Genomic DNA, 576,716 nt, shown 5'->3' with positions numbered 1-576,716 from the left:
AACTGCGGAAAAATTCACGCATGATCGGACGTCATTGTGGCGAGTGCATCCGTACTAACGAAAGTGCAGCCATGCGCATATGAATGTTTTCGGGAACATCATATTGTAACAATACTGACTCTACGATACGACGAAAGGGATTTTTCCCCCTATCGCCGTGCTTTGTAATGTATGTATTGGTATATGTTAGCCGATTTTGCCTTGCATTTGTCCAAAAAAAGTCTGAACATGCCGAACGTGCGCTGCTGTAAAGTATGAATGGAAGCATATCATCCAGTAGTGCACGGAAAAGACTTTCGTGCACTACTGGGTGATATAAACGGACGTTTATATGTAGTACATCCTAGCAGGAGTGTTCATTGATACATTGCTCAAATTTCAATTTGAATAGCACCGTTCATTGGAAAATATGTACAAATAAAATTGCGATGAATCTATTAGGACATGAACTTTGCAATATGAACGGTTTTTGTTTTGATGGTGTAATTGAACAGCATTGTAACAATGATAATACAAACGCAAACGACTATAGAATTACAACAATGAAATATTACAAAAGGAATATGCACGAATGCAAAACGTTAATTGAACAGCCCAGCTAAACGCTCGAAATGAAGAAAAACAAAAACTAGTCTGCGTGCAATTTTTTCAAATGCATTCAATTGTCATTTATCATCACGCTTCGATACAAAGAACGAGGATGAGGTATCGGAAAATTTTTGTTAGCAACAGATGGTTGATTTTCCACTCAACCATCTGTCGTTGTCGCAAGTCGTTGTTTATGTGGCTGTTCATGCTTGAGGATTTAAATTAATTCTAGCTGGACTACAAAGCCGTACTATAGGTGGATAGTTGATTGGAGGTAAATCGATTGAATAGAGATAAGACCGTTTGTGAGACATGCTACCTTGTCTAAATTAAATAGAGCTGGTTGACCTGTTCTCTATTGGCTGATTGGTTCAAATAACCCTTCAATATGACTATGTATATAGGTATATATAATTATAGAGAATACCGTTCAAATGTGATTTATAAAAATTGAAGATAAATTCATGACAATATCGTAATGTTTTCCTTACATTCGAAACATGTTTCATTAAAACTTACCTTACATTAACACTCTATGTCTCACCTATGAGGCTCGTGTAAAGGGGGTTTGCCATGAAAATAATTATTTATGTTGATATTGACCAATATTTTTATTTCGCAATGATATAATTATATTTATAGAGGTTTTGATGTGGACTTCATAAAATATGAAGACATTGCATTCAGTATATTTGGAGATATAAAATAAAATACAAGTCCTGATCACTCGCTATCCATATCATCAGTGACTTTCTCTAATTTAATCTGTTGCTTAATCGGTTCCAATGAAGATAAAGGTTGATATGTTTCAAATATTCATCAACTTTAAAAATTAAATTCCAATAGAAATTTATAACATTTTGATATAATGAAAAATGTGTTTTTGCTAATAAAGTTTAATTTGCATGTATTATATAAAACAAATTCCCAAAGGTATAATATGTTGTATAAAATAATCAAAAGCTATTAATATGTAAAAAAAGTACTCTCTTAATTATAATACATTTCCATAAACCCTTCTAGTCTATAAGTATAATAAATGTATGTATGTATTATCTTACATTATACATACATACATGTATAAAATGTAACTTATTGGTCTTTACTTTACCGAAGAAAATTTCAAGCCTTGTATTATTACATACGATATAAAATTGAACATTTATTTGTCTGATGTTTTGGTCAATCAATATATTATTATATTACGTATACATATTCACACATACATAAATACATAAACATTTTAAGCTTAATATTGTATAATACCTTTATCAATTCCTCATAATCCCGGGAAGGTATTAAGGATACATTAAAATATGTAGGCCAAAATTATTATCCGTTAATGGATACTGCGTATATAATTACGCACATATATGTATTCTTATACGTGTAATATATATATATATATATATATATATATATATATATATATATATATATATATATATATACATATATATATATATATATATATATATATATATATATATATATATATATATATATATATATATATATATATATATATTATATAATATAGGTCGTTAATTGAATACTATACATAGCCAAAAAATAGCATATATTCGATTTAAAATATACTGTACAATTTCTGTAATCAAAAATGCACTTAATGGTAACGATAATTGAGTGTATCGTATTTACACAATGTATTCGGACAAATTGAAAATTGAATACGGGATTTTTATTTAAAGCACAACACATGAACGCAATTAATTCCCGCAATTAATTAATTTGTTCAAATTAATTTATCGTGTACGTTTGTTTTCATATATTGTTTCGGTCGACGCGCTTCGAGCTATTTGATGTTTAAAATCATCGACGAAAATAGCAAGTTATTCGTTCAAATATCTAAAATAAATACATATTGTCAAATGTAGTTCGATTTTAATTCATATTAGTTTAGTGAGTTTAGTGAGGCAGCAGGATTCCAGAGCCGATTGGAATTCAATTTATTGCACGCATAAATGCGATAACGGTAGATATCAGCGTTCGTTTATTTTGTGCAATATCTATTTAAAGAAGATTATTGGAAAAATACGTGCTCAAACAATTCCCACGGAGATCAGAGATGTAGGTATTTTGAATTTATGTGAAATTCATTGGAAAAATATACTTGTAGAGTTGTTTTTTTTTTTTACTTACCTCTTATACGTTTCACATGGTTTTCGTTTAAGTGGTCATTTTTTTATATCTCTTATCTCTTATCCGATCGTTTTAATACTTTGCCATATTGCTCATTTTGGTCATCTATTTGTCACATGTCTTCTAACCTGTTCGCCGTGAACTGGCCATATCAGATTTTAATTGTTTAAACGCCTATAGTTCATTCTATATTTTATAAAAATTTTCAGTTTGCAGCACAAGTGTGAACTCATTATTTGTGAAGATGCTTTTTACCCGTAAGCTCATTTAATTTATTTACTAAATAATTTTATTTTCACATTGAACGTTTTCTTGAGTTTCACTTCAAGATCGTATATTAATATCCTACATACACATATACCAGTAGATTAAAAAATATGGTCTTACAATTCTACTTTCAAAGTTTTTTTTTGATAAATTGACTTCTCAAACTTTGCGTGTCAAAGAAATTTATGTAGCATGGCGTACATACATACCTACACAGAATCATCTAAAATGTGATAGTTTGAGTTGTGAATAAACGTTTTTTGGCAGTCTACATATTATAGATAATTATATCTAGTTAGTATAAAATGTAAACAGACACCGGTGATCAATCGTTGGATGGATAGTTGTTAGAAAGAGTCAAAAGATTTCAATACCTCGTTACTTGGTTAATCGAGATGGTTAGAACAGCGTTTATAAAAATTAAGGCAGCGCTTACAAGCAAGCATCCTAATATTCGCGAAGAGCTACATACTTGTTGGACAGTGTTGCTACATGGATGTGAAACGTGGACTCTGAAGACCAGGATGATCAGCTGTATCGAAGCTTTTGAGATGTGGGTATGCTGAAGATCCCATGGACCAAAAAAGTCACGAATGAAGCTGTTCTCAGCATGATAGGGGGAGGCAGGGAACTTGTTTCTGTCGTCAAGAAAATTACGGGATCTAAAATACGAATTTCTCCATTTGATAACAATTTAGAAGTGTTATGAAACGTAATTATGTGCGGAAAATTAAAATTTTGTCACATAAAACAGATTTGTATTCCTAAATTTATTCGTTCGAATTATTTTACAAATATATATATATATATATATATATATATATATATATATATATATATATACATACATTTAGAAGGTTGTTGTATGTATGTATGTAAACTCAGGACGCTCAAATCCTTTGACAAAGTGAACAATTTATTATAACGCTGTTCACCGTTTGAAACACACCAAGGACTATTATGCAAGGCTATTAATACGATGTTTAACTGCTAAAACCGTGGATTGAAACATTTCAATGGGGCTTACATGCAATTTATAATAAAATTATATAGGGTAATTCAAAAGTCACAGTAATTAGCAAAACCGCATATGAGCCGTTATATTTAAAAGTGACGGAGGTTCAATTTTCATTTACAAAAACTGCATTACAATGTATTACAGACCAATGCAAATGGTCAATTGTTCATTCTGCTCTTACGTAATTACGGTGGTACTTTATTTGTAGAGTCTACAATTTCATATTTAATTGTCGGATTCTGCAATATGAGAAGAGCACTTGATAAGATATATGCTAGATTTATGAGTACATACATATGTATGGATATATGTATAGGTATATACCGTCTACTTTGACCTTAGCAGATACAAGATACGCCCAAGCTAAAATTATTTATATATATACACATTTTATTTTATTTTTATTTTACATAGATACATATATACCAAGAAGGTCTAACAGGTAAACCCATACGCCTTCCTAGACAATTGATTACAAACATTGCAGCATTTTTTAATACATAAATCGTTGTATTCCGAGAGGCTGTAGAGCACGAAACTAGAAATTACTTAATGAATTAATTAAACCATAGTGATATCTATGAATTTAGACTTGTACATAATTTTTTACAAATTGTTTATAAATCAAATTCAGATATGTGTGCGAATTTGATGGAGTAACCGTTTTAACAATGAAATCAGATAAATTGGCAAACTCTGATAGGAAACGATCGACTTGGAGTCATATATCCAAGGTCTGGCCAGTAACAAAGCTAGGGATAGAACCCGTGACACAATATAAAGCATTACTATGTTATGATCTACATATAATATGTTGCTGGTAATAATTTTTAATTGATACAATCCATTTTGAGAAGTACTCGTGTTGAAACTGGAATGCTTTATCTGTATGTATGTAAATACATATGTACCTGCATATAAATACATATATATATATGTATATAGGGTAGCGATGGTCGAATTCTGTGTATTTTAGATTCCAAACATGAAATAACACGCAAACACGAAAAATTTTACCAATAAAAATACAGGAGAGCAGTGTATGTAAATTCTAGTTATTTTTTTCCCTACTTGATGTATTTATTTAATGTTAGTTCATTTCACGAAGAGTCACAAATATCCAAGTCTGATCAGCAGCATTGTACATATGTAAGTGTTTTGCACATTAAAGTTAGGAGGGAATTATTGAATGTACAAAATAGTGTTCGGCAAATTGAAATGTATTAAAAATCACATGAAGAAAATGCATTCGATGCATTAGAAGCGCGATAACTGCATCGGTCTGCGATAAGCGCGATAACTGCATCTGCAACTGATTCACCTTGTGGCATGCAAATGGAATGCAAGATAAAAGTTCCATTTTCTGCAAACCATAAAACGGAATACGCAGACAGAATTGAGTGATATATGTATGTTATATTGCGTGGACGCTTTCATTTTATCACTTCATTTTTATTTTGATTCGAGAGTAAGTGCTTTAGTGCGGGATGTGATGGCATTAAGGCATTTCCTCACGACAGTCCTCTGCACGTTTTCTTCAATATAAATATTTCATAATGGGATATGACGATACGAGAAACGTCCGCACATTTTTTGCGAGTGTGTTCAAAAAATATACACATATGTGTGTACCTATCTGCATACTAAATAGGGTGAGACTTGAATAAGTCTTCTTCAAAATCGTGTCCCTCGTATAGGTATAGATACTCGCTTAAAACCGAAATTCGCCTTCGAAGTCGTCTTTGCGAAAATTCGATTAGTCACCCAAAAACGTCATACGTGCTTGTGTTGGTATAGATGATGGGATTAGCTTCCTTATCTTCTGGAATAAATGCTATTTGTTTGTTTGTACGTATGTACATATGTACGTATAAACGTACATTGTCACGGATCGGAAAACGTTCGATGATCGCGCACGAAGGCATATTTGGAAATACGTTTTAAAGTCGGTTTTACGACTATAAAAGCTCGCGCACGGTTTTATATGTTTTGTTAGTCGATGCATCGTATTCGTGTACATATGTATGTATGATACAAATTCAAAGTTGGAATTAAATTCAATTCAATAATAAGAAAATGACGTTGAGTGAAGTGCGTGATGATAAATTGCTCATTATACTATAGCAATTCTTGTATATGTTTGTGTGTATGTTGGAAACGGTACCCCGAATTTTGTGATCGGTCAATAAGCGCCCCAACATAACCGCGCGGCGACATAACCTCGCGCTGAAAGAAATATTTTTTTAAATGTAAATTACTGGTTGGTTTGTTGAGAAACCCTCAATATTTTTTAGAATTGAGCTTCAATGTTCCCAGCCAACTCGGGTACATTAGGTGCCGTAGTTTGTTCTCTTCTCCTGAGGCATGTACTAATTTTATTTGTTCGTCACCTGTTGCTCGGGGCATCAAGCCTCTCAACCAGATTTCTGTTAACTTGGGTTTGTTTAATCTAAATTATGCTGAGCTGGTTGAAGAATTGTTCAATTTGAGATCGTAAATTAGTTCTCGCATTTAATTGTTCATATTTCATTTTTATTTATTTTATTTTTCAATTATGTTTGTTCTTTACTTTACGTTATCCTCATGCTTTATTTTTGGTTACACCTTATTACATTTAATATTAATTTTGTTTTGTATCTTTTGTTTTTTCATATATACATATGCCTAGCTATAGTGACGCTCTGGAGACTATCTATAATGACACTATAGCTTAACTTTAATAAATAAATAAATAAAAATGCTCCAGCAAAAAGTGCTCGGCGACAAAACCGTTCCAGAATATATGAAAAAATTCTATTCGAGATTGAAGTCGAGATCAGAGTCAAGATCGAAATTGATATTTTATTTTTTTCATATATTCTGGCGCGGCTTTGTCGCCGAGCGCTTTTTGCTGGGGCAGTTTTATCAACGCGCGGTTATGTCACCGCGTGGATATGTCTCTCACAGTTTTAGCTCTCGTGGTTTTATCGCCGCGGTTAGGTTGGGCGCTTATTTAACGAGCGGTTTTGACTGGAAATATTTGGAAACAATTCCAAAAAAGCTGATTATATAAAACCATCCCTGTCTCTCGCGGTTTTGTCGCCGCGGTTAGGTCGGGGCGCTTATTGATCGAGCGGTTTTGACTGGACATCCTTGCAAAAAAATCCAAAGAAGCTGATTATATGAAACCATCCCTTTCGAGGCTTAATTAGATTTTAATTTGAAATGAGATCGAATAAACGTATCATAGACCACCAATATTTTTAAATGTTGTTAAAGAAAATTTGATGTTTTGCGAGATAGTATTTCTCGAAATAAAGAAAATTTGACTTTCATTGCTTTCAAACATAACTGCTCATGTACATACATACATATGTACGTATATGGGTAGCAATTTGTTGTTTGCCTAAACAATGCGCACAAGTTTATATATACATAGGTAGATATTCCTATTTAAACTATATAAATATTATATGCCCTAAAATACTCCTATCTGCAGCGTGTTTATCGTATGCTTAACGGGGAGCTGAATGACGTTGATCAATTCAGGACTGCCATCAGGAGAGGCTTGAGATTGATTGATCCATTTCTATTTCTATTTCTATTATTTATTCATTATCCAATTATATTATATCACTCTATGTTTAATTATGCATTGTCCTATTTAGTCATATTTTAATTTATATTATTTTCTTTTCATTTTCTCTTCATTTGTTTGTCTACATATGTGTACTAGCGGTCTCCGTGACGAGACAGAATGTTAAATTACAGAAAACACAAATATCGGAAGGCAAAGAACGAAAATCGAAAGATCTTAAGTCGAAAGATCAAAAAAAAATGGTGCATGGTAAACGGTACATACTCACTTAATTTGCGCGAGTAGGATACAACGGAACAAGAGGAACAGGCTTTTCCTCCCGTATTAATGTGTGCGCGCAGAATACGGGAGGAAAAGCATGTTCCTGTTGTATCCTGCTCGCGCAAATTAAGTGAGTATATACGTGAGTATTTACCGTTTACCATGCACCATTTTTTTTTGATCTTTCGACTTAAGATCTTTCGATTTTCGATCTTTGCCTTCCGATAGTTGTGTTTTCTGTAATTTAACATTCTGTCTCGTCACGTAGACCCGTGTACTAGATATATTATGTATTTTGTAAAAATCTATAACTGGTCACGGATGCTATTTTGTTATATTTATTCTTTATTTTCTATGATTTTCTACATCTAAAGCCTGTTGATTTTTCAATAAATAAATAAATAGGGATGATAAATAAATATGAGGCCGGAAAAAAAGCAGGGGGTTGACAAATTTCGTCAAAGCCCTATTTTTTGTATGTACGTTGGTATGAAAAGGTTGAAAGCCGATATGTAAACTTGTATGTTTAGTAGGTTAAGTATACGAGTACAAGTATGTGTATGCACGGTTTTTGAGACTGTGCGGAATTTGACGCATGTATGTACGCTATTTGATGTATGTGTCAGGAATTGGTCCATAGTGGGAGAGTACCCTACCTTTAGCCGTCGTGTGAGTTTTCCTTCGGAGGTATCTGTTGCGTGGGAGGCAAAGGGTTAAAGGTCGTCACCCACGCTTTTGTACGCCCACGGAGTGATGGGTGGGTGGGTGGGCGTCGGCCGCATCACGTCGCGTTCGATCGATCGTTTGCACTCTTAATTCTGGCCCAATTAACATGCGGGAAACGCTTTCGGAACACCCAGTGCATTTTAATTTCAATGTGCGATATTTCGCAGCCTGGCTTTCCGAGATTAAAAATCACACGTGTAAGTATTATATTATATTATATGTAGTACACGGGTCCAATGTGTGTGTGTGTGTGTGTGTGTACGATGTATACCAAACGGGGGTGAAAAATTAAGCTAAGCGTTGTGATGTTTGTAGATTTGTTTATGTAAGGCAATGTTCACGGTGTGACGTTGTATTAGAAATTGCCCATTTGTTTAAGTTTCTGCACTCGATCCGATGTAGCATGAGACTCACGAGCATCGAGCATGCTGTCACATTCGTGCAATGTGTCATAGCATTTTAAGGACGTAAAATTATTTATTTATTTTTATTAAATTATTTGTTATTTAATTATATAATATTATTACAACATAATTCAGCCAGCCAGAAGCATAGCTCGGTCGTTTAGCTACTGCTTAGCGTCAAGAAGGTGTCGTCGGGTTCAATCCCTGAATGAAAATGAATTTTTCAGAGTATGCTGTTGGTCAGAGCTGGATTTGTGACTCCAGGTTGATCGTTTCCTATCAAAGTTTGCCAATTTTCTCTGATTTCATTGTTGAAACGGTTCCCGGGAAAAAAAATTGGCTAAAAATCCTTCCTAGCTACTATGTCATCACTATTTGAAGTTTGATCGGTGTACAATAAACTTTATGTACAATTCATGGATGCCTCGTTAATTTGCGAGCTTTTCAGTGTCTCGCAATTCAACGACTTGTAATAAAAATGCTGCATTTATGTATTTTTGTAATTGTAATTTGTAATTGGCCAGGAAGGTGCATTGGGATTTACATGTAAGGCCTTCCTGGTGCATATGTAAATTAATAAATAAATAAATTCAATGCAAGGTTTTTAATAACATTACTATAAGTTTTGCGAAATATGAATTCAAAACTAACAAAAATAAAAGTCAAATTCAATCGATCGCTATACGTACGAATGATACGCCGCGCTCAACGGTCGGTGTGAGGATGATATCCGCCTTAAAATGGCAACTTCCTTCAACTCTTATTTTTTTCATTTCCCGCTCTGATTTTATATTATTCAACGTTTAATACATGATAAAATGATTTTTATAACTATAGCGTGAGACTTACGAGAACCAAGCATGCTATCGCATTCGTGCAATCCAAACCAAACGTGCAATGTCTTGTAGCATTGTAAGAAAAGAAAATGTCTATTTTTTTAATATGATTTCTTATTTAACTATATGATACAAGTTATTTTACCCGGCTTCGCTCAGTGTTAGTAATATACATAAACAGCTTAAACATGGCGAATCTAATAGTAAATATTCATATGTTTTTTTATTCAATTTATTTGAATCGAAATAAAAATATATCGAATCGTCGTCTTAGAACGATTACATAGAGGACGTAAAATATGTATATATTTTTTTAATTATTTTCTATTTAACTATATAATATTATTATTATATAATTCAATGCAAGATTTTTAAAAATATTACAGTAAGCTTTGCTGTCCATAACATGACGTTGACAATTACTTTTTATCGTCTAAAAAATATAAATTTCCATTAATATAAAATATATACGTATTCCATAAATAAATTAATAATATCAACAACTTACGTATTTTATATTAAAATTTTATTTATGGAAATATTTCAAAATACAAAACACGAACTCACTAACTAACAAAAAATAAAAGTCAAATTCTACCGATCGCTATACGCACGAACAATGTTGTATTTATTGCCCGAAATGCAATGCGAAACTGAAACGAAATGTAATTGGCCATCAAGGGTCGAGTGGGGGGAGGGGGGGGGGGGGAATGTGATAACATATCCATTTTACGTAATTCTCATGCTACATAGATCGGTTCGACTATAGTTGAAATTGGTTTACCCTTCCATTATTCTCACAAACTCGGCTTATTCGTATTTGTTGATTGTTGGCAAACATTATGTGTTTGTGGTATGATTGCAATTCGTATACATTGTTATGAAATTATAATACGTTTGTCTGTTCATAGCACATAGTGTATTGACTAGCCGTTGTCACTTTTGTATAAAACACACAGTTTTTATTACATTTAAAATGTGACATTTCTATATATGTACATTTTATATCTTAGATGGTATTCGTGTTTGATATTAATTGGTATGAATTTGCCGTCGATTAACATAAAATCGTTATTTCATTCTTGTGGTTTCATTAGCATGGTTGTTTGGACTAGAGAGTTTTCTCTATATATATTTTAACAATGTTATTATACTACCTTATATTTTAAGCTGTATATTTAGTCACTATGGGCCGTTTTATTAAAAAAACAAAATTGTGTTTTTAATAAAACTTCATTCAAAGGCCGCCAACACAGCGTGTTCTTAAATTCTCAAAATTTCACACAACAAAAATTATTATTTAAAATGTTTAGTTTCAAAATTCAAATTCATAGATATCAAACCAGCATCTGTATTCAAAATATCGATATGTAAATAAAAATAAAATGGTTTAAAGACTTATTTTTTCAAGGAATTTATCCATAATATTTCAAACTAATAATATTCAGAAAAGATTTAAAATGCCCAAATATTTTATTACTTTTTTACACTATGAGATAATCTATCCACTTATGAGATGTTTTTTCACCTTTAGTTTAATTTAAACCTATTAAATAACATTTTTCATGTAACAATACAAATTTTTACATTTATTAAACATCCACAGAGACATCTATGGAGAGAAATCTGGCGAAACCTGAGATATAACAATAACTCAAGGTTTGCAATAGAAAATTGGAGAGGAAAAGCCAATTTTACAGGAATCGTTTCCAATGGAAATCAGAAAAATCGGCAAATTCTGATAAGAAACGATCAATCTTGACAAACCAAGGTCTGGCCAACAACGATACTCTAGTGGGTATCGAACCCGTGACACCTTGCACGAAATAATACAACACTCACCACTAGACCACGCTGCTGGTTATGTTTAATTTACAAAACCCACTGTTTTTTTACCGTTACGTTACGATTAATACAGAGTTTTCGGAATAATTCGACACATTTCTTTTAATGTATATATATGTATGTACATATGTACACCGTCCTACGTAAAATATTCCGTGGAAGTAATTTTCAAAATAGTGATGTATGCTTTTTAAAAATCGATTCAATTGAAATGTTTAGTAAACCTGTCGCCTTGAAAAACGCTGATATTACATATAACAGTTTGTTATACAAAAAAAACGTGCTTACGACACGGTTATAACGAGATTTTGGCTATTCCGAAAAAATACATATGTACATATGTAGTATGTATGTACAGCGACAATCAATTTGGTTCTAGCGTTTTCCCATAAAATCGCTCCCTGCAGAACGAGCTCAATATCCGGATATACCCTATATATGTATGTACCTATGTACGTACAAATGTACGTACAATCTTTGGCGATAAATATGCAAAAACAATGAGTAATCATTCAAGATTATGGAAATGTTCATAAATAATATTATTATACAATGGGCTCATAGAAAAAATTGACCCATCTCAGAAGAACGCGCATTGACATATTATATTCGCAAATTTCAAGTCTAGATCAGTGCAAGAGACATTTTGGCATCTATCAGATTATGAAATTTCTCCGATTTTCCTTACTATCTTTTGACGCAGAGTTACGAGAGTATTGATTTAGTAATATGTAGTTGCGAAAGGAAATAAAATTCTAGACTATCTCTCAATACTGATATCGTCCAATGGGTTTGTATAGTTGGATCGCTGTAGAAAGACACTTTGGAAAATATGTACATGCTATCCATTTCACCGTTCCTCGACCAATAGCATTTCGTATATATGTACGATAGAACATTGTACGTACGAAATGCTATTGCTCTGGATGGGGTGATATATGACTATAGCAATAATATGTGTTGACATATATACATATGTACATAATAATTATTCTGGGGAAATGTTGCCAGTGACTTGACTCAAAACTAACGTGCATACAGGAAGGCCATTGTGAATGAATCTGTTTACCCATGAAGCTGCTAGAGCGAGAATTGAAGTTTGGGGCGTTCAATGGTTAACTGAAGTACCGGTCAATGATGAACTTTTGTTGGAGGAGGTCAACTTAAGCAAGTTGAAGTTTCGAGTATTTGGGTGTGTGATTTTCTTACGGAAGACAGGATAAATCCCGACACGATAATATAATATATTGAAATTCGACCGATTTTGAAAATATGAAACATTTTTATTTTAATTTATTTTTACATATGTATGTAGATATATGTATACCAGAAAGACCCTAATGGGCCTTCCTGGACAATTAATTACAAACAATGCAGCATTTTATTATTACATAAATCAATGTATTTCCAGAAGCTGACGGAATACGAAATAACAATTAATTAATCAATTAATTAATTACAAAATTAATCCATTGAGACATGTATGGATTTAGATTTTTATACATAATTTTTACAAATTATACACACAATAAATACAGAAGATTTCTGACAGCAGAAAAGATGATTTTTTGCCTATTTTAAGGAACCGTTTCAACAATGATCAGATAAAACTGGTAAACTCTGGTAAGATACGTTCAATTTGGAGTCACAAATACCCCCAAATCTAACCAGCAGTATGGCGGATCGAACCCACTGATCACTTGGTGCTAAACATACACGCTACCATTAAGTCATATATGGCTAATATAAAATGACACTTGTAATAACACTCATTCATAATTTATATATAAATATATATGTTCATAATGCGGCAACAATAAGAATATATGAGTTCCTTTTGAAAAAAATTAGTACTGGAGTATATGGCTCAAAATATTCTATGTAAATGATATGAGCTATCAACCCATTAAGGCTTTGCACTTAGTTCTGTTATTCTGTATATTCGTACATTTTGCTGGCAGTGTTTTAGCTGTGACGTACATATTTATGTCAAATTGAAACGACTATTATAGTACGGCGAGCGTTATCTCAGACAGACACACAGAATAGCGATATTATATATACGATGATGATAACTAACGCATGTAGTATTTGGTATGCGAAAGGCAATGTGGGTACATTGCGTTGTGTTACAATATTATGTGAAATGCAACTATCTACCTCACTCAAAGCGAAAATTTTCCCGCAACAAACTAGGCATGCCTTTAGAAATTTCCACGCAATTTAACACTCCCCGTAAAGGGAATCGTTAACGAATTTTCTAGCATCTAATATTATAATATGCACGTTATACGGAAACGGTGAGCGTAAATGTTGTCACAGAGCTCTCATATAATGGCTAATTCTCCAAACACATTCTCCGTACATGCTGTATAAATATATATAAACACAGAAAATACGCGACGGATATTTGTACAGTGTTTGCCATCGTGGTCCATACATAACTACAGATGTACATTTGTGTATACATATTATATACATGTGTGTATGTGCAATGCACAATTCAAACATAGCTCGACAGGTTCAGTGGCCATGTCATATGTAATTCATGTATGCATGCAAATACGTATGTATATACTATGTCAACGCACGGTAAATGACGTGTATGCCCCTCATCTGTGTGTGATCAGTTTAGACTGTTGATTTTCATAAAGCCGCTGTTGAGTCATTGATTTTCATAAAGCCTTGTTCGTTTATGGCAGCGATTGTAAACAATGGAAATGTGAAGACGTATTAATAATGGTGGAAAAACATTGGTGGAAAAAATGGTGGAAAAACAAACGGAAAAACAGCAATTATTGTCGAATCGATCTAAAATGAGACTTAAAAGGTGCATTCCATCGCATTCACCCCTCCCCCCCCCTCCAATTACATTTCGTTTCGCATTATATTTTGTTCAAGAAATACAACATTTTTCGTGTATATCTATATATGGTCGGAAGAATTTGACTTTTATTTTTTGTTACATATGTAGTTAGTAAGTTCGTGTTTTGTATTTTGAAATATTTCCATAAATAAAATTTTAATATAAAATATGTAAGTTGTTGATATTATTAATTTATTTATGGAATACGTATATTTTATATTAATGGAAATTTATATTTTTTAGACGATACAAATTCATTGTCAACGTCATGTTATGGACAGCAAAGCTTACAGTAATATTATTAAAAATCTTGCATTGAATTACATATATTGTAATAATATTATATAGTTAAATAGGAAATAATTAAAAAAAAAAAAAAAAAATATATATATATATATATATATATATATATATATATATATATGTATATATATATATATATATATATATATATATATATATATATATATATATATATATATATATATATATATATATATATATGTATATATTTTACGTCCTTTCAATGTTAAAACACGTAAGTCTAACGCTGCATCGGATCGATAATAGGTATATGTATTTTTGTACTTTTGAATATTTTAATCAACTATTTATTGCCTCGAATATATTGATTGAACTTTCTTTAACGATTTTTCCTCTATCTGTGCATCGATGAAAATTTAATTTAATTCAAATAAAATCGACTGTCAATTTTTCTATTATGTAAGAAAAATGTATAGCAATTTTTTAATATTAAGTAGGGATGGGGAGGTGAGAATTTCAATGTTTTTTTTATTGTAATTTTGTTTTATTTAAAAATTAAGTCTAATAAGAGGAATATAATTTTTGGGTATTAGAGGTTGGGAATAGATATGCCAAATTACTCGACTTTTTAAGTTTTCAGGTAGTATCATCTTTTTGGGTAAATATTTTTTGATTGAGTTGAAGGCTAGTCTTGTGAATTTCTAGTATCCATCCTTACCTTTGTGAGTGGGTACTCAAGTACTACTCGTACTACCCGAGTACTAAAAAGTCGAGTAATTTGGCATCCCAAGTTGGGAGTCGGTGATGTAGGAGGATATTTTTAAACGTTTCCGGCCTATGATTGTGTTTTTACTTTTTTTTTATTTAGATTGATGGTGTTGCATGTGGATATGGATTCCTTCAATCCAACTTATACTGTGTTAATTTCCTTCAACTATTTCCTATGACAAAGAAATATTCAATCAAAGCTTTAATTAGCCCCCTCCCCTAAGCGATTTATAATGTCTTAATTGATAAAAGCTTTTATAGAAAACGGTATGTGTTAACTTGGTTACAGTAAAAATTATGCCGCATTTAGAGTTTGTAGTATGTGAATATTTTTTTCAATATTCCAGAGAAAAATGTATGATTTTAAATGTGTTTTTATTTATTTTAATATGTTTAATTCGATTCCTGTTGAACATTTTTCAGCGATGTTAATATTTGTTCAAAGCACTATGTATCCATTAATTGCATTTATTCCCTGGGAATGAAATTTGTCAATAAACGTAATGCAAATAAGCAAATAGTTGCTCACGAGCAAATAAAATATGCATATACAAAATACGACGAGTTCACACGTGGGAAAATTTTTTCCTCTATAAAATGTACGTATTTATTTTGTGTATCAAATATTGAAATTAATATCGCTAAAGTGATATTTGCCTCAAATATTAAAAAATAAGTGTATACTTTAGAAAATTGTATGTATTTCTTTGAAATATGGTTCTTATTAATTGGATGCTTCTATTACTACAATCCAACAACTGATCCATTATATTTGAAAGTGGCATAACTCCACTTTTCTTCATATGTGGTAAGTGGGGGGGGGGGGGGGAGCATCATGTGACGTCAGGCCGAGCGAAGGGTGACCGGGACGTGTAATGTGCGAACTCCATTTTTTATAATATAGGCATATGTACATTATATTTATTTATAACATATAACTTTATTTTAATTCGTGTATCAATTCCTTTCCGAAACCATCCGTTGAAATCAACGGGCACACAACTAGTATTACATATAAGCCGTACATATGTATGGAATCATGGTAAAAAAAATGAGGCCCCAATTAAAACGGGTAAAATATGAAAAACAAGAGTGACGAATATTCTTAGCTCCGTAGTTTCGCTTCAATGTTGGAATTCACCTGTGACCTGAAAAGATCCTATTCAGCTGGTTTATTTACGCAATTAAAAATTCATTTGATTAATTTTGCAGTCGACGTAATTACGAAAGTCGACAGATAGAATATATCCGTCGAGTCCAATTATGTTACGTACATTCGAAATGAAACTATTCATGAACTGGCATCACGAATATGTATATGTATGTACTTGTACAAATTGGAAAATGTGGAATTTTCATCCGCATTCGGATGTATCTTTTGATAGCGCACAAATTGGCACAATTTTTCAAGCCAATTGGAAATTTCAGAATTACCTTTCATGCTATTTTAACGAACCGTGAGATTACATCGTCGATGTTATATAATCGAGCTATTTAAAGCTCGCTCAATTTGGACACACGTTTGCTCGATAGAATGGTGCTAAATCTGTATGTATTGTATGCAAGTGTGTTTGTGAATGAATATACTAAATTGTACATATATCTACTGTTCTAATTCGAATGCTATTGAACTGAAATTTCGTGGGTGTAAATTTAGTATTAGATTTGTATAGTGCGATCTACATACATATGTACGTATGATTGGTTTTCATTTGGATAGATAGTTCTTTATTTTTACATATGTAGATATATACCAGTATATATGTAGATATATATACATTTTTATTACATAAATCACTGTTTTTCCAGAAGCTGAAGAACACGAAATTAACAATTAATTATTCCATTGTAACATGTATACAAATACGTATGATAGGTTTGCATTTGGATAAATAGTTTTTTTTATTCTTACATATGAAGATATATACCAGGAAGATCTAACAGATAGATCCCAATGCGCCTTCCTAGACAATTAATTACAAACATTGCAGCATTTTTATTACATAAATCGCTGTATTTAGAGAAGATAAAGAACACAAAATCAATAATTAATTAATCCATAGAGATATCTATGGATTTAGACTTGTACTTAAATTTTTACATATTGTACATACATAAATCAAATTCAGATATATGTGACACAACGGGTAGGATGATTTGTTGGAGGGACCGTTTCAACAACGAATTCAGATAAATTGGCAAACTCTGATAGGAACCGATCTACTTGGAGTCACAAATATCCAAGTCTGACAAGCAGTATTAAAGATTAGCATGGGATTAAACCGAACCAAACTGCTAGCTTGTAGTGTTTATAAAAAAAATTAAGTTTATAAAAAATTGTGTTATATTAATGTTGTTTTTAAGAAGCCGGTGTTGAAAAGCGCGTCGTTAAATTTTTACCGATCGTATTTCCCCTTTTTGATTGCGGTGTAAGCGATGACAAGATCTTGCGGCGTACTCATTATATCGCTTTTATTTATCAACGACGCCTCCCCTCGTTTTACGGGGTGAAAAAAACCCTCAATGAAAAGTCTAGCGGGTTTTCACCGTAAAAACATGCCTATTATATCGGTTAAATTTGAAATTGTTCGGAAAAACATTACACAAAAAAAATCGCGCCTCTTTTCACATCATTGTTAATCATTTTTCGCGTGTATTTTATTATCAGGGATGAAAAATTAAACTTTTCCGTAGACGTTGATCAACTCGATTAGTCGAAAAATTACCTGAATTTTCCGAAAACTCTATGAGAGTCGGCGTATTTTGCGCAAGGTAGCAGTACAATTAATAGGTTTTGGTAAATTGAACACAACTCTTAAACATTTCAAACAATTAAGTTTAAAATTTAAATACAGCTTCTTTGAAGTTGTCTTTGACGGTATAAATCATCAGATCAGTATTCTCAAACTGTGATGATGCTGTATTCAATTTTGTATGAAACTTACATATGTACATTTCAATTTATTTTCTCGTAATAAATGATATCTATCTGATACATACATAGATCATTGTTTTATTCATTTCAATTAAAGATTAAATTTGTGAAATATGTATGCTGTATGAGAAAAATCAGTCAATTGAATATCATTATTATTTATTGGTTAAGAATATTATCGATCAATTCATCGGAAAAAGGCCAAGCTTAACTATGAAAATTTGAATTATATAAATTTGAATTTATTTATCAATATTTTGGGTAAGCTGGTATGATATCTATGAATGGTATAATCGATAAGCTGGTATGATATCTATGTTTGAAACTTCATCTATTAAATAATACTTTAATTTGTATGAAGTTTGAAGGATTTAAAACACACACGCTGTGTTGAAGGTCTTTCTTTTATTAAAAATACACCGTGTGTGTTTGTTATATTATACATTTACTATATACCAACTATATTAACCAGCAATATAAACCATATAATGCTTTCGAACAAAGTGGTCACGGGTTCAATACCACCGGTTGCTGCTGGCCCAACCTTGAATATGTGACTCCAGGTCAATCGTTTCCTATCAGACTTAGCCAATTTATCTGATTTTCATTGAAACAGTTGCAACAAATTGTCAACATTTAATCATTTCGAGTTTTCCAGAATCTCAATTTTCGCTGATTTGTATAAACGCTGCAAATTTCTCCATGTATGTCTTTGTGAATGTTAACCGATGTTTGAATTTGCTTTTGTAATATTTAGAATACTTCTGTTCAGTGCTTGATCATAGATGTCGTGTTTAATGTAAATATGTAATGAATAATTCTTAATATGTATACTAAACTCGTCGCTTTGGAAAAATTTATATTAAGATGAGTATGCATGATTGATTCATATGAAATGAAATATATGTATTTTTGAAAAAGTATGCGTTTGGTTGGTTCAATCTGAATCATTGACGGAAATTAACGGAATCATCCGTGTTCGCAAAAATCATGTATGGAAAACTCAATTTCCGGAATAGCCATTGTACGGAAAAATCCGAGTACCTCTTTGTACATTACGAATCTTGATAATGTCAACCCATTTTTACTTTTCTACACATATGAACAATTATTTCAATACCTTTTGGTGTCTGAAAAGTGTGAATATACATATCCGTGATAAGAACACAAATGATATGTACATTCGAAAGCCCGAAAATGAACGAAATACACACGTTGGCAAAATTTCCATTCAGCTGTCGATTATATCGCGTATGACATTTCGTAAGCTCGGTCGATTTTCAATTTGAATGACGACAAAGGCAGCTATGTAGCTAGCTGGCTATTTCAGAGTAACGTTTATGAATAGGCAATGGTGAGAGAGTTACGACATTAGCATCTGCATTGACGTCACAAAGGCTACAGGTTGGCCTGTTGCCACACTCAGTGTACACGTGTATATTCACACGTATCCACTATCCATATTAAACCAGTGTAAATTTAGTTCACTGATGGCTTGCAAACAATAGTTCACAGTTGAATGTGTCGTGAACATCGTGTTATTTAAGCTTAAATACATACGGACATGGGGTTGATAGGTCCATAATTTGGCTAAATTGAGTTGTTAATACCCTTTTTTTGTTGTTTCCAGAGTAAGATAGAAATTGCACATGAGAGATGAGGCACGAATGAATGTAAGTATGAACGATTTAAGATTCGTTATCGTGACTAAAACTGTTTCTCTCATTGAGGGAGTCACAATTTCAACCGTTTGGGGCATGTCCTCGTGATGCCGAAAGAATTGTCACAAAAGAGGTTCCAATAAAAAACAGGTCGATGTGCGAAATAAAGCTGAATCTTCAATGGGCTAGTTTCAGTTCGGAATAGGCTCATTTGGGAAAGTTCGGTCGAAAGTTTGCAGGTATCATAAAGTAGTCGATTCGGCTGGCGACGAGTAAAGTTTAAATGTGATTAAAATCAAAACAATCTTCGACATGTGGGATGACAAAAACGAAACCTTAAAATGGCTTATTAAATCTTGTATGATAAAAAGTTCGTAAAATATCTCGTAAAGTTTGTAAAGGTCGGAAGAGACGCTGTCAGTCGAAAATCAATCCAAAAAGTTGAAATCAGAGAGTTGAATACAAAGTGAAATATTTTCGCATGGGTTATGGCATATTAAAATATTAATTAAAAAAATATTAAAAGAAATGTGTCGGTCCTGTGTTCGATCCGTACGCGGTCGTGTTTATTTCAAATACCTTTTAAATATATTTAATTTAATATTCCTATTTAATTGTTTAATATGATAAAAAACTACCTATGTACCTACCTACATACATATGAACAATATAAAACACCAATAGAAAAATTAATTAATTAAATAAAATTTCAATAGATAAATGTTCAAAGACTTATTGTCATAGAGGAAACATTGCTGGGAAACAGTATATGTATGTATATAGAAGTTTTTTTTTCGATCTGTTATTATGTTCGTATTATATTCATACGTAATGTTTGGCAGTGTCTTAGCTGTGACTATTATGGTACGGCGAGCGTTATCGCACACATACATATATTCATTATATATAACCTATTAGTGAAGTAAAAATATATATGGCAGATAATGATAAATCTCTATTAGCGGCCAAACTTCGCAAAATGGCAAAGTTTCACAGCGGTCGGAAGAATGTAGGAAGTTCGTCAGACCAATCAGCCAAGTGAAACTAATAAAACCCTTGAAATAATAAAAATTGTTGAAAAAAACAAAGAGTTAAAATATGAGTTTGATTATTTTGTAAGGTTAACGCGGCATTAGTATGTACATGTGTTTCGAATTATTAAGTTCAGTTTCAGTCTGTAACAGGAAAGCTCGAAAAATTATGATTAAAATGAGCATTAAAATCCGAAACCAAGTATTAATTTTCATATATGTGTTTATACGTGTAAAATTATTTTGATAAATTATACAGATTAGTATACAGTTGAAAAATATACCTTTTTGCCATGGTTTATTTTACATTATGATTTACATAGTCACTCGTTAAATTCACATTGCATTTATATTAGGCTTACACTGTTTCGCTCAAATTACGTGGGCTTTCTGAATTTAAAAATGTTCTTCAGACGCGATAACATTAAATAAATACATCAAGTAGGGAAAAAAATCTAAAATATAACTAGAATTTGCATACACTGCTCTCCAGTATTTTTCTTGGTAAAATTTCTCGTGCTTTGCGTGTTATTTCATGTTTGAAATCCAATATTCACCGAATTCGACCATCGCTACCCTATATATACATATATAAGTACATATGTATGTACATACATACATACAGATGAAGCATTCGAGTTTCAACACGAGTACTTCTCAAAATGGATTGTATCAATTAAAAATTATTACCAGCAACATATTAAATGTAGATCATAACATAGTAATGCTTTTTATTGTCTGGTCACGAGTTCTATCCCTGGCTTTGTTACTGGCCAGACATTGAATATGTGACTCCAAGGTCGATCTTTTACCATCAGAGTTTGCCAATTTATCTGATCAATGGAAAAGGTTCCAACAAATTGGCAATCCTGTCCTATTTCTCACAAAATTTGAGCTTGTAGCATCTCATAATTTTTTGATATTTAAAAATTCTGCAAAAATGTCTATGATGACTGTAATGTTTGATCATCGATGTTTGTAATTGGCCGTGAAAAATACAATATTGATCATGTTTACGATGCCTGACCATATTACTAACTGTTAATTTTTCATACTAGATAAGTTTTATATCGAACTGAGTGAAAAGCATTCGCTTTGGGTATTGATTGAAGTAGGGGATGATTCTGTCAACTGTTCAAGGTGTTAAGGATGGGTGAAATTACCAATGAGGTATCGATTAGACAGTTCTAGTGCATATATATGTACATATCTGAGCATACACTCGTATTGTTTATATGAATGTTGGGTAATTTGAGGGGTGTGGCTATTGAGTGTAATGGGTCATGGATGTTGACTAACTTCTGGTGGCGTAGGAGGGTTTGTTTGATTGCTTCGTTTAATTATGGAGTTACGGAAGATACAGCTTTGTATAGTTTTAAAGCGATTCTCAGAATGAAACTGGGTAAAGGTGAGTAATCAACGAACGTACTAAATTAGATCGATGTCGTCCTCAGTCCTTCACCGTTCACTCTAACGTGACAGCCTCTTTTATCTTCTTTGTTTCAAAAGCCATCTCGTTATTTCATCGTTCATTAGTTACCAGTTATATACAATGTATGTATAGTATACTTATATTGGCTGGAATACTTAGCGTTGAAATGGTTGAAATTTTTCAGAAAATTTCATATGAGGTCATTTGACCTCTTCCACGTGTCGTTTATAGTTTAAGGCAGAGCCACGCAACCAGTTGGGATTTGCGGAACACGTGGTTTACGAATCACGGAGTTTGTCAGCTAAGTGCATACATATGTACTTCATTTTGTAGTCGCTAGCTAGTCCCTACATACATAGGTGACTAAACTTTAACTAGCATCGGTTTTCTCCCTCACACGCGATCTCGTTCGCGCGCATTAGATCAAAATTATACTTACGCTACTACAAGTTCCGCGGTCACCAGGTTGCGATGCTCTGGTCTGAGGTACAATACCGTGATTAAATTTGTGATGCCGTTTATAATTATACTAGTGTTTTAATTGTGATGTACATATGTCGAATCGCAACGACTATTAAACTACTGTACTGTATTGAATCTGTATTAGTACACTAGTTGCTTTGGAATGATCTGTAAAGGCGAGTGTACATGTTCGATTGAAATAAATAAATAAGATAAAAAAATATAATATTTATATCCTTACTGTTCAAACTTGTTCAACTAATGCATGCAGTTTCTAATATTGCAGAATATTGTGCAGAAATGATATTATGAATTTGATGAACGAGTTCGGCAATCGTTTGCGGTGTCATGTTTCAATAAAACATCAACGTAAAATTTAATTTGAAAATTGAAAATATGTAGTTCAAAAGCAGAAATAATTTCACATTTTAATAGTAAATGGACTTTTGCCGCAACTTTTATGTATGTATGTGGTATGTGTTTTTACACCACGATACATATTATATTTTAGTGAAAAAAAAAACTTGACGATATATTTACGTTGTAAATATTAAACACAGTTTATACGAGTATATTTACATAACTTTTAGTTAAAAATTTTCATATTCACAGTAACTTATTCCAACAACATGTGTTGGCTGTGTGTTTCAGAATTTAAACGCTGAAAACATAAACCCCAGTAATCATATCTCACTAGGCTATTTCGGGGAATTAAAGGGAGTAAATAAATTTAATATAATAGTGTGCACGAAAAAGAGATATGTATGTACATATGTTTATTCGTATATGTGCTGAGAAAGGGATAGAACTGGGTCGCATGAAAATGTCACCGCATTAATTAATTTTAAATTTACCATCTCTTTTTCTATGATGAAAATATATTACACGGAGGAAACAGGGAAAGCGTGTCTGAGCTAATAATTAATTAAATTGATTATTCGATTATGAAAGTAACTTTCATCAGATTTAATAATAATTGACGGCGCAATTTTATACTACGTGCGGTAAGTAAGTAGTAAATTTAAACAAAAAAATTTGTAGCCAATCAAATTATATACGTACATGTATATAAATATGCAGACGGATACACGTACAATAAAGTGACGATACTATGACTTTTGGTGACGAGGATGTGGACCAAAATATCAAAATAAAATATAATAATCGGATGCCTCCATAAACAGATTGCTAGAAAATTTTCTGAAATACAAATAGTTGATATTTTCAGACAAAGTTTGCTTCAGATTGACTTAAACTAGGATTTTTACTTCAAATATAAAAATTGCATATGTACGTGTATACAATATGCGACTCCAAATGACTCGAAATTTTGATCTGATTTTTTTTTATTCAATTTTTAATACCTATAGCTTCGCTCTGTTAGTTCAGTGATATTCCTGCCCGTCAAAATATTGTGATCTGATTTTGAACCACTTCCACTCTTCAGGTCGCTTTGATATCTTACCGAAATACGGGGAAAAGTTATCATAGAATTAAATTAATGTCTTCGACATGAAGCTTAATCATTAAGGAACTCATTAAAAACAACACCGAAATCTTGTGTCAGATCGAAGCGATAACATCTAGCTATCCAAACAGTTGTCTTTCTACCGCACCTTCATAACTCACGGGCTAAACAGTTAAACAGTTATAACAGTTACTTTTTTCACTCTCATTTACTCTCATCCCATAAAAACAATTTTTATCACACATTTTCAATGTACCATTAAACAAATATATTGGTGAATTTCGTGGCTCTTATTGAATTATTCTGGCCAAAGCCTATACGTAGCTGTCACTATGAGCAGAGAGTGTTTACATAAGTGAGATGTTCTGGAGCGTCCACAATCCTCATTTGGAAGACCAGTAAAGTTCGTGATCCTCAGGAATGAGAGTATCGACAAGAATGTATTTAGGATCAAGACTCTTTGCTACCGACCGCAAGCTTACGATGATATCAGCAGAGTGAAATTATTAAATGTTTTATGCATTGAATAATTAGATTGCTCTAAATTAAGTGCCGAAACATAAAATTTTTGAACGAAATAATTACATATGATAAAAAAAAGCTTTTTATTGGTGTTTAATAAATATTATCTTGCTTCTTATGACTATTTATTAATAGATAATTGGATTGTCAAATGAGGAAAAATATTTTGACCGAGCGGGAGACGTTGACATTATCTCAGTCAACAACTCAGTCGCCAAATACTAAAACGTAGAGTTCCCGAAAGAGATCAATTTTATCAATATTACGATAATTATTAGTGCTACAAACGGAAATGAAGTTTCAATTTAGAAATTTTCAATGTTAAAATTTCCATCGGATTTTCAACATGAGCTAGTTAAATTTAGTGCGCCAGTTTTGAACATGTTTGGTCCATTTGGAGACTTAATTTGATTAATTGAGCTCGATAATATCGAGCACACGCGAATATTTGAGAGAGGCGAAATTTCACGTTGATAAATTGGCAATATTTTCGTCCGTCGCTGAAAATTACATATGCTGTGTTTATTAATTGGCAGTGGCTCTCTAAACTGGTTACGGGGTAAAATTTCCTATCAATTTCGATTATGCAAGCCATGCGATTTTGCTATCGGGAAATTCACTTAAGCCTTCATCCAGTGTGATGTAACTAAATTTTATTTTTAAATTTCCCTTCTCTCGCAGCGAAAAGCATATTTTCCGTGAATGTGAGACTTTTCGCAACTGATATAAGCCAAGAGGGAAAAATAAAAATTGAAACGGAAAATTCAATTGAGGCGACGGGTGAAGCGATAAAATTCACCCGACGGGTGAAGAGAATTTAAAATAAAATTGAGTTAAAATGTAAGTGAACTTGCAAATTAAATCAGAGTGCAGTTTTTGTGCAATTCTAAATAGACTTACGTAAGCAAGTACATAGACATATATACGACTGTCCTTCGATTTACGCAATTGTTATGATGCATGAAAAATCGCATTTTTTCCCGAATTGGAGACTATGAACCGCTTTGAATTTTTTTTACTATTTCATTTCGATTTCATCATCGACTGATCTTTATTCATTATATGGACCATATATGTATGTACATTTTACATCAAAATTTGTACTTATAAATATTACTTATAAATATGTACTTTTCTCTCTTTATTCTTTAATTTGATCATATTAACTATTTCATATTATTCAGCATGTTAACTATTTCATATTGATATTCAGTATGTATATGTAAGCGGCAAATCCAGGCATTTCCCAGTTTTGGCGTTACTTGGACAGATAAAAGTTGTGAAACCAATCTTAAAAGGGCTATGTACATAAATTTTCTTGAAAGGACTACATCCCGAAGACGTGTTTTGGAAAGGCTTGAGTTCGATTAAAATGCCCCCAAACAAAAACGCCCGAGCAATGCCAGGCTAATAAGTTTTCCGCTATCAAATTCGACAGTTTTCAATCTATTTGACAAAGACATTTGACATAGACATAGGCTTTCTAACATAGACGGTAGACGTATTTTGAAAGGTCATGGAAATATTATTTATTTATTATTTATTTTATTATTTAAATAAATATAAATAATAAAATAAATAATAAATAAATAAATAATAAAATACATACATATACGGTTTCTGTTAGGATACTGTGAAAACTGTCGAATTGCATAACGGAAAAACTTATTTGTCCGGCGTTTTATATGGCAGCTTTTCAATTCCGGGATGCATGCCATTCAACACGTCTTCGAGATTCGATCTCTTCAATAAAATTTATGGTTTCTATATACGTTGAAAATTGAACTTGCGATGGAGAACGAGTTCGAAAACACATTTGTGGGCAAATATATGTTTTCACGGTTTTAGATATATCTTTATACTTATATTTATGTATAATACATATGTATATAACTACCAGTGGGTATTCTGGGTAGGCTTGGAGTCCTTTTAGAATTGGTTTCCTAACTTCCATCTTCCCGAGTAACGCCGATCAAAACCTAGAAATGCCAGGCTTTACTGCCTTGTATTATATATGTTATTTAGTGTATTACCCAGATGAAATATTTTGATTAGTTGGAATATATTCCACCTAACTACCAACTACCGTTAAAAATAAAGTGTATTTTTATTTTTGACTAGTTGGAATACTTTCCGTCTAGAACCTAGAAATCCCTGCTTTGCTGCTTAGTATTGTATATGTTATTTAGTGTACATATTTTCCAGTTGTAATATTTTCACTAGTTGGAATATGTATGTATATTTCACCTAACTACCAACTTCCATTAAAACTTAAGTAAATTTTCATTTTTGACTAGTTAATACATTCCGTATAACCCACGTAAGTTGATTCATATGGCAAATTACATTCCAACTGGTCAAAATATGTATATTACAACTGAAAATACAGTTCAACTTTAAGTTGATACCAGATTAGTTGGAAAGGTTAAGTCTTCGTGAAAACGTCACTTGGCTGGTAAATTGATTTGGAAAGTCACAATTTTGTTTTGAACACATTCTTAGAATTATCGTAATATGATACTCATTCCCGTAATTCGTAATACATAGTAAATATGAACGCACTATTGAATTCTAAAGCATTTGTAAAGCATCAGAACTGTCAAAACTCAACTGTTATATTACAACTGTAATATAACAACTGAAAGTGTATTCAAGCTTTTGCATAGAGATATAATATAATAGTTGAATTGTATTCAAATATGAATGCCCTAAAAAGCCAGTTGGAATATATGTATTACAACTGAAAATATACTTCGGCTGTAACATACAAACATATTTATTTAATTTTAATTTAGAAAATCAATGTTTAAAAACAAACTGCATAATATGAAACAGAAGATGAAATTAAACGTGATGAGAGAAAATTGGACATACTTATGTACAATCTACGAATTACACCAACTTTTATCTAATGAGGTTTTCCAAAATGTAAAACTTGTATGGTTCATAACCGTCGCTTAAATCGAAGGATGACCATGCATATGTATGTTTATATTTTCCAGGTCATACAAATACTATAAATATGTTTCTGGAGAATATGTATTGTCAGTGTGATAAATACGAATAGATATTTTTGAACGATTTAATAATTTCAACAATATCAATCAATCATTCAGAAAAGTTTAAAACTCGATACAAGTTTCATCTCGGAATTGAGATATCTTGAAGTGTCGATTTATCGAAAATGAAATCGACCCTTTCAATGTGCTTGTACTGTGTATATGTATAGTAAATGAGAATGATAATGCGCCATTTTCTACAGTGGAAAACATATTTGTACATATGTATTTCGAAAGCCAAGCATGTACCGGAAATGTAACATATTCCAACCAACATATGTATGAACACATATTTATACCGATGTATGTATGTATGTATGTATGTAAGTTGTACATTGGTGGCCTGTCGAGAACAACATTTGTACCTGGTATCTATTCTGTCATTGTTCTCAAGGGAGTTTTCCCGGAAAGCGAGTACTAGAAACGATTTTTTTCGTATACGACCTAATCTGAGATTACATTTACACAATAAATAGTCGAATTGTAAGCATATGTATGTATGTATGTATGTATGTATGTGCAATATATTCGTATTTTACGAATTTACGACGTTGTTCGAAATGGCATAAAAGATACCGATACTCTCGATTCGAGGCATTTTTTTTGTCGAGAATCAAAAGATCGTATTTCGTGAGTTGGTTTAACGTTGTTTTTCAGGATGTTCTGTAAAATTCTAAGAAGGTCACAAATTTATACAAAAATGAAGATGTAAATGAAGCGTGTATAAAAAATAAATATATATATATATACATATGTATACAAGTCATCCATATACAATGTATGTAAACGAATGGTCAATACCGATTGTATTTAATGCTATTCAATACGCCTTACAAAAATTATTTTAATACACCCATATATACTAACTTGAAAAAACCGCATGCCATAAATTCCGTTTGTTACAGACATTACTAACAAACTAACCAGTAGATTCTATAACAGAATCACTAATAACCGTATACTAACACACTTGTGAAGAGTCTCGTTGATTACAACAAAATGTCTATATCCTTCAGGTATAAATACAGATTACCTATGTAATCATGTACATTTTAAGTCTCATGCTGGATCGGTTCGAATATAGGCATTTTTTGTATTGGATTTTGTGAAAGTGTTATTTAATTATTTTATATATCAAGCGATAATGTTATTGTTTTGGAATTGACCAGGTTTGAAACTGGATACAGTATTTCGTAACGTATTGTAAAAAGATTTTTGATACAATGAACAGTGTTTGACTTAATGAAAGCTTATGTATATTATCGAATATTTTAAATATGCATGTATCTATGTAATTTGTAGTCCACAATAACACGATTTGTAGTCCACATAAATAGATAATTTAATTTTGAAATTATACGTATTATACGTGTGTATTATAGGGAATCATTTCAATTTGGAAACAATTACTGAATTATTCACAATATTAAGTACACTTTAAATGAAAGCTATTGTACATATTGTACTAGCCGTTTATACTTTGTCTGATATGGATTTTAGTAATTAGGCTAATGTCATGTAAATCCATGCAAATTTAAAGAAAAGCCGTTTATATGTACTATCTATGTGAACATTTGCGCTAAATTTTCCAGACGTATTCGTATAAATCGCGTAAAATACTTCATGGAATTCGCTAATTTCGTTAGTGCTATTTGAGGTCGTTTACGAACAAAAGTCGACGATCTTCTTTTCTTCGAAAATAACTGTGAAAATTCGAGACGAAGCCCAACTGCGTATTATCGTTTAATTTAACGAACTTGATTACATTATGGCTTATTGGATTTGGTAAATGGTATGAAAATAAGATTTCTCCGCTACTGTTGACTCTTTCGAATGTAAAACAAATATTTGAAAGTAATAGCCGCTCTCTTATTGAGAACCGTTGTCTTTGCAGATTTTAGTGATGTTGCAAAACCGAGCTTTCGTTTTTCCGTCGAAGCCCCCTCCCTACTTCTACCCCTATCGACCCCATGTTTGCTTCAGATCTTCCTGTAAACAATAAGCCCTTGCTATAAACGAGCTGTGTACCCTTTTATCCGATACGCGAGGCGCCTACGGGGTTAACGACGGTCGTGCTAACCTTCTCGTGAAAATCTCAGAATCGAGAACAGCCGGTTCCGGAAAATTGTATTCAATACCGGACTGCGAAAATGAGTTCGCGAATCGAAAGGACGCGATACGAACTCTTAGCATATCGATCGGCTATAAAGCACAATGAGTACACATTTGTGTATGTTCCTTTTTCATATCGCAACTTTGCACGTTTACATGTTTGCTCGATAGAATGGAGCTAAATCTGTGCGTAATGTATTCAAGTGTATTTGAGAATAAATATACATACTACATGTATCTACTGTTTTAATTCGAATACAATTGAATCGAAACTTCGTGTTTGTAAATTAAAAATTAGATTTGTATAGTGCGATCTATGTACAAAGGTACGTATGATTTGTTTGCATTTGGATAGATAGCTTTTTTATTTTTACATAGATATATACAAGGAAGGGTTGACAAGAAGTTAATTAAGGACAATTAATTACAAACAATGCAACATTTTTATTACATAAATCACTGTTTTTCCAGAAGCTGAAGAACACGAAATTAGAAATTAATTAATCCATTGAGACATACGTATGATTGGTTTGCATTTGAATAGATAGTTTTTTTTATTTATTTTTTACATATGTATGTAGATACTATATACCAAGAAGATCTAACAGATAGATCCCAATGCGTTTTCCTAGATAATTAATTACAAACATTGCAGCATTTTTATCAATAGCAAGAAGATAAAAATCATAAATTTTTACAAATTGTACATACATACATACTACAGAAGAATTGTGACAGCAGTTAGGTTGATTTTTGCCAATTTTAACAATGATCAGATAAAATTGGCAAACTCTGATAAGAAACGTTCGACTTGGACTTGGACAAACATCCAAGTCTAACTAGCAGTATATTAAAGATAAGCCCGGGATAAAACCCAATAATCTCTTGGTGCTAAATATAAACGCAAACAGTGATCAATTTTGCTGGTATGTATTATTTTTTTCGGCAATACAATGCACGAAAATTATAAATTATCTATCTACTCATTTCCAGTATAATCAACTGGAAAATTACTAGTAGAAAATAGCCATGACTTTCTATAGTTTAGAATGAGACTTACATAAAATGTACAAGCTATCGCATTCACTTCCTACTCGACCCGCAATGCCCAATCATATTTCGTTTCAGTTTCGCACTGTATTCTGGTCAATAAATACAACATTGCTCGTGCGTATAGCCGTTGGTAGATTTTGACTTTTATTTTTTGTTAGTTTTGAGTTCGTGTTTCGTATTAACATAAATAAAAATTTTAATATAAAATACGTTAGTTGTTGATATTATTAATTTATTCATGGAATACGTATATATGTATTTAATATTAATGGAAATTTATATTTTTTTAACGATGAAAGTAATTGTCAACTTCATGTTATGGACAGCAAAATTTACAGTAATATTAGTAATAATATTATATAGTTAAATAAGAAATAATTCAAATAATATAAAGCAATTATTTTACGTCCTTAAAATGTCTCACTACTTCGGATCGACAATAGTCGATGAATTATGTGATAAATTGCAATTTTTAAAACGCTTTATTTTAAAGGAGGTATATGTTAAGGACACGCTACGTAATATTTTAACAAATTTTTACAAATTAACGCATCAAAGTTGTGCGTTGAGAAAACTGCAAAAAGAGAATTTATAATACTATTCTCACGGGGAAATAATACGAGGGTTATATGAAGTTTGGTGGGGAAATTCAATTTGAGCAACAAGCTGAAATTGACCTTTTCGCTACGTAGACTTGGTTCAAAGTTATGCTCAATGGTTTATGAAATGAAAATGTGAACAAGTTGTTGGGACTTTGCCAAAAAATTTAACCGATTTGCATGAGGTTGCGTTTTGACTACTTTTAGACTAGGAATTGTTTCCGTTTGCCCTTCAGGTGGTTGATATACATATGTATATACATACATATATAATACAATATTTTCACAATTGAATTCGCCCAACGGAACCAACATATGTATGATATAAAAGCAATTGATTGTTATACCAACATATGTACGATATAACAATCAAAACGCGTCAGGTATGATTTTCTTTCGATATAAATGTGGTTTTTTTTTTAAGAAATGAACAAGTTTATCCAATTTATTATATCATATTAATAACTGTTTGCGATGAAAGCCTTTCGATAAAGTTTTGGCGCAAACTAAAAGAGCTTTTTTTTCTTATCGTACCTGTGTAATAGTTTTATATTGTTCGATTGTTTCTCTTTCGTTTTATTCGAGTGGCATTTTATTAATAAAGATACTGAAGCTTTTTCTAATTATATTTCGAAGGCAGATTACAAGAATTGATGTTTGATACGAAGGTTAATACAATGCAATCCTACAGTTTGATATTATCTAATTAAAATGCTATTTTATGTTATAGTAAAATAATTGACGTTTTTTTTATCAAAGTATCTCGATATTGATCGAATATTCTGTGAGACAAGTATGTAGACAATTAGATATCTAAATATAAAATATAAAGTTAATTGAGTTTTGTCAATTGCGTCTTGAGGTTTCAAGACGCGTGAACTGTACATTAAGACATACATATGTATAAGTTAAACGTTGAATATGTTTTGACATATTCAACGAAATCCACACATGCGTCGCTTTAAAGTTGTAAGCAAGATGTCAGCTAATTAATGATACTTTCACTTGTAGAAATTTAGTATGCATTCCAAAAGTTTCCATTGTGGATCATAAAAGTTAATAGACTCCAAGAAGTTAATGTACAATACTTTCTTGGTACTTTAATAAGTGCAAGCTTCGTACTGAAAATTTAATGGTTTAATTTTTTTTGACTATGTACATATGTATGTACATATGTAGGTGTAATGTTTATCGTCTGCTGCCTGCTACGTTACGAACGTTAGCTTTTCATATTTCAAATTCCTTTTATAATACATTCCTATGAACAGGCATAATATGACCGTATGTATGAATGTATGCATACATATGATTCAAAATGTCAACAAAGACTGCGTGAAGCTTTAACACCTGGTACCTGATTGAAATCAACGGCAAGAGATGGTTCAAAGCAAACAGTGTACCACGTTAACGTATTTAGTAACGTTAACTGAGTCACACCATCACATCACTTCCCCTTGTGCAAATCTAATTAGAACACAGTTATCTATAGTTCGGCGATAATTGACGACCGCAGTTCGCCATAACGAGAAGATGGAAAACATGAAAGGGAAAACACGACAAATAATCGAATTTAGACTTGAAATAAAACAACGGGTATATTTTGGTGTTGCAGAAAGTCAAAAATGTCAATCCAGAAATTAACGATCTAGTGCAGTGCTACTCAAACTATGGTCCGCGGCCCATTACCGGTCCGCGGAGAAAGACGTAATTAAAAATATAAAACAATAGCTTATGTCAGAACTATTTCAAAATATAGAGTGGATAGCCAGGCATGTCTTATTTGAGAGATATTTTTTGCATTTTGAATGACCTTAACTTATCCATGCAAGGAAGAATATCATCTTATTTCACAATGGCAGACAATACAGATGGGTTGAAACGAAAACTAAAAACATGGAAGATTCGTGTTTCAAAAGATTGCTATGACATGTTTCACAATTTGGCTGATATTATTTACGAAGGAGGAGAGGAGCTTAAGAGGGCTGGATAGCAGCACCTTGTCCATACAAACGTACTATACTTCTCCCTTCCTCAATTATGGCACTAGAGAAATTATTTTTAAACATGCTATGGATATCCACCATTGGGGTGCATCTATTGTTTTATTTTTTTGATTAATTATTTTTTTATAGGAGCTAGGAGCCGCCAAACATCTATAAAATCGCCTCTTTTTTACACCCACGAGACGAGTCCAGCGTGCTTATTTAACAGTCGATTTAAAAAAAATACGCCGATAGGTGCACAAAAAGTATCTTTCTCATACCGATGATGAAATTTTTTTTTAAAATTGGTCCAGTTTTGGAGGAGAAAATAAGAGAATACGAAACCTCGATTTTGTCAATTTAAAATACGTTTTATCTGGTCGCAGCGCAACTGTCGCATTCACTCAATATATATATATATATATATATTGATATATATTGTCGCATTCACTCAATATATACATACACTCAATATATATATCGAAGAAAGGAACGGTAACAAAATTAAGGTTTCGGGTGTACAGCCCTTTTAATATGACGTCATTGCGCGATATAATCAGTTGTCATTTGACAAATTTATCAGAGCGATTCAATTTCTATTTTCCACCAGATGACGATCCACGAAAGGGAAAAGGATGGATACGAAATCCATTTTTTCCATGGAATTATGATATATCACCTAATTTGGAAGATAAACTAATTGATCTGACTGCAAAGCAAGAATTAAAAAAAATGTTTTGAAACCACAACTTCACTTGCAGGCTTTTGGAAAAAAATTAAAAGTAGAATTCCCATATATTTATGAACTTGCAGTGAAAACTCTTTTACCATTTGCATCAACTTACCTTTACGAGACTGGTTTCTCAACCATGAGTATAATTAAAACAAAACATCGTAATAGTGTGGATATTTATGATCCATTGCGGGTGGCATTGTCTTCGATTAAACCACGACTGGATATACAATGTATGTATGTATCATTGGTTGGGAATTTAGTAAAAAAGTCAAAATTTCTATGACGGTTCGATTATTTTTTTTTCGATTCGATTATATTTCGATTCGATTCGATTCGATTTTTTTTTCGATTCGATTCGATTATATATATATATATATATATATATATATATATATATATATATATATATATATATATATATATATATATATATATATATATATATAAAATTGAATGTCTGTGTGTGTGTCTCGAATAGGCTCCAAACCACTGAACCGATTACTATGGAACTTTCAGGATTTATTGTATGCCTGTCCGGAAAGATTACTGTGAAAAAATAAACGGGAAAAATCCCCTTAATAATAATATTTGTAATTACGATTTTACTGACACGAAAGTAAAGCTATCCCGCCTTCAACGCATCACGCTGCGAGTGTGACAATAATCGCGCCACGCCTACCTCGTACTCGAATGTGGGCCATCAAATATATCTATACCTATATATAAGAATGTCTGTGGAACGGGAACGAATACGGGAACGGGAACGGGAACGAGAACGGGAATAGGAATTGCACGCGTTATTTTGGCATTGCAACGCATGCCGGGTTCAGCTAGTAGTATATAAAGTTGATTGAGACTAGATTTTCAATCAATTATCCTGCCTTTGACATGAAATTTTGCGTCAAAATAAGCCATTTTGGTCTGATTGTATTCATGTTTTTGGTAGCCACTGTGGCGTTATGGCTATTATTAAATTCAAAAAGTAAACAGTGTCGAATATACACTCTTTTCTTTGACATTTCAAAAAGTCACAAGGGCTGTGTATAACTCGACCGCTGACGATAGACGGAAAAAAATGTTTGAAGAAACCCTCCTTTATACGATACAAAGGCAACATTAAGCTAAGATGTTAGCAGAGTTGGTTAAAAATAATATATGTAAAAATACGACGTTACTTATGCATCAATCTAATATTTAAAAAAAAAATCGTAATTTATTTCGGTATTTTTTGTATTCAGCTTAAACATATATGTATGTATATACCCAAGAAAGCTATCACGGCTTTTGTTTCCAAAATGATAATGGGAACATTGATAAAAAAAAGTGACAATTTTCTCAAAATAACGCTTTCCCCATTGGAGGCGCAGGACATTGTATAAAAATTATGATTTTATAATTTAACGTTTTATTGATACGACGCAAATGTTCCACTGGTTCCATCGATGGTAATTCAAAATTCGAATTTTTCGCTCCGACCCAATGTACATACGTATGTATGCATATGAATATAAAGTTGAAAGTTCAACTGGACGTTTTAGCTTTTCCCATAAATGCAGAAAATGCACGGAATTAATTTGTATGCAAAGTTTTGCACTTACTGCATCCTCTCCGTTTATTTAATATTTTCATCGCATCGCCTATTTATTAATTTATTTCATAATATAATTTAACTTAATTTAATAAGTTCGAAACGTGCAATATTTATAAAATGCATTGTCTAGTGAACTTGTTATGATTCAAATTCGATAAAATTGTGCAAAATTACCAGTCGTTGAATATCTTTCAACATTAATATTGCAATTTGCATTATCATCACGATATTAAAATAAATGTTGAAAGAAGTGTTGGTGTATTTTTTGCAATTTGCATATTTTTTGCAATTGGCATATTTTTTGCAGATTGCTTTTATGTGAATTTATTATAAAAGTTTGAACCGTGAAGTGTAGCTAAACACTTTGTTCGCTGCTTGGTTTAAAAAGTGTGTTGTTTTTTTTAATCGCAATTTTATCGAGTGCAATTTACAAAGTATCGTCTATTAAATTATAATTAAAATAGTCCGAACTCTATAAACTTTTCATATATGTACATATATATGAATGTATGTACTTTTTAAACATATTGAATTATGCATTGGCATGAGATCGTGGAATATTAAATTTAAATTTTGATAAAACAGGTTCAGTTAAATCGAGATGTCACTGCATTAACTACATATAATACAGTTACGATATTTCTACATTAAGGGGATCGATAAAGTTTCAAAACTATAGTACAAATGAAACGTGAAAAGATTGAGTTGCGTTCGTAAAATCCAAGAAAGGATCACGAAAACAAATTATTCTAATTATGAAGTTCATTGAACAAGAAAATTAGTGGACATCCTTGCTATCGATTTTATCCGAATTCGTTTTTGACATTGTTCTATACGGAATCAGGTAGTGTTATGGAGTAAACTAATTTTGTTTTATAATTTAATTTAAATTTCATTTCACACTTCATTAAAAAATGTTCATTATCGAACAGCGCCGAAGTTCTGCTAATAAATCAACTTCACCGAGTGATGAATGTGTAAAGTCAAAACTTGTTCTTTGGTTTCGATTTTCGATTGTTATACTAATTAATAAATTAATTTTAAAAAAGTGTTCTTAACGTAAGTTTTAATTAAAACTTCGTATTTGTTAATAAAAGCAGAGGGGTAGTTAATTGACTGATGAAACTCTTCAAACCTTTTAAGTTGAAATTTTAAATTAAATTTATACGGAATTATATAAATTGGTCGTTAAAAAAATATGGACGTTGGTAAAAGCAATTATTAAAAGTCAGAAACATTTCAAATATCTTTTTCGTGGTATACAATCTTATGTAAGGCAAAATTAATTAAGCTTCTTCAGTTAATTAGGTATTATATAAATAATTGAAAATTATGTAAAATATAAATTTTAAGTCGGATTCTGAAAAGTAAAATAATAAGGCCGAAAATGTCTAGTATTATAAGTATTGCAAGTTACGTAATTTTTGGTTCTCTTTGGATCACTCTCCAATTTAAAAAAAATACAGTTCTCTTTACTCTATCTTTATCGAATTAATGAAATCAATTTGATAATTTCCGCCTATTAGCAAGTATCGACTATGATTTGTAATCCGCTTTGATATTATTAAGTTTATTAAAATCTCACAAATTCTGAAGCTTTCTCGGTTGTTTTATAAGAAAATTATCGGATAACCGGTGAGCGTTATTTTCCAAATAGTTGGATAAAAAAATAATATAAAATTGAAGATCTTAAAAAAATTTAAATTTAAAAACACAAAATGCAACTGATCATTTCAGAAAATTCTAGTTGAAAAGAAAAATTTCGCGAATTTAATGATTTTAACGGATAGTTCAGTTGAGAATGAAATTGCGAAAAGTATTAGGAATAATTTTCTTTAAGGGTTAGAATTTGAAGAAGGATAATAAGAAACAAAGGTGTAAAAGACAAAGTTATTGCATTTATGATGTTATATAATACTTTATTCGTGTTTAGACGGTATGTATGTATGTATGTATATGTTGATGTAAAAATGATGATAAAATTCTTACTTATGCATAATATATATATGTACATATATATATACATATGCTACTTACATGTGAAAGGTTAAAAAAGTTATTCCCAAAATTAGGTATAATAAATGGGTGCGGCTGTATCTTTTCTTTAAAATACTTGCTCTTTTGGAGTTGAGTTATAGTTTTTAAATTTGCAATGGTCATTATTAATCCCTTTAATAATAAAATAGACAAAGCAACTTAAACCAGGCGAGTCGAAATATATATTTTTTTCAATAAAGTGAGAATCATTCTAATATCTACATATATTAGAATGATGTATGTAAATAGTTTCGTCATAAAAAAATGTATGTAATAAAACGTTGCCATGGCAAAAAATGCCATATATTTTAACGTTTTAATTCTTTAAGGGATAATATGTATGTCAGATTGGTAATAGATACTTTCAATGTCTATATAGAGATTCAAATACATTCTAAAAGACTTCCTTAAACATTCTTACATTCTTTTATTCTCAAGAGTAGGCGCTAGGGATCCCAAATCCGAATATTCGAATACTTTTTATACGAACTTATTTTTTTATTTTCAATCTACAGCACATTTAGTTCTATTTGATGTTCGGGATAATGATTCTCTTAACATTTTAATAATATATTGAACTTCTTACATCTACAAATAAATAATTTAAAGCAATTATTCGATATTCGATATTCGAATATATTCAAATATTTGGGATCCCTACAGTAAATAATTATATAAGTAAATAATTAATAAAATAAAAATAATATTAACTTTTCGAAACCATCCTACGATACATCCAATCGGAAATAATTCGTCTTTTGATTCGATTACGCAATCATTTCAATTCAAACTCATGCGTTGAGTTTTACAATTTGTAATAATAATGAATCATGGAGAGATTGTTTATTGCAACAGTTTTTAAATCTGACTTGGATTTTATTGATAAATATATACATGGCTATAAATTGAATAAATGTGAAAACTAAATTTCTTCAATAAGAAAATATTATATGTATTATGAGCGTGGGCGGATCTAATGGATATTTTACTGGCAAGGTTAATCAAGCTAAAGAGTCAAGCTTACTCAATTTTTATTGTAATTGTTCTGAGAAGAGTCAGGCTACTCCAAAGCTAGTTAAATCATAAAAATTCTATCAATTGTACCGTCAAATCATGTCGAAATTAACGTCTGAAAAGGTTAAACGATTGAATGGCAAGCGTTTGAGATCGAACAAGCGATAACGAAATCTAGAAATATATTTCTGAGAAATGAACTCAATTCGAAATTAATCTCCATAAAATTCGCCGAGTGAAATTCTCAAATAAACGTTGTTGATTACCATCAGAATAAGATTATCATACTCATATTATGGCAGATAATATCTTGCCGTGTTAAAATACATATTTATTTGTGCAAGAAAAACATTTTACTTACATATATTTAAATGTTTAATACAAATAACTGACAAATGTTATTCTTTTGAACGATTCAATGAACAGATAGTATATTATATAATACAGAGGAAAAATTACATTACATTTGCGGACTTATTATATTGCAATTTCATATTAAATGTAACAGACAATGCTAACGGTAATGTTAATGATGATAATGGTGACTATTTTTTTCAGCATTATTGACCTATTGAAGCCCGAATATATTATATATACGTAAATACCTATATAAAAATATTGACAAAATGCATATTAAATAAATTAATAACATACATAGATATTTATAATAATTGGATATACCAATAAATACTAGACTGATATTACTAAGATTTTGGGAATAAATTTCAACTAAGCTATCGACGACATCTTTATTAAAGCGCAGCATTATTCAATCTTAAAATTACACCTTATCTTGAAAATCATTGCATAATATGAAATTAATTCTAGTTCCTTCGCAAAACAATTTTTTTTTATTAAATATGTAATAGTCCAAATTTCTAAAGTTAATTCTCATCCTTTTATGTAATCCAAAATAAGTTATTAAATATATAAAATCATCACTCTTATATCATCGAAAATTTTTTGAAGCGAAGAAAATTCAACTTTTTTAAATTGAAACTTATGCAATTTTCATTTTTAAAGAGAGTTTTAATTTTTTTATACAATTCCATCCGTCGAAAAGCTCGTTAAAAAGTTGCTATAAACTAAAAAGTAAACTATTATTGGCGTAGAAATTATTATAACTTCAATCTTTTAACTTATCGTGAATAAAATTCGATGTTTCCAGTCCTAAAAAAAGTTTTTCCTTCTACGTTTACATAAAATTGAATCCGTACATAGTTTTAGAATCGGGCATTTGAATGTGTATTCATTCACGTAAATCGATCATGTGCTATATTAGAGAAGGGAGGGGGTGAGATTTTCGGTAATACACTATATATATATATACATATGTACATGTATGATATATTTGTAGCGATTTTCTTTGTGAGTAAAATCCTGCTTAATGAAAAGCGAAAAGAAAAGCTTACATGCTCATTCGAGCAAGGTAGAAAATTGCGGCATCGATACGTACACACACACACCCGAAATACAAGGGGACAAAGACCTGTTTGATCTTTTTCTTATCGTTCCTTTTGTACGGAAGACAGGATTACTCGAGCGTAGTACATAGTAATGTTTACGCGAATCGCATGAAAGAAAATAATAAAAAAAAAAAACAAGAAGAAGACCTACAAAAAAGGATGTCCTCACCTTATAGAGTCCATGTCGCGGCAGCAACAGCGTCCTACTGGATTCCGTCGAAGTTATCGAACTGCGCTGGAGAGTAACTTGTGCGGTCGCTTTTTGGTTGTCGAGAGCGCAAATCCTCTCACATACTCCAATCAACAATTCAACAACAGATCAAATGTGCAGGGACGGCCACTTCAGACGAGCTCGGTCGTCAGAGTGAATCGGCGGGGAAAGCAGTTGTAGAGGTTCGCCGTCGTAATGTGCGGCAAGGGGTAGTGGGGGGTGCGCATGCGATAGGGAGCCGGGGGGCGGAGCGCTAGCGGCCGGTCGCCTTCGGGGGCCAACACAGCCTGAGTGCCCTAGCCGGTCAGTATCGACCCTAAAGCGCGGGGAAACTTGGGCGCAGGCGCAGCCTCCCTCGCCCTCCTCTCGTTTCCGCCCCCCCCTCCCCCCTTAGATCCCCCCCCCCTCTTCCCCTCCCCGTTTTGAAGAAGGCGACCTGTGGAGCGGCAGCCCCCCCCCCAGCACGGAACGAAGCCATCGAATTTCAAAGTTTTCCAAGAAGCCGTTGACTTTTCAGTACGAGGGACCGCATTGACCGTGGCTCAGTGCCCCACTTGAGTCACTCCAATGTATGGGGACACCACTTTTCAAATTAAACTTTGACGAATGTCACTTATTTTCTGTGCCGGTTCAGTTCGTGGAAGTGTGTATGTGCATTCAGTGGCGGACTGGGACTGAAATCAGTGCATGCCAGGAATCAAAGGGGGCCCCCACCCAGGGTTAAAAAAATTTGTCCCCCCCCCCCATATAACAAAATTTTCTTTTTCCATCACGCTAAAAATCAAGGGCAAAAAATAAATAAAATTTTCAAAAATGGGAATAAACAAATTAAGGTACAAGAAAAATGGCAAAAGCAAAATAGATCCATAAATTACATTGTATATTTCGTTTTAATCCTTGTCATATAATGCATCATAAAAGAATGCGGTATAAAAGCGGCTTTTACTTTCGGTAGAAAACAATCAGGGACGTCACTTCAGCTTTTTCTTGGGGGGGCAGGCAAAGATTGGTCAAATTGAATTTTTTTTCAAAAAATCTTTTTTATATCGGAATAAAAATGGAAAATATAAAATATGAAAAAATGAAGTTTATTTTTGAAAAAATAATTATAAAAAAATATTATGTAAAAGCTAAAAAAGCGCCGCAGGCGAAAATTTTTTTCCAAAAATCTTCACATGGTTAACAAAAATCGACCATCAAAATGTATCAATATATCAAAAAATATACGAACATTCGGAAAAATAAACGATACACATCTGTTTTTGAGACAAAATAAAGTAAAGGGGACCTTTCTAACGATTCGCTCCATGGGATGAACAATTTCTAAGAATGTTACTAATGGCATACCACTTAAAAACCAAAATATACTTGCTTCAAAATAATAAAATCTTTTTTTTCAAAGCGATTATTTTATTAGTTACCCAAAAGTAACATATGTACATAAGAAATAAACGCAGCATTCATAGATCCATAGTATCTCATTAATCATTAAATCCATAATATTTTCTAAATTCACACTATTCCTTAATTTAGGGGGGCGAGTGCCCCCCCAAATTACGTCCCTGAAAACAAAAAATGCATAATATTTTCTATTAATGTTAATCGAAAATCAGGATTTTGGGGAGGGGGCCCCTATCCTATGTTTCTATATACATGGATTTGTCTAGATTAGGAATAGATTTAATATTCGGAAACTGTTTAAAATTGTGTATTTAAATCTTACTATATCGTCGAAGTATAATCAAATGTTATTTTGAAAGTATGTATGAAGTAAATTTAAATCGCTGGTTGATGATGAATCGTCCTATCAAAATTGTTTTAAGCAATTCAGTTTATATTATTCAGGGAAATTTGTTTATTCCCATTTTTATTTCAGTAGGTAGTTGTTACATAGGTATTGGTATATGCATAATATTGAGGTTGGAAATGGGCCCGGTAAAAGGGCCCACGCAAATGTTGAAACTTACATTTCGAGCCTAATAAAAAAAGTTAACCGATCCTTGGGCTGTTAAAGCAGGCATTAGTTGTTTTTTTAAAGAAATTTGTTTTGTTGAAATACCCAAACTCTAGGTCCCAAAGTGCAATATCCTATAAATTTTTACACACGTGAAATAGTTAAATTAAAAAGTTATTTAATTTTACTGAGGGCCCATATTTTCTAACGGATAGTGGGGCCCACATGCCATCGGGCATGTACGCTTGTATGGACAGTCCGCCACTGTTTGCATTAATGGGCGAGCTGCAAACTGACGAGCACTCCGTGCCATGGTCACAGCACAGCTTACTGGTTAACCCTTTGAGTGCTGACTTTCTGATGAAAGTCCGCCACGCTGAAAGCGGGTATTAACATTGTAGCTAATCCAAACAAACCCTAGTTTGTTTGCATTGGCTACAGCCCCATCACTACTGCCGAGGATTTAGAGTTTTGTAAAGGTGTGTTTAGACTCTCTAATATATGTATTTTAGAAAACGGATCCATTAAACCTGAGTGTGCGCGGACAAATTTTTATGTTGTTTTTATTTTATTTTATTTTTTAAAACATAAATAAATCAAGCACACTCGTCTAACAGATTGCTCCAAAGCGACGAGTGCGCTAAAATGATTAAGAAAGGGTACATAAAATACAAGTAAAACATGAAATAAAAGTAAAATAAATAGAAGTACATGAAATACAAGTAAAATAAATAGAAGAAAAGAAAAAAAAATATGACATAAATATTATCTAGATTAAGAAATATTTTAAGTAAAAAAAGTAAAATTTTAGTGTTTAATTCAATTGTCTTGCCACATGTGGTTTATTGTGCCACTGTGTTTAATTTGTTTAGTGGCCAAGATTTAGAAAAAATGCAAAAAATACAGAATAAAGCTATGAGAGGTATTTTGAATGCGAGTAGATTTAAGAGTATTGGAAGTATGTTAGATGAGTATTAGAATCAGTCTAAATATTAGTACATTGTCTTTTGTTTATAAGTTAGATCATAAGTTATTGCCTAAGTATTTTGATGATTATATAATAAGGAATAGATATTAACATAGTTTTTACACTAGAAATAAGGACAAACTAGTTGTAAGTAGAGTAAGAAAGAATAAGACGGCTGGGGGTGTTTTTCACAGGGGTGTGCTCATGTATAATGCCCTCCCTGAGTACATCAGGTCTGCTAAGAACATGGATGCATTCCTGCGAGGTGCGAAGAGACACCTCTGTGAGGGACAGTACATATAAGTTAATTATAAATTTTAGAGTTAAGTATAATAATTAAGATATATTTTTAAATTAGCTTGATAGCTAAAATATATATAAATAAATAAATAAATAAAAATTCTTAACTGATCAACTCAACAGTTCGAATTGGTCGCGACCTCCGTAACTTAGGAAGTGGTGCAGAAAATGACGAGAGATGTGACAAATGTCAATGGCCTCATTCAGTGAATTTAAGAAATGGAGGCCACGAGGAATGGGAGAATTACTATAAGCCACAGTTCCAGTCAGAGCAGTGTGAAAAAGGGCACGATGGCGGGTCCATATCAGACTCTCCGGAGCATGAAGGCCCAACTCAGCCAGGATAGACGGACATGAGATAAAACCTCTAAATATGGTAAACAAAAACTTGATGAGGGCAAAAATCCTACTGTGTTCAAGAGAAGTGTAGCCGACCATACTCATGACGAATTGTGAAGGAAATAAATATGGGTAAATCTCATATAAAGCAGCTGAAGAAAACGTCTTTGGAAAAGTTCAAGTTTGATAGATAGAGATTTGGTTGAAGGACTCCAGATCATAGAGGTATATTCCATGATACCCATAACTAGAGCATTGTACAGCAGCCTCAGAACAGTGGGATTATAGAAGTGTCGAGAATTACGAAAAACAAACCCAAGCATTCTTGAGGCAGAGCAACATACAGAGTCAATATGATCAGACACTTTAGGTCACTCTGAAATGCAACCCCAATGATTTAATATGTAGAACAGTACAAATACACAAGAGCAATGATCAATACAAGAAATGTCTTCGGCAGCATGAAAAATGTTTTGTGTTGTCGAAGGTTGTCTATGAATCCTGCGATTCTATGTTTGGTCGGTGTTGGAGTACGGATGCGAAACGTGGACGCTGTTAGTGGCATACCTGAACAGGATACAGTAATTTGAAATGTGGTGTTACCGGAGGATGCTAAAGATCTCATGGAAGGAGCATGTAAGGAACGAAATGGTGCTCCAGCTTCTTCATAAAAAGAAAGAGCTTCTTGAAACGATGAAGCGCCGTAAGATGGAATACTTAGATCACATTATTCGTAGCCTCAAATATCGCCTTCAACAAACAATCCTAGAGGGGAAAATAGAAGGCAAACGGTGGCTTGCTAGAAAGAAGCTCTCATGGCTCCGGAACATCAGGTCATGAATGGGATTCGGACTCGAAAATTTATTTCGGCTTGCCCATGATAGGGAGGAATTCGCACGAACCATAAACGATGTCTGCCCATGGTAGTCGCCTACGTCCGAATACGGATGTGGCATTAGAAGAAGAAAAGAAGAAGAATATATCTTGCAACAATATAAAATAAACAAAATAAGTCTATTAATAAATGTATTTTTCAAAAACTAAGTAGTTTCATCTTATTCATTGTTGTTAAAATGTAATGTTCACAATCTAAATGCCAAGTCACAATCTTAAATACTCGGCAATTAGGGATTTCCATCGGGTAATTCTGCTATGGTTATAAATTCAGAAATTCCGGTGTAAACCAGTCTTTATAAATGTGGACAAATTAATGACACGGATTACACGAACCATATTCAATGCATTTTTTTCCAATGCTACCTGGAAAGGCTTAGTGGGTAGTATTCTTGTTTACTTTGTACATGGTCAAAATACAACGCCTATTGGCGTTTTTCAGGCCTATGGACAAAACGCCGATCGGCGTTGGTCAGCATTCAAAAGGTTAAGCAATCGTTTTCCAGTAGAGAGGTCGTGGGTTTGAATCAAAACATAGTCGAAAAACATCTGACAAACCGTAGTAGATTTCTATTGATGAGCCGTCCTGCAAAATCGAATAAAGGCAAAATATTTTTTATTTAATTTTGTAATTTTTTATTCTGCGCGGCATTAGTGGGGTTGTTCTGCGCGTCATTGTTATGTGCAGGTTTTTCAACGCGGCATTATCATGTGCGACTTTATCGGGTCACCCATAGTAATAAAATTGCGAAGAGTCTTCAACACAATCTGTTGATTTAGATCGACGACTTGGAATAGCCTTTATCCTTAATCTTTTATCTTTTATCTTTTAGCCTTTTTTTTAGTTTATATTTTATATATAAAATGTTTTATGTATAAAATAATATTTATAAGAGGTTTTTGAACTATTTTTCCTACAATGCTGTATATCAACATTAAAAAAAAGATAATACTATAAGCACTCACAAAAATTAAATTACTTTTAAAATAGAAAATGATCACTAGATCTGAAACTATTATAATAGACCTAAGATGTATGTATATGTATGTAGGTATTACGAACATAATTTATAAATATAATTATGATGACAAAGAAAATATTGAAAGATGACACTTTGTTCAAAATGGAGATTAAAAATCGTTTATAGTATAGTCATACTATAGCTCTAGCATGAGGCTTACGTATAATGTACATGCTATCGTATTCACCCCCCACTCGACTGGCGAAAGCCAATTACATTTCGTTTCAGTTTCGCATTGCATTTTGGTCAAGAAATACAACATTGTTCGTGCGTATAGCGGTCGGTAAAATTTGACTTTTGTTTTTTGTTAGTTGAATTCGTGTTTCGGATTTTGAAATATTTACATTAATAAAATTTTATTAAAAATTCGTAAGTTGTTGATATTATTATTAATTTATTTATGGAATACGTATTTATTTTATATTGATGGAAATTTATATTTTTAAACGATAAAAGTAATTGTCAACGTCATATTTTGGACAGCAACACTTACGGTAATATTATTAAAGACCCTGCATTGAATTATATTGTAATAATATTATACATATATTATATAGTGAGCGTAAATTGTCGGAAATTACTCTAACCCATTTATCTGGTAGTCTGCGCTCATCATTGTTTTCATGATTGATTGTGATTTATGAGTGAAATTTTGATTAACTCTCTTCCATTTGGGCCTTACAGGGATGTTTTGTATTTGTAGTTGTTTCTTACATATTTATTGAAACTGGCTGTAGGTGCAAGGCATTCCTTATGCTATATTTTATTTGATATTTTAACTTTATCTGTTATTATAAATGCTATTTTTTATGTATGTATGGATGTATTTATGTTTATGTTTAATTGTTATTTTGTTTTTTTTCTTTTTTGTGTTATATTTTTTGACCATTGTGGCGCTTTAGGAATTCCTGTTATGCCACAATGGTCTGTTTAAAATAAATAAATAAATAAATATAGTTAAATAAGGAGTAATAAAAAAAATATTTTACGTGTTTACAATGTTACAACACATTGCGCGAATGCAACGGCATGCGATGACCCAAAAAAAAAAAAACAACAACCAAACAACCCCTAAAAAGAAAACTACTGAAATTTTACTTGATTACTTAGCCGAGTAATATTAATCGTTCCTTTGTAATTTTTGGGTATATGCATTCTATCTAGATTTATTATATGGTAATCATTGATGCCAGTGTTTAAATCCGCTAGTCTGGATTTTTCATTTGCGAAGATACCATCGCAAATGGAAAACGTTGGTTTTACGTCGGTTGGTGGTTATAAGCACGATGTCACTTTTATCAATTTTTTTATGTCATAGGGAATACTTCGACTTTTCAATAAATAAAAAATAGTCATCACTCCCGCTTGCGTCAAATGTATGCTCTGCTCGTATACCAAATTTAATTTATAATATGTCTTTATAATAAGCTGGGGCGATTTTTATTTGTAAAATCAAGTAAAAAAAGCTAGTAGTAAAAGAAGTGATACCCACATGTGCTCAGCCAACGTAATTTTATTGTTCGGTTTCAAGCAATTGACTGAACTTCAATCTGTATTGAGCAAAGATATGGTAATTTCTCTAAAAAACCAGTTAAATATCGATTAAATTCTAAATCATCAGTTGACAAAAAAACTGACATAACCGGGATACCGAGATCGTCTAATTTGAATCCCGAAATCCGGGTTCTAAATTTTGGCTCGGGATTGGATCCCCTAGTTGTAATGGTAACATAATATTAAAGGTGCATAATTTTGATTTGTAACAATCAACCTCACAGTTTGCAGTGTTGCGTTAATTTTTTGTGAAAAGTGAATGAAATTTGATATGAAATCCCGTAAGTGAGCGTAATTTATTTTATTTATTCAATCGATCGTATTACAGATCACTCCAAGGCGACTAGTGTACAATAAAAACTACCTTATACATAAATACATAAATATTATTATATATTTTTACATTATATACGTCATCTATGGTCAAATATTGCAAAGTAGAATTTCAAGCATTTGTAGAATACGTTCCATACAAGCATTTAAAAAATGAATTTATACGAACATCATCCACAGAGAATGGAGAAATTTCTACAGAATTTTATTACACAAACCGAATAGCCTCAAGACGCTGAATTATTTGAGGTTTGCAAGAGATAGGAAAGGAGATACTAATTTTGCAGGAACCGTTTCAACAATGAAATCAGAAAAATTGGCAAACTCTGATAGAAAATGATCGACCTGGACTCACAAACCAAAATCTGGTCAGCAGTCACCAGTGGGACGTGAACCCGTGACCATTCTGCTCAAGGGCATAATATGCTAAACACTAGTGCACGCTGTCACGACATAGTCGCGCAATACAAAAGTAAATTATTATATATTCTATTTTAAATCCAAATCAAAATTTTAATTTTGATTTGGATTTAAAATATAATAGATATAATATTTATGAGGAATAAAATATAAGTCTATTTATGAGTATTTCTTCAAATACTCATAAATAGAAATCAGAGGCACGTTGGTGCAACATTAACAAATAAATATTTCGTGAAGAACCCAATCGGGGGGCTTCATATTTTTCATAAAATTATATTTGTTATGTGGAAGATTCCGATTGCAATAAAAATACTTTTTTTCGAATGTATGTATCATGAACGCCAAACTACATACATATAACGGAATATAAAGCAAATGCACCCAAAAGGAAAAAATTTAATTAAAGTTTAGCTTAGTTCGTCCGATGCTTTGTTCAATTTGAGTTCTTAAAATTGTGGTATTCGGTTGCATATACTTAAAGATAAAGAATCTTCCGTACCGTTGCTTATCATGTATTTCTAAATATACTATCCTTTTATCTCCTATCCTTCTTCTATCTCCTAAAAAGAACTTCTGTATTATTAAATTAAATTATATTTTGTAATTTTGTTTTGCGCGGCCTTGTCGGCGCGGCGCGGCTTTGATGGAATTGTTCGGCGCGGCATTGTTATGCGCGGGTCTTTCGGCACGGTTTCTAAATGAGGCCAATACTATCAATTAGCTATCTTCTAATAATATTTTCAGATCTGAACTTGGTTAATGTTTTCTCGATTGGTTTTTATGATTATTAGCCAACTACGGAATTGAATTTGATGTTTTTCTTATCATGGTAAATACTCAATAACATTTGCGTTTGTTTATATATGTATATAATATAAATAAATATTCAAATAAAAACTTAACAAACTAAATAATAAAGGTAAAACTATTATGTTTCTCAAAAACACGTTTTCAACCCCTGAACTAACAACCTTTACACAGTGATTAGAAAAGTTTGCATCCTATTCGTACTTCTGACGTCATCAATGACGCATTCGGTTAAACTGCAAACAACGATATATCGTTGTTTAGCATCCAAAGAGTTAAATAATGGACTGCACGGTATAAACACAGCACAGTATTTATATTTTTACATTACTTTTTATACACGTAGTGTGTAATGTTTTATTAACATGATCCCAAAATTGTATTTGGCAAATTTTAACTTCATCTACATATGTACGTAGTAACAATAGATGAAGTTTTGTGATCATGCAAAAATTCCAACTCAAGATTTTGACTGATTCGATCACTGATCACGTTTTCATGATCTAGAAAAAATGTGTGTGTGTGTGTCAGTGTATTTGGGGATTTTTAAACACCGTTCGTCCTGTTGAACTGAAACTTATGTAGGTTACTGAAATTCTTATCGATACGACGTAAATTTTTAAGTTGACCGGAAATGGTACCTCGCCTTATATGTAGGTGTCCTCTTAAGTTTTTGAATTCAATTATTTCCTAAGCCGATAACCGAATCAGACTGAATTGTTTTACACGTAATAAAAATTATGAATTTTATACTCTAATATTTTTACCTCAACTAGAAGTAATAATTTTACTCTAGAGTAGGCCTGGGCAAACTTTTTGGATTGAGGGCCACATTAGAAATTAAAAATGAGTGGCGGGCCGCAAGTAAAATACTATTTTTAAATATAAATTATTCATTATCGTGAAAGGAATTAAAATATTATTTTTTTTAAATTTCATACAAAAAAATAATTTAATTTGAGGAATGAAACTGTTTTACATCTTGAAAGGTTTTTTTTATTTCCGGAATTTTATTTTTAAAAATGCTTGTAAATTTTCATCTGTAATACTTGATTTTAAAGAAATTTTATTGATATTCATGATTGAAAATGTTTGTTTACATATGTATAGAAACATTTTCATATAATATAAACCACCAGCATTTTTTGAGCAAAATTTCTAAGTTTGTTGTAAAATTTACTTTACTTTAAGGGCGTTGTAAAATTTTTCAAATTTCTTCATGGCGGTGTATTTTCCTTAAATCAGCATTCCACTGTAAATATATAATCTTAATTTATATCTCCGTCGATACGCTATCAATATATATTGCAATTGATCTCGTATAATTGCCAAGCCTATCTCAATTTTTCGGAAGTCACCAAATCTTCATGGAAACTCAACACTTAAATCGTTGATAATTTCACCATATTCTTCAAATTTATTTTCTGGTATCTTCAGCAGTTTCATGGTTGAAAAGTAGTATACCCGTTTAGTAAATAAATGGTGAAGAAACAGTCGTAGTTTTAATTTAAATCCATTCAAACTTTTCACCATATCATGGACATATAAATTTTCCCCTTGGAACACTGTGTTGAAAGTATTTAAATGTGTCACGGTGTCCAAAGTAAATGCAAAATCACACAGCCAGTCATTATCAGTTAATTCGGGAAAGTCGATAATATTTTTCATTTTTAAAAATAGAACGATTTCTTCTTTTGTATCCCATACTGGCCGAAGTATTTTTCCTAGGCTAAGCCATCGAATATGATTATGATAAATAATTCTGTGAACTCACATGCAATACTTTGAATTGTCTGTGTTTCAAGCCACTCGATCGTATTAAGTTTATTAATACAAGATGTTCAACTTTTAACACATTTTTGTACAATACTTGTTGATGTATAATACAATGAATTATAATTAAATTGTAATCAGAACAATTTTCGCAAATTTTATCCTGGTTAAAATTTGATCTTTAAGTGATTCAATGACAAAAGCTCTTCAAATTTAGGGTTACATCCGCGTATGAAAATTAATAACTGTGCGGTATCTATTCGATCATTACTTTCGTCGAGAGCTATCGAGTATCATGTGATCGATTCTAATATTGATGATAGTTGCTCATTAAAGTTTGTAGTCTAGTTTGGCCCAAATTCGAATTGTATCTTATGTCAGAAACGATAAAACATTTAACAAATCAACAAAAAAATTTTTAGATCAGAAAAAAGTAAAGTTTTTTTGAATTTTGCTCGCGGGCCGCACCAAAATACTCGGCGGGCCGCATGCGGCCCGTGAACCGCGGTTTGCCCTAGCCTGCTCTAGAGGATCGAGGTTTTTTATGTTTTTTACATACCTCCTTTACGTTTCACATGCCTTTCGTGTCAGTGGTCATTTTTATCTCTTATCCGATCGTTTTTTCAGAAACGTTTTTGTTTATTGAACTGAAATTTTATATCTAAAAGTTTAAGCTTAATACCAAGTTATGTGTAAAATTTGCTAACCATCCGTCAACCGGAAGTGGCAGTTTACTATTTTGTTAATTTGATGTACATAAAAAAAATCACAAAATTTAATAAACCGGAAGTGGGATTATTTCCTCTTAGAAAAGTCAAAAATGTTGTGACCACGATTATTTCCACACCCTTACACCCTTACCCGTATCAAGCTAAAAATTGTATTCTTTATGTACTGACTTGTTAAGGTTTTGGTCAGAATTTATAAACCGGAAGTAGTATTTTTTTTAAAAACAAAATTTTATTATCTTATTTTTACCATTTAAAATATTTTTATTTTCTTGATATTTAATGTGTGTAATAATTATAGTGATTTTAAGTAATAAAAAAATTCGAATAAAATCTGACAAACCGGAAGTCGAACTTTTGCCTTATTTAAGTTTCCCTACATTTGCGCTCAATTTGTATCGAAAATGCTTACATAACCGTTATGTGTGAGCGTATATGTACATACATATGTATGATTAACTATCGAATATTGTTTTGTGACCTTCTTATAATCCTCAAATACATAAATAAAGTCATGTGTTGGTCACATCCGAATCACATCCTTTTTCATTTCCGGTTCTGAATTCCTTTTTGTTTAGGATATGGACTCCATTTTCAGTCCCGATTCCCGATTTCTGTTTTAGTTCCGATTCCGATTAATTATTACTATACATATTGTAACTTTATTTTAAATCATGTATCAATTTGTTTCCGAAACCACCCGATGAAATTTCAACGGGCACAATACTAGTCAAATATAATATAAATGATGTCCATTCATTCATAGGCTTCCAAGAGATTTAATCTGTAAACTTTAATCAATTGTACATATATGGACGAGATAGCAGTATTGTTAATTTCGGGGAGCCTGAACAATCACTATCAACTTCACATATCAAAGGGTCTGTCGGTGGGTTTCCGGAAGCCCTTTGTTGGAATTTCAAATTTCCCATAAACTTGTTTATAAATAAACTTTCACGTGTCAGCAAAGTGGTTGTGAATTATTGATACTGGAACAATCGAGAAAAGATAAATGAAAAATAAATAGAAGCATGCTGTTGGGTCTCATTAATATCCACTTGTTCGCTTCGTAACCTCGAAAAAAATTGTGCTGAAAATACGTATGTATGTATGTGTGTGTACAGTCTTAAAGGCTATACATTAATTAATGATAAATTGAACTCGATGAGAGCCCCGTGGAGCATTATCCGATCCGTAAAAAAATAAAATTGTTAAGGGCATTATTTAAGGGTTCTTATTTTATCAATCTTGTTCGTAGTAACTACATACATACATAGCTACCTACATATATACATATGTATGTTAGAAAATCTTCTTTTCTTTCGTAAGCATGATGTTGTTCTATTATTGACTTTCATATACCTATGCAGGGCCGGCTCAAACGTGCAGAAGTTTGGCTTTCTGTAAACTTATAAAACAACTTAATTTTTCTACTCGAAGTAACATTACTGATTGTAAAATATTATAATTTACGAAGAACGCAGGAAATTGACTGTCAAATATCAACGACTCACTCTATAAAATTCTTCAATTCATTATTGAATATAAAAGAACGTATTCATCACCGAATTTATTCATAGTTATCCCTATTTAATTTTATTTTATTCATTTTATACATAAAGCGTGCATAAAAATTTGGATTCATCCGAAAACATGACTCGTCGCCAATCCAATGACATCCAATTTTCATGCCTTTTTGCCCATTCTAATTGAGTCAGCATCATTTTTCTCGTTAGAAGTGGTTTTATCGCAGGTCTCCGAGCGTAAAGTCTTGCTTCTCGAAGTCGATTTATTATAGTTTGGGCACATATTTTGATGGAAAATTCACTGGAGAGGTCTCTTCTTATCTCTACAGCAGTTTTAAATCGCTGCTCTAAAGAACGATGAAATTCTGACAGTTTTGATAGATTCCATGCCTAGTAGAATAAAAGCTGTGATAAAAGCAAAAGGAGCCGCAACAAATATTAATTTATTTTTTATTAATTTGTAAATAGTTTATATGACCGAAATAAAATGAAAAATGTACATGTAAACTGTTATTTTAATCCCAAATATCATTATTGCGCGACATCGACACACCTTCGTTAAAACCAATAAGCCATAAAACTTTTCTCGACCCCTTTCTGCAATATATTTTTAACACTTCTCTTTTTTAAATAGTGCACTACGATATCATTTACTATTTTAACGACTTTGGGTGTTGGTTTTAAACATTTAAAGCTGAAATTTTACGCATAATCTCCCTGTTCCACTTTCCATTTTCGTGACTGTATGTACATATTCCTTATTATTGTTGCGTAGGAGTGGGTCCAGGATCCAAATGAAAGGCAAAATTCGCTTCACAGCATTTATTCAACGATTCGAAACGTCCATACGGATCCACCGCTCACTCCAGAATAATCTGATCTACCGTGTGTGCCTCATTATAAAGGAAAAGTTCCATTAATGTGTCTATTATCTAGGAACTTAAAGGTCTACCCTGGCGATTCTATTGTTTTCGCACGCACTCATCCCGATCTGTGAGAACTCCAGCGTATCATTTGTTTGGGGACTAACTGAGTCTCGTTAGTCTAATTAGGGGTTTCTATTGTTCACCCAAGAATCCACTTAGACAGTGGATATTCCCTCTCATGTTCCCACGTTACAATATTTTAAGTACAATTAATCAGTAAACTTGCCAAATATGACATGCTTCGTACGAAAAGTTCAATAAAGTTTGAAAAGACAAATTTGATTTTCATTGATATTTACTATCGATCCTTGATCACTTTTTTACTGCTTTTGGTAAATGTGGATATGTAAATATCTGTATATTTTTGAATTTTAATGTTAATTAAAAATTTTAACTACTATGTACATTTAGTACATAAAGCTCATAAAATCGTATTTTTAAATAGGATTTATAAATAAAACTTCTTATAGTCATGTTGTCTTTTATATCGTTGGTAAAAAAATGTAATGGAGACTATTAAACTTAATTAGTCGAAAATAGCTCAACCTCGTATTGATAAAATAACATTATTTTTTCAGTTAACAACTTATTTCTTGTTTGTTTGGAAAATATAATGGTACCTATCGAAGCGATTCGTGACGCACGCCTTTTTTAATGTTATATGTATATTTATGTTCTCGAAGATAGGATTACATAATTGATAGTATAATACCAAGGTTTTCATACATTATTAAAAATAATGAGATGCTTTCACATAATAATGAAATATTATACAAGCAGAGAAAAAAAACTAGTACTACATACATATGTATGTAGTACGTAAATACATACATGTATGTATGTACGTATGTATTACGTACATGTATGTATGTATTACATGTATTACGTACATACATGTATGTATGTACGTAAATATTTTTTCTGTATCGAATCACATATCAACGACTAGGACACTAGTTCTAAATAATTATATAAAAAATCGCAAATTCAACTGAATTTGCGATGTTTGGTTTTGTATTGAAATTCTTACTGTTTAAGCTGTCTCATCATATTAGTTGTAATCGGAATATGCGGTCACTCATACATATTTCATTTCAGACGAAATGAATATGCATTATTATTTTTCAACTGCAATGTCATTAAACGATGTGAACTATAATCTCTTTCCATAATATTTCAAATATGAATATTGCTGTTCGTTTATACCAGTACAGTTTAAGCCAGAAACTGCACATAAACAACACTACGAATATTCTTTAGTACATCTAAAATATAGTTTCAAAAGATACTTTGTATGTATGTAAGGTTTTTTAGGAGCATCGACAACAAATCAAAGTATCCATGACGACGATTCGATATGGGTATATATATATATATATATATATATATATATATATATATATATATATATATATATATATACATATATATATATATATATATATATATATATATATATATATATATATATATATATATATATATATATATATATATATATATATATATATATATATATATATATATATAAAAATATATATATTTATATATATATATATATATATATAAATATATATATATATATATATATATTTTAATTTATACATTATCAACGAAGTTGATAATTTGTTTTACAAAAGGCATTTATTTTCCTTGCATAAAATGTTACAAAAATATATTAAGTCCAATTTTTTTAATAAAAAAATTTAGGCACGGGGGTGGCTTTAGCTTCCTCGTGCACCACGTGTTTTTAATGTCACGAGCCACCTCTGTTTATACCCACACTCACTTCTAGTTTTGGTATTTTGTTCCGAATTTCCTAGACATGTTTGAAATTTTCACTGTATTCAAAGCACGTGTGTATGTATTCAAAGCACGGTCGTAGCCAGGGGGAGGGGGGCTATAGCCGTGGGGGATATAAATTTAAAAAACAATATATTATAATTATGAGAATTATGTCGAGTATATCACATGATCAAGAATGCAGTCTTGAATAACACGCATATTTCAAATTAAAAACAACAGCATTTATATGTATACGTGCATTTAAAACTCCCCTTTTTATTTATTTCGAGAAATATCTCGCGAAACATTAAATAATACTGGTGGCCGAAACATTAAATATTCTGGACATGTCGAATTAAATTAAAGCCAAAAATACATTGTAAATAGGCTTTTGAGCTCTTTTTCCTATTGTGCTGTATGTTAACATCGGAATATTATAATAATACTATGATTCCTAGCAAAATTGTAAAATAGAAAATGATCAGTAGATCAATAGCTATTAAAATAGATATAAGATGTATTGTGAACATAATTTCGTGATAATAAAAATCATTTAAAAATCAAAAATTAAATATTAGACTAATATAATACTATAATTACTAACAGAAATAAAATAAAATTGTAAAATACAAATGAGCAGTAGATCAGTAGCTATTAAAATATATTATATATAAGATGTATTATGAACTTAACTTTTTAATAATAAAAAGCATTTAATAGTATAGGTTTTTGAGCTCTTTTTCCTATTATGCTGTACATTAATATCAGAATAATAAATACTATGATTACTAACAAAATTCAATTAAAATTGTAAAATAGAAAATGATCAGTAGATCAGTAGCTATTCAAATAGATATAAGATGTATTATGAACATAATTAAGTAATAATAAAAAGGATTTAAAAATCAAAGTTGGCTCGGCTGTTGTGTTTATTGTTAGCACCTAGAGATTACTGGGTTTGATCCCGTGCTAATCTTTAATACTGCTGGTTAGAGTTGGATATTTGTGACTACAAGTCGATCGTTTCCTAAAAGAGTTTGTCAATTTATCGATTTCATTGTTGAAACGGTTTCTCCATCAAATTGGTAAAAACTATCCTAGCCGCTATGTCACAAATATCTGTATTTGTTTTATGTACAATATGTAAAAAAATATGTACAAGTCTAAATCCATAGTACACTATGGATTAATTAATTCATTGAGTAATTTCTAGTTTCGTGCTCTACAGCCTCTCGAAATACAACGATTTATGTATTAAAAAATGCAGCAATGTTTGTAATTAATTGTCTAGGAAGGCGTATGGGTTTACCGCTTAGACCTTCCTGGTATATATCTATGTAAAATAAAAATAAAATAAAATGTCTATGTATATAAACAATTTAATATTGAATAATTTTAGCTTGAGCGTATCTTGTATCTGCTAAGGTCAAAGTAGACGGTATATACCTATAAACAGTGGCGGCTCGTGGATAATATATCTTGGGGTGCTTCGGTTGATTAAAAATAAAAAAAAATGTTTATTTGGATTATATTTTACTATTAACATCAAAATTATCAAAATTAAACATTATATGTATTTTATTTAATTAAAAAATTGATTCTTCTGTTTTTTTTCCTTTTCCTTGAAAAAAGGTCCATCACCTATTCGTTAAATTTTTCACTGTTCATAATCATTTTTTTTCAATTAACAGCATAGACAAAGCCGTCAATTTTTCCTAAACCATTGTGTTTCTTATATATGTATGTCTTAATTCTATTTATTGATGAAAAACACCGTTTTGGCTCTGAGGTTGTTGAATTTGTAAGCAGAATTTGAATAAGTTTTGTTATTTCCACACGAACTTTACATAAATTGATTGCAAAAATAAGTTTTAAAAATATTAATAAGTCATTAATAATATGCATTTCTTTTCTTGAGTAAAACACTTCTAATTCAGTTTGAAGTTTTTCTTTACCTAGCATTGGATATGATTCAACGGTTAGTAGTAGATCTTCCATTGGCATTTTCTTTCAGTACTTTTAAAAATTTTCTTTATTAAATAATTTCACAGCTATTAATCGATTAGAACAAGTACATTTCTCTTTGATATCCTTAATAATAACATCGCACATATTTTTGGCTTCTTGAGACTGAGATGAAGACAATTCGCTATAATAATCTCGTATTTGTATAGTGGCATTAGTAAAGGATTTTGAATAAAAGTTTTCTTTAATTCAAAATGCATCGATATTACTAGATTGTATTTGGTTGTAAATAATTTCTACATGCGGTATTAATTTGTGAAAAAGTTCTAACCAAAATAAAATATTATCATCATTTATGTATTCAGTAAATTGGTAGAATCTGTTATTGTTTTATCGGCATTTTCGGAAAAAGATTTAAGGTCTTGAAAATATTGCCTCAACTTCTCTTGGTTTTGATACACTTAATTAACAGTTAGAGCCATGATTCTGTTTCGAAAATAGGTGCAAATATCACTTTAAAAAAAATTAGTTTGCCAAATAAATTAGAAGAAATAAAACTGTTACAGTGAGGTTTAGAAGGAAGAGTAGAAATGTAGAAAGTGTAAGAGGTGTAGAAGGAAAGACGAAAGCAGAAGGAATGAGGAAAAGTGAGAGGTGTCGGGCGCGTGCATACGATGCAAAATACGTCTCGTACAGCCGGGAGTGGCAGTACGAGACCAAGCTTCTAGCGCGAGCTCCCTCCCCGCGCCCCTCCTTCGCGCACTCGGCATATTCCAACGAAAACCGTACTGCACAAAATCATAAACGATACCTCACTTTATGATATTAAGTACCGCGATGTATGATCATTATTGGATGTATCGGTGTGCGGGCGAGCTTAATACACGCTTAAATAATATTGATATTTTCATATAATTTACATACATTTATGTATATAATAATATTAAATTTTTCTCAATTTCCTGGGGGGTGCTGCAGTACCGCAGTGCGTTTAGACGAGCCGCCACTGCCTATACATATATTCATACATATGTACATATGTATGTACTCATAAATTTAGCATATATGTTATCAAGAGATTTATGTAATAAAAAAATGCTGCAATGTTTGTAATTAATTTTCTAGGAAGGCGCATTTGGTTTACTTGTTCTGGTATATATATAAAAAAATAAAATGAAAAAAGTGATAACAATTTATGAATTAAGTCAAATAGAAATAGTGTTTTTCGGAACTAAAAATTGGAATTCCGCCATCAACTTGACGTTTAATGAAAAGTATTAATGAAAAACTAGCATATTTTTTAAATATTTTTCATCGTCGATTTTTCTCTGATGAAAAATTGTCGATTGACGATGGTAGTAATAAAATTATAAATAATTATTACTGAACATAGCGTGATGAGAATATACCTAGCTTATTAATATTGTGATTATCTATTAGTGATGAGAATTGAATAATTGAGTATCTGTTCAATTCAATATTTTTTCCTCCAGTGAATATCGAAATTTATAGCACTTTTAGACAGCTCTGACTCGTGTATGAATGTTTCATTCGTTTCCAAATATAGAGTATTGCTCTGGTACTTAATGTTATATTATCGGTAAATTTTAAAAGGTACTTAATGTTATATTTTCGGTAAAGTTTTCGTTTCTTAAATTCCGATGAAAACTCAGTCTTCTTTCTGTTTTAGCGGTAATACATCGCATTCATCATGGTTCTGATTTTTTGGGGCTTTAGATTTAATTTCGGTTTTTGAAAATTACATTTTCGTAAATATCACATTGTGAACGTAAATTTTGTTGTTAAATATGAAGGGGAGAGAAGTGGGGATATAAGAATATTTTTTTCAAAGAATTAGATTAAATGAACTTGCTCCTTGCTCCCATGAAAATACATACCGTGATGTGGAGATTTCTAATGAAGATCTTATTAACTTTGTTGCTGAATCTCATTCCTGGCATCTTCAGTTGATTTTTGAAGTAAGTGATATATTTATTATCGGTCACCGTGATTTGACAGAATGTTAAATTACAGAAAACGCAAATATCATAATGCAAAGATCGAAAATCGAAAGATCTTAAGTCGAAAGATCAAAAAAAAATGGTGCATGGTAAACGGTACATACTCACTTAATTTGCGCGAGCAGGATACAATAGGAACAAGAGGAACATGCTTTTCCTCCCGTGTTAATGTGCGCGCGCAGAATACGGGAGGAAAAGCATGTTCCTCTTGTTCCTGTTGTATCCTGCTCGCGCAAATTAAGTGAGTATGTACGTGAGTATGTACCGTTTACCATGCACCATTTTTTTTTGATCTTTCGACTTAAGATCTTTCGAATTTCGATCTTTGCCTTCCGATATTTGCGTTTTCTGTAATTTAACATTCTGTCAAGTCACGTAGACCCATTTATTATATGGGTATATGGAGTCCTTAGAACAGTTTGGCTTTCAACGCTTCACATTTTTTTTAAAACAATAGATTTTATAAAAAGTACAGGTAGTCCTCGACTTACGACGGTTCGCACTTACGACCGAAAAAAAATAATATATTTTTTATTAATTAATTATTTTTCAAAAATTTATTGATAAATCTCAAGCGGATGTGAGTTATGAAAACGAGGAATTCTCTTTCGGAAGAAATGAAACATCCCAGTAGTTTTAAAAATTAAGTTATGACTCATTCTTTTGGGATTCGTCACCAGTCGCACGACGGTAACAAACTCATACGGTCGTTACTGTTTGTTAAATAACTGTTCGTTATTGTTTTAGGATGTTTATTTTCTCAATTTCGTGTTGATTAGTGCTCAAGTTTTTATTTATAAGAACATTTATAATGTGTGATAAAGAAACGTGATAATGACTGATAAAGAAACTCTTGTTAAAAGAATGAGAAAGGTGATAGACTTAGAAATGAAACTTGAAGTGATAAAACAATATGATAGTGGTAAAAAAGTGATGGACTAGGCAAATAATTTGAAATTGTCACATTCAACGGTCTCCACTATTTTAAAAGATAAAGAAAAAAATTCGGGTGTGACCAACCCATGACTTTATCTATGTATTTGAGGAATATAAGAAGGTTACAAAACAAAATTCGATATTGAACTGATGACTATGATAGCGATACAAATTGAGCGCAAATGTATGGAAACTTGCACAAAACAAAAGTTCTACTTTCGGTTGTCTGATTGTGTTCAATTTTTTTTTATTACTAAAAATCACTATCAGTATGACTCATTAAATATCAAGAAAATAAAAATAATTTTAAAGGTCAAAATAAAATATTGAAATATTGTTTAAAAAAAAAAAATACTACTTCCGGATTACGAATTCTGACCAAAACCCTACCAGCTCTAAGTTAGTATATAAAGGATAGAAATATAAATTTTCAGCTTAATACGTTCAGGGGTGTGGACAGAGTAGTGGGCACAACATTTTTGACCTTTCTAAGAGGAAAAAAATCCCACTTCCAGTTTATTAAATTAAGTGATTTTTTTTATTTTTACTTAAAATTACTATTTTTATTATACACAATAAATATCAAGAAGCTTAAAACAATTTAAAAGGTCAAAATAAAATAATTGAAAAATAATGAATTATTGTTTTAAAAAAAAATACTACTTCCGGTTTACGAACTCTGGCCAAAACCCTACCAGATCTAAGTTAGTACATAAAGGATAGAAATATAAATTTTCAGCTTAATACGTTCAGGGGTGTGGACAGAGTAGTGGGCACAACATTTTTGACCTTTCTAAGAGGAAAAAAATCCCACTTCCGGTTTATTAAATTAAGTGATTTTTTTTATTTTTACTTAAAATTACTATTTTTATTATACACAATAAATATCAAGAAGCTTAAAATAATTTAAAAGGTCAAAATAAAATAATGAAATATTGTTTTAAAAAAAAATACTACTTCGGCTTTACGAATTCTGACCAAAACCCTACCAGCTCTAAGTTAGTACATAAAGGATAGAAATATAAATTTTCAGCTTAATACGTTCAGGGATGTGGACAGAGTAGTGGGCACAACAATTTTAACCTTTCTAAGAGAAAAAAATCCCACTTCCGGTTTATAAAATTTAATAATTTTTTTTTCTTTTCATCACATTGCTACAAGAATTATACTTGAATTTTTTTGTGACGAACACACATGTTTAAAGAGTCGAAAAAAATAGTGGAAGAAAAATTGAGCAAGAGTAAACTGCCACTTCCGGTTGACAAATGCCTACTAAATTTTATAAATAACTTCCTATTAAGCTTAAACTTCTAGTTATGAAATTTAAGTTCAATAAACCAAAAAGTTTTTGAGAAAAACATAAAAAACCTCGATTCTCTAGAGTAAAAGTACTACTTTCGGTTCAGATAGAAATATTTAAAATACTTAAGGTTATAAAAATTATTATTTCTATTATATTTAAAAAAAATTCATTCTGATGCAGTTAGTGGTTTGGGAGATCATTGAATTCAAAAACTTAAAAAAAAGAGGACACCTATAAGGGGAGGTACCGTTTCCGGTCAACTTAAAAATTTGAAAAAAAATTTCGTCGTGTCGATAAGAATTTTAGTAATGGATACTAAGTTTCAGTTCGATAGGACTAACGGTGTTAAAAATATTCCCAAAATACACACACACACAGACACACACACATTTTTTCTAGATCATGAAAACGTGATCAGTGATCGATTCTGAGTTCGAATCAGTCAAAATCTCGAGTTCGAATTTTCGCATGATCACAAAAATTCATCTATTGTTACTACGTACATAGATAAAGTAAAAATCGTAAAGCCGTTAAAGGGTCCTTGTCAATCAAATCTAAAAAAATAAAAAGACTCGGACCCAATAAACAAAAAAAGAAAAATTACTAGTGATTCAGATCGATGACAAAATTGAAAAGCGAATTCCATTGCGTCTCTTAAAGCTCATTATTTAAAAATTACATTTGCGCAAGGCATTGAAGCAATTGAAGAAAGAAAACTTTTCAAGAATTTTGGAAAAATTATAATATCCTTCATGCTACAAGAAATATAGATAAGGGATGGACCCTTTAATGGCTTAAGAAGTTACTTCAGCATGTATGTATGTACGGAATATGGAAAAAACTCACCAATCGATTTGAACCCGTTTCTCTTTCCATATACGAAAAAAAAAATGTCGAGGATATTACTAACCTAATCGTACAATTTTTAGTGAACGTCTACAATTTGACGTAGATAACGAAGACATCAACCAACTTCTTGAAAATTATTCAGAAGATCTAAGCAATTCAGAATTATTACATCTTGAAACTCAAATGGTTGCAGAAGAGGATATTGATGAAAATGAATCGATCACATCTGCGGAACCGCTGAAAAAAATTGTATTGAAAGAAATGGCTGCTGCTTTTAATTTAATTAATCAAGGAATACAAAAGTTTGAAATGATGGACCCAGAGAGTGCAAGATTTTCAAATGTGAACCGCAGGATTCAAGAACATCTCGCATTCTACCAAGAAATATATAGAGAAAAAAAACAGGATACTGTTCAAGCAAAATTAGACACATTTTTCAATAAAAACTCATACGACTGTATCTCAAACTGAAGAAGAAGAAATGGATTGTACTTATGTGATAAGTGATGAGGATGTATAATTTATAATTAATAAGTACGGATGATATAGATGTTTAATTTTTTTTAAATTTAAATATGAATTCATTTGAATTACTGTATTAATAAAAGTAAGTAAAATCACCGAAAAAAAAATATAAATATATTCCTCGACTTACGACCGAGGTTCAGGAACGTATCTCCGTCGTAATTCGAGGAATACCTGTATACGTTGAAGAACATATAAGGAAAAATAAAATTTAATTTTAATTCAACTAAATATTTTTCAATAATAAATAGACACTTGAATGCGTTAAAACGTGAACTTTTATGAAAACGTGAACTTGTGTTGGATAATTTGCAATATATATATACATATATATACGAAGAAAATGCCAATGAAAGATTTACTACTAACCGTTGAACCATATCCAATGCTAGATAAAGAACAACTTCAAACTGAATTAGAAGTGTTTTACTCGAGGAAAGAAATGCATAGTATTAACGATTTATTAATAATTTTAAAACTTATTTTTGCAATCAATTTATGCAAAGTTCGTGTGGAAATAGCAAAACTTATTCAAATTCTGCTTACAACTTCAACTACCTCTGAGCCAGACCGGTGTTTTTCATCAATAAATAGAATAAAGACATACATATACGAGTATAAGAAACACAATGGTTCAGGAAAGATTGACGGCTTTGTCTATGCTGTCAATTGAAAAAAAAAATGATTATGAACAATAAAAAATTTAACGAAAAGGTGATAGATCTTTTTTCAAAGAAAAAAGACAGAAGAATCAATTTTATAATGAAATAAAATACATATAATGTGTAATTTTGATAATATTATGTTAATAGTAAAATATAATCCAAATAAACATCTTTTTTATTTTTAATCAACCGCAGCACCCCCAGATATATTATCCACGAGCCGCCACTGATTATAATCAATATTAATAAAAAATTGGCACAGATGCAAACCAAAAAATTATATTTTGGTATCGATGACCATAATTGTTTACTAGAAAGTTAAATCCATTTTTTCCAAGGATTTCTATTTTATTTCGTAATAGTCGTAAGGCGAAATAATAACAAGCAAACTTTTTCCTGAATTGTAATCGTAAGTGAAACGTAAAGGAGGTTTGTAAAAAAAAGAGAAAATCCAAGTTTTTTTACGAAATAAAATAGATAATAACTATCTTTATTTTTTATAAAATCCAGAGATGTCACGCTTTGAAAAATTAGTTCAAAAAATTGAATGAAATTGACATTTTATAAAACTCACTGAATATTATTTCACAACGAAAAAAAAGTAAAAACTTTGAATTCGTACATTCGAAAATTTAATTAAATTGTTCGTTCCAACTCTATATATATACATATGTATATAGAAATAACAGTATAATAAAAATATCAAAATAATAAGAAGTTATGAAATAAAAATTATGAAATAATAAAAATAATATAATATATAACAAAAAACAAAAAGACAAAATAAATACATCCAAATAAAAATTCATAATCACAATCGTAAATTTTCAATAAAATTGGAACGAACAATTTAATTAACATTTTCGAATGTACGAATTCAAAGTTTTTACTTTTTTTTCGTTGTGAAATAATATTCAGTGAGTTTTATAAAATGTCAATTTCATTCAATTTTTTGAACTAATTTTTCAAAGCGTGACATCTCTGGATTTTATAAAAAATAAAGATAGTTATTATCTATTTTATTTCGTAAAAAAACTTGGATTTTCTCTTTTTTTTACAAACCTCCTTTACGTTTCACTTACGATTACAATTCAGGAAAAAGTTTGCTTGTTATTATTTCGCCTTACGACTATTACGAAATAAAATAGAAATCCTTGGAAAAAATGGATTTAACTTTCTAGTAAACAATTATGGTCATCGATACCAAAATATAATTTTTTGGTTTGCATCTGTGCCAATTTTTTATTAATATTGATTATAATCAGTGGCGGCTCGTGGATAATATATCTGGGGGTGCTGCGGTTGATTAAAAATAAAAAAGATGTTTATTTGGATTATATTTTACTATTAACATAATATTATCAAAATTACACATTATATGTATTTTATTTCATTATAAAATTGATTCTTCTGTCTTTTTTCTTTGAAAAAAGATCTATCACCTTTTCGTTAAATTTTTTATTGTTCATAATCATTTTTTTTCAATTGACAGCATAGACAAAGCCGACAATCTTTCCTGAACCATTGTGTTTCTTATACTCGTATATGGATGTCTTTATTCTATTTATTGATGAAAAACACCGGTCTGGCTCAGAGGTAGTTGAAGTTGTAAGCAGAATTTGAATAAGTTTTGCTATTTCCACACGAATTTTGCATAAATTGATTGAAAAAATAAGTTTTAAAATTATTAATAAATCGTTAATACTATGCATTTCTTTCCTTGAGTAAAACACTTCTAATTCAGTTTGAAGTTTTTCTTTATCTAGCATTGGATATGATTCAACGGTTAGTAGTAAATATTTCATTGGCATTTTCTTTCAGTACTTTTCAAAATTTTCTTTATTAAATAATTTCACAGCTTTTAATTGATTAGAAAAAGTATATCTTTCTTTTATATCCTTAATAATAACATCGCACATATTTTTGGCTTCTATAATATGTGCGATAATATATGCATCACATATTTTTGGCTTCTATTTTTTCTCGTATTTGTATAATGACATTAGTAAAACTTTTTAAGTTTTCTTTAATTGAAAATGCATCGATATTACTAGATTGCATTTGGTTATATATATATATATATATATATATATATATATATATATATATATATATATATATATATATATATATATATAATTTCTACATGCGACATTAACTTCTGACTAAAATAAAAATTGTATTCAGTAAATTGGTAGAATCTGTTATTGTTTTATCAGTATTTTCGGAAGAATATTTAAGTTCTTGAAAACATTGGCTCAGCTTCTCTTGATTTTTATACCATCTTAAATACTTAGAGTGACGTGTAGAAGAAAGTGTAGAAAGATAGAAAGTGTAAGAGGTGTAGAAAGAAAGACAAAAGGTGCAGAAGAAATGAGGGAAAGTGAGGAGCGTGTCGAGCGCACACGAACGCAACAAGAAATGTGTATAGAAATGTGTTGGGAGTGCAGTACGGACCAAGCTTCTAGCTGCCCCCGCGCCCCTCCTTCGCCCACTCGAGCAATTCCATCGAAAACCGTTCTGCACAAAATCATAAACGATGCCTCACTTTCTGATATTATTACCGCGATGTATGATCATTATTGGATGTATCGGTGTGCGGGCGAGCTTAATACACGCTTAAATAATATTGATATTTTCATATAATATACATACATAAATTTACGTATATAATAATATTAAATTTTTCTCAATTTCCTTGGGGGTGCTGCAGTACCGCAGTGCTTATGGACGAGCCGCCACTGATTATAATACAAAATATTTTAGCAAAATTTTTTTTTAAATCTGAATTGTTTTTACTTACCATATTATCAATATATGTATCTTATACTTTCGTGCCTTTTTTTGAGCCTAGGGGTATTTTAAATATAATACATGGTTATTAATCACGTATTTAAATTCAAACTAAGGACTTTTTAAAGTAGGATAGGGAAGAGCATATGAGGTTAGAGACATTGTGAGCCAAAACGAATCATTAGAACATAACATAATTTATTTGACTCGATAAAATTTGTGTTAATAGTATTTTAATAATTAAACCTATATTTTTTGGGTTTTTGAGAAGAAATCACATATTTTGTATCTTCTGCAGGCGACGAAAGAATACACAATCGGTAAACGTACTTTTTCGATATTATTTCGACTGAAAAAACTCGTATAATATATATATATATATATATATATATATATATATATATATATATATATATATATATATATATATATATATATATATAAATAAATTTATTTTATAATTTTTTTGGTTTTTCGACATGTCGACGATAATAATAATTAGTAATAATAAATAATATGTATAATACGTGTACATATATATACATACATACTTGTATTTACATACATATTAATGTAATTTTTTTATAACGTATATATATGTATATATATAATTAACGGAATCGTCATCTAGCAAAAACAACGGAGCGACAGTGCGTATACAAAACGATAAATACATAATAAAAAAACATATAAAATACATCAGAAGATACATTTTTTGTCTTATATAACCTTTACATTCTAGTGAAGTGAATTTTAGTTTTTTATTCATTTATAGGGCTAATAAAAATTATTGTTAGACTTGTTTTTTTTTCTTCTAATTTTTTTTTTATGGGGTGAAGGACGCGAGTGCCGTCAGGTCCATGTTCGCCTAATCTCGACCAGAACATGTTCTATTTTGATTTTTTTTTTAATTTAATTTTGAATATTTTTTTGACACCTTTTTTATAACCTTTTCCCTATTATTTACAATCACAGTTCCATCGGAAATGTTCGCGAAAAAACCATCTTTGTTCGTCCGTCTGTCTAGTAATCCCGCAGCACGCGCACCATTCAGACAACTTTTACTTTATAATTTTTTTAGAATTTTCTCTATTTATATTTTAGAATCATTGCCCCCAACCTTACAATTACGCTTAACAAGTAACCAGTTTGTCTCGTAAATATATATATATATATATATATATATATATATATATATATATATATATATATATATATATATATATATATATATTCTTTCGTTAAATTTGTGATGGTGAAGAGCTACACTATATCGGCCGTGAGGTTCTCGGATTTTAAATGCTAAAGGGTGGGAGGGTACTATTTTACAGGAGGCACGAGGCCACTAATCTAGTGTGTATGTGTGTATATATATATATATATATATATATATATATATATATATATATATATATATACATATATATATATATATATATATATATATATATATATATATATATATATATATATGTATGTACTATTAATTGGCAAGTAATTATTTCGCATAGTGTCAGTGTATATATGTATGTGTGTTTTTATCTTGTTTATAAATACACGAGTAATTATTTACATATGTATATATGTATGTGTTATATACATTTACAGAGTGGGCCATTTGTAGCATCAATTTGTTAGAATTTTGTAAAATTTCTTTGATGGTGATTAAAAACAAATTTTTATTTTATTTGTTTTTTTTTGTGCATATAGTTTCGATTTGTATTAAAGCACATTCGAAAGTTTTACGCCGACCTTTTTTGAAATTTGAGCTGATTATTATTTACAGTCAATATTCTTACAAAACGGATTATGTGTAATAGAAAAGAAATTCAAATGTGAAAAAATATAGCACGTTTCCTTGAATTTTCATTACTTTATCTACATATGTGTGTACATTTTCTTATTATCTTGCGGTTTTTATTGAACTCAACTATATTCTTGTAGAAAAATTTACTTTATATTTAACATTGATCGATGTTGCACAGCTCATTTGTTTCTGAATACTACACGATAATTTCATATATTCAAAGGAAATTTTTCAAAAAGATAATCAGTTAAATTCCCAGGTATTGACTTCCACAAAGACTGGACTTAAACTGGATCCAAATTATTTTATTGTTGAATTATTTTATTACCGAATTATTTTCTAGATACATATTTGTATGTCAGATATCAAAATAGTTGGTAACTATTTTGATAATTGATTTTTAATTACAAAAAAAAAACACGTTTTTTTCTATAATGTATTGAAGATGTATAAATTTTAATACTTTATTTATTTATTTTAGTAAATGAAATATTCGTTTGAATCTTTCAATGATTTTTTTTTGACCCAATCTTTTATTTGTATTTAGTTCTGCATATAAATATACAGTGTTTTATGTGTGTGTGTGTGTGTGTTAAGTAGATTTTTTTAAACCTTACGATTTTACAATTTGAACATGATACAAAAATTCAGTCGATGAAAGTAAAAATTACGAACTAACGCAATTCCCCGGGGTGCTCAAAAGGCCCGTGGGGCCCTTCGCTGCTCTCGTCAAAATAAATTCCTTTGGCATAATATTATTTTTTTATTATTGGAATATCCCATACTTTCGTTTTGATCTTTCTTATTCAATTTACTCCTCAACGAATCAAAATTTGAATTCAGCATAAAATGAATGATACAAAGTAACTAACGCTTGTGATATAATCATGTTATACGTACATACATAGACATATATGTATATATATATATATATATATATATATATATATATATATATATATATATATATATATATATATATAAGTGAACGGCTCAATTCCGAAAACCGACATCTGCAACCGATGAAATTAATACAATTCAATCATTAATAATACATACATACACAAAATGAAACAAAATAAATCAATAATAAACAACCAGTTGAATGAACGATTGAAATAATACACAAATTAAATAATTACAGCTGTCGCTTTTAAGAACTGAACGCTTCATATTATATATATGTATATAAAAAAAAATCATAATAAAAAATAATGTTATAAATGTAATAATAATCATAAAAAAGTTCACTCGCTCCGTTCGATCAACGAAACGATCATAATTTTCAAATATACAAATAATAGGAGCATATTTTATTAATTAGTACTTTTTTTACACAGGATTGGAAGATACAAGTTAGGTAGCACATCCTTGAATCAAGGTTTTCCCTCATTTTGAAATTTTCACCGAGAACAGCAGTCATTCGTTCTGTATGTACATATGTAATTAATTACATATTAGATATATATGTATTTTTTTTTTAAATACACACACACACACATATATATACATATACATATAAATACACAAACATACATGTGTATGTACATACATATGTATGTATGTATGTATGTATGTGTCGTCGAACGATTTCGCAGTTGCTTGGAGGACGAAGCACAACCTTTATTCATAATTAAGTCCCACAATTACATTTTTTTTACTTTTACATATGGATATATTTACATGAATATATATGTATGTACATATATGTACATATACTTATACATAATATATATACATGTATATATATATATATATATATATATATATATATATATATATATATATATATATATATACCCACATACATATATATACATTGATATACATATACGTACATGCACATATGTATATATTGACATATATACGTATATGTGTGTATATACATATATGTATATAATAGACCGACAGCAAATTTTTTCTTTAATAATTTTATAGTGTCCCTAAATTTTGAGCATAGAGTTTTAGTAAATATTTTAGACACTAATCACAAATTATTTGCTACAATCGTTATATTTAAATGTGTGTATGAATGAATTGTAATAATTCATTTTTGGTTTTTTTTTTTTTTAATTCTCATTCTGCTTTCAATTGATTAATTAATTTATTTAATTAATATTTATTCATTTCTTGTAAAACTATTTTTTTTTTTAATATTTTGATCACTCTACCAAGTAACAAACTCGCTCGCTCCGTCACGCTGTCGCACTCTCACACAAAATCGATCCTCACGCATATAATAAATATTCGAGATTATATGGATGAGAATTTTTCTTTCATAATTTTTTTTTTTAAATATGTTTTAACAATAAAATTTTACAATGTCTCATTGTATAATATAATATGATTTGTATACATACATATATGTATGCGTTGCGCTTCTTAGGAACCCATTAAAAACTTATCTGAACGCTGTATTTTTTTATTTATTTATTTATTTACTATTTGTGTACTTTTTTTTCATATAATATATAATTAATACTTTTAAAAATTATATTTGATCAAAATTTTCATTACATTTATTATTGCTTAAATTAAAAGTATGTGATTCGATTACATGCGTAAACATACACACACACACACATGCACACACACATACACACACAATAAAACTTCGCCGTTTTGTTTGTTGTCGTTGTTTTAAATAATCATTTATAAGATTTATAAGAGAAAAAAAGAAAAATTGTTGTACCTGTGTATAGTATAATAATTTTAATGAATCAAAAGGGACAAATAAATCCCCGTACATACATATATTTGTATATATGTAATGTACTATCTAAGCTACGAAAAATGTGAATATATTTTTATATGCCCATACGTATTTAATATAATACATAAAAATTCGAATATTTTTAACCGTTGAAATTATAAGATTATGCGTATTTTAGATTATTTTTCTGTCCTTGGAAAAGTGTATCTAAAAGCATATGTATTTTTGCAAACTTTCTATTCACATTAGTCGTATCGTGTATGTACCGACGTACACTATGAATAAATTATTTATTTGAATCACATTAGGTTTTAAGTATGTTCATTCAATGCTATTGTTATAATCAATATAATGAACTGATCGTGGTTTTGATTGTTTTCGAATAATAAGCGCAAAATATACCCGATAAATAATTGATTTAAAATAATTCAAAAAGCTAAACGGCGAAGTTTCAGTTAAGAAAGATTGTCCAATAGTTTCCGCAACTTTTTGTATTGTTGTGTGTTTTTATTATTTTACTTTTTCAATATTATTATTCTTATAATAATCAACATCTAAATAAATAATATAAATTGTATATTATTATTACATACTTTAGAATATCGTTTAAATCATTACTTTACATGTTGAGTAAATCGCAATATCTATAAACGCAACATTTATGTATGGTTTTCAAAAAGACAAGAATTAAGCGTCGTCAAATTTTGTTTCAATGGATCATGAATATAATTTTGTTTCAATAAAAATGATTGCATACATTCGTTTTGATGACAACAATTATATAATTTGATTGTGAAAACATGATTGATTCCAATATTTGCTCATCAATAATAAATACATATATATTAAAGGCAACGTTCGTTGACATCTATTATACATTTATTAGAATTTTGTTTTAATATCAATAGGTGCATAGAAGACTTAAGTCATATAATTTGTATTTTATTATATGCATCGCTATTTCGACGAAAATATATAAAATTTCGTATAAAAAATCAATACAAGCTAAATTTGTAAGTAATTAAAAATATCAACTACAAGTAACGGCCAACAATTGGAACGGTAACAAAATTGGAGTAAAAACACGATATGATATATTTCTATATAAATGACTTCTATATCATATCAGCGCCAGATATTTTAATGGGATCCATAGAAATATAAATTTTATGTATACAATTTATAATAATAATAATGTATATTTATGAATTTTCTATTCCGTTCGATATTTCCCCAACTAGTAGCATAGTCTTGATAATGCAGTCTCTATATATGTATTTTTTTTTTTAATTTTATTTATAAGTGGGAATTATCCCTTGAAATCGGAAAACGGAAGTCGGCCAGTAAAATATACCACCGGTTGGAGTTGATATTGAATCAAATAGAAACACATTTATAAATATATATTGGTCATGATTAAATCAAATGCAAAATTTTGGAAATGTAAAAGTTGTCACGACAGATAAACGATAATAGATGTAACATGTATGTATAAACAACTTCTTTACATACATACATATGTATATATGCATCATTCGACACACATACATATCTATGTATATATCATATGCACCTAAATTTATTTTTATTGTGTATTCAAGAACAGAAAAATCAACCAAACCATAAGAAGAACCATCAGCGTGCAATATATAATATTATATGTATATAACAGGACAATATATATATGATAGGCCGACGTACAGCCGATTTTGATTTAAACATTTTTAAATTATATGCATATACATATATAATACAATGTGTATATTGAAGTGAAACTTCGATATTCTGATGTAACATCGAAACAATATATAAAAGATTAAAAATAAAATAAAATTGTACGACAGTTAGATTTTACATAGGTAGGTTATATAGAGGCCAGGACATTATCGGAATGCTAGATTATTATTATTATATTTATAATCTATATTTTTTCTTTTTTTTTGGTTTTGGTCGGTCGATTTCCCGCAATTTGTGTCGGGATAATCGAAATTCCACCGTGCATATAATAATACACACGTATATCGTCTACGTTGAGGAAAACGCTACTCAATTTGTAATTATATGTATTGTTCAAGCTTTTCTACATCTAGAAAATCAGATAGAATCCGCCGTGATGGAATTTTAGCAGGTCTGATCTCAAGGCTATCACATTGTGATTCGAGTCCACTGATCTGACCGTATGGTAACTGAACGTGTTCTCATTTTGAACAAAATTTTTCCAAAACATAGACGATATGATTTTTTTTAAATTATTTTTCATACGGGATGATTCAAACAAAGGTGTCAAAACTTTGAACTTTAATTTACTGTACGATTTTGATAGAAAAAATATTTAAATTATTGAGTTGCAGCATTTTTTTTTTTTTTTTTTTATATTTTTAGTCCAAACATACGTACTTTATATACCTGAAGGCATGTATGTAGAGGCCTCGTTTTATTTAAATACGAGTATCTTTAATAAAATCACACATTATTTTAATTGTACATATCTATCGTTTTGAACATTTTTATCGTTGCTAATTTTAATTAATTTAGAAATGCAATAAAAGTTTAACACTTTTTTTTCTAGATAATAAATCATTAAAAACTACTTTAAATACATTAGTTTCAATTTTGAACAATAAAAGCATTACATTTTAATTTAAATCTGACTTTCGACATCTTATAAATGTGTACAAGATATTCAAGTTCAACTCCTTGACGCTCGCATTCGAATCATCCCGCGCAATGCAACTATATGTATAGGTCGGGCCAAAAGTCACTTTCTGATTTGAAACGTGTATTATTTTCTAAACTTATATATTTATTTTTTCATATGCAATCGGAAATATACAATCACTTTTCGTATATGTTCAAGTACAAGTCACTGGACTAATGATAAGTACGTATGTACATAAATATGTACATCGATCTCATTCGTGTTACACGACACTGTCATAGTAATTGTGCCAGTTTGACGATAGCAGTGACACTTGGTCACTGGAGGCTGTTATTATCGGTTATATTTGGAAGAGGCTTTTTTTAATGCTACATTGCAGTGTGTTCGTATTGCTATATTGCAGTGTACTTGTGTTACTACATTGCTATAAGTGAGTCCATACGCACTAGAGCAGTGAATCACTACAAATTAATTTAAACTTTTATCACTACAACCTAAAAGTAGACTATCCTATATATTTACTGAAAATAGCTTTCAATTTAAAAACAGCATTTAACTTAGTAGATTTTAATGAAGCTTGAGCAGCAACCAAACGGTTTATATGTTTTGGTTCCAAACTCAAGACTCACACATATTATATATATATATATATATGTATATGTATATTTAATATATGTATGTAAATTTCAATATGATTAGCCACACACGCAACAGATTTAGACATAATAAAGGCCTGTTAAGCTCTCGAAAACCTTGCTCTACCCCGTCAACATCAGCAACCACAATATGTACGTTGTTTCATCTAAATCATTGCTGAAGATCGTGGTATTTCACTCCTTGCGATACGCTCTCTTTTAAAGTGGATGCTTTCTTTACCTCATCAATCAGGCTCACTTCAAAGGACTAATAATCTTTTCAAACTACGGACAGGGCTCGAAATGGAAAATTAAATAACAGGACGCAAAACTATGTACGCTATGTAGAATATTGTATGAGGGAATATATGTGACTTACAGACAGTCTGTATTTAGTACGTTAAAGTCTACACGAATAAATGACTGTGTTAAAAATCATGAATCAATAATCCGTATTAAATTTTGTGGATTTTACGAACCGGAAATGAGTTTCGGTTTGGTTCGTTCCATCTCGAGCCCAAACTATATACGACCAATATGTTAGAAGAATCCATCTCAAGCAAAGGGAAGAAAGCTTAAGCTTGACGAATGGAGACATTTGTTCTACATATAGTACGTTCACCGTATTCATTCATTAGCACGTAAGGTCAATACTAACTGTACATAAATATGGAAGACACCATTGTTCGGATTATACATACGAGTATTTTCGATGTTTTTATCTCACGACGGCATATTATATTTCACAACTTACACTAGTGAAAAAGGGTGTATTTCCTACCTTCGAAAAATTTTCCATCAATATATCCAATATTTTGACAATAATCGGTCACCGATACAGTTTAAATGTACACATGGTAGAATTCATTCATTTTATAAGTCGATCATAACAGTGTGACTAATAATTCTATCCCCCAGCTTATCGATGTCGTCATCTACATATATATATTTTGCCATCACCCGAGCAGCTTGAATTTTTCTTAGAGGAGGGGCCGGCTAATATTACTTCAAAGAAAAATTTTCAAGTATCTATAAATACAAATGTTTGTAAATTTGAGATTTGAGATTTAAGCTTAGTGGGGGTGGTAGAAAGACGCGTTTGGATAGCTAGCTGATGATATTTTTGATTATTAAATTCCTCTAGCTTCATGTTGAAGAGATTCGATACTATAATGGAATCTAACCGGCGTATATTGGTCAAATATCAAAACGATCGGAAGAGTGGAAATGGTTCAAAATCAGCTGAAAAATTTTGCACGGTTAGGAATTTTATCTAACCAATCAAGTGAAACCCATCCGCTGTAGAAGACACTTAGCTAAAGCACACATTCTGTCCCTTACACCCCATCTCAACTAATATAAATGTTCTATTGTCTGCACGAAATGCTATTGGTCAAGAGGCCCTGTAAGGGATAGCATATGCATTTTCCCTAAATAAATTTCTACAGTGGATCAACAATACATAATAAAAGCTTTTAAAAGAGAATTTTTCTAAATTTATAACATATTTTACGATAAATTTAGTCACAAATCCCCCCTCTCCTGTTTACGCCTTTGCTTACAATTGGTGCGCCCCGTTCTACCAACTCGCAATATCTCGAGACGCGTTTTCTCAACTTTTCGTCTGTTTAAACAGGAGTTTGTATACTGTATACAAAGATGTTTTGTTTTATACATAATATATTTAATATACGAGACATGTTGTGATCATTCATAGATTTTTAAGCTACACACATTTAAAATATTAAAAAAAGGCGTTTAAAAATCAATTCTTACTATATTTTTTTAATAGTTTACTGTTTATCTCGTAAAATAAGTATGTATTTCACCACGTAAAACATTTTCGTATATGTGTTTTGTATATATACAAAGTCGACGAGGAAACACACCGAAAAAGTTGGGAAAACAAGTTTTGAGATATTGCAAATTGGTGGAATGAGGTATGTATGTATATAGGGAGAAATCACACAGGGATAAGCGGAAAGTCGTGTGCTTAGCTTTCCGCTCTGACGGGTTCCACATTTCTTCAAATATGGGATACACCGCTATCGATCACTGTCAAGCAAGGATAAAATTTTATCGAAAACACTCTAGGGGGTGATTTTGGGACTTGAATATGCTGGGCATGCCACATTCTAAAAGTATCTAAAAAAAAGCACGTGTCGCGTTCCTTCCTGTGTGTGATTTCACCCATACCCGCTAATATGCAAATAATGGAATTTCAGCAGAATACTGTTAACCATATTATTATGATCTACCAGAATGAATGATTTCGTTTCCCGTACATTTAAAGAGCCCGCCCGATACAATTCGTGAAATACGCCTTTATGAGATAAAAACAGTGTGCACGAAAACATTCAAGTGATTGTCTTTCCACCGCATAAAAAAGGCAATGGTTTGAAGTTGTGGAAGTTTCATACGTTTCTAATCAGAAAGTTTGAATTTTTGACCCAATTTGTATGTAGACATTTGAACTCTCTCTAACTATCAGTATATATATATATATATATATAATATGTATAATAATAATAATAATAATAATCATAATAATGATGGTAATAATAATGTATAAATATAAATTTAGAACATGTTGTTGGGGTGGAGGGGCGCTAGCGCTGGGCGTTGCTGGATCGCTTGAATCCGTGGCAGATGATGCGGGCGGCTGCCTTTCCGCGTTGGGTGATGATGGCGAGGGGGGCGGCGATCAGTAGGCGGTTCTCAGGAGAACTATGTTGATGGACGTCCCACTGTCAGACGCCGCCGCCTGCTGGGAAGCGTGGGGGCGGCAAGGGCGGGGGTGCTCGTCCCCTCCCCTGATCTCCATGAGATGAATGCTCCGACACAGCTGGAACATGCACACATCAAACGTCACACATCAGACGGACACAATCCGCCTACTCGACTTTTGAGTCTCATCTGAGGACTCCAAATCGACTGGTCGTCGTGTGCGTTGTGTGCCGTGTCTATGTTTATTCGTATGTGTGTGTGTGTGTGTGTGTGTGTGTGTTTGTGTGTCGAGTTAAGGTAGACCTACTCTCTAGTCAATAAGTTCAAAATCAAGAAAGTCAAAATAGGAAAAACGTATTAAAAGTTTCGAGTTGGGTTTGCTACAAATCGCTGTAAACGACGCGACTGCATCCTCATTTCAATTTCGGTATTTGACGTCTCGACGAAATTCGTGACTGTTTGAATTTAAGCATGTGCGAAAGACGAGTTATTCAGGGATACGGGGTCCGAAACACGAATTTCTCCGTTTGATAACCATGGGGGAAAATATAAGGTAAAAAATGGATTGGCAGGAAGAAGTTGTCTTGGCTTCGAAACATGCGCATATGGACCGATATGAGCGCCGAAGATCTGTTCCGAGCCGCTGAAGACCGATGAGGATATCTTCAAATAATCGATGAGGTGGTCGCCAACGTCCAGATGCGGACAGGGCATTGGGAAGAAGAAGAAATTAAGCGACAAAATTCTGATACTCAAAAGCAAAAAATGAATGGTAAAAGTCGGAATTCTCGACAGGTTGGACCCTCTAGGCTCGGAAGCAAGGCTCGGTCGACCCGCTTCTTCCTATCATTGGCTACTCTTTACGATACCAATAGTATTGCCGTGCCCTGAATTAACTCGACTTTTACCTGATGAAATACTCCGACATATACTGCCTGGTTCGCATATAATTTCGGACGGTTGGGTAAAAGCGGTTCACCAGGATAATTTCTTGGATCCAAATGATTGTGAAATACATACGCAAAATGTGGAAAATATGTGAAAAGAAAGATGAAGCGTCAATTTGGCACAACGCGTGCCCGCTTTGATTCATATTTAGATGAATTTGTATTGAACCACAAACGAATGCGTGTATATTCCATTCGCAATATGTGGAATATTTCCGTACGCACCCAACCGCCCGAAATTATATGCGAACCGGGCAGTATACGTCGGAGTATTTCATCAGGTAAAAGTCGAGTTAATGCAGGGCGCGGCAATACTATTGGCATCGCAAAGAGTAGCAGTCAATGCCGCGCCGATAATGACGCGCAGAATAGAAATTACAAAATTAAATAAAAAAATATTTGATTTTGCAGGACTGTTCATCAATAGAAATCTACTACGGTTTGTCAGATGTTTGTCTACTATGTTTTGATTCAGACCCACGGCCTCTATACCGGAAAACGATTGCTTAACCCTTTGAATGCTGACCAACGCCGATCGGTGTTTTGCCAACAAGTCTATGGACCTGAAAAACGCCGCTAAGCGTTGTATTTTGAGCATGTACTAAGAAAACAAGAATACCACCCACTAAGCCTTTCCAGGTAGCATTGAAAAAAAAATTCATTGAACATGGGTCATGTAATCCGTGTCAATGTTTGTAAAGATTCGTTTACACAGGAATTTCTGAATTTATGACCTAAGCAGAATTACCCGATGGAAATTCCTAACTGCTGAGTATTTTAGATTATGGCTTGGCATTTAGATTGTGAACATTACATTTTAACAACAATGAAGAAGACGGAACTGGTTTTGGAAAAATACATTCATTAATAGGCTTATTTTGTTTATTTAATATCGTTGCAAGATATATTAGAGAGTTTAAACACACCTTTACAAAACTCGAAATCCTCGGCGGTATTAGTTTAGGGTAGTAATCTAGGGTTTGTTTGGATTAGCTACAATTTTTATACCTGCTTTCTATTGGATTTCTTAATAATTCTAGTTGGAAATGTTGGCTAAATTTTCAGCGTGGCGGGCTTTCAACAGAAAAGACGTCAGCAATCAAAGGGTTAATGTAATATAAAGGGTCCGCGTACTATAAGTGGTGCAAGACTATTAAAAAAAAAATGTCGCTTAATTTGATTTTTGATACCTTTCTAATGTATGTATGTATGTATATGAACTAATGAAAAATAAGTTCATTATTTTATTTATAAAGACTATATTAAATTGTTAAATTTTGAACTTATTGAAGCTGGAACTTAAATTATCCATAACAGGACTTTAAAATTATGAATAAACTCTAATAATTTATTTTATTTGTGTAATAGTATTTGAATGTGTACTGTTTATGTATGTCAAGCGAAAATGTTTTAAATCGAATACAAATGCATGTATCATTGAGTGCACATTTCACTTATCAGCTATAATAGATCTCGAACATATTATACATACGTATGTAAGAGACTTCAAAAATATGTATAACATTTCTGTGCTACAGAACTACGCTCTAGTATAGATAATTTCGACACTCAAACGTGACACAAATCGCGTGTAACAACAGATCAATATTAAAAAATATATATAAAAAAATTAAAATACAGTGCGCATTTGTCCTCAATATATAAATGAGACTTTTTACGTGTTTTTGTGGTATTTCATTATATATTTCATATTAAATATATATATAATATGTATAAAGCAAAGCGGCCAAAAGCAAAACGTTCGAGTTCGTACGACGTTTACGACGATCGTCCGCCGAAAGTGAAGATGATTCTTTTACGCGATAAATACGATTAAATCAAAGGTATGGTTTAAACAATCTTTGCCAATACTTTGACGAAATTATTTTATGTAAAAGAATCAACCTCGCCGACAGTGGACGATCGCTAAATCAAGCAGTGCAAAATCTTTTTTTGTTTTATTTTTAGTTGATTGTATTTATTTTTTTTAGACTGTGTGCGATTGGTAAGAGCTTACCGAATCGGTGTGCTCATCCGACCAATAAATCAAAGCGTGTTTTCGTTATTGTTCAGTCGGACGAATACATATACATATACATATATACGGATATAATAGTTGTGCGTGGTTGACGTGGTGAGGTGTTCACATCAACAAGTGGTGATAAGATTAAAATTAAAAAATAATACATAGGTGCTGATTAGGTGTTATTTTTTTTCAATTTTTTTTTTTTAGTTAACGATGCCTGTACAGTTTGACCTACTGGTTTGTATGCTTATTTGGTAGTCGATTCTCATTTTTAGACCTTCGCCGCTTTTGGTCGTCCACGTTGCTCGCTTCTGATCACTCGCGTTGAAGGCGGGAAACCTAACGTATTCACCTTCGGAACGGAGAATGGATTGCCTCCGTCTTCCTCGATCTGAAGATGGAAACGGCGGGCCTCCTTAATACCAGCGACACAAGTGCAATGAAGGCGATCAAAATGGAAAAATAAAAGCGGCAAGCGAACTCATGAGGCGACAACGAATGGATGGACAAATATATGTTTATATGTACTGTATATAATTCAACATAGGCAATGTGAAGTGGGGCGATACACATGGCAAACTCGCTGGATGGATGGTATGAGAAATGGGCTCTACCTCACGGCACCGAAAGTCAAAAGATCGAAAAATCAAATATCGGAAGGCAAAGATCGAAAATCGAATGATCTTAAGTCGAAATATCAAAAATACCATGTAAAAAAAAGTTTTTTAAAAACAAACCTCTTTTTTAGTTTTGTCTATAATAATATTAGGATATATAAATTATTATTTTGAATGAAAAAATACCAATAATTTTATTTTACTACCGCCATCTATGTATAAAATGAATGACTACATAGACGTCACCCAGATTTAAAATTTGCAAACTTCAAACGCGTTTTAAACGATATTTTATCTCTATCGTAATGGCGGAAGATCCATTTGCTTATATTGATGACCAAAATGGGCAATATGGCAAAGTATGAAAACGATCGGATAAGAGGCAAATCTTTTCCTGAATCGTAAGTGAAACGTAAAGGAGGTTTGTAAAAAAAATGGTGCATGGTAAACGGTACTATGTATATATCATATGCGGTGAAATTATTTCTCTTTTTGTCATACAGCCTTGTTTAATGTGCGCACGCAGATACGCGAGGAAAATCCTGTTCCTCTTGTTCCTCTTGTATCCTGCTCGCGCAAATTAAGTGAGAATGTACGACGGGGGGGGGAGAGAGAGTTTTACCGCACGCCACTGATATACATACGTATATACTAACCGTTTTTTATATTTTCGATTTTTTGACTGTCGGTTTTTGACTGTCACCCTAAGAAATGGTGACCGGAAAAATGCACTCGAGACGTCCAAATTTTCAAACGAAATTCTCAACGAGAACAAACGCAATAGAATGCCACAAAAAAGCGTCAAGGGGTATTTTTATGTTATCCGAAGTGCTTACCTTTTTTTTGTATGGAATTCTATTGCGTAAGTTCTTTTTGAGCGCCTCGGTTGGTTAAAGTTGGGACGTCTCGGAACTGAGCTACTATTCAGTGCAAATTAGTGCTTTCCGGGAACCATGAGAAATACATAAGTATGAAAATACGTATGGTATAGAATCGATTTATCGGAAAATACGGTTACGCGTATTGCGGTACTACAGCCGATCCGATGAGCGTGAGACTTACGAAATATGTAGAGCGTGAGTCAAAATACGAAACACGAACTCAAAATTAACAAAAAATAAAAGTCAAATTCTACCGACCGCTGTACGCACGAACAATGTTGTATTTCTTGACCAAAATGCAATGCGAAACTGAAACGAAATGTAATTGGCCATCGCTGGTCAAGTGGGGGAGGGGGGGGGGTGAATGCGATAGCATGTACATTTTACGTAAGTCTCATGGGCAAGTCGGTTAGTATAATAAATGTAATAACACTGAATTTAAGTTTAAGTGTATTGCAAGTACAAAACTATGTAATTGACGTAATTATTGACGAAGTCTCATCTTGTAAAAACACTCTGCTACCAATGCAAACGTAATTCTAAAAAAATACGTGCATTTTGTGGTGTGGAGTTTATGTATACCGGCAGAAACATAAGTTTTAAATGGTTCGGTGACAATTTCGATACTAATAATAAACCTTGCTGATGATTCGGGTAACGACGTGGATTTGGAGGATATGGATATTGATTTGATTTAAATTTGATATTGTCTTTTTTTATTTCTTAAATGTTATTTTTTTTGTTATACTTTTTATATTAAACTATAAAGTAATTAATTAATGAATTATAGTTTGTTTGCATTTTATGCCTACATGTGTACCATGAACTAAAACTGTACAATATTTACTGCTGGTTAAACGATGTTTCTGCCGGTATACAATTTACACGCATTTGATTACAATACATACACAACTTATCAATAGATAAGACTTCGTGAACTAAAAGATCCGTACTACGATTTTTGTATAATGGATAATTATTTATAGTTATAAAATTATTTTTATTACAATTGAAAAATATCATATTGAGTATTTTAGTTTAATTATATGGAAATTCAAGAATATGGTTTGTATTTTTGTATTGATCAATTCTAACTATGTATGTGTATAAGTAATTGATCTTAGCAACACCGTTTTCTCTCAATTATACAAAAATTCTAACAATAATCATAATGATCGTTATTTAAGGTCTTATTCATTATTTCACAGATTTTATTTTTTTATGATTGATTAATCCGTCCCGATTTTTTTAGAGTTTCAACTATCGTCTAATTTTATTAATATAATAATTTGATGTGAAAACAATCGATTAAAGGCATTGCTAAATTATTTTCGAATTGAAAATAGTCTTAAAACACATCATTTTCATAAAATATTTCGTTTAAGCGATGAGTGTATGTAAAAAGTAGAGTTAGTTTATCATAAATAAGAATGAAAAGTGCGACATTTTATTATTTAAACTTACACGTATTCCTAAATGATCATAAAATATGCATGATTCAAAACAACGAAACGAATGATTGATGTTAATAGGCGAAATTGTGATTTAATCAATTGAAAATACACGCCATACAATTCATTCCGTCGATTACTTTTTATTTAATTTTTGAACAAATTTAATAGAGCTATAATTTCACAGCTACGATTTCGATAAACAAAATTATATAGAGCTTTAATTTCATAGCTCCGATTTTGATAGAAGTAAAAAGCAATCGGCGAAACAAACAGTGAAAATTTTGGTATTGATGAGTAAAGCGAGCCTGCCAATTGATCGAGGTGATTCAACCAGTAGATCAGATGGTCAGTGAGATATATAAGTATATGAGCTGCAGTATCGAATGGTCATTACTGTTAACGCGTATAATTTTTTATTTTTTTTTTGTTAACTTTTTGTTTACCATTGGCGACAGTTAGTGGTACGGTCGCGTACGCCGAGTGTCTTCTAAAGGTGTACGCAGTCGTCAGGCACCGGTGTCTCTCAAATGGATTTATGACTGCGTGATAGTATTATATTGGATATGTATGAGATTGAGAAGTTGACACACAAAAAAAAAAACACACACGAAAGGGAGCCGCTCGAAAATCGCACCCAGAAAATGTCAGAGATTCGAGAAAAATCTGGCGTGAAATTTTCGGACGGCTCGCCCTTGAGCAAATGACAATCAAAACTTTGCGACTATTATGATGTATGACTTTTTTTCAGATCGTATTTTAAACTTTTTCAATCAATTCAAAAAGTATCAGTTAGTAAGTGAGCCAAATCGGTGAAAGTATGAATTGATAATGAAAGAAGTTTTAATTTATGAAAGTCGATTTAATGATCATGATTGTTCCGTTGAAACGCTGCAATGTATGCACGTATTATTAGATGATGATATATATATTGCGCGTGTCAACGGATAATATATGTATGTATGTATTTATATCCAACAAATTGATTTTGCAATAGATTTTTAACATTTTTTTAAACAGTTTTTTCGCATTAAAACTCTATTGCGTTTTGATTCATATTATAATTACATATATTTGCTATTATTGTACAATTGGCGTACTATTTAATTATTGATGAATGTTAGTGAAAATGTTAATATATAAAAAATCGTTGTTGAAAATTTCGTACAATTTAGAATCATTTTGTAGGAAATTTTCATATTAATGTTTAGTAACAGATAATTAATTATTTTTTTGTACTGATATTTATGTAATTAAATTAATGCCTACATGAATCAGGTTTTTCTTCAACTGGTGCCGGGGGTGGAGGTAATTGCTGTTCTAGCGCATTTACACAGTTGAGCATGCTGCCATAAAGGCGGCTATCCCGTAAGCTACCTCTGAAAAAATACAATCGGAAATGAATAATTTAAAAATCAACAGGAATTGAGAATAAAATTCACGTAATGATAAGATTCAGTTAGGTTTTTAAGGAAAATTGAATTGAAGTTTTATTGTATATATTATATGTATGTACGTAGGTGTGGTTGCTTCACTTACCTGCCATTAGAATGTCTAAACAAGGCCAAAATTTCTTCGAAAGTTTTGTTTTTTGTTTCAGGAACTTTTTTATATGTAAATATCCAAAATATCGCTAGAAAAACGCTGAACGGTAGAAAAGTATAATTCTCCAATGCGCTCTGAAAATATTAGCATTCGTTAGATTGAAATCAACTGTGATTACAGTGTCTCAAAAAGTTATCAGTGACCTTAATTTTAACCATGAACTGTGTGTACCTATACATACATATATAATTTATGATATAAAATACATTTTTTTTATCAACTATCATTAGTTTTACACGAAAAATACTGTAATAATCAAAAGTGGCTTGCGAAAATTGGGAGATTTAATGTTTTAAAGTAATATTATTTTGTTTATTTACTAAAAATGGTGTTATAAATTTGTATCTCTTGACAAATTCTATAGTTTCTATTAAGAATTATTTCATATAGATAGGAATATAATGAAGAAAAGAAAGACATGAGTGGAGTCGTGAAAAAAACATAAAAACCGCGAACGAGCACTGATTTTTTCACAAAGCAGAACATTTCAAATAATTGTAAAATAAAATCGAATCAGAATAAATTGATCGAATTAAAAATTGATAAATGATTTTCAGCATTCTAATAAATACTCGATTCAATATAAATATGAAATCTTCAAGATTTTAGACACATTTTCAAACTAGCTCTCCAAGCACATGCTATGGAATTGAAAGTTTTCTGAGATGATGTTCAGTGATTAAATTTGATTGTGATTCGCTGGGCAAGTCATCAACTATTGAATGCATCCAGAAAAGTATGCTCGGTTATAACGAGAAGATACAGGAAATGAAACACGTGATTGAAAGTTGTGACTATGTAGAGTAGTCGATACAGTGAGGCGAATTTTTCAAAACATTAAGATTGAATTACACAGATGAAATGCTAGAATAGTGCTGAAAAGTTTAGCTACACGTGAAATATGTTAGGAGAACGTATCGGGAGATATTTGGAGAGGTTTTCAACTAGCAAATGATTGGTTGTTAGTTCATAGATTGAATCTGATATGTAACTATTAAAGATTCTTTCACACTGACATTGTGTGTATGTATGTATGTTTGTATAACATACCTCAGCCTAGAAATGAATTTATATTATAATAAGCTACGTATGACCACGCATCATGGGAGTCTTAGAGCAAATGTGACAGTTCTAGAGTGCAGCCTGTGAAACTGTGCCTTGTGGGCCTTCTCAGAATGCTTACTTTCATACTGGGGAATCCGATTCCCACTACGAAATTGGCCATCCAATTGACTAGTACTGCTATTGCCATGGCACTGGGCCTGGGTCCCTGCGAGAACAGCTCTGCGGTGATCATCCATGGGATGGAGCCAGGTCCGACGGCGAAGAACACCACGAAGCTGAGCGTGGATACCACCGACAGGTAGCTCATCCAGTCTATCATTTCCTGCACATAGCCAAAGAACTCCTATCAGGCGGTAGAATCACAGTTCTTCCCCGACGCGTCGAAGGGTTCTTAGCTCACACTTGTCGCCCACCGCCCCACGTTTGTGTCTCGGTGCATCGGCACGTGATTATGACAACAAAACCAAACCAAACCAAAAACCAAAATCATAAAACACGAGTTGAAATGTACACAAAAGCTGTCACAGGTGATGAACAATACATTTGCGATGGATAGCTGTCCCGATGCATACTCTCTATTATTCGTCATATATCGACTTTTTCCAAACTGAGACGCAATCATTCGAGCCCGTCGCAATGCTACATAGTTGGCCAAATTGGCAAATGCATGATTGGTTGCATCCACTTGTCCAATCATACAATAATTCAAAGCGGGACTTCGTGTCTTTTCGAGCCGCTTCGGTTGCCATATGATTGGAGCGGTGACCGGAAAAATGCTCTCGAGATATATAGTTGCACTCTCTAGAAATTCCAACCTTTAAAAGATGCTGAAGGAGAACTAACGCAATAGAATTCAACAAAAAAGCGTCAAGGGGTAGTTGTGTGTTATCCGAGGGTGCTAACCTTTTTTTGTGAAATTCTATTGCGTAAGTTCTTTTTGAGCGCCTTTGAAAATTAGGACTTAGGATACTGCGCTACTATTCAGTGCAATTTATTGCATCTGTCCGGGAACCTATGGGAGCAATAGGTCGCGATAGTCTCTATTTCGCGATATATTAAATAAAACGTATCATATTACGATTTTGCTATTTTCTATAGCTATAAAGCGTGTATTTTAACATTTTTTAATACACAAAAAGATTCAAATTTAGTAGTTTGCTAATGAAATTTAATAGGCAAAATGCTTTTACACAAATAGGTAGCCATTCAATGATTATGTATATGATTGCAGTGTGTAATTGGGTTATTTTATACGTAAAATATGTAAATAAAAGCAATGTAATTACTAATGTAGTTTAAATTGGTTGCATGCTTCTTCCAAAACTGCGTATAACATTCGATAATATATATTTTATATTTTTGGATAATAATGGATACTAGTCCCAAATATCATTTGTTCGGATATTGAATATGAAATTGGTAAAATATTCAAATAATCAAATATATGTATTACATATTATACCGATGTATACAACTACAGGAGAATTTTGTTTTTTTCTTGAATAATAATTCAATCGCTTAGACATGACTAAAATATATGAATATTTTTTTTTTAAATAAGAGTGTACATCTTTAATAAAACAATGAAAGAATACCTGTAGTTATTCTGACAGTATTTTAATATTATCCTGTAGTCTTGATTTTCAGCAAGTAATTTTAAAATTTATATAATTTATTCAATTTATAATTAAGTAGTAATGATAGATTATTTTTACGATTGGAAAATTTGCCTGTTAATACAATATAAAAAAAAGGAATAGTTTTATAAATATTTGAATATTGAAAAAGGGATCAATATATTCGATTATTCGATTTAGACCCCTAATAATAACCAAAAAATCGTTACCGATTCACGAATATGGGATTAAAATTGATTCATTTGAGATATACACATAATGTAAAATGATTATAAATAAGCCATTTTTTAACAATTTAGAGCAGTGTCAAAATGTGATCAAAATGAATATTTTTATCATGTTTATGTTAAACGGGTCTGAATTGTACTGTGATCAATTTAAATTTCAGCATTTGTGCCAGATTAAAATCGAGACTGACATATCGTTATATCATTGTAAAAAATTGATTATTAGTATGACGTAAGGCTACGTATCACGCTTTAGTTTGGAATGCATAGTTCGATATTGACGATGATATATTCGAAAAATATCATGAAAATGTTTATTTGTATTACTAGTGTGCATGTTTTGAAGTTAATTTGACTGTTGATTGGATTTTAAAAGTGTAATAGCTTTAATTAAACGCTATAATACGGATTTAATACAATCAATAGAAGTCAATCAATGAATCAATCCGTATGTATATTGGTGACTTTCTTATGCCAAATTGATATTTAAATGCTATGTAGATTTGTATTGACTTTTCGAACAGCTTTCCATCTCGTATGTGTGAATGTGTGTGTGTGTGTAAAAAACGTGCCGGTACATTTTCAGAGATTATTCGGCGAAAATGAAGCGTTTTCCACCGAAAAAAAATCAAAATAAAAATTTTCGGCCAAGGAACATGGCAAAAAACGCTCCACTTTATACACTCGAACGAATCTCTGGTGGACGTGATACATATTTTTATCGTCGTGGTTATATTTAACATATTGTGTGTATGTGTTTTTCAGGAACACTTTTTTTCCACATATTCACATATTTGCACATCGAGTGCTCTTTACAAAGTGAAATATATATAATATAATATATATATATAAACATATATATGTATAATAACATGTGTTTGGTGCGCTTGTGTGAGTGACAAACCCCCCGTACACATTCGGGAAAGTCGCTCTTGAGGGAGGGCAAAACGCAAAAGAAGCTGTGAGGTGAGACAAATAAAAAGAATGAGTGCAATCAAGGCTTTTGAAAATCATACAAGATGATGATGATACGTGTATACTTTCAGTAGTAGTGAGTTTCAAGTATACGCGTATATACACATGTGTGTGTGTGTGTGTTGGTGAGTGAATGATTCGTATTCCATTTTATTATGTTTTGTATTGAAATGGTGCTTGTAACAAAATGACGCCCGCCATTTTGTATCATGTGGGTGTTGATTTGTAGTGATGATTTGTGGTCCAGAAACAATATAATTAAAACAAAAAAAAATAACCAAAAACAGTTAAGTAAAAAATATATTATTTGTGTATATAATATATGGAATGGATAAATGAGTACAACATGACAATAGGCACAGTTGCTCAGTGGATGCAAATTAATCAATAATGCATGCACATATTTTTTTTTATAATATACAATATAATAAATCAATCAATGTTGTAGAATACTTGACAATTATTTTTGTATAAAAATAAATTTTCTTTTGTTTTTGTAATGTATTCTCACATGAACAAAATATTGCAACATTTTACATATATGATTTACAATTTTCTTACCTTCTGCTATGTTATGTAAAGAAATATATGATTATATACATTTTATATAAATTCAACTAATTGATATTCATCAATTTTTTGTATTGTAGTATTCTTCATACAAACTTTCATTTTATGCTTATATGTATACATATTTGATTTTTACTTTTTTTTCAATCTCATCAAATCTTATATGTATATTACATTTTTAATTAATACATAATTATCTGTAATTTATATAAATTAATAAATTGAGTTTCAAGTGAACTATATCATATCACCAATGTCGCCGGTGTTGAAAAAAATATTTTGTAAATAATTTTAAAATTTTATTTAAATTTATTTTAAAATCGAACTTTTATTAGATGCCAAAATATACAAAGATTACAATTTTCAACCAATTCCCGATCCAAAATGGAAGTAACTAAATTGACGCTTCAATGCTGGCAACACGTCGAGCTTGCTTAGCATCTTCGAATCGTCATCATCATCATCATCATCATCATCATCGAACGGGGAAAGACACCTGTGTGGATAGAATGACTTTACCTTTATCAGAAACGATATAGTGATGAAGATGGAGAAGATGAACATGCCACCGAGGCCGTACAGATGGAGAGTTCTCCTTCCGGTGCGGTCCATCAGAGGCAGCGACACCAACGTCATGCCCACCATGATGGCACCGATACCCATGGTGGCGAACTTGGCTGACTCTTCCGTCAACCCTGACGATGTGAACAGCGAAGTCGAATAGTAGAACACCTGAACGATAAATAGTCATATCGATTTAGGCAAGGTCATCATATTCGTCCTTTCATTTGGTATCTAAGTCGGGCGCATATCTGAGGGGCAGTGGAATTTGCAGATCTTAAACTAATGACTATAATCAGACTTTAGCATCTGGACACGATTGATCCAAATTTTGGAAATGAAATCATTTTTTTTTTACTCACATATGTGGCTAAAGCTTAAGGCTGTGCGAATTTAACAATGTATTCGATATTCTTGATGATTATGAGTACGCTGCTTGCTTAAGATCTGGATTGCTCCTAAATCCAGATCGACTGTTTTTTGTTAGAATCTACCGATTGATCTAACTCAATTGATATTGTAGAATCAATAAAATCGGCATCCCCTTCCCCATTCGCAATTTCAGTCAGTACGAACTTTTTAAATGAGTACATATGTCAAGTCAAAACCTTGAATATGACTGAAGATCTTAGCTACAGACGAATGATTTTATTTGGTTCTTCGATTCAAGAATTGACAAAACATCCTCAACTGCCCCCTTAGAAAAATGTGACCCTTTGAATGCTAAACAACGATATATCGTTTTTTTTTTATTCAAACGGCGAGAATTGCTAACAACTATCGTTGTTGACGTCATAACTGTCGTATTTGAATACTTTTTTGTGAGCCAGTGCATAAGTGGTATGAAACATTTTATACATATTTATACCAACGCAAACTTTATTTTGCACCCGGGTAGTTTTATAATTATACTATTTTGTATCTATAATAATATGTAATAGAATATAGAACAATAGCAAATATAACAGAAAATCGTTTTCTACTATAGAGGTCACGAGCTGTCTTGCAATTAAATGCAACTAGAATGCCCACCAAATGTTTACAATACCCGTTGAAAATAGATCACAAAGTCATAAACTGTCACCCCGTAGTGCATCTCACTCGCTCGCATTTACAACCACGAAATAAATAGAGAGAGAGAGAGAGAGCTACCAAATACCCGCTTCAACTGTATTATTTCAAATACAATGCACAGTAAAGTGTGGCACGATCGGCCAGTGAAGTTTTTATATAAAAAAAATGATAAATGTTAGCATTTCTCGCTAGGATTTAGATACGCTCTTGATTCTTATGGTTTATTACCGCATTGATGCCACTGAGTTGTTGCGACAGTTGCATCACAACACCGATGAGCAGAGGGGCTCGCAATGTTGGCGAGCATAAAAGCTCGCGCATCGATATGGAAGCTTCAGCTTGCTGGGCTCTCTCCTCTGCCCTCATCTCCTCGATGTCTTCTTCTACCTGGAATTCAAGGTGATTTAAACTAGATCGTCTCGATCCTTTGTTGTTTTGCCGCAATTCAGACAAAATAGCATACCAACTCTATGTCTGATACAGTGTTCAATATGTAATACCTGGTTGTTAGCTCGTAGTCTTCTCAGGGCGCGTCTCGCCTCCTCCTCCCACTGTCTCGTGATGAGAAGATATCTCGGAGATTCCGGACAAGCTGGTAGCAGCACCAACTGGAGCACAGCTGGACAAATCGCGAGACCTAAAACGTCGAGACATGCCAAATTTTCAACATCCATATCATTTGAAACAGTTGGAGCTGTTATATATGCATATATGAACCAATATTTACCGAGTAGGAGCGGCCAACCGTCATCAGTACCTAAAATTTGTTCTATTCCGAGTACTTGGCTGAGTAGGAGGCCTACTGTAACGGCAAGCTGGTTGACAGTACCTAGACCTCCGCGTAAATTTAACGGGGCTATTTCTGATATATACATTGGCACCAATGATGTATTAAGTCCTACAATAATCAACGAGAAGTTAGACCAGAGCAGTTTCTGCACGCCATCTCGATCGTACATCATATGTAAATGTATCTGTATCAACCGTGGACAAGTCGATTTGAAAGTAGTGAATAGAAAACTTGTACAGGGTCATTACCGACATGTAGCATGCAAAGCGATGATGATTGTTTCATACAAAAAATAAAATCAATATATTCCATAATAATGATAGTATAAATAGAGCATGCTGTTTGAACTACATTGATATCAAAATGAAAATGCAGATACATTTAAAGTTGTAATATTATTAATTTATAATATGTATGTATATTACATATATTAAAACATCAAAATATGAAATGCATTCTATTGTATAATAATATATGTATGTATGTACTAATATTTGGGTAATTTTGTATTGATTTGTTTTTTATTGGAAATTTTATGTGAACATTGAATATGACTTACCGCAATTTACGCCAATTATAAAACGACCGAAGAAAAGCATTTCATAAGAATGTGAAATTTTAGTGAAACCCATAAGACAGGCGCCACCTATGCCTAAAACATTATTGAGCAGTAATCCTCCCTTTCTGAAATTTTCAAAAATTAAAACCAATTTCAGTCTGAAATAAGAATTTATTTATTTTTATCTCACGAGGCGTATTTTTTTAAATCGAATAAATGTATGTATTAATGAAATAATGACTAATAAAATTAAAATATTACAACTGTATTAATGACTAATAAAAGTAAATGTACATACATATATCCATTCATGTAGACTATTTTCGAGTTAGGAAAATGCTTCCATATGAATGAAAATTGCGAGATAAAATACGCCAACATGAAAAAAATTTAATTTTCTTACATAATGGGGAAAATAAATTACTCACAATTTTACGTTTGAAGATAAAGAAAGAGATACCAATGACTTCAATTTGTACCGAATCGAAATATCAATTTCGATCTGCTGTCCACGCTTTCAATTAATCATTTACATTTTACAAACTCCTACCGTCTACATCTGGATGAAAATGATTACATACCATCTTTCATGTATTATACATTCATTCATCTGATCTAAAACATTTTTCATACTTCATCGCATATATAACTTTACCTTGTGTACATAGATTTGGGTATCATTCGAGAATGTCCCTCATCCATTACCAATTGCCATTTCAATCTTCGCCATACTATGCTTTCGATATCTTCTTGTTGTACATATATATATATATATATATATATATGTACTTCTCGTTGTATATATATGTATGTATGTATGTACATGTGTGCATATATACTAAGTAAAAAACACTCCGCTAAATTTTATGCAGTTTATAAAAGTGCATCAGTTTCACATCCATACCTAAATCATCACTAGCAAAGCATCATATTGATAAAAAAAAAACAATTGCATTGGAATTTTCGACTAACACGGATTTTATCTTATATATATATATAAAGATTTATCTTAGAAACTAGTGCGATTTTACCTGCCAAATCGATTGGCAATCATTCCACCGGAAAAGCCTCCGAGCATACCACCGATAGCAAAAATGCTAACGGCCACGGAATAAAGTTGTTTCACAGAGTCCTCGGGTATGTCTTTGCCGTACCGGTCCTTGTATACGTCCTTCATGAAATTTTCAATATTCTGAAATATTGAAAAGACATTACTAAGTATCGTCCGCACGATTTTGATGATGTATATCAGGAAAAAATGGTCAAATCACCAGTTCGGGTGCGTTGATAACTCCGGTGTTGTAACCGAACTGGAGCATACCAAGCACTGCGGCCAATATTGCATACGACAGGAAAAACGTGAGACCCTGCAAATTGGACAGTGTTAGATTGATATGGTGGTTTAGATTTTGTATTTTTGTTTATTTGTCGGACGTCACCTGTTCGAGAAGTCGTAATTTACGCCTGTGAGAATGTTCTTCGAGACGATCGACATACTCTCGCAGCTCTTCGATTTCTTCCTTGACGGCTTGGACAGTATCTAGCTCATGTTTAATTGCTACCATATCCCGTTTAACCTATATTTTTAGCATGATTCGAATATTTAAAATAGTTTATAGCATAAAAATCAATTCCAAAGAGTGCATTTTTTGTAAAATAATAAATGTGAATTCAAAAATAAATAAAAACGTAGTGCAATTTTGAAATAGTCCAGTGGTATTTACAACACCTTGTTTGAAATTATTGTCAAGTACATATATGCATAATTCCGAAATGTATTTATGTAGATAATATATCGCGATGTAATTGACTGTGAAGAGATTTAGGTATTGATTAAAAATACAAAAGATTTAGTAATATTTTAGTTGTTGAAAATTATTATTCTGTGTTTTTAATACAAATCTGAAATATAAAATAATTAATTTTCAGTTTTCGTAATTTGAGGTAATCCAATTAAGAAGCTTCCAGTTCAGACTTAAATTTTCACAAAGGCGCCTTTTACATTTTTTAAAAATTAATATCTTAACGTTGTATTCTTATCATTCTGTTTATCCAATTTGTGTTCGTGTTCAAGTTTTAATTTAATATAATTTACTTGTAAATTTAAAATATGACAGAATACATGTATAAACCATGCCTCATTCTATATGTATACACGTTCTCACAAGTGCCCAATGTATTTAATAATAATTTATTTATATTATAAATACACAAAAAAAATGTACGTCAAAATTAAGAAATAAATTTAACTTCGTATTTAGAATAATTTTGTCCCATAGACCAACTTGTAATAAATAGGTAATCATTTGACTATATTAAGATAGACAAGTAAAAATATATGTAAGTCTCTCATAAGGTCTCTGGGTACATACATTGAGTGGAGAGGAAAATGTGAATTTTGGATTTCCCACAGTAAAAAAGTGGAAAATTTGCGTCGTATCAAGAGAAAGTTAAATTAAAATGTCAAATTTTAAGTCAAAATTGTTATTTCGACCTGCTCACATAAAATTCACATATTTTTTTGTGCTTAAATAAAGATAGATACCCAAGGAAGTATATATTTTTTTCCATATCACCGAATTTCATTAAAAAAATAAGAAATCCCTAGATAAGAGTCTGGGAATATCTAGAATGACTAGGTGAGTTGTCGTAAAGACACGCGAATGAATTTTGAGCGCAATACGAATCGGTTCAATTTATCCACAATTTATTTAAGAAAAATATGTGGCGACGAGTATGAAGTATGAACTTTATAAAAATATATTATTTTTTGTTTTTTGAATCATTATACAATCAAAAGCGTTAAAAATGCAGATTGGTTCATAATAATATTAAAAAAATTACAAATCGCACATATATTCAACTCGAGTTTTAAAATGTGTTGGACAAAGATGTATTTCAATTTTTATATGAATAGATAGATTTAATATTGAAAATTTGGAATTTTCAAGAAGAACCTCGATAAAACGGTGGAAAGTTGAAAAAAATGCATTCGAAATAATATCGACACGCGCGATATGAGTATGAATTGAACTTTATTTTAAAACAAATTCGTTTTTATATCAATAGATAGATTGAAAAAAATAGCGTTAATTTAGAATTTTAAGCTCGAAGCTTGGCAAATAGACAGAAAGTTGAAAAAAATGCATTTGAAATAATATCAATACGCGCGAAATACAATTACTTTAACGATTGTAGATTTCTTTTTAAATCAAATACCCAAAGATGAATTTCCGTTTTTATACCAATAGACAGGTTGACTATCGTGAATTTAGAATTTTCAAACCAGAAGCTTGACGAATAGGTAGGCATTTGAAAAATATGCAATCCAAATACATTCGGAGAAAAATTAATTTAGATTGATACAAGCGTGCGAATGTAATCTTGAAAATAATGTGTATTTATCAAAATATATAAAAAAATAGTATTTAAAATGTCATTAAAAACAAATTATTTTAATGAAAATCTCAAAATGTTGGCATTTGATATCTTCCCTTCCTACGACCGGGCCTCAGCCCATTGTGCATTATTTGAAACCGATGAAATTTCACATTAAACGTTCTCTTGATACGACGTTTTCCTAGGTACTAAGTCTTAGGTTTCGAAATCAGGTCTATGTAACTGTCGTACATGCAAGTACATGGTAGACTATCGAATATATTTTTAATCAAAAAACTTCGGGTTAAAAATTCGGATGTAATTGCACGTACAGAATGCATATGTTTGGGAGGGTAAACGGATTATTGCGCAAATTGCAATCGCGCGCACGGCTATATTTGCCACAAAAAATGAGAATACGGAATATCTGGCTCCCGAATTCTTGTTAGTACGATATTTCGCGTGGATAGCTTTTGATTTATGCAGTTTTTGGAGGCCAGATGTTCCGTAATCGAGATTTTAGTGACGTGTGTGAGATCGCTTTTTTTCGGAATAATCACCGAACGTATGTGAGGTTGCACGTGTACGTATATCCATATGCAACTGACAAGTTTCTCCTACATAAGGGATAATTTTCTCAAATAAGGGACTCACCGTTATCGATTCTTGTGAAGCATAAAATATCACCGAAGGATAAAATATCACCGAAAAAACTCCGGGGGGGAGGGGACTTTACCATGTATATGGGCTAGAAACCGGGCCACACCGTGCGATTTGCAAACGACTTTGTTGAGGGTGACCAGACCAATTTATGCAGTTAAATTGGGCATGCCCCACCTGTCAACTTCTGTGTCGCTCATTTTTCATACATTTTTTCTGGTCGCAACTATTCGGCTGGCAAAGTTGCGCGGTATGGGTAAAATATTTGCATTTTTAAACGAGTCTATTACGATTATTTTTCACCATCCGACACATACCCCCGGCCAGAAACCCCCTGAACATTAACCCGCCGTGCAAATAACCCCCGCCATGGATGAAAATTGTTTATTAATAGTAATAAATAAGAATAAATTAAGTGTGATAGAGCATATTGAATTTCAATTTATTGTTGTAAATGGTGTAACGACAAATCACTCACGGATTTTACACTCAACTTAAATCGATAAAATACAGCAAATAAATTTTCAATATAAAGCATTGTCAATAAAACGAATATGGGTAATACACTCTGTTGTCGTCACTACTGAAAGTACCGATACCGGTGGTATCGGTATTTGACCGAAAACCAGTTTTTGGTACTACCGGTACTATAAACCAGGCGCGGCTCGTGCATAGGAACTGCGGCGCTGCAGCACCCCCAGAAAAATACAAAAAAGCACATTTGTATACATTTACAACTTGTGAATATAATTTAAATAAGAATGATTAGATATTTGACATAATCATTATTAATGAGTATGTCAAATATATCTGAAAACAAGTTGTAAATGCGATATTTTTGTAATTTTTCTGGGGGTTCTGCAGCGCCGCAGTTCCTATGCACGAGTCGCGCCTGCTATAAACTAAATAAAAGCTTTTGAAAATCCGCAGATTTATCAAAATAATTGATCTGACTTTTTCAAACGATTGCAGTGATCATAATTTACACGTTAATTTGAACTCTATATGATTTGATACATGTGTCATTGCATCGATCAAAAACTATAAACCGTTGAGTGTAAAATCCGTGAGTGATTTGTCGCGGAACCGTTATAAATAGAATAAATATCAATTTAAAAGACTTTTAGTCATCAGTTAGCGTTCGCGTTCTGTGGTATTGAAAGTAAATCTTAATAGAAGTATATATTATTATTGAGTCTTCCTCACGGGCCCGAATGTGAAACGCCCGAAAACGCAAATATCGGAAGGTAAAGATCGAAAATCGAAAGATCTTTAGTCGAAAGATAAAAAAAGGATGCATGGTAAACGGTACATACTCACGTACATACTCACTTAATTTTGACGAGCAGGATACAACAGGAACAAGAGGAACAGGCTTTTCCTCCCGTATTCTACGCGCGCACATTAATACGGGAAGAAAAGTTTTATGTTTTATGTTATAAAAATACGTTTTCGGGCGTTTCACATTCGGGCCCGTCACAGAGACCGATTATTATTATATTTTAAATATTTTTAAACTATCCATAATGGAATTTGTAAAATCGAGGAAAGGAAAAGAATAAGCTTATTGTAAAAAACTAAATGTATGTAAGCTTATTTGAAATCATATTAACAATTAGATACAACATAACTTCTTATTGAATACTTATCTCGCAGATAAAACTCAGTGAAGAGATATAATTTTAGCAGTGAAATGTCAGATCTGACATATTTGGCCAAAAATCAATATATATCGTGTATTACCTTACAAGAAGCTACACGCCAAATTTGAAATTTATATATACATATGAGAGTTAAACTATAAATATTTATATATTAGATATAACGAGAACCTATAGAGCAAATTTTATAAAATATAGAGTGAATTATAAGCGTTTAAACAATTAAAATCTGAAATGGGCATATCAAGGCGAAAAGGTTGAAGATAGATTATGGTAGCTTGCAAGACGTCACCGTACCCGAAATTGTGGATATTTGATACGCATTGTATACGATATTTTATCTCCAACGTAATGGCAGATGATACATTAACGTATATTGATGACCAAAATGAGCAATATTGCAAAGTATGAAAACGATCGGATAAGAGATATAAAAAATGACCCCTTACACGAAAACCATGTGAATTGTATAAGAGGTAAGTAAAAAAGAGATTAAAATATGAATGATTTTGGAGTTTTGTATATTTTAAATTATTATTATTGATTACTAACATTTTTAATGGTCTAAAACGCTATAATGCTAAAATTGACAAAAATAGTTGACCAAAATACGTGTGTCTCTTGAACGATTGGGCACCTTGCATTTCATCGATACGCACGCTTCAAACGTACATACCTGAACTACTTTAATACTGATTGGGCACTCGTGAACGACATTCCGGCATACATCAATAAGTAATAGACAATGATTCTGACCTCGGAGACTTCCGACTGGCAGGACTCGACGCTCTTGGTGAGTTCCTGCAGCTGCGTGCGTATCTCGCAGAGGGCGACCGTCGTCTCCAGCTGGCGGTCGCCCCTCTGCAGCTCGTCCAGCTTGGCGGACAGGTTCATGCTCATCACGCTCACCTGCCTCTGCAGGCTGGACCACCACCACAACAGAAAACCACACACAGCCTCAGCAGGGGGGAGGGAGAGGGGCTGGAGGGGTCGGGCGGGTGAGGCCCTCCGCCCCCTCCTCCCACATCTATACGTTGACTTCCGGCGACACATCGACCCACCAAATCAACATCGAAAAACAGTCAGAACGAACGACCGTCGCCGGGTCAGACGCATAGATGAAAGATAAAATCACTTTTTTTTTTTTTTTTTGATGACTCCAAATATAGCCCCATATCTCAACCAACAAAACCCTTACGAAAAAAAAAATAGTAAAACGTGCAACACCGCTGTTTTTTTTTTTTATAAATACAATATACCACTTATACAATATAAACAAGAATATAAAACTATACTTTAATAGTGATAAAAATGTCTGATGAAAATGAGAACATTCAGCGAAACATAAACATCTACTCAAATGTGATGGATTCCTCTCGACATTTCAAAAAAATGTAAATGATTCATGATGGGATGTGCACAAAACACAGCAGATCAAGTGAAACAACTCATTTATCAAAAAAAATAAATTGATAAATAAACTAAAAAGCGGTAGATACCTTGAAGGGCAGAATACCATCGCAGCATCCCTAAGCTAAAATCCACGCTCATTAGAAGTTTGATTTATTTTTTTTTAATATATTTAATTTAATGCGCGTTTTTTTTTTGGTATAAATTCGGCAGTGTTGTCACCGGTAGGCTTGTTGGCTCTCCCGCGCCTTAGAGGGCTAAGAGGGAACCCCTCGCAGACAGCTCGATCCACCTATTTCGGAAACATAGGGCACTCAGTCACCACCCTGTTTCAGAGGACACATCATACAACTATCCTGGCAAGGGAAGGTTTTTTTTAAGGGGGGGTTATGGGGGGGGTGCGCGTAGCCGGGAGGGCGCGGTCCCCTGGGTACCACGGGGGCCCCCGCATCCGCCCCGTCCCGGGACACACGCAAAAATTACCATAAGATGAGCATGGTCATCATTCCTGTGGATCATGGTGTATCGAATTAATTTTTAATAAAAAAAATTAAATCCCGAAAATCCCGATATCGCTTTCATTTCAATGATTTAACTATTGCATGTAATTTCAGCAAGCAAATGAAGAGAGGCGTCGAATAAAAAACAAGAAAGTGAAAGCGGATGATTAAGAAATATCACGACATAAAAAGCTGAAACCATTATGGGTCATAATGATTCAGTACTGCGGTTGCCTACAAATATAGCTAATTAAAATCTAATATAATCATAAAAAAACCACTCATATATATTTATATATATTATAATATAATAATAATGAAGAATTCAAAAAGAGTTGATAACAATAATGATAATAGTAGTCAAAATACGACGATTACCAGAGGGCAGGACCAAAGCTGTCTATATTTGTGAAAGTATTGTTTTTTTAATAAAATTGTATATTTTATTATATGTATATATGTATATAAAAAAACAAAAAAAAGTTTATAAACATGTCGGCAAAATATTTAAAAAGCTATTATTGTATAAATGAAATCGCATTCGCCACATTTTTTTTTAATTAAAAATTTAAGCGAAACAAAAAATCAATCTTAATTTAAAATCTAACATTATATAATACTAACGCCAATGTGCCTTTGCATATCTATCACGCCTTAAAACAAACAAAAATAAATAAAACATTAATTATTCATAATACACTTGTTTCGAAAACTTTGTCTACAGTTTGAACATCAGCGTTGAAAAATATAAAGAGCACAGTGGCGCGCTATATTATTAAAAAATAAAAAGCATATAGTTAAAAATTTTATTGTTCAAATTCGCATTACATTTTTTCAACTTATAAAATATACATTATTAAATTAAATTAAGATCGCAAAAAAAATTCGCTCGGTAGTGGATTTGTGAGTTTAGGATAGGTAAAAAAAGAGACTTGTTTTGCGATAAATGTAGGTCACGAAAAGTTTTTTTACAATACATTGTAATAAAAATTCGCCACATGTTTATAAACTTGCACGATGAAACATAAAAATAAACAAAACGGAAGTTTTTAGCTTACGTGTGCTAATAAAATTGCATAGCACACGTAAACAAACACAAACATAAAGCTTTGCTCCCACTCTGGAAATCCAACTAGTCTAATTTATTTGTCCATTAGAGCAGTAGTGTAATAGGACATATATGTATAGTTAGTTATTTCTTTATTGAAAGGAGAACAATATGGTTGCCTCTTTTTTACGCATATAAATACACATGTGTTTTTTAAGTCGTAAAATAATTGGAAGTTTTGATTTGTATACGAAAAGAGGCACATCAGCTCGTTCCCCCTCTGTCAAGTATGGTCAACTAATCAATACAGCCATACTGTTTAAAAGTAAGACGACACTGTCTTGATAGTGGTCTGGTCGAGACTTGATAGTAAGCATCTAAATAGGCGTGATGGTATATGCTTGGCACATGTTTGGTCTTTGGTTGTTACCTAAGAAGCAGCTCCCTGAGAGTGGCCTCGTCTTCTTCTTGCGTCGCATGTCGGGTCAGCTTGCCGCCGCCCTCTCCAACACCATTATCTGGCACAACTGAAAAACCGACAGACCAGAAAGTTAAACCTAAAACTCATATGGAGCGAAAAAAAAATCGAGAAAAATTTCGGCCACCCGGTACAAACACATATCGTGTGCGATTGTGGCTTGTAAATATGCGACTTTGTCACGCCACAGTCCACGATAAGGCCTGTAATTGGCGTGTGAGTGAGGGGTGGGATGAGGGGGGGGGGGGGGATTTCGTGGGAAGAGGGTGGGTAGGGGTTTCGTTTTGGGTGCGAAAAGCTTTCGCGATCGTACATGTGTGTGTGTGTAAGGTTGAACCGTTTGTGAATGAATAGTGAATGATTCAGCATTTTGAGCCCATTTCGTATTCATAGAAAATAGACGGACGGACAAACGACCAATTCTTTGAGACCTGCGCCGCCACTGTGCGCGGCTCGCCCATCGAACTAGCCGCAAACTGTCAAACTGTGGCGCGAGTCCGCCAAAATTGAGATGGTCGAAACGTGTGCTCTTTATATTGTATGCGTGCTTTTTTATCCGAAAACAAAAGCGTGTTCGAGAGGCTTTCATTCGATGATGATGATATGAGTATATATATATATATATATATATATATATATATATATATATATATATATATATATATATATATATATATATATATATATATATATATATATATATGTATATTTATATATGTATATATATATATATATATATATATATATATATATATATATATACACATATGTATATGTATGTGCGATATGTTTATATAATAATAAATGGATGCGCATTGCAGGAAATTGTCGCAATGCATTCGTACTGGGTACGTATGAGAGTGTATGGATTTTTGATTTGCATTCGTATCGTGTATTATATAAAACAAATCACACAAAATTTACCTAGAAAGAATAAGAACCATATTGATTAATTCGAATGATGATGATATATATATTTTTTTTTTTTGAAAAATAAGAATTTAATTTGTATGAAGCGTGCGATATCGTAAATATCTGTTATTTGTAGATTATAGTATTTTTAATATCATTTGTGATGTTGAAATCCTTTTAAAAATTTATATTATATAAATCTATTTTAAAAAACATATACGTAAATGTAAAACGTAGTTTTTTTTTCTACATGCTTTATTTAAATATTGATCCAATCATCTGACTGACACAATTTAACCACGATTTTTAATGCAATTTTTATTAACTTTTTACTGATTGTAAATTATAATTGGAAAAAATAAAAAATAATTTTTATTTATTTGAAAAGTAAATATATACATATTTACTGATTGCAATAAAATTAAAATTTTATTTTTTTATAAATTCGCAAATAATAACTAATGCACGCTTCATACAAAATAAAAGCTTTTTTATTATTAAATATCAATTTTTATTATTTTATCACATTAGTTAATTTTAAATTTGGAAATAGTGCAAATTGAATTATTTTGTATGAAAATGAAAATTATTATTTACCATAAGAGTCTGGATTCAAATTCAAGTCAAAATTGGAACTTTTCATTTGATTCGATACATTGAGATGTGGAGTTGTCACCAGGTTCTGAGAGAGGTGAGAAGGGTTTGGTTACAAAAAAAAAAATTTTTTACAATAATAAACATTAATGATACATTTTAGTAAAATAATTTTGATCAATGAGAACTACCGACTGCTAACGATACGAGTACTACTACGGTGCAAGTAGATACTCCAAGCACCGACACGGCAACATTAACTATTCAAACTATATGTATATAACCACACATCTAAATATTTAAAGACTCACCTGAGATTTGATTGACAGGAGTGTAGAGGGGGGGTTCTTCCCCACCGGGCTGCTGGTGTTCTAGCAAGCGGTGACACGATTGTCTCATGAGAGGCTAAACACCACCTATAAAACGACAAAATAAATATTAAAAATCAAACAACAAACTAGCCACATTTATACAAACACACACACACACACACACACACAAACACCCAATTTGTATATTTTTTGTGAAATTAATTAATGGAACGTTGCACCGAGGAGAAGCGACCGAGATGTACGGATGCACCGCTGACACTGACGCGTTGCTGACAGTGACGCGTTGCGCGAGTGCATCCAAAACCGAATCGGCAATCAAAATCGATACAAAAAATAATATACATATGTATAAACACACATTTACATATTAAAATGAGCGCTTCAATTCCTGAAAATAATAACTTGCGCCTTTATAATTAAAAACAAAAAGCAAATTGCATATATGAAAGTGTTATACAGTACACAATTCCCGTCGGTGTTTTATTCACATTTTTTTTTAATATGTTTTTGTCCAACTAACCGGAAGACCAACACCAGTCATCGCGAGACGCCCAGTCTCTCAGCTTTTTTTTTGGTTCGACTTTTTAATTACCTGAAAAGAATAAAAACGATATCGTTGATGAGCCATATTCCCATACTGAAAAAAGCACATTTTAAATAGGCGCCACAATCACACGCGCAAACATGAATAAAATCGCATACATACATAAGTATAAAACAGCATATAAATTCGCAAGCATATATATTAATATAGAAGTTTGAAAAAATCGCGCCAGAAATGAGTATACATAACATACGCTTAGGCTTAAGTAATCTAAGGGGGGTGGGGGGTGGGGGGCGGAAAAATTTGCACGTGCCTGGGAAGTTATATATCCCGGGGAGACTTCATTCTGCAGTGGATCGATAGTGAAAACGAGCCGACGATGGAAATATTTAAAAGCGCCCCGTTTTCTGTGAGGGCGCGCGCGCGGGTGCAAAGGACGATGCTCGAGATTGCAACTGGGTCACGAGGCCGTTTTCGCCAAAAATTTTGCCGATTTCTGCGGCGTGTGTTGTTTGGCGAGACACGCCTACCTATTTACGCGCGCGCCCGCTCTAGGTGGATGGGCAGCGAGGCGCGATCGGATGCTGGCTTGGAGGCTCGCCGCGCGCGCGCGCGCGCGCGCGATCATGATCCAGGCGTAGCGCTAGGCGTTAAAGAGAGTATTTTTCATCTTCGGGATAGGGCTCTAGTTTGGCTTCTGTGAATGATGGGAGGGGGGCGCGTCGCGGTTGGTGATGGTGTATACCTGCAGAGTGGCCGTGGAGGGCTTACGCCCTCGTGAGGGGAGAGGGGTGCCGGGTAGAGGGCTGCTGCTGCAGGCGACGCCCCAGCGCACGTCGGTGCGAACGGCGGCCGACGGCGGCGGCGGCCGATCGATACTGGCTGTCGAGCTGCGCCCCCACACACGCGCACTGCACCCTCTAGATTGGGGCGCAAGCGCTCTGAAATCGCCTACCCACACTCAGGGATGCCACCCGCCACCCTCGCGGCACCACGGGACGCCCTCGCGGCTACGGGCGCACACATATACTGCGCGGGGGCGTGGCGCCCCTACACCGCTATCGTCCTACACCTCGCCTCCTCCCCCTCGCCTCTCCATCCTACCGCCACCCCCTCTCCCCTCAGCCCATTTTGACCACCCTTCACCCCCAACAAATTCACCTACCACGACGATCGCTGACCCTCCGATACGTCCATATTGAAAAAATGTAGTCGGGGAGACCCCCACCCCCCATCCCATCTGAGAAGACTGTCAAGCATCCAGGTGATCAGGCGCGCAGCCAGGAGATGGCTTATCTCACTTAAAGAACACAATACAAAATATTTAAATTAGAATATCAGAAACAATATATGACCCGCTATAATTGAATGTGGCACAGTACACTTTTCTTCATTTCGAGAAATAGCTCGCAATACTAATAAGTTTAGTAATATTTAAAAGTTATTGGTGGCCTGTAATACGTTTATTCTGCTTTTCCCAGATTTTGGACATATCGAATTAAAATAATTGATAATTTCATCAAAAACAAAAGCCGAAGGCGAACTTTTTTTTTTAAAGGCGAATAAATTGTTGGCAACCTTCTGACGTTCTATACGAACTCAGTATCGATCACTGAATCGCATCACAGAATCGATCACGCTTTCATGATCTAGAAAAAATGTGTGTGTGTGTGTGTGTATTAATATATAAGTATTTTGGGGATTTTTTTGAACACCATTAGTCATATTGAACTGAAACTTAGTATCGGGTAATTATAGTTATAGATTTTTTTTATCGATACGACGAAAAGTTTTTAAGTTGATCGGAAATGGTACCTCCCCTTATAGGTGTCCTCTTTTCTTTTGAGTTTTTGGATTCAAATATCTTTAAACCGTTCATTAATCTTTTAAATAATTTCTTCTTCTTGATATTTTATGTTTATAATATTTACAGTGATTTTATAATTACGTTTGTAATACGTTTATTCTGCTTTTCCCAGATTTTGGACATATCGAATTAAAATAATTGATAATTTCATCAAAAACAAAAGCCGAAGGCGAACTTTTTTTTTTAAAGGCGAATAAATTGTTGGCAACCTTCTGACTGGATAAATCATTTTCATTTTTAAAAAACCACAGGGTTATTGGGTAAAATTTTACAGTATTGCTTTTCAAAATAAAATTTAATTTCAATGAATAAAATTTAAAATGAATCATCATCCTATACAGCCATTCACCATGCACTGCTAGTCGAAGGCCTCTCTAACAGACTTCCAATCGTTTCTGTTTTGCGCAACTCTCATCCATCTTCCCTGCAGTCTTTTTTTAACCCCTTTGCATTCTCTCGGGTACCATTCTACGACTTTTTTGTCCATTCTTCTAGCCACGTGCCCATTGTTTCATTCACGTGCCCATTCATTCGCACAAATGCACTCCATCTCAATTTTGTACGTCTTTTTATTACTTCTTCTTTACTGCCGGACATGTATATTATTTGTCCTAAATACAAATAATTATTCACTACTTCTACCACATATTTTATCATCTATTAAAATGCTCTTAGGCATGCAATAACTATTGGACATTAGTGTGGTCTTCTTTCCTACTTTGAACTACTTTCCTACTTTCCCTGTCCAGCTGTCTTAGTCTGTTAAGCAAGTCAGCTGGATCGCGAGCTATTCATACTACATATGTATATCGTCTACGAACCGAAGATGACTCATGAAGCGATCGTTGATGCTTTCTAGTACTGCATTGAATAACTTACAAGATATGGCATCTCCCTGCCTTACTCCTGAAAAAAGTTTAACAGAAGCTGTGGCATTCTTATACATATATTGCAGAGCCCCACACAGGTTTCCCGCACTCCCAGTGTTTGTAGAGCATTAAATACTGCATTATGACTAACCATCCCAGGCTTTCTCAGAATCTATGAAACCTAGGCACAATAGCCGTTGATACTCAATTAGCTTGTTGACTACTCGAACATGCCCATTGTGCTGAATTTTGCCTTAAACCCTGCCTGTTCGATAGGTTTTGTTTTCATCGAGGATAATCTTCAACCATTCAGATATCATCTTTGTAAAGAGCTTGTATTTACATATATAAATAAATAAAACGTTCTTGAATTGGAATATTTTTCGAGTAGTTTATTTGAATCGTTTGCATTTTTTTCTGCATTTTTAACTAAAACACTGCCAAAAATTCATTTCTGGGTGGAAAATGGTTTCTTTAACATTCCCTATATCTTCTTTCTAAATGCTGAGCATTATTGTCATTTATATCATTTGGAATCCGGTGGATTATTCGTCTTGTGCCAAGTTTAAAGTAAGTTTTAAGGACGATCCCGCCAGTTCTTTAATTTTATGTGACTATCTTATGGTACACATATCGTTCGCCTCCTATTTAGGGTTTTGATGATCAGCCTCTCTAGATTCTCCACATTATTCCTGACAATATGGCTAAAGTACAAAAGAATTTTTTTCCACATGTTGTGGAGAATTTCTCTGAAACTGCTAGCTCTTTGAGGGTAGAGATGTTCGTGCGCCTGGTGGTCCATGGAATTCGCAGCATCCGCCTCCAGCGCCACATTTCTAAGGCATCTAACATATTCCTTTTAATTTTTTAGCGCTTTTTTTATTTGGTACATATCTTATAATACTATATTAAAGACTTGTTTCGTCACACCTTTTGCTGATTGTTCGCACAGACAGACGTTGCACATTGGCTGTATGTCAGGTGACAAACGCAAATTCAATTAAATTGGTTAATTCGTTGGTCCAGTTCGCGTTTATGTATCTTTAAAGATGAAATAAGAAGTAGCAGTACTTTTTTGTTTGTTACGGTTTTCAATTTAGAATATTTTTTAAATTTGGCATAATATTTTACGACACTTTCTAAAAAAGTTCTATATTTTAAAAACTTTCACCTCTTCCCTCCCCCCCTTTATTTTTACTTTATCTATGGGATGTGGCTATTTGTACATATAGTATCGACGAATTATTGACTATTTTTACATACAATATCGACGAATTATTGTCTATTTGTACATATGCAAAGCAGCAGTGCAAAGAAGCATCAAATAAGTGAGATTGAATCGAATCTTATTCTTGAATACGGTTTTTGAACAGTTTTGTTGACTTTGAAAAAGTTTATACCAAACGTCACTTTCGCTGTCAAATGTTGCGCTTTTAGGTTATGTGCAAGGGCCGAAGGAAAAGTTTCTTAATCGACTTTAAATTTCTAATCTTATAATTTATTAATCTTAAATAATAATTCTTATAAACTTCTTATGTACTATGTACTGTATCTACAAATAGCCAATAATTTGTCGATACTGTATGTACAAATAGCCACATCTTTATCTCTGTACGTAGTAAAAATAGAAGTTTTGTGATCATGCGAGAATTCGAACTCAGTATCGATCACTGAATCGCATCACAGAATCGATCACGTTTTCATGATCTAGAAAAAATGTGTGTGTGTGTGTGTGTATTAATATATAAGTATTTTGGGGATTTTTTTGAACACCATTAGTCATATTGAACTGAAACTTAGTATCGGTTACTTATAGTTATAGATTTTTTTTATCGATACGACGTAAAGTTTTTAAGTTGACCGGAAATGGTACCTCCCCTTATAGGTGTCCTCTTTTCTTTTGAGTTTTTGGATTCAAATATCTTTAAACCGTTCATTAATCTTTTAAATAATTTCCATCTTCTTGATATTTTATGTTTATAATATTTACAGTGATTTTAAGTAATAAAAAAAAATTTTACAAAATCCGACAACCGAAATTAGAACATTTTGTCAAGTTTCCCTACATTTGCGCTCAATCTGTATTGAAAATCTCATAGCCGGTATGTGTGAAAGTGTATGTACGTATGTTTCATTATCGAATTTTGTTTTTATATGTATGTACTTCGTATGTTTCTCAAATACATATGTAGATAAAGTCGTCACATCCGAATTTTTTATCAAAAAATTGGGCAACGAGCGCCTTAATTGTACAAACGTATAAACAAACACATTCTGAAAATCGGTAAATACATATATGTACATACATATACAACTTGTGTTTTAACCGTTGAAATTGCATTTTGGCTTAGGGCGGGTTTGGCTGCGTCAAATTCTGCATGTCTCGATAATTAAGTCAGATCAAATTGGCAAACTCGATTTGACCCAGCGACCTTTCAACCGGAAGATGAATTTCGATATTGATGAGCTACGCTATCATATACCGTATATTTGTACCTATGTACACATATATAAAAAAAAAATTAAGTTATAAAACATTATCAAATTTACATTCCAAAATTATAAAAAAAACGTTATGAAAATACAAAAAGTAAGCTCAATAATGTCTTCACATTACTTACTCAATAATGTCTTCAACTTCTAGTCAAAACTTCAACGGGATCTATTTTAGTATCATCATCAACATCATCATCGTGTATAGCCATTGGTCACCCACTTTAGGATGAAGGCTTCCATTGCTCTCTATTTTGAGCAACTCTCATTCATCTCATCTCACATTTTTTCTTAATTTCATCCACCTATTCTCTTTTCGGCCATCATTTTCCTCTTTTAAATTCTCTCAAGTACCATTAAGGCACTTCTTTTGTTCGCCTTTTTTCATTCTTCCAGCTGTGTGGGTCCGCCTATTGCCATTTCAATCTCTCCACTCTCTTCTCTATATCAACTACCCTTTTTATACTTCTCGCCCACGTATTCCGTTTCCTATCTATCCTCGTTATGCCGAGCATACAGCGTCACATACTTCTTTGAGTGCATTGGATTTTGTATAAAAATTTGACGTTCAAAGTCCAAGTTTCACACTCATACATCATCACCCTAACAAAACACAATGATCGAAGAACTTTTTCTTAAAACAAAGCCGTATTTTGAATTAAAAACGCCGTTCATTCCAAATTTCATACATATCCTAATTTCTTCTTTGTTGCTCCGTTGCTTCTTCTTCTTCTTTCTAGCTATATAAAACAAAAAAATCGATAATCTACCGTTATTAAATACATACATACATACGTAGTCTTAGTTGACGTGTAAAATATGTTCAAATTTTATAATAAAATTAAAACGAAATTTTAATACACGAGATTTTAAAGCGTTTTAGTCAACATAAAAGTTATATAGGTATGTGTGTATTGAATAGGAATTATAATAAAGGATGAAAAACATTTAGTTAATTTTATTTTATGTATTTCCTCTTATGATATAAAATAGTTGACGATTTGGTCAAATATTATAGAATGCATAAATATATATATATATATATATATATATATATATATATATATATATGTATATATATATATATATATATATATATATATATATATATATATATATATATATATATATATATATATATATATATATATGTAATATGTATATGACCGGCTGCAAGCAAGAGGAAATGAGACGAAGGTTGAAATTAAAATAGAGTGCTTTTGGAACAATGAACATAGTTTTCAAGTACCCATAATATTCCAGAATGTCTGAAAAAGAAAGCTTTTGTTCAGTGCGTTCTATCCGTAATGACGTATGGATTTTAAGCTCGGATGTTGAATGCAAGAATGCTACATAAATAATAGGTTTGCATATGTGCATATATTAATTTTTAAAATTTATAATTTTGGGTCTAATCTTATATGTATGTATGTACATATGTAGGTTCTCGTACCTTTTAGATTAGACCTAAACCTTGACCATTTTATATATACTCAACTTAATGAACAATATATAAATATATATTCATTTTTTACATTTATTTTTTGGGTGTAATCTAATAGGTTCCCAAACATATTAGATTAGACCTAAATCTTGGCCAATTTATATACTTTTAGTTAATAAACAATGCATGTACATATGTTTATTTCTTTTTTTGGGTCTAATGTAAAAGGTTTTCATACATATTAGATTATACCTAAACCTTTGCCATTTTATATAATTTTCGCTTGTAATTTAAGTCACACATACACGTTCAATATATTTTATTGTAATATTCAAACGTTGTGAAGTGAAAAATTAGCTAAATTAGTAGCTCATAATATTACGGGAAAAAAAGTATATTTTTTACATTTAAAATTCACTAGATTGTTAATTATAAGTATTTCAAAGCAATAAAAATCACAATCAATAGATAAAACATCTGACTATCGATTCCAATACTCACTTTTGGCACAGAAATAAAAATCATGGTCATATTCGGATTGAGGAGATCAAACTTAGTAATAATTGATTAGTATCCGTTCCGGTATTTTTTTTGTTGCTCAGTGTAATCAACAGCATCCTGGAAAATGACATCCAGACAAGAAATGAAAACACTCTTTTAATTGTCGAATCATGACGAGATGACAATATAACCACTAATTTGCAGTTCCACATTTTACAGGCCAATAAAATATATACACGAGTATTACGAGGATGTCTACTACATATAGAGTATTATATAATATGTAGATACATAAGTAAGCATTTTGTAAAATCACTGACCCATTGTTGATGATGAGCTCACGCAAACATCCAGAATAACTCAATAATAAACGGTAAAGTGGATGAAATTTCGGTCTCAAAACTTTGAATGTACTTCTATTATATATGCAGTATACATATGTACATTGAAATGGTCGGTTTGATTTGAAAGGGAAGTCACACACAACCGGAAGTGTTTGTTTTTTACATATCGAACCTTTTTCTACATGCAAGCCACTTTTTGCCAGAGCTACCATCAATTTATAGGGAAGGGGATGGGGTATATAAAAATTGGAATCTGATTGATTTTACATACGTGGTTTTAAGTGATAAATTTTCCATCTTTCGGCTATTAGAAAAATTCGACATATTCACTCCAATGTACTGTAACTACTGAATGTTGATTAATTGATATGGTAACCAAGTAAACAGATTTAGCCAACATAACTTCATAACTTTGTGAATGAATTTAGTAGGGGGGGGGGGGGTTTAATTTCGATAGAATATTATATTGTCATCGGAAATATTAAGATAGCAGAATACACTAGTAGTTATCATATAATGCATTGAACAGAGTGATCAAGGGTTGAAATCCCATTGGTTTCTGCTGGTCAGACCTTGGATTTGTGATCCCAGGTCGACAGTTTTCTATCAGAGTTTGCCAATTCATCTGATTTTCATTGAAACGGTTGCAATAAATTGGCAACTTTACTCGTTTTCTCGAGTTGTCAGCAATCTCGAATTTCGCTGAATTGTATAAAATGCTGAAAATATACAAATTTTACCATAGATGTCTCTTTGGATATTAATTCATATGTTATATTTATTATATGTACTTTTAATAATACTAACTAGCTGAACCCGGCATGCGTTGCAATGCCACAATAGCGCATGCAATTACCGTTCCCATTCCCATTCTCGTTGCCGTTCCCGTTCTCGTTCCCGTTCCCATTTGTCGGAAAAACGCAGGCAGCGAACGCATTGGAAATTATTCGATTATTTGTTTATTTTACCCTAACAAAACATATCGTGATGCGAAAACATTTGAAATTATTGCGTTGCAATGCCACTCATTCCTGTTATTCCCGTTTCCGTTTCCTGTTTTTGGCTGAATGTTTCAGTTTCAAATTAATACTTAATAATCAAATTATGTAAATTATAGTAAAGTATCGGAACGCATACGTGACAGACAGACAAACATTGATTTATATACATATGTAGGATTGTTATGAGTAAAGCCCGGACCCAGAGCGCGCCGTTCATTGTTCAAATGTTGTAAATGCATTGTTAAAGGTTTGCCGAACCTTTTTTACAAAGCATTTACAACAATTGAACAATCAGCGGCGCACTTTGGGTCCGTACTCTAGTTATGAGTGGTACGTAATGTATTTGTACGTTGGCATGCGTGCGCGCAAGTCGGTGACCAACGTAAATATTTCCTTAACTACACACTGGCGCTTCATACTTTCGCGTCGATAAAATCATAATTACGAATATTATTATTAAGAGGTTTTATCCCGTTTTTTTTCACAGTAATCTACCCGGACATGCATCCTGAAAGTTCCATCGTAATCGGTTCGGTGGTTTAGGAGCCTATTCGAAACAGACAAACATTGATTTTTTTATATATAGATAATATTTGTATCAAATGTACAATGTTTCTGGCCATGAAAGTGCATTGGGGTAATCTGTTACGTCATCCTGGTATAAACTCAAGACTAAATAAAATTATAAATTTTAGTAAAATTCTGTTTGTAAAATTTCAAAAAAATAGCTATGTGTAAGTGAGTCAAAAACTGATAACTTTCCGTACCTAAACAGCATTTTCAAGATAAATAAAAACGTTTAATAAAATTATGCCCTTTAGAAGGAATTTCCCTTTAAATATTGAGACCACATACATACTTTTATTATGGATTTAAAATGTTCGTGATCAAATGAATTTGTTTCCGAAATTTGCAACGGTTGCTTTTGGATTTTTTAAGCTAAAACAGATGCTAAAACACTACGAGGTTACACATTATTTTTTAAATAATATATTCTTGATAGTAGCTTATTTAACACATTTAATTATATGTGCGTATTTAGGATATGCAATTTTACGAATGTGATATATGTACATACATATAATACAAATTGTATTATTTGTAATAATAATATAAAGTAATGATCTTATGAAAGTTCATAATGTTTATAACTTAATTTAATTTATAAAAAACTATTTTTTTATAAATTAAAACTATGCAAATATATACATATTTACATTTTTTTTTTCGATATAAAAATTTTAAACTTAAAAAAAAACGTATTTTTCTAAAACCGGTGAAAGCCGGCCAACCGGCTTTTTATTTGTAAAAAAACCGAAAACCGGCTTTTTATTTCGGGCGGTTTTTTGGAACCCCTATAATTGGACTATTAAAACGAAAGAATATAAAACTGATTCTAAATATTATTGCTTGAACGTTTTGTTCTGAACATTTATCATCAATAGCGCACGAAAGTTTCCCAAAATAATAATAAAAAAAAACATAATTAATGATAATTGATAGTTGTTTTTCACATGTAATAAAAATAGCGGTCGAACGAAAGTAGATATTTTTTTCGCCAACGTGACAAAACTACGCGAAGTCAATTCATTTAAGTACTTTCTCCTTTTGTTTTTATTATTTTGTTTCATCAATGAATTGAATATTTTTTTATAGAGCGAGTCACGTACGGATCGAGCGAAACAGCCAATGGGTAAATATTTGAGCGAAACGTATGTACACGATTTAATTAAATGCCATTTTCCGAGGACGAATAAATGTAGAATAAACAAGCAAAATCGTATGTAAACATATGTTTGTATGTACTTACGTTTCAATCATACAGTTCACCGTATCCGAATGCAACCCAACAAATGCACTTTATTTTCATTGTTCAATATTACATTTTCAATGTGGTATGAATGTCAAACAGAACGAGTTGTTTTCAATTGAGTCAGGTTGTTTGTTTGATGTCAAAGTAGAGAGCGATCGCATTGTGAAGAATACCTACATATGTATACAAATGTACACGTACGTACATACTTACATATGTACATATGTAAGCATAATATAATAATGCATATATTATACATATATTAAATATAATGCGATGTGATTTGAACCCTCTATGTAATCTGTTTATTTTGTTACTTCAAAAGGAAAATGAATAAATAGAGTGTCCAACCCACGTCATTATCAATTTATTTGACGAAATATAAGGAGCATCAAAACAAAATTCGCTTGATTAAACACAAACCAGCCGGTTAGATACACACAATATGTATATGTAAGTGTGAGGAAAAACACGAGAAAGCCTCGTGCTTCTGTATTTTCCGTGAGACAAAACATTTATTTTCGTCGATGTGATTTGATACATATTTTTTCTGTTACTTAGCATCGCCATATGGATTACAATCATAAAATATTGTTAAGGTACAAAAGCTTAACAAGGTCAAATATAATGATATATAATAATTAATGATCCCTTTATTCTCAATATCTTATTGACTCTAGGGAAAATGAATGCATACGTATATAAAATTTCAGCCCAGTGTGTTCTACATATACATACATACATATGTATAGCCGGAAAAAACATTATTGGCCGTTTCTAAGAGGGAAAAAATTCCTCTTCTCGTTTGAAAAATTTAATATATTTTTTTCTTAACTTGATATTAATATAAGGATTGTAATTTGTTTTTAGCATGAAGTTGGAAAATATGTATGTATATACATAAATGGTAAAAAAAAAACTTGAGAAGAAAATGCGAACTATAGGTAGTATCCGGTTGGTGGATTTTCAACAAATTTACTTATTTATTTACAAATCATAGTGGCTTCTTTCTGAATGTGCAACTTCAAAAAGCTACCTTTTAAGAATTTTTGTCGAGATAAATCGGCCGGTCCGTGGGCAAAGAAGTAAATAAAAATTAAAACAATAGCTTATGATAACGTTGCATCATCTCATCCATTTCATATAATAAATTATATAAAGGCATGCCCTACAAACTCGAGATTATTCAGAATACTATGCCAAGATATAGGCGCGGATTATAAACGACTATTATCGCATGCTGCCATACGTTAGTTGTCAAGGGATTACATTATTCGGATCCAGAAAATGGTCAAGGAGGGGACCAATTTGAAATTGAACATATAAAAATTAAAAATTATGTGATTTTAGATTTGTTTAGATAACATTACAATATATGTAAATAATAGTAGAAAATATTTTTTTTAAAGAAAACTACTATGATGTAAAACCCCATTCAGGAAAAATGTGTTAATAAATTAAAAGAATGTGAAAGAAATGTTTTTCAATTAATATTTATAAAAATATAAATCTGTTTTAAATAATATAATACATATTTAAATATGAAAAATTTACAGTATATATGAAATTAAATTCGTCCCAAGTTATGGAATGGATCAGACGTGTTATCCCGTGTATGATAATATCCTTGCGCGCAAATTTACTTATAAATAGTGTGCGATAAAAATCTGCGAAAGACAGGAAAATAAGCAATGGAAGCATATCGGCAATACGTTTTCGATTAGTTTGTTTTCGTGACTTGGCCTGTTTTCCGATTAAATGGCCTCAGGCCGGATGATGATTGAGGGCCGAATGGCATGTAATAAAATAAGTATCCCCCCGCAATGTTTGTGTCTGTGTTTGTATAGTATATAAAACACACATAATATAAAATGAAACAAATCGAACGTTTCCAATATAAAACTCATTTTCAATAAAAATAAATACGTTCGCCTTTAATAACCCTTATCGGCCGGAAGGGAGGTTTCTGTGGTTCGCCATTTCGCTTATCGGCTCCAAGTAAGAAAATGCTCTTATTAGTTATACATACATACATACATATGTACATACACATGCTACATGATATAAACAGATTTTCTTATAAAGGTCTCAGGTGACTTGTATTTATTCAGATGTCTCGAATCATTTGAATAAATGTCGCATATAAAACAAATTCGGATTTTGCTGGGTGATATTTAGATTAAAGACGATGTTTCTTTTATACTAATAGTATTATATTACATATGTATATATGTACATATATATGTCTGTACATATATGTGTATACTTTGTACGATCGTAAATTTATTATATGGTTGAAATATTTATTTATTTATTTCATAGAACACTCGCCTTTACAGATCGCTCCAAAGCGACTTAAACAGATACAATACAATTATACATTAGCATTTTATACAACGCGAATTCATACAAACATCCACAGTTACATGCATATATGGAAAAATTTTTGCAGCATTTTATAATCAAATTGGCGAACCTCAAGATGCCGAATAACTTGAGATTTGCAAGGGAGATAGGAAAGGAGGAGCCAATTTTACAGGAATGGTTTCAATGAAGATCAAAAAAAAAATTAGCAAACTCGGATAAGAAACGATCGATCTGGAGTCACAAAACAAGTTTTGGCCAGCAATGGGGCACTCGAACCCATGACCACTCTGCTCAAAAGCATAATATGCTTACCACTAGTAATATGCCATACTAATAAACCATAATATACCGCTGGTTGAATGTGTACATATGTTGATTATAAGAATTATATCGTGATCATCATTCTCAGTCATTCGCCATTCAATGAAAGAAGAAGGTTTATCCACGCTTCTATTCGTCTCAATTTTGAGTAACTCTCATTCATCTCACCGTTAAATCCCACCTTAAGTTTAATGCAATATTAATAATTCGTTGACGGATTTTATATTTAGCTTTTAGTGACGTCTTTGTGTTTATTAGTTTTATGTCAATTCAAGACACTCTTTGCATCTGCCAACATGGATTAAGCTTAATGTATAATACGTCCGAAAAATCTTGTTCCAAAGCTTTGCACAATTTTGTGGGTTTTTGCCAACTTTCAATAACATGCCCTATTTTTAGCGCTAATGAATACAGAAGGGGGAAACCGTTTAAAGGCAAATATTACATAATGCAACCAACGCAGATATTATGTCATCCAAATTAGACTAGTAATTCGGAAAAACTGCAACGTGAGCACGAAAAAGTATTATACTATAAACATAATCAGGCCATTTGCACCTGGTGTTCCAGTAACGTGAAACAACCGTTTTTAAACGACAATTTTCAGATTAAAAATCCAGCTAAAACAGCAGTTTCGGTTTTAGTGTTAAACAAGAATTATGTTTCACATAATAAATTGATAGCGGATAAATTACATAATGTAATGTTAACCCCTGGTATTTTTCTTTTGAATAATAGAGTAATGTGGCGATGACTCTACGTATGTACTCTATAAATGAATAATTGGGGTAATTATTTTATTGTATTTATTAAATGAAATAAAAAGTGAGTATATAATGGCTTTATAATTATTATATACAATTATTATATAATTATTGCATAATTTTTAATTAACGAATATACATCTACAGGTACACACAATGGAATTACGTAATACCTAAAATTGCTTACTATTTATAATACATATTTAACTAATACATTTTAATATTGCTACATTAATTGAAATGCCTATGTAAATTTCGAACGATTTGAGGCTGAAGTGAAATTGAGTAATTTTAATTTTAATCGAGTTGTTTTATATAAATTTAACAACGCGTGGCTTAATGGCTCGCTCATAATATATGTACATATGTAATTATACCTAAGGAAGTTCGAACAATTTGAAATTGAATAATGGGTATTAGAAAATTTCAATAAAAGAGCCTCTAAAAAAAGATATCTATATAGAAAAAACACGTCTTTTTGAAACTTTTGACGATATTGTTTAAAATCTTTCAATCTTTTCATTCAAAGTTCTCTTGATACGACGCAAGTTTTTAGAACTAGGACTAGGTCCATCGATGGAAATACAAAATTTGCGTTGTTTTATCGGGCCTACTACGTATATATGTATGATGTAGATGTAGAAAAAAAAATAGTGGAATAAAATTAAAGCAAAATAATTTTCATCACATTTATTTGGTTCTTCAAATCTACATATGTTTATAACCTTAAACACATGATTTTTCTATATACTGTATGGTTTCAAAGAACAGGTAAAAAAAACCTCGAAATCCCATAATGAAACTGATTTTTTATTGATATTTATTCTAGTTTGGACCATCGTGATATTACAGGAATCCCTAATTCATCACAATGGTCAAAAAAATACAAAGAAATGAGAAAAATAAAAATATATACATACATATACACAAACAAAAATACATTTATACACAATCATAAAAAAACTGAAGCATTATAATAGTAGAGATGAAAACAAATTTCACGTAATAAAATACAAATTAGGGAATGTTTTGTACCTACATATGTACATACAGCCAGTATGTACATATATAAATATACCATACACCACATTAAATTATTAAAATAAGGATGAGCGCAGGCTACCAGACAGATAGGTTAATATAATCTCCGATAATCAATGCTCACTAATGTGGAAAATATCACTTTCAGACTCAGCGGTAATGATTTTATTGAGAAGTCGAATAACTCTTGGAATATGAGCCATTCGATAAAGTACTGTGCGGGCGGGAGTTACAGCCATCAAATTATGATGTCTACCACATATGTGAAGTCCCAACTGTTCCAGCAAGAAGGCAAAACGTATTACCACGTAGAAGCTGGAGAAGAAAACGAATTTTTAGTTTTAACAATTACATTTTTTTTTTGGTTTGACGTACTTGATCCATTAAATTTTAAATTATGAAATAATAAAAAAATAAAATTAAAATTAAAATAGCGTTAAGATACATTGAAAAACGGTAGGACTGTAATCCTCTTATACGATTACGTATGTATAATATATCAGTGAAAATTTTATCGTGAAAACAATATTGTTAATACAGATACTTCGCAAATGGGTATAGGCTTGAAATAAATATTTTCGAGCAAGCTGAAGCGTGCCTGTTTAATTGGATAAATTGGTAACGAGCTGGGGGATAAATTCACAAGTAGAAGATTCTTAGAAAATTACCGACAGCGTGAAACATAGAAAGCTCATTAAAAATATACAATTCCTAGTACTCGAACTAATTGGATAAATCGATAAACGCGTGGGGGTAAAATAATCAAGTCTTAATTTCAGCGAATCGATTTAAAATACACGGGCGAGAGAGTCCCGGAGATTCGTCTTGTTCGTGTTCTTTATTTCCTCCCTCGTTGTTTTTACGGTTGGCGTAAAGAACTAGATTTATCGATGCAACTTTTCCAGTTTTCCACCCTGTGTATAAATTTTAAACGAAGATGTGAATAAATGATTTTTTTTAAATGTACGAGGAATATGGCCGCACACTTTTATTATTTTAATTTGATGTGCTCTGCCGGTTTGCGCCGGGATGTACGGATGTGAAACTTGAGCATGATGGATGTATGGATGCGAAAACTCGAGATTTATACGTAATATATGTACGTGCTTATAAATGAATAAAGCTCGAGATGTACGGATGTGAAGCTCCAGCATTGAATGCCAAAATGTTGCGTAAGTCTAATGAACTCGGAGATGTATAGAACTTTGTACATATGCTCGATATGACTATTAGGCATTGAAAGCGAACACATACGTGTGGGTAAGAGTCGTGAATATATGTATGTGTATAGTATAGCTGGTGTATTATAGTAGACCGAATGAAGGGATTTGTAATATGAGACTGAATGGTAATCAGGGCTGAGCGAAGAGATTGAAATTGCATTTGGATATATTCGATATGTAGCTATAAAATGAGACCTATATATGTAAGAAAAGTGCTCGAATTACCGAGTGAATAAATTTAAATTCCAATGAGATGAAATAGGTGGGTCGAAAATATGTACATATATTAGACGAAACATGAGTGCTCGAATGCTATTGAAAAGAATGTGAGGAAGGTTATTAGTGCAATAGGTGGACAGAGTAAAAAAAAATTGTTGGATATATGATTATTATTCGAAATAAGAGTAGAATGAAATGTAATGGAGAGGCAGTGGATAGCGAATAACTGCAAATGCTTAGTAAAAAAAAATATATACATAAAAAAAAGTTTTTTAAAAACATACCTCTTTTATAATTTGTATATAAAATTAATATTGTTTTGAATAAAAATACCAATAATTTTATTTTACTACCGCCATCTGTTTAAAACTAAAAACTGGATAAACTTCAGGCACTTTTTAGAAATTCAAATTTCAAATGCGTCAAAAACGATTTTTTTTCTACATCGTAATGGCGGAGAATACATTTAAAATGAGTAATATGGCAAAGTATGAAAACGATCGAATAAGAGGCAAATTTTTTCGTGAATTGTAATCGTAAGTGAAGCTAAAAGGAGGTATGTAAAAAATTCAGATGTGGCCAACCCACGACTTAATCTATGTTTTTGAGGATTATAAGAAGATTACAAAACAAAATTCGATATACACAGATAACACAATCTGCTTTAGATCGTCGATTTTAGAGAGTCTTTAATTAATATTATGTATTAGATGTATTATGAGCATTTATAAGAATTGTGTATTTTGAGCTCTTTTTCCTATTATGCTGTACATTAACATAAGAATAATATAATACTATGATTACTAACAAAATTAAATTAAAATTGTAAAATAGAAAATGATCAGATATAAGATGCATTGTGGACATAATTTAGTAATAATAAAAAGCATTTAAAAATCAAAAAAATACCGGATATGAGAACATTTTCAATACAAATTGAGCGCAAATAAAGGGAACTTACACGAGACAAAAGTTCTCCTACTGGTTGTCGGATTTTGTTCAATTTTTTTATTATTATTTAACATGACTATATAGGTAAATAATATAAAAACATAAAATATCAAAAAGAATAACTATACGTTAGTACATAAAGAATACAAATAAATATAAATTTTCAGATTGATACGTTCAGTGGTGTGGAAAAAATCGTGTGGTCACAACATTTTTGACTTTTCTAAATGGAAAAGTCCAAATTGCGGTTTATTAAATCAGATGATTTTTTTTTTTACCACATTGATTCAAAGATTATACTTTAATTTTCTCGTGAAGATTGCGCATATTTAAAGGGCCCAGAAAAATAGTGGAAGAAAATTCGAACGAGAGTAAACTGCTTTAGATTTTCATTAAAGTTTTAGATTTTACTAGGCATTAAATTTAAACTTGAAAAAAAAAATCACGTCATACGTCATTTCAGTAACTGGTACTAAGTTTTAGTGTGGTAGGATTAATGTTATTCGAATTATTCCAAAATACACACAGACTAACACACCAATATTTTTTCTAAAACATGAAAACGTGATCAGAGATGGATTACTACAAATTAAGTACAAACTACGGATTAAGTACAAATTCATTTCAGTTCAGTTCAGTTCATAACTACAGTTTTTAAACTTCAAATTCGTCATTTTACAAATCAAATTCATCATTTTACAAATCAAATTCGTCATGTTGCAAATCAAATTAAACAATTCATTTTATTATACATAGGGAACTTTATAGAGAATATTATACATAGAGGATCCGCCAGCAAATTCCTAGCAAAAAAAATTATATATATATATATATATATATATATATATATATATATATATATATATATATATATATATATATATATATATATATATATTATATATTGTATTAAATTTTCTCTTTTTCTCTATACATAATATTCTCTATAAAGTTCTCTATGTATAATAAAATTAATATTAAAAAAATACATCCAACTGCTTAATTGGATTTGCAACATGGCGAATTTGATTTGTAAAACTCATGTATAATATAAATTAAAAAAGTTAAAATTAAAAAAACTTCACGTATTTGTATGTTTTATAATTGTATTTATTCTAATACTAACAAGGGTTTGAAATATTTAGCTTTATAAAAGTGATCCGAAGAATAATATAATATATGCACATACTTATGTTGTAAAGATAAAAATTTATTGATAATGATTTTGCTGCTAACGCAATCGGTTAGCAGCAAAGAGTACGATGCTAAGAGTTCGATCTCAAGATCCAATTTCAACTCGACTATTACGTGACTGAGAATATGAAACCGTTTGATAAAATTGCATACGTTGCAAATTATACGGACTTCGCAATGCGCAATATTATTAGTTAAAGAATAACAATAATGTAAAAGGACACTAATTAGTAGACACCGGATAGTCACAGTGCATTTTCTAGGAATCGGGGCTTTTTTTTTACCCTTATCCGGCCTTTACTAATTAGCAAGGAGAATATTCTCGAAAAAGATTATTATTAATTAAAATATGTCGCAATTTATGTATGTATGTTTAAATATGTATGTATTTAAAATTGGAATTTACTTTGTACGTTAGTCCGAGGTTTATTCTTACACAAAAGATTAATCACATGAGATTATTAGACACAAAAAACATGCATTTTTTATTTTCTGTTTTCAGACGTCTGAGTTTCTCTCCAACGTCAAACACTCGCTGAAGTTCATTCCATTACATTCCATTTTCAGCGATCGTTAATTGAAAAAGACTATAAATTGAATTGGAATAAATACAATACATAATTTTGCGAGAGTGAAAGGTTAGTGGAAATAATATTGACATGGATAAATCTTATTTTCAAATTATACTACCCAGGGTGTGTAATTATGTACATATGTACATATGTTTACCCATACTCATATGTATTTTTTCTCTATATTAATGTCAATACAGTAAATTAGATACAAATTTGCCTTTATTCCGTTTCTTATACAAATTTGTCTATTCACTTAATTCACCATTCAATTTACGCAATTACATATCATATAATGGCATGAAATCTCCCTAATTTGGTGGCGTCTCACAAATTCGACCCAATGATTGGCCTTGATAAAAAGTGTAATTATCGGGTTTTTCCCATTTTTCGGCATTGAAAATATGTACATACATATATAACATATATTTTCAAATTTATCTATTTCAAATCTAATTGTGACATTTTAATATTCGACATATTGAAATATTTTGTTGCGTATTAAAAATATTTCAATATGTCGAATATATATATATATATATATATATATATATATATATATATATATATATATATATATATATATATATATATATATATATATATATATATATATATATATATATATATATATATATATATATATATATCATTGTCAAATTATTTATTATGATATTAAATTTTATACAAATATTCAAAGAAAAATTGTATCGACATATAAGAATATTTTGCATTCCCATTTTGTACGGAATATTGCCATTTTATTGGTATTTCATATTAAAATTTCTCATTTTTCTATAAGATATACATATAAGCCGTTATAATTGAAAGTGGCATAATTTCACTTTTCTTCATTTCGAAAAATATCTCGTAATATAAACGAAAAATATCTCGAAAAATATAAACGCAAAACATTAAATATAATGTTTTGCGTTTATCAATATTTAAAAATACTAGTTTAACAATATTTAAAAATACTATTCTGGACATATCGAATTAAATTTGAGAGGAATTTGTGAATTAGGTCAAACAGCAATACTATTTTTGGATCTGAAAATTGGACTTACATCACTTTAAAGTATAACGGCTCATATACGTACATATATACACATATGTATATCTATAAAGGGGTGTAAAATTCAATGAAAGCAATCTAACAGCATCACAAAAATCGTTCCAGATTGTTTTGGGATTAAATATGATATTTTTTCGTCAATGAATTTGGAAAACTACTTCAATATCCTGAATAATTTCAAATATTGTGTTGAAATCCATTTCTAAAAAATTTTTTAAAATTGCCAAAAAAAAGGTTCAAATCAAGAAAACGATCAAATTTTTTTGGTCGATATTTATTTATAAGACTACATTTCATGTCAATTCTTATGTAAGTATATACATATATTAATGTACTTATTTGCATCTTAAGTAGAGAATTCGTCTCCTTTTTTACTAATCCTCATTTTGTTATAGTTAATTTGAAAGTTGTAATCCTGGAATGACAATTAAATACGTCTTAAAAATGATATTGTATGTACTACATACTTTAACTTAGTCATTCCTAACTTTGTATTTAGTGAAATCCTTGAAATATAATATACCTATATATGAAAAGGGACACGATGTATGTGGGTATGTTTGTGGTGGGCGCATGAAAAAGTAGGGGGATTAAAAAAAAAACAAATTTTAGAATACCAGTAGTATACGTTATGCACAGGGATGTGGCGTGAGGACGCAGGGAAGCGGGGTAGCGGGGAAGTGGGGACCTAGCGCCGAGTGTCTAACCCATCATGTGCTCCTGATATTGAGCGCCGAGTGACGGGCGACGTCATCGTCATGCGCTGCGCGGTAGCGCACACACAAACACACATCCACGAAGATGCACACACATTCATTCATCATTTCGAACGGGTGAACGACGCATTAATATGCGCGCGCGCCTATAAATTACCATACACTATATTTATATATCTAATATATAATTTGGAAAGAGACTTTGTATGTATGTAACCTTCGTTCGTTGGGTCATAAATCCGTGACGTCATCAAACAAATAATTCGATTTTTTCGATTCAAAGGATTCGAAGTCCCCGGGGGCAAAGGCGATGAGCCACCAGGGGCGAAGCCCTAGCGAGCGCATCCGCGGGGGACACAGCCGTGAGGGCGCAGGCGCCAGATTCTGGTATACATATAATTTTTTTTATATGTTTGTTTGTTCGTGACAGTCAATTTAATAAAAAAAACAAATGAGTATCCAAATAAATTTATATAAAATAAAACTATTCAAATAAATTTAATAAAATGTTTACAATGAGATTAGTCATGTTTAATCGGTTTATATTACAAATACCGAGCGAAGCCGAGTAAAACCACTAACAATATATAACTTCAATTCCTATCCGAAGCCACCCGTTGGAATCAACGGGCATAACACTAGTCAACCATAATATTGGTCGTAACTAAAAAAGTACATTCATAACTAAAGAGCGGACCCAGAGCGCGCTGTCCATTGTTCATATGTTGTAAATGCATTGTTAAAGGTTTGCCGAACTTTTTTTACAAAGCATTTACAATAATGGAACAATAGACGGCGCGCTTCCGGTCCTACCTCTATTCATAACTATAAATTAAGCAACTGTTAGCAGAAAAATAACAGATTCTATTAAAAGTACAAATATAATCCAAAAATCTGAAAGTATTCCAAAATTGATGCTTTATAAAACTTAAATCATACCATCAGTAGAAATTCTAAAATATTATATACCTATTTTATGTGCATTACCTCACACAGTCAGAATGAACATCTACATTTGCTTGCTTGAAAAATAGAAGAAAGTTACAAGTGATCAGTGTTAATGTATACCTGTGACAGTTGGGGGCTTACGCCTTGATGAGGGGGGAGGGGTAGAGATCGATACTGGTCGTAGAGCTGCGCCCTCTTATACACGTGCACCCCATTTATTAAATTCAAATGGTCCATCCATATCCAGGGTTACCATCCACCATCCCCCCTTCACCATGGGACACCGTTGCAGCTTCAGGACCACACATATACTGAGATTGTGGCGCCTCTTCCTTCATATCCTTCCATATCCTCCCCCTCACCTGTCCATTTGGTCCACCTTCTGATAGATTCACCTGCCGAGAAAACCACCAATCCTCCAATACGTATGTATGTATATATTGAAGGAGGGAGACCATCGAGATAGTATTCACTTAGAAGGTTTTTTGTTTATTATTCTGATAAAAAATTTTAATTATACTCTCGAGGATTTTATGTTTGGTCCTTCAATCAAGTATGTACTACGTATATAGTATGTATTATAGTATGTATTATAGTATGGTATTATATTATTTTGCAATGCGCCGTTTCGAGAACAAATTCCGAAGATAGGTTTAATACGTATTGTTTGAAGATTCTGAAGTGTATTTTTAATTGGATGAATTGGTAACAAGCCGGGAAATTCACGAGAGGAAAATATCTACCTACATAAATAAAGCATAGACGAGTCGTGAAAGATCGTTGAAAATATTTATTGTTTTTGCAATTGTACTCAAAAGTTTTGTCTTATAAAGCCAGCCCACGTGAGAAATTTATTTTATTTATTCACAACCTCGTCACTTTCCTCGGTATCAAATTTGTTTGCCATTATATTTTATGTACATATTGTATTTGGCAAATAAGCTCGCTATTATATTGTTTTTCGCAAACAGTGGACCATTTTTAATTTTATGAGTTTGATTTTATATTTAAAAAAATAGATTCATAGGTTATTTGGTTATTATATAGCACGATTAAAAAAATGGTCATTTCAAAGGCCGAACTGAGCAATAGCTTTATACTTTTCAGGGATTTTTTTTATCTATATGTATATAAAAATGAATGTCTGTTTGTCTGTTTATCTGTCTGTCTGTCTGTCTGTCTCGTATTGGCTTCTAAACCACTCAACCGATTACGATGGATCTTTCAGGATTTGATTTATGCATGTCCGGGAAGCTTACTGTGAAAAAAAAACGGGAAAAACCTCTTAATAATAATAATCGTAATTACGATTTTACCGATGCGAACGTTTGAAGCGCCATTGTGTAGTCAAGGATATGTGTTTGTGGTAACCAACTTGCGCGCACGCGTGCCAACCCTTACATTACGTACTAATCATACCAACCTTACATTACGTACCACTCATAACAATCCTACATATATATAAAAATCATTGTTTGTCTGTCTGTCACTTATGCGTTCCTATACTTTACTATAATTTAATTTGATTATTAAGTATTAATTTGAAACTGAAACATTAACTTGTCGAAACGCGTCGAGAAACGGGAACGGGAACGGGAATTGCAGGCGTTATTGTGGCATTGCAACGCATCCCGAGTAATAAAACATGTATACATGTCCGGGAAGATTACTGTCCCAAAAGATTAATGTTAAAAATGTCCCAAAAACGGGAATGAGTGTCATTGCAACGCAATAATTTCAAATGTTTTCGTATCGCGCCCACCTTTTCGCTGCCTGCTTTTTTCCGACAAATAGGAACGGGAACGGGAACGGGAAAGGGAAGGGGGATGGAAACGGGAACGGGAACGAAATGGGAATGGGAACAGGAACTGGAATTGCATGCTTTATTCTGGCATTGTAACGTATGCCAGGTTCAGCTAGTAATTTTAAAATCGAAACTACTTTTTGAACAAGAAAAGAACATTGTGTTGGTTGTTATTAGTAGTACCAAATCAGTGGACATACATAACAGTTGGGCTGAAAAATTCGTAGGCTAGCATCGAAAAAATCTTTTTTTTGTTAGAATTTGATTTTATTATTCAATATAGTTGCCTTCGAGGGCGATACAACGATTATAGCGGTCATACAATTTTTCGATACCATTTTTATAGTACGATTTGTCTTTAGCCTCAAAATAAGCTTAAGTTTCGGCGATTACCTCTTCATCGGCGCAAAATTTCTGTCCAGCGAGCATCCTCTTGAGGTCTGAGAACAGGAAAAAGTCGCTTGGGGCCAGATCTGGAGAATAGGGTGGATGCAGAAGCAATTCGAAGCCCAATTCATGCAATTTTGCCATCGTTTTCATTGATTTGTGACACGGTGCATTGTCTTTTTTCAGCACTTTCTTCTTCTTCAAATGGGGCCGTTTTTCCGCGATTTCGTCCTTCAAACGCTCCAATAACGCTACGTAATAGTCGCTGTTTATGGTTTTTCCCTTTTTAAGATAGTCGATGAATATTATACCATGCGCATCTCAAAATACTGATGCCATAACCTTGCCAGCCGACTTTTGCCTCTTTCCACGCTTTGGAGTCACTTCATCACGTGCAGTCCACTCGGCTAACTGTCGATTGGACTCCGGTGTGAAATGATGGAGCCATGTTTCATCCATTGTCACATATCGACGCAAAAATTCGGGTTTATTACAATTGAACAGCTCCAAACACTGCTCAGAATCATCAATTCGTTGTTGTTTTTGGTCGATTGTGAGCTCGCGCGGCACCCACTTTGAACAGACCCTTTCGCATACCCAAATATTCATTCACGATATGTCCAACACGTTCCTTTGATATCTTTAGGGTCTCAGCTATCTCAATCAATTTCATTTTACGGTTATCCAAAATTATTTTGTGGACTTTTTTGATGTTTTCGTCGGTAACAGCCTCTTTGGGGCGTCCACTGCGTGCATCGTCCTCGGTTCTCATTTCGCCTCGTTTAAATTTAGCAAACCACTTCTCAACGGTTGATTTTCCTGGTGCAAGGTCCGAATAATGTTTATCAAGCCAAACCTTGGCTTCAATAGTATTTTTTTTCGCCGAAAAATAATGCTTTATTAACACATGAAATTCCTTTTTATCCATTTTTTCAAACTAATAAAAGTTGCTTCACTCAAAATGCTATAACTCACAAACTAATAGTACGACAGCTGTCAAATTTATACACGTGTCTTTTTAAGGTTAAGGCTAACTAAAAATCATATGGATTTAATACTAGTAGCGCTATCTATGTGTCAGCCTATGAACTTTTCAGCCCACCTAATACATATATGTAATTTGAGCGTTGAATATTTTCTATGAACCGCGAAGACCAAAATTCTCCCTCTGATTAATTAAATAAAATCATGAACCAAGCACTCGTTTAATTTGATAGTGGAAGAAGAGAACGTTGCTTGTTATATTTTCTCTAGAATTTAGATATTATTTAATTTATAAAATACATTACCAATACGGCAATTGGCAAGTTGCCCCCCCGCCCGCAAAGGACACTGCCCTGGTCAAAATCCTATCTCTAGTTATGAGTATTAAAAATTTACTTTCATACATATGAACCAGTGACGTGCCATCATTAGACTAGAGGGGCTAGGCTAGTCCACAAAAATATTTTACCTAAAATTAAAAAATATCAACGATTCAATTACAATAAATACAAATCGTTGTTCACGTTGATATTGTTCACTTGGATTAGTGTATTTCAGAGACTGGAATCGGCCCTACTGAGGTAGTGGTAGTGGATTATTATGGTATGGTCCGCCGCGTCGTTTGCTTTCATGGACTCTCCGTTTCAATTCTGTTCCCTTCGCGGTACTGGAAAACTTTTATATAACGTTTTATAGACTCGCTTCATCAAACATTTATGGAATTTTCACTAAGAATATATTTGTGTCCATTAAACATCATTCTGAATTTTTTTTTTTTGTTAAAATAACACATATTTACACAGACCTGTTTGAGTACAAATATGGCAAGGGATTCGGCTCACGAAACGATTCCCTCAAAACAAATCAAAGCGGAGTGCGGGGATGCAAATAACGAGGCCTTGGCATATTACGTACCCGATCGATTGTTCGACAAATCATTCAGAATGTTCTTAAGAAAGTTAAGCTACTTAGAATATTTCTGTTAGCACAAAAATGAAAAATTATACTCGCCATTTCAAAGCAGATTATTATAATACAAAATTTAAAAATATATTTTTTGTGCATATCTGGTCCCCTCTTTGAAAAGTCACGGCACGCCACTGATATGTCCATACATATGTATATACATACATATATAGATTATATAAGTAGACTATGAGAGTAAAATATGGTTTTTTCGTTTCGTATAATCATGATTTATTATCCCCTGACCACGAATATAATAATAAAATGTGGTTCAATCGGTAATTTTTCCATATTTTAATACGGTAAAGATTCGTAGAATTAGTAGAAATTCGCTCTATTCAAATAAATGCAGTGGTTAAAGTTTGGAATAGTTAACCAAAACAATTAAAAACTTGTAACTTTAACATTTTAAGATTTTGATATTTTTGCAGTGACCTGACATATCCAAGCACGACATTGCTGCGCAAAATATAAATAAAATTTAAATCAAAAAATGAGTTTGATAGAAGTTATTGGTGAATATTCACAATAGTCGAAATATGTTAATGAATTTACATTTTCAGCTTTAGAGCAATCAATTTATTTTAGTGGTATTAAATCCCCAATTATTCTTCAAAACGCTATTTAATTTATCTAATTATTTTATAAACTTTGTAAAAAGTGTGAAGTCCAATTAGGCTATAGCAAAAACCTTGTATTGTTAATGTAGTGCCCACGAGTCTCCAATTTCTAATTAAGAGTATGCTTTTATTTTTTTTTATATGAAATATAATATAATATGCTAGAATTTGCTTTTGTCCTGCCTGGCTACTTACATACATACATGTGTATTAGATGTATACATATCGGCGCGACACTGTCGCGCGTGGCTTTTTTGAGGTGTCATTATTTCTATTACGATCACTACTTGTATAACCAACAATATGTATAATACAAGTAATTCCGAATTTCGGTGAAAGTGGTACATCAGGATAATTTCGTGGATCCAAATGATAGTGAAATACATACGCAAAATGTGGAAAATATGTGGATGCGTGTGAAAAGAAAGATGAAGCGTCAATTCGGCACAACGCGTGCCCGTTTTGATTCATATTTAGATGAATTTGTATTGAACCACAAACGAATACGTGTATATTCCATTCGCAATATGTGGAATACTTCCGTACGCTGCCCAACCGTCCGAAATTATATGCGAACCAGGCAGTTTATGTCGGAGTATTTCATCAGGTAAAAGTCGAATTAATTCAGGGCACGGCAATACTATTGGCATCGCAAAGAGTAGCCAATCACAGGAGTAAGCGGGTCGAGCGAGCCTCCCTTCCAACCTCTCCGCCCTGTCGAGAATTCCGACATTTACCATTATACCAATAATTCAAAAAATATCAAAAAATAGTGTAACGTACGCCGCGGATTAAGCGAATAGAAGCCCAGAGACTGTGACCGTTCAAAGATTATCTGTAACGGATATCTGTTAACGGATTAGCTAAATGCATACCGTGCGACTGGTATAAGTGGGTTTTAAGGATTAGCGACAAGCTAAGTGCATGAAACAATGATTGCACTTCTCATACCGTGGGAATACATATCCGAATACGTGACTATACAGTAGGTAAACAGATTAGACGTCCTGAGAGACCGTGAGACAGGTGTAAGTGGTTTTAGGAATTAGCGACAAGCTAAGTGCATGAAAGCTAAACAATGATTGCACTTCTCATACCGTGGGAATACATATCCGAATACGTGACTATACTGTAGGTAAACAGATTAGACGTCCTGAGAGATTTACCCCTTATAAGGCGGTACGTAGGCGATATCATGTCATTCTGGACTTAGCCGTGACACTGCGTGTATCTCCTTAATCATCAATAAATGCTGTGAAACGACTGTTGGCCTTTTACTTGGATCCTCCACCCACCCATACGCAACAATAGGTACATATACTGAATGCGCATCGAAACGCTAGAAGCCAAGCGGAAGTTCTCAAACTTTCCAAAATAGCCGATAGTTGTCGCCATTGCGACTCACTAGGGCAGGCGTTTCGTTTCACACCTGATTTTTCGAAAACACCTCTTCTATATCCTTGATGTAACTGAAATATAAATAAGTCAAGTGGTTGTGGAGACGCGGGGAAGTGAGGGAGGTGTGAAGCGTCTGACATATGCGTCGTCAGGCCGAGCGATGGGTGACGTCAGAGACGGGAGCGTACACACATACACACATCTACAAAAACACACACACACATTCATTCATTATTTCGAATGGGTTAGATCGGTGAGCGTGATATTTCATCGGGCACAACACCTATGTAGATATATAAGTATGTTTATAGAGTGGGGCAAATTTCAAGTAAGATTAAATAGTGTTTGCTACAAATGGTTGCAAATCACGCGGCTGCATGCTCATTTCGATTGAATTTTGACTGTTTGAATTTCAGCAAGTACGAAAGACGAGATATTCATGGGGTTGCGCAGATGACGTTTTGATGAGATTGGCAATTCTTAAAATTGAGTTGGATCTTTCTGGCAAGTTTAAAATGGCAAAAGCCGAGACAAAAGTATGAAATGAGCATGCGACCGCGTGGTTTGCAACCATTTGTAGCGGAGCGGATGTATACATTTTCTCGGTCTCCGGGACGAGCCAGAATGTTAAATTACAGAAAACACAAATATCGGAAGGCAAAGATCGAAAATCGAAAGATCAAAAAAAAAGGCTGCATGGTAAACGGTACATACTCACTTAATTTGCACGAGCAGGATACAACAGGAACAAGAGGAACAGGCTTTTCCTCCCAAATTAATGTGCGCGCGCAGAATACGGGAGGAAAAGCCTGTTCCTCTTGTTCCTGTTGTACCCTGCTCGCACAAATTAAGTGAGTATGTACCGTTTAGCTTGCACCCTTTTTTTTTTGATCTTTCGACTTAAGATCTTTCGATTTTCGATCTTTGCCTTCCGATATTTGTGTTTTCTGTAATTTAACATTCTGGTTCGTCACGTAGACTCACATTTTCTGTATGAGATAAATATACAAGAATCTAAGAATAAACCGATTAAATAACACCACGATTTTAAATTATCAATAATTAATTCTACGTCCACTATTATTTTATAACCGATTTAAAACATGGCATATCCCATACCTATTCGATTAATTCTCCATACGTTCGGAATTCGATTAATGTAAATTAGTCAATAAACATTATGTATCAACTCCTCAAACACTACTTTAGTCCACTCTTGTATGTAGAATTATAAATTATGAATATGTTTCACAACAAAAAGGGTGCGAAAATTCCGTAGAGACAGTTACGTATTTTATATTAGTTTCACTTGTTTCTCGGTCTTTGCGTAAGTCGGTCACGTGTACTCCCGGTTTAAAGAGACTACCTTTGTATACACTTTATATATGTATATGTATGTATATATATATATATATATATATATATATATATATATATATATATATATATATATATATATATATATATATATATATATATATATATATTACAAGATGTAGAATAATTGCAATTACTTAGTGACGGCGGTAGAAGGATTTGTCGGACCATATTCCTATACAGTGCTTCAGTTTCCTTCAAAGCTTGCGCATCGCCGATCTGTGTGATCTTGGGTGAAGAGCGAATACAAATAAACCACATAACGACATACACATATTGTGCAAAAATGTGTATATTCACGATTATTGCTCCGTTGATGAAGTTCTTGAAGTACGGTAATGTGAAAACTCTTATATCTTATTTGATTATACATATGTATTTAGTTCAATGGCTTGAAAAAAGGAAATTATTGCGTTTGCATGTAGGTCAATCGGTTTCAGCTGTAAATGATTCGGACCATTTTTATTATTTACGAGGGTAGGCACACTCGAATCTCTTTGTCTTTTAAAATCTAAAATTATCCCCATTAAACGGCATCACACATTTTATAATTTTAATCAAACAATACGTATGAAAGGCGTGTTCAAACTATGACTTTTTTGTGATTGTATTTGAGGTATACTTACAAATTGACTACCGAAAAATTTAAAATTTAATATACAAAGCTTGCTTATATGTACGTACTTCTGTCATTTGCTTATATAATTACGGCTGAAACACTAGTTTAATTTATATTTGATTTTTAAACGCTTATCATTGTCCATATGTGTATTATATTATATTCACAAGTCTACTCTAAAAGCCATTGATCTAGTAATCATTGTCTATTTTTAATATTATTTTAATGTACGTTCAAGGTATAATCGTCAAAAAATAAAACTCAAAATCCTATTTACTTACAGTGTTTATTTAATTTATGTAATACATGTGTACATATGTGTGTTTATGCAAAGTAGTACGGAAAAAGATTTATTTACAATGAAGCCAGTTGGCAGAAAATTTTTGGAAAACCCAAATATGTACACATTATAGACACACATTCCGAAAATTTTCATACTGATAAAAATATAATTTAACTTTGTCGTTACGTATATACCTTGCATATGTTGTTTGATAATTCCGTATGCTACATGATACCTGTCTATGTTTCAAATGTGGAAATGTTTGCTACAAATGCTATTCACATTTCCAAATATAAATGTTGTCATTTAACGTTTTTTTAGCCTCTTAAATATTTTATTACCTCCCAAATAAAACGTGCAATCCTTTCTCTCATTTCGTCGTTCAAATGCGATCTGATTGTATTACATATGTACATACGAAATCATCCATTTGCGTCAGTATTCGCTCCTAGACAGAAAGGTCAAGGCTAAAATCTATGTATATGTAAATCTACATGTGTATAGACGAACCGTATTCTGCCAAAGTTTTCCAATTTAATACAACTTGGTACAACTTAATATTCAATACAGCGGTCGCATACAAATAAATGCACTTTTACGTCCAACTTCCGTGAACATATTCAAATATTTTTTTCAAAAGCGACAATTTGATAATTGGTAACTGAAAAATGAACAGTTTAATTGAAAAGTAAATATTGACTAGAAAAAAATCTACATTGTATAGGATTTTTGTATAGAAGTTTTACCATACCAATTAAATCTAAATAATAATTCGATAATGGAATATACATATGTATATCCACGTTTACAACATACCGCAACTATGACAGCATTTCCAATACAAATTAAACGCAAATATACAGAATCTTACACTAGACAAAAGTTCCAGTACCGGTTGTCGGATTTTGTTCCTTAAATTTTTTTTACACATTAAATATTAAGAAATACCCAAATGTGATGCGGGCTCAAAAATCCCCAAAATACACGGACACATTAAACATTAAATTCCCAAGTTAGAATTTTCGCATGATCACAACTTCATCTATTGTTACTACGTACATAGATAAAGTAAAAATGGGGCACCTAAGGCGCTCCTTAGAATCCCCCTCGGATTCCCTTGGCAACCAATCCATTGTCAATGCGTTTCTATGGAACTGTACATATATATTTATTATATTTACCTATATTTTTATTATATATCAATTCAGAGACGTTGAATTATTTCCTTTCCGAAATAATTTCCGAAGTTGCTTGATTTATCAATGTAAGATTTCTTTAAGAAGTGAATGCTTACAAACTTTGAACTTATTTTAAATATGTATTATGCTGAGGAGTTTGATTGGCAGGGGTTCGAGAACATTCCGAACTTATCTGAGTGGTATTATTTAAAAAAAAAAAGACTGACTGACTGATGATATATATTGTATACCTTGGGTTTATTTAGCCAGTGCAAAGGTATTGTACATATATCGACTAAATTTATAAATAGATATTTACACGTACCTACAACAAGGTTTCAAGAATTCCCGACGCAAAGGAACCACGATTCGTTTGATGTAGCTGTTGAAAATATCGATATATGTATATATACAATTTACGTACATAATATTATTATATTAGCAATCAAAAGATATGAACATTGAAATTATTATTAAATAAAAATGAGAATTTTTATATCGATTTTTATACCCAAAGAGTCTCTTTACGACTTTTATTTTCAAATAATTACGGGAATATGAAGAAAATTACGATTTTTTGATGAAAAGTAAACTTCCTTCATATAAATTCTCGCACACAAACAGCGCAGTTGTGGCATGTTGTATGCAAGTGTCTGACTAAACGTCGACTTTGAATTCTCATTAATCAGTCAAAACATATATTTTTAAATAGTAATAATATCCGTATGTTGTCAGACCAATGAGCGAAGTAAAACATTAAAGAACCTTGTAATAAAATATCAAGACTATTCTAAAATTTGAAAAAAAAAACCACCTTTTCTAAGTTTCTTCGAAATAAATTGATTGGTTGAAGCACAGGACATTGTTTAAAATCGATGAAAATTTTTATTTAACGTTCTCTTGATGCGAAACAAGTTTTTAAATTCAAAAAAGAATCCAGCCTAATGTTCTCACATATATATATACATACATATATACATATGTATGTATATATATATGTGAACGAGCATTTTTCAGAAAAATTTAAAATCAATGATATGTTTGCGAATTATATACTCTCATTTAAATGATGTTTTTAAAATTATTTTACTAATTCAGTGCCTAACATATGTATGTATGAATATATACATTATATATAATAAAACTTATATATAATGTATATATCAAGGTTGACAAATATGTCGAATTTGATCGGTGTGCCAAAATTTGCGAATTTTTTTTCTTGTGTTTTCGTTTAAAAGGGTTAATTGAAAGTGTGCTGACAAATGAAAGATAAAATACCCGACTATAGATTCCAATATTCATTTTGAACAGAAAATTGACAGAATATAGAAAATGTAGAAAAATCGCGCGATTTAAAAATTACATACATATATGTATCTCCGAATCTCGAGCCGATCAACATTTTTTATTACCAGATTCGTGTTAACTGGGCATATATCTTTTAAAAAAGTCATATCTTGTCTCTGAACCATTTTTCGTGTCGAACAGTGTTATTAGTTACATAATTTTTCGTGTGTGTGCCTTTGTGGATGCGCGCTGACCTCATCCTCACAAAAGTCAGGTGCTCAATATGAGGAGCACATGTCAAATGCTCCGCACCCCCCCCCCCCACTTCCCCGCTTTCTTTTAAGTCATTGCTCTAATTGGTCAAACGTTTTCAACGACCACTTCACGCTGATTGGTTGTGCGCGTCATTCGCGTGAATTTATTTTATTAAATACTAGTCGTTTTACCCGGATTCGCTCTGTATTTGTAATATAAACCGCTTAAACATGGCTAATCTTATAGTAAACATTTATTTGTTTTTTATTAAATTTATTTGAATCGAAAAAAAATAATATTTAATGAAAGCCAATCAGAAATGAATGTTTTTTTATATATAATGAAACCAGAATTGAATAAATAATCATGATCCGGAACTGAAACAGGAATCGGGAACCGGAACTGAAAAAGGAATCCTGATCCGGAATTGAAAGGGGAATCTGGATCTGGAACTGAAAACGGCATCCGGATCAGGAAAAGAGTCCGGAACCGGAACTGAAAAAGTAATTGAAATCAGAACTCGGAATTGAAATCAGAACCGGGAATCTGAACTGAAATCAAAATCAATATCGATATCGTTGTTATAGGAAATGTTTTTTTGATAATGTCACGGATTCTCCCACCCAAACCTTAGATACATTAAACCTTACAAAGTCTCTTTTGAAATTATATATTAGATATACTCTTGGCATTCTAAAATTTTGTTTTTTTGGAATCTCCATACTGGTCGACGCGTCCGCCACATATCCACAAATATACATACTTTTATTAAATATCTCTTGGCACAATATATATATATATATATATATATTCCTTTACATACATACATACCCACATAGATACATACATACATCGCGTCCGTTTTTGTATACATACATATATTCATTATTAGATAATAAATACATACAGCAACATGATTTCGCGTCATCAATTTTTCCGCTATAAACTTTTATTCTAAAAACAAGCTACTAACTTATTTCTAAACGCATTCAGTTTCTTGGCGTGTCGTCCAATATTTTTCATCCCTGTACTATACATACATACATATGGTTCTAACAAAAACAAGCACATTGTCCGCAGTCATTTAGTTAAATACATATATATATATATATATATATATATATATATATATATATATATATATACATATATATATATATATATATATATATATATATATATATATATATATATATATATATATATATATATATATATATATATATATATATATATATATATATATATATATATATATATATATATATATATATATACATATATATATATATATACATATATATATATATATATATATATATATATATATATATATATATATATATATATATATATATATATATATATATATATATATATACATATATATATATATATATATATATATATATATATATATATATATATATATATATATATATATATATATATATATATATATATATATATATATATATATATATATATATATATATATATATATATATATATATATATATATATATATATATATATATATATATATATATATATATATATATATATATATATATATATATATATATATATATATATATATATATACATATATATATATATATATATACATATATATATATATATATATATATATATATATATATATATATATATATATATATATATATATACATATATATATATATATATATATATATATATATATATATATATATATATATATATATATATATATATATATACTATTGCGGTCTCGGAAACCGGAACATTTGTGATTTTACGATTTTTGGGCAATAAAAATATTGTCCCTTCAGGTGTGTGGTTTTTAACGATCAGGTCTTTTACATGATTTTTTTCTACGATTTGAGTTCAGTTTAGTGTGAGCTGTAGAGGTTTACGGATCGAAATCGTTGAAAATAAAAATACCATGCAAAAATACACTCAACTATCATTGGAGGAGAATATAAAAATCGCGGCTTTGGCAGACTCTGGACATTCATTGCGATCAATTTCTCAACAAATGGGACGTTCTGTATCTACTGTGTCAAGAATAATGAAAAGATCAGGACCGAAAAGATGCACATCCGAGAGACAAGATCGCCTTTAACTCAATTATCTATACGGAAACGGTTCAAAATTGCTATAGAGATAAGAAAAGAGATCTCGGATCAATTTTCAATTGAAATTAGTGATGTAACCTTAAGAAAACGACTCAGAGAAGCTAGGCTGCACGCTCGGAAACCTGCAAAAAAACCATTACTTACGAAGAAAATGATGAAAAACCGATTAGAGTGGTCGAAATATCACGAAAATTGGACGAAATCGGAATGGCGACAAGTGATATTTTCTGATGAGTCGAAATTCAACCTCTTCAGCTCCGATGGTTTTCCGTATATTCGAAGAAAAGTTGGAGAGAGATTCGACCAAAAGTGTACCCTGAAGATAGTGAAGCATCCCCCAAGCCACATGGTTTGGGGATGGTTTTCTTATTATGGAATTGGTCGAATACAGTTTCTGCAAGGTTCCATTAACGGAATAGCATATAAAAAAAAATCTAGAAGAAAGTTTTATCCCATCAATGGAAAACAATCTTTCAAATTCTGATGATGTCATATTCCAAGATGACTCTGCCCCTTGTCATCTAGCCAAATTAGTGAGTATTAATATTATTTAATGGTATTGAATGTAATTAATAATATTTCGATCATTTTTTCAAGTATTTTTGTTACTTTTTTTTAGGTTCGGGTTTATTTGCAGGAATTGGGTGTAAAAACATTAACATGGCCTGGAAATAGTCCCGATTTAAACCCAATTGAAAATTTATGGATGGCTATTAAATATAGGATTAGTAAAACAAATGTGTCCATTGAAAAAGTATGGTATGAAGACTTCCCCATCGAAATTTTAAGAAACTTAATGGATTCTATGCCTAGCCGTTTAAAAGTCGTCATAAAAGCAAAATAAGCCGCAACAAAATATTAATTAAGTTTTTATAATTTGTAAATAATACCATGTGTCTAATAAAATTAAATATATATATATATATATATATATATATATATATATATATATATATATATATATATATATATATACATGTATATATATTATGTATAAGTATATGTACATACATATATATTCATGTAAATATATCCATATGTAAAAGTTAAAAAAATGTAATTGTGGGACTTAATTATGAATAAAGGTATATGTATATATATACATATATGTATGTATATATATGTATATATTTATATATTTTTTTGGTTTATTGTCTTTATATATATTACAGCAGTTCCCAACCCGTGGAACGCGTACCACTTGGTGGTACGCAAAAAATAATCAGTAATGGCGGACATTCAAGAATGAATGATTTACAATCATTAAAAGAATATTTTTTATATAATTAATAAACATTATCTTAATTAATCAATATGTACAGTCGATGATGGAAAATCCGTTTAATAAAAGACATATAGAAATACAAAGATTAAATCGTGTCACGACATAAGGTCCAAAGCTATAAGATCCAACGACAAGGGCACCACGAAAGAAGATCCACCCGTTAGAATGCCCACCTGCTAAATGATCCAGACAATAAAAAGCCCAGTTGATAAAACGCCCAACCGAAAATCGTCCACCCTGTTAAAGGTCCAGCCACAAAAAGTCCGAAAACAAAATTTTCGTGAAACACCTATTCAGGTCCCGTGGAACATCAGTGTTCCGTGGAAAATAGTTGGGAAACATAATGGGAAACCCTGATCCAGTGAAATTAGCGATTTCGAAAGAAATGATGAATGTCAAATGCATATTGAAAAAGAAGAGATTAGTGTTAAATTTGTGTTTTAAATGTAAATTTTTCTTCAAAGAATTCGAATGTACAATTCGCATTAAAATTTTGTTTGCCATCTTCGGCATATAGATTTTATCATGTAGATTTTAATGTGACGAAAATGTCTATATATTTTTTTAATTCTTTCCGCTAGTTCTTGATATACCTACTAAACGCATTATATCATTATGGACTCGTTATTAAATAATTATTTAAAAAGCAACATTTTCAACAATAACCATAGAACGGGAGATGTTGATGTGGTTACATTTAAAAAGCAATTTATTTTAAAGAACTGCCTTTGTGAATCGTAAACGATATAATAATTTAATTATGGAAAAAGCCGAAAAAAAAATTCGATCGAGCTATTTTATATTTGTGAACGAAATATCGGTGAAAGAAATGGTTGTGAACGACAGGTCTGTGTAGCAACAGTCGTGAACGAACTATCGTAGACGTCACGAAAAAATGCATATTATATTTCAAATTATGGAATATGTGTTATTATTAGTATATTTGAAATAGGGTAAGCGTGAATATGCAGACCCGAAGTGGTACGAACAGCAAATGCATATTTTTGCAATTGGTTTGAAATGCAAGATAATTTAAATCAATGGCCGATAAAAACGTCAATACATACATACATACGTATACGCGTACATTTTAGATATGAATAGCAGAACCCATGAAGACGGGCTTGCGAACCTTGGTCTAGAATCCGTTCATACGTAAGATTTTACTCTTTTTAAGAAATATTTTTTGTGGAACTCGTTACGGAACGGTTATCAACTGGGCATTTTATTGTCTGGATCACTTAGCAGGTGGGCATTCTAACGGGTGGATCTTCTTTCGTGGTGCCCTTGTCGTTGGATTTTATAGCTTTGGACCTTATGTCGTGGAACCAGATTAAATGCAGCTCTAGACTCAAGGGTATACATTGGATCGCATCATTTGAACTGAATTTTCGAAAATATTACTCGAAATAAGCACAAGAATGTCATTAAATTTATTTTGTAAGGAGATTTTATTACAAGAAAATATTATATATGGTACTTTGTAATTTTGTGTTTTTATTAAAACCATTTATCAGTTATAGAAGTATGACGAAATAATAGATAAATATATTATATTAAACTTTGAGTATATTACAATTGTGACAACTTTTCTTAACAAAACAGATCCATTGCGTCTACCCTGTCATGCAAATCTAATACATATATGTACATATAATTTCGAAAGAGACTTTATATGGATGTATGTATGTTTGTTTGTTTGTTTGGTTTGAGTCCGTGACGTTCAATTTAATAAATAATTGAATTCAAAAACATAATAAAAAAAATATTTTTAAAAACTAGCCTCTTCTATATTTTATTTATAAAATTAAGACAATGTATAAAAAATAAATGTATATAAAAAAACCTAATTGAAAATCACAAATTCTCTCCGTAAACTTTGATCATGAGTGTGGCAAAGTGCTCAATCTGCCATAGCGAGAGGGGGGCCAAAAGGGAAAAACAAATTTCATGAAATACAATCATTTTTATATGGTGGCACAATTTAGCGTAATGTTGGGAACCGCTGATCTATTTTATATATGTATATATTTTATTTTCAATATTTTATTATTAACGTAATTATTTGTATGTGTGTATTCGAATACTTTTCAATGATAATATAGCAAATGTGTATCGGCCTAAATATGTAATACTAAAAATATTTCTTGATTTGGCCCTCAGTCTGAAAAGCTTGGAACCCTTATACTTGCCAGTGAATAATCACGTTCATTTTTAAGTAACAAAACGTCTAATTGCATCCGCCCCACCTTGTTAACCCTTTCCATCTAGGACACACATCTCAATACATGGATGCAAAAATAAAGACGAATAAAATCATCTGGTAAACATTATTTGTAATTTATTTACTTGTATATGATACAAGTGTACGCGGAGCAGACACATACACACACATAGCCACATAGGTATATACGCATTTAGAGATTGCTTGCAATTTTGCCCTGCGCACTAGGTATCTACCGGGCGTGCGTTTACCCGGCCATCGCTCTGGACCCAGTTTCCGACCGATAAGTGTGTGTCTTAGTGGCTCAGGTCTCAGTGCAGATCTGGGCTTTCGCAACGCAGTGTCAAAGCCTCAAAGAATATATCCCAGCTTCAAGGTTAAGTCGCAGGAACGTCACCCCGAGTAATACTAAACGAGTGAGTGTGTGTTTTTTATTTAACCATCAAACCATCTGGGACAAAAGAGACCCGCGCGCACACGTATACACACACACTTGTCTATTTTGTGATATTGATTTATTAATTCATGAACAGAGTTGCATTTTGACCTACTCCAACAGACATGTAGCGCGTGCAACTACGACCTTCCCCTTTGTCCTGACGCGACAGCCCTCTACACCAGTCACGCGAGCTAATTTTCCGAAGCTTTTCAAAGATTTTCTGTAATATTTCAGCTGCAAAAATGTCCAGGTTGACATCCCAACTGGCTATCGTCTGCGGACTTGTGGGCATATCTCTAATGGCCCTGGCTCTCTTCGGCGGCAGCTGGCTCTATTGCCGAGAGAAGGCAGTCGACGACAATAACGTTGTGGTTGACGTAGCCTTCCGTATAGGACTTTGGAAGGTTTGTCCTGTAAATCCTCCCAACAATGCATCGGAAAACTGTAAGTGCATCCATATATTATACACGACACAATTTGCAAAGCGTTAATACTAATAGCTCGCGCTTATATAATACACACACACACACACACATATGTATATACAAACACTTGCGTTGCGCGTATATAAATATCTATTGAAAATGTTCGAAATGCGTATACATTGTTTTTAAGTATCAGTACGAAATCGATCTTTTCAGATGTATTCAATCACACCCACTGCGTAGTTGTTGCATACAATTATTGGAGTATGGAAAATTTCGACCACATTAAAATTTGGCAAAGCTTACAGTTCATGCCGCAGTTCGTGTCTAAAATGAGGTATGTATTGTGTGAGATGATTTCGCACTTGTGCACTACGTATACGTATACGTAGTATACGGTGGTCGGGCTGGAAAATGTTTTTTGCCAGGGTAGCCGTGAACTGGTGTTATTAAAAATGGAAAACAAAGTAAATCGGGGATATATGTAGAACAATGCTTCACAAGTGCCTGAGTGATGTATACGTACTTGTGGTACGGTAAACTTGGAGTTGTTGTTGAGAAGTTGAGAGCTTTCTCGTGGGTTGTCGTGGAAAATGGCACGTTTTTACCGTTCTTTTAAATTTAAAGCAATCTCTTCTGAAGAAAGTCGGAAAGGACCTCATTTGTTCGAAAAAAGATTTTTTTAATATTTTGAAAAAGGCAAAAATTACATCACATTAGGGATGAAGTCTAGCTTGTAATTGCTGAAAGGAAAAAAACCTTTCAATGATTCCGAACCCTTCTAAAACCGGTCAATAAAAGTACGGCACGTATAAAAGTAGATGTGATTCAAAAGTATATTCATACTATCCAGCACTGCAAGGCAACAACGCGGACCAGCGATGCATGGAAAAGACTACTTATTTTCATACGCACGTTCAAACAAGCTTCGGACGAATGTAAGGCAAATCGCTTTACATATACGTTACAAATCGTGACGATACGGCACAATTTTGCTTGCACCGTATCGTCGAGTCAATATTTATACAGAAATAAATAACGACATTTATTGTCAACATTTTACATAAATAATTATCGAAGGCCAATCGATCAAACAGATAAATATCATATTTTGCAGCATTTCTAAATATCAGCAAATCATGAGATGGTGTAAGCTCTAATTTTGCAAGAAACAATACAGGGTTGCCAATTTTTCGGAACCATTTCCAATGAAATCAGATAAATTGGCGAACTCTGGTAGGAAATATATCCGAGGTCTGGCCAGCAACAAATTCAGGAATAGAGCCCGTGACAACATAATCGAAACCACCGATCTATATGTACATACATATGTACGTTGCTGGTTTAATATGACGTTTCCGATGCGCATGCGCGATTTTATAAATACGCGTGCACTCGCTACTATGGCGTCACGTTGTGTGGAAATATTTCCACAGTAGCCAAAGAAAACCGGTTTTGCTTGTTATGTTACGATGGCATTTACTGCTGTATCTATAATATTTGAATAAATTTTGTCGACTACTGCAGTTACATCTACGTTACATACACATTACGGAAAATATGAATGTGTCCATATACTGTACTGCTGTGCAGTTGCCAGTCTTTGCTGTTTCAGTATGAATAAACATATGTACCTTAATTTGTACGATCTTATTATTTCGACAAGTTTTCCCTATATTTCTTCAAATATAGGAATCAATTTCAAAGTTATCACATTTTCAAATCTATAACAAAGAAATTTTATTTATGGTTTTATGATAGCTAAATTTTTACTGCCTAATTACTTAAATTTTACAAGTCTAATTCAACCTATGGACTAAGGTGTCATATTATCAATGAAACGGCTTTACAGTGCTGACCTCAAAAATTTTGCTGAGGAGATAATTACTTGATCAATTTCTGGAAAACAATGAGTATACACGGAATAGCAAAATCTTGATCGAAAGTAAAACCAAAAACAGTGTTTTTATCATGATGAAAGATTCTTCCAAGCGTGGAATTATCAGATTGTGAAGAGACAAAGGCAAGTGATAAATCGGAAATGTGTAGAAAATGGAAAATTTTGAATGGCTTGAAAATGTTGGTTCGGGAAAACATCGAGGAGTGGTTTGATCGCGATTCAAATGATCCGGGCTTTGAATGAAGAGTGATTGAGATATGGTTTCTATTGTCACTCAAATAATATGATAGAAACGATGTTATAGTCGAACCGATTTATGTATATTGAGTCGATGTTATAGTTGAGCTCTAAAATAGCTCGCAGGACAAAATGGACGTTCGCCAAGCAAATCAAACGTCAAACGGGTTGCGAGTAACAAAAATAAAATTTGACGTTTCCGTGAAATTATAACCAGTTTCACTGGTTAATCGTAATATCTTAGCAGCCAACGCTTATTTATTTAAGGGTCCGGTTAGGTTGGGTTAAGTTAGGGTTGGCCCTATTCATTTAATATTACATTGTTATTTTGGAAATAAATATTTTTAAGACGATAAAAATAATTGTGAACGTCATATTACGGACAGCAAAGTTTACAGTAATATTATTAAAGACCTTGAATTATATTCTAATAATATTATATAGGTACATAAATAAGAAATAATTAAAAAATAAATAAATAAATTATTTTACGTCCTTTCAATATTACAACACATTGTACGAATGCGACAGCATGCTCGGTTACATCGGACTACATCCCACGCTACATCGGACCGACAATAAAAAATGATAGTTCGGATTATCCGTGCTTTTAGATTATCCGGTCCTGTACTCCACAGTATTAATCGAGAGTACACTGCATTTCGGATTTGAGTTAATTTCCTTTCATTTATCGAGTAATGTTTTGACAATCACAACTTCATAAAACTGAGTAAGGGCGAAAACACATAGCGCAGAATGTGGTATGTGGTACGTCGGTAATCGGACTATTCGTCACATTGCAGTGGTCACAAAGACAATTTTTGCCATGAAAATCGCGAATACACAATATTTAGCAGTCAAGTTCTCGTTAGTATGATAGTTATCGTTAGTATGATGGACTTTTCGGCTGCCAGATGTTCCGTTATAGACATTTTAGTGACTTTGTGACGAGTACTTTGTGACCAATAATCACCGAACCGGTACGTCGACAAGTTCTCTTTCATTTCTTAAAACCGTTATCGATCACTGTCAAGCAAGGAAAAATACAAGGATACAATTTTACCGAACACACCCAGAAGGGTCTATTTTTTTGGACGCTGTGTACTGGGCATCCTATAATTTATTCAAGGGATGCCCATTTTTTTCGCACGTTTAAAAATATCTAAAAAAAAAAAACCACGTACCACGTCCCGCCGTGTGTGTTTTCGCCCTGATAGTAGACAATACAGTAGCAAATATATGCTGCTGCCAGTTTATTCGTTGAAAACATTGCACTTTCCTATTTGTACCTGAACTTTATTGATTTTAGAATGTGTGTGCCATTTGGGTGCATCGGTCTAATGCTTTTGGTGGCGGGCACGATGTGCACCATATTGGGTCACTGCAGATTGGATAATTCGATGTTGTTCGCGTGCGGCCTTTTCATACTAGCAGGTTGGATCGATTCTCCTGAAGTACATAGCTTGCATTAGAATGCATTTGGTTTCCCTATAAATAATTACTCGTAATTTCAGGCATACTGATAGGCAGCGGCCTCCTTGTCTTCGCCTCTGTCCTCTCCGACACCTACTACGAAGGCCTATCTAGGGACAACACCTCCACGATTTACTACAGCTATGGATGGGCCTTCTTCTACGCAGCAGCCGCTCTCGCCATGGCCATGTTGGCTGTGATCTTCTCCGTCACGTCCCACATGTACAAGTTCGGCACTGTGGAGGATATGGTATTTAATTTCTAATTCCCTTCCAATGGCCCGTTTTCATATTGAATCGATCTTGTTTATTGTGAAAAAATAAAATAAAAGCTTAATATATGTATGCATGTATGTATTACTTCGTGCCGGGTGTAGGCAATGCTCGCAAGAATTCAAGAGAAACGATTAATTTGCTAGAAAGTCATTAGTCATTTTTTAAGCAGAACTCGCTGCGAGAAAAAAGCCAAGAAACGGGGTTGGTTATACAATTGACAGTTTTATTATTAAAATATTTATCTGAAAAAATACAAATCAAATCTAACCATTAAAAGTTATAGCCAGTTTTTAAATGTTGTGTAAGCATAATACATTCATCGTAAGTATAAATCCCCCCGAAAATTCTCGTTAAATGAACTATCTGTCGACTTGGTATAGGCTTTTCGTTTGACGAAGTATTATCTATTAATAACTTGTGTATGTATTGGAAAAAAAATCGTGTAAATTGTTTACCAGTAGAAACATCGTTTAGCCAGCAGTAAATATTGTTCAGTTTTATTTCATGGTACATATACATATGTATATATATATATATATATATATATATATATATATATATATATATATTGTCGCATTCAGTCAATATATATTATATATCGAAGAAAGGAACGGCAACAAAATTGAGGTTTCGGGTATACAGCTCTCTTAATTCAAATTAATTAAATACATAAATGTGCATGTAGCTGTAATAAGCATTAAATTGATGACAAATAACAATATTCAAATATAGAAACGGAGAGTTTATTTAACGAGAATTGGTGAAACCAGGCCTACCATGTAAGTACATGTGTACATAGTGTATATTGCAATTAAGTAGAATCGGAGCGATTTATCGATTTGTAAGACGGTCGCTACACGTATTACTGGCTACGAAATGTTTCACAGCAAGCGATGCTCCATACAACTAACTCTACGATTGGTAAAGGTCAAGAATTTGTTCGAAAATATCGATCGATTTATTAGCAGACAAATTACTGTACAATTTGGAATTGTCAACAAGTCATTTTTTTAAATTTAATGATGTTTTTTTGTAAATCTACTTTTCTAATAAAAATTAATGGAAGAGGTATATTTATTAAAAACATTACCTATTGTAATGATTTTTTAATTATTTTAAAATGCTTTATGTTTTTCCTGAATTATGTTCACGATACTTTCTATTCTAACAAATATGTATGTATGTACCTACTGATTAAGTGATCATTTTCTATTTTACTCAATATATATTTTTTTACTATCTTATTTTAATATCATTGCACACAACATAATAAAACAAAATAAAAATGTGTGTTCAATTCTTATGGTAAAGAATAAAAAAATACAGTGAAAACGAATAGTTACACTGTCAGGTCAATAAATTAAAGGTTGATCTATTTAAATGACAAATAAATTTACTGACTAAGAACTGGAAATAAATTCTAATTTTTAATAAATCTATTTTACAAACATATATGTATGTATAGGTATATTGTGTAGTTAGAAAGTATAAAAAAGTTTTAACTAAATATGTAAATATGTAGATATACATATATGTATGTACATATGTATTCATTTTCCTGAAAGTGTCGTTTTGAAAGGACGTGTTCCAACGCATGCCATGCATGCGTGCCACCATTTGCTCTATATGTTTAAAACTATCTAAAAAAAAAAACCACGTGCCAGATTCACCGCTGTGTAATTTCACCCTTAAAATTAACCGCTTTTTAAAATTTAAAGACGAGCTGCATTTCTTTTGATGACAAATATTCAGTCCTGAAAAAAATTTGCCTCCAGTATATTTTGACTTTAAGTAAATTTAGCCAGAATTATGTATATGTAAAAGTTACAAAATACCCCCCCCCCCCTCATTTCCCCCTCCCCCTTCCCCCCGCCCATCCTGATTATTTTTGTAAAAACTAGTGGGAGGGGTAAATCAGTAAAATATGTATGTATATTCTAATTACACCAATCCATAAATAAAATACATATGTATAACGTTTATATTGTAAAATTTTGATGTTTTTAAAAAAAAAATTGTAAAATTTTGGAGCCGCTGCCACCAGGTCGTTTGTTGTTTTTTTTTTTTGAACACGAGGACAACTTTTTTTATATACATTTTTTCCACACGGACGGATTGAATCTCGGATGCAATTCAGGTGCGAGCTATGGTGCCGGGAGCTGATCGTCGTCTGCGCCAGCATGTCTCCAGCGAGCGCCTCTTGAGGAACCCCGAGCTGGTGCCCCCCCCGATCCCCTATCGCGATGCTGAGCCCACTCGACCTGACGTCTGCGAGGCTGAGATCCAGGCTCCGATAGTGAGTGCTCCGCCAGAGCCGCCGCGCGCCCCCGTGGCCCCCATTTCAACACGCTTCAAGACACTCAGCGGCCGCGAGCCCCGATATGCGGCTCCGCCCCGTCCCCCCGCGCAGTTCTACTCCCTGCCAAGGCGCCCCCATGATACCAACAAGCAAGCTGCCCTCTGCACCAAAAGTGCAGTCTAAGCCAGTCCAAACATAACCATGCGAACCCAGCTTCGTTCCAAATTTACAATACACACTCATACATCACTCGGTACTACAGGTCTTTCAATTAACGAAGTCTCATCGTGTAAAAATCACTCTGCTACATACATACATACGTCTTACTAACAAATGCGTGCATTGTGTGGCGTAGCGATTCTGTATACCGGCAGAAACATACAATTTTAAATGGTTCGGTGACTATTTCGATACAAATAATAAACTTTGCTGATGATTCGAGTACCGACGTGGATTCGGAGCGTATTTGATTTGATGCTTTTTATCATTTTTATGTTACTTTTTCTTTTTATTTCTCCCTATGTACATTTTTATGAACTATATTTCTTTTGTTAATATGAAACTAAGAATGTGATTTTTGGATTTCATTTTTCTTTTTCTTATGTATTATTTTTTTTCTTTTGTTTCCTGTATTTTATTATTATTATTTTTATTTTTTATTTTATCATGTTTTTTCTGCTTTTGCATTTTTGATTTTTATTTTTCTGTTTTTCTTAATCAAATGTAGGCCATTGTGGCGCATTAGGTTCTTCCTGTAAAGCCACAATGGTCCAAAACTACTATAAATAAATTACTAAATTATGTTCGCAGTGCATCTTATATCTATTTTAATAGCTACTTTAACTACTGATCATTTTCTATTTTACTATTTTATTTTATTTTTGTTAGTAATTAATGTATTATATTATTCTGATATTAATGTACAACATAATACTTTTTATATTAACATATGAATTAATTAATTAATGAATTATAGTTTTTCTTGTTTTATGCCTACGTATGTATGTATTATGAAATAAAAGTGAATAATATTTTAAGTTAAACGATGTTTCTGCCGGTATACAATTTACACGCATTTGTTTCCAATACATACACAATGAATTCGTGAATGAAAAGATCTGTATTAGGCAGTAGGTGAAAATTTAAATTGGTTGAAGATTGTTGCTATGAAACCAAATATTTTTATTATTTATTCACACAACCCAAATATTATCTAATGTTTTTTTTTAATTAAACGTCACGTATTCCATTTATGTAAACTTGTCTCTTCTTGGTACGTGTGCACTGTGCACATTGTGCATATTGTGCAGTGCGCTAGTCCATATGTATACAAACACATGGTATGTATATTACGTTATATTAGAATTATCTTTCTGACCGATAAGTCGCTTATATTTCTGCTTACTGCTTAGGTATCTGAAATGAAGAGTAAAAAATAATCAAGTTCATTGCTTGGTTGGCTAAGTATTTTTTTATATGAGCCGTTATATTAGAAAGTGGCTTAAGTCCACTTTTCTTCATTTCGAGAAATATCTCGCAAAATAATATATAATATGTATAATGTTTTGCGTTTAACAATATATAAAAATACTGGTGGCCTGTAATACGTTTATTCTGCTTTTCCGGGATTCTGGACTTATCGAATTAAAATAAGTGATAACAATTTGTGAATTAAGTCAAACAGAACTAGTGTTTTTGGAATTGAAAATTGGTCTTCCGCCACTTTCAAATATAACGGCTCATATTTTGAAAAGTTACGAATTCATTCCAGATATGCCAATACCTCGATATAACGACCTTTTTATTATTATTAGTTGATTTCATTAGTTCGTGCTCATTTACTGTTGAATAACGCTTATCGCTATGTATGAAAATCGGGCACGAATTTATCCAATTATTCAATTTTGATTTTCAGTCCAATGTTTTTTTTATTTATATACGGTCAAAAACTATATAAATCAAGAAATATGCCTAGAATATATTGAGCCTAGCTAATTAATTTGGTATTTTAAGGACGTGGTAGAAAATTATCGTTTACCAAATGCTGATAGATAAGCCCTGTTTAATGATGATCTGATCCAATTAAAAACGGGTCAAATAATTGATGAGAAGTCAAAACTAGCTATTGTCAAAAGCGTTTCTTAGTGTTTAAAAATGAATAGATTGTTATAAAATACTGCAAAAAGAACTTAAAACCAAAGAAAATAGCGAGAAAAGCAAAATTTTCTAAAATTAGAACGAATCCTTTAAAAATTGGATAAATTTGAAATTGAATTTGAATTACGCGGTCGTAAAAAGAGGTATTGGCGTATTTGACTCAAATTAATCTGTATTCATATTTGATTAGATATTTATATTGGTTATTACGTATAATTGTTACGTTTAATAATAATCGAAAAATCAATAGTCATAATTGATTTTTCGATTTTAATGAAGTTTTTAAAATTTATAAATTTTTTCGATAAACAAAATCGATTTTTTGTAATTAAACTATAAAAATGGATATTTTAAGTCCCGTTTTGTAACCTTTTTGGCAAATTATCAAATTAACAACAATACGCTAAAGATTTCTTCAATTTGAAATTGATATGTGACAAATGTGATATAAAAGTATTGTGTATTTGGGACGACTTCTAAAATTAAATTATAACATATGAAAATTTATCTCTGACATTTAGTTGATTTAAGATTTTTTAATATCTTAAATGCATATTCCATAACGAGCTTGGAGGACTTCAGCATGTAACCATTAGCCATGTAATGAAGTTGTCTTGAGAAAGGTTTTTAAAAATCTCCATTGCTTTTTCAATTGATTTCTGAAGATGAAACAATGTAAACTGGGAATGGAATATATTGTTAAGTTGCTTGAATTTTTGAATGGTGCCAAATTTTGTACGGATCATCAGATAAAATCCACCAAAATCTGACAGGAGGCGTTCTAGCAAGTCGTAATTGATAATATTATTTTTTTGTTAAATGCTAAATAAATCCCTTTATAGATGTATTATTCAAAATATCGAACTTCTACGAATACGACTTATATGTGTAATTATAACTATGATGAATATAAAACATTAGTATATGATGAATATAAAACATTTTGAAATTTTAAATAAAATTATATGTAATGTAATTAATGAAATATCAACATTACTGTTGTTAAATATAAGAATTGTTTTTAATGTGGATCAAATGGAAATCGACGCTGGAAGTTTATTACGGCCATATATATTACATACATACATAATAGTAACAATAAATACTAACTAAATGGTTATCTAAAAAAAAATGAAGGGCCCAAATTACAAGTAGACGTAATAAACGGTAGACGTAGGGAAGTGATAATAAGTTATTATTTCATTTTCCTCATTTCATTATGTTCATTTGAAAGATACATATATGTATATATACAATATATAAAATAAATATAATGAAGTGGTCGGTTTTGGTCAAAACCTCGGTTCGATACTCGAAAGGGTAATTCGATTTTTACGTGCCCGAGTTTTCTTCATTTATCACGTGTGTCAAAACGACACGTTTGTATGTATTTCGTTAAAAACAACTCATAAAAATTTAGTCTATGAATATTGTACGTTTTGTACACCTATGTATATTAAAATATAATATTTATATGGTGCGATCTCGTTTATATACATGTGTGTATATTATCCATACATATGAATGTATAGATGCATGACAGATGTGTTACATTATAAACGGAGAATGTATTCGATTGGTCAGTAGCTTATAAATAAAATAATAAAATGAACGGTCATGATATCAATTGTATTATCGATTGGTCGGCATTTTATGTAAATAAATAAATGGCCAGTTTATTTTGACAGTTGAAAATAGTTGACGGTTGAATCTTATAAAAATATATACTGACCATTTTCTTATGTATGTACTGACAATATGATTGACAAGTTACTGGCCGATTGTATTTCAGTTGTTTTTATTGAGATGCCCGATGAAGTAAAATTGAAAATGTTTCATGGATTGGTGTAAATCTGTAGAATATGTACTGATTTACAACAAAACTTTTCGTTGAGGAGTCATATTACAGGAAAAAATATAATATAATATGTATAATGACGTTGATAGTGGCATTATTTATATAAATGTCCGTAATTGAGCGTCAACATTGTAAAGATATTGTGATAGTATGATATATTATATATGTACTTGAAAAAAAATAAAAAAAAACATGATATTGTGATAAAGTAGACGAAAATCGTAATGATAATGTTATATTTGTATGTACCTACATATATATATATATATACATATTCTATATATATGTATATATATATATATATATATATATATATATATATATATATATATATATATATATATATATATTAATTTTTTAATTAATTTATATAAAACAATTGTTGAATTCGTGCTCTTTCTATCCATACTTATATATACATATATATGTACGTACGGTTTATTTAACTTCTAAAAGAAATTGTAAATTCATATGAAAATTATCAGTGTAATTACGTAGCGATATAATAGAGAAAAAATTAGGGTGGTGTTATCACATATCCTTAAAAAAAGATTTTTGAATATTTTATAGGTATTTATAGTATTAAGGTTTAAAAAATTAAAAAAAAAATAGATTTAATAATTAGTAATCCTTATAATATGTGAAAAAATATTCAAACTCCCCTAAGTGTGCCCTAAAATTTTATCAATAAAGATGATAATATGTGTGATGTTTACGATTTTTTGGAATATAAAATATGCGACACGATTCATTTGAACGTGCATTCACTCGTTTGAGTGTATTATATTAGGCATGTGTAGAAATGTCGTTTTGGAATGTTATGTAATCAAATATGATATATTGAAATCAAAATAATATAATTGTTTGTATACGAATAAAGAAATCTTTATTTAAAACCTGATTTCTTTTTTTCAATGTTTTTCTTACAAATGCAATTCAAATGAGGAGTGAGAATGCTAATAAAGTAACATATCGAAAAAAATGTTATTAAAAATAAAATTCAATTGAGCTTGATATGAACATGTACATCTATGTATATATACATTGAATATTCTCATATTACTTTTGAATATAATGAGTATAGTAGACCTCTATTGAATTTCTTTTTTTCTTTAATTTTATATAAAGCTTTTTGTATAATTACATAGATGTCGCAACTATTATTGAAAATATGTTGATAACTATTATATAAAAAAAGCTATATATATATATTCTTGTATAGATGCCACTAATATTTTGTTATATTATATTATTATAACATATTTATTACAGGGCCGGCCTGAAAATATTCAGAAACATTAGAATTTGTCCACCCTCTCCCCGTCTTCATCTACACATTCAACACGATATAAATTAATAAAACAATACAAATCAATATAACAAAGATTACACCACCAATTTATCAGCTAACGTGAATAATAAATATTTTAAAATATTTAAAAAAAAGTGCTATATATATAGGGCGAATGGTCATTATGAGAGGTAGCCATTGGTTGAGTGCTCGGCAAATAACAATAGACCGCTCATGGTTTAAAAAGTATGGTTTTTCTAAGAAATTCACAATATTTTGTGCCAAAAGCATCCATCAAACGCCTATATCTGGTCAATATAACACGTTTGAAACATTTTCACTCCATAGGCCGAACTGGGCAATTACTCTATATTTTTCAGAGAATTGCCATTATTTATAAATTTAAAATTGTTTTTGAAACAAGAAAGGAACATTGTGGGCATCTGATATAAGCGTGGAATATTTTCAAAATTGTAAATACCAATTTTTTTCTCTGACTAATTAAAAAAAATCTTATTCCATGCACTCGTTTAAATTGATATTGAAAGAAGAGAACTTTGTTTGTTATATTTGCGTTAGCCTTTAGACATTGTTAAATTTATAAGATGTGCTACCAATTTTTCAAATACGTCCATATATTATATTTTAATCAAAGAAGTGGCTAAAATTAAATTAAGTTTATTTTAATTTAAATCGCATGAAAGACCATTAAAATAATTCGTATTAAATAATATTGTAATTAGTATCGAAATTTCGTAATATTGTTAAGTTGATAATGTATGCATGTCGAATTCAAAAAATAAAATAGTTTCCCCCCCCCTCTATATAGAAAAAAGTGGGTATTTATGAATCATAATATAAAAGTAAACATTTAATATATGTTCAGTTAACCTATATTATAGATACATAGATATTTAAAATGTTATTGTCTGGCATTTAAACTTGATCTAGATCTAGTTTGTGGTTTGGATAATTTTCTAATGATAAAATTACTAAAGAGTTTAAGCAATCATTCGATAAGGATGATCGAAGATATGTACGTCTTAATAAGTTTTGTGAACTATGTACATATGAAGCAACTGTTATTAACAATGAAATAGATTAAAATCTTTTCAATGCTATCCACAGATTAGATGTTATTCAATTCGCTCATATTAAAAAAAAATCAAAACCTTTATCGGAAGTTTTAATTTTATTTTTTTATCTTAAAAAATCAATACACTTAAAGTTTTCATTCATCATAAAAAATATTGCCGTTGATATCAGTATTATCTTCATCGGTAAAAATTAATTCTAAATTTAATCTAAATATGTCTGAGCTTCGCTAATCCAAGTGAACAATATCAATTTGGACAACGATTTGAATGTATTGTAATTGAATTTTTAATATTTTGAAATTTTAGGTAAAAAATTTTAGGGGACTAGTCTAGTCGATTTTATATATGTACATATGTATTATAGTTTCATTCTTCATCCCTCAACTGTTGAAAAAAATATACAAGAAACTATTCACTATACGAGAAACAAATTTGGATTCGTTGATGTGGTGGTAAGTTACCATTGGTAACCAATTTAATGGTATTCGAATTATCCTTAAAATACACACAGTCTGGAGCCAAAAATGAAAATTTTGACTAAACTGATATGGACTAGAGATATGTATCTCCATCAGGAACCACTTTAATGAATATATAAATATGTACATAATAAATTACAATAGTATTTAATTAACAATGAGCATGAGAAACGACCACGATGAATACTACTGAATTGCAATGAAATTTATTATTTATTATTGAATTTTTAACTTCTTTTGTTTTATATACTTTAGAGTTTATATACGCTAGACCTTGTGTTTTTCAAATTGTACATAGAATATAGGTAAATTTATTTAACCGGTAAATCAACAAAATTTTGCCATCGGTAAATATCGGAAATTATTTTATCGTGAATTAAGTACAAACACATGCATATTATTGCATTAAAAATTGCATATTGTGGATTAAGCAGTCCGGAATTTGTTTATTTTCAGTATTAAATGTCCAAAATGAGAACAATTTTAATCGGGATTTTAAACTTAAAAAATAAATAAATAAATATGTATGTTTGTTTTGATATAGGTGTTGAAGTTGTACAGTGGTAACATAGTGTAGCATATGCTATAAGGAGCCGCCGTTATAATTGGTTTTCAAGGATTATCTCCAGGCTTAAATATGTCAATGTCCGTCTGATCAACTACATATATGTATATGGTTAAAAAGCCCTATGGCTGTGCATATTTAAAGAATGTTAGTTTTCGCTATAATTGACGAAAACAGAACACGTTTGCGTATTCTACAATAATAATTTTCGGATGCATTAAAAGTGAATTCGCTAAGAATTGGTGAATTATAAATATTTCCACCGAGAACAAGGAACATGTGTCGTAATATTACTGTAGCATATGCTAAAAGGAGCCGCCGTTTTAATTGGTTTTCAAGGATTATCTCCAGGCTGTCGGCTAACAATGGAGACGGCCGAATGGACTTAGTGGTCGGTAACGGCACCCAGCCACTTCCCGTTAGAGTTCTCAGAACTGACAGCGTGAAAGTGTGGGACTGCTTGCCCAGACCGTGGGACTGCATATCTAGTACGTGACTATAAAAATAGGTAAACAAACGTGTCGAGGAAGATGCACTGAGCGACCTGCCCTTTATAAGCGGCTACTTAGGCCATACCAAGGCATTCTGGACGGAGCACTGGCAATGCGTGGATCTCCTTAATCACCCAATAAATGCTGTGAAGCGACTTCGGCCTTTTATTTGGATCCTCAACCCACCCCTACGCAACACTAGTAATAGTTACACATTGTTATGAATTGTAGCGAGTAGCGAGCCTTTTTTCAGTTTGAAAGTTTTTAATGAATAGTACTTATTTTCTTATACGACATAAAATTAATACGATTGGTAAAATCTTTCTACAAAGTGGCACTAGCTTTTTATAAGTTTAAGAAACGCCTATTTAAAACATACATTTGTACTTGAAAACTTTTTTTTAAATAATAAATAGAGTTTATAAAGTTTCAATAAGAATTTTTTACAGTAAAACGTTAATTATATAAATTTTTAATGGTATAATATCGTTGAATAATTGTGGTGATATATAAATGAAAAGCTAAAAGAAGGTTCAAAATTGTATTATAATTACCAGTCGCTTTTGACTTCAGTACGAGAAATGTACTCACTTAATTTATAAAAACACTCGATGGAAAATATACATTGAATTCGAATCTTAAGGTAAATTTAAACTTGGGAAAAATAAATAAATAAGAATGGTCTCAATCAAATGAAACTACAGATCCTTAACAGATTAATATTGTGATTGATAACTTTTATTTAAATGTAACATTTATCAATTTGACGCATCGTAATTATTTTTCTTAAAATATATTTAACTATGTTACCTTAGATAATTATTAAAATAACACTTTATAGGAAAATTACCATGCAGATTAATACCAACGAAGAAGATAAGAAACTGTCCGATTTAAAAAAAGTCGTCTGCAATTTCGAAGATTCATTCGAAGCAATTAATAAGTTTTTTACAAGAACAGGACTTAGCGACGTGTTTTATGAAAAGAAGTCTGGCAGTGCAAAATTCCAGATATTCCAATGGTTATTTTGACACCTTATATACCTACTACAATATTTAAACATTTGAAACAATGGTTTTGAAACTTTTAAAAATATTTTAGGGTTGTATACGTGATTTCCTCCATTCTGGCAATAGTTCTCGTTTCATTCGAACTGATGCAATATTACGTCAGTCTGAGTAGCAATTCGAGTGACAAGTTTTTGGACGTGCTCGGAATGATGCCTTGCACATTAGTCACTGTAGCAGGGCCACTAAAATCTGCAATAGTGGCTGCCAATGGAAAGAAAATCTCCAAACTTATGATAAACTTGAAAGAAATGTGGCCAGACACGGAAAACCTAGAAGTGAAGAAAATCGTCGTGGACAACATGATGACTACGAAAAAGTTTATCGTGTTTTACGTGAACCAAATCATCATCTTGGCAACAGTATGGAGTGTTATACCAGCCTCAATAATCACTTATAATTTATTCATGAAACTGATATACAAATCCCCCAGATCGTGGAGTGAAAATGTGGATTTACCATACGTGATTTGGTATCCTTATGATACACATGCCAACGTTTTTAATTATTTTGTAACCTTCACGTCACAAACGTATACTGGTACGATATTTTTTACATCAAACATTTTATTATTTTAAAACATTTTAAACACTGATGTCATATTTGTCACACAACAGGAATCTTCGTGTGTACTTTGATGGCGACCACCGATTGCTTGTTTTGTGTCTTGGTCTCGCACGTTTGTATGCATCTTCAGTTAATGAAAAGAAATTTGATAATGTTGACATCTGAAGATGCCGAACAAACGATCAAATCAATCGTCGAAAAACACAATAAAATATTTGAGTACGGAAAATATAGTCGTTTGGATTTCAATACTATTCATTTTATAAAATCTTCTTATTGATATTTCAGTTACGTCAAGGATATAGAAGAGGTGTTTTCGCTTCAAATGTTTTTGAATCTTCTCGGTAGTACGATTTTAATTTGTATGCAGCTATTTTGCGTCACGGTAAGTACATACATATATACACATTTTTTTTAGTGAAACGAAATGCCTGCCCTAGTGAGTCGCAATGGCGACAACTATCGGCTATTTTGGAAAGTTTCACAACTTCCGCTTGGCTTCTAGCGTTTCGATGCGCATTCTGTATACCTACATATGTCGTTCCCTTTGATTTTCAATGAACAAAATATTCGTTTTTTAAAATACCATATCCATTCTGATATTTTTTGAGTTATTGGTATAAGTGACTTGTGGAATACCAAGTATTTGGTGGCGTTGCATCTCGGCTCCTTGGTCTGCATATGTATCACTTTGGATGCTGGTTGACTTGTCTTCTTTGATGTCAACCTCCAGCAGTTTCAGCAGGCCACGAATGATGCTTTCCTTTCCTTCTTTATCCTTGCGTGACAGCGATCTATACCAAAACGACCCTTTGGACCATTTTCGGTAAAACTGTATCCTTGCTTAACAGTGATCGATAACGAATATGGGATAGACCGTTATCGATCAATGTTAAGCAAGGATACAATTTTACCGAAAATGGTCCAAAGGGTCGTTTTGGTATAGATCGCTGTCACGCAAGGATAAATACTACCATACACTTTCAACGACATATGTAGGTCGAATGTGTCGTTTTGAAAGGACTATCCCATGAACGTCACATTTTTTCTGTATGTTTGAAACCATCTAAAAAAAACACGTACCACATTCATCACTGTCTGATTTCGCCCAAAGACTTATGCATTGGATCTTTACAGTGTTTTAACCAATGAATTTTATTATGAAATTCTTTACAAAACTCTATCAAGAGTTTAGAAAACTCTTGATAGAGACATAGAATGCTTCTTTGAATTTATTTATTTGTTAGCTTTGGGATCTTCCTTCGGTAGTTTGTCAATTTTTTGGGCACTTGCCCCTCGGTATTCGTCTCAAATGTATGATTGCAGCCTAGTAGGGGGGGGGGCGGTCTGAGACATAGACATCAGCGTGAATCATCGCTTGGTACCAACAAGTAATGTGTTTTTTTTTGGGTGTAAAGGGCGCACGTACAGGGTGTTGTTTATACGTTCGTTTACACGTTGCGACGAGTGATCGTTGTGTCGTTGTTTCATATAATATATGTACCTAATAAAAATATATTTTACAGATCGCACCAAAAGATAAAGCATTTAAATATGCTTTGTTTGTTTTGACCGCCCTTAGTCAGGTTTCTCTTATATGCTTCTACGGAAATAAGCTCGCAGAAGATGTTAGTGTCCATCTAATTATACATACATATTATAATATAAATTAAAAGTCATCCATCTAATTAATCATCGATGAAATCTTAGAGTACAGCAATAAAATTTGCAGCGTACAGTGCAGATTGGACTAACGGGTCTAAATCGTTGAAAATTGCAATTATGATGATACAAATGCGTGCTACATATCCAACTTTAATTTCAGCGTTGTATTTCTTCAATGTCAATATGGACACCTTTTCATCGGTAATGTGTATACAATTTAAACATGTTTACAAACGTATATACATATTTGAATTTCATCTAATTTCTTGTCTCTTGCAGATTTTGAGCACTTCGTGGTCTTATTTCATGTTACTACATAACGTGTACCAAGAAAATGATGTATAATTTCATTTGATTTTAAAATTTTAAAGTTGTAATGATACGTCACATACACATACATATGCACAATATATGAATAATAAAATATATATATGACAAAGCAAATCTAGTAAAAAAAATCAGAGTAAATACAAAATCAATGGACACAGTGAATACAAAGCAAATAAACACATAATAAATCTAAAATAAAATAAACCGGTTTTTAGTCCCCTCCCTTAATTTCTTGTTATTAAAGGTAGGACTGGAAGCGTGCTTTGTCCAAGAATCAGAGCGTTTTAGGTCTATTTACAATAGAGTGCAAAAAAAAGGTTCATCATAAAAATTAACAATGCACGGCGAACAATAAACAAAGAACGCCACGCTTCTGGTCCTACCTCTACTTATTATCATTATGTTATTATTGGTTCACTTCTCATTTATCAAAAATAAGGTTTCAGATTATTTATCATTTCAATTCAGATTATTCAGCCATTTCATATTACATTGAGTCGATAGAATTTCGTGGCGTTTTTTAAAAAAAAGTAAAGATATTCAGCTAATCAAATTACGACATTCACGTTGCATTTAATATGAAATCAGATCGAATGTAAGGAACATTTTTGCACTTTCGACAAAATTAATAAAATTGAAAATTCATAAATATATACATATTAATTTCAATGATAGTCTATGGGTGTTTTAAAATGTTGAAAACTCTGAAAAATTTTGTAAGAGATTTCTTGCTTTTTCTCTCCATAATAAATTCTATAAAGATATTTTTTATCTTATGAAGGCGTTTTTATTCCACTCCGTTCGAAATATTATAATGGAAAAACTATTACATACATATGTACATATACTATATTAATCATAGCGGAAATGTACATATGTATGTATTGTTATGTGGTACGATCTTACAACCTATGTATATACTTATGTATAATACCCTTTAACCTTAAGTTTGAACATCCGTTTCATTTTTAACTACTTATGATGTTATCTCTTAAAGTTATCCCTCGTTATTTATGAGACTTTCAATATCTTTATTGCTTCCACACTGTACAATCAACTATTCTGTTCAACTCTATCTACTTAACTTCATATCTATTATAATTTATACGAGTTTCTAACACGATTGTTATATAAGACGACACAGTTAATGACCTGTTGAAATCCAAAGTATTACTTTTAATAATCTTTATTGCTATAGCTGCATTTTGTCTCACGACACGTGTAAACCCTCAAATATTATTATCACTATTTATCTCTATGATAAATTGTGTATCTACTCAATAATGTCTCGATACTCTCAAAGGATACATAAATCAAATATTAAAACTGTCTTACACACGGATGTTGCCCTGTATCTTAATCACTTTGTTATTTACCAAAATTCTGTGATTGGTAAAAACTTATCATTCTTTTGTGTATAGATCCTCATGTTAGATCTATTGAACACTTGTGATTAAACTGCCTAACTAGCACTTCGAGGCTAGTAACTTGTAATACAAACTTGTACATTAATCTCGTTTATATTTACTGATAATTAAAGAATATAATCATTTGACAAAATCTGTGACTATAATATTCTACACCATCTCCTACTTGTCCCGTCCCCGTAACAGTATATTTATCCAGCTTATATCATATTCGAGTATGATGTGGTATCGACGACATATTTATTCAAAATTCTTTTTAGCATTTTCAACTATTTTGTGTAAGTCCAATGCACTCAAAGAAGTATGAAACGCTGTATGCTTGGCATAATGAGGAAATAAAGGAAGCGGAACACGTGGGTGAGAAGTATGACAGGGGTAGTGAATATAGTGGATAGAATAAAGAGATTGAAATGGCAATGGGCGGGCCACGTGGAATGGACGAAAGGTAGACAAAAGAAGTGCTTGAATGGTACCCGAGAGAATGTAAACGGGTAAAAGAAAGACCACAGGGAAAATGTGTGGGGTGAGATGGATGAGAGTTGCGCAAAACAGAGACGAATGGAAGCGTGTTCTTCCAGAAGTGGATGGTGAATGGTTGTAGATGATAATGATGATGATGATGTATATACATATATATTGTTATTAGGAAAAAAATATTGCATGCAAATTTTATTTTTTCATGAAACTCATATATGTAGAAATGAGTTTATATATTTTTCTTCAAATATATGTACATATAAACAGTAGAAGTAGTAAATAATTATTTATATTTAGGGAAAATAATAGACATCTCCGGTAGTAAAGAAAAGGAAATAAAGAGATGTATAAAATTAGGGTGGAGTGCATTTGTCACAACATCCAAGAAAAATGCCACTTTGCCTGAAAAGATCTTCGATGTATTTAACCAGTGATGAAGTGTGGATGTAACTTAGACATTTAACATCAAAATGTCATACAAAATCCAATGCATTCAAAGAAGTATGGAACTCTGTTTGCTCGGCATAACGAAGAGAGATAGGAAACGAAATACGCAAATAAGAAGTATGAAAAGGGTAGTAGATATAGTGAAGAGAATGAAGAGATTGAAATGGCAATGGCGGGTCACTTAGTTAGAATATTTGACGAAAGGTGGATGAAATAAGTGGTAGAATGGTACCCGAAATAATGTAAAAGAGTGAAAAGAAGGCTGTAAAGATGGGTGGACAAAATTAGAAAAATGTGTGGGGTGAGATGAATGAAAGTGTGTTAAAGAGACCTCCATTCAGCTGTGGATGGTGAATGGCTGTAAAAATGATGAAATGTACGTACATACATATATAGCCAATTTCCTTAAACATATCCTCAATGTAATTAATTTACCATCAGAATGGGTGCATATGAAAATATAGTTTTACAATATTTCAAATTGTACAAATACAGAACATTCAAATGTATCATAAGGAGAATAAAGAGGTGTCAAGGGGGAGTGACCAAAAACACCCTCATTATATCCACTGACTAATCTACCTATTACTAAGCTATTTCCTGATATACATAAGTGAACACCGAATTTTGTATGTACATTTGATATTCTGCATTAGTTTAATTCGAAATAATGATTTTTTTTTTATATATTAACTGCATATTTTTCAGGATAGTTTCCGGATATACAACCTACATATATGTATATTTGATTTTGATTTTTAAATGCTTTTTATTATTACGAAATTATGTTCACAATACATCTTATATATGTTTTAATAGCTACTGATATACTGATTATTTTCTATTTTACAATTTTAATTTAATTTGATTAGTAATCATAGTATTATATTATTCTAATGTTAATGTACAGCATAATAGGAAAAAGAGTTCAAAAACCTAGTTACAATTTTTAATGGAAGTATATGAAATTTTATAAAATTTCATATACTTACAATGTTTAAAATATCTGGTCGTAATGTTTTTTTCATACCTCTTATACAGTTCACATGGTTTCCGTTTGAGAAGTCATTTTTTAACATCTCAGGTCCATTTGTTTTGCTATCTTTACGTCACAATCTCAACCTCGTGTGTCTTTTTCGATCCTTACTCACATTTTTTTCCGTGAAATTTTAACATACATACATATGTATGTACACATGAACATATACATAATACATTAGAGCATATATTTATACTTGCTTCATAACATTGAATTTTGTTTATACGATCTCGAGTTCAACGTCCAAATTCATACATCTGCAAAACGCATTGAACTGGCGCAATATCGAATTTGAACAATTATCTTTCATCAAAATATCTTTCTCATACCGATGATGATTTTTTTTTTAAATTGGTCCAGTTTTGGAGGAAAAAATACGAGAATACGACACCTCGATTTTGTCGATTTAAAATACGTATTATCTGGTCGAAGCGCAACTGTCGCATTCACTCAATATAAGTTTATATATTGATATATATTGTCGCATTCACTCAATATATACATTCACTCAATATATATATCGAAGAAAGGAACGGCAACAAAATTAAGGTTTCGGGTGTACAGGTCTCTTAATGTACAGCATAATAGGAAAAAGAGCTCAAAAACTTATTTACAATTCTTATAAATGCTCATAATACAACTAATACATAATATTAATTAAAGACTCTCTAAAGTCGATGACCTAAAGCAGATTGTGTTTAGGTAATCTGTATTTATACCTGAAAGGGTATAGACATTTTTTTGTAATCACTCTTCACAAGTGTGTTAGCATGGTTATTAGTAATTCTGTCATAGAATCTACTGGTTAGTTTGTTAGTAATGTCTGTAACAAACGGAATATTATATATGGCATGCAGTTTTTTCAAGTTAGTATATATGGGTGTATTATAAATTATCTTTACGAATTTATTTTGTATTACTTGGAGCTTGAAAAGGTTAGTATTCGAGGCGTTATTCCATACAGGTGAAACATATGTAGGTTAATAATGGTAATATGAGCGCGCGATATAGTTTTATTTTATTTTGGTAGGTAATCTACATATATATTTGAAATGTCACTAATGTACTAAAAATGGAACAAAACTGCATCACAGAATAACACAATTTAGCCAAATTGCCTTTGCGTCTAAGTACGCGATACAGCATCATCAAAATCGCAACAATGAAATTTTGACGTGGACAAATGACGCCCTTGAAAAGAGCTCGTGAACCTTAAAACTCCCCCACGTTAATAATTACGTTCGTCACATTTTAGATATATTTATTGCATCGTCGTCTTGGAATTGTCACGCCAGCCATATTAATGATCTTGCAAAGCGAGCTATCGAGCTAAATTATCCCGTCTGCATTCTCAAAGCTTGAGTATGTCAACACCAATAAATCAACGACTCGCATCACCGCCATTTTGTATCCCTTTTTTGTACGGAAAAGGGAAAAATTAAAATACGTACGTATATGCATTGTATTCTCGATTATCTGAGTGCGGATTATCCGTGATTGAAATTAATTATTATTATTTTATTTTATTATTTTTGAACGAGAATACGTAATAAGGAGTAGATTTAGAGCATTGGTTGATCAGTGGGATTTTTTCGTTAGATACATACATGTTTTATTACTTACTAGCTGAGCCCGGCAAAAGTGAATGTTTCAGTTTCAAATTAATACTTAATAATCAAATTAAATTATAGTAAAGTATAGGAACGCATAAGTGACAGACAGACAAACAATGATTTTTATATATACATATATGTAGGATTGTTATGAGTGGTACGTAATGTAAGGTTGGTATTTTTTTTTTTGATTTTTAAATGCTTTTTATTATTACGAAATTATGTTCAAAATACATCTTACATCTATTTTAATAGCTACTGATCTACTGATCATTTTCTATTTTACAATTTAATTTAATTTGGTTAGTAATCATAGTATTATATTATTCTAATGTTAATCTATAGCATAATAGGAAAAAGAGCTCAAAAACCTATTTACAATCGTTATAAATGCTCATAATACATCTAATACATAATATAAATTAAAGACTCGCTAAAGTCGATGACCTAAAGCAGATTGTGTTTAGGTAATCTGTGTTTATACCTGAAGGGTATAGACATTTTGTTGTAATCACCGAGACTCTTCACAAGTGTGTTAGTATGGTTATTAGTGATTCTGTCATATAATCTACTGGTTAGTTTTTTAGTAATGTCTGTAAAAAACGGAATATTATATATGACATGCAGTTTTTTCAAGTTAGTATATATGGGTGTATTATAAATTATTTTTAGGGATTTATTTTGTATTACTTGCAGCTTGGAAAGGTTAGTATTCGAGGCGTTATTCCATACAGGTGAAGCATAGGTTAATAATGGTAATATGAGCGCGCGATATAGTTTTATTTTATTTTGAGTTGATAAAGAACTATGGCGATTAAATATTGGATATATTGAGGATATACCCCGCATCGCCTTGCATTTCGCTCCCTCAATGTGAGGTGCCCATCTCATTCTTTTATCGAACGTTACTCCTAAATATTTTATTACTGACTGCCATTTCAGACTTTCTCCAGAGGGGATTTTCAGATCTGAACTTTGCTTATGCTTTCTAATACTAAAGAATATGGCGTAATCTTCTTTGCCGATACCGATGACTTGAAGAACACCAAGTATAGCTCGGTGGCGTTGCTCCTAGGCTCCTTCGTCTGCATGAGTATGACTTTGGATACTGGGAATCCCTGTCTGACGATATCATCTTTAATATCAGCCTCCGGCAATTTCGGCAAGCCTCGCACGACACTTTTATTTCCTTTTCCTCCTTCCTGGAAAAGGTATGGAATTGTCGGTCCGGTGTCAATCCATCCCGAAGTTTTTTAAAGTCTTCAAGATTTTTACATTGTATCTTGACATTATTTTGACCAATGTAAGTCATTGTGAAGTATTTTACAAACTTCTTGATCGACTCGATCATGCTGCCGTGAGTGCCAGTAGCTGTCATGATGATGGGCGGGATTCTTCCACCGCTTCTGGGAAACTTCCAACAGTCCGTCAAATTTGTTTTTCTCCTGAATTTTAAATTCAGGAGCAACATCTTTCACGTTCTTTGCCGTGTGTTTTGGAAACTGCCACCCGGTATCCATCGCAGCGGCCTGAGAGCAGTCTGGTTGAGGAGCTTCAGTTTTAGCTATCAGTGTCTTCCTCACTCGTTTTTTCAGGGTGGATCTTCGCATGGTGTCGACATGTGTTCTTTTGATGTTCGTTGTGTGAGAGGTGTTTGTTGAGTATGTTGAAAAAGGTTGTGGGTTTTTTGACGGTATGACGTGTCGCTGTATTATTAGCGTTCGCACAGAGAGTACGTCTTCGGTACGTCCGTTTGCACGGAGCGTCGAGAGACGAATCGTAAGGTTGGTATGAGTAGTACGTAATGTAAGGGTTGGCACGCGTACGCGCAAGTTGGTTACCAACGTACACATTTTCTACACACTGGCGCTTCTTACTTTCGCGTCGATACAATCGTAATTATGAATATAATTATTAAGAGGTTTTTTCCCTTTTTTTTTCATAGTAATCTTCCCGGACATGCATACAACAAATTCTGAAAGTTCCATCGTATTCGGTTCAGTGGTTTAGGAGCCTATTCAAGACAGACAGACAGAAAAACAGATGCAGATGGTATAAAACAAAAACTTCCATTATAGTTGATCCGTTTAGCGTGAAGCTTACGAGAACCGAGCATGCTGTCGCATTCGTGCAATGTGTTGTAAAATTGAAGGACGTAAAATAATTTCTTTATTTTTGTTCAAACTATTTCTTATTTAACTATATCATATTATTACAATATAATTCAATTTGAGGTCTTTAATAATATTACTGTAATAAATATAAATTTCCATTAATATAAAATATATACATACGTATTCTATAAATAAATTAATAATATCAACAACTTACGTATTTTATATTAAAATTGTATTGATGTAAATATTTTAAATTATGAAATACGAACTCAAAAGTAACAAAAAATAAGAAACAATTTTACCAACCGCTAGGTATGCTATACGCACAAACAATGTTGTATTTCTTGACCAAAATGCAATGCGAAACTGAAACGAAATGTTATTGGCATCGCGGGACGAGTGGGGGGGGGGAGAGTGAATGCGATACCATGTAAATTTTACATGTCTGATGAGTGAAATTGATATATCAAACTGAAGTCTGAAGTCTAACCTATGTAGATAAGTATTCAATGACAAGTGATGTTGTATATACATAATTGTTAATATCATTTATGCAAGATCGGTTCGTAGATGTGTAAAATAGAGAATTACTATTTTCGACAATGTGTAAAATAGAGAATGATACCTGGATCAATAGCTATTTAAAAAAAACATAAGATGTATTGCAAACCTAAAGTATTAAGTCTCATGATAATTGAGCGATTCTAAAACGGGGAACCCACATAAAGCTCGCCGAATAATATGGAATATCCAACTGTTCAAAATTCCTATGGAAGGACATGCAGTACGATCACAGAGTATGAAAATGTCATCATACGAAGATTTAGATTCAGATTTTTAAAAAGAAAAACAACCTAGATCTTTTAAGACTGAAATGATAATGCACTCTGCACGTGCAACTACACCCGAATTTGGTTTGAGGAACACCCACTGTTTACGGTCACAGAGGGGAGCCAACCAGAAGTGACGTTCCATACCACCCAGTGTGTTTTCACCCTCAGCCTGGATAATCGAGAGTACACCGTATATATTGAATAGATAAAACCACACGTTCTCGTTCAAGTGTGAATAATTTCAGTATGGCGATTTAAGTGTGGTTCACGTCATGCGCGCGTCATATGTAAGTAAACGTGCGAAATCAAAGCTTTCGCCGACTTTTTATTTATTGTTTTTCTTTCCATCTCTTGCATCGGTCGTGCTTGGCATTTAAAAGTTTTCGCGAAAATAGAAATTTCGTTCAGTGGAAAAAGCCGACGAAATTTAATCGATTCGGCTAAAATAAGACAAACAGCTGATTCTCGTTTCGGGAATGATTGTTTATTAGTGCAGAAATAAATTGCTACACTTGTGTTATATAATAACTGTCTACGTGCGGCTTATACATATTCGAAATAACGCTCAACGGACGCACCTTTGATAAGTCTCAGGTGTACTCATGTCTGTATAATATTTAGTGGGAGAATAGAAAGACGTGAAACAAGACCGTGGGATTGTTTTTACGATATAAAGTGATGTAGTATATACATACATACATATGTATACATATAATTATGACAGCTTCAATATGAGGTGTCACTAAAAAGTCACATCGCGTTTGAGAAAATTTTGGCTTAAGAAGTAAATACATACACGGGTATTTTTGATTTTTTACTATCCTTGTGGACTTTAATGATGGCAAGTGTGATATATATAAAAGCATAGCAATTCATATTTTTTAATCGAAATTGAGAGGTGATTTAAAAAGTCCACAAACTTAGAATGATAATAATAATCATCATCATCATCATCTACAGCCATTCACCATCCATTGCTGGAAGAAGGCCTCTCCTCGTCTATATTTTGCGCAACTCTCATCTATCTCACCCCACACAATTTCCTAATTTAGTTTACCCATCTTCCCTGCGGTCTTCCCATTTTATCCATTTGCATTCTCTTGGATACCGTTCAAGCACTTATTTTGTCCACCTTTCGTCCATTCTTCTAGCCACGTGGCCCGCCCATTGCCATTTCAGACTTTCCACTATATCGACTATCCTTGTCATACCTCTCACCCACATATTCCGTGTTCTGTCATTCCCCGTTATACTAAGCATACAATGTTCCCTACTTTTTTGAGTGCATTGAATTTTGTGTAGCATCTTGGCGTTCAGTGTCCAAGTTTCACATCCATACGTCATCACTGGAAAAACGCATTGATCGAAGATCTTTTTCTTCAGACAGAGGGGCATTTTTGTTTTATAAACAAAATTCATTCGTCCAAATGCACTCCAACCCAATTTCATACGTCTTTTTATCTCTTCATTATTTGACCTAAATATAAATAATTGTTTATTACTTCTACTGGTTTGCAATAACATCAGGCATGCAATAACATTAGTTTGGTCTTATCTATGTTAATTTTTAATCCTACTTTCCCTGTCCAGCTATGTTAGTCTGTTAAGTAAGTCAGCTGGGTCGCAAGCTATTGAATATATATCGTCTGCGAACCGTAGATGATTCAAGAAGCGACCGATGATTTTTACTCCTGTTGTATCCCATTCTAAGTTTCTGAAAACTCCCTCAAACACCGCATTGAATAACTTGGACGAGATGGTATCTCCTTGTCTTACTCCTTTACCTATGGTAAATTTATCAGTACCTGAAAAAAGATTAACTGAAGCTGTGGCGTTCTTATACATATATTGCAACTAACAGCCCCACATAGGGTTTCGGCACTCGCTGTGTTTGTAGAGCGTTAATTATTGCATTATGACTAACTGTGTCGAAGGCTTTCTCGTAGTCGACGAAACCTAGACACAGTGGCCGTTGATATTCGTTGGCGCGCTCAATTAGTTCACTGTCTACTTGGAGATGGTCCATTGTGCTGAAATTTGCCCTAAGCTCTGCCTATTCTATAGGTTGGTTTCCATTGAGGATATTTTCGAACCTTTCTTTTATAATCTTTTTGAATTGCTTATAAACCGCCACTGAAAGTAGACTCTTTATGAAATATAAGGTGGCAAAAATGACTTAGCGTTAGCATACACCTGGGCTCGTGCTTGTCTTATTAGTAGCTGGCGCTAATATTTTTGAAGTTGTCAACTATGAATTATCGTTAATCATGTTGAACTAGTCATAACCGAGATGTGTAAATTAAAACACATAACTGTTGATGTCTAATTTTATTTAAAAATAATTAAAATAAAAAAAAACAACTCACAGTAACATATTAAAATTTTAAAAGTAAACTGGAAATAGATAAATCATTGAATTAGCACATGTTTACGCAAGTGGCAACTTTTGTTATGCACACATAAACCCAGGTGGATAACTCATGATTCTAATTGTTCGCTTCGTCTCATGTATGTACATATGTTTAATACATCATCAGCATTGAATGATTTTTGAATATAATATTTACAACACTATCGAAAGCACACAGTTCTGCACGAGTTCCAATTCGTATGTTTATTTACATATATAAAAACTTCCTTTTGACAGTTACTAGACAAATCGGCACCTGAACATCTCTACCATAGACGTTCGAACTTCTGAGTAACATCTACGACAGACCGTTTATAGCTCGCTCGGCACACGAATACACACATATGGATGTATCGTGTTATGCCGTAGAACATTTACATATTAACTAATTAATTATTGGCGTTGACGAAATGGCGAAATCTCCACGAAGCACGAGAAACGAGTTCAAATAAATTTGCCCTTATAAAGTCGTAAATCGAAAGAGCGAGTGCGTAACAAACAAATTATTACGGATTAACAGAGGTCAATTAAGACAGATCGCAATTATCAGTTCGCTATTGCTGCACCACAATGTTGTCACAATTAAAAAAAAAACGAAAGCTTTAATTAACCGAATATAAATGTACGTAGTACTTATTTACTCTCACTAAAAGCTATTTATTATTTTTAAATTGTATTGCTTGATTACACTGAGCAATTAACAATCACATTTTTTAGTTACCAGAGTGGAGACTTGTCAACCTTTACTAAGTTTGAAACACTCAATTAGAATATGACAACGATTTTTATTGGTTGGCTTTCGTTTACGAGATATGAGAGCTTGAAAAAATGCGCAATTTTAACAGTTTTTCGACTTTTGCAGACTTTAACTCAACTGTTAGTATTACTGTGCCAAATGTAAGTATTAGAAGAAATATCCAGATATTTTTTCTATTGATTCTGATTTTTTATGGTTTTAAAATACTCATAATTAATTATCTAGCGAATTTTAAAAGTAATTGTTTTTCCTGTGCACTTATAAGTTTACTGGCCATTATTTTATGTAAAAACGTTTTTAAGGATTGGTTTTCTAGTTCAATTATTTTTTTATCTAAATGTACCAATTTAATTATTTTAAATTGAATTAAAGAATGTAGTCGTTAATGCCGTGTGCGTGCAAATTTGTGTCGTTTGTATTCACATTCATATTATTTAAAAAAAAATCAAAATCATATTTAAATAATTTTTGTTATTTCTGTTTAAGAAATTGTAATAAAACTGATCGTTATTCATATCCTACTAACAAACTTAATCAAACATTTAAAAAAACGTTTTACAAAAAAATGGTATGTTTCAAGTATGAAGATATTGTTGCGTAGGAGTGGGTGGAGGATCCAAGTAAAAGGCCAAAGTCGTGTCACAGCATTTATTGGTGATTAAGGAGATACACACACTGGCAGCGCTCCGTCCAGAATGTCTTGATATCGCCTGTAAGTACTGCTTTATAACATCTTCGACGTCCAGTTACTTCCCTATTGTTTAGGCATTTACCCGGATATGTATTCCCACGACACTCAGTCCCACGGTATCGGTCACTTCTGAGAAAGGACCAATAGCGGCTAATTCGGTGGCCATTGTTTAGCTTACATGCACTTAGTCTAGAGATAATCCTTGAAACCAATTATAACGGCTACTCGGCCTAATCCGATTGTACTTACTCGGCGGTGTACGTTACAATATTTTTCCTGAAAAAGCTGACACTTATGAACGGGAATTCTTTTCCTCAGAAGTTTTAAAATAATCTCTCAAGCGTAGATGCATCTGTAATCCAACTCATGTGGTTGATTACCGATATTTTTTGAAAAGGAAATTTGATCAAGACGAGTTGGCTTCCTTTTGCTTAAGCATTCTTAGACTACTTTCAATTCTTATTTGTGTGAAGTTTTCTTTTTTGATAACTTTAAAAATTAAGTAAAATCCTGTGTCCATTATTTACTATACATACATATTTTACATACATATCTACCAAGAAGGCTTAACAGGTAAGCCTCAATTCGCCTTCTTCGCCAATTACAAACAATCTAGCATTTTTATTACACAAGTCGCTGAATTACGAGACACTGAAGAAAGAAATTAACGAGACGTCTATGAATTTAAACTTGTACATAAATTTTTAGTGTACATAAATCATAGTCAAAAAGTGGTGACATCGTTGGTAGGATGGTTTTTAGCCAATTTAATAGAGGAATCGTTTCAATAAATGAATTTAAACTCTGATAGGAAACGATCGACTTGAAGTTATAAATATCCAAGTCTGACCAGCAGCATTACAGATAATAGCTCGAAAGAACCCGATGACCTCTCGATGCTAGGCAAAAGTCCAACCACCGAGCCATGCTGCTGGCTATTATAACATACTAGTGTTGTACCCGATGACATATCATCGCATGGGTGTTGATATATTAAGTTATTAAATAAAATAAAATGAAAAGAAATGTGTCGGTTCGATCCGCACTCGGTCGAATTTATTTCAAATACCTTTTAAATATATTTAATTTAATATTTATATTTAATTGTTTAATATGAAAAAAAGGTAAAAACTACCTGCCTACCTACATCTAAACAATATAAAACACCAATAGAAAAATTAATTAATTAATTAAATAAAGTTTCAATATATGGCGCTAAATTCTCTGCCAAGAGGAAAAATTGGTTTTTTATTTTGTTATTGTATTCGTATATACGTTTTGGCAGTGGTTTAGCTGTGATGTATGTACATATGTATGTCGAATCTAAACGACTATTATAGTACGGCGAGTGTTCTCTCAGACAGACAGACACACAGACATAATAGCGATATGATATTTAATAATAATAATTTAATATAAAAGTTAAATCTATAACTATAAAATTAAATGATCTTATACAATATGGTCGAACGGAAATTTTTTATGTTTGAAGAAAACATTGCTATAAGGCATATTCTTATGTGAAATATAAATAAATAAATAAATTGAATCATATTTAATTGTATTTAAGTTAATATACATATATATGTATGTAGTTTCAAATAAACATAAACATTTAAATTTTTTCATATTATATTGTAGGTTCAACTATAATTTATCAAATTATCAAATATAGTTTCACATTTCAATTTCAGTCATTCAACTTTGTCACATTTCATAATAATCAAAATTGAAAAATAGATAGAACTCAATAACGTTTATAAAATATATGTTTGTAATTTAAAATGTAAGTAGACAGTTAATCAAATTACGACACTCGACTTAGCATTTGATATGAAATCGGATACGCATGTTTATAACAATATGCATTGTCAACAGAATTATCAGCATAATCAGAATATCGTAGTAGCCAAATATTTAAATTAGATTTCGAAAAATACCGATCAAGACCGATTGTTGCGTAATCATAAAACCCAGAAGAAAAGCACATATTTACATCATCCAATCAAACAGAAAACTTGATAACAACTCAATTTCAAGTGGACGTCTGATATAAAAAGTACGTATGTATGTACATACGTAGATTAACGAGTGCGAGCTTTTTTTACATTCCGATTGCGAGCTTTTTAACCTTTTAAACTCTGTGAGTGCTAATACACGACAGCTTATTCATTCGACCGTAAGCAAAGTCGTAAAAAATATCAAAACTCGTAAAATTAACAAACTAGTTGATCCGCGTGCATATTTTTTAATTATTCGACTTTCTCAGTCGTAATGTCAACAGCATCAATCATAAACTTCTGAGAGCAATTTGCACTATTACTATTAACGACTCGACCACGGATAAGTCTAACGATAAAAATCAAATATTAAATAAACCATATGTGTTCGTATGTTTTTCCGAAGTCGTTTATTGTATATTTAGGACCGCGCAAGTAGAGGGTTTAAAGAAGGGCTATTGCACAGGAAAGATAAATCACCATTTAAAAGGTCTTTAGTATGCACTGTTGTGTATTATAAAGGTACAGTATGTACTGAAAATAACGCCCACTGTCTATAGAAATTGTTTATTCCCTACTTAAATGTAAATATGAATGCTCGATAAAATATGGAATGGCCGGTAAGCGACTTTGTTCTGAAGTTGTAATATACAAATGTACAATAAGTGTCAAACATTAGGGTTGACAATTATTTCATTTGTTTGGGATAGAATTAGTATTTTTAAGCAAACATTTTGTAGAGTATATTCTAAAATGAGTATACATATATAAATAGGTCCAATACCCTATCCATTACTTATTTTTCAAATTGATATATGTATTTCCTACAATGTGAGATACTACAAATCATCCCTTTAGATAATAATGGTTATAAGTCCACGATTTGGCTAAATTGTGTGTGTTTTTTTTTATTTATATTTTTACCATGGTGCCATTACAGGTTGCTCCAAAGTGACGCCTATGGTTTTATATAAATTTATAGATTATGAATGAAAAATATAAAGCAGGTTGGTTTCCAATTTTGTGAGGAACCGTTTCAACAATGAAATCAAATAAATTGGCAAACTTTAATCGACCTGTTGTTGCAAATATCTAATTCTGAAAAGCAGCACTGCAGAAATACGCTGAATGAATTATTTTCAGTCTAAGTCAAACCAGGGCTTTAACCCGGACTCTCGGTGGTTATCATTAACACAGTCACTGAGCTATACGACTGGATAAATGTTATGTTAGCTTTTTCACATTCTATCAGAGCATGCTCTTAACTTTTCGAAATAATTTAATATATTAATTTAAAATCACTCAGAAATTCTCTTCAAAAACTACCCGTTGAAATTTCAACGTGGACTTATAGTTTTGGACCATTGTGGCATTACAAGAAAAACCTAATGCACTACAATGTCCTATGTACATTAATAGGAAAACAAGAAAAAAATGCATATGAATAAAAAAAGTAAAAAAAAAATGATTAAAAAAAAAACAAAATAAATAATAAATAAAAATGGACAAAAAATTCCCAGCATACACACACACATTTTTTTCTAGATCATGAAAACATGATCAGTGATCGATTCTGAGTTTGAATCAGTCAAAATCTCGAGTTCGAATTTTCGCATGATCACAAAACTTCATCTATTGTTACTAGGTACATAGATAAAGTAAAAATATCAACAGAATACATAGTAGGAAATGTCTTACGTCCATATCCAGCATAAATATACATATATACATATAAGAGTGGGCTGTAAATACAAAACATCCCCGGGAGGTTCAAATGTAAGAGAGAAGATCAAAATTCCACTCATACATCACATTCAAAATAACGATGAGCGCAAGCTACCAGACAAATACATAAGTTGACATAATCTCTGATAACCTACAATCACTGAAGTGATTTACAATATGAAGAATTCTCATTTTTATACTAAGTTCCTCTGCTTCATTGCAATCTTTAGAAACTTTTAGACCATTGAAATCTGAAAACGCGACGTACAAATTTTTCCCATACAAAATACATTTTCATACGGAAAAATAAAAATCAACTACACATGTATACATGTAAGTACTACCATTTGAAACAAAACCAGACATTTAATGGCTAACTGAATCAGTGCTTTATTTGGTTGTAAATGCAATGGTGCAATATTTGCACCGTGAGATCACCCAATACTGAAAATCGGTCGAGTGAGGTTATACTACATGTTTTATATGAGCATTTCATATGAAAAACCATCACAGTAAATTTTAGAACCACCAAGAAATATGCCACAATTGTTTAGTGTATTAAAAAAAAATAGCCCAAGGCCAAGCCGGGTGGTCACTCCACACAGAAGAATCACAATGCGGTCAGAATCGTACAATAGAGTTTACTTTTTGGTGAAAATTAATCGTTTGTTCGATGATGTTTTCCTTTCGTGACCTGATTTCGTATTTAATACGTACACCAATTTACTTCGCACGGAGGAGATCAGATTTTTCACATAAAAACTAAACATCCACCCGAGTAAGAATCCAAACAAAGCACTTTAAAAACGATCTAAATTAGAACCCCACTTAAAGAGATCTAATTTAGAACGGCCCCTCGTCCTTAAGCGTTACCATAAAACAAATCCCGAGAAAGCCTTGACGATTTCGAAACGAAACGAGACAATCTTTCAACTTTAAAACAATATGATGTCACACTTATAAAACGAGACACGTTAACGAATCGTTTCTGCAACAATAAACCGACCGCAAAATGCAACTTGCACAATTACATATCGTAAGTATTTATCCATAAATAAATCCATGAACAAAAGATCTCTGTAAATGCAACTGCATATAGAGTGCATCGTTTCAATGCAAGACCTCGGCTATACATCGTTTTGGTGTCGTTGAAGTAAACCAAAATAAAAAGCTTGTATTAAAAGTGGCACTTTCGGTCGACGAGCGCACGCACGTTCACTACAATAGATAAAATGAGCTATTTTGGTAGGCAGGTTGAATAAACTGTTTACAGTTAAAATAAAAACGTCCAAGTAAAAATAAACCTATGTGAGATCACTGTTTTACCGAAACGCTTCGTTTACTTTGTGAATAGAATTTTCGTTCTACTTTGCACAAATTGCACCTTGCGTAATTCTTGGATATGTTATTGCAATCGATTATAGATTTCGTTGCCACAAAGCTGTTTCGTGTATGTAAATATTATATATGCATTTTGATGAAGTACATATTTGTGAGAAATTTCGATTGAAAGTCAATTAATATCCTGGATATCCATACAACTGCTGTAACAACTACATATGTACATACTAGCAGGGCCGTAGAGAGAAAATTCGGGCCCTGGTGCAAATTTGAAAATCCGAGCACCCCCACCCCTTGACCCATTTTAGTTAAAAAAAAATCAAAATACGTGATCAAAATCGTCGCTTATTAATAAAAATATATTTCATATTAATTTATATACATAAATGCAATACATACAGTGAAACAAATGAAATTAATTGAATACAATAAACTATAACAACACATAAAATGAAAAATTAAATAATTAAAAATATGCATACACACGTTAAAAATCATATTAACAATTAGATACAACATAACTTCTTATTGAATACTTATCTCGCAGATAAAACTCCGTGAAGAGATATACTTTTAGCCGTGAAATGTCAGATCTGACATATTTGGCCATAAATCAATATACATATATAGTGTATTACATTACATGAAGCTAGACGCCAAATTTGAAATTTATATATACACATGAGAGTTAAAACTATAAATATTTAAATATTAGAGATAACGAGAACCTATAGAGCAAATTTTATAAAATATGGAGTGAATTATAGGCGTTTAAATAATTAAAATCTGAAATGGCCATATCAAGGCGAAAAGGTTGAAGATAGATTATGGTAGCTTGCCGTAACGTCATAGACGTCACCGCACTCGAGATTCTGGATATTTAATACGCATTGTATACAATATTTTATCTCCAACGTAATGGCAGACGATACATTAACGTATATTGATGACCAAAATGAGCAATATGGCAAAATATGAAAACGATCGGATAAGAGATAAGAGATATAAAAAATGACCACTAACACGAAAACCATGTGAACGAAACGAAACTTAATAAGAGGTAAGTAAAAATAGTTTCATTTTAAAAAAATAATGCTTTCATACGTGAAATAAAAATTAAACATATAACATTCTATAACATAAAAAACCGTAAAATATCAACTTATATTATTTATGGAAAAGCAGGTACATAGTAGGTAACAATTTATTGAATTTGGGATGATTTTTTTTGTGAGAGCTTTTTAAAATGTCTCCATATATGCACATATGCATATTTCCCTAAAGTTGAAAGACACGCGGATACTTTTAACGATTTAAATCAATCATTTATTAGTATATTTCTGTTGAATTATTCTAGGAATAGCACGTGCATTTTGCATTTGAAACTTTTAACTTGCAAATTTGCAATTTGCAAGTTAAAAGTTTCATAGCAAATTTGCAAATAGGTAAATGTGAAAGATTTTAACAAAGATGCACTAATCTCGTACTTTTAATTGTCCGCTTGTTACCTGCTTGTATCGACCAAAGGTTATTTTACTAATTTGTTTTGGATATTGTGACGAGGGAACTGATCATTCTGAACGGATCTTTCCCTAAATTTTATTATGCCATACATAAGTAGATTAAATCTGTTACTCGAAAACAGTTATACCATTTTACTTAGTGTCCAAAAAACCCTAAGAGTATAAAGGCCAAATAATGCTTCTATACTTTTGCTAAAAATGTACATATTATTTGCAGGGGCCCCGAGCTCCCTTCGAAAGCTGGGCCCGGGTTATTTGCATTTTATCCTTGTAGATTTGAAAGTGATCGATAATGGTGATTCCCATGTTTGAATAAATGTAGGAGAAACGTGTCGAAATAATAAGATCGTACGAATTAACAATGACGTAAAGACACGCCCATTCACACCTGGAGTAACCTAGTCATGCCATGCCGCACGACTCAGTGGGTCTGCACCTTTCGTGTGTTTATATACCTCAAATATACTGATTAAGTTATAGGTTGGACGTGTCCATTTTTTTGTTATATTAGAACTCATCGGGGTTCTCTAAATATGACTTGTTATCTTAATTTAGATCTATGACTGGGGCCGGCTATTCAAGACAGCCGAATTAGCAATAATTCACATTTTACTTTTTATATTTGAGTTAAATAAGATTAAGTGGTGCTCCTATATCTATCTATCACCTATTTAATGGGGCTTCATATTATATAATGTAATATCCCGGACAGTTTTTTTTTTTATTTTTAAAAACTTTTTATTGTTAATGCATTAGATTTATGTACAATAACATCTTATGTTTTTTTTAATAGCTATTGATCCAGTGATCATTATCTATTTTACACATTATTTTTCTTGTTATAGTCGAACCGATCAAGCATGAGACTTGCGAAAATATACAACCTTTCACATTCTCCCCCCACTCGACCCACGATGGCCAATTGCAATTTTTTTCAGTTTCGCATTGCATTTTGGCCAAGAAATACAACATTGTTCGGGAGTATAGATAGCGTCATGGAATTTGACTTTCAATTTTTGTTATTTGAGATCGTGTTTCGTATTTCGAAATATTTAGATTAATAAAATTTTAATATAAAATACGTAAGTTGTTGATATTATTAATTTATTTATGGAATACGTATATATTTTATATTAATGGAAATTTATATTTTTTAGACGATAAAATTAATTGTCAACGTCATGTTATGGAAAACAAAAGCAAAACTTACAGTAATATTATTAAAGACCTTGCATTGAATTATATTGTAATAATATTATGTAGTTAAATAAGAATGATTAAAAAAAAAAAAAAAATATATATATATATATATATATATATATATATATATATATATATATATATATATATATATTTGACGTCCTTACAATGTTACCACACATTGCATGAATGCAACAGCATGCTTGGTTCTCGTAAGTCTCACGCTTCATCGAATCCACTATAGTATTTATAGTATAATTGTTAGTGATTAGGCCATAATTGGCGAAAGAGCTCAAAAACCTATTCACAACTCTTATCAATGGTCATAATATAATATGTTCATTGTATTACATACAAACGGTTGTATTTTATATAACGACTCTTTAAAATCAATGATGTAAACATCCCAGAACATTAATTTTATCTGCCTTGTTGAAATAATAGAAGTGAATGAAAGGAAGAAAGATATTTCGTATGGAACTACGTATCTCGGCAATAAGTCCAACTTTATGTTGCTTTTAAATGCCACGCTTAAAAACTTTATCGTAAACGTGTGAATTTGAGATAAAAGTAATCACCAGTTAAATTGACCTTGATATTTATTATAAAATCTAAATTTACGACAATGAAAAATGAAATATACATACATACATATGTACATTTTGGCAAATTATATAGTAGGAAAATTTCAACCAAACTTTATAATGTCGATAAATCAGCGGCGATTTAGCGTAAATTTTTAATGGATATTTCAATAGGGAATTTCAAGGCCAAGAATGTTTTGAATTGAGACGAAATAATTATTGAAATATAAAAGAAAAACATAGAAACAAAACTGGAAGATAAAATTAACCGTGGAATTGAGCAAATGACAATAAATCACATCCGTGTTAGACATAAGCGATTAGCGCTCACACTATGCGTGGTGGACTAAAATGAATCACCCCATTTGAGCATCCCGTAATTTATCTATATTTATTACTTTTTGCACCTTTTTCTTTTTTTTATTAAACGCACGTTTAAACCTCGGATATTAACAATAAATTATTAGAACTCATCATTCGGAATTTAATCGACACAAGGAATCGTCTCTACGAAAACGAACGATGCTATGGAACGAGCCAGACCTGTTTTCTCCGACTCTTATCCTTGGTCGTCCTGAATCAGCGCAGCTTGGTCCTTTTGTTTTGGGGCCAAGGTTGTCCAGGACGAACTCCAAAATAGCCGGGGTTCGAGAACAACCTCTCTGATGCATGCAGCTTCGCATCTCTGGAGTTCAAGGTGCTCACTCATGCTCAGATTAAAAAAAAAAGAACAAAAAATCAAAAACAAGGTAAAAGCTGACGGTGCAGCTGCAGAGCGAAATCTCTCCATGAATCACGCTTTTGATCGTTGAGCTTTCGCATATTTAACGGTGTGTTCACAGCGAAAGGTATAATCCGATTGAAATATCCTGGCAAATGGGTCGCCGAACAAAAATATCGGCAGTCGAAAATATCGCAGACAAATATATTTATATACACCTTCCTTCAGACAATAATATCCCTCGACCGAAATAGTCGTACACGTGTTAATTTTATTTTTATATGGTATAAGCAATATATCCGGATGATAAATATTGATTTATTCATATACTCAATATGTATTAGGTAACTTGAGCATACAATGTATTGAAGTTTCATTAAGAATTGCATAAATTTTAAATGTCAGAAATTGATCTTTATAATGAAAATTGTGTTGAAATGCAATAAATGCTAAAAATGTACATTCTATTTCAATGGTCGGAAACTTTTTTCAAACTAAAAATCGATTAGAAAAAACATCATTAAACTGGCAAATTTTTAGAGTCGTTTTATATTACAATATCAGAAATATTAAATAAATTAGTTTTAAATTAGTATTTTCTCAATTACAATTTGAATCTGACGTGATTTTTGAAACTTCAAAAATACAAATGCAATAGCTAAAAATCTTTCTTGAAATTCAATAAAAAAAAATAGACATGGTGATGGAATTTATGAAAAAGCTGACTCATAATACTTGCATCAATATATACAACGTACATACATGTACTTATATTTTTAAGCTGAAACAAAACTACGTTTAATCATCGTTTTATATTTATTATGTATATACTCAGTATAATGTTTAGAGCCACACTTTATCATGCAAAGAGCTGCATACGGCTCCAGAACCATCAAATGTTTTGAATCTACATACATATATTAACTTTTATCAAAAATCTACATATATTAACTTTACAAATTATTTATCATTAATGATTCTTGTCCAATTCAATTTCAAAGCAATAGTTTCATGAAAATATGTTGGTTAATTGAAAACCGGAAATCAAAAAGGATATAAGTGTCATTTTTAAAATTTTGGGCTTACATACACCGATTTTGTAAATGCATTGTACAACAATTGTATGAGCAATACAAAAATTTGCTTTTGATATATGTACACTATCAGCAAACGATTTTAAGGAATGTTTTGGAACTCAGGATCTTTTTTATTTCCGATATTCAGTGGAGTTTTATAAATTACTAGCTGAACCCGGCATGCGTTGCCATGCCACAATAACGCGTGCAATTCCCGTTCCCGTTCTCGTTCCCGTTCCACAGATATTCAATTTTATATATAGGTATAGATATATTTGTTGACGTGGGCCATCCGCTTTGTGTTTGTGTTAAAGCCCTGAATGGTCAGTACATTCGAGTGCGAGGTAGGCGTAGCGCGATTATTGTCACACTCGCGGCGTGATAGCTTTACTTTCGCGTCAGTAAAATCGTAATTACGAATATTATTATTAAGAGGTTTTTTTTCACAGTAATCTTGCTGGACATGCATACAACAAATCCTGAAAGTTCCATCGTAATCGGTTCAGTGGTTTAGGAGCCTATTCGAGATACATACAGACATTCAATTTTATATACATATACATACATATATGTAGATATTGTATTTACAAATAAAATGTGATTTTTCGTCAATCACAAGATTTCAAAAATGGAAATTTGATCAAGCCTATAATGGAATTTGACTCAATTTTAATTAAGGTCTGAACCGCAAACTGACGAGAAAGTCAGTTTTGGTATCTTGATGGTGGTTTTGTGAAATTTCTTATTTTGAATTATTGCATGTTATCACGCCACGTTAAAAGGAACGAAGGACTTGCGGGGAAAGAGATCGAGGGCTCAGATAAAAATTTAATACCTATTAAAAATAAAAATAAGAATAAACCACTTTCTCCTTCGAAAACAATCAATTTCAGAAGCGATTTGTAGGCAGCTTAAATATGTACATATGTATGTTCATATATTTGTATAAAAAATACAAATATATCAAATACACCGTTTTTGCTGTTTTTTTTCAGCAAATGAATGAAGTTGCATTACGTTGACCTTAGCGAGAAGCATGCTTTGTCCAATATAATGAGTTTATTTTCGTGGTGAAATCCACAAGTTCACAAACTGTGAGTCACGCACCGGTGGGTGCACATTTGCACAAAGGCCGCTAATTTAAATTGATCTTATGTTACACACAATGTATCTTACGAAATACACAAGGCGCTATTTATATGTATTTAATTTCACATTAAAAATACCTATGTACATATAAAATATATATGTATATATATGTACTTTCATGAAATTGCCAAAAAAAGTGCCCAGACAGGTGACTTATTCACGAATTAGTCAATGTATAGTAAATATTTGACAGCAGTATAGCACAGTGGTTGCGTTAATCCGAACCAGCGAGAGGTGCCTGGGTTCAAGCCCTAGGTTGACCTTGATTGAAAAAATATTTTATTTAAAATAAAAGCATTTCTGTAGTACTGCTGGTTAGACTTGGATATGTGTGACTCCAAGTCGATCGTTTCCTAGCAGAGTTTGCCAATCGATACCTCATCAAAATTGGCAAAAATCATCCTACCCAATATCTCACCACAATTTAAATATGACTTAAAAAATTTTCTCATGTACAAGTTTAATACCATAGGTGTCGCTCAGGGGCAATCCGTAACAGTATCACGGGAAAAATATAAATTTGATATATATACTAGTGTTGAGCCCGTTGATTTCAACGCGCGGCTTCGGAAAGGAATTGATTCACGAATTAAAATAAAGTTATATATAAATATAGTGTAAGCAATTTATAGGCGCGCGCGCGTATCAATCCTAAAAAGTCGAGCGCTCATTAAACGCCCATCACATCGAAATTAAGAATGAATGTATGTGTGTGTCTTCATAAATGTGTGTATGTGTGTACGTTCCCGCGCAGCGCATCTGACGCTGACGTCACCCGTTCAAAGTCATGTGCTCAATATTAGGAGCACATATCAGACGCTCCACCCCCCCCCCCATTTCCCCAATACCCCACTTCCCCGCATCTCCTCGACACGATTGGTCCTTAAGAGGGCTGGACAGCAGCGCCTTGTCCATACAAACGTACTATACTTCTCCATTCCTCAATTATGGCACTAGAGAAATTATTTTTTAATATGCTATGGATATCCACCATTGGGGTGCATCTATCGTTTTATTTTTTTGATTAATTATTTTTTATATGAGCTAGGAGCCGCCAAACATCTATAAAATCGCCTCTTTTTTACACCCACGAAACGAGTCCAGCGTGCTTATTTAACGGTCGATTTAAAAAAAAATACGCCAATAGATGCACAGAAAGTATCTTTCTCATACCAATGATGAAATTTTTTTAAAAATTGGTCCAGCTTTGGAGGAGAAAATAGTAGAATACGAAACCTCGATTTTGTCAATTTAAAATACGTTTTATCTGGTCGAAGCGCAACTGTCGCATTCACTCAATATATATATTGATATATATTGTCGCATTCACTCAATATATACATACACTCAATATATATATCGAAGAAAGGAACGGTAACAAAATTAAGGTTTCAGGTGTACAGCCCTCTTAAGCCAAATCCCTATGCATAACATATATTCTTGGTATTCTAAAATTTGTTTTTTTTTTAATATCCATACTTGTCGATGCACTCGCCAATACACACATACAAACATACATACAAACTTCGCATCCGTTTTTATTCATATAATTATTAAAAATATTTCTTACGACATAGTAAAAAATTTTAATTTTTGACATTTCGACAAACGAAACTCAAAATTAGCTTTAGATTAAAAATCAATATAAATAGTATATTGTTCACACTTTTTCGGCAGCGAAAAAATTACAGGAACACCACTATCTGTTTTCTTCAATTCGTCAAATTAGCAAAAGAATGAGTGCGCATTTCATGAAATCAGCAGATATTTTGACAATTTCATGAAAAGAACATGGAACTTATGTATGAACATTTTTTGACATTTTCATTAAATGAGCAATTTCACGAATCGGGTGCAACATACCATACATATATGTATATACCTATTCAAACATACATACATACATGCTATGATTGCAGTTTGTGAACCAACGTTGACGTCTAATTGTGAGTGCACGCAACGCACGATGACGCGGTTCTATTTTATCACATCGATGACATCTACGTATACTCATATATGAAAATTATACATGTAATGTGTATGTATATAATGGCCAGGCCCACCGCTGGGAATTTTTTAGCCCTCGGGCAAGTCAAAAAACGAAGCAAAGGTCCCATGTAAGGAACAATGTGGTCGAGGGCCCATTAATTTAAATATACGGTGTTAACTTTTTAAGTAACAGTCATCTGTCACAAAAATGTCGTATGACACACGTCGCGTGAATAAAAAGCGGTCGAATTGAATGGTCTTTTTTTCATCTACTTCTTATTCATTTTAATTATTAGTTTTAAGGGAGCTAATTGAAAATTAAGCGGTCGAAGCTTAGGGTTCATTAATGATCCTAATATGTACGTATATACATATATTGGTTGAGTCGGCATACAACGAAAATTCATTAACCAATGTTTAAATATAGCCAAATTGTTCAGCGTCAACTTTTTCAAAAATTTTCATATATTATATGGTTAAGGTAGAGTTAAGTGAGATAAATTACCAAATTTCGTGGTGCTAAATTGAAAGCTGTATTTATATTTGCAGATTAGCTGAATACAAAAAATATCATCTATAATAGCGATATATGTATGAGCCGATATGTAAGTCCAATTTTCAGTTCCAAAAACACTATTTCAATTTGACTTAATTCTCAATTTGCTTAAACTATCCAGAATCTTGGAAACGCAAAATTAACTTATGAAATGCTACCAGTATTTTTATATATTGAAAAACGCAAAGCATCATATTTAAATGTTTTGCGAGATATTTCTCGAAATGAAGAAATATCATTCCATACGTACTTACGTGGCCCAAGCCTCTTAGTAATATGTATATTTAATTACATTAGTTTAAGCCGGGATCATAATTTTGATTGAAATCCCAATCATTGAAATATTTTTGATTGAAATCCTAATCATGAAATCCCACACATTTCTAGTTAATAATTAAATTGCCTTTTTATTTTATTTTTATAAATATTTTTTATATTTTAGTGCATGAGATTTTTTATATACATTTTTTTATATATTGTCTTAATTCCTTATCCACTTTTTCCCATTTACCAATAAATACCGATATACCGGTAATAGGAGAAATTATTTACCGTTTACCGGTAAATGAAATTTGACGGTAAATTGCAATCCCCATTTGAAATTCTATATTTACATATATCATCTGATATTCCGACAGCTAAATTTTTTCAATTTAAATTATAAAAATCTTTTATGGGTTCCGATAAATATTATTTTATGCACGCATGCATTTATCTTAAGAACGTTCATTTTTTTTCATTTACTGGCAAATAAAATTTGAAGGTAGACCCCTATAAATCCCTAATATATACAAATACGTTATTCTTTTGCCCAGGTCTTCCATGGTTTTCGACCATATTCGGTAGTCACATGTATGTATGTAGGTATTGCAAAAATACCGAAATTTCCGATACTGATATTATTGAAAGAAAAAAAGAACGATACCGATATTATCGGTAATTCCAGTATTATTTTTTAAATGAACCAATTTTTAATATTAAAACAGGAGTGCAACTACCAGAATTCATAACTGCAAATTCTCCAGAAATGGCGAAAAATAAATACATAAATGCTGCATAAAATTATTTTACATTGACATCCCACGCCGATAATACATTTAATCATTTAAATAAGCATTTTTAAAAGCTTTTATTTAGCTTGTTGTATTCTCCGCTTTTATACCTGCTTTCAAACAATATACACATCGGTCGCTTTCGTAGCTTTTTTAGCAGTGAAGATATCATTTTCGACAAATAAAATGTACGAATTTGAAATAAGTCGATACTGGCGGTGTTTCTTTTTTTATTACGGTAGTACCAAAGGCTTATTTTCGATCAAATTCCGGTACTATTGGTATTACGATTCCTAGTCACATGTGGTATATTGTATGTAGCTCATGCAGCTACAATTTGAAATCTCTTAGATGCTGGTGAGTTATTTTGAAGATTTTTCGGTTGATGTCAAAGGATAATAAGTTTTATTATTCAGTTTCTAATTCCTCAAATAAAAAAACAGCCTTAAAAAACATGCCCCGCTTAAAATGACGATACTATCGCAGTAAAATACAATTTTTAACATATGTAACTTTCAATAGAAATTGGTTCTATCCGAAAATAGATCATGAAAAATTACGCTTAATAGCATTCATAACTCAATTCCACAAAATATGTCAGTTAATGGATTTCCGTTGCATGCCGAAGGTATATCATTTTAATCGTTACTTCCTATTTTATCTTGTCATTTACAAAAATAGTCTTATATTGCTATAATTTTGGCGATTAGAATCACAAAATACATACATATGTACATGTGTTTGACATTACAAAAGATATACAGCTTGTGCTAATCAAAATTCTCGCAATGATCGTATCTGCTACAGTTTCAACCGGCACGATATATTTATGAGCCGTCCAAATTTCGTTGACACAAAGGACAAGCCTTTACAAAGAAGGACATAATTATCAGAAAGGGCAAATCCTTTAAAAGGATATAGAAAAAAACGGTCACCTAACGATGAAGCATCACTATAAATGACGTACAAAAATTATTCGAATGCTACGATTAAATACAAATAATCATATACAAATAATAATCATTCGGTCATCGACATCTCTGACACACGTCATATTGGAGCAGTCGCGATTATTCTTAAGGCTTTTATGATCTCGGTCATCTTTGTAATACTCCCAAGGTTTTACATTCATATATACATATGTACGTTTGTTTAATTATAATTACTCAAATGTTCTAAAATTCAAAATAACCATAAAATAGTCAAACAAAGATATGTAGATTAATTCGAAAAAGTTACGTGTGGTCCTCCTTATTCTCCTCACCCAGATATTAATCTTCCCGTATTCGAACGGCGTCTTTGCTATATAAGGTATGATCTGGAAAGTATGTCGTTGCCGAAAGTGCAGTGGTAATAATTATGCAACGACACATTCGTGTTGTTTCTCGGTATATATGAGGTACATTTTGGATGAAAGTGTGCCGTTGATATACTGTAAGCCACGATTTGGCGCAACGGTTCTTTTTTTATATACATATTTATTTTCCAGCATCTTAAGTTTTAGAATTGCTACATCGTAAGTGAGATGTTATCATTTTATCTTCCATATCATTATATTATACCAGTTATGACTATTATATCGTTACCCTAAAAGTGTTTATTCACGGAGTGAATTTTTCTGTAGACGTCTCTTAGTAATTTGTCTTGTGAAACTTGGATATTTGACGCCAAAGTGATACCCAAAAGTCTAATGCACTATACATATGTCTTCATACATATTACGAGGAGAGATTTGAAACGGAATATGAGGGTGAGAAGTATGAAAAGGGTAGTCGATACAATGGACAGAGTGTAGAGACTGAAATGACAATAAGGGGGACACGTAGCTAGAAGAATGGACGAAAAGTGGAAAAATAAGTGGTATCATATTACTCGAGAGAATGTTAAAGGGTGAAACGACGAGGGGTAGATGGAATTAGAAAAATGTACATACATACATATATGAAATTTAACGTCATTAAATTTGCAGCTCTAAACAACGCCACTCGTAAATCATCGTTCTCGATTTATCCTTCGATTATCAAAAGTGGTTCGTTATCATCTGATGACGACGCAGTCCACGTTAATAATAAGTAGCTCGCGCCATTATAAATCAATAAAGCACTCAATGTTGAGACGACAGCGGCGGTCAACTGATCCGTCTGTCGAATTTGTGAAACGAATCCATTAAGAAAATGCACAAATTGACCTCTCTAGTTTAGCGATATAAGTTGTCCGAGAGAATGAATCGATTGGTTAACCCTGAAATTAAACAGATAATGCACGCGAACTGTATTTGGGTATTGAACTTGCTCCGTCACCATGACGCTTTTACCACATATATTATATATAACATTCATATGCAATATTATAAAACGTTTTGGGATGAATACTTACATATGTATTACGTATATAGTCATTAATCAGCTGCTTGTTGAAGAGTACCCAGGAGAGAAGAACGGGAAAGGGGATAGTTTGATTTTTTGAACAATATTAGACCACAAATGATACTCAAGCCTATTGAACTGAATATCATTTGTCAAGTTAACTACTGAAAATATGGTTGCAGTGCAAAAACAATGATGCGACTGCAAATTAACGTCTCAACTTATGGAGACAGAGGAGGAGTCATCATAATGATCACAACTTCGACTCTAAAGATTTTAAGATCAAAATCATAGGATTATAAATTCTAATAAAACTTTCACTCTCATTCCAGCTATGATAAAGAATATTTTTGCAACTTGTGTATATCTCTGATTTTTACAAACAGCGTGAAAACATTCCTATTCTGATATTGGTGATGAATTTGACTTTGACTCCGATCTAGGTATGTATGTAGGCTATAGTCGATAATACGAGAACCGAGCATGCTGTCGCATTCGTGCAATGCGTTGTAACATTGCAAGGACGTAAAATATTTATTTTAATTATTTTTTATTTAATTATATAATATTATAACAATATAATTCAATGTAAGGTCTTTAATAATATTACTGTCCATAACATGACGTTGACAATTAATTTTATAATCTAAAAGATATAAATTTCCATTAATATAAAATATATACGTATTCCATAAATAAATTAATAATATCAATAGCTTACGTATTTTATATTGAAATTTTATTAATCTAAATATTTCAAAATACGAAACACGAGGTCAAAACTAACAAAGTCAAATTCTACCGACCGCTATACGCACGAACAATGTTGTATTTCTTTACCAAAATGCAATGTGAAACTGAAACGAAATGTAATTGGCCATCGCGGGTCGACTAGGGGGTGAATGAGATAGCATGTACATTTTACGTAAGTCTTGTGCTAGATCGGGTCGACTATAGGACTTGAAACAGCAGCATGTAACGCTTTCGAACTAAGTGGCCACGGGTTCAATCCCTGCCCAGTGCTGCTGACCAGACCTTGAATATGTAATTTCAGAGTTTATATGATTTTCATTGAAACGGTTCCAACAAACTGACAATCTTGACCTATTTCTCGTGAATTTCAAGTTTTCGGCATTTCGAATTCGCTCATTTGTAAAAATGCAAATTTGTCAAATTTATTCATAGATGTCTCTATGATGCTGTGTAAAAATTACTCCATTAATAAAATTGTTTATCGATGTTTATAATTCGAAAGGAAGCCGCATTGGGGTTTTCCTGTTAGGTCTTCTCGGTATATAAGAATATACATATGTACATATAAATTAAATAAAACTCAAACTTTTGTAGACTCTATAATTCTAGCATCTAACGTAGTATGTATACCAACGTTCATAACTACTTAGGTTTAGTTAAAATCAAAGTCTTAACCTGTCTTGGATTCGAAGCCAACATTCTAATCAAAGTTAGATACAGTATAGAATTTTGATACGAATTAAAATTCAACTCTGATTCTGGCTATAAATTTGATTTTGACTGTGACTTTAAAACAGGCTACAATTATAGCACCAATTACAACTAGGACTATGTATGTAAATACATGTCTCTTAATACAGTCAGTTACCTACATATTATAGTGAAACCAACTCATGTTGTAGTTACAAGTCAACTATTTCATGACTGGCTATAACTTCGACCATTTCTTTTTCAAATATTTAAATGACGCAATTACAATAAAATGGATCGGGTGGATTCTAATCGGTCAAAATCATCCAAAGTCCAAAAATACTAAAGCGACTTCCACAAGTCGCCCGTTTTACAATACTGTAGAAGTGAACGCGTATATGTACATAAAACTCAATAAACCCATTATAACTCGGTCCCTAGTTATTATTCAAATCTAATGTCCGATATATACCCAATAACGTAATTTTTAGAAAGCGATCCCACGCGATAGGACGCGATATGAAACACTCAAGAACCCATAATTTGGGGTTTCGAAGTCGATAGTCGAGGCGCCCGCCTAGGGGCCATTGTCCGAATGTCGAATGTAAATAGTAAATCCTTTGAGGACAGTGTGTAGGGGTCAGCACACCGCTCAAACCGGAAGTGAAATTGCGGATCGTGACGCAATATATAGCGAGTGCAGTTAGTTTGCAAGTTGCGATGATGTCATTGTGCGATGTGCTCGCTGATATGCGTATGTGCATCCTTTGCGGAATTCTGCCAAGATGGCGGAAAAGAAGCATTAAATCAAACGAAAACAGCAACAGCTCGCTAACTTGGGAACCGAAAGATCAAGAGCTCGATTTGTCAGGTTTTTTTCGATTATTCCTAATCATATAAACTAATTAAATTCATATAAAAGCGCTCGCCCAAAAGTCACTAAAATCTCTATAACGGAACATCTGGCAGCCGAAAAGTCTACCATACTAACGAGAGCTCGAGTGCCAAATATTCCGATTTTCATTGCAATTTCAAAAAATGGATAAATTCACGTGAACGGTAAGATGAGGGAAGACACGAATAAAATTAATTAACTAATCCAAAAAACTAATTAATAATTATTTTTAACATTTCGCATTTCATATGTACAGAGAGAGGGTAAGCAAATGTGACTTTTGAGCAGTTGGCGAATCACAACAGAAATATTACGCCTATTATATAGTTTGTGTTAAAAGATTTAATGATTTCGGAGAAAAACTCAAATTTTTATTTATAGATCTGGAAGCAAAAAAAAACCAACTGACATTTTAGTGTTAATGATAACTCGCATTGTTTATTTACCAATTTTTATCGTTTCTAAACGTAATAAATTTACGTTTTAAAATTATGTAATGTGTTTTAAAAGTACGCACTGATGTGAAATAACAATTAAAATACCCAAACTCATAAAAAATATGTATAATTCATTGCTTCCAGAGTTAATAAGCATTGCATTCATGTAAGAATTACGCGGAAAACGTTCATGGTGGTAGTGCGCGTATGTTAAAATGACGAAATGACCCATTCAGTGTCGTCCGAATGAAAGAAATGTCAATTAAAATGCTCTCACACATTCTAGAAAGTCCTATTACTCCTATAAGGTCCTGAAAATATCCTAGAATCATCAAAAAAGCTAACAAACTATCTAGAGATGTTTAATAACCAAGAAAAAAGAAATTCTCGCAGAATAATCTTTTGGAGAATATTCTCGTTCTCCGAGAATATTCTCGACTTACAACACTAGACGAGTGTACATTATCGATTGAATAAATAAATAAATAAAAAATTAACGAAACGTCAATTGAAATTCAAAATCAAAAACAATGTGATTAAAGTAAATTTACGCATCGTATCTTACAAGAATACAATGGTGACATATCCACAATACCAAATTTACCAACGCAGAGTTTTAAAATTTGAAATAAATCATATAAAAAAGATAATTCTTCATAACCGTACTCTAGTTAACTGTCTATTAAATGTTAATTCTTTTGCCGTTTGTTTTCTACTAGTTTTTTGCCCGTAGACATTTATTTCAACGAGTCGTTTCCAAAGGAATTGATACGTGATTTGAAATTCAAGTCAAAATTTATAACTTTTATACATGTAACGCGTATAAAAAAATGTAACGTTACTTTAAAACGCTACCAACCAGTACTGCTCTGATATACATAACTGCATTGACAACATAATTCGCCAAAACGTGGACACATCACCATTTCATTCAAAAGACGTGGCATAGGGCTTCCAGCCGGCTTAAATCCAAACCGAAACCCGGCTTTTTGACCATTTTTCAAAAAAACAAAATCCGACTTTTTTGGCTCTATCAACTGGCTTTTAAGGTTTTCTTTAATTAATGTTTTTTTTCTCAAAATTAACAATTATGAATTTAAAAATTCCATGAAAGATCAAAATAAATGTGTATATCTAAACTTTCTTCGGGAATAGGCGTATATTTATTTGAACAACAAAAAAAGGTGTAGCACTTAGCGGTGGCTTTGAGACAAAGTAATGGACGAAGACCAGATCATAAACCAATAAAATATTATTGAAAGTAGTTTCAATAACCTACACAAGGCAATTTAAAATTTCGGCAAATTGGGTTTTCCATAATTTGTAGTTTTTGTGTGTTCAGGTATAAAAGTATAGAAAATAAAAATATTTCGATGTTGTTTTAAGCTAAAACAGATGTGTAAAATAACTTTGAAATATGGAAATATTTCATAGTTCATTACATTTTCGACCACAAATTCATCTCAGCCTTTTTCTTATTCACGATTCTACGATTATAGTTTTTCCACGAGGTAAGCTTATTTAAATCATTTAATTATCTGTGCGTATTCAGGATCATTTTACGGCTTTGATATATAATACAAATTTTATTATTTGTGATATTTGTAATAATAACATAAAACTAGTTTTATGCCCGTTGAAATTTCAACGAGTGTTTCCGGATTGATACATGATTTAGAATAAATTTACAATATGAATAGTAATAATTAATCGGAATCGGAAATGAAACAGAAATCGGGAATTGGTTATGCCAATTAAATTATGTAATAAAAAATAATAATAAATAAAAGTCAAAATCCGAATCGGAATATGAAAAGTACGTATTTTTATATCACGTGATGTAAGCAAAAATGTATGTTTAATTTAGAAAACCCAATACCCACATTTATGTTTAAAAAACCCCGGTCATTGACCTCGCAACCTTGAATATTATAAATTACATTTGCTTTGGAATCGCGGGTCATAGGTTCGATCCCACGGTCTGAAATTAATTTTGTTCTTCAAATATCGTTAAAATATAAATTAATTTCAATTAAAAATATATATTTAATTGTTTAATATGAAAACAACAAAAAATAAATAATAAAAATAAAATTAATATCGCGAAATAAAATTATTATAATTACATATTTTTATATGGCGAGAACGAAAAATTCAATTAACGGTTAAAAAAAAAGGCCATTTGAACATTCTACGATGCTTTCATCGCTAACTCTCTGAACTCAGATATGCTATCCTTTAACTCACTATCTTCGAGAAGAATTATTACGATTTCCAAATATTTCTTTGGAGTATTAAAGGGAAGAATCGACAACCCTTCGATTTTATTTGAATTTAAATTTTCGGCGCCTGAATGCGGTTGAGCTTTGCGTCATCATTTATTTTTCCAACTTATTCCTGCGAAAACATCTGCTTTCGATAAGTCGTCCTTGTAAAGGCTATCCGGTTCCTTAATGTGATTGATGAGCATTTGGACCTGTTCAATTGTCATGTTGATGAGCTGTTTAGATTCTTGAGATTTTAATGAGATGAATGATTGGAATTTTTATTGTTTTTATTTTGCTATTTTCTTTCTTTAGTTTTGTAAAACTAGTGTGACGCTTTGTCTGTGACACTGGTCTTTTTATTGTTATTATTATTATAAATAATAAATCAAATAAATAAATAAATACCTATAAGAGGATATTTGTGTTCGCGGTTTCGACTCCGAATGAGAATTTGTACAAAGCTTAGGCTTTTTATCGATTCATTCAATATGTTCGGCTAGCGTTAAGACACACAGACAGATAACCGTCTTTATATACATACATATATACATACATACATATATATAATGATCTTTTGAAAGTTCATAATGTTTATAACTAGTCACCGGAGCCTGAGGGGGCCGTGTATTGTTCAAAGGTTGTAAATGCATTGTTAAAGGTTTGCCGAACAATGGATAGCACTGTGACTATCCTACCTCTATTTATAACTCAATTTAATTTATAAGCAATTATTTTTTTGCAAAATATAATATGTAAATATATTTACAATTTTTTTTCGACATAAAAATTTAAAACTTAAAAAAAAATCTTATTTTTCTGAAACCGGTGAAAACCGGTCAACCGGTTTTTTATTTGTAAAAAAACCGAAAACCTTTTAATTGAAAAAAAAAAACCCCTAGACGTGGCATGTAACTTCTACGGATCCATCATTACATCCAGAAGCAAAAGTTCTTCTGTTCCACACGAATTTATCGTTCGTTTTATTTTTATAAAAGTGAATTTCATATATTATACACAGTCCCGATAACGGACGCGGACACATAATCGTATACAATCAATTAGTACGTCTCCTAAACTTTCCATCCTGTCATTTCAGACGGGCAATACGCTCGTTTTTTTCATCCTAATAATAATCGAGAGGATCATCGGAGATGTTCCACGTCGTCACCCATGCCATGTCGGCCGCTCGTAACATCGATTAACCGACTTATTTCCGTTGGGCAAGTTGACGCCTTTTCAACACACTCGGAATATTTTCAACGGACGTCTATCAACCGAATCATTACTCTTTTCTCCCGAAATACATACATATATAATTATACGTACACCCACCCTTCCCCCGTCCCCCGTGTTCTCCCTGCTTCGCTTGATGTACGAACCGCTGAAATATCTTCGGTTTATTAAAAAAATAAAATAAAATAATCGCACACATAATTTATTATCACTCGGTGTTTATTTTCTCAGCCTGTGCAATATATGTACATACATATGTAAATGTATAATGTGTGCTAGTTTTTGCGCGATTGTTTGATTTGCTATTAAAATTACATTTAGCTCCTGTGAGTTTGTGAATATTTTAAACTATGCTACTCATTGATCCAACGGTAATGGACTGAATTTACTTTTCAAACAAAGTATATTTTATTATAATAAAAAAAAGCGAAAGGCAGGCTTAAGTTACGTCAATTAACTATCCGAGTTAAAATGTTTCAGAATTATTTTGAAAAATCAACAATTTTGTATATATTTTAATTTTATTTGTATTTCAATCGAACACGTACACTCGCCTTTATGTAAAGATCGCTCCATAGCGACGAGTGATATACTAATACAGATACAATACAATAATACAAACAATGCGAGCATTTTATACAATTCAAATTCATACAAACATCATCCACAGTGACATATATGGAGAAATATTTGCAGCATTTTATTATAGAAATTGAAGAACCTCAAGACACTGAATAACTTAGAAAGGAGATGCCAATTTACAGGAACCGTTACAATGAAAATTAGAAAAATTGGATACTCTGAAAATTGGAAACGATCGACCTGGAGTCACAAACCAAGATCTGACCAACAGCTACCAATGGGAATCGAACTGTGACCACTCTACTAGTTCACGCTGCTGGTTATATATGTATGTATATTTTTGGTATTGTTCCTGTTTAAATAAAAATAAATAGTTTCGCGCACTTTATATGGGATTTCTGGCAAAACGGGGATTTATTTATTTCGTTAGCTAGATGATATGCTTTAGTGATGATCATAAAGAAAATCGGCATTTCTTATTAAATAAATAATTATTGTAAGTTGTATTAATTTATAATATGTATGAATGTACATATGTAGGTATCGTAGATAATAAATACATTTATATGTTAAATGTATATATTTTTTCAATTAAATATTAAAATATGTGTATATGTACATACATACATATACATTTTAGTATTTTTATTTTTACTTTATTTTATTTTTTGAAAGATTTTTTAGCCACAGTGTCTTTCCAGTTGCCCAAAACGACACTGTGATCAAACATTTAAACAAAAATAGTTCACATGAAAAGAAAAACAAAATACATAAGTAGATTTAGTATACATACATATGTATGTACCTATGTATACTAAAATTTAAATTTTGAATGATTCAAAAACTTACGATATTAAATTTGTCGGAAACGATAAAATTTATTGTGATAATCAAAGGGTAATTAATTGCTTTTGAAATTTTTAGCAGTTGTCAAAAACAGGTACTACTAATTTCTAAACCTCGTAAATCCAGTTTTGGTCATAAACAATATTTATATATCTATAAATGTTTGTATGTACATGTATGTATGTATCATCTTTTAGAATTATTTCAAATCCAAATATAAAAAATGCATAATATCCAAAAAAAAATCATAACTCAAAAAATAAGATTAAAAAAGCGCGACAAGCGATAAAATCAATTCAATACAGTGGGGTAAATAAAGCAGTTTATATTATTTTGAGAACAAGTTGTTATTTTTGGATTTACGTGTTTTAAAAGCTAATAAATTGAAAAAAAACTTAACTGAATAATATTATAGTTTATATGAAGTTAGTGTTGCTCGTAAATTTACAATAAAAATTCAATTGGTTGACTTTAAATATCATATATGAATGTATTTTTTTATATACGTACATGTATGTCCTTAAACTATTAAAATGGCAGTCGTTAAATAACTTGTTAACATTTTTGGAAAGATTATACAAGTCGGCATAAAATTAAATTTTATTTGAATCGAAACTTCAAATCTAATTTAAAATTGATGTTACATGGAGTGCTCTAAATGAAACTGAATTTAGACATGCAATATTAAAAAATAAATTTAAAAAATCAGTAAATTACTAAATCAGACATATTGAGTTTTATTACATAGTATTTTACAGTCAAAATATTTTTAAAGAGTTAAATATTTTTTATCTATCCCACATAGCTATTTCCTATTATACAATGAATTTACAATCTGACTAGTCAAAATCAGACAATATGTATTCCATTCTTCGTTGTATTCCGTTTCCAAAAAAAATAAGTTGTCAAAAGTCATATATCAAAGTTGATATATATTAAATATGTATGTATATAACTGGGGAGCACCAGTGAAACTGTACTTTCACCTGTAAAATCTACTAGTTAATTTGTATTCGAATTTGAATTACCTAAAACGGTAGATAAAATATATTTCAACTGGAAATACACTTTTACGCTAACATGTTATTCATACAAATGTAGGTATATAGTCGAACCGATCTATCGTGCGACGTAAAATGTGCTTGTTATCGCATTCACCCCCACCCCCCCGACTCGACTCGCGATGGCCAATTACATTTCGTTTCATTTTCGCATTTAATTAGACTGTTGTTCGTGTGTTTAATTAGACTTTTGTTTTTTGTTAGTGTTTCGTATTGTGACATATTTACATTATTAATTAATTTATGGAATACGTATATATTTTATATTAATGGAAATTAATATTTTTTGGACAGCAAAACTTACGGTTATATTATTAAAGACCTGGCATTGAATTATATTGTAATAATATTATATAGTAAAATAAAAAAAAAATTCAAAAACTATATAGAAATTATTTTACGTCCTTACAATGTCACTGCACGAATGCGACAGCATGCTTGGTTCTCGTAAGTCTCATGCTAATCGGACCGACCATAGTATTTATAATATAATATGATGTTACAACACATGTACATAAAGAATCCTTGCGAAAAGTTTTAGCGGAATGATTTTCCATTAACTTTTGGAAAGACAAATAGGAAATAAATAAAGTAAAAGTAATGACGTCGTTTATACATATAATAAATATGTATGAAATTATTTTTTCTATCAGCATTCTGCGTCCTTAACTGCTTTCTATAATTCAACAAACATATTCCTTATGATTTCGAAATATTTTTAAAATCGAACCAATTTAAAAACTCAAGATTTAAAATTTATCATCAAATAAGTTTTTGAGATTATGCTGTACATTAACATTAGAATAATATAATACTATGATTACTAACCAAATAAAATAAAATTGTAAAATAGAAATTGATCCGTAGATCAGTGGCTATTAAAATAGATATAAGATGTATGTGAACATAATTTCGTAATAATAAAAAGCATTTAAAAATCAAAATTTATCAGGTTGGAAGTTTATTTATTTATTTAAAGTTTGGACTATTGTAGCATTACAGGAATTCCTAATGCGCCACAATGGTTAAAAATATAACAGAAAAGAAAAGGAACAAAATAATAACTTACGAAATTAGACATAACAAAAACAAAACATATATATATATATACACAAACAACTAATAATAATAATTACAAATTATAAAAAAACAACAAAGAAGGGAATTTCTTATAAAAGAAAAATAAATATAAACACATGTATATATGTACACAGACAATAATACATTTATACATAATCATAAAAAAAATAGCAATTATAATAGCAGATACATAAAAATATCAAATATAAAATATAACACAAGGAATGTCTTGCACCTACAGCCAGTTCCAATAAATAAGAACCAACTGCAAATACAAAACATCCTTGTGAGGTCCAAATGGAAGTGAAAATTTATGTTCAATATGTACATTAATTGATAACAAGTTTTTAGTTCCAGTACGACCGCTTATCCAATTTCCAAAGCCATCGTCTGTTAAATCAACATTCATATTGTGAATTCACCTTAAATTTCATCCAGGTCCACTTTTTTTTAATATTCTAACCGTGTCGCATTAATTTACGACATTTCGTCGCGCATTGCTTTATTGAATTCGGGAAGTCGTAAACATCGTAATCGTTAAGGCGTTAATAAAATGGACCGGTTTCTTTTGACGGTGCATGTGTTTATGCTTTTTTCAGACGTCTATATTTGAGAATATCTGACCTGCGCGTGGGCTGAAGAGCGATATTGCACGCGTTATAGCCAATCGAAAACTGTTGAAGAAGGCCTTGGTAAATTTATGGCCATTGAAATGACAAAGAATTATGCACGATACAAGATTTGAATAACCTTAAGGACCACACACAAACTCCATATTGTAGACGTTTATAAATATACACGGGTGACAATATTACATTAACGTTTGTCTCACAAGGACCAATATCGAGTCAATACATCAAATGTGGTACACGAATGTCAGCAAATATTAATTTGAGCACAATGGACAAAGTCGAAAATGAACTAATACTCACCCATTGAGCATAAATGTGATATAACATTGGGTTGTAGTTTACATAATAAAATGCGCCGTAGGTGAAAAAATATCTGCAAAACTTTGAACGTTTTGGTTAGTTATCATAATAAATGATCGGACACAAGAAAGTCGAAAGATAAATGGTACAATTTGGAAGCGAAAAGTTTTATATTTTGATTAATGCAATAAAAATAATTATTGAGTAAACTGATCAATTTAACTAATTATCCAATAGATGATTTAGTCTAACTAACCATTTCATTTAAAAGTTATAGACCAACTGTTATAAATAAACGACTAAATATTTTATCGCCATATACATATATACATAATTAGTATTCAACAATATCATCAACTGTTCTACTATTAAAATTATTTTTTTTACATTAAAATACACATGTACAACTAGATTTTATCCCCTATGAACTGTAGACCTTCACATATTCTAGCTATTCATCTTCAAATAGTCTATAAGAAATAAAAATGTTTCGAATTCATACAACTGAATTTAAAACAGGGTTAGAATATTTTAATGCCAATCTTCGTCCCGACTTCTCGGAACTAGACATTTGACATTGACCATTTCATGCAGAACCTATTTAAATATTTTTTTAGCTGGGAAATTTATACGACCTTCGTGCAGATTACAAAAATATACAATAAAGCATAACTTTTAAACCACGTAAAATTTTCGCCGTTTCCACTGAGAGGAATACAAAACGTTTTATAGTTCGTTTCAGATAACGCGATTTTAACAGCCGTTCTCAAAGAACAAAGAGCTTTTCTTTTTTGCGATAAACTACAAAGGCAGACACGAAACTGATTTTTTATTATAACTTGAATTATACACTTGAGTTGGAAAAATATCAACGTATATCATCATCATTTACAGCCATTCACCATCCACTGCTGGATGAAGGCCTCTCCAACACGCTTCCAATCGTCTCTGTTTTGCGCAACTCTCATCCATCTCACCCCGCACATTTTCCTAATTTCGTCTACCCATCTTCCCTGCGGTCTTCCTTTTACTCTTTTGCATTCTCTCGGGTACCATCCAATCACTTATTTTGTCCACCTTTCATCCATTCTCCTAGCCACGTGGCCCGCCCATTGCCATTTCAATCTCTTATACATATGTACGTATAATTGAACATCTTTTATGAGTAAATGAATTCCAAGAGAGCTATATATGTACATACATATATCGAGAAGGGCAGATAAAACATCTTACAATTATTTAAACAAAATTAAAGCAGTATATAAAAAATGTACTAAAATATTAAATATAAATATAAAAAGAACTACAATATAATAAAAATTATAGTCCCCGGCTTAAATGATAATCTTTGAGAAATTTCTTTATATGAATCAAAAATAATATGTATACTAGAGGTATAATGTGAAGGATTAATGAAATGAAATATATTACTTAAAACCTTGGTTCGCGGAAGGAAGGTATGATATAAAGACAATCATCTGAGAGTAATCGAGAGCTGTCATCGTCTCGAGATTCTTTGAATTCTTAAACATGTCAATTATGATTATATTTCACTATTGACTTAGCCGACACAATTGAAATCTCTATCAAGGGCAAAATAGCCAAGTTTGAAAGCAATCGGAAGAGTTTTCCACAACAATCGCAAATTGAAACTAATAGACACCTTGTAATAAATATAAAAAAAAAGTAATAACGAAATTAAAACAAGCCTACTTATATACATACGTACACTTTTTTATTTCATAAAGGAGCCTTTCTTACCTCTAAAAAAATCTCCATAAACTCAAATGTATGTATGACTTGCATATGTACATATATGTATATAATATTAAAAACTCTTGATCGCTAATACAATAATTGTAATAGCACTTACTTGTTTCCCAATATACTTATAGATTTAAGTGAATTAAACAATATCTTGAAACAATTTCAGAAATCTGTTCAAATTTGACTGACAGATTTGACAACATATCTCTGGATATAAGTACATACATATATGTACATAAACATACATACGTATGTACGTAGGGCGTTCAAAAAGTACCACGAAAGTGGTTGTTATTCGTAAACGTGCTGCACGACACTTATGTACATATACATACATAAATGTGATGTTATGTCAATTAAAAATCATAATCGTATTTGTGAACGTAGATTTGACTGAATTTTTAAATTAAATTTTCAGTTTAGTAAAAGCTTAAAAAATATTCATATTATTAACGCTATCACGGATGTTTATGCATACTCTTATTGAATGGATATTATATTGAAAAAACTATATTGAAAACTAATAATCAAATAATAACAGTGGAAAGGACAACTCAAGCATATTCGTAGAATCAGCAGGGGGCATTCCAAAAAAATAAAAAATTAACCTTATTGCAATGAATCATTTTTTAATGCTGTGACCAAAAATACTAAGAAAGATGGGGACACCCTATAAATCAATATATAATACAATATAACAAAAAAATAAATCGCCCAATTCAATTAAATGTCTTTTTATTTTACTTACATTTTACTGGGAACTTTCTGAACGCTCCTTTTTATATGTACATACATATGAACTATATAACATATAACAGTTATTTAGTTTTGATTCCATCATTGATTCAATCTTCTCTTTCAATTTATCCCAATTTGTCCGCACCCTTCAATCACGATTATTCATTAATCCAAGAAATTGTCGTTCATTTTACCGCCTCATCTTATGTAATAAACACATCCGTGATGTGATATTCGCTTTTGAGATTTATTTATTAATTTATTTATTTATATACATGCAATACAAAATTATAATTAATAATATCATGTAAACACTTCATAAGTAACATTATTTTAAATGTTTCAGTTTTACTCTCTTGGCTATTGGAAAAAAATATGACAATTCCCACACTCTAAGGCTGAATAAATAATGAATTTATGTACATATGTATATGGTAGTTAGGGATTTAAATATGGTTTCCCGGGAAATCGTCAAAATTATGACATCGGTATATACCGGTATATTTTTTAATTTACCCCTAATTACCGGAAAACCATTTTATCGCGAATCAAATACATATACAGGTATAATTGCATAATATTATTGCGTATTGTGGATTAGTTTGTCTGGAATTTGTCTCTTTTCAGTATTAAATGTGGCTATTTCAAATTGATAAATTCACTGACAACACAAACCAACCAAATCGTAATAAATTTTATACTACGATTGTTTCAATTCTGATCGAAACTTTCAAATGGTCCAAACTTTAAACACATTAATATAATTGGTAAAAAAAATAAATTATTTATTGTTACGAATTTACTTTAATACATTTATATGCCATTATTCACCTGAGATTTCTTTTTAAATATTTACAGCTTAAATTCAATCTAGGCTAACGTGTTTTGGAATAGTTACCAAATACAGTTATCTAGTCCACGAAAAAAGCTTTTTTTTATTTACCAGCAACTACCAGTATTCCGATAGTAGGAAATATCATTTACCGTTTACCAGCTTTTGACGGAAAATTGCAATTCCTAATGGTAGTTAAGTAAACAAACATTAAGTATATCAAAACACAAATCGTCAACAATTCAAATACATCGTAAATAAGATTTGAATGGGGGGGGGGAGTTAATTTGATAGAAATTTTGATAGAATATTGTATGTATTGTTATCGGAAATGTAATATTTATGTTTTTCTGAAGTTGTTTCAATGTAAGTAGGTCAAGAATCGATTGCTTTTTCCTAACGAAATTTTCGTACACGAATTCGAACAACTTTTGCACTAAAAAAATTAATAAAACTTCTTAGCATTTGGTTCACTATCGTTCAGGAAGTGTCGTAAGAGTCAAGACGACGTGTAATATGTTATGTAGCTTTCAGGCGTCCAAATGATTTATGTGATTTGTCAAAACTTAACTACAATTGCACTCTCATGCACATACATATGTATGTGTGTTTATTTTTCGAAATATACATACATGCGTAGATATAACAAGTGTGCCAGTTACGCACAAATATAATGATATGTGGGGCCGAAAATAGACCCACAAACCTGGCGATTGGGAAAATGTAGCATCGGAATTTTGACGTTGTGCAGTAAAATACGGAAATAGATTTCCCACCTTTTCGCGAATGAGCGCGAAACCTGGATTGCACGAACTTGCGTGCAATTTCGTCGAACAAAAATTATTGTATGAATAGACGAAAATTTAAGTGGATGGATGTCATCATTTGCATCACAAATGGTCGAAATCTCTTTTGAATTCGGCACGCGTTTTCGATTCCATGGATGACTCTTTTACGACCGTCTCACTCCTTTCAGTCCCCCATTGTCGCACGACGAACGCTCGTAAAACGTCTGTGCAAAAGTGCAAAAGACAAATATGTAGAGTCTATGTTGCACGCGTTGGCGTCTGTTATTCGAATGAAAAATCGTTTGAATATTATAATTTTCAAGCAAACCTTGAATATAAGAAATTTCTCTCCAATTGACGATTGATCTTGTATGGGTCTACGTGACGAAACAGAATGTTAAACGACAGAAAACGCAAATATCGGAAGGCAAAGATCGAAAATTATTAATATGCGCGCGCAGAATACGGGAGGAAAAGCCTGTTCCTCTTGTTCCTGTTGTATCCTGCTCGCGCAAATTAAGTGAGTATGCGTTTTCTGTTGTTTAACATTCTGTCTCGTCACGTAGACCGATCTTGTATTTACATCATCATCATCATCATTTACAGCCATTCGCCATCCACTGCTGGATGAAGGCCTCTCCAACACGCTTCCACTCGTCTCTGTTTTGCGCAACACTCATCCATCTCATTCCGCACATTTTCCTAATTTCGTTCACCAATCTTCCTTGCGGTCTTCCTTTTACTCTTTTGCCTTCTCTCGGGTACCATTCAAGCACTTCTTTTGTCCACCTTTCGTCCATCCTCCTAGCTACGTGACCCGCCCATTGCCATTTCAATCTCTTCACTCTATCCACTATGTCCACTACCCTTGTCATATTTCTCACCCACGTGTTCCGCTTTCTGTCTTTCCTCGTTATGCCAAGCATACAGCGTTCCATACTTCTTTGAGTGCATTGGATTTTATTTAGCATCTTGGCGTTCAGTGTCCAAGTTTCACATCCATACGTCATCACTGGCAAAACGCATTGATCAAAGATCCTTTTCTTCAGGCAGAGTGGCATTTTTGATTTAAAAACAGCATTCATCCGTCCAAATGCACTCCATCCTAATTTCATACGTCTCTTTATCTCTTCATTTTTACTACCAGACATGTCAATTATTTGACCTAAATATAAATAATTATTTACTACTTCTACTGGTTTATCATCTAAGGGGATGCTATCAGGCATGCAATAACTATTGAACATTAGTTTAGTCTTATCTACGTTAATTTTTAATCCTACTTTTCTACTCTCCCTGTCCAGCTGTGTTAGTCTGATAAGTAGGTCAGCTGAATCACGAGCTACTAAAACTATATCGTCTGCGAACCGAAGGTGACTCAAAAAGCGACAATTGATGCTTACTCCGGCTGTATCCCAATCCAAGTTCCTGAAAACTCCCTCAAGCACCGCATTGAATAACTTGGGCGAGATTGTATCTCCTTGTCTTACTCCTTTTCCTATGCTAAATCTATCTGTACCTGAGAAAATTTTAACCGAAGCTGTGGCATTCTTATATATTGCAGCTAACAGTCCCACATAGGGTTCCGGCACTCCCTGTGTTTGTAGAGCGTTAAGTACTGCATTATGACTAACTGTATCGAAGGCTTTCTCATAATCGACGAAACCTAGGCACAATGGCCGTTGATATTCGTTGGCGCGCTCGATTAGTTCGCCAACTACTTGGAGGTGGTCCATTGTGCTGAAATTTGCCCTAAACCCTGCCTGCTCTATAGGTTGGTTCTCGTCGAGGATATTCTTCAGCCTTTCTGTAATAACCTTCGTGAAGAGCTTGTAGACCGCTGAAAGTAAACTAATGGGTCGGTAGTTCTTGATATCGCTTTTGTCTCCTTTTTTGTGTATTAAAATGATAGTTGCGTTATTCCATCCTTCTGGTATAGCTTGGTTCTGGATGCATTTGCTGAAAAGCCTAGCTAAGATATTAATTAAGGGGGGGCCGCCACATTTTAGTAAGTCAATGGGAATATTATCTTCCCCTGGGGTTTTACCGTTTTTTGCAGTTTTTAGCGCGGCCTCTACTTCGCTAGGCAATACTGCAGGAACCCTTTGGCCGTGTGTCGATTCCGGAGCGGGAAATTGACCGTTGTTGTTCTCGTAAAGTTTTGCATAGAACGTATAAACTCTGTCTATGATCTCTTCTCTATTCCTAATTATTACTCCGCTCTCTGATCTGATTGCGATCATTTGGTTTTTGCCTAAGAAAAGATCTTGTTTGCACTTTTTCAGGCTACGGTTATTCTTAATGGTATTTTCTATTAGCTTGCTGTTAAAATCCCTGACATCCCTGACTATTCTCTTCTTAATTTCCTTATTTACTAGATTGTATTCTTGCTTATTATTATCCCTATCTAACTTCCTTTTATGCTTAATTAGATTTTTGGTTTCCTCTGAAATTTTACTTAGCTTAATCTGTTTCCTGAGTACAAATAATTTCTTACCTGTTGAGGCTAGAACCGAACTAATTACAGTGTTCAATTCCTCGATGTCTGCTTCTGGGTTTAATTTCCCGTATCGATTTCCAAGTTCGAGTTCGAATTCCTTTTTCCTAGACCTTAGTTGAGCGAAATCTGGAGAGTTACTGCATCCTTTTATTAATTTCCTACGTTCGCAATTTATATTAATGGCCATCCTGGCACGGACTAATCTGTGATCGCTACCTATATCTACTTTACTTAAAACACTAACGTCTTTAACGGAGTGCAGGGCATTTGTAAGGATGAAATCGATTTCGTTTCTGTCTCCTTTAGGACTCTCCCAAGTCCACTTATTGTTGGTGTTTTTATGTATGTAAAATGTTTCTATCTATAGTCCTACCTATGTATAACCGATCGAGCATGAGACTTGCCACATCAGAAAATCTATGTCTATAAAATTGAATGTCTGTGTGTGTGTGTGTGTGTGTGTCTCGAATAGTCTCCTAAATCACTGAACCGATTACGATGGAACTTCCAAGATTTGTTGTATGCATGTCCAGGAAGATTACTGTTAAAAAAAAACGGGGAAAAACCTATTAATAATAATATTAGTAATTACGATTTTACTGACGCGAAAGTAAAGCTTCAACTTAGTCCCGCCTTCAACGCATCACGCCGCGAGTGTGACAATAATCGCGCCACGCCTACCTCGCACTCGATTGTACCGACTATTCAGGGCTATACCACAAACACACAGCGGATGGCTCACGTCAACAAATATATCTATGTCTGTGGAACGGGAACGGGAACGGGAACTGTATAAAAAGAACAGGAGACAAAATTTCGTCCCAAGTTGAGAACTGTGGATTTGCATATAATTTTTTTATTTATAGATTGTATACGACAGTTAGCATATAGATACATATGTAACAACATCCGTTACAGTCGAATCGATTTAGCATAAGATTTACGAATTTGCATGCTATCGTATTCATCAGCCCCCCCCCCCATCCACTCGACCCGTGATGACCAATTACATTTCGTTTCAGTTTCGCATTGCATTTTGGTCAAGAAATACAACATAGCTCGTGCAAATAGCGGTCGGTAGAATTTGACTTTTATTTTTTGTTAGTTTTGGGTTCGTGCTTCGTGTTTTGAAATATTTACATAAATAAAATTTTAATATTAAATACGTAAGTTGTCGATATTATTAATTTATTTATGGAATACGTATATATTTTATATTAATGGAAATTTATATTTTATAGAAGATAAAAGTAATTGTCAACGTCATGTTACGGACAGCAAAACTCTTCCGATCGCTTTGAAACTTTGCCATTTTGCGAGGTTTGACCCCCGTTAGAGATTTCTATCTAATAACATACAGGGGTTAGCTAAAATTGAAGTAAGTTAATGTCTTCGACAAAAAGCTAGAGGAGTTTAGTCATTAACCAACTAATTAAAAATTACATCAGAATCTTGTGTCAGATTGAAGCGATGACAGCTACATATCCAAACGCGTATTTCTACCACCCCTTCACAACTGACAGGCTAAATAGTTAAAAAGTCACTTTTTTCAATCTCATTTTTTTACAGATGATTGTTACTGGGGCGTCATTTAATTTAATCAACTACATAGTTCATGGACTAATTCTATTCATCCGATTTCTGCCTTTTTTTTAAAAGCTTTTTATTAGTTTTAAATGTACACTTCTCTAACAGTGACTAACATTAATTTAAAATATTTTAAGACGATGATGCCCATACAAAATATCACATACAAACTACTAGAACGGTCCGTTAGCATACGCACATAGTTTATGCAAAATCATATGCTTTGAATTTGAAATTGTTGATTAGTATTAGCACATGGGGAAGTCGTTTAATTGTACTACTATAATTTGTTTTTTTTTCCTCATTATATGTACATCCGCAAAAAAGGTTACTATGAGACTTGACAACTTGATACGAATACTAATATTGTAATATCAAAAAGTTGAAATCTTTCCCACAAAGCTACATAGGTCCATCACAATGTACTCATACATATCGGGCGACTCAATCGAACTCTCATGTATTCTACATACAATGTAGTAGGTATGTATTGAATGGAAAAAAATTAAAAATGCCCAGGCTTTAATTCAAATCTTATTTATCAAATTTTATGAGCAAAACGAGATCTCAATGTAAATTCGCCAACTATTATGTATGTATTATGCATTTACGTACCTGTATGATAGTGTAAATATTTATGTAATACGTTATGTGTGGTACGAGTACCTATAAAATTTTATCATTCTATGTAAGTAGCATTCAATATATGTATACATATATAGTACATACATATACAATTCGCAAATTTGGCATTTCGAATGCAAACTTAGATTATGTACATATAGAACGTGTTCGAACCTTCGAGTCGTATCCGTGTGTATGATTTTTTTTTAACAAAAGACAATTCTGAAGACAACACCGTCGACGTATAAAATCATTCGGGAAATTAAATTCGCAATTCAAATAAATTAAATCGAATTTCGCGATATGTTAAACCTGGTATTTTTACTATGCAAAATGATAAATTTAGATGAAGGATAATAAATAAATATGTATATACAGAATTTGTAACAAATTATAATCGATTACGAAATTGTTAGGTTTTTTCCTATAGTAAAATGTAGGGTTCTGACCCGGCTTGACCTGAGGCAGAAATTCCAAGGAGTTTTTGATGTCTCGTGTCCCAGGAATTCTTATCTCGAATCCCGCGAAAAATATTTCAGTCAAAACATTTTTTTATTATTTTATAATAAAGGCGATGCATTATGTATATCCTACGATAAAACTACATACATATATGTAGTTTTATCGTAGTACATATTTATTGTATTGACTCTTAGATTCTGAAGAAGATGAGACAATTGTGTGTTTGATGATGAATGTTGAAAGTATATTAAGAGTTATCTAGACAAATCTACAAAATAACGTAAATTAAAATAGCCTCGACATTAAAAACGAATAAATGCTGACGGGAAAAAAATATGTAATTAAAAAAAAAAATAGCTGTCTTCTTTCTTTTTAACTGTCAAACTAACTTCGATCGAAAAATCTGTAGAAATAGGCTTTCAAAGTCGCATTAAAATATTTTAGTATTATTAAGAAGCTCTTTCAAATAAATTTACTTTAGAAATATATTGACACACCACTGAACGTTTCGTACTGAAAAATGATATTTTTTTATTATTTACATACATACTAACTTAGTGTTGATTAGGTTTCGAATAGAATTCGTAAACTAGAAGCAGTATTTTTTTTTAAACAATATTTCATTATTATATTTATAATTTTTTTAACAAAATCCAACAGCCGGAAGTAAAACCGGAACATGTGTGAGTTTCCCTAAGGGCCGGGCCGCACCGCTCAACTCGCGAACAACTCGGTTGAGGGCGACCAGACCAATGCATGCAGGTAGATGGGACATACCACACCCGTCAACTTGTTTGTCGGACACATTTCCATACATTTTTTCGTGTCGCGCGACTAGTCGGCCGACAAAGTTGCGCGGTGCGGCCCGGCCCTAACGATACGTGTGCGTCAAAGTCGGATTTCACTTTTTTTATATTTATTATATTTCCGAAAGGGGGTGTGATGTTTAAATATCAGATATATACATACATTTATTTTTATTATAATTTCGGAAAATCAACGTAAACCTATCAATTTTTGATCAGTTTCTAATATTTCGCTCTTCAAGTTTAAGATGAACATTTTATTTTTTGAGGTCATTCAAATTTCGCCAATCTATCACGCCGGCCAGTTCATATTTTGATTGTTAGCAGCTTTTTATTTTTCAAAAGTTCATAACACGTCATAAGTCTATTCTACGAGTATAACTTAATTACCAGGTAATCATTATCTATTGTATGCATACATTATTGTTGTATTCAAAGTCATATTAGGAGAAAAAGCTGAAAACCTATTAACAATTCTTGACCAATTCAAATCGATACACGTATTAGCTATGCCTTAAACATGTCTAGAGTTACGTGCCATGATAATTTATTGTTTCAACTAGCTTTCTTTCCGCGTAATTGGCCCTACTTTAAATTGACACGCATTTCCATATTAAAAATAGCTCCTTGTATACACACAAAACATATGTATGTTATGTACATATATAAAAAAAACTAGCTTCCACAAAATGTTTCTACACGATTCATTCCATATTTGTAGGATTTGATACATGGTTCAATTCGTTCGGAAATTCACCATCGATCTTTTTCGAACTGAGCCATTGGGTCGTACGTTTACGATCAAAGTTAACAGTTAGCGACCGATTCGATTAAAAACACAATAAAACAATGGTTTCCAAACGATCGTGACCGTCGACCACAAAGCCGTCACGCTTGATCCCGATCGTTCAAGGATGGGTTTTTTTTTTTTTTTCATTTATGCATTTTACTATTATTGCTTTATTGCTATTATGAGCGCGTACCGACCGCTCACTTGAATTTCAATCGAAACGGTTAGGCTTTTGACAAAGATGTCATACGGTCGGGGTTGACGACCAATATTGACGTGTCAATTAGGATATAGATATGTATGTATTTATATGTATGTATGTACATATACAGGATGTGGCGCAAACGATTGAACGGTTAGTATCTTGTAAATGAACACTATAATTGAAAAGTGAGTATTCGCTGGCTATATACGTACATAAAACAAAACTGCATAATTACAACGCTATGCCACAGAGCATAGTTAAGTACATATATACATATAAAGTCCATCACTTAGCATAGTCTCAATAAATTCATTGATTTGTTCTCAAATGTTATCCTTCAACTCCTAGATAATTTGAGGTCGTTCAAATAAGCCCACAGGAGGAAATCGCACGACGATAAATCAAGCAAAATTGAAGCCAAACCGCATCTCCAATACATATTATGGGACCATTTCTCGGAAAATTGCATATTGTACTGACATATTTTATTTTATTATATTTTTATTTTACATTGATATATACCAGGAAGGCTTGACAGGAAGACCCCAATGCGCCTTCCTAGACAATTAATTACAAACAATGCAATATTTTTATTACATAAATCACTGTATTTCGAGAAGCTGAAGAAAGAAGCACGAAATTAACATATAATTAATTAATTAATCAATTAATCCATTGAGACATCTATGGATTTAGACTTGCACATATTTTTTACAAAGTGTACATACATTAAATACAGAAGATTTGTGACAGCTGGTAGGATGATTTATATTTTGCTAATTTTGTGGAACCGTTTCAACAATGATCAGATAAAATTGGTAAAACTCTGATAAGAAACGATCTATTTGGAGTCACAAATATCCAAGTGTAACCAGCAGTATTAAAGATTAGCCCGGGATCGAACCCAATAATTTCTTGGTGATAAACATAAACGCAACCACTGAGCCATACTGCTGGCTATGTGTACAATATAAGGACCAGCTGTAAATACAAAACATCCCAGCGAGGCCCAAATGCAAGAGAGAAGATCAAAATTCCACTCATACAACACATACAATTATGAAAACAATGATGAGCGCTAGTTAACAGACAAATAGATTAAAATAATCTCCGATAACCAACGCTCACTGAAATATCACAGCAGCAACGATTTCATTGAGAAGTCGGATACCTTTTGGAATAGGAGCCATCCGGTAAAGTACTGTGCGAGCGGAAGGTACAACAATCAAATGCTGATGTCTACCACGCACATAATTACTAGGGATATAAAGTTCCAACTGTTACAGCAACGACGGGCATGACGTATTGCCAAGTAGAATCTAGAGAACAAAACGAATTAATGAGAAATTTCTCCAAAGTTCAAGGGAATTATACACATGCATGCCCAAAAGTAAAGAATTAGGGTAGAGATTTGAGCAACACACATACTCTTTCCTATATACTTGGGTAACGAAGAAATGCACTTTCTTAATCACTAGATAGTAATTTGTTTCATGCGGATTCCACACAATCGCATTATACTCTAGCTTGCTTCTCACAAACGATTCGAAAAGCAAATGATAAGGGTTGGAGAATAACCTTACCTATTTCAAGAACAATCCGATTTGTTAAAACTGACGACAATACAAATTGACATAGAGTGTTTGAAATAGGTTCGATGACTTACAGTTTTGCAAAATTCGCATATTATATTGAATATATGCAATAGTGAGAAGTTCATTAACATTTGCTTTGATGCAATGTCATACATACATACATATGTATGTATTGACTTATGCTAAGCAAACATCGTAAGGAATTGCGAATGATAAAATATAAAACGAAGAGAGAAAAGAACATAATAACATCCACCCATTGGCTTCTTACACTTATCCTGTTAGAACCATACCACAATATCAAAAAAATACAAAGATTATGCTGACATAAAAAATTACAGATCCCTATCCCTATACATATGTATATGTATGTACATATATGTAGATCTCATCTGGGTGACATTATCTCCAAAAAACCTTGCAAAAAGGACCTTGTGACATAATCCCATCCTATGTAATTAAGTTTTATGTAGCCAATGAATACTTACTGTTTCAATTAAAGTGATCATCGAATTGTTTCCGCCCCACCCTGTATATTATATAGGTATACATATATGCATATGAATATACATAGGTAGTGATGTCACTGAACCGGTTTGCGTGCATAAGCTCACCTTATATGTGAACCGATTCATTCAATCGCCTTATCGCATTTAAATACCACCGAGATGAGCCGTCCACTTAATAAACAATACTATCTGGTTACAGGCGAACCGTTCGGGTCCATTTTCAGCGATAGCCTTCTATCGGTTGCCAATCAGGTCACAACTATGTGGCTCCAGTATACAAATGTATGTAATGGGTGTCTGAATTGACGGGTGTCTGCATTGCTTCTTATCAAAATCATTCATTGGTTTGATTAGTAAACCCTTTGAAATTTAATTAAAACTCTTGCTCGGCTTTAGCTTGAATGTAAACGATCCGGGCGAGATGGAAAAAATATTTTGTTCAAATATATATAATATTTTTATTAATTTACTCGTCACAGGTGCTGACTACGAACTGACTTGTTAGTCTTGTTGCGTAGGGTTGAGTTCAGGATCCAAACGAAGAGCCAAAGTCACAGCATTTTTTAATATATTTCTTTTAATACATTTTTATACCTTGCACGTAAACCCCAATGCGCCTTCCTGGCCAATAACAAACAATACAGCATTTTTATTATACAAATCGCTGAATTATGAGACACTGAAAACTCGCAAATTAGCAAGACATCTATGAATTGTATATAAATTATATTGTACATTAATCATACTCAAATAGTGGTGACATAGTGGGTAGGAAGGATTTTAGCCAATTTTTAATTAGGAACCGTGATAGGAAATGATCGACCTGGAGTCACAAATATCCAGGTCTGACCAGCATCACTACAGATATACTCAGAAAAATTCTTTTCAATCGAGATCAGCTCATGGGATTGAATCTCGGTATTAGGCAGAAGCTTAACGACCGAGCTATGCTGCTGCCTTTTTTTATAATTTATTCAACTATTCGGGATATCCACACGAAACCACCACTCACCCCAGAATAATTTGATCTACCGTGTGTACCTCTTTATAAAGGACAAGTTGCCCAGTACAGATTCCAGTTTAGGCACTTAAAGGTCTACCCAGGCGAGTCTATTGTTTACGCACGCACTGGCCCGGGTCTGTGAGAGCTCCAGCGTATCCTTTGTTCGGACACTTACCCGTTAGCCTAATCTGGGGTCTTTATTGTTCATCCACGAATGCACAGACAGTGGATACTCTCTCTTTCTCTCATGTAACTACTTACTACGTTACAGTTTAATTGATGTGCTTTTATATAATTATTTTATCTAAAATATGTGATACAGTTTCGGGTGTGGAATATTTATAAATGGTTAGTAGTATTTAAATAAACACAAAGAAGTATCAATTGAAAGTTTATCGCTAGGTGATACATTTCGATTAATGATTAATATAAAGACGTGTGTTTATGTTTAAGACCGAAGGTTCATTGATGTGTTTTAAAATAATAAGATTAATTGAGCGTCGTAGTTTGAGTTGGACAAAGTGTTAAACAAACGTGTTAATTGATCTAAATAATATGGGTTAGTATTATCGCTAATGATTAACAGATGACTCGATTGAAACATATGTCATCTTGGGTGTGGGAAGTTCGATGAAGTTCGATGATGTTGAAGGTCTGGGCTAGACAGTAAGTAACTCGTGCCGCGGATAAATTAAGTAAATACATACATATATTAAGTAACGTTAGGGTTTATGGAAAACAGAGAATCGTGGAATTTGGATACAGCTTAAGTTGGAAAATGTTATTTAAAAAAAATCATAAAATGTTATCTAAAAATGCTCGGAAAAAGCTATATACATTTGTATATAAAAAAAATCAATGTTTGTCTGTCACGTATGCGTTCCTATACCATTCAATCGATTGCGATGAAACTTACATGAGTTACATGGTTTCTGTAAAAAAAATCGCCCAAAAACGGGAAGGGGAACGGGAAAACAGGAATAAGTGGTATTGCAACGCAATCATATCAAATGTTTTCGCGTCGCCACCTGCGATGTTAGGGTAAAATAAACTAACAATTGAATAATTTCAAATGTGTTCGCCGCCTGCGTTTTTCCTGCAAATTATCACTACTGTAATTTAATTTGATTATTAAGTATTAATTTGAAACTGAAACATTCACTTATCGAAACCCATCGAGAAACGGGAACGGGAATGGGAATTGCATGCGTTATTGCAACGCATGCCCGGTTCAGCTAGTACTTTTAATAAAAAAGCTTTTTGATCGATCGAAATAGAGAATGTCCCGTTCTGTGATTTTGGAAATCTGGTAACCCTGAACGCTAGTAACGTAATAATTAGCAGTGCTATCTATATTATTGTCGTTGTTTTCTGTTTTAGTGTGTATTTTAGTACGATATACGTTAAAACGTATCTATAGGTACATATAAATGTCGGAAACTTTGTCAAAATCACGCTAGTTTCAGACTAGCGTATTTTTCTGCGCGTATACCGTCGTTTCGGCATACGCGCTTACACGCGCGCTACTTTTCGCGCTTCAAAAAACCGGACGTGCGTACACGGGCTTATTCCGGCGTTTTCGTTCGAACCGGTAGTGGTGGTTTGGAATCAACATGGATAATACGAGCTTATAAGCGCGTCTACGCTCGTACGAGTTGCCCGTATGGAAAAGACGCGCCTATACGCGCCTACATGCACTTCAAAAAACGAGATTATACGCACGTATAAAACGCTAGTCTGAAACCGCCCTAAATTGACGAAAAGTGTTTCTCTCGTGGCAACTTACGGGCTTTCAAGAAGTTTTACAAAATACACAGCATTTTACAGGTGTTTACCGATCGTGACATTTTGTCGATTTACCGGTAAACCGGTATTGCAATCCCCAGTACATAAATACATACATATACTACGTTGGTACTCATTGAATACCGCATCAAACTTATTTTCAAAATAAATCCATTTGTACTTGAAATGTCACAAATAATAGCGCAACAAATCATCTAAATAGAGAATTGTCACATTCCAAATGTATGTACATGTGTTCATTGAGCGATTAAATAACACTGCACTTGTGAAGTATTCTGCGTTTGTTCTTAAATGACCGATTAAGATTTGACGCGAGTGTAACTTACGACCGACATTTAGACGTCTATTCGAGGATTCACAGTCCAAAATTGTGGTTTGTAGAACATTAGGGCTCAATTGACATCAATTGATCTGGACATATCTTCACTCATTGTCATCCCTATTCGTCAAAATCCATCGATGGCAATACATATCGACTTTTAGTATACTTACTCGCCATATGCTACTTGTGCGTACAAAATGCATTCATTGGACTATTTTAAATAATACGATTTTTTGGGAATTATCACCAGACATACTCATACATACATACATACATAACTTTGATTAAAGTCATATACATATATGTATGTAATATCTACACTTACTTTTATAAAGACATTTGCAAACGTAGGCGTTTTGTTTGACGTTAGAATTTGTCGTATGTTTGCAGAAAATTCACAATAGGCTCGTATTGCAAGTAAATGTACACTGCTGATTAATATAAAAAGGAATGTGAAGTCGAGAAGCATGACGAAACATTTTTCGCCGGATGTTTAAATAAACATAGATCGCAAAAACATTGATAAAATCAGTGTGTATTGAAAAATAGACGTTCCACTTATCCCGATCGTAATAAATGTCCCTTTCGTTGCTTTGATGTGCACCTGCTCATTCTAATCGCTTTTTTAATTTTATTTTTAATGTCCATTACGAAATGGATGCGAATTATATATAATATAAATATCAATTATAATATGTACATACTTGCAATGCATTTCTGGCAGTGTTTTTGGATTTTGAGCTTCCCTGATACTATCTATCTACATATCTTCTAGCAGGTACTATCCGAAGAAGCTGCGATCACTGCTATCTCTGATGACATGTTGTGTATTTGAAGTAAATAAAGTGTTGATATTTTAAATTAGAAATTTTATTGGGGAAGTGAAAAAAAAAACAAACAAAGGCAACGAAGAAAATAGAAAAACAATGGAATATTCACAGTTTTTTTTTTAATTCAAATTATCGTTTTCATTTCGCAAAGTGATATTCTTCTGAATAACTCACAGAAAGATACAAAACTGAAAATATATACACAATTAATAAAAGTATACAATTCAATAAAAAGGGGTGAATCATTGAACTATGTAATAAAGTACTTCTAAAGATTACATTGCAGCTATGGACATATTACTTTATGTATACTATACATGTGTATAAAAAATTATAACATTCTTTATTGGGTGACGCCTGGCATATATTATTATACATAGATATATGCATATTAGTATTATTATACAATATAAACAAACCCTTAAAATGGTTTAGCGATTAAGTAACGAATAATAAACAAATATGTATCCATAATTTCATAATTCGAAATTCGAATAATGAAAATATGTACGTTAAGTTGGCTGCTAAAATATTAAGGACAAATAATAAAAAACTTATATTATTCGTTTCAGTTTCGCATTGCATTTTGCTCAAGAAATACTGAATACAACATTGTTCGTGCGTGTAGCGGTCGGTTGAATTTGACTTTTATTTTTTAATATTTGAGATCGTATGTCGTATTTCGAAATATTTGGATGAGTAAAATTTTAATATAAAATACGTAAGTTGTTGATATTATGGAATACCTATATATTTTATGTATATTAATGGAAATTTTTTAGACGATATAAGTAATTGTCAACGATTTTGTAACACAACAAGTAATTGTCATGTTATGGACGGCAAAATTTACAGTTATATTATTAAGAGGGCTGTACACCCGAAACATTAGTTTTGTTACCGTTCCTTTCTTCGATATATACATATATTGAGTGTATGTATATATTGAGTGAATGCGACAATATATATCAATATATATATATATATATATATATATATATATATATATATATATATATATATATATATATATATATATATATATATATATATATATATATATATATATATATATATATATATATTGAGTGAATGCGACAGTTGCGCTTCGACCAGATAAAACGTATTTTAAATTGACAAAATCGAGGTTTCGTATTCTCCTATTTTCTCCTCCAAAACTGGACCAATTTTAAAAAATAAATCATCACCGATATGAGAAAGATACTTTCTGTGCATTTATCGGCGTATTTTTTTAAAAATCAACCGTTAAATAAGCACGCTGGACTCGTTTCGTGGGTGTAAAAAAGAGGCGATTTTATAGATGTTTGGCGGCTCCTAGCTCCTATAAAAAATAATTGATCAAAAAAATAAAACGATAGATGCACCCCAATGGTGGATATCCATAGCATATTAAAAAATAATTTCTCTAGTGCCATAATTGAGGAAGGGAGAAGTATAGTACGTTTGTATGGACAAGGCGCTGCTGTCCAGCCCTCTTAAAGACCTTGCATTGAATTATATATTGTAATAATATAATATTGTCAAGTAAGAAATAATAAAAAAAATAATACAGACATTATTTCACATCCTTTCAATGTTACAACACATTGCACGAATGCGACACGTGTTGTTTTCATTTATCGGTAAATATCGAATCCGGTAATAATAGAAATTATTTACCGTTTACCGGTAAATGAAATTTGACGTAATATTGCAATCCCTATTTGAAACTCTATATTTATATCATCTCATATATTTCAACAATGAAATTTTTTCAATTAAAATTATTAAATTATTAAATAAAAAAAATTTGACTCGACTCTAAGAGAATATAATACAGTTTTGACCGTTATTTTGTTCCCTGTCATTATTAAGGATGCGTTAAATATAGTTAACTACGCACAGAAATGTGTCGGCTCAAATTTAAGTGCATTTTCTCTAACGAAAGTTCTGCTTGTTTTGTTGTGATGTTATTCTAAAGCACATTTTTATCTTGTTCCTTGCATTCCGTACATTTCCGATGTACGTATATTTATATATGTATGTGTACTGAAAAATTTCATTAAAAGAGTAGATTTCAAATTTCGTTCAGTGTTTGTGTTAATATGTACCGCGGCACTACCGTATATATGTTATTTGAATACCATGTATGTATGTATGTGCAATATAAACAAAATGCATGCAGAAAGGGCAAGGACACCTGAAGGTAACCTTTTAGCGAAGAAAGGACTGAATGTTCTTTTTCAATTTGAGACGGGAGGTTTCATATTATTGTTATGACGGGGACCTGAGATTTAGTGTTTTCGTCACGAATCATTTGGTTCATACAAATTTACATACATACATTGTAAGCTTGCATGAGGAACTTATTCTGTGAGAATTTCCAGCTTTACATTACATATATGAATCTGCTGGGTTACATGAGTCATGCACTTTAACCAAATTTATACTTAAAATATTAAACTTGTTTGATGGTTACCATAACAAGTATAGTTTGCATTTAAAACTCTATAATCTATAACTGTTAATCTGATTGCATGCCTTTGTTCACATGCTTATTCGGAGCGGAGACTAATCAATATTGACTAAATTTGATCCACTGTATTCGAATATGACACCGATTATGATATATGAGCCTTTAAAAGAATGCGCAATTTTTTTGCTTTTGCGAGTCTTTAACTGAAAATCTAACATTGCTGCGCCAAAAGTAAGTATTGAAAACAATAGTCGGATGTTTTTCCTATTGATTGTGATTTTTTATTGCTTTAAAATACTTATAGTTAATTATTTAGCGAATTTTAATAGCTAAAAATTTTTTTTTTTCAGTGCTGTTATACATGTTTTTTATTTTTTAGATAAATTTTTCTCATAGTAGATAAGCTTTCTGTGGTAAATGTATGTTTAGTGAAGTTTTTTTCGTTAAAAATATTTCTTTTTAAATGTATTTTATTTTATTTTATTTTTATTTTATTAATTGAAAAATCAACAGACAGGATGTACATAGATATGTATAAAAAAACAAATAGTCAATAAATAATATATGTAACATCCGAGTCCAATAATAGATTTTTACAAAAATGAAAAAGATAAATATAAGGAAAACAAATTAAAAAGTAAATAATAAAGGCATGACAAAATATGTAGAACATTGCATAATTAAACTATAGTATTAAAATATTTGGAAAAGGTTATAAAATAGAATATAAGAAGAAATTGAAATTTACAAATATAAAACAAATGAAAAGGGTAAATACAAAATAAACAAATGAAAAGGAAAAGAATGAAAGCTATAATATGATTAAATAGCACATTACATAACTAAACTAAAGTATAAAAATATTGGAAATATTGGAAAAATAGAATAGGAGAAGAAATGAATCAATCGGTCAAGATTCTCTTGATGTTAGACCTGAATTGATGTAGGGAAATACCAAATAGATCAACCTCATTCAGCTCTCCGTTAAACATACGATAAACGCGCTGCAGATAAAAATATTTTTGGGAATTAGTATTGAAAGGATCAAGTGAAAAGAGTGCAACGCGTCTAGAGTACCGAACTGGGATTCTGAGATTAACCTTATTCAGTAAATCAGAACAATCAAGGAAACCATTTATGAGCTTAAAGAAGAATATAGCATCAGTATGTCGTCGCCTGACAGAAAGATTGTATTGTGCATGAATATTATGCCGCGTAATCTTTTTGTCCGTGAGCATTATGTCGTGTAATCATTTTGTCGCGTCCTCATTTAGTCGTATCATCGTTTTGTCAGTAAAAATTATGCTGCATAAGCATTTTGTACGTACTTTTTAATAACGTAATCATTTTGTCGGTGATAATAATGCTACGTAAACATTTTGTCGTAGACTTTTGTCCGTAGACGTTTCGTCTTGGAACCGTTATACAAAAACATACAGGCTTAGCCCGAGGGTATATGGCACCCCTAGGCAAATTGGGGTTTACCCGTAAGGCCTTCCTGGTACATATGTAAAAAAAAATTAAAAAAAAATGTACATACATGGCTTTAGTAGCATTGCTAAAAGGAAATTTTGCTGTTGACACACAAACACTGGTTTTGCGAAATCAAAGACGTTGAAGAGGATGCATTATGGAAGGTTTTATAAAATATAAGAAAATATAATACATCATAATTTCAACAATTAAGAATATTTGTTAATTAATATTTGATTGTTTTTATAAATATTTGAACAACCAATATTAGGATAAAACATATTTTTAGTAAGGAAAAAAGCCGGGGGAGGGGGGGTCGTAAAAATTAAACACTGACCTGGTTCTTTTTTATTTAGCACTACACCACTGTATATAACACGGTGAATAAAGGTAACCTAATATAGGCAGGAACGCTGATGATGATGAATAGTTCTATTATACCTTCCATTTGAGTGCTATTGACTGAAAGCTCTGTAAATAAACGACGTGAGCGAAACTTTGACAGGTCGCTGCCCAATTGTCAGCTCGACATCTCAGCTGTCACTCGGACAAGTCATCGCGATGAGTGGGCGTTCACACGGCTCTTTGTGAATCACAGCTCGGAAGCAAGTGGGTCATACGCGGAGATGCATATGTCACAACATGTGGCGAGATCACATACATGCATACATATTATGCTCAGGTGACCCACCCATAAGATCAAACGCAATGCAGGTATAATTTTGGGCATACGTATTAGGTATGTCGAAAACGTGCAATCCAATGTTGACAACCCATCGGCGTTTGGAATTACAAGATAGGTTGGTATGTTGTATATGAGGTACATATGTATGTATATGAGTGAGTGCAATGTTTCCGCATAGCATGTTTGGCACTTTCAAATTTAGTATGCATATAAATCAAAATGTCGATTTTTGACGAGAATAGACCGGTAGTAACTAGTAGACAGCTGTTTTGGTACCTAATTGAATCATTGGGTTTCTGATTAAAACATTCGTCTCGTAGATAAAGATGTTGCGTTAGGCCCTATGAGTTGATAGATTGATAGACAAATTTCTCGATTTCGTTTCTGCAAATTGATTTACAACTTAACTTCTTCATCACATAAATATCATCATATTTATGTGATGCTTTGCGTCATCATTTACTTTTCCAACCTATTCCTGCGAAAACGTCTGCTTTCAATAACTCGTCTCTTGTAAAGGCTATCCGATTCCTTAATGTGATTGATGAGCATTTGGACCTGTTCAATTGTCATGTTGATGAGCTAGTTAGGTTCTTGAGATTCAACACGAGACTATTTGAATGAGATGAATGATTGGAATTTTTATTGTTTTTATTTTGTTATTTTATTTTATTTTGTTGTAAATGCATTGTTAAAGGTTTGCCGAACCTTTTTTACAAAGGATTTACAACAATGGAACAATGAGCGGCACCTTGGCTATCCTACCTCTAGTGATAAGTACTGTTTTCATTCATGTGACCTGTACTAAGTACTGTGATAAGTACTGTTTTCATTCTAAATTAATTAATAAAATTCTAATTAATATATCTCAAAAATGATTATACCATTTTGTACACGATGATGCAGATCTTTGGTTTTATATGTATAGTGACATATGTACATAATATACATGTGTAGTACGTCTCTTTCGAAATTATATATTAGATATGTAGCTAGGTAGGTAGTTTTTACCATTTTTTTTTCATATTACACAATTAAATATAAATATTAAATTAAATATATTTAAAAGGTATTTGAAAAAAATTCGACTGCGTGACCGATGACACATTTCTTTCAATTTTTTTTATTTAATAACTTAATATGCCAACACCCATGCGATGATATGTCATCGGGTACAACACTAGTTATATTATAATGTCCAATACATTTTTTAGCAATATTTTGTGTCTTTGAATGAAAGCGATGAACAAAACTCACCTGCCAATGCACTTACTGACAGATTATCCCGACAAAAGCTGGGGAATACAGACACGGATAATTGAAAAAATACTTTTTGATATACAAACGATACCCGCATCATTAATGCATTTAAAACCCGGATCACTTAACACTCCATGATGTTTTCAACATTTTAAATTTCCATTAATCTGCATATTTCAGTTACATACATATGCACATATGTATTATATATCACTTGCCTCGATCTCTTCACAATCTGATAAATCTATTTCCACGTTACGAATGATCTTTCTCCATGATTGAACCACTGTTATTGTGCTATTCCGTGTACTTATAGCATACAATTTACTCATTGTTTCCAGAAATTCCACAGTAAGAAAACCAGCACAGTAAAGCTTTTTCATTGATGATATAACACCTTGGTCCATGGGCTGAATTAAACTTGTAACGTTAGGCGGTGAAAATTAAGCTATCATAAGACCGTCGTTTGTTTTTAATATACCTACATATGTAATTTCATTCGGATGAGAAGGAGCATTATATATTAACAATACTGCTTTCTATGGCAACCTTTTACTTAAAAAAAATCCCTTACTTCGTGAACCCATTTAGCCATGTTTTGTCCTCAACATTTTAAGTGATTTGAACTCTAGAGACATGCAAACTTTCAAAGATGCTCAAAGAGAACTAACGCAATAGAATTCCACAAAAAAGCGTCAAGGGGTATCCGAGGGTGCTAACCTTTTTTTTTGGAATTCTATTGCGTAAGTTCTTTAAGGGCGCATTTGAAAATTATGACTTGTCGAAACTGCGCTACTATTCTGTACAATTTAGTCCGTCTTTCCGGGAACCAATTCTATCATAAGCTGAAACTTAACAAAATGCCTATCGTTACGATGTCATTAAATTTCTGAACTGAAATTTCATATCCAGAAGTTTAAGCTTAATACAAAATAACACATCAAGAAGATCCATCAACGGGAAGTGGCAATTAACTCTTATTTGTTTTTTCTTCTACTATTTTTTTCGACCCTTTAAATGTGAAGAGCACACTCTTAACGACAAAGTTCCAGTATAAACTTTGTATCAATACCATATAAAGAAAAATAAATAAACAATTTTTTTAAGTGTATCTCGATTGAACTGTCCTTAAGAGTGCTTAAGAAGGTGCGGATGTATATATAATAAGCCCAATAGCAATAGGGCTACTAAGGAAAATTTATGAGTACCTTTTGATGATGGCACGCTAAAAAAACAGGATGTCAATTAAACAACAACTTAAAAGTATGACTGGATAATGTCATTAGGCTAACCCTTATAAAGAGGAAAGAAAACATTGTTGTTGACGTACTCGTATATACGTATTTAAGTATGCATCAATTATAAAATATGCACTTGAGGATTATTATCAACGGTTGTAAATAAAAAGTACGCACCACTCACGACGTGATGACTGAATTATGAAACCAATGCTTAGATCTTACCGCTACTTTAGGGAATTGAAAAAAATGAAAGGGAATCTTGATTGTAGAGATCCAATCGCATATGATGGAATATACATTGTATGTACATATGTATAGGATAAGAGTAGGGTCATTGTCATTATAATATGGTAAAAATTGATCGTATCGTATAAAGCGCATTGGATGATCATCAAAGGGCTTTCAACATCATTGAAATACCGTTAATTCATGGAATATTATTAAATTTGAATGTATCAATATGCTAATTAATCGGTTTTTTGAACTTGACTGAATAGCACTCAACGTGTTTCTGACATTGTAAATTTAGAAAGGGTAATTAATATTTCGCCTGATGTTTACACGCCATCGCGTGCGTCATCTACTATTTTTATACATTTTGCAATTTTGAATTTTAAATATTTTTTACGAATCACAATTACATATATGTACAGCGTTTTCGAGTGATTGTTCAATGAGTATATTAAAAAATATGAGCTCCCCGTCATTGAGTTGTTAAAAATTATATAAAAAATATTTGGCTGACGCAAAATTCCGTCGTTTCTTTTTCTTTTAGACTTCAAAGAAAAAGTGAACTGCTAATCAACAGTGCTAATGACAATTTTGAATAGTCGCTTGATTTTGACCCGAATTTTTTAAGCCTGCGTCTATTGATTGTTGTTTTTGATCGAAGGGTTCAACGATTCGTTTATACCTACAATATGTACATATATTGTAATATATAAATAAAATACATATATTGTTATATATCAATAAAATACATATATTGTAATATATCAATAAAATACAGATATTATAATATATAAATAAAATACATATATTGTTATATTTAAATAAAATACATATATTGTAATATATAAAAAAAATACATATATTGTAATATATAAATAATGTACGTTTTATATATTCCGAATATAATAAATGGAGTATATGTAATATACAATTTCTCGTATGCCAGTAAATGGATTAATCAAATAATGCATACATATATTACTTTTTTACACTTTGACCTAATTATGGTTACTACCTGGTTAGCCAATTATTTTGAGCCATAATACGACAAGTTTGTTGAATTTTACATCCAATTTACTTATTTTATATATGTTTTACTATAGGAGGAGAAAAAAATCTATTTGATTTACATCGTAAGAATCCACTTTTTTAAATTTGTTTAAAGGTGTTTATAGATGTGCAAATTTTATATTTGAAATTGTTTACAATTACATACATAAACACAACGCGAAACAGATTGGAGATTTATCTCATGCTTATCACAAACTCAATATATATATATATATATATATATATATATATACATATATATATATATATATATATATATATATATATATATATATATATATATATATATATATATATATATATATATATATATATACATACATATGTATATATATATATATATTTTTTTTTTACTACTTCATATGTAATAGGAATACATAAAATATTGCTTTTTCACACCTGATATGCACCAGGTATCGATTTTGAACATATTTTTATGGCTATTAGGAAACTAGTACGCTAGTACTAATAAGAAATTCAATCCGATAAGGTTGACGGTGAGTTATGGAAATAAAAATATTTCAAATTCGATTCAACGAAAGTTATGTTTCGTTCATTTTGAAATAAACTGAAATCTTAATTAACCTATGAAAGTTTATATTTTAATAGTTTCGATAATGATTTGAAAAATGAAAGTGTAAACTTACCGTTGCAAAAGAGCATGATTATTATGTTCTTTCGGTCTTTCATATATGTATGTATATGTATACATGTATTTTGTTTCATCTATGAATACTATGTACTTAAATTTTTAAATAATCTGATATATACATGTAGAAATAATTTATTATATTACACATTCATTGTTAAAATTTATCATAAAATATGCATATTCACCAAGACATATTTATATGCCATTTAGCCTTATTTTTTGTACTTCTTCTAAATTCTAAGAACGTTTTTTATGCGACACTTCGTACGACGAATATAGAGAAAGTTTCGTATAATCGAGCTATTGTCGTCAGATTGCTAATGATGTATTTGTGTACCTACATATTTTATATCTAGAAATGCGTTGTCCCAAAATATTGACGGATTTACCGTTTCTTCGACTCAACATATATTGAAATTAAATCTGTGAATTTGTACTGACAGTAGTGTTAAAATATGTCACTGCAAGAAATCAAAGTCATATAAAATATAGCCTGTGTTATATAAAGTCATATAGCCTGTGTTTCAATATTTTATATGTAACTGTCAATTTTAATTCAATTTACAATTAATTGCTGTGCCAAAAGTAAGTATTAAAATCAATGATCAGATAATTTTTCTATCGATTGTAATTTTTTATTGCTTTATATAACTTATAATTAATTTTGTAGCGAATTTTTAAAGTCAAAAGTACACTATTTTTTCAATAGATTTTTTTCTCGGGATATCATGCATTTTTTGGGCCAGTTTTATATTTCGTTTAATGACTGCAAAAGCAAAAAAAAATCTGTACAAATTGCGCATTTTTTCAAACGCTCATATCTCATAAACGAAAAAATACAAATAATCATTATTCATAAGTCATATGTATTCGAATTCATTGGGTCAAACTTAGTAAGAATTTATTAGTTTCCGCTGTATTTTTTTGTTGCTCACTGTAATTTGACATATTTTATTTTGACATATTTTAATTACATAGTTCTATTTTGCTTTTATATTATATGTATGTATGTACATATGTATGTATGTGCATAATGAAATGACTGCTTAAAGTTGAAAAAGTTTTTAGGAGTTTATGTAATTTAATATAATGGAAATTTCGATAAATCCAACTGACCAAATCTCAATAAAGTTACTGATCAAATATAAATAGTTAATAACCGAGTTATAGTTTCGTTACGTAACTTGATATGAAATAAATAAAACCGAGTCATACAATCAACAATGTGACGTAACAAAACAATGTGTTTTTTTTTATTAAATCCTGTATAAATGCAGTTTTGATGGATTCGATAATTATTTATATACATACATATATGTATGTATGTATCAATTAAAAAAGAAAACAACATGCTTTTTTCAAACTTATGTAAAAATACGATTAACACGAGTTTCGGAAAAAAATAACGCTGCAATCATTCTTCGCTGTGTGTGACGAATGAAGAATGTGATGCAATGCGCTAAATATATATATAAGTAAAAAATGAGTGCAATTGTTATTACGAATTTATGTAAACGCTTACATTCCGGTTAATTGATAACCGCTAGACGATGCATTTCATCGATTAAAATAAACGCAGAGCCAACGCTAGTGCACATTTATTGCGAACATTTATATACATTGCTTTGGAATGTGGACTACGACCAATTTATAATATTTAATGAATTTGATTTTTTTAATCAACATTGGACTGTTACAATAAATTAGTAATTTTAATTAAAATAGTCAGAGACTAAAAAAATACATGTATATTTATGTTTTTGATACGGGTAAACCATTTTTTTCTACATCAGCAATAATAAAACTGAAGATTACGTAAGAATAATAACATCAAAATAACAGAAGTGAAAATGTCATCGAATCATATCAATATCAAGCAATACATATAGCAAAAAAACAAAATGGTAAATATCATCATCATCATCATCATTTACAGCCATTCACCATTGGATAAGGCCCCTCGAACACGCTTCCATTCGTCTCTATTTAGCTCAACTCTCATCTATCCCATCCCACACGTTTTTAATACTTTTTTTAATTTCGTACATCCATCTTTGCGAACTTCTTTTCATCCTTTTACATTCTCTCAGGTACCATTCTAGGATCCATTTTCTAACTACGTGACGCGCCCATTGTCATTTCAATCCCTTCATTCTCTCTATTACATACATACATATATCCATTACTCTTGTCACACTTCTTACCCACGTATTCCGCTTCTCATCCTTTCTCGTTTTGTCGAACATACAGCGTTCCATAATTCCAAGTTTTACATTCATACATCATCGCTGGCAAAACAAATTGATCGAAGATGTGGCATTTTTGTTTGCAAAGTGGCATTTTTGATTTAAAAACGTCGTCAATTCGCTCAAATACACTAAAAATTATTATTTTGAATAAAAATACCAATAATTTTATTTTACTACCGCCATCTATGTATAAAACCAAAGACTACATAGACGTCACCCAGATTTCAAATTTCCAAACTTCAAACGCGTCTTAAACGATATTTTATCTCTATCGTAATGGCGAAGGATCCATTTACTTATATTGATGAACAAAATGAGCAATATGCCAAAGTATGAAAACGATCGGATAAGAGGCAAATTTTTTCCTGAATTGTAATCGTAATTGAAACGTAAAGGAGGTTTGTAATAAAAAGATAATAGATTGCAGAAAAGCTAATAAACCGACCATATTTGTCATATTTAAGATGTATACATAGATCCGTATGATCACCTTCATACATTTGATTAAATTACCCTATCGCTATGTTTATTGGAGTATCGAAGAAAATGCATGAATTCGCATAAACAAGCGAAAATAAAACGTGTTTACAGTACGAACTCTAAAAAAAATTGTAGTTATATAAAAACTAAATTCTTGGAGGATAAGTGGATTTATTAACAACTTCACGAAGTACAAGGAACATATGTAGTAATAATTATAAACGACGACGAGATTCGATACTATTAAAACCTGCCATTCCCCATATGGGGTCTACCTCACGGGCCCGAATGTGAAACGCCCGAAAACGCAAATATCGGAAGGCAAAGATCGAAAATCGAAAGATCTTAAGTAGAAAGATAAAAAAAAAGAGTGCATGGCATTTATTTGAAAGCTTATGCTCAAAAACAATTAAGAACGAGAAATATTGATTTCATATGAACTCTGTATATACATATGTATGTATGTATGAAGTGAAATATTCCCGATTTTTCATCGAATATCACTTTTTGTATATCGAAATTCGTATTATTGAAAAAATATTTGTAAAAAATTTAAGTAATTTACAATTACGGTTGAACTATTACTTATCATTATTGTGTATAATTTTTCACATGCTTATTATAATGCAATGCAGAAAAGAACGGATGTGGCATTTCAAATTTTCCAATAAAAGAAATTATCATACGTTTTTGCGAACGTGCGGATATGAGATAATTTGATTTGCATGAAAAAAGAAAATCGTCCAAATTTGAATTATCCACATAGTATGCGTCATTTTCATTGTAACGATAGTAAAATTAATTTTATTATCATAATAAATTGTTACAGAAAGAAATAAGTAAAACATTATTGTATTTTAAACATGTACAACTAATTTAAATGCATTGTATTATATGTACATATATAAAAATCATATTCACATAGAAAAAAAATAATTAAATCACCAAAATTTTTTGACACATTTTTTCCAGATCACGAAAACGTGATCAATGATCGATTTGGATTTCGAATCAGTCAAAATCTCGAATTAGAATTTTCGCATGATGACAAAATTTCATTATTATTACTAAATTATGTTCACAATACATCTTATATTTATTTGAATAGCTACTGATCTACTAATCAATTTCTATTTTACAATTCTAATTTTGTTAGTAAACATACATAGTATTATATTCTTCTAATTTTAATGTACAGCATAATATGAAATGGAGCTTTAAAACCTATTTACAGCTCTTATAAATACATCTAATACATAATATTAATTAAAATCTAATACATAATATTAAAGTCGATGATCTAAAGCAGATGTTTACTGGTTTATGATCTTTTAAATTGCAATCCCTTTTCATAACTGGATAGTAAAAAATGGAAAACTTAGGTTTTATTAGGACTTAAGATCAAATTTTGCTGTATGTATGTATACGTATATATCGTGATAGTTTTAAATATTATATGTACAACTTAAAATTTCAATTTACTCCGAATGGAGATGAATCGGATATGACACGATCTATGACATAATTTTTGCAATATACTTTGACTCATACTGAATTTTAATATGATACATCGCAACAACAAACATTTTTGTAGTTTATATATGTTATAATAAGAAACGTCATTGAAAATAAATTTCTTGGATGATTTACAAATATGGACAGAGAGGAATTACAAGGTTTTATTATTACATACTATATACATTCGTACATAATAGCAATCTGGGAAATCGTTGAAACATCACGTATTCATCTAGTTACTTTGTAACACGTGTAAAATATTCACATCTGTTCATACAATAATTATTTATGTATGTACATAGTACATATGTATGTAATATTTATCTATAACTTATTCCCTCAAAATACAATTATTCGCCATAAATAGGTGGGTATTATATTACAAGTTGAAAATTAGGACAGCATTGTGTTTACTTATAACGAAATATTATATATAAATATAGAAAGCATATATGTATGTACATATGTACATATCTATATCTTCATAGAGAATTCGTAAATATTATTGATTTATTTATTTTATTCTAAACAGACCATTGTGGCATAACAGGAATTCCTAAAGCGCCACAATGGTCAAAAACTAAAATTATATTAGTATAGTAGCACAACATTGTTTTATTAAAGTCTATTCTAATGGGGAAGCATGTATTGTATTAACATCCGGGTTTACATAGTGCATATACATACAAATAATTAAATAATATTTTTGAAAACATAAGACCTAGTGAAAACTTTCATCGTATCAAAGGAACGTTAAATAAAAGTTTTCATAAATTTTAAACAATGTTCTGTGCCTCCGACTAATCGATTTATCTCGACGAAAATTTTGAATAAGTGGGTTTTTTCCATATAACTTTTTTTTAAATAGCCTAGATGTTTTTATTTACTTGGGAAAAAAATAACTGCTCAATAGTCACCTATTGCAGTTTTTTTTGGTACGATTATGATTAGTTTTGACTGATTAAGGATAATTTAAAGTGAAACTCCCATACAAAGCGCGCCACAGTCACAACAGCCAATTGTAAAGCGGAAGCGGTTTTTCAGAAAATCATCATTTTTTTCTAGTTCCCGTCATTATTTCTATCTATCTTCAATTTAAATATATAAAAATATATCTTCATTTTAAATATAAAAAATGCCGAAAAAATAAACGAATTTTATGAAATGCTAGCTGAACCCGGCATGCGTTGCAATGCCAGAACAAGGCATGCAATTCCCTTTCCTGTTCCCGTTCCTGCTTTAAGTGATGGTTCAGGTGAACTAACGTCTCTTCAACACCGTGTCGTCATAAACCAACTGGTAACGTGAACACATTTCCTTGACTACACAATGGCGCTTCAAACTTTCGCGTCGGTAAAATCGTAATTACAAATATTATTAATGAGAGATTTTTTCCCTTTTTTTTTCACATAAAGCTTCCCGGACATGCATACAACAAATCCTGAAAGTCCCATCGTAATCGGTTGAGTGGTTTAGGAGCCCATACGGGACATAGAGACAAACAGACATTCAATTTTATATATAAATATAGATAAGTAGGCCAAAATATCTTTTTTTGAGGCAAAATGTCATATTCCACAATTTGAATGAAAATTTTTGACATTTGATTTTGAAAATTAATTTATTTCATCGCTGACCTTGTATGTAGAACAGCATTATGATAGTAGATAGCATGCAAACAGACACCGGGAATCTAACCTTGGATGGAGAGGTGATAGAAAGAGTAAAAGATTCAAATACCTGGGTACCTGGCTGAATGAAGAGATAGACCCAGATGAAGATCTAAGAATCCGCATCGAGATGGCTAGAACAGCATTTGTAAAAATGAAGGCGGCGCTTACAAACAAGCATCTCAATCTTCATACGCGGTTGAGAATCGCGAAGAGCTACGTCTGGTCAGTATTACTACACGGATGTGAGACGTGGACTCTGAAAACCAAGATGATCAGCCGCATTGAAGCTTTTGAGATGTGGGTCTATAGGCGCATGCTGAAGATTCCGTGGACCAAAAAGATATCAAACGAAGCTGTCCTCGACATGATGGGGAGAGGCAGGGAACTTGTTTCTGTCATCAAGCGGAGAAAGATGGAGTACCTCGGACACATGATACGGGGTCCAAAATACGAATTTCTCCGTTTGATAACCATGGGGAAAATAGAAGGAAAAAAATGGATTGGCAGGAAAAAGTTATCTTGGCTTCGAAACATGCGCATGTGGACCGATATGAGTGCCGAAGATCTGTTCCGAGCCGCTGAAGACCGATGCGGATATATTCAAATAATCGACAAGGTGGTCGCCAACGTCCGGATGCGGACAAGGCATTAACAAGAAGAAGAACAGCATTAGAATAAACAATAGTTTCATTTATTACCGGTCATAATGCAAAATTTCATTCATTTTCAGCACACACATACATCACCAAGAAAACCAGTAATTATTTATAAAAAGCGTCATTATTGCTCTATTCAAAAAAATAAGTACAAACAAACCTTGAATTTATCAATCAATTTTTGTATCGTGGCTATCGTGCAATAGAGGTAATCTACGTTAGAAAACGCATCCATATTATTCAGTACAACTCAGAAGTACTAAGGTGTTACATAAATGAACAGCCTTGATGTACGTTTATGTTTATTAGAATTAACGGAGTGCGATTTTGATCAGCAACATTGTACGTATGTAATGTTACATATGTATATACACAAGTACTTATACATATAGCAGAAGTCTGATGCATTCGTCAAGGTTTTCCGAAACTACGTAAACAATGATTCACACGATGGATCCGATCTGATCTGACTGATCTGCCAACGCTCTCGCGAGATCTAAAACAGTAACGGGACGTCTTCCACTATAAAGAAGAGAACTGATATCTGTCTGAAATAATAAGACAACGCAAGCGGTCGCCGGATTTCGGCCGATTTTTTTCTCGGACATGATTCATCAAAGGATCGAAAAGCCAAATAACGACTGCACCATCCGGTTTACGCGAATTTGTATATAGTATATATATTTATATTGTTGGCCAAAAGGGCACGGATTGAACAAAAAATAAATAATAATAGTGTATTAAGTTTATAATTTCTATTACATGTAAAAAAAAATGTTTCTAATCCATTGAGCGGTTTTGAATATAATTACATCCAAAAACTAAAGAGGAGGTACCATTTCCGTTCAACTCAAAAATTTGAAAAAAGGAACACATTTTTTTTCTGAATTGATTCTGAATCAGTCAAAATCTCGAGTTTTTAAAGATGGAGCGTCGAGATCGAACGAGTGTCCCGGACCGGGGTCGAGTAAGACCCCAGTATTTTTTTAATCAAAATACAGCTTTTCTCAATACAAATGGGTTCAATATATATCTTATTAATCATTCTATACATCAACATAAAAAAGTTTTAGTCCTATAGCATGTTTTCGACTATTTTTGTATTAAAAAACAACGACAAACATCGACATGCAAACGCGCATAGGTAAGACCAACAGGCGACTGCATGACTCAATAGCCACGCGCCAAAAGTGACGAAAACAATAGCTTACGAAAATATAGCTGTCTCTTTCTCTCGCATTGATTCATCGATCAACAAGAATATGCAAGCGAACAGTCAAAAACACGACTTATCGCTACCGCCTTTAAATCATACTTTGGAACGTAGAAATACATATATACAGGTATTTTTTTACGATGTACTTTTTTTCTAAATCATCACAAAATCTATTGAAATAAATTTCTTGTAGTTAATTATAGGAATACAAGAAATATAGGGTGTATAGCTTTGAAAACCTTATAGTTATTACGAAAAACGTAAAAATTGGGATCCCCCAATTTGATTGATTTTGATTTTTGATTTTTAAATGCTTTTTATTATTACGAAATTATGTTCACAATACATCTTATATCTATTTTAATAGCTACTGATCTACTGATCATTTTCTATTTTACAATTTTAATTTAATTTGGTTAGTAATCACAGTATTATATTATTCTAATGTTAATCTAAAGCATAATAGGAAAAAGAGCTCAAAAACCTATTTACAATCCTTATAAATGTTCATAATACATCTAATACATAATATTAATTAAAGACTATCTAAAGTCGAAGACCTAAAGCAGATTGTGTTTAGGTAATCTGTGTTTATACCTGAAGGGTATAGACATTTTGTTGTAATCACCGAGACTCTTCACAAGTGTGTTAGTATGGTTATTAGTGATTCTTTCATAGAATCTACTGGTTAGTTTGTTAGTAATGTCTGTAACAAACGGAATATTATATATAGCATGCAGTTTTTTCAGGTTAGTATATATGGGTGTATTATAAATTATTTTAAGGGATTTATTTTGTATTACTTGGAGCTTGGAAAGGTTAGTATTCGAGGCGTTATTCCATACAGGTGAAGCATAGGTTAATAATGGTAATATGAGCGCGCGATATAATTTTATTTTATTTAGCGTTGATAAAGAACTATGGCGATTAAATATTGGATATATTGAGGATATACCCCGCATCGCCTTGCATTTCGCTGCCTCAATGTGAGGTGCCCATCTCATTCTTTTATCAAACGTTACTCCTAAATATTTTATTACTGACTGCCATTTCAGACTTTCTCCAGAGGGGATTTTCAGATCTGAACTTGGCTTATGTTTTCTAACACTAAAGAATATGGCGTCTGTTTTGGTTTGATTAATTTGAATTTTCCACTTAGTGAAGTGTTCAGTCATTGTTTTAATTGCAAATTCAAGATTTTTAAGAATAGTGTCTGGTTTTTTGCTACTTGTGAAGCAAGCTGTATCATCTGCATATAGGGCTATGTGACAGTTTTTTGGAATAGGTATGTCATTTATATATATGGAGAACAAGAGTGGGCCAAGCAAGCTCCCCTGCGGAACGCCAGCTGCGATTATTTTTGGAGACGATAATTCATTATTTACGCTAACCACTAGCTTTCTACGAGTTAAGTACGATTTGATGATGAGAATTAGGTAGTTTGGTATTTTGTTAATAAGGAGCTTATGAATGAGTCCATCGTGCCAAACCGTGTCGAAGGCCTTTTCTATGTCGAGACATACCATTCCGGTACTTCTCTTCATATTAAAGTTCTTCGTCACGTGTTCAGTTAGTCTTGTTAGTTGTTGGGTCGTGGAATGTCCAGTGCGAAATCCAAATTGTTCATTTATTAATTTCTTATTTACGACTTTAAGTAAACGTGTGTATATTATTTTTTCCAGAATTTTTGAAAGCGTGCAAAGTAAGCTAATGGGTCGATAATTGGCCGGGTTTTTTGAGCTTTTATCGGGCTTAAGTATGGGAATTACGTTGGCTGTTTTCCAGTATTCTGGGAAATACCCGGTGAGTAAACATGCGTTGAATATTTTAGATAGTGAGACTAAAGCTTTAAATGGAAGTTGTTTGATTGTGATGTTATCTATTGAATCTCGCCCAGGTGCCTTTTTATTTTTTAAATTACGTATTATATTTTGGATTTCACACGGATGCACCAATTTTATATTTTTAGTACTGTTAGTGGGAGTTTTTGTGATGATTTTAATGGACCGGTTGACTTTATTATGCGTTGGTATGTGATTGTAATGTTGTGTGAGTGTGTGATGTTTTTGGAAGGATTTTGATAATAGTTCTGCTTTGTCGCAATCACGCGTCACTGAGATTCCTGCATCATCTAATGGAGGAATCGAGTTTTTTGTCCTGCGAATCGCTTTAGCTAATTTCCATAGAGAGCCATCAACTGAGCTCAATTTTTCTAATTTTTTAGACCAAGCTTCATTTTTGATTTCTTTGATTCTAATTTTAATTTGATATGTAAGCTTATTAATTAATGTTTTCAATGCTGGATTTTTTGATGTTTGCCAAATTTTACGGAGTTTATTTTTACTTTTAATTAGATTTGCAACAAAGTCAGTTATCTCTAATTTGTGTTCAATGTATTGTGTCTTAGGTATGTGAAGGTGTTTGGATCGAGTTATTGATTCCGTTAGGTGTATTATGGAGCTGTCGATTTCGGTTTTGTTTGTGAGTGTGGTAGAAGTTAGAATGGTTTGGTCAATTATGTACGACTTGAACTCTCGCCAGTTAGCTCTCCCGTAATCCCAACTATGCTTGATGATTTCCTCGGGTTTCCCGTCGATTGAGAAGATTATCGGGAGATGATCAGACGACAGGGTTTGAAGGGCATTTGGTGTCGATATTTTTGGGCAGTTTTTGACGAGGACAAGATCTAGTGTGGATGGTTGTGAGTTATTTGTGGGATAGTGTGTGTATGTATCCGGATGAAGTAAGATTGTATCTGTTAGTTGAATGTATTTAAAAAGAGTTGTGCCTTGTTGGTCAGTGTTTACGCAACTCCATAACGGATGTTTGGCATTAAAGTCACCAGCTACCACTACCGAACTACCAATGTTAAATATTTTGTTAAGATCGGATGCCAATAATCGTTTTTGGGGAGGATTGTAAGCGGATGCTACTATGTGACGGGTGTTGTTAATTGTTAGTTCGATGGCAGTTAGTTCTAAATTTTTTAGTGGCGGAGTTATTACGCGACAATGTTTAATTGACGATTTTATAAAAATGGCAACTCCCCCTCCATGCTGTTCTCGGTCTTCGCGATAGCAGTTAAAGTTAGGTAGGTTAATACGGATATGAGGTTTTAAGAAGGTCTCGGAGATTAAAACTATGTCAACACAGTACTCACCGATCGCCGACTCTAGTTCGTCAATCTTATTCTTAAGTCCACGAGCATTCCACGCTAGAATGTTCAGGCGCCTCCCGTTAATCAAAGACATCGAGATATTCGACAAGCATGAGTGCCAGCTCTAGTTTGTCGGTGCAACCGCTGGCCTTGGCACGAATCTCCTGGAGGATCTTCAACATCTTCGTCATAGACGCCATGGAAGCTAGGTCTGTTGTTGGTTGAATGTTGGGATTGGTTGGTTGGTGGGGTTTTTTAGGGATATTTGGGATATTTGGTGAAGGAGTTTTAATGGTCGGTAGCTTTGGGAAGTTATGATCGTTAACGACCGGGATATTTTGTGGCTGCGCCACTGGGAGTTTCCAAGGGTTGGCTTTGACAATTGATGCTCGATTCTTCCTCGATTCCAGCATTTTCAGATAGCTCTGTCTTTTTGGACAGTCTTTGAAGTTAGCGGGGTGAGATCCTGAACAGCCTGAGCAGACAGCAGGGGTAACTATTCCTTGATTGCATTGTGCGGTGAGGTGAGTGCCGGCACATTTGACGCACTTGGCCTGCCGATTGCAGTTTTTCGCAGCGTGTCCATATTCTTGGCATCTGAAACATTGAGTAATATTTTGTGATTTACTAGTATATTTAACGACACTGACCTTTGTGTAACAGATGTACCGGATTTCTTTAATCTTCTTTGCCGATACCGATGGCTCGAAGAACACCAAGTATAGCTCGGTGGCGTTGCTCCTAGGCTCCTTCGTCTTCATCTGTATGACTTTGGTTACAGGGATTCCCTGTCTGATGATGTTATCTTTAATATCAGCTTCCGGCAATTTCGGCAAGCCACGTACGACACTTTTTATCCCCCAATTTGGATCCCCCCCAAGTGGGAATTTTTCCTCTTTGAAAAGTCAAAAATGTTGTGACTTCACGATTTTTTTCCACACCACTGAACGTATCAAAATGAAAAATTTGTATTCTTTATATGCTAACTTAGAGTTGACAAGGTTTTGGTTAGATTTTCTAAGCCGGAAGTAGTATTTTTTTTTAAAACAATATTTCATTATTTTATTGTGACCTTTTTAATTCTTGATATTTCTTGTACATATACATATAATATACAGAGGTGTGACACAATGGATGGACCACTTAGGTTAAATAGTAAAACATGCTATTGAATGCAAATATGAACAAAAATTTGTGAAATTTAATATTGAATATGTTAGTTAGGGTTCAGGTAGTGACCGAAATTGAAAAGAAAAAAAAGAGGTCGAAGGGGGATGCAAAATCGGTCAATTAGCAGTTTTTCGCCTTTGGCGGTGTCAAGACGTATCGGGAAAAAAATTCATATTTTATTTCACATAAGTATTTATTTAAATTTTATTACATTAATAAACCTTTTTTTGTTCGTTACTTGTTTATATTACAATTGTTCACATGTTTTAATAAAAAAAATTGTATATCAAGTGATTTTTAGTTTTTTTTTTAAAAACCACCTAAAAATAAAATAATTGACCGTGTTAAATTTTCAATTGCTAGGATTATTGAAACCAAAGTTTATTTGCATCAAGAAATTAAGCGAAAATATGGTGTTTCATATCAATCGGAATTTGTCTTGCCCCATGGTCTCTTGAACATAGTAAAATAACTAATAAAAAAAAAAAAAAAAAAACCACAGAAACATGCCTATCGTGGATATCCATAGCATATTAAAAAATAATTTCTCTAGTGCCAAAATTGAGGAAGGGAGAAGTCCAATACGTTTGAATGGACAAGGCGCTGGTGTCCAGCCCTCTTAATAACTTAACTATTTATTACAGATACAAAAAACTAAAGACGAATTTTCCGTGAATTTGGCTTTAGCAAAGTCTGTTATTCTATTATCAAAATTTATATTACTAGCTAATTCAATTTCTATTGATATATATTTTTTATAATTCAATTCAGTGCAATGTTTTTTTTTTTGCAATTACTTTTACAAAAATAATTTTAACTATTTTCTCGAAAATCCGAACCCCTTATTATCGAACCCCTAAATTAGCAACGATGATCTAAAAATATCCTGTTCTTTCTGCTGAAGTGCAGTGTTAACCTTATTCCATTTATCAAGTATGAGATTCCAAAGATTTAAAAATTCAAGAATCTTAGAATTGTACATATTAAAGTATAATGGTTTCGCAAGTGAATGTGTATTAGCAAAATCATCATCGTATGATGTTTTAAACTTAAAGTACATATGTATGTATTTACAAGCTAATTGCTTCCACTGCTTTCGATTTTGAACACCATCTCGTATCCGAATGTTTTTACAAGCTAATTAAGATGAACGATTTTTCCCATCTATTTAGTAGAAGATGAAAAAAAATTAAAAAGAGTTTGTAAGGTTCCGAAAATTTACGAACATACATGTACCTAGTTTAATGTACATATATACAAATGGATATTTCAAAAACATATCGAATTCTTCTTAAATTTTAGATTATTCTTTAAAAAAATAAAAATAAAATGGGCGAGGGGCGCCTTTGGCGCCCCTCGCATCGTGTGCCCTTGGCACTCGCCCATTTGCCATAGCCTCGCTTCGGCACTGTGTATGGTTTAAAAGAGCTTGTGATATAGTTATTTATCTGATACACTTGAATGTGTCACCTTGTTATTAGTTTGTTCTCGAATTATGTTATATATTGGGATTTTTGTATTAAAATAATGGAAATTTGATTTTGAAAACGATACTGAACCAATCCCATTACATTAGTAATTGAAGACTTCGTTTGAAAAACAGCATATGTCCATTTTTTTCGAAATCGATTTTATTGTTGCAAACGATAGTCCTGATCACGGACTACATGCTCATTACATTATTGGATGTGGAAAAAATCTCTTAGTCACTAAAAATGAGCGTCAAAAAATAGCCACTTTTGGAAAAACAACACTTGTCCAAGCATTTTGTTAGAAAAACAACATATGTCCAGGGACATATGTTGTTCTTCCTACAAGATCGGCCTCAAACGATGCATATATGTACGTCATATGTTTTATAACTTCCTCTAATGGTATAATATTCTTTTTTAAAACTATTGAATGGCACAATTTTATATTTTAAAAAATCGTTTTTTCATATCATTACATATTTTTTTCACATTTCATACCTATATATATGTACATACATATAGGTATGATTGTGATTGTATGCATATTTACCTCTTATTTCATAACTTCCACATGTTTCTTTACAAATATATAATAACGAAGATTGGAATTAGTGGGTAATAAAAAGTGATGATTTGTATGGACATAAATGTCACCCTTAGCTTATCCCACTTTTGTAGAAAGGATACCGCGTTATACGCTCGACTGCTACAGCGTTTGGATTGCTTGCAGTCCCCTTTATTATCGGAACACATTGATTATTTGTTTAATATTTCTAGAATAGTGATGAAGAACTTTTTTCTAGCTAAGAGCCAAACCAAGGAAAAAGTTGCAAAATTGGAAAGTTTGGGAGCCGCAACATAAGAGTTTTGGATTGTACAATATATTAAAATTTAATATAGATCCTACTCATTTATGAGCCGAAAATCGTGGAGATGTATGAAAATCAATTTTTGAAATTTATGTTTCATACACCCTTATCGGAATACGTATTTATATAATTTCACGTAAACTTTGGTAGACAATGAGAGCCGCGAGTTTTGATGCAAAGAGCCTCATGCGACTCCGGAGCCACAGGTTACCGACCACTGTTCTAGAAAGATCAAGTGGCGGAACTTATTAAGTTTGAATATTGTATTTTTAAATATTAAATAAATTATTTTTCAATAATTGCGCAATTTATGGAAAAACGAATTATTGGTTATTTTATTTATTATTATTTTTTACGTGTATTTTTTAACTTTTATTTTTAAACTATTCTTATTATATATTGTATTTTTAAATATAAAATGTATTAAATAGAGTATTTTTCAATAATTGCGAAATTTGTGGAAAAACGACCTATGTCCCACCTGGTTTTTATTTTTTATTATTTTTTACGTGTATTTTGCAACTTTTATTTTTAAACTATTCTTACTATATATTGTATTTTTAAATATAAAATTTATTAAATAAAGTATTTTTCAATAATTACGGAAGATAAATAATTTTTTTGCTCTCCTGCACAATTCGTATTTTGTGACATGTGCTGTTTTTCAAACAAAGTCTTCAATTGGCTTAGGCTAATTGTATGTATGTACATATGTACATACATATGTACGTTAGATAGGATATTTCAACAAAAAATGTTTTGATTTTAACTTAGCCTTTTATGTAGTTTTAATTTTATTTCTTTCTCATCATGTCTATAGAAGTTTTTATGTAAAAAAATCTTCGTATGCACCGTTTTATTTTACATTGAAAAGATTTGTCGGTAGACAAGTCTGCTGATAATCACTGCTTACGAATCTTGCCGTAACGACTAACGAGGTACGCTACGATAGTCTATAAGGGTCATATAGAGAGACAAATTATTCAACTTCTTTTCTTAGAACTTCTTATCAAAGTAATTTTGCTACCAATAAAGTAATGACGCTTATATTGTATGTACATAAATACATTTGAGCCGTTTCATTGAAATTCTATAGTACATATGTAGTGTTTGTCCTTGCTTGAGACTGATCGATAATGATGTATCCATAAGAACTTATATACCGATATACCGTTATCAATCACTGTCAACCAAAGATAAAATTTGACCGAAAATGGTCCAAATGATCGTTTTGTATATATAACTGTAAACCTAGGATAAACACTCGTATAGAATTTCAACAAAACAGCTCAAATGTTTCGTTTTGAAAAGACGGTACCAGGTATAGTACCATGAACGCCATATTTTTTGTGTGTGTTTAAAACTATCTAAAAAAAACCCCACGTCCCACATCCCACATCCCACGCTGTGTGATTTCACCCTTATTGTTCTCTTATTCGGAGAATTTTTGATTCCCAGTGAAGCTAAATTGTCTCTCTTGAATGAAGGAATACAAAAAAAGTTTCTTCGATACCTATACACGAGAAAGTATGAGTATCTATTTCTCACAGCTTTTTTACAAAGTATCTTAGGCTTTGACTCACTATCTTCAAGAAGGATTTTTATCATTACTAAATATTTCTTTGGAGTATTGAAAGGAAGTATTTGGAAGTAGGACAACCCTTTGAATTTATCCGAGCTTAAATTTTGGGCTTCTGAATGCGTCATCGTTGACTTTTCTAATCTATTGTTGCTTTTGGCAACTCGTCTCTTGTAGAGGCTGACCGGTTCCTTAACGAAATAGGAGAGCATTTGGACCTGTTTGATTGTCGGGTTGATAAATTGGTCAGTTTCATCGGATTCAACACGAGTATATTTGAATGAGATGAATGATTGATAATTTATTTTTTGTAAGACCGCTGTGACGTATTCTGACGCATGCTGTCGTATTCGTGCAATGTGTTGTATGTAACATTGAAAGAACGTAAAATAATTTCTTTATTTTTTTTAATTATTTATTTTTTAACTATATAATATAATAACAATATAATTTAATGCAAGGTCTTTAATAATATCACTGTAAGTTTAACTGTCCATAATGTGACATAACTACTTTTATCGCCTAAAAAATATTAATTTCCATTTATATACCTAAAACATATACGTATTCCATAAATAAATTAATCATATCCAAAACTAACTATTTTATATTAAAATTGTATTAGTGTAAATATTTCAAAATAGGAAACACGCACTCAAAACTAACAAAAAATAAAAGTCAAATTCTACCGACCGTTATACGCACGAACAATGTTGTATTTCTTGACCAAAATTCAATACGGAACTGAAACGATATGTAATTGGCCATCGCGGGTAGAGCGAGGGGTGAATGCGATAGCATGAACATTTTACATAAGTCTCATGATAGACTAAAAATTAACGAAGAGAAGAATAAATTAATGTTTAATTAATATTGCATGACCGATAGTATTACACAATAGGACAGTAGAAGTAGTTAAAAAATATATGACATTAGGATGTAGTGCAATTGGGCGAATGAATGCCGTTTTCAAATCTAATAAAATGTCACTGTGCCTAAAGAAAAATATCAGTGTCTTGCCATTGAAGGGAAGAAATTGGGCATTGACCGCTAGAATGCTGCATATGATCCAGTGCACTCAAAATGGAATGCTGTGTGTTTGTCATGATGAGGAGAGATAGAAAATGGAGTACATGGGTGAGAAAAAAGAGGTAAAAGAGATTGAAATAACAATGAACGGGTCACATTGTCAAAATAACAGACGATAGATGAACGAAATAAGTGCTCGAATGGTACTAGAGAGAATGTAAAAGGGAGAAAAGATGGCTGCAAGTCAGATGGATAGACGAAAAATGTGTGGGATGACACGGATCAGAGTAGCCCAAAACAGAGACGAATGGAAACATGCAGCAGTGGTTGGTGAACGACTGTTAATGGATTTGCGTTGGGCACATGTCATCGATAAGATTGACTAAATTATCATTACATACATACATATGTATGTGCACCTGAAATAAATGTATACCGGTACGAATAAGCAAATACCAGTCGAACAATTTATCATATTTATTAAGTACTATAATATATTTTCAATTTGGTTTTAATTGATCCAAGCCGCAGATATTCAACATGCCTACATACGATGAGTGGGTGTTTGTCGCGCCGCTTTGCCTAATCTGATTTGTAAAAAAAAATTAACGGGTCATATCGAATAGAAAATAATATCTATTTAGGCAGTGAGTACAAAAAATGCCGTTTATTATATTGTACATAAATAGATTGCATCGTTTCGGTCGATTGGATACATTGAACTCGGACCATTACTATTATTATGTGTGATAATTTCACGCTTAGGTCGAGGAAGCGCGCGAAAAAAGTGTAAACATTTTAGACATGTTGCGCAAACGATAGAGTGCAAGTGTGGATTGTTCGAAAAGTGACGCAATATTAAAAAAAAATGTTTATGAATATCTTCGCACAAGGCACGGTTAGTCGAGGAAATTTTTGTGTTTAAAATAAAGATGCCTATGGTATGTAGATCTCAATTATTCTCTCGCTTCATCCATAAAGTAAAATCTCAACAAAAGACATTTTGGCCTGCTTACATTTCATAAAATTCGTTTACAAATTTTGTCGGCATTTTTATGTGTTTAAAATGAAGATAAATACCCAAGGAAACTGTCGACAAATTTTCGCATCAAAATAATGACGGGAATATGAAGAAAATTCGATTTTTTGGAAAAGACCGTTGTACGCGTGGCGTGCTTTGTATGGGAGATTCTGGCATAACGGCGACTTTGAATTTATTTTTTATCGGTCAAAACCAATCATAATCGACCCAATTAAACTAAAACAGATGACCTTTGAAATTTGATTCTTATTTTTTAGTAGTAAAAAATCGAAATTATTCTTACAAAAAAGATCGAAAATTTTGCTCGCATAAATCGATTACTTGGAGGCACAGGACATTGTTTAAAATGTATTTATTTTTTTTAATTTAAAGTTCCCTTGATATGATGAAATTTCTCCCCTAGATCCATCATAAGATAATCCAAAATACCACGGCAAGCCACTGATACGAAAAATACATTTTCGTATTAGTGGCGTGTCGTGACTTTTAAAACAGGGGACTAAATATGAACAAAAATAATACATTTTATAATAATTATTATACTCATTTTTTATAGTCTTTATACTTATTATATGTTATACTCAGATTATAATCTGTCTTGAAGTGACGAGTATAATTTTTCATTTTTGTGCGAACAGAAGTATCCTACATACATAAGTAGCCTATCTTTCCTAATAACATCTTGTTTGTCTCCAAAACTTAATTTTCTGAATGATTTCTCGAACAATCGTTCCAAGGCTCAAACATTCTAAGGCCTCGTTATTTGCTTCCACGCGCTCCGCACAGATTTGTTCTGAGGGAATCGTTTTACGAGCCGAGTCTCTTGCCATATTTGTACTCAAAATATGGGCTATTTTAACAGCAACAAAAAATTTTCAGAATGATGTTTGATAGAAAAAAAATATTCTTAGTAAAAATTCCACAAACGCTTGAAGAAGTGACGAAATTAAAAAAAATATATGAAAATTAGCCAGTATCGCGAAGGGAACATAATTGAGATATCGAAACCGTGCAAGCGAACAACGCGGCCGACCATACCATAACAATCCACTACCACTACCCCTCAAGTAGGGTCGATTACGGTTTCTTAGCTTCACTAGTCCGAGTGAAGAATATCAATATCAAAAACGATTTAAATATATTGCAATTGATTTGTTGATATTTATTTTAAATTTCAGGTAAAAGATTTTAGGCGACTTCCTTGGTACCTCTTATCCTATGACGGCACGTCACTGAAACATACATACATATCTGTATGTATGTATGTACATATTATAATCGTCCAGATCAGCTTTTTTCTCATTTTGAAGTATCAATTCCAACTATAAATTTTAAGCATAGACTACGACATCTTGGCCTGTACAAGGTACAAGCACGCGTGGGTTGTGCATCTTTTCAAACGCGCTCCGTACCGTCGAAGTGGCGTCGATCATACGGGGGCGCCTAATGAAATATATATAGCAATTATTAAAATTTAATGATCGACAATCACTTAACATATACACGATATATGTGTATAACACTTATATTTACAATATGATATACTTAACAATAATAATATAATACATCTCCAGTTCGACCTTGGTTTTGTATGTGTATATAAATATAGTAGTTGACAGTTTTCTCATGAAACAAGTCACTAATTACTTTTGCATACACACACCGCGAGATTATACTTTTCTGAAGTACAAAATGTTTATATTATATATGTACAAATACCGGAAAATTTGCGAAATGTTTGCATGTTATCCAATACGCGTCGGTTCTTGTTTGATGTTTTAACCAAACCTGTTGCTAATCTGTGTTTGATTCACCTGGTCGACCTGGGAAACAAAATTCTCAAAAATTTGAATGGACATACATAGAATTCAGCCGTAAAGGGACACGCGGAGGGTGGTTAATGGGACTAGAATAGTGCTTCAAACCGTGTTCATTTTCCGATGCGCCAAAAAAAGTATTATTTGAAAATTAAATTCTACATTTATATGGAATTTACATGTATAAGAAACTTAACTATAAGAAACTAGCACTATTATGTCTTTGTTATCTTACTTTTAGCTTGATGTAATATCCCGTTGATATATGATATGTACGTACTTAATGGGCTCTTAGCGTTTTCGCATGCTTGAAAACTGGCGTAAAAAGTCTTATCTGAAGTGCATTGTATGTATAATGCATTTTGCACTTATCGTAGCATGTTTTATATACTTGTTTTTCTTTTCGAGTTTTAATTGTCTCGAATTACCTGTTGTTTATTGTTTGAAAATGTCTCTTATCGATAACTAACTACATACATACATAGCAAGTGGCATGCAAAAATTTATTATAGATTTGTATTCTACTACACATCATCATTTAGATTACTTTGATAGTGAACGAGGCAACAGAAATATTCAAAACCAGAGACTTGGACAGTTCTACATATTCATCCCTGAAAAATATCATCGACATCACTGCTGGGTAAAGATCCTCCAGCACACTCTTTATGTTTTGTACAACTCTTATCACATTTTTTTAAATTTCGTATACACACACACCTACCCTGTGGCCTTCTTTTCACTCTTTTACTTTCCCTCGGGTACCATTCTAGCACTTATTTTGTCCGCCTTTCGTCCATTCTTCTAGCTACGCGACCCATTTGCCATTTCAATCTCTTCACTATCTCCACTATATCTACTACCCTTATCAAAATTCTAACCTACGTATTTTGTCGAACATACAAGGTTATATACTTCATTGAGTGCATTGGACTTTATGTAGCATATTGGCATCCAATGTCCATGTTTCACATTCATACTTCCTTGTTTCACATTCATCTTTTTCCTCAGGCAAAGTGGCATTTTTGATTTAAAAACGGCGTTCATTCGAAAAATGCAGTCCATCCTAATTTCATACGTCTCTTTGTTTCTTCTTTTTTACTTCTGGACATGAAATATTGTAAAACGGAGACTTAAATACAATATTACATACAAAGCTTATTTTATATATTTGTAAATTTATAAATCAAAAATTCTATTATGAAAAATATATTTTTAGCATAATTTTTTAATCACATTTTGTATGTACCTATGTGTATCTGTATAATAATCTTCTCTCTTCCATTTAGAATGTTTTGTATCTGCGGCTGGTTTTTAAATTATACTAGCTGAACCCGATTATTGTCACACTCGCGGCGTGATGCGTTCAAGGCGGGATAGCTTTACTTTCGCGGCAGTAAAATCGTAATTACGAATATTATTATTAAGAGGTTTATTCTAGTTTTTTTCACAGTAATCTTCCTGGACACGCATTCAACAAATCCTGAAAGTTCCATTGTAATCGGTTCAGTGGCTTAGGAGCCTATTCGAGACACACACAAAGACATTCAACTTTATATATATAGATATATTGGTGTTGGTTATGCTGCAAGACATTCCCTACTATGTATTTTATTATTTGATATTTTTACTTTATCTGCTATTACTATAAATGTATTCTTTGTCTGTGAATATTTGTATATGTATAATATATATTTTTATTTTTATCATCTCTGTATTTTTTCGACCATTGTGGTGCATTAGTCTAGTCCCTAGGAGTCCCTAATGCGCATTGTGCACTCAATGCCACAATAGTCCAAACTTAAACTTAAAATAAATAAATAAAATAATAAACATATACACATACAATTTACTATCGAGACAAATTTGTTTTATTTAAAAACATTAAAAAAGTTTTGTACGTAGACGATATAAAAAAATAATGTGTCAATATGGAGGTATTCGTTTGTCACAAATCAAATACTTATTTAACTAATTTAAAAAAAATGATTTAAAAAGTCTATTGATATTATAGCCAGTAAAAAACTGGAAGAAGTTTCTTGTTTCTTAAAAAAATATTTAAAATTTCCTTTGCGGAATTGAGATATCCTTCCATATTGTCGAATTTGACAGTTCCATTTTTGGTGGAAGCGCAAATTTTCATCACCGTATTCAAATGCAAATCATGACATTATAATTGAAAATACTAACAATAGTGTTTATTATTCTGTGATAAAAAAATGATGAATAATACAATACTCTTTTTGGAAACAGTATAATTTAACCATCACGAAATGTTTCGTCTATTGTACTAATTTCTATACATTTAAAATACATATGTACATACATAACGGAAACAAATTTATTTTAAGAACCATTTTCTTGTAATAAAAAAATTACGCTACGATTTTCGTCCATTTGGATGGCAGGCCCCTCCCACTGAACAATTCCTGGATTTGCATCTGATCTGTGGTCGATTTTTACGAAATGATACATCATGCGTTTTTGCTGCATATTGGAAAAATGCCATAAAAGTAGCGTTTGCGACACATTAATTGAAACGGAAAACCAGAGAACGACTTGTTGTATATCCGAATTTGCGGCTTTTAATTGTATTGGCACCGCGATACGTCATAGTTAATGAAATTAACTATATATGGTATACAATCATATGTTATTTTAATTGAACAAATTTAACCGCAGCCTGAATGTTATTCTAAAAACACTGAACGTATTTCTAAAAATATACTTCTATAGTAGAACTGATTAGTCAATTACTTACAATGATTTATATATATATATATATATATATATATATATATATATATATATACATATATATTACTTGTACAAATGTATGGTAGAAAATTGTATAATATGAATATTAATCCTCACGTTTATTTTTATTCGTAAATTAACTGGAATATCGATCGATCGATAACTGAGAGTTTTTATCGAACATTGTGAGATATTTATTGTGCAATGGCGACATTGCCCAATCGGAAATGAAGTGAATTCCACATGTGATGGCTCACCGAGGTAAATATTTATAATTTTCAATCATCGCCACCATAATTTATCGCACGCTAACTGCATTTTTTAACACAATGTTGAAAATGCTGTGGAAATAAACTTGCTAGTAAAAATCTACCACTTTTCATATATTTCTGCAGTAGTTGATAGTTATATTTAAATATAATATATAGGTCAGATTGCGAATAACTAAATATGAACGTGCAAATGTAAAAGATATTAAAACTAAATGCTTTTGGATGAATGATTATTCTCAATTGTTCAAATTCGATATTGCGCCAGTTCAATGCGTTTTGAATTTGGACGTTGAACTCGAGATCGTATAAGCAAAATTCAATGTTATGAAGCAAGAATAAATATATGCTCTAATGTATTATGTATATGTTCATGTGTACATACATACATATGTATGTATGTTAAAATTTCACGGAAAAAAATGTGAGTAAGGATCGAAAAAGACACACGAGGTTGAGATTGTGACGTAAAGATAGCAAAACAAATGGACCTGAGATGTTAAAAAATGACTTCTCAAACGAAAAACATGTGAACTGTATAAGAGGTATGAAAAAAACATTACGACCTGATATTTTAAACATTTTTACTTCCATTAAAAATTGTAACTAGGTTTTTGAACTCTTTTTCCTATTATGCTGTACATTAACATTAGAATAATATAATACTATGATTACTAACCAAATTAAATTGAAATTGAAAAATAGAAAATGATCAGTAGATCAGTTAGCTATTAAAATAGATATAAGACGTATTGTGAACATAATTTAGTAATAATAAAAAGCATTTAAAAATCAAAAATCAAATATACCATTATTTATGACATCCAAGTTATTTAAATAATCAATTTAAATAAGATTTGGTAAGATCTATGAATTGCATATTTAAATTTGTGTGAATCAAATGTATGAATTGCATATTTAAATTTGTGTGAATCAAATGTATGAATTGCATGTTTAACTAATGATAAATTAAATTACTCCACAAAATTAAGGACAAAGTGGCCATTTTAGATCATTAATAAACATTTAGGACAGGTCACTGAAATAAAGGACCGTCTAAAATAAATAATGTCCGTGTTTTCCAGCTGTAAAAGAGGTTGACGGAATATTGGCCGAATGGACACTTGGCCGACGGATACCAGAACAACAGACGGTTGGCCGAACGGACATTAGACCGACGGACATTTGGCCGAATGGACGGTAGGCCGACGGACAGTAGGCCGAAGGACAGAAGAGGGACAGACATTTGGCCGAATGAAATTTTAATTGTTTAAATTAAGCAAAAATATCAAATTTTTAAGAGGTTCATGTGATTTTTACTAGCCTCTTCATACTTTCAATTACGATTTCTAGTAAAAAGAAATTTGGGTTCTTATCCGATCATTTTATATCCTTACATACGTACTTACGCGGCCCAAGCCTCTTAGTAATATATTTAATTACATTAGATTAAGCCGGGATCATAATTTTGATTGAAATCCCAATCATTGAAATCTTTTTGATTGAAATCCTAATCACGAAATCCCACACATTTTATATATTTATAGATTATATTATCATACATTTGTTCTTGAAATATTGTTTAAATTGCCTTTTTATTTTATTTAATAATTATTTTTTTATATATAATACATTGGGTTATTTTTATATATAATACATACATTTATTTTTTTACTACAGTTTTTGAATAATGTATCTGTTTTCAATGAGTTTTAAGTAATTCAGATACACAATCGGCCAAATGTCTGTCAGCCTAGTGTCCGTTTGGCCAAATTTCCATTGGCCTAACGTCCGTCACGAAAACACGAACTCAGAACTAACAAAATATAAAAGTCAAATTCTACCGACAGCTATACGAATGAACAATTTTGTATTTCTTGCGACAGAATATATGTATATATGTATTATGCATAATAAGTCTCAGGCTAGATCGGTTCGACTCATATTATCATATTACACATACATACTCGTATATGCAAGTGTTGTATGAATTTAGTGTTTATATAATATGTATGTACATATATTCTCAAAGCTCGATGATCTTTAAAAAAATAAAAATCATTACAATATTTATTATAATGCTATATAAAGATACTCGTAGACTAAACCAAATTTCGCCAAAATACTTTTTTTCAGATCGTTCCACATTCTGAAAATTCCGAAGACTACGACGCGTTCGTTCCGATTTCGAAAATCTAAATTAAAATTATTCACATGCGTTCTAAATTAAAATACGCGTGTTTTTGACACCGTTAAGAGACTCGACTACTTGTCCGCGGAAAAAACAATAAACACCTTTCATATCGGGGTGTAATTATAGAATCTCCATTAGATTAATGGCGTGAGTATTATTAATATACATATATATGGGGCAGTGTTTAATTTTCCCCGTTCGCAATAAATATTAAAATGCGATTAAGTGATACGAAAAGCACCTGTGAAAATAGACGGATTGTTTGTTTTCTATGCAGTGCAGTTTCGAAAACGCCAACTATTTCTTTAAAATTACAATATGTATACGTGTAATATAAAAGTGATGAATTTTTTTAGCCTCTTGCCAAAGTACACATTCGAACGTGCTATTGATGTTTTGTTAACCGGTATTTTATTTTATGACTTGAAAATGATGATATCTAAGAAAAATTTGGAAATAATTTCATTTAATAATATATCAAGTTACTTCTCTATGTGGATTATATAGGTATAAAAAAAATCGGATGTGACCAACCCACGACATTATCTATTTATTTCAGGAATATATTTTATTTTATTTTTATATTTATTTTATATGAAGGTTACAAAACAAAATTCGATAATTAAACATACATACACGTTCATGCATAACGGCTATGAGAGCATTTTCGATACAAATTGAGCGCAGATCTAGGGAAATTTACACAATACAAAAGTTTTACTTCCCGTTGTCAGATTTTGTTCAAATTTTTTTTATTGCTTATCATCACTATATTTATATATATATATATATATATATATATATATATATATATATATATATATATATATATTGTTGTTACCGCCAAATATTTATAAACGTCAAAGATTGTAATCGACACTGTTGACACAGCTCGCTTTTAACATGTCAAATGTAACATGCTAAAGAAAAATTATGAAACGAAGTGAATAGAAACTGGACAATAGAATGATGAGTTATAAATACAGCAAAAAGAAACGGAAAAACTGAAAGCCTTTTTTTGTATGTATATTAGAAAAGCTTAGAATTAATATAGCATCTTAATGCTTGTCGAAGATGGTGTCAGATTTACACCTTCCATTAAGGGTGACTACAATAATTTACAACAAATCTTCACCCTTGAATTATAATTATAATAAAACTTTCCTCTTTAGAAAAGCTGACTATGCTACAATTATTCCAATTTTGAGCGATATCAATTGGAATTCACTTTTGTCCAATTTAAATATTGATTTAGCTTGTAAAAAATTTTACGATACCTTACAAAATATTATTGAATGCCACGTCCCTTTTACTCTTAAATCTAAACGTACCAAATATCCCCCTTGGTTTACATCGTCTCTTATTAAAATAATAAAAGAAAAAAACAAATTCCATAAAAAATTTAAAATTTATTCAAATCCCTTAGATTATCAAAGTTTTTCACTATTAAGAGATCGAATTAAAAAATACTCTTTAATCTGCTTTAGAAATTATATTTCTCTTATTCAAAATAATATTAAAACTAATCCCAAATCATTTTGGTCATATAAAAATTAAAAAAAAATACCTTCTCTTCATATCCTTCCGTAATGTATTATGGAAATAAGTCGGCTTCACATGGTTCTGAAATCTGTACCATTTTTGCTGACTATTTTGACTCCACTTTCAATAGTGATTCTACCATTAACCTTTCTATCTCTAATACAGATACTTCTTCATGTAACTTATCTACTTTTCATTTTGACATATCTACTGTACTCAGTCACATCAACTCTCTCAATGTTAATCTTGGTGCGGGTTGTGATGGTTTGCCTTCTTTTTTCCTTGTTGTGCTGTCCCATTATCTCTTCCCATAACAATCCTTTTCAATCTTTCTATGTCTAACGGTAAATTTCCAGACTATTGGAAATTATCTTGCATCACCCCTATTTTTAAAAAAGGTGATAAGAATCTTATTGAGAATTACCGTCCTATATCTAAACTATCTGTCATTAGTAAAATCTTTGAAAAAATTATCTATAATTTCCTTTTCTCGAATTTCAAAAACTGCATTATACCTGAACAACATGGTTTTTTAAAGGGGAGATCGGTAGAGACTAGCCTGCTTAATTTCACTAGTACTCTCACATCTTATATGGACAAACGAATCCAAATAGACGTCGTTTATACGGATTTCTCTAAAGCTTTTGATAAAATCAATCACAACCTATTACTCAATAAACTTTGGTCCCTCGGAATCCGAGGAAATTTATTTCGTTGGATCTCTTCGTATATACTAAATCGTCACCAAATCATAATTCTCAATGGTTTTAGATCATCACTTAGACATATTCCTTCCGGTGTCCCACAAGGGTCGCATTTAGTTCCCTTATTATTTTTACTCTATATTAATGATATCTCATACATCTTCAAACATTCCTTTATACTTCTTTACGCTGATGGTTTAAAAATTTACAAACCAATATACACCATAGACGATTGTCATAACATACAAGAAGATCTAGATAGATTCTCTATATATTGTTTAAATGATGATCTTTTTATTAATCTAGAAAAATGCTCTGATTTAAATTTCACTAGAAATAAGTCAATTATTACTAATCAATATCAATTAAATCATTCAATCCTTAACACGTCATCTTCTATTAAGGATCTTGGTGTAATACTCAATAATAAACTAGATTTCTCTGAACATATTTCTTATATTACCAACAAAGCATTTAAATCTCTTGGATTCCTACTCCGCTCAACAAAACCCTTTAATGATCCTTATGTACTAAAATTACTTTATTTTTCCTTTGTAAGGTCTCACCTTGAATTTGCCTCAATTATCTGGTCACCTTTTTATTTATCCCATATTAATTGTATTGAGAAAGTTCAACTTAAATTTATTAAATCCTTACGCTACCTTTTTCCTACCTATACCCATTCTACTGTTTCCGACATTTTAAAAATCCTTTCTTTTGACAATCTTTCTGTCAGGCGATGACATACTGATGCTATATTCTTCTTTAAGCTCATAAATGGTTTCCTTGATTGTTCTGATTTACTGAATAAGGTTAATTTCAGAATCCCAGTTCGGTACTCTAGACGCGTTGCACTCTTTTCACTTGATCCTTTCAATACTAATTCCCAAAAATATTTTCATCTGCAGCGCGTTTATCGTATGTTTAACGGAGAGCTGAATGAGGTTGATCTATTTGGTATTTCCCTACATCAATTCAGGTCTAACATCAAGAGAATCTTGACCGATTGATTCATTTCTTCTCCTATTCTATTTTTCCAATATTTCCAATATTTTTATACTTTAGTTTAGTTATGTAATGTGCTATTTAATCATATTATAGCTTTCATTATTTTCCTTTTCATTTGTTTATTTTGTATTTACCTTTTTCATTTGTTTTATATTTGTAAATTTCAATTTCTTCTTATATTCTATTTTATAACCTTTTCCAAATATTTTAATACTATTGTTTAATTATGCAATGTTCCACATATTTTGTCATGCCTTTATTCTTTACTTTTTAATTTGTTTTCCTTATATTTATCTTTTTCATTTTTGTAAAAATCTATTATTGGACTCGGATGGTACATATATTATTTATTTACTATTTGTTTTTTTTATACATATCTATGTACATCCTGTCTGTTGATTTTTCAATTAATATAATAAAAATAAAAAAAAAATATATATATATATATATATACAGTGGCGGACTGGGACTGAAATTAGTGCATGCCAGGAGTTAAAAGGGGGCCCCCAGGGTTAAAAAAATTTGTCCCCCCCCCCCCCCATATAACAAAATTTTCTTCTTTCCATCACGCTAAAAATCAAGGGTAAAAAATAAATAAAATTTTCAAAAATGGGAATAAACAAATTTAGGTACAATAAAAACGGCAAAAGCAAAATAGATCCATAAATTACATTGTATATTTCGTTTTAACCCTTGTCCTAGGTAAATAGAATGCATCATAAAATAATGCGGCATAAAACCGGCTTTTACTTTCGGTAGAAAACATCAGGGACGTCATTTCAGCTTTTTCTTGGGGAGGGCAGGCAAAGATTTGTCAAATTGAATTTTTTTTCAAAAAATATTTTTTATATCGGAATAAAAATGGAAAATATTCTTTGCATACACTTTATTGAGTTATAAATATGAAAAAAATAAGTTTATTTTTGAAAAAATATTATGTAAAGTGAAAAAAGCGCCGCAGGCGAAAATTTTTTTCCAAAAATCTTCACATAATCGATCACTGATCACGTTTACATAATATAAAAAAATGTGTGCGGCTCTGTGTGTCTGAGTGTGTTTCTGTGTGTCTTTTTATTATTTTTACTATTTTATATATGGATATGTATGTAAATAAAAAAATATTTTTATCTCAACCAGAAGTAGTACTTTTACCCTATAAGATCGAGGTATTTTTATTTTTTTCTCGGAAACTTTTGTTTCGACGTATTCAACTGACATTTCATATCTATAATTATAAACCTAATGCCAAGTTATATATAAAATTTCGTGAACACCCGTTAACCGAAAGTGACAGTTTACTCCTGTTGGCTGTTTACCGGATTTTTCTTCCACTATTTTAATCGACCCTTTAAATATGTCTGCTCTTCACGATTTTATGTATAATTCCTTGTATCAATGTGATGAAAATATAATTAAAAAAAATCGTCAAATTTAATTAACCACAAGTGGAATTTTTTCCTCTTAAAAAAGTCAAAAAAATTTTTTACCACACCCCTAAACGTATCAAGCTGAAAATTTATATTTGTATTCTTTGTGTACTAAATTTGATAAGGTATTGGTCAGAAAGCAATTTTATTAAATAACTAAAACTTTTTTTGGACCGAATCTGTTACACATGAAGTTTAAATTCATCTCATTCGTTGTTTCGTGAGAGAATGGACGTCTGCAAATACATAAAATAAAAATACGACAAAAAATAAAATCAATTGTGATTGAACCGATTCAGTAAAATATTAATTTAAAATCTTTCTTGAAAACAAAAAATATACAAACTTTTGAAAAAATAAACGTTACACATCTGTTTTTGAGGCGAAATAAAGTAAAGGGGACCTTTCTATAGAATGAACAATTTCTAAGAATTTTACCCACGGCATACCACTTAAAAACCAAAATAATTTTTTTTTTCAAAGCACATGGCAGCGATTTTTTTATTAGTTACCCAAAAGTAACATACATAAGAAATAAACGTAGCATTCATAGATCCATAGAATCTCATTAATCATTAAATTCATAATATTTTCTAAATTCACACTATTCCTTAACTTAGGGGGTTGAGTGCCCTCCTATGCCCCCCACCAAATTACGTCCCTGAAAAAAATGCATAATATTTTCAATTAATGTTAATCGAAAATCGGGATTTTGGGGAGGGGTCCCCTATCCTATATTTCTATATACATGGATGTGTGGATGGAAACTGTTTAAAATTGTGTATTTAAATCTTACTATATCGTCGAAGTATAATCAAATGTTATTTTTAAAGTATGAACTTAATTTAAATCGCTGGTTGATGAGTTAATTTAATAAAAAGTTATTTAATTTTACTGAGGGCCCATATTTTCTAACAGATAGTGGGGCCCACATGCCATCGGGCATGTTCGCTTGTATGGCCAGTCCGCCACTGTATATATATATATATATATATATATATATATATATATATATATATATATATATATATATATATATATATATATATATATATATATATATATATATATATATATATATATATATATATATATATATATATTATATACAAAAAATATCAAAAATATAGAAATAATTAAAAAGCATTATGAAATACTAATAGCTATGACAGCATTTTCGATACAAATTGAGCGCAAATGTAGGGAAATTTACACAAGACAAAAGTTCTACTTCCGGTTGTCGGATTTTATTCAAAATTTTTTTTATTATTAAAAATCACTATAAATATTATACACATTAAATATCAAAAAAATAAAAATAATTTAAAAGCTCAAAATAAAATAATGAAATATTACTTTCGGTTTACGAATTCTGACCAAAAACCTTATCATTGATAGATTATACTTGAGTTTTTTCGTAAAGAGCACACCTGTTTAAGGGGTCGATAAAAATACTGAAAGAAAAATCAAACAAGACTGCCACTTGGTTGACGGGTGCTCACTATGTACGTAGTACCATAGATAAATTAAATATTGAAACGACGATTGTAACTTCGTAAATGCCGATTTTACATAAAAAAATATATTCCATATTGAAATATTGTGAATGAAAAACAATTTTATAAAAAAATGATCTATTCGGCCCCGTTCATGATTTGTAATCATAAAAGCATCATCGGATCCATCATTCTAGTCGCGATTCCCTTTGAAATTTTTATATCTGTTATTTTAGTCGTAATGCTTGAAACTTTGAGAGTGACTCTTACCTTTTAGAAGAAATGCAATAAATTTGGATACAAATTAACACATGTGTAGATCTAAGTGCCTCCATCTCAATGTTTTAATCTCAATTATATATATATATATATATATATATATATATATATATATATATATATATATATATATATATATATATATATATATATATATATATGTATATATATATATGTAATTATGTACATATGTATGTACATATGTTTACCTATACTAATATGTATTTTTTCTCTATATTAATGTCAATACAGTAAATTAGATACAAATTTGCCTTTATTCCGTTTCTTATACAAATTTGTCTATTCACTGAATTCACCATTCAATTTTCGCAATTACATATAATAGAATGGCATGAAATCTCCCTAATTTGGTGGCGTCTCACAAATTCGACCCAATGATTGGCCTTGATAAAAAGTGTAATTATCGGGTTTTTCCCATTTTTCGGCATTGAAAATATGTACATACATATATAATACTATCTATAACGATTTGATTTATATAAATCAAATATTTTAAAATTTATCTATTTCAAATCTAATTGTGACATTTTAATATTTGACATATTGAAATATTTTGTTGCGTATTAAAAATTTGAATTGCGGTTTAGAATATTATGAATTTATTATATTTTTAAAAAAGGTGTAATATCTACCTATACAATGGTAACATATTATTAAATGATTTTCAACTTTCAACATTTCAACTTCATCGATGAACAAATGAATATATACGTATTTAGAAATTAAAAAAAATTGTGTGAAGGTAAGAATATCAACATATGTATATATGTAAAAATAAAATATATATTTATATATATTTATATATATATATATATATATATATATATATATTATTATTATTATTATTTTTTTTTTTTTTATTTCATACCAGGAAGGCATTACAGGTAAACCCCAATGCGCCTTCCTGGCCAAATTACAAACAATACAGCATTTTTTTATTATATAAGTCGCTAAATTACGAGACACTGACTTAAACTCGACAATTAACGAGACATCTATGAATTGTACATACATTTTTATTGTAATATTTACATTAATCATACTCAAATAGTGGTGACATAGTGGGTAGGAAGGATTTTTAGCCAATTTTTAATCGGGAATCGTTTCAACAATGAAATCAGAGAAAATTGGCAAACTCTGATAGGAAACGATCAACCAGGAGTCACAAATCCTGGTCTGACCAGCAGCATTACAGATATACTCAGAAAAATTCTTTTCAATCGAGGTCAGCTCAAGGGATCGAACTCGGCGCCTCTCAGTGTTAAGCAGAAGCTTAACGACCGAGCCACGCTGCTGGCTCGGTATATATATACATATATGTATATATATACATATATATATATATATATATATATATATATATATATATATATATATATATATATATATATATATATATATGTATATATATATCTAGATTATATACATATGTACATATGTATATAGATTATTCATTTTAAATTATTATTCCACATATGTATTATTCCGCATTTTATTGAACTTGAAACGTTTGGTTTCATACTTCAACTATTATCATTTAACTATCTCACAATAATCAGCATCTTATTATTCATTGAATTCATGCATACAAAATTACACTTCACATAAAACAAATACGCATTGTAACGTAAAAAAACGATCGGATAAGAGATAAAACTAACACGAAAGCCATGTGAAAAGTAAAGGAGGTATGTAAAAAATAAGCATAAGAAACTAGAGATACATATCTACATATGTAGATATACATTTTCAACGTTAGACAACTTATTGACAACCAATAAATAAATCTAATAATTAAAACACATGATGTAATTCGATACTTCCACTATAGTTTTCACGTAGATGATTGTTGAATGACAGCTATGAATGTACATACATAGACACGTAATATTATTGTAGTATGACTAACACCTTGCATTTCATTCACAATGCATATAAAGTGTATGAATGCACATGTGTACATACGTATATATATATATATATATATATATATATATATATATATATATATATATATATATATATATATATATACATATATATATATATATATGTATGTAAATTTGACATACATATATACAAATGACAAACAATACAAACATAAATCTATACGAAATACCCACACATTCTCAACTTTCATTCAAAAAAAGGCAATAGCTCGAGTGTTGGTCACTGAAGAAATTACTCATCGCACACACACACACACACACTTGCATTCGAGTTGTATGCATCTTGAATGAACGCAGAAGGAATATCGAATTACTATCGATAATCAAAAACTTAAGCCGTTCACACTTACATATACATATGTAAATATATATAAATACGAAGTTTGCGATTGCTTTATATTGCTGTCGGTTCCCTCATCACTGAGGATCGTGACTATGATGTGCGGTCAACCAGCTGCCTCCATTCAGTTCTAAATTCGGCCAGGCGAATACTTGCTACCGTGGAAGCGCCCGTCGCTGCAGATACTTGGTCAGTCCAGCGTGCGGGGGATCTGCCTCTGGCTCTTCTGCCTTCGACGCTACCAACCACAACCAACCGCTCCAGGCTCTCCTCACCTCTTCGTGCAATGTGGCCGAAGAACTGCAATATACGTTTCAGGCATATTGTTGACAATCTATCCTTGATTTTCAATTCTTCAAGAATAGACACATTCGTGCGTTTGTCGGTCCAAGGCACGCGCAGTAGCCGTCTCCAGGACCACATCTCGAAGGCATCGATTCTCCGTCTATCCGCCGCCTTCATGGTCCACGTCTCGACACCATAAAGGCAGACAGAAAAAACGAGACTCTTCACGAGACGGATTTTGACAGCAGTTGTAATGGCTCTATTCTTCCAAATCTTCGTTAGTTGTGACATTGCCGATTTTGCTAATGTAATCCGGCGCCGTATTTCCAATTCGCTGCCGCCGTTGTTAGATATGAGTGACCCCAGATAGACAAAATTATCAACCACATCTATACCGTTTAAAGCTGAGTTGTTGTTTTGCAGCTGTTGGTGACGGTCAATTATCATAATTTTTGTTTTGGGGCGGTTTATCTGGAGGCCAAGCACATTACTCTCTGTCTCAACACGACGGATCAGTTCGGCCATTTCTTCATGATTATTAGCTATGAGCGTTGTGTCATCCGCATACCGAAGATTGGATAGTTTTTTTCCACCAATGGACACTCCACCCTTCCAACCATCCAGTGCTCTACGCATTATATACTCTCCATATATATTAAATAGGTCTGGAGATAATATACATCCTTGCCTTACTCCACGTTGTACTCGAAAATTTGTCGAGTTTAGCGAATTGATTCGAACTACTGCATTGTTATCATTATACAAGTTATGTATTATTTTTACAAGATGCATGGGGACTCCCATGTCCAGTAGAACTTTCCACAGATAGTCCCAGTTCACAAAGTCAAAAGCTTTTTTATAGTCTATAAAACAAAGAACGGCTGGAGTTTGAAACTCCCGACATTTTTCAATGAGTTGACGTATATTCAGTATTTGTTCCCTCGTCCCTTTGCCTTTTACAAACCCTGCTTGTTCGTTCGGTATTTGCCATCCAAGGTAACTGCTCAAACGATCTTTAATTATATACAGCAATACTTTACTAGAGTGCGATATTAAGGCTAAGGTCCTGTAATTCTCGCATTTTTTTGTAGATCCTTTCTTGTGTAAGGGAATGAATATTGAATTGACCCAATCTTTCGGCCATACTCCGTTTACCCAGATCTTGTTGCACATATTACATAGCGCCTTTATCGCAGTTTCACCAAGCTCTTTCAGAAGTTCAGCTTGTATACCATCGCTGCCAGGAGACTTTTTACATTTCAGTTTCTTTATGGCATTTACAACTTCAGATGTCAAGATGTCAGGCTCCCTGACATCATCAATTAGGGAAACAATTGAGGTCGACGAACTACCACTGTACAATTCCGAACAGTATTCTTTCCATCGGTTGAGTATCACATCAATATCTGTAAGCGTGTTTCCAAATTGATCATCTATTGTCCAAGTTTTGGGTGAAAATTTTTGAGTGACGATTTTTACTTTGTGAAAAATATCCCTTGCCTGATTCTTTAATGCGTGTTTTTCTATCTCCTCACATATGTCATTTATATATTTAGCTTTATCCCGCCTACAACTCCTTTGAATATCTTTATGTAATATTGCATACCTTTCAAGATATTCTGTCGATGTTATGCCAGTTTGTTTAAGTCTTTTACGTTATTTTATCTTAACCCAAGTTGAATCAGAGATAAAAGACTTACGATGTTCATTTTGCGGTGTTTGATGTTTTCTGGCATACCGAATTATGAGATCTTTAAAAATTTTCCAAGACTCTTCTACATCTACATTAGGATTTATTTGGAATTCTGCATCTTTTTCTCTGATTACATTGCCAAAATTAATTACATCATCATTGGTGAGTTTAATTGCTTTATTTTGATGTCTTTTAATCATTTTCAATTTCAGTCGAAATTTAGCAACAAGTAAGTTATGGTCCGATCCGCAATCTGCACCTGGATATGTTTTGACGTTATGTATCGATGATTTCCATCTAGAATTTATTAATACATAATCGATTTGGTTGCGGTGACGATCCCCAGGAGATATCCAAGTGTACAATCGCCTAGGATGATGTTGAAACCAAGTATTCATAATGGACATTTTATTTTCAATGCAGAAACTTATAAGTTTCTCTCCTCTCTCATTTTGAATACCCAATCCATAGTTACCTACTATGTTATCAATGTTGCTATTATTACCGACTTTGGCATTAAAATCACCAAGAATGATGGTCATTTCTTTGTTTGAGATATTTGACAATGTATCGAGTAGTGAAGCATAGAACGCATTTATTTTAATATCTTCGGCATCTGCAGTAGGAGCATATATTTGAAGGATGTTTAGTTTATACGGATGCGTGTTGAGTTTTAAGTGTATAAGTCTGTCACTTATGGGGTTGTAGCCAATTAGTGCACTGGTTAATTTAGATGCTAAGATCACCGCGACACCGCTATGTGACGAATCTTGGTTACCAGAAAAATATATCGTATTTCCATTTGAAGTTTTATAATGGCCGTTGTTCTTCCAGTGCGTTTCCGAGATTCCGAGTATATCTAGCCCATGACTGTACATCTCTTTCTCAACAACCAGTGTTTTCCCAGGATTCAGGAGTCCTCTAACGTTCCAAGTACCTATTTTGGATTTGTTCCGTAAAGTTTCTCCAGTCGCATATTTTCCACATGATGCCTGGTGAGTCACATGCATGTGGCGATTGCTTTATTTATAGGTAAATCATCTGCATGGAAAATACTACAGAGTGCACCATACACGAGTGTTTGGTAGCTAAGTGCAAAGCCTTAAAGGGTTGATAGCTCATTTAATTTAGAACATTTTGAGCCACACATACCTTAGTCTTACATCTATTTTTTAATTTCATTTTTTTAGAGATTTTTAGTAAAATCTCTTATTTTGCCTCTAAGGCAAAATAAGTTTTCAAAAATTTTATTTAAGCCATAAAACCTTTTTAAAAACATGGCTGCTTATTGTCTTTCCAATTATCATAATAAGGGTGTAAAAACCTAATTGAGGGAGCGCGTCGAACAAATACCGTCATTCACAAGCGACTTAAATTTTAACTTCTAATGTCAATTAAAATTATTTATTGTTTATATTCAAATTTTTAATGCATGCTAGAGACCCTTGTCTCACTTCTGTCGTGGTAATTTTGAGTTTCGTGTCTTCTTCGTGGTTTGAAAAGATTTTTATATTTTTCTATAAGTTAACAGAAATCAGGTTGAAGAGTTTGATGCCCCTTGCAACAGGCGACGAAGCCATCAAATCAAAGGCTTGTGCCACGGGAAAAGAGAACAAGCTGCGGCATATAATCTACCCGAGTTGACTGAGAACATTGAAGCTGAATTCTGCAAGAATTTGAGGATTGCTCATCAAACCAACCAGTAGCTTACATACACACACACACATATATATATATATATATATATATATATATATATATATATATATATATATATATATATATATATATATATATATATATATATATATATATATATATATATATATATATATATATATATATATATTTATATATATATAAATATAAATAAGTAACTTATATATTACATATATGTGCTACATACATTAAGCCTAAGCAAAAATTTGAAATTTGGACTTCCCACGATGGACCTAAAAAAAACTGTCAATATCTCGACAAAAATTTCGAAAAACTTCGTGACTATTGTGCCAGAAACTCCGATAAAAAAAAAACAGAAAATCGTAAATTTTTCATGTTCCTGTTATTATTTTGAATATTAAATTTGTTGAAAACTTCCTTGTATATCTATCTTTATTTCAAACGCGAAAAATATTCAAAAGCTATTAATGGTTGAAATCCATTGTTTTTATATGTATTACGTTTAATTGATTCTGGATTTTGGAGATCAATTCAAATTGATATTTTCAATTTGAATTAACACTATAAGAGTTTCCAATCTCTTGACCCTCTCTGTTAAATCTGTTCATATCTATGTATGAACAGATATATGAACATACATACATACATGCATACATACATACATACATAGTGTGCAGCGATGTTAAGAATCAGGTCCGAGAGCTTTTTTACATTGTCTGAAATAAAAGCCCACGCGGTTCGTTGACTCGTTTTGAAAAAACTGGAACCGGGCCTTGCACACGGAGATGCATCGGAGAAATGCATCTCTCGGACTTGTGCAATCCCGTTAACGAACTATCGAGTACACTCACTATACGCGAGCGCGTCTTTTGTTTGCATCCGAATGCACGTTTCGTTGTTTCCTATTATTTATAGAAGTTTCTAGACTACATACATTAGTATTGCAATATAAATATTTGAAGTTTTGAAAACGACTGAAGCCGCATTTTAGAATAATGCACATGGCACTTGAATGGTTTCGCCCTATTTTGATTTGTTCTGGTTCTAAAAAGACCAAATGTCAAACTGAATTGTATATTGCATTATGAATTAAGTTGATTTAAATAGAATGAAAAATTTAAAATGTATGTCATCATCATTATCAAAATCTGCAGCTATTCAACATCCACTAATGGATGAAGCCCTCTCCAACACTCTTCCACTCGTTTCTGTTTTGGGTAACTCTCATCCATCTTACCCCACACATTTTCTTATTTTCGTCTACCCATCTTCCCCACGGTCTTCCTTTACACTTTTGCATTCTCTTGGGTACCATTCTAGCACTTTTTTTATCCACTTTTCGTCCATTCTAGCCACGAGGCCCACCCATTATACCCTTGCCATACTTCTCACCCATGTATTCCGCTTCCTGTTTTTCCTCGTTATACCAAGCATACAAATGCCAAAATATTTATATATGTATGTACATATAAAATATTTTTATTGATTTGTAACATATATAGTTAAGTTAAGTTATGCCAAAATAGATGTACATACATATATAAGAGCATGAAAGTAGAAAGGCCAATTGAAAAATATAAAGCGGGACAAATATGAAGTTTTTGAAAATATATTAAACATATTAATATATATATATATTATATATAAAAACAGATTCAACAGTGACCAGAACGAGGCTATACACTTTACAAGCGATGAAGTAGTCTGTGATGGGGAGCGCGACTTACTTTATATAATATATTAGCTTGACTTGACAAACATTGACACTGACATTTCAATTATACATAAGTACTGTTTTCAGTCCTCTTCTAATTAATATTTCTCAAAAATGATTATGCCTCTCTGTACACGATGATACAGATCTTTGGTTTTATATGCTGACATACATACATACATACATGTGTACTACATATTGGTATTGGGATGATCCACTTTTAGTGATTACTGTCACTGAGGTATTTCGTCATCTGCAGCACGTGCAAATCAAAGGGCGACTATAGCTATCGACTATAAAGATTGAATTTTCAAACGAGATTTGATCTGTATGACCTAAATATGGTTGCCAACTCCTTGTAGTTACTAATTCTCAGAAAAGTATGAGACGGAGTTATTATGTACGAGCGATGAAATCATTTCTCGACATTTACCGTGTATTGCGAATAGTATATGTTTATAAAAATTTGAATTACCTTGCCTTCACAATCACTAGCTTTCAACATCAATATAGTTAAACAATCGCTGATATGACACTCAAGGACTAGTCGATACCGAACAACGGAAACAAAATGTACTATTATAATTTTAATTCAAAATTATAATTATGTTGATGTAAATATGTACATCTTGGGAACTAAATTTCTATCACTAAACCCTCCATGGAAAAGAAAATGGTAGATGGAAGCTACCTCACTCCTCATACCCTCTCCAAAAAAAAAAAAAAAGGAAACGGGGTCACAGAGTTAGTCCACTCTTCATACCCCTCTTTGAAAAGAGAAAAATATGTACATAAAGTGGGGCTTCAGAACATTTTTCTCCATAAAGGGAGACAAGAATGGGGAAGAAGAAAGGATAGAGGGGATTACCCCTCTCCTAAAAACTCTCTCTGGGGGTGAAGGGGACGTTTAATTTATAGCCCGAAGGCATGAAAATTAGCTTTGCATTATTTATTAATTCTTATCAGTTTTATGTGTATTATATTGGGATAGCTACCCCGGATGGTTCTTGTGAAAGGCCGTAGATATAAAATACGAAACAATCAATATATGTATGTACAATGGGTGAAATTAACGCCCCCTACCGGCTAAAATAAAACTCGGGGTGAGTTTTCGATGAATAGACAATCACATTCAGAAAATTAACAACATTTCGTACAATCTGCTGTTTTGATTTGATCATTATATAATAATTATAAAACGATATAAAATTATTGTATAAAAATATGTTACACCAAGTTCATGAAATTGTCAAAAAATATTCTCGATGCATGCCTGTTGCGTTTTTTTTTATGAATTGGTCAGTTCATTCTTATAAAAATTCTGTCATTTTGACATTACGATAAAACAATGTCAAATTTATCACGACCATCATCCGCTTACTTATATATGTATAGATGTACGAATTGTATCGTACGGTTTACTATTTAAATTTTATATATTATCCAGGTTTGACAAATATAAATGCAAAAAAATATTTAACATAATATGTATGTATATGAATGTAATACGATTGGCTTGACAAATAAAAAAAAAAAAACTATAGTAGGTATTTATTATTTTTTAATAACTTAAATTGATAGAATATCATATTTATTTAAACAAAAAATTTACCTTCCGTGAATAAATAAATATCGATAGATCTATCTAAATTTAAAAATTGTCTTGCTTTCAATAGAAGTACGTGAATATGTACATTATACACAAATTACTCAATTTATCATGAGCCATTGAAGATTATACATAATAATTTTTGACTTTCTATATGGCTAGGGTGACCATAATTCTCAGGACTCAAAACAAGACGCACGCAAACAATTTTATATCCCTCAAATGACCATTAATATTGCTAGGAACTTTTTTCTTCAGAATGTACAATTCTTGTGTACAAGGAGAATAAAAACAAGAAAAAAATATATAAAATTTGATGCTTACGCAACGTAAGCATACATATATAAGTGAAAATCTACATTCAAAGGGGGGAACAACATCTTTGCATTTACTATATTTATCAACTTAAAATTTGGGAATTTTTCACGTTCATTTAAAATTCGCATTAAATTTTGACGATTTTGGCGCCCCTAAATATTGACCCCTGCATTTTGGTCAAGAAATAACACTGTTCGTGCGCATAGCGTTCGGTAGAATTTGGCTTTTATATTTTGTTAGTTTTGAGTTCGTGTTTCGTATTTTAAAATATTCGCATTAACACAATTTTAATATAAAATACGCAAGTTATCGATATCATTAATTTATTTATGGAATAAGTATATCTAATATTTTAAATAAATGGAAATTTATATTTTTCAGACGATAAAAATGAAGTTCAACGTAATGATATGGAGAGCAAAACTTACAGTATTATTATTAAAGACCTTGCATCGAATTATATTGTAATAATATTATATAGTTCAATAAGAAATAATTTAATAAAAATAAAGAAATTATTTTACGTCCATTTGCGAATGCGACAGCATGCTCACGCTAATCGGGTCGACTATATAACCCTAGTCATTTATTACAAAATACAATGCAAATCTTAATGAATAGCTGGTATTATTCAACATTTTTACGATCGGTATTCGAACAAACATTAACCTTAACTTATCAGCTAATTAACAAACCAAACCCGACTTATTATTAATAAGCTTAAAAAATCTTTCGACAAACAAACATTGAATTTTCATTACCATAGCATATGTACGTATATAGGCGAAACAAGTTTCCTTAAATGAGATACTCGTTTTGCCCATTTTGAGCAATATCAGTGCTAATATTATAAATAGCCTCACTAACACAATTAGTAGGAAACGAGCGAGTGCATCGGATGACCGCAACGCGTACGCATATTCTAATTTCACTATTGAGTTGTTAGTCACGATAAAAACTTTGCATTGACCATCGATCTTGTCTATCCTGTGTGTCTGTCATGTTGCAATAACACATGGTGTGTGTACACGGCGCTTGTGACAATTTCGTTCAGTGATATCACTCCTTATGTCACAGCTCAAAACAATTCATGAATAACACTGACGCTGAGTTGGGCGCACATCACACAATAAACTGTGTGTGGCTGTTTGTATTATGGGGCCAGCTGCTTCGAACCTTTGACATATTTGACGTATTGAGTCATCTATTAAATACCAAAAGAGACCATGTGTATTGGGTCGTTATCATTACAGAATAGAATAAAAATATACGCCCACTCATATGACCCATATTAACTTATGCTGCACCTGTAATAATACTAATATATCTATATATAAATGTATATATATATATATATATATATATATATATATATATATATATATATATATATATTTATTCATCTTCATATAGTATCAAAATCAGTATTTGAGTTGGATACAAAAGACACTAATAATTTCGAAAATGTACGAATTCGGAAATCCTGCTGTGGGGGGGTGGGGGTAACTACCCTCATTACCCCCCCGTGGATCCAGTCTGGGTTAATGGTGCCTTTGATAAATCTGTTTTGGCAGACATAATTTTAATATCAATACTCGGTTCACCAGACGCTCAAATCTACCAAATTTTTCTAATAAGACATATCTCATTAGTATAATTACACGGATACGCCATCTTTACGATTGTTAAGATGATTGCCCTAATTTATTTTTAAAATATATCAGTACTTACATATCAGTGCATACATATCATACATATATGGTACCATTCTAGTACTTCACCTTCCGTCCATTCTTCTAGCACATTTCAATCTCATCACTAGTCACCGGAGCCTGAGGGGGCCGTGTATTGTTCAAAGTTTATAATGGTGCATGGTAAACGGTACATACTCACTTAATTTGCGCGAGCAGGATACAACAGGAACAAAAGGAACAGGCTTTTCCTCCCGTATTAATGTGCGCGCGCAGAATACGGTAGGAAAATCATGTTCCTCTTGTTCCTGTTGTACCCTGCTCGCTAAATATATATATATATATATATATATATATATATATATATATATATATATATATATATATATATATATATATATATATATATATATCGAATAGGCTCCTAAGCCACTGACGCGATTACAATGGAACTTTCATGATTTGTTGTATGCATATCCGGGAAGATTACCGTGAAAAGAACCGGGAAAAAACCTCTTAATAATACTATTTGTAATTACGATTCAATGCATCACGCCGCGAGTGTGACAATAATCGCGCCACGCCTACCTCGCACTCGAATGTACTGACCATTCAGGGCTGTACCACAAACACACAGCGGATGGCCCACGTCAACAAATATATCTATGTCTGTGGAACGGGAACGAGAACGGGAGCGGGAATTGCATGCGTTATTGTGGCATTGCAACGCATGCCAGGTTCAGCTAGTATACATATATATAAAATTGAATGTCTGTTTGTCTGTCTGTCTGTCTCGTATAGGCTCCTAAACCACTCAACCGATTACGATGGAACTTTCAGGGTTTGTTGTATGCATGTCCGGGAAGACTGTGGATAAAAAACAGGAAAAAACCTCTTAATAATAATATTCGTAATTACGATTTTACCGAAATTATGAAGCGCCATTGTGTAGTCAAGGAAATGTGTTTGTTGGCAACCACGTTAACAGGTTGGTTTATGACGACACGGCGTTGAAGAGACGTTACTCCACGGCGTTGAGCTCCAACCATCACTTGAAATGGGAACGGGACCGGGAACGCAAAGAGAACGGGAAAAGGAAAAACGGGAATGAGTGGCATTGCAACGCAATAATTTCAAATGTTTTCGTGTCGCGACCTGCTTTGTTAGGTGTAAGGAAATCACTTTTAGATCGATAATAATCTCTACGAAATTTTAGAAAACATCAGAAAAATAATACGAAGTCACCGGCGAAATAAACATTTTTACAAGAAATCATAATGAAAAAAGAAAATAAAAAATTGAAATTATTATTGGCTATGATAAGACGATTCATTCAAATTTATGATTGGTTTATATGTAATTACCTTTTTTTAATTTTCGAATATATTCGAATATTCGAATAGCTCTTGATTTACTATTCGATATTCGAATAGTTGAAGTCGACGAATATTTGGGATCCCTAACACAGCCGTCGTGGAGGAGACTAATCCGCGCAGAGAATCAATCAAAATGAAAGATAAAAGGCAAAGGATTAATCGAAGTAAGCTTGTTTACAAAAAGAAAAGATAATACCGGCTGAGCTACCTTTTAATAGTAGATTTTTAAAAAATTTAATACGTACTTAGTTAATTTTGATTTTTGAAAGCTTTTTATTGTTCACAATAAATAAGTTCATAATGAGAGTGTATAAAATTTAGTAATTCCAAAAAGAGAATATATTTCAGTAGAGCTTCACTTAACCCTTTGAAGTCCATAGGCCTGAAAAACGCCGATAGGCGTTGTATTTTGTGCATGCAGAAAGTAAACAAGAATACTACCCGCTAAGCCTTTCCAGGTAGCTTTTAAAAAAATGCATAGAACACTGGCCGTGTAATCCGTGTCGTTTATAAAGACTGCTATACACGGGAATTTCTGAATTTAAGTCTTTATGAACATTGACACGGAAATTTTGATAGAAAAGCTTCGACAACATTGCTACGATACAAATGAAGAAATATTCGACCGAGCATTACGTTTTGGCAACAATGAAGAAGATGGAACTAGTTTTGGAAAAATACATTAATTAATATACTTCTTTTGGTGCCACTTTAGTAGGTCTACTTTAGTATGGGATCTACCTTCACGTTTTTACTTTAATATGCGATATCACTGTCTCAGTTCTCGCGTGTGACAGTGATACTGAATAGCACCGACTCTAACAAGCCAATCTTAAATGAATAGGGCCAACCCTAACTTAACCTGACCTAACCTGACCCTTAAATAAATAGGTGTATGCATTTTTCCAAAACTAGTTCCATCTTCTTTATTGTTGTTAAAATTTAATGCTCACAATCTAAATGCCAAGCCACAATCTAAAATACCCTATTTTAGATTATGGTTTGGCATTTACATTGTGAGCATTACATTTTAACAACAATGAAGAAGGTGGAACTGGTTTTGGAAAAATATATTCATTAATAGTCTACTTTTGTGTATTTAATATTGTTGCAAGATACATTAAAGAGTCTAAACACACCCTTACAAAACTCGAAATCATCGGCGGTAGTTATTTAGAGTTTGTTTGGATTAGCTACAATTTTTACTTACCTCTTATACGGTGACACGACAACTCGTTCACAGACTTTCCGTAAACCGATGATGCGCTCCTGGCATTACGTATACGGCCATCTCTTTCTCACCCCGTCTGTTCACCATGATCTCGTTTACTCTGCCATCACCATCTACCATTTTTTCACCGATAACAGACGGTCTGTGAAAAAGATGGCTGCATACGTAAACAAGATCATGGTGAACAGACGGGGTGAGAAAGAGATGGCCGTATACGTAATGCCTGGAGCGCATCATCGGTTTACGGACAATCTGTGAACGAGTTGTCAGGTAACCCTCTTATACAGTTCACATGGTTTTAGTGTTAGTTCACATTTTTTATATGTCTTATCTCTTATCCGATCGTTTTCATACTTTGCCATATTGTTCATTTTGGTCATCAATATACGTTAATGTATCGTCTGCCATTACGTTGGAGATAAAATATCGTATACAATGCGTATCAAATATCCACAAATTTGGTTACGGTGACGTCTTGCAAGCTACCATAATCTATCTTCAACCTTTTCGCCGTGATATGGCCATATCAGATTTTAATTGTTTAAGCGCCTATAATTCACTCTATATTTTATAAAATTTGCTCTATAGGTTCTCATTATCTCTAATATATAAATATTTATAGTTTTAACTCTCATATGTATATATAAATGTCAAATTTGGCGTGTAGCTTCTTGTAAGGTAATACACGATATATATTGATTTTTGGTCAAATATGTCAGATCTGACATTTCACTGCTAAAAGTATATCTCTTCACTGAGTTTTATCTGCGAGATAAGTATTCAATAAGAAGTTATGTTGTGTCTAATTGTTAATATGATTTACAATAAGCTTAGATACATTTAGTTTTTTACAATAAGCTTATTACACCTGCTTTGTATTGGATTTCAAAATAATTCTAGTTGGAAATGTCGGCGAAATTTTCACCGTGGCGGGCTTTCAACAGATAAGACGTCAGCATTCAAAGGGTTAATGTTTTCTTGCACGGAGCATCCTTGCTGGAAATATTTATCACTTCTTCTTCTTCTTCTTCTTGGTTAGATGGTAGAGGGAATCATCGAAGTCATCAATGACTCCACATATGTACGCTCGCACACCGCTTAGTGTGTGATGTGCGCTACTAGCAAGGTAGTTCATACTTATGCAGTTCCCCATCAGCTTAGCGCCAGTCGCGTTTCGGCTACCGGGTCGAACGCACTGATCTTCGGTGACTCGCGGGTCAGCTTTCGTGAATGTGTGAACATCGCGGCGTGTCAGTGACCGTGCCGGCGACGAAACTGCACGGTGAATAAACACGTCGTTAATTATCCCGGAGCCGATTCCGGACGATATTTGAAATCGCCACGCTCTCCCCAGGTACGTACATTTTTGTGTGTTATTTCGGCCCGGCGAAATTTGCATCGAGTTACAGGCGAAAAACGCGTGAAAAACGGACGACTTTTGACTAACCTTGGTCATGAATTCACAATATTCGCAATAAATGCATATCAATGAGGAGTTGTCTGGAAAAAAAAACAATTGAAGTTTAAATTTAATCGAAAAAAAATTGAACTTATTTGTTGCTAGAGTGAATATTGAAATTTTGAATTTTATATATTTTTCAATGCTTTTTATTATTACGAAATTATGTTCACAATACATATTATATCTAATTTAATAGCTACTGATCTACTGATAATTTTCTATTTTACAATTTTAATTTAATTTAGTTAGTAAACATATCGTATTATATTATTCTAATGTTAAGAGGGCTGGACACCAGCGCCTTGTCCATACAAACGTATTAGACTTCTCCCTTCCTCAATTATGGCACTAGAGAAATTATTGTCTAATATGCTATGGATATCCACCATTGAGATGAATCTATCGTTTTATTTTTTTATAGGAGCTAGGAGCCGCCAAACATCTATAAAATCGCCTCTTTTTTACACCTTTGAAAATATTTAACGTGCTTATTTAACGGTCGATTTAAAAAAAAATACGCGCATAGTTTCACAAAAAATATCTTTCTCATACCGATGATGAATTTTTTTTTAAATTGGTCCAGTTTTGGAGGAAAAAATACGAGAATACGAAACCTCGACTTTGTCGATTTAAAATACGTATTATCTGGTCGAAGCGCAACTTTCGCAATCACTCAATATAAGTATATATATTGATATATGTTGTCACATCCACTCAATATATATATCGAAGAAAGGAACGGCAACAAAATTAAGGTTTCGGGTGTACAGGCCTCTTAATGTACGGCATAATAGGAAAAAGAGCTCAAAAATCTACATATTTACAATTCTTATAAATGCCCATAATACTAGTAATACATAATATTAATTAAACAGTCTCTAAAGTTGATGACTTAAAGCAGATTGTGTTTAGGTAATCTGTGTGTTATACCTGAAGGGTAAAGACATTTTGTTGTAATCACCGAGACTCTTCACAAGTGTGTTAGTATGGTTATTAGTGATTCTGTCATAGAATCTATGTACTGGTTAGTTTGTTAGTAGTGTCTGTACAAACGGAATATTATGTATATATGGCATGCAGTTTTTTCAAATTAGTATATATGGGTGTATTATAAAATATTTTTAGGGTTTTTAATGCTATGCGTAGTAGTGTTTATTCGAAAATAAAAACTTTTTTTTAGTGTATGGAAAACTTGCATATGAGCCGTTGTATTATATTTAAAAGTGGTAAAAGTCCACTTTGCTTTATTTCGAGAAATATTTCGCAGAAAATTAAATATAATGTTTTACATTTTACAGTATTTAAAAATACTGATGGCCTGTGGTGATACGTTTATTCTGCTTTTTCGAGATTCTGGACATATGGAATTAAAATAAGTGATAACAATTTGTGAATTGAATCAGACAGAAATATGCATGTACATATGTACTGAAAATTGGATCAAATATAACGGCTCATATATCGCAAATTATAATCATAAATGTCCATGTTGAAAGATTGTGTATGTTTTTATCGTACTTAACATATTAAATTACACAGAAATAAAATTTATGTTCTACGCTATTTTTAGTATATAAAAAAATGTATTTTTGTTTATTAATCTATTAAAAACCGTGACTTTTTTTATGAACTTTTTCAAGTTCAATTTTTAAGTTAGCTACATACATATATAATGCATGTATGTAATTCCAAATTATGTTTTTAATATTAGTACGAAAATCGAACTTTTCATTTTGATTAGTTATGAATTAAGCTAACTTTTTTTTTCTCAAATTGTCTTTTTATATTTCTTTCAGTTAGGTTGATAATTATAGTTATTAATTTTTCCTTTTTAACAACATTTATGTACATAAGTGAGAGGTTGCAATATTTTTATACATATTTATTAATGCAACATTATAGAATTTTAATTGCATTGAGGTACATCGAAAACGACGAGTTTTGGAATTTGGAAACGGCTTAAGTTGGAAAAGACGTTTTCTATCATGTGGAATTTATTTTTATATTATTTTTTTACAAATATCTGACGACGCTCTTCGTCTTTTCCAATTAAAGCCGTTTTCCAAATTCCAAAATTCGCTGTTTTATTTGTACCTGTATGTATGCGCGTTTTAAAGTCTTTTGTACGCTTTGTAAGGGACTAGTATTGACTCTAATACATATATAAAGCGACAAAATATCTGAAATTTATTTCAATTTAATGTTTGAAAATTGCACTTGCGTGATTTATTTATGCTAAAAAAATGTGTTTTTCCCCAGCAATCATGTTGTATGCACCCATTCATCAGAATGCGAGCACGAATTGGCCAAAGTGAGACGTTGAAGATTTGTATTTTGTATCTTGTATTATATTTATTGCAAAGCGTATGTCGAAGTATTAAATAGAAGATAATTTTATGGGTTGAGCTCCTTTGAAATAGTATAATAATAGTGAATAAGATGGCGCGACATACATAGTTTTAATTGTTTTTAAATTGAACCGAAACATCTGGAGAGATGAACGCGCGTTTCGATCATTGCTCTGACTTAATATGTGCATGCAATAATTTCAATGCACTTTATGATAACTAACAGCTCAGTATTGAATCATACATTCTATTCACAATACGTATAATAATTTATTTTATACACATATTGTAATCGTATTAATTGCGCCATTGAATTGTGCAATCGATTGACCGATTTGGTATGGAAAATTCGACCCGTTTGATTTCACGCCTATTAATTACGATGCGTGCATAATTTACGACTTTTGTTTTAGCCGTTTACCGGTCAATGTTTTATTGCCGTTAATTACATCGTTGACAGGTGAGCGCAATAGTACTGTAGCGTTATCATTTTTCGCTATACTATTTTCGCATATCGGAATGTTGACCGCTATTAAAATCAAGGTGAATGCCAAAAATTTTAATACAAATGTATATGTATATTTAAAATAAATATGTATACATATATTCAGATAATGTTCTTGCCGCAAAAAAAAGTGTATGTATTGGATAATACTGCGAATGAATGTAAACAAGTATTTATCTTCACTTTTCCACGCTACTATGAGCTGGGCCAAAGTTGTATTTACTTATAAAGTTGTAAATCGCTGAATATAAAAGTATTAAAATTAAAATTAAATATTACTAAAACTTATCAGTTAATTCATTTATATTTTTATCATGTTGTTGTTAAGGAATGCGATAGTCTCTGTTACGAACATTTCATAGACATAATTGAGTTAACTATCAGTAACTATTATACATATTCGAATTTGGTCAGTTAGCTAATCAGTTTGGTCAGTTTATATGTTAATATTATAAAACTAGAAAATGCCCTCGTGTTTCCGACTTTGTTTCGAAATTTTTTAATTATGCATAATTGCGAAATCAAATTTTATATTTGAATTTAAAAATCACTGTCAAAATATACCAACCAATTAATTAAAATATTAATAATTAAATTTAAAATATTGACCGTTTGTTTGTTACTAAATGTTTTATTATGGTTACTGATTATTCATTATAATAACTATAATGAACCATTTTTTGTGGTCAAAAGAAATTTGTCCGCCGATCTTTGATAATAACTAACTAAAAGCATATTTAGTTACTTAAGTTATTGAACATTAAAAAATATTACGCTACGAAAAATAGTAGATGTATTTTTAAGACTAGATTATAATTTCTTTTAATTATTTCAAATAAATTTATGAATATGTAGAGAACAAATTATGAATATTTCAGACACATAAATATACATGTGTAGTTTTGTTTCCGATAATTTATAATATTATCCAAATGGCGAACGAATTAAATATGTTTCATTGTATTCAATACACGTATTATTCATTTTTTTCCATAATAAATAAATATGTATTTGCGTATATCTGAATATAATATGACATTTTGTCAAGTTTGTGTTCGAACGACGAATAATTATTTTAAATAACAATCAAAACGGTGACAGCACCGAAATTGAATATGAACTTTCAATATGTAAAATAGAGATTTTATTAACATATTCAATAATATGAAATTTATTTGTTTAAAAAGAAATCGGAAAACGGCTGCACTTATCCATATTTACATATTACTTCATGTTTATACTGAGGTAAAATTACCTTGGATTTTTAATTAAATTTTTCCTGTCATATCTGATGATGAAATCGAAACGAATAACCCTTACAACGCCACGAATTATTTATTACCAGCATCTCTCTACTCCATATACATATATTATACAATAATATGCCCGAAATTGGTCAACTAAGCTTCTTAGAATCCATAAATATTTACATATAATGAGCATACCGAATCAGTAATGATGTATTATGCGTGTAAACGATACAACATTTTTTAATTTAACTTTTCGTTATAGTCAATGATGCTCTCATATATGTATGCACTAAAATACTTTTTTAATATATGAAGTGGGGCCATATTGTCATTAATTCAAATATGTACGCGAATATACATATATTTTAATTTTTAGTAATCTAATAGTTTTGCGCCAAAGTGATTCGCTTATTCGCACTTGCGTGTTTATTTGGTGTAAAAATAATGCGGCTGGTGAAATTTTCAGCAATAACAAAACACACATCTTAGCTGACTTGGCAACAGGCGAAAAAATGGCAAAACCGGAAACGAAATTGTTCGAAAAGATACGGAAGCTGAAAAAATAAAATGAACCGTACTGTAAATCGGAGCGTTTCGATTTTGATTTGATGGTTTTTTGTTTATATATGTTTATTTATATCTGTTAACATCGTGTGAAGGGCAGTGTTTTCAGTGTTGCTAGTGCGTGTAAACAGTTTTATTTTTATTTAATTTTTAAGGACTAGTTCAATATTTTTCGAGTTGTCCGTCATTGTATGTAATGACGGAATTATCATTATCGCTATCGGGTATATGTATCAATATTTAAATTCAATTGTATGGGTATTATAAGTCTAAGTGGCATTTGAAATGTAAAATGTGTGTGTGTTTTTTTCAACACTTTGACGACCTTGCGACCTATTATGTCAAACGAACATTTAGAACGACCTTAATTCGCACAGTGCAAAAAAAAATTATATACACTAGAAATGCTCTACATGTTCGCCGACATTTTAACGTTGACATTTTTCTTTTAACCCATTAAGAGCGCGATGTGTGACGTAGTAATAATATTGACGCATAAATTTGGGAATTGATTCCGAGAGAGATATTTTCAAAACCCCCTAGTGTCTGTGTGAGTGTTTAAAATATTTTTATTATATCATATCTTCAAAGTTATATTGAAAAAATATGTTTATTTGCATACTTACATATGCGGTTTAATGAATTGAAAAAAAAAAACAAAAGCTTTTGCTTGAGGGTGATATAATAACAGCTTGGAGTTATACAAACATTGACTTCAAAATATATGGGAATCGGTTTAATAACTTTTAATTAAATTAATTAATAATAAATATTATGGTTTAAATAATGTATTATACATACGTAAATACATATATTTTTATACTTATTCGTCTAGTATTTTAATAAGAAGACATGAATTTATTTACACAAGTAGTTTTGTAAATTTAAATAAACGAAAATTTTTCGAGAGCTATTAATTGTCGGGAAGATCAAAGCGCAGAAAGATAAACCAGTTAATATTATAGCATGGAGTGCATTTTTACTATCGATAACTTTTAATTTTAAATCATGTAAAAGCCAATTAATATATTTTTTTAATTAGATATTATATATGCCATATTACTCATATTTATGTTACAGTGTTTTCATGCTGGCAGTGAAAGTATAAGTTTACTTCTATTAATTTTGAGTCTTCTTGTTCTTCTACCTCCAAAATAAGTTTTTTGATATATTCGGTGTATAAATATTTAATTACATCAGAAGCCAAATTTTATGACGTTAGACTAACGATTTCATTTTGTCCAAATTCCGCCTCATATAGGGACCGTTTAATTCCTGAATGGAATGCTCTATTTTCTATGAATTTCCAGGACAGTCCTCAGTCCTTCTAATTGATGCTGTTATGATTTCGCACCGAAGTTGACAGTACGTTTTCAATGGGCTGATTTGTGTTATATGCTTTCACCGATTTGGCAAAATTATGCTTCTACTAATGAGAGTATACTTTCTCTGGGGTATATAGATTCACTGTAACTATTGTCCATGAATTGGACAGTCCTCAGTCCTTCCTTATAATTGATGCTGTTATAATTTCGCACCGAAGTTGAGAGCGCGTTTTTAATGGCCTGATTTGTGTGATACGCTTTCACCGATTTGGCGAAAGTATGCTTCTACTAATGAAATTATAATTTCACTGGGGTATATAGATTCACCGTAACTATTTTCCATGAATTGAACAGTCCTCAGTCCTTCCTTCTGATTGATGCTGTTATGATTTCGCACTGAAGTTGACACCACGTTTTCAATAGGCTGATTTGTGTGATATGGTTTCACCGATTTGGCGAAAGTATGCTTCTACTAATGAAAGTATAATTTCACCAGGGTATACAATTTCACGGTAACTATTATATCATACTATTTCATGGTACTTCACTGACCTTACACAGGTATTGGAATCTTTTGAAGATTTTTTTTTCAATTTTCTTTGGCAATGCCGGTTTGTTGATTCTACATATGTATATATTAAATTAAAAAGCTTGTAAAATAACCCCTATTGATAACTTCGTTTCTACAGATCTGCTGTTATATTTACGAGTATGCATGTATGTTGCTGTATTCAAATGTGTGCCTTTTCGTTGCATTTTTTTTAATTTGTGCATTGCACAAGAATCCACCGGATGCATCTTGTGAGTGCATCTCCCAGTCTGTGTTTTTGGAAGGAAACGTCCGCCCGTCTGTCCGTATGTTTGTGAACCTAAATACTTGTATGCATTCAAAATTTACGTACATGTGCAATGTTGGGCAATCGTCAGCTCGATTTTCAAATTTAAATTGCACGGCTATTTTTTTCTAATTTTATCCAACAGTGCACTTTCTCGTGTCTTCAACCGATTCAATAACGCGCCAACACCCACTTGCAGTCATTAAATATATTAAAACATCGAGGTCGTGTCAGAACCCAACCTTCTAGTGCAATTTTTCCCTCGCCATTTTCATTTTAAATTTATCACTGCACATTTTTCCTTGGTCGATAATTAAATTCTTTTAGTTAGGAAAATGGGCGAGTTTTCCCACCGCGAAATGGGTCAACGTCTCGAGACACTTCCTAGTTCACATTTTACTGCTGTCGTTATGAATGCTTACAATAGGTTCATTGTGCCCTTAATTAACTAATGGATTTTGTGGTGATAACGCATTATAGAGATAGAGAGAGAAAATATTAAAGGGAGAGGTAGATGGAATCCATTAAGATAAAAAGAACCCAAGACGCCGACTATAATAATCTGCACTTTCACAGTACAAATTAAGAGAGCTTTGAGTATACATATGTATGTACGACGAATAAAAAGTTTATAGTACAGATGCTCATATGTGATACTGTTTTTATACTATTATATTTAAAAAGTTTTAAGCTCAATTCATTCGGCAATTAATAAGAGAAAAAAAAACAGTAACGGTTAGTGTTTCATTAACTAAATGAGAAATTACAATGTGATAAGATTAACGCTATTCGAATTATTCATACAAAAGTAAATAATGCTACGGATCTATACAAATCAAACAAAACCACTGTCGACATTTCTCACGACCAGAACGCTTTATCGATACTTCTTATACATACATACATGTATTTGTATGTGTGTGTGTGTGTCTTACAGTTGAAGTGTATCTTCCAGTTGTAATATATGTTGACTAGTTGGAATATATTCCATCTAACCTGATACCAACTACCGTTATAGTTGAAGTGTATCTGTAGTTGAAATATATGTTGACTAGTTGGAATATATTCAGTCTAACCCATGTAAGTTGATTCATATGACGAATTACATTCCATCTGGTCAAAATATATTAAAAATGAAATATAGTTCAACTATAAGTTGCTACCAGTTTAGATGGAAATGTTGGGTTTTCGTGAAAACGTCATTCGGTTAGCAAATTGAGTTGTAAAGTAATATTTTTATTATGAACACATTCTTAGAGTTACCGTAAAACGATACTAATTATCATAAACCGTAATACCTAGCAAATATAAACGAATTATTAAATTCTAAAGCATTCGTAAAAACGTCAGAACTATCAAAAATCAACTGTTATATTACAACTGGTGCACATTGTTGAAGGTGTATTTGCGCTTATAGACATATAATTTACAAGTTGAATTGTATTCGAATATGACTTACCTGTGTAAAACGCCACTTGGAATATATTACAACTGAAAATACACTTCGACTGTAACGTATGTATTTACATATGTGGATAAAGTAAAACGTTAATTAAAACAGTAATACATATAAAAGTAAAAGTAATATTTTCAATTTGAATATACATAATTTGAGTTGAAATTGGTTTTTTTATACTAGATTAAGTTCATTACGGCCACAACGTACATATTGACTGAATGGGTTATCAGAAGATCACTTTTAAAACAGCTTCCAAAACAAATCAAGGTAGTTTTCAATACTTGTGTGGGTTGATAAGGGTACTACTTTAAACTTGACTAATAAAAGTTTATAAAATGTATTATTGTTAGAATACTTTTATATATTTTTATCACGAGTTCGTATATATATATGGCTTCTCAAAATAATGGGAATCCAACGTCCGACCTTTTGAAATTGAACCGTTAGGTGTCTATTTTTTTATTTGATCCACTTGATTAGTGACGATGTGCCTTTTGGAATAATAACTTTCGGTACATAGGTAGGGTTTTGTAATTGGAAATGACGCAATCGAACCGATAGTAAAATTCGAGAGGTGTGTGCGTGTGTGTTTGCGCGCGTAGAAGAAGGGTTAAATTAACGTTCGTTTTTCAAATTGATCTCAATCTTCATTTGCCGTTATTCAAATTAGAATTGAAGGATGAGTTAATTTAACGCGTTTTAAAAACTTCTCATAAATACCCACATATGTACATATGTATGAGTATTTTAATTTTCGATGTAACCTTTGTACCGAATGTGTTTGTGGACACGTCGAATCGGAACAATGCGTTACGCTTGATTTTTCTTCGAATCGAGATTCGGTGGTTCCGAATCTTTTTTTCTTCTTGTGAGAACACTTGGATCGCTCTTAAAATATCTGCAAATTTTGTTTATAGTGTTTTGTTGATGTTTTTAGGCAAAGAGGCGATTAAAAATGTGCTATATGCGATCGTTTAAGTCATGTATACAACATATTATACTTTGAGGTGGTCCAAAATTAATCACCTCATTTTAAAAAGCGATGTTTTTTTTTAAAGATTTGCGATTATCAAATTTTTAAATGTAGTCATCAGAAATGGAAAGTCGTAGAATTTGTATTATTTTCATATTGACTTAATTAAAATGAAACTACTGAAAAATCTTTCATATTGTAATGAATCCTTCAATTTCCAAGAAGCTTTAGTCTTTGCTAAATATTTCCTTCGAATTTACATTTATGCATCACCAAACAAAAATTCAGTTTATATACAGAGAATATATTAAAAATAACAAAAGAGAATAACAATCAAACTAACAACCTTTATAAATCAGTCAACCAAAAATAATTAACTTTCTATACATATGTATATATATTTTTTACATATCAAAAAAATTCAATAAGGTGTCTGCATGGCAAAAATGTTGAATGAGCTATTGAATTTTTTTTAATAATTATAATTCCAATGTATGATTTTAATGTTGGCTCACCTTTTAAAGTTCATTTGCATATATAGTAAAGATTATATATGTACATACATATATGCAGATGCGCGATAGCAAAATAATCGTTAATACACTTCATATACCTCATATGTGAACACGCCCATATACGATGTACTAAAGATATCTCCACACGGAACATTTTCTATAAAGATACATATATGTATTATAAGTGGACTTTTCCCGCGCCTATTCGCCGCTGAAATTTAAAAATACAACCGGAAGTATCAATCCGAACACTATCTTTTCGGCTAATTTTAAACGTTTGATTGATTCGTGTGTGTCGGTGTTTAACTTTCCCGAGCTCGCCTTGTCAAAATTTGTATTTTTTTCGGTCTAATTTAAATAAAAACCACTCAAACGTTCGATCTGACAGCTGAAAAGTCTCGCACGCTTTGGTTAATCTTTTACAAGCATGTTCGTTTTATTTCGAAATTACTCATTCATGCTATTTTGACCCCAGAAGTTGACACCAGGTTAGATTCGAGGCGCCTATCCAAACGTCAACCTCGCGTGAGATTACTTATCTTCAATCAACTAAACAAGACGTAAACATCTGTATGTGAATGTAATGCAATCTGTGAGTTATTTTCAATACGAATCGAATGCATGTATGTACATATGTAATTACATTTAACGATAAATTGTAAAATGAATAATATTATTTCACATTGCATAATATTTTATCTCGTTTTTGAGCGATGTTACATCGTTTTCATTAATAAACTCGCTAATTATTTAGGTCACTCTATGAATGTACGTACATTCAACATCCCGCAGGTCCATTCATCGAGATTTAAACTATTATATCTTTATATAAAAAAATTGAGGAAATTTCCTACGTAACTAAAAGAAAGCATGGTTTAGCATGTTATGTGGTAGGATCTTACAACCTATGTATATACTTGTGTATAATACCCTTTAACCTTAAGTTTGAACATCTGTTTCATTTTTAACTACTTATTATGTTATCTCTTAAAGTTATCCCTTATTATTTATGAGACTTTCAATATCTTTATTGCTTCCACACTGTACAATCAACTATTCTGTTCAATCCTATCTACTTAACTTTTATCTATTATAATTTATGCGAGTTTCTAACACGACTGTTATATAAGACGACATAGTTAATGACCTGTTGAAATCCAAAGTATTACTTTTAATAATCTTTATTGCTATAGCTGCATTTTGTCCCACGATACGTGTAAACCCAAAAATATTATTATCACTATTTATCTCTATGATAAATTGTGTTTCTACTCAAAAATGTCTCGATACTCTCAAAGGATACATAAATCAAATATTAAAACTGTCTTACACACGGATGTTGCTCTGTATCTTAATCACTTTGTTATTTACCAAAATTCTGTGATTGGTTAAAGCTTATCATTATTTTGTGTATAAATGCTCATGTTAGATCTATTGAACCTCACTTGCGATTAAACTGCCTTACTAGTAACTTGTGGTAGGACATCGAGACTAGTAACTTGTAATACAAACTTGTAAATTAATCTCGTTTATATTTACTGCTAATTAAAGAATATAATCATTTGACAAAATCTGTGACTATAATATTCTACACCATCTCCTACTTGTCCCCGTAACAAGCAGAATCAGCAAATTTGTTCTCGCTTCGAATTTCAATTAACTTTGAGTTCAATAAGAAAGTTTAGAAATAGAATATATGCAGTGGTTTAGTGATAAATAAAAAAATACCAGGTCGGTGTTTAATTTTCACGACCCCCCCCCCACCCCGCTTTTTCGTTACATAAAAAATATGTATCCTAATATTGGTAGTACAAATATTTGTTAAAAATCAAATGCTAATTAACTTGAAAAGTCAATCAAAGTAGTCTGAATAAGGCTTATTATTTTTTACAATATAATATACAGTTCTGAAAATTTTGTTAGATGATTCGATTTCTGCATCATTCAAAGTGTCTATAATTTTTTCAATGGGTCGTTATTAAAAAATTTTCTGCACTCAAATGGCAATTTGATTGAGGATACGGTTGTAGTCACCAAATGTTAAAACAAGAGTCTGCTCACAATATTTGGTATATGAAATATAAGCAAAAATATTTTTTATTGTACTCGAAAAATTATTTTTATATCAAAGTACCAGGGCGGTGACCTGTTATATATTCATATATGTATATATTAAGTGGTGTAGTCGGGCTACACCACTGAATATATCATCATTCACAGCCATTCGCCATGCACTGCTGGATGAAGGCCTCTCCAACACGCATCCATTCGTCTCTGTTTTTAGCAACTCTCATCCATCTCATCCCACACATTTTTTTAATTTCATCCACCCATATCCCCCGTGGCCTTCCTTCCACCCTTTTACATTCTCTCGGGTACCATTCGAGCACTTGTTTCGTCCATCTATCGTTCGTTCTTCTACCTACGTGACCCACCCATTACCATTTATTTGCTCTCACCACTGCATCAATCACCTTTGTCATACTTCTACACCACGGTGTATTCCGTTTTCTATGTATCTCTCCTCAAATGTATTTATATGGTATTAATAAAATTTTACATATTTATAGTTAAATACTACCGTCAATATTCCATATTTTGACATATCACAATCTAATATAGAATTTGTACGTATTTGTGTAGATATATTTTAGTAGAGCGCAATGTGCTGTTCTATCAACATTCGATCAATTTATACCGAACGTTTCAATATACATTGGCCTATTTAAAAAAAAATATATTTTGCAAACTTTATAAAATTATTTTATAATGTTAAATGTATTTTCTAGATACATGTATTTACGCACAAGGTAAATATTTAATAATAACGAGACGTCTTATAAACATGATAGTATCGTATTTAGGTAAAATATAATTTGATGCTAATTGCTATTTATATAAATATAATATTATACAGATACATGTGCATATATATGATATTAAATTTTATTTCTGTGTGTTGCTTTTTTCAACATGATGATTTTGTTATGTGGACGAGGCTTATTGCAATCAATTTTTTGACTAACTCAGTCAGCCATTTTTTTTTTAATTTTGTATATAGCCCACCCTCCAAATATTTAAAAAGTTATTTATTTAAATGAATTGTTAGCAAGGGTGATTTTAGCTTTGCACGTAGGTACATATGTTGGAATATGGTATGTGTTAATTTGATGACCGAATCAATCAATCAATGTTCAGTACTGCATTAGAGCATGTGAATATGTCGTTTTCTCAAATATGTAATCAAGTGATGAATTAATAAAAACATTTGTCCACAAAAACTTCATTCATAAATAATTAATTTTGCCCATCTATGTAAATATTCCAACTATCTGCTATGACGACTATTCAAAAAAAAATTAAAAGGCCATAAACGATTTACATAAAGATTATTGCGATTAGAGCAAAAGCGCAAAATATACCTGCTAAATAAACAAGGTGATTTATTTTGGACCGTGCATGTCATTCTAATGATAAGTGTGTATGTAAAATGTTATTTTTAAGAATTTTTACAAAAAATTATGATATATTTGAACAAATGTGACGAAAAAATTGCTATAAAATGCATTTTTTTTATTACGTTGGCTAATTGTACACATTTTTTGTTGTTGTTCGCTGTTCTTTGCGTGTGTATATTTTTGCCGTCGATATCTTTTATACTGTGCATAAATGTTATAGACAATGTGAGAATGAAATCCTTGAGTGGTAAAAATAATTCGCAGCTTCATCTCGTTATCGCTAACGAAGCGAGAGGAAAATAAACAATCTTATCTGAACGCTACGTGTCGCATTGTAGTTTTTTCTCATTTTTTTTTTCAACGCGCCTTCTCGCTAGGAATGTTCGAGATTATAAATTTGGATATGAGAGGGAATTACTATACAAGAGTTTTGTCGGATCGTTTGTGATGTGGTAAGTGTCGGTGCATCCGTCACGTGACGCGACACGAATGCATTATGCGCTTATTTGCATAATGAGTTGAACTCATGCGGTAACGGGACGAATGACGTAATTTCGACAACGAGAGGAAATCCTTTCGGTACTTTGATCAGAAATTTTTGATAATTATGGCAGTTCATCGAAGGCACAAACAAAGGACTGTGAGCTTCGATTGTAACGTGATAGCTCGAGCTTTCAAAAGGACACTTCAATGGTATCCTTTTCGTTCTCCATTTCCTAAAGTCAATATTTGTATTTGTGAGTGTTACTTGATTATAATTAAGTGGGTTTGATTTTTACATACCTCCTTTACGTTTCACTTACGATTACAATTCAGGAAAAAAATTGCCTCTTACCCGATCGTTTTTATACTTTGCCATATTGATCATTTTGGTTATCAATATAGATAAATGGATCCTCTGCCATTACGATGGTGCAAAAATATCGTGTAAGACGCGTTTGAAATTTGAATTCCTGAAAAGTGCCTGACGTCTATCCAGTTTTTAGTTTTAAACATACATAGATGGCGGTTTTGTAACATAAAATTATTGGTATTTTTATTCAAAATAATAATTTTATATATGTACAAATTATAGAAGAGGTATGTTTTTAAAAAACTTTTTTTTATAATTAGTGGGTGTTTTTTCTATCCTTGTGTTCTTTAAAAGCTTTTTATTGTTTATAAGGCATGTTCGTTAGACATTTTAGGTGTATTCAACCAGTCGATCGCGGTGTGACTTTAAAGGCGAAAACACACTGAATCGAACGGCACGAGCACGTTCTTAGCCTATTGGGGCGAAAAATCCGCAGCGGTTTTTATTTCGACAACTTTCTCACACATTTCTTCAAATATGGGAATCATCGTTATCAATCTCTGTCAAACCTATGTCGAAACATGGGTGACATAGCATATATAATGCGTGTTACCGTTTGTTTACACGTGCTAAACTATCTAAAAAAAAAAACACGTGCCACGTGTCTCTCTGTGTGTATGTTCTGTAAGTCGATTTTTGCTTCATTCGTAAATGTATGTACTAATTTTCACAAATGAACTTGATAATATCTGAAACTCAATCTAAGTATTCGTTGTATGTATGTATGTACATATGTATGTATGTTACAATAAGAGTATAAAGCTCGAATCAGAATACACTGACTAGTAAGTGTATGCATCATCAAAATCACCCAGTAAAAGTATACACGGGAGAGTGAATGAACACTTTTACTAGTAAATGCATACACTAGCTATCCGTATGCAGTAAATGTTAAGGAAAGGAATAACAATTTGATATTCTTAACAAGTGTATATTCGGCCTATGACGGATTAAACTAAAAACTAAAAGAATGCGACATTATGTATATCGAATAACATATTATTAATGAAAAAAATAAAATTTAACCACTTAAAACCGTAGGTAATTCGGATGTTCAATTCAACAATAAATTAATTATTCTAACACAACCAGTTATATTCTCGGCAAAAAATTCATTAGTAAAGCAACGTCAAACTTTGGTCAGCTGTCAAACCATTCAAATTTCATTCGTTAGCAAATATGTATACTATTGCACATCACCAATTTGCTCGTCAGTGTATACTATGTCTAGTAAGAATATCTGCGGAATCTATCGTCCTAAGCTTTAGCTACAAACCAAAGCGTACACACTTACTAGTCAGTGTATACTGATTCGAGATTTAAAGCTTTTACTATAACTTGTACATAATGTTGCATTAAAAATGCACTAAAAGTGATCTTATTTTGGTTCTACTAGATCTAGATCGTGATGATTTTCAATAAAAATAAGTAGATCGCAACTTTAAAATGGTTGGTGTGCCCTGGTTTAAGCTTATAGTTATGTATTTGTCCTTTTTATGATTCTCTTCTTTAAATGTTAGTGTTGGAAGTATAATCTAAGAAAAATCTCAAAAATATACATACTTCGCTACGAATTTACTTATAAAGAAAACTTTCGATGGTAAAATAACTGGATAGTAACATTGACATTTAATCATTTTTCTTAATTATAATAAATAAAAATCTAAAGTGACGGAATCAATTGCAGTTTGGGATCGAATCCTCAATATTTTTCATCTTTAGATTCGAATAAAACCATTTTTTCGCGTTTTATTGAAAATATAAATGCTTTATTTCTCGGACTAGTGACTTTATCTCTAGAACTTTATCTCTCGAACTTTATCTCTGAAATCTAGTTAGTGATGTAGTAAAAAATTGAAACGGCTACTACCTACTACTACCATAATACTACATTACATACTACCTACTACTTATTGCAATGTAGATAGTTTAGAAGTGAAGTCCATTAAGCCAAAGCTAAAGATTTGATATTTTAATTAAATTATAAATAAAAGTTAAAAACAAACTTGTTTTATTCGCATTTTAATGAACAAAAAACTTTTGAAAATTGGATTCCAGACTGCGATTGATATATTAGATTTTTATTTAGACATGTATTTTAATGTAATGGAAACGAATAACTATACCGATATATGTATATTGAAGCTGTATGTATTAATACTCTTTAAAGTTTATAAGATTAGTAGATTTATAAGATTAATAAATTATAGAAATATTATTAATCTTATAAATCTCTAGACATTGGGCACATTAATGAAAACTTTTTTCAAAGGGTGGAAATACCCATTTTCTTTTATGTAATACGAATTGTGAGATAAAATAACCATTTCTGAGATACAATCAATGTCTTTGATAATCGACGTATACTTAATTGAGTTCTTAAATCGAGGTTTTTCTTCTTTAAGATCTTCGTCTTAAAACCCAAGTTTTTACGCATACTGAGTGACTTCCATGTTCGGAATCGCACAGTGACTTACTGCTAACGCGTCATTAAAAGTCACGATGCGATTCTAAACAAGTATTACAACCTCAATGACGTTATCAATGCACAAGCCGTATTTGGAATTAATAATCGGTCGATTTACGGATCGCGGATCGTGCATTGCATCGAATTGTCCAAGAGAATGCGGAGAATTTTGATCGCGTGTTTTCAGTACAGTAGAGATCAATGCCAAGGTCTTGAATATAAATTTTCGCCTGGCGAAAATAAAGTTTCTTAGCACGTGTAAATTTTTACACACCGACAATATATATAATTTTATAATATCAAGTACGTATGTATGTATAAAATGGTTAAAAAATAGAATTCTGGCGGCGTGCGTCATTGTCGTATTTCTATTTAATTGTATTACTCGTTGGTAAACAAGAGTAGAATACTTTTGAACTGTGTTGTGTTGTCGTTGAAAAATCTGACTCCGACTCTGACTCCAACTCTGGCTACGAATCTGACTATTTTTAGACTGTTGGTAGGTTTCGTTATCATCGGACGGTGCGCAACAACCGATTGTGAATTTTGGATGCTGATGTCAGATCTTAGCATAGCTGTCACCAAGTCATTAGTGTTGAAGGAAGTTGATACTCTTGGTTGAATCATCATTCGTTAGGGCAGATAAGACATAATGCTATTGTGCTATCAATTGATATCGAAATGTCAGAAGTTTCAGTGTAGTTTTTGGACCGGAATTCTTCTTCGGAATTCCTCATTTATTCAATGCTGAGCCATCGTGGTCATTGATGTCATGTTGAATTTGACGGATGATTCATATCTACTCCCCCTGGTTCTGTGCCAAGTTGAAGGCAGCGTTAGGGATGATCCCGATTGTTCTTTGATTTGGTCAGACCATCTCTTAACCATCCTCTCGCTCGCTTTCCAACCAGCGTTCCGGTAACTACCAGCTTATCCAGACTCCAATGCTTACAGGCCATATAGCCAAAGTAGGAAAGAACTCCTTTCCGACATTTTGTGGAAAGTCTCTCTGAGACTGTTTTTTTTCTGTTTTCGTGCGTTTTCGGGCCCCTTTTACATTATATATGTACCACTGCTCGAATGGTAGAATGTAAAAGGGTGCTAGGAAGGCCACAGGGTAGATGGGTGGATGAAATCAGTAAAATGTGATGGATGAGATTGATGGGAGTTGCCCCAAAGAGAAACGAATGGAAGTGTATTGGGGAGACTTCATCCAGCAGGATGGCGAATGGCTGTGAATAATGATATATATTATACATATTTATTTTTATTTTTAAATGCTTTTTATTATTTCTGAATTATGTTCACAATACATCGTATATCTATTTTAATAGCTACTGATCTACTGATCATTTTCTATTTTACAATTTTAATTTAATTTTGTTAGTAATCATAGTATTATATTATTCTAATGTTAATGTACAGCATAATAAAAAAAAAGCTCAAAAACCTATTTACAATTCGTATGCTATATATATGAGCAGTGGTATAAGTTTTTTATACACTTTCCTTCATTTCGAGAAATTTGTCGCAAAGCATTAAAAATAATGATTTGCGTTTAACAATATTATAAAATACTGGTGGCCTGTAATGCATTAACTCAAGTTTTCCGAGATTCTGGACATATTGAATTAAAAGAAATTTGTGAATTAAGTCGAACATAAATAGTGTTTTTAGAACTGAAAATTGGACATCCGCTACTTTCAAATATATCGGCTCATATTACTGAGCCGGATCAATTTTCTATAGAAATTTTAATATTATAGTCGAACCGATCTATGTAGCATGATATTTAAGTAAAATGTACATGCTATCGCATTAACCCCCCCCCCCCCCCACTTGACCCGCGATGGCCAATTACATTTCGTTTCATTTTCGCATTGCATTTTGGTCAAGAAATACAACATGGTTCGTGCGTGTAACGGTCGGTAGAAATTGACTTTTATTTTTTGTTAGTTTTGTGTTTCGTATTTTTCGTATATATATCAATGGAAATGTAAATTTTTTAAACGGTAAAAGTGATGTTCAATGTAATTTTATGGACAGCAAAACTTGCAGTAATATTATTAAAGACCTTGCATTGAATTATATTGTAATAATATTATATAGTTAAATAAGAAATGATAAAAAAAAAAAATTTTATGTCCTTACAATGTTACAACACATTGCACAAATGCGACAGCATGCTCGGTTTTCACAAGTCTCACACTCATTGGATTGACTATAGTACATAATATTAAGATTGACTATAATATATAATATTAAAGAATAACCAATGTTTATGTACTGTTTTTCAATATACGATTTCGTATTCAGTAAAAACGGGTCTACGTGACGATACAGAATGTTAAATTACAGAAAACACAAATATCGGAAGGCAAAGATCGAAAATCGAAAGATCAAAAAAAAATGGTGCATGGTAAACCGTACATACTCACGTACATACTCACTTAATTTGCGCGAGCAGGATACAACAGGAACAAGAGGAACATGCTTTTCCCCCCGTGTTAATGTGCGCGCGCAGAATACGGGAGGAAAAGCATGTTCCTCTTGTTCCTGTTGTATCCTGCTCGCGCAAATTAAGTGAGTATGTACCGTTCACCATGCGACATTTTTTTTTTATCTTTCGACTTAAGATCTTTCGATTTTCGATCTTTGCATTCTGATATTTGCGTTTTCTGTAATTTAACATTTTGTCAAATCACGGAGACCGTATTAAGATTGACTATAGTATATAATATTAAAGAATAACCAATGTTTATGTACTGTTTTTCAATATACGATTTCGTATTCAGTAAAAACATATGCATATGAGAAAATTCTATCTAAGCCACAAAAAAGTGTCACTATTTATCACGCATTAAAATTCGAACCTTGAAATTGCGACAAACTTTCTTTTAATTAATCTATTTTTTGTCAATGCGTTAATAACATACAAGACACGTTGCCATTGAACTAGATAACTTTCAGCACTCGCCTGTCCGATTAATATACAAACAAATCAACAGATGCACTTCGATCAATCGCTGTTTGTCTAATAATATTTTTCTAATTGTCCCAACTAGGTCAATCGTCGGATTTGGTTCAGCGCCGCAGCAAATAACTTACCAATTGACATCTTCCTCCAAGGTAAGTCGAATTAATACCAATCAACGCGCATAACCTAACCCACCCTTATCCGATGTCAGACGGCCGTATCGTATTATTATATTGGTATCGATTGAATCGAATCGAAATTATCGGCCGATGATTCGACAATGCGGCCATCACGGGGGCGTTAACATCGTTTATTTCGGTCCATCGGACGCATTCTCGTGTGTCAATCTTTGACGAGGCGTGTGTTACGCTTTTCTTATCTTCGTGTGAATCACTGTTTTGGCGCAATTTTTCGGCATCTGTATGTACATATGTATGCACTTGGGCTCTGACCAAGATGTTGGACCGAATTTGATTTATGCCGTGCATTATGCTGGCCCACATATTTTGACTGCCTGCCTAATGATTAACAATAAATCAAGTTGATCATTGTCGCTTGGAATGTATTGAATAATGGGTCTAATTTTTTAAATTATTTTTTGATAATCCAAATTTCGTGTACCTACATATGTATCAACTTACTTTCTGTATGACATTTAGTAATTGTAAAATAGTAAAACTTAGATATACAGTAAATTTTCTTATAACGCGCTAGATCTGTTCCGCAAGAAAACAGAAAAAAACGTAAGAAAGAAAAGAAAAATAATGTAAATGTATACAAACATTATATACATACATACATACATATATACATAGCTCCCTCTTATACTTTTACTTTTTTTTTGCTTACATGTCTTACGCTTCTTTGAAACCGCCTAATATTATAGGAGGATAAATGTTTTTATAGGAGGATAATAGTTATAGGAGGATAAATGTTTATCAAATTTCAAGAGCTGCGTTTCGATCAATGTGTTTTACCAGTGATGACGTATGGATGTGAAGCTTGTACATTGAATGTCAAGATGCTTCACAAAGTCTAATGTACTCAGAGAAGTATGGAACGCTGTATGTTCCGCATATGTTCTTTTTTGATTGGCTAATCCTTCATAGAAAAGTTCCATTTTTCATGTTTTATGTTATCTGAAGAAACTTTTAATTGGCTTATCTTTATTATCTTTATCTTTATTTTAGCTGTAAGTTTCTCTCTGTATATTAAATAAATAAATATAAAAAATAATGAGGAGAGATAGGAAGCGGAATACGTGGGCGAGAAGTATGACAAAGATAGTGGAGAGAAGGAAGAGATTGAAATGCCAATGGGGGGAAGGGTCACGTAGCTATAAAATGGACGAAAGATGGATTAAATTGGTGCTAAAAAGGTACTCGAGAGAATGTAAAGATTGAAATGTCAATAGGCGTGTCACGTAGCCAGAAGAATGGACGAAAGATGGATTAAAGAGGTGCTTAGAAAATTACCTGAGAGAATGTAGAGATTGAAATGCCAATGAGCGGGTCACGTAGATAGAAAAATGGATAAAAGAGGTGCTAAAATGGTACAAGAGAATGTGAGAGTGTGCAAGAAAGGCTACAGGGAAGTTGTGTGGATGAAATCATAAAAATGTGTGAGATGAAATGGATGACAGTTGCTCAAAAAATCGAAAGCAACCTAATATGAGACGTAATTAAAAGGAGACGAATGGAAGCGTGTTGGAGAGGCTGAAATCCAACAGTAGATGGTGAGTGGCTGTAGATGATGATGATGATGACATATATGTATGTACATATTCTATTATTGTATTTGTTTTATATTCATGCTAGTTTTTTTTAATTTTATTTTCATCTCATTGTATACTTTTTGGTTTAACCATTGTGACGACTTGGACCTACTCAGTAATGTCACTATGGCAAAATTGTAATAAATAAATAAATAAATACAATAATATGACCCCTTCGATTCATACTAAGAACTTTTTCAAAAAATAAATTTTATTTTAATTCATAATAGTCTATTAAATGCATTATATTATATTATCTGATTTTAGTAATTGGTTTTGAAGTGGTAAATTTGTTTCACTATTGATCCAATGTTATCAAAATTTGAACTCTTTGAACTCGAAGCAATTTAGACGTTGTCTTTAGAGTTCAACCGACTTCTGTTTATTATTTTCAAGTCTGGAAAGTTCTTGTTTGTAAATATTAGTTGTTGCAAACATTTATTTGTGTGCATTTTTGAAAGTCTTTGCAGCTACATAAGACTTACAAAAATGTCAGTTCTGCCTAATTCTGAACTTTTTGCTTCATGACTTGTAAGGAATGTATGTATGTATTTGTGAAAGGATTAAGATTGTGTTATTAAATATGTACAAGCTTATCTAGCTCGTTAAGCATTTCATCAAACAATTATTTGGTGATTGTAAGTGTAGAGGGAAAAAATAAAGGGGTAGGAAATGAACCTCTTATTGCATATGCTTTTTTTTACCTACATATATTATGAAATGTTGTAAGTGAAAGACCGTTAACTCAAAAGTCATGATACATTTATACTTATTATCTGATAAGTAGAAAGTAAATATTGTAGAATAATTTACTTTTATGAGACGGTTCCATAAAAGATAGACCAACTATTAATCCCAACTTCATATAAAACAATTTACCTTTTTTCATCATTGCTTCACTATCTCCCTCTACAAATACAGTACCGAAAAAGTGTTCGAGAAAAACCTTTCGTAAAACTCTCAACAATGCAGCAGATAGTACTTACAAACGATGTCAAAAAGCAACTTCATCCAATGGGTTTCCATTCATATCCCCCACATTGCACACGCACTATACAAAAGTACCTGAAGTAAGTGGAAGTTTATTATAGGCACTAATTAACATGCGCGACATAACACGAAAAAAACTTCGTTCTTTTCGAACACACGCATACACACGTGTTTAAATAGAAGAAGAAGCTCTTTTGGAGCCGAAATAGGGACCCGGTCTGTTTGCACCGGTGAGTTTACCATCATGTGTATGTTTGTTTGTCATGTGATTCACCTGCGAAGTCGAAAAGTGGTCGCTTTTAATGGCGGTCGTGTCGCTCTTTTCAGCCCGAGATTAACATCGACATGAAATGTTGACTATTCGAGTCTACGATTGCGATGTTGCGTGAAACATCGTCGATAGCCATATCTCGAAGTCCGTTGTCTCGGCAGAAAATTGTAAATCAAATGGGTATACATACATATGTACATACGTGAGTGTGTTGTGGATGTTGCGTGGGAAAAGGCGAAAGATTGATTGTTCCGAAAGTTTATTCGCATCTTTGGTCGAGCTCAGTGGGAAAATGCGGAACAAACTTTTGGAACGGGGCCTAGCTAGTGTGATAAATCTCGGATGTGGTCAGTGTGATTTAAGGTGTTTCATTGTCGTAATAAATTAGCAGAGGAATTGATTAACCACTTCATCGCCGTAAGCGCACCGGTGCGCGCTCCTTCGTATTTAAGGCTATGGCTCGAAATTAATTTTGGTTTCTTCACAGCAACATCTAAAAATATCCTGTGATAATAATGGAATTGAAAAAAGTCAATATTTTTCGTTAGTTTGTGGTACGTATGTATATATGTACAAGAAGTAGTGTTAAGAGGGCTGGACCCCAACGCCTCGTCCATACAAACGTATTAGACTTCTCCCTTCCTCAATTATGGCATTAGAGAAATTATTTTTTAATATGCTATTTATATCCACCATAGGCATGTTTCAATTTTGTTTATTTTTTTGATTAATTAAAATATCAAATAAATCAAAAATCAATTAATCAAAAAAAATAAATTGAAACATGAAATTGAAGGTTGATATAAATAGCATATTAAAAAATAATTTATCTAGTTCCATAATTGAGGAAGGGAGAAATCTAATACGTTTGTATTGACAAGGCGCTGAGGTCCAGCCCTCTTAAGGGTTGGCACTAAATCTACATATATATATATATATATATATATATATATATATATATATACAGTAAGATGCAGAGAAATCGCATCACTTGCAATTGTTCGATGTTTTCGATTTTTTTTAATTACATGAAGCTATACACAAGTTTTTTTGGTTTTATTATTTGATTTCAAGTATTTAACATGTTTTAAGATTAAAAAATATTATTTATATATTTAAATTAAGGCGAGATACGAATTTTAAAAAAACATGCAAAATAGGGCATTTTTCTTATATGTATTTCAAATGTCTCTATCTTTCAAAGTCAACCGACTTCAAAATTTCAGGCCGATTTTGCAAATTATCATCGGGCACAATTGATATTTATTGTATTTAAAATAAGTGATTGATATCATCAAACAAATTTAATAGCATTTTATTAAGTTTGGACGGCTATTTTTTTACAAATAAAAAAATACAAAGAGAAAGTAGATATTCATCACTCAAATGACCAGACAATAGCCCCGACTTACAACCTATCGAATATTCACAGGCAAATAAAGCAAAGGGAATAAAAACAACACCCTGGGGCAAATTATGAGTTAAAAAAACTGTTGAAAATGTATGGTTTGAAGAAATTTCGGACGACATACTAAAAAAAGTCGTATTGTCCCTGCCGGCAGGTACCTTCCCATCATAGAAGCAAGACGAATGTCTAGTAATTATTATATTACTATTTATTGTTGTCATATGTCCATTGCCTATGTATTTTAATTCATAGAAAAATATATACTGTAATATTATTTTAGCTAGAGACATTTGAAATACATATAAGAAAAATGCCCTATTTTGCATGTTTTTTTAAAATTCGTATCTCGCCTTAATTTAAAAATATAGATAATCTTTTTTAATCTTAAAACATGTTAAATACTTGAAATCAAATAATAAAACCAAAAAACTTGTGTATAGCTTCATGTAATTGAAAAAAATCGAAAACATCGAACAATTGAAAGTGATGCGATTTCTCTGCATCTTACTGTATGTATATCATCATCATCATTTACAGCCATTCGCCATCCACTGCTGGATGAAGGCCTCTCCAACACGCTTCCACTCGTCTCTGTTTTGCGCAACATTCATCCATCTCACTCCGCACATTTTCCTAATTTCGTTCACCCATCTTCCTTGCGGTCTTCCTTTTACCCTTTTGCATTCTCTCGGGTGCCATTCAAGCACTTCTTTTGTCCACCTTTCATCCATCCTCCTAGCTACGTGACCCGCCCATTGCCATTTCAATCTCTTCACTCTATCCACTATGTCCACTACTCTTGTCATACTTCTCACCCACGTGTTCCGCATTCTGTCTTTCCTCGTTATGCCAAGCATACAGCGTTCCATGCTTCTTTGAGTGCATTGGATTTTATGTAGCATCTTGGCGTTCAGTGTCCAAGTTTCACATCCATACGTCATCACTGGCAAAACGCATTGATCAAAGATCTTTTTCTTCAGGCAGAGTGGCATTCTTGATTTAAAAACAGCATTCATGCGTCCAAATGCACTCCATCCTAATTTCAAACGTCTCTTTATCTCTTCATCTCTACTACCACTCATGTCAATTATTTGACCTAAATATAAATAATTATTTACCACTTCTACTGGTTTCTCATCTAATGGGATGCTATCAGGCATGCAATAACTATTGAACATTAGTTTGGTCTTATCTACGTTAATTTTTAATCCTACTTTCCTACTTTCCCTGTCCAGCTGTGTTAGTCTATTAAGTAGGTCAGCTGAATCACGAGCTATTAAAACTATATCGTCTGCAAACCGAAGGTGACTCAAGAAGCGACCGTTGATGCTTACTCCAGCTGTGTCCTAATCCAAGTTCCTGAAAACTCCCTCAAGCACCGCATTGAATAACTTGACTGTATGTATATAGATATATAAAATTGAATGTCTGTTTGTCTGTCTGTCTGTCTCGTATAGGCTCCTAAACCACTATAACGATTACGGTGGAACTTTCAGGATTTGTTGTATGTATGTCCGGGAAGCTTACTGTGAAAAAAAACGGGGAAAAACCTCTTAATAATAATATTCGTAATTACAATGTTCGTTGGTAACCACGTTACCAGTTGGTCAACACGGCTTTGAAGAGACGTTAGTAGAGCTCCAACTATCACTTGAAACGGGAACGCAACGGAAACTGGAACAGGAACGGGAATTGCATACCTTATTCTGGCATTGCAACGCATGCCGGGTCCAGCTAGTATATACTAAATAGTTGCTTGTCAGATAGTATATAATAACAGTTGGTTTATGACGACATGGCTTTGAAGAGACGTTAGTTGAGCTCCAACCATCACTTGAAACGGGAACGAGAACGGGAATTGCATGCGTTATTGTGGCATTGCAACGCATGCCGGGTGCAGCTAGTACATAATAATTGAATCGGTTTTTACAAACGCGTGGCGATTAAGTGGTTAAGCGAAAGATTTGGATAGTAATTTATTGATATTTGTTTCGTATGTTCAATCATCGCTAAGATCGGCAAGGGACGCAAATTAGGGTTTCCAGTAAATTGCTGGAATGCTACTATTTGAAATTATTATTATATTTGATTCGATGGAGCATGAGACTTACGAGAACCAAGCATGCTGTCGCATTGGTAGACTTTGACCGCCAAATCGTACACCCTCATTGAGGGTGCTAAGCCCTTCCACCCCATCACCCCCAACATTATATAAGCGATTCCCTACGAGACTACCTATTGACAATGGTAAAAATGTGTCCATATTTATAAAGTCTATCGCATAGCTAAAACATAAGAGTATCGTCAATAGTGATTGGTGGCTCCTTTCTGACCCTGCAACCCCATAATTCAACTTCCATAAAACGTTTTCTTACGGCTTGCGAAGAAAACTTTAAATTTCATTCCATTTTCACTTGCCCAGCTATAGTCAAACCGATCTACTTTTTTTAAATAATAAGATCGTACGAATTAACTAAGACAAGTCTACCTTGGCATTCCGTACCGTACGATTCTGTTTTTTTTTTCACATTTATTTTTTGTAAGTTTTGAGTTGGTGTTTCATATTTTGAAATATTTACATTAATAAAATTTTGATATTATTAATTTATTTATGGAATACCTATATGTATGTATATTTTATAGATATATTTTTAAAGTGTTAATAGAAATTTATATTTTTTACTGACCTCTTCTTACTTTCACTTATTAGACAATTAAAGTAATGGTCAAGGTAATGTTATGGACAGCAAAACTTACAGTAATATTATTAAGAGCGGATATTGAATTATATTTTAATAATATTATATAGTTTAATAAGAAATAATAACAAATAAATAAATTATTTTACGTCCTTACAATTTTACATTGCACGAATGCGACAGCATCTTGGTTCTCGTAAGTCTCACATTACGTTGGATCGACTATGTATAATGCTAATATGCACGTATATGTATGTAGTTAATCATATTTATTTTGCTTACGTGTTTTTTTTTAAATAAACGATTGATCTGGATTGGAATCTCTTAAAATGTTTATTTTATCAATGATTTATTTGTTCGTTGCGGATATTGACCTAGCCAATATTGGGATTGCACTATTGACCCAAACCGTGCGATATTGAAGTACACATACTTAAGTACATATAATAATTGAATTGCATACATACTCCTACGCCTATTCTATTTTTGAAGACAAGTTATCGTACGTCCACCTCTTTCGTGTATGTCTGGAAGTGTGGTTGTTGGCGCCTGTTCTATATGCAAGGACTATATTAAGGTAACGGTTTAGAGGTTTTTGCCAACACTCGGAACAATCGATTTCAATTGACTACTGACAAACTGTGGTAAACAGAAAGAGTCTGTTTTCCATAAAATTGAATACTACACTAGTACATACATATATGTATGTATGTATGGAAAACACGTTTCAAAAGAATGCAAGTATTCGAATTCAATATATGTATGTATGTATAATAAATGCTACATATTACTCCATGGTCAAAGTGCTATTATTATTTAATTTTGGTTATATGTATCATTGATTATTCATTTATTTATTATTAGTATGTATGCTATGTATTGAATTGATGTAGCGTGAGACTTACGAGAACCAAACATGCTGTCGCATTCGTGCAGTGTGTTGTAATGTGTAAGGACGTAAAATTATTATTATTATTTTTTTAATTATTTCTTATTTAACTATATAATATTATTACAATATAATACAATGCAAGGTTTTTAATAATTTTACTGTAAGTTTTGCTAAAAAATATAAATTTCCATTAATATAAAATATATACGTATTCCATAAATAAATTAATAATATCAACAACTTACGTGTTTTATATTAAACATTTCAAAACAAGAAATACGAACTCAAAACTAACAAAAAATAAAAGTCAAATTCTACTGAAGGCTATACGCACGAACAATGTTGTATTTCTTGACCAAAATGCAATGCGAAACTGAAACGAAATGTAATTGGCCATCGCGGGGGGTAAATGCGATAGCATGTACATTTTATGTAAATCTTATGCTGAATCGATTCGACTATAACTGATGTTTTTACATATGTATGTATATGCTAACCGTCGTATATATTCTATAAATAGAAATATAATATGCAAATCCACAGTTTTCAACTTGGGACGAAATTTTGTCTCCTGTTATTTTTTTACATACCTCTTCTTACTTACCTCGCCTTACGATTATATTTCAGTAAAAATTTTGGCTCTTATCCGATCGTTTTCATACTTTGCCATTTTGCTCGGTTTGGTCATCAATATAAGTGGAAGTGTCATCCGCCATTACGATAGTGAAAAAAAATCGTATTAGACACGTTTGAAAATACTCCCTGGAAGCTCTCCCTGACGTCAATCGTCCACAAAGTTCGTTCTCATTGTTCGTCTATTTCAATCGCTTTAGCTTCTTCTTGCTGTACATATATCCCTTTTAGCCGCCATCTATGTAGTTATGTCAGATTTTAATTGCTTAAAAGCCTATAACTTTTTCTTTTACACTCTATATTTTTTAGGTTGTGGCTATTTGCAGGTACTATATCTGCGAACTATTGGCTATTAGCAGGTACTATATCTGCGACAGGCGCAAAGCCTTCTGCGCATGCGCGTGAACTTATAATCCGATTATAATTTCTTACATTTAATTTATGCTAGACTCGTTCAATCAATCGTTCATTATACATGGGGCAAATAAATTTCGCACGTTATTATAATAGATTTATATAATTTAGCTAGTTCGCGGCTTGTACTTGTATGTAGGTATTAATAATATTAACTAATTTGGATTATATTTTTTACTCTACGTCACTTTGCGAGTTTGAACTAAATTTTAAGAGGTTTAAAACAAAATTTTAACAGTAAACACGCTGACAGTGACAGTTCACGCGCATGCGCAGAAGGCTTTGCGCCTGTCGCAGATATAGTACCTGCAAATAGCCAATACTTTGTAGATATAGTACCTGCAAATAGCCACAACCTATTTTTTTACAGTGTTTTCTGAGGTTGCAAGTTCTGTCTGGTTCAATGTGACAAAAATCACACGGTATGTTTTCAAATTTTTGGTGATTTTATATTGTATATGACTGGCAAAAAGTGCTTGGTAATGAAAAATGCATGCAACTTGAAGCTAACATGTTCATCTTCTTTTTGAAATAGTGCAATATTATTGCGACAGACAGTCTGTATATAAACGTTTACTCTCATTTTGTACTCCAGCATGGCGTTTTGATGCGTGGGACGAGACACTTTATTAACATATAAGTCGTTTTCGCAGTTAAAACACAATTTGTTTTATATGCGACTATGGCCTAAGCACAGGCCACTCCAATTCCCAAGGCTGGCCAATAATTTAACGACCGCATATATACATTTTTATTGTCGCAACTCGAAATTTTCCGTCTATTCCACACCGGTGGCTAACAAGAGTGTTAATTTAACCCACTCGGGATGGGCTTTTTTTTCATTCATCATATAAATGTTCGGTGATAATCCGTTGGATTTTTTTTGTGATTTAAGTTAGTTCAACATCATGCTGCTGGGCAATCGTAAATGTTTGCATATTGAGTTGCCGACTTTTATGATTGACAGATGCTATAAAGTGCTTGTATGCATGTATTTGGTTGGTTGAAATTTTATTTCATATTATGATACTAGACAGTAGGTGAAATTTCGATCTCAATTCTTATATTTCTTATATGAATGAACCTCTCATACGACCCAAATAACCCAAGTTCATTATCTGCATATCTTTGACAGTGGAGGTTTTCAAAAGTAACGTCAAAAGTTATACCGTGTGTGCAATTCTATATATCCCGAGTGTCTGTTTGATCGGAGTTTAGGCCGAATCGACCGACACTGACGACAATGGCCGTCGGATATTAGGCCGAATGGACATTAGGCCCACAGACGTTTAGTCGATTGTGTATAGAAATTATCATGGCCGTGGATTCGAATCCTACTTCAACTTGAACGATTTTAATATGATCGAATTTTCTTGCCAATGTATAATTTTTTTAGTAATGAAAATAATAGCAATATTCAAAATATTATAAAGGAATCAAAAATATTACAAAAAATTGTCGTGCTACCCAATTGATTGAATTATCGGTAATGAAATAGATATAAATAAAAGTAAGTACATTCATAGCGTACGTGTAAAATGTGAATAATAATTTCATACACGAACAAATCAATTTAATAAAAATAAATAAAAAATGTATGAGATGGAGGAAACAGTCAGATTTGGCCACAACACATCAAAATGCGTGCAATTTAACGATTTCATTTTATAATGTAACCAATGGTGCTACCCGGCTTCGCTCGGTACATGGAAATGAAATGAAAACCATGAAAAAAATCTTCATTTGTTTTTTTTAATTAAATTTATTTGAATCGAAAAAAATAATATTATTTAACAACCGACCAATCACATACGTCTTTGACCAATCCAGTCAATTGAAACGACTTTGACGACAGCCAATCAGAAATGAATAACAAATGCCGTTTCGGTTTTATATATAAGATTTACATAATTTCATGATTTTTTTTAAAGAAAGTATTAAATTTTAATTAATTAATGGATTTAATTTTAATTAAAATTTGACACAAACTGTAATAAGGAAAATAATAAAAAGGAATCGGAGCTGGTTGATTTTTTTTACATACCTCCTTTACGTTTCATCTCAAAACTCCCTGAAAACAGATACGTTATTCAGAAATCACCTCGACATATTTTAAATGGTTATATCTTCGATAAATTTAAACAATTAGAAACTCCATTCGGGCAATAGTAATTGAAATTATGTATTTTCCTGTCCGATGCCTTATTTATACAAATGTGGAATGAAAAGCTAAATATACGTACGATTAGGAAACCATGTGAAAATCTGGTTTGCATTCCGATATGTATATTCAAAATCTAATTGCTTACATGTTTTGTGCGATCTACATATGTATGTAGTTGGTTGCGTCTGAAATGCATTTGCAAGCCACGTAGATAAATGCACCGACCCCGTTCTGAAAACGAGATAAAAGGCCTGTAGAAACTCGCTTGCTAAATTCGAACTTGGCTCACTTTTGCACTCGACTAATGCGGCCGTTCAATTGTCCACGTATTAGGAAATTAAGTGACGCCGTATTAATTTAACAAATGCCATTTTATTGACATCTTTCTTTACTTTAAGTAGCCTTGAGACTTTATAACATACCATTTATACACATGTACGTACATACATACGTAGGTATTTTTGTATTAAAGTGGCGTAAGTCTTTTTTTAATCCTAATTCTTTTACAACTGGATAGTGATTTTCAAACAAATTTTCACTTATTATACGCCTCGACTAAAATTCAGGAACTTTCACTTTAATAATTTCAAATGAATATGTTTCCTGTATATACATATGTATACATAGGTACATACATACATACATATATACATACATATATATATATATATATATATATATATATATATATATATATATATATATATATATATATATATATATATATATATATGTATATATACATATATATATATATATATATACATATATATATATATATATATATATATATATATATATATATATATATATATATACATATACATATATACATATATATAAAATAAAAATAATAAAGTTTTTAACTTTGAAGCTCTCCATCGCCGGAGCAACATGAGTAATTTAATCAATGAACAGGTGTTTTTATTTCTTTAATTTTATTTACTCTTAATTAATGGTCGAGAACAGCTGAAAGTATATGTATTTAAACTTTGGAATCTGTTTCACCTGAGCAAATGAAATATTTTCAATGTCACGTTCGTAATCAATTGGTTGGAATTAGCGAAAAAATTCGGGTTTCAGTCCGGTCGCTTATTTACTGTTGTTCAGTATATTATAATTTATTGCCAAAATTTACATTATAAAATAGCGTCGATTTTGATTTCCGATTTGCATAGTTGAGAGCAGTGTTGAATCTTCTTTGAATCTACCTGAAATCTAAGTTTTTATTTCGGCACATTTTGAAGTTTATCGGGATCGGTTTAATCGCTGAATTAAAAGATAATCTAAGGCTTGAAATAGTAAACAAAAAATTAAGTTTACCATTATCGTTAATCTATATATGTACATATATAAAAATTAGTCTGTATGCCTCGAATAGGCTTCTAAACCACTGAACCGATTACGACGGAACTTTCAGAATTTATTGTATGCAAAACGGGAAAAACGGGAACGGAAATGGGAAAAACAGGAATGAGTGTCATTGCAACGCAATAATTTCAAATGTGTTCGCTGTCTGTGGTTTTCCGACAAATGGGAACGGGAACGGGAACGGGAATTGCATCCGTTATTGTGGAATTACAATAAATGCCGGGTTTAGCTAGTTAAACATAAAAATTTAATATTTTTAAAAAATATTTGTATTATGTAAGTATGTACATATTAAAAAGATTAGTTAAATTGTATGTTTCATTGTATAATATTATAACACTGTTATAACAGTTCATATAAAAATGAAATGAATCAATTCCTGATGTAAAAAATACGTTGATTTGAATATACATGAAAGCAATCAAAACATTCGAATTATTATAAAATCCAAGATCGCAAAAATTAAGATATGTACTTAAATAATCCTATACTAATAAACGAGCTAATCTTGTACATACATATGTAATATATGTGTATATGAACATAAGTATACAATTGTCAATTTTTTCTCGAAAACTTAACAACGATTTTATTTATTTATTTTAAATTTGGACCACTGTGGCATTACAGGAATTCCTAATGCGCCACAATGGTCGAATATATATATAACAGAGAATAAAATACACATGTATACACAATGGAAGAAAAGCAACAAAAGTTCAAATAATAATAGAAGCAGTAATATAATAATAGTTATATGTATAGGTATATAAGGAGAAAAATTGGTAATGTCTTGCTTAAACAATCAGCACCAATTTACATTTGTACATATTTATGTATGTACATACATACAAGAACCAGCCGTGAATACAAAACATCCCCGTGAAGCCCAAACAGAAGAGATAAAATCAAAATTCACTCTTACATTACACCCATTTATGAAAATGACAATGAGCGCAGGCTAACAGACAAATAGGTCGATATAATCGCTGATAATCTACGCTCACTGAATTGGAAAACATCACATTCAGGCACAACAACAACGATTTCATTAACAAGTCGGATAGCTCTTGAAATAGCAGCCATCCGATAAAGCACTGTGCGGTTAGAGGTACAACCATCAAATGACGATGTCTACCTCGCACATAATTACTAAGGACATATGTACTGTTCCAACTTGTCGAAATTTCTCACATCACCTAACTCTGGCCTGAAAATTGAAATTAAATGGATCTCGATTTTTTAAAACTTATTTATGGAATGAAATTATAACGTATGTTTTATTTGAAAGTAGTGAACAGCCAACTTGATCCTCTGTCATATACAATAAAACGGCTCGTATGATAATATGGATACTGATGATTTTATACATAGGTGTCCGGTTGTGATGTAATCATAGTTAAAGTCAAACTTAAAGGCCGGAACTGGATGATTCGCAACATTCACACATGGAATAATATGGACAGCATTAATTTACGACTAAACCTAAGCCTTGGCTTTAGATTGTCGGCTACAATTTTGTGCTTTTATGGCTGATCTCTTTTGACGAAACGTGTCCAAAAACAGCAACATTCGAACTAAATCGAAATTGTTAAAATAATAGGAGGTCACACTGTTTAGGCTCTGACCTAAAATACCGACATAGGTGTCGTCATTTTTAATGGCTTAACGTTTCGACAAAATTACAAATCGATCGATCTTCGAGTCTTAGGACTACATAGATAAGAGCAAATCTTTACTAACTTCTTTCCCATATTTGAAACGAGTCTCAAACTATGATTAAAGTTTAATTTAAAACATTTCACCAACCTTTTCGGTGGAAATCAGTGTTCTTTGATTTTAAGCAATGCTGCAATTCAGCATCCATTGTTATAATAGTAAGCTTGGATTAAACTTATCTTTTAAAACGTTCTGCTGATTGCGCAAATATTTCAGATAAGTCTAAGCTATCATTTGCACTGTTGTTTTATTGTAAGTTTTTATTATATAAATTAATGAATTATAAATATATGTAGCTTTCTGTTGAATAATAATAACTTTCCAGATTTTGTTTAATATTATATGTAATATGTAACTAAAAAAGCTCAGATTGTTCCGAACGAACTTTAATAGGTAGATATATATATATTATTTTAATTTTTAGAACATTCATTTGATAAAGATCGCCTTCCAGTTTTAAGTTCGTACGAGTCAACGTTTTTGTTGTTCGAATTAAATTTTATAAATGATAAACGAAAAAATGCGCCGGAGATAAAACATGTAGATATATTTGATTTTGTGTATATTTTATAAACTCTCGTCTTACAAAAGCTAAGATTCAAATCGACACATTTTTCCCCAGCCCAAAAATCTAAATCAGCCCCTCATAGCTACTGTCAATCGTTACGTCTGGAGATTTAAAGCACGAAATAGCACAGTGCGAGTTTCAGAGATTCAGCTCCAATCGATCGATTTAAGACGATGCACAAAAATATGTTAAATATTCCATCCGAAACAAAGTTCTATACTTAAACGTTCGACGTATCTAAATCGGACCACTCTATAGCAATCGTCAATAGAATATGTAAAGTTTGGAAGCAGCGAACAAAACAAGACGGAAGAAGTTTCCATAGAGTGAAATTCAACCTCAAAGATCACAGTATCGATATCTCGAATCTATGTAGTTCAAAATATGTAATACAATAGATAGTATTACTTGGCATACGTACATATACAAATGGTAGGTACATTTGCATACTACACGTGTTTTCGTTGAATTTTTTCGTATTCGTAGAAGACCACCTATATCGCGCATCAATCTCAAGAGTGAGTCATTAATTCTGATTTAATTTTGTTAAATTTTTGATTAAATGTCTGAGGCTATATTTACACTTTCGAGCGGAGAGAGAGAGAGTTTCGTTTGATAACATTTTTGCAATGACGGTTCCGTTTGGAACAAGACCAAGTGTGTCAGACGACGGTCAAAAACACCTAGATATCACGTTGAACGAATCCAAAATACAATATTTCGTACTATATAATTGGATAGTTTCGTTGGAAGAAGGTCGTAAGCGACTATAAAAAGTTTCACGACAAAATCTCACCGACGCACAGCGTGGCCGTTTGCACGATTTCATTATCCGAAAAACATATTTCACTATCCAAAATACATATCATTTTATATTGTTTAATATATAAACTTTTATGTCCCGTTGTATGTAAATGAACGGATCGACAGATGATGGCCAATTACAATTCGTTTCAGTTTCACATTGCATTTTGGTCAATAAATACAACGTGTACCGGTCGGTAGAATTTGACTTTTATTTTTTGTACCTACATACATGTTTTGAGTTCGTGTTTCGTATTTTGAAATATTTACATAAATAAAATTTTAATATAAAATACATTTCAGTGTAGAAAATCCAATGAAATCACTTATTAATTCAATTTATTTCATTATAGCGAATGAAATTTGTTGAAATAAAAAAAGCTTTTTCGAAAAATTTCGTTTCAGTATTACTATGATGTACTAAATTTGATGGATCCAATTTGAAAATTGTAAATTTATATCGTGGATAGACAAATATTCATCTTTATAAAAATAGAAAACGGAATATATGTACATATGTATGTGTTAGAATGTATGTGTTAGAAGTATGACAAAGGTGGTTGATGTAATGTAAAAAATTGAAACGGCAATGAGCGGGATACGTAGCTGAAAGAACTGACGATCGATGGACGAAAGAAGTGCTCGAATGGTACCCGAGAGAATGTAAAAGGGTGCAAGGAAGGCCACAGGGGATATTGGTGGATGTAATCATAAAATTTGTGGTATGAGATGGATGAGAGTTACTCAAAACAGAGACGAATAGAAGCGTGTTGGAGAGGTCTTAATCCAGCAGTGGATGGCGAATGGCTGCAAATATTTAATATATGGTAATGATGATGATATAAATTTGAACCAAAATTTAATTGGTAATTAGATACATGTGATATTATTCGAATGTTTGCGAATTAAATGAAATTTAATACATATTAGTTTTAAAATACCAGGTTTTACTATATTTTGATTTTCATTTTTTTTAAATGATATTATATTATTCTTATAGTTGTTTCTATATTAATTTCTTTGGATATAGAAAAAGCACGAGGTTTACATTTTTTTCTTTTCTCTATAAATATACATATTAGTGTCATTGTAAAGGTTGCATAATTCAACTATATAATATTATTTTATAGAAAAAAAAAAAAAAAAAGCGTAAAATATAAAAATATATACGCTATTAACTTAAAACTTTCTATAGACATATTTTTAAGAAACAAAAATAATTATTTCACCCATTTATGGTTTATTCTTTGTATGTATGTATATTCTTAAAAGAAAAAAAGGAATTATACTTATTAATTACAAGTGGTTTTACCCGGCTTCGCTCGGTATTTATAATATAAACCGCTTAAACATGATTTATCTAATAGAAAACATTTTATTAAATTTATTTTGAATAGTTATATTTTATATAAATTTATTTTGAATACTCATTTGTTGACTGTCACGAACAAACAAACATATATACTGTCTCTTTCGAAATTATATGTATACCAGAATCCGGTGCCTGCGCCCCCGGAGCCATCGCCCCCGGCGCCTTCGCCCCCGGGGACTTCAAATACTTTGAATCGAAAAAAATCAAATCGGTGCCTATGTATCGAAAAAAAAACTACGAACCAACGAACAAAGGTTACATACATATGTACATTCATATATGCAGTCTCTTTCCAAATTACATATATACATATTAGATAATTATATTATTATTTTTATGGACGTATTTTTATTTAACGGAACCAAACGATTAACCAGTAATTTTTTAACATCCGCGGCTTCGTGAATATTTTTAAAAGAAAATTTTACGAAATCTAGTAATATTAGGCGACATAATATACTGTTGTTTACCATCATTAAGTTTTATGAGTTAAATTTTAAAATAAATAAAAAATAATCATGATAATGCGGATGTCGACAAATTACTCGTGTGGTCTAACTCCATTAGAGAAAACTATCCATAAAATGGTAAGCTTTATGCTTAACCATAAATAACGGGAGAGTAGTAAACATTGATTATTCAATAAACAATAAAAATTTGAAGAACAACATCAAATGTACATGTGGATCAAAACTTTGGATCCACATACAGTATTTTCTATAAAAAAACTTCATCTAAACATCCTCTCCATAGACTCCCATCATTATCGAGCAATCGTCATTCAAGTCATACACAATAGACAACGACCTTACGTATATGAGCGCTTTCATCATTCATTCGGCTTAACAGATATTCAATTATTATGCACATACATGCCTTTTAGATGTTTCGATGATATCAGCATCGCGATATAAGACAGATTCCGCGAAATCAGTTGCAAATAGACCGGTAAGTAAAGCAGTAAAATACTCATAGTCAGCCCACGGACGACAATAATGACCTATGCGATGTTCTGACACAGTGGCTCTCAAACAAAGCGCGATAAATCTCGAAAACCTACTTAAATACCCACAGTTTTGTTTTGCTTTATTTTTTTTTGTCTTGTCGGGTTTACACGTACGCGTTTATAAATAGCTTTTAAAGGAACGTTCTAACCGAGTAACGAGACATAAGTTTACGCTTTCGCTCAATGTGTGTACTCGTACATGCACGTGTCTGTTGTGATATTAATACTGTGATTATATTTTATAATATATAATAATACACTTTAAAAATATAATAAAAATACAAAAGCCTTGAAAGACCAATGTGGAAGTACACTTGCTCATTTTTACTTGAGCTTTTTACGTAATATATTTTTTTTAAATTTAAATATTGCATGTTTTATTAATATTATTTTGTACGTTCATCATATTAGAAATTTATATTTGTTTTCGAGTAATATAAATATTATGACTTTGTTAAAAATATTAAATAATAAAACGGAAGTACATAGTTAGTTAACCAAAGATCTCCGTTTAAATGTCCTCTATTTATTTTTTTTTACTTTATTTGGGTTTTTATCTCTTTTTTAAGTATGACTATAAAAAGCTGAATACTTAATAGATTTAATGAACTTTCAAATAGTCATCTTTTTTAAATATTTATTTCATAGAACATGAACACTCACCTTTACAGATCGCTCCAAAGCGACGAGTGCACTTAAACAGATACAATACTATCGATATACATGCATTTTATGCAATGCGAATTCATACAAACATCCAGAGTGACATATATGGAGAAATTTTTGCAGCATTTTATAATCTAATTGGCTAATCTCAAGACGCTGAATAATTTGAGATTAGCAAAAAATATAGGAAAAGAGAGAAGATGCCAATTTTTTAGAGAAACCGTTTCAGTGAAAATCAGAAAAATTGGCAAACTCTGATAAGAAACAATCGACCTCGAGTCACAAACCAAGGTCTGGCCAGCAGCGAGACTCTAGTGGGACTCAAACCCGTGACCACTCTGCTCGAAAGCATAATATGCTAACCACTAGTCCACGCCGTTGGTTATATTAAATATAATTTTTCCAATTGAATATTGTTCTTTTAAAAACATGGGTCTTAAAGTTTTTCCGAATTTTCTCTGAAATTGTTCGGCGCATTGATAAGGATCATTTAAGGAATATGTTTGGAATTTTGAAAGTAGTATTTATTTATTTATAGTCTGGACCATTGTATTAGTACATAATAGCCAGATCTGATGAGAGGGGGGAGATTCTGGATAAAATCAAAACAAGAATATATAAAAAAAAAAACAATTAAAAAACGACTGTAAATATTTAATCTATGTATACTCGTTGGGTATCCCACATTGATTTTTATATAAAGTTTTTTATTAAAAAAATTTACTTTGTTTTTAAGATTTAAATAAGCTTATTGTAAAAAACTAAATGTATGTAAGCTTATTGTAAATCATATTAACAATTAGATACAACATAACTTCTTATTGAATACTTATCTCGCAGATAAAACTCCGTGAAGAGATATACTTTTAGCCGTGAAATGTCAGATCTGACATATTTGGCCATAAATCAATATATATCGTGTATTACATTACATGAAGCTAGACGCCAAATTTGAAATTTATATATACAGATGAGAGTTAAAACTATAAATATTTAAATATTAGAGATAACGAGAACCTATAGAGCAAATTTTATAAAATATAGAGTGAATTATAGGCGTTTAAACAATTAAAATCTGAAATGGGCATATCAAGGCGAAAAGGTTGAAGATATGTAGATTATGGTAGCTTTACGTACCGTCATAGACGTCACCGTATCCGAGATTCTGGATATTTGAAACGCATTGTATACGATATTTTATCTCCAACGTAATGGCAGACGATACATTAACGTATATTGATGACCAAAATGAGCAATATGGCAAAGTATGAAAACGATCGGATAAGAGATAAAAATGACCACTAACACGAAAGCCAAGTGAAACGTACAGGAGGTAAGTAAAAAATGTCAAAAATTTTCTTACATTGAGGTTATTTAAAAAAAATTTTGCGCATGATTTTTCTTCAACGGTTTATTAATATAATAGTGGGGAGTATTTTATATCAATTCAAAATTCTAAGTATCCAAAGGGCCCGGATTACATAGTAATAGCTTAATATTGACAGAATTTTTGGGATTTTTTATTTCACAGTGAAATAAAATTATAATTCTTAAGCAAATATTCAATATGTTGATAAGATTAAAATAAAAAAAATTATGATTTTTTTTCTAACCACAATACTTTCCTAGCTGAAATTGTGTTTATTTAAATAATTCAAGTTTAAATATATAAAATTTATTTTTGTAAATTACATATATTCCGCATTTTCAATTATCAAACGTGCTTTACATTTAATATCTACATTTTATGATGACATAAAATTAAAAAAAAAAAAAAACTTCACAATGTGATTGATTACACAATGCAGTTGAACAGTCATCGTATGAATAACAAAACACGCATATGTATATTTTTCCCACCGAGATGGGAACGAATTGCCGTAGATGCAATTAAATGTTGCATTTAATTTTCTTTCAGAGTGCAATCGTCCGGAAAAGTAATAAAACTTTATTAATCTTTATGTGAGCACTGCATGGCGTCTCAACACGCTCTTGACCGATCTCGATAGTATATTAAAAAAAATAATTTTCAAAAATATCTCACACAACGGATAAATAATTTACATCAGCTGCAAACCGGAGCGGAGCGTCTGTCTTGTATGGTTTATTTTATTTATGTTTTTGTTTTTACCGTACTATTGTAAAGGTGTATAAATTTTATGGTGAACGGAAGTCATGCCCGCGTTGATACAGCGGATTTAATTATCACTTTATCTCGATTCGGAATCCAAACTCCAAGGTTTATGTGGGCTTGGATGTTCGCACTAACTAACGGACAAATATCGAGCATATTGAAAATCATAAATAGTACAAAACGTATTTGTGGATAAATAATAACGAGCGCACTTCCATAACATACATACGTACAATGCCTTCACTGTATTTGCGTTTCGTGTTGGGTGGTTGGTTTAAGGATTCCTATTTTTTTTCTTTTTAGTTTTTTTCTCTTGTCAGTCTCGTCTGTTAACGGGTTGGCATTGTATAAACACTCGTAGAAAGAGAATCTCTCCGAGAACGTTGTTTGAGAACTTCCTGTGGTAAAAATGATTTATTTTTATTTTTTATATCACTCTGTGAAAGTCCAGTTTAGATATTCTACATCTATATAATGTAACAAGTGTTGTGCCCGTTGGTATTTCATTATTATTGGTGGTTTCGGAAAAGAAATTGATACATACATTAAAATAAAGTTATATCTAGTATATAATTTGGAAAGAGACTTTGTATGTATGTAACCTTCGTTCGTTGGTACGTAGACGACAAATTCGATTTTTTTTTTCGATTCGAAGTCTCCGGGGGCGCAGCCCTAGGGGGCGAAGCCTCTGGGGGCGAAGTCTCCGGGGGCGCAGATGCCGGATTCTGATATATTATATAACATAAAAAAACCGTAAAATATCAACTTATATTATTTATGGAAAAGCAGGTACATAGAAGGTAATAATGTATTGAATTTGAGATGATTTTTTGTGTGAGAGCTTTTTAAAATGTCTCTATATGTACATATACATATGTACATATGTACTTCAGATTGATACATGTTCATTATGGGTTAAAATAATCAACATAAAAAACAGTCGAATAATAAAAATGAATTCGTAAACAACAAATATTATTCATTTAAAAACTAACTTTGATTTGAAATATTCTTAATCCAGTCTACCGTTCGCAATTAGGTATACAGCAAAATTTTAACATGTTTGAATAACGTATTTTCCTAAAGTCGAAAGGAAAACGGATAATTTTAACGATTAAAATCAATCATTTATTAGTATATTTATGTTAAATTATTCTAGGAATAAGCACGTGCATCACATTTGCAATTTTAAGTTAAAAGTTTCATAGCAAATTTGCAAATAGGTAAATGTGAAAGATTTTATCTTTATTATCCATGTAAAAATGCACTAATCTCGTACTTTTAACTGTCCGCTTGTTACCTGCTTGAATCGACCAGGGGCTATTTTACTAATTTGTTTTGGACATTGTGACGAGGGAACTGACCATTCTGAACACCAGAACAGATCTTTCCCTAAATTTTTTTATGCCATTAGTAGGTAAAATCCATTAATCGAAAAGATTTATACCATTTTGCTTAGTGTCCGAAAAAACCTAAGAGTATAAAGGCCAAATAATGCTTTTATACTTTTTCTAAAAATGTATATATTATTTGCGGGAGCCCCAGGCCCCCTTCGAAAGCCGGGCCCGGGTTTTATTTGTATACCCTTCCCCCCCCCCCCCCCTCTCGTCGATCCTGGTCACAGTCATCGATAGGATATACGTATGTATGTAGGTATATTTTTAGCATTGGTATGTATGTAAATAGTTAACTTTTATTAGGACGAACATTGTCTGTCTTGGAAAATATTTAGCTGAGGCGTTTGGGATATCCCGGGAATTCCCGACTAATCAGCACCATCTGTCTCGAATGCAGCGGCCAATTTAGAACCACGTCCGATGTGTTCGTTCGATGATAGATTTGCATCAAAGCGTTTCAAAGTTTTGCGCAACCCATGACATACACAAACGCTGCGTAAAAAGCGGAAGCTCCACTGTATGGCATAAAAATATTTTTAATGATACAATGTTGAAATTTCCATTTCCGAGAAGTATCTGGTATGTTTTCTCATGTTCCATTTTGCATATTTGCTCGTTTTGTATGGAATCCTACATAAATATACATATGTATATACGGTAATTGGATTATTAGTCACATTACGATCGCCCAAAAGACAATTTTTGCCATGGAAATCGCGAACTTGGAATATTTGACACTCGAGTTCTCGTTAGTATGATGGGCTTTTCGACTGCTAGATGTTCCGTTATAGTGACTTTTGGGCGATCGCTTTGTGACCAATAATCACCGAACCATGTGTACTATGTATATAGATTGAATGCATATTTGAAATATATACAAACAATTCAAATAAATATATAATAATATGAAAAATGTGAACAAGATCGTTCTTTGTATATGTATATCATACATATGTATGCAATTTACCTATTCTTTTTTGAAATCGTGGGATTTATAAGTCTAAAAAAATAGAGGTATGTAATTATAAAAAAAAATGAACAAATGGCCGCCAGCTGCAGCTTCATTTAATATCGTCTCTCGGTTATTATCTTTTCAAAAAATTTATACGACACATAGGTTTTGATGACGGAGTAACGGATTTTCTTTTGACAGCTCGAATGTATGACGCTTGTGGGTAGCTTCAGGCTATCAATGGCGTGCAGCAAAATTTAACAGTGCCAAAATTGAGGGACTGAGTGGAATAAAAATATGTGTTTTCTATTTTGAAAGAAATTGTTTATTAAGATTCGTTTATATAATACAAACATATGTATGTCAAATGCGTTGAATAGGAATTTAAAAAATACGAAAATACACATAACATAAAATATGTGCAACAAAAGTAGTTTCACTACATATTTTAAATAGAAATTACAACCATTTTCATTTGTTTATTTTACATTTATAAAATTTACCGACTCCAATCCAACTTTATCTTATGATTAGACTTGAACGATTTTATTAAGATTTACTTTTGTTACGTATGAAATGTTTAGTAATAAAAATAATATCGATTTTCAAAATATAAAAATTAAAGGAATAAAAAAAATCACTTAAAATTGATATGTAACCCAATTTATTGAATTATTGATTATTAAATAGGTATAAATAAACAGTAAGTGCATTCATAGTGTATCTGTATGAATTTCATACACAAACAAATCAGTTTAATAAAAAAAAAGTATGAAACATCAAAATACGTTCAATTCAAGGAATTTATTTATAACTAGCTTTATTACCCGGCTTCGCTCGGTATTTGCAATATAAACCGCTTAAACATGACTAATCTAATATTAAACATTTTATTAAATTTATTTGAATAGTTTTATTTATATAAATTTATTTGAATACTCTTGTTTTTTTTATTAAATTGACTGTCACGAAAAAACAAACATATATAGTAAGTCTCTTATAAAAAAATATATGTACGCCCCCGGGGTCTGCGCCGCTAGGGGGCGAAGCCCTAGGGCTTCGCTCTGGGCGCCTACACCCCCAGGTACTTCGAATCCTTTGAATCGGAAAAAAGCGAATAATTTGTTCGATGACGTCAGAACAATAGACTGTTGACGAAAAATACGTAGGTACATAAATACATAAATACATAAATACATAAATACATACATATACGAACAAACTTTAGTGTTTTATATATGTAGTAGATGTAATTTTTTATTTCGTGATTTTTATGAAGGAATTATTGAATTACTGTAATAAAATTGTACACTATTGGACACATACCGTAATATGTACTTTTATTTAAAGAAAATAATAATAAAAAGGAGTCGGTTGATTTCTTACGACTCCGCCTCCGACTCCACAACCCTGATACAAATAATAACATACTTGACATCGTTTTAAGACTATAATCCAAAGGTTCTAATATTTCAACCTGATTTGGATGTTTAATTCAATTCTTTTCAACAAGCTGTTTATTATTAGTTGCACTTGGTTAGTTAGATGAAATTCCTGACGGTGCGAAATTTGTGGCTTCACTTAACGTAAACCACATCCACTTTTACAATCGCTTCGATATTTTATCGACATACAGGGGGGGGGAGTTAGCTCTCATTTAAGTAAGCAAATGTCTTTGATATGGAGCTAGAGGAATTGAATCATTAAAAATTACATCGGAATCATATGTCAGATCGACGTCATGACAGCTAGCCATCCAAACTCGCCTTTCCACCACCCCAATGCAGCTCACAGGTTAAAGAGTTATAACCAGTCTTAGGCGGCCAGGATACTATTAACCACAAAAAAGATTATTTATCACCATAGTCAAGAAGAGATATTTTAAAGTGTAGTACTGACATATGTAGAGCATTTTTAAATCCCGATTGATACTGATATGTAATATCTTATTGTAATATATTAAGTGGTTGGTGTAACTAGGATAGATCTTAACCTTTGAAGGACGGAGCGTCGAGATCGAGCGAGTGTCTCGAACCGGGGTCCAGTAAGACCCCAGTATTTTTTAATCAAAATGCAACTTTTCTTAATACAATATGTTCAATATACATATATCTTATCAATCATTTTATACATCAACATAAAAAAGTTTTAGTCCTATAGCATGTTTTTAACTATTTTTTTATTAAAAAATAACGACAAGCATCAACACGCAAACGCACATAGGTAACAGGACTAAACAGGCGACTGCATGACTCAATAGCCACGCGCCAAAAGCGACGAAATCAATAGCTTACGAAAATATAGCTGTATCTTTCTCTCGCATTGATTCATCGATCAACAAGAATATACAAGCGAACAGTTATAAACATGACTTATCGCTACCGCCTTTAAATCATACTTTAGAACGTAGAAATGTATAAATGTATTTTTTTTACGATGTAGCCTTTTCTAAATCATCACAAAATCTATTAAAATAAATTTCTTGTAGTTCATTCTAGGAATACAAGAAATATAAGGTGTATAGCTTTGAAAACCACAGTTATTACGAAAAACGTCAAAATTGGGGCACTTGCATACCCCACTTCGGTAAGGGAGGATTAAGTGGAATTTAGATAAAAGAAGATTCTCGTTATGAAATCTTTAATCCATCTAAAGGTCACAATTAGAACAGCCGGAACATGTCCTCGGAACTCCCAAGGAAAGCTTGCTAGAAATGCTGTCAGAGATGTGCAAAGAAAAAGAAACACAGGATACAGCCCATCTGGAGACACTTAATCGGCTAATTTAAAACTTCTACCATTTTTAGGTTAACGAAATGAATATTCGTAATCGGTGAACTGATCGATTTCGATTCTACCTACTACAGTTCTACATATAGTTAAGGTCATCGACTGACATTATCTGTGTGTGCATTTTCGTCACGACATTGACCATATTCTCAGAAACTTGCATCGGCATGTGTCATATGAGTTTCGTGACTCATCTAGCAATTGGCGTGGGGTAAACAATATACATACATATGTACATATTCAGAAATTTGGATGAGCATTCTAGACGCGAAATGATTTATTTATTTATTTTCTTCCGCCGCTAAATGACATACAGACACACCAAGTAGGAAAAAAACTTAACAACCAAACATAAAGTCATAAAAACGATGACATATTTCCGTTTGACACAATCGCCATGATGTGTTAAACGCGATGACAGCGTGCACCAAAACGCTTATTTTAGTTTTAACGCTTTGGCCACACCGCGTGTCAATAAATTTAACAGCTTCAATTGTTATGTAATAGCCATTGGAAATGGTGTACGTTCCTATTGCAAAAATAGCAAGTTGTGTATTTTACAAATTCATTACAAGCACTAAAATATTCGAACTCGAATATATTTATTTGACTAGTTATTAGTACTCCGTTCGAATACTCGAACGGAGTACTAATAACTAGTCTGGCTTCATTTCTTGCCCCACCGGATGCTCTAAAATCTGTTAAATATAAATTGAACGCTTTAAAATTCTCACAAAAGCTGTCTAGACTCTGGTCTGGAGAATTAGCATGAAATTTCCATACTTTATACTATAAATATACACACATACATATACGTTGCTATAAAATATAAGGCGAATATTAAGCACTAAATGTCAAACCAATGAGCGGATGTTGTTCTTGATTAATTTTTAATATTATCACAATCTGTACAAAAAATTCATGGTACATATATAATTGCTATTTTTATAAAAACAATTTCAATTTTATTAAATTATCAAATAAATTTTGATCGAAAAAGACGATGATGCAATGTGGCCATATTCTAATATGGCCACAGTGCCAGTAAACATCAGAAAAGACCTGAAACAAAATCTATTGATGATAAAAAGGCATTGTATCGTTTTCGGTAGCCGATTGTTTCATCGTTCGAACATAAATTTGCATACATTATTCGTATTATATTATCTACATATGTGTGTAGTTTCTACGTGCTAATGATGTATCGCGTCAATAGTTTGTGTAGATATTTGTTTGTATTTATGTCTAGATCTTTTTAAATTGTTTTTCTATGATAAAAAATATCATCAATGAAAATTGGTCATTTTTAAAATAAGAAAAAAATATTTATACAGATGAAATGTGTGTATTGTATATATATTGTGATATTTGAGTAAAAGCGTCTTACGTTCTTACGAATGCGAAGACCTTGGCTGGATGTATCATATTTTATTTTCATACAAAATAATGTTATATATAGCTTCTGTCATCGATGTTGATATCTTATATTTCAATTGTTTATCTCGTCGTAAATTTTGCGTTAAAATAATATGAAAATCCATTTTTTCAGACGCTTTTAAAAATGAGACTCTTTTCGAATTAGACGCGAAATAGTTAAAATCGGGGCTGGGAAATCATCAAAGACTCCGATTCCGACTACGACTTTGAATGCGTCGACGACTCCTGACTACACATTTTCGAATATCTTGGCTGCGTTTTTAATCATCGTGCGTTAATTAGGAAGTTTTAATGTATCATTGTACAGACGAATGCATATTTAAATATTATAAATATGTACAGATTAGTGTTCAGTGTAAATTCATGCATTGTGATTTTAATGGGTAAGGTAGGCCAATTTCGTATGGAATGTAATCCTTTTTTTTTTTCAAATATTATCAATAACACTTTCTTTGTTGCTAAAATAATCCGCTAGCCACTGTGCTGGACACCAAGCGTCCAGTTAAGCATGTGTGTTTTAAGTTAAAATTATGCAAAACCTGCTGTAGCGTGAGATTTACGAGAACCGAGCATGCTGTCGCATTTGTGCAATGTGTCGTAACATTGTAAGGACGTACAATAATTTCTTTATTTTTCATTAAATTATTTCTCATTTAACTATATAATATTATTACAATGTAATTCAATGCAAGGTCTTGAATAATATTACTGTAAGTTTTGCTGTCCATAACATGACGTTGACGATTACTTTTATCGTCTAAAAAATATAAATTTCTTTTAATATAAAATCTATACGTATATCATTGTCACACTAAACGTCGAGCGCGGCTCGTACTGAATCCATCTATTTCGCATCTGTAAGGCACGTGTAATGGCTTCTTATTTATTTATTTGTATAATTTTAGCTATTTAGCTAATTTAAAAATACATTCTTAATTACTTAACTCTAAAATTGTATGTACTGTCCCTCACAGAGGTGTCTCTAAGCACCTTGCAAAAATGCATCGACGGTCTTAGAAGACCTGACTCATTCAGGGAGGGCATTCTTGCGAAAATAATTATTTCTGTTGATATTAATCAATTTTTGTATTTCGTAATGACATGCTTCGAATCATAGAGGTTTTGATGAGGAATACATAAAATATAAGGACCGTGCATTCAGTATATTTGGAGATATATAACAAGTCCTCGTCACTCGCTATCCATCACAGTGCGGCAAGATAAGCCGGTTATATTTGCTCGAGATTATAAAGGAGTTAACATTGATTCGAAGACATCGATATTTAATCCAATTCGAAATTATAATATCCAGATGAAAGGATATGTATGTACATATATATCAAATTTATTATAGACCTATTAATACATAGACCTATTTTCTTTGTTTATACGTAATTTGATATGATGTAAGTGAGAATGTGTTTTGACGTGATCAATGAATAGGCGAATAATGGCAACGGACAAGACGTCGAATGATGTTCGTGAAAATGGTTTTTCGTGAGGAAAATTGGCTCTCATCCTTTCATTAGTATGCGTAGATAAATTTGTATTAAAATTCGAGCTGTCGGAATCGTGAATCACAATCTCATCCACTTTTTCAGCTGAATAAATATCTATCGAATTTTTTCATGTTATTGAGCAACGATGTGTCGTTAATTGGTGTAGGCGGCAAAATAACAAAACGCAAACAAAAACGGTTATAAGACGCCTTTAATTTCTTATCGAAATAAGAAAGAGTCTGTTGTTTACCATGCACCCTTTTTTTTGATCTTTCGGCTTAAGATTTTTAGATTTTCCACCTTTTCAGCTGAATAAATATCTATCGAATTATGTCATGTTATTGAGCAACGATGTGTCGATAATTAGTGTAGACGGCAAAATAACAAAACGCAAACAAAAACGGTTATAAGACGCGTTCAATTTCTTATCGAAAGTAGTAAGAGTCTATCGCTTCCCCGAGACAGTAGACTGCAGCCGAAAATAGCAAGTAAGTAAAAAAATAACCATTCCAGTTAAATTACACTATTATAATGTCGTTTGACTAGAAATATATGTATGTATATATGTATATAATGTTATACAGGTATTCCTCGACTTACGATGGAGATACGTTCCTGATCCTCGGTCGTAAGTCGAATCCGTCGTAAGTCGAGGAATATACATATTTATATTTTTTTTCGGTGATTTTACTTACTTTTATTAATACAGTAATTCAAATGAATTCATATTTAAATTTAAAAAAAATTAAACATCTACATCATCCATACGTATTAATTATAAATTATACATCCTCATCACTTATCACATAAGTACAATCCATTTCTTCATCTTCAGTTTGAGATACAGTCGTATGAGTTTTTATGAAAAATGTGTCTAATTTTGTTGGAAAAGTATCCTGTTTTTTTTTCTCTATATATTTCTTGGTAGCATGCGAGATTTTCTTGAACCCGAGGTTCACATTTGAAAATCTTTCAGTGTCTGGGTCCATCATTTCAAACTTTTGTATTCCTTGATTAATTAAATTAAAAGCAGCAGCCATTTCTTTCAATACAAATTTTTTCAGCGGTTCCGCAGATATGATTGATTCATTTTCATCAATATCCTCTTCTGCAATCATTTGAGTTTCAAGATCTAATAATTCTGCATTGGTTAGATCTTCTGAATCATTTTCAAGAATTTGGTTGATATCTTCGTTATTTACGTCAAATTGTAGACGTTCACTAAATTGTACGATTATGTTAGTAATATCCTCGACATTTTTTTTTCTTTTTCGTATATGCAAAGAGAAACGGGTTCAAATCGATTGGTGAGTTTTTTCCATATTCCGTACATACATGCTAAAGTAACTTCTTAAGCCGTTAAAGGGTCCATCCCTTATGAAGGATATTTTAATTTTTCCAAAATTCTTGAAAAGTTTTTCCTTCTTCTATTGCCTCAATGCCTTGCGCAAATGTAATTTTTATATAATGAGCTTTAAGAGACGCAATGGAATTCGCTTTTCAATCTTGTCATCGATCCAAATCACTAGTAATTTTTCCATTTGTTGAATGGGTCCGAGTCTTTTTTTATTTATTATTTTAGATTTGATTGACAAGGACCCTTTAACGGCTTTACGATTTTTTTCTTTATCTTTTAAAATAGTGGAGACCGTTGAATGTGACAATTTCAAATTATTTGCCAAGTCCATCACTTTTTTACCACTATCATCATATTGTTTTATCACTTCAAGTTTCATTTCTAAGTCTATCACTTTTGTCTTTTTTTTAACAAGAGTTTCTTTATCAGTCATTATCACGTTTCTTTATCACACATTATAAATGTTCTTATAAATAAAAATTTGAGCACTAATCAACACGAAATTTAGAAAATAAACATCCCAAAACAATAACGAACAGTTATGTAACAAACAGTAACGACCGTATGAGTTTGTTACTGGTGACGAATCCCAAAAGAATGAGTCATAACTTAATTTTTAAAACTACTGCGATGTTTCATTTCTTCCGAAAGAGAATTCCCCGTTTTCATAACTCGCATCCGCTTGAGATTTATCAATCAATTTTTGAAAAATATATTAATTAATAAAAAATATATTATTTTCTTTCGGTCGTAAGTGCGAACCGTCGTCAGTCGAACCGTCGTAAGTCGAGGACTACCTGTATAAGTAATTACTCGGTCTCCGTGACGAGCCGGAATGTTATAAATTTGCGCGATGAAAAAGCCTGTTCCTCTTGTTCCTGTTGTACCCTGCTCGGGCAAATTAAGTGAGTATGTACCGTTTACCATGCACCCTTTTTTTTGATCTTTCGACTTAAGATCTTTCGATTCGATTTCGATTTTCCACCTTTTCAGCTGAATAAATATCTATCGAATTATGTCATATTATTGGGCAACGATGTGTCGTTAATTAGTGTAGACGGCAAAATAACAAAACGCAAACAAAAACGTTTATAAGACGCGTTCAATTTCTTATCGAAAGCAGTAGTCTATCGCTTCCCCGAGACAGTACACTGCAGCCGAAAATAGCAAGTAAGTAAAAAAATAGCCATTCCAGTTAAATTACACTATTATAATGTCGCTTGACTAGAAATATATGTATGTATGTATATAATGTTATATAAGTAAATACTCGGTCTCCGTGACGAGCCGGAATGTTATTAATTTGCGCGATGAAAAAGCCTGTTCCTCTTGTTCCTGTTGTACCCTGCTCGGGCAAATTAACTGAGTATGTACCGTTTACCATGCACCCTTTTTTTTTGATCTTTCGACTTAAGATCTTTCGATTTTCGATCTTTGCCTTCCGATATTTGTGTTTTCTGTAATTTAACATTCTGGCTCGTCACGTAGACCCGTAATTACTATATAATGTTATGAACGCCTGTCTCGGATAATTGTTAGTTGCATTTGCACGCATTTAATAATAAATAATTATGCACGCGATGCAAATATTTATGTATATATATATATATATATATATATATATATATATATATATATATATATATATATATTTTTTTTTTAATGAATCGAGTAGACACAGTCTAATTTTTAAAACATATGTACATAATATGATATTTATAAACTTCCTGGTGTATATGTATGCATAAATATAATTTAAAACGGGTATAAAATTAATCATGAATATTGTCAAAAAATATTTTTTGTATTATTTTTATTTTTTTTCACACATAATCCAAATAAAACAAAAAATATAGCCAGCAGCATGGTGTTTGTGTTAATGCTAACCAATGATAGTTTGCCGGGTTTGATCCCTTGGGTTGACCTCGATTGAAAATGATTTATTGCTTGTATTATCTGTAGTGCTGCTGGTCAGACTTGGATATTTGTGACTACAAGTCAATCGTTTCCTATCAGAGTTTGCCAATTTATCTGATTTCATTGTTGAAACGGTTCCTCCATCAAACTAGAAAAAAACTGTCCGACCTAATATGTCACCACTATTTGAATATGATTTCAAAATTCGTAATCTATATATTTATATATGAATAAAATCAACACCATAGACGTCGTTCAGGGGTAACCCGATAGCAGCATCTTGGGAAAATATGAAAAAATGGCAAAGTTTGAAAACGATCGGATCGGAAGAACCCAAAATTTGTCACACGACCAAATCGTTTCTGAAGTAAGAAGAGGATTGTAAAAATTGGTTCTATCAACTATGCCACCTCTCCCAAAGTATAAATAAATAATCTGTTGAAATCTAGAATATCTTTTAATACCTACTTACAACGAAATGTATTATTATCAAATCATTTTTGTACGATATAAATATAGAAGAAAAATATACATATAGTAGGATTTGGTATTATCATATCTTTTCAGTATTCAATTTTATTTTTATGAACTTTCTTGTACAATATAGAAGAAAACTTTTACAATTTAATGACTGGTATAGATTTATTTTTAATTCAATGAATAATGCAATTTTCTCTATAAAGAGCATTAGATAATAAATTTTCACGACATTGATACAGTGAAAATTCTTTCTAAAACAATAAGTAGGTTCATATTAAACAATATAATTTATACACTTCTATTAATAGGGTATTCTTATTTGTTAAAGACACTTATAACATGTGTACCAAAGGTACAAATTCCAAAAACGAATGTCGAAATTAAGCTGCCATCTTATTATAATTTGGTTTTTATCAAAATATTACATGAACATATTGTAGCGCGTAATATAGTCGCTCGTTCACATGTTCATCGATAAATCATCTATTGCGTAAGTCATGTGACTAAAAAAAAATTGTATAAGAAAGAAAACAGTAGTAATCGTCATGGCCACCACGTGGGCAAGCCCGTAGTACTACAGACAGATTTTAATCTGAAGAGGTCTCGCGTGCCGTCACTGAGATGAGATCAAAGATTCTCGAAACGTGTTTCATCGATGACTAGTTTTACCCAAATTTAATATCACACACCACATGTCAACATTTTGAGAGCTCGACCCTTTATAACTACTTGTTTATTTTAAAATATGTACATACATATGTACAACATATCCAGTCTGAACACCCAGTTTCGAGCTTTATTATATTATATTATTTGCGGCTTTGCGGTGATGTTTACAAAATTCAAAATGCCCGTGCCAGATTTTCCCGGTATATATTTCACAAATATATAGCTATCTTAAACTAACACTTTATGGGTATATATACATATCATATGTACAATAGTGCTATTTTATGTATATAATATATTTTATGTATGTATATAATTAAATATAATACAAAACTTCAATCAGCTAGAATCAAAAATCAGCTAACATTTATATACAAACTAGTGCCATTGACTATTCAATCCTATTCTAAATATAACAGAGTGTATTTATAAATAAAAAAAATGTATATGATTTACCTTATCTTACTATACATATTTTTTATTTTACATACACACATATATACAAGGAAGACCTGGAAAGGTAACAGCAATGCATTTTCCTTACCAATTACAAACATCGATAAACATAGCAGATTTTGCATTATTTTAACTTATAATGTACATTTTAAATTGGACGCTTGGCGTCCAGCACAGTGGCTTGCGGATTTTTCTAGCACAGTAAGGCAACGATCAAATCTAATATTTTTATTTACATTAAATTACTTTAAAACACTTCATAAGTTTGTTAAACTTACGTAAAACCAATCGGAAAGATCGCTGAATCAAAAATTAAAAAGCTGAAAGGTATCAGTCTAACGTTGGTCCGACATGTGCCATTTTTACGTTATCGGCATCTGCTCAATGTATTCCGCGAATAGGAATTTTGCAAGAATTATCCACACATATTCAAGTATATGTAATTATTACGTTATACAACTATTTTCTAGTGTTTGTTCCAAAATAAACAAACTCTTGTTCCATATGGCCAGATACCGCGGTTACTACAATTCGTTGGCCTTGTCTGACCTTTGACGCTCGAAATTTCTTCTCGTGCACTTCCTGTGTCCACTTCAAAAAATCGTAGGTCAAGTCGAGATGACACACGTGTTCCATATCCGTATATCTATAAATAAATCTTCGAGCTCATCGTTGGAATAAATCAGAAGATGTAACTATCCACTTGAGTTCGCAATCGGCTTCCGCGGTTTGAAGTGAGTCTTATGCTTGTAGTGCACGCAATTCACGTCACTGTTCAAGTGATCTTAAAACCAATGCAGTTGTGTGCGAATCTGCAGTTGCATTCACCATTGATTTGAAAATGTAATTGATTATTTTTCAGCTATTTTGACTGTTCCAATTCGTTTGATATGACGTTATTTTGATTACCCACATTCGAGGTGAGCTCACAAGTTGTATCGCACAGTTGTGTTGCTTCAAAAGTGACACGTTTAAGAAATATTATTTTTGAAAGTTAAGAAACGAAAATTATGTGTATCCACTTTGATCAGTGATTTTTAGGTCTTAGAAACTAAAGATTTTTTCATCAGATCAGTTTCATTGAAGCGAATCAAAGTTTCATTCTTCAACGAATGAAGCATACATTTTTAACTTTATAGTATTTATAACCAGCAACGTGGACTAGTGGTTAGTATATTATGTTTTCGAGCAGAGTGTCACGGGTTCGATTCCCACTGGTCCCGCTGCTGGCTAGACCTTGGTTTTTGCTTCCAGGTCGATCATTTCTTATCAGAGTTGGCCAATTTTTCTGGTTTTCATTGAAACGGTTCCTGTAAAATTGGCATTCTTCCCTTATTTCAATCGCAAATCTTGAGTTGTTCAGCTTTTCAAGGTACGTTGGTTTGTATAAAAAATGGTACAAAAATGTCTCCATAGATGTCTCTGTGGATGATTATCGTATGAAAATTCGTATTATATAAATGCTTATTGATTATATTAAAAATTCTTGTAATGCACTTTCAATTTTTGATCATAGATGTCGTCTGTAATATAAAAAGTATATAATAATTTGTATTTTATATAATTTGGGGTGTTTCTTGATCTGTATGGTACACTCGGTGCATGGGAGCGATCTGTAAGACAAATGTACACGATTAATTGATTGAAAATTATTTAAAATAACCATTTAAAAGCAAAAAGAACTGAAATAATCATTTAATATACCTACCATATATTTCTACTAATTTTATATCATGATTTATTTACACCTGTAAAAGAGCAGCACAGAGTGCTACGTAGCAAGTGTTTTTTTTTCAGATAGTTTTACACATACATAAAAACGTGAACACGCCTTATCTAGCCATCGCGATCCTTTGCAAAACTCGCCCACTAAAACGTTTTCGGTGATATTTTATCCTTAAAACTGATTGAAGAAATGTAGAAGAAACTTATTGAAATAATAAGAACGTACGAATTAACAATTACATGAAGAAGTGCTAACCATACCTAGAATCTACCTTGACGTGCCGTGCCATAAATTTTTCTGTGTTCATAATTTTTCATAAGAATGTCATTTTTCCACTTAATCTATGATGGGTTTGGTGCAAACGATCGAAAATCGCCAGACAGATTGAACCACAGATTAACTGGATGGCTGCTTTAAACGCAATTCTCGACTTCACGAATGAAATATTGCACATCAGATGACGAGTAACCTTTCGATGTGCACAGATGCAATTATTAAAATGGTAATTAATAAAATTGAGTTGGATCTTTCTGGCGAGTTTTTAATAATTTAATAAGGCAAAATTCGGAACTTAAGTATCAGAAGCACAGAACGTATACAGGGTAGGTATGTCGGGACTTCGGATAGATTTCGCTTAGTGTAAGTGCGAGCAGTGCGCACGCATAAGGTACACATGTCGTTAATCTGTGGTTCAGTCTGTCTAGCGCTTTTCGATCGTTTGCACCGCATCGGTAGCCCGCTTTTAGATTGGAAGGCAAAATTTGACGTTTGCCGTTTGTCATACGATCGTATTAAAATTTGAAAATTTACTAAATGTGTGTATTAAGGATACTGTATAGTCATTGATTTTATAATTTATTTATTATATATATGTATGTACATAGTTGTGGCCATATCTATTTGAAACTCGACAAGATTTTATCTAAAAATTGATTATCAAATTTAAGTGTGTATCGTATGCAAGCCGCCGTTCGGACAGCGTATTTAATTACCAAAGAATGCATACATTTGTAGTTTTTAAATGTCAAATTAACTCATTTATTGCTGTACGAATAGTATATGTGTCCCATAGCGAACCGGTTCGATTGAACAGGTGTAGAACCCAACCGTTTAGTGTCATTTGCCGCAACTATGCACTAACTCGTGTTATGATGTAAAACATTCTACATACATACATACATATTTTGAAGATTTGGTTCATTTTTGTTTTGTTTTTGTTTTAGCAGCCGTTGATCGTAATGTAATCGGTCACAAGGCGAGGAGGACCAACAACTACATCAATTTGGTGTTTTTGACCTTTACATTTGGATTTAGACGACACTGATGGAGATGCTAGGACACAGAGACAACGAAGGAGCCGTCGCTTGGCGCTCTGGTTTAGGTAAATACTTTTATATTTCAAATACAATAGACATATGGCCCTTTATGTAAATGGTGGAAGTCCAATTTTCAGTTCCAAAAACACTATTTCTGTATGATTTCATTCACTAATTGTTATCACTCATTTTAATTCGATATGTCCAGAATCTTGGAAAAACAAAATAAATGCATACATGTATATTTTTTTAAATATAAATATAACTAAGATCAGTCTTCGACTTTAATTAGTTTGTTTGATTGATAGTTGCTTCATTTTGTGGACGATATCTCCCATTAGAGAGATCGTCCTTATAATGGCTCATATAAAGAAACATCAGGTAATAGTAAGCATCGTTGCTCGGAACACAATTCTCGACAATTTTTCTGTAATGTAAATGTCGATTTCGCCTTTAAATCGTTTCAAACAAGTATGAAAGTGCCAAAACGTGCGCTGCTGTATAGTATGAATATAAGTAGGCTTTTCCGTGCAGTGCTGTGCTGTTGACCTGCAATTCTGGATAATATAAAGGATCTTAAATCGTTTTTGTACATCATAAAAGTATAAGGTTTATTGATTGTGAAAAGCATTATAATCGATCTGATTTAGCGTGATAATTACGATAACCGAGCATGCTGTCGCATTTGTGCAAACAATTTTAACAGTGTAAAGACGTAAAATTATTTATTTATTTATTTTTAATAATTTTTTATTTAACTATATAATATTATTACAATATAATTCAATGCAAGGTCTTTAATAATATCACTGTAAGTTTTGCTGTCCATAACATGACGTTGACAATTACTTTTATCGTCTTAAAAATATAAATTTCCATTAATATAAAATATATACGTATTCCATAAATAAATTAATAATATCAACAACTTACGTATGTAAATATTTCAAAATACGAAACACGAACTCAAAACTACTCAAAACATTAAATCCAAATTCTACCGACTGCTATACGCACGAACAATGTTGTATCACTTGACCAAAATGCAATGCGAAACTGAAACGAAATGTAATTGGCCTAGCCTGTCGAGTGGGAGGGTGAATGCGATTACATGTACATTTTACGTAAGTCTCATGATTGTTCGATTCGACTATAGTACTAATCTGTATCAGAAACAGAAAATCATGAACATATTAGGAAAAAATTGGCCAGCTTAAAGGGTTTTAAAAGCTGTGGAAGATTGAAGAGTACTATTCGCCTTTGGTAAATATGCACATTTACCTGTGATTATGTGGCATTCGTTAATTTCGATTCAACCTTTTCGTCGGCTATTCGTTTCGACATACTTTCATCATTGTCACGTGTTGCAAAACCATTTCCCGAAATACACTTCTGGGTACCAAACAATTTCGCGCGACTTGTGCACTGGCGTCCCGGTTTCGAATGTATCCACGTACTTGATTCGAAAAATAAACTCGTGTATCATCAGTATAGTACATAATACACATACATACATTCCGAAAATATAGCGAAACTTCGATTTACCGTGTTAATGGGGGAACCGTTTGATTCGACGCTCATAAACAACCCAAAATACTATACAATCCGTTCTTGTTTTGAAAACTTCAAATTTTATATGTACATATACATACATATGTAAGTGAATCGAGGTTTTATTTTTCATTTAAACGATATTCGGTTGATTAAAGTGGCTTTTGCAAGTGTGGTCGTTTTCAGTCGACCCAATTCGAAACCGCAGTTTTCATAACATGTGGTGTCCTTGCGGGTTATTATTATTGTCTGTTCATTGAAAGCGTAAATCCTCTGACCGCAAAATATCGTAATGAGATTTCTTCTCATGTTTGCCGGCGATTTAATGGTGACTACATATTTAGAAAATGCTTGCCATAAAAATTATTAATAAGTAATTACTATACATACCCACTAGGCAAAAATTTTTGCTTTTTTCAATAAGCAAAATGGGTTTTTGTACTAATTTGCACCCACTCGGTTCGAATATGATCACAAATCAAGTATATAACGCAAAATTACTTTATACATACATTACATCAGGATTTTTGAACTAAATAGTCATTTTTTTCCTTCTTCGACTATTAAGTACGTAAATGAAGATCTCTTCAATTCTTATCCATTTAACTCACCGCGTTTTCTTCAATTCATCTTTACTTTTTGTGCATCTTCTGGAATACCATTCATAAGCATAATACAAATACTATATACAGGTATATAATAATACAGACATACATATATGCATAATACAAATACTATATACAGGTATATAAGAATACAGACATACATATATGCATAATACAAATACTATATATGAGAATAAGCGAGACATCTATGTTATAGATAATAAATATTTTGAAAATCATATTCAAATAGTGGTGACTTGTAGGATGGTTTTTGCCAATTTGATGGAGGAACCGCTTCAACAGTGAAATCAAAGATATTCTAGATTTCAACAGATTATTTATTTATACTTTGGGAGAGGTGGCATAGTTGATAGAACCAATTTTTACAATCCTCTTCTTACTTCAGAAACGATTTGGTCGTGTGACAAATTTTGGGTTCTTCCGATCCGATCGTTTTCAAACTTTGCAATTTTTTCATATTTTCCCAAGATGCTGCTATCGGGTTGCCCCTGAACGACGTCTATGGTGTTGATTTTATTCATATATAAATATATAGATTACGAATTTTGAAATCATATTCAAATAGTGGTGACATATTAGGTCGGACAGTTTTTTTCTAGTTTGATGGAGGAACCGTTTCAACAGTGAAATCAGATAAATTGGCAAACTCTGATAGGAAACGATCGACTTGGTGTCACAAATATCTAAGTCTGACCAGCAGCAATTAAGATTATACTCAGAATAAATTATTTTCAATCGAGGTCAATTCACGGGATCGAACCCGACAAACTCTCGGTGCTTAGTATCAACGCTACCACGCTGCTGGCTAATGTACATTGGGGGTGACTATTCCTTCGAAGAAATACTTTTTTTAACATTCCTACGAAACTTACCAGAAAGGATTACGGTTTATTACGGTTTCTTTTTGCTTTTTTCTGGGGCGCAAAAGTCGGAATTATTCAATGCTTTTTTTATTGTTATTAATATTTATAAACGTTTTTAATGCTGTTTGTTTCTGTTTTTTAACAAATAACTGGATGGATACAGCGATAAATATATCACCACATTGACTAAAAGCGCTCTTTTTATTTCTAGTATTTTCTTACTTCGCTTTCGATTTTTTCATCTGACGAAATTTGAGTTCTTTTCCACACTCTTCCGACTGTTTTCAAACTTTGCCATTTTGCTCGGTTTGGTAATCAATATATGAAAATCGAATCCGCCATTACTATGGTGAAAAATAATCGTAATAGACACGTGTGAAAATACTCCATTATCATTCTCGGTCACGTCTATTTGCCGTATTTATTCACGTTGCCGCATTTATCCACACTGTCCCAATCGTTTTTTTCCCTTTTCGCCACCCTCTCGCTATATCAGATTTTAATTGTTTAAACGCCTATAACTTCTTATTTTTTCACTATATTTTATAAAATTTGCATTATAGATTCTCTTTATCTCTCTAATATATTTTTATTAGACTAGGTTATATAATGATTGTTATTTGTAAACATTTAATTCAAAAACCATGTTCATACAAAAAAGGATTAGTATTTTAAAATAGACTTTTATTTACATGTATGTATGTACGGGGTGTCGGATGTAATATTTAAATCGCAAATACACCTTTGTGAGTGTCTGGTTGTCAATGAATCAACTGTGATACACTCATTATGGATGTACATTCAAAAAAATATTTTCATATTGTATATTCTTAGTATTTTAATATCGACACGTGTGTACAGAGTGTCGAATACAACATTTCAATCGCAAACACACATTTGTGAGTATCTGGTTGGCTATGAATCAACCGCGGCACACTCACAGTGGATGCCCCGCTGTTGTTGTGTTAATCGCATCGAGTTATTCGTATAATTTTTGGTACTTCTCGGCTCAAAATTATAATTCGTAATATTTAAAAATTAAAAATTATACGTCCTTCAAAAATTTGTACGAAAACACAGTCACTCTACGTGGATATATCCGAGCACACACACACGGCACTCATTGAAAACGTAATATGAGCGGATCGAATTTCCGATTCTGACAGTTTGTAAGTTGACACTTCAATAATACTCAACCATCATCATTAACAGCATCGTCGTCATCTTTTTCGGTCACGTCTCCTCGTAGAAAGGTCCAATTTCTAATAATAAATTCAGAATTGTACAAACGCAGGGAGATCAGACCCTTCGCAAATCCAGAAAGTGTCATTGCGTAAATTTCTTTCAAGGTCACCATTGCGGTACAGTAAGATAAGTACGACTGAATAAACATGCTCAATTTTCATATTCTATTCTAGTCACACGAATGTATTTTGAAATGTGTTTACCCACGGGTGAAAACTGTTCAAACAAAGATGTTCCTCGGTGAAAACTTGAAAATAAAATACATAAGTACAAGAAAGAGAGCTTGATTAATTAATTGCAAGTCAAACAGAATGTGACCTAATCGATGGAGTATTTTGTCGCCGGGATATGCAGCCGACATCGTAACATCTGAAAATAATTTGCATGAAAAACACCTGAAACAACATCGATATTAATTTGGTAAATTTCGCGGTAATTCACTTCGTTAGATCTGGATCAAATGTGGCATCAATAAGTGCACGTCCTGGTCAACCAGTTTGCCAAATTTTGTTAAAATTCATTCAGGAATAAGGGGGATATCCTATTAAATGTACAGCGACATGTGCGCTCAGATGTTTTCACAGCCATATTAAACAAGATATATACAAGATAAATTTCCGTGACTCTTCATACTATATATAGTATAAAATATACGTATTCCATAAATAAATTAATAATCTCAACAATTTATATATTTTATTAATGTAACTATTTCAAAAAACGAAACATGAACTCAAAACTAACAAAAAATAATATTAATAAGTTAAATCCTACCGACCGCTATACGCACGACCAATATTGTATGTCTTGACCAAAATGCAATGCGAAACTGAAACGAAATATAATTGGCCATCGCGGGTGGGAGTGGGGGGTGAATGTGAAAGCAAGTTCATTTTGCGTAAGTATCAATCTAGATCAGTTCGTCTATAAATGTCTTATCTTACCCTTCGATATATCAACATGTATGTTTATTGATATGTATTTTGAACTAATGAAGTTTTTTCTTCATTCGTTTCTCAGCTTGGTTACCGATCTTGTTTTATAAATGTTAAGGTACATTCATACATACATACATACATCTTTTATAATTATCATCGTTTAAATTGTCATTCGTTAGTGTGGGAAGAGTTTCATATTTCGATTCACACATCGGAATTGCATCAGCAAATTTGAAACATTTTGGTTTCAAATTCAACTCTTATCGCACGTAGTAGTCGAGCTCAGCAAATTGCGTTTATTCATATTTCGATTTATTCAAAATAAATATGCATTGTAAGCAAACGATTCCGACACTCGCTTCGAATCCAATGTTTTATAGACAACACTTTAATTATTCAATTATAATTATCACTTTAATTATTCAAGGCAAAGCGGAAATTTTTCTTCAAGAAGATAAAAAAAATAAAGATCGTATCATAAACAAAGGTCAATTTTTAAATTCCTTTTTCTTCCTCCACGGATGGTAATCTGGGTGTTGACAAAACTGATTACTTGATCAATGTGTATATACCTTGTATACCTGTTTTTGCATTCTGTTTGATTATTTTAAGTTTATCGAAAGATATTTCAACTGATTTGGCGGCTACGAAAAAATTCTAAATACTATTTACCTTAATCTTGATATAATTTGCTGTCAAATTAAATCTATCAATAAATAAAATAACTTTTAAATAGTATTTTTTTTTTCGTTTTAATTCTAAAGCCCGGGACCGTTGCTCCCTTCGCACGGCTCTATTAAATAATTACAGATCGAACGGTGAAATGGCCATGGACCAAGATTCGAGATGACGAGATTAGCTTTGGCGATTCGTGGCCTTTTTACATTTACTCGTTTTTCTTTAGTAGTTTTTGTCATTACTAGCTAATTTAGATAGAATATCGGGACAAATTACTTGTTTACCGGGACACTGGGACACAACATCTACATATAAACGAACGGTGAAATGGCCATGGACCAAGATTCGAGATGACGAGATTAGCTTTGGCGATTCGTGGCCTTTTTACATTTACTCGTTTTTCTTTAGTAGTTTTTGTCATTACTAGCTAATTTAGATAGAATATCGGGACAAATTACTTGTTTACCGGGACACTGGGACACAACATCTACATATAAACCGGGATATGTTCCGGTCTACTGGGACGTATGGCAGCCCTAGTTTAAAAAGACCCAATCGTAGCAACATAAATGTAGAAAAAATAATAAAAAGGTGTATGTATATATAAAAATTGATACAACAGGTAACACTGAGCAACAAAAAATCACGTTTTTTAGTTACCAGAACGAAGACTTAAAAATCCTTACTAAGTTTGACCCACTGAGTTTGAAAATAGCCATGCTTATTATTGGTTTGCTCTCATTTATGAGATATGAGTGATTTTTAAAAATGTTTTATGGCTTTTGCGGTCCTTACTCAAAATATATACTTAAAAAAAGTATATATTTGACTTTTAAAATTCGCTACATAATTAATTATAAATATTTTAAAGCAATAAAAAATCTCAATTAATAGAAAAGGCGTCTGACTATTGATTGCAATACTCATTTTTGGCAAATCAATACTGGATTTCGAGATAAAGACTGCAAAAGCAGAAATAAGTGCAAAAATTGCGCATTTTTTAAAATGCTCATACATATCTCATAAACAAAAGTAAACCAACAAAAAGCATTGTCATATTCGAATTCAGTTGGCCACACTTAGTAAATATTTATTTAACTTCGTTCCAGTAGTTTTTAATTGTTCCTCAGTGTACCCAATTTTTAATATGCTATGGATATCCACCATTGGGGTGCATCTATGGTTTTATTTCTTTGATTAATTATTTTTTATAGGAGCTAAAAGCCGATAAACATCTATAAAATCGCCTCTTTATTATACCCTCGAAACGAGTCCATCGTGCTTATTTAACGGTCGATTTAAAAAAAAATACGCCGATAGATGCACAGAAAGTACCTTTCTCATACCGATGATGATTTTTTTTTAAAAATTGGTCCAGTTTTGGAGGAGAAAATAGGAGAATACGAAACCTCAATTTTGTCAATTTAAAATACGTTTTATCTGGTCGAAGCGCAACTGTCGCATTCACTCAATATATATATTGATATATATTGTCGCATTCACTCAATATATACATACACTCAATATATATATCGAAGAAAGGAACGGTAACAAAATTAGGGTTTCGGGTGTACAGCCCTCTTAACTATTGAAGAAATATTACCGTATTCTGACCAAAGCATACTATTTATTTTTCATATTGTATTTACTCACGGAATTAGGTGGCATAAAAATCCAATTTCCAAACCCTATTATAGTGCAAGCCACACAATGCTGAAAACTACCCCATCCCAGAAGACCATTATAGCAAAAGCGGGTTTCGCAACCGGTCAAATTTGTGGCACACCCTGAACTTTTGAACCGATTCGATTTAAATCCGAACCCCCCTCCCCCCTGTGCCTCCCCCAAATGACCGTTCTGATTGACCGAGTGCGATTATCGTACAATATAATATGCTCAGTAAACACAAAGAGGTTTCTTTGAAAGCCGTCGTTGGGTGCCATACTTACCATTAAATGCATGGGGTGATTCTAAAAGGGTGTGTCGCGTCGCTGCACCCACAGCAGTCGCGTCCGGCTTGGGGTGAGCTCGTATCGTTCGTTCGTTAACGATTTTTGATATAAATTTCAGTGTGCATAGATCAGTGTTTGCTAAACTTTATTGTCTGTTCAATTGTTGTCGGCGGCCGTTATAATCAAATGTCTAATATGAAAAAAATAAGAGAAATTGAGTGCAATGTAGCACATTTTCTTAGATTTTCATTTGTTTCTTCTCTTAAAATTGTAAAAAAATTATAAATTGGATACATAAGTGGTTCATGATAAACGGACAATTTCGCACATGTCGATCTCGCACACGACAATCGTTGCCACGAGCATCTGGCACTAAAATTCCGTGATAGAGATTTACGTGACGTGTGTGAGATAGCCATGTGCGAAATTTTCACCGAATCATGGTTCATACCCATTTTACCAGTACGAAAGTATGCTGTTTCATTCACTCGGAACCGTCGAGAGCAAACCTGGTTCCTGAGAAAAAAATAATTATAGACCATTTTTGTGGTGGTGGAGAGGGGGGGGGGGGTTATTTTAAAATTTAGAAAAAAAAATTCCCCCATTTAAACGTGCCAAAAAGTTGCGCCACAGATCAATTTTTTTACGGAAGGTTCATTTAGGTTCAGGATTTTAATATGTGATACCCAACGATTGGTTCCACGAATAAACGTCCCCGGACACAACATTCTCGACATAATGTCGACGGACAAAATGATAACGCGACATAATGTCTACGGACAAAATGATAACGCGACATAATGTCTACGGACAAAATGATAACGTGACATATTATGACATTCATATGTTCAAAAAAGATTTTTTTAACGAAAAAATTTGGTTTGGACGTGTATGGATCTTCGCACGTCATCACACGATTTATTCAATTCTTGTAGGTTTTTCTTTTCGTATGAATGTCCCGTTATCATTTTTTTCCCGTAGACATTATGCCGCGTTATCATTTTGTCCGTTGACATTATGTCGCGTATTCATTTTGTCGGGGACGTTTTGTCGTGACACCACAACGAGTGTAGATTCGTGTGTAGGTCGACATGGTCGACTTTGGATCGCCATCCTGTGAGTTGAGACCGATTCGACCATGTATGTAAGTGGCTACTACTTTACTTCTGCTCCCATACGTGCTATGACTTCTTTCAGAATCGGGGACTTTCAAATAGCACGGGCCCCGGGACTTTATCCCCTCCCCCTCCCAACCCCCATCTCGTCTTTAACCGTATAGAATTTTTTCATAGTAAGCTTGTGTTCAGGGAGGTTTAACGTGGTCCATGTTGAGAAGTGCTATTCTAAACTACTTTTTTTTATAATCGGCGACGTGGGACGTGTTGTGTCGGTGTTAAACGACCTTCGCGTACGTTGACTCTAGTATAGTCAGTCGTCTAGAACAACCAAAAAAAAAAAAAAACTATCGCGTGTGTTGTAATAGATCATGAATGAATAATACACATGGAATCATCGGTCATATGTTGCATTGCATCGCTTGGCAGTGGACGTGAGTCTATCGACTAAAAATAGGGGGTCTTTGATCTACGAGGTGAAGAGGAGTGCGTTCAGGCGTATAATGCACTTTGTGCACTTCAGATGCTGATCAATGCGATTTATGTGGTTTTAATTTCGAATTGTGAAACGGATAGTGTTTTTGAAAAACATTTGTTGGCCTTGGTGTTGGTGGACGTTTCTTTCATTCAGTTGCTCCGGTCTGTTTTCATTATTATAAGCTGAAAATGTATGTTTCATTTTGCACGGTCCTCCTCGATTTGTGGTTCGGCTCGATTTGTCAGTGTTTAAATAAATAAAATAAGATTCACAAATATAAATAAATCATCATCATTTTCAATACCAAAAAGTTTATATACAATCTTATAAAAAGTTGGTATATGTATGTACATATGTAAGTAGCTTTACATACATACATACATTTATACATAAAGAGATGTGTGGTGTTTCGAAAAATGTCAAAAAAAGTGGATGTTGCCATTTTAGAATCGCAAGAAAATGATTTTCATGACAATAAATCTAATAAATTTCATTTTTTACAGCGATCGTAAGTTACAATGTTACTTATGTATGTTACTGATTCGTAACATAAGTGTGTACTGAAATGTATTTTTTTAAGTTTTTTCAAGAACTGGTATTTAAAACTGGTTCGTTTTGGAAGCCATAAATAAAGCGTTAATGTCAGCCACCGCAAGGTTCCCGGGTTCAAGCCCTAGGATGATCTCGATTGAATAGAATTTATTCGGAGTATTTCTGCGGTGCTGCTGGTCAGATTTGGATATTTATGACTCCAACTCGATTTTTTCCCACCAGAGTTTGTCAATTTATCTGATTTATAATTGTTGAAACAGTTAATCATCACATTGGCAAAACCATCCTACCCACTATGTCACCACTATTTGAATATGATTTCAATTTTTTAATCTATAAATTTATATGTGTACATATGTACAAGTTTAATACCAAATATGTGGCTTAGGGGAAATCCATAATTGCATCACGGGAAAATATAAATTAAACCCCCCACACCACTACCCTTCAATCATAATCGTCTATAGTCGATTCGAAGTAGTGTAAGAATTACGAGAACCAAGCATGCTATCGCATTCGTGCAATGTGTTTTAACATTGTAAGGACGTTAAATAATATTTTTATTTTTATTAAATTATTTATTATTTAACTATTTAATATTATTAAAATATAATTCAATACAAGGTCTTTAATAATATGACTTTAAGATTTGCTGCCCATAACATGACGTTGACAATTACTTTTATCGTCTAAAAAATATAAATTTCCATTAATATAATATATATATACGTATTCCATAAATAAATTAATAATATCGACAATGAACGTATTTTATATTAAAATTTTATTAATGTAAATATTTCAAAATATGAAACACGAGCTCAAAACTAACAAAAAATAAAAGTAAAATTCTACCGACCGAACAATGCACGAACAATGTTGTATTTCTCGACCAAAATGCAATGCGAAACTGAAACGAAATGTGATTGGCCATCGCGGGTTGAGTGAGGGGTGAATACGATAGCATGTAGCATTGGTCGGTTCGACTTTAATAAATATCACGTTACACTACACTTTCCGTATATTTATTTACCTCAAATGCATATTACATATGTCCACCATAATTTATTTTTTAATTTTATTTAATATTTAATAAATAAAATATGTATATAATTTATTAGCAGGATACGATGGCTTCATATCTACTCCTTGCTCACCCACGAAATACACGGTGAACAACAGATCGAGGGCCGCTAGGAGGAATATGAAAGGACACTATGCCGTGTCAAAACTGTGCATACTGAGTGCTGCGATCGCCATTTGTCTATTCTTAATTTTAATGTTTATAATTGCATACTTTGCGATCCCGTGCAAGTGCAACACGGTGACGCGCCAAAGAGAAGCATTCACATTCACCGAAGAGAATGAGGATTCTGTCAGAACCGAACTGCCGATCGTCGTTAAAAATCTGACCCACGACCAGTTCGAAATTGGCAACGATTTTAAAAATGATGATACGGATGATGACGAAGATTTGCCTGCGACTGAGGAGATGCAGACGGTGGCTGATGAGCAGGTTCAGATTAAAGTTGAAAATGTCAGCGTCAGACTGCCAAGAGACATTATTCCGACACATTACAGGTAAACATTGATCCGATAGTGCTTTTGCGATTTTTTTCAGGATATATATTATTATAGTTTGCATTTGTATGTATGTTGTATGTATTTACGCTGACATGTGTGATTTTTTAATTTCATATTGGAAAATTTTAATCTATATATGTATTTGACATTTAACATATGTATATATATAATTCTTATATATTTATTATTCTTATTTTTTGCGCGAAAAAGAAAGTTTTCATAATTTTTTGTGTAATTTATTTTAATTCATTTTTTTTTTTAGTTTTTAAATAGGAATTGAATGGCACTTGATGATGTTATTCAAACATTTAAATCATTACATATCATTATAAATCTTAATCGTTGCATTATATATGTATGTACATAATGATTCAGTTTTTTTTAATTACAAAAAAATTGAAATTTCTATTGAAAACAGATATAACTCGATTTTTATATAAAAATGTCGTAAGAAATTTCGTTCAAATTGAATTAAGATATAAAACAATACGTCATAGTAAAACGTTCACTATAAATATCAATAGCGAGTGCACTTGTACTAACAAAAGTGCGCATGCGCATATGATTATTTTCTGAAACGTCATATTGTGACAATATTGACTCTGCGATACGACGCAAGCAACATTGCGCTGTATCGTCGCGCTCTGTAATGTATACGTAAGCCGATTTTGCCTTGCACTTGGCTAACACTTATCTGAGCGTGCGCCGCTCTATATAGTATGAATTAAAGTAATATTCCGTGCACTGTTGTGCCGGGCTGTTGCCTTGCAGTGCTAGATAGTATGAATAGACCTTCAAAATGTCAAAATAAGTCTAGAAAAATAATTAAAAAACATCCGGTGGTGGGTGGATTCTTTTCGCACAAAAAATGGTTCACTTTTGTTAATTTATTTTTAAAAAATCATGCCGTTTTTGCTTTGAACACTAATTGAGCGGTCTATTGTTATTTGCGGTTCGGTGATTATTCAGCAAAAAGCGATCTCGCGCACGTCACTCAAATCTCGTTCACGGAACATCCGGCACCCAAAACTCCATCAATCGAAAGCTATAACGCGAAATATTAAACTAATGAGAACTCGAGTGCCAGATATTCTGTATTCACGATTTTTGTGGCAACGATCGCAATTTGCGCAATAATCCCTTTACCGTCATTCGCCGCCCTTTAATTATAACAACTGATATGTCAATTGAATTGAAATTCATTTTGCGCGACCTTATAAGTTACTTTACATATATGTATGTATGTACCTATATATAATAAAGTGTGTGATGTGTTCTTTTTTATTAGATTTTACATTATACATATGTTCACATACATTTGTGATGTTCACTTTCAGAATTAAAATTGTACCCTTCATGGAAGATGATAATATGACCACTAGCGGCTATGTAAACATCACCATCATATGTTTGAACCCAACAAGGAAGATTGTGATGAATTTAAAAGACATCGAAGTGAGAAAAGACGTGAAAATCTCCGAGATTCACAACGGAGATCCAGTGGCTGTGGAAAAGTTTGATGTCGACAATGAAAATGAAATTTTCACTATATATTTAAAGGAATACTTGGTGATGGACGAAGAATACCACGTTCTTATTTGGTATACGGGTAAAATCAGAAGCCTCTCTAATGGACTGTACCGAAGCTATTTCACCGACTTGAAGACACACACTAGAACGTAAGTTTGCATACATAAATCTGTAATGTAGTTAAGGAAGTTATACTATGTATGTACCTATATAATAAATAAATCATATCAAATCTTTAGTGCTATGGTTAACACCCTTCTCTCACCGACGTATGCAAGATACGTTTATCCATCGTTCGACGAGCCATCCTTTAAAGCTAAATTCACAATCAGCATAGGTAGAAGAGAGGATATGTTTTCACTTTCCAACATGAAGATTAAAAGAATTACACCAATGTAAGAATATTTATATATATATTCCAGATTGTTAGTATAAACGTTCAACTATAAAAATGATTTTTTTCTTATTCAGGTCTAAGGCTAACTTTTGGGTGTGGGATCATTACGGAGAGACTCCGTTGATGTCAACATACCTGACAGCTTTCCTCGTTGCACCCATATCGTCCTTAGAAAAGATCGTTTTGCCTAACTCGGTGGATCCTGAAATAAGCTTGTGGACAAGACCTTACAATTCGTATCAGGCGGAATTCGGCACAAAGGTGTCCGGGAAAGTTTTGAAGTTTTTCGAACAGTACTTCTCTATTAAGTTTCCACTGTCGAAGATCGATATAGTCGCTGTACCAGCTCATGACTATGAAGCCATGGAGAATTGGGGCCTGATCATTTTCAAGTACTGTCATATTTTATATTCTTATCTTTATACACATACTACTAATGGTGACCGGAAAATTGCACTACGAGACATCCAAACTTTCAAAGATGCTCAAGGATAACTAACCCAATAGAATTCCGCAAAAAAGCATCAAGGGGTATTTGTATGTAATCAGAGGGCGTTAACTTTTTCTTATGGAATTCTATTGCGTAAGTCTTTTTGAGCGCCTTTGAAAATTAGTACATCCCGAAACTGCGCCACTATTCAGTGCAACTTAGTGCATTTTTCCGGGAATCACTACTGCATAAGAACTATATTAAAGTGGTCCTCACTGAAGATCATTCTAAAGTATATACTATTTTATATAAAAATTCATATTGTTTTAGGGAAGATAATATTCTGGTCGATAAAGGCAACAGTATCAGAACTCAGCAGACTTTAGCGTTCACTTTAGCACATGAAATAGCTCATCAATGGTTTGGTAATTTGGTTACACCTAAATGGTGGAATGAGCTGTGGCTGAAAGAAGGATTTTCATCATACTTTCAATATTTGGCCATTGATAATGTGAGTCGCATATTTAAAAATCTTACATTTGAAAATATCCATAAGAATAGAATCTCACGTTGGGACTTTATTTTATTATTTATAGATTTATCCAGACTGGAAGGCGTTCAAAGAATTTCTTTCGAATGAAATGGACATGGCTTTCATGAGCGATGCACTCACAACATCTCATCCCATCTCGACGACGGTCGACAAACCGAACAGTGAAATATTCAACGTAGTTTCATATCACAAAGGTAATCATAATAACTATTGTATGATATCATCATTGAGACTCGTTCATACTTAATAACGCTGTATGTACAATTTGAAGGGTCTTCGATCATAAGAATGATGGCCCATTTCCTCGGAGCTGCAAGATTGCAACAGGGACTGACTGCGTATCTCGATGAGTATGCTTACGGTAATGCCCAGCAAGAGGAGCTTTGGAAGTTCCTTGGGAAAGGTGGCATAACCTACGACAAGGGTAAATTGGTGGAATTGAGTACCATAATGGATACATGGACTAAACAGGCTGGCTATCCCGTTGTAACCGTAACTCGTAATTATCAAGATGGATCGGTAGAAATTTCACAGGTCAGTATTTTACAAGTCTTCAATGTTAAATGGATGAAATCGGTGGTTGTTACTTAATTTTAATTGTGATTTTAGGAGAGATTCTTATTAAATGGAAGCAAGAATAGTTCATCGTTGTGGTGGGTGCCGATATCATACACAACAAAACAAGAGCTGCATTTTAACGATACTTTACCTAAATTATGGCTGGCTGCCGAAGAAAAGATTGTTATTCCTAATTTTGCCAAGAAGGATAGTTGGGTTCTGTTCAATTTACAAAATACAGGTAAGTTTTCTAGAACAGATTGAATCCAGATTGAACAGATTGAAGTTTCAACTACTTAGTAAATGTATATTTTATTTTTGTTTTAGGATTTTATCGTGTTAATTACGATACTAATAATTGGATCTTGTTGATCGAATATTTCAACTCATTTCCAAACGATGCTAAATACCAACTAATCAAAGATTCCTTCTACTTGGCTCGGTCAGGAAATCTACCGGTGAGTGTTTGATGATACTGATATAAACTAAATCAAAATTTTAATTTTTAACACAAACAGTATGCATGAGATATGGAAGTGCCATCTATATACATATATAAAAATCAATGTTACCAATCAACCGATTGCGATGGTTTCTGTAAAATAAACAAACAATTGAATAATTGCAAATGTGTTCGCCACCTGCGTTTTTCCGACAAATTATCATTACTGTAATTTAATTTGATTATTAAGCATTAATTTGAAACTGAAACATTCACTTATCGAAACACATCGAGAAACAGGAACGGAACGGAATGCCGGGTTCAGCTAGTGTTTCATTATTTTATGCTCATTCAAATTCTTATACCTTTATGGATAATTTTATTAGACATTCAATACTAATTGAGAAATACTGAACCAAGAGATGTGTTAATTAATTTTACTACTCTTAGTTATGTAGAAAACGAGTTTAGAGCATTATAATTTAACTTTTTGTTTTTACCTTTTGTTGTTATTTTATTTTGTTTGAAATTAAATTAAAATATATTCAGTGGCGTCACTAGGGGTCGTGTCACCTGGTGCGTGGTGGTGTCATCTTGTTTTTTATTAATTATAATTAATTGTTACGACTTACGAGAGAGAAGCGCCAAAGGAGAAGCTAAGTTCACACGTTGTTTCTGGATTGCGTCTCCATCTGACAGAATCAGTTAACCTTCTGACCTTTAGGTGGGTTTGATGCAAACGATCGACAAGCGCCAGACAGACTGAACCACAGCTAAACTGGATGGCTGCTTTAAACGCAATTCTCGACTTCACGAATGATAGATTGCACATCAGATGACGAGTAACCTTTCGATGTGCACAGATGCAATTATTAAAATTGAGTTGGATCTTTCTGGCGAGTTTAATAAGGCAAAATTCGGAACTAAAGTATCAGAAGCACAGAACGTATACAGGGTAGGTATGTGGGGACTTCGGGTAGATTTCGCTTAGTGTAAGTGCGAGCAGTGCGCACGCATAAGGTACACGTACGGTTAATCTGTGGTTCAGTCTGTCTGGCGCTTGTCGATCGTTTGTACCGCATCGCTTTAGGTACATGCACTGATTTCTCAGATTCGAACAAAAGCCAGTTATGGCTCATATTTGATGCTATATATAGCTGCACCAGACGGATTTCGCGGTAGCTGTACAAATACAGAAAGCTGTATGTATACAGAAATTGCAATGAGGCGTGTAGCCATACAACGAATATGTCGAATTAGCTGTTTTCAATTTGAACAATTTGATGTCACCCGGTGCAGATCGCACTCCCCGCACGACGCTACTGAATATATTGGCAACAACAATTTTCTTTAAGCGATTGTACTAAAATATTAACAGTTAGACATTCTAAAGCTTTCGTTTATAATCGACAGTATGAATATGCACTCTCACTTGGCGGTCAACTTACCAAAGAAGTGGAATACATGCCGTGGCAAGCTGCTACCCAAGTTTTGCTCTACTTGAAAGACATGCTGACTAAAATGCCAGCTTACGGCAACTTTAAGGTAAGTGAAACCTGGAAATTCAACACAAATTGAAGTTAACAATATTAATCAATTTGAAATTTCAGGCTTATGTACTTGTGATGATCTCCAAAGCGTATCGTGCCATCGGAGCCGAGTTGACCGATAATAACAGTATACCGTGGGTGATACCCGATAATCCCATACCGCAGATGCACGCCGAAAACATAATCAAACTGTCTTGTATGTTCCACGATGGAAATTGTGTAAACAACGCTAGAGGATTATTCAAACACTGGATGGATCTGCCGGACGACGGGAACATGTATGAAAATTTTCAGATGTACTTTGGTGTGGTCCAAATTAAACAATAAATCAATTGAATTAATGACATGTCACTGAATTGATGTATATTTAATTGTCACAATACATATTTGGGCCATGCTAAATTCCTATTAAACATATATACGTGTTTATATATTTTTTTTTTGTTTGTATAGTATACCAGTCGTGATCAGACCTTTAATTTACTGCACGGCAATCAAAGAAGGCGATCGCTCAGAATGGGAATTTGCGTACCAACGTTTCTTGATAGGTGCTGCGTCAGGTTCAAAATATGACTCCGAGCAGTCAAATTTGATTACTGCACTGGGATGTTCCTCGAAACAATGGCTTCTGACTAAGTACGTACTTAACCATTTGTATATATTGTAGTTTTTCATTATGGAATGTTGTTTATTTTGAATTGCCGTTGAAACTTCAGGGCTCTCGGTTTGATTATGGATCCGAACTCTGGTCTCAATGAACGTGAGGGTATGTTGCTGTTCCGCTCCGTAGCTGCAAACGATTTGGGACATTGGATTGCTGTCAGTTTTGTACATTCGCAATGGAAACTGCTGCTGGAAACGTAAGCTATGCTGTTATAATATAATTTTAACTAGTGTTGTGCCCGATGAAATATCATCGCATAGCATAATTAAGTTATTAAATAAAAAAAGTTAAAAGAAATGTGTCAGTCCTGTGTTTGATCCGTATGCGGTCGTATTTTTTTTTCAAATACCTTTTAAATATATTTTATTTAATATTTATATTTAATTGTTTAATATGAAAAAATTAAATGGTAAAAACAACCTACCTACCTATATATAAACAATAGAAAAATTAATTAATTAAATAAATTTTCAATAGATGGCGCTAAATGCTCAGAGATTTATTAGCCTAGAGAAAACATTGGTAGCAAACAGTATATATAGAAGTCCTTTGTTGATCTGTTATTATGTTCGTATGATATTCGTACGTTTTGTTGGTAGTGTTTTTACATATGTATGTCGAATCGAAACGACTATTATAGTACAGCGAGCGTTATCTCACACAGACATAGAATAGCGCTATTATATATATATATATATATATATATATATATACATATATATGGGTAATTGGATTATTCGTCACATTTCGGTGGTCACAAAGACAATTTTTGCCATGAAAATCGCGAATACACAATATTTGGCACTCAAGTTCTCGTTAGTATGATGGACTTTTCGGCTGCCAGATGTTCAGTTATAGAGATTTTAGTGACTTTGTGACGATTCCTTTGTGACCAGTAATCACCGAACCACATATATGATATTTCTCAATGGATTTGTCCGTGATTTGCCTGATTTTTGATTTGTTTTTTAATTTTCCAATAATTTCTTATAAAAAAAAGGGGGAATTACCTAATGTACTATATTTACATAATGCATACATTATATACAATAAATTTTAATTTTAATTTTCAGTTACCAAACACCGAATGTAATATATCAAATGGTGCAGAGCATTGTCAGTTATATCAACTCGCCCTACGAAATCGATCAAGTAATTATCGTCCTAATATACATACATAGATTTACACTATTTAAGCATTTAATAATTATTAAATTATACATTTATCATTTTAGTTGAAAGCGCTGGTTTATAGTATAACGAATCACACTCAAAAAGCAAGTGAAGCTCTTACGGAGGCTCTGGAAATGGCCGAAAATAACAAGCTGTGGATGGAGAAGAATTATCGCAGCGTCGATAGGTGGCTGGACAGCTTCGTGGATACTTACAGAGTTTCTTATTAGTGGCATTACCTACAATAATGGATATATAATCTTCTTATCTAACGTTTTTTTAGTCTGAGTCTGAGAAGTTTATGGAAAGTTAGCTTTTATCTTATTAATTGTATGAATGTGTACGTACGTATTCGAACTGCACTTTCTAACTCAGTATTTTTCTATTTTATGTAAAAACCAAAATATTGCCATTAGAATATTTTACTACTATGTATTATTTGTAGTGTATTTTGAATTAATATCGAATCAAAAATGTGAATTGTTGATGGAAAGTTTCAACCAAAGTCGATTGAATTTATATCGAATGTCTCAATCAAGTTTTAATATATAAAATCATTTTTAGTATGAATTATAAATGTAAAAAAATTGTTAAAATCCATTTATTAAGTATACTTTCCTCATTAATTCCTATCTAAATTGACTTTATACATACATATATCTCTTCTCATTTGAGATACTATGTATGTATACGTGTATAAAGTAAAATCAAACATTTTTGAGAAAGTTTTTCGTCATTATTCGATGTTGCTTCATTTTTTTATTTAATTTAAATTTAATTAAAATGTAATTTATTTTTTTAAAGAGCAACGCTTATCATCAAGTATGCATTTTTTAAATATTATACAATATATATTTATAACATATTTCAATGTTTTCTAAGTGAACGAAATGAAATATTAAATATTAAGAATCTCATGTTAAATGTATTAATTCAGTAGTTAAACCTTCAAGTATTTTATTTTCAAGATAATTTAATGCGTTTATTGTATTTTTATGTTCGATTCCTAAGAAAAACAATAATGTGCCATCATCGCTAAACGCTTTAATGTAAACTAACATTTTCCTCATTTTTTCGAATAATAATAATAAACACTGGTAATTAATTGAAAATGATTAATGACTGTAAAGTCATTAATCATTAGTCACAGTGAGTTTGAACAGTCTTTTTTTTCTTTTTTTTATATGTAAATCTGACTGAATAAAGATTTACGTTTTACGTATATATCGTACAGTCATTAAATATCTATGTATCTTATAAGTTTAATATTACTAGTGTTATAATCTCAACAAATCATTTTTATGGTTTCATTGGAAGAACCACAAAAGTAATCTCATTGTTTTTGTATGAATTATATGTTAATAGCTTCTATATATATAAAATATACCGTATATTTATGTGATAATTCATGTTTAGGTAGATGTATGAATTTATCAAATTGGCGTATTTAAAAAAAAAAAAAAAACTTTACCTTAAAAAGAGTGTCAACATAAATAGTTTGGAAAACGCTATATAACCGATGAATTAAGTTTAATTATTATCAAAATTATAGTCATTTTATTATATCGCTATTGTACATATATATATCTGTATAACTTTATTATTATTCTTTATATTATTATTATGTTTTAAATATTGGACGTTGGATCGATGAATTTATAGGTTTAAAAATAAAAGTTCCTAACTTGACAAATATACATGGAAGCACTCATTCTAATTTGTAATTAATCGGAGTGATGAACATATATAATATACAACATTGTAAAATTTTATACGAATTGTTAAGAAAAAGGAAGTCAGTGAAATTTTTAAATACCTATCTATATATGTATATGTAAATTATTTTTTTTATAATATAAAAATAAGTAATGTGTCAGAAGTGATAAATATAAAATAAATATTTTCAACATATTTCATACTATCAAGTCCACAACATACACAAGATGTGTCTCAAACCCAATTTTAAGGTTGATAAATAAGATCATTTCAGGTAAAAAAAATGTAATAGTAGGTATTATATTGTAAGCATTATCTAAAAAAAAAAAATTGATTGTTTTATTACATAATTAATATTATGATCTCGTCAACCGAGCCTTAAATTTAGGTAGCCGTTGTGTAATAATCAGGGATATGTAACTTAACCGTGACGTTATAATAATATAACCATTATATGTAAATGCTAATTGTCCCCAGTTGTGATGATCTGCATGTAATGTTTTTGTTTTATTATTATATTTTATAATATATATATACATGAGGAAAAACAATGCTTTAAAATGGATAATAATGATTAAAATGTAACAAAATGTGGACCACGATAGTATATGTATCAGTCATGAGATTTAAAAAAAAAATTAATATAAACTATAGAGCTTGTTCGTTCACAAAAAAACAAAATCGTAATTTTATAAATATGTATGCATTGATTTCTTTTTGATTATATAATAATGATGATAAGTTAAAAATTGGCATTTATTAGTTGATCTATCTTTATTGTTACGGTTCATTGTCATCGACGATATAAATACGTATGAAAATTGAGTGAAAAGAGTACCCATAAATGTTTATATATTTTGCGTATTGTATACGTTTTTTAGTTATTAGCTTGTGATTAGCATTTATTGAATTTGGATATTGAGAGATGCTATTTAATAAATGTGATAAACAATATGCAAATGTGTATTTTTATTTAAGTTTATTTTAATGTAAGCAAATTAAACAAGTATTCGTATATAACGCTTTGCAATATTCTTTTTATTTGATTTTATTTCGTTAACATGTCAAACAACTTATATAAAAATAATCTATGGCAAAAGTGGTAAATTGTATGTGAAACAATTGGAAGAATATGACATGCACATTTCAAAGTAAAAAAATTAACATGGTGGGTAAAGATATTTTTTTTTATTTTTTTATAAGTTTATGAATATAAAATTAAAATAAAGTAAGAGTTAAATATTTACAATATTCCATCGATACAGTGTCCCGAAATTCTTTTTTTTTATATTATTTATTCTCTACAATGGTAAATCTTTTTTCGCAATTCTGACGTTTCAATCAGCTTTGCTTTTGGCTTCGTCTGTAATTAGAAAAGAAAATAAAATATAATAAATTTAAAATGCATATAATCATCATCATCCACTATTGGATGAGTCACTCCAATACTATCACATTTTCAATGTCCATCCACTTATCCCCCTAATTGGCCTTCCTTGCACCATTTGACATTCTCTTGGGTACCTTTTGAGCACTCATCTTGTCCATTCTTTTAGCTGCATGACCCGTACATTGCAATTTCAATTTATTAACATCCTACCATTAATGTATAATACACATAGATGGGCCTTGACGTGTGATTTTGGTCGGAGATCTTGTCTTCACTAACTGAGGGGTGCGAGGGGTTTAACTAGCAGGGAAGTTGGGTTTTTTTCCCTACGACGCAGCGGTACCTACCTACCTACTAAGAGAAACTGTGCATGCGCCATGTATTTTGCATGCGCCAAAAGGGAGACCAGTATAAGAAGTGAGGGCGGATCTAGTGTATTATACATCAATGCTTCCTACATTATGATATATCGGTTCGGTAATTATTCCGCAAAAAGCGTCACTAAAATCTTGATCACGGAACATCTGGCACCTAAAAACTCCATCAATCATGCAAAATATTGTGCTTATATATTGATATTCCGTGATCGAGATTTTAGTGACGTGCGCGAGATCGTTTTTTTGCGGAATAATCCGTTTACCGATAATTTCGTCCATGTTTTCCTCCCTGTCTCTCTCCTCATTGTACTGAGCATACAATCTTCAATACTACTTCGAGACTATTTGATTGTATGGAAAGCTATTATAGACATGGTCGAATTTGGGTCGTCATCCGGCCAGTTGGGAATGATTTGATCATGTTGGTGGCTACTACTTTACTTTCTTCCCGCCCGTCATATTAAACAGTCATGTTTACAACAATACCACATTTTCATTTCTTTCGTCCACATACCAAAGTCATAAAATCATTCCATTACAAATACAAATTAAATAATAAAATAAACAATAAATTACACACATGGCTTGGTTCAAAAAGTAGCAATATCAAAATTGGTGTGTATTAAATAATACATACGTTTATTAAAAATTATGTACTTTGATTTGACATTGATTTTTTTAAAACTAAGCCACCTGTCTTGTTTAGATAAAGTATTGAAAGAAAACACACAAAATTACTTACTGTCAACTGAGTTCGACATTGACTGGGCCGCTTCACATATAGACGGCATCTTTGAACTCTCCTTAGATCCATTACTCAACAGTTTATTTGCGTTAAGACGAGTTATGGTGGACAATGAAACCATTCGACGGACAGCACGAATTGCATTTCTTGTTATCTATTTGCACACACATTATATACACACATTAGTGGAAAAATCATGCACGGCACAGAAATTAGTACTGAACAATCAAACTCAAACTCGTAATGTATTAGAAAAAGTACATATGTACATATGTTAGTTTTTATTTAATCTTTAATAATAAGTAGGGTACGCCTGAAAAGTGCCATCTATCTACTATTCACTTATCTGAACTTTAAAATTTTAAGACATTTAATTTTTGTTAACATCAAGCTTCGTCAATATTAATATTATACATATCAGCATCTATATGATAATGTTGTGGAATACAGTTACAGCTATCCACCAAAATCATTTTCATTCTTTGTTCAAAATCATTGTCATTTGATAATCTGAATTTTATTATATTAACTCACTATGGACCGCCCGAATTTTCCGAAAAATATATGAGAAACTGCGTACTTTTATCGAATAGTAAGGGTAAAAATAAGTAAGTTTTGTAAATTAAACATAGCTCCTAAACCTTTCTATCAATTAAATTGAAAATTTGAGTACAGCTTCTTTACAGTTGTTTTCAACCTTATAAATGATCAAATCAACGTTTCTTTAATTGTGATGATTGCTGTATTCAATTTTGTATGAAATATAATATATATATATATATATATATATATATATATATATATATATATATATATATATATATATATATATATACATTTCAATATATTATTAATTTAATAAACGATAACTATCTTATAGATTATTGTGTTATTCATTTGAATGAAAGATTCAGTTTGAGAAGTATGCTACGCGAAATAAAACCAGTCAATTTCTATATCTGGAGATTTGTTTTAAATATTATTATACTGGAATATCATTGACAAATTACTTGGAAAAATAAGTCAAGCTTTAAACCAAAAAAATATACATATTTAAAAAATTTTTTTATTGATATTTTGGATTCAGATGCTGGTATGAATGGAAGTTTGAAACTAAATCTTCAAAATAATTTATTTATTTTTGTATGAAGTTTGGATGATTTAAAAACACACGCTGTGTTGACGGCCTTCAAATGAAATTTTATTTAAAGCACTTTAAAGAGTTAATAATATTAAAGATCAATCGACTTTCGAATATATATGTACATATAATATTTATAAATATAATTTAATAATTTATGAAAAACGAAAAGAGTTTCTTAATCATTCTGAGTAATGATCCAGATTGGTTTTGCGCCCCAAAAAAATCAGGCTGAACCTTAGCTCATCTTCCGACTGATTCATATATGTATAGGTATGTATTTAAGTCGTTTATTTCAGAAAAAAATATCCGAAAGAAAAACCCCTTGAAGCATCCACTTGAAATCAGAGAATCTCAATTTCAACATCACCTAATTTTGGATTGCGGTCCATAGATTACGAGCCCCTATTATTAGCATTAAAATTCAGTAAAAGAACAGTTCATACAATTTTTTGAATAAAAAAAATTGAACAAAATATACTGATTTTCTTTTGATTTCTACACATTCGTTTTTAATATTTAGATGTATTGGATGAACTTTGTATTTGAAGTATTCTTGTCTTTAACTAGTTTTAGTTTGATTTTTATATAAAAATTACACAATACATCCCCCCCCGTATATTATATGTACCTATATGTATATTATATACTAATTATTTTTATAGAAATTGGGGGCACTCTGTTAAAATATGCTTCTCGCAAAGGGTATTATATGTATATACGGCACACTATTCATGCATAATCAAAAACAAAACAAGTTCAATGATATACCCCACCTGCCACTTTGACTGGTACACATATTTCTTCAATTTGTCCGTACAGAGAGCAGCGCTGTATCTCTTATCTCTGTGTTGCAAAATCCACTTTGACTGAAGACACTGCGCAGCCGTATGTCTATCCTCCATACGGCGTATCAATAAGTTATCTATGAATTCTTTGGCGTCGCTGGTTATGTTGTCGAACGCCGCGTCTTCGAAATCGTACGACACTTGTAAAATATTAGAGTAAGTCTCGTTGAGAGTGTCTCCGGAGAACGGCGAGAGCCCCGACAGCCTGAATTCAAAACCAAAATTTTACCTCGGACACGAAATCAATACTGTTATAATATGTAGCATGAACGCAATAACTCACAGCACATAGCAGATCACGCCTATGCTCCACATGTCGGAAGATTTGGAGATGGGATCGAAGTTGATGACTTCGGGCGCGATGAACTCGGGCGTGCCGCAAAACACGCGAATCTCCTCGTTCGGTCGGAGACGTTTCGAAAGTCCGAAGTCGATTATTTTGATCTCTTGCGACGGCCTCGTCTGACACATTATGTTCTCCGGCTTCAGATCCAGATGGACGATGTTGTTGTCGTGCATGAACTTCACACCTTCGCATATCTGACTCATGAACAGAGCGCAATCTCTCTCCGTCAGCGTGAAATCCTCCTCGGAGACCCTCTCGAACAGTTCTCCACCGGAAATGCTGAAAATTATATCATTATTACTATAGTTATTGGTCATCAGTGTGTTTTCGAATTATTGTGTAATAGAATATTTTTTGGAAAACATGAATGAACTAGTGTTGTTTTCGAGAAAATTCTTTTTTGACGGCTTTTATACTATTCCGTTGCAATTTCAAAAATCGATAAATTCATGTGAACGATAAGATGAGGGAAGACGCGAATAAAATTCATTAACTAATGCAAAAACCTAATTAATAATAATTTTTAACATTTTTGATTTCATATGTACAGAGAGGGGGTAAGCAAATGTGACTTTTGAGCATTTCAGAGACTACTTGTTATATGTAAACCAGTCACAGGACAACCGGTCGCGCTAGATCGGTCACACGTGATCACCCGTCACACTAAAACTGGTCACGAGAAAACTGGTCACACCCTAAAATCGGTCACGAGAAAACTGATTGACCGATTTTAGATTGTGACCAGTTTTATCGTGACCAATTTTAGGGTGTGACCAGTTTTAGTGTGACGGGTGATCACGTGTGACCGATCTAGAGCGACCGGTTGTCTTGTGACCGGTTCACATTTGACTAGTAATCACCGAACCAGCGTATACGTATGTATATAGTGGAATATTCTTGGGTTTTGAATCTTGAATGTTGATTTTAGCTCTCAAAGATATTTATGCTGTGTAGTGACTTCTATATAATTCTAATATATTTAAATAAATAAAATAAAAAATATTTAAATATTATAGCATGAAATTTAAAAATCTACATATAACTGTTAATCTAATTTCATTTCCATTATGTATTGGTAGAATTTCTATTTGAAACTCACTGTTGTTTGAAAGTGTATACAGTTTAATATTCTGTAACTTACTATTCTGTAATGATGATCATCTCCGACGGCTTTACGTAAGCCTCGATGAACTTTATCAGCTTGGGATGTTCCAGGCAATGCATTATTTCCAATTCTGCGATGACGTTCTCTTTGTCAGTGGGTTTGAACGTTTTTACAAACTTGGCAGCCATTTTTTCATTCGTGCTACTATTGACTACCAATTTGACAGTGCCGAATTTTCCTCTGCCGATGATATTATACATTTTGTATTTGCTATTGAATAAGGATAAGTTTGCATCGTCGTCGAACATTTGAGGTTTTGATGCCTTTTTTACTAAAAAAAAAACGAAAAAAAAATGAATGTACAAACAAAGGAAATGATGTGTGAATATATTTGTATCCAATAGATTTAACTAGATTGAGCGATTTCAATTTTTTCATATCATATAAGTTAATAAAACAACAATATAAAAAATAACAGTCAATGATTCTTATTACTTTGCTTTAAAATTATACAAATATAATATTCATAAAATACCATTCAAAAGTGTTAGATCATTGTCAATATGCATACGTAACATGGAATGGTGTTTAAATTAAAATAAATACTACTCATTTGAAGCATCATGTTATAATTTTGCGCAAATTACATATTACATACATACAACACTTTTCTTACCGAGGGGTACGTCTGGTTCTCCTGCGACGATCACCGAAAACGCTTGCGAATCAATTCCATAACGATTTTCGACTTCCACTCGATACTTTCCACTGTCACATTTCCCGGCATTTTTTATACTTAGACAAGATTCCGCCGGTCCCGTCTCAATTTGGTATTTTTTTCCATTTGTAATTATTTCACCGTCCTTGAATGAACATTAGGACGACTTAGATATTATATTACATATCTACACAAATTGCACAAACTTAATATACTAAAAGAATATTCGTATACAAATACATATATATATATATATATATATATATATATATATATATATATATATATATATATATATATATATATATATATATATATATATATATATATATATATATATATATATATATATATATACATAGATTAAGGTAACATACGTACGTACACGTACATATTTACGCATCGATATATATGTGTTTGATTATCTGTGTTAAACGCTTTGCAGATGTACACAGTGCTGTTATTTATTGATTTGCGAATGAGATTACAATTTACTGATTTTCTGTTTGACGGACTGTTTAATATTTTTTAACTGTATGCACACAGTGCATTAATACATACATATATGTATATAAAAAGTATCTTCAGACATATGTAGGTGACATAGCTTGAGATAAATACATATGTATTATATGTAAATATCATTAAAAAGTCTCATCGTCAACTGACTATATATGTATATATATATATGTATACATACGTTTGAGAGATAAAAATACTTTTTTACCTCTGATATGTATTAATAATATAGGTTTTTTATTCAAAATTGACCCTTTTTCATTTCAAATTGACACTTTTTCAACGTCAATTTGCAATGAATAATGGCAAAGTTTCAAAACGATCAGAAGTCTATAGGAATTTCAACACAATCGTTTTTGTGAAGTGAAACATAAAAGAGCCTGGTAAAAAAAGGGTCAATTTGAAATGAAAGAGGATCAATTTGAAATGAAAAAGGGTCAATTTGGAATGAAAGACCTGTAGTAATATGAAGTAAATTCATATTATACACATGTTTACATTCTTATTAGATTTAATATTTAATCATTTTTAATGTATGTATGTATACTATTGTACGATTAAAAAGTATTAATAAAATTTTCACCCAGATTTTTTCTACAAGCTGCCGTTTAAGAATTAAATAAATTTTTAATGCGAATAATTCATAGTATCATAATAAAATAATAGTAAGTATTATATATTAAAATTCGCTATCTCACGTGTAGAAATTATATACGCCGCAATAAAACACAACCAATATGCAATTAATCACTCCATGAAATAAATCGATTCTTCGCTCGCAATCATCCTAGCAAAATTAATTATAAACGCTTTGCAACAACGTACAAGTGATAAAATCGCAACGGAGGAGTTGCTATGCAAAAAATAAATTGATAGTATTATACGCATGTACATACATACATACAATACGCACACAATATAGCACTTACACTATGAACTTATGATACGAACGTATATAATGTATTAAAAATGCAAGAACTCACAGCCGCAATCCATCGTATGGTTGACTCCAGCTCGCTCCTGAACGGAGCTTTGACTACGACGGCCCGTCCTCCGACCGATCTCACCTCGCCGATGTTCGACATAAATCCAGGCTTTCTTAAATTTATTTGCATGTTTTCAATCATAAAAACGCTCGGCACGACGGCCAAATTCGTTGTGCACCAAAAACTTTCGTAGGGCAAACCTAAGTCGGAGTCGGCATCGGAATGGACCGCACATCTCACAACGCCAGAATCGTTCCTGTGCGCGTTTCTGATCTTCAACGTGTGCGTTGACTCTGACGATGACATCTGAAACGTAAAAAAATACATAAATTAAATCGATTATTCAATTAAATTCATATTCATATTCAATATTTAAGTGTTTCAAGCTCAGCAAATTCTTGTTTTTTATAATACAGTAGAACCTCGATTATCCGGATTGTTAAAAACATACACAAATTTTACGATTTCGCTGCTTTGAAATGCATGAACATAAAAATTCGAAAATAAGACGGAGAAATGAGTCAATTGTTTTCAAAATTCAATACTCAAAGGACGTATGTTTCTTGAACAAATTTGATGGCGATTTAAATAATTATTTTTAATATTACCAATATGGAAAAGAACACGTTTTGTATTATTAAATGACAAATCAGATGTAATCAATGCTTTAAAAAATGGTGTCTTGAGACGTTTTTTTATCAAATAAATATGGTGTTGGAACATCAACGATCTCGGATTTAAAAAACAATGTGAAAAAATTATGAAGTTTACTGATTCTTTAATTATTCATCGATATATGTATATATTGAGTGAATATATATATTGAGTGAATGCGACAGTTCCGCTTCGACCACATAATACGTATTTAAATCGACAAAATCGAGGTTTCGTATTCTCCAATTTTCTCCTCCGAAACTGGACCAATTTTTAAAAAAATTTCATCATCGGTATGAGACAGATATTTTATATGTTTGTGTGCTTGTATTTTTTTTTAAATCGACCGTTAAACAAGCACGCTGGACTCTTTTCGTGGGTGTAAAAAAGAGGCGATTTTATAGATGTTTGGCGGCTCCTAGCTCCTATGAAAAATAACTTATCAAAAAAATAAAACGATAGATACATCCCAATGGTGGATATGCATAGCATATTAAAAAATAATTTCTCTAGTGCCATAATTGAGGAAGGGAGAAGTGTAATACGTTTGTATGGACAAGGCGCTGGTGTCCAGCCCTCTTAACGTCAAAAGATGGAAGCTCAAACTGTAAGGTTATGAAAAAATCAGGAAATTAATAAGTCGAAGAGTGCATTTTTATGTGGTTCATTCAAAGACGATCGTCTGGACAGCCAATATCTGGTCCATTATTGTATGAAAAGTATTCGCGATTTGGCAGCTTCAAAAAGAACAGCTAACTTTAACTAAAAATCCATAATTGAATTTCTTAATAAAGATTAATTTAATATTGATTTCCACGTTTTTATATATGTAAATGTAGACAAATGAAAATTATTCATACTGAATGTACACGTCTTTTCCTGTCAATTGTGATTTTTTCGACTATCCGTATTTTTCATTATCCGGACTACCTTCATCCCCAATTAGTCCGGATAATCGAGGTTCTACTGTATCTAATAGATGATTCTAAGCTGGATTGAATCTATATATGGTTTGGTTGAAACAGTGTATAAATGATGAGCGTACTTCAAAGTGTGTATCGCACGATTTGACGCGCACACCGTTAACTTCCCATAAGACATCAGGTTGTTTGCACTTTAAATTTGGACGTATTTTTACTTCGAAGCTTGCCATTTTGCCTTCTTCAACTGTTATAGGCCGGGGTAATAAGGAGAAGTCATCCGTTCGACAAGTGTTGTATTCGTCATCTGGAAATAAACATTTTTTTATAAATATTTATACAAAATTAATGACAAAATACATTGAAATTAGCTAAAGTGTCCAAATTATTTTAATTTAAATACAAATGCACGTATTTCTACCTAAAATATTCAACATGTATAGTAAAAAAGCTATATATTGCATAGTTTCATTTAACTTGACGATGATGTATGTCCATATGGATTCTTACTACGACTATTCGTATCAATTTTTGACTCACAAATTACTTGAAATTTTGAAAATATATGTATGGAAACATTTCTGATCACAATACAATTTTCTAATAAAATTTAATTTAACCCCCCCCCCCCCCCCTCCCGCCAAAACTTATTTAACCCTTTGAGTGCTGACGTATGTTCTGTTGAGAGCCCGCAACGCTGAAAATTTCGCCAACATTTCCAACTAGAATTATTTTGATATCCAATAGAAAGCAGGTATACAAATTGTAGCTAATCCAGACAAATCCTAGATCACTACTCTATATAACTACCGCTGAGGATTTCGAGTTTTGTAAAGGTGTGTTTAGACTCTCTAACATATCTTGCAACAATATAAAATAAAGAAAGAATTATTAATTATTAAGTCTATTAATGAATGTATTTCTCTAAAACTAGTTCCATCTTCTTCATTGTTGTTAAAATGTAATGCTCACAATCTAAATGCCAAGCCACAATCTAAAACACTCGGCAGCTAAAATGGTTATAAATTCAGAAATTCCTTGACAAATGAATGACATGGATTACACGAACCATGTTCAATGCATTTTTTTTAAATGCCACCTGCAAAGGCTTAGCGGGTAGTATTCTTGTTTACTTTGTACATGCTCAAAATACAACGCCTATCAGTGTTTTTCAGGCCCATGGGCTTATTGACAAAACACCGATTAGCGTTAGTCAGCATTCAAAGGGTCAAAAGTATTTGAATTGTTTGAAGATTGATAGAAGCTATGTCAGAAAATGCTATTTGTTTGTTTACTCGGTTATTTATATAAAAGTATTTGTTTACTTGGTTACCATATTCATATTCATTACTTGCATTTATAGTATGTCATAAGCCAAAGAAAAATTATAGATATAATAGAAATAGTCATACTGCTAATAAATTTCCACCGTTGATACCATTTGATGGTTTCATAAATTATTTCATAACACTATGCAAGAATTTAATAGCATCGACCTAATAAATAATATAGGTAGTAGTGACTTTTATTTAATTTGCAGTATATCTAGATACAAACGTATGTTTATTTCATCAACATACTAGCAAAAATTCATACCTCTGACTGTAACTTGACACGACGTCGAGCATGATCTGTACTTGTTCGACACCTGACACGAGTACACCCCTTCGTCCTGATGGAATATATCCTCGACGATCAACCCCAACACTCCATTTCCATAGTCCATGTATTGATAATAGTCGCAATCGGGCACCACTTTACCGTTTTTCATCCAGGTAAAATCGAAACTTTTCGAGGCGGCCAATTTGAAAACCATACTGATGGTGTCACCGTCGTACGCTTGAACAGGCGACAGATGATCTACAATCTTAAGCAAATCAGAAGCGTTGGAATTTTTGTCTGAAATCACATCCACATCAGCCCAAGAGGAGATGTCTCCGTGTGAATCGGATAACACTAGAGTGTAAGTGCCTTTGTGGCTGGAATTCGCTGATTTGATCGTCAAACTGATGTGGACGCTATTTTTGCTGGTTTTCCTGGTTTCGAAAACCACATCGCTCATGCTGACGACGTGTCCGTCTTTGTACCACTTGGATTGCACTTTGGTATTGTAATTTCTCACTTCGCTCTTCAGTGTGAGGTCGTCTCCGGGTCTGGCCGAACTGTTGGACAGCTTCCTACGGAAGGCCAGGGAGTCTTTGGATTGGTGGTATGCTGTCAATCCAGAAGACGAAGATCCTCTCAGTTTGATGATCTCCAAGCGAGCATTAGCTTCCACTCTGCCGACTTCATTGTCGACAGTAACTTTGTAGAGTCCGGCGTCTTCTACGGTAACGTCTGTTATTTGAAGAATCCTATCTTCATCGTGCTCCTTGATGGTTATCCTCGGACTGGGCGTGACTTCGACTCCATCCTTGTCCCAGACGACCCAAGGTACTGGATGTCCTGCTATCGAGCATCGGAATACTACTGTTTCACCCTCCTCACATACTTTGTTGAAGGGAACTGCGTAGAATTTAGGTGGACACAACTTCCATCGCGAAGTGCGGAATGAGCGCGTCTGAGATACAGATTCCCGTTGTCCTAAAAAGGTCGTATTTCGAAAATGTACTATGTAAATGCAAGAAATTATATAAGTTGCTTTAAAATCAGTAGTCTTACGTCTCACTGGTGAAGGTGATGGACTTCTGCAAGGGGTCGAACGAGGCGTTGATCCAGCCGATATCAATACTGGAGGTCTTACGAGTTGTTGACTCAACAAATTCTCCTTTTCTTCTGGAACTGATTATTCAGAATAGTTTAATTATTGTATACTACATATACATATGTATAATATCAACCGTAATAAACGAAATTGTGGCTAATTTCCAATAATGTATAATACATACAAGACAACCAACAATAAATAAAATGTACAAGACAACCGTGTTAATGATGTATTAAATGACTCAATTTTAAACTGGAGCTTATAGAATGAGTATAATTTTTTTTTAAATTATATATCAATTCAATTTGAGAAATAATTTATATTTTATTATATGAAATCCATACCATCGACTACTAGACATGACGAAGTGTAAGATTTTCCCAAAGCGTTTGAAGCAATGCAAGTGTACATTCCTTCATCCTCTGGATACACAGTTTCAATGATCAATCTTGCAATCCCCCTATCCATTTCGAATTTGAAATCACCACCATTTGGAACAGGCTGAAATACATTTACAATTTCAACAACATCACACCGTAAGCAAACATCATCCAAACGGCATTTTAGATTTGTAAATTTACCACTCCATCTTTTTCCCATTTGACGGTAGGTTCTGGAGTTCCTTTGACACGACATTCCAACGATATCGTATCACCATCGCAACATCTGATGTTTTTCAACTCCTGCTTGATGAAAGGCAGCACTTCCACTTTTCTAAAAAAAAAAAAAAAACAACATACAAATGTTAAAATACTAAAAACTTAACAATCGATCGTTCTACTTCACTGTAGAAACATTAAAATAGTCTTCAGTAGTGACCGGTTTTTGCAATTTGCAATAATAAGCAATTATCGCAGTACACAGCATGAAATTTTATTTGCCGTCTCTAATGTTAAAAGTTGACTTTGAAATAATATAACATCAATGTAATTTATTCAAATATGTATTAGTTAATTTAGCGAAACGGTAATGGACTTCGAGAATTAAACGTGGAAAAATCTATTTTATTTAGAAAAAAAGTAATAAAATTACCCTGTTCTGATTGTACGATCCATGTTGTCGTCAAGTCCTGCAATTATATTAAAATAAACATTTATTATTAAATAAATTAAACGAGTAAAAAAGTTCAGATGCTTTGAAAAGTACATACATACTTGTGTAGATACAAAGTAAATATTTTAGATTTGAATAAAAATGAAATTCAAATAAAATATACAAATTATTCCTACATACATACATAATTGATCTCAAACTGGAAAATGGTATTTAAATTACTGTAGGTATTAAATATTTTTCAAAATATTATTTAGAAGAATCAGCAATCTACAATCAATGTTGCAATGTAATGAAAATTAAAAACACACATGTCTGTGTGATAAAAAATAATGATATATGTATGTAGATTATTTTAAGTGCATATTATATTATATTTTAGAACTTTTAATCTGTCATATATATGTATGTATGTACGTTTAATTATTTATATACTTTTTAAAGTATGTTGTTCTAACATCAAGATAATTCAAATCAATGCGAGTACATTTAAAATGTCTGAATTTATTTGTTTATTTATTGCAATCTTATGGTGAAAAATTGGACAGTAAGTATAATATTTTTTACCCAAAACTGATTGAAAATTTATTATTGGTTGGAAACTGGTCTACTGTACAATCGAAGATCAATTTGTAACCAATTATGTACACATATAATGACTTGAATCACATTGATGTGTTTGCAGAGTGATTTTAGTTTCAGTTTCAATTCTTTCTTTTCGATTTTTAAGCAAAATTTAACCTTTCAAAGTCTTAACGTGCATATAATCATAAAGTTCATATACATAAAGCAAGTGAAAAAATCGTCCAAAGCAAATTCACAACATTACGTTAGTTTAGTATTTTTTTCTTTTTACGTCACGTCTTGTGGATCGGACATTTCATCGCAGGGCATTACATCGTGGACAACTTCATCGCGATGGCTTTTCATCGCAACACTTTCATCGCGTATTGAAATCTCTGACCGTCATTCAAATAGATATTTGAAGCAATATTGTTCCGAATCATACATACATAGTTACTCTTTTGTAACAAAAATAATTGAAAACTTTCTTTTATCTGAAAATTTTTACTGTCGTATACTATAATTAAAAAATATTTGCATGAAATTTGTCACCGATGAAATGGTCGTGGGATGAAAAGCCACCGCGATGAAATGGCGTAAATGCAAATGTCTTGTGTGTTTTCACTATAGGAATATAGAAGACATCTGTTCGTTATTTTTAGACCAATGCATGTACTACTTAAACCTGGCAATACTACATAGACTTAGAAACACTACTTCATTTTAAAAATCGTGTAAAAAAACCAATTTCCAAGTAGTCGTATTGGATGTCTAATAATAATAAAAAATCTATAAAACGATCATATACTACAATATTACGATCAGATTTCACGTTGGATTGATCGTTCATATATGTATGAACATATATGAACAATACAATATATATATATATATATATATATATATATATATATATATATATATATATATATATATATATTGTATATTGGTGCGTTAAAAAAAAAAGAGGACAAATTCGCAAAGCATGAAACTTAAGTGAAAAATCCCCACCTCTTTAAAAATTACACCAGAAACCTAACTTGTTACTTATTTGTTTAATAATGCACGATCGATCTTTCAAACAAACCACAGTTTAGTTAATGTATCATGACATACATACCTTTGGTATATATTTGAAGAGATATAACAGCTTTGGCCTCTCCGTGACAGTTCCTAGCTATGACGGAATAGGCACCTGTATGGTCGAGTTTCGCGTGAGGTATCAAAAGTCGATACTCGGGACCGGCACCCACTCTTTTGAATTGTCGTGCGTCTCTGTAGTATTCGGGCTGAAAATAGAAAATGGAAATATAAGTCATATTGTATGTAAACATTGCTTAACATTCACGTTCAGTGAGAGAATATCTATTGAAAAAGTTCCAGCTCTAAAATGCAGTGTAATTAGTGCAAAGCATTATCGACGCATCTCAAACAAGGACATCAATATAATGACAGCAACGGTAAGCCTGTTCTTTAGTAATGGCAGTTTATAAAATAAAACATACGACAAAAATCGGATTGATTGCCTCTGACGGATTGCCAATTATATGCACATATGTTTTCCTATCCGCTGGAGAGCTTATAAAAATTACGAACCAATTCATTTCGTCAGTAACTTTCAATTCGATAAATTCAATAAATAGACAAGCAATAATTGGATGCCATTTTCAGTGATAAATAAACAGTTGTCAGTTTTTTTTTATTGTAAACTGAGAAAAAACAAAATCTTCGGAATATTTTTATTTGAATTTATGAACTGTATCACATTCCATTCGATTCGATTTAACAGCTTAGGATTCTGAAATTAATACTAATTCGGCTCTTCTAAAGCTATAGATGTACATATGTTTGGTATTCGACATCTAAATAACAATATAAATACATAAATTTACTAATTTTCAATGATCTTTGTTGACCAGTGTATGTTTCGTCGCGGATATCAATCAAATTAGGCAAAAATAAATCTGTTATTAAACTTCAGCCATTTCGACTTTTTGTATGGGCTTTAAACTGAAAAGGAAGAATCAGCAAAAACTTAAGCCGTGGCCAACTTAATATGTTACAGTCGAAGTGTATTTTCAGTTCTAACTGTAAAGGAAGAATCAGCAAAAACTTAAGCCGTGACAACTTAATATGTTACAGTCGAAGTGTATTTTCAGTTCTAACTGGCGTTTTAGGTCATTCATATTCGAATAAAATTCAACCATTAAATTACATCTCTACAAGCGCAAATACACTTTCAACATTGTGTGCTAGTTGTAACATAATAGTTGAGTTTAGACAGCTCTAATATTTTTTATTGAAATCCTTAAGAATCCAATAATGCGTTAATATTTGCTAGGTATTACGAATAAAGGTAACGAATATCGTATTGCGATAGCTCTAAGAATGTGTTCAAAAACAAAAATGTGACTTTCTAACTCAATTTACTAGTCGAGTGACATTTTTACGAAAACCTAACCTCTCCATTCTAAATTGTTAGCAACGTATAGTAGAACTGTATTTTCAGTTGTAATATATTTCGACCAGTTGGAATGTAATATGTAGAGGTAGGATAGTCACAGTGCTATCCATTGTTCCATTGTTGTAAATCCTTGTTAACAATGCATTTACAACCTTTGAACAATACGCGGCACCTTCTGGGTCCGGTGACTAGACTAATATGCCATAGGTATTGATCAATTTACGCGGGTTAGACGGAATATATTCCAACTAGTCAAAATATATTATAACTGGAAGATACACTTCAACTGTAAATGTATATTTAAAGATTTTAAATGTATATACATATGTACGAACATAACTAATGTACGAGATATATGTATAGAATAACATATTTTTTTAATCCAATCATAAATCAAAATTCGTCGATGAAAAAGATATTCGGTTATATAAGAACCACCTGTGTTTGGTCTGTAAAAATACTTATTTCTTCAATCAAATAATAATCGAAAACTGTCATGTAACATCTTTGCCCTTGAAAACCGATCGCGAAGCACCCCATAGTTACAATATGTGCACATATGTATATGTAATAATAAAACAAAAATGGTTTACAACCACTGCAATTCGATAGGAGTTTTGTGAACATTGTCAAAATTCGTTAATTAGATGATAAAATACCTGTTTGATTGACATTATCGAAACTTGTTATCAAAATAATTACCCATAGTTTTGGTAATATGAACGCACGGGTAAGCAAAAAACCCAATGGCAATACTTATGTACAATTTACATATGTACATATTACACGTACATATCATACATATGTGCAACAATGATTTATATTATGACCTTTAAACAATTAAATTCTTAACTATTGAATGTGAAACTGATACTGGGCTATCTAAGTAGACTGTAATATCAAAGGGAGTGTGATTTTTTATACATAGTAGTTAAGTTGTTCACTGAAATTTAGATAATATAAATATACCGATTAGATAATTTTTTCCAACACCTGTTACATAAATCTCTAAGGTAGGTCAAATTCTGAGCATTTTAAAATTATGTATTTACGTTCACGTTAGGGATTGTGTTATATGCTATAATTTGTGTAATGTGTTATAATTTGGGAAAAAAACACGCCCTTAAACAATTCGCTGAATTCCTTATCCAATTAAGAGTGTCATTTGATTCAAGTACCTACATTTAAAATCAAGTGTTTTTTGTCGTAGAACACATCACTATCATTAGTTTGTTACTACGGGAAAAATTAAAATGTATAAAAATAAGAACGCGAAAGTCAGCAATATAGAAGAAACGAATATGTATATAAAACGTAGAAATTTGAAATGAATTAGGATTTTTCATCGCGTTTACATTAAAACTGCATTTTAATTTCAAATTTAAAGTTTTCTTTTATCACAGTTCGGGAAACACTGAATTAATCAATCGGACGCCATGAGTATCTCACAAACTCGGAGATTTATACAATTTAAAAATGTATTAAATTCAAAAATAATACATATATGCAACGACATGCAGACGCGATTGCTAAAACAATGACTAACGAGAAAAAAATACAATGACAGGTAAAGAATATTATCAGAAGAGGGAAGGTCAGATATTGATACAACCATCATCATCACGTACAGCCAATCCTCATCCACTGCTGGATGGAGGCCCCTCCAACACGTTTCCATTCGTCTCCGTTTCGCGCAACTCTCATCCATCTCACCCGACTATACATTTTTATAATTTCGTGCACCCATTTTTCTTGCCTTTTACATTCTCTTGGATACCATTTTTGCACTCGTTTTTTCCACCTTTCGTTCATTCTTCTAGCCACAATTAGCCAGGAAGGGCACGTTGAAAGTAGAACGTATGATCGGTTTAACAGTTATCCTTTCCAATCGAAAGTAGCACTACTTCGGGCACAGAAAAACCTGCAAGGGTTCGAATTGAGCATCACTGACATCGACCGACTCGTTTCGGGAAATGTCGACATGTGTTGCCCTTCCTCACCTACCACAGACATCATTGAAAAGTAAGTCAAACGTGTTGTACACACACGCACACTCCAAGTATACATACGTACGCGTGTATATAAATATATAAATAAATAAAAATGCGCGTAAAAGGAAGTACAAGGCGAGCGCATGTTCTGCATTGAGAGTGCATCAAGTGCATAACCCAGTTAAGGGCAGGATCGATGTCTCTTCTCCGACTAATTGACGCCAAAAAAAGCGATTCAAATCCTAATGCGGATCCGCAAGAAGGTTCGTTCGATATGGTGGTGTCGTTCCATTGGTGACTCACCAGCTCTCGTTGGCTTCGGTTGATACTCCTGGCGTCCGCAGCAGACGCTGTCTATCTATATTTGGTACGCAGATATATGTATCTGCACATAATCTATCTACATATAATAGATTCAGAGTCGGGTGGATCACTTGATCTTCGTCTGAATCTGCCAATTCAACTACAGCTACCTGTGACCGTGTATAATTGGTTGAACGAATCTTAATTTTGGCAGTCGCTGTGAAATGGTACGTCATTGGTGGTTTTGAAGATGTTTCTATCAATTAAATAATGAATTTGATGTTGAAATATATATGTTTTTGAGAGAAGAAAGAAGTCTTTACAGGTGAAGACAAAAAAAAAAGAGAAAATTCGTTCGTACATATATTGTCTATTGGCGTGTTCACATATGTATACCTTGTATGAATATATGTATGCTATAGTCGAAGTGTATTTTCAGTTGTAATATATATATATATATATATATATATTCCAAATGGCGTTTTAGGTCATTTATATTCGAATAAAATTCAACCAGATAACTATATATGTATGTACATATGTATCTACAAGCGCAAATACACTTTCAACAATGTGCACCAGTTTATAAACAGTTGAGTTTTGACAGCTCTGATGTTTTCAAGAATACAATAATACGTTTATATTTGCTAGGTATTACGCATAAAGGTAATGAGTACCGTATTAAGATAGCTCTAAGAATGTGTTCAAAACAAAAAAATCAGACTTTCCAACTTAATTTATTAGTCAAGTGACGTTTTCACGAAAACCTAACTTCTCCATCTAATCTGATACCAACTTTTAATTTAACTTAAAGGTAGTACAGACACACAGAGTAGTACGCGGCACGTGCTTTCTTTTAAATATTTTCGCTCATGCAAAAAAAAAAAAACAAAACAACGCTAGCACGCCTAATCTATGCCATCGCGATCCTTGGCAAAACTCACCCCCTGAACTGTATTCGGTGATATTTTATCCTTATAATACATAGGTTTGACAGTGATTCCTATATTTTAAGAAACTACCTACAGAGCTTGAGCCTACCTAGGGGTGTTCTTATAATAATGGGGGGCGAGGAGGGGGGGGGGGGGTGATTACAGTTTGTATTACAGATGAAACGATTTGTCTGCCATAGAGATATGTTGTCGAGTGATTCATTTTGAAGTATTTTTTTACAACCATACATACATATGTAAAAAAAATTTATCAAATGCAATTTCGAGATTTCATTATTTAAAATAAGAATAATATTTTATTAGTATTATATAATTATAATAAAATAATTAGAATAAAATCATATTATTTAAAAAAAAAAATTTTAATTTTAAATTAAAACTTTTTTTGTAATATTTACATATTTCATTTAAAGCAATAAAAAAAATAAAGGGGCGCCAAAAGCATTGGCTATCTGGCTTACGCTATCAACTACTGACCGGTAACATACATATGTACACATGTTAAGAAATATCTACCACTTAAAAAGTTTCGTATGCATCATCGTTGAAATTTCTCAACAAAATAAGGGAAAATCCAACGGTGACATACAAAAAGTGAAACGCACGTGAATCAACAATAGTAATTATAAATAATTATGAAATTCTCAGAACACCTAACTAACTAACCGAAATACATATACACATATGTGGTGTCATTTCATCGATATTGTATTTCCGCAAACGAATAAACAAATGGGAAATGAATAAATAGAAAAAATATAAAAAAAAAAAAACACCGACAGACCGCAATTTAGGAAATGACGCATACCCGGTCTACTTGCAAACAAGTTCACACGACATGCAGAAATACATACTAAATCCACCTTGATCCAATATATACGTACGCGCGCGCACATACTACATAAAGTAAAGACAACTCGGTATGTGTGGACGTACTCATTGAACGCTACATAGATAACACATGGTCGAAATGACCTTTTTTTATATTTCAAACGAACGATTGCCCTCGTTTGAGAAAGATCGATCACGTTTGCGGAAGACCACGTTCATTTGCGCAACGATTCAGGTTTAGCAGAAGAAACACTCTCGATGCAAACATTTAAACTACACGGTTAAAACGCTTAAACCGACAACGATCGTCGACATCTGACAATGTACATATGTACATACATCTGAAAGACGTTTTAAAATTTGCATATTCGGTAAGGCAATCAGCGTCGGTAGAACAATGCGTCGGTCAGTTGTTCGGTTGTCTTTGCGATGGTTTGTTTGCATTACAAATACGTTCGATGATGATAGTATAATAGATTTGTTGTGCAATTCAATCTCGTCGGTGCCATTGTTTTGCTATCCGTTTTAAATATGTTTATCGAAACACCCACAGGATGTTTCGATAAACAGTGGGCGGATAGATCAACAAGTAAGTAAAAGTACGTACTCCGATTGAATTCAAGACAATTATTGATTTGCTTGAATGCGTTGAAAATATTTTGATTTTTGAAAAAAATCGGTAATTTTTAGAAACAGAATTACTACCGTAGAATTATACGCAAATGATACGAAATGAATCAATCGTGCAAATGATGCATCCACAGTTCTGGGATCTATTGAATAAGTTCTTATGATTTTCTAGTTCGAATAGTGAATGTTATTTTGACTGGAAAGGCATCTCCTAAACTATTCAATGCGGTGCTTGAGGGCGTTTTAAGGAACCTGGAATGGGACACAGTAGGAGTAAGCATAAACGGTCGCTTCTTGAGTCATCTTCGGTTCGCAGACGATATACATATGTAGTTTTAATAGCTCGCGATCCAGCTGGTACCGACTTAACAGACTAAAACAGCTGGACAGGGAAAGTAAGATTAAAAATTAACGTAGATAAGACCAAACTAATGTTCAATAGTTTGACATGCCTGATAGCAATTCAATTTAGATGATAAAATAGTAGAAGCAGTAAATAATTATTTATATTTAGGTCAAATAATAGACATGTCCGGTAGTAAAGAAGAAGAGACAAAGAAACGTATGAAATAAGGATGGAGTGCATTTGGACGAATGAATGTTGTTTTTAAATCAAAAATGCTACTCTGCCTGAAGAAAAAGATCTTCGATCCATGATGACGTATGGATGTGAAACTTGGACATTGAACGCCAAGATGCTACACAAAGTCCAATGCACCCAAGGAAGTATGGAACGCTGTATACTCGACATAACGAGGAAAGACAGGGAGCGAAACACGTGGGTGAGAAGTATGACAAGGGTAGTGGACATAGTGGATAGAGTAAAAAGATTAAAACGATAATGGGCGGGCCACGTGGCTAAAATAATGGACGAAAGGTGGACAAAAGAAGTGCTAAAATCATACCCGAAATAATGCAAAAGGGTAAAGGAAGGCTACAGGGAAGACGGGTAGACGAAATTAGGAAAATGTGTGGGGTGAGATGGATGAGATTTGCGCAAAACAGAGACGAGTGGAAGCTTGTTGGAGAGGTCTTCATCCAGCAGTGGATGGTAAGCGGCTGAAGATGATGATAAATGAGAGTGAAAAAAGTCGCTTTAGCCACTGTTTAATTGATTTGATTGAAAAGGGGCGAATATGGCTAGCTATCATCGCTTCATTCTGACTCAATTCCGATGTAAATTTTAATGAGTTCGTTAATGACTCAACTCCCCTAGCTTCCCGTCGGAGACATTAGCTTACTTCAATGTCAGCCCAGGTATATCGGGAAGATATCAAAGCGACCTGTTTATTGTAGAGTGGAAATGGTTCAAAATCAGATAACAATTTTTTGACGGGCAGGAATGTCACTGAACTAACAGAGTTATTAAGCTAATAAAAAGCTTGTTAAAAGAGCGAACTTTTGATATACATATCTAGAAGCAGTACGCATTAATAGGGAGATGATCACGAAGTTAAGGCATACACATAATAGTACGATACGGCATGCCTAGGTAGACTCCAACTGTGTTTTTTTATGTCATTGTTAATTCTTACGATCTTATTATTTCGATATGTTTCTCCTAGACTTTTTCAAATATGGGAATCACTGTTATCGATCACTGTCATACATATGTCAATGCTAGGAATATATGTATGTACATATATTACAAAACTCACTCCAGGGAGTGGGTTTTCGCCTGGCATAGATCAAGGCGTGCAAAATTTGAAAATGTGCACAATTTGATATACGAGGGTTTCGGATTACGACCACGTTTCCGGAACGAATTATACTCGTAAATCGAGATTTCACTGTTTATTGAAAAAAATCACTATAAAATTAAAAATCAATAATAATCCTATAGATTTATTTTATATGAAATTAATTATTTATTGATTTCAAAAAGAATCTAAGCATTGCGACATTACAGGTAATCCCGATGCACTACAATGGTCGTCTCAATTAATTAGCCCGAATTTTCCGATCGCATTTTAATAATACATATACATTGAGTTTTTTCGAGGTGGACACCTTTCATCGCCCGTTACTGTATGTACATATATTCAATACAATAATATCAATTTTAAGTGGCACATTTTTAAATACCGATTCGAAGACGTTCATTTATCAAAAAACGCAACCTTCAAAGTCGATGATGATGAATGATGATCAATACATAGTGCGAGAAAGGCAGTACCATTGCCAAAAAATTTCATTGCATGTACGAATGTATTTCAATAGCATTTATATTTAAAATTTATATATATATACAGGATCTTTTTGATTATCATATTCATTTTCAGTAGACGTACATAGGTACATATTATGCAATTGAAAACATTTTTTAGCAACGATACAAAAATATTACTTAAAATTTGTGTACAGCAGTGACATACATTTCGTAAATATAATCAAAACAATAAAACTAAAAGTATACATATAGCTTTACTTTACAAACCTGTATAACTTTACTATACATTATTGCATATATAAAGCTGAAATTTGAAGAATTCAACCGAAGTTTGAATTCGAAACGTTTCAAATATCGAAAAAAACCCGTAAGCTACGAAAACGGAAATAATAAAAAGGGGAAACTTCGAAGCTCTGAAAAAGTGCACTTTTCAGCGGCTGGTCGGCATCTGCCACATCTGTCGCACAGTGCAATGTGTCGATTGCACCGAAGAAAGCGCAATTGCACCATCGCATTGCGATTTAGATTAATTAGCCAGTCGAGATAAACGAGTGTGTGTGTGTGTGTGTGTGTGTGTGTGATAATTGGGCACATTTCGGAAGGCTGTAGTATCTGACCTGATGGCGCGAACAGGTGTCTCGAAAGGGGCGCTCCGGTGGTCAGCGGGGGGCGCAGGCGCGGCCGCGGGTGCGGGGGGCGGAGCGCCCCGGTGCAAGACACTTCCTCGGCTAGAGAGGGGCGAAATCTCGCGATCGACGATCGGCGAAAGAGCGCGAAAACGCGAACTTGACAGCGTGCAGACACACGTACGCACCCCACGCCCACGCAACGGCGACTGAGCTATGGAAGTTCGCATAGACACCAGCGCACCAGGCGGCCAACTTTAGCACTATTACCATACGCGCTCTTAAAACAATATTCAAATTATATTTTCAGCGTTCTATTGTTTTATTTGTCATAATCATATGAACGGTTTTGTGAACCAACATGTCACTTTTTACACGATTTCAGATTATCACGATACGCACTGGCAAAATACGGATATTTTCTTCACGCGAAAAAATGGTCTTAGTATTAATAATATACCGTTCAAATGTGTGCTATATTTACACGTATTTGTTCCAATGTGCTATGTTTACACGTATTTGTTTCCTATACATCTGAAACCCACTCAATAGAATTTTTAAAATATACTTTTGTGAAGTGAAACCAATATATAAGCCATTATATATAAAACACTAGTTCAATTTGACTTCATTCAAAAATTGTTATCGCTGCTTTTAAGAGGGCTGTACACCCGAAACCTTAATTTTGTTGCCGTTCATTTCTATTGAGTGAATGTACATTGTATATATTGAGTAAATGCGACAATATATATATATATCAATATATATATTGAGTGATTACGACAGTTGCGCTTCAACCAGATAAAACGTATTTTAAATTGACAAAATCGTATTCTCCTATTTTCTCCTCCAAAACTGGACCAATTTAAAAAAAAAATCATCATCGGTATGAGAAAGATACTTTCTGTGCATCTATCGGCGTATTTTTTTAAAAATCGACCGTTAAATAAGCACGCTGGACTCGTTTCGTGGGTGTAAAAAAGAGGCGATTTTATAGATGTTTGGCGGCTCCTAGCTCATATAAAAAATAATTAATCAAAAAAAATAAAGCGATAGATGCACCGCAATGGTGGATATACATAGCATATTAAAAAATAATTTCTCTAGTGCCATAATTGAGGAAGGGAGAAGTGTAATACGTATGTATGGACAAGGCGCTGGTGTCCAGCCCTCTTAATTCGATATGTTCAGAATCACGGAAATACAGAATAAACGCATTACAGGCCACCAGTATTTTTAAATATTGTTAAACGCAAAACATGATATTAAATTTTTTGCGAGATATTTCTCAAAATGAAGAAAAGTGTAAAGGCTCATATTCGGCATCGGTAACATTTGATCACAGGTCACCAAGTGACTCATTTGACAGTTTTAAGTGACTCAGTTGAACTTTCCGGTTAATGACGTAAATTCACAATTTTGAAAATGTACGAGGAATGGTACAGAGTCAGCGAATATTTGAATTTGAAATTAATTTTGAGTAAACATAAAAGGAACTATTGAAAATTCAGACGTTTGTATTCGCTTTGAGGTAACCCCTTGTCTTGTCTAAGTCGACGTCACAAATTCAGAATTAGTTGAGCCATTGATTACAAAGACAAATAGAACGGATACGATTTAACTGTACATTGAGAAAAATACTTTAATTCTTAAAAGAAATGTTTGTGCATTAAAATTTTGCTTTATTTTCGGTGCCAATATTTTTTTCAATGATCAAAGAAAAGTTTCTAATTTCAATCGGTATCTGTCATTTAGAAATGCACACAAATATTTTTTAATGTACAGAAAAATTATTTAATGTACGATTTTTTTTTAATTGCCTTTTTAAATGCACATTTATTTTATAAAATGGACGTTCCCTTTTATAAAGTTCGTAGATTTATGAACTAAAAATGTGTGTGTGTGTGTGTGTGTGTGTCTATATGTTAGTATGTGTATTTTGGGGATTTTTTAATATTTTATCATCACTGCAGTTAAGATTACACCCAAGACGTATTCAACTTTCATAATACGATTGTCCAATGCCGAACCAAAGTTTAACTCATCGACGAGTGAAATTTCCAATGTGTAAAGTACACTACTTATGTACTCTGCATACAATTCTTACGTAAAGTAATTTTGGGCATTGTGTTTGTGTGTTGCAACATGTTGACCGCATTCTTTCTTATTATTGTGCTTTTTTTATTACCTTTCATAGATGACTCAGCGGTGAATTCTCGTCTCGCCATCAATATTGACGGCGGCGAAGGAAACAAAAGGAAACCCGTTACCTCCTCGAACATACCGCTTACAATGGCTGAATCCAAAGTATGTATAGCAAATGGACTTGCAATCGTATGTGCTCGTAATTCAATGATTATTCATTTAGGCAAAACTTTCAACTTGCCCGACAAGAAGAAAAAAGTGAAAGCCACGGTTGGAGAATGAGTAAAGAATAAATATATTAAAATTACTATGAAAAACGGCTCATGTGGCTAAAATTATGTACATATGTAGTCAAATGGTCCCTAAGGAAAGTAAAAAGTAAAAGACTATGACGACCGAAGTAAGGAAAGTGTATTGTGTTAGGTGGCTAAGTGTTGCTTTCACTAAAAGTGAATGAAAGCGTGTTGATGAAACCTTCATCTAGCAGTGGATAGCAAACGGCTACAAACGACGATGATGAAGATAATAGATAGTTAATTATTACCTTTAGAAAATCTCTCAACCACATGACCTCTGGTTTCGGATCTCCGGTAACTTCACAAAGGATGATCACGGTGTCACCTTCCATGGCGTCGCTAGATCTGGGCTTCTTGACAAACATCGGCTCCTTTGAATATCTGTATAGCAAATCGAAAAAAAAATTACTGACAGTAGAGCTTGACCTTTTGATAATGAGATGTGGGTATTAAACTTACGGAGCATCAGGGCTGATGAGAGAAGGTGGCACCCTGTCACCGAAAGTGGCACCTGTATCATCTTCTTCTTTCACGACAACTTTAGTAGAGGTGGAGCACTTTCCGACTTCGTTGGTGGCCGTGCAGGTGTAGATACCAGCATCTCGGATCGTCACATTGGCTAGGGCTAGCTCTACGCCTCCGTCGTGATCCAGGGTCATCACAGCTCGTCTACTAGGTCGCAGCTTAATGCCATCCCTGTGCCAGGCTATGCCCACGCTAGGGTAAGCCTCCACACAGGCCGACAGGCGAAGTTCTTCTCCTTCTCGAACCGTGCTTTGAGGCTCCAATCCACAGAAAAAGTCTGGAGAAATGTAAGCCCTAATACCTTTATCTACGACGAGTGAAGAACGGCACGAGACAGAACCTCGTGCATTGCTTGCTGTCGCTGAATAATAGCCACTATCTGATAGGGTTGATTGACTGATTTCGAGGGTGTGGAACTGGTCATCGCTCCCAAACATGAAACGATCTAAAACAAAACGGAACAAATCCAAAAGTTTATATCAAACGCATCGAGTTTCTGAAATAGGCGTATGTACATACATACATACATATGTATGACCGGAGTGAAAAAGGCGAATTTTGGATTTTTATCGATGGACATACATATATGTATGTGAATCCTAGGGGTCGTTGATAAATGACGTCACAAAATAGTTGCAGACAGTGGCGGCTCGTGGATAAGATATCTGGGGGTGCTGCGGTTGATTAAAAATAAAAAAAATGTTTATTTGGATTATATTTTACTATTAACAACAAAATTATCAAAATTAAACATTATATGTATTTTATTTCATTTAAAAATTGATTCTTGTCTTTTTTCCTTGAAAAAAGGTCTATCACCGTTTCGTTAAATTTTTCACTGTTCATAATCATTTTTTATTCAATTGACAGCATAGACAAAGCCGTCAATCTTTCTTGAACCATTGTGTTTCTTATATATGTATGTCTTTATTCTATTTATTGATGAAAAACACCGTTCTGGCTGAAAGGTAGTTTTTAACTTTTTAAGTTTTCTTTAATTGAAATTGAATCGATATTACTAGATTGCAGGTTCCTTGATTTTAATACCATCTTAAAAAGTCACGTGTAGAAGGAAGTGTAGAAACGTAGAAAGTGTAAGAGGTGTAGAAGGAACGACAAAAAGTGCAGAAGAAATGAGGAAAAATGAGGAGCTTGTCGAGCGCGCGGCGCGTACATGAACGCAAAAAGAAATGTGTACTGTTGGGAGTGCAGTACGGACCAAGCTTCTAGCTGCCCCCGCGCCCCTCCTTCGCCCACTTGGCATATTCCATCGAAAACCGTACTGCACAAAATCATAAATGATGCCTCACTTTCTGATATTAGTACCGCGATGTATGAACATTATTAGATTTATCGGTGAGCGGGCGAGCTTAATACACGCTTAAATAATATTGATATTTTCATATAATATACATACATTTATGTATATAATAATATGAAATTTTTTTCAATTTTCTTGGGGGTGCTGCAGTACCGCAGTGCGTATGGACGAGCCGCCACTAGTTGCAGAGTACTTTTGTTCAGGGTTGGGTTCTTAAGAGTGAAAATTTTGTTACTTACCATCTTCTTGTAAGATAGGCAGTCCATTTTTGGTCCACGAAACTGTAGGTGTCGGCTTGCCGATGACTTGACAGGTGAGTCTCACCGGATAGGTGACTTGAACGCGTCTGTCCCTCAGCCGCATAGTAAACTGTGGGGCGCACTCTCCAGTGCAAAAGTCATCATCTCGACGGCTGAAAGAATGATATAAATCACGTATAAATCAGAAATCAATGTAATGTAATACCGGTAAATTTTGAATTTTACCGGTTTTTATCGAGGGCGAAATTTGATATTGCAATCCCTAGTATTAAGTTAATTTGATCATATTAAAAACACCAAAATATCCCAGTGGCGTAACTACCGCGCCCGCAGACCCAGCAAGGCGGGGGGGGGGGAGGAGGGGCGCAAAACGGCGCGCTTTTTTCACTAATTTTTACAAGCCTCATATCAGCTTACTTTCGTTTTTTCGTCTGATAAAATTTTTTAACTTGTTCTGTAAATTTTTTGTTACAACTTTTTTAAAAACCTCTCTTATTTTTTAACCTATTTGCATTTCGCTTTAATTCATGTACATTATAGCTTAGAATTCTCTCTTATTTTTGCACATATGTACTTATGTATATATGTATATACTTTTATTTAGACAACAATCCAAGGAAATTAATATTGAATTACGATACTTGCCAACCTGATCTCGTATATTTTCCTCGATACCTCGTCGGAAAAAGATACTTTTCCAAAAAGTATTTTAAGTGGACCAACCAGTCTCGTATTGAGATACATATAACGTGGCTAGGTTATTCACTAAAACTGAAAAGCGTACTGTGAACCGTGTTGGTTTTTTGTTGACAAAAAAAGCCAATATTATAATTCTTCTTGGGTTGAAGGAACACATGCCTGGAGAGGACTTTCAAAAAAATTGTCATTGATGGAAAATCTTAAGTACGCACTATATAAATCCTGTTTTACGTACGATTTGTGGGAAAAATTCAGAGACAATTGAAGAATATGTCTCGTCAGAATTGCAAAGTCGTGTACATTTTTGGCGTCAAATCATTCCTCGTGCTATTAATGATATATTAAAATGGGCATATAGATTATCAGTCATATTGCGATCGCCCAAAAGGCAATTTTTGCCATGAAAATCGCGAATACGGAATATTCAGCACTCGAGTTTTCGTTAGGGCCGGGCCGCACTGTACAACTTTGTCTGCTGACTAGTTGCGCGACACGAAAAAAATTATGGAAATGTGTGCAACAGTTGACGGGTGTGGCATGTCCCATCTAACTGTATGCATTGGTCTGGTCGCCCTCAACCAAGTCGCTCGCAAGTCGCACGGTGCGGCCCGGCCCTTAGTATGATAGTTATCGTTAGTATGATGGACTTTTTCCAGATGTTCCGTTATAAAGATTTTAGTGACTTTTGGGCGAGCGCTTTGTGACTAATAATCACCGAACCATTTAAATGGGCTAAATGTAATTTGGAATTTTGGGGACATTAAGACAGTTCTTCTAACAATCCTGGAAATTTTCTATCTTTTATTAAACTTCTGGTAACTTATGAAATCGTTGATAGCCAAACATAAAATGCAGAAGAACAGATTTTTCTCGGTGCGGTGCAAGCGCTCGACAATCACCAGATAGACTGAACGACAGATAAACTGGATTGGCAGCTTTAAACGTAATTCTCGTCTTCTCGAATGATAGATTGCACTACAGATGACCTTTTGCATATGTGCACACCGAAAGGTTACTCGTCATCTGATGTGCAATCTATCATTCGAGAAGACGAGAATTGCGTTTAAAGCTGCCATCCAGTTTATCTGTCGTTCAGTCTGTCTGGTGATTGTCGAGCGCTTGCACCAAACCCGATTTTTCTACGTAGAAAAGGTATGTATGTATTATTATTTTGGAAAGTTTTTTTTTATAACTGTAAGAAAATAATATGTGTATTTAGTGGGGAGGGGGGGGGGGGCCTTAAAATATTTTGCGGGGGGGGCGAATTCCAATTCCGCTCCGCTACAAACGGTTGCAAACCACATGGCCGCATGCTCATTTCATACTTTGGTCTCGGCTTTTGCCATTTTAAACTTGCCAGAAAGATCCAACTCAATTTTAAGAATTGCCAATCATCAATGTACATCGAAACGTCATAGATGCACAACCCCATGAATGTCTCGTCTTTCGTATATGCTGAAATTCACACAGTGAAAATTCAATCGAAATGAGCATGCAGCCGCGTGGTTTGCAACCATTTGTAGCTGGAATTCGCGTTACGCCACTGAAATATCCAAAAGCCTTACCGTTTGAGCTCATCATCAGCCTCCCAGATATTGGGATCGACGACGACCTGCAACCTGACGAAGCTCGAAGCACGCCCGTCCCGATGGATAGCCTCGCACATGTACCGTCCCATATCTTCCCCGGTGACCTTATTGATAGTGAGACTGCATTCTCCACGAACGAACCGCATGCTCATCCTATTGTTACGCTCGATCTCGGTCCCGTCCTTGTGCCACTTGACCGTCGGCGTGGGGTCACCCTTCACCTTGCACCTGAGCGTCACCGACTGGTCGATCAGAGCCTTCATCTGGCCCGGAAGCGTCTTGGTGAACTCCGGAAGACAGACGATCTTGCCGACTATCACCGAAGACATGGTCTGCTTGGACTCGCCCCATCCGTAGCGGTTCTTCGGCGTCACCCTGAACAAGTACTCGCTGCCCGTTTTCAGGCTGAAGGCGTCGAAAGAGTTGATTGGCGAAATTCCCAACTCGGCCCATCTGGCCCCACCTTCGCCTCCCGATAGCCATGCTTCGACTTTGTAGGCGAGGACTGGCGCCGAGTTCTTCGTCACCGGTTTGCCCCACCATAGTGATACCCAGTTGCGACCACCGTCCACTACGACTGGTTCACTGCTGATGGGACCTGGTACATCTGGGTAAAAAGAAAATTGATTTAAAATTTAAAATTTCACATAGTGATATGACTTTGTCCAGAATATCACTATGAAGTTGCTCATTTCACGAAATCATCAACAAAAAAAATCGATTTGTGACCGGGGCAAACCTATTGATTTTTTCATGAATTGGGGAATTTATATTATTCTTGTAAAACTATATAATCTACTAGCTGAACCCGGCATGCGTTGCAATGCTGGTTGATGGTTGAAACTCAACAATGTCTCTTCAACGCCGTGTCGTCATAAACCAACTGGTAACGTCGTATACATTTTCAATTGCGCTTCAAACTTTGGCGTCGGTAAAATCGTAATGACGAATATTACTATTAAGAGACTTTTTCCCGTTTTTCTTTCACAGTAAGCTTCCCGGACATGCATAGAACAAATACTGAAAGTTCCATCGTAATCGATTGAGTGGTTTAGGAGCCTATACGCGTCAGACAGACAGACAGATAAAAAGACAAACAGACATTCAATTCTATGTATATAGATTAGTGTTGTACCTGATGACATATTAAGTTGTTGGCATATTAAGTTACTAAATAAAAAAAAATTAAAAGAAATTTGTCGGTCTTGTGTTCGAATTTTTTCCAAATACCTTTTAAATACATAAATTTAATTTAATATTTATATTTAATTCTTAAATATGAAAAAAAATGGTAAAAACTACCTACCTACCTACATATAAACAATATAAAACACTGATAGAAAAATTAATTAATTAATTAAATAAATTTTCAATAGATGGCGGTAAATTCTCGGAGATTTAGCGCCGTCTATTTGCCTAGAGGAATCATTGAAATCGGTGTAAGAGACAGCGTGTACGTTTTTCCTAATTACATACATATGTATATGTATATGGATGTATATACATATATATATACTTCACAAACACAATTTGGCAATTTCACGAAAAAATTAACGGGCTTGAGAACCATTCTCGAATTAAGTTTTTTTTTTTTTTGGTGATTTCGCGAAAAACGTTGCTTTCCGAAGCATGGTATTTTCAACAGCAAAGCAATTTTTTAAGAAACTTTAAAATATTGGGGAATGTCATTTGAAACAATGCTAATGTATTCATAATAAGAACATTTAAGGCGTCAATCACGACATGTAAAATATTATCACTTTTATGAATATGTTTAATTAAAACCCGAATTTATCACAATTGAATTACATAGCATTCCTAAATAATTATTACATAGCATTCCTAAATATTACATAGCATTCATATTACATAGCATTCCTAAATAATCTATGTAATCATTTTAAAAAACTTATTTGCTCTTGAAAAATTGCGATTACATAATATTTGAATAATTATCAGAAAATACATATACAAAGACGATAACATTCATATGTACATTATAATTTTTCGGGAACAATTTTTCGATATAAAATAAATACAATTTTGTAATACAAATACGGCCTGAAGTAAACCAAATAAATATCGTATAAAAAGAGACAAAGCACAATGAATAATTGTGATATTTATTGAGCTGATTGCCGGCATAACTTTGAACTAATTATACGCAATTGGATGACTTTTAAACCGATAAAGATAAGGCCTCGAGCGACGAATTAAAATATTTTTTAGTTCACAAAAACATCACGTGCTTTCTTCAAATATAATATTATATATACTGAAGTACAGAAATAGATCGAATACTTTCCAGCTGACCGTATCTATTTTAAGATTTAACGGGTTGCACTCATAAAACGAGATATTTGTTTTAAAACCACATATAAAACATACTCTCGCCATATCGTATGTGTTCATTCCGTTTTTTTAATAATCGGAGAAATTTCAGAACGCGGACGTAATAACACTTTAAGTTGGAAGTGCTGGTTGGGCAAAAATATATTCTAAAAGCCAAATTTCGACTAAGTCAGTGTGCAATTTTTGTAGAACATCACTATTTGCATAAGTGAATCGTATTAAAACGAATCGAGTATACACTTGAAAGGAAGGTGACGTATTATTTGGTTCATCATCACAATGGACGATGACACGAAACGTTTTGTCAACGCAAGGTCGTACAGTGTTATCTAGGTCAAATAAAATGTAACGGTTTTTAGAAAGGAAAAAATAAAAGTAAATAGTAATAGTACCTCGTAAGTATGAGACGTCCGTGTAATTAAGACCGGCTCCTGGCGCCTGTTGATCCGATGATTCGTAGGTTTCTCGCTCTCTGACCTGTGATGATTTTAAAATGATACATTGGATACGGAATTATATTGCTGGTGGATGTAATGAAGAAGTTTTTTTAATGATTTTGAAGATATTGTTAGCCTAGAACGAAAATTCACTAACGGACATACAGATCAATGTCATTTATTGTAATTTTTCATACTGCATTTGTATGTATTATAATATGTATATCAGTTAGAACTTATTTTCTTCTCTACAAATTCTGTAAAAAGTTATATTGAAAAGTATATTTTATTAAATGGTAACATTATCATTATCATTTCATTTTTATAAAAATAATAATGGAAACTTTTGATATTTAAAACTTCCGAGATAACGAACTGTTTTTTTACTGTTTGCATTTTTAACAGATATTCAAAGGCATGTTTCATGCAGTTAATGAGGTTTCGTTGTATGTCGGCGATATCTGTAGTACTTAATAGTTATTTACGAGTATCTTAATCCACTGGAATTTGACTACAAGGGACGATAAGAATAGAATATGCTACAGTGTTGGAATTTTTGAAGAGAAAGATTTTAATCTGCGCATTCCACAATTTTTCATTCGACTGAAAACTATTTTTCCTTCAAGTATTAGTAACAAAAATATATTTTTTTGAAGAACGGAAAGGGTACGACGTATATTATATGTACTATTGGTCTTTTATTTCACGGAGTCTTATCTATTAATAACTTGTGAATGTATTGGAAACAAATGCGTGTAAATTGTATACCGGCAGAAACATCGTTTAATAATATTTACTGACAATATTTACTGCTGGCCGAACGATACATACACGAGTTATTAATATATAAGACTTAAAACCTAGACCAGAAGGTATTATCCGTTTTTTCTATATAAATTTAAGACAAAGTTCTATATGTCTGCATGTACATATATTATATTTCACATGATTCAAATGATTGTGACATATTTCGGGTTCATATATAGTTAAATTTCAAATCAAAAAAATGTTTCCGATTAACATTATGCTATAAATTGAATACAAAAATAAATTAGAAAAAATATTGGATTCATTGGTTATCCACTTTTCGAATTTGAAAGTGGTATAAGTCCACTTTCCTTCATTTCGAGTTTACGTTAAACAATATTAAAAAATACTGGTGGCCTGTAATACGCTTATTCTATTTTTCCGATATTCTGGACATATCGAATTAAATGAAGTGATAACAATTTGTGAATGCAGTCAAACAGAAAAAGTATTTTTGGAACTAAAAATTAAACTTCCGCCACTTTCAAATATAACGGCTCATACATATCTATGTAGATATGACTTTTTCTATTATAAATTCGGAAAATGATACTCACTACAACTGTAACAAATGTTCTGTCGCAGCCATAACTATTCTTAGCCATAATACAGTAAGTTCCAGCATCACTAGCCACAGCTCTTTTCAGCGTGAAACGGTAATAGTCGTCAGATATTTGCTTCAGCGAACGACGACTGTTCGTGATATCATGCATGCCCTTCATCCAAGTCACTGAAACACGATTGAAAATTCAAATAAAACACCAATCAAAAACACCAACATCAACCGTAACATAAATGACACCAACTTTTGGGTTTGGGATCTCCTTGAGCACGGCAAGCCATCGAGATGTCCTCTCCGGCGTAGACGCTGATGTCCGGTTCCGGTCTAGACACCATGAAAGCTGTCTTTCCAACTCTGAGGCTTCCGGGAGAGACCACGATGACGGATGTATCCATGTCAACTTTGCCGAAAGCGTTGATAGCACGACATGTGTATTTTCCTGCTTCTCTTTCGCTGACATCCGCCAAGGCCAAGGTGTATAAGCCCTTTTCGGTAAAGGTTCTCACTCTGGATCTGTCCGGCATGATTGGTTCGTCACCTTTGAGCCATTGCACGTCTTCAGGACTGCCCATGACATGGACCTGCAGGGCTATGGTGCCTCCTGATGGTACACTGTGGTCGCTGAGGATGGTCGAAAAGTGTGGACGACGTGCATCATGTTGAGCCCTGGCATATCTCAATGTTTCAAAGTGTTGCGGGGATGTTGATATGTATTGATCGCGACCTGGAAATGATGAATGAAAGGAAACATGTTGAATGTTTGCTTAAAGGACAATTAAAAACCGAAATGATTAACAATTATGTCTGCTCATAAACCAGTCCAAAGTTCAAACCCTGATAGAGATCGTAAAATTTATTTGACTCTGCGTGATATCCGGTATTTTTATGAAAAATAAAGAGCTTATTTTGAGTTTGTATTGAAATAAAAGATTTATACAAATTTCATTAAAAACTAGATTTTGATGAAGTTTTTCATCCTCCTAATTTTGACCTAAAATTCCAATGAAATGGGTATCAACTTTAGAAAAACTCATACAGCAGTCAAATTTACTAATCCAACCTCAATATAAACCAGAGCACCGTTGTCTAGGCAAATAAAATAATTTAAATCAATATTTTTTACCAACCCAATTACCCAATATATACCCAAAAGAAAATATCTTATCATCCAATTAACCCTTTGAATGCTGACCAACGCCGATGGGCGTTTTGCCAACAAGTTCATGGGCCTGAAAAACGCCGGTAGGCGTTGTATTTTGAGCATTTACAAAGTAAACAAGAATACTATACACTAAGCCTTTCCAGGTAGCATTGAAAAAAAATGCGTTGAACATGGTTCGTGTAAACTGTTTAATTCATTTGTCAACGTTAATAAAGACTGATTTACACCGGAATTTCTGAATTTATAACCATAGCAGAATTTCCCAATGGAAATACCTAACTGCTGAGTATTCTAGATAGTAGTTTCGCTTTTAGATTGTAAGCATTAAATTTTAACAACAATGAAGATGGAACTAATTTTGGTAAAATACATTCATTAATAGACTTCTTTTGTTTATTTCATATAGTTGCAAGATATATTAGAGAGTCTAAACAGATCTTACTAAAACACGAAATCCTCGGCGGTAGTAATCTAGGGTTTGTTTGGATTATCTAAAATTTTTATACACGCTTTCTATTGGATTTATAATAAATAATTCTAGTTGAAAATGTTGATGAAATTTTCAGCGTGGCGGGCTTTCAACAGTAAAGACGCCAGCACAGCAAAGGGTTAAACATTAATCTATTACTCAAAATTTTGAATTCTATGTATAGAATAAATTGATAAAATTACAACTCGTTGAGGACGAAATTTCAAGTAATTTACAGTTAAGACAGATTAATCCCAGTTTTTAAAAGTACAGTTCATAAACGAGATGGAAATAATTAATCAATATGAAAATAATTAAGTTATAGTAAAAATCACCTGCAAAGTAAACATCGTGATATATTTGATCACACCACATAGAATTTTCAGCCTTGCACGTATATTTTCCAGCATCAGATTGATTTGGATGGTTGATGATTAGTCTGCAAACTCCATCGGCCAAATAGTTCATACTGTATCTACTATCGGATCCCAGTACTCTCGCATCTTTCATCCATGTAATGGTAGGGATGGGATGACCTCGAATGCGACACTCGAGAACTAACTCATCTTCAGCCACGTGGTAAGTATCTGAAAGGCAGAAATTTGAAATAAATGTATTAAATTACTTCTAAATACTTGTTTCGCTTTTTGGTTCATCTTACCTTTGATAGATCTGGTGAATGTTGGAGGGATTGGTGTTGATTCGAATCCAGCGTAAACTTTTAGCCTTGCTGAGGATGATGCTGTGCCATTCTCATTCTTCGCAGTGCAATTGTAGTCTGCTGAGTCTGATGGCACTGCGTTCAATACTTCTAAAGTGCATAGTCCATCGCAGAATTTAGTACGGTATTTGTTTTGATCTCTGAGGATTACACCGTTTTGGTACCATTCGATGGTCGGTTCTGGACTTCCGAGTACGCTGCAAGTCAACTTAACTCTAGATCCTTCAACGGCTGTCCTGTCGGTCAAGTTGGTGCAAAAGACGGGTTTCTTCTTCAAGTCTCTGGAACTACTAGAGTATTTGGATATAGAGGAGGTGGTCTCCGATTTAAGAGTGCTGCTTCTTGAAGAGTCAGTCAGGGAAGATTCTTTTTCATTACGTCGAAGAGTCGGCGAGTCGCCTGGTTTCAGTTTCCTGCTGGATTCTTCTCTGCTAATCTTACGACGGACTTCAGAATCTTTAGCAGGTTTTCCAGTATCGCCAGTGGGTGGCAACTGATCGAAAGTACGATGAGTAGCTTTGCTTTCAGAGGTGAATGTTTGAATAGATTCCCCTTGAGATTCAAGGTTATTGCCAACTTCTGTTAAAGGTGTAGAGTATGTTTTATCTTTATTGGTAATGCCCACTTTTGATATGGCTCCTTTACCTAATTGTTTTATTTTCAATGTTTCCTCTTCAGACTTTTGTTTTGTGTCGCTTTCATCGATTTGCTTCTTTTTAACATCCTCTTCGTCTTTTTTGATTTTTGCGGTGGCGCCTTTTTCTTTCTTTTTCAATTCTTTCTTTTCTGTTAACTCTTTGTCAGATTTTTCTTTTTTAATCTTATCTTCCCCAGCTTTACGCTTAGTTTCAGAATCAGTCATCTTTTTGGCTAGCGCCTCTTCTTGTTTCTTTTGATCCTCACATTCTTTTTCGAGTTTGTCTTTCTTTAACTTTTCTTCTTCTGCATTAAGTTTGACTTGAGCATCTGCTTCTGTATTTTTCTTGGCTTCCTCGTCCTCCTTTTTCTTTTTGTCTGCGGCGTCTTTACCCAGTTTCTCTTTCTTTGATTTTGCTTCTTCTGCTTTAAGTTTGGTTTGAGCATCAGCCTCTGCCTTTTTCTTAGCCTCCTCGTCCTCCTTCTTCTTTTTGTCTGCAGCGTCTTTTTCGAGTTTCTCTTTATTTAATTTTGCTTCTTCGGCTTTACGTTTAGCTTCAGCATCAGCTTCTTTCTTTTTCTTGGCTTCCTCGTCCTCCTTTTTCTTTTTGTCTGCAGCATCTTTCTCCAATTTCTCTTTCTTTAACTTCTCTTCTTCTGCTTTAAGTTTGGCTTGAGCATCAGCCTCTGCCTTTTTCTTAGCTTCGTCCTCTTCTTTTTTCTTTTTGTCTGCAACGTCTTTCTCCAGTTTCTCTTTCTTTAATTTTTCTTCTTCTGCTTTAAGTTTGGCTTGAGCATCAGCCTCTGTCTTCTTCTTAGCTTCGTCCTCCTCTTGTTTCTTTTTGTCTGCAGACTCTTTTGCGAGTTTCTCTTTCTTTAATTTTTCTTCTTCTGCTTTACGTTTAGCTTCAGCATCAGCTTCTTTCTTTTTCTTGGCTTCCTCGTCCTCCTTTTTCTTTTTGTCTGCAGCATCTTTCTCCAATTTCTCTTTCTTTAACTTCTCTTCTTCTGCTTTAAGTTTGGCTTGAGCATCAGCCTCTGCCTTTTTCTTAGCTTCGTCCTCCTCTTTTTTCTTTTTGTCTGCAGTCTCTTTTGCGAGTTTCTCTTTCTTTAATTTCTCTTCTTCTGCTTTACGTTTAGCTTCCTCGTGCTCTTTTTTCTTTTTGTCTGCAGCGTCTTTCTCAAATTTCTCTTTCTTTAACTTCTCTTCCTCTGCTTTAAGTTTGGCTTGAGCATCAGCCTCTGCCTTTTTCTTAACTTCCTCCTCCACTTTTTTCTTTTTGTCTGCAGCGTCTTTTTCCAATTTCTCTTTCTTTAATTTCTCTTCTTCTGTTTTAAGTTTGGCTAGAGCATCAGCCTCTGTCTTCTTCTTAGCTTCGTCCTCCTCTTGTTTCTTTTTGTCCGAAGCCTCTTTTTCGAGTTTCTCTTTCTTTAATTTCTCTTCTTCTGCTTTAAGTTTAGCATCAGCATCAGCTTCTGTCTTTTTCTTAATTTCCTCCTCCTCTTTTTTCTTTTTGTCTGCAGCGTCTTTTTCCAATTTCTCTTTCTTTAATTTCTCTTTTTCTGCTTTAAGTTTGGCTTGAGCATCAGCCTCTGCCTTTTTCTTAATTTCCTCCTCCTCTTTTTTCTTTTTGTCTGCAGCGTCTTTTTCCAATTTCTCTTTCTTTAATTTCTCTTCTTCTGTTTTAAGTTTGGCTAGAGCATCAGCCTCTGTCTTCTTCTTAGCTTCGTCCTCCTCTTGTTTCTTTTTGTCCGAAGCCTCTTTTTCGAGTTTCTCTTTCTTTAATTTCTCTTCTTCTGCTTTAAGTTTAGCATCAGCATCAGCTTCTGTCTTTTTCTTAATTTCCTCCTCCTCTTTTTTCTTTTTGTCTGCAGCGTCTTTTTCCAATTTCTCTTTCTTTAATTTCTCTTTTTCTGCTTTAAGTTTGGCTTGAGCATCAGCCTCTGCCTTTTTCTTAATTTCCTCCTCCTCTTTTTTCTTTTTGTCTGCAGCTTCTTTTTCCAATTTCTCTTTCTTTAATTTCTCTTCTTCTGTTTTAAGTTTGGCTAGAGCATCAGCCTCTGTCTTCTTCTTAGCCTCGTCCTCCTCTTTTTTCTTTTTGTCAAAAGCCTCTTTTTCGAGTTTCTCTTTCTTTAATTTCTCTTCTTCTGCTTTACGTTTAGCATCAGCATCAGCTTCTGTATTTTTCTTGGTTTCCTCGTCCTCCTTTTTCTTTTTGTCTGCGGCGTCTTTCTCCAGTTTCTCTTTCTTTGATTTTGCTTCTTCTGCTTTAAGTTTGGTTTGAGCATCAGCCTCTGCCTTTTTCTTAGCCTCCTCGTCCTCCTTCTTCTTTTTGTCTGCAGCGTCTTTTTCCAATTTCTCATTCTTTAACTTCTCTTCTTCTGCTTTAAGTTTAGCTTCAGCATCAACCTCCGTATTCTTCTTGGCTTCCTCCTCCTCTTGTTTCTTTTTGTCTGAAGCCTCTTTGTCGAGTTTCTCGTTATTTAATTTTTCTTCTTCTACTTTACGTTTAGCTTCAGCATCAGCTTTTTTCTTTTTTTTAGCTTCCTCGTCCTCCTTTTTCTTTTTTTCTGTGGCGTCTTTCTCCAATTTCTCATTATTTAACTTCTCTTCTTCTGCTTTAAGTTTGGCTTGAGCATCAGCCTCCGTCTTCTTCTTAGCTTCCTCGTCCTCCTTTTTCTTTTTGTTTGCAGCGTCTTTCTCCAATTTCTCTTTCTTTAACTTCTCTTCTTCTGCTTTAAGTTTGGCTTGAGCATCAGCCTCCGTCTTCTTCTTAGCTTCCTCGTCCTCCTTTTTCTTTTTGTCTGCAGCGTCTTTCTCCAATTTCTCTTTCTTAAACTTCTCTTCTTCTGCTTTAAGTTTGGCTTGAGCATCAACCTCCGTCTTCTTGGCTTCCTCCTCCTCTTGTTTCTTTTTGTCTGAAGCCTCTTTTTCGAGTTTCTCTTTATTTAATTTTTCTTCTTTTACTTTACGTTTAGCTTCAGCATCAGCAGCATCAGCTTTTTTCTTTTTCTTAGCTTCTTCGTCCTCCTTTTTCTTTTTTTCTGCAGCGTCTTTCTCCAATTTCTCATTCTTTAACTTCTCTTCTTCTGCTTTAAGTTTGGCTTGAGCATCAGCCTCCGTCTTCTTCTTAGCTTCGTCTTCCTCTTGTTTATTTTTGTCTGCAGCCTCTTTTTCGAGTTTCTCTTTATTTAATTTTTCTTCTTCTACTTTACGTTTAGCTTCAGCATCAGCAGCATCAGCTTTTTTCTTTTTCTTAGCTTCTTCGTCCTCCTTTTTCTTTTTTTCTGCAACGTCTTTCTCCAATTTCTCATTCTTTAACTTCTCTTCTTCTGCTTTAAGTTTGGCTTGAGCATCAGCCTCCGTCTTCTTCTTAGCTTCGTCTTCCTCTTGTTTATTTTTGTCTGCAGTCTCTTTTTCGAGTTTCTCTTTATTTAATTGTTCTTCTTCTACTTTACGTTTAGCTTCAGCATCAGCTTCTTTCTTTTTCTTAGATTCCTCCTCCTCTTTTTTCTTTTTGTCTGCAGCGTCTTTCTCCAATTTATCTTCCTTCACCTTTTCTTCTTCTGCTTTAAGTTTGGCTTGAGCATCAGCCTCCATCTTCTTCTTAGTTTCCTCCTCCTCTTGTTTCTTTTTGTCTGCAGCCTCTTTTTCGAGTTTTTCTTTCTTTAATTTCTCTTCATCTGCTTTACGATTGGCTTCAGCATCAGCTTCTGTCTTTTTCTTAGCATCCTCGTCCTCCTTTTTCTTTTTGTCTGCGGCGTCTTTCTCAAGTTTCTCTTTATTTAATTGTTCTTCTTCTCTTTTACGTTTAGCTTCAGCATCAGCTTCTGTCTTTTTCTTGGCTTCCTCGTCCTTTTTCTTTTTGTCTGCAGCATCTTTATCCAATTTATCTTTATTTAACTTTTCTTCTTCTGCTTTAAGTTTGGCTTGAGCATCAGCCTCCGTTTTATTCTTAGCTTCGTCTTCCTCTTGTTTTTTTTTGTCTGCAACCTCTTTTTCAAGTTTATCTTTCTTCAATTTCTCTTCTTCTGCTTTACGTTTGACTTCAGCATCAGCTTCTGTCTTTTTTTTGGCTTCCTCATCCTTTTTCTTTTTGTCTGCAGCGTCTTTCTCAAGTTTCTCTTTATTCATTTTTTTTTCTTCTGCTTTACGCTTAGCTTCAGCATCAACCTCCGTCTTCTTCTTTGCTTCCTCCTCCTCTTGTTTATTTTTTTCTGCAACCTCTTTTTCGAGTTTCTCTTTATTTAATTTTTCTTCTTCTGATTTACGTGTAGCTTCGGCATCAGCTTCCATATTTTTTTTAGCTTCCTCGTCCTCCTTTTTCTTTCTGTCTGCGACGTCTTTCTCCAGTTTCTCTTTGTTTAATTTCTCTTCTTCTGCTTTACATTTGGCTTCAGCATCAACCTCCGTCTTCTTCTTGGCTTCCTCCTCTTCTTGTTTCTTTTTATCTGCAGCCTCTTTTTCCAATTTCTCTTTGTTTAATTTCTCTTCATCTGCTTTACGTTTGGTTTCAGCATCAGCTTCTATCTTTTTCTCAGCTTCGTCGTCCTCTTTTTTATTTTTGTCTGCAGCGGCTTTCTTCGATTTATCTTCTTCTGATTTAATTTTGGCTTGAGCATCAGCTTCTGTCTTCGTCTTAGCTTCCTCTTCTACTTGTTTCTTTTTTTCTGCAGCTTCTTTTTCAAGTTTTTCTTTTTTTAATTTCTCTTCTTCCGCGTTACGTTTGACTTCAGCATCAGCCTCCTTCTTATTCTTAGCTTCCTCCTTCTCATTTTCGTTTTTGTCTGCAGCTTCTTTATCTAGTTTCTCCGTAGCTAGTTTTTCTTCCTCCGCTTTGCGCTTAGCTTCACCCTCAGATTCTTTCTTTTTGTTTGCTTCTTTTTCTTCTTTTTTCTTTTTATCAGTAACTTCTAGCTCGATTTTCTCTTCTTCCGCTTTGCGCTTAACTTCAGCTTCGGAACTCTTTTTATCAATTGAGTCAATTTTCATTTTCTCATCCATTATGTTCTCTTCTTCTGCTTCACCTTTAGCAACGTCTTCATCTTGTATTTTTTTGCTGTCGTCAACTTCTTTTGTTTTAACGACTTCGTCTTTTACTTTTTGTTTATTTTTATCAGTCACTTCTTTATCAGATTTTTCCTTCTGGCTTTCTTCCTTTAACTTGCGATTAGCTTCAGCTTCAGCATTCTTCTGTTTCTTGGTTTCCATATCTTCAACTTCTTGTTGTTGCTTTTTATCGGATACTTCAACTTCATTTATTTTATTTACTTCTTCTGCAATCGACTTACCATCCACCACAAGCTGACTAGGTGTTGCTTCAATATCGTTTCGTTTCTTCCCATCCACGGATTGTTCATCTTCAACATCTTTAGTCTTGTTAGAATGCTCTTTTTCGGTTTTCAAAATATCAGGAGTCGCTGTTATATCACTTATTTTAGTTTCAATACCTTCATCTTGTTTTGTATCGTGAATCTTCTCCTCAACTGCTTTCTCTTGAACAACGTCAGCCAATTCAGTATCCTGTTTGAGTTCGGCATATGATTCGGCAAACGACACATCGCATGACAAAGTGTCTTCATCGGGGACCTGCAACAACTGATTCTGAACGACAGCTAAGCACTCCTGCAAATTCCGAATCGGCTCTGCAACTTCAGCCACATCCATTTTACTCGATTCCAACTCTGACGAATCTTTCTTATTCTTCATCAGTTGTTCTATCAAGAAATCTCCGATGATTTTCAATGGAGCGGACATCGATTGCAGCAACTGATAATTTTGCACTTGAGATTTATTTTCAACACTGTTACATAATTCATCGATGGCGTCCATTGCTTGTTGCTTGCTTATTTTTGCCGATGAATCATCTACAGTAATTTGTACCAAGCTCTTTTTATATGTTGTGGCGGCTTTTTTTACAGTAAAAAGAGATCCTTTGAGCACTGAAGTTGGTACTACAACGTCTTCTACATCTGCCAAATTTTCTGAAGATAAATCGGCAAGTTCAAATCTATGACAGACTTCTCTCAAAGGTGCTATCATTGATTCGAGAGCGACAAGTTCTTGGGTTATAGAACGTTCAGCGCTAGCTGAAAAGTGTAATATATCAATTTGTTTCGTAAAGTTCTTAATAGTCTTGATAGGTTTACTGAAAATGACTTGTTTGTTGTAATTATTGATTTTGTTCAGAGTTTCTTTCATTCTGACTACACTACTCTTAACAGCTTCTATTGAAGTCTCTAGTGATTTTTTAACCTTATCGTTCTTCACAGTTGCCAGTAAGCTCTCGGATTCAACGCTTATAATTACACCCTCAGATTCAGATAAAATTTTGGCGAGCTCATGCTTTTTCTTTAAAATTTCTTCAACGGGCTCGGTGAATATTTCTTGGGCTTTCACGATTTGATTTTTGATTAATTTAATCTTGTCGTTCAATATAACGTTCACCTGCTTCTCATCGCTTTCAATGTTGGCAATGATAGCAATGACGTTTTGTATGACGTCTTTTTGATCTACAAGCGCTTGATCAGCAGTAGCTTTAGCAAACTTCTCACTTTCCACATCTACCGGTAATTGTAAATCTGAAACGCAACTCAAATCCACCAAATCGTGCTGCTCCAATACGGCGAAACATTTTTGAACCGTCTCCAAAGATTCTGCCAAAGTTGCCGTGTACGTGAAGTCAGTCATGGACTTCTGATCGTCCTGCGGTTCGTTCACCAAATTCTGCTGCACCGTAGCTATACACTTATATAATTCTTGTAACGGTATGGCAGCTGATTCCAGCACCATGTCTTGAACTTTAAAGGCTTCGGTTGAATCAGTGACTAAACTCTTTTGGACGGTTGCTATACCAGTTAGAAGTTCTTGAAGTGCCACGTTCAAAGTTGCGCTGATTGGAGGCCGTACTTTATCATCATCTATTGTTTCAAACATGTCCCATGCTTTATCTTGGTGGATTGCAGCGACCGCAACTCTCAATTCTTCTAGGGGTGCTGCTAAAGTTTTCAATAACGAAGGGTCAGTTGCAGTACTGATGTCGCCTAAAGCTTCAAAGTCTCCAGCCACTTGTTGTTCCAACCCAACGAATCCTTCTACTATTGCTTTAGCTTTTTCTTGATCGGCAGTTACAGATTTTTGAGGAATATCTTCAACAATACTTTGATTTTCATTCAACTCCTTAATATTTTCGTAAAGTAAATCACCCACTTTGGCTTCGATTTCATTAAGTATTCCTTTCTCTTTCTTTGAATCAATTTTTACAATGGAAGCTTTTTGTTCTATTTCTGCCTTATCTACTAGCACGGCGTTGGCTTCATGGATTGCGAAAGATTTTGAATCGTCATCTACGGTTAGTATAGATAATTGTTCTTCGACTTCACTCAAAGGTGACGTCAAAGCCTTTAAGCAGGAAACATCACTACCTTGTAAAGTTTCTTGAATTGCAGAAATATTCTCTTTGAGGTCATGTATAGTAACTTCGGCAGTTTTTATCAATATTTTATCTTGTTCCGATAGACAAGCGACATCTCCCATGAACGGAATTTGTTCTTCGATTGCTGACAATTCTTTTTGCAGCTCTAAAATCGGTTCAGCATACGATTCAACCAACGACATTTCACTCGCCAAAGTATCTTCATCAGCACACTCCAAAAGTTGTTTCTGTACAACGGCCAAGCATTCTTGAAGATTACGAATCGGTTCAGTGACTTGAGCAATATCCAATTTGCTTGATTCCAATTGCGACGAGTCCTTTTTATCCTTCATCAATTGTTCCATTAAGAAATCTCCAATAACTTTCAACGGAACAGACATCGTTTGCAAGAGTTGGTAATTTTGCGCTCCAGCTCTATTTTCTATGCTGTGACATAACTCGTCGACAGCTTCCAATGCAGACTCTTTGGTAATTTTTGCTGACGAATCATCCACGACCATTTGAGTTAAGCTTTGTTTATATACAGATGCAGATTTCTGAACAGTCGAAAAACATTCCTTTAGGGCAGTCGCGGACACAACAACTTCTTCTACACCTGCTAGCGGTTCAGAAGAGAGATCTGCAATCTCAAATTTGTGACAAACTTCTTTCAGAGGTACAATCATTGATACCAGAGCAATAAGTTCTTGAGATACAGAATGTTCAGCACTTGCTGAAAAGTGCAAAATATCAATTTGCTTTGCAAAAGTCTTAATAGTTTTAATAGGTTTATTGAAAACGAGTTGCTTATTATAATTATTGACCTTTTTCAATGTATCTTTCATATTAGCAACGCTACCCTTTACAACTTCCATTGAATTTTCTAATGTTTGTTTAACTTTATCGTTTTTAACCGTAGTTAATAGATTTTCAGATTCGATGCTTTGAATCGCACCTTCAGATTCAGATAAAATCTTAGCAAGTTCTTGCTTTTTCTTCAAAATTTCTTCAACAGGCTGAGCAAATATATCTTGGGCTTTGACTATTTGGTTTTTAATTGATTTTATTTTGTTTTTCAACGTAAAATTCACTTGTTTCTCATTCTTTTCGATATCTGCCATGATAGCAATGACATTTTGTATAACTTCTTTCTGATCTATAAGAGCCTGATCAGCTGTCGCTTTCGCATATTTCTCGCTCTCTACGTCCATCGGTAATTGCAGATCAGACACGCAACTCAAATCGACCAAATCATGTTGCTCTAACACGGCAATACACTTTTGAACAGTTTCCAAAGTTTCCGCCAAAGTTGACGTATACGCGAAATCGGTCATGGACTTTTGCTCATCTTGCGGTTCGTTGACTAGATTTTGCTGGACGGTTGCTATACACTTATACAGCTCCTGTAAAGGTTTAGCGATGGATTCACGAGTCTCTTCAACTTTCAGAGATTCAGCCGAGTCCCTTATTAAATTTTTTTGCACTGTGGCAATTCCAGTTAAAAGTTCTTGAAGCGCTATACCCAACTTTTGACCTAATGGTGGTTTAACTTTATCATCCTCTATAGTTTCGAACATATCCCATGCTTTGTCGTGTTGAATCGCTGCAACTGCCACTCTTAGGTCTTGTAATGGTCCTGCCAATGTCTTCAAAGCAGATATATCAGTAGCTGTTGACATATCTGCAAGGGCATCATACGGTTCAGGGACTTGTTGGGTAATTCCTATATAATCGCCTTCGATCGAAGCTTTCGCTTTAGCTTTCAGTTGCTTCAATTCCACCTTTTCTACTTGTAATATACTTTGCTTCATATCTTGAATTGGTTCCGATATAGCACTGATCAACTTTTGAGCTTTGGTATCTACTTTTATGCTATCACAGCTTTGAATCATATCCACGTGTGATTTCAGCTCCTGTAAAGATTCTTCTAAACTTAATATTTGACTATTTTTCAGTGTAGATTCAAGCTGTAATGGTTGTTGTATTGATTCAATGCTCTTTTGCAGTACTAGCATACATTTCGGCAACGTTTTCAATTGAGACATATCCTCCTTATCAGATAAATCATTCAACATTTCAATGATTTGAGGCTGCTGCAAAATAGACAAGCTTTGCAATAATTTTTGCATAGGTTTGATTTCATAAGTTTCCACTTTTTCTTGAATAACAGGTATAGTGCTTTCAAGTACAACATTTTGATCCATAAACATAGCAGTTTCTATAGCGTCTTGTGCCGTTTCAGCTGTTGTTTTAATAGCAGATATATCTCCCAACGTTGACAGATCATCTGTGGCCTCGATAGCTATCTGTTGCTGGATTTGTAACAAGCATTCTTCCAAATCGTGCAATTGCTTGACAAGTTCTGGATTTGGAACAGCAGTCGCTGATTTGTCGCATATTTGAGAATACAGTTCATTTTGAACCACTTGCAATTCATTGTGGAATTCGAACAAAGGCTTAGCCAAAGTCTTGAGTAATGAAACTTCTCGCTTTGAAGTGCGATTCTCTTCAGCTTCCAAACATATTTCGTCTGCTAAATTAAAACACTGATTTAGCTGATATAATGGTTTGGCTAATGTTTGAGATACTGAAAAATCAGCCATTGACGCTAAGCTGTCGGTAGCTGTCTCTTTTGCGAATTCGACAGCAGCTACGGTGTCTTTGAACTCTAGTAACTTCAAAGCGAATTGCTTCAACGGACCCATTGCTTCTTTTTCAGATAAATCTTTGGCAGATTCGGAAACTTGTTTCTCTTCCATTGCCGTCACAGTTTTTAATATATTATCGGCAATATTTTTCATTAGAACTTCTTCTGCCTTTTGCTTCTTTTGGCCTTCTGCTGCTGCTGCTTTCTTCTGTTTTTTATCTTCTTTTTTGACCGCGATCAATTTAGCGGCTTGGGGCTTTGCGACTTGATTTTGCTCTGCTACAGATTGTGCCGACTCCGAAGCCTTCACTTTAATCTCTAACTTTTCTGCAGACAATATAGCACTCTGCAAGTTCTGTTTTACATCAGCAATTTTAATTTCAGACATGTTAGCCATGTTAACACGCAACATTTCTAAAGCTTGAACGGAAGCTTGTGCAAACACTTTTACACCCTTAGTTTCTAATAAATCAAAGCTTTCGTTCAACATTGACGTAGGTTGAACCAGAGGTTCCAAAATCACCGTACTATCAGTGGGACTCATTTGAACTGCACTTTCCAATATTTTAAACAGTTCATTTTGAACTTCGTTGTATTGAGGAATTATTTCAGAATCAACATTAGAATCATTAATGTGAGTTTGCAATGCGAGCAAATTTCGCGCCATTTGCTGAATCGTTTTCTGACTCTTTTCGAAAGGTTCTATCACTTTGACGTCAAATTTATCGCTGATACCCGCAAGTCCACTTTTGATTTCTACAATAGATGAGAGCAAATCTTCGACTATTGAAACTACAGTTTGAGTCTGATTGCTCATTGAATCTAGGCCATTTCTCAGATGGAACATGGGTTGTACGAGAGTTTCTAAAATTGCCGTATTTATTTCATACAAATTCTCTTGAGATTCTTGCACGGCAGCTTGTTCGATGTTCTCGAGTTGAATTTGCAACTCCTGAATCGGTTTTGTAATCAAATCCATAATATATTCATTCATCTGTATGTCAACATTAGAACTATTCTTATCGAGGCAAATGTTATTTTTGATGGTCTCTACAGAATTTTCTAGCTTGAGAACAGGTTTCCATATATTCTGAACTATCGCCGATTTATCTTTGACTTTGTCTTTTAATTGTTTGTTCATCGGAAGTGCTTCTCCGTTGAGTTCTGTTGCCTGTTGTATTAAATGGGTCGATTTTATTGTGCCTTCGGACATTTTCAGCCCTGTGATCATATCGTTGACTAGAATATCGACTTCTCTGTGATTAGTCGCAGTTATGTGTTTCTCCAATATGACGTCGACATCTTTGATTATATTTAAAGCGTTCTGCATAGGTTTTCCTAAAGTCTCAATCAAACATACGCTAGTTCGCTGTACTAAAGTTTGACTCTTACCACCCATTTCTACACACTTTTCAACGATGGCTAGACTATCATGCAGATTTTTAATGGGATCTATAAAAGTCTTGTACGCTTCGGCAAGAGACTCTTCGCTCAAGATAATGTTCTCATCTTGAATGTTTTTAATAATAGCCTGCAATTCTTCGACAGGTTTGTGTATACTGGCGATAATTTCAAGACTCTTGTTAGCAGCAGCCGCAGAACTCATTTTGGCCGCTTGCATAATTACTTCTTCCTCTACGGCTTGAAGATGACTCTTCACAACATTATATACTTTAGATAGATTGACTAATTTCTTCATCGTCTCTTCTGGCACGTTCACGACGACTTCTAACTCTTTCTTGGCCTTTTTGGAACTATCTTTTTGGGCTTCAGCTTTGCTTTCACCGCTTTCTTCCTTTCTATCCAAGCTTGCAAATGATTGCTGTTCACTCGCAGAATCAACAGAAAGTACATTTTCCTTAGAAATACTGAAAAAGTCTTCACCACTTTTGGCAGATTCAGATTTTTTACGTGGAGGTCTTTTCGGAAGCAGAAGTGCCTCTTCTGTTTTAATTTCCAAAATATCTGGAGTGGCAAAACTCTCATTGGCAATAGCTCCAGGTTCTTCTATAATGGACATGTCGTCTACATCCGCTTCGGTTCTCATATCCTCTTCAGCTGACATGAAATAATCTGGAGATACGTCAATCAAAATGGCCTCCATCAGCAGATTACCCGAAGTTGATGTTTCTTTGACAAACCTCAGCGGTGGAAGTTCGACTACGTTGTGTTCAGTCACATTTTCTGACAATTGATCTGCATACATTTCAATGATCTGTAAAGCTTCTTCTTCAGTCAAATCTGGAGTCTCATACAGAGAAACTGAAACTTCTTTACCGTCGAATGAAAACGAAATCTCTCCTTTTTCATCTAAAGTCACATCTCCAACCGGAGTATCGTACATCTGAGAGGTGCGCTCTTCATGAATAGTCGACAACGAAATATTCCTCTGAAGCAACGGCTCAGGTTCCACTTTCTTATTGGCCTTGCTAGCTTTCACGGTGTCTTCAAATCCTAGCAGAGAAGCTGAACTGGCAGCTATGCCCATACAGTTTTGAGCTTCGCACGTGTAAGTACCCAAACAACACGTACCATCCTGTCCAGAAATAATTCTGTGAATATCTCCAGGTTTCAACTCTTCGCCATCTTTGTACCACTTGAGTATCGGCTGGGGTACTCCAATGACCTTACATTCTAAATTGACAGCACCCTCTTCGGAAAGAATGGCGCGCAAATTTTCCAAAAATCGCGGCTTCTTGAAGTACCTTGGAATGATCAGCTTCAAGAAGCACGACGTGACACTGTGTCCGAAATCGTTCGTTGCGAAACATTTCCATTCGGCCTGATCCATGAACTCCAATTGCTGTATATCCAAATGGCATATTCCCTTCGGCTCCTTGACTATCTTATATCTCATACTGTCTTCTATCGGTTGGTCGTCTCTGTACCAAAACAGCGACGGTTCCGGTATGAAACTCACTGAAACATACACAAATCATACATAATCAATCAGATATATAAACACGCACATTGTAGTCTGGCAGGATATAAAATAGTAACTTTCACTTACGCGAATAGAATTACCGACTTGGAATTGTACCAAACGTGTTGCGAATTGGAGCTTGGTCTAAATCCAAATCGAACGCTAATTTATATCGGGAGAGCTTTCTTATTATTTAACAATTGGGATGAATCGTAAACGAGCACTTGATCGATAGGAACACTACATAACTTACGACCATATGAAAGAGTATTGTTAGTATTAAAAAATATGACCTTGAGATTTCGTCTGATTTTATGTTATTAAAATCATCAAATAAACTTAAAAATTAATACATTTTCACACACTTAAAAACAATATAATTCAATAAGAGACTAATAATGACTACAAAATAATTATTTTTTTCATATTTAAACTAACCTATGTCAAAAGTTTTAAATAAATTAAGTCTATATACATATACAAATGTATATGAGAGTTGAAGATGAATTATCTTGACTTCCATATCATATTTACGCTCGACTGTTTTATGTGAGCAAAGTAAAGAAATTTCATTCAGATATGCAAAAAGTCAAATAATTTTAGCAACATCTTTCGTCATAGGAAACTAATTGTCTTACATAACAGAACGCTATCTATTTATTTCGTTTGCAATGACTCACATAAACTCAACTTCAACGAAATCTAATATTAGAAAAAAGCCACTTTGAAGACCAAACGAATACCTTAATCGCCAAATTGGCCATTAGCTAGTGCGATGTTGAAAAAAAATGAGAACAAAGCTACAAGAGTCTTTGACAGTTGCAACTTTATGACTCAATTTTGTACAACATACAACTTCAAAACAAACTTCCTTACATTAAATTTAATATTGCACAAAAAAAACATGATTCCATTAGGCAAAACTTAAAAATATGCTGAAAGAAGAGCTTTTTCATGAAAGCTTGAAACTTTTATTCAGTAGAGTTTGTTCTTTTCACGTACATATAAATATTTGCAAATGGAGTTGTCAATCAGTCTTAGCTTAGTCTATAATCTCAAGCTGCCACGAACTTGACACTACCACCTGAATATATGTGAACATGAAATACACACCTTTAACCGTGAAACGGAAATTTTCGTTGATTTTTGCCTCTTGACTCTTTAGGACTTGTATAAATTTTGGCGCCTGATTCTTTGAGAACAGTTGGAGACGCTCCTCGTCATTGAGTTGGTTCTGGATATCCTCGACAGTCAGCTCGGCAGAACTGCTGGCTTGGCCCATGCAATTCCTCGCTATGCAGCAGTACGAGCCAAGGGAGTTGGTACCCGTCAGCTGGTACACGTCTCCGGGCTTCAGCTCCTGGCCATCCTTGAACCAGCTCAACAACGGTGTGGGGAATCCGACGACTTTGCATTCGAAGGACACGAGTCCCTCCTCGGTGAGGACTGCTTTAAGATTTTCCATGAATCGCGGTTTTCTGTAGTTCTTCGGCACTGAAATAAACAACATCGCATTAAGTACATATACATATGTAGTCCTCTGGAAGTTTCTAGAAGCGTGTACCAGTCTTTGAACTCACCTGCCATTGACACGTTACTGGTGGATATACCGACTCGACCCTCATTGCTGGTGGCCACACACTTCCATTCTCCCTCGTCAGCCCATTCCGAAGATGGCACTTCTACCATATACCCTCCGAGGCCATCTTCCAAGACTCGGTAGCGTTCGCTGGATTCGATGCGACCCTCCTTGTTATACCACGTGACAGTTTTGGGCCAAGGTGGCACCACTATTTGACAATTCAGGGTCAATTTCTCGCCCACCTTCAAGCTCTGGTCCTCCAATTCTTTCGTAAATATCGGAGGAGGTTCTGTCGAAGTTAAGCTAGTAAAATAAATAAAAAAAAAAAACAAATTAAATCACACTGAAACTTACCGATTTAAGGTGCTACGTAACTTTTACAATTAATGTGTCATGGTTCGAAAATACACAGCTTTAGCCTAGTGTGAAATTATTCAAATGATATTACATAGATAGCCAATTTGGATTCAAGTGTAATACTATAAGTGAGAACCGAGCATGCTGTCACATTCGTGCAATGTGTTATAATTAGTCACAAAGGTTGTAAATGCATTGTTAAAGGTTTGCCGAACAATAGATATCACTGTGACTATCCTGATACCTCTAATAAGTTATAATATTGTAAGGACGTAAAATAATTTCTTTATTTTTTAAAATTATTAATTATTTAACTATATAATATTATTACAATATAATTCGATGCAAGGTCTTTAATAATATTACTGTAATTTTTACTGTCCATGACATAACGTTGACAATTACTTTTATTTTCCATTGTTAGGGCGAAAGCACACAGAGTGGGACGTGGTTCATGTTTTATTTTAGATACATTTAAACATGTGAAAAAAACTCAGCATCCCTAGCCCATATATAATACATGATACACAGTCCCAAAAATCACCACTGGAGTGTTTTCGGTGTATATATGTATATATTACATATGTATATACTCATTATGTTGATAATGAGCAAGTTTTAAATCAAAAGAAGTCTTTGACGGGTGACTTTCCCCTTGTAAGGAGACTGATAGACTGGTGACAGCAGTTCTTTCCGGAAATTCTAAATACTTTTTACATACAAGAACCAATGTAGAGTACTCACTTATCGGCGGGCTTGAGCGATCCTTCTCGGCTGCCCCTGCCCACGACATGCACTTCAGACGAAGAATATGTTTTGCCCATACAATTGACTGCTTCGCATGTGTAGGTACCGAGCGACGTGGGATCGTCCGGATTGGCCGTAAGAGCGAACACATCTCCGGCCTTGATCTCCTTGCTGTCCTTGAACCAGCGAAGGGCCGGCGTTGGCACACCGACGACCTTGCACTCCAAGGACACGGTGCCCTGCTCGGTCAGCAGAGCTCGCAGCTCCTCGAGAAATTCGGGCCTCTTGTACGCCTTTGGAACTGAAACCCAAAGCGTCACATCATACATATGTACATACATATCAGTTGCGTGCCGTCCATGGAAGCTGTGGATTCTGTGCATCCCTTAAAATTTACGTCAAATATAATTTCATACCATTTGTTTTCTGAATTTCTTAGTTTTATTTATTTTTCATTTATTTATGATTACGTGATTATAATATATACGATCTTTTGTCTGATCCAAAATTAACATAAACGAGCACCCCCGTTGAAAGGCCGTAGCCGTCTGCGTGACCGGTACTTGTTTCCCATCAACCTTTTATTACCATAGATGTTGAAGTTCTCTACAAATCTTTTACACATGCGCACAAGTGAGCTGTCACTCTTGCATATGCGCATGAGTGAGACGACTCTACAGCAATGGCGGCTCGTGATAATTTTTAGTGGCGGGGCTGCACTGAAAAAATGTCTAAAAAATGTCACCATAATTGTTCTATCATGTCATAACAGGACAAAATAAGCACAATTTTTGGCGTACGACCACTTACATGTGGATTTAAGTATTATTGAAAAAAAAACTAGCAAAATTCACCACCCATTAAAGGGGTGCGTCCAAACGCGATGAAGATTTCGAAAAATTCGCTGGTACTCCAGTAAGATTGCTAAAAAAAATTCGTGCTTGCTGGTTTCGCGACGAGGCTTTCTCAACAACTAAATTAAGTTGATGAGCATAACAGTGAAGGAAGTGTGCATTTTTATAAGTTTGTTTCAAAATTTTCTGTACACCTCCCCTCTCTCCGCTCATTACAGCGGCACCGTCGAAAGTTTGAGCAATAAGTTTTTCATTGTCATCGTTTAAAACTAGTTTTAATTGTTCAGTAATGCATGCTGCTAAACCTTCTGCGCGCTTATTTTCCGGATTAAAAAAAACCCCAAAACCTTTCAAAAACTTTACCCCCTAATTCGTAACGAAAAACATTAACCTGTTGACAATGCATCGATACATCGGTTGTTTCATCTGCCATAACAGCTAGATAAGTTGTTTTTATTATTTCAGCACTTATTTGTTCCCTACACACGTTCAAAATACAATCTAAAAGTTCATTTTGAATAGTTTTTGATGTCCCTTTAAAAACCGAAGAAGTTTGAAAATGTTTTTTTAAAGAATCGTCGAAATTTTGTGAATATTCTAGAAGCCCCCGAAAAACTCCTGGATTTTTTGAATTATCTGTTTCATCGTGTCCCCTCATCGGCATTTCAAATTTACCGCAAAATTTAACGCAATCAATAATTTTAAATATAACATCCCGATTTTTTTTCCCGATCTATTTCCCGCCGATAAGCTTCGCTTAAATGGGTTTTTATGTTAGTCGATCCCAAAATCGTGAGATTACACACATTTTTAAAGTGTTCGACACTTCCCTCGTGTGTTTTAATTTTATCGTTTAAATGTTTTAAGTCAATAACTCCTGTTTTCGTCCAAGATGCTTCGCCTGGCGACTCGCCTCCAAACAAAAGACACGGATAACAAAATAACGCGTTTTTTTCTGTACATCCCGTTAACCAATTGTATTTTTTATAAATGTCTGGATTAAATTTTCGCGAGTAACTAAAAGATCTACTAGTTGCAGGCTGTGAAATAATTAAATTGGGCGTGAGGCAGCCTAATGCTTTTATAGCGACTTTTTCGGTAAGTTCTAGTCGCGAAAAGTGCAAATTTTGTAAATATTTTACTGAATTATTTTTTTCTTCCATTTTTAAAAGAAAAAAATCTTAATTTATTCAAATAAAAATTACGAGAAAAAGTAAAACAGATTTGAAAAAAGTTTGCTGTTATCAAAATGAAAACGACTCACCGAAGATTTGATGAGGTCTCGTACACAACCAATTAAGAGTAACGAAAACGAATAAAGCTGTGATCGTGCGATTCAACTAATCAAATGTAAGATCAAGCGCGCGAAATCTTAAACAAACTGACAGATGAATGTCGTTTAACAGGCGAAGGCTGCCGACTGTTCAGCCCAAAACGGCAGAGTGAGTGAAAGAGAAAGAGCTATCTGCAGTTGCAAATAGCTCTTTCTCTTTCTCGTTCCGAAACTCCGGGCTGCGCAGTGTTCAGCGCGGCGCTGTAACACTTTACAGCCAGTACAGCAACATTTTAATTCATCTGTCACCATACAAGTTAGTGGGGTCTTCGAAACGGTCAACATTACTTACAATATCACCCTTTTGGATATGGGTGATATTGTAAGTAATATTTACTCTGTCGAAGGCCCCAATAGTTCGTCCATCCAACTAATAAAAAAAATATCATTAATAAATAAAATATTAAATGTATTATTAAACATATATCTTAGAAATTTATAGGAGGGGATGCAGCCCGGCAGCCCATTAGGACGAGCCGCCACTGCTCTACAGTCATCTCGCTCGCGCGACACTTGCTCTGGAAACAAAATCTCCTTTTGCGTATGTATGGACTTGATTCGCTTTTTATGTATGGACTTTCGCTTGATTCGTTGATTGATATTTCGTACGTTACGTCCTATTATTATTATTATTTTATTATTTTTATTATTTTATTATTTTTTTGTAATTTATTATGTTATAAATTATTATTTATTATGACCCTAAATATAAATAGCCAAAGTAACAATGCAAATGGATTTATCGCCATTGTTAATAATAATTGCAATTGTTTAGTTAAAAATGTACTAAAAAGGAAATTTGCTTCTCTATCATATATTGAAAAAGAGATAATTGTTAAGAACCCAAAACCCACACCAATATTGAATATTCATTCAAAAACGAAAACATGTCAAAGACATTTTAGTAAATATAAATATGAAAATGTTTGGAAGAAAAAATAAAATTAAAAAAAATAAACTGATCGTGTTTTGCACAGCATCCTCTGGTTGAAAAGTCACCGCACGCCACTGATACATATCTATATAAAACATGTAAAAGACTTTTAAATTCTCCCCAAGCTAGGCCTTATTACCCTTATTTTTTCATTAACTTAATTGAAATGGCACCGCGATGTTATGGCCTGCGGGAAAGTGTCCGTGATGAAACGCCTGCAAATAAATGTCCTAGAATCGAATTTTCAGAAGAGGCTCACGGGTTCAAGAACCACCTTGGCCGAAAACATTTTTCTTTTATTTTTTTCTTTGTTCATATAAATAAAAACTTTTATTGTACTAATTTATCCAATGATATAATTTTTAATCCGGCCTGTCAGCTAGTTGGTGATATTAAACGAATGTGGAGATGATGCGATTCAAATTGAGAAACGGCCTTACCCAGAACGTTGAGGTGTGCCGAGCATGAGGAGTGTCCTCCGCAATTTTCTGCTGTGCAGGTCCATCGTCCGCCATCTTCGACTGTGACAGGACTCACTTCGACGCAGAAAAAGCGGCCATCGCGAAATATCCGGAAGCGATCGGCCTCCATGAGCCTCCGGTCGTTTCTGTACCACACCACCTGCAAGAAAAATTATATTGTCAACAATATTAGAAGCAAAACTATTTTTGGAGAAAACCTCAAAAGTAAAGAAAATTATACACAAAAAAAAAATATTATTAACTAGCTGAACCCGGCATGCGTTGCAATGCCACAATAACGCATGCAATTCCCATTACCGTTCCCATTCCCGTTCTCGTTCTCGTTCCTGTTCCCATTTGTCGGAAAAACGCAGGCAGCGAACACGTTTGAAATTATTCAATTATTTGTTTATTTTACCCTAACAACGCATGTCGCGATTTGAAATTATTGTGTTGCAATAATTGCGTTTCCGATCCTGTTTTTGGCCAATTTTTTTTCACAGTAAGCTTGCATACAATAAATCCTGAAGTTCCATCGTAATCAGTTCAGTGGTTTAGGAGCCTATTCGAGACAGACAGACAGACAGACAGACAGACCGACAGACAGACCGACAGACAGACCGACAGACAGACAAACATTGATTTTTATATATATATATATATATATATATAGATTTATATTTTCCCATGATTTCATGACTGAGAAACATCCATGATATTTATCACATAAATTTATAATTTTTTAATTTTGAAATCGTATTCAAATAGTGGTGACATAGTGGGTGGGATGGTTTTTGCCAATTTGATGGAGGAACCGCTTCAGCATTGAAATCAGATAAATAGGCAAACTCTGATAGGAAAAGATCAACTTAGTCACAAATATACAAATCTGACCAGCAGCACCACAGATTATACTCGGCATAAATTCTTTTCAATCGAGGTCAGCTCACGGGATCGAACCCGGCGACCTCTTAGTGCTTATTATCTTTGCATCTACCGAGCTATTCTGCTGGCTAAATGTCCATATACAAGGACACGTGTATATGTAGATAATTTAAAAAAAATTAAACAACTTCAGAATTGATTTTATATGAATACTATTTTCGGTTGGATTTACTGGTGGCCGGAAAATTGGCTTTTATTGTTTTATTGTTGGCTTATTGTATTTGCGGGAAACTGTATTTAATACGTATATTAAATATGTAATGCTGTTTCATATCAAATGCGTATTTTATAAAATTTGCAGAGCTCTTTCTTTACTATTCAATAAAATTTTAAGTATATTTCACAAACAACTCATATTTTGCACTGGCGGATAGGATAGAGGAAGTTCCGTTTTAACTCTATTCCTATTATTTTTATGTAATTAAATGATAATTAGTTTATTTAACAAATGTGTATTTCTATTCATATTATCAGATGCATTTGACAAAACGTATAGAACTATAAAAGTTCAGTTCACATTTAAATTCATATTATTTATCCATGTCATATTATTAGGAACGTAGGATGGTATTTGAACTTATTTTTCTTATAATGCCGAAAACACTAACATTAAAATAAAATTATATTATTAATACTTACACGAAAAATAATATGTAAAATAGATAATGATCAGTAGCTTTATATGTAATAACTAACTTATTATAATAGCTTTGTTAAATTAGATTTAAGATGAATTAGAAAAACAGATATGAGCCATTATAATTGATGTGGCATAAGTCCACTTCTCTTCATTTCGAGTAATATTTCGCAAAACATAATGTTTTGCGTTTAATAATATTTTAAAACACTGGTGGCCTGTAAAACGCTTATTCTACTTTTCCGAGATTCTGGACATTTAAAGTTACGAATTTGTGAATTAAGTCAAACCGAAATAGTGTTTTTGGAACTGAAAATTGGAATACCGCCACTTTAAAATATAACGGCTCATATGTATGCATATGTGAGTAAGAAAATAAATAAAAAATCAAATATAATTAAGAATTTCACTTAAGAAATCTATTGACCATTTATAATTGCATAAACTGATTCATCTTTCAATTCATACAATATAAAACAATTGGCGCAATCAAATAGTTTGCATGTTGCAACAATATTTACATACGTACATATAATATACTAGTGGTTTTACCCGGCTTCGCTCGGTATTTGTAATATAAACCGCTTAAACGTGGCTAATCTAATAGTAATTACATAAAAACAATCTGATTTAGGTCATCGAATTTAGAGAGTCTTCAATTAATATTATGTATTAGACGAATTATGAGCATTCATAAGAATTGTAAATAGTTTTTTGAGCTATTTTTCCTATCATGCTGTACATTAACATTAGAATAATATAATACTATGATTACTAACAAAATTAAATTAAAATTGTAAAATAGAAAATGATCAGGAGATCAGTAGCTATTAAAATACATATAAGATGTATTGTGAACATAATTTAGTAATAATAAAAGCATTCAAAAATCAAAATCAAATAGTAAACATTTTATTTTATTTAAATTCTACCACCCAAACCTTACATACAAAGTAAGTGGGTACACATGTACATTGTATATACATATGTACTTTAGCATTTACAATGTGTCAACTGAGATGCGATTTTAAAAGATTCCGCAACTCGACTATTTAAACACTATCAAAACGTATGCACTCAAAATAAACAAAGTCAAAGTCAACGCGGCTCGACGCTCATTCTGCGGAAAACTCTCGGAAAAGCGTCCAAGATGCGATTTAACTTATTATATTTTGGCTCACCGCGTCCTCTTTGTGACATAATAAAAGAGACGAGAGTGTGTCGTGAACGTGGCGATTTAAATCGGACGACGTGGGCGAGCGGGTGTCTCTTTGACGAGAGGGGAGGGGGATTCTTTGGACGATCATCATCATCATCATCGGGTCGCAAATGCATCCGATGACGTTGCACTGAATGAAGAACGGGGTCGAACCCGGACCCGGACCCGACAAACGGAATTTGGCAGCCGTCGGCTAACCCGCTAGTCCGAAACTTCCGAATCTTCTAGTCACGCAGATCGTTACGTAGACACCTACATACATACATACATACATAACATAACGTCCAGTGTAAACGATACTTTACATATGTGGCCTACTTAAATTTTCATTGTCAACGCGAGCTCTTTACTTAAGTGTGTGCGATATTTAGCTTGATTGTATTTTTATAACCTCAAGTTGATCTTGGCTCTCGCGCGCTAGACTCGCTATCTACTCATCTTGACATAATATTGAGTGTCATGTCAGTTTTTTTTTTTACTATATTACACGTTTTAATGAAATTTTGGATTGAATAGTGACTTTTGGCAGGGAAAACAAATTGGCGTGAACGACATGCATTTCTTCCCGTATATACATATATATGTATTAGGTCGTCCCGGAATTAAAGTCGTTTTTCATAGTAAAATTCAAACTTAATTTTTTTGATTACATATTTATAATTCATCAAGAGTCAAAATTGGATTTGCTTCGATATCCTTTAGAGCGGTCTCCGTGACGGGCCTGAATGTGAAATTACCGAAAACGCAAATATCGGAAGGCAAAGATCGAAAATCGAAAGATCTTAAGTCGAAAGATCAAAAAAAGGGTGCATGGTAAACGGTACATACTCACTTAATTTGCGCGAGCAGGATACAACAGGAACAAGAGGAACAGGCTTTTCCTCCCGTATTAATGTGCGCGCGCAGAATTTGCGATATTTGCGTTTTCGGTAATTTCACATTCCGGCCGTGAGGTAGACCCCCTTTAGAGATGCTTGATCCCACTTCGAGTTTCGTCATCCAAGCTGAGATTGGTCGATTGAAATTACTTAAACCAACGTTGGCACTTCCTTACATCCAATATATCGCCGTATATGTCGCAAATGAATTTTGAAACCTCTACAACAATAACTTACTGATCCTTAAATGAGCTTCTGATGGACACGTCTCTATCATTTTTTGTGGATGGGGTAGAAAAGATTTTTTTTGTTCAAAAGGAACGCAAAGAATCCAGAAGAAGATAAAAAAACACAAGACACATCTCTACTTGTCAACGAACCGAAAGATACCGAGTCAAAATTGCATGTTGCATAACCATAAAATTGTTTCGTACTTGATGTTACGAGTTCGATTCACCGCTAAGTCTCGCTGTTGGCCAGACCTTGATTTGTCTAGGTCGATCGTTTCTTATCAGAATTTGCCAATTTTTCTGATTTTCATTGAAACAATTCCTGTAAAATTGGCGTTTCCTTCCCAATTTTCTGTTGTGAACCTTTAGTTATTGTTATATCTTAGGTTTCGCCATATTGCTCACCATAGATGTCTCTGTGGTTGTTTATCGAATATAAAATTCGTATTGTTACATGAAAGTTATTCATCGTTATTTATACGATGTTTGTAATATCTGACCATAGTTGTCAGATATTGTTTAGATTTACATGTATCTATGTAATAATTATGTGGACCAGGAAGGCGCATTTGGGGTTTACCTGTTAAGCCTTCCTGGTATATTTGTATATATGTATGTATGTGAAAATATGTATGTAAATAAAAATAAAATAAAATATTACAAAAACGACATTAATTCCGGGAATACCTACCTAATACATAAATGTACTGTAAAATGTACATGCTATCGCATTCACCCCCCACTCGACCTGCGATGGCCAAATACATTTCGTTTCAGTTTCGTATTGCATTGTGGTAAAGAAATACATTGTTTGTGCGTATAGCAGTCGCTAGAATTTGACTTTTATTTTTTGTTAGTTTTGAGTTCGTGTTTTAAAATATTTACATTAATACAAATTTAATATAAAATATGTAAGTTGTTGATATTATTAATTTATTTATGGAATACGTATATATTTTATATTAACGGAAATTTATATTTTTAATATGATTAAAGACTGTGCATTGAATTATATTGTAATAAAATTATAAAGTTCAATAGAAAATAATTCTAAAAAAATAAAGAATTTATTTTACGTCCTTACAATTATGCAACACATTGCACGAATGCGATAGCATACTTAGTTCTCGTAAGTTTCACTACATCAGAGCTACGATAATATAATCGCCAAGTACACACTGTATTATATTATAATTGTTTTGCCTAATGGTTCTTATCCCCCCCATGAATATTTTATAAACTGAAATTCTATGAATTATTTCTGTCTAAATTGATATAAATAGGCAATTATATACCGTTCTTTACTATCGTTTAAATTTATAAGTTTGTTTTAACATTGTAAAATATTGACTCGAGTAATTGAGGATCTAAAATAAAGCTCAAACGATTTACACCCATTAGGCAAATTTACAAAATTTTACAGAAAAGGAGAAATTGTTTGATACAACGAATGAAATATACCCGAAACTATAGAATACTAAAATAATATTTATTTTACAAAATTATAAAATAAAGAACACATTATTTTCAAATTCAAATGTTATTATTTGTAAGTCATGGGATCGTTTGATCGACCAATCTTTACTACTACTTATGTATATTTAAATGCATCAAATAACTAGTCTTTAGATGGGATTTACTTTTCAGAGAGCTGTTATTTTATTCAAAAAATCCTTAATCGAATGTATTTTCGAGACAATGCTGATAAAAGAAACGATGTATGTACATACATATATTATGTTTCAGTTGAAGTGTATCATCCAGTTGTAATATATTTCAACCAGAAGTAAGATATTCCATCTAACCTGGTACCAACTACCGTTATAGTTAAAGTGTATCTTCCAGTTGTAATATATTTTGACTAGTTGGAATATATTTCGTCTAACCCACGTAAGTTGATTCATATGGTGAATTACATTCCAACTGGTCAAAATATATTACAACCGAAAATACAGTTCAATTATAAGTTGGTTCCACATACAATGGAGAGGTTGGGTTTTCGTGAAAAAGTCACTACATACATACATATATAGCAATAAGCATTCTGCTAACTAAGGATTCTACTTACTAACTAAGACATTTGTTGTACATACATACATATATCTAATATACAATTTCGAAAGAGATTTTGACACCGAAAACAAATCAAAGTTTCTATGACGACGATATCGATATCGTTGAATATTATATTTTTTTCGATTAAAAAAAATGAATTTTTACTATTAGATTGTTTTTCCATGTTTAAGCTGTTTATATTACAAATACAGAGCGAAGCCGGGTAAAACCATTAGTAATATACATATGTATATAAAAACGCGATGTATGTAGGTATGTGGCAGACACGTGGAGACACAGCCAATCGGAGTTACAGAGGTGCACAGCCAATCAGATTCAAGTAGTCGAGGAGATTGGATGTGGAGCGTTTGACATTTGCGACGTCAGGCCGAGCGACGGGAGCGTACACACATCCAAGAAGACACACACACACACACACACACACACACACACACACACACATTAATTCATTATTTCGAACGGGTTGGATCGACGAGCGTGTAATGCACGCACTCAACTTTTTACGGTTAAAGGTCTGTTGTACATTATATATGACGCGCATAAATGCGTGAACGCGCATGTGCGAATGGAATATGAATGCGTCCATATAGAATGCACCAAAGAATACTCCCCATACTTGCAGGTTGCCTGCTGCTGCCGATACGTGCCGGCTAGGTATGAACAGACCTTAATAAGTGCGCGCGTGCCTTTAAATTACCTTACAATATATTTATATATGTAACATATAACTTTTTTTAATTCGTGTATCTATTCCGTTCCGAAACCACCCGTTGAAATCAACGGGAACAACACTAGTTATAAATATAAAGGAACCAACATAAATATAGTTGAACTGTATTTTCGGTTGTAATATATTTTGACCAGTTTACACTGGTAGGGTTCCTTCTTTGGATGGATTGCAAAGGACAGAAGTATGGAATCCTTGAAATATTTTATTTTATTTAACATAGATATATACCGGGAAAGCCTAACAGGCAATGCGCCTTCCTAGACAATTAATTACAAACATTGCAGCATTTTTTATTACACAAATCGCTGTATTTCGAGAGGCCGAAGAACGCGAAATTAGCAATTAATTAATGAATTAATCCATAGACATATATGGATTTAGACTTGTACATAAATTTGTACATAAATCAAATTCAGATATTTGTAACAGCGGATAGGATGATTTTTGCCAATTTGATGGAGGAACCGTTTCAACAATGAAATCAGATAAATTGGCAAACTCTGATAAGAAACGATCGACTTGGAGTCACAAATATCCAAGTCTGACCAGCAGTTATGTGAGATTAGCACGGGATCGAACCCGGTAACCTCTCGGTGCTGAACATAAACGCAACCACCGAGCCTCACTGCTGGCTTAAAAAAAAGAGTATTACACCACCATATATGTATATGAACGGCTAGCCCTATGATTGATAACGAATAGTTTGTATCATACATAATTTTTGAAGCTATATATGCAATTACCTCGACATCTGATGTGCTGGCGATCTCGACCAGCAGCCTGGTGCGAGTGCCCACCTTGACGGCCAGATCGGTGAGTCTTCGTACGAATGCGGGAGGGTGATCGATGATCACCAATTGAGATCCTGGCTGCATGTCGAGCAGGACTCTCTTCTTGGCTGCTCCTGCTGCATTCGTGGCTCGCAACACGTATGCCCCGGCATGCGCACTGGATGCACTCTCGGCGCAAAGCCAAGCGCGTCCATCAGACTGGTGGGAGCTGTAGCGCGCCCCGACTGGTTCCTCCTCGCCATCACCCTCAGCTCCACCTGACCATCTCCTCCTGAAACCGAATAATTTAAATTGTAATTATGTATGTATGTACTATTGACATTTTATTACATTTTATACCAGGAAGGCCTTACAGGAAGGTAAACCCCAATGCGCCTTCCTGGCCAATTACAAACAATACACCATTTTTATTACAGTCGCTGAATTACGAGACACTGGAAACTCGCAAATTAATGAGACATCTATGAATTGTACATAAATTTTAATGTACATTAATCACACTCAAATAGTGGTGACATAGTAGGTAGGAAGGTTTTTATCCAATTTTTGATCGGGAACCGTTTCAACAATGAAATCAGAGAAGATTGGCAAACTCTGATAGGAAACGATCAACCTGGAGTCACAAATATCCAGGTCTGACCAGCAGCACTACAGATAAACTCGGAAAAATTCTTTTCAATCGAGGTCAGCTCATGGGATCGAACCCGATGCCTTATGTACAGACCCATGACAGGTTGTTCTTACCACTAGCGTAATTTGCGAAACTTGTGACAAATTTGACAAACATGTGGGAAACACGTATTTATTTTAATACTGGTAGATAGATTGAATAGCAACCCACATCTGGTGGTGAAAAAAACCGAAAATTTTGAAACTGGGGATGAAAGAAGCAAAGAATCAGTTCACGGTCAGTTTTCGCCCTGTTAACACGCTGCGTAAATTAACAATTATTGACTTAAAAATAGAATTTTTAATTATTTTAAATATACGTTGTAAATTAATATTATTGTGTATAATTCATTGTGTTTTTACGTTCGCTTTAATATATTTTTTGATTTTTTAATCAAAACTTTTTTTTTGAAATGGCTCTAAAAAAACCATTTCAGAAGATGTGAAAGTGGCCATTGCAACGCTTATTAGTAAAAAGACATATAGTTACAGACAAATTGCAAAAAAATTTCATGTTTCTCACCCTACGGTAGCCCATATTGCACAATTGGTGCAATCGGTAGTTTCTCCAACTGCTATACTATACGACAAATGTGGGAGAAAACGAAAAACCACACCGCGAACGGATCGAAAAATCATCACCATAGCTTTGGAGAACCGTAAGGTGCCTAATAAAGGCATTCAAGCTATTTTGAACCAAGAGAGTATCGATATTTCCACAAGGACGATGCAACGTAGATTTCGTGAAGTTAACGCCAAGAGCCGAACTCCCATAAAAAAGCCAAAATTGACACCAACGATGAAAAAAAAGTAAAAAGCTCAGGAACATCAGCAATGGACTGTTGATTGGAAAAAGGTATTGTTTAAATATTGATATTAAACTAAAAAATACTTGATATCCTCCTATGTACTAATTTTTCATTGATTTTAGGTTTGTTTCTCTGACGAAACAATTCTAAGGACAATGACAGATGTTGTCCAATACATCAGAAGACGACCTTCCGAGAAGCTGAGCGACGAATGCACCATTCAAACAACAAAATATAATGTATCTGTATGGTGTGGTCCGTTATTAGCGGAAAAGGGGCTGGACCCGTACATTGGAGCAGGATCAATAAAAAAAATTTGTTGAACGTATTTTTGCCTTATTTTGAATAAGAGGGGATGGATGCACATAATTACATTTTTATGCAAGATGTCACACGCCCAAAACAATTAACAACTACCTAACCACAAAAAATATTCGAATTTTGCTATGGCCAGGTAATTCACCAGATTTAAATCCGATTTAAAATTGTTGGGGGTATTAAAAAGTATATTTTATAACAGCCCTAATACTACGTTAGATAATTTAAAAGAAAAAATAATAGATACATGGAAAAATAATTCAAAAATCAAAAAAACAATACAGTCGTGCATAGAGATCAATTCGGGCTGTTATAACAAATAGGGGAGGGACAACTAAATATTAAGTTAATTACAGTTTTTTTTTGTAAATATTATTGATGAATATATTATGCGTGTATAATAAAAAGCTTTGTTTCATTTCCTGTTCTAAAATTATACAAAATCGACAAAAAACGAGTTTTACGCTAGTGGTAAGAACCTCCTGTCGTGGGTCTGTATGTACACAACAGCATTGCTCACTGATTAACTCTTTGAATGCTAACCAACGCCGATCGGCGTTTTGCCAACAAGCCCATGCTAGTATGTTGATAACATAAACATATGTATGTTGGTATCTAGATATACTGCAAATTAAATAAAAGTCACTACTACCGATATTGTTTATTAAGTCAATTCAATTAAATACTTGCATAGTGTTGAAAATACTTTATTAAACCATCAAATAGTATCCATGGTGGAGATTTATTACCAGTATGACTATTTTTATTATATTTATAATTTTTCTTTGACTAATTACATACTATAATGCAAGTAATGAATATTTTTTAATAACTGATATGAATATGGTAACCAAGTAAACAAATACTTTTATAGAAATAAACAAGAAAACAAACAAATAGCATTTTCTGACATAACTTCTATCACTCTTCAAAAAATTCAAAGACTTTTAACACTTTGAATGCTGACCAACGCCGTTCGGCGTTTTGTCAACAAGCTCATGGGCCTGAAAAACGCCGATAGACGTTGTATTTTGAGCATGTACAAAGTAAACAAAAATACTATCCGCTAAGCCTTTCCAGGTAGCATTGAAAAAAAGACTGTTTTAAATCGGAATTTTCAAATTTAAATCCATATTAGAATTTCCCAATGGAATCCCTAACTGCTGAGTATTTTAGATTGCGGCTTGGCATTTAGATTGTGAGCATTACATTTTAACAAAAATAAATAAGATGCAACTTGTTTAAAATACATTAATTAATAGACTTCTTTTGTTTGTTTTATATTGTTGCAAGATATATTAGAGTGTATAAACACACCTTTACGAAACTTGAAATCCTCGGTGGTATCTATCTAGGGTAGTGATCTAGGGTTTGTTTGGATTGGCTTCAATTTTTATACCTGCTTTCTATTGGATTTCAAAATAATTCTAATTGGAAATGTTGGTGAAATTTTCAGCGTGGAGGGCTTTCAATAGAAAAGACGTCAGCACTCAAAGGGTTAAGTGATTGTTTACCACTTTAAGAATAGTGGAATAAAATTCAGGCCGAAAGTGTGCATATATGTTACACTCCAAGTGCACATTTCGTTCGTTCATGAACATGCTAGTTATGAACATACAAGTACCAATCTGGCCTGTTATATTGTACACATCAGAACAAATAGAGAAACGAGCAAATTTCTAAATCATTTACTCCATCCTTCATTCTTTCTTCTATGTATTTATTTAATTACTCGACGTATCAGTAATAATATATCACAATTTTTGACGTAGAACTACACATGTTTATATTTACGACGCTATCAATCTGAGAATATCTCTCCCATTGCAATTATATGTACTAACATCGTTGAGTTGATCATTGTAACAATTATAGGTACAAATGTATATTTATTTTAGCTTAAGTTTAAGTTTGGACCATTACAAGAGTCCCAAATTCATTACAATGATCGAAAAAATACAGAGAGATGAAAAAATAAAAATATATACATATATGTATGTACACAAACAAAAATACATTTATACATAATCATAAAAAAAAACAATAGCATTATAATAATAGCAGATAAGGTAAAAATATAAAATAATATAAAATACAAAGTGGGGAATGTCGTGCATCTATAGCCAGCACCAATATATATGTATGTAAGAACCAGCCGCAAATACAAAACATCCCAGCGAGGCCCAAATAGGAGAAGATGAAAATTGTACTCATACATCACATTAAAGTCTGAAAATAATGATGAGCGCAGGCTACTAGACATATACGCTCACTCAGGGGGAAAATATCACATTAAGGCTCAGCAGCAAGGATTTTATTGAGAAGTCGGATGGCTTTTGGAATAGGAGCCATTCGATAAAGAACTGTGCGAGGAGGAGGTACAACCGTCAATTGATGATGTCTACCACACACATAATTACTAGGGACATAAAGTCCGAACTGTTTCAGCAACGACGGAAATGACGTATTACCATGTATGTAGAAGCTGGAGAGCAAAACGAATTAACGAGAAGTTTCTCCGAAGTTCAATGAAATTATACCATACGATTTCCCATAGGAAACGAAGAAATGCTTTTTGCACTTTCTCAATCATAAGAGAGTAATTGCGTCGAGCGGATTTCACACAATCGCATTATTATCTAGCTTGCTTCTCACAAACGAGTTGAAAAGCGTATAATACACATGTGCATACCTACATATATACGTATAAGTATGTATGTATGTATTTATATGCGTACAATGGGTTATACTGGAATTGGGAATTACAGCTACATACATTGTAATGCGGCTTCTTAAAAATCTCCAATTAAATTAGACCTTGTGAACATAATTTATAAATAGATTTATATGAACAATAAAATTCTTTTTAAAATATGAAAAAAAAAATACTCAAAATTAAGATGAGCTTTTAGTGAGATTAAAAAGTAGGCGTATAAAAAAGGTTTCTTTAATTCATTATTAAAATAATCAAATTTCTTTTACGAAAAAAAATTTTGTTGACATGACAACGAATTACAAATATAAATACTTTCCGGGAAATGTTGACGCGTTTACAAAATAATACACATTTATTTTTAAATAATCGTTATTGAAGAATATTCCAGAATTATATAACAACCCGACGCGGCGTGCGCACCTATGTAAAAGCTCCTTTATTTATATTTGTTGGTTATACACATTTTATCTTTGGAATTGCTATCGATTTTATGGAGTATTCTTAACATGGCGCTGGAAAATCTTAATTGAGCACAAAATAAACACGAAAAATTTCCATTACAACGCGTTTCGTGTCGAGGAATTCAATTAACAGATTAAATCATTTCAATACAGAGATCCTTCGATTTTATTCATATACCTATATATAATATGTACATATGTACTTAAGGACTTATACTGAAACAAATTGTAAATATTACAATGTTTATAATTACATTGTGATAAATCCATATAAAAAATTATGTTGTGACCAACCCATAACTTTATCTATACATATGTATATGCATTTGAAGAATATAAGATGTATAAAAAACGAAATTCGATAATGACACTTATGTACGTGTTCACACGTACCGACTATGAGGGCATTTTTGATACAACTTAGAGCGCTAATGTAAGCAAATTCAAACAAGACAAAAGTTCTACTTCCGGTAGTCGGATTTTGTTCATCATTTTTTTATTACTTAACATCAACATAAATATTATAAGTTTAAAATATCAAGAAGATTAAAATAATTTAAAGCGTCAAAATAAAATAATGAAATATTGTTTTAAGAAAAATTGCAACTTCCGGTTTATGAATTCTAACCAAAACCTTATCAACTCTAAGTTAGTACATACAGAAAGAATACAAATATAAAATTTCAGCTTGATACGTTCAGTACTGTGGAAAAAATCGTGCCGTCACAGCATTTTTGACATTTTCCAAGGGCAAAAAATGCCCTTGGAAACGCCAAGGGCAAAAAATGTCTGGCACATACATACATACATACCCACATACCCACATCGAGTCGTTTTTATATATGTATGTTATTAGACAGAATTCAACATAAATACTCATATAATTCAGAAAAATATAATTTTCGTAATAAGAAGCACTTCCAAAGTTAATTTGTCAAAGAATGCCCTTGGAATTTGTCAAAGAATACCCTAGCAAAAAATGCCCTTGGAAACGCCAAGGGCAAAAAATGTCTGGCACATACATACATATATACCCACATACCCACATCGAGTCGTTTTTATATATGTATGTATATGTTATTAGACAGAATTCAACATAAATACTAATATAATTCAGAAAAATATAATTTTCGTAATAAGAAGCACTTCCAAAGTTAATTTGTCATGTCTAGAATATACTTTCATTAGAAATTAATTACTATTTATTTAACGAAAAATACACACACATATATATATATATATATATATATATATATATATATATATATATATATATATATATATATATATATATATATATATATATTTATATATATATATATATATATATATATATATATATATATATATATATATATATATATATATATATATATATATATATATATATATATATATATATATATATATATATATATATATATGACGAGCGAGCGAGTCGCCACTGTATATATATATATATATATATATATATATATATATATATATATATATATATATATATATATATATATATATATATATATATATATATATATATATGTATATATATATATATATTTACGTCGTATTGATAAGAAATTTAGTAACCGATACTAAGTTTCAGGTCAATAGGACTAACGGTGTTCAAAAAATCCCCAAAATACACGCAGACATTTTTTCTAGATCATGAAAACGTGATCATTGATGTATTCTGAGTTCGAATAAGTCAAAATATCGAGTTTGGATTCGCATGATCACAAAACTTCATCCATTGTTACTACGTACATAGAAAAAGAAATAAACAATATCAACATAACACATGTGTACAATATTGTAATATAAACGTTAATTTTCTGACCTAAATATTTTTTCATGAACGTTCAAAACAAATTTTCTCTATACTTTTTACAATTTCATACAAAATTTAAAAATCACAATTCAATAGTAAAAATCATCGCATTGATTGAATTTTGCATAATCAACATTTTCGCAATGAATTATCAGATGCTAGATAAAATAACAGCTTCGAAACAAAACCAATTCCGAAACACGTGCTATTTTCGGTCGTGATCCACAAAGTCAAATCGTAACGTTCGACTTGTACTAATTCTAAATCAAAATTCAATATATGTATACGTATATTATATGAGCCGTTTCACATCAAATTAACACGAACCAATTGTCTAAACCAGTCCTGAAATAAATTGAAAAAATATGCACAGAGAAAACGTATAGGTACATAACCTATGTGGGCTTATATTTAGGCATTAATAATCAAAATAGTCTTTTGCAATATCTCAAATTATATAACGACGCGCAGTTAAAAGAAAAACTGTTTTTACCGTCGCCCTGAAGTGAATCACTGCGAATATTTCTGAAAATTTTCACACGTGAAAATGTGAATGAATGTTGAAGACATCATCGCTTTTTATTTAGATTGGATGTTGTTGAAATTTCCACGCTTTCATGTTATAATTAAGCTTTCGCTCATTTAGAATATGAAACGGTTCAATTCACCTACATACATATGTACGTAATCTTAACTCGTATTACGGAATGTAATTACCGTGTAAAATACATATATTCAAATTTAACGAAAGATTAACTCCAGACATCATGAAACGAGAGTTAATTAACCGCAATTTACGTCAATTTTAACAGACACGTGTACATATTTTGTATATTAAAAATATGCGATGTTTTCCGCTAAAGAAATATGTAGTCTTTAATTTCTAATAAAAGTTTATTCTAGACACGACAAATTAACTTTGAAAGTGCTTCTTATTACGAAAATTATATTTTTCTGAATTATATGAGTATTTATGTTGAATTCTGTCTAATAACATATACATATGTATATAAAAACGGACTCAATGTGGGTATGTGGTATTTATTTATTTTATTTTTTACATATATAGATATATACAAATATACCAGGAAGGCTTAACAGGTAAACCCCAAATGCGCCTTCCTGATCCACATAATTATTACATAGATACATGTAAATCTAAACAATATCTGACATCTATGGTCAGATATTACAAACATCGTATAAATAACGATGAATAACTTTCATGTAACAATGCGAATTTTATATTCGATAAACAACCACAGAGACATCTATGGTGAGCAATATGGCGAAACCTAAGATATAACAATAACTAAAGGTTCGCAACCGAAAATTGGGAAGGAAACGCCAATTTTACAGGAATCGTTTCAATAAAATCAGAAAAATTGCCAAATTCTGATAATAAACGATCGACCTTGACAAACCAAGGTCTGGCCAATAGCGAGACTTAGCGGGAATCGAACTCGTAACATCAAGTACAAGATAATTCAAAATTCACCACTAGACCATGCTACTGGTTGTATGTATGTATGCCGGACCGTGGAGACACAGCCAATCAGAGTCAAGTGGTCGAAGAGACTCGGGGAAGCGTGGTAGCGGGCAAGTGGTGGGGGGGGGGGGGGTGGAGCGTCATGTGACGTAAGGCCGAGCGATGGCAGGCATGTGCGACGTCAGGCCGAGTGACGGGTGACACATATGTACATACATCCACGAAAAAACACACACACATATTCATTCATCGTTTCGAACGGGTTGGATCGGTGAGCGTGTAATGCGTGCGCGCGCCTATAAATTACCTTACATTATATTTATATATAACACTAACTGAACCCGGCATGGGTTGCAATTCCGCATGCAATTCCCGTTCCCGTTCCCATTTGTCAGAAAAACGCAGGCAGTAAACACATTTGAAATAATTCAATTGTTTATTTATTTCACCCTAACAACGCAGGTCGCGACGCGAAAATATTTGAAATTATTACGTTGCGATGACACTCATTCCCGTTTTTCCCGTTTCCGTTTCCGTGTTTGGGCAATTTTTTTTCGCAGTAATCTTTCCGGACATGTATACAACAAATTCTGAAAGTTTCATCGTAATCAGTCGAGTGGTTTAGGAGCCTATATGAGACAGAAAGACAGACATTCAATTTTATATATATATAACATATAACTTGAAATTTAAATCAATGGGAAAAACACTAGTAAATATATGTAAACGTAAGGGACGTTTGTGTGTGTGTGTCGACAGGTATGGATATTTGAAAAAAATAAATTTTACAATTATAAAAGTACAGAGCACGTACAACTGTGTCATAGACGCTTGACATTTTCCCACTGATGTATGTATGTAATGAGATGAAAAGCCAAAAGCCAAATTCTCGATTTGGCACAAATATTTCCAGGAATGGAAAGAAATCTCTAAATTTCGGTTGACATTTAAAGACCTTTTTAATTTAAAGGAAGACGAAAACATTTTTTTTTAATTATCCGTTTTCTTCTTGTCATCGTGAATATTTTCACAGATATATTTATGTCGAGGCTGTTTTTTTATTTACATTATTTTGTAATTTTGTTTTTGATAACTCCTTATTTAATTCTTCATTCATCGTCAAACGCACAATTGTCTCATCTTAATCAGAATCTGAAAGAGTTTATTCCATTGTGAAATCGTCAATACAAGAAGGATACACTCGATTCATAATAATTTAATCGTAGGATATACATTCACCTTTATTATAACATTTAAATAATGTTTTGATTGGAATATTTTTCCCGGGATCAGGACATTAAAAATTCGGTGATTTGCCCGGGTCGACCCGGGCAAAAATCGTAGTATGTACATATGTACATACATACATATGTACACCTCTGCAAGTTTTTCACCAATGCCAACTTCTTTTGGTCGTTTTTAATACATATATCCAAGTAGACTAAATTTTACGTAATATTCTTAAGTTTGTTGCCAAACTAAACTTTATCCATAAGTTTAATTTATTTTCATTTAAATTGAAATAAATATATACATAATTTTACACCACTAATACTGTACGATACATGTGCATTTTGATTTCATTGATCGATATTGTATGTTCCTAGGTATAATAAATATGTTATGTCAGTCAACACCATATATAATACATAAATATTTCAACGAAAATTTGTAAGTACACGCGTTTTTTGGCGGCTTTGAAAAATTATTATGAACACATCAAACCGTTTTCAAGTCGAATCGCCAATATCTTGCATTGTGCGAGAATTCACTATATTAACATATAAATCAGCTGAAAATTGGCCGCAGTTCAAATAGCGACATTACGAGGATAAATAAAAGGCGCGCGCGCACTCTTCATTGTTGCAAATGGAAAATTTAGCACAAAATGTAAACGCAAATCGCACGCGGCAGGATATGGAGAATAGAAAGCAAATTTATAAACATGTATTTTTCATTTCGTGAAAACTGCGTTGGAATTTTTATCGAACAAAATGGAGAGCGGTTGGAATTTTCGTTTGCGTGCGATCAAACAACCGCGTTATGTTCATTTTTATTTTCGTCACACGGTTTCATAAAAATAAACTACTACTACCACTTCGTCCAATGGAGTAACTGTTGTCGTAAGAGAAACTTAAGATATCTAATATATAATGTAGCACTTACATACATTCACATATGCATTATATTATATGTACGTATGTAGTATTATATATTAAAGTGGTCCTAACTGTGGTTGTCCAGTCAAAACCACTCGGCAAATAAGCATCCCGACATAACCGCCCCGACATTACGACGCAACGACAAAGCCGCGAGAGATATAACCATGTGTCGCTTTGTCGCCGCGCAGTTATGTCAGGGCAGGTTATGTCGGGGCGCTATTGTCTGTCGCACAAAAGTCAGGGTACCTTTTACCATACATTAGGCTGGAGCGAAAAACGTGAATTTTGGATTTACATCAATGGAAAACTTACGTCATATCAAGAAAACGTTAAATAAAAATTTTCATCAATTTTAACCCTATGAATAATAACAACGATGTATCATTGTTTATGAAAACGGCGAGAGTTGCTAACAACGATCGTTGTTCACGACATAATTGTCGTATTTGACTACTTACTTGCGAACCAGTGCATCATTGGTATGAAAAATTTATTATATGTATATGTATGTATACATATATACATATTTATGTATATCAATTTATTGTTTTTGTATAAATATATGTATATTTATATCGACGCAAACTTTTTCTTTGCGTTCGGGTAGTTTTCTAATTCCACTATTTTGTATATATAATATATAATAATATGGAATTTAGAATAACAATAAAAACAATAGAAAATCGTTTTCTGTAATTGAGGTCACGAGCCGTCGTGAAATTAAATGCAAATATCAAAATCATAAAGTGTCACCCTCTAGTACATCTCACTTGCACGCTCGCATTTACAAACACGAAAGAAAGAAAGAAAGAGAGGTATTAAATACCGGTTTCAAATTTATTGTTTCAAATACAATGTACAGTAAAGAATGGCGCGCTCGGCCAAATAAATACATATGATAATAAAAAAAATTGTTTTCCAAAAAAAATTAGATTTGAAAAACATCGTACAGCCAAAGGGTTAAAAAATGTCCTGTGACTCCTGTGAAATTCCGAAAAACTGGGATATTTTTTTTTAAATGCGTTTACTAATAAGCTGAAAGAAAATACCTATATATTATATGTACATATGTAAATGTCAATATTGTAATATGTATAAACACGAAAAGTATATATGTACATTTGTATTCAATTTTTTGATCTATCAAACAAATTTCCTAGAAAATTATTATTTATTGTTTATGTCAAGATCATTTTTTTTTATGAAAAATAGTTCAATTTTACAATTCTATACAATTCTCAGAGTTTTTTTTCATGATTTTAAGTCAGAAAATTGTCAAATGGACGCCGTATGCCAACATGTGCATACTTTATTAACTTTATAAATTAAAAAAATGAAAATCAATTAAGATTTTGATTAGGCAAGATAGAGAAGCCATTTTTAGTTTATAAATTTACAAATTTATAAGCAAGGGATAGAGGAATTGTGGTTAGAGGAATTTACACAATCCAAGCCCTTTAAATTCCATAGTACTTGTTGCTTGCTTTTCAATTAATTTGTGAGTGATATGGAATTTGCCAATACTGTTTGGTATTTCCTATCTAGTACATATGTAGATATACCTATACATATATTATTAATTAAGAACGCAAAATTAAAATATTCAATTCCTACTTCAATACCAAATTTCTTCACAATGATCGGTTTGTTTCTTCACAATGATATATGTATGTACATAAATATAAATAAATATATATATATATATATATATATATATATATATATATATATATATATATATATATATATATATATATATACGTAGATCTTACTCTTATTTTAACAATATTCCCCCTGATATTGATCCTATTTTTGTTTTATATTTCTATTATTTGATCATTTTTCTTAGTAGTACATATGTACATATGTGTTTTCTTAAAATAAATTTAAAAAAAATTTAATAGTTCGAATTTTTGTGGAACAAAAACGCAGATCGCATAATTTTTGTTTAAACGCAGATCGCAACTGATAATAATAAAGATTTGTTTAAATTTTCATAATTTTCAGCATATCAATTTTTACGCCATTGTATCATCAATAAGTATAGCATAATAAATAGCAATAAATCGATTATATATATTAAATGATACTGAAGTTTACCAAAAATAAAGTTTATTAATAACAAATTGGACTCGGTCTCGTAGCCTAAAGATACTATGTCTAGAAATAAAGTATAGTTGCGAAATTCCGATGTTCAACATGGATGAGACGTATTTGTGTCAAATCTAGCAGATCATGCAAACAAGTGGACGAACCCGAAACTATATAATATTATACATAGAATAAATAAATATATATGTATTTAAATGGGCAACCAAATCTAGAATGTATGCATGTAGACGGGATGATGTAGATGATATAAGAAAAGATATATTGTAAACACTACTAATATATTCACATAAGATTGTGGGTAGTTTATTGATGGTGCATACATATGTATGATATAATAATAACTAATCTATTTCGAACAGCTCATAGAAATAATGTAAATCATATTGAATATAGTTGTATTTAATATATAATAATATTATAGTGAAATGTATATACGAATGTGGTATGCAAGTTTATGAATAACCATGCGTGTTGTACTTACATACTTACATACATACATACATATACTTGTTATAAAATATTTCAAAGAATATTAACGTTTAGTAGTTTACTCAGCTTTCAAAACAATGGGAAAAATGTTTATTTAAAAATACTATATTGGTATAAAAGTAATACAAAATCAGAAACGCTGCGCATAAAGGTTCGTTTATACCATTACGGTTCAAGTCGGCATTTGTACGTAAACAGAGTACGAAAAATGTTCTTTAGTACATTCTTTATGGAAACATATTTAGGGATTTCAATACCGGCATGCCGGTAAATCTGCAAAATTTCACCATCGTTAAATACCGGTTTATTTTAAAATTTATCGCCAATTAAGTAAATATGTACATATACAGGCATAATTATTGCATAATATTCTGTTAAAACTCGATACAAATGACGTATTGTGGATTAGATTGTCTGGAAATTGTTTATTTTCAGTATTAAATGTGGCAAATTTAAACTGATAAATTCACTGGCAACACAGACCAACAACAAAATCGTAATAAATGAGATCAGACGGTTGTTTCAATTATTATCAAAACTTTCAAATGGTTCAAACTTTAAATAAATAAACATGATTGGTCAAAAACAATAAAATAAAAAAATATTATTTATTTATTATTAGGAATTTACTATTAAGGTGCAGTGTTGAGCCAATCCATTCCAAGCCAAAACTCACCCCCTGGAGTGTTTTGAGTGATATATTTTCCTTGTATTGACATAGGTTTGATGGTGAACGGTAGTGGTAATTCCTATTTTTGAAGAAATATAAGAGAAATTTGCTGAAATAATAAAATCGTCGAATTACCCAAGACACGCTTATTCACAGCTGGAGTCTACCTCGGCATTCCGTGTCGTACGATTCTGTGTGTCTGCGCCTTTATATGTATGTAATTATATCGAACCGATCTAGCATTAGGCTTGCGAAAAATATACATGCTGATGCATTCTATCCCCACTCGACCCTGCGATAGCCAGTTACATTTCGTTTCAGTTTCGTATTGCATTTTGTTCAAGAAATACAACATTGTTCGTACGTATGGCGGTTGGTAGAATTTGACTTTTATTTTTTGTAAGTTTTGAGTTTCGTATTTTGAAATATTTACATAAATAAAATTTTAATATAAAATACGTAAGTTGTTGATATTATTAATTTAATTGTGGAATATTTTATTTTATTTTATTTTTATTTTACATATATACCAGGAAGGCCTTACAGGTAAATGCGCCTTCCTGGCCAATTACAAATACAAATGCAGCATTTTTTTATTATAAGTCGTTGAATTGCGAGACACTGAAAAAACTCGCAAATTAACGAGACATCTATGAATTGTACATAAATTTTTATTGTACATCCATCAAATTTCAAATAGTGGTGACATAGTAGGTAGGAAGGATTTTTTAGCCAATTTTTTTTCCGGGAACCGTTTCAACAATGAAATCAGAGAAAATTGGCAAACTCTGATAGGAAACGATCAACCTGGAGTCACAAATCCAGGTCTGACCAACAGCATACTCTGAAAAATTCATTTTCATTCAGGGATAGAACCCGGCACCTTCTTGACGGTAAGCAGAAGCTTAACGTCCGAGCTATGCTGCTGGCTATGTATATATTTTATATAAATGGAAATTTATATTTTTTAGGCGATAAAAGTAATTGTCAACGTTATGTTATGGACAACAAAACTTACAGTAATATTATTTAAGACCGTGCATTGAATTATATTGTAATAACATTATATAGTTAAATAAGAAAGTAGTAGTTTTTTTTTTTGTTTGTATAGAAAAAACTTCGACGGCATGAGCTTCGTTGCTGTTGTTGCTGATAACTCACGAGTGTCCGTCAAATCGTCGAAAACTCATAGAAAATCATTTAAGACAATGGAGTTTTCTTATATGGGATGGCGAGAGATGGCGAGCGATATATATCCTAACAATTTTACAACACATTGCACTACATCGGAGCTACTATAATATAATCGCCAAGTACACACTGTATTATGTATATTATAATTGTTTTGCCTAATGGTTCTTATCCCCCCCATGAATATTTTATAAACTGAAATTCTATGAATTATTTCTGTCTAAATTGATATAAATAGGCAATTATATACCGTTCTTTACTATCGTTTAAATTTATAAGTTTGCTTTAACATTGTAAAATATTGACTCGAGTAATTGAGGATCTAAAATAAAGCTCAAAGGATTTACACCCATTAGGCAAATTTACAAAATTTTACAGAAAAGGAGAAATTGTTTGATACAACGAATGAAATATACCCGAAACTATAGAATACTAAAATAATATTTATTTTACAAAATTATAAAATAAAGAACACATTATTTTCAAATTCAAATGTTATTATTTGTAAGTCATGGGATCGTTTGATAGACCAATCTTTACTATTACTTATGTATATTTAAATGCATCAAATAACTAGGCTTTAGATGGGATTTACTTTTCAGAGAGCTGTTATTTTATACAAAAAATCCTTAATCGAATGTATTTTCGAGACAATGCTGATAAAAGAAACGATGTATGTACATACATATATTATGTTTCAGTTGAAGAGTATCATCCAGTTGTAATATATTTCAACCAGTAGTAAGATATTCCATCTAACCTGGTACCGACTACCGTTATAGTTAAAGTGTATCTTCCAGTTGTAATATATTTTGACTATTTGGAATATATTACGTCTAACCCACCAACATCTTTTTTATTATACTAGTCGCTGAATTACGAGACACTGAAAAACTCTATGAATTGTACATACATTTTATTGTACATTAATCAATCTCAAATAGTGGTGACATAGTAGGTAGGAAAAATATTTGGCCAATTTTACTGGGAACCGTTTCAACAATGAAATCAGAGAAAATCGGCAAACTCTGATAAGAAACGATCGACCTGGAGTCACAAATATCCAGGTCTGACCAGCAGCACACAGATACACTCAGAAAAATTCTTTTCAATGGAGGTTAGCTCATGGGATCGAACCCGGCGCCTCTCGACGCCAAGCAGAAACTTAACGACCGAGCTATGCTGCTGGTAATAATATTATATAGTTAAATAAGAAATGATTATAAAAAAATAAAGAAATTATTTAACTTCCTTACAATTTTACAACACATTGCACGAATGCTATGGCATGTTTGGTTCCCGTAAGTTTCACGCTACATCGCCATGTATTTATTTGGTTTTACACATATGTACAATGTACAATTTTACTGACTTATTTACATGACGGAAGATGACATTTTTGCTTCGCATTTTCCTCAGTCAATATACATAAATAAATAAAACTGTCCGCAGGGTAATGTTTGAAAACAAACGATCAAAATAGACGTACAACATATTGTATGTACATATGTAGATTGATCCGAAATTTCGATGTTTAAAGACCGCGAGTTCCGCGTATTAATATATCATTTTTATGCATCGGTTTAAAATTTTTAATTTGCTTCATGGCTTCATTTCAATATGTAAACTATAAATTGTAAAATACGTACTACATTAATTCGTGAATTCGTGTATCACGGACCACAACAAACGAGACGTAAAAAATAGTTTTGAAATAAAACATTCGCACGTAATGTGTGTCAATAAATTGTCTAGAACAGCACACGCAGGATATCTACAAATAAACTAGTCTTTAAATGTGTCAAAAACGTGTTTTTTCCGTCTTTATCAGATGACGATGGCGATGATGATGATGATGCCTCTGCGGAAAAACTTGCCAAATGTTACGTTGCGATATTGCAATTACGTTTCGCTTACTACATACATACATACGTATTGCCGGCCCAATGACTTTTCCAATTCAAACTTCTAAAGTTTTGCATAAAGGGTCTAACCTGTACAAGTATTTTCTTTGTACAACGGAAGTAGGCATCAATAGCAATAAAGTAACATTGCATATTTTGATTTATATCTAATATACTACAACAATAGTATTATATAACAAAGATATGACCACGTTTTTTCAATAAATTGAGTAGTAAGCGATTTCAGTTCGGCGATTGAGATCGATGAAGAGCATACAGCTAGGATACTTTTAGACTGATGTTATTCCAAGCAACGTGGATTAAACAGCACAAAACGGGCACTGATCTGAAGGAATGGGGGTAATAGAGGTCGTCAAAATATTTCATTCAATGATAGAAATCTCAATGAACTATGGACATAAATTGTAGTGTCTTCAAAATACAATCGATGTCGATGAACCCTGTTTGGAATCTTGAATGGGTTTGGAATATTTCTTTTTGTTTTTTCGTTACCGGGATTGTATCGAGATGAATCTCTATTTTGGTTATCTAAAAATCTATTTACAAATAAGATCGTGAGCATCGTAAATTAAGTGTGGCTTTTGAGTTGGGCTAACAACGTGGTGCAAAATTCTTGACACATTTTACGGCACGGGGCACGGTATAGCACCAATAAATTGCGATGTAATTTTTACACATTTGCTAATTAGTTTCGTACAATGTTTTGCCAAGTTAAGAAATCCAATTTAGTGACAGCCATAATCGGTTTGTATTTGTGGAATTTTAAATATTTATTTAGTTCTTAGCAGTTGCACAAAGGTGTTGGATAATAAAGCATTTCACTTTAACTAAAACAGATTGGAATTCTTCAATATGTACTTGAATTTATTGACCTTTTTTATATATACACGTATATACATATGTATTGTAAATTAATATGATGTCAAAACATGTATTAAATGAACACTTTTGCAATTACATATATACTATTTTCAATATCAATATGGCAAGTTTCAATGATGGCCTCGAGGAAAATTAGGTTTAGACTTTTTCCTTCAACGAGTTATTCTTATAGTGAGAAGAGTTTCAAATTAAAATATAACTGTTTATATTCTTGAATAAATTATGCCCTACTTCGACAAATATTTTTGCCAATATGGTAAATGTCATATAATTTGTTTTTACTGTCGATAATGTAAGCTCTATTAACACTGAGCAACGAAAAATCACGTTTTTACACACAAGAGTGAAAACTAATTAATTTTTACTAAGTTTGACTCGCTAAATTCGAATATGACCGTAATTTTAGTTGGCTTGCTCTCGTTTAAGAGATATGAGCGTTTAAAAAATGTGCAATTTTTACAGATTTTTGGCTTTTGCAGTCTTTAATTGAAAATCTCGTTGCGGTGCCAAAAGTTAGTATTGGAATCAATAGTTAGATGTTTTTTTCTATTGATTGTAATTAATTGCTTTAAAATACGTATAATCAATTAGCTTGCGAACTTTAAAAGTCAAAGATATACTTTTCCACTAATCACAATCGTTTAATCACAATCAAGAGAAAAAGCATCGACTATTGATTCCAATACTCACTTCTGGCACAGCAATTGAATGAACAATAGTAAATTTTAACTTTGTCTTTCCCACTGTCTATCATAATTTTATCGAACGATTAAAACGTTTAAAGAGAATATTACACAGTATCAATATCAATTTTTATCTTTATTTAAAATATAAACAAATATATTTTAGAGTATGTTTCTACTATTGTTCTTAATTTGGGGTCCGTGGTATAATCTTGGGGGGTCCGCGGACATTCATTAGTAAAAAAGACACTTCCAAGAACTCTGAAAGAAGTTATGTCAACACCTGTAAAAGTTATAAACTTTATAAGAAGCACCTTTATTTTGAGGTGGGGTCCTCTGTTTTGTGGCTTTCATCTCACTGGCGAAGGGGTACATAGAGCAAAAAAAAATTAGAACTTTTGCTCTAGAATGAATTAGGCAAAATACTACAATCGAATATTTAAATAGTATTATTAACCCCGTTTGACAGTAAATTAATATAATACTACATACGTACATACACTAACAAAAGATGCTCAGCAATATCGCGAAGTTCTTATTATTTTCAATTCAAAACTCACGTGACCTACATACATACATACAACTTAAATATAGCCAACAGCTAGTATTTTCCTAACAGACGAGATGAAAATCGAAGACTATTTTCACTGTCAGTTAAAAAAGTTTCAATACTTAAAAGTATATACGGAAATGAGCAATACACATCTCAAACCAGGTACATACATATGTATACAGGATGCACTTCAGATCGATTATTTGTACACGCCACGCTGCCAGTCTTTTGTATGGGGATTTGTTCTGCAGGTGCGTTTGTGCAAACGATATTTGACTCGCAGTTCTATAAATTGGCGTAATACCTAAATAAGTGGTATACCATTCAAAAGGGCATAAACCAGAGAAGTTTTCAAAAGCGTTTGAATATGTAAAGAAGCTGTGTTTTTTTTTTTTTGGAAAGTCACTATGAGAGAAACACCTTTCGTAAGTTCAACGTGATTTTATCAAAGTTTTCGATATTTCTAGATAAATCTTAACATACACCACGACAAATAAATACACACTAGAGTAACAGAAAATAGCAACAACATAAAGATAGCACCTTTAATTATAGTATTAACAACGTATATATAGTATAGATTTTTAAAAAAGGTCAAAAATCGCGATTATCTTAAAAACCGTAAGACTTTGGACTAAAGTAAGTGTGGCTAGATAGCTTATAAATGACCTATTTTATTACTTTCTAAAAGATTTGCATCGATATGAAGTGCATCCTGTATACATATATACATACATATATTCAGAAGTGATTTAAATCACACGAATTTCAACATAGAAAACATCTAAATAGTATATAAAGAAAAAACTCAATAATAGAAACATTCCTTTGAATAAATACAAATATTCTTCAATAATAACTTTTCAGTCGATGCGGTAACAAAATGGCGACTAATCAAACCAACGTGAGTTTTCATCGACCATATCGATTGCTTCGTGTCTGGATATTGTATGTATGTCCATTTTTGAATTTGGATCAAATTTTAAGTTCGTCAATGCTGGATTAATTTAAGCTTATCCTTTCAATGTAATCTATATGGTATACATAAATTATATTGAAAGGAAAAACCTGAACTATTTCACCATGTACAAAACTTAAAAATCGATAAAATTAAAAAAAAAAATGGACACACAACGTCTGTGCACCAAGCCATCGATACATTCCGATATGAAAATTGAAATCCTCGTGTACGTACGGTCCGTGAAATTTTACACGTGTACGTACGGTCCGGTGATTATTGGTGACAAAGCGCTCGCCCAAAAGTCAGTAAAATCTCCACAACGGAACATCTGGCAGCCGAAAAGTCCACCACACTAACGATAACTATCATACTAACGAGAACTCGAGTGTCAAATATTCCATATTCGCGATTTTCATTGCAAAGATTATCTTTTTGGCGATCGTAATGTGACTAATAGTCTACATAATTACCGTATGTACATACCAGTAGCGGCTCGTGATAATTCATAGTGAGGGGGGGGGGGGGTGTTGCCGAGATTAATCTAGTTGTAGTAGCTCGTTGAACATAGCGGTGGTCAAAAGGAAACAATAAAAATAGCATGCATATGTACCATACTGAGAGATGACTACATTTGTACTGTGTACTGGGAGGCTGCAGCCCGCAGCCGGTATGGACGAGCCGCCACCGATGTATACAAATCTCGAATTACACACTTCAAAAACTTTTTACGCAGTCGAAGGGGCGAACTGTAGAGATGAGGCAACAAAAAAAGTGAAGAAAAAATAAACATCCGAGGAAATCGGTCCGTTCCATTGTCCTGGCTACATATATGTAATACAAGAAAGTCGGTCATCACCTGGTGTTCTCGTAGTAGGACGAGGCTGTGGAGGCGGCGGGCCGCTTTTTCGCCGAATCGCACTTGCAGCAGTTGCCGCCCATTTTTGCGGTGGTGGTGACCCGTGGCCAGTGGTCAGTGTTGACTAGCAGGTGGGTGGTGGTGGGTGGTTGGGTGGTAGGCGGGTGGGCGCGCGGCGCGACCGCCCGCCGCCGACTGGGCCGCGGTTTTGGCCGCCCCACCAACCAACACCGAGGTGCCTATTTTAGAACGACACTGACGACACTATGACGACGCCGCCCCCGCCAAACCGTACACCCTTGTCGAGGGTGCTAAGCCGTTCCAACCCCCGCCCCCGCCCCACATCATGAAAGCGATTCCCTACGAGACTGCGTATTGACGATGTTCATAGAACCAATCTCTCATTGTATCCTTTGAATATCGTTTGGACGGGTGATCGTGAAAAAGTCGAAAATAATCTTTTATCATGCATACATTCGAAAAACGGTTAGTATATGTACAATATATCAGCGGTAAAAGTCACTCTCACCCCCCCCCCCCCCCCCGTCGTACATCCTCACTTAATTTGCGCGAGCAGGATACAACAGGAACAAGAGGAACAGGCTTTTCCTCCCGTATCCTGCGCGCGCACATTAAACCAGCCAGCAGCGTGGCTCGGTCGTTGAGCTTCTGCTTAACACTGAGAGGCGCCGAGTTCGATCCCTTGAGCTGACCTCGATTGAAAAGAATTTTTCTGAGTATATCTGTAATGCTGCTGGTCAGACCAGGATTTGTGACTCCTGGTTGATCGTTTCCTATCAGAGTTTGCCAATTTTCTCTGATTTCATTGTTGAAACGATTCCCGATTAAAAATTGGCTAAAAATCCTTCCTACCCACTATGTCACCACTATTTGAGTATGATTAATGTAAATATTACAATAAAAATTTATGTACAATTCATAGATGTCTCGTTAATTGTCAAGTTTAAGTCAGTGTCTCGTAATTTAGCGACTTATATAATAAAAAAAAAAAAAATGCTGTATTGTTTGTAATTTGGCCAGGAAGGCGCATTGGGGTTTACCTGTAATGCCTTCCTGGTATGAAATAAAATAAAAATAAATAAACAAGGCTATATGACAAAAAGAGAGATAATTTCACCGCATGTCACTCACGGACTCACAACAAATCACTCACGGATCTAATACGAAGAATTAAAATAAACTTATAATAAAGTCTGTACTTTGTGAATAAATTGAGATTACTGGTTCGTATATATTTTATGAATTGGATATTGTTTTGACTCGTCCCGATACGTTTAATTGAGTTTTAGAATAATTCTTTTGTAAAAAATAACTTTTTTATACAAAATTTTAATAATTCCGTGAGTGTAATGTCGCGTGAGTGATTTGTTACGCGAGCAAGTTGTCACGTGCGTGATTTATCTGCGAGTGTAACCGTGAGTGAGTTGTCGTGTTTTATGAGTGAAATATCGTGCGCGTAACGTCGTTGAGTGAAAGGTCCGTGAGTGATTTGTCCTTTGAATATCGTTTGGACGGGTGACCGTGAAAAAGTTGAAAATAATTTTTTATCATGCATACATTTGAAAAACGGTTAGTATATGTACAATATATCAGTGGCGTGCGGTAAAAGTCTCTCTCCCCCCCCCCCCCCCCGTCGTACATCCTCACTTAATTTGCGCGAGCAGGATACAACAGGAACAAGAGGAACAGGCTTTTCCTCCCGTATCCTGCGCGCGCACATTAAACAAGGCTATATGACAAAAAGAGAGATAATTTCACCGCATGCCACTGATATACATATATTAGATATACATATGTACATAGTACCGTTTACCATGCACCTTTTTTTTTTTTGATCTTTCGACTTTTCGACGATCTTTGCCTTCCGATATTTGCGGTAGACTCCGTTTGGACCGGACATCACAATAATTTAAGTTTGGAAATTTTATCAATCCCGACCCTTGAAACATATTAAAATGATCCAAGCCCTGTTAAAATATTTTGCTCGATTCCCGTGCTTTTGCATTTTTCAATAAAAGAAAATGCACTTAAAAACATTAAGAACATTAAAATACAAGAATTATGTTTGATTTTTTTCGTGAAGAACACACATGTATAAGAGTATAAGATGCTTACCAAATTTTATACATATGTAACTTGGGGGTCTACGTGACGAGCCAGAATGTTAAATTACAGAAAACGCAAATATCGGAAGGCAAAGATCGAAAATCGAAAGATCTTAAGTCGTAAGATCAAAAAAAAGGGTGCATGGTAAACGGTACATACTCACTTAATTTGCGCGAGCTGGATACAACAGGAACAAGAGCAACAGGCTTTTCCTCCCGTATTCTGCGCGCGCACATTAATACGGGAGGAAAAGCCTGTTGCTCTTGTTCCTGTTGTATCCAGCTCGCGCAAATTAAGTGAGTATGTACGTGCAAAATTAGGTGAGTATTAAAAAAAAACAAGAATTATATTTGATTTTTTTCGTGAAGAACACACATGTATAAGAGTATAAGTTGCTTACCAAATTTTATACATATGTAACTTGGTATTAAGCTTAAACTTTTACATATGAAATTTCAGTTCAATAAACCAAAAGGTTTCTGAGAAAAACATAAAAAACCTCGATTCTCTAGAGTACTACTTCCGGTTCAGATAAAAATATAAGGTCATAAAAATTATTATTTCTATTACATGTTAAAAATTTTCAGTCCGATTCAGTTAGCGGTTTGGGAGATAGTTGAACTTAAAAAAAAGAGGACACCTATAAAGGGAGGTAGCATTTCCGGTCCATAAAAATTTCAGTAACCTCTACTAATTTTCAGTTCAAAAAATCCAAATACAAAGACACACACAATTTTTTTCTAGATCATGAAAACGAGATCAGTAATCGATTCTAAGTTCGAATCAGTCAAAATCTCGAGTTCGAATTTTCGCATAATGACAAAACTTCATCTATTGTTACTACGTATATATGTACATAGATAAAGTAAAAATTTAAAAAGGAAAAATAACAACAGAAACGAAAACGACAAAAACAACGTGACGAAACCACTTCTTGCGAAACACTGATTCATTTTCACTGACAATTTCATTTTTTTTTAATAATAAGCATCCCAAGGAAAAAATAGTATGTTAAAATAATAAAGTAATTGCTATTGAGATGCAATGCAGGTAGTGGCTGTTTCAAATGGTTCCGCGACAAATCACTCACGGACCTAATACGAAGAATTAAAATAAACTTATAATAAAGTCTGTACTTTGTGAATAAATTGAGATTACTGGTTCGTATATATTTTATTTATTTATCTGTGATTGGATATTGTTTTGACTCGTCCCGATACGTTTAATTGAGTTTTAGAATAATTCTTGTGTAAAAAAATAACTTTTTCGTACATAATTTTAATAATTCCGTGAGCGTAATGTCGCGTGAGTGATTTGTCCCGCGAGCAAGTTGTCACGTGAGTGATTTATCTGCGAGTGTAACCGTGAGCGAGTTGTCGCATGAGTGAAATATCGTGCGTGTAACGTCGTCGAGTCTAAGGTCCGTGAGTGATTTGTCGTGACACCGTTTCAAATACCCGAGTATTTTCGGTCAAAACCATGTTTAACAAGTGACCTAATACATTTGACCACGGCTGTGTGTTTTGAATTTGTTTTTAAGTGTGATTTTTTTTTTTTAATTTGTCAAGTCAAAACATGAACAATCATTTAGGTCACAAAATAGAGAACTTCAAACTTCTTAATTTTCAAAAAAATCTATAACGTATGGACTTTCGCTTGATTCGTTGATTGATATTTCGTATCTTACGTCGTAAGTTATTTATTTTTATTATTTTAGTAGAATTTATTATGTCCTAAATTATTATTCACTAGTGGTTTTACCCGGCTTCGCTCGGTATTTGTAATATAAACCGCTTAAACATGACTAATCTAATAGTAAACATTTTATTAAATTTATTTTAATAGAATTACTAAATTGACTCTCACGAACAAACAAACATATATGTATACTCTTTCGAAATTATATGTATACCAGAATCCGAAGAGAAATCGGGTAGGGCTTCGCCCCCTGAGGCTTCAAATCCTTTGAATCGAAAAAAATCGAATCGGCGCCTATGAATCGAAAAAAAATATAAAACGAATGTGTTGTTCCCACCCAACCATACAAAGTTTCTTTTCAAATTATATGTTAGCCTAATAACCAAAGTAAAAATCCAAGTGGATTTATCGCCGTTGTCAATAATAATTGCAATTGTTTAATTAAAAATGTACTAAAAAGGACATTTGCTTCTCTACCATATAATGAAAGAGAGATTATTGTTAAGAGCCCAAAACCCACAAAATATAGAATGTTCTTTCAAAAACGAAAACATATCAAAGACATTTTAGTAAATATAAATATGACAATGTTTGGAAGAATAAAAATAAAATTTAAGAAAATTAACTGATCATGTTTTGGACAGCATCCTCTGGTTGAAAAGTCACCGCACGTCACTGAATCTATATATTATATTATTATATCTATATATGTATGTATGTATGTATATAAAAATGAATGTCTATGTGTGTGTGTGTGTGTGTGTCTCGAATAGGCTGCTAAACCGCTGAACCGATTACGATGAAAATTTCAGGATTTGTTGTATGCATATCCGGGAAGATGAATGTGAAAAAAAACGGGAAAAAACGGGAATGGGTGTCATCGCAACGCTATAATTTCAAATGTTTGGGAAATGGAACGGGAACGGGAACGAGAGCGGGAACGGGATAGGGAAGGGGGACGGAAATTGCATGCGTTATTGTGGCGTTGCAACGCATGCCGGGTTCAGCTAGTTTTATATATAATTAATCGTGAGAGAAAATATAACTGAAACTTCGGCATAGATCAAATAGTGCTTCAGAAATTTTTAATGCCACAGATCATGGAATTAAAGCGCCAATAACAACCGTTTTCAACTGAATGATACCAAATTTTCAGTGGCGTAGCTAATATGATTTTTTGACTGATTTTCACAAGGATACTTTTCACTTCGCTAATTGAACTTGATCCTGTTCAAAAATTTTTCAACTACAAAGAAATCTTTTGCGATACATATATTTTTAAGTAGTTCAGAATCCCGAAAAAATAATCAAATCGCGAATTCATCGAAACTCACTAAAATTGACAAATTTTTCCAAGCCTCTAGTGACATCATGAAATTGAGTCTTTCAGCAGTTTTATCAGAAAAATAACCCAGCTTTTCTTCAAGCAATGCTGATGTAAACGAACCTGCAGTTACGGATAATAAAGTGAACTTAATGCAAGCTGTCGCGGAAATTCAATCGACTGATCCTAGCCCTTCTTCCTCAGTCATTTCTGGTGAAGTGATCGATTCATTTATGAGGTTCCTTCTTCAAGAAAAATATCAGACTGACCGAGGACACTACAAATGAGCAGACAGAAAATAATACCAATCTGAGGAAATTCATATTGAATTAAGATACTTGCCAACCCGATATTGTATCTTTTCGACGAGACCTTGTTGGAAAAAGTACTTTTCCAAAAAAATTTTAAGTGGAACAACCAGCCAGGGATTGAGATACATGTTATTCAGTAAAACTGACAAAAAAACCAATATTATAAGTGTTCTTGGGTTGAAGGGATAAAATACTGGAGAGGACTTTCAAAAAAATTTTTATTCATGAAAAATCTCAAATACACACTATATCCAGTTTTACGTACGATTTGTGGAAAAATTAAGAGACTTTCTGGCAACTTATGTTTGGAAGCATTGATAGCCAAACATTAGCAGGTTCTGTGACTTATTTGAACGCAAAAATACAAAATGCAGAAGAAAATACTTTTCTTCGTAAAAAGATTAGCGCCTAAAATTTACGTTACGCCACTGCAAATTTTCAATACAATGCACAGTTTGAGCATCAAAGCGAATTTTCAAAAATATAAATACATTTATATTGTAGCGATATCTCCACGTCAACCATCCATCCTATTCGCCATCTACGCGTGTAATGGAGTTTTTTTTTTTTTGAAGATTTCCCCTTCAGTGACTTCCAGTTGTCTTCTGAGCGCATTTTTGGTGGGGTTCATTTTGTCTGGAACCGTTATGACATCTGTTGAGTCGGATAAAGTCGACACACTCTGACAGGAGACGATCGACATGAATTCTACAAACATCCAGAACTTGACAGCCGGATAGACACATTCGACATCAATGAGAAATAGAATATATATTATTATCGAACGGAATAAATTGATATTTCGACTTGAATTCACGATTCTCGAACTAGTGAAAAGATAGCTAAGCAATTATCGTCATTGTATTATACAAAAGAATGTTTTATTTAGAGGTTAGTTAATCAATTGTGCAACATTTTTTCCACCAACAGCCAATTTGACAACTGGCAGCTGATTTGTACTCGGTTTAATTTGCCATTTTACCATAAATAGACAGACGTCAGAACAACGCTTGCAAACTGTGCAAATTTATTTCGAAAATCATGGTTCAGTTCGCGAAACTTTACGGTTGTAAATTGGCCTCCAAGATCATGTGATTTAACGCATGATCTTGGATTTAACACATGATCGCATTGCATTTCGGTCAAGAAATGCAGCATTGCTCGTGCGTATAGCGGTCGGAAAAATTTGACGTTTATTTTTTTTTGTTAGTTTAGCGTTCGTGTTTCGCAATTTTAAATATTTACATTAATAAAATTATAATATAAAATACGTAAGTTGTTAATATTATGAATTTATTTATCTATGGAATACGTATATATTTTATATTAATGGAAATTTATATTTTTTAGACGATAAAAGTGATTGTCAACGTCATGTTATGGACAGCAAAACTTACAGTAATATTATTAAAGACCTTGCATAAATTATGTTGTAATAAGATCATATATTTAAATAACGTATGTTTGTATGCGAGAGAGAGTGCTGTTTTTTTCTTTTTTCTAAGCTGTTTTATACATATTTTTTTCGTATTTTAAATATTAATCGAGATATTTGTTAAATTGTCGAATATTAATGAGAAAAATGAAATTAAACCCAAAACCATACATTGCATTAATTTTCAATCCTCAATAAAATACTCAATGCGCAATATGCTAAAATAAATAAAATAGACTATGAATATATATGTATGGGCAATACAAGCCCGTGTGGAAAACTTTATGGAAAAGGGAAATTAAAATCGCTCTTTTTGTATTAAATATATGAATGGATACGTATTGTATATGTAAATATGTAATGGAATAATCAAAAAAATAATTGAAATTCATTACCTCTTGTATACATACATACATACGTATATATGTATGTAGTTCCAAATTAAATCCAACAAAAATTAAATTCGCTATATATACATACATAGGTATTATTGTGAAATTCAGACATATTTTACCAACACATATAATTTAAATTAATTATTTATATATTCAATTTCAATTTCACTCGAACATAAAACATATTTACGACTGATTTGAATCAAACAACAAATACACATTCGACCTTGCGCCGTTTGAGAAGATCGGTTGGATTCTTTCATTGAAATTTACTCGCCACGAAAATAAATTCGTCCGCACATTTTTCGTTTTTGCTTTCAAAAATATTATTCATACTACGAAACCCCGAATATTGAAATCACGAAAAACAACGAAAATGGTCGAAAATTTCCCGATTGATTGTGTCGTTCTTTTTTCGACTCTCACCGAAATCTACCGGTAAATGTAAAGACTATGCTCGAAAACGATACACATATGTACGTACTTATATACTATGGTTTTCAACAGTATTTTATATGTTAAGTGCATATAAAATGATATGCTCAACAATTAAGGATAGTGTGTAAGTAAACAGTTGGCGTCGTGTCCTACATATGTGTATGTAGGTACTTACATATGTATGTACTATATGTCACGCTTGCTGTCACTTAGAGAATGGATGAAACGTTGACAATAAAATAACAAAACCAGTTAACTACAAAACGAACGGGTTAAAGTTCCCACTGTTATATTACTAATTAGGTACACGTGTCGTAAATTAAATTAAACATACGATCTACATGTGTTATACCAAAAACTAAAAATTTCAATGATTATGATATTTTGAATGCCAACGAAAAGTATTATAAAATTTTCTATCTACGTTTGATGTTTTTAAATTATTTTATGAAATATTATTACGTAAAAAAATTATATGTAATTTACTAATATAATATTTTTTATTTTTAATTGTAGTATATTTTCTTCTCTGGGGCGAAATCACACAGTGCGGGATGTGGTATGTGAACGTCGACAAGTTCTCCTACATTTTTTAACCCTCCCTCACAAGTGCCCCAATTTTTACGTTTTTCGTAATAACTATGTGGTTTACAAAGCTATACGCCCTATATTTCTTGTATTCCTAGAATTAAATACAAGAAATTTATTTTAATAGATTTTGTATGATTTAGAAAAGGGGTACATCGCAAAAAAATACATTTATACATTTTTACGTTCCAAAGTATGATTTAAAGGCGGTAGCGATAAGTCATGTTTTTGACTGTTCGCTACCGCTCGATCATATTCTTGTTGATCGATGAATCAATGCGAGAGAAAGAGACGGCTATATTTTCGTTAGCTATTGTTTTCGTCGCTTTTGGCGCGTGGCTATTGAGTCATACAGTCGCCTGTTGACCTTATATATGTGCGGTTGCGTGTTGATGCTTGTCGTTATTTTTTAATACAACAATAGTCAAAAATATGCTATTGAACAAAAACTTTTTTATGTTGATGTATAAAATGATTAATAAGATATATATTTAACCCATTTGTATTGAGCGAAGCTGTATTTTGATTAAAAAAAACTGGGGTCTTACTCGACCCCGGTTCGGGACACTCGTTCGATCTCGACGCTCCGTCCTTCAAAGGTTAAAACCGTTAACGATCACTGTCAAGCAAAGATATAAATAGAGCGCTACCGACAGTGTACTGATATCTAATAGCATAGTGTCAATCTAACATTAATTGCTGATGTGCCAATCACCATACACCAGCCGGCAGTCCCTCTTCCGCACTATTAAATAAAGGAAAGTAAAATCAAACAGAAAGGAATTATTATTAACAATATCAACTACACATTTGTCCATTTGTCATATTGGGGTAACCTGTAAAGATTCTGCAATATATGTATGTGTATTAAAATAAAAATAAAATATATTACAAAAGGTCGAATTCCTACGGGCACAGCACAGACCGGCAACTGCATGTAGACATCAGTACGAAAAATCTTCTTTGGTATATGGACACATCCATATGTTCCGTAATGTGTACGTGGCGTAGATGTAGCCGACGGAGTCGACAGAATCTATTCATATGCATACTATACAGCAGTACATGTCACTGAAACGTATCAAGTATAACCGGTTTTCTCATATAACGTGACGTGACATCATAGTAGCGAGTGCGCGCGTACTAATGAAAGTGCTCATGCGCATATGAATATTTTCGGAAACGTCATATTGTGACAATATCAACGCAAGCAATATGTAAGCCGATTTTTCCTTGCACTGTTGCGCTGGGCTGTTGCCTTGCAGTGCTCCATAGTATAAATAGACTTTTAAGAGTGAATTCGATTCCATTTAAAACTTTTATTATTGTTAATATATATCTACTTGAGATACTGAACATTTATACGACATATAGGATTCTTAATAAATCTGAAATATTTTTGAACGTTTATACCCATTATAAAAATTTGTAAAGATACCTTAAAAACCACAACGAAACTTTTTTTAAAATTTCACTAAAATACACATTAAAATTGAATTAAACGAAACTTTTATTCATAATTTTTCGCTATATATTATATACAAATATAATATATATATATATATATATATATATATATATATATATATATATATATATATATATATATATATATATATATATATATTTTATTTTTATTTTACTTATATACCAGGAAGGCCTTACAGGTAAATCCCAATGCGCCTTCCTGGCCAATTACAAATACAAATGCACCATTTTTTTTTATTATAAGTCGTTGAATTGCGAGACACTGAAAAAACTCGCAAATTAACGAGACATCTATGAATTGTACATAAATTTTTATTGTACATCCATCAAATTTCAAATAGTGGTGACATAGTAGGTAGGAAGGATTTTTAGCCAATTTTTTTTTTCCGGGAACCGTTTCAACAATGAAATCAGAGAAAATTGGCAAACTCTGATAGGAAACGATCAACCTGGAGTCACAAATCCAGGTCTGACCAACAGCATACTCTGAAAAATTCATTTTCATTCAGGGATAGAACCCGGCACCTTCTTGACGGTAAGCAGAAGCTTAACGTCCGAGCTATGCTGCTGGCTATGTATATATCTAATCTATAATTTGGAAAGAGACTTTGTATGTAAATATCCTTGGTCGTCGTCCGTAGATCGGTGACGTCATCGAACACGTGATTCGATTTTTTTTTTTTTTTCGATCCATGGGCGCCGATTTGTTTTTTTCGATTCAATGGATTCACCCCCGCGGGGGCGCAAGGCGAGTAGCTTCATGGGGTCCCGCCAGGGGCGCCACAAGGGGCGCAGCCCCGTGGGGCCCCGAAGGGGGCCCGGGGGGCCCAGCCTCATGGGGCGCAGCCCCATGGGGCTCAAAAGGGGGCGCCACGAGGGGCGCAGCCCCGTGGGGCCCCGGGGGGGCCCAGCCTCATGGGGCGCAGCCCCATGGGGCTCAAAAGGGGGCGCCACAAGGGGCGCAGCCCCGTGGGGCCCCGAAGGGGGCCCAGGGGGCCCAGCCTCATGGGGCGCAGCCCCATGGGGCTCAAAAGGGGGCGCCACAAGGGACGCAGCCCCGTGGGGCCCCGAAGGGGGCCCGGGGGGCCCAGCCTCATGGGGCGCAGCCCCATGGGGCTCAAAAGGGGGCGCCCAGCCTCATGGGGCACAGCCCCATGGGGCTCAAAAGGGGGCGCCACATGGGGCGCAGCCCCGTGGGGCCCCGAGAGGGCCCGGGGGGCCCAGCCTCATGGGGCGCAGCCCCATGGGGCTCAAAAGGGGGCGCCACAAGGGGCGCAGCCCCGTGGGGCCCCGAATGGGGGCCCGGGGGGCCCAGCCTCATGGGGCGCAGCCCCATGGGGCTCAAAAGGGGGCGCCACAAGGGGCGCAGCCCCGTGGGGCCCCGAAGGGGGCCCGGGGGGCCCAGCCTCATGGGGCGCAAGCCCTAATAGGCATTAACTAAGGGGGGCGAAGCCCTAGACGGCAATTAATCATGGGGGCGCGGAGGGGCGAAGCCCTAAAAGGCAACTGATCATGGGGGCGAAGCCTTAGACGGCATTTAATCATGGGGGCGCGGAGGGGCGAAGCCCTAAAAGGCAACTGATCATGGGGGCGAAGCCTTAGACGGCATTTAATCATGGGGGCGCGGAGGGGCGAAGCCCTAAAAGGCATTAACTAAGGGGGGCGAAGCCCTAAAAGGCATTAACTAGGGGGGGCGAAGCCCTAGACGGCATTTAATCATGGGGGTGCGGAGGGGCGAAGCCCTAAAAGGCATTAACTAAGGGGGGCGAAGCCCGAAACGGCAATTAATCTTGGGGGCGCGGGGGGCGAAGCCCTAAAAGGCATTAACTAAGGGGGGCGAAGCCCTAGACGGCTTTGAATCATGGGGGCGCGGAGGGGCGAAGCCCTAAAAGGCAACTGATCATGGGGGCGAAGCCCTAAACGGCAATTGCTCATGGGGGCGTGGAGGGGCGAAGCCCTAGAAGGCAAAGGCTCAGGGGGGTGCCGAGGGCGAAGCCCTAGAAGGCAAAAAAAAAAATTTGATTTTTTTTTTTGATTTTTTTAAATTTTTTTTTTTGATTTTTTTTTAATTTTTTTTTTGATTTTTTTTTTTATTTTTTTTTTATTTTTTTTTTAAATTTTTAAATTTTTTTTTTTTTTTTAATTAAATTAGCTTAGTCATGTTTAAGCGGTTTATATTATAAACACTGAGCGAAGCCGGGTAATACAGCTAGTTTTATATAAATGGAAATTTATATTTTTTAGGCGATAAAAGTAATTGTCAACGTTATGTTATGGACAACAAAACTTACAGTAATATTATTTAAGACCGTGCATTGAATTATATTGTAATAACATTATATAGTTAAATAAGAAAGTAGTAGTTTTTTTTTTGTTTGTATAGAAAAAACTTTGACGGCATGAGCTTCGTTGCTGTTGTTGCTGATAACTCACGAGTGTCCGTCAAATCGTCGAAAACTCATAGAAAATCATTTAAGACAATGGAGTTTTCTTATATATATATATATATATATGTATATATATATATATATATATATATATATATATATATATATATATATATATATATATTTATATATATATATATATATAAAAAATAATATATATATATATATATATATATATATATATATATATATATATATATATATATATATATATATATATATATATATATATATATATATATATATATATATATATATATATATATATATATATATATATATATATATATATATATATATATATATATATATATATATATATATATATATATATATATATATATATATATATATATATATATATATATATATATATACAGTGGCGGCTCGTCCATACGCACTGCGGTACTGCAGCACCCACATAAATGTATGTATATTATACGAAAATATCAATATTATTTAAGCGTTTATTAAGCTCGCCCACACACCGATAAATCCAATAATGATCATACATCGCGGTACAATATCAGAAAGTGAGGCATCGTTTATGATTTTGTGCATTACGGTTTTCGTTGGAATATGCCGAGTGAGCGAAGGAGGGGCGCGGGGAGGGAGCTCGCGCTAGAAGCTTGCTCTCGTACTGTCACTCCCGGCTGTACGAGACGTATTTTGCGTCGTATGCGCGCGCCCGACACCTCTCACTTTTCGTCATTCCTTCTGCTTTCGTTTTTCCTTCTACACCTCTTACACTATCTACATTTCTACTCTTCCTTCTAAACCTCACTGTAACAGTTTTATTTCTTCTAATTTATTTGACAAACTAATTTTTTTAAAAGCGATATTTGCACCTATTTTCGAAACAGAATCATGGCTCTAACTGTTAATTAAGTGTATCAAAATCAAGAGAAGTTGAGGCAATATTTTCAAGACCTTAAATCTTTTTCCGAAAATGCCGATAACAGATTTTATCAATTTACTGAATACATTAAACGATGACAATTTTTTATTTTGGTTAGAACTTTTTCACAAATTAATACCGCATGTAGAAATTATTTACAACCAAATGCAATCTATTAATATCGATGCATTTTGAATAAAAGGAAACTTTTATTCAAAATGCTTTACTAATGCCATTATACAAATACGAGATTATTACAGCGAATTGTCTTCATCTCAGTCTCGAGAAGCCAAAAATATGTGCGATGTTATTATTAAGGATATAAAAGAGAAATATACTTTTTCTAATCGATTAATAGCTGTGAAATTATTTAATAAAGAAAATTTTGAAAAGTACTGAAAGAAAATGCCAATGGCAGATCTACTACTAACCGTTGAATCATATCCAATGCTAGATAAAGAAAAACTTCAAACTGAATTAGAAGTGTTTTACTCAAGGAAATAAATGCATAGTATTAATGATTTATTAATATTTTTTAAACTTATTTTTGCAATCAATTTATGTAAAGTTCGTGTGGAAATAACAAAACTTATTCAAATTATGCTTACAACTTCAACTACCTCGGAGCCAGAACGCTGTTTTTCATCAATAAATAGAATACACATATAAGAAACACAATGGTTCAGGAAAATGATTATGAACAGTGAAAAATTTAACGAATATGTGATTTCAAGGAAAAGGAAAAAAGACAGAAGAATCAATTTTTTAATGAAATAAAATACATATAATGTTTAATTTTGATGTTAATAGTAAAATATAATCCAAATAAACATTTATTTTTTATTTTTAATCAACCGCAGCACCCCCAGATATCTTATCCACGAGCCGCCACTGTATATATATATATATATATATATATATATATATATATATATATATATATATATATATATATATATATATATATATATATATATATATATATATATATATATATATAAAAATATTTTTTATTCAATATTATTTTGTCTTGTATGTACTTTTAAACACGTGCGTATCGCATTTTCTATGTAAGCAATGCCATCTATTTATTTCAGCTGAAATTAGAATCAACGCGCAAGCTTGTTGATTAATTAACACCGAAAATAATAAATTAAACCATAAGGAAACGAAATCGAATATCTTTTTATATAAATTGAAATATTATAATGTGCAACAACCAAGTAAACGAGTCAAATCTTATTATTTATTACATTACTTGGGAAAAGTTGCGGAAAAATTGTCATTCACCGCGAATTTTCCGCACGAACGTGTCTGCTTTTCTTTCGACATTCCGATTGATGAATTTCAAAATGCGAAATTTTTCAATGAAAAGTCCTGTCTATTTCAGGGGCACACAACAATTGGATTGGATGCGTGTGATGTCAACCGAGCAGCTGGTCGACCAGTGGTGTATTTATTTTTAAACTGCACGCTGGCCGGTTGCGCCAAACGATGGCAATCTTCTACACAAAAATATTTTTACGCAAATAAAAAAGCACAACAACGATATATGCACGTATGTATGTATGTATGTACATATATATACATACATTCGAATGTGAAAACATCGACGATGGCTAAAATTCTCGGATTCAATTCTAGACTTGCTTTGCGCTCCTCTGTTACGATAACGTATCGTTATTATAGCATGTATGTATACTTCATAAATCAAAAACAATATTTCTATGTGACTTTTTGAACTATTCTAAATCCAGCTTTATATGAAACAGTTAAGATCATTTATTTATATATAAAACGTAATGTCTGTTTGTCTGTCTGACTCGTATAGGCTCCTAAACCACTCAACCGATTACGTTGGAATTTTCAGGATTTTTTTTATATGCATGTCCGGGAAGCTTACTGAGAGAAAAAAACAAGGGAAAAAACCTCTTAATAATAATATTCGTGAAAGTTTGAGGCGCCATTGTGTAGTCAAGGAAATGTGTTCGTTGGTAACCACGTTACCAGTTGGTTTATGACGATACGGCAATGAAGAGATGTTAGTTGAGCTCCAACCATCACTTGAAACGGGAACGCACCGGGAACGGGAACGGGAATTGCATGCGTTATTGTGGCATTGCAACGCATGCCGGGTTTAGCTAGTAAATTTATACATATATGTATATACATATAAAAGTTTGGAATAATGAGTTTAACATATTGAAATAAAGTTGTTAGATTCGTCATTATTACATTATTACTTTTTGTTCGAAAATTTCGACATGTTCTGAATATTAAGTCACTAAAATAGACCCATTGAAATATCATCAGACGCATGATGAGAATAAAATTTCAAAATTTATATTCGTGTGAAGAAAAAACTCGTTAAAACTTTAGCCGAAAAATGTAATTTAATTAAAAGTTTATCGAATGTTTAATTATATAAAAAAGATAATATTAATCGGCGGCTTGGACTAGTGGTTAGCATGATATGCTTTCGATCAGAGTGGCCACGGGTTCGAGTCCCACTAGAGTCCCGCTACTGGCCAGACCTTGTTGTGCAACTCCAGGTCAATCGTTTCTTATCAGACTTAGTCGATTTTTCAGATTTTGATTGAAACGGTTCCCGTAAAAATTGCTATCTAAAAAATCTCAAGACATTCAGCGTCTTAAAATACGCCAATTTGATTATAAAATTCTGCAAAAATGTGCCCATAGATGTCACTGTGGATGTTTGTATAAAATATGAGTATAAAATAAAATATAAGTAAAAAATAAAAAAATAAAAAAAAATAAAATAAATAAAATAAAAAAATAAAAAATGTATAAAATATAAGTAAAATATAAATTCGCATTATATAAAATGCTTATGTATATTGATTGTATTGTCTCTGATAAGTGCACTCGTCAGTTTTGGAGCGATCTGAAAAGGCGAGTGTTCATGTTCTATGAAATATAATTTTTTAACCCTACTTAAACTGTACAATTAATTTATTTATATTTTTAAACTGTAGGCCAGATGAGAGCATTAATCGAGCAGTTGGGGGCGTATATCGGCAATAATGCGGCGGAGACTTCCAAGTCGTCCATCGTCTCTGGTTTATCAGCGTAACCTAACCTATCCCCACAGAAAATAAAGTAAAAAATCCATAGATGATAACACACGATCTTTTGAAAGCCAATTCACGACATAGTGCAAGTTTTGCGAACTGAACCACGATTTTCTATAATAAATTTTCACAATTTGCAAGCGTTGTTCTGACGTAAGCCTACTTATGGGAAAATGGCAAACCAAAATGAGCACAAATCAGCTATCAACTGCAAATTGGCTGTTGCTGATTCAATAAAAAAACACTCTTTATAATTAGCTTCCTCGATCAAAATTTGTCTTAAAATGCTTTAACTGATAATTAATAATTAATAATTTTTTTTCCATGAAAAAATATTTTGACATTGGCAGTTACAGTTATAAACCGCACGAAAGTAGAGATTTATAGAGAGCTTATTTGCAGAAACTCAATTAGTCCACAATTCGGCATTGACCCTCTTAAAGTATATTAGCCATGCATGTACATATATACATACATATAATATATACGTACATATTAATATATATAAAAAGATTTACAATTTTATTTAATAAGAATTAATAAGGAATTTTAATCACTAACAATAAAAAAATTAGTCATTCATAAATGTACCCTTCGATTTTAAAGTAACTTGCTTCATTATACGTATATATTGAATGTATGTATGTATGTAGTATATTAGTGGAAAAAATGATGCGATATGATGGAAAATTCTCCCTAATTAATAACCTAACCGATTATCAACTTTTCTTTGCTTCGTACCAGATCAATTGGCGTTTCTCAACCTGGATTCAAATTCTGCTTCACATATGTACATATGTACATATATGATTTTCAAGTTAAATAAGTTCATGTCATAAAAAAGTATGTAAAAACACAGGAAAAATAAAAAATAGAAATAAAATCAGAATGGAAACAAATGACGTTTGGTGTCATACATGAGCTATTAAAAGAAAAATAAAATCCGCGAAATAATGGGCAAAATCATGAAACTTTACACACCTAATGGAAGTCCAGTTATCCAGCATTCAGTATCCCTGGATCTCTATGTAGTATTAGTATTTGAATTCGACGAGATATTTTCCAATAATTCGTTATTTCCATCGATAGTTCATAGTTTCTTAACCGATATACTTTTATATGAAAAATAAACAAATGATGATCGTTTTTACATACAAAATTAAATTTATTCGAAAAACAAAATTGTGTATGTAGGTATAATTTGAAAAAATATCTTTTCGTCATTTAAGGTACATTCTATAAATGTGTCCAAATATAGTTGAACCGATCTAGAATAGACTTACATAAAATGTATATACATGCTATCGCATTTACCCCCCTCTCGACCCGCGATGGCCAATTACATTTCGTTTCAGTTTCGCATTGCATTTTGGTCAAGAAATACAATATTGTTCGTTCGTATAGCCGTAATTTGACTTTTATATTTTGTAAGTTTTGAGTTCGTGTTTCGTATTTTGAAATATTTCCATTAATAAAATTTTAATATAAAATACGTAAGTTGTTGATATTATTAATTTATTTATGGAATACGTTTATATTTTATATTAATGGAAATTTATATTTTTTAGACGATAAAAGTAATTTTCAACGTCATATTATGGACAGCTGAGCTTACAGTAAGATTATTAAAGACCTTGCATTGAATTATATTGTAATAATATTATATAGTTAAATAAGAAATAATTTTAAAAAAATAAAGAAATATTTTACGTCCTTACGTAAAATATTTCTTATGTTACAACACATGGCTGCGAATGCGAGAGCATGCTCGGTTCTGGTAAATTTTACGCTACATTAGATCGACTATATATTTAAATCTGAGTCAGTTGAGTCAGTCAAGGAAGAATATAAGTGAGAAAGTACTTTTTTTGAAGAAATTAAAAAAAAACTTTGAAAATTAGATTACAACTAATCGAACGATAGTGTGAATATAAAATGTTTTCATCGCTGCTTTTTTCTTAAACCATGAATAAAAACATTTTTCTTAGCCCTCTATCAAAATTATAAATAACTAGTGGTTTTACCCGGCTTCGCTCGGTATTTGTACTATAAACAGCTTAAACATGACAAAACAATATAATAGTCAACATTCATAAGTTTTTTTTTATTAAATTTACTTGAATCGAAAAAAAAAAAATATTCAACGATATCGATATCGTTGTCATATAAACTTTTTCGTTGTTTTCGATACTCCCACCCAAGCCTTTTAAACTTTACATACAAAGTATCTTTCGAAATTATATATTAGATTAAATACCACTCACACCTTTTGTTGGCCAATGTACATATCTTAGTATAAAATAATAAATATTTATTACAGTTTTTTTAAACATATTTAGTACATACATGTGTAAAAAAAGTAGTTTATTTTTGAGATTGAAAAATCCGGTAAGGTGCTACTTTAGTATGTGGTCTACCTTAGCATGCGATCTACCTTTGAATCGCAGTCGACTATTTTTTTTATTTGTATCGTAGCAGCGACCTGTTTATTATAATTTTTATTTTTTCCTGCCGCCCCAATATGTTGTCGAAGCATGTCTATCAAAATATCATCAGCAGCAAAGAAAATACCGACCCTAACAACCTAATCTTAAATAAATAGGGCCAACCCTAACCTAACCTAACCTAACCTGACCCTTAAATAAATATGTGTGGTCTGCTAAGATATGTTATTTTTTCATCAATATTTTCACAAAAAAAAACATATCTTAACAACGAACACCTATTTATTTAGTTAGTTTAGGCTAAGTTAGGGTTGGCCCTATTCATTTATGATTAGGTTGTTAGGGTCGGTATTATTCGGCCTCATTGTCACAAGCGAGAACTTTGAGACAGTGAGACCGCATATTAAAGTAAATACGGGAAGGTAGATCGCATACTAAAGTTAATATGTGAAGGTAGACCACATACTAAAGTGGCACCTCCGATAATTTACCGGTAAAAAATATCGGATTACCGGTAAATGGAAATTTCGATAAATTGGACTCCCTAGTATGTACGTATTGGAATTCAAGCAAAGCTGTGAGCTTTAGCTATAGATAAAATAAAAACATTTCATGACACGCAACAGCAGCATCGGAAAATCGTAATGGACCCGGTCTGCTGAAACGTATTATTAATGGATTTTGTTTTGTCTGAAAGGCAAATGCGTTAACTTCAATCGCCGTCTAGGGTTACGTCGACGGTTACATCATCATCATCCGAATACCATTTTATCATTTTACACCATCATGTAATACGTATAGAAAATCGCCCACAAAGCTCACTTACATATACCTATAGATGTATATCGGTAAAGAATTCTCAAGTGGTGTTCGAATACTACATATGCATTTTAATTTGTAATAATACGAATTATGTAATCGCATGTGTGAAATACAAGCGTGTTGCATTTACAATATTATATACATATGTTTGCATACATACATATGTGCATATGTATATGCAGTTGCCAGACATCGGTTGCACATGCTAGTCGTTGTTTATTAATAGAAACCCGGATACGGAGTGAAACCCCCACTGCGGGTATTATTTAATCCGCTACGGCGAGGTTCGTTGCACCTGGAAACTTTCAGCCCGTATTACGAGGCGTTATTGCACTGCCAAATTTTCCGCGCGAAATGCATATGTGTGCATTTGCAGTTTGGGTATTCTTTATATGTATAGAGTGTTCTAAAATCGGGTGAAAATTTTAGAAAACTCTATACATATAAAAATTTTAAATGAGATGTCAGGGGCCCAATCCTTGACAGCTTTTTTCGTTGAAAACAGTGTTCGACACGAAAAATGGCTCAGAGACGAGATATGACTTTTCTTATAGATCTATGCCCATTAAACACGAATCTGGTATTAAAAAATGTTGATTGGCTCGAGATTTGGAGATATGTATTTGTGTTTTTTAAATCGCGCGATTTTTCTATATCTTGGTGTTGTTCGGTCGATTTCTCAAAATCTGTTAATTTCCTGTTCAAAATGAATATTGGAATCTATAGTCGGGTATTTTTTCTTTCATTTGTAGTACTTTTCAGCTTTCAAATCTCTCTAAGTAGTCGTCCAGTTTAAATCAAAAGTCAAAATTACGTATTTTCACTTGGGATTTTTCCCACTGTTAATACTATATTATATTGAGTATTTTCTATTGAAACATGTTTATTAGGATAGTGTTCTGGCCACACTATTTTTTTGTTTTCGTTTAAACGGGTTAATTGGATGTGTGCTGAATTTTAAATATGTAAAATTGCGAGCAAAAAATTCGTATTAGTAGAGCACGGATTTGTGTTTTGTGCGCTGTATTTTATATTTTCAACATTAATTATTTTATATTTTCAACTTTTTCAATTAACTTATCATCGATTCTAATTTCATTCAATTTATTCAATATGTCAATTTCTTGTTACGTATTTTCACTTGATTTTTTCCCACTGTTAATACTATTTTATATTGATTTTTTCTATTGAAATGTTTATAGGCATAGTGTTCTGTCCACACTATTTTTTTTTCGTTTAAAAGGGTTAATTGGAAGTGTGCTGAATTTTAAATCGGTGAAATTGCGAGCTAAAAGCTCGTACTAGTATTTACTCGTATTTACACGAATCTGAATTGAATTAATAAGGATAATATGTTAAATTGTCTTTATATGAGAATTAATTAAATTATATTTCGACTATTCGTTTATTTTACCGAAATAAGCCAGTTATCAATATAATTTTTGTTATTAATCCACCAGAATAGTCGTCGTCGTTTGTCGAACAGTGAAATCATTCAAATGACGAAGTTTTAGCTCTTCGGTTTAAAGCTACATATTATAGTAATTCCACTTCAAACTTTCTCCTATAATAATTCAAACTTATATTATTAAATAGAGCAACAATGAAATTTATAAAGTTGATTTACAGTCAATTCACAGTATTTCATTCAAGTTATGTGATAATGTATGAAACGGGCAATTCTTATTGTTTATCAATTTCTTTATAACTAGCAGCATAGATTAGAGGTTAGCATGTAGTGCTTTCAAACCGAGTGGTCACGGGTTCAATCCCTGCCCGGTGCTGCTGGCCAGACCTTGAATATGTAACACCAGGCGATAATATCGTATCAAAGTTTGCCAATTTATCTGATTTTCATTGAAACGGTTCCAAAAAATTGGTAATCTTGACCTATTTCTCGCAAACTGTTAGTTTTTCAGCATCTCGAATTCGCTGTTTGTAAAATGCTACAAAAATGCAAATTTATCCATTTATGTATGTCTCTATGATGCACTCTAAAAATTCTTCTGTAAATTATTTATCGGTGTATATAATTGACCAGGTAGGCGCATTAGGGTATAGCTGTTAAACCTACCTGGTATATACATATGTACATATATATACAAAATAAAAATTATAACGGGAGTTTTAGCATCATCGCCTTGAACTTGATGTGCAAATAACTTTAATTGTTTTCTCAAAATATCGTAGAAGATAATAAAAGTCGACGAGGCGTTTATGCGCGCACGTACGCATTTCCGATAATGCACAAAGTAAGGCTTTCGTCTTTTCGGTACAGCGCTTTGAAAAAATAAATGCGCAAATAACTTTTATTGTTTTCTAAAAATATAGTAAAAGATAATAAAAGTCGATGAGGCGTTTATGCGTGCACGTACGCATTTCCGAAAATAAATTAAGCAAGGTTTTCTTCTTTTCGGTACGGCGCTTTAAAAAAATAAATAACTTAATGTGCAAATAACTTTTATTGTGTTCTCAAAATATCGTAGAAGATAATAAAAGTCAACGAGGCGTTAATGCGTGCACGTACGCATTTCCGAAAATGCATTAAGCGAGGCTTTCATCTTCTCGATACAGCGCTTTGAAAAAATAAATAACCACTAAGAATGAATTATTTTCCCATATTTTATGTGTGATAGGGGTGGGGGGGGGGGGGGTAGTTTCGGAACCTGGCTCTGTATATTTGTATGAATATATAGAGGCATTGAAAATTTTATAGCGCCTCTGCTCCCTAGCGAAGTAAATCCGCTACAGCTTTTGTATATGTATAATATATTGATAAATGTAATAAATCTTAAAGCCAAAAGCTGTTCCTATCGATTGAATGTGTGTAAATCTCACAAAAAATAAGAGGTCGGCAACCGCGCACGGGTTGAGTGACCAATACGGTGCAAAATAATCATCGACTTTACTAAACCAGACGAATTGGCAACCGATCGAATTCGTATAATCGGTACATGGTATACTATAAATCAGTTTACAGCTTCCAAACATCGTCACCCACAAATGATATCAATTAGCACAGGACGACGATGCGATGGAAAATCAGCGTCATTTACATTTTTCACAATTTTCTTTTTGACGTGCGAAGGAAATCGAATGAGAATGGCGTTCGCTACCTTGACCCATATCCAAGGTGTGCCAATGAATTCTTTTAATACGGCACACCGATTTAAAGGCGCCGCAATCACTAGCTAGTGCCAGTTTCCCATTCAAATTGAATACAATTCATACAACATATGTACGTATATACATACATACGTAGATATTGTGGTTTATGCCAATGTGTCAAACGGGACACGGTCTCTGTAGTTTTCATTTATAACTTAAACCATTCTTAAAAGTTTTGGGAAAATTCTACGTATAATATGTATGTATATACAAGACTTGTGACGCCAGCTAGTCACTTAGAAGATTGGTTATTGACCTGAAAGGTGTTTGATGTATCCGCTGTTTCAGAAGCTGTGATTCATCTACCTATATACCAGTCGAGTCCATAAGTTCGTGCGTAAAATTCTAGATTTAAAATGAAACACATTTTATTATTTTAATCGATGATATATGTATGTATGGCAGCGGTGCTCAACTTGCGGTCCTTCGTTGGTAAAGTTGTTCTTCTCGTTATATATTACTAGTTTTTTTACCCGGCTTCGCTCAGTGTTTGTATTTTAAACAGCTTAAACATGGCGAATCTAATAGTGAATACTCGTTTGTTTTTTTATTAAATTTATTTGAATATTCATGTATTTTTATTAAATTTAACGTCATAGATTCTGCAACCCAAACCTTACATACAAAGTCTCTTTCGAACTTACATATATAATACTAGTTGTTTTACCCGGCTTCGCTTAGTATTTGTAAAATAAACAGCTCAAACATGGCGAATCTATTAGTGAATATTAATTTGTTTTTTTATTAAATTTATTTGAATATTCATGTATTTTTATTAAATTTAACGTCATAGATTCTGCAACCCAAACCTTACATACAAAGTCTCTTTCGAACTTACATATATAATACTAGTTGTTTTACCCGGCTTCGCTCAGTATTTGTAATATATGTAAACAGCTTAAACATGGCGAATCTAATAGTGAATATTCATTTGTTTTTTTATTAAATTTATTTGAATCTAAAAAAAAAATCGAATCGTCGTCATAGAAACTTTCCCAACAGTTCCCAACCAAAGATACATACATACATACTTACACACATACAAAGTTTCTTTCGAAATTATATATTAGATATATACATATACATATGAAATATAAAGGAAATGAATACTTAATAATGAATACGGCATGCATTTTTTTCCTATCGAAGATATGATTCTTTAACATTCAGATTATATTGTTTCAGAAAAAAAGAGTAAAAACAAATTGGATTTTTGAAACATATTAGATTGGATAAAACTGGCAAATTTGACATTCTAACGAAATTTATGTAGGATTACCAAAAAAGCAGTCTATCTATGTACATATGTATATTCTTTCAGTTTATACATATATGAATATATGTATATGTACCTGTTCCTTAATTATTAAAGTTATGATGCATTAGTGGTCATTACTGATGATCAGGTGAACGCATTCGTGCATTTGATAAAAAATGTGAACCGTTTAAACAACTGCACAACGAAATAAGCGTTTCGTATGTACATACATATGTAGTAACAATAGATGAAGTTTTGTGATCATGCGAAAATTTGAACTCGAGATTTTGACTGATTCAAACTCAGAATCGATCACTGATTTCATGATCTAGAAAAAATGTGTGTGTGTGTGTGTGTATTTTTTTTATTTGATGCGTGACATTACATAAGTGCTCCAAGTTGTTACTATAGCTAAGCAAAAAAAAAGGATACAAGAATAAATATGGACGCAAAAACAAAATAAAGTAAGGATAAAATATGAAACAAATAAATCAATATAAAAAAAAAATACAATATACAAATCTAAGCTAACAGAAATTGTGACAGGTGACGAATTGGTACGTGCCACAGTAGAAGCGAACAATCTGCGACATCTAATATACCTGAGTTTGGAGCATTGAAACTGAATCCTGCGAGAATTTGAGAATTGCTCACCAAACCAATCAGTAATTTGGATATACAATACTTGCATACATACCTGCTAAACTATAACTATGTATTAGGAATGTTAAGAAAAAAAGTTATAGTTAATATGATAATTCAACGATAATACTATATTATATAAACCAAATAATTATTTCATCTTTTCACTCAATACAATACACAATCTTCCAGAATGACAATTATGTATATGCTATAGTTGAAGTGTACCTTCTAGTTGTGATATATTTTTACTAATTGGAATGTATGTATGTATGCATTGCATCAAACCTGATACCAACTACTGCCATAGTTGAAGTGTACACTGGTTAAAATATATTACAACTGAAAATACGGTAGCCGGAAAAATGCACTCGAGATAGTTGCACTCTCGAGACATCCAAACTTTCAAAGATGCTCCAGGAGAAAAGCGTCAAGGGGTAGTTGTCTGTTATCCAAGGGTGCTAACCTATTTTTGTGGAATTCTATTGCGTATGTAAGTTCTTTTTGAGCGCTTTTGAAAATTAGGACGTCTCGAAACTGCGCTACTTTTCAGTGCAATTTTCAGTGCATCTTTCCGGGAACCGAAAATACAGCTTAACTATAAGTTGGTACCAGGTTAGAAGGATAGGTTAGGTTTTCGTGAAAACGTCACTCGACTAATAAATTGAGTTGGAAAGTCACATTTTTGTTTTGAATACATTCTTAGAGTTATCGTAATACGGTAGTCATTATCATTATTCGTAATATCTAGCGAATATCAACGCATTATTGAATTCCAAGGCATTCGCATAAACATGAAAGCTGTCAAATCTCAACTGTTTATATTGCGTTTAAAACTGGTGCACGTTGTTGAAAGTGCATATGCACTTGTAGATATATAATTTACTAGTTGAATTGTATTCCAATATTAATGACCTAAAATTGATCAATTGGAATATATTACAACTGAAAATATACTTTAACTGTAACATATATATAAAAACATTTATTTGTGACAAACTAGCTGAACCCGGCATGCGTATCAATGCCAGAATAAGGCAAGCAATTCCCGTTCCCGTTTCAAGTGATGGTTGGAGATCAACTCGTGTCTCTTCAAAGCCACGTCGTCATAAACCAACGTGGTAACGTGGTTACCAACGAACACATTTCATTGACTACACAATGGCGCTTCAAACTTTCGCGTCGGTAAAATGCTAATTACGAATATTATTATTAAGAGGTTTTTGCCCGTTATTTATTTTCACAGTAAGCTTCCCAGACATGCATACAACAAATCCTGAAAGTTCCACCGTAACCGGTTGAGTGGTTTAGGAGCCTATACGAGACAGACAGACAAACAGATATTCAATTTTATATATGTACTAGCTGAACCCGGCATGCGTTGCAATGCCACACAATAACGCATGCAATTCCCGTTCCCGTTTCAAGTGATGGTTCGAGCTCAACTAACGTCTCTTCAAAACCGTATCGTCATGCCACAATAACGCATGCAATTAAGCATGCATATTAATGCAAGTAAGCCTCCCGGACATGCATATTTCGGAAAGCTTACTGTGATTACATATCCCGGACATGCATTTAGCGACAATAAATCCCGGAAATTCCATTGTTCCATCGTACATTAACGCATGCAATTCCCGTTCCCGTTCCCGTTGCGTTTCGATAATTGAATGTTTCAGTTTCAAATTGCTTCAGTTTCAGTTTCAAACTGCATGCCATATATAATATTCCGTTTGTTACAGACATTACTAACAAACTAACCAGTAGATTCTATGACAGAATCACTAATAACCATGCTAACACACTTGTGAAGAGTCTCGGTGATTACAACAAAATGTCTATACCCTTCAGGTATAACACACAGATTACCTAAACACAATCTGCTTTAGGTCATCGACTTTAGAGAGTCTTTAATTAATATTATGTATTAGATGTATTATGCACATTTATAAGGATTGTAAATAGGTTTTTGAGCTCTTTTTCCTATTATGCTTTAGATTAACATTAGAATAATATAATACTGTGATTAATAACCAAATTAAATTAAACTGTAAAATAGAAAATGATCAGTAGATCAGTAGCTATTAAAATAGATATAAGATGTATTGTGAACATAATTTCGTAATAATAAAAAGCATTTAAAAATCAAAATCAAATCAAATTATAGTAAAGTATGGGAACGCATACGTGACAGACAGATAAACATTGATTTTTATATATATATATGTAGGATTGTTATGAGTGGTACGTAATGTAAGGCTGGTATGAGTGGTAATTAATGTAAGCGTTGGCATGCGTGCGCGCAAGTTGGTTACCAACGTAAACATTTCCTTAGCTACACACTTGCGCTTCATACTTTGTCGTCGATAAAATCGTAATTACGAATATTATTATTTAGAGGTTTTTTCCCTTTTTTTCCACAGTAATCTTCCCGGGCATGCATACAACAAATTCTGAAAGTTCCAACGTAATCGGTTCAGTGGTTTAGGAGCCTATTCGAGACAGACAGACATGTCATCCTTAGTGTGGTCAAAGTACCCAATACGCTTTCGTCATCCAAATGTGTTGGAATTCGAATTGTAATTTTTGACGAGGTGGGTTTGGCAGACGATCGGTGACATTGAGCGCGGTCACCTCGCGAGGCATTTGAGAAGCGCTGGTCGTCCATCGGCTAATTTTAACGACGTCGTTACACAACCGTTACTCATCATCGCTGGGGAAAACTTTCAGAAAGCTTCCGCCAGACAATTTCACTTGACTCGACTATACTAGCTCACCTTAGTACAGCCCGAGCAAAAATCAACCCTAAAACACACCCAATACATATGTGAGACTGTAATTGAAATCCAGTAAAATGGTTGTTTAAAATGTTAAAATCTTATGAGAAAAACCATTCCAATGTCAATCTGTGACATGAACTAGCCAATGGTGACGACTTCTTGCTCAAGTACAAGTACCCAAGGGTTTTCCATGGGTTTCCGGAAACCCGTTGTTAAAAATCAACAGTTTCCGGAAACCCGTTGTTAGAAATCTGAAAATTTATATAATTTTTGTCAAAAGTTATACAAATCTTGAAAATTGGGGAGCGTAGATTGTCGGATATTATCTTAACATATTTATCTGGTAACCTGCGCTCATCATTACTTTCTTAATTTGAATGTGATGAATGAGTGGAATCTTAATCTACTCTCTTCCATTTGGGCCTCGCTGTGATTTTGTTTTTTATTCATATTTTGTTTTATTTTATTTTACTTTTTCTTTCTCCTTTGTACATTTTTATATACTATTTTAATTTTGCTCAGTGTAAACAAAGAATGGGATTTATGGATTTTATTTTTAATTTTTACACTTTTGTTATTTTTTTTTTCTCTCTGAATGATGTATTATTTTCCTTTTGTTACTTTTTTTTATTATTTTATTTTACCATGTTTTCTGCTTTTGCTTTTTTCCTTTATTTACAGTTAACTTGTTTTTATATCATGTTTTTATATCTTTTTCAAATGTAGGCCATTGTGGCGCATTAAGTTCTTCCTGTAATGCCACAATGGTCCAAAACTATTAAATAAATAAATAAATAAAATTATATCAAACGGCTACAACTTCGAAAAGTATATCGGGTGACCGTGAAAAAGTCGAAAATATTCGTTTATCATGCATACATATGAAAAACGGTTAGTATATATATCAGTGGCGTGCGGTAAAAGTCTCTCTCCCCCCGTCGTACATCCTCACTTAATTTGCGCGAGCAGGATACAACAGGAACAAGAGGAACAGGCTTTTCCTCCCGTATCCTGCGCGCACACATTAAACAAGGCTGTATGACAAAAAGAGAGATAAGTTCACTGCATGCCACTCATATATATTACATATACATTGTATCGTTTACCATGAACCCTTTTTTTTGATTTTTCGACTTAAGATCTTTCGATTTTCGATCTTTGCCTTCCAATATTTGCTTTTTCGACCTTTTCACTTTCGGTGCCGTGAGGTAGACCCCATTATATTACATAGCAAGTAAAGAGAAAAGATATTTTTTTCCGTTATGCACAAGCAAAATTAACTCTTTAATTGTGTCTGCAGTCTGCATTCGGCATTATCCTTCTTAGTAATAGCTAGATAAAATAGATGTAGATTCATAAATTGTGTATTATCTAGATATTTGAAATTAATCAATTTATTAATTAATTTAAAATATTAATATTTTTGAGTATTTTAAAGGTATTATACATGGTATCATTTTATTTAGTTGATTTTATTTCATTTTACTTAAGTTTTGAGATTTTAAAATTTCAAACTCTTTTGAATACTGCGAACACTTACATACTTTGAAGTGTCAAAAATTTTAATAAGCAACGTAAAAAAAATATATTGATATATGTAAAAAAATGGAAACCCGTTGTTCCGAAATTGGGGTGACACCACTGAGTACAGGATACATAAAAAAAAGGTAAGACAGACAGACATATGTACATAGCAATCCATTCTGACATATGAAATATTCTGTGAACAGTTCATATTGACGTGCTAAGTTCGTTAATTGAAAATAAAAGTCGCCGAGGAAATCCGATATAAACATCGATTAAATTTAGACAGTTTATACGGGGTGCAGTGTGTACGTCATTTTTTTATTTTATTTTATTTTTTATGATGTGAAAATAGAAAAGAGTCGCGTCGTTGACCTTCGCAGTTTATCTCGAGTCTAGTATGTATGTATTTATATTATTTTCAAATATGTGTATTTTTTGCGGACGATACGATAGGTTAGGTTAGGTCGCGTGATAAACGTCAAAATTACTGAGGGAATATTCAAAATCAATAAACAACTTAAATCGAAAGTTTTAAATCACAATTTTTATAGTAGAAATACTGATTTAACTTTATTTTGTCTATATGTACAACGAGTGAAGGTTCTTTTATATCAGTACAGCTCAGGCCGTAAACAGCAATACGAAAAGTATCCTTTAATACATTCTACATATATAGACACATTCGTATGTTCCGTAATATAAACAGCGGCGAGGACTAGTGGTTAGCATATTATGCTTTCGAGCAGAATGGTCGGGTTCGAGTCCCACTAGAGTCTAGCTGTTGGCCATACCTTAGTTTGTGACCCCAGGTCGATCTGTTTTTATCAGAGTTTGATCTGATTTTCATTGAAACAGTTCCTGTGAAATTGGAATCTCCTTTCCTATCTGTCTTTCTAATCAAGTCAATCAAATGCTTGAATCGAACTGATTCAATTATATGTATTTCCTCACAACAACTATATTTTCATTGCAACCAAATTCAAGCACTTCTCTAAAATTAAAATTACAATAACAAACCAATTTTCATCTAACTCTAGAAACTTAGTTTGCAATCAGTGGAAGCGTTGTAGAGTTGACTCCAAAAGAAACAGAAATATTAAAATAAGTATCTAATTTGGAACAAACTTTTTTTATTTATTATATCGCATTGGCATAACAGAGTGATCCAATGACCAAAAATATTAGTTGCATTTATTTATTGCTATACACCCATATATTTTTGACGGTAATTGGATTATTAGTCACATCACGATCGTCTAAAAGACAATTTTTGCAATGAAAATTGCGAATACGCAATATTTGGCACTCAAGTTTTCGTTAGTATGATGGACTTTTCGGCTGCCAGATGTTCCGTTATAGAGATTTTAGTAACTTTTGGGCGAGTTCTTTGTGACCAATAATCACCGGACCGTACATACACGTGTAAAATGAAGGATTTCAATTTTTTTTCTAAAAGTAGTGGAAAATGGCCTCAATTCCGGTCTCCGTGACGAGCCGGAATGTTAAATTACAGAAAACGCAAATATCGGAAGGCAAAGATCGAAAATCGAAAGATCTTAAGTCGAAAGATCAAAAAAAAAAGGGTGCATGGTAAACGGTACATACTCACTTAATTTGCGCGAGCAGGATACAACATGAACAAGAGGAACAGGCTTTTCCTCCCGTATCAATGTGCGCGCGCAGAATACGGGAGGAAAAGCCTGTTCCTCTTGTTCCTGTTGTACCCTGCTCGCGCAAATTAAGTGAGTATGTACCGTTTACCATGCACCCTTTTTTTGATCTTTTGACTTAAGATCTTTTGATTTTCGATCTTTGCCTTCCGATATTTGTGTTTTCAGTAATTTAACATTCTGGCTCGTCACGTAGACCCCCTCAATTCATATCGGAATATCGATGGCTTGGTGCACATATGTTGTATGTCCATCGCCGAACCATTTTTGACATCTTTGATCAAACATTGTATAGAAGTATTTTAAATACAATATTATACAAAGCAAATACAAATAATATCAATGCAGCATTTTATACAAATCAGCGAAACTCGAGACGCTGAAAACTCGAAAGTTGTAAGAAATGGGGAAAAGGTTGCCAATTTATTGGAAAGGTTGCCAATTTATTGGTCTGTCCAACAGCAACCGGTGGAATTGATCCCGCGACAACTTTGTTCGGAAGCATTATATGCTAACTATTAGACTATGCTGCTGGTTAATACATATTCGTATTAATTAATACATATTTGTATTAAGTATGTATGTACACGGTGAAACACTTAATTAAAAACTATGCATCATTAGATCGAAGACCTTTGTGAAATTATTTATTATATCATATTTAAATAGCGCTGTGGCTCAATTAATTTTTCACAAAAACGTATGCCAACTGGACTTAATGTAGCGAGTTTTGGCTCGCTGTCATCATAATGTTGAATGTGTTTAAACACGTAAATAATAAATACGCAAACGAAATGCGTATGTGTGTGTGTGTGTGTAGCTGAAATATTCACAAAAACAAAATAGTGCAATGTGAACGTAAGCGTTTGTTAATATTATGGAACGGTTTAGTAAGAAAACTTTTTACTGTTCAATATGTTTTATATTAAAAAATATACACACAAATATCAGAATCATCATCGCTGTTTTCACCTTCCACTACTCAGTAGCGGTGACTACCGTATTAACACCTCTGGAATCATCCCGTGGAACTTTCATATGTTTATATTCTAAATAAATCAATAGATTTGTTCTCTAGCACTTCTTTCTCTCATTTGACTAGTCACATGTCATTTTGTTATATCTATCAACTTTTTTCACAATTTACTTAAATTAAATCATAAATTAATTTAAATAATCCCTTCTCGCTATGACCTTGATTAGGTTAGGTTAAGTGTGGGACATTAACCTTTCCACCGCGTACGACTACTATACATGTCCTAGCGAACATGCCCTCAGCGCGCGAGACACGCATAGATGTCTTGGAAGTTCCAACCTGTATAAGAGCCATTTATTGTGTTAAAATTTTATAACTTGGTTGAAAATATTACTAAATGTATACTTTACCAAATTCAATAGATGGCAGTAGTCAAAAAAAATAAATATAGGTTGTAAAATTCAAAAAAATATTACAACCTATATTTATAGTCGAAAACGCGATAGCAAAATCCGCAAAAAAGCAGCCGCGTACAGGGCATGTTCGCTAAATTTGGTGACGCAGGCAAAGGGTTAAGGACCCCTTAAGTGTGGGACATGATGTGACGATATTTGACTGATATTCATTTCACCACTACATATTTGTTCAAAATGCAAAATTGAAAAACAACTAGAATATAAAATCGAATAATAAAGATAAAAAAAGGTATGTAAACTCATACTCATACAATTAAAATACTTGGCTAATTATAAAAGCATTTTTGCTGTGGTATTTATTACAAGGCTTTCGCCTACCGATCTGACAATATTTTCTACATTCTTCCGATCGCTTTAAAACTTTGCCATTTTGCAAGGTTTGGCCCCTGATTGAGTTTTCATCTAATTTCGCTTACTCGATAGTGAAATATAATCGCAATAAACATGTTTAAAAATTGAAAAAATATCGAGACAGTGACAGCTAGCTCTTTTCCACTAGCCTGTAGCCTTATGTGTTTGACTTTCCACCCCCCACTCGTTTTGTCAGATTTTTATTGTTTAAACACTTATATGTATATGTATATATAAATTTTTCATTATAGGCTCCAATTATCTGTCATATATATTTTACTTCAATAATACGTCATTGTGTATGGCTTTCTCTGGTCTGGTCTGCCGGGCCACACCAGGAGACTTGCGAGCGATTTTGTCGGCCGACTAGTTGCGCGACCAGATCAAATGTATTCGGCTGTATAGGGCATGCCACATCGTGCAACCCAAGAAAATCCGCCCACCAGTCTCTACGATTTTATAACCTGAGTGACCAACACAATCCCTCAAAATATTATATATGGCGTTGTATTGCAGGGTGCTAAACGCTCGTAAGTCGCACAGTGTGGCCCGGCTCTAAGGCCTTAAGGCCGTGTGGAAAACCAAAGTTTGCTGATGTATTTGTGTGCAACTATCCAAATGTACTTTCCCTTTTTGTGGATTTCTATTGCGAATTTTTCTTCAGCGCTTTAGAAAGTACGGAAGTATCGAGAATGTGGGCCTCATTTTGTGGATTTTTCCAATTTACATACATACATATGTAGATTTTTCCCGGTCTCCATGACGAGACAGAATGTTAAACGACAGAAAACGCAAATATCGAAAATCGAAAGATCTTAAGTCGAAAGATAAAAAAAAATGGTGCATGGTAAACGGTACATACTCACTTAATTTGCGCGAGCAGGATGCAACAGGAACAAGAGGAACAGGCTTTTCAGAAAAGCATGTTCCTCTTGTTCCTGTTGTATCCTGCTCGCGCAAATTAAGTGAGTATGTACCGTATACCATGCACCATTTTTTTTTGATCTTTCGACTTAAAATCTTTCGATTTTCGATCTTTGCCTTCCGATATTTGCGTTTTCTGTCGTTTAACATTCTGTCTCGTCACGTAGACCCGATTTTTCCATATTCTTCTGAATATTTTACCATTCTAGCATTTTATTTAAATTCCATTCTTAATGTTATTCCGAACCAAAGGTATCCACATTCTAATACGTGTATGTGATGTAAACCTTGGAATATTGACTATAACATTTTAAACATAGATTGGATGATGTTTAAAAAGATTATCCATTATATATTTCTCAATCTTGGCAACCAACTTTTTGTGACATTTTTAGAATGAATTGTCATATTTAAATAAAAAAAAATGTTACCTACTTACATATGCACTAATAATGATACTTAAAAAAATTCAAAACAAATGAAATAATGAAGAGAGGCATACAAAATTTTGTTTATGTGTCTTAATTAACAACATAAAAAATGGTTCTGTAATTTTTTCATACAGGATGTTTCTGGGCAGGAATATTGCCGACAGATTTTTCCGGATACCGATTTTCAGTACATGTTTTTCGCAAACACCGATTATTCCAGATTATTTCGGACAAAATATATTTTTAATATTATACAAAAAAAAATAACGTAAGCGTTTGGATTGTCCAACCAGTTATTTAACTAACTTTGGGCCGTAAACACATGTGTTTTTAATCAAACTTCATTCAAAGGCCGTCAAGACAGCGTGAGTTTTTAAATCCTCCAAGCTTTATACAAAAAAAAGTATTATTTAAAAGATTTAGTTTCAATCTTCCATTCACAGGTCATATTATACCAGCATATCTTTATCTAAAATTCTGATAAATAAATTTATCATAATATTCTAAAAAACTAGTATTCAGAAAAGATTTCAAATCCTCAGCTATCAAATTTCAATTTTTTTTCGCGTAGCATACATACTTCTCAAATTAAATCTTTCATTCAAATGATTTATAAGATAGATTACATAAAACAATATTGAAAGATATATCAATTTTATACAAAATTGAATACAGCTATCAGCACCGTTAGAGAAATACTGATCTGATACATACAGTAAGGCACCTGTACTCTAATTTTCAATTGAATCGACAGAAAGGCTTAGGAGTTATATTTAATTTACAAAACCTACTTTTTATACCGCCTCTTTGCAAAAAATACACGGACTAAATTTTCGTAAAATTCAGGCGGTCCATAATGAGTTAACAGAATAATAAGTATCTGAATAGTCAGTGTTCAGTTCAGTTCGCGTCCGCAGAGTTCGTGTCTCAAAAAATATATCATTTTAAAATAGCTCACAATAATCAGGGATCAATACTGAGTACAAATCAGTCAAAATCTCAAGGTCACATTCACTCACGATGATAATACTTAATCTATTGATACTTCCTATATATGTACATATAAACTTAATTATACACAGTGTGTAAGTGCGAAAGTCAGTAAAAATTGACGGCTATATATTGTATAAAAAAACTTTCTACGTCTAGACGTGTAGGTTGCACTGATAATAAATTATTAGAGGTGTTTTGCAAGCACAAAAATAGTCTGGCTATATATATATATATATATATATATATATATATATATATATATATATATATATATATATATATATATATATATATATATATTTTACTCCAAGTGGACGAGAGACAGCTGATCCGCATTTATCCACTTCGCGAGACGGTGAGCTTTACAACTCAAACTCGCACGGAAAAATGTCAAAAGTCAAATTTTTAATTTGAACAGAGCAAATTGTTCAAAAACTAACGAGTCCCGTATTAAATTTTGATTCCTAGCTTATAATATAATATACAGATTGTGTAGATCCATCTACCGAAAGCTTCCTCAGAAGATCGCTGATATTTCAGTGTTGAGCTTCGTTGTCACTATTATTGTTGTTTTTGTTTACGATCCGTAACCAAGTTACGAAAATCATTTGCACCTCGTATTGGTTTCGTTTTCGTTCGGTTCGTTGATTCCAAGACGTCAACTCCAAAGTGCAATTTTAATTTAGAACGGTTTCACAGTGCAACAGTAGAACATTGTTCCGTGAGCTGGTTGAATTAAAAACCATAGCGCATTTCACTACTTGCACTTGTCGAGATGTGCCGCGTTTAAATTTAGACACTTTGATCTATTAGTGTTCAGGTATACGGGGTGATTCAAGGCACGCATTGTAATATGCACCTTGTGTTGTTTAAAAATAAAAATAAATAATGCTAAGCATTCGAGTCAAAACTTAAGGTTATCAAATTATCATTGATTTGCTTATCAGCTAAATCAATAGAAAAAACCTGACTGTATATCCAAAATGGTCTAGAGATTCCAATCGTATGTTATACATATTTGATCATTCTGACATAATTGGTATTACTGTTTCAGACATTTTTCCTCTCATTAAATGCCACTCTGTGATATGCATTTCACTGAATAAATGTGATTTAGGATTAGATTGAGATGATAGGATTGTTGAGCTCTGAAGCTCTTCAGGCGGAAATGACCAATTAACATTCTTTGTAACTACCTATTGGTTTACTATTCCTATATTTTCACTGAATAAATGTGATTTAGGATTAGATTGAGATGATATGATTGTTGAGCTCTGAAGCTCTTCAGGCGGAAATGACCAATTAACATTCTTCGTAACTACCTATTGGTTTACTATTCCTATATTTTCACTGAATAAATGCGATTTAGGATTAGATTGAGATGATATAATTGTTGAGCTCTGAAGCTCTTCAGGCGGAAATGACCAATTAACATTCTTCGTAACTACCTATTGGTTTACTATTCCTATATATTTCTCTCAGCTTAACCCTTTGACTGCTACAACAACGATAAATCGTTGTTTTGAAATCGGCGAAGATTGCTACGACGATCGTTGTTGACGTCATTAATTGTCGTATTTCATTACTTTCTTTGCCAGCGCATCAGTGGCACGAAACATTTTTTTTATATACGTATTTATATTTATTTTTCAATCAAGCTTTATAAATATTTAACAATTTTTTAAAAGCTCTTCAATTTCGGGTTCATCATCAAAGTAAATTTCGGGTTCGTTGTCAAAGTCATATAAGGAGTTATTACTTGGGAATTGATTATTGTCGATAAATTCATTTTCAGAATCAGTAGAGCTGCTGATTTGTCGAGTTCCTCGGCGAGGAGCTATTATTTCGCTTTCGTCACTTTCACTGTCCGATATCATTTTGCAGAGTTAAAATAAATGGCAAAAAACAATAGAAATCCGCTTTCAATTATATAGGTCACGAGACGTCACGAATTCGTGCAATCAATCAAATGCAACTGAAATGCATACAAAATGTTTATGATACATGTTGAAAAATTATTTGATTATTAGAAACTTCGCATCCTTGTGTGTCTCGCTCACACATACACAATTAAAACCAAGAAAGAAAGAGAGAAAGACCGCTACCTGTTTCAAATGTATCGCATGTTTTAACAACGACAAATACGTCGATGTCTAAAAATAGATTATTGAAAAAAATAATGCGTCGGAAACAATCGTCAAAACTTATTTAGTGTATATATGTAGGTATCTCTTTCGCACGCACGCATGTAAAAGCAAGACAGAAAGAGAGAGCGCGAGTCGACAACTGCTTCTTAAAAATTTATATAAAGTATTAAAAAAATTACGCGCGTTCGGCGAAGCAAGTATGTAAAAAAATATATTATATTTATTTTTTTATAAAGTAATTACAAATGTTAGCATTTTTCGCTTGGACATTGAAAAACCTCGTAGCAGCCAAAGGGTTAAGTAGTCATTAGAGAGCAAGTATTGGAATTTATATTCTTAACTTTATAAAATTGTTGTCGAAAGTGCTAAGATAACACTCGATGTTGACTTTGAGAAAAAAACATTACTTACTAGCGAGATTTCATTCGAATGTGTGTACATACATACATAATTCGACAAAAATCCATTTTCAGACTCACTGATGACATTGTCATCTTCAAATATCCTAAAAAAAGGCCGCGAATCGTTCTCGTTATAGTTTCACTCTCACATTAGTAAAATTTTCATCGTTCAGGGATTTCCACACACGAAAAAGTTCTTCACTCACTCACAGTTGCGCACGAGTACCACACGAATTGCACTTGACTCGCCGGTCGGTCACATGCGCCCCTCCGAACAATTATAAGTGATAAGAGAGGGGAAGGGGTAGACTTCAGAGGAGGATGGGGATGGTTGTTCACACACTTGTCTCACCATTCGAATTGTATAGGCTCGTCGCCGCTGGGGTAGTCGACGGAGAGGGCGAGCGGTTCGTTCTCGGCGCAGGTGGCCACCAGCGGCTCGTCCGACTGGAACTTGGGGGGTAGCATTCCAGTTATCAGTTGACGATGTCCATGAGGATGATGCGACGACGACGATGAGGATTTAATGTTGTGTTGGTCGGTGGCTGGAGCGTGTCGCGTGTCGCGGGCCGCGGGCCACTGCCAGTGCCTCCAGCCTCCGCCGCCGCCGCCGAGTTAAATCTGTTGAAAAACTCAGTTCTAAATGTGTAGACGACGATGACGCACGCGCACCGGCCAATCAAGCTTATTTTGCAGCAGCCGACCCGGGCCGCCAGAGGACCCCACCAACCCCACCCATATTTGGGACTATTCACCATCATCCCCTTGGAGGAACATCCAAACACTGTAATCCTTCCTTGGAAGTGACTACGATTATGAGCCTTCACATTCTATGCTGACGGAATTCCGAGGAGACCAATTTATGTTTCCTCCTCCCAGCTATAGTTGTCGTCTTCATTGTAGCGGCCTCTATATAACAATACTGAAGCTGGGTCCATTCAATGTATTTTCAAAATCAACACATCCCAATGAAATTTCAAGTCGAAGGACCCTTCTTCCGCCACTTTATCATATTGCAATTTGTTTTGTCTCCTTCTCACAAATATTTCTTAGACTATTTATTGGAGATTCTAATCAACTACTAGAGTTGATAGAGATGGGCTTAGGAAAGTACCTAGGCTGTAAAAGTAGCTCACCAAATCCACATTTGGGACTATTCGTCATCATCCCCTTGGTGGAACATCCAAACATTCCTTCCATTAGTAGTTACGGGACGATTATGAGTTTTCACATTACATATGTGCTGGACGAATTCCAAGGAAACCAATTAATTTTTCCTCCTCCCTGCTATATACATTTGTTTTCTTCTTCTTAGCAGCGGCCTCTACGTATATTACCTATACAATACTGAAATTGTGTTGATTCAATTTATTTTTAAAATCAACGCATCCCAATGAAATTTCAGTCGAAGGATCCTTCTTCCGCGACCTTGTCATAATGGTCGTGGCAATGCCATTTGTTTTGTCGTTTTCTCACATGGTTGATAGACTATTTATTGTACATATTTAGATTCCTCTAGGTTCTGCTAACTACTGGAGTTGACAGAGATGGCCTTAAGAAAGCACCTAGGCTGTAACAGTAGCCCACCAAATATACATTTAGGATTATTCACCATCATCTCCTTGGTGGAATATCCAAACGTTGTACCCCTTCCTTGGAAGTGAGTACAATTATGCGTCTTCACACTCTGTGCTGATGGAATTCCGAGTAGATCAATTTATTTTTCCCCCTCCTTGCTATAGTTTTCTTCCTCCAGTATATGTATGTACAATAATACAGAACTTTTGAACACCCCAATGAAATTTCAAGTCGAAGCATCCTTCGACGACCTTGTCATAATGGTAATGGCAATGAAATCTATTTCGTCTTCTTCTCACATGATTGGTAGACTATTTATTGTAGATTTATTTATTTTATTCTATCAATTACTGGAGTTGATAGAGATGATCTTAAGAGAGCCCATCAAATCCATGTTTGGGACTATTTGCTGTCATCCCCTCTTCAAAACTAACAGTCAAAACACTACGCTAGACACCTTTCATAGGAGTCGCGATGTAGTGCAGTCTCGATATCTATGCCAACGGAATTCCAACTAGAGCAATTCCTTCTTCATTCTTCACACCACATAGAAACAGATGTGTTCTCAAAACTTTGAATTTGAATACCCAACGGACATACATACATAATAGTTAGTCTTAATATTCTGTTACTGTCTCCTCAATTACTCCACTGATATTCATTTTTCTTTTAACAGGCACACTAGTAAACACTTCACCACTACACATCATTATTTAAATTACGTACATAGCTGTTACAGCAGCTTCAATAGTAACAAGCGCCATATACAAATCATTTGATATATCTAGAATGGCACAGTCTTGTCACATTAGAAACTTTGAAATACACATTAAATATTTTTATATAAAAATGTAATTTATTAAGTATTCAAACTAATGAAGACAGTTTCGAAAGAAAATATTATAAAATCACTCTCAAAAGTGATGGAAAATGCAATTGGGTATATTTGACACTGTTGTGATCTACATATTGTAAGCTATCCATATATTATCTTAGTCAAAGAAACTGGACTGAAAGATGATATTCTTTATCATTGAACCCACTTTTATGAAGATGCAATCACAGGGATTGATCTGAGCTAAATACATATTTACAGAAATGATATTAATTGTAAAAATATTGTTAAATAGAATATTTTTTCATTGTTTTTTCACTTGTCTATCTCATTATATTGAGAAAAAATACATTTAAAACTGCATATGACATAGATATTCAATATCTCTCGTACTTTTATTAGTACATATAAATTTTTATATTATGTGATAAAGGAGGCTATATATAATCGGTCTCCGTGATTTGACAGAATGTTAAATTACAGAAAACGCAAATATCAGAATGCAAAGATCGAAAATCGAAAGATCAAAAAAAAAATGGTGCATGGTAAACGGTACATACTCACTTAATTTGCGCGAGCGGGATGCAACAGGAACAAGAGGAACATGCTTTTCCTCCCGTGTTAATGTGCGCGCGCAGAATACGGGAGGAAAAGCATGTTCCTCTTGTTCCTGTTGTATTCTGCTCGCGCAAATTAAGTGAGTATGTACCGTTTACCATGCACCATTTTTTTTTGATCTTTCGATTTTCGATCTTTGCATTCTGATATTTGCGTTTTCTGTAATTTAACATTCTGTCAAGTCACGTAGACCCACCCATATATAATATATCAATGAGCATTTGACATTTTTAAAATAGGAAAATTACATGGAAATGGAAAAACAGGATATAAAATTATTTCTTAGTAGGTTTATATAAGAACGTTAGTGATTATAATTAATATATCAAAAAATTAATTGTTTGTAACTTCTTTATATTTTTCTTAACATACAAAACCTTTGAAAATAAAAAAAATGGTAAAACCGACACCAAATTTGAATCTTACAATTTTCACATCATAGCAAAAGTCTGTATATAAAAATAAGTTCTAATACAGCGTACAAATATAAATTGTGTTTATATCAACGTACGTAGAAGACAATACGAAAAACAATTTTTTTTTTGGTTAAACATTTTTTTCCAAAGACGCATTTTTACAATTCACTACTATTTAGTAAATAAGGCATACGGCTTTCAGGTTTCGTATCGGTTAAAATCGGAGGCGAATAGTAAAAAACATGTCCGAACACTACATCGTTGGGATCGTAAGGCCGAGCACTCATTGAAGCACACAATTGCGCTTTCAACTCTACATAGTATATAGCCTCATCGCCAAGAGCTCATTAAGACACATATAAAAAATAAAATAAAATAATAACAACCCAACTTAAGATTCAATCTGAAAATCAGTTTTACAAGAGAAACATCCGTCACTGAGTAGACTCACACATTTCGACATTTACAAATATAAAGGCTCGTCCCGTACAAACAGTCGATCGACGCCAATTTTTAATCTCAAACAGGTAAACAAGGAGGCAGCCTTACAAACTCAATAAGCATAATATTACAATACAATAATTCAAAGTACACACTTATACTAAGGAACTTCTGACATTTTCAATTTAAGTGCATAAAAATAAAGAAAATAATTTGTAGGTGAAAATACATAATTGACGAAATTTAATAATACATACATACATATATTGTTTACGAAGAGATTTTATTGCATAATATTTTGAGGTGTCCGAAAATTTGTACCCAAAAACTTTGTGTATAATCTAATTCAATATAAACATTTCTATGGGACTAAACGACATTTTATTTATATATATACTATATAGTTTTCATTATATTTTACGTAACACATTCAACGATGCCCAAACTTCGAACAGTCGATAAATTTACATTACGCTTTAAAATGTGTACGAAAATAAATAAAATAAACCAAATGGCTGTTCATAAATTAAATACATGACTAGATTATACAAATCTATTGGTATTTAAAAGACCTCTAAAACGTAAGCACTAAAATTACCTATACTGTCTTTTTTTTATCACTTTAATTTAAATATATAGTAAGTACATATATTTTGATTACTTGTCTTTTAATTTTGTAAATAATATTTTTTTTATTAAAATACATTACGTTTATTTCTGTTTTTCTTTTCATATAAAACCTTTTTCGATTGAAAATAAAACTTTTACCCCAATTACATGTTACGAAAAATGTTATGTTTAATAAAATATATCATAAAAGAATCATAGTTTGTATTTAAGACGAAAAACGATCTAGAAAAACTTTTAAAAAAATTTCCCCCCACAAAAATACAAACACACCTAATTTTTAATCTTAATCTAAGTTAGTATCTAGTCCATATACGTAAAAGTTAAAATCTCGAGATCTCGTAGTCGGCACAATTCCTTCTACAAATTGAAGGATTACTTTTAATAGCACAATTTGTTTTAAAATGGTCAGAGTCAAAGTATATATAAAATTGAGAAAACAAGAGAGGACCTGTAATACAGATTTTCTATATCAAAAGAGTTGAAAACATCTATGTTAAGTCGGCCTTTAAGATAGCCGTTTCAAGAACCAAACACTTGCCGTGTTTCAATAATTCGACACTGACCTTTTTAAATGCGAAACTACACAATGCCTACACATATATACATATTTGGATATTGTGAACTTCGCTTACTGTGTGCTTCATGTACATACAAAAACGTACTAGTTATTTAAAAATAAAAGAATATTATATAACGATTAAGTCTAAAAAAAAATCAAATATAATCTCTTTCAATATATAGTAATAACGTTTAGTTCAAGTTTTCGAACAATGGTTCAAAAATAAAACAAATCATATTAAAATAAACCAATTTCACTATCAATATTAAATGTATACGTTTTAACATTTTATGAATTCTCATCCGTTCAGAATTAAATCACATTTATGTTAATTTTAAAATACATAAAATCGTTAATAAAAATAATTACATTTAATATCAGCTAATTACATAGCTGCCTGTCTAGTAACACATAATTTCTTTTCACATTTTTAACCACCCGGACGGGTTATAGCACGATAATCATTACAAATAAAAAAAAAAAATCACCGATTACTCGATCATTTCACGATACAGTAATTGCTGCTTGTGTACGGTCGGACACTCTAAATAAATTCTAAATTTTATAATAAAAGGCATTGAGATATAAAAAAAGTTGAAAATACTAAATAATACTTGTATATATGTATAAAAAAAAATGTCTCAAATTTTTTTATTATTTTAATATAACCCCAATTTATCTATACATTTATAGTAAAAAACCCAGTGCCGGTTTCAGGGGGGGACTGGGTTGGGCGGCGCCCGAGGGCGCCGAGTAAGTTAGGGCGCCACTAAATACGCCAAACGCGCTTTATCATTTAAAATTAAAGCGCCAAAGGCCCTACAAAATTTTAGATTGGAGGGCCAAAGGCGTTTCTACTTTCTAAACTGTAAACATGTTTACACTTTGTTCAACTTCAATATATCGCTTAAAGAAAGGATCAAAGTAGATCACGAAGCAACCACATTAGCGGAACAATTAAAAGATTTCAGCTTTCTTATTTCATTAATTGTTTGGTACGATGCTCTTTTTCAGTGTCAATGAAAGAAATATTCGTGAGGATTTTAAACAATCTTAAGAAAAGAGCCGATCTTCAAATTGAGCTCTACGCGAATTAGGAATATGATATTATTCGTAATGAACCTATTAATTTAAAAGCTTTTCTTTCAAACAAAGTTCAAGGTAAAATTAATAGATTAAACAGCATGATTTACAAAAATTGTATCCGAACATTTGGATTGCTATGCGAATTTTGCTGACACTGTTTGAAACTGTATCAAGTGGTGAACGTAGTTTTTCGAAATTTAAAACTTATCTCCGGTCTACAATGTCATAAAATAGACACTCCAGTTTTGAAACTCTTATCTACTGAAAATGGTATCTCTGAGTCTTGATTTTTTCAGCTTTAATCATAGATTTTGCTGAAAGAAAGGCTCGGGAAGTTCACTTCTGAATTATCATTTTATTTATTTATTTTTAACTCCACCTGAGGGTTGGGAAATCTTGTTAACCATTTTGCTGCCGGTCCCAAGCCCGGAAAAAGAGGCGGTAACCAGTGGCGGCTCGTCCATATGGGCTGCAGTCCTCCCAGTACAGTACAAATTCATGTTATTTTTTTCGTCCACATGGGCTGCGGGCTGCAGACCTCCCAGTATAGTGCATACGCATGCTATTTTTGTTTTCATTCGACCACCGGTTTGGTTAACGAGCTGCTACAGCCTAATTAATCTCTGCAGCCCCCCCGCTATGAATTCTCACGAGCCGCTACTGATGGTAACCCATTTTTTTTTTAAATTTCTAGGGGCGCTTCGAAAAAATTGCCCGAGGACGCCATAAGGTGTAAGGTTGGCACTGTATAAACCGTCACATAAAAGCACAATTACCGTATTTAAATTCACATACTGTTTTCATCTCACAAAGACGTGCGTTGAAAATTCAACTGAACAGGTTTTAAATGCTTTAAACAAATGTGTAGATTGGAAATGCATCAGTGAACCATAATTGTAAAAAAAATACTCGAGTACAATTCCCATTTTACCAGTCTGAATCGTCTACGCCTTCATGCGATGAAAAAAGTGTCATCATATGTATGTAAACAACGAGCAACCAATGTCGGACATAATACAATCAGAATATAAACAATATAATATCCATTAAACATGTTGTACATAGTAAAAATAAAATTAAAACAAAAATTGCATACAACTAATATCCACAAATCATCGTAAAAAAAAATTTGCGTACAACCTCAACTATAATAAAAGTAAGTATCAGACTATCACCTTCGTTGTCGTATCACAAATATAATAATATGGTGGCACGACATCTCAGCGCAAAACAAATTAGTGCCGACCTTTCGGCGCAGACAACTCAGCGGATGGCTATTCAGCGCAACGACAATTCATCGCAAAATCAATTTATCGATAAGTTTTAAATGCGTTTTTGAAAATAATTACTCTATTGAAATAGTCGGACATATCTACATGATAATTTCATAAAGTGCGAATAAATTTATTTGATACTCTGCGTTTTTCTTAATAAATAATGAATATTACTCATTATTTATTAAGAAAAACGCTCACAGTTAAGCAGATAAGTGGCCGTTAGTAGTTAGTACTAGTGATGTACTCTTTTATGACTAATGTAACCACTGGTATCTGCTTCACTTGTAGTGTCACTCTCATTTTCTTCCTCTTGAGAAACAAAAGAAACGATATCTCCATCATCCATGCGTTTAAAACCTGGATCACTTAAATCATGATTGAGTTTTCAAAACATTTTAAATGTTTTTAAAACTAGCTCTGAATACTCCGAATCAATCGGTGCGTCTCATAATCATATGAGAAAAATGAATTAATTTAAAAAAAATAATTATTATTTTTCAAGCACGGATAATCCGCAAACTGGATAATCCTGCCCGGATAATCGAGAGTATATTATAGTTTCTGACGGACATATATGTAGATCCAAAAGTCTGGAGTACGCACGCCATTATTATCGATATCTTCTGTACACGAAATAGGCTTCGCAGGTAGTTGTACCCTCCAGTATACACATTCCTTTTCATTGTCATTTTCAATGAATTGGCCTTTGTTTACTTTCGGTCAGATTGACGAGAGCGGTCCTGGCAAGAAATGTTATTTTTACAAACCTCTTTTATTAATTTTAAACCCAATTTCTTTATCGAATTGTTAATTATTAACATAAATTAGATTAAAACTGAAACGATTCATAAATAACAACCAATAGCATAGCTACTGGTACTATCCAAAATCTTACATATGCAGGGTTTCTAAACTAAGGTTCGCAAATCGTCATTACGAACTTTGCTTTTGATAAAAAAATGGGAGAACCTTGGTTTAGAATCCGTTCATACGTAAAAATTTTTGCTGTCTATTCCGGTGTCGAAACTCTTTTAAGAAATATTTTTTGCGGAACTCAGTTGACAAACCCTAAATCCGTAGGATTTGAAAACAAAAATCTTCGGAGAAAAAATTGACAACCAAATATTCTCCCATTTTTTATCAAAAGCAAAGCCCATAGTTTCGATTTGCGAACTTTGGTTTAGAAACCCCGCATACGTAAGGGTTTGGAAAGCTAAAAAACTATTTGAAAAAAAAAATGCTGCCCGGTTTAGAAACCCTGCTTAAGAATAAATTTTGCGGCCTTAGTTAATAAACCCTGCTAGCGGAATATTTCAAGGCACAAAGAGTATCAAATAAATTTATTCGCACTTTATGAAATTATCATGTAGATATGGCCGACAATTTCAATAGAGGAATTATTTTCGAAAACGCATTTAAAACTTATCGAAAAATTGATTTTGCGCTAAATTGTCGTTGCGCTGAGTTGTCTGCGCCGAAAGGTCGGCGCTAAGTTGGTTTGCGTTGAGATGTCGGTGCGCCTAATAATATATTTATAACATAATACAACTAAGTATATCATATTATATTGACGCAGAAAATAAAACTAAGCTGCGCTTTCTCCCATCACGTTGCCGTTGTCGATGACAATTTCATTGTTTGAATTGAAATCGGAAGATTCTTCGTTGGCGAGATTGCATTGCTCTTCTGGGGATGACTTCAGATTGATCGCTCTGACGACGTTTTCCTTCGGATCGAGATGATGACTGCTGTCGTTGTTGTTGTTATTGTGTCCGTTATATTCCGTGTCGTCACTTTTGAGATTGCCGTTCTTTTCCAATAACAAGTCTTTGATGTCGTTCGACAAGCGATCCAGTTCATCTTTATCCTCAATCGTATCAATGTTTTCCCTTTCATTGTCATTGCAAACTTCCTTGCCCAACTCGCTCAGCTTGTTGCTCAGCCGTTTAGAGCAGCGTCGTTTCGAGAATGACTGTTCGGTCTTGCGACGGGGAGCACACATTGCATTCTCGAATAAGTTATTAATCGAATCTTGTACATCTGGAGACGTCGAAGTTTGCCTGTGATAATTGAATTTGAGTTTCTTGTTGCATTTGCAACGCTTCATCTCCATGGCAGTCTCCCGCCTGAAATAATAAAAAAAAAAAATAAACATAAAAAAAGGGCACGATTTAACATTGAGAAAAATACTTTGTCCATTAAAAATTTGCATTATTTTCGATGCATTAATTTTTAAGAGGCTAATATTTTTTTCAATCTGTATCCGTCTTTTAGAAATGCACACAAATTTATTGTAATGTACAGAAACTTTTTTCAATGTACAAAAATTTTTTTAAATGCACAATAATTTTATAAAATGGACGTTTAAATTGTTCCCCATAAAAAACAATAAATATATATAATTAAATCTAATGTTTCCCAAGCTTTGTTATCGAATAACTAAAGTTAGAAAAAGTTCTTACTCTACAATCTCCTTCTCTCTCTGTTCCAACTGAAGTAGTACGGCGCTGAGTTCCATATACAAATCGTTGATTTTGCTCAACTTTTGCTTATACACGTGTTTGATCATCTGAGCTTCTTTCAATTGAAACTTCCTTTTCTGGATCAGATCGTTCTCATCTTTAGTGGGGACGGACCAAGTCGGCATGCGCTCTAAGTGCTGCTGAATCTCATTCTTCCACAACTGTTGGGTCTCGTTGAACTTGGACACCGGCTGGCTGATGATGTTCTCGCTGCCGATGTCGAGTTGGGCGAGCATTATCTTGAACGACGGTCGGTTTTTGGGTGTCGGGTCCCAGCATTGCTTTATCAACTGTTGGATTTCGATCGGGCAAGTGGTTGGTATCGGCAGAGACATAGAGCCGTTTCCCACGCCCCATATGATCGCCGAAGAGTCTACGTTCTTGTAAGGTATCTCTCGAGTGAGCAGCTCCCACAAGACGACGCCGTAAGACCACACGTCTACTTTCTCGGAGCACGGCTCGTTTCGGATGACTTCCGGAGCCATCCAGGCGACGGTGCCAGCGAAGCTCATGATCGTGCTTATTTCGTTCCATTCACGACTGGTGCCGAAATCGCTCACTTTGACAACGTCGTTCTCGCCTATCAAGACACTAAAAAGAAAACAAATTTACATAGAATGAAATCATTTAAAGACAAGCATAAACTTCTCATTGTGTCGTAATTTATGAACAGTGACGTAAATGTTTTATAAAAACATCAAAAAAAATTTCATAGATCAAGATTAGATCTATGTATATAATCGCATTGCACAACATTCGAAAATTTAATCTTTAACAATACTCGAAATGCCGGAACTACATAGATAGCCGTTAGTGCCGATTTGTAAACAAAAATCACAGAAATAATATTAGGATTATTAAGCCTTTCAAAGTTCATATTTTATTAGATTCAATTCGATAATAATGCTAATAAAATAGCGGGTAGAGACCAGTATTTTTTTATTTATTTAAGCATTTCCATGTTTTATTTCAGCACACTGAATAATAAATAAAAAATAGTATAAAACGACAATTACATATTAGAAAATAATTATATTATAAATAAACGCGAAAAAAAATCAAACAAATTTAACTTATATGTATTTATATTTTTTATCTATTGTAAAATGCCAAAAATGCAGGTCTCTGATAACAGGGCCATTATCTATGAATACTTTAAATGCCATTTATACAAAAATATGCACGCAATTTGGACATAGCTATCTATGCCTAATTTAAATAGCCTGCATAAGCAATTTTTTGATATTTGCAATTTCATGAATCTTTTCCAAAAAAGTTACAAATAACAAAAAAAAATCGTATAAGTTAGTTCCGCTGGGTAAAATTGTGTCAATTTGTTGGTCGAGAATGAAATCATTGAATTTCGGATATTAAATAAACTGAAAATATCACTACATAGTATTAAAAATGTGCGCACATAAGTCATAAAATAATTTTCAATACTGATGCAATCACAACTTGCATAAATTTCGCGCCAACATATGCAAAATTGGATAGTTAACAAATTTATCAGAAACTTATCATACTTGAATGTCATATAAAAAAAAACAACATTTTTAAAACACAGTAGAACACATTGAATCAAAAACAATATCATACATACATACGAAAAAAGTTCAATTGCATTAAAAAATCAAATGACTATTCATCAATTCAATGGAACAATGAAAAAAAATATTCACAATGCACACAAAATACTGCTAATCAAAAAAATGAAAACGAACAAACACAATATTCAATATGAAACGCAACAAACAGAGTTTTATCTAGTATTGAACAAAAAAGGTAAATGAAGTTGGTATCGTCGCATGGTTTGAAGCCTTTTTGCAAAATTACATACATTCAATAAAACACCTATAGATTCTAAAAGTAAAAAAAATAAAACGCAGCAAAGCAAAAATAACAATCGCACAAATAAATTCAAAATTCGCATTGCACTAAACTATTTACATAATATAAAAGAAAAACATCATCGATCGATCAATATACATACTTTGGACTCTTCAAGTCGCGATGGATAATCTTATGCGAATGCAAGTAGCCCATTCCCTTGGCTATGTCTTTCGCCCAGGCGATCAGCTGGTATTGCGTGATGGGTCTGTCCTCGTGCAGCAGATTGTACAGCGAGCCGTACGGACAGTACTCCATGATCACGCAATAGTGCGGCGATTGGGTACAAACCCCCTTGAACTTCACAATGTTCTGATGGTCGAGCTTTCTCAGGTGTCGTATGTCCGTTTCGCATTCGTCTTTAACCTTCTTCACAGCCACGACCTTGCCGTTCAACTTGCCGCTGAAGACGTTCCCCTGAGCACCCGAGCCGAGCCACTTCAAATCGCTGATGCCCTCGTAGCTACACTCCCAGTTATCTGCCGGAGACAATATAACATATAATGCGATGTCTTTGAAACCAATGAAAATGTATGTGTAGTAAAAAAAAAAAAAACGTCAACTTTGGAATTAGCTGCCTTTTCACGCTCATCTAATTTTTACATCATATATTGTGTGTACAACTAAATACGTCAGCCGATGATCTGACATTCCTAGATCTGCCTCTCAATTGTTTAATGTTTACTAAATACATGCGTAACTATAAGTTGGAGTCAAGATAATATCGAGACGTTAAATGAGAGAGAGGGACATGTTAGGTGGCTTTAAAATGTGGTACTGGAAGCGGAAGCGGATGCATTTCATGGGCTGTTTAGTCGCACATCCTCAAAGAGTTGGCAGCTTCAACGACTCTCCACAACATGTAGAAAAAGAATGTGGAGGGTCTAAAGAAGCTGGTAGTCGCAGGAACACTAGAAGATGGGCGAGCGAGAGGACGGTCTCCTATAAGATGATCAGATCAAATTAAAGTACTGATCCTTAAACACTACTTCCAACTTGGCACAAGACCGGAGGAGTGGAGGCAGATTGTCCACTGGATTCTAGATGACAGAAATGACCACGAAGTTCGGCATTTTTGAGCAAATGCGAAAGAAGAAGACAATGAATATTTCTCAATTAGATACACTATTGCTATACGGTAGCCAAGTTGAAATTATGTAATTTTAATATGCTAAGAATACGACGAGAGATTGATCACTGAGTAAATAATTATGGAAATGTCTGGCTTTGAGGATCAAGATTAGCCAGCGGCATAGCTTGGTGGTTGTGTTAGTGCTAACCCAGCAGGTTGACCTTGATTGAAAAGAATTCATTCAGAGTATAATATATAGTGCTGCCGGTCAGACTTGGATATTTGTGACTCCAAGTCGACCGTTTCCTATCAGAGTTTGCCAATTTATCTGATTCCTTTTTGAAAAGGTTCCTCCATCAAATTGGCAAAAACCACTATGTCACCACTATTTGAATATGATTTCAAAATTAATAATCCATATATGTACAAGTTTAATACCATAGATGTCACTCAGAGGAGACCTGTAATGACATTGTGGGAAAATATTTTTAAAAAAGGGTGAAAAGAAGACCCCAAGGGAGTGGGATGATGTCTTTGTCCAACAGTGAATGATGAATGACTGTAAATGATACATATGATAATACATATAAAAAACGTATTGAACGTTTGATTTCAAATGTTCATCATATATAATAGGGGCCTGTTTAACCTTTTTGGGTAACCAGACTAAATAACAACTTTTCGGCATGTCGACAGTCGCAAAATACTTTTTCATAGGGAGGAGGGGGGGAGAGTGGGGTAATCTTAATTTCACAGGGGACGACTTATAGGTACTTTATATAAATTAATGTAACGTGGGAACATGAGAGAGGATGTCCAGACCTAATGTAATTCGTGTGTAGACAATAGACACCAGTATCAGGTAAAACAGGTCATTATTTTACAGATAATGGACACACAGGAGTTCTAACAAACCTAGTTGAGCTGATGCATTAACAATAGACACACTAACGGATCGAAGAGGTTATGCTGTGCAAAAAATCCTTTGTAACCAGCAGCATAGACTAGTATTTAGCATATTATGTTTCGAGCAAAGTGGTCACGGGTTCGAGTCCCACTTGTCCCGCTGTTGGCCAGACCTTGATTTGTGACTCCAGATCGATTGTTTCCTTTCAGAATTTGCCAATTTTTCTGATTTTCATTGTAAATTGACATTTCCTTCCCAATCTCTCTTTCAAATGTCAAGTTATTCAGCGTCATGGGGTTCGCCAATTTCTATAATAAAATATGCTGCAAAAATTTCTGATGAAGATGATGTTTGTATGAATCGTTTTGTATATAAATATGCTTGTATAATTGTATTGTATCTGTATAAATGCACTCTTTGGAGTGATCTGTAAAGGCGAGTGTACATGTTCGATTGAAATCAAAATATAAGAAGATACAAGATGTAGATCCGCTGTGGACCTCCTGAATCTTTGAATAAATGCTGTGAAGCGACTTTGGTCATTCATGTATATGTGTGCTACATAGCCCAGAGAACTAATGATTAATCCCGGAAGCCGGATATAGGTCACTGAAGCACAAAAATCCCAAGTCAAAACCGGAAAGCAAGCAATCCTAACTATGTATATACAATCTGTACAAACGTCAAACATCAATCCGACGAAAGGTTGGCACAATTGCATGGCTCCAGAATACACGTCAAAGGAATCTAGCTCATGCGCCCACTACAATAAGGCAGATATTCGCGTGCGCGGCGAACGGAAAGTAAACAAGGACCTATCTTTACATATTGTTGCGAGGACAATCCAGTAGTACAATATGTAGTATGCGATTGCGCAATATGTATACAAATGAAGGCCGGTGAAAGTGGCGTGATGTACGAGGCCATGTCGACGGGGGGGTGTGTGGGGGGATTTACCTCTCGCTTGTTTCAGGTCCGTGGTGGCCCTGTTGACGAAGGAGAAGACGGACCACACGCATGACAGCACCCCGTCGGACCATCCCCGCATCTTCGTGGAGTTGATGGCGTCCAGAGCCAGCTCGCCGTGAAGGTCCATTCTCAGCGTTGTAGAGCTGACTCTCTCCACGGCGAACGATCCGCGGGTCGATAGGCGGTACGCGCTTCTGCAGTACTGTTATTGCACCAACTTAAGCTTGCACGCATCGACGCATGTAATTCGAATTTCGAATTTTCGTTTAAATTTGTCAATACAGAGACTAGAGTAGATTCAACCGCTGTGTTTAAACGCAGAGCTACGTAGCTAAAGTGATCAAATATTTTTCGTTGCAATGTGGGACGCGTGTACAAAAAATGTGTGACCGTGAAAAAGTCAAAAATGTTCGTTTACCATGCATACATATGAAAAACAGTTAGAATATATATATATATATATATATATATATATATATATATATATATATATATATATATATATATATATATATATATATATATATATATATATATATATATATATACATGTAGGCATATAGTACAACTGAAATGATCTCATCAGGTCACTGCGACACATATCCAGGAAAGTCATTAACGCATGGCACACGCTCGCCTCGTCAGAAGGTCGACACGTGTTTCTATACACGTGTCTGGGAAACAAAGGAAGAACACACTGAACCCATAAAAACCACGAACTACGTCCAGGCGTATGAACTCATAAAAAAAAAACAAAAGATGTGCACACGACACACTTCAACCCAAAACGTTTATAAAGCAACGCAACAACCTCCACCGGCAGAGTGAGCCTCTGGAGTTCAAACAGATCACTTCTCCGAAGAAACCTCTTCGTACATACAATAACCATTGTACCAATTGAACAAAAATAAACGATCCTCTTTCAAACTACACAACACGTGTTTCGTTAGACCGGGATACGGTCAACATACCTTCCCTGTCTTACATATATATCAGTGGCGTACGGTAAAACTCTCTCTCCCCCCGTCGTACATCCTCGCTTAATTTTCGCGAGCAGGATACAACAGGAACAAGAGGAACAGGCTTTTCCTCCCGTATCCTGCGCGCGCACATTAAACAAGGCTGTATGACAAAAAGAGAGATAAATTCACCGCATGCCATTGATATATATTATATATACACTAGTGTTGGGCCCATTGATTTCAACGGGTGGTTTCGAAAAAGAATTGAAACTCGAATAAACATAAAGTTAAAGATATTGAATCGACTGGTTTCGGAAAGAAATTGATGCACGAATTAGAAATTACGAATGACAAATTACGAATTACGTTTTGTGCATCGCCGACGCCCCGACGCCTTTGCCCCCAGCGCCCCCGATGCCTTCGGCACCCCGGGGCCATCCGCGGGTTATCCGCTGTGTTGGTGTACCGCTCTGAATGGTCGGTAGATTCGAGGGCGGTGACGTCGCGAGCAGGACGGTGGGTCGTCCGGTGGTCGTGGCGATGTGATGCTGCGCCGGCGCCCCCCGTCCGAGCCTCGTTCAGCTGTCGATTGGTGGGACGGTGGGGTCGGCCGGGGCATCGATGTGGTTGATGATACTCCGAGCTGGACCGTGAGCCGTTGTGGCTCGTGGAGCTGTTGTGGCGACTGCCGCCCGTCCCCGCGTGACGACGCTCGGGGGACGGACGGAGCCTTGATGATGATGATGGTGCTAAGGTGGTGTGTGTCGTGTGATGAATGTTGTGGTGCTGGATGGCCGTTTTATGTGTACTGGATCGCGCATGACTACCTCCAGCTTTCAAGATCGCCATCTCACTCGCTCCCCCATTTTATTAAGCACCTGTCATTAACGTTGTGGCTGGACTCTAGTCGGTAGGTAGTAGGTAGCCGTTGTCTGCTCATTTATTGTTGCCAGCGTGGTGTGCTGTGTCGAAGGCGGGTGGGATGAGTGGCATACTGAGTTTATTCGAGGCTGCATGGCTCGATATCGGGGTCACCATTATAAAAAAAAATATTTTTGTGTTTTGTAACATATTTATTCCTTTTAATGTTGATTAACTCATGTAGTATTTATTAGTATTGGAATATTATTTTTTTAAAACAAAATAATGCATTTATATTCATGTTACTATAAAACATGTAGTTGTGTGAGGAAAATATGAGGGTTTTTTTCAAATACAAAAGGTTTTTATTGAGCTTAGAAGTATACATTTTTAAAAAATGTACTATGGGGGACGAACGAATGAGACGACTGGCATGTTGATGCACGTGCTTTATTTATGATAGCTGAAGGCAGAGTGAGGTAGCTACTCTGAACACAGCCGAGTTGGTCCCCACTCGCAGGAAGGTGACCAAACTCGACCATGTCGTATAGCGAGCCGCCACATCATATATGATTATGTCGGTTCGATGATTATTACGCAAAAAGCGATTTCACGCACGTCACTAAAATCTCGATCACGGAACATCTGGTACCCAAAAACTCCATCAATCCATACACGTCATACAGGCGTATATTGTATTGATTATTATCGCGCGCACGACAATCGTTATGACAAAAATCGTGAATACGGAATATCTGGCACTCGATTGATGGAATATTTGGATGCCAGATGTTCCGTGATCGAGATTTTAGTGACGTGCACGAGATTGTTTTTTTTTTTGTGGAATATTTTATATTTTGTGTATCCAGCGATGAATGTATCCTTTATTTCATGACACAAAGCCGTTTGTTTGTTCGTTGCAGCCCCCATAAACGCTACCTACCCTCATGTATCAATAGCACAATTAAACATCCATCCTAGACAATGGTTTGAGCCGTCATAAGCGAAAAAAAGGTCCAGGACCCATTTATTTCGTTAATCGGAAGAATTAGGCATAAACAAGAACCTAACCGTCGCACATTGGTCCAAAAAAGAGAATATATGGAATCAATAAATAGGACGAAACATATCGACTAATATTCACCAAATATATATTTATCTTGTGATAATGGTGACCACCGAGAGTTCGGTCTTTCGTGTCATGCGGGGAAGACGTGCTTCTGCGTTCTTCCCGCTATTACTCGCTTAAACCCGGCTATTGCACGAAATTAAATCTAAAAACTTAACCATCTAATCACTTATTTTACTAATTGCATCCTAGTATAATTTAAGTGTAAAAATAAACAGCAAATCGGTCGTAAAAAGCGGTTTTATATCAGTTATTTCGAAAAATTTTGTGCTAATTTTTGTGTCAAATCTGAGCAAAAGAATATACGAACGAGATACATCTCCTTACCTGAATACAAAAAAAGGGTCCTTCAGTCGGTCCCACAGAAGCAATAAATCTTCCACATAATTGCTTCCAGCCAAAAATCTTTAACGAACTTTACTTAATAGAATAATAGCAAACAGAAACGGTGTTTCCCAACTGTCTATCAGTTCTTTTTCATATTTAAATTATATTAAAGTAATTCGTGTAATTTTATATTCTTTACTAAAGTTATTATTAAAATATTAAATTGCAAACCGCACTCACATATATAAATCCGTTGTCTCCAAAGAGGCGTCTCACGATAAAGATCTATAAAAAAGTAGTATAACAATTGCTAATCTATTATTATCATAACTAACTACTTTCACTTACAAAGTAACCCTGTTAAATAGCATGTAATAACTCATAAGTGATCCAAGTGATACCTAGGATGACTATCTGTCAAAGCTGACCACAGAGAAGAGTCTATGGCGGTAAGAACTCACTCCTTGAATGGAAATCTCTCTCAAGTACCGCCTTTTTCTCAACACATCTTGGATAAATGCGAGAAAAATAATATCCAAACCTCCAACAAGGTAAGAGTGACGATGGATGATAGCTTAGCTAATAGAAACCTGTATTTAGCCACGTACAATGTAAGAACGTTATCGAGTGAAGGAAGTGTGCTTGCATTAGAGAATGAATTAGAAAATATCAAATGGGATATAGTAGGACTTAGTGAAGTAAGACGAAAACAGCAAAACCAAATAATCCTAAAAAGTGGTAACTGTCTCTACTGGAGAGGGCTACCAAATGGTAGAATAGGAGGAGTAGGGTTTCTTATCAATAAGAGAATAGAAAGAAATATTATAGAAATAAGCGACATATCGGAACGTATATGCTATATAGTATTAATAATCTCGAGCAGGTACACTTGTCAAATCTTCCAAGTGTACGCCCCCACATCTAGCCACCCAGACGAGGAAATAGAAGACTTCTACGAAAAAATACAGGACGCATACGATAATAGCCGTCACCACTTTAAAATAATCATGGGCGACTTTAACGCAAAAATAGGACAAAAGGCAAATACAGAAAGAGCAGTAGGCAATTTTGGTACCGGCCAAAGAAACGACAGAGGCGATCGCCTCATAGAATTCGCAGAACACAACAGGCTCTTTATCACTAATTCATTTTTCAGGAAAAACACCAACAATAAGTGGACTTGGGAGAGTCCTAAAGGAGACAGAAACGAGATCGATTTCATCCTAACAAATGCCCTGCACTCCGTTAAAGACGTTAGTGTTTTAAGTAAAGTAGATATAGGTAGCGATCACAGATTAGTCCGTGCCAAGATGGCCATTAATATAAATTGCGAACGTAGGAAATTAATAAAAGGATGCAGTAACTCTCCAGATTTCGCTCAACTAAGGTCTAGGAAAAAGGAATTCGAACTCGAACTTGGAAATCGATACGGGAAATTAAACCCAGAAGCAGACATCGAGGAATTGAACACTGTAATTAGTTCGGTTCTAACCTCAACAGGTAAGAAATTAGGTGGATTCAGGAAACAGATTAAATTAAGCAAAATTTCAGCGGAAACAAAAAACCTAATTAAGCATAAAAGGAATTTAGATAGGGATAATAATAAGCAAGAATACAATCTAGTAAATAAGGAAATTAAAAAGAGAATAGTCAGGGATGTCAGGGATTTTAACAGCAAGCTAATAGAAAATACCATTAAGAATAACCGTAGCCTGAAAAAGTGCAAACAGGATCTTTTCTTAGGCAAAAACCAAATGATCGCAATCAGATCAGAGAGCGGAGTAATAATTAGGAATAGAGAAGAAATCATAGACAGAGTTTACACGTTCTATGCAAAACTATACGAGAACGACAACGGCCAATTCCCCGCTCTGGAATCGACACACGGCCAAAGGGTTCCTGCAGTATTGCCTAGCGAAGTAGAGGCCGCGCTAAAAACTGCAAAGAACGGTAAAACCCCAGGGGAAGATAATATTCCCATTGACTTACTAAAATGTGGCGGCCCCCCCCTAATTAATATCTTAGCTAGGCTTTTCAGCAAATGCATCCAGAACCAAGCTATACCAGAAGGATGGAATAACGCAACTATCATTTTAATACACAAAAAAGGCGACAAAAGCGATATCAAGAACTACCGACCCATTAGTCTACTTTCAGCGGTCTACAAGCTCTTCACGAAGGTTATTACAGAAAGGCTGAAGAATATCCTCGACGAGAACCAACCTATAGAGCAGGCAGGGTTTAGGGCAAATTTCAGCACAATGGACCACCTCCAAGTAGTTGGCGAACTAATCGAGCGCGCCAACGAATATCAACGGCCATTGTGCCTAGGTTTCGTCGATTATGAGAAAGCCTTCGATACAGTTAGTCATAATGCAGTACTTAACGCTCTAAAAACACAGGGAGTGCCGGAGCCCTATGTGGGACTGTTAGCTGCAATATATAAGAATGCCACAGCTTCGGTTAAAATTTTTTCAGGTACAGATAGATTTAGCATAGGAAAAGGAGTAAGACAATGAGATACAATCTCGCCCAAGTTATTCAATGCGGTGCTTGAGGGAGTTTTCAGGAAATTGGATTGGGATACAGCCGGAGTAAGCATCAATGGTCGCTTTTTGAGTCACCTTCGGTTCGCAGACGATATAGTTTTAGTAGCTCGTGATTCAGCTGACCTACTTATCAGACTAACACAGCTGGACAGGGAAAGTAGAAAAGTAGGATTAAAAATTAACGTAGATAAGACTAAACTAATGTTCAATAGTTATTGCATGCCTGATAGCATCCCCTTAGATGATAAACCAGTAGAAGTAGTAAATAATTATTTATATTTAGGTCAAATAATTGACATGTCTGGTAGTAAAAATGAAGAGATAAAGAGACGTATGAAATTAGGGTGGAGTGCATTTGGACGGATGAATGCTGTTTTTAAATCAAAAATGCCACTCTGCCTGAAGAAAAGGATCTTTGATCAATGCGTTTTGCCAGTGATGACGTATGGATGTGAAACTTGGACACTGAACGCCAAGATGCAAAATAAAATCCAATGCACTCAAAGAAGTATGGAACGCTGTATGCTTGGCATAACGAGGAAAGACAGGAAGCGGAACACGTGGGTGAGAAATATGACAAGGGTAGTGGACATAGTGGATAGAGTGAAGAGATTGAAATGGCAATGGGCGGGTCACGTAGCTAGGAGGATGGACGAAAGGTGGACAAAAGAAGTGCTTGAATGGTACCCGAGAGAAGGCAAAAGAGTAAAAGGAAGACCGCAAGGAAGATGGGTGAACGAAATTAGGAAAATGTGCGGAATGAGATGGATGAGTGTTGCGCAAAACAGAGACGAGTGGAAGCGTGTTGGAGAGGCCTTCATCCAGCAGTGGATGGCGAATGGCTGTAAATGATGATGATGATGATGAATGGTGACCACCAGCGACGGCTCGTGATGGTGTTGGTCGCTTAAGCAATAAAATCGTCGAAGCCAGACTAAACACCTACAACCGATCTCGCTGGTCAGCTGATTTTATTGTTTGGGAAACCAGTGAGTTGTACAACGTGGCATGCTCCACACAGCTGCATACATTTCATCTGGTCGCGTTACAAGTTGGCCGACATAATCGCTTGCAAGACGCCCGGTGTGGTACAGTTCTAAGGAGAGGTGCCACGTGTGGGAGGGCACGTGGCATAAGTTCAGAGTCGTCCTTTGTTCTTTGTTATTTTTTAATCCTTACATTATCTATGATAAAAAAAATAAGAGGGGACGAGAAGCTTCATTATACTTCATCCATCGTGCGCGGTTTTGTCATCGCGGCATTATCGTGCGCGACTTTGCCGGGGTGCCCTTTAGTACTATGGCGGCTCGCTATACGACATGGTCAAGTTTGGTCACCTTCCTGCGAGTGGGGACCAACTCGGCTGTGTTCAGAGTAGCTACCTCACTCTGCCTTCAGCTATCATAAATAAAGCATCTGCATCAACATGCCAGTCGTCTCATTCGTTCATCCCCCATAGTACATTTTTTAAAAATGTATACTTCTAAGCTCAATAAAAACCTTTTGTATTTGAAAAAAACCCTCATATTTTCCTCACACAACTACATGTTTTATAGTAACATGAATATAAATGCATTATTTTGTTTTAAAAAAATAATATTCCAATACTAATAAATACTACATGAGTTAATCAACATTAAAAGGAATAAATATGTTACAAAACACAAAAATATTTTTTTTTATAATATTTTCTACGTTTTATTTATTATAAAAAAGCAAATGAGCAGTTAAAACTTTCAATGTACTAATCACATTTTCTTCAAAATATGCATTACAAAACACGACATTTAAAATCAATGATAAGAATAGTTCTTGCATGTATAGTAATATAACAGTAATATTGAAATCAAAATTTTATTTTTATATAATAGAAAATTATTGTTAAAAGAATTTACGTTTGTATGGATTTCAAGAAATAAGACATGTGAAAATTGGAAATAATTAAATCATAACTTAGTGTTGTAAATTTAAAATTAATTTCATTACATACATATTGATAAAAATGCAAGAATTTTATTTTATTTATAATACATATAAACACACACGCATTACAATATTATAATTTTGTAATAAATTTAATAATGGGGGGAAAGTAGAGATGGCTCAATTCCAGTATGCTGTTTAATTCTATCCAACAGAGTCAAAATTACAAAATAATATATTATATATTTTATATAACTAGTTAATTTGGTAAAATTATTTTCATCTTAAATAATAATAATACATTTAAGTTTTTTTATTAGTTTCCTGGCAAAGATTTAAATTATTTTTCTATACACATGAGATGCTACATTCATATATTATAATAATTAGTAAAACATGTTTAAAAATCACTTTTCCTTTATTAAAAGAGTTTATAAAAAATTACTATTCCAAAAATGTCATAAGTAAATAAACAATGAATATAGTGTCATTTTGGAGATATACGGTTTGTTATCCACGACGGCATCTTATTTTTGAGAGCCTCGTGCATTTCTCTATAGATAGCTAGTGCTATGAACGGTATTGCTAAGAATTCACTTTTGAACAAATACAACCAGAAAGCTACTAATACCATAAATATGTTAATTATATAGCTAAATGCATTACGCACGTTACTCTCCGCTTCTGCATTTAGCTCTGAAAAGTTTTTGGGCAATGAAACTGTTTGAATAGACGGTGTTGAATTTGCACTGATTTTTTTCTTGGCGTTGCTCGATTCTGCTGCTTTCGGAACACTTTTGATTTCCTTATTTTGTTTTGTAGGCGTTGGTGGCTTTGCCGCTTTCTTTTGTTGTATAGTCTTTTTTACGGCCACTTTTGTTACAGCATTTTGAATTTCTCCATTATTTTTGATATTTTCAGTATTTTCTGCTAGCTGTTGTTGCGCTGCAGCCTTCTTTAAATCTTCAGTGTTGTCGTACAATATTGGTTGTTGCTTCTTAGTTGTGGCAAACTCTTTTATCATGTTGCCATACCGTTCAGCGACGAGATGGCCTCCGTCCATAATATCTGGTGACTTATCTTTCATGTTTTTATTATCTGCAGGCTTCAAGGAATCCATGTTTGAATTCAAATTAGATTGTTGGTTGTTATTTACTACTTCTTTCTTTTTATTTAAAGCCTTCTTACCAACTTTAATATATTTTTCTAGGGGGGACTTAGTGATTTTTTGCAACAGCGGAACTTTGTTCATGAGAGTTGTCTTTGGAGGTTTTTCTTCTTTGATTTGGGGTTTAACCGGGGTAGGTTCGCGTTTCTTTAAAATAGGTTTGGGAATGAAATTGGGATCTGGTAGAGGAACGGGTTTGGGAATCGTTTTGGGAGCTTGAATTTGTTCTTTTGGAATGCCTTTGGGTACCATTTCCCTTGGATGATACGTTTTATCTTCGTCGAATGCGTTTCGTATCCTACCGTCTTCTAAGCTATCCGAATCTGTATAGTCACTATCACCAGACGAGACGGTACTCGTTGTGTAATCATCCTCGAATAGACTATTCTCTTCACTCTTATCCATATTCAAACTCTCGTCTGATTTTGTATTTTTAGGATAATCATCCTTTTCAATTAACGAATCTTCTTGAATGTCTTCTTCTTGTTCTTCTTCATCTAATACATTCACTTCTGAAGCGGTCGGAGATTCAACAGTGGCATTCTCCTTGTACGGTGAATTTTCTCTCATATCCGAATAACTATTGGCGTCGTTTGTTATGAAATCCTTTTTGGCTTTGGCTTTTTCAGCCTCTTTGAGAGCCATAACTTGATAAACTCTGTTCATTGCATGCTCGTGCAGCAGTTCTGTTGAGCTCACTGAATTTCTCATAGGTTGTATCAGACACATGTTCGCTCCCAGTTGAGGTGCCGATAATGAAATAGCAGGCGGTGACATTGCATCTTCCAAATCAAGCTGAAAAGATTTCCTTTTCTCTGCGAAAAAATAAATCATTGTATAATAATTATCTACACAAAATATCAAGTATCGCAACAATGAATAAAGTAATCATTTTTAGTATATATTATATTATAAAATAATATTATATACTAAAAATTAAGCAAATTATTATCGCAACAAGCAAATTTAAAAATAATTATCATATGATTTCGCTGCTTTATCATATGTAATATTAGTATTTAATTATTGACAATTAAAAAAATATAAACATTTCGTTTAATTGTGCATAGTACATGTATGTATAATAAATTAAAAATATTATGTACTAAAATTAGAATTTGTGAAATTCATTAAAAAATATAGCACCTACATATATATGTATATATGAATATTCTTGTACAGATTTTTCATTATAAATTGACCCTTTTTCATTTAAAATTGACCCCTTTTCAATGTCAATTTTAAATGAAAAAGGCTTAATTTGAAATGAAACAATTTGGAATGAAAAACCTATATAATAACTACTTACATACATACATATGTATGCATATTCAATTTAACTTAAGCTTCTGAAACATTTTAAATGTCTTATTCTGAGATTTTACATTATTATCACCACTTTAAATATTTATGTAATTTGTATCATTCAAGTTAGGTAGAAACTATTTTTAGAATTGAATGTCACCCATTGATTTTCATAGTAAGTTCTAAAGGAAGTAATGCAAAAACTGATTCACATTAATCAACTTTAAAATATTGACTTAACATAAACAATGATCATCGGTACAAGGCCCATTTAAAACTTAACTACAATACAATCAATATATGTATTTATATATAATAAAATAAACACATACATAAATACGCAAGCAATATTCGCACACGGAGCTTAAAAATCCTATAAAATCCAAAATATTACCTGCGTCTGTTTTGTCCCCTTCCGGATAAAGAATCAACATGAACTCAGAACTACCGTATCTCATCTTGTCATTGTTGTTATTACTGTTTGAGACATCCAGATTTTCGGATTCGTTCGACTTCGGGTCGATATTGCGGTGCTTTCTCATTGGCACACTTTCGTTCAGCTCGACGTTGAATCTGCTATCTTCATCCACCTTCGGAGACGACTGTCGCTTTCTCCTGGGCATTACCGGCGGAATTTCAGGACTCTCAATAATATTATTCGTCTTCTCATCTTCTAAAACTGATAGGAAGTTGGTGCTAGAACTCTTTCCTGGAATGAAGACCGACTCAGTCTCAGCACTCGGATCGCTCACCCCATATGGACTTTCAGCTTTAACGCGAAATCGATACTCTGATCCTTCGATTAAATCTGAAAGGATTGCAGTGAGCTTTCGCTCTGTGGTTGCCTTCAACCAAACGTTCCAACCAGTTCTGTAATATTCTACTATATAATTCCCTATTTGACATCCTCCATCATCAGTAGGCGGTTCCCACGATATGACGGCTGATCTATCCCCTTCTTTAATGGCTCGCACTTCTTTTGGAGGATCAGGTCTAGACGTGATGGTGACTAGGATCGAAGCCAAATCTTCTCCAACTGTATTCTTGGCGTTTACTTGATATTCTCCTCTGTCCTCTCTGGAAGCGTTGATGATTCTAAGCGACGAAAACTTGTCTCCGTTTGATACTTGGATCCTGTCGTTCTCTTCGATGTTCTGTCCATCATGTCGCCATTGTATTTCTGGGTTTGGCTTCCCAGCGACGGCCACTTTGAGAACGAGGGTTTCTCCAGCGTCGAAGATTAATCCATCTTCGTATCTTCGCGGTAGCCTAACCCTCGGAGCAGCCTGAAGTCGGAGACGAGCTCGACTAACAGCATGACCCACCCTGTTTGTTATTGCGCATTTGATTTCGCCCTCATCATTCAGAGATGTCTGGTGGAATATGAGCGTACTACAATGATCCTCGTTTAAGATAGCCGTCCGTCTGCTGCTAAATATTTCAAAGCCATCCTTGAACCACGACACAGTAGGTACCGGATTCCCGTCAAAGTAAACTCTGAATTCCGTCTTTTCATTCTCCATGGACTCGACATCTTCGAGTCCCATTTGGAACTTGGGAGGACCCATCCCTCCCCTCTCTGAGCTGACATGCAAGACGTCAGATATCTCACTAGGGTTCGAAACACCGGCTGCATTCTGGGCGCAAACCCTGAACCGGTATTGAAACCCAGGTTCAAGCCCTGCCAGGATGAGCTCGGGACCCAGAACCAAAGGTGGATTGGTCCTGACCCAAAGCGGCGATCCAACCCTGTTGCATTCGACCATGTACCCTTGAAGGGTCGATCCTCCATCGTGTCTCGGTGGTAACCATCGCAATCGTCCCTCTCGTCCATCAGGTCCCTCTCCGCAAGTGGCTGAAGGCTTTCCCGGAGGGTGTGGTGCTTCTGAAAACCGAACCAGTTCGACATTTGAGTGATATTTTATTTCAGCGTGAGGCACACATGGGTCGTCGTATTATCTAGATTAGAATACAATGTGCAGGTCGGGGGCTATTAATAAAATGGCGAGTTGAGGGCCACGCGAAGCTGTGTAGTGTTCGATGCTTTAGCTTCATTCTGATATGTATATGTATATGTATGTATGTACATGTATATGTATGTATGTACATATGTATACCTATTATATTTATGATTACAGAGCGATGAAAGCACTTGACCCGCCGTTCTATTACGGGAAGCTTGCTCATGTGGTATCAATAAGCGATTGCATTCGAATGCCCATGCCAATGTTAAAGTTTTGGCTAATATAACAATGTAAAAAAATTGGAATAGATACATACAGTTGAAACCAGTCAGTGGCAAACTTACACATGCTCTTTAGATATATGTACATATACTAGATTTACATGATATGATGTATATGTATGTACATATATAGATACTTCCTCCAAAGATTCATGAAAGGCAAATATACTTCAGAGCCTTATCCGGTAGAACTGAATATTCAGATGAAATGTGTATCCAAAAGGACGTCGGTTGACTATATTAAAGAAAATCTATTAATAACAATTAAATGTTGATTGTTACTTTGGTTAATTTCTGTAATGTCACTGCACTATAATTTATGTCAATGTTTTCATCACACACTCTTGGCAAGTCATTAAATTCTAATATAAAATTTATTTTTTGTTTTATTTAATTTTATTGTGTATTACATACATGTACTCAATAGATTTTGAAATGTAATTTTATGCAATGTGTGACCTATATAATATAAACGTTTAAAGTTTACGACTAACGGTGAAGTTAGCGTCCGTTGACCAGAATAAATACATTTTGAAATGCAGCAGGAGAGAAATTTTTGGAATGCCAAATGAAAAGGCAGAATAATATTGAAATGAAGTAGATATTTTCGGCAAGTTATAAGTTTTGATAACTAAGTAGAGAATTAAAAAAAGTTCCATTGCGGACTCAGACTACTGCGCAAATTTATAATTTTCCGAATAATTTAGACTATTCTGGTTTTCCAAAAAAAGTATTTTGATGGAGTTTCCAAATATTACTTTACCAGGTAAAGCAACATTGTTATTGAGCTGGTAAAACACGGAAACTGTTATTGAACATATGTATGTTATACATATTATTTATAATTATTTATTTATGTACATTAAGTCAGAGCTTAAAACGTGAACTTGGGATTTCCATCGATGGACCTAGTGGAAAACTTTCATCGTATCAAGGGAACGTTAATTAGCACGTTTTCAGTTGTAATATATTCCAACTGGCGTTTTAGATACTTCATATTCAAACTAGTAAATGCACCAGTAGTAATATGCCCGTTGTTGCTGGAGCAGTTGGGACTTTATGTCCCTAATCACTATGTGCGTGGTAGACATCATCATATGATGGCTGTACCTCCTGCCCGCACAATTCTTTTTCGAATGGCTCCTGTTCCAAGAGCTATTCGACTTCTTAATGAAATCGTTGCTGCCGAGACTGAATGTGATATTTTCCACCTTAGTGAGCGTAAATTGTCGGAAATTAAGGAAATTAACCCATTTATCTGGTAGTCTGCGCTCATCATTGTTTTCATGATTGATTGTGATTTGTGAGTGAAATTTTGAATAACTCTCTTCCATTTCCAAGGCATTCCTTATGCTATATTTTTTATTTGATATTTTTACTTTATCTGTTATTATTAATTACTATTTATTATTAAATGCTGTTATTATTAAATGCTATGTTTATGTATGGATGTATTTATGTTTATGTTCAAATGTATTTTTTTTTATGTGTAATTGATTAGTATATTATTTTCGTTATGTATTAATTTATGTTTAATTGTTGTTTTGTTTTTTTTTGTGTTATATTTTTTGACCATTGTGGCGCTTTAGGAATTCCTGTTTAGGAATCCAGAAACTGGACCAATTTAAAAAAAAATTTCATCATCGGTATGAGAAAGATATTTTCTGTTTCTCTTCGTATTTTTTTAAAAATCAACCATTAAATTAGCATGCTAGACTCTTTTCGTGGGTGTAAAAATGAGGCGATTTTTTAGATGTTTGGTGGCTCCTAGCTCCTATAAAAAATAGCTAAAAAAAATAATAAGATAAAAACATGCCTATGGTGGATATCCATAGCATATTAAAAAATAATTTCTCTAGTGCCATAATTGAGGAAGGGAGAAGTGTAATACGTTTGTATGGACAAGGTGCTGGTGTCCAGCCCTCTTAATGGCTTAATGGTAACGTGTGGACCGCGGCTACTACAAGTGCCGCGGTCCACACGTTGCGATGCTCTGCCATAGACAAACAAAGAGATGGAATTGAACAACGAACCAAATTTTAAATCGGTCATAATTCATATGGAAGTGCAGTGGCGTAGCTACTGCGCTCGCAGACCCCGCAATACGGGGGGACGCTGACACCTGAGGGGCGCCATGAAGCGCGCCTTTTTTCACCGATTTTTTAATTCGTTCCGTAATTTTTTTGAAATAACTATTTTAAAAACTTTTCTTATTTTTCAACCTATTTGTACTATATGAGTATGTACATATACATTAACATATTTTGAATTTATCCTCAATGTGTAATTGATATATGCCAATAGGGCTAGAAGACTACCGTCTTTTTCCATCTTTTGAACGTCAGTGCCACTTCAACCTATTAGCTGAGAATTCTCTTATTCTTGTATATATTTTTTCAATGTTTAAACAATAAAACAAAATTATATGATTAAAACCAATTAAAGTTATAAATTTTTCTTAGAAGTTTTTAAGGAAAATTCACCATCAGTTACTTTAAACAGATTGTGCACTGCTTGTTGGTCGTCCAGATTAAACTATTAATGCACCTCGATATATAGATACATATACCGATACGTAAAAAAGGTATAAATTAATAATTTTGAAAGTTATTTTGTTATAAGAAATTCAATTCATTTTAACAATATTAACACAATTAAATTATTATTTTTCTCATTGGCAAGGAATCGACTTGAATACAATTCGCCAGTATGGTCCCATAATTCACAGGTACATAGTAATTCCATTGAGAGGATTCAGAATAGATTTATTAGATGCGTTGATTTTAAATTTTGTACAAAATCTGACCCTGTCACCAACAAGTATATTAAATTGAATATGATCAAACGTTGTGACAGGAGAATAATCAATGATTTATTATGTCTTTTGATGTACTCGGCGGAGTTATGGACTGTAGTGAATTAGTGGACCTCATAAATTTTCATACACCGGGGAGTTTACCAGATGCAACTATTTATTCCACATCAAAAATTATACATACCCCGACTTCATAAACTGGGAAACGAATTTAGCCAATTTGATTTTTTAATATTAGTAAACATAGTTTAAAAAAATTGTTGCATCATCATTTTTCTAATTTATACAAATGTTAAATGCATTTTATTTTATTGTTTTAATTCATTCATTTATTTATTCAATTACTTTTGAAACTCATATTTTTTCTTTTCTTTTCTTATTTAATATTGTATTTCTATGTATTATTATTATTGTTCAATGGTCCTTGCGGCCGTATATAAAATAAAATAAAAATAAAGTAAGTAAATAATATGAATATAATGGGGGGGGGGTGCCTTAAAATATTTTGCGGGGGGGGGGGCACCAGGAATTCACGCTACGCCACTGTGGAAGGGTTCAAATCCGGGAAATGCTTACGCCGGGTACTGATTCTTGTTCAGATCGGCAGGTGTGAAAAGATCAAAGCCCACCAATCGACAACAGTGAGCTAAATCGAGAAGAAACAAGCAAGGTGTGCTGAAAGGGGGCATTTCACTTCTCGATTCGGGATAGCAATCGCCAAATGAGTGAGTGGCGTGCGCCCCTGGGTCGGTCTGGTGTGTTTACTCTGATCGCCGGGAGTCTGTCTGTGTTCGAGCTTCTAAAAATAGGGATCGGTGCGTTACGTGTGGTGAGAGATTGTAGAGGTGGTGGTGGTCTCTCTCTCTCTCTCTCTCTCCCTCTCTGTCCTCACCTGCGGCCCTCCAGTGGACGTTCTTCCTGGTGCGGTGTGGTCCAGCCGAATGGGTGTTCCCCATGGCTATGGGGGTGGTGATGGTCTCCTCGGGAGGGTCTCTCCTCCCCCAGTGCCTCCCCTCCCCACCACCACCCAACCCAACAGAACCGAGCTCAACCGGGGGCCAACACTGCCGACGACCAACTGCCGAAACCAAGCACCGGCCGCAACAAACACACACACTCACATATGTATGTAAATTAAGACACTCACACCACCAACGAGCCGACTTAGTGAATCCTCATCGTCCATCGATGGTCCAGATCATCGTAAGTAAGTATGTATGTACATAGTATCAAGAGTGTGATTCGATTTTAAGCAGGAGTAGTCTGGAGTTATGTATGTACTTACATATGCATGCTGTTTTCATTTTATGATGGTCTATTTTGAAAATTCTATTCAGCAGGTTTTCAATGTATAGAAAACAAATATATCTATATTGGAAGCGGGCGCGGCTCGTCTATAGAAATTGTATAGTACTGCAGCATCTCAATCAAACTGGTTTTGTATGAAGAAACTACACATAGATCTATAAAAAATCATCTACAGCCATTGACCATCCACTGCTGGATGAAGGCCTCTCCAACACCCTCTGTTTTGCGCAACTCTCATTCATTTTCGTAATTTCGTCTACACATCTTCCCTGCGATCTTTCTTTTATCCTTTTGCATTATCTCAGATGCTATTCTCCACTTCTTTTGTCCATTCTTCTAATCATGCCCATTGCTATTTCAACCTCTTCACTCTATCCACCAAATTCCTTGTAATACTTCTCACCCACGTATTCCGTTTCCTATCTTTCCTCGTTATGCCAAGCAAACAGCGTTCCATAGTTCTTTGAGTGCATTGGAGTTTATATAGCATTTTGGCGTTCAATGTCCAACTTTCACATCCATACTTCATCACTGGTAAAATACATTTATCGGAGATCTTTTTCTTTAGGCTAAATAAAATAAATATATAAAAATCGTCAAATAAATGTTTATATTTTCGAAACTAGTCAGATATTTCAATATCGACTTTCAAACGATAAAATAACCATCCACAAAAAAAATATATGCATAAGATTTTCCAACAAGGTAATTTTTTTATAAAAATGTTTTTAAAAAATCTATTTTTTTAACATAAATTGAATTTATGTTAGTTTCAAAAAAATTTTTGAAAATTTTGAATCTCCAACATAACTATTTGTACGGAAAAATCAAAGTTTTCCACGTAATTTTCTTATTATATGCATGTTAAGCGAGCGTTAACTTTTTCTTATAAACGTCATCTAACTTCATGTTAACAATTTACGATTAAAATTGCAAATAATTAATAAAAATATTAATTTTAATTTAATTAACAGGATTTATTTTAACCAAAAATATCGCAGGCTACATTACGATGGCATGAATTATCGATAAAATGGAAACAAATTAAAACTAGCGATGGAAGAAAATCAACGTACGTATGTAAGTAGTAGCAATTAAAATAAATAAAATAAAATAATATTTAAAAAATCATATATTTTAAATTAAAGGAATACAGATGGTATTGAAAAAATACCATTAATAAGCGATGAATAAAAAGAATCTTACAATAATATTTGAGACAAATTTTCAAACAACCAAACGACTTCAAGAAGATTATTAAGTCTTTTTACGAGAAATTATTTTATTAATAGAAACCAAAAAAATACATTTCCAGTCATGCCAAAATTTCCCATGTTTATTTTTAATTTTTGCATAATTTGAGTATAAAATTTGATAATTATAGTCGAACTGATTTAGTATTAGAAGAAATGTACATATGTACATATATGCTATCGTATTCACCCCCCACTTGACCCGGGAGGGCCAATTTTATTTCGTTTCAATTCGCCATTATATTTTGGTCAAGATATACAGCAGCAGTCACATAAAACGGAACGCTAAAGCGAAACATATTTTTGCGTGAAATTTCGGTAATCTTATATAAAACCAAAACCGAAAGTCATTTAAATGATAGGTTGTACCATAGTGCATTCGTGTAACAACAAACGTGAAAAAAAAGGTGATAAAAATGAGTTGGGGAGAAATTTAATGGAGGGCAGATTTTACGACCGTGCGTTGACTTCACGGTTAAATGAAATTTGAAATGAAAATAACACTATACGTATACATTCTTAATTTTATTACAGTCACATATTATTATTTATAACATTATGTATGTACGACATTATTCATGCGTATAGCGGTCGTATAGCGAAATACTAAAATTTTTAAATTTTAATATAAAATACGTAAGTTTTTGATATTATTAATTAATTTATGGAATACGTATATATTTTACGTTAATGAAAATTTATATTTTTTAGACGATAAAAGTACATAATTTTTAACGTCATGTTACGGACAGCTTATAGAGTTAAATATGAAATAATTAAAAAATATATATAAATTATTTTACGTCCTTACAATGTTACAACACATCACGAATGCGACAGCATGCTCGGTTCCAAGTCTCACGCTACATCGGATCAACTTAAGTATATATGTAGTTTCTTAGTATGAATCAAAATGGCAGCAATTTTCTGTTTTCAATTTATTAAATCGAATTGTGAGTTAAAATATACTTAAAAAAATATTTATTTTGTGAACATCTTTGAAATTATATGTATGTAGTATCATTTACTACGAAATTTTACGTGATTTCATGCAAAATTTCATACGCTTCTCGTATAATTTTGAAGTGATTCTGCTGATTTGCTTTTAGTCAACTAATTATTATTGCTACATTTTTAGTCAATTTATTTATTTTATTACATTTTTACCAGGAAGGCCTTACAGGTAAACTCCAATGCGCCTTCCTGGCCAATTACAAACAATACAGCATTTTTATTATACAAGTCGCTGAATTACGAGACACTGAAAACTCGCAAATTAACGAGACATCTATGAATTGTACATTGATTTTATTGTACATTAATCATACTCAAATAGTGATGACATAGTAGGTAGGAAGATTTTTAGCCAATTTTTAATCGGAAACCGTTTCAACAATGAAATCAGAGAAAATTGGCAAACTCTGATAGGAAGCGACCGACCTAGAGTCACAAATATCCAGGTCTGACCAGCAGAACTATAAATATACTCGGAAAAATTCTTTCAATCGAGGTCAGCTCATGGGATCGAACCCGGTGCCTCTCGGCGTTAGGCAGAAGCTTAACGACCGAGCTATGCTGCTGGCTTTGATAACATATGTAAGTATTATACATATTTTTGCTGCGCAAGAGATAACTCAGTGACATGTTATCAGTTCCCGGAAGAATGCACTGAATTGTATTGAATAGTGGCGCAGTTTCGAGAAATCCTAATTTTCAAAAGCGCTCAAGAAGAATTCTACAAAAAAGATTTGGCACCCTCGGATAACATACAGATACCCCTTGATGCTTTTTTATGGAATTGTATTGCGTTAGTTCTTCTGGAGCATCTTTGAAATTTAAGATTTAGGATTTCTCGAAACTGCGCCACTATTCAGTACAATTTAGTGCATTCTTCCGGATGTTTGGATGTCTTGAGAGTGCGGCTCTCTTGAGTGCATTTATCCGATCACCTATGCGATATGTACCTTCGCGATTAGACGTAGTTATACGTTCAAAGGTACTTTTTGTCTTCGATTTATCTAAAAATATAGCACATTCATTGATCTCAAGGCGATTTTAAAAATATAAAACTGTCAAAAATGTTTATCGAACACCTGTTTATATTACAGCAACTATCGTACTGAGAAGTAATGGCGTGTTTATTCGGTTGCTTAAACAACCGAACAGAAAAAGACAAAGCGTTTAACATTCTATAGAGATTTTTCAAGGTCATACGTTTTCAAAAAATAAATCACATTCATATTAATAATAGATTAAACTGGTATTTGGTAAGTGGCTTGATGCTATTTTTGGTTTCAATGAATTTTTTTAATTAATTTTATATCTATTTTAATTTTAATGAAATAAACTTATACGCAAACAATTATTGGACTTTTAGAAGATGGAAATCATCTTTAATTTGAATTGATTACTTAATTATAAATAAAGTAAGTTCAGAATGTAAATATTATAGCATTATATGTATATATATATATATATATATTTTTTTTTTTTTTTGTACTATTGTCATTATTGAATTTATTTTATGCAAAGTACATATAAGAAATGATATAAGATGCGACATCTATCGTAGTTATAGTTTAGTATATGAAAGGAAAAATTCAACACAACAGTGTACTGCAAATAAATGAAGTATAAATAAATATTTCGTTTACAATATAGATATGCACATCATATTTTTTTTTAAAGGTAATGAAAATATTTCTTCCACTTTAAAATTATTTCAATCGATTTAAACTTGGAACCCATTTATATATGTATTTATAAAGTGAATATGTTTTGAATTGATTACAGATTCGATGGATCGAAATATATTTTAATATATACAAACCAGCCAAACATTTATTGCGATTCCCGATAATCTATTTTGGGTTGATTCCACAGAATAATATTTCAGGCTCTCGAATCATAAATAAACACACACGAAAATACCTGAAAGTTTGCAGAATATGAATCGACAGCATAATGGGAAATTTGTAATACTCAGCTAATAAATATAAATATTAGAATATTCATATTTACATACATATATGCAATGCAATATCTCGGAATTCGGGAATAAAAGAGTGGGAAACACAGTAAATGTAGAATATGTTTCAACTTATGAATTTTTATTTACATATTCCTCGAAATATTTTTTTTATTTGTATGTATGTATATAGTACATAACATGTGCCTATGTCATTTAATAATTGACTAGTATGAGAACAAGCAAGGTGAGTTATATTCAATTGCTATGAAATTTATTATTTATCATTTAATTTTTACTTTATATACTTATATATCTTAGGGGTCTACCTCACGGGCCCGCATGTGAAACGCCCGAAAACGCAAATATCGGAAGGCAAAGATCGAAAATCGAAAGATCTTAAGTCGAAAGATAAAAAAGGGTGCATGGTAAACGGTACATACTCACTTAATTTGCGCGAGCAGGATACAACAGGAACAAGAGGAACAGGCTTTTTCTCCCGTATTAATGTGCGCGCGCAGAATACGGGAGGAAAAGCCTCATGTACATTTTTTTTTTTGCGTCGCGATATATATACATATATCACAGATTTACGGTTTCATTCTTGAAAGCTGAACTCAAATCCTAAGAATGTAAAAAAAATATTAGTTCGAAATGCAAGAGCTTTGCTTTTTTATGAAATTGTTAAAATTATTTGTCGACTTTAAAGTTATCTGTCGAATTTTAAAAATGTCGATTTGAGCATATACTTATAAATTTACATATGTATGTATATGTAAATTTTAATAAAAATATTATTTATGTGTATATGTGAGTTTAATTTTTTTAAATTTATATTATATATGAAAACACGAGTAATGAAACGATAAATTTAAAATGTATGCACTGTGATTTGAATAATAAAGTCAATAAAGAGTATATTAATATTTTATATGAATTTTTTATCGCAGTGAGGTGTTAATTATATGCAATTTTAATGGAATACTGAAGACTAATACCGGAAATAAATAAATAAAAAGGTTGAAGGAGATTTAAAATTGAATTCTAATTCTCAGTCGCTTTTGATTGCACTTCGACAAAAGTACTCGATTCTTTTATAGTATTTTAAATTCTAAATAAATAAATTTATAAATTTAATTATCGTATAAAAGGTATTAATTACAATATTCATTGCAAATCTGCAAAAAGAGAAGGTAAAATTGAAGTATCAGTTTATTCCATAAAACCTGACAAATCCGTGTCAATTTCAGTCATAATATGAATCTATGTTTCAAAAATCCTAATATAATTTTTTTTTTCGTAATAAAAAATAATATTAGATATGTATATCTTTTTTTTGCATTACTAATAAAACAAGGTAAAAATTTCGTAATAAATAAGTTTTTCCCAATATTTAGAAATCGTTCCATTTTCAAAGGTCAAGAAAAAATGAAAATCATTATTAATTTTAAATAAAATCGAGACAAATTAAAATACAACTCATTGAAATATATAAACCAAATAAAAAATTGAATATTTGCTTATTTTTATTTGTAATTGTCTTATAGGAAAGTTAGCATGGAGATTGCTACCGAAAAAGAAGATAAGAAACTTGCTGATTTAAAAGAAGTCACTTGTAATTTCGAAGATGGATTTGATACAGTTAATATGTTTTTAAGATTAGCCGGACTTAACAATGTATTTCGCGAAAAGAAATCTGGAAGCAAAATTTTCCGGATATTCCAATGGTTATATTGATTTGCATACGTATGAGTCGTTATATTTGAAAGTAGCCCAAATCCATTTTTCAATTCCAAAAACACTATTTCTGTTTGACTTAATTGACAAATTGTTAATACTTATTTCAATTCGTTATGTGCAGAATCTTGGAAAAGCAGAATAAACGTATTAGAGGCCACCAGTATTTTTAAATATTGTTAAACGCAAAACATTATATTTATTATTTTGCGAGATATTTCTCGAAATGAAGAAAAGTGCACTTATTCCATTATAAATTATAACGGCTCATTTAATTTTGAATTTGAAACAGTATTTTTAACATTTTTTATGGCATTTTAGGACTTTATACATAAGTGCATATATTTTGACGGCAATTTACATCATCCTAGAATTCATACATTATTATCGCAGTTTGATGAGCAGTTCAAACGACAATTTTTTGGCCGTGTTCGGGATGATTCCCTGCACGTGTGTCTGTATTTTTGGTTTGTTGAAGTCTGCAATCTTGATTATGAAAGGAATGAAGATATCCAAACTTGTGGATAGCCTGAAAACGATGTGGCCGGACATGGAGAATTTGGAAGTGAAGCAAATCGTCGTGGACAACATGGTGACCACTAAGAAGTACATATTTTTCTACATGATGCAAATCAACATCTTGGCATCCATGTGGAGTGTGATTCCAGTCTCGATAATCATTTATAATGTGTCTATGAAACTCTTGGGACTATCTACAAGACGCTGGAGTGAAAATGCAGATTTGCCATACGTGATGTGGCATCCTTATGATACGCATGCTAATTTTTTTATTTTCCTTGCAACATTCATACCGCAAACATACGACGGTGTGAAGTTTATTTTATTTTTGTGAGAAGCATTTGATTATTTTCACATTTTGATATTGATTTAATTTTTGTGAAATTACAGGAATTTACGTGTGTTCTTTGATGGCGGCCACGGACTGTTTATTTTGTGTTTTAGTCTCTCATGTTTGTATGCATCTTCAGTTAATGAAAAGAGAATTGACCCTGTTGACATATAAAGATTCCGAAGAAGCGATTAAAACAATCGTCAAAAAACACAACAAATTATTCAGGTATAGAGCATATCATTGTTCAGATTTTTATTATTATTCATTTTACAATTTTTCGCATTGCTATTGCAGTTACGTCAAGGAAATAGAAGAAATCTTTTCGTTTCAGTTGTTTTTTAACCTTCTCGGAAGTACAGTTTTAATTTGTATGCAGCTATTCTGCGTCACTGTAAGTATTTGCATAGTAATATATTAATAATGTTGCGTAATCCAAATGAAAGGCCAAAGTCGCTTCACAGCATTTATTGCACGATTCAAGAGGTCCACACAAATCCACCGCTCACTCCAGAAATAATCTGATCTACCGTGTGTACCTCCTTATAAAGGACAAGTTGCACACCACACCATCCCCGATTAATTTATGTATTGTCTAGGCACGTATAGGTTTATCGTGGTGGGTCTATTGTGTATGCACGCACTCGCCCGCGTCTATGAGAACTCCAGCGTATCCTTTGTTCGGGCACTTACTGAGCCCCGTAAGTAGCGCTGCCAGATTTATTCATATCCAAACCAGGACATTTTAATTTTAACCCCCCCCCCCCCATATACCATTGTAATTCGTATTTATTCATTTGCTATGAATCTTTTTACATTTTACAAAAGATTTGGGCTCTGTGGTCTTATAGTAAAATAAAACAATAATTAAAAAATGTACATAGGCACAGACAGATATTACAATGAAAAAAAACTTTGTAAAAAGCGTAAACTTAACAAATTATATTTAAGATCCTTCCTTTTATATGCTAGTATTTCCTTTCTTTTTTTTCAGTTTATTTAGTTTATTATTATTTTAATATTACCACTATGACGGCCGCTGACTCATATTTGTATCATGTTGGGTGCACAACGCTTACTGGCAGCTGATACATACATATGTATGTATGTATATGATTCATGACTGCGTGAACTGTTTCAGTCCGCTGATATATTTTTGTATCACGTTTTCCTCATAATCGAACATATGTACATATATCAGCGGACTGAAACAGTTCGCGCGGTCGTGAATCAAATGATTAATGTGAGTATGATTAATGTACAATAAAATTTATGTACAATTCATAGATGTATCGTTAATTTCGAGTTTTCAGTATCTCGTAATTCAGCGACTTGTGTAATAAAAATGCTGCATTGTTTGTAATTGGCCGGGAAGGCGCATTGGGGTTTACCTGTTAAGCCTTCCTGGTATATATGTAAAAACAAATAAATAAATTAAAAATATATGTATTGCCAGTAAGCGATGTGCACCCAACATGATACAAATATGAGTCGCCTGGGTCAATGGCGTGAAACAGGGACAATCCCGGAAAACCGGGACGTCTTGCAGCCCCACCTGTGAGCCTTGTACCGTTGACGATAAACCAAATAATCAAAATGAAATAATTCAAACTGTGTTATCTATATATAACATATAAAAATGAATGTCTGTGTGTGTGTGTCTCGAATAGGCTTCTAAACCACTGAACCGATTGCGATGGAAATTTCAGGATTTGTTGTATGCAATATCCGGGAAGATAACTGTGAAAAAAAACGGGAAAAATGGGAACGGAAACGGGAAAAACGGGAATGAATGTCATTGCAACGCTACAATTTCAAATGTTTTCGCGTCGCGACCAACGTGTTCGCTGCCTGCGTTTTTCCGACAAATGGGAACGGGAACGAGAATAGGAATGGGGACGAGAACGAGAACGAGAACGGGAACGGGAACGGGAACGGGAATTGTAACCATAAAACCGGATTGGGAACCATAAAGCCAAAATATTATCTTCAAATTTTTCTATAAACGGATTGCTTGAAATTTTTTGGAAATAAAAATATCTAAAGTCCATTAAGAAAATAAACGTACCGTTTTACCACTTGGGTAAAACGTACATGCTGTCCCTTACACTCCATTTAGACCAATTTCACACGTACAATGCTCTATTGTCTGCACGAAATGATATAAGTCGAGTGGCGGTGTAAGGGACAGCATGTACATACCTTTTTCCTAAGTGTCTTCCTACATCGGTACTATAATATTATCTTTAATATGAAATTCGTATTAAGTCGCAAACACACTGAAGGGCGTTTCTTCAGATCATTCTTACTTTGTACAATCTTAAGTTTCTCCTACATTTCTAAAATATGGGTATCATCGTATAAACTATTTCAATGCAAGGATAAAATATCACCGAAAACACTCCAGGAAGTGAGTTTTGGGAAGATCGCGACGGCGCAGACTAAGCATGCCAGCGGTTTTTTTTGCATTTTCAAAACTATCTAAAAAGAGTATGTGTGTCTGCACCTTTACTGATGGAGACTGGTACAGCTTCCTTATAGGTATAATAAAATAAGATAAAAAAGTAAATTATTTTATAGATCGCACCGAAGGATGCGGCGTTTAAATATGCTCTGTTTGTTTTTACCGCCCTTTCACAAATCTCACTTATATGCTTCTATGGAAACAAGCTTACGGAAGAGGTACCTTTCATTATATGCTAAATATTATACAAATTACATTTATCTAATAAAATACTGATTTAAATTTTGACCTTAGAGCCTAGCAATGAGATTTTCAGCATACTCTGCCGGTTGGGTTGACGGATCTCAATCATTAAAAATGTCAATTTTGATGATACAAATGCGTTCTTTATATCCGACTGCCATTTCAGCAATGGGTTTTATGAATGTCAACATGGACACTTTTGCGTCGGTAATGTTATTTGTTTCGTAATTTTATATTTTTTATATTATTCACCGATTACAATTATATCTCATTTTTATCTCTTACAGATTTTAAGTACATCATGGTCTTATTTTATGTTACTGCATAATATGTATCAAGAAACTGAAATTTAATTATATTTTATTTTAAAATTTTGTCTCATTACATCACCAATATCTAATATTGTACCTACGTATAATGAAATATGACAAAACTTATTAAGTACGTTATAAATTAACTGAAATAAATATGCACATGCATACAAACATAGTGGATAGAAATTGAATGCACACACTGTAATTGCAAATTAATAAACACAAATAAGTAACTAAATCATGTAGTAAAATAGTTACGATTTACTAATAAATAGACACCAAAGTATCTAATGTCTTTTATTGATAATTTATTTTAAAATGAGATGCTTTTAAAAAACACTGAGATATTTTTACTGAAGTTAGATTCTTAAACATATTTACATACATACCACAGCGTTGTGGACTGGTAAATAGATTGGTCGTGGGATCAAGTCTCGGCCAAATATGCTGCTGGCAAGGTCTTATAGTTATTAAAACACAGATTGATCGATTTTTCCAGCTTAATTGTTGTGACAGATGCAATAAATCGGTATCCTCCCGCTCCAGTTTCTTGCAAATTTAAGTTATTAGCATCTCGAATTTGTTGAATCTTATAAATGCTACCTATGTATATAATGTATTTCTCGCAAATCCGTTATATGTATATGAAAAATTTTCCTGATCGTCTATAGATGTCTCTATTGTATTCTATTCCATTATATGTGCAGTTATGTTTGAAAAATTGTTAGTACTTATCTTGACTCCCCGGAATGTCGTATGATGAAACTATTATGAAGCGATTGTATCCTTCTTGCATTGACGATTCCAAAACAGAAGAAACTCTTTTAGATTGTAATGAAGATAAGACAATTGTGTGTTTTGCGATAAATGAAGAATTGAACAATGAGCTTTCAAAGATAAATCTACAAACTAACGTAAATAAAAATAGCCTCGACTTTAAAACAGAAATGAAAATATACATAGCCACTGACGGGAGAAAAACAGATGATTTGAAAATATGATCGGAAGACTGTAGGATATCAAATCGAAATGTTGTCAGACGAAAGAGCGAAGTGAAATATAGAAGAGGCTTGTAAAAATTGTTTTCATCCCTTTTGACCATAAAACCAACTTCGACCGAAACTGAAAGAGTTTTTTCCATTGCTGGGTAATATTTGTGCCAAATCCACAAATAGGATTTTGCACTCTCATTTAAATATTTTAGTATCTTATTTACTTTTTTGAATATTTTGTAGATTTATCAATTGTATATTAATAAAAAAAAATATCATCATATGTCCCGGGAATCCTGAGAACGATCTCAAGCTCCGTTCCGTATCATGGGAATTGAAAAATTCTGAGAAATCAGAAACCCTAGTGTACGTACAAAAAATCAACTACCTAAATTAAACTATAGAAACTGATTAATTAAATAATTAATTATATGAAATTGAAAAAGTGTCATCTATTTATTTTTCCGCAAGCTAAGAACATTCCCAATCGTATCGGCCATCTAGTAGCGTACTTTGACAATTCATTTTGTAAATATTTTTAAAGATTTCATTAAATATAGACACTCGCCATATCGTTTGCCAAAAATTACATTTTAAAATTGCGTATTACAAAATTACTTTATTTTTTTTTTTAAATTTGACAGACAAAGACGAAGTGGTTAGTACGTCATTATTATTCTATTCTATTTACACAACTAAAGCACGCGCTTTACATACATCCATAATATACAGTGGACTAAGACCATATTTTATTATTTCGAGAAAATGCGGGGCTTTGTATTTGAAGTTACATATATTTTAAAATGATTTTGAACGTATACCACCTCATTTTTATGGGGCATTAAAACAATGTGCAAACCGTAACTTTTATACTATGAATTGACTCGTTCCGCTTTCTTACAACTTTCATAATAGGGAAATAATAATATAAAACACATTATTTATACAACTCCTTTAATAAAATTAAATTTGAATCATTTAAAATTTATTTTTATATTACTATACAACTGTGTGCCTACTAGCATGACAAGCAATGGATGTCTTAATTATGCAATTAATATTTTAACCGAGATGTATCAAACGAATCTGGCTCGCATATGTAACTTTTTTTCTGACATCCGTGACTTAATAACTTATCTCTTTATATGGTACATACAATACAAAAAGGAAATGATATGATAAAATCTTCTTTTTTCATTTAAAATTAAAAAATAAATAAAAACACACCATTTTGGGGTTCAAATTAGTATTTTAAGAGAGCAAAAATTTACTTTTAAGGTTTTTCGAGAATTCTACACAATCGATTGAATCAGTGAATCAGTGGAACCTTCAGTTACAAATTTCCTGAACACAATCTGCTTTAGATCGTCGACTACAAAGAGTGTATAGTTAAAATAATATATGCACCTCTTTGACCTTTTGAGATTTTTTCCTATTGTGTTGTATATGTTACAGTGATTTCTCACAAGTAGTTGCAGTAAAAATATATTTTCACTGGCGTTTTAAGGAATTTATATTCCGAATAATTTACATTTACTTCTGATACTTCTATTAGTGTTGTCTTCTTCTTCTACCGCCAACAAAAGTTTTTCCGTGTATGTATTATGCATATATGTAGATGTTTAATTACATCAGAAAGCAAATTAAATGATGCTACACCAACTTCATGATACAGTTTTTCCAAATACAACTTCATATGGAGACCGCTTCTGAATGGAATGCCCTGTTTTTCATGATTTGGATAGTCCTTAGTCCTTCCTTAAATTTATTGATGCTGCTATGATCTATATACATAGTATCCAAATTGACAGCGTGTTTTAATGTCCAGATTTGTGTGATAACGTATGATAACTGCACTGGAAAATACAGATTCATTGTAACATATGCACTAGTTATAATTTATATTACACGTGAAAAAATTTCAGTTCGATTCAGTTAGCGGTTCGAATTCAAAAACTTAAAAAAAGTGAACACCTATAAGGGGAGGTACCATTTCCGGTCAACTTAAAAATTATTAGTGTCCATTAGAATTTCAGTAAGCGTTACTAAGTTTCAGTTCGATAAGACTAACGGTGTTCAAAAAATCCCCAAAATACACAGACACACACACATTTTTTCTAGACCATGAAAACCTGATCAGTAATCGATTCTGAGTTCGAATCAGTCAAAATCTCGAGTTTGAATTTTCGCATAATCACAAAACTTCATCTATTGTTACTACGTACATAGATAAAGTAAAAATCAGTAACTACTATTAGAATGGAATTAATATTATTTATTGAACAATAAAAACAGTAAAAAACGAACTTAAATCCGTTGAACTACATATTATTCGATGGTCAAATCAACATGATGAATCGTGGCCCAAATATTGTCGGTGTTCCACCATAGAGCAATATTGCCGGAATGCAAATGGCCGACATCTATTTCGAGCGCCTCAACAATTTGTCTCTCAGCATTCGACGACGACTACCAACGGCTGAAACGATCATTTCCAAAAGTTTCCCTTTCGTTCTGTGTATTCCTTCGTGTTTTCAAAGCTTTCATTAAGTTACTGGATGCAGTTGCATCTCACCGTTACATTCCTGTCGCTCGACACGCGCTAATTACGAGTGCGCCTATTACGCCAATGCATTTATGTGTGAAAAAGTCGTTCGTCGAAATATGTATGTCGAACTTTTTGTTTTGAATTCTAGCTACAGGATGTTTTCTCATACATATATACAATATCTGCACTGTAAGCTAACTAATTTGTATATAGAGGTGGATTCACGCATTAGAACTACGCACACTCTATCTTAGGATTTCTTGCTGAAATGAATTCATCAAAGTTGTTAGTTTGCTTAGATTCATTTAGTTCAAATTTACCACCATTATCCTGTACAATTTTTTTGATATTATCATTAGAATTAGAAGTGTATTTTCAGTTTTAATACATTCCAACTGGCGTTTTAAAATTTGATTCATAGATATTTCTATACTATGTTTGGTTTCTCTATGTGTACTCTACTTTTATTTTTTTACTTATGGCACGGTTTATTTATTAAAAAAAAACAATATTTTTTTCAGATATATGTACATATGTATGCTCTGGCCACAATGCTAAATCCATAGGATAATCATTAGGAGCCATTACAGTATCATTTTTACCTTTACTTTCTTCCTCATTTTCTTTTTCAGAAAACTGTTCTTCAGTACTTTCAGGGGTCTGTTCTTCAGACGTTGTAGGATGCTGCTCATATTTTTTTCCAAAGCGTTCTTCATCAGTTCTTCTACAGGGCTGCGTTTCGATCCTTTCAAGAGGTTCATCTTCGTTCCTTTCAGGGAGCTGCTCTTCAGTTCTTTCAGAAGACTGTTCTTCGGGTTGTTCCGATATTCTGCCATTTTTAATGTAATTAATTAACGTATTTTTTTTTAGCAGTGAAATTTATCTAGAAAGAAAGGCCAAACAATCGACGACGGCGAGAGCAATTATCGCAAAGTTTTGTACTTTACATACAAAAGTAGTCGTAAACTCCAATATTTTATGGAAAAATGCATAGGAATTATGATTTTTCTCAGAACGATTTGGAGGCCCCTTAAATTTAGAGGCCACAGATATGCGCCAATTTCGCTGTTCGATAGTCCGCCACTGTTCATATGCGAACCTTCGATAATAGGCGTACACTCGCTACTATGACGTCACGTAGTGGGTGAATGTTTCCACAGTTGTCAAAGAAAACCGGTTTTGCTTAATACGTTACGGTGACTAGTACTGCTGTATAGTATGAATAGCTTTCGACGGCTGTTGCCGTTATGTCTATGCCACGTTAAACATGTTAAAGTCGAAGTGTATTTTCAGTTGTAATATATTCAAACTGGCGTTTTAGGTCATTCATATTCGAATACAATTCAACTAGTAAATTATATCCCTACAAGCGCAAATACACTTGCAACAATGTGCGCCAGTTGTAATATAACAGTTGAGTTTTAACAGCTCTGATGTTTTTACGAATGCTTTAGAATTCAATATTTGCTGGGTATTACGAATAATGGTAATGAGTACTGTATTACGATAATATAAGAATGTGTTCAAAACAAAAATATGACTTTCCAACTCAATTTACTATTCGAGTGACGTTCTCAAGAAAACCTATCCTCTCCATTGAATCTGGTACCAACTTATAGTTGACATATATTTTTAGTTGTGATATATTTTGACCAGTTAGGATGTAATTCGCCACATGAATCAACTAACGTGGGTTAGACGGAATATATTCCGACTAGTCAAATATATTACAACTGAAAATACACTTCAACTATAACAGTAGTTGATATCAGGTTAGATGGAGTATATTCCAACTAGTTAAAATATATTACAACTGGAAGACACATTTCAACTGTTACATAATATATATGTATACGTACGTTCATTTGAACTTTAAGTTAATAAATAAAATAAATAAATTGTAAAATTCAATTGTTTTTTTTTTATTCTGTTTCAGTTGACAAATAACGATCGTACCTCACACTAGGCAAAATATGCTCGCGAATATTTAAAGTTTCAATTAATTATCAAAAATATCAATCAATACAATGATATCGTCCGCGATAGAAGTTGAAAATTGTCGACTATGCTTTCATTCAATGATATTATCGTTTGCGAATCGGTACTATGATGCAGCATCCGCGTATTTAATATAATAATCCAGCATCCGCGTATTTGATTCAGACAAATCATCATTCGCATTGGCCTATTAATTCGCATTGGCATAACTAAAATAGCATTCGCATTGGCATAACTATTAGCTACGTATTGTAGTTTTAATTCATGTTGTTCGTAATAATTTCAATTACTCAGTCGTGTTAAAATTTTCCTTCGCGTGTGGAAAAATCAATTCATTTGTTTTTGTGATATATAAAGTGAATTTAAATTTTAAAATTAAATATAACTCTGAATCATATCAGTGTTTGTTTAATGATGTGCATTTTAAATGGAAGTAGATGATTGGCAAAGGCGCTTAAACTATTGCTATGCAGACTAAATACAGCTGGTGAATTTTCGTATTGTTTTTATTGTTGCGTGCGCAACTTAATTTTATCATATGCATATTAATTTTAAATATTATATTTCACTTTTCAGGTTGCAGTGAAGGTAGGAGATTTGATTTAACTCGCCGATATACATACATACATAATTTATCTGTAAGCTTATCTTATTCACTTTTGTACATACGTCAGCGGTTTCCAAACTTTATGCTACTACGCCTCCCTAAAAAATTTTTTTTTTCCGCGCCTCCCTACCTTTTATTTTTTAAAAGATATAATAATATAGATACGTTTTAAATAATAAACCTTTATTTAAAAATAAAATACTGAACTCTACAATAGACAGAATAATAAAAAGGTTTTACTATAGCATAAATTTATACGAACACGTACATATATTTATTTTTATATTAAATTACTAATTAAACTACATCTAACACATCAAAATTGAATGCGAAGGATGTTGTTGTTTATTGGCACAAATTTTATCAAATCTTGGGGGCAATATGGAGAGTGCCACTCGTAACTCCTTTTCGACTATTAACCTGGCTCGATATTTGGTTTTCATTGCAGCTAGTGCCGAAAAGCCCGTTTCGCATAAATAAGATGTTACGAACAGTAGCAGAACTTGCATTTCTTTGCAATACAAAGATTCATACTCTCCACTAAGTTCATCCAAAATTTAATTATGGTTTAATTTTGAAACTTTTGTTTTAGTGAGCTATCGTATGATAATTCTATCAATTTTTATTTTTCGATGGTTGTCAGCTCGAATTCGTCTTCTTCGTTGTAGTTAAATGGATTCTGTATCCACAAAAACTTTGAGAAATCAAGGTCTTTGAAATAATTGGAAAAATGCAGCACTAAAACATCCAAGTGGTCGGTAAAAATATTTTTACTTGCTTCAATATTGGCTGTGGCCCAGAAATCTTTGGAAAGTGAAAACCTATCCAACCCATTCTTTTGTAAATTTGATTTCCATAACTTTTATTTTTTAATGAAAGCTTTTCGTTGTCTTTTTGAACAAGTGGGTGTATTTGTGATCCCTGCATTGAATTATTTAAACCGCTCAATTTTCCAAAAATTTCAACCAAATAGGCAAGTTTAACAATAAAATTATCGTTCATCCACAAATGTGCCTCTTCATGATGGTTTTCTTCGAGAAAGGTTGCTATTTCTTCTTTGAGTTCAAACACCCTTTAGAATCATTTTTGCACGAGATAGCCAGCGAACTTCACAATAATACAAAAGTGAGGTATAATTGGCTTCCATATCAGCACACAGCTTTGCAAACAGCTTTGCTCTCAAAGGACTATTCTTAATGTAGTTTATAATTTTTATAACTTTTTTAAAAATGCTGTTCAGTTCTTCGCTCATATTTTTTGACAAAAGAGCTGCTCTGAGAATCAGACAGTGTGTCCAGATAGCATGTGGTGCTTCCTTTTTGATCAATGCTTTAAGACCTGCTTTGTGTCCGGACATTGAGTGAGCTCCGTCGGTACACAGTCCAATTATTATTTTATGTCGTTCACAACGCAATTATTTCACTTTATGTCGTTTTCTTCAACAAAACTGTCTATTATATTAAAAATTTCAATGGATGTGGTCTTCCCAAGAATGTGTTTGCAAAATAATATATCTTCTAATATATATTATCCGCGACATATCGAACAAATGCAATTAAATGGGCATCTTTAGCGTTTTTAAAACAGACCGTTTGCAAAGGCACAATTTTTAAAATCTTCTTCTCCGGATAATTTTTATAGGAATTAAATGTATATATAAAAATGAAAGAAAAATAATAATAAACATTCATGCATTGAATTTTTACTGTTAAGTTACGATATGAAGTTTTATTTATTTGTAGATATTATGGTATGAAAATTATTTTTTTATTAAAAAGTTTTGGCGCCTCCCCTGGCAATAGTCCGCGCCTCCCCTGGGAGGCGCGCCTCCGAGTTTGGAAACCGCTGACATACGTACACAGTTTAAAGGTCTATTCATACTATTGTGAGGCAACTGTCCAGCACAGCAGTGCACGGAAAATACTAATATTCCTACTATACAGCAGAGCACGTTCAGACAAGTGCAATGCAAAATCGGCTTACATACTTATATATTATATAATGGCTTACTATTCTGCGGATTTCCAATTGGCGATAAAGTCGTCGACTTCCTCATAGTCTTTTAGAGCGTTGAACTTTATAAGAGTCTCGAATCTGTCAACGAATAGGATTTTTGTTTATCTCTGATCCAGGTGTCTACTCTCTATTTCTATTCTACAAGTAGTTCAGCCATTTCATTCTCATTGCTGTCAATTAACGTCTTGTCGTCCGCGAATCTTATGTTAGAAATCTTTCTGCCACCTATTGTTATTCCATCTTCCCATCCATCGAGTACTCTTCTCAATATGTATTTCCCATATATGCATATAAACAAATATCAGTAGACAGTATATATATATATATATATATATATATATATATATATATATATATATATATATATATATATATATATATATATATATATAATTATTATATATGAAATTATATGTATACCAGAATCTAGCAGCTCCCCCGGCGCCTTCGTTCCGGCGCGAAGGCGCCTTCACCCCCGGCACCCCTCGGGACTTCACCCCCTGGGCCACCGCCCCCCGGGGCTTTCAAATCCTTTGAATCGAAAAGAAATCGAATCGGCGCCAATGAATCAAAAAAAAAAAATCGAAAGTGTTGTTTCCGAACCAACCAACCAATGTTACATATGTACATATATGCAAAGTCTCTTTCGAAATTATATATTAGATGAATGAGTATTATTAGTCGTTTTGGGACACCTATCTCTTCCAAGAGCTTCCATGGGCAGTTCCAATTGACACATTCAAAATCTTTTGTGCAATCTATGAAGCAAAGTATTACAGGAACCTTGAATTCTCGACTTGTGTATCTCGATTATTTGTCGTTTATTTAAAATTTGTTCTCGTGTGCCTTTGCCTTTAGTAAATCCGGCTCGCTCTTCCGGAATTTGCCAGTCAATGTAGTGTTTCAGTCTTCAGTATACATATGTATATGTAGAGCAATACTTTACTTGGACGAGAAATGAGTGACTGCTTTGTAATTTTCATATTTTTTCTATAGAATGTAGTGATGAATCCGTATAGAATGTACCAAAGAACACTTTTCGTACTGCTGCTTACGTGCAGTTGCCGCTCTGTGCTGCACCAGTATGAATAAACCGTAAATCTTATATCAATTTAGCTATGGCTCAATTTCGCTATCGAACAAAAATTACAATTTCATAATACACATGTATATGAAGTCAATATTTATTTAAAATATATTAATACATGTCTGTATGCATTAGTCCATTTGGTTATTAATATTCTGCCATTACTTTGTCGTATTTACATGCATGCATACGGATGTATGTATGTATGTACATACATATGTATGTAGATACACGTCCATCGTACATCTCCAGATTCGCCGATTGGATGTTTAAAACCGTCCCATAGAAATGGGGACACGCATCGTTTCTCATACGAGATATTATTAATCAACGGGGAGACGTGAAATTCAGCACGGAATTAAATATTCGGACGTTTGAACGCGTCCGCTTTGATTTATTCTTATTGTTTTCATATCAAAAAAAAAAAAAAAAAACAATATATGCGCTTGTAGTTTTGTTTAATTTTATAACGACACGTAAATTCGAGAGAACGCGTGTTTTCCGCGCGACTCATTCAAACTAATACGCGTAGGAGGTTTTCTTCTCGTGCGGACGAATCGCATAAAAGTGAACCAAGTCCGAGCGAAATATTTCCGTGATTCATCGCAGATCTAAATCCAACCTAGTTCGCCGAGAGTTGGATTTAGATCTGCAATTTTAACGATAAACTTTATGGTTTTGTATACATATATCGTACATACATACATTTCATTTTTAAGTACGTACATTTCATTTTTACATACCAATATACTAATTATTGCATGTTGTATATGTTACAGTGAAAGAATATTTCAAGTGAAAATATATTTTCACTAGTGAAAACATATTTTCCCCAATTTAAGCAGTGAAAATGTATCAAACAATGATTTTACAACGTTTAACTCTATAAATTTAACCCTAACAACGATAGATAGGCGCGAAAGCGTGCTTTTTCCAGGAAACAGGGCGTTTTGGGTCTATTTTCCAGGACACGGGGCAAACTACAAAGCTATAGAGCAAAAAAAAAACAAAAAGGTTCACCATAAATTTTATAGTGCTTAATTCAATTGTCTTGCCACATGTGGCTTATTGTGCCACTGTGCTTAATTTGTTTAGTGGCCAAGATTTAGAAAAAATGCAAAAAATACAGAATAAAGCTATGAGAGGTATTTTGAATGTGAGTAGATTTAAGAGTATTGGAAGTATGTTAGATGAATTAGGATGGATGAGTATTATAATTAGTCTAAACATTAGTACATTGTCTTTTGTTTATAAGTTAGATCATAAGTTATTACCTAAGTATTTTGATGATTATATAATAAGGAATAGAGATTAACATACACTAGAAATAAGGACAAACTAGTTGTAAGTAGAGTAAGAAAGAATAAGACGGCTGGGGGTGTTTTTCACAGGGGTGTGCTCATGTATAATGCCCTCCCTGAGTGCATCAGGTCTGCTAAAAACATGGATGCATTCCTGCGAGGTGCGAAGAGACACCTCTGTGAGGGACAGTACATATGTATAAGTTAATTATAAATTTTAGAGTTAAGTATAATAATTAAGATGTATTTTTAAATTAGCTTGATAGCTAAAATATATATAAATAAAATAAAAATAAAAATGAACAAAGCACGGCGAACAATGAACAATGAACGGCGCAAAGTACCGCCGGCCTATAATAACAACCCAACCGTAAATGAATTGGGCCAACCCTTACTTAACCTAACCTATCCTAACCTAACTTAAATAATACCAACCCTAACAATCTAATCTTAAATGAATACAATCAAATGTAACTTGTTATGATTTCACTGAAACGTCAGTGAAAATGTATTTTCACTTGAAATATAATTTCACTGTAACATATATATATATGTATATACCAAGAAGGCCTAACAGGTAAACCTCAATGCGTCTTCCTGGCCAATGAAAAACATCAATATATGTACAATTATTAGAATAAGTTTAACAAAGCATCATAGAGACATCTATTGGTAAATTTTCGATATACTTATATTTTCGGAGCATTTTTTTAATATAAATCGTCATATTCTGAAAACTCAAAATTTGCGAAATATTTATGCACAAATTTACAGCATTTTTATGCGAATCAACGAAATTTGAGATGTTAAAAACTCCAAAATTTTGAGAAACGGGTAAAGATTACAGATCAAGGTGTGACCAGCTGTAACCAGTGGTACTCGAACCCGTGACCACGTTCGAAAGCATATATGCTAATCACTAGTACACGCTGCCGGTTAATTAAATTAAATTAAATTTTTAAAATACATATTTATGTACGCACTTAAAAAAAGCGGTTACATTAAAGTGATTCATTTATTTATTTATACAAGTATACATACATACATCAATTTTTACAAACACGATATCTACATATTTATGATCAACATTGTATATAAATATTATTACAATCACCATATTGACATCTTTGGATAAATTTATTCAGCATTTTTAAATATCGACAAATTGTGAGATGCTGTAAATTCAAATTTATATAATTAAATAGGACAGGATTTTATTTTTACATAAATAGAAGGCCTAACAGGTAAACCCCAATGCGACTTCCTGGCCAATTACAAACATCTACAATATACATTTTTTTTTAGATTAATTTTAACAATGCACTATAATAAAATAAAAAAAAACATTTACTTTGCTTTGTAAATAAATTATTAACAATGTAAATATTTTCGTGTTAAATATTTCAGATAAGATCCGTCGTTCCTTTTTCCTCTTTTTTGGGAGGTTTATACAGACATTCACCCCCCCCCCCCTCCACTCATTCCGGGATGGCCAATTACATTTCGTTTCAGTTTCGCATTGCATTTTGGTCAAGAAATACAACATAGTTCGTGCGTATAGCGGTCGGTAGAATTTTAATTTCATTTTATGTTAGTTTTGAGTTCGTGTTTCGTATTTTAAAATATTTACATACATGAGATTTTAATATAAAATTGCTGTTGATATTATTTCTTTATTTATGGAATACGTATATATTTTGTATTAATGGAAATTTATATTTTTAGTCGGTAAAAGTAACTGTCAACGTCTTGTTACATATGAACAGCAAAACTTACAGTAATATTATTAAAGACCTTGTATTGAATTGTATTGTAATAATATTATATAGTTAAATAGGAAATAATTAAAAAAAGTAAAGAAATTATTTTACGTCCTTTACAACGTTACAATACAGTGCACGAATGCGACAGCATGCTCGGTTCTCGTAAGTCTCACGCTAATCGGATCGACTATAAAGATGTTCCGACAAAATTTCACGATTCTTTTCATTTATAATAAAAATAATATTTTGCTAATATCTGATTTATTGTAGTTCACTCGTTCATTTTCTTTCCAATTCAAAAGTTCGCTATACATTTCTTTGAAAACGATTGGATCTCAGTTAATTTAAATTATAAATTTAATCGGAATTATAATAATATATCGAATACATAAATAATGTGTTTCTCTTCAAGTAATTGTGTTACATGTCAACAATTATTACCTGATAAAAGTTTTGCGAAAGCCAACCTTTATAAGTACATAGACCCATTTTTTTAAAAATTATTAATTATTTATCAAAACGAAACGTATATCAGATTCTTTATTTTTTTCGTTTCGCTGAAAACGATAACCGGTTCGATAATCAATACGATAAAAAAGTTCTATAATATCAACCGGACATTGACGAGATCAATAACGTACTTGTAGTATACATACGTATATGTTTGTATTACATATGTACCTACATATGTATGTACATACAGTGACATGATTTCATCTCACATAATTCAAAAAGAGCTCGATTTCACTAACAAACCGAAATATTCAAAACTCTTCCCAATAAGATTCAAATTCGAATGAGAGCTAATCAACTATTACATATGCATGCATTTATTTTGAGTGCTTCTCTAAAATATATGCATACATACATATACAGCAGCATGGCTCGGTTGTTGTGCTTTTGTCTAGCACCGACAGGTGGCCGGGTTCTATCCCGTGAATTGACCTCGATTGAAAATACTTCATTTGGAGTATATTATCTGTAATGCTGCTGATCAGACTTGAATATTTGTGACTCCAAGTCAATCGTTTCTTATTATAGTTTGCCAATTTTTGCTGATTCCGTTGTTGAAACGGTTCCTCCATTTAATTGGCTAAAAACTCATCTTACCCACTATGTAACCACTATTTGAGTATGATTTATCTATGTACGTATATATGTATAATAAACGAAGACCGTGTGAAACGTAAAGGAGGTTTGTAAAAATCAATGTTTGTCTGTATGTCTGTCACGTATGCATTCCTATATCATTCAACCGATTGCGATGAAACTTACATGAGTTATTGTGTGTATGCCCACGATAGTTTATGTAAAAAAAATCGCCCAAAAACGGTAACGGGAACGGGAAAGCAGGAATGAGTGGCATTGCAACGCAATAATTTCAAATGTGTTCGCGCCGCCACCTGCGTTGTTAGGGTAAAATAAACAAATAAATGAATGGTTTCAAATATGTTAGCCGCATGCGTTTTTTCGAAAAATTATCATTACTGTAATTTAATTTGATAATTAAGTATTAATTTGAAACTGAAACATTCACTTATCGAAACACATCAATAAACGGGAACGGGAACGGAAATTGCATGCGTTATTGTGGCATTGAAACGCATGTCGGATTCAGCTAGTTTACAAAAAAATTTATTTACAAGTTTAAAATTCATAGATGTCTCGTTAATTTCTCTGTTTCGTAATTCAGCGACTTCTATATATGTATATATATATATATAAATATATAAAACTGTCTGTCTGTCTGCCTCGTATAGGCTCCTAAATGACTCAACCGATTACGATAGAACTTTCAGGATTTGTTGTATGCATGTCCGGGAAGCTTACTGTGAAGAAAAAAAACGGGAAAAAACCTCTTAATAATAATATTCGTAATTACGATTTTACCGACATTACGAATGCGAAAATTTGAAGCGCCATTGTGTAGTCAAGGAAATCTGTTCGTTGGTAACCACGTTACCAGTTGGTTTATGACGACACGGCGTTGAAGAGACGTTAGTAGAGCACCAACCATCACTTGTAACCGGAACGCAACGGGAACGAAAATTGCATGCCTTATTCTGGCATTGCAACGCATGCCGGGTTCGGCTAGTATGTAATAAAAATGCTGCATAGTTTGTGATTGGCAGGTAAAGCGCATTGGAGTTTATATATTTATATATATATATATATATATATATATATATATATATATATATATATATATATACATTTTTCACGCATTCGGCAATTCTCTTGCCGAATGCTTGTAATAGACAATTTCATGGATTCGGTGTAACATATATATATATATATATATATTTATATATATATATATATATATATATATATATATATATATATATATATATATATATATATATATATATATATATATATATATATGTATGTACATATATATATACATACATATATATATAAATGAATGTGTGTGTGTGTCTCGAATAGGCTCCTAAACCACTGAACCGATTACGATGTAACTTTCAGTATTTGTTGTATGAGTGTCCGGGAAGATTACTGTGAAAAAAAAACGGGAACGGAAACGGGAAAAACAGGAATGAGTGTCATGGCAACGCAATAATTTCAAATGTGTTCGCTGTCTGCATTTTTCCGACAAATGGGAACGGGAATGAGACCAAAAACGGGAACGAGAACGGGAACGAGAACAGGAACGGGAACGAGAACGGCAACGGGAATTGCATGCGTTATTGTGGCGTTGCAACGCATGCCGGGTTGTTGGCGTTGCAACGCATGTTTGCATTTAATTGCAGGTTGGCATTGCAACGCATGGCTCCTAAACCACTGAACCGATTACGATGGAAATTTCAGGATTTGTTGCATGCATGTCCGGGAAGATTACTGTGAAAAAAAACTCTTAATAAAAGTAAAGCTATCCTCCCGCCTTCAACACATTACGCCGCGAGTGTGACAATAATCGCGCCGCGCCTACCTCGCACCCGAATGTGCGAGGTAGGCGCGGCGAAGTAGGCTCGGGAACGGGAATTGCAAGCGTTATTGTGGCATTGCAACACACGGCGGGTTCATCTAGTGTAAAATAAATAAATACATATTAGGTCAACATCAATCTTCACAATTGGGTCGTTTTACCGCAAGAGGCGTTGGCACTTTCGAGAAAAATCAAGGAATCTTCGATGCAAATCGACCAAATTGAAATTGCGATGCATTCGTTGTCGTTGCGCAAGCCCGATGCTATAAATAAGGCCGATGAGAAAACGCGTCTAAAATAAAATCGGAGTGTGGCGGTAGTAGTAGCTGCCCCATCACGTATTATGTTTCAGGCGACACACTGAAAAGGCTGAAAAGTGTTCCAGACACATCCTATACACATACATACATACATATGTAATGCAACGTCGGTCGAAGATCACCTGCAAGGGTCTGAAAGAGTCTGCGACCGTTTGGCATACGAGCACATGTGTATGCATTCATTTGACCGATCGAAATTTATCGTTGTTTACTTTTGTTCAACCTTGGATGGTGACGTATCTATCCGTGGTAGATTCATTCGAGATGATTCACGTTTTGCATCATAGGGATGATGACGGAGATCTTCAGAGGTGAATCTTATCCATAGGAATATATGCAGTTGTCGTTCTCTCGCGATGAAGTCGAATATGTAATTGAGGTAATTGAATTGAAAAACTTAAAAAAAGTACACCTACATATAAGGAGAGGTACTATTTTCGTTCATATAAGAATTCGATTATAATTTTCAGTTCTTCGAAAGGACGAACGGTGTTCAAAAGATCACCCAAATCGATCGATTCTCAGTACGATTATCAGTCAATATCTCGAGTTCGAATTTTCGCATGATCACATAACTTCATCTATGTATTGTTAAACTCACAAGCAATTTAAAACATAAATTAACGAAATTTTTTTACAAATGAATCACCAACTTACATTGTTACAACTTACAACTTACATTACACAAAATATAGTAAAGCTAACGTAATAATAAAAAAATGTTATTTTAATTTAAATACAGAGAAAGACGTCTACGCTGAACGTAATTCGGGAGCAAATTCATTTCTATCGTTTCACTTTTATTTTTAAGACGATTGAAAGAATAGTGTTGCATTATTTTTTGTCGGTGAATAGAGTAGGACATAGGGATGAACTTACAAAAGTAGTGAGCTATTTATGGGTACCATTTATCGACCCGGAAAAATAGCCCTATTTCCAGAAAATATCACATATGGCACATAGCAATAATAGCACATATGATGTACATACATATGTATGTATGTAAAAAAGTAAATTAATATGTATGTACATAACAAAATAAAATAATATTTATTCATAGTTTATAAGAAATAAAACAAAATAATTAAAATCAATTTATTGAATCTTCGATGACTTGCCAAAAAAAGCAACATCGGTGTAGTAAATAAAGGGCTACAGAAAAACCTAGGGGTGCCACTACTTTATAAATTTTATTTGAAATACTACAATAACATTTATATTATACGTGATATTATCATACATACATACATATGTACATATGTATAATATTGTAAGTATTTTTACGAAATTTCTGCATCACCGTACATTGTTCTGAGAAGAGTAAAATATGACCAAGATGAACTAACCATCTGTAACAATTTAAAATATCAAATATTATTTTTTTAAATATATACTAATGTGCTTATTGGTACTATTAACATTATTTGGAACATACCGAAGTGAAACTTTGCCGAGATATTTTCGTACACCTCATGACCGTAATATGCAGGGGTTGTTCACTTCTACAAATTTACAATAAATTAATAACAGTGTGAATTGAAATTCATCTCATTATAACCAAAGGTGTGCTGCTAAATTGTCGGCATCTAGCTCTATTTTTTTCGAAACATAAAATCCCCCCAACCCCTGTTGTATTAATTAGTCTCAAATCAAAATATTGTATTTACGTAACTGTACATATGTAAATGTTTACGTATTTAACTCACCTCATCATAATCATAAGCAACGATCGTTTCACTGCAGTGCTGCATAAGTACCAATTGGAATTGTATACTGCGTCAGCTACCCCTGTGCTCTAATTACAATTTTGAAATGTTTAATTGTGAAATTAATTGTAAAATCTAATAAAAAATCAGATCCTTGATTAATACCTTGTCCATTAGAAGATTTCCATACCATGTCAAAAAGTATACTTGTCCCATCACAGAAAGTAAAGTAAACATTGGTTTAACAAGACGCGCTACATTCAATATCTATTGATAAAATTATCATCCAAAAAATAAAAAACAAAACACAATAGTTTCTCATAGATGTATAATTCCAATACCGATACTAAAAATCCGGATAGACACACGAGAATTGATGTGAAAAACATATTGAATCCAATAATGACGAAGGAAATGCTCTCCAGTTTTTCGGACATTCTTTTTTGAAACAAAACACATCAAATATATTAAAGAATAATTGGACCTTAATAAAAAAATACAATTGGACCTTAAGATATTTCGTTTCTAAAATAAATTAGTTGAGAAGAAGGAAAATATTCTGATATTGACTTAGCAGTTAAATATTGAATACGGTTTTAAAGATGTACATACATATGTATGTATGTATGTAGGTACATATCGATGAATTGACTGAATTTTATTCATATATAAATTTGTTCACCATCTTATTATTTGAATGTACTATCGACGCCATTTCTTAATATTGAATTTTACCAGAATATTTATTATTTTATAAATAAATTTAATAAATTGCTAAGGTCTTAACATTATCAATCTCTGATGACGTTGGACAATGTTGGCTATTTTAAGTCTGATTTGTGAGTCGTGTTTAATCGCATCGTCGTGATCCCACTCGTTGGGTATAAGATTGATCAGATCATCTTGAATAATCTCCAACAACATCGCAAGATGAGAAATAATCACTTGAACAAAGCAGTCCTGCATTGCAAACGCCAGACCACTAGAGTATCCTAAAATTTTCAGGGTAAATAATATTTACTTAGAACGTTCAAAAATTACATATATTCGAATAAGAATATTTATAAAACACCTTGCCAAATCTGCAACATGAAGACTGCATTGTAATAATACGTTTCCTTGATATCAAACGGATACCAAAGAGTAAACGGCGTTTCTCGCGAGCATTGTCCAGTTGTGTAATAGTTAAAAAATTCGGTAAAAAATGATTCGAGACTATAAACCGTTATGAATATTACGAAGGCGCCGGAAAAAGCTAAAAACGATCCCATCTTTGTGAATCAGAATCAAAAACTATGTTAAAATAGTACTATGTACTATGTTTAAATAGTACATATGTATATCAATACTTACAGTAATTAGTAAAACGTAATCTTTTCAAAGAACGATTCTTTATTTCTAATATTTGCGGCTTAGAATTCGCATCAGGCCACAAACTAATACATTCCGAATATATGTATTGTATAATATGTTTATTTTCGTGTAATATGCCTAGTTTCACTAATGCTGAAACGTGCAAAATGTTCCACTATGTAACGAAATATAATATAATATGTATAATATTATTAGTTGTAAGTTACCTAAAATTGAGAAACTGCAACACATGAAGGCATCGACGATGCTCAAAATGCTTCCACTTTCATTGACGATTGCGTAATAGATTTCTCCGATCACTGCTTCAAGTAAGACAATAAGAGTACAGTAATAAAGCCATTCATTCTTGAGCCATGTTTTAAAATTGATTTTTTTCTTTTCGTCGAAAAGATGAAAGCCAACAAAATATCCCATGCTTTCGGGAAACTCGAATGTTCTTTGGACTTCCACCTTGGCGGTTATTTCTTCTTCCATTTTTTCCCCTTGTTCAGTTGTCCTCTTGATAAATGTATGAAAACAGGAATTATTGTTATTCCAGGCTTAGAATTAAAAAAAAAAACTAATAATTATTTTCACAATCCATATTCATAGAACTACATATGTATGTGTATGTATATACGAATAATTTTTATGCAAAATAGTTGATCAAATCTAAGTGAAATAAAATATTAAAGGTACAAATAAGTTGTAAATTGTGCTAGAAAAAATAATGATAAAACATTTAATCGTTTTAGTAGATTTACATATAATGAATCATATGCAACTTCACAATTTTGAATCAATGCCAATAATGATAATGTTAAGGTGTGTTATTTATATAAAATTGATTACGTGAAATCAGTGCAATCGGGAAGGCGTGGAATCTATAGAGAAATAATGGGAAATGAAGGAAGTACTTAAATTGCAATCAGAAGAAATCAAGAAAATTAATGCAATGAGTATTTGCTGGTGAAACAATGGCGTACCTAATTTTTCTAAATTTTTAGATATTTATACTCTAATAATTAAGTTTGATTTTTAAACAGCTTTCAAAAAGTGACTACGTGTCAATTTATTGGTAAGCGTGGCTTTATAAGGTGAATTCAATTGGTACAGCGTTTCTCAAGCTTTTATACAATGAATGAATTATATTTAGTGTGACTTTCAACCTGATTATGTTATTCCAAATACTACATATATGTACATATGTATGTATATGCACTTATTAATTTTAAAACGGTCAAATCTACAATGCTTTCAATATTTCGCATTGTAGATTTTAGACAAAAAAAATTATGCAAAAGTATGAAACATTTACCAATGCAGTTTTGTGGTCCTTCTTGAATCGGAAGATACACTATTGGATGTCGATCTTATTTCACCTCAACGGTGAATCGTTCTGGTTCGTATTTTTCCGGATCCGGAAAATATTTTGGATCGCATTACAACGCTAAAACAGTTCAATGTTGAAGAAAAGTCGTCCCATTCTTCGGAATGGATCTATTGTTTCCCATCATTTAATTTTTATTTCACTCCGTATTTATTACGCAGTAATATTTTTTTATATTTTTACCCAGAGAGGCGCATTGGCACATTGGGTTCAGGCAAGATTAAAAAACAAAATTGTATCAAATGAAAAGTTGCGCTTTGCAAATGAAAACAGTTTGGAAAGAAGTGCAATAGCTGTTATACATGTAACACAAATAAAAACCATTTAATTATCGCCATCGTTGTTTATTCCGTTTCAGAAGCAATTAATTAATCATAAGAAATATGTGACATTGGGCGAGAAATCAATTCCACAGTATTATACAACAATGTACGTTATGCTAAAAAATACATAAAAAAAACAATTTAATATTTTTCCAATACAATCACATTTTTAAAAATGTGATTGTATTGATATGTTGTGGCCAAAACCGATTGTTTCCTCCATTTCATATGTTTATCCTCATTTTATTAATTAAATTGATTTCATCGTGTATATTCATACACTATAAATCTACTTACTTTTTATTTATACCTATTTCATTACCAATAATTCAATAAATTGGGTTGCACGTCAATTTTTAGCGATTTTTTAATTCATTTAATTTTTTCATATTTTGAAAATTGCTATTATCTTTATTATTAGCAATTTTATACGTTGGCAAGTTAAGTCGATCTTACTAAAATCGTTCAAGTTGGAGTTGGAGCTGGGATTCGTAGTCGGAGTCGGTACATTTTGAAGCAACTCCACAACTATGGTTATAACTTATCAGTAGAGACACGTATTTTGGGCATTTTGCTATTAATGCTTAATTGATACTAAAATTCGGAATAAATGCTAATAGATGTTAAATTTGTAAAATATACGAATAGATGCTAAAATAACAAACAAAAGTGAAATTTTCATAAAATTCATAAAATTAATAGACAATTTAGAAGGGTCTTCCTATCCCTTTACCAATTTATTATGTGAGGAAATTGAGGGGATTAAATAGAGCTTGCAGTTTCCCATTGACGGTGTTTTTCCTGTCGAAAACAAGCAACTGCTTTTGTATACTACTGTAAACAAAATAAGACAGTTGGAGCTGTGTATCCAAAAGGCTGCTCAAAAAAGCGTCTTCAAAGTAGACTCGCACTCAAGACTAAATGAGACAAATCTATTCCTCCAAACATTGAGTAAACTATTAAATCCATCTGTGGCAGGCACAAAATCTAATGTTAATGTTAAAGAAACAGATTTGTTTTTTAGACACCTGCCATTGTTTAATGTATTAACAGAGGCTCAATTTTTGGAAGTATATCAGAACTTTTTTAGACAATTAATAGAGAATTTAAAAAGTCATTCCACGCCGGACATATTGCTATTATTGATGGCAACAAAAATTAAATATGAAGAGTTTGGTTGTGCAGCTCTAAAATCTATTTGATGTCCCGTCAATAGTGTGGATACTGAAAGGTGTTTTAGTCGCACGAATCTGAAAAAATAATCTGTAGAGATATGCTCCATGTTAAGTTTTAATAAATTTTAAATGGTATTATATTTTTATATTCATGTTTTTTTTCATTGTAATTTTAATTCCAAAACATTTTATAATTTTTCTATTATTTTTTAATTGTTGTCTTGTCTTTAAATTGTATATATGTATATAAATTTTATTAAAATTCATCGAAATTTTTTATTATTTAAAATTAAACTCTACATAAAAATAGATGCTAAAATTGAATATTTTTAATGCGCTAAAACGCTAAAATGCTAAAATTGACAAAAATAGATGCCCAAAATACGTGTCTCTACATAGGTATAAGAAAAGAGCACCATTTAAGCAACCGGACCTGCGCTTTCGAATCTAAAAGAAGAACTCCAGCCGGAACGACCAATAATAATAATCATTAACGTAATGAGATGAATGTGGTGGCCAGTTTTAAGGTACTCGAATTATACTAAAAAATCAGTTGCACTGGCAATTGAATATTACATAGTAATCAAGACATTTTCCACTGAAAATGAATTGTTTCGAGTATTTTCCAAATAACACCCACTGTGCTGTTTTCGTTTGAAGACGCGTCGACAAACCGAATAATAAATTAGTAGTTGGAAAATCAAAGGAATCAAAATTTGATGCAATAATATTATAAAACCGTTATATGTCACGTCCACTAACTGACCTCTATTGAGGTATTCATATTTTATGAATTTCGTCGAATGACGTCGAATGAAATAATAACATTAAAATCTAAAATTAAATTTGGTGAGTTTGTGCGTTCATATTTTAAGCTCATTGCTTAAATTTATAGAAGGTGATTCACGGTTTATATTACACACTATAAGCACATCAACACGTTCGTACTTATAGCCAAAAAAGTGCCCATCATCATTTTGTTAATGCATTTATATGTATATTTACATAGGTTCGTCTAGATTCGTGAACATACAATGTACAAATTTAGGTACATATGTACATATATATTAAGTGGTCAAATGATAATTTTGTGTAATAAGTTTCATACTACTATTATTGTCGTTTATAAATACGTGCATGTGTGTGTAGTAGACTCTCAAAAATGATTTTAAAATTTATGTAAATGCAATAATTCAATCAACATGTAAATTCAAAATATATTTTTATAAAATTAATTATCCTTCAACTAATCGTTTGCATTTTTAAATGTGTATGTTATTCGTTTAAATATAAATTAACAACCAGCAGCGTGGAATAGTTGTTAGCATATATGTATGTATGCTTTTGAACATAGTGGTCACGGGTTCGAGTTCCTCTGATCGCTACTGGCCAGACCTTGGTTTGTAGCTCCAGGTCGATCATTTCCATTTTATCTGATTTTTTTTTATTGAAACGGTTCCAACAAATTGGTTCTCGCAATTTTCGAGTTACCAGCATATCGAATTTTGCTGATTCAAAATTCGTTTTTTTTGCTGATTTGCAAATTTGGAGTTTTTCAGCATCTCTAAATTAGACGATTTATATAAAAAAAAGTTATTCAAAAAAAAATATCTATAATTGTATGTATCTATGATGCTTTGCTAAAATTAATCTAAAAATTGTATATCGATGTTTGTAATTGGCCGTGAAGGTGTATTGGGGTTTACCTGTTGGGCCTTCTTGGTATATGTACATAAACATATGTATGTATATGCGTGTAAAAATAAAATAAAATAAATTATATGTGTTTGGATTATTGTTTACATTACATTTTCATAAGCGGTGCAATTTCTATGCTTATTATTATATATGTACGAAAATAGCCCTTAAAATCATCAAAATGATATAGAAATCAAATTTATTTCACATAAATGCTAGATTTCACGGTTTTAACATACTATGTAAATCAAAATATCATACAAATGAATGATGTAATGAAATGCATATGGGTTTTCTGCTGAGGTGACCTCTCTTTTTTTCTCTCTCCTTTCGTTTTATACATATGTTTACTCGGATTTAATCGGTGTTTTTGTAGCCATTTTGTATTTGTTTTGTATTACCCACATTTATCTAAGTTTATTTTCTTTAAATAAAATTAGCCGCCAGTAAAAATCTATAAATCTGAACGTATACCGAATAGATTAATTTTTATGTCTACAAACCAAATTTCCACTACTAAACTACTAATAAAATAATTTTAAAAAATAATAAAATAAAATAATAACTAATAAAATAGTAATAAATTTGACAAAAAAAAAATACCGACCGTGGCAACCTAATATTAAAGGAATAAAACCAATCCAACTGAATCTAACCTAACCTAACCATTAATTAAATAAGTGTTGGCTGCTAAGATATTACGATGTGTTTGGATGGATATTACGATGTGTAGAGTGGGCCATGAGGAGAGTGGGAATGGACAGGAGCGGGGCGATGCGCTATCATCCAACTGTCAAAAATTATAATTTCACTGATAATGTAATTGTATATGATTTCACTGAAACATCAAATTTATTTATTAGTACTGGAAATCAATTTGACCGTAACAAATGGGTGCAAATGCCGTTTAATCGGGTTGGCCCAATGGCCCAATGCCCTGCCGTGGGACTGTAAAGGTTGCCTTGGGGTAGTTCCTCTCATGGCACATATGATGTACATACATATGTATGTATGTAAAAAAAGTAAATTAATATGTATGTACATAACAAAATAAAATAATATTTATTCATAGTTTATAAGAAATAAAACAAAATAATTAAAATCAATTTATTGAATCTTCGATGACTTAACAAAAAAAGCAACATCGGTGTATTAAATAAAGTGCTACGGAAAAACTTAGGGGTGTCACTACTTTATAAATTTTATTTGAAATACTACAATAAAATTTATATTATACGTGATATTATCATACATACATACATATGTACATATGTATAATATTGTAAGTATTTTTACGAAATTTCTGCATCACCGTACATTGTTCTGAGAAGAGTAAAATATGACCAAGATGAACTAACCATCTGTAACAATTTAAAATATCAAATATTATTTTTTTAAATATATACTAATGTGCTTATTGGTACTATTAACATTATTTGGAACATACCGAAGTGAAACTTTGCCGAGATATTTTCGTACACCTCATGACCGTAATATGCAGGGGTTGTTCACTTCTACAAATTTACAATAAATTAATAACAGTGTGAATTGAAATTCATCTCATTATAACCAAAGATGTGCTGCTAAATTGTCGGCAACCGGCTCTATTTTTTTCGAAACTTAAATTCCCCCCATCCCCTGTTGTATTAATTAGTCTCAAATCAAAATATTGTATTTACGTAACTGTACATATGTAAATGTTTATGTATTTAACTCACCTCATCATAATCATAAGCAACGATCGTTTCACTGCAGTGCTGCATAAGTACCAATTGGAATTGTATACTGCGTCAGCTACCCCTGTGCTCTAATTACAATTTTGAAATGTTTAATTGTGAAATTAATTGTAAAATCTAATAAAAAATCACATCCTTGATTAATACCTTGTCCATTAGAAGATTTCCATACCATGTCAAAAAGTATACTTGTCCCATCACAGAAAGTAAAGTAAACATTGGTTTAACAAGACGCGCTACATTCAATATCTATTGATAAAATTATCATCCAAAAAATAAAAAACAAAACACAATAGTTTCTCATAGATGTATAATTCCAATACCGATACTAAAAATCCGGATAGACACACGAGAATTGATGTGAAAAACATATTGAATCCAATAATGACGAAGGAAATGCTCTCCAGTTTTTCGGACATTCTTTTTTGAAACAAAACACATATCAAATAAATTAAGGAATAATTTAAAAAAAATCGATAAAAATATACAATTGGACCTTAAGATATTTCCTTTCTAAAATTAATTAGTTGAGAAGAAGGAAAATATTCTGAAATTGACGATATTACAGTTATACATATTTATATACATATGTACATACATATGTATGTATATACATATCGATGAATTGACTGAATTTTATTCATATCCGTTCTTCATCTTTTTTTTAATCTACTATCAACGCCATTCCTTAATATGCAACTTTACCAGAATATTTATTATTTTATAAATAATTTTAATAAATTCCAGTTAAATATTGAATACGGTTTTAAAGATATACATACATATGTATGTATGTATGTAGGTACATATCGATGAATTGACTGAATTTTATTCATATATAAATTTGTTCACCATCTTATTATTTTAATGTACTATCAACGCCATTTCTTAATATTTAACTTTACCAGAATAATTATTATTTTATAAATAAATTTTATAAATTGCTAAGGTCTTAACATTATCAATCTCTGATGACGTTGGACAATGTTGGCTATTTTAAGTCTGATTTGTGAGTCGTGTTTAATCGCATCGTCGTGATCCCACTCGTTGGGTATAAGATTGATCAGATCATCTTGAATTATCTCCAAGAACATCGCAAGATGAGAAATAATCACTTGAACAAAGCAGTCTTGCATTGCATATGCGATACAACTAGAGTATCCTAAAATCGTCATGGTAAAAATATATTTAGAACGTTGAACAATTACATAAAATAAAATTAGAACATTTGTAAAATACCTTCCCAAATCTGCGATAAGATGCATACATTGTAAAAATACGCACTCTTGCTATCTACCGGATACCAAACAGTAAACGCAGGTTCTCTCGAACATTGTCCACTTGTCAAATATTTAAAGAATTGGGTAAAAAATGGATCGACGCAATAAAATGTTACGAGTATTGCGTAAGCGATGGCCAAAGCTAAAAACAATCCAAACATTGTGAATCACAATCACAAAGTATGTTGAAATAATACTATGTATGAACATACATATGTACATACATATCCGTAATATGTAGATCAGTACTTACAGTAATTAGTAAGACGTAATCTTTTCAAAGAACGATTCTTTATTTCTAATACATGTGGCTTAGAATTCGCATCAGGCCACATACTAATACATTCTGAATATATGTATTGTAGAATATGTTTATTTTCATGTAATACGATTAGTTTCACGAATGCTGAAACGTGCAAAATCTTCCGCCATGAAACGAAATCTAATATAATATGTATAAAATTATAATATGTGAGTTACCTAAACTTGAGAAACTGCTACACATGAAGGCATCGGTTAGGCTCAAAATGCTTCCATTTTCATTGATCACTACGTAATAGATTTCTCCAAACACTGCTTGAAATATGCCAATAACAGTAAAGTAATAAAACCATTCATCTTTGAGCCATGTTTTAAATTTTTTTTTTTTATTTTTATCGAAAAGGTAAAAGCCGACAAAATATCCCAAATTTTCGGGAAACTCGAATGTTTTTTGGACTTCCACTTTGGCGGCTGTTTCTTCTTCCATTTCTTCCCCTTGTTCTCTTGTCCTGTTGATATATGATAAAGGGAATTATTCCAGCCTTAGAATTAAAAAAAAAATGATAATTGTGTTCACGGTCAATATTCATAGAACTACATTTATACGAATAATTTTTGTGCAAAATAGTTTATCATATCTAAGTGAAATAAATCGATCAAATCCACTATACCGAAAAGAACCAGTGCAAAGGAACGCAATAATCATAGGATGATAAGCTAATGAGTCATGTTCTGAAGACATTTTTAAGAATAATACATCAACGTATTTACAACAAAATTGAACAACATGGGAGCGAAACTCAATTCGTTTTTCGCAATGGACAAGAACATGAAATAAAACGAAAAAATAAAGAAGATCTTTTGGTATAAATAAATTTTTGTACACTTTTTTTCATTTTCGAGTTTATACAGCAAATCGAACCAGTCTCCTGAATATATGTACATATATTATAGTATACTAGTCTAGGTTTTACCCGACTTCGCTCGATATTCGTAATATAAACCGCTTAAATCTGGCTAATCTAATAGTAAACATTTTATAAAATTTATTTGAATAGTTTTATTTTATTTAAATGTATTGGAATATTCATTTGTTTTTTTTATTACATTTAACGTCACGGATTCTACGAACCAAAACTTACATACATACAATGTCTCTTTCTAAATTATATATTAGATATTCGATTTTTATTTTATTTTATGTTACGGTTGGATTTTTTTTTTTACTTACACAGAAAGAAAGCCTTCGAACATTAGCTTAACAATGCAAAAAACGTTGTAACTGATTAGCAAATTAACCAGTTAAGTGAGAAATTGTGTTAGAAAAAATAATGATAAAACATTTACTCGTCTTAGTGGATTTAATGATTAAGAGGGCTGTACACCCGAAACCTTAATTTTGATGTTCCTTTCTTCGATATATATATTGAGTGAATGTATATATGTATTGAGTGAATGCGACAATATATGTATATCCATATACAGAATGTCCGGTAGGTCAATACAAAACCTTGAAGGGTTGATAGCTTACATAATTTCCAACATTTTGAGCCACACATACCTCAGTCCAAAGTCTTACAGTTTTTTTTTCAATTTCATTTTTAAAGATTTTTAGTAAAAACACCAAAATCTCACAGTTAATTGCTAATACTGCCCAAGTTAAAAGAGGTATGTTAGTCAATTATTATTTTTTTGTATGTCTAATGTTTATTCAATCAAATAAAAACAAATACAATCATCTGTGTCAACAGAAAAAAATAATAGAGGCACCATAATTTTTCCGAAATTTGTCAAGTAGGAAAAATCCGATATTTTTTTTGTATATAAAAAAATGACAAAAGTTATTTTAAGAGGTGAAATCTTTATAAAAACATGGCTGTTTATTGTCCTTTCTATAAAAATATCACTCATGCAGATGTCTTGCCAATTATCAGAATTAAGGTGTAAAACCTAATCGAGGAAGCGTGCCGAACAGAGGCCGTCATTCACAAGCGACTTTAATGTTATCGTCTAATGTCAAATAAAACAAAAATTTCGTTAAAATTATTTGTTCTTTATGTTCAAATGCCAATTTCTAATTAGAGTCTATTGGTGTTTTTACTAAAAATCTTCAAAAATGAAATTGAAAAAAACTGTAAGACTTTGGACTGAGGTATGTGTGGCTCAAAATGTTGGAAATGATGTAAGCTATCAACCCTTCAAGGCTTTGTATCGACCTACCGGACACCCTGTATTGAGTGAATGCGACAGTTGTGCTTCGACCAGATAATACTTATTTTAAATTGACAAAATCGAGGTTTCGTATTTTCCAATTTTCTCCTCGGAAACGGGACCAATTTTTAAAAAAATTTCATCATCGGTATGAGAAAAATATTTTCTATGCAACTGTGCGCGTATTTTTTTTAAATCGACCGTTAAATAAGCACGCTGGATTCTTTTCGTGGGTGTAAAAAAGAGGCGATTTTATAGATGTTTGGCGGCTCTTAGCTCATATAAAAAATAACTAATCAAAAAAATAAAAGCACAGATGCATGCCAATGGTGGATATCCATAGCATATAGAAAATAATGTCTCTAGTGCTATAATTGAGGAAGGAAGGAGTGTAATACGTTTGTATGGACAAGGCGCTGGTGTCCAGCCCTCTTAAGCACTTAAATTAAATCCAAGAAAATCAGAAGAAATCATGAAAATCAATGCAATGAGTATGTATGTGCTGGTGAAAGACTACTATTTCTTATGCTTTCGAAATAATAGCTTACCTATTTTTTGTAAATACTTTGATTTTTAAACAGCTGACGGAAAGTCACGACGAGTCAATTTATTGGTAAGCGTGGCTTTATAAAGCGAATTCAATCGGTGCAGCGTTTCTCAAGCCTCAATCAATTAATTAGTTATATTTAGTGTGACTTTCAACCTGATTATGTTATTCCAAATATTACATATACATATTTATATCTACTTATTAATTTTGACCTTTCAACCGGTCAAATCTACAATGCGTTCAATATTTTGCATTGTAGATTTAAGAAAAAAAATATAGACAAAAAAAATGTATTCAAAATGTAGTATGAAACACTTACCAATGCAATTTTGTAGTCCTTCTTGAATCGGAAGATACACTATTGGATGTCGATCTTTTTTCTCCTCAACGGTGAATTGTTCTGGGTCGTATTTTTCCGGATCCGGAAAATATTTTGGATCGCAGTGCAGCGCTAAAACAGTTCAATGTTGAAGAAAAGTCATCCCATTCTTCAGAATGGATCTTATTTATTTTTTTAATTCTTTATTATCACAATCTGTTTATATTAAAAACGATCAGTCACTCACGATCCTCAGTGATGAGGGAACCGACAGCAATATATTAAAAACATACGCAAATCACGAGTTTTTGTCTTTTTGAGTTTTTGCAAAACCATATATGTGTCTGTGGATATTTATTGATATGTTTTTACTTTATATAGTATAATACTAATAATACTTGTTTCAAATGCACGACGTTTCTACCCAGGAAGGCGCATTGGCGCATTGGCTTCAGGCAAGATTAAAAAACAAAACTTTATCAAATGAAAAGTTGCGCTTTGCAAATGAAAACAGTTTGGAAAGAAGTGCAATAGCTGTTATACATGTAACACAAATATAAACCATTTAATTATCGCCATCATTGTTTATTCCGTTTCAGAAGCAATTAATTAATCATATGGAATATGTATGTGACATTGGACGAGAAATCAATTCCACATTAGTAATCAATGGACGTTCCCAATAAAGTACCCAAAAAAAAATCGAATGTGAACAACCCACGACGTTATCTTGTAAATTATATATACACATTTTATTGTTACTTTATCTTTATAATATTTATGATAATATTGAATAGTAAAATATTTGAAAAAAATCTGATAACTAAAGAAGAACATATGCACTCAATTTGTATCGAAAATGCTCTCATGGCTGGTATGTTTGAACGTGTATGTTTAATTATCGAATTTTGTATTGTATCCTTCTTATATTCCTCAAATACATATTAAGATAAAGTCGTGGGTTGGTTACATCCGAATCTTTGTCAGTTTGCGTGTCATGGTGCTCATTATTCTAATGAATATCTCACCTCTTCTGGCTCGAACTTGGGGCGTTATCAAATCGGTCATTTCGAGTTCGAGATTTTTGCTCTTCGCCAACGACCTCAACATTTTCAGAAGTATAATTCTAGCTAATGTACAAAATGATTTGAATTCGTTATGGAGAGTTTGCCATTTCATCTGATTTTTTTATTGACACGGTTCCAACAAATTGGTAACCTTTACCCATTTCTCGCAATTTTCGAGTTTTCAGCATATCGAATTGTGCTGATTCGTATAAAAATGCTGCAAATTTGCTCCATAAATGTCTAGCAAATTTGGGGTTTTTCAGCATATCGAAATTTGACGATTTATATAAGAAAAGTTTTTCAAAAAAATTGTCAAAATTTATCCATGAATGTCTCCATAATGCCTAGTTAAAATTATTCTAAAATTTTTATATCGATGTTTGTAATTGGCCATGAAGATGCATTGGGGTTAAACTGTTAGGCCTTCTTGGTATATGTACATAAACATGTGTATATGTGTGTAAAAATAAAATAAAATAAATTATGTGTGTTTGGATTATTGTTTACATTATTTTTCATAAGCTGTGCAATTTTTTATGCTTAAAATCATCAAAATGGTATAAAAATCAAACTTCTTTCACATAAATGCTAGATTTCATGGTTTTAACATACCACGTAAATCAAAATATCATACAAATGAATGATATAATGAACTGCATATGGGATTTCTGCTGAGGTGACTTCTCTGTTTTTCTTTCTCCTTTCGTTTTATATATGTATATGTATGTTTAATAGCAATCGGTGTTTTTGCAGTCATTTTGGATTTTATTTTCATTACCCATATTTAAGTTTATTTTCTTTCAATAAAATAACCGCCAATAAAAATCTATAAATCAGAACGTATACACTTTTAAGTCTGAAAACCAAATTTCCATTAGATATTTTTTAACTATTTGTTAGTAAATTTTAACGCTTTCGGTACGTTATAATAATGAATGGTCAAATGAATAAATAATACGAACGGTCAGTATTGTAATTAAATGATCAGTGTATATTTTTATCGTAATTTCACAAATGAAGTTCCATTGTTCAATTATTAAATGTATACATACATTATGTATTGATTTTTTAAAACCGCGAGTGATTTTCCCACTTTATGGAATGGAAATTTTGATGAATTGTTTACAGACCAAACTGATAAATTAACTGCCTTAATTCTTACTTGCCAACTGAATAAGTGTCTCAAAATTTAGTTGCCTATAAATTTTAACGGACTTTGCATAGTTGAGATAAATCCAGTGGCGGCTCGTCCATACGCACTGCGGTACTGCAGCACCCCCAAGGAATTTGAGAAAAATTTAATATTATTATATACATAAATGTATGTATATTATATGAAAATATCAATATTATTTAAGCGTGTATTAAGCTCGCCCGCACACCGATACACCCAATAATGATCATACATCGCGGTAATAATACCAGAAAGTGAGGCATCGTTTATGATTTTGTGCAGTACGGTTTTCGATAGAATATGCCGAGTGGGTGAAGGAGGGGCGCGGGGGCAGCTAGAAGCTTGGTCCGTACTGCACTCCCAACAGTATACACATTTCTTGTTGCGTTCGTGTGCGCGCCGCGCCGCGCACTCGACACGCTCCTCACTTTTCGTCATTTCTTCTGAACCTTTTGCCTTTCCTTCTACACCTCTTACACTTTCTACGTTTATACACTTCCTTCCACACGTCACTTTAAGTATTTAAGATGGTATCAATATCAAGAGAAGCTGAGCCAATGTTTTCAAGAACTTTCGAAAATACTGATATGATACAATAACAGATTCTTCCAATTTACTGAATACAACTTTTTATTTTAGTCAAAACTTTTTCACTAGTTAATGCCGCATGTAGAAATTATTTATAACCACATGAAATCTAGTAATATCGATGCATTTTTAATTAAAGAAAACTTAAAAAGTTTTACGAATGTCATTATACAAATACGAGATTCTTATAGCGAATAGAAACCAAAAATATGTGATGCATATATTATCGCACATATTATAGAATCCAAAAATATGTACGATGTTATTATTAAGGATATAAAAGCAAGATATACTTTTTCTAATGAATGACAAGCTGTGATATTATTTAATAAAGAAAATTTTGAAAAGTACTGAAAGAAAATGTCAATAGAAGATCTACTACTAACCGTTGAATCATATCCAATGCTAGATAAAGAAAAACTTCAAACTGAATTAGAAGTGTTTTACTCAAGGAAAGAAATGCATAGTATTAACGATTTATTAATATTTTTAAAACTTATTTTTGCAATCAATTTATCCAAAGTTCGTGTGGAAATAACAAAACTTATTCAAATTCTGCTTACAACTTCAACTACCTCTGAGCCAGAACGGTGTTTTTCATCAAAAAATAGAATAAAGACATGCATATGTATATAAGAAACACAATGGTTCAAGAAAGATTGACGGCTTTGTCTATGCTGTCAATTGAAAAAAAAAATGATTATGAACAGTGAAAAATTTAACGAAAAGGTGATAGACCTTTTTTCTAGAAAAAAAGACAGAAGTATCAATTTTTAAATGAAATAAAATACATATAATGTTTAATTATGATAACTTTGATGTTAATAGTAAAATATAATCCAAATAATCATTTTTTATTATTTTTAATCAACCGCAGCACCCACAGATATCTTATCCACGAGCCGCCACTGGATAAATCCAAGTATAAATTGATAGATTTATGATCGCAATTGAGGAAACGTGCAGAACCATTTAAAACACTTATGGCTGTCGAGAATATTACGAAATTATTTATATGAATTTTTTCGATCGATTTACTCAGATATTTAGGTAGATCAGTGGTAGTCACTCAAAATTTTTCAGTTGGCAGACCAGCATATATTTTTCAGTAATTCTCACGGACCAGCATCATATTTTTAAATAAAAAGTTTATATATGTACATATATGAATGAAAACTTGTATAACAAATAAAAATAAAATAAAATATAAGTGGTCAAATGTATTTTATTGAATTCAAAGAAATACAATAGGTACATACGTATGTATATACTTAGACAAAGATGAAAACTGAAAATTAAAAAAAAATCTATGAGACATATGAGCTTGTTTGTTATTACATGGGGGTACATAACTTATCCAAACCCACACGTAATGGATCACGAATATCCTCATTATTACGATGTTTCGTCTTAATTAAATTCATGGCTGAGAAATCAGTCTCGCAAAGGTTGATGCAAATGGTAAAAGTGTTTTCAGTGCAAGTTCATAAAGATTTGGGAATTCTGCTCTCAATCTGATTAAAAAGGATACAAATGAAGTTGTGATTCTTGATTTGTAATCAGATCAATTAGTTTATTTTTCAAATAAACTGATATATCATTCCGTCGCAAAAATGGACTGCATATCCATCCTTTTCCCTTTCGTGGATGGATCGTCAAATGGTGGAAATAGAAATCGAATTGTTCTGATATATTTGTCAAATGACAACTGATAACATCGCACAAAGACGTCATGTAATTAGGTCTTCTCCTCCTTCGTGAATAATATCAGCCAAATTGTGAAACATGTCATAGCAATCTTTAGAAACACGAATCTTCCATGCTTTAAGTTTTCGTTTCAACCCACCTGTATTGTCTGCTATTGTAAAACAAGATGACATTCTTCCTTGCATGGGCAAATTAAGGTCCTTCAAAATGTAAAACATGGTTCTAGGACACTTACCCCCTGGACACATACCCCCCCCGGACACATACCCCCGGTCAAAAACCCCCTGGACATTAACCCCCCATGCAAAAAGCCCCCGTGCAAATAACCCCCCCCCCCTCCCCGTCAAGGATAAAAATTGACAGTTTCTTTAGAAAAATGTCAGTATTAATGCTAATTTATTTCAGCCAAAAAAATACAGATATTAATAATACATATATAAGATTCTTTATAAATAATCAATAATCAATAATAATAATTCAAAATATACAAAGCTCCAAAATCAATTGTATTTTAATCTCATTTTCGTTTCCTTTTCTCGATTTTACAAATTCCATCATGGATAGTCTAAAAATATTTAAAATATAATAATAATAATATAACAATAATATATACTTCTATTAAAATTTACTTTCAATACCACATAACGCAAACGCTAACTGGTGACTAAATGTCTTTTAAATTTATATTTATTCTATTTACAACAATAAATTGAAATTAAATATTGTATAAATTGAAATTCAATATGCTCTACCACACTTAATTTATTCTTATTTATTACTTTACTTTAAAATGACTATTTTTAAACAATTTTTATCCATGGCGGGGGTTATTTGCACAGGGGATTTTTGCACGGTGGATTAATGTCCAGGGGGTTTTTGGCCGGGGGTATGTGTCCAGGGGGTACATGGCTGGATACCGCAAAAAATATCTGTCAAATAAGCTAGCTTGGCTATCCAGTTTGTGTTTTGAAATAGTTCTTAGATAGTTTGTAGGTTTTGTTATAGAAATAAAGGAATCTCATCCCCGAGCTGAAATATTCTCTTCAGCACTTTATACCCTTGTCAACGAACATATAGTAGCATGCGATAATAGTCGTTTATAATCAGCACACATATATTGGCATAGTATCCCAAATAATCACGAGTTTGCAGGGCTTATCTTTATATAATTTACATCATGGATGAGATGATGCAACGTTGTCATAAGCTATTGTTTTAATTTTTAATTACATTTTTGTCCAGTTTGAGTAGCACTGATGTAGATTCGATACGCGATAATACTATTGTTAAATTTAATTTTTGCAAAATTCGATAGCAAGCCAAATCACAGACAATGTAAAATGCAACTGAACAGTGTTGGATCGTAACGGAAACGCATACGCATTATTGCATTCGCGACTAATGAGTTTACACACGAGTGCCAAACTCGTTTCATAACGTTTCTTCGGCCGCTTCTGCGATTTTCAACTCTGCACTTCATTATTTTATTCGAGAAAAGAGTCCAGAAAAAAAATCGGATGCCAAATTCTATTTCGCCTCCGAATCGTCCCGTTTATTCGAAATTTTCCTGTATTTATATATGTTGAGTATTTTTAAATGGAACAACAGCTGTTTGAGGGGTGAAAGTTTTGATACGAATGATAACGTTTTTTTTTTCTTTCAAATTTTTTCAACAGTTAGTTCATTGTATTAAGTCGGTAAATGAATACTATCATCGACTCGATCAATTCGCATAGGTCTAATTAAGTGACAGGTAGAATTTTTATGTGAAAATCCACATCATAAAGCATATGCACATACATATATAAATGTATACACAACGCAAATTATACAGGCGTTGCGGTGGAATAGTGTCAATTTTCAAGATAATATCTGGAAATTTACACTACGAATCAAACAAAAATAATTTACTTATACATACATATATTCAGAAACCCTACAAGAACAGCCACTATCTGATAAAAGAGTAAAATTTTCAAAATCAATCATTAAATATGACTAAACTAAGATGGTTAAAACAGTTTCTTTGGCTCTATTCCTTAATTATGTATTGAATGTGCATAAGTATGTCCTTTTTTCTAGATATTAGCAGTTATGACAGGCCTAATTCTTGATGTTTATTTGATGATCATTATGTGCATGGAAAACATCATAATTTGATGTACTTCCAGCCCGCACAGTGCTTTATCGGATAGCTCATATTCCAAGAGCTATTCGACTTGTTAGTAAAATCGTCGATGACGTGCCTGAATGTGATATTTTCCACCTCAGTGAAGATAGGTTATCTGAAATTATTTTAACCTATTTGTCTGGTAGCCTGCACTCATCATTATTTTCAAAAATTTTGTATTCACGGCATTTTTGTACATACATATGTACATATATGTATGTATATATGTATGTATATATATTTTTTTTTTTGTGCAGACCATTGATGCAAGACATTCCCAATTTTTTTCTATTACTATTATCTGTTTTGTGACTCATTCTATTACTTTTTGTACTTTTTTGCGATTGGTTTTTTTTATGTATTACCAGCATTGAAGTATATGATTACCAGTGGTTTTACCCAGCTTCGCTCGACATTTGTAATAGAAATACCTTAAACATGGCTAATTTAGCCATGTAAACATAAAATTGATTTGAATCGAAAAAAATAGTATTTACCGACGATTAATCGGCACTGAAATAAGAATCAGAACCCGGAACTGAAAAAAGAATCCGGATCCTGAACTGAAATGGAATCCGGATCTGGAACCGAAAAAATAATTTGAAACCGGAACTGAAACAGAAATCCAAAACCGGAGCTGAAAAAGGAATCCGGATCCGGAACTGAAACCGAATTTTTTTCCGTTATATTTTCGATCATTGCGCCGTATTAGGAATTTCAAACTTAAACTATACAATACGTGTCGGTTTTAAGTCACTCTTACGTGCGCGTTCACAATCAGCTGATAGTTTGATAAAGACTTGTCGCGTGTTTTCTAAAATTGGATCTGTTGGAATAATCTTCGTCTAAAATTGGAACTGATGTCGAAGGCGAGCTGGGCCAATCTACATAAATGAATATATATCAATCTACACAAATGAATATGTATGTATTTCGAAGACGCCCCCTTCGAATTTGAAGCCAATCGAAGTCGTCCAGAAGTCGATGCGATTCATCTTAATCGTAGCGCGATATAAATACAAATATTCATCAGATGCGATCTAATAATACGCGATAACAGTAAGCGAACATTTGGCATTGTTTTCGCGTGTGAATCAACCTTTATATAGTGGTGATTAAGCATCTGCTAGCATCTCGATTAATTCTGAAAGATTTATCGCGCACGCGTTGCATTAGACGTGTGATTCAGCAAAAGTGTAAACCTATACATACATACATACATAAATTAAACGTTGATACATTAGAATGGTTCTATCTTCAATTTTTCGACAAGTACGAGCCATTTAGTGAAAGTCTCATGGTTTTTTAAAAATGATTATAAAGGTTGTAGGATACAATTTAACCTCAACCGATCTCAATCTCGATTTTTTTGTAGATAAAAAATCTTCCCCATTTAAAGTCGGGAAAAAAATGAATCAAAGTTTATCAATGAAGTGAGGACCACCCTTATATATTTTTTTGATTTTTTAATGCTTTTTATTATTACTAAATCATGTTCGCAATACATCTTATATCTATTTTAATAGGTATTGATCTACTGATCATTTTTTTTAATTTAAATTTTATTTTATGAGTAATCATAGTATTATATTAATCTAATGTTAATGTACTGCATAATAGGAAAAATAGCTCAAAATCCTATTTACAGTTCTTATAATAGTTCATAATTAATCTATTACATAATATTAACTAAAGACTCCAAAGTCGACGATATAATCCACTTTTACATAAACATACATACATATTTTCATATTTTTAATATTTAAATATTTTCGTACAAATAACCTAATTTCACTTAGGTTTGTCAACCCTGAAATAAAATTAGGTATGTCAAGCTTTAAATAGTCTAACTATACTGTAAAATATGGTCGATTTGACACGGACTCCTTGTTGTGTACAGGTTTAATTTTATCAGTTTCCGACAGACTGCATTCCTTCACCTCTCTCTCTCTCTCTCTTTCTCTCTTTTGAGTAGAATGTACAGGATGTTTCCGACGAGTTTGCATTTATAGATAGATAGATTAACTGTGTTAACTCTATTTATGTCACATGAATTAACCTTGGCAGTTAGGACAGCTTGCTTCTGAAATAGTTTACTTTTCAGATCAATATATTCCAGATTGAAATATTTTGATGAATTTATAATATTTTCAATCCATTGGTTATTAAAGCTAAGAGCTATGTATGTACACATGTATGTACCTATGTATATATTCCTCAGATTAGTAATTATAAAGCATGTAATAATTACACGCGTTAAACTTTCAACTGAACAAAGAACAAACTTTCAAAGCACTTGTTCGGTATTAGATACATGCATATAAAAAGCTTAAAAGTAAAACATTTGAACTGTGCAGAAGTCAGCATATATGTACATATGTATCTGGAATTTTTATCAGTGGCGTAGCTAAGAATTTTGGGCCCTCATGCAAAATTTATCCAAGGCCTCTTCATCCCCCCTTAACTTGAATTTTAAAAATATGAGTTGAAAGAATTCAAATTGTTTGTTGATACATATGTACATATTTACATTGAACTATTATAGTCGATTCGATGTAGCGTGAGACTTGCGAGAATCGAGCTGCTGTTGCATTCGAGCAATGTGTTGTAACATTGTAAGAACGTAAAATTATTTCTTTATTTTTTTAAATTATTTCTTATAATATTATCACAATATAATTCAATCCATATGTATGTATGTACATATATATAATATTATTAAAATATACATATGTAATTCAAGGCAAGGTCTTTAAAAATATTACTGTAAGTTTTGTTATCCATAACATAACGTTGACAATTACTTATATCATCTAAAAATATAAATATGTATATACGTATTCCATGAATAAATTATTAATATCAATAACTTATATATTTTATATTAAATAATATTTCATTTTAATTAATATAAAATACGGAAGTTGTTGATATTATTCGAATACATATATATTTTATATTAATGGAAATTTATATTTTTTAGACGACAAAAGTAATTGTCAACGTTATGTAATGGACAGCAAAACTTACAGTAACATTATTAAAGACTTTGCATTAAATTATATTGTAATAATATCATATATAATATATATAAATAAGAAGTAATTAAAAAAAAAATAAAGAAATTATTTTACGTCCATACAATGTTATATCACATTGCAGGAATGCGACAGCATGCTCAGTTCTCGTTACATCGGATCGACTATACCAACAGTAATATTGCTCAGTGGCATTTCTTTGACATTCCAGAACTTTTTTGAGAAAAACTGATAAAACTGGTTTAACTAAATCCTCCCCCATAGATCAAGTCCTTCCAGATTTATCTAAGCGAAGACAAATATCACAACTAAATTCAAGAATACAACTTTAGCGAGCATTTCTTGTAGATACATAACTACATACATACCTACATATATATCGTTGATCTGTTTTCAAATTTTTCAATTGCAGATTCAAAAATTAATTTGTGCAAAATGGAATTCTTAACAAAAAAATGTAAATAAGTAGGCTCATCTTAAAGTTTATCAAAAATCGATGAATCAAAGTGTAGAGCAATTATACAAAAGCCATAAAATTTCGTTCATATTGGTTAAAGTCTTTTGTTGAAGTAATTCCGTCGGTCACATGCAATATTAAATATGTACGTGAGATAACCCTTGCGATAAGTATGTATGTAAGAACGTGATACTTTCTGGTTCTGCCACATTTATAAACCTATATACAGTTTATGTATGCCTAGTATCTTCAATACAACAAACAATATATGTATATATATATATATATAAACCGATATCAAAGTCAAAGTCCTATTTTATTTGTCCGGGGTTTAGTGCCCGAGAGCCGGAAACTTAAGTTGCGCGTCAAATTATATTGCAAGTTGGCTGAAGATTTATAGTGCCAAGTGGTAAATATTTGGCATCGGTTTAAACCAGGAAAACGTCGTTCAATTGAGTCAATAGTTTTATTGCGACAATTATATAAAATAAGATTTAATCCCTTTGTATGTAATTATAACTTCTAATCCGGCTCACGTTCGGAAAAGTACATATGTTTATTCGATTTTCGCTGTGGATGTTTTACGGTTTTGAAATAACGACTTTTGTGCCATGTTGTATGGTCATGGTCGCACGAAACACGAACTCAAAACTAACAAGCTAGCAGCGTGGCTCGGGGTTTGGGCTTTTGACTAGCACCGAGAGGCGCCGGGTTCAAACCCGTGAGTTGACCACGATTGAAAATACTTTATTCCGAGTATATCTGTAATGCTGCTGGTCAGACTTGGATATTTGTGACTCCAGGTCGGTCGTTTCCTATCAGAGTTTGCCAATTTTTCTGATTTCATTGTTGAAACGGTTCCTCGATCAAAATTGGCTAAAACCCTTCCTACCTACTATGTCACTACTATTTGAGTATGATTAATGTACAATAAAATTTATTTACAAGTTGAAATTCATAGATGTCATGTTAATTTAGAGTTTTCAGTGTCTCGAAATTCTGCGACTTCTGTAATAAAAATACTGCATTGTTTGTAATTATTCAGGAAGGCGCATTGGGGTTTACCTGTTAGGCCTTCCTGGTATGTATATAATAAAAATAATTAAAATTAAAAAAAATACAAAAAACAAAAAAAGTCAAATTCTACCAACCGCTATACGCACGAACACTGTTATATTTTTTGAACAAAATGCAATGCGAAACTAAAATGTCGGTTTCTAGATCGATTCGACTATACATACATACAGTTTATTCAATCAATCAACTAATCTATGTACACTCGTCATTACAGATCGCTCCATGCCATGAGTTTACTATATAGATCAAGAAACACACCAAATTATATACATAATTCGAAATTATGCATGACATATATGGTCAAACGTAGCAAAGTACATTGCAATACGATCAACAAATATCGTATTGTTGATATATCGTATCGTATTGTATATCGTATACAATACGATCAATAAATATTTATACAGCAATATTAATTTGTACAAAATCATCCACAAACAACACATCTACGAAGAGAAACCCGATGAACTTTGAGATATAATATAATAACTCAATATTTTGATAAATGGGGAGGGAAAGCCAATTTTGCAGGAGTCGTTTCAATAAAAATCAGAAAAATTGGCGAACTCTGATAGGAAACGACCGACCTGATCACAAAACAAGGTCTGGCCATCAGCAACCAGTGTGACTCAAACTCATAACCACACTGACGATAGCAAGATATGCTATTACATACATACTAATATTGCTGGTTACATACATACATTTTCGATCATCGACTTTAGAGAGTCTTTAATTAATATTATGTATTAGATGTATTATAATCATTTATAAGAATTGTAAATAGGGTTTTGAGATCTTTTTCCCATTATGCTGTACATTAACATTATAATAATATATGTAATACTATGATTTCTAACAAAATTAAATTAAAATTGTAAAATAGAAAATGATCAGTATATCAGTAGCTATTAACATAGATATATGTAAGATGTATTGTGAACATAATTTAGTAATAATAAAAAAAAAACATTTACATTCAATAGATTTCAATTTTCAAAGCTTTTAACCGTTATTGAGCAACGGCTATTTAAAATGAAACTTTGACGTTGAATAATGCACACTTGAAGGCGAAAAGTGACTTTGAAGATTGACGGAAAATAGTTAGACGTAATTTCAAAATTGGATTCGACTCGTCTAAAAGCGTCTTTTAATGTAAATCGGCTTTGCGGTGTCGAATTGGCGGCCAAGATGTAAATTCCCAAAGTTCAATTTTGCCACACTCGAAATAAACACGTCGGTATCGACGCGATCGATCTCCCCTCGCGACGACGATGATAATTATAATAATAAAAGTGGAGAAAAACTCTTGTGAAAAGTGAGCTGTCGAAAAGGCCATACGAATCACTTTCCTAACGTCCATCATCGCAGCGATTGCCAACCGGTGACCCGCGCGCTCTAAATATCGCACGTCGTAATTGATATGTTGCACCTATGATAACTTAAGCAATTTCTCATCACGTATTTATAGATTTCATCTTTTGAATCATCAAAATGCCGATTCTCTCGGTGAGTGTGTGTGTGTGTTACTGATGTTGAAGGTGGGCCAATTATTTTTTCGTTACGTTTCACTTATTTTCTGCCTGCTTGCTCATTGTACTGATTGCCGGTGTGAGATTGTCACAGTTTTGAAGTAATATACGAGCTTAACACTGTGGGTGTAAAACAGTTCTAAAACAATCTATGTCAATAAAACTAACACGAATTTTCCTTGTAATTATGGCCCATTACTCGACATCAGTAATCTATCACGATTTTTCGACCTAGAACTACATATGTATGTATGTTTAGATTATACGATTTTAAAATAGCTATCAATCTGAGAATATCTCTTTCTCTCTTTCCAATTATACTCACATCGTTACTATAGCTGTATATTTATTTATTATATACTAGTGGTTTTACCCGGCTTCGCTCGATATTTGTAATATAAACCGCTTAAGGCAGCGGTTTCCAAACTTTATGCTACTGCGCCTCCCTAAAAAAAAATATTTTTTTCCGCGCCTCCCTACCTTTTATTTTTTAATAGATATAATAATATAGACACGTTTTAAATAATAAACCTTTATTTAAAAAAAATACTGAACACTACAATAGACAGAATAATAAATAGGTTTTGCTAGGTTTTAACTAGGGTTGCCATACGTCCCGTATATACGGGACATGTCCCGTATTTCACTACTCGGTCCCGTATTACAATTTGTCCCGTTTTCTTCCTAAACTTTTCTCCAAAAACAGACTGTCGATTTCTTTAACACTGCATTGATAAATGGTCACAATCATTCAAAAAATGTAATGCTTTCGATTGGATGACTCTCAAGCAAGTTCCTGAATGGGGGGAAATAGAACGAACCGTTGAATACTTGCAAGTAAGGAATATCGATGTTGGAAACAATGAGCTTCTTTTCAACCAGTTCGTATATTTAAAAGATTATTTAAATAAAAATAATACCAACGAAAAGTGGGAGACAACGCTGAAATTGAGTATGGAAGAGAAATGGCTGAAGTTTTTTAGAGATACCAAGCATATTGAAAAGAAGTCATGTTTAATAAAACTATGTGAGTATATACATATTTGCCATTCCAGCCCACAATGCCAATGTGGAGAGAATATTTTCCCTGATGTCAACACAATGGTTGGACGAAAGAAATAAGCTGGCAGTTGAGACAGTTGAGGCAATTTTGGTTTGCCAGTATAATTTTAAAATGACTTGCGCCAAATTTTATCATCATGTAAAAGAGGAAAAAGATTTAATTAAAAAAGTTAAATCATCGTTAAAATACGATTGGTCTAAAAAAGACTAATTTTTCAAAATAAACTATTACCTACCTACTTTTCCATATTTTATTTCTGTAGCACTTAAATGTCCCGTATCAATGCTTGACAATTATGGCAACCCTAGCTATAACATAAATTTATACGAACGTGTATATTTATTTTTGTATTTAGTTACTAATTAAACTACATCTAACACATCAAAATTTAATGCGAAGGATGTTGTTGTTTATCAAATCTTGGGGGATAAACGAGTGCCACTCGTAACTCCTTTTCGACTATTAAACTGTCTTGATATTTGGTTTTCATTGCAGCTAGTGCCGAAAAGCCCGTTTCGCATAAATAAGACGTTACAAACGGTAGAAGTACTTACATTGCTTTGCAATACACAGATTTATAGTCTCCACTTCATCCAAAATTTAATTATGGTTTCATTTTGAAACTTTTGTTTTAGTGAGCTATCCCATGATAATTCTATCAATTTTTCTTTTTCGGTGGTTGTCAGCTCGAATTCGTCTTCTTTGAGAAATCAAGGTCTTTGAAATAATTGGAAAAATGCAGCACTAAACCATCCAAGTGGTCGATAAAAAGATTCTTACTTGCTTCAATATTGGCTGTGGCCCAGAAATCTTTTGAAAGTGAAAACATATCCAACTCATTCTTTTGTAAATTTGATTTCCATAACTTCAACTTTTTAATGAAAGCTTTTACTTTGTCTTTTTGAACAAGTGGATGTATTAGTGATCCCTGCATTAATTTATTTAAACCGCACAATTTTCCAAAAATTTCAACCAAATAGGCAAGTTTAACAATAAAATTATCGTTCGTCCACAAATGTGCCTCTTCGTGTTGGTTTTCTTCGAGAAAGGTTGCTATTTCTTCTTTGAGTTCAAACACCCTTTGAATCAATTTTGCACGGGATAACCCGTTGGTTCTTAACTTCACAATAATACAAAAGTGAGGTATAATTAGCTTCCATAGGATATTGCTCTCAAAGGACTGTTCTTAATGTAGTTTATAATTTTTATAACTTTTGTAATAATGCTGTTCAGTTCCTCACTCATATTTTTTGACACTAGAGCTGCTCTGTGAAGCATATAGTGCGTTCAAATAGCTTGTGGTGCATTATTTTCGACCAATGCTTGAAGACCTGCTTTGTGGAAATTGAGTGAGCTCCGTCGGTACACAGTTCAACGCAATTATTCCACTTTATGTCGTTTTCTTCAAAAAAAAACTGTCTATTATATTAAAAATGTCAATGGATGTGCTCTTCCCAAGAATGGTTTTGCAAAATAATATATCTTTTAATATATTATTATCCGCGACATATCGAACATTTGCAATTAAATGGTCATCTTTAGCTAAAACAGAGCGTTGGCAAAGGCGCAATTTTTAAAATATTCCTCTCCGGATATTTTTTTATAGGAATTAAATGTATGTATATATATAAAAATGAAAGAAAAATAAAAATAAATAATCATACATTGAATTTTTACTGTTAAGCTACGATATGAAGTTTTATTTATTTGTTGATATTATGATATGAAAATTATTTTTTATGAAAAAGTTTTGGCGCCTCCCCTGGCAATAGCCCGCGCCTCCCCAGGGAGGCGCGCCTCCCAGTTTGGAAACCGCTGGCTTAAGGGGTCTACGTGACGAGACAGACTGTTAAATTACAGAAAACACAAATATCGGAAGGCAAAGAGCCTGTTCCTCTTGTTCCTGTTATATTCTGCTTGCGCAAATTAAGTGAGTATGTACGTGAGTATGTATCGTTTTCCATGCACCCTTTTTTTTGATATTTCGACTTAAGATCTTTCGATTTTCGATCTTTGCCTTCCGATATTTGCGTTTTCGGTAATTTAGCATTCCGGCTCGTCACGGAGACCGGATAGAAATATTGGTTTCATTTACTATTCTAAAATTTAACAATAAGACGAAAGTGGAAAGAACTATTCGTCATAATTCTGTACGTACCGTAATCTCTAGAATTGTGTATTTTTCAATCGTAATTTGTTATTTATACGGAAAATGCTGAAAATCAGTTCAATAAGCTGAGCGATTTTCTTTGAAAACTTTTGAACTGTATTGAGTGTGTCGTAAAACAAGTACGACTGTCGTTTTAAACAAGTACGACTGTATTTGAAATTAAGCTGGTAAATTATACACACATTTCAATCGGCTCCAAAAACAACAATCAACATACTACATAGATCGCAGATGAAGCGAGGCATTTTCACTAGAAATAAACGCAAATCAAATAATAAATATTTCTGCGAATCCGTTTTTGACACGCAGCACCCGCGCAATTTCGCTCAGATAAATTATCAGATTTAAAGTACGCTTGTAATACAAAGTGATTTAAGAGTATTTGTGTGAGCTTTTTTAATAACGTTTTTCTCGACAAATTTGGAAATTACTATTAAAAACTTTAATATAATAATAAATATTTTTTGAATTTCAGAGCAATACTTTATACAATTTAAATATGATTTAAAATACGTACAATTCAATACTTATATTGTACATACATATGTACATACATACATATGAGTTATTATATTTGAATAAATTAAATTTAATACTAAAAAGTATAAAATAAAAAAAACTATAGTAAAAAAAAGCCCACTTTTCTTCATTTTGAGAGACATTTCGCAAAACATTAAATATAATGTTTTGCGTTTACCAATATTTAAAATACTGGTGGCCTGTAATACGTTTACTCTGCTTTTCCGAGATTCGGGACATATAGAATTAAAATAAGTGATAACATTTTGTGAATTAATTCAAACAGAAATAGTGTTTTCAGAACTGAAAATTGGGCTTCCGCCTCTTTCAAATATAACGGCACATTCATGTGTTATACAAACGTGAGTCATTTTAAAAACTGCATTTGTATGTACATAAATATATACATATATTTTTAAATATACCATAAACTTCTAAATATTGCGATAAAATATATGAGCTGCAAACTTTCAAATACAGATACAAATCACTCGTGGCCATACTGTTTGCTATTTTTTTTTTCGCCGATTTATTAAGAGATAAATGGACACAGACCGCCGCTGAACGGATTATAGAATCCATATAAGGCTCATATGTGTATAGTAAATACGTTTATTTCGAATCTTATAAGGAGTCATCGTTTGAATTATTCAGATCGAAAGTTTCTAACATATTGATGAAATGCACACTTTGCCTTTTTAAAATTACACGCACACATCGCCTACTTCATACAGTTTATTTCATACAAATATGTACGTATGCATGTACATATGTATGCACAAATATATACTTATATATATTTTTTAATTTTTCAAGACGATGATTGAGGTAATATTCAATCACCTTGTAGACCATAAGCGAACATCTGAACCGAGGGCTCAGAATGCATTTACCAAATCGGGATATCCTTGTATTATTAGTTCAAACGTTGCATATCGCAAACTGATTCATCATTTCATAAGAAAAACACGCACAATGCACTTGAAGGTACTCTTGTAGATGTTCACGTACTATTTTCAGTTTTCAAAGTTTTTCCCCAAACGCGGTCTACTTGCTAGAGTCGCGCCCCCCACCACTGACTTAATGTCACGCGATTTATTTGTTAAACACTGGTTGAGGAATTTCTTTAAACTTTTCCAATGTATTTTAGTTAGTGAGGTAGTGAAGAGAAGCATCACATAAATAATGATCCATGGCAAGAGTAGGATACATGAGAGAGCGTGCGATGACCCCCCCCCCCAACTTCTTTTTTGTTACACTTTTTCCATAAACATCAAGATTCAAGGAATTCACATTTATTATTGTTATAAATTTTATTTTATTTTTTATTTTTTTTTATATACGGCCGCAAGGACCATTAAACAATAATAATATAGAACATACATAATAATAATACATAGAACAATAAAACAAAAAAAATACAATATTAATATAAGAAAAGAAAAGAAAAAATATGGGTTTTAAAACTAATTGTGAGTTTTAAACAATGAAATAAAATGCATCTAGCATTTGTATAAATTATAAAAATGATGATGTAACAATTTTTTTAAACTATATTTACTAATTTTAAAAAAATCAAAATGGCTAAATTCGTTTCCCGGTTTATGAAGTGGGGGTAACGTTGAATTTTTTTTATAACTAGTGGCATATTTTTTGATGTGGAATAAATAGTTAAATAAATAAATTTCAAAATATGGGCTTTTACTCTATCATCAAAAAATTTTTAAGTGTAGTATAAATAAGTGTAGTATTCAAACTTAAGATTTAAATTAAATATCAACCTAGCGACTACTCAATATTAGGCAAAACCAGATCTGTGAAGTCGGTTCAAAAATTAACAACTTAACTTGAACGATTTTTGTAAGATCGACTTTTCTTGCCACCGTATAAAAATAAAAGTAATAAAAATAATAGCGATTTTCAAAATATAAAAAATTAAAGGAATTATTAAAATCACTTAAAATTGACATGTGACACGATTTATTGAATAATTGGTAGTGAAATAGGTATACATAAAATTTAAGTATATACATTCATTGTATATTTGCATGAATTTGAAACACAAACAGATTAATTTTATAAAAAAATGAGTGTAAAAATCAAAATAAAAAATGTATGTATGTATTAGACGGAAAAAGTCAGCTTTGGCCACAATACATCAAAATACATGCGATTCAACGATTTTATTTATAATTTATATTAAATTCATGATTTTTATAATGAAACTAGTGTTGCTACCCGGCATTTAAAAAATCGAAACATCATTTTTTAATTTATATATGTATATGTACATACATACATACATGTGTATTTGAATCTAACAAAACTAATATTATTTAACAACCGACCAATCACAAACTTCTTTGACCAATCCAGCCAATCAGAAACGATTTTGACGACAAACTTCAGATCCGAAACGGCATCAGAATTTCAGATGCCGTTTCGGATATATGTATCTATATTATATATAAGATAAAATTATTAAAATTTAATTTATTAGTGGATTTACTTATATTTAATTGGAGAATCTAGTTGAAACATAACGTAATAAAGAAAAAAATAATTATAGGAGTTTAAATAATTAAAATCTGACAAAACGAGTTGGTGATTGAAAGTTAAGCATATAAAGCAACTGGCCACTAAATGTCATCGTCTCCAAAATATTTGCATTTTTAAACGTGTATATTACGATTATTTTTCAACATCGAACTATCGGAAGCGATTTAAATTTCTATCGGTGACCAAACAGCGCAAAATGGCAAAGTTTCAAACCAATCGGACGAATGTAGGAATATTGCCTGAACGATTAGCGAAGTAAAACATAAAATAGCCTTGTAATAAAAAGTTGGTTGATTTTTACGACTCCGACTCCACAACCCTGGACAACGCACCAAAATTTTGTAAACATTCAGTTTTTGATTTGTTTGCATGAAAAACTATGGTCAATATTTGTTTACATTCTGGCAAACGATTTGAAACCTCATTATGTTGTGAGCAAATGTCAATTGAAAGTTTTCATTGGACTGGATTTGCCGATGCCAAATGTTTTTACGATTTTTCAGTATTTTCTTCAGACCACCATTACGCAACGGGGTTGTGTCACGGTATCAAAAAATCAAAAATATCACTCGCTGTCGGTCGAAAGAAAAAAAAATAAAAACAGAATAATAATGGCCGACGGAAAAGAAAGAAACGTTGGCACTTTAGAGATGCGGCGGCGTTGATGGGTTTAGGCCAGCACTGTCTTATTTCAGAATCTCCAGTTCTAATGCGCGATGAAAGCATTGAAACGAAACAGAATCATCAAATTCAGCGGGCCAATGCATAGGAAATGCTATTTTTGCGAAATAAATCGCCAGGAATGTCTTTATTAGTTAACAATCGCGACTCGTGCTGCGAACCGCGAGGTGGCGCGTCGCTCGGCCGCCATTACGTGATATTGAAATTTCGCACGAATTACAATACATAATTCGCACTTCATAAAACGTCTCGTAAAGTTCCAATAAAATATCCGACTTAATCTAAGTAATCGTAATATCACACCATAATTTTTCTTTATTTTTACAAGCCTCTTCTAAGCGTGTTTACTCTCCAAATAACTGTATATTAAATTTTATAAAGTCTACAAAATCGTCCGCCATTACGTAATTTCTAAAATTTAAGCATGGAATAATGCGCTTGTCATAAACATCAATCAGATTTTAATTTCTATGATCTTGACTACCTCCTCTCAAGTTTGCTTTTTTGTATGTAGAACTAATTAAGCAATGATGTCGATCCATTTATAGACATCAATTGTGCAGATTCATTGCAATCAAGTTCAACACTCAATGCTTTTAAAATGCAATGAATTTATATTTATTTCAATCGCAGGGTTACGTGAGCAATTGCTCAGTTGATAAAGTTTACTTACATGTGTACTAAAACATGTCCTGTTGGACTTTTTTGACATACATACATACAAACACATATTGTTGATGTCATCATCATCAAATTATCTACAGCCATTCACCATCCACTGCTGGATGAAGGCCTCTCCAACACGCTTACACTATTCATGTATCTGCTTTGCGCAACTCTCATTCATCTCATCCCACACATTTTCCAAATTTCGTTTACCCATCTTCTCTGCGATCTTCCTTTTACCCTTTTGCCTTCTCTCGGGTACCATTCTAGCAGTTCTTTTGTCCACCTTACGTCCACTATATCTATTACCCTTGTCATACTTCTCACCCACGTTTTCTTTACTACTTCAGGTTTACGAATTCTGACCAAAACAGTGTACACATTTTTTTTAGATCATGAAAACATGATCAGTGATCGATTCTGAGTTGGAATCAGTCAAAATATCGAGTTCGAAATTTAGCATGATTACAAAACTTCATGTATTGTTACTACGTACATATATAAAGTAATAATTGTAAAATAGAAAATGATCAGTAGATCAGTAGCTATTAAAATAGATTGTGAACATAATTTAATAATAATAAAAAGCATTTACAAATTAAATCATTGTTGATGAAAATCTCCCATAAAAAATATGAATCTACATCCATACATATGTATGTACATACACGAAATACCATAATATCTATTTTTGGCAAAGTTAAAACCATTTTTTATATATGTACTACATACTTAAACATGAAGGTACATATTTTAATATGCATATACACTATGTACATAGGTATGATTGTATGTATATAAAAATGAACATTTGTAACAGTTTTCAATTTCGGAATATATAATAGTGTACTTACTAAGTTTTCTTAGGGTACTTACTAACTTTCGCCTGACCCAGCAACGCCAGACGATGTATTATGTTTGTATGAATATACATATGTGTGTAGAAGACAGTTCATTGATATATTTATATATGTACATATATACATATATACATATGTATGTAAGTGAAAAATACGCACAATGAAAATCAACCAAATTTTATTTTGACTAAGATATTGAGTCCAAAGACAAGACAATCTACAATAAATACATACATATGTTTCAATATTTGAGAATTAAAATGCCATTCTATCTTATTTTTTTACCTTTTCAGCTTTATTTAGCTGATAAATATCGCGTCTAAATGTAACCACTGAAATAACTAGTACATTTGAAAATCGATAAATCCACACTGCATGTGTGGATTTACATGTGTGTATTTACAATTTGAACACAATAACATCCTCAGCTTTAAAACAAGAACCGTATTACTGTTTAATATAATATTTGCTTCGAACTGAAGTCCGCCATTACTAGTTTAAACAAAGTATTTTTTTACACAGCTTATTATAGTCAGATTCATAGTTTTGTTCGATGCGTTAACCGGGGCATCATATTTCAAATATCCAATGTTCAATAATGCATGGTTAGAGTAAACAATATTGGCAGTTTATTTATCATTTTGCAAACGTGAATTTCTAAGAACGGATGTCGGACTTTATTATGAATGCGCTTATCCCCGGGGGGAAAATGGCCGATATTTTGACACCGATAATTCCGATTTTCCGCCTCGACTCACTTGGCACGTTTCCTCGTAAATAAGCCCTCGATAATGACGGTCAATCTAAAAGAAGAGCAATAACTGAAACAATTTCCTGAAAATGATACGGTTTCATTGTTCAAATCCTAAATACATACTCGCTATATTTGAAAAAACGGTATCAAGGGACTGTTCATCAAACTAATAGAAAACAAATCTAACAAGTCTAACAAAAAAATCATCATCGGACTATAATACGGAATTTTCATTGGAATTTTGAAATTTCAATTGGGCGTAGTTCGGTGTTCTAGTATTATCCTATTGGCTTATATTTTTCTATAGATGCAGTTGAGTTGAAATTTGGATCTCCTCTCTTCCATTTGGGCCTCGCAGGGATGTTTTGTATTTACGGGTGATTCTTATATATTGGTGCTTGCTGTAATTGCAAGATATTCCATACTATAATATGTATTATGTTTATTTGATATTTTTATTTTATAAATGTATCATTGCATTTATAATATCAATATCATTTATAGCATATATGACTATTGTCAAAAGCATTTATACTATTATTAACAGGGCTGCCCCAGCGCCTTGTCCATACAAACGTATTAGACTTCCTCAATTATGGCACTAGATAAATTATTTTTTAATATGCTATGGATATCCAACATAGAAATGTTTCTATTTTTATTTTTTTGATTAATCAAAAAATCAAAAAATCAATTAATGCTATTTACAATGATCCTTGATGAGCATTCAGTACACATGTACATATATGAATCGTCATTCGATAAGTCGTTCATTTGATGAACTGTCATTTGACGAACCAAAAATACGATGGAATGCGATTCTGAATGCTAAGCTTTATACGAAATTCTGAATGCTATGCTTTATACGAAAGGTGACGAATTAGTGTCGTAATCCAAATGTTGACAGTGAGCATCCTTTCGAAGAGATTAGTTGTTAAGGTTTTTCATTGAACGATTTTCTCATGCGCGAAAAATAGCCGGTATATTTACGAGCGTGGCCGAATATCACACACGGGATACATTAGTGTCGTTGTGGTATTCATCGAAATGCAGGTGTGCTCCTAGAGAATTACGAGGAGAATACAAAAAGACCGATGAGATGTGTCGACGGAGTACAGAAATAGTCTGGTCGCAGAAAACACGTTAATAATAGACTATTTTGATATAGAGAAAACGGTGTGCGCGGACCAACAACTTTGGACTCGTTCGAGTGACATCTGGAATTCGTCTCAAAGGTGAAAAAAAGGAAAGAAAAATGAGAAACTGTCCGTAACGAATCGATATTAATGTGATTTCATTTTCGCAGCAAGGTTGATAGTCGCTGGCTCCAAGTCGATGTCGTGTGTGTGTGTGATTCGATCGTGTGATTAGTTTTCTATGTATAAAATATAATATTAACGCATTGAACTAGTTTCGATATTGTATGTGCATTGATATTGTAAATTATGGCTTGTTTGATCAAACTTGCTCGAAGGTTTATCGGTAGATTAATTATGTAATGAGACATTGACATTTTTTTTATTGAAAATTAATATAATATACAATCTTAGTCTGCATATGTGAATCACATACACATTCGTTAATCTATCTTCTATATATACGTATATAAAAATGAATGTATGTCTGTGCGTCTCAAATTAATCTAAACCACTGAATCGATTATGATGGAACTTTCAGGATTCGTTGTATGCATGTCCGGGAAGATTACTATGAAAAAAATCGCAACAAAAACGGGAACGGGAACGGGAATGGGAACGGGTACGAGTAACGGAACGGGAATTGCATGCGTTATTGTGGCATTGCAAAACATGCTGGGTTCAGCTAGTATAATATGAAAATCAATGACTTCTCATTGAAATCGTTGCTGCCGAGCCTGAATGTGATATTTTTCATCTCAGCGAATGTAGGTTATTCGAGATTATTTTAACCTATTCGACTGGTAGTCTTCGTTCATCATTATTTTCATAATTGAATGTGATGTGTGAGTGGAATTTTGATCTTCTCTCTTCCATTTGGGCATCGCAGGGATGTTTTGTATTTGCGGCTGGTTCTTATATATTGCTGCTGGCTATATGTAGTTGCATGACATTCCCTACTTTGTATTTTATTATTTGATATTTTTACTTTATCTGTTATTATGATAATGCTATTGTTTTTTTATGATTATGTATAAATGTATTCTATGTCCGTGTATGTATATATATATATATATTTATTTTTTTATTTTTCTCATCTCTCTGTATTCTTTCGACCATTGTGGCGCATTAGGGACTCCTGTAATGCCACAATGGTCCAAACTTAAACTTAAAATAACATAAAATAAATTAATATAAATACAGGATGTTATAAAGCTAAGTGCAAAGCCTTAAAGATTTGATAGCTCATATAATTTAAAACATTTTGCGCCACACATACCTCAATATAAAGTCTTATGATTTTTTTTTTAATTTCATTTTTAAATATTTTTGTAAAAACACCAAAATCTTTCAATTAATTGCTAATACTGCCCAAGTTAAAAGTCGTATTTTAATCAATTATTATTTTTTTGTTTTCCTAATGTTTACTCAATAAAATAAAAACAAATACAACCATCTGTATCAACAGAAAAAATATTAGAGGCACAATAAGTTTTCAAAAATTTGTTAAGTAGGAAAAAACTGATATATGTATTTAAATACATATCAGTTTGAAAACTGATACGTATTTTTTTTGTATTTAAAAAAATAACTTAATTATTTTAAGGGGTAAAACATTTTTGAAAACATGCCTGCATATTGCCCTTTCTTTTAACATACCACTAATAAATTTTTTCAATGTGTCAAAAATTACGACTTTTAAAAACATTTAAGATTTCAACAATTTACAATTTAGAAAATAAATTCTGAAAATCATACATATGTACATATATGTTTTTATATCATCTTACATTTCTGTTTTTGAATTTACATATTTTGTGGATATATGTAATTAAAACCATCATTCGGAACGGACAGACCACTTAGCGAAGAAGTTTTGATTATAAGGAACGGTTCCAGACTAAATATTTTCCTCTTGTTAGTCCACTTATTGAGATAAAATAAAACCATTTACTATTTTTTTATTTTATACACAAGTTATTAAGTAAACATATTATTTAGCATACAAGAATTCACTTAGTATGCTCAACTATATTTAAGCTGATGTTTACGTGCAAGTAAGTTGCATTATTACCAAATTGTCGTCGCGTCTTTAGAGACTTGCACTGAAAAAAGTATGTTAAAGTAAGCAGTGTGATAAACACAAGAGGAATGGTATGCAAATTCAAACAAGCAGAATGGTAGAGCTTTCGCCAAAAGTCTTCTATAAACGGATCGCTGACAGCTGCATCGTTTCAAGCGAATTTCGGATACAAAATAACGTACACATAGCGAAACATCAAAATATGTATATTTTCCGTTTAACGCGAATACGGTTTTCACTTTTGCATTAAAAAAAAAAGATTTTATGTGTTTATTTGAATGTCGTAAATTTCTTCTCCCGTAAGTAATTTTCTTTTTCAACCGAGTCCGTGTTTTTCCGCAACGTGTTTATTTTCGCGCTAGCTTTGATGAAATAAATAAAAATGTGAAGCTCCATTTGCGTACCAGAAAATGTACTTACTTTATTTTGTATATCAGTGGAAATAACTTATTTCCAAAAAGTATCAAATTGGCGATTATAAGACGCTCTTGAAGACGATTACTTATACTCAGAAAATTAAATTATAATTCTCACTCATTATAAAATTTTTATTTTAAATACGAACAGAAAATATGCGGTTGAGTAAAAATAAAAATTACAAATGTGCATACCTGCAAAAATAGACGCTGATGTTGAAATAGATAGATGGATAGCATTATTATGCTATTACTATTACAACAAGGTCTGTTATATTTATTTATTACACTAGCATAGTGCCCGTTTATATTACGTTAAAGTAATCATATGATATGTAATCAGCATTCATTTTATTTTTCCATATTATTATGCGTCATTTACTTATTAACTATCACCAAATGGACGAGCCTTAAAAAAAGGTAAAATTTCGTCAACATATGAGCTGTTATATTTGAAGTCCACTTTTCTTCATTTCGAGAAACATTTTGCAGAACATGACATATAATATTTTGCGTTTAACAATATTTAAAAATACGTTTAGTATTACAGGCCACCAGTTTTCTGCTTTTCTGAGATTCTGGACATGTCGAATAAAAATAATTGATAACAATTTTTAATTAAGTCAAACATAAATATTGTTTTTGGAACTGAAAATTGTACTTCCGCCACTTTAAAATATAACGGCTCATATGTACATACATACATACAGGTGACTATCTCCTTTTAATTTTAAAATATTCTAGTTTAATAAGAAATTGAATTTAATATGTACATTTTTGACTTAAAATTCGCTAGATAATTAATTTTAAGTATTTTAAAGCAATAAAAACCACAATCAATAGGAAAAATATCTGACTATCTATTTAAATACATACTTTTAGCACAGAAATACCATATTTTGAGTTTAAGACTGCAAAAGCAAAAATAATAAAAAAAAAACCTATAAAAAAAGTAATATTTCTAAGCTAGATTTCTAAGTACATCGTAGGTAGTTATATGTACATTAAAATGCAGCATACGAATCCACTTCTGCACCATTCTCTCATTTCCAATAGGCACTGTGATACATATTTGTATACATATGTATATACCAGGAAGCCTAACAGGTAAACAATGCAGCATTATTATTACACAAGTCGCAGAATTAGGAGACACTAAAAAACTCGAAATTAACGTGACATCCATGAATTTTAAACCTGTACATAAATTTTATTGTACTTTAATCATACTCAAATAGTGGCGACATAGTAAGTACGGTGGTTTTAGCCAATTTAATGCAAATGCATTATTGCATTTAGCCAATTTAAGAAAAATTGGCAAACTATGATGGGAAACGATCGATCTGGAGTCACAAATATCAGCAGCATTACAGATATACTCAGAATAAATTCTTTTCAATCAAGTTCAACTCACGTGATCGAATCCGGCGCCTCTCGGTGCTAGGCAAAAGCCCAACAACCGAGCCACGCTGCTGGCTATACATGTATCATCATCATCTACAGCCATTCACCATCCACTGCTAGATGAAGGCCTCTCCAACACGCTTCCACTCATCTCTGTTTTGCGCCACACTCATCCATCTTAAATTTCGTCTACCCATCTTCCCTGCGGTCTTCCTTTTACCCTTTTGCATCCTCTCGGGTACCATTCAAGCACTTCTTTTATCCACCTTTCGTCCATTCTTCTAGCCACGTGACACGCCCATTGCCATTTCAATCACTTTACTCTATCTACTATGTCCACTACCCTTGTCATACTTCTCAACCACGTGTTCCTCTTCTTGTCTTTCCTCGTTATGCCAAGCATACAGCGTTCCATACTTCTTTGAGTGCATTGAACTTTGGGTATCATCTGAGTAGCATTTCACATCCATACGTCATCACTGGCAAATCGCATTGATCGAAGATCTATTTCTTTAGGCAGAGTGGCATTTTTTATTTAAAAACAACATTCATTCGTCCAAATGCACTACATCCTTATTTCATACATTTCTTTATTTCTTCTTCTTTACTACCGGACATGTCTATTGTTTGACCTAAATATTTATTTGTTTATATGATTCAATTTCATTCCATATTGTTCCATGGTCATACTCGTCAATCGAATGATGCAACAATGCTTAGTCACATTCTCACGCGGCTTATGACTTTTTGGCAACACTCTCCGAACTTGAATGACTTGAAACTCGAAAACAGACAGCCACCTCATCGATTACGCCGGCCAGGGGGTAGATGTGCATCTTCACCATGGCTTTCGAGATCCTTCAAGAGCACATGAAGGGGGTGGCGTGGGTATGAACGATGATCGCCCTGTTGTCGGACGCCCACGTGGCTCGCTTTCGAAATAGACTCGATGTTGTGAGGCAGACGCGAAGTTTTCTTGATTTTTAACGCGAATCTCTCGTTTTTTTCACGTTTTTCATACGGCTCGGATGCAAGGTAGGTGGAAGTCGGATGATGCGTCTCGAAAATATTGCGAAACGCTCCGAAAATATTTCACAAAGTTGAGCGGCGGCCAAACGCGGATGGGCTTGGCGCGCCCGTTTCGCGGATGCGAACTTTCAGTCGTGAAATTGATCGACTATTTGGATCGCCATGGGTTTCAAGGGTCTCTAGTGGGTCAATAAATGGGTCATTGGTCTCAGGGGGGCACTTAAACCGATTCGACATACTTACAATTTGAAACCCCCCTCGATCATCGGATCGGACCACTTATCTTGCTGTGGTTGTTACTCTGATATATAATATGTATGTATGTAGGTCAAAATGTGCAACACTTATAAATTACTATAATAGATATGCATGTGCAAGTCGTACAAAAACATATATGTACGTTTTAATTTATATACTAAAATTTTCGTAATTTTCATTAGTATTAGTTAAGTCGCATTTGGGTCCGGAAAGAGTTTGATGTGTTATTATTGAATTGCGTATACGTATGTGAGCATTTCATTTGTAAAATATTACTTGGTATACAAACAAAAAAAATAGAGTAGCTGGTTCATTCATAGTTAATGAATATGTGAATATACCTATACATTGTTGGGCGCGAGACTACTAGACATGTTGCCAATATATAATATGTAATTGTCAAAACAGAAATGCTAAATGTTTTACTTTTAATAGCTGCGATCTTAATATTTGGGGTAAAAAATTTTTGACGGCAGTAAATAAAGATTTTCTTGTAATTTTAGAATTTAGAACGGCTTAAATAGACCCAAAAAAATGACCCTAAACATTATCGCAATTGTTTATATGTTATTAATATTATATATTATTTAATGTTGTATTTTCAATTAAACTCATAACTCATTGGTTCTGAACTAAAAATACAGTTCATCTATAAGTTAGATGGAGAGGTAAGGTTTTCGTGAAAACCTTACCTCTCCGTTAATAATATTCAAATAAATTTAAATGAAATATAACTATTCAAATATATTTAATAACATGTTTACTATTAGATTAGTCATATTTAAGCGGTTTATATTACAAATACCGAGTAAAGCCGGATAAAACCACTAGTCTAATATATAATTTCGAAAGAGACTTTGCATGACACATTCGATTTATTTTTTTTTCGATTCATAGGCGCTGATTCGATTTTTTTCGATTCAAAGGATTCGAAGTCCTCGGGGGCGAAGGCGCTGAAGGCGCAGGCACCGCCGGAGGCGCAAGTGCTGAATTTCAATATACATATAATTTCGAAAGAGACAGTATACATATACACCCAGCGCAAAGCGAAGCTTATCAGTTGCATCACATGCAAATAACGATATATTTTAAAAGACTAGGAAAGGAATTTAAAATAACAGTTTTCGTATTACTTTCTACAACTCCTCTTCATCAATATGCAGCAAAAAAAAGCGATTTCGTCAATAGATAACATTATGAGGGGAATCATTGTAAATTTGGATTACAAATGAAGATTTTTTTTATACCTGGAGTAGATTTCATAAATCAAAAAATCGATAAAAACGCATTTTTTTTCTTCTTCAAGCTTTTTAACATATCAAGGGGGCTTCATATAATAGTTGAAACTATAAAAATAGTTGAAAAACCATAAAATAGTTGAAACTACAAATAAAAATAATAGACTTCAAACAAATAAAAATGTTTTTTTTATTTTAATATGTGATATTATATTTAATATGGGACCCCCTTTGTTTTTAATAAATAGTTTTATTCGTTTAAATAGTGATTCATATTATTTTTTTAATAATTCATCACTAACTTCACTGTAGCATACATCATAAATAATGTAGTTTAATTATTTTATGGTTTTTGGTTTCTTATCTCTAATTTTTTTGCCTATTTTGCTTCACATATTTTCGATTATATTTAAATCCGAGCTGTTTCCTGGCCATTCAATGGAGTTTATACCTAAACTATCTTTATCTTGATCGATATTTAACAAAAAACAAATAGTGATATATGAATTCATTAAAAATAATTAAAATTACAATTTTGATTTCTCGGCGATCGACAAAAATTCATATTTTACGCTCAACGCTCACAACAACATTAAAAAAAGACACGCACTACTTGAAAGTCTGTGGGAAACTGACTTTAAAACTTTTTGACAACAATACGTTGAGGTATGCTGAAAACAACTGTAAAATTATAAAAACAAAATTGCCAGAAAGTGAGACACAATAGGGTGAAAAATGGGTCACCGATCAACTTCGCTTTGTGCTGGGTGTATGCATGTTTGTTTGTTCGTGGCAGTCAATTTAATAAAAAAAAAACAAATGAGTATTCAAATAAATTTATATAAAATATAGCTATTCAAATAAATTTAGTAAAATGTTTACCATTAGATTAGTCATGTTTAAGCGGTTTATATTACAAATACCGAGCGAAGCCGGGTAAAACCACTAGTGCTAAATATTTATTATTTTTCGATCCACGTATTTTTTGTGTCCATTTGAAATCGTACCTGTTATATCATACTTTCTTAATCAATTGTTTAAAAAAATAGCAACCAACATATACATAGTATGTATGTAGATGTTTTTCTAATAGTTTTGATAGATATTTATTTATTTACACCCCATCTCGACCAATAGCATTTCGCATGTATAATGTTCTATTGTCTGTACGCTTTTACCAAATGTCTTCCGACAGTGAACCAACTATAACGTCAATTTAGCCATCCAGTTGAACCCCCACTAATCATTTTTATAGAATAATTGACATTAGATTGTGAATTCTTTTTGTTTGAATTGTTCATCAAGACTAGGGTTGTCAGATTTCATGCAAGTCAAACCGGGACACCCCCCCCCCCAAAATTTATTACTTAAATAGGAACAAAAGCAGGCATAAACATCTAAATAACAAAAAATACAATGTACATAAAGTCCACATGAAAAAATTAATAGGAATAAAATCTGTATTTTATTAATGGGAAAAAAGGCAATCATAAAAATTTTAATTTCAAAAAATACAAATAATATACACATAAATATAAATGATTCATCACCGATGAATGTAAAAATTATCGATTCAAGATAAATTGATTGATGCCTGATACACATAGTCATCCAGAAAGTATAAGACAGAGACAAATATTGCTGCAGTGTATATGACCAGACTGTCTCGTCCAGACATCCAATTTTTGTTTATAGTTTATGTTACATATTTTTTAATTCTGAGTTAAAAACTACTGTAGGAATTTAAAAAGTAGTAAACCGGGACATTTGGGCGTCCCGAAAGGTTTGTTCGGGACACCGGGACACGAGACTTAAAACTGGAG

The 576,716-nt window shown here is 32.7% G+C and overlaps 6 protein-coding genes across 7 annotated transcripts; 2 read left to right on the top strand and 4 right to left on the bottom strand.

Annotated features, from left to right (window-relative positions):
* Window positions 1–77,906: 77,906 nt before the first annotated feature.
* Glut1 (Glucose transporter 1) lies at window positions 77,907–99,482 on the bottom strand. The gene is made up of 13 exons (XM_077446246.1): window positions 99,324–99,482; window positions 94,308–94,445; window positions 94,140–94,235; window positions 93,900–94,060; window positions 92,869–92,993; window positions 92,247–92,417; window positions 92,020–92,156; window positions 91,748–91,906; window positions 90,404–90,616; window positions 86,594–86,818; window positions 85,345–85,484; window positions 85,075–85,184; window positions 77,907–78,001 (listed from the first exon to the last, which is right to left on the bottom strand). Exons 1-13 carry the CDS (start codon window positions 99,465–99,467, stop codon window positions 77,907–77,909), a joined length of 1,914 nt encoding a protein of 637 aa, XP_077302372.1. The 5' UTR covers window positions 99,468–99,482.
* A 174,849-nt stretch (window positions 99,483–274,331) lies between these two features.
* On the top strand, window positions 274,332–351,366 carry LOC143920896 (aminopeptidase N-like). 2 transcript variants are annotated; one of them, XM_077443916.1, is made up of 18 exons: window positions 274,332–274,520; window positions 294,247–294,310; window positions 330,949–331,103; window positions 342,158–342,617; window positions 343,958–344,299; window positions 344,390–344,545; window positions 344,622–344,939; window positions 345,308–345,488; window positions 345,574–345,724; window positions 345,802–346,064; window positions 346,140–346,329; window positions 346,416–346,546; window positions 347,944–348,075; window positions 348,141–348,358; window positions 348,534–348,716; window positions 348,797–348,940; window positions 349,818–349,896; window positions 349,980–351,366. In XM_077443916.1, the coding sequence occupies exons 3-18, from the start codon at window positions 331,046–331,048 to the stop codon at window positions 350,145–350,147; spliced, it is 3,174 nt and encodes a 1,057-aa protein (XP_077300042.1). In that variant the 5' UTR covers window positions 274,332–274,520; window positions 294,247–294,310; window positions 330,949–331,045; the 3' UTR covers window positions 350,148–351,366. The 2 variants fall into 2 exon arrangements, with proteins under 2 accessions (XP_077300042.1, XP_077300051.1); XM_077443925.1 differs by lacking the exon at window positions 294,247–294,310.
* Window positions 351,367–352,841: 1,475 nt separating this feature from the next.
* Window positions 352,842–475,065, bottom strand: LOC143922796 (uncharacterized). Its single transcript, XM_077446126.1, has 29 exons — window positions 474,795–475,065; window positions 416,367–416,685; window positions 408,888–409,068; window positions 405,324–405,627; window positions 404,221–404,525; window positions 403,754–404,134; window positions 388,960–402,636; window positions 388,634–388,885; window positions 386,912–387,391; window positions 386,663–386,835; window positions 385,254–385,338; window positions 382,486–383,116; window positions 380,201–380,373; window positions 378,575–379,085; window positions 378,364–378,496; window positions 366,827–366,995; window positions 365,122–365,158; window positions 364,671–364,803; window positions 364,434–364,590; window positions 364,044–364,163; window positions 362,979–363,965; window positions 361,508–361,689; window positions 359,806–360,114; window positions 358,262–358,448; window positions 357,622–357,916; window positions 356,418–356,759; window positions 356,063–356,339; window positions 354,143–354,299; window positions 352,842–352,996 (listed from the first exon to the last, which is right to left on the bottom strand). The coding sequence occupies exons 1-29, from the start codon at window positions 474,908–474,910 to the stop codon at window positions 352,971–352,973; spliced, it is 21,099 nt and encodes a 7,032-aa protein (XP_077302252.1). The 5' UTR covers window positions 474,911–475,065; the 3' UTR covers window positions 352,842–352,970.
* A 6,224-nt stretch (window positions 475,066–481,289) lies between these two features.
* LOC143920891 (mitogen-activated protein kinase kinase kinase 13-like) lies at window positions 481,290–489,437 on the bottom strand. The gene is made up of 5 exons (XM_077443904.1): window positions 489,231–489,437; window positions 486,398–486,773; window positions 484,345–484,995; window positions 483,403–484,008; window positions 481,290–481,851 (listed from the first exon to the last, which is right to left on the bottom strand). Exons 1-4 carry the CDS (start codon window positions 489,367–489,369, stop codon window positions 483,468–483,470), a joined length of 1,707 nt encoding a protein of 568 aa, XP_077300030.1. The 5' UTR covers window positions 489,370–489,437; the 3' UTR covers window positions 481,290–481,851; window positions 483,403–483,467.
* Window positions 489,438–497,341: 7,904 nt separating this feature from the next.
* Window positions 497,342–505,609, bottom strand: MnM (myomesin and myosin binding protein). The gene is made up of 3 exons (XM_077445452.1): window positions 505,419–505,609; window positions 499,861–501,351; window positions 497,342–498,976 (listed from the first exon to the last, which is right to left on the bottom strand). Exons 1-3 carry the CDS (start codon window positions 505,480–505,482, stop codon window positions 497,481–497,483), a joined length of 3,051 nt encoding a protein of 1,016 aa, XP_077301578.1. The 5' UTR covers window positions 505,483–505,609; the 3' UTR covers window positions 497,342–497,480.
* A 5,999-nt stretch (window positions 505,610–511,608) lies between these two features.
* On the top strand, window positions 511,609–515,948 carry LOC143922234 (odorant receptor 67c-like). Its single transcript, XM_077445451.1, has 7 exons — window positions 511,609–511,782; window positions 512,114–512,619; window positions 512,702–512,870; window positions 512,940–513,036; window positions 515,223–515,324; window positions 515,401–515,556; window positions 515,637–515,948. Exons 1-7 carry the CDS (start codon window positions 511,613–511,615, stop codon window positions 515,700–515,702), a joined length of 1,266 nt encoding a protein of 421 aa, XP_077301577.1. The 5' UTR covers window positions 511,609–511,612; the 3' UTR covers window positions 515,703–515,948.
* The last annotated feature ends 60,768 nt before the right edge of the window (window positions 515,949–576,716 follow it).

This window comes from Arctopsyche grandis, chromosome 2 (genome assembly GCF_051622035.1).
Source record: "Arctopsyche grandis isolate Sample6627 chromosome 2, ASM5162203v2, whole genome shotgun sequence".
Classification (NCBI taxonomy): domain Eukaryota; kingdom Metazoa; phylum Arthropoda; class Insecta; order Trichoptera; family Hydropsychidae; genus Arctopsyche; species Arctopsyche grandis.
The sequence above is the reverse complement of the archived record's forward strand: the minus strand, read 5'-3'. Positions and strand labels throughout refer to the sequence as shown.

Coding starts and splice junctions, on each gene's coding strand:
- Glut1 (XM_077446246.1), bottom strand. CDS start 99,467: ATGAGCATGAACCTGTCCGCCAAGCTGGACGAGCTGCAGAGGGGCGAC. Junction 94,446..99,323: donor GCCAGTCGGAAGTCTCCGAG/GTCAGAATCATT, acceptor CTAAAAATATAG/GTTAAACGGGATATGGTAGC. Junction 92,157..92,246: donor CGGTTGGCCGCTCCTACTCG/GTAAATATTGGT, acceptor TCGACGTTTTAG/GTCTCGCGATTTGTCCAGCT.
- LOC143920896 (XM_077443925.1), top strand. CDS start 331,046: ATGGAGATGCTAGGACACAGAGACAACGAAGGAGCCGTCGCTTGGCGC. Junction 331,104..342,157: donor CGCTTGGCGCTCTGGTTTAG/GTAAATACTTTT, acceptor ATAATTTATTAG/CAGGATACGATGGCTTCATA. Junction 345,489..345,573: donor AATATTTGGCCATTGATAAT/GTGAGTCGCATA, acceptor TATTATTTATAG/ATTTATCCAGACTGGAAGGC.
- LOC143922796 (XM_077446126.1), bottom strand. CDS start 474,910: ATGCTACCCCCCAAGTTCCAGTCGGACGAGCCGCTGGTGGCCACCTGC. Junction 378,497..378,574: donor CTCATCAGCCCTGATGCTCC/GTAAGTTTAATA, acceptor TTTGCTATACAG/ATATTCAAAGGAGCCGATGT. Junction 357,917..358,261: donor AGAACCAGACGTACCCCTCG/GTAAGAAAAGTG, acceptor TTTTTTTTTTAG/TAAAAAAGGCATCAAAACCT.
- LOC143920891 (XM_077443904.1), bottom strand. CDS start 489,369: ATGGACCTTCACGGCGAGCTGGCTCTGGACGCCATCAACTCCACGAAG. Junction 484,996..486,397: donor CGCGACTTGAAGAGTCCAAA/GTATGTATATTG, acceptor TTTTCTTTTTAG/TGTCTTGATAGGCGAGAACG. Junction 484,009..484,344: donor AGAGAGAAGGAGATTGTAGA/GTAAGAACTTTT, acceptor TTATTATTTCAG/GCGGGAGACTGCCATGGAGA.
- MnM (XM_077445452.1), bottom strand. CDS start 505,482: ATGGGGAACACCCATTCGGCTGGACCACACCGCACCAGGAAGAACGTC. Junction 501,352..505,418: donor CGTCCACTGGAGGGCCGCAG/GTGAGGACAGAG, acceptor TTCGGTTTTCAG/AAGCACCACACCCTCCGGGA. Junction 498,977..499,860: donor AGGGGACAAAACAGACGCAG/GTAATATTTTGG, acceptor ATTTTTTCGCAG/AGAAAAGGAAATCTTTTCAG.
- LOC143922234 (XM_077445451.1), top strand. CDS start 511,613: ATGGAGATTGCTACCGAAAAAGAAGATAAGAAACTTGCTGATTTAAAA. Junction 512,871..512,939: donor AAACACAACAAATTATTCAG/GTATAGAGCATA, acceptor TTGCTATTGCAG/TTACGTCAAGGAAATAGAAG. Junction 515,557..515,636: donor ACATGGACACTTTTGCGTCG/GTAATGTTATTT, acceptor TATCTCTTACAG/ATTTTAAGTACATCATGGTC.